The 529,147-nt window shown below is 45.0% G+C and overlaps 6 protein-coding genes, 2 long non-coding RNA genes and 1 pseudogene across 25 annotated transcripts; 4 read left to right on the forward strand and 5 right to left on the reverse strand.

The window, feature by feature from the left end:
- Positions 1-13,842: 13,842 nt before the first annotated feature.
- On the forward strand, positions 13,843-80,105 carry ADAM17 (ADAM metallopeptidase domain 17). Of its 3 annotated transcripts, XM_054474440.2 has the most exons (19): positions 13,843-14,263; positions 26,488-26,620; positions 32,998-33,128; positions 33,901-33,989; positions 40,674-40,842; positions 42,369-42,502; positions 45,306-45,395; positions 47,310-47,423; positions 50,372-50,516; positions 50,625-50,713; positions 58,533-58,685; positions 63,259-63,458; positions 66,346-66,449; positions 71,364-71,498; positions 73,859-73,989; positions 74,804-74,882; positions 75,633-75,721; positions 77,454-77,504; positions 78,083-80,105. In XM_054474440.2, the coding sequence occupies exons 1-19, from the start codon at positions 14,167-14,169 to the stop codon at positions 78,422-78,424; spliced, it is 2,475 nt and encodes an 824-aa protein (XP_054330415.1). In that variant the 5' UTR covers positions 13,843-14,166; the 3' UTR covers positions 78,425-80,105. The 3 variants fall into 3 exon arrangements, with proteins under 3 accessions (XP_054330415.1, XP_054330417.1, XP_054330419.1); XM_054474442.2 differs by lacking the exons at positions 13,843-14,263; positions 26,488-26,620; positions 32,998-33,128; positions 33,901-33,989 and having other exon boundaries at positions 40,722-40,842; positions 42,349-42,502; XM_054474444.2 differs by lacking the exons at positions 13,843-14,263; positions 26,488-26,620; positions 32,998-33,128; ... (1 more) ...; positions 40,674-40,842; positions 42,369-42,502 and having other exon boundaries at positions 47,305-47,423.
- LOC129031005 (small nucleolar RNA U13) lies at positions 36,441-36,531 on the forward strand (annotated as a pseudogene).
- On the reverse strand, positions 51,404-67,172 carry LOC129029731 (uncharacterized). The gene is made up of 3 exons (XR_008500378.1): positions 67,068-67,172; positions 63,014-63,179; positions 51,404-51,564 (listed from the first exon to the last, which is right to left on the reverse strand). It is a non-coding gene; the product is annotated as an uncharacterized LOC129029731 (long non-coding RNA).
- IAH1 (isoamyl acetate hydrolyzing esterase 1 (putative)) lies at positions 75,177-94,609 on the reverse strand. 2 transcript variants are annotated; one of them, XR_010123154.1, is made up of 7 exons: positions 94,021-94,592; positions 92,653-92,705; positions 90,321-90,469; positions 87,172-87,333; positions 84,073-84,191; positions 80,198-80,443; positions 75,177-75,789 (listed from the first exon to the last, which is right to left on the reverse strand). XR_010123154.1 is itself a non-coding variant. In XM_054474452.2 (6 exons), exons 1-6 carry the CDS (start codon positions 94,099-94,101, stop codon positions 80,261-80,263), a joined length of 747 nt encoding a protein of 248 aa, XP_054330427.1. In that variant the 5' UTR covers positions 94,102-94,609; the 3' UTR covers positions 79,566-80,260. The 2 variants fall into 2 exon arrangements, 1 of the variants encoding a protein (XP_054330427.1); XM_054474452.2 differs by lacking the exon at positions 75,177-75,789 and having other exon boundaries at positions 79,566-80,443; positions 94,021-94,609.
- A 950-nt stretch (positions 94,610-95,559) lies between these two features.
- CPSF3 (cleavage and polyadenylation specific factor 3) lies at positions 95,560-145,106 on the reverse strand. 4 transcript variants are annotated; one of them, XM_054474445.2, is made up of 18 exons: positions 144,773-145,106; positions 139,801-139,864; positions 138,616-138,713; positions 137,756-137,884; positions 135,938-136,115; positions 134,672-134,761; positions 132,275-132,425; positions 127,966-128,141; positions 126,650-126,808; positions 124,969-125,115; positions 120,294-120,446; positions 115,611-115,719; positions 112,867-112,965; positions 111,599-111,693; positions 108,996-109,083; positions 100,906-100,975; positions 97,224-97,320; positions 95,560-95,745 (listed from the first exon to the last, which is right to left on the reverse strand). In XM_054474445.2, the coding sequence occupies exons 1-18, from the start codon at positions 144,820-144,822 to the stop codon at positions 95,644-95,646; spliced, it is 2,055 nt and encodes a 684-aa protein (XP_054330420.1). In that variant the 5' UTR covers positions 144,823-145,106; the 3' UTR covers positions 95,560-95,643. The 4 variants fall into 4 exon arrangements, with proteins under 4 accessions (XP_054330420.1, XP_054330421.1, XP_063505054.1 ...); XM_054474446.2 differs by lacking the exon at positions 144,773-145,106 and adding an exon at positions 144,719-144,737; XM_063648984.1 differs by lacking the exon at positions 144,773-145,106 and adding an exon at positions 144,543-144,658.
- Positions 145,091-161,516, forward strand: ITGB1BP1 (integrin subunit beta 1 binding protein 1). 4 transcript variants are annotated; one of them, XM_054474485.2, is made up of 8 exons: positions 145,091-145,225; positions 148,481-148,591; positions 149,842-149,948; positions 153,977-154,055; positions 155,786-155,922; positions 159,949-160,041; positions 160,575-160,724; positions 161,271-161,516. In XM_054474485.2, exons 3-8 carry the CDS (start codon positions 149,877-149,879, stop codon positions 161,340-161,342), a joined length of 603 nt encoding a protein of 200 aa, XP_054330460.1. In that variant the 5' UTR covers positions 145,091-145,225; positions 148,481-148,591; positions 149,842-149,876; the 3' UTR covers positions 161,343-161,516. The 4 variants fall into 4 exon arrangements, with proteins under 4 accessions (XP_054330460.1, XP_054330452.1, XP_054330480.1 ...); XM_054474477.2 differs by lacking the exon at positions 145,091-145,225 and adding an exon at positions 145,346-146,110; XM_063648985.1 differs by lacking the exon at positions 145,091-145,225 and adding an exon at positions 145,373-145,629.
- Positions 161,517-162,168: 652 nt separating this feature from the next.
- On the reverse strand, positions 162,169-360,921 carry ASAP2 (ArfGAP with SH3 domain, ankyrin repeat and PH domain 2). Of its 9 annotated transcripts, none has more exons than XM_054474424.1 (28): positions 360,501-360,921; positions 288,157-288,229; positions 270,030-270,175; positions 249,322-249,396; positions 247,584-247,633; positions 244,639-244,768; positions 239,993-240,078; positions 233,101-233,176; positions 232,735-232,821; positions 223,234-223,337; positions 223,067-223,136; positions 216,986-217,073; positions 211,806-211,854; positions 211,556-211,722; positions 209,017-209,150; positions 199,309-199,403; positions 192,860-193,049; positions 190,818-190,903; positions 188,755-188,870; positions 186,992-187,059; positions 182,408-182,521; positions 179,258-179,510; positions 176,595-176,729; positions 174,108-174,273; positions 167,768-167,817; positions 167,029-167,117; positions 166,468-166,590; positions 162,169-164,582 (listed from the first exon to the last, which is right to left on the reverse strand). In XM_054474424.1, the coding sequence occupies exons 1-28, from the start codon at positions 360,624-360,626 to the stop codon at positions 164,508-164,510; spliced, it is 3,021 nt and encodes a 1,006-aa protein (XP_054330399.1). In that variant the 5' UTR covers positions 360,627-360,921; the 3' UTR covers positions 162,169-164,507. The 9 variants fall into 9 exon arrangements, with proteins under 9 accessions (XP_054330399.1, XP_063505048.1, XP_054330412.1 ...); XM_063648978.1 differs by having other exon boundaries at positions 360,468-360,906; XM_054474437.1 differs by lacking the exon at positions 176,595-176,729.
- On the forward strand, positions 295,923-296,222 carry LOC129029725 (eukaryotic translation initiation factor 1b-like). The gene has a single exon (XM_054474530.1). The coding sequence runs from the start codon at positions 295,923-295,925 to the stop codon at positions 296,220-296,222; it is 300 nt and encodes a 99-aa protein (XP_054330505.1).
- Positions 360,922-457,338: 96,417 nt separating the features above from the next.
- LOC134737878 (uncharacterized) lies at positions 457,339-463,169 on the reverse strand. Its single transcript, XR_010123280.1, has 2 exons — positions 462,620-463,169; positions 457,339-462,218 (listed from the first exon to the last, which is right to left on the reverse strand). It is a non-coding gene; the product is annotated as an uncharacterized LOC134737878 (long non-coding RNA).
- Positions 463,170-529,147: the final 65,978 nt, after the last annotated feature.

The raw sequence follows: 529,147 nt of genomic DNA on the forward strand, positions 1-529,147 counted from the left end.
TGGTCTCGAATTCTTGAGCCCAAGCGATCCATCCACCTTGGCCTCCCAAAATGCTGGGATTACAGGCGTAAGCCACCGTGCCTGGCCTCATCCACCTACTTTTTTAAGGGCAAATATCCCTCTACCTCACAAAGAGTTAAGAGCTCTCATCTGTGTAGGAAAGCATTGTGCCCTCTCACGTCTCCCAAAATAGATGTCTCATTTCTTTGAATTTTGCCTTAAATGCTCAACTTGAATGCCTCCTTATTGAGACACTGGAGGTGGCAATTAGTGAATGACTAGCCTTCCAGCTGCTCCTTTTGAGTATATTGTGCTGGGTGGATGATCCTGTTACTAGCAAATGTTGGATTGCAAACTCATCTGTCAGGTGGCAATCAAAAACTAGCCTGGAGGCCTGGGCACAATAGCTTACACCTGTAATCCCAGCACTTTGGAATGCCAAGACAGGAGGATCGCTTGATCTCAGGGGTTCAAGATCAGCCTAGGCAACATAGTAAGACCCCTGTATCTACAAAATATAGAAAACAGCCAGGCCTAGTGGCATGTGCCTGTAGTCCCAGCTACTCAGGAGGTGGGGGGGAATCACTTAAGCCGGGGAGTTCCAGGCTACAGTGAGCTGTGATCATACTATTGCACTCCAGTTTGGATGACAGAGCAAGACAGTTTCTTAAAAAAAAAAAAAAAAAAAAAAAAACTAGCCTGGGCTGGGCATAGTGGCTCATATCTGTAATCTCAGCAATTTGGGAGGCCAAGGTGAGAGGATCACTTGAGGCCAGGAGTTTGAGACCAGCCTGGTCAACATGGCAAGACCCTGTCTCTACCAAAAAAAGAAGTAAAATAAAAATACTAACCTGCCTCTGACAGGGCCTGCCTGAAGAGATGCCACTGTTTAGGCAGTTGAGCCCTGGACTGGAAACCAGGAGGTCTGGGCTGTCATTCCTGCCCCTAACTTGCAGTGTGCTTTGGGAAAATCCCTGAATCTCTTTTTCTGTAAACTCCAGGAAGACATAGGGTTCTAGGAGATGGTTCAGGAGTGCTTCAAACCCAATAGCTCTGCTTTGATCCATTTTATACGATACGATTCTGCAAAAGATTTATTTTGCAGATAGGGTGCTATAGCTAAACGAAAAAAACCCCCAAACCACAAGAGCTCAAAAACATCATCGGACTAGATGGCAACCACATTCCTCTGTATATTTCAAATTCACATCTATGTTATTAACTGAAGTTTTTATTTTTATTATAATTTTTTTTGAGATGGGTTCCTGCTGTGTTGCCCAGGCTGCTCTTGAACTCCTGGGCTCAAGCAATCCTTCTGCCTCAGCCTCCCTAAGTGCTGGGATTACAGGTGTGAGCCACCGTGCCCAGCCTAACTGAAGTTTTTGTTTTTTATTTTTATGTTTTGAGACACAGTTTCGCTCTGTTGCCCAGGCTGGGGTGCAGTAGTGCAATCTCAGCTCACTGCAAGCTCCGCCTCCTGGGTTCACGCCATTCTCCTGCCTCAGCCTCCCGAGTAACTGGGACTACAGGTGCCCGCTACCACGCCCAGCTAATTTTTTGTATTTTTAGTAGAGATGGGGTTTCACTGTGTTAGCCAGAATGGTCTTGATCTCCTGACCTCGTGATCTGTCCGCCTTGGCCTCCCAAAGTGCTGGGATTACAGGTGTGAACCACCACGCCCGGCCCTGAAGTTTTTAATGGATGTATGCTTTCAAATTATTTATTGAACAAAGCAGAATGTAAACAAATCAATACATAACTAGATAGATATGATGATCAAACATTGCAGGCTGCCCATGATACCAATAATGAACCAACATTGTGATTCTGCACTAACTTACTTGTCTTTCAGAGTAAGCCAATAAATAAATGGTAATGTTCCCCCGACGTAACCTCTTTATATTCTCGTTCTTCAAGGTGATCAGTCCTTCGGAAGCAAAGCACAGAACTGCGTAGTGACCACACATATCAGAATTAGGGAACTTCTGGCTCACACCTGTAATCCTAGCACTTTGGGAGGCCGAGGCCAGAGGATCGCTTGAGCCCAGGAGTTCAAGACCAGTCTGGGCAACATGGCAAAACCTCATGGTGGCATGTGCCTGTAGTCCCTGCTACTTTGTGGGCTGAGGTGGGAGGATCGCTTGAGCGCGGGAGGTCAAGGCTGCAGTAAACCATGTTCATACCACTGCATTCCAGCCTGGGCAACAAAGTGAGACCCTATCTCAGAAAACAAAACAAAACCAAACAAAACAGAATTAGGGGACTTCTAAGCTCTGTATTGGCAGAGAGGCACACTGGAAAGGCAGTTCTTCCTCGTTTTGCATACATAATCTGAACAGCACAGAAGCAAGAGTGCTTTTTTCTGGTTTTAAGATGTTTTCATAAGCAGATCTCATTCATCAGGATCCTAGACCCTGACCTCTTGGCTCCCGGTAGGAATGCCACTGTTAGCTTGTAGCCTGTAAACTCTGGGGACATTTTTCACAAAAACTGCAATGTGAATGCCACCGTCCTCAAGGCAGGGGGTCTAGAGTAGCAGGTTAGCAGGTTCTTTTTTTTTTTTGAGATAGGGTTACATTCTGTCACCCAGGATGGAGTGCAGTGGCATGATCTCAGCTCACTGCAGCCTTGACCTCTCAGGCTCAAGTGATCCTCCTGCCTCAGCCTCCTGAGTAGCTGTGACCACAGGCATCCACCACCACGCCCAGCTAAATTTTTTATTTTTTGTAGAGACAGGGTCTCACTATGTCTGGTCTTGAACTCCTGGGCTTAAGTGATCCTCTTGCCTCGGCCTCTCAAAGTGCTGGGATTATAGTCATGAGCCACTGTGTCCAGCCCAGATTCTTTTTTTTTCTTTTTTTTTGAGACGGAGTCTTGCTCTGTTGTCCAGGCTGGAGTGCAATGGTGCAATCTTGGTTCACTGCAACTTTTGCCTCCTGGGTTCAAGCAATTCTCCTGCCTCAGCCTCCTGAGCAGCTGGGATTACAGGCACATGACACCACACCTAGTTAATTTTTTTTTTTTGAGACGGGGTTTTGCTCTTGTTGCCCAGGCTGGAGTACAATGGTGCCATCTTGGCTCACCGCAACCTCTGCCTCGTGGGTTCATGCAATTCTCCTGCCTCAGCCTCCTGAGTAGCTGAGATTACAGGCATGTGGCAGCACGCCCGGCTAATTTTGTATTTTTAGTAGAGACAGGGTTTCTCCATGTTAGGCTGGTCTCAAACTCCCAACCTCAGGTGATCTGCCTGCCTCGGCCTCCCAAAGTGTTGGGATTACAGGTGTGAGCCACTGTGCCCAGCCAATTTTTGTATTTTTAGCAGAGACAGTTTCACCTTGTTGGCCAGGTTGGTCTTGAACTTCTGACCTCAAGTGATCCACCCACCTTGGCCTCCCAGAGTACTGGGATTATAGGTGTGAGCCACTGCGCCCGGCCCTGGCCCTGGCCCTGGACCCAGCCCCAGTTCTTAACAACCTGATAACCTCCTCTTTTTCCTAAGCCAGGTGGGTAAATGATCCATTCTTGTATAAGAAGGATGGGCTTACCTGTCATCAGGCAGGACTCGCCAAGCCTAAATTTGTTTCTTGACTTAATAAACTTATTGAGCATGAACTATGGGCGGGGCACAACTTTTCTGGGTCCCAACCAACATCTCTCTGGAAAATTACTGAGCAGTTTCAAAGATATAAAAGCTACTTCCCCTAAGATCCTGACACTTTCCGTTTAGGGCCTTGATTACCCAGGGCTTTGCTGCTTTTCTTTCAGTCTCTCGCCGTGTGGTCTCTTGGTCATCTGATGACTCACAAGAGGCTCCCTGCCAATGGGCAGGGCCAGTGAGAGGAGAGAAGGAAAGCTGGCCAGGCACACAGCTGCTTGTTAGTAGCCTTGGCAAAGTGAGTGAGGAGATTAAATTGCTGGGCTAGGTTGAAAATTGGGAATTACTTGTGGATTTTATTGTTTTCCCTCTAGCAAGGATAAACTGAAATTTGCCAAAAAGCAAAGAACAAATCATTGAAAACTGTTAACGAGTTACTATATTTTATTTTCCTGGGACAGATTCATAAAATAAGGTTCTCTAAATGGAGTCAGTCCAATACCAAGCTTTCTTTTGACAGTATGTCTGGCCCAGGACAAGAAGGACTTTACCCCAAGCTAAGAACAGAAGCAAAGAACTTGGGGAGAGAGGAGCAGCATACATTTGGGTCCAAACCTACTGTGACTTGGTCTCAAGTCTTCATGGAGAAAACTGGATCAGGTGAAGAAGAATAATTAAATCAGGCCAGGCACAATGGCTCATGCCTGTGATCCCAGCACTTCAGGAGGCCAAGGTGGGAGGACTGCTTGAGCCCAGGAGTTTGAGACCAACCTGGGCAACAAGGCAAGACCCTATCTCTACAAAAAAATTAAAGAATTGGCTGGGCATGGTGGCTCACGCCTGTAATCCCAGCTCTTTGGGAGGCTGAGGTGGGTGGATCACCTGAGGTCGGGAGTTTGAGACCAGCCTGGCCAACATGGTGAAACCTCATCTCTACTAAAAAAAAAAAAAAAAAAAAATTAGCTGGATGTGGTGGTGTGCCTGTAGTCCCAGCTACTCGGGAGGCTGAGGCAGGAGAATGGCGTGAACCCGGGAGGCAGAGGCTGCAGTGAGCTGAGATCACGCCACTGCACTCCAGCCTGGGCAACAGGGCGAGACTCCATCTCAAAAAAAAAAAAAAAAAAAAAAATTAGCTGGGCCTGGTAGCACGTGCCTGTGGTTACAGCTACTCAGGAGGCTGAGGTGGGAGGATCATTGAGCTCGGGAGGTCGAGGCTGCAGTGAGCCATGTTCACACCACTGCACTCCAGCCTGGGTGACGGAGCTAGACCCTGTCTCAAAAACAAAAAAAGAATAATGATTAAACCACAAGAGATTTACTATCAGAATTCAGAAGTAGACAGGAGTAGAAAAAGATGTAAATTTAGGGTCTCCCTGCTCTCTGCTGGTTACCTGACTCTGTCACCCTTTGTAAGAATGGCTTTGAAGGACCAAATATTTGCATAATTGACATCTTGATTTTGGACTCTGGCCTCCAGAACTGTGAGAAAATAAATGGGATCTTTAAAAGACTAAGACTACTAAAAAATGGTGGAGACCTGCAATCTACAAATCAGAATCAGTGAACAGAATGTTCAGATCCAGCGAAGGATGCTTAGGTTTTTCATAGCTGGATACATAGAGCAAGGATATTCCAGGCAAGAGGAATTTCAGGAGAAAAGGCAGAAGGGCAGAAGGGGAGGTAACCTTAGGCTGTGTTCCATAAGCCCTGTAATATTTTCTTGGCACCGCTGTGATAAGTTGTCACAAACTGGATAGCTTAAAATAAGATAAAGGGCCAGGTGCAGTGGCTCCACCTGTAATCCTAGCACTTTGGGAGGCCGCGGTGGGTAGATTGCTTAAGCTCAGGAGCTTGAGACTAGCCTGGGCAACATGGGAAACCCTGCCTCTACCAAAACTAAAAAAAACTACCCGGGTGTGGTGGCTGGCATGTGCCTGTAGTCCCTGCTACTCAGGAGGCTACGTACGGTGGGGGTATTGCTGGAGCCCAGGAAATCGAGGCTGCAGTGAGCCGAGATGGCGCCACTGCACTCCAGCCTGGGTGACAGAGCGAGAGAACCTGTCTCAAAAAAACAAAACAAACAAACCAAAAAATAAAAAATAGAAATAAATAAATAAAATAAAAACCAAGAGAAATTTATTCTCTCCGTTCTAGAGGCCAGAAGTCCAAAATCAGGGTGTCTGCCGGGCCATGCTCCCTCTGAAGGCCCAGGGGAAGAGTCTTTCCTTGCCTTTTCTGGCTTCTGGTGTCGTGGCGCTCTTTGGTGTTCCTTAGTTTGTAGTCGTATAATCTAATCTCTGCATCCATCATCTCATGGGGCTCTCCCTGTGTGTCTCTGTGTCACTTCTCTTCTTACAGGGACATCGGTCATTGGATTTAAGGCCCAGCCTAATCCAGTATGACCTCATCTTAACTTGATTACATCTGCAAAGACCCTGTTTCCAAATAAGATCACATTCATAATACCAGGGGTTAGGACTTGAACTTATTTTCTTGGGCGTGGGGGACACAATTCTGCCTGCTATAAGCATTAAATTGTCTAATTTATTTAGATGGGGGAAATTGTGAGGTATCTGGCTGTATGTCAGATAATGATATTTGTTTCATAAATACTGTTTAACTGCCTTAGGCAGAACACTTATTTGATATGGAAGGTAGTAGGCTCCTCACCTTTAGGAACTTATGCTTTGGTAGAAAATACCAAAATACCATCAAGAGACAACAATGCAAGATAAAATGAAGGACAGACTATAAAAGAACCAAGAAAAAGTCCATGGATAGGAGACATTTAGCTGGTGTTACGGAAGACAGGTAGAGGCACTGGTGGAGAGGAAGCAGAGGTAAGAAAGTCACTTCAGGTATTATGGGAATGATAGTGAGGGACCAGTTCAAAGGAGAGAGTGAGGGATTGAGCTGGACAGTTTTCTTGAACACCAAATAAGTATATTAACTATTGCTTCTGCAGAGTTTTTTTTTTTTGGACGTAGTCTCGCTCTGTCGCCCAGGCTGGAGTGCAGTGGCGCGATCTCAGCTCACTGCAAGCTCCGCCTCCCGGGTTCATGCCATTCTCCTGCCTCAGTCTCCCGAGTAGGTGGGACTACAGTTGCCCGCCACCACGCCCGGCTAATTTTTTTTTTTTTTTGTATTTTTAGTAGAGACGGGGTTTCACCGTGTTAGCCAGGATAGTCTCAATCTCCTGACCTCGTGATCCACCCCGGCTCGGCCTCCCCAAGTGCTAGGATTACAGGCGTGAGCCACCGCACCTGGCCTTTTTTTTTTTTTTTTTGAGACAGAGTCTTACTCTGTTGCCCAGGCTGGAGCACAGTAGCACAATCTCGGCTCGCTGCAACCTCTGCCTTCCAGGTTCAAGCGATTCTCCTGCCTCAGCCTCCCAAGTAGCTGGGATTACAGGCACATGCTGCCACGCCTGGCTGCTTTTTGTATTTTTAGTAGAGACGGGGTTTCACCATGTTGCCCAGGATGGTCTTGAACTCTTGACCTCAGGTGATCCACCAGCCTCAGCCTCCCAAAGTGCTAGGATTACAGGTGTGAGCCACCGTGCCCAGCCGAGAATGAAATATTTAAAATAGCTTTATTTGACCTAAAGAGTAAAACATTAATGTGACTAAATGCAATGTAGTATCCTGGGTTAGATCCTAGAACAGAAAAAGGACATTAGTGACAAAATTGCAGTCCAATTAGTGGCTTCCAGGGACTGGGAGGAGGGGGAAAGGTGGTTTAATGGGTATGGGGTTTCCTTTTGGGGTGATTAAAATGTTCTGGAATCAGATGGTGGTGACGATTGCACAACACTGTAAATGTATTGAATGTTGATGGTAAATTTTGTGTTATGTGTATTTTATCACAATCTTAAATTTAATTATCTATTTTGAGACAGGGTTTCACTCTGTTGCCCAGGCTGGAGTGCAGTGGCACAAACATGGCTCACTGCAGCCTCGACTTTCTGGGCTCAAGTGATCTTCCTGCCTCAGCCTCAGCCTCCTGAGTAGCTGGGACCACAGGCATGTGCCACCATGCCTGGCTAATTTTTTTTATTTGTTGCCCAGGCTGATCTTGAACTCCTGGGCTCAAGCAATCCCTCCTTAGCCTGCCAATGTGCTGGGATTATAGGAGTAAGCCACTGTGCCTGGCCTCAAAATTTCTTAAAGACCGTAAGACACATTAAAAAATAAAAAAATCTGGCCAGTGTGGTGGCTCACGCCTGTAATCCCAACACTTTGGGAGGCAGAGGCAGGCAGATCATCTGAAGTCAGGAGTTTGAGACCAGTCTGGCCAATATGGTGAAACCCCGTCTCTACTGAAAATACAAAAATTAGCCGGCCATGGTGGTGCAAGCCTGTAGTCCCAGCTATTTGGGAGGCTGAGGCAGGAGAATCGCTTGAACCCGGGAGAAGGAGGTTGCAGTGAGCCAAGATCGCACCACTGCACTACAGCCTGGGTGACAGAGCAAGACTCCGTCTCAAAAAAAAAAAAAAAAAAAAAAAAAATCCGAATGTCTGCAGTTTAGTTGCTAGTATTGTACCAATATTATATTTTTAGTTTAACGAACATACCATGATCATCATGATCAACATTTAGGAAGCCGGGTGAAACAGGAACTCCATACTATCTTTGCAACTTTTTGGTAAATCTAAAATTTTTCTAAAATGAAAATTTATTTTAAAAAGTTAATGTGGGCCAGGGATGACAGCTCACACCTATAATCCCTGCACTTTGGGAGGCTGAGGTGGGCAGATCATCTGAGGCCAGGAATTCAAGACCAGCCTGGGCAACATAGCGAAACCCCATCTCCACTGTTATACAAATATAAAAATTAGCTGGGCATGGTGGTGCACGCCTGTAGTCCCAGCTACTCGGGAGGCTGAGGCACAAGCAATTGCTTGAACCCAGAAGACAGGGATTGTAGTCAGCCGAGATCGTGCTACTGCATTCCACCCTGGGTGGTAGACCAAGACCCTGTCTCAAAAAAAAACACAAACCCAAAAAGTTAATGTGAAAAAAATCCATGATCCTTATTTTTCCTGATGCATTTGGGTGTTTGTGTGTTTATATATATCTATCTTTTAGAGCATAATTTCTTTGAGGCCAAAGGTATAATGTGTATCTCTTTGGTATAATTCTTAAAATATTAGTAAAATTTTCAGAATTTAAACATTGAACAATCGAGTTCGGTTTTTCTGAAGAGCCCTAAGTAGAACAGCTTTTCAATTAAGGTCTCTGGCTGCTGTGGAACTGGAGGGTAATTGGTGAGAGTCTCCACTCTGGGGCCTGTCAACCCAAGAGTAATGACTTCTGGCCACTTCAGACCTGAGGTAATTTCAAACCAGCACAAGTTTCCATTTGTTCTCTTTATCTAGTCTGCTCTCTATGTTCAGTTATTCATGTGGTTCAATTACCCTGAGATCTCAAGGGAGAGAGGCAGGGATTTAAGAAGGAAAAGAACCGACACAGCTCCATATTTTATGTGGCATACAATATGTAGGATGTATGATACTTCTGTACACAATGGTGGTTCGTATCAGCGGGATATGGTGGCTCACACCGGTAATCCTAGCACCTTAGGAGGCCGAGGTGGGTGGATCGCTTGAGCCCAGGAATTCGAGACCAGCCTGGGCAACATGGTGAAACCCTGTCTCTAAAAAAACAAAAAAGAAAGAAAGAAAGAAAGGAGACTTTATAACAATTAAAAAAAATTCCCCCCAAAATCATCTGTTCATCAGCGAGGATTTGCAAATGTCTCTGCTTTGTCCCATGCATATTTGTCATTTTTCTAAAAGGTTGATTTTGGCCGGGCACGGTGGCTTAGGCCTGTAATCCCAGCACTTTGGGAGGCCGAGGTGGGCAGATCATGAGGTCAAGAGATTGAGACCATCCTGGACAATATGGTGGAACCCCATCTCTACTAAAAATACAAAAATTAGCTGGGCGTGGTGGCACACGCCTGTAGTCCCAGCTACTCGGGAGGCTGAGGGAGGAGAATCACTTGAACCCGGGAGGCGGAGGTTGCAGTGAGTTGAGATCACGCCACTGCACTCCAGCCTGGCGACACAGCAAGACTCTGTCTCAAAGAAAAAAAAAAAAGGTTGATTTTTTTTCTAAAATAGGTTAAAATTTCTTAACTAAAACCTTAGAAATTAGAGTTCTTGGCACATGACTTTGTATAAAGTCCTATTTTTCATTAAGTGGCATCTGTTGTCTTATTTGTGGGTTGACTCATACTTAAAGGGATCGCTTTACACAGATTTGTTCATCAGCAAAAAAGCATACAAATGTAGGAATAATTACCATTTTAGAAACAGTGAGGATGGCATTATCCATCTATAAAAACTGGTGGGGTTGGTGTAAGACAAAATTGGCTAATAAGAGAAATAGAGCTAGAGAAATAGATAGAAGGAAACAAAACACCCAGCCAGAACCAGTTAGTTCTCTGGTCATTTAGACAAGGTTTTACCAGTACTTGTGTGGGTTTGGTAGTTAACTGCAGAACCATATGTGGCTTATGTGTTTAATAACTGCAAATGTTTACTCTTAAATTCACTTGCAGTATCTAAATTATGAATAATTAATTCCACAGCATGGGATTGGGGAACCTCAAGAAATATTTTTAATTATCTTTATTAAATCCTAAATTAAAAGCATCACTTCAGGTGTTAAGAACCTAGGATCCCGTCAACTTGTTTACGTATTTTTTTGAACAGATGATAGTGGCTGTGTAACAAATTACCCCTAATTTAGGAGCTTTAGAACCACGAACATTTATCTCCCAGCTTCTGAGGCTGAGGAATCTGGGAGTAGCTTAGTTGCAGTCAGACGGTAGGTCAGGGGCTGCAGTGATCGTAAAGCTTGCCTGGGGCTGAATTCCTTCCAAGCTCACTCACATAGTCTTTGGCAGCTCCTTGGTGTTTGCTGGCTGCTGACCTGTTCTATTGGACTTCTCCATAGCTTTCCTGAGTGTTCTCATGACATGAAAGCTGGCTTCCCCCAGACTGTGTGATTCAAGAGGAAACAAGCAAGCAAGAGAGCACCTGAGATGGAGGACACAGTTTCTTGTGTCCTAACCTCAGAAGTGACATCGCTTCGGCTGCATGCCAGTGGTTACACAGACCAACTATGGCCCAGTGTAGAAGAGGAAGCAGGCATCATTGGGGGCCATCTTGGAGGCTGGGCTACCACTGTGGCTGTCAAATCTTTGAGGTATTTATACTCTATTGGAAAACTTTAAAATAATGACCTAACAGCTTTAATTTTAAATGTCAATATTTATGCTGAAAGTTTCATACTTTGCTACTACTACACTAATGATGAAAAACTTTAAAGATACACCTAGGGGGTATATGGTTTTTTTTTTTTTTTTTTTTGAGATGGAGTCTCCCTCTGTCACCCAGGCTGGAGTGCAGTGGCGCTATCTTGGCTCACTGCAACCCCCACCTCCAGGGTTCAAGTGATTCTCCTGCCTCAGCCTCCCGAGTAGCTTGGACTACAGGCACGTGCCACTACGCTGGCTAATTTTTTGTATTTTTATTAGAGACAGGGTTTCACCGTGTTAGCCAGGATGGTCTTGATCTCCTGACCTCGTGATCCTCCCGCCTTGGCCTCCCAAAGTGCTGGGATTACAGGCGTGAGCCACCACGTCCGGCCAGGGGGCATATAGTTTAAAAAAATTATTTTGGTGCTGAGTGCAGTGGCTCATACCTGTAATCCCAGCACTCTGGGAGGCCAGGAGTTTGAGACCAGCCTGAGGAACATAGCGAGACTCCATTTCTATAATAAAAAAATGTAAAAATTAGCCAGGTGTGGTGGTGCATGCCTGTGGTCCCAGCTACTGAGAAGGGTGAGGCTGGAGGATTGCTTGAGCCCAGGAGGTCGAGACTGCGGTGAGCTGTGATTGTGTCACGGTACTCCATCCTTGGCTACAGAGCGAGACCGTCTCAAAAGATGAAACAGACCCGGGCGTGGTGGCTCATGCCTGTAATCCCAGCACTTTGGAGGCCAAGGCGGGCAGATCACGAGGTCAGGAGATCCAGACCAGCCTGGCCAACATGGTGAAACCCCATCTCTACTGAAAATACAAAAATTAGCTGGGTGTAGTGGTGCGTGCCTGTAGTCCCAGCTACTCGGGAGGCTGAGGCAGGAGAATCCCTTGAACCTGGGAGGCAGAGGCTGCAGTGAGCCAACATCACGCCACTGCACTCCAGCCTGGCGACAGAGCAAGACTCCGTCTCAAAAAAAAAAAAAAAAAAGATAAAATAATTAATCTATCCAGTGCCCCTCTTACCATATTCCTTTGGCTCTTTGTCTCCCCCACGTGGTGCTATTTTATCTTAAAAGTATGCACAACTGATAAATGAAAGATGAACTGCAAATTGGAATAATTTGGGTCCTGATTTGTGAATTGAAAAGATTACTTGAAATTTGGAATCTCCCTGGAAATCTAGGACTTCTGGTTATTCAGGCCAGGTGCGGTGGCTCACGCTTGTAATCCTGGCACTTTGGGAGGCCGAGGCGGGTGGATCACCTAAGGTCAGGAGTTTGAGACCAGCCTGGCCAACGTGGTGAAACCCCATCTCTACTAAAAATACGAGAATTATCTGGGCGTGGTGGCGGGCGCCTGTAATCCCAGTTACTTGGGAGGCTGAGACAGGAGAATCACTTAAACCCAGGAGGTGTTCAGTCGGTTGTAGTGAGCCAAGATTACGCCATTGCACTCCAGCCTGGGCGATAAGAGCGAAACTCCGTCTGCCCCCCGCCCACCCCCCCAAAAAAAAGAAAAGAAAATGGATCGAGATCTTTTTTTTTTTTTTTAAACGGCATTTACTAAACAGCTAAGTACCTTCTATGAGCAAGGCACTGTACAAGAGCTGTTGGGGATACCAAAATAATATAATCTACAATCTACTAAAATTATAAGCCGGACAGTATGGTGACTGGATGTTCAGAAAAGAAATCAGATGACATTATTATGATACACCAAAAAAGCCCCCCAAAAACCGTACTCAACTGTCACATTCTTACAGAATACAATATTTAAAGATTGTATACAATTTGCATGTGAAATTCTGCTTACTTTTTGATTAGGTATGCCACTAATGGGTATGTTTAATAAAGATATTTTGTACCTCAGATGTACAGACCAGGTCCGGTTGATTTTAGCCAACAATGTATTGTTGAAAAAGACGCTGATATTTTACTGCGGCAAACCACCATTAACATAAATTTTAACCACAGTTTGAGTATTTTATTAGGAATAAGCCTTGAAACTTGAATAGGACTAGTATTTTATTTCTAACAATTTACCGTTTCATAATAAAGGCTGTCTCACTCTTAAGTGGAAAATGTATTTATTATGTCCTACTTTTATGAACTTTGGTTGAACTAAATAAAACAGCAACATGTACCCAACGTTTTTAGACTGTTTTATTCAGTACCATAAACACTCACTAAACTATACAGAGCTAAAATCATGCAAAAGATTACAAAACAAACTGCCTTGGGAAATTTCCAGTCTAAGCTAAATGGACCAAGTATAGGATTGAATTTATGAAGTTGGTGGGAAGTACAAGAGCACAACAGCTCTTGTACTCACAGGTAAGGTCCTAGGATTCTATTTGTTGAAGTGTCTGCAGACCCTCTCCCTACAGCAGGGGCGTAGAGCAAATGTGCATTCAGGAAGTGCTTATTAGTCCCCCCAAAACCTTTTTCGTGACAACAGACGGATGGAGGCCTCAGACGACTCTGGCAGTTGGACCCTGAACCAAATGCCTGAGCTGCGCTCGAAAGCCTCGTCTCGCAGGAGCTGGCGAGTGGCGCGGGCTTCGGTGGCCGGGCTCGTGGCCCGGGGCGGGGGGGGGGTCCGTGCCCAGGGCACTCTGTGGCTCGATTCATGTCCCCGCCCTCCCACCTGAGCACACTGGGCAGAGAGTCTGCGGCATCGGGCCAGTCGCGCCTCCTCGTCCGCCCTGGGCAGGTCGCTGGGCCCCAGGCCGCTTTTTACAGCTCCTTTAATAAAATGGACAGCAGGGAGCCTAACCAGACGTGGGCACCAAGACAAAGAAGGCGGCCAGACGCGCCTGAAGGCCTGCTCGCTAGCACCCGCCTCCCCATTCCGCGGTCACCCCGGGACAGAGGCCAGGCCGGACTGGGTGGAGTTGGGACTTCTACGTCTGCGTCCAGGAAGGCGCCGGGCGAGCCCCAGCTGGACGTGACGGGCGGGGCCGAACACGGCAGCCGACCAGAGGCCTGCGGCGCACCGGCGTGGGGCGGGGCCAGCGGAGCCTCCCGGGCTGCCGCGCGGCAGCCGGCTTCCGGCTGTGGGTGGTGCGGGGGACGGCGGCGGCCGGAAGCTGGCTGAGCCGGCCTTTGGTAACGCCACCTGCACTTCCGGGGGCGTCGAGCCTGGCGGTAGAATCTTCCCAGTAGGCGGCGCGGGAGGGAAAAGAGGTTTGAGGGGCTAGGCCGGGCGGATCCCGTCCTCCCCCGATGTGAGCAGTTTTCCGAACCCCCGTCAGGCGAAGGCTGCCCAGAGAGGTGGAGCCGGTAGCCGGGCCGGGAACATGAGGCAGTCTCTCCTATTCCTGACCAGCGTGGTTCCTTTCGTGCTGGCGGCGCGACCTCCGGAAGACCCGGGCTTCTGCCCCCACCAGAGACTCGGTAAAGACCCAGGGGAGTTGGTTTAGGCCGGCGCCTGGAGCGCTCGTTTGAGGGAAGAGCAGGGCAGCTGGGTCTATCAGGTGTTTGGGGGCGGGGTATTGGCGATGGTGGCGCGTCCCTAAGTTTTCAGTGTAGAAGGGGGTGTGGCTCTCGGAGTTTGGGGAAAGAATAAAGGAGATGGGCCTGTCTCTGAGTGGGAAAGGGCTACTGGACGGGCTCCATGTAGTGACTGAGCGCCTGAGAGGGGTTTGCTCCCTAGCTTTGTGTTTGGGGAGGGTGTTGGGAAAGCGGTAAGGAGTAGGGCGGCTGGATCTTGTTTGGAGAGGGAGATGTGGTCAGGGTTCTTGCCTTAGTAAGGAACATATCTGGTGTTGTGTGTTCCTACCAGAGCCAGAAAGGAAGGGCCCAAAGCTCCAGAATTCTTCCTGGTCCTCGAAGGAGGGAACTAGAATTTCTGCTGTAGGAGGTACTTATGCAGTAATCTCGTTGGGAGGCGGAGACTGGAGTTGGAGTCTTTAAGAGTTGTGTTTTTGCGAACATCCTAAGCACGTTCTTGGTTATTTCAATTGTAGCTTATTGGAGGTGCTTGGGAGATGGGGGGAGGCGGAAACCTGCTAAGCCAACTCGTGATGCTGCCACTATGAATGCTTTCCTTGCACTTTTAAACAAAGAAATTATCAGGAGTGAAGAGTTTGATGAGTTTAGAGGCTAGAAAGTAGAGGGTTCCTATTTCATTAGATTTTCCAGAGAGATTGGATTTTAAGGATGGACATGCATTAAGGGATCTGAACTTTGGTGGAACTAAGTTTGCGTGAACTTTTAGTGTATTTTAAAATCCTTTTATCTTTCAAAAATTGACATATAAGACACTTTGATTAATTAGTAATAAAGTGTGAAATAATGTTTTCCCAGTGTGTGAAATTGTAGGCTTGCATGGTTGTACTGGTTCCCAAATTTCACCATGATACCATGTGTAGTATTTTTTTTCTTTATATTTAGTGGACAGAAATTGTAATGGATTGATATGGATATTAAAGGTGTTGAGAATGTTAGCACTTGAACAGCGTGTCTTACGATTCTCTCCGATTGAAATGGATTACAAGTGACTAATGAAAGGCAAGGGATCTAGTTAGGAAGTGCTGAGAAGTGGTAAGTCAGTACAAATTGAAGGACATTTTGAAGTAGGATTGTGGTTAGGATGGAGGGATAGGGTAAGGGTCTTCATTTTAAAGATAAATGTTAGTAAAAAGAATAAATATGTATTTTGAGATATTAAAATTATATTTGCACCACCCTGACACAACTGTTTCACTTATGTTATTAATCTGTTGTTCGTAGGTGGAAAAATAAGCATGAGTCCCAAGGAAGTATACAGTTTAAAGAAAAACATTACTTTCTAGATCAATTCATAACATTTGCAGATCGTAAGGTTTTTTAGACCATTTTTTTTTTCCAAGACACAGTCTTGCTCTGTTGCCCAGGCTGGAGTGCAGTGGCGCGATCTCATCTCACTGCAACTTCCGCCTCCTGGGGTTCAAGCAGTTCTCCTGCCTCAGCCTCCCGAGTACCTGGGATTACAGGCATGTGCCACCACGCCCAGCTAATTTTTGTATTCTTAGTAGAGACGGGGTTTCACCATGTTGGCCAGGCTGGTCTCGAACTCTTGACCTCGTGATCCGCCCACCTGGGCCTCCCTAAGTGCTGGGATTACAGGCGTGAGCCACTGCTCCTGGCCCATATGTTTGTTTTTTATTTGCAAAATGCAGACCGTCTGTGCCAGAAGAATGCAGAGACTTTTCTTTTTTCTTTTCTTTTCTTTTCTTTTTTTTTTTTTTTTTGAGGCAGTGTTTTGCTCTTGTTGCCCAGGCTGGAGTGCAATGGCATCATCTCAGCTCACCACAACCTCCGCCTCCCGGGTTCAAGCAATTCTTCTGCCTCAGCCTCCCAAGTAGCTGGGATTACAGGCATGTGCCACCACATCCGGCTATTTTTTTGTATTTTTAGTAGAGATGGGGTTTCTCCATGTTATTCAGTCTGGTCTTGAACTCCTGACCTCAGGTTATCTGCCCACCTCGGCCTCCCAAAGTGCTGGGATTAAAGGCTTGAGCCACCACGCCCGGCCTCTTTTTTTTTTTTTAAACGAAGTATTTGAAGGACACACAAGTATTATACGTGGCATTGGAAATACAAAGATCAGACGATATCCATCTTCAAATGGTTATGGCATAGGGAAATAGACATCCCTTTAGGACACTTCTAAAACAGCATAGAGGAGAGTGCTAGAGTACGTTATAGCAAGTGTTATCACCAAATGAATCTTAAAGATCAAGTCTAGTTTTCAAATAAAGGAGGAGGAAAATGAGTCTCAGGAAGATGCTGTCAGTTGTCAATGATGAACATAGGCCTTGTGGGTATTTTTCTTTTGAAGAATGACTTTTTTCTTTTTCAGTTTGCTTGACAGCTTACAATATAATTTGTTGCTTAACTTAACCTTACCATTAGATTGAGTTGGTCAAGACTAGCAAATAGTTTCATAGTTGAAAAGCATGCTTTATTATTTATTTTTTATGTTTATTGTCCTACAAATATTACTATATTGCAGTACTAAATATCGATTAGGCATATGACAACATTTTTCTGAAAGGCAAAAAATACCTAATAAAATGAAGCCTGGTTTTTAGAGTCCTCTATGGGTCACCAAAAATGATTTCAATTGAACTGTTATGAATTGCATAATTTAGGAAAGTTAAGAGTCATATGAGCTTAGTCATGATGATATCTTGTTGAAGTTGCAGCTGGGGTGTATAAGTCTCACTTTGATTTCAAAATTGTTTTCCCCTTGTGTTACTTTTAATAAAAGAGGATGTAGTGGGTGGGAGGAAGAAGTATAGGTCACAGATGAGGAATGAGAAAGTTTGTATCTGAAACATGTATTTTCAAATTTACCTTGAGGTTATTGGCATGGGGATTCTCCATATTGCAGTGCTGATTTCATTATTGACAGCACCATTTTACTCAGTATTTTGACATCTGGCTTTCTCTTTTGATGTTAATTTTGCTTACTGGCTGCATTCCTTTGAAACCTAAATGCTTAACTGCCCTAACTGCTCCAAGGCAGATTTAATGTAACTCTGCTTTATATTAGTCTAAGAGATAAACCATATTTCACGAGTAGAATGGAGAGGAGTTAAGCAGATAATTGTGATGGGGAAACTGGAGAGATCCTTTTGACTTTCACAGGTTTTCCTAGAACATTAAATATAGGTTTCCTCCAAGGCCAATTGTGGTTGATTTTTGGATCCTTCACCATTTTCTATTGTGAGATGATAAGTGTATACAGCTGGAAGTGTAATGTGAAGAAAGTCTGAAAAAGATTGATAGGAAAGGAGGACAGGAATGGGCTTCATTGAGGTAACGGAAGTGAAATGAAGCGCTTTTCATATATGGGTTGACAGCATCCCTAATCTGAAATGCTCCAAAATTTGAAGCTTTTTGAATGCTGGCATGACAGCACATATTACCCCGAACACACGATTTTTTCACTGTTAATGGTATATTTTTTACTGTGTAGTACTTATGTGTGAATAGGTATAAGAAAATGATTACTTATTGTAGCATGTAAAATCAGTCAGGAATGATGGTGATGCCAAACAACCACAGATTATTTATGTGGGTGGCCGAGACAGTGACACCTTTGCTTTCGAATGCTTCATTGTACACAAACTTCTTTTCATGCAAAAAAAGTTACTTAAAAATATTGTTTAGGCCAGACGCGGTGGCTCGCGCCTGTAATCCCAGCACTTTGGGAGGCCGAGCTGGGTGGATCACGAGGTCAGGAGATCGAGACTATCCTGGCTAACACGGTGAAACCCCGTCTCTACTAAAAATACAAAAAATTAGCCAGGTGTGGTGGCGGGTGCCTGTAGTCGCAGCTACTCGGGAGGCTGAGGCAGGAGAATGGTGTGAACCTGGGAGGCGGAGCTTGCAGTGAGCCGAGATCGCGCCACTGCACTCCAGCCTGGGTGACAGAGCGAGACTCCATCTCAAAAAAAGTAAGTGAATAAATGAAACATAAATGAATTTTATATTTAGACTTGGGTCCCATCCCCAAGCTACCTCATTATGTATATGCAAATATTTCACAATTTAAAAAATTCTGATGAATGAAACACTTCTGGTCTCAAGCATTTTGGATAAGGGATGCTCAATCTGTATCTCTTTATTTACTCCTAAAATCAGCCAAGGAAATGGGCATCTCTCCGTTCCCCCCACTTCCTTTTTTTTTTTTTTTTTTTGTTGTTGTTGTTACATGAGTTGTACTGGTTTCACTTCATTTGACAGTGTTCTGCTAATGACTAGACATGTATCTCTGACCTGGACTTGTTCTCTGGAGCTCATATTCAGCTGCCCATTTGGCACTTCAAATATAACATGTCCAAAATTAGTTACCCTTTTTTTTTTTTTTTTGAGACAGAGTCTCACTGTCACCCAGGCTGGAGCGCAGTGGCGCAATCTTGGCTTACTGCAACCTCTGCTTCCCGGGTTCAAGTGATTCTTGTGCCTCAGCCTCATGAATAGCTGGGATTACAGGTGTCCCCCACCATGCCTGGCTAATTTTTTTTTTTTTTTTTTTTGTATTTTTAGTAGAGATGGGGTTTCATCATGTTGGACAGGCCTGTGTCGAACTCCTGACCTCTGGTGATCCACCTGCCTCAGCCTCACAAAGTGCTGGGATTACAGACGTGAACCACTGCCCCAGCCAGTTACCTATTCTTTTGATTACAAGAATGAGTAGCTGGACACAGTGGCTTACACCTATAGTCCCAGCACTTTGGGAGGCTGAGGCTGGCGGATGACTTGAGGCCAGGAGTTCAAGACCAGCTTGACCAACATGGTGAAACCCGTCTCTACTAAAAATACAAAAATTAGCCAGGTGTGGTGGCGTGTGCCTGTAATCCCAGCTACTGGGGAGGCTGAGGCAGGAGAATTGCTTGAACCCGGGAGGCGGAGGTTGCAGTGTGCGGAGGTTGAGCCACTGCACTCCAGCCTGGGCGGCAGAGTGAGACTCCATCTCAAAAAAAAAAAAAAAAAAAGAATGAGTATCGGATACAGGTTTAGCCTAGGACTAGGCAGGGCTGCTGGTAATTGTGGAAGTAGTCTCATTGCCTAACCTGAAACTTGCATCCTGGTTACTGGTCTTGCTGGAGAGTCTTGGCTCAGGTTACGTCCCAGGTCTGTTGAGGAGCCCTTGATAGGGAATTAGTTGAAGCAGCTCATACTCCATCCTCCTTTACTGGTATAAATCCATAAAATTGTTTAGTTCCCAGGCTCTGGGGTCCCTGGCCTAGCAGAGAGCCCTGCTCCCTTTTTCTCATTCCTTAGTCCCAACAACCCGCACCTGACACTTACTACGCATGGCCTGCTTCCCTGTCCTGTGTGTTTTGGGGAGAGCTGAAGAGGAAGGCTCCTGTATCTTCAGCACAAACACAGTAAACACTTCACAGCAGTACTGGCTTTATGTTTTCCATTTCTGGTATCAGAAGTAGGAGCATGACACTGATAGTGTCATTTTGGGGAAACTTTTTGTACTTCATGCAGCAGAGTGAGCTGAGTGCCTTGGGATTCTGCAGTACACTCGCAAGTAGTATTTTAGGAAAATGCAATTTGCTGCAAAAATAAAAGAAATTAATGTAAAAAATCCACAAGCTGGGCGCGGTGGCTCACGACTGTCATCTCAGCATTTTGGAAAGCTGAGGGGGAAGGATCACTTGAGCCCAGGAGTTTGAGACCAGCCTGGGCAACATGGCAAGACCTTGTCTCTACAAAAAAATTGATACAAAAATTAGCCAGGCGCAGTGGCATGTGCCTGTGGTCCCAGCCACCCAGAGGATTGCTCATGCCCAGGAGGTTGAGGCTGCAGTGAGTGGTGATTGTGCCCTGCACTCTAGCCTGAGCAACAGAGCGAGACCCTGTCTCAAAAACAAAACAAAACGAAAACCCACACGTTTCCAGAACCTTCTCATACAACACTTTATTTACATTGTTCTTAAATACATGTGAGACAGTTATATACATACCACTATACTTATGTGTATATATATTGATATACACACAAAATTATATACATAATTTTTGTTTGTTTTTGAGACGGAGTCTCACTCTGTCGCCTAGGCTGGAGTGCAGTGGCGTGATCTCAGCTCACTCGCTGCAACCTCTGCCGCCCGGGTTCAAGCAATTCTCCTGCCTCAGCCTCCTGAGTAGCTGGGATTACAGGTGCCTGCCACCGCGCCTGGCTAATTTTTGTATTTTTAGTAGAGACTGGGTTTTACCATGTTGGCCAGGCTGGTCTTGAACTCCCACCCTTGTGATCCACCCGCTTCGGCCTCCCAAAGTGCTGGGATTACAGGTGTGAGCCACTGTGCCCTGCCATATACATAATTTTTTAAAGTTTCATGATTAGTTTTAGCTTAAAAATGTCAGCTCTGGGCTTAATGAAGAAAATATGGGTATACTTTATGTCAATGCGTTAAAGTGAGTGGCCATAAAAGCTTATCCCAGAGACAAAACAATTCAGATATAAGAGAAGTGGGGGAGTGGAAGGTTTATCAAATCTTCTGTAGGCAACTCCACAGCTACAACCAGAAGGCCAGTTTGTTACAGGCCCGAAAGCCCAGTTTTCTTTTTATTCTTCTTTGAAACCTTTAGAAGGAACAAAGTATTGGCTACTTTTTACCACTGATGTCAGTGTTAAGAATCTTGTGATAACTGCTGAAAATCACTATGTAGCTCATCAGTAACACAACTAGACATGATGACTTAATGCAAAGGAAGTCCTATGTAAATGAGCAATGAAATTGCAACTATATATAAGGAACAAAATAGAATATGAAACTCCAGAATCTTTTGTTTTCATTTCTGTTTCTCCCAAGGCTCTGTCATTCAAAACTCCAGAATCTTTCAGCATCCAGTTGTCTCCTGATATCAGCCCCTCTCTTGTTTTCTTTCTTTTTTTTTTTAATCACAGTGAGCCACAACCTAGGAGTCTTTTAGTGGTTTCTACTTGGTTTGCTCTGCAGCCTACCAGCAGATTTCCTACATTCCAGTCTTGTTCACCTCTAGCCCATTCTCCACACTGCAGTCAATGAAATTTCTTTCTTTTTGGGATGGAGTCTCACTCTGTCACCCAGGTTGGAGTGCAGTGGCGTGATCTCGGCTCACTGCCACCTTTGCCTCCTGGGTTCAAGCGATTCTCATGCCTCAGCCTCCCAAGTAGCTGAGATTATAGGTACCTGCTACCACGCCCAGCTAATTTTGTATTTTTAGCAGAGACAGGGTTTTGCCACGTTGGCCAGGCTGGTCTCTAACTCCTGACCTCAAGTGATCGCCTGCCTTGGCTTTCTCTCTCTTTTTTTTTGGATTTTGAGACAGGATCTGGCCTCGTTGCCTAGGCTGGAGTGCAGTGGCACGATATCAGCTCACTGCAACCTCTGCCTCCTGAGCTCAAGCCATCCTCCCGCCTCAGCCTCCTGAGCAGCTGGGACTGCAGGTGTACACCACCACACCTGGCTAATTTTTGTATTTTATTTTATTTATTTTTTTGGTAGAGACGCGGTTTTGCTGTGTTGCCCAGGCTTGTCTTGAACTCCTAGGGCTCAAGCGATCTGCCCATCTTGGCCTCCCAAGGTGCTGGGATGACAGGCATGAGTCACCACAGCTGGCCCATAATGAAATTTCTAACTTACAGCTATTGCCATTATCCAAAGCCCAGAATCCCTGATTTCCTTCCATAGCCCTTCGTGACCTGACCTGTGCCTGACTCTCCAGCCTCACACCTCATATTCTCTCTGTACTGCTCTGCACTGCAGCCTCATTGAGTTGCTTTCACGTCTTTAAGTGTTGTGTTCTATTTTTTGTGGACTTCAGCATATGTTATGCCCTTGACCTAAGGCCTCTCCTTTCTTTTCCTTCTCTGGGGTGCTGCCTCATCCTTTTGGTCTTCAAAACCGTTTCCCTGGGAAAACATCTTTGACTCAGCAGGCAGGGATCATGCCCCTGCTGTGTCTGTGCATAACTTTCTGTGGCTCCTTCTGTCTTGGTCTGTGATGTACTTTATAATAATTTTGGTCTTTCCTCCAGTGTCACAATACTGGAAGTCTGTTTCTTTTTCTCTGTGTTGTATCCTTAGTGCCTGAAAGGTAGGAGATTCTCAATAAATATTTGTTGAATAATCAAGTAAATGGAGTCTGGTGGAAAAGAGAAAAAATAAGTGTAGAATATATGTCAAGAAAGGAGGGGTAGGGGGATGAAAAAGACAACAAAAGCACATAACAAAAAGCAAAAACAACAAAAAATAAAAAGCAGATGACAAAAAAGATAAAAAAGATAACAAAATGATGATTGCTGTGGCAACTTGTAGAAGGTAAGGAAGGTGCTCTCATTCTAGAGAGAAGTAGGCAGCCATTGTAGTTTTTTAAAGAGAGAATACGGGCTGGGCTCTGTGGCTCACGCCTGTAATCCCAGCACTGTGGGTGGATCACGAGGTCAAGAGATCAAGACCATCCTGGCCAACACGGTGAAACTCCGTCTCTACTAAAAATACAAAAATTAGCTGGATAGGTGGCTTGCACCTGTAGTCCCAGCTACTTGGGAGGCTGAGACAGGAGAATCGCTTGAACCCAGGAGGCAGAGGTTGCAGTGAGCTGAGATCATGCCACTGCATTCCAGCCTGGCGACAGAGTGAGACTCCATTTCAAAAAAAAAAAAGAAAAGAATATGGCCAGACACTGAGTTGAGATAGACAGTGCGGCAGTGTCTGCTCTTAACTGTAATAAACTCTACTGTAAGAAGCAGGTGGTTTATACTTAAGTTTATTGAGAGAATTGGATATGGATAAGAGATAAACTCTTGGGAAATGGGGAGAAATATAAATTCTGTTGGAAAGGCTGTAAAAAATTGAGATTACTAATGGTTAGAATTTTGGAAGTGAAGTGCAGTGAAATATTGAGTACCCGAGAGGTTACTTGTTAGTGAAAACACAATAGCAGTAGTACATAGCTACAGTTTGGCTCCAAAGGAAGAACTGCTTTTACTATAGTTTGTAATGGCTTCAGAATCTTCAATTTGAGATATCCAGTTATTAAAAGATAATCAATTGCAGTTGAAATGCATTAGTCAAGTATTTTAAGGTGCTTTAGCAAGCTATATTTAAAAAGTGCTTATTATAGAAAATATACCCAAAATAACCAATGATGTTACTGTCTTGTGCTTATTTTTTCTAGACCTATTTTTATACATAGTTAAGATTATACAATATGAATATTTCTGAAATCTGTATTTAACATTATAACATGTATTTTTCCATGTTCTTTCTTTCTTTTTCTTTTCTTTCTTTTTTTTTTTTTTTTTTTTTGAGACTGGGTCTCATCCTGTCACCCAGGCTGGAGTGCAGTGGTGCTATCTTGGCTTACTGCAGCCTTGACCTCCTGGGCTCAAGTGATCCTCCTGCCTGAACCTTCTGAGTAGCTGAGACTACAAGCACATGCCACCATGCCTGGCTAATTTTATTTTTACTTTTTGGAGAGATGAGGGTCTCACTATTTTGCCCAGGCTGGTTTCGAACTCCTTGGGTCAAGCAATTCTCTCACCTTGGCCTCCCAAAGTGCTGGGATTACAGGCGCGAGCCACCACCCCCAGCCCCATGTTCTTAAAAACCTTTTGTAAACGACATTTAAAATAGTTGCAGATTTTTTCCCGTCTTTGGAAGTGTTACAACAACCAACCGTTACACAGTTACTAATTTACCTTCATTCTGGTTTTTGTCCTTGAAAATAAGGCAAGGCTGAATAATGAACATCTTTGTGGCTAAAGTTTTTTTCTTTACTTTGAGTTGTTTCCTTCCTTTAGCTTAGTTCAGTGGTTTTTTCTTTTTCTTTCTTTTTTGAGATGGAGTCTCGCCTTGTTGCCCAGGCTGGAGAGTAGTGGTGTGATCTCGGCTCACTGCAACCTCCACCTCCCAGGTTCAAGCAGTTCTCTTGCCTCAGCCTACCGAGTAGCTGGGATTATAGGCGTCTGCTGCCATGCCCAGCTAATTTTTTGTATTTTTAGTAGAGACAGGGTTTTGCCATGTTGGCCAGGCTGGTCTTGAACTCCTGACCTCAGGTGATCCATCCGCCTCCGCCTCTCAAAGTGCTGGGATTACAAGTATGAGCCACCATGCCTAGCCAGTTCAGTGATTTTCATATTTGAGTGTGTCAGCATTGCCTGGAAGCCTTGTTAAACACAGACTATTGGATCCCACTGAGCAGATTTCTGTTTGAGTAGGTCTGAGGGGAGACCTGAGCATTTGCATTTTTAACAAATTCCCAGTTGATGATGATGCTGCTGGTTTGGGAACTACACTTTGAGGACTACTGGGCTATATTATTGACAATGAAACTATAATGTTGAGGTTAAGTTCCTAAGTCAGTAGGAGTGATTATGATCTTGAATGAAACTGAGTTCATGTACCAACCTGTATCAAGGAAATTGAAGAACTAAAGGACCATATTGCATTTCAGCACTGAGAATTCGTGCAGTTTGTGAACATGTGAGTGCTGATATGTGCAAGGTTTTTGCTGAGTATTGTGAGGCAAGGATGTTGTAATGAATAAAACATAGCCCTTTTTGGCTTTTTTTTTTTTTTCTGAGATGGAGTCTTGCTCTGTCGCCAGGCTGGAGTGCAGTGGCGTGATCTCAGCTCACTGCAATTTCCGCCTCCCAGGTTCAAGCGATTCCTCTGCCTCAGCCTCATGAGTAGCTGGGACTACAGGCGCCTGCCACCACGCCTGGCTAATTTTTTGTATTTTGGTAGAGACCAGGTTTCACCATGTTTTCCAGGATGGTCTCCATCTCCTGACCTTGTGATCCCCCTGACTTGGCCTCCCAAAGTGCTGGGATTACAGGCGTGAGCCACCGCGCCCAGCCCTGCCTTTTTTTACCCCCCGGAGATGGAGTCTTGCTCTGTCGCCCAGGCTAGAGTGCAGTGGCGCAATCTCAGCTCCCTGCAACCTCTGCCTTCCGGGTTCAAGCGATTCTCTTGCCTCAGACTAGCTGGGATTACAGGCGTGCACCACCACGCCCGGCTAATTTTGTATTTTTAGTAGAGACAGTGTTTCACCATGTTAGTCCGGCTGGTCTGGAACTCCTGGCCTCAGGTGATCCTTGGCCTTCTGAAGTGCTGGGATTACAGGTGTGAGCCACCACGCATGGCCTCATTTGGGAAACTTTTGATATCAGAATCTTAGGTTTTTCATTAGAGATTGTCAAATTTCCAAATTCCTCTGGAAGGTAAAGGCCTAATTGCTAGCATTCTGGAAGCCAGTTAGGATAGGAGGGTAGGAGGGTAGGGTATTGGGTAGAGGATAAAGAAGGGGTTTGGGAAAGGCAGGAGGTGTCTCTTGGCAGTTGTATGGTTAAATTGAGTTTTTGTTTTATTTAGTGATATGTGTTTTTTGGGTACATGTGATATTTTGATACCTGTATGCAATGTGTAATGATCAAATCAGGGTGATTGGGATACCCATCATTTGAAACATCTTTTCTGTGTTAGGAATATTACAAGTCTTCTAGCTATTTTGAAGTATACAATAAATTGTTAACTATAATTTCTGTACTGTACTGTCAAATATTAGAACTTACTAATCAAACTGTATTTTTGTAACCCTAACCACTTTCTCTTCATCTCCACCACTCCCACTTCCCTTCTCAGCCTCTGGTAACCACCATTCTGCTGTCTACCTCCATGAGATCCACTTTTTTAGCTTCCACACATGAGTAAGAGTCTTTCTTTTAAAACTGGTTTTGTGAGCATATTTAACATCAGTAGCAATAAACTTGTATTTTAAGCTCCTGTTGCTGTATTTTGAGGACCTTCTATGTCCATTGGAAGGATTTTGAATACCATAGTGTCTGCAGTGATATTTGTTGAAAGAAAGGGAAGGCATCAGTGCAAATATTTTTAGACAGTTTTTAAAGAGACTCAAGTCACCCAATTTGTCTTCTAAAAATCCTTCTGATTTTGGAAGAGGCAGTAGAGTTTCTGTTGATAAAAAATGATTTATAGTTTGTGCTTGGCACTTCGTAATGGATTACATCAGGAAAGATTCATTGTCTGGCACTCTCATTTTAATGATACTACAATTGATTATTAGGTTTAGATGCTAATACCTTTTTTACCTTTATTTCAGAGAAGCTTGATTCTTTGCTCTCAGACTACGATATTCTCTCTTTATCTAATATCCAGCAGCATTCGGTAAGAAAAAGAGATCTACAGACTTCAACACATGTAGAAACACTACTAACTTTTTCAGCTTTGAAAAGGTAATTTGAATTATTCATGGAATAATGTTGGGGCACTAGGGGCTTGGTTTGGCAAAAACAAAAAAGTAAGGGTATCTACTGAAATCTTGGGAAATTACATTTTGAAGATTTGTAATTAATTTCCAGTATAATGCTTATTCTAAAATTCATACTGGGGCTGGGTGCAGTGGCTCACGCCTGTAATCCGAGCACTTTGTGGGGCCAAGATGTGTGGATTACTTGAGCTTAGGAGTTTGAGACCAGCCTGGGCAACATGGCAAAACCCTGTCTCTACTAAAAGTACAAAAATTAGGCATGGTGACACGTGCCTATAATCCCAGCTACTTGGGAGGCTGAGGCAGGAGTATCACTTGAACCGGGGAGGTGGAGGCTGCAGTGAGCCGAGGTGGTGCCACTGCACTCCAGACTGGGCAACAGAGTGAGACTCTTGTCTCAAAAAATAAATAAATAAAATAAATAAAGTTCATACTGATGAGTATTTTTAAAAAAGTAAATAGGTGTTGCAGAGGTCTTAATGATGGTAACGATATTTAGAAAATTCTAACAGATAATTTTAATTAATTGAATGCTTATAAAACCTTTTGTTTTTGGTGCTACTTTAGAACCATTAATCATGTGCTAAATATTATCTTTATATATGAAGAGATAAAGATTTTGTTCAGGACCCCACAGCCTGGTGGTGAGCTGGGTCTAGAATTTACTGTTCTATTTATTTATTTAGCTAACTAGTTAGTTAGTTTCCAAGATTCTTTAACCTGCTTCATATTTATTTATTTTTAAAGACCGGGTCTTGCCATGTTGCCCAGGCTGATCTTGAACTTCTGGGCTCAGGTGGTCTTTCCATCTTGGCCTCCCAAAGTGCTAGGATTACAAGTGTGAGCCACCATGCCTGGCCCAAATTTAATGTTCTTTCTACATTGAGTTCCTCTTATTTCTTAGCATAAATTGATGGATATGTTCTATTTCAGTGGTAATTTTAATACCACGTGTTGTTTTGCACATTGAAATGTTAAATAATTGCAGGCCTCTTTTTAAAGTCTTTAGGAAGCTTTATTCAGTATCAAAAAACAGACACATAGAGAATTGACTGAATTATTCTTTATTTATTTTTTTGAGAGTCTTGCTCTGTCGTCTAGGCTGGAGTGCAGTTGTGTGATCTTGGCTCACTGCAACCTCTGCCTCCTGGGTTCAAGCAATTCTTGTGCCTCAGCCTCTCAAGTAGCTGGGACTACAGGTGCACACCACCACGCCTGGGTAATTTTTGTTATTTTTAGTAGAGACAGGGTTTCACTGTGTTGGCCAGGCTGGTCTTGAACTCCTGACCTCAAGTGATCCACCATCTCGGCCTCCCAAAGTGCTGGGATTACAGACAGGAGCCACTGCATCTGGCCATCTTTATTCTTTATATAGGACAAGGCTTCTCAACTATGTTAAAAAATAAAAGGAATATGTGCATCTGGTTTAAAAAAACAAGCCATGGAGGATATGCAAAGTTTTTACTTCTAACTCAGTTAGACTTCTCAGACCCAGAGAGGTTCCTTTGTAAACTTCCAATTTTTTTTGTTTTGTTTTTTTGTTTTTTGAGACAGAGTTTTGCTCTTGTTGCCCAGACTGGAGTGCAATGGCACGATCTCAGCTCACTGAAGCCTCCACCTCCCGGGTTCAAGCAGTTTTCCTGCCTCAGCCTCCTGAGTAGCTGGGATTACAGGCGCCCACTGCCACGCTCAGCTAATTTTTGTATTTTTAGTAGAGATGAGGTTTCACCATGTTGGCCAGGATGGTCTTGAACTCCTGACCTCAGGTGATCCAACTGCCTTGGGCTCCCAATGTGCTGAGATTACAGGTGTGAGCCACCGTACCCGGCCCAAAATATTTTAATGCATATTTTTTGCCTATAGGTCTCTGTGTGTGTGTGTGTGTGTGTATAGGTGATATAGATAGCATATTTACCTCATTTTAAACAGCTGCATAAATATTCCTATTGCATAGAATTGTAACAACATACTGACTAATACACTACAGATGGATATTGTTTAACCAAAGTGATTTTTTTAATACAACAAACAATGCTCTAGTGAGTATCTTTGTAAATGTATACCTTGGTGAGGTGTTTTTATAGGATATATTCCTGGAAGCAGAATTACTGGGGCAAGGATATGTATACTATGTTTATTGATATTGCTCTTTCCTCCAGAAGAGATTTGACAAATTTATTCTTCCAGCAGCAACATATGAGTTTACCTGTTTCCTGTTATCTTTGCCAATACTAGGTTTATCAGCCTTTAACTTTCACCCCTCTAAAGGGCATGGCATTTTATAGTTGTTTTGATTTTCATTTTGTGTGACATTGAGCATCTTTTTATATATTTGTAATTAATTTGTTTTATATTTCTGTAAATTGCCTTTTTATATCTTTTGACTATTTTTCTATTGAATTTGTCTTTCTAACTACTGAATTGTAGCAGTGCTTAGTATATTAAGGAGATTGGTCCATTGTCATGTGGTTATTTTAGGCAAATTTTTAATACAAATTATTTTAATTTTTCCTAGCTATTGCAGTTATCCTTAGGTTATTTTTTAATGACTTCTTTTTATTCAATTTTATGTCAGAATATTACAGTATTGGTTATTAGCTTTCAACTTACACCAAATTTGAGCAGATTGGTAATATTAATAGCTACAGTTAATCAGGTACTTATTTTCTGTAATTTACTGGCATTTTACACAAGTTGTCTCTAAAAGTGATTCCTTTTTTGAAGGAACAAAAAAAAAATTAAGGCTTAGCTTAGTAACTTGCCCAAGATTACTCAGCTAGTAAATGACAGATACAAGATTTGAACAAAGGTTGGACTCCAAAACTTGTGTTATTTCTGCTATACTGGTGGAGAGTTTGGTGAAGAAGTGGATATAGTAGCAAGAAATGAGTAGGAGCAAAGGAAGAGTGAGGAAACTATAAAATGAAAAGAACTCAAAGTTTAGCTTTTTGGGTTTCTTTGGATTTGAGGTGGCCTGTAGAATCCGTATTCTAGAGGCAAAAACTTCCATAGCCTTACATATTTCTCTTTCAAGTTCGGTAGATGACATTGATTCCTTAAGAAAATATTAAATCGTAGCCACTTGTTATCTTTTCTCTGTGTAAGAAAGCAGGGAAGTATGTAATTTATTTTACAAAGTTTCCATACTAAATATTTAATGGGAAATTTATCTAACAGTCTATGGAATTTTATACCAGGTGTTTTAAAATAGGTTATTTCCTTTAATCCCCAAAACCATTCAGTTATTAGGTGATATTATTTCCATTTGTAGATAAATACTTAGGATTCAAAGATTAAGGCTGAGGTCAGACAGTGAGTAAATGAAAGTAGGACTTAAGCCAAGTTTGTCAGACTCCAAAGCCCATACCCTTTCTTTTCTATCATATTGCGTTATTAAAGTTTAAAACAAGAACAAAAACAAACTAAGATAGCTGAAATAATCAGTTTGTATCAGGGCTGAATTAACTCTATGAAACCCCTCATTACTTGATGGTAAATGAGAAGATTCTGTTTTTCGATAGCAGTGGAAGGCAAAGTAATTTAAACCAAGATCATTGCATTAAATTTGGATGTAACTATTAGAGGTTGAAAAAGCATAGAAACACTGAGAGGTTGTATGAAGAGTTGAAGTAACTTAAGAAAAAAAGAAACTTGTTTAAAATTTGCCTTACAAGTTTCATTTCCTTTTTGTTATAAATCAAGAAATTATCAGCCAGGCGCGGTGGCTCACACATGTAATCCTGGCACTTTGGGAGGCCGAGCTGGGTGGATCATGAGGTCAGGAGATCGAGACCATCCTGGCTAACACAGTGAAACCCCATCTCTACTAAAAATACAAAAAATTAGCCAGGTGTGGTGGCGGGCACCTGTAGTCCCAGCTATTTGGGAGGCTGAGGCAGGAGAATGGCTTGAACCCAGGAGGTGGAGCTTGCAGTGAGCCGAGATTGTGCCCCTGCACTCCAGCCTGGGCGACAGAGTAAGACTGCGTCTCAACAAAAAAAAAAAAAAAAAAATCAAGAAATTATCTTATTTTTAAATAATGAAAAAGCTGCAGAGTATATACTGTTTTGATGCTTTTTTGATGTTGCCTGAATTTTTTTGGAAAAAGTTAAATATTTCTCCTAAAAGTGAAATATCTCAGATTATTTGAGAAGGTCTAGAACTGATAAAGAAATGAAAGTGACATACCTGACTAAATGGACCATTAAAACTGGTTAGGATAATAATGTTAATTCAAACTGGTTAGCTGGTCTTTAGTTACTGTAAATTCTTAAGTCAAAAGTCAGAAAGATAAAACGTTAAAGAAATCTGTAAAAAAATGACTTCACATAATTTTGGGATTATCCTCCCAAAGTAAAAGAAATTTTGACATATTCTATTGGAAGTTTTATAACTCAAAAGCTAATATTAGAAAATCAAAAAACATGAATTTTATCATCACTTGGTCTTTATCTTTAGAAAGGATTCTTAATGTAGCAGATAAAAAATGCAATTCCACTGATATCTTTCTGAAAAGAACATTAAGTAATGTTTCAACTCTTAGCTTTAAAACAAAATAATAAGACATTTGTAATAAGTATGCTTTTGAAAGTTCTCAGCATAACTGGAGGGAAAAATCATAACTGAGAATGTGTGGGAAGATATGTTTTAGGATAGCAGAAGAAAATGTTCTAAGGATTTATGAAATAATGTTCTATTGTCTTTTCCCTTTGACCATTAAAAAACCACAAGCAAACTAAAATTACCTTGTTATGCTCAAAAAGTTAAAAATATTTGTTGCCATGGAGATAGTCCCAGTCTAGATTTCTTTCCGGTAGTTTAAAAACTTTTGCAATCCCATGGGGAAGTAATATATTTTCAGTACCACAGCTGACAAAATTTGTTTCTGTGGGTGAGATGAATAATATACCTTTCTTTGTCTTTGGTGTTCATGGACACATTGAAAGACTATAAATAATACTTGAGAAAGTCTTGCTCACCATTCCTAGTTTTCATGTAAGGATGGAAAGTCATAGAAAACAAAAAGAATAGTAAGCCAATTAAAGAACTGGACTGAAACTCAACAAAAAGAATAGTAAGCCCACTAAAGAACTGGAGTGTATATCCCCTCCCCTCCCCTCCCCTCTCCTCCCCTCCCCTCCCTTCCCCTCCCCTCCCCTCTCCTCCCCTCCCTTCCCCTCCCCTCCCTTCCCCTCCCTTCCCTTCCCCTCTCCTCCCCCCTCCTCCCCCTCCCCTTCCCCTCTCCTCCCCCTCTCCTCCCCTCCCCAACCCTCCCCTTCCCTCCTCTCTTTTCCTGTCTCCTGGTGCTGATGGAGTCTATATTCTAATGTCTGTCTTAGATACCTTGTATTTATTTTCCTAACTGTAATTGTGGATTACTTTTTTGCAGGATATGTCGTTTTGAGGAGGAAAAAAAGCATGAGTACTTTTTTTTTTTTGAGCAGGAGTCTCGCACTATCACCCAGGGTGGAGTGCAGTGGCGTGATCTCGGCTCACTGCAAGCTCTGCCCTCCGGGTTCACACCATTCTCCTGCCTCAGCCTCCCAAGTAGCTGGGACTACAGGCGCCCACCACTAGGCCTGGCTAATTTTTTGTATTTTTAGTAGAGACGGGGTTTCACCGTGTTAGCCAGGATGGTCTCGATCTCCTGACCTCGTGATTCACCCAGCTCAGCCTCCCAAAGTGCTGGGATTACAGGCGTGAGCCACTGCGCGCGGCCGCATGAGTACTTTTAAATATAGAAAGCAGCATTTATTAATTTTGCACAGCAATAAGAATTTTCTCATAGTCCACCCAGCTTGATAGAGACAGCATAGTACAGGGTTTTGAAATAAACCAGGTTTATTTCCCAGTTTCACCATTTACTAGCTGCGTAACTTTGAGTAGGTTGATTAGCTTCTAAGCCTCAATTTGTACTTGTGTGAAGTGGAGATAATAGATGCATAGTACCTAACACCAAGTAGGTGTTCAATAAATGGTATATAATAGGATTAGTTTTTAATAATAATTTTTTTAGATAATCAGGATTCCAACTTAACTACCCAGTCATGTGTGTTTCCTTATTCTTCAATGTTTTCCAGGAGAGATGAATGTGTAAGTTCTTTGAATATCTTTACCCTAGTGTGAGTTTATTGTGGTCTACTGTTTTTATAGCTAAATAAATTAGTCCATTTGTCGTTACAGGAGATATATTGCTCTAAGTACCTAATAAGACTTTAGTTGTAACTTGCATAGTGTTTTATTAATGTTAATGCTTCTGGCTTTTTAAGAAAGTTTAATTATATGAAAATGAGACTTACAATTTGTTTGCTTAGAGTAAAATATGAATGCATTTTTCTTTAGGCATTTTAAATTATACCTGACATCAAGTACTGAACGTTTTTCACAAAATTTCAAGGTCGTGGTGGTGGATGGTAAAAATGAAAGCGAGTACACTGTGAAATGGCAGGACTTCTTCACTGGACATGTGGTTGGTTAGTATGGAGTTTGTTGATTTGTCCCTGTGTCTGGTATATTAGGTCTCCAAATCTAACTTGATTGAATATTCTTTTGTGGTGCAGGGTAGTGGGGACGGGGTGTCATAGAAGTGCTATTCTTTGGCTGTTTTCTTTGAGGTATGTAAGTTTAGAGGCGGGAACATTCTAATAGGAGGAAATGAGTATTATCTAAATGTCATACTAGCTGGCTGGTTTAATGATTAAAATTAAATTCTTCTTAAGTGATAGGAATTTAACCTTTCTTTTCATCAGTGACTGTAAGCTTTCTTTATGATATTTTAAACAGGGAAGCTTGGAGATAAAATACTTTGTGATCCTATTATGTATGTGTTTGAGAAAATCTATCAAACAAGCAATTGCAGTTTACTTTTTGACCTTTTTCTGCAATGAGAAAAAGTCATTGAAATCCACAAATAGTATAGTTCCTAGGCCTGTACATTCTAAATCATGCTTTCTGTCTCTCTTAGTTCTTCCTTTACCTAAAAGTAGATAAAATTATTCCAGAAAAAAATCTTAGTAGTTTTGTTTATTTTGGGAAAGGGATAGGTTTCAAGTGACTAAACTCGAGGCTACCGCTTAGGAGGTGAGATTATCTAGCTTCTTTCTGGAGCCTTTGTTTCTTGTTTTGGAGAGCTCTCACAGTACCAGGCAAATTCCACCCTGAAGGACTTAATTTTTATTGAGAGTAATGCATAGTTTCTTATTTGATGTAAGTATTTTTAAATAATAAATATTTTTTTCTCTTAAGGTGAGCCTGACTCTAGGGTTCTAGCCCACATAAGAGATGATGATGTTATAATCAGAATCAACACAGATGGAGCCGAATATAACATAGAGGTAAATTTATATGTGAATTTTTTTTCAGTAGCTTATATCTCTGATTTTCAAAAAGCTGCTCGGTTCTGCAAAGGTGAAAAGTAGTTATACTTATTTCTTTCCTCTTTGTATTTGAAGTTTTTTACCAGGAAAGTAGATTTTTAAAAAAAGGATAATCTCTAAGAAGCTGTGTTATGATATACCCTGTATTTCTAAGTACCATAATTGAGAGAGTTACATGTGGGATGGACAATAGGAAGAGAAAACTTTCTTTCACTCCTGACTTTTTTTAATTCTTTCTCAAATAATGAATAAATGTAAACATCCTCAGAAATGAAAGTGAAGTATTATTTTTCAATTTCTCTGTTTTTCTGCTAGACACACTGGAAATGCTAGATCAACGAAAGGTGATAGTTCATAGTCTGAGAAGTTAAAGAGGAAGCTAGGAAAGTCAGGCTGTGGTCACTCTTCCATTGAAAGAGTAGCAGTAGAAATCAAGACCACAGTGGCTGCATTGGTTAAGACACATATCTATCTGTCAGATACTAGTTTACAAAACAAAACGTTTACTACATAATTGTGAATTGAAGTTGATTCTGTGTTTCCTGAAAAATGAGAAAACTCTGGGAAGTGGTGGTGATATCACTAAAATAGATCACCTGTGGGAAAACTGAGTAAGATTGGTCAAAATGAAATGTTCAGGTGTATTTGAGTGCTCAGTAGGGGTAAAACAGTCTGCTGGAGCTATATATACTGTATATTTTAATTATATCCAATGTACACGACTGTTAGTCCTTTGACTATCCATTATTGTGAAAAAGAAACCTATGGCCTTGCAGTTTGTTATAGTTTGTTAATGTTGATGCTATTTAATGTCAATGTTTTGAGGAGTCTGGCCTACCAGAAAGAGTCAGAAATTTAGTAGAAAGTAAAGGAACTAATATTATAAATGCATTCATTTTAGAGTAGGCAAAGCATCACTGGAATGTCTTAATTTTGCTTGTTCTTTCAAATCAATTTATTTTTTAAGAATACCTTTATTTTAAAATATATGCTCATTGCAAAATTTGGAAAATAGATTATCTGTACTTGGACAGATAACTACTATTGACATTTTGACAGACATCCTTCCAAATTTTTTTTTCTATGTGTAAATACACAAATAAATATAGTTATACCCACTATTTTTTCCTGCAAAACTAGGACCATACAATATGTACAGTTTGTCTTCACACATTTTTCGTTTAACAATATGATTATGAACCTTTTCGTGTTAATATAGGTCTAAATTAGGGTGGTTTTTTTTTTTTTTTTTTTTTTTTTTGAGACGGAGTTTCCCTCTTGTTGCCCAGGCTGGAGTACAATGGTGTGATCTCGGCTCACCACAACCTCCACTTCCTGGGGTCAAGCGATTCTCCTGCCTCAGCCTCCTGAGTAGCTGGGATTACAGGCATGCTCCACCACACCTGGCTTATTTTGTATTTTTAGTAGAGACGGGGTTTCTCCATGTTGGTCAGGCTGGTCTTGAACTACTGACCTCAGGTGATTTGCCCGCCTTGGCCTCCCAAAGTGCTGGGATTACAGGTGTGAGCCACCATGCCTGGCCTAAATTAGGGTTTTTTTTTTTTTTTTTTTTTTTTTCCCTGCACCAGGCTGGAGTGCAGTGACGCAATCTTGGGTCACTGTAACCTCTGACTCCCTGGTTCAAGCGATTCTCCTGCCTCAGTCCCTTGAGTAGCTGGGATTACAGGCATGTGCCATCATGCCCCATTAATTTTTGTATTTTTAGTAGAGATGGGGTTTCACTGTGTTGGCCAGGCTGGTCTTGACCTCCTGACCTCGTGATCTGCCCATCTCGGCCTCCCAAAGTGCTGAGATTACAGGCATGAGCCACCATGCCCAGCCAGATTACTCAGTTTTTTCAAATACTTCCTTTTGGAAAAATAGGAATTCTGTTTCCATCCATACCTTTGTTTCACTAAGTACAAAAATGAGTATAAACTAATATTTCATTATAAGATATTTACTTAGCCTGGCACAGTGGCTCACACTTGTAATCAGCACTTTGGGAGGCTGAGGCAGGTGGACTGCTTGAGCCCAGGAATTTGAGACCAGCCTAGGCAATATAGGGAGACCTTGTCTCTACTCCTCCACAAAAAAAAAAAAAAAAAAAAAAATTAGCTGGGCATGGTGGCACATGCCTGTGGTCTCAGCTACTCAGAATACTGAGGCGGTAGGATCAGTTGAATTCGGAAGGCAGAGACTGCAGTGAGCTGAGATTGTACTGCTGCACTCCAGCCTGGGTGAAAGAGCGAGACCCTGTCTCACACATACACACACACAAAGATGTTTACTTACAAGTATACTCATCAGATACCCTGAGGGACTTTTGCATGAAATTAATAATTTTTATTGAAAAAATGATTTACTACTTAACAGGGGTGATTTTCATACTCTTTATAATTCTTTTTGATACTTTTATAGTTCATAAGTGTTCACACACACGTATGAGATGAGCCACCCTAGAACCTTGTTACAGTGTTAGCACATTACCAGTCTGATATGAAAAAAAATAATTCTTTACACTTACCTTGATGTAAAAACATTGTGCATCTGCACTAAGATGTTAGGAATATAAGTGAGCAGGAAAAAATATATATCTTATTTTTAACACATCATCATTAAATATTTTGTTTATGACAGAGTCTTACTTGGTCACTCGGGCTGAAGTGCAGTGGTGCCATCATAGCTCACTGCAGCCTTGACCTCCTGGGCTCAAACAATTCTTCTTTTTTGCCTTCCGAGTAGCTGGGACTACAGGTGCATGCCACCATGCCCAACTAATTTGTTAAATTTTTGTAGAGTGTATCAGATTTTTGATGAGGTCTCACTGTGTTGCCCAGGCTGATCTCAAATGTCTGGCTGTAAGCAGTCCTCCTGCTTGGCCTCCCAAAGTGCTGGGATTACAGGTGTGAGCCACTGTGCACAGCCATTAAATATTTTAAACCATCACTGACTTTACCATAGCTTACTATTTATATAAATAATCCTAGGTTAAACTTGCATAGTGAGATAATATTTCCCCCAACTTTTATTTATTTATTTGAGATAGAGTCTTGCTCTGTCACCCAGGCTGGAGTGCAGTGGCGCAATCTCGGCTCACTGCAGTCTCCGCCTCCCGGGTTCAAGCATTTCTCCTGCCTCAGCCTCCCAAGTAGCTGGGATTACAGGCACATGCCACTGTGCCCGGCTAGTTTTTATATTTTTGGTAGAGTCAGGGTTTTGCCATGTTCGTCAGGCTGGTCTTGAACTCCTGGTCTCAGGTGATCCACCCGTGTCGGCCTTCCAAGGTGCTGGGATTACAGGCATGAGCTGCTTCATCCGGCCTAATTTTTGTATTTTTAGTAGAGGCGGGGTTTCACCATGTTAGCGAGGCTGGTCTTGAACTTCTGACCTTGTGATCTGCCCACCTCAGCTTCCCAAAGTGCTGGGATGACAGGCATGAGCCACTGCACCAGCTGAACATTTTCAAAACTAGAAGCTGGGAGAGGCCAGCTTGTGCCTGTAATCCCAACTGCTCGGGAGGCCTAGGTGGGAGAATTGCTTGAATCTGGGAGACAGAGGTTGCAGTGAACTGAGATGGCTCCACTGTACTCTAGTGTGGGTGACAGGGAGAAACTCTGTCTCAAAAAAAAAAAAAAAAAAAAAAAGTTCAAATCTACAGAAAGATTAAAAAGTACTCTGTAGTTACAGAAAGATTAAAAAAAAAAAAATACCCTGTAGCCCTTAAACAATTTCTAACATAATGTCATGTTAGCTTTCTCTCTTTTTTTCCTGAATCATATGAAAATCATTTGCAAACATCATGACCCTTCACCCCTAAATACTTCTGTATGCATTCTTAGGAATAAAGGCACTCTTTTCTATAGCTGTAATAAAAGTAACATACCTGAGAAAATGACAAGAATTCTACAATATTATCTAATAATCATGCCATATCCAAAATCTCTAGTCATCCTCAAAATCTCCTTCGTAGATTTTTTTTGGTTTTCCAATCTAGGATCCAATCCAGTTTTCTGCCTTTTAGTCAATTACTCATCAAATGATTTTTTCCAGCAACTTACTAGTAATAATGGTAATAGGCTTAGCTTTTATTAATAACAACCACTTTTCTTTTGAAATCTTAATATAAAGCTAGATTTATTACCTACATAATCTTCATAATCTTCAAGTTAGGTATTATCACTGCTTTACCTAATGAGGGAGGTTATGCTCAGGGTACTTGTCCAAGGCACATAGTGAGGTACATTTGAGGTTTGAACTCAGATATATCTGATCCCAAAGGCAGCTGTCTTTTTCTGTGCTAGACTGACTATACTAGGAAACAATCAATGTGAACTTAGAAATGTTTGACCCAAAAGAAAAAAAATTTCACTTCTAGTCATAGGCTAAATGAACTTTACTAAATATGGAAGATTCCTGTAGCCTGGAAGTTGGGTTAGTTAACTTTTGAGATCTCTGCCAGCCCTGAAATTCTGTAACCATTGTTTCTTACATCTGCCTCATACATGGATTACCAAAGATGTATATGCATATAATATTTAACGGTTTTATTGAGATATAATTCACATACTATATTATTCACCCACTTAATGTATACAATTTTGTAGTTTTGTGTGTGTGTACGTGTGTGTATTTTTGAGATGGAGTCTCACTCTGTCACCCAGGCTGGAGTGCAGTGGCACGATCACTGCAACCTCTGCCTCCTGGGTTCAAGTGATTCTGTGGCCTCAGCCTCTTGAGTAGCTGGGATTACAGGCGCCCACCACCATGCCTGGCTAATTTTTGTGTTTCAGTAGAGATGGGGTTTCACCATGTTGGTCAGGCTGGTCTCGAACTCTTGGACTCAAGTTATCCGCCCACCATGGCCTCCCAAAGTGCTGAGATTACAGGCGTGAGCCATCGCGCCCATCCAGTTATCGATGGAGTTGTGCAAACACCACCTCATTCAATTTTAGAACATTTTCATGACCTGAAAAAGAAACGCTGTATCTTTTAGCTATACTTCCCCCTTCCTCCCTAACTCCCCCGGCTCTAGGCAACCAGGAATCTATTGTCTATTTAGATTTGTCTATTTGGGTCATCTCATATAAATGGAATTATATAATATGTGGTCTTTCATGTGTGGCTTTTTAATTTTTTTATTTTTTTGAGATGGAGTCTTGCTCTGTTACCCAGGCTGGAGTGCAGTGGCATGATCTCAGCTCACTGCAACTTCTGCCTCCTGGGTTCAACTGATTCTCTTGCCTCAGCCTCCCGAGTAGCTGGGATTACAGGCGCCTGCCACCATGCCTGACTAATTTTTGTATTTTTTACTAGAGTTGGGGTTTCACTATGTTGGCCAGGCTGGTCTCAAACTCCTGACCTCAAGTGATCCGCCTGCCTCGGCCTCCCGAAGTGCTGGGATTACAGACATGAGCCACCACGCCCAGCCTGTGTGTGGCTTCTTTCACTTAGAATAATGTTTCCAAGGTTCATCTGTATTGTAGCATGTATCTGTATCTTATTTATTTTTATTGCTGAATAATATTCCATTGTATGGATAAACTGCATTTTGTTTATTCATTGATTAGTTGTTGATGGACATTTGGATCGTTTCCACTTTTTAGCTATTATTTACATTACTGCTTGTGTTTTCATTTCTCTTGGTTATATACTAGGAGCAGAATTGCTGGGTCATATGGTAATTCTACTTTTAACCTTCGAGGACCTGCCAGACTATTTTCTAAAGTGGTTTTACCATTTTACATTCTCATCAGCATATATGAGGGTTCTGGATTTCTCTACATCCTCACCAGTATTTGTCTTTGATCATGGTCATCCTAGTGGGTATGCAGGGGTGTCTCATTGTGGGTTTTTTTTTTCCCATTGGGGTTTTGATTTGCATTTCCCTGATGGAGATAAATATATTTTTTGTGTGTCCCCCACAAACTGCCTGGTTCTGATGAGACCAGTGTTCTCACAGAGAATAACTTTGCTTTGAAACAAAACAAACAAACAGCCTTTTGACTTGGGTAACCTTTGGAGTATGTTAATTGTGATTTACTCTGGCCTTGTAACATTGTAAGTGGAGATTTTTTTAAAAAATTGCATTCGCTGAAACCAGTAATAAGGTTCAGACCTATTGTTGCAAGTTCTGAGTTTTCTTTCATATAAATATGTTTGTTCTTTTGTGTGGATAAAACCTAACGTGGCAAAAAGGTGTCAAACACCTAAGTATTAAGGAAACTAAAATGAAAATGCTGCATGAACAGAAACCTTGTCCAATTTTCATTACTATAGCACCATCACCTATAACAGTGCCAGTATACAGTAGATATTACATAATATTTTTGAATGAATGAGTGGAAAATGATATGCATTTTTCTCTTCTGCATCCTCTGAAAGATTTCACAACGTGCAAAGTATGTAAGGCTTTATTTATATACAGATAAAATAATCAGTTTATAATCTATATATTTACTTACCCGCATAGAAACTCCATATGATTAAAAATTGAGATTATTTATTTTAATAACATGACTAATCAGTTTACTTAACCTAGAAATGAATGTTATCTAAGAACAAGCAAAGAATGTTAGAAGAATTTAGTGTTTAGAAATTGTTATTGTTTTCCATCTCAGTCGTATATATTTTCTGTTTTAGCCACTTTGGAGATTTGTTAATGATACCAAAGACAAAAGAATGTTAGTTTATAAATCTGAAGATATCAAGAATGTTTCACGTTTGCAGTCTCCAAAAGTGTGTGGTTATTTAAAAGTGGATAATGAAGAGTTGCTCCCAAAAGGGTTAGTAGACAGAGAACCACCTGAAGGTAAGGCTTAAAGAGTGTATTTCAAATAAGAAACAAACATATTACAATTGACTTCAGTAGGGGTGGTGGTTATTTGATAAAAAATAACATGATTGTCAAGTAACTATAGTATTTGGCATGAAAATAAGAGTTTTGTTCCAGAAATTTTCATCTTGTTTATAATGTAAGAGTTGAAAACTCTGGAAAGTAATGGGAACAGAGATTAGACTTTAAAAAAGATTAGGGAAAAGGGAAATGGAGTGATCTGAGGGAAAATATTCTTGCAGATATTTAGAAATGGTAAAATAATATGGTGGAAAGACAATCTTTAGAGTTCATAAGAAATTAATTGGTAGCAGGAGAGACCTATATATATACTGCTTAGAATACAAGAAGGTTATATCCATCTTGGGACAATCCATTTAGGGTCATTTAAAAAACATAACCATCTTGGAATTTTACTGCCCAAAACACCTCTGGTTAGATTTTTTGTTTTGTTTTGTTTTGTTTGCAGCACGACCTCGGCTCACTGCAACCTTTGACTTCCAGATTCAAGTGATTCTCTTGCCTCAGCCTCCTGAGTAGCTGGGATTATAGGCACGTGCCACCAGGCCTGGCTAATTTTTGTATTTTTAGTGGAGATGGGGTTTCACCATGTTGGTCAGGCTGTTCTCAAACTCCTGGCCTCAAGTGATCCGCCCACCTCAGCCTCCCAAAGTTTGGGATTACAGGCGTGCACCAACGTGCCCGGTCAAAGATGGTTATGTTATTAAAATTATATATTAGCATTTTAATATATAAATAAAGAAATTCTTAATTTATTTCACAAGAAAGTTGTCCTATTAAACTAATTTTCAATGTGAATATCTTGACATTTTTACTGTTACATTGGTTAATTCATAAACTTCTTGTTGTAGAATATGACTGACAGCTTCATAGCCCAGCATTAGGTAAATGTTTTACTCTGTTGAACACTATTTATTTATTTATTTATTTAGAGCTGGAGTCTCACTTTTGTTGCCCTGGCTTGAGTGCAATGGCACAATCTTGGCTCACTGCAACCTCCGCACCCTGGGTTCAAGTGATTCTCCTGCCTCAGCCTTATGAGTAGCTGGGATTACAGGCGGGTGCCACCAATCTGGCTAATTTTTGTATTTTTAATAGAGATGGGGTTTCATCATGTTGGCCAGGCTGGTCTCGAACTCCTGTCCTCAGGTGATTCACCCACCTTGGCCTCACAAAGTGCTGGGATTACAGGCCTGAGCCAACATGCCCGGCCTTACTCTGTTGAGCACTTTTTAAAGTTTCTGTATTTTAAAAATTAAAAAGGCACTTGTCCTTGGTTTTGAATTCTACAGTGTTTAAACTTTGTTACTTTTCACTTTTCTGTCTTCCTCCAAATTGTTTTTTTGTTGTTGTTCAGAATCCTTTAGTGATATTAAGCTCACATAATGTTTGTTTCAAAAATATGTTAGATTTAAAGTGTTACCGTAAAACTCCTTGTTTTGGTGAATTTTGATTTAATAGTGCATACAAATTCATATTAGAGCTTGTTCATCGAGTGAAGAGAAGAGCTGACCCAGATCCCATGAAGAACACGTGTAAATTATTGGTGGTAGCAGATCATCGCTTCTACAGATACATGGGCAGAGGGGAAGAGAGTACAACTACAAATTACTTAGTAAGTATTTGATATTGCATCGAGTAATTGAAAAAAAAAATTTGGGTGGGTACATTCCATGAAACTTAATGAAACCAGATCTGTTCCAGATACTCTGTTATTTCCCTAAAATATTTGAGGGATATTCTCTGAGGTTTTTATGTTACTGTATGGAAATTATAGTTTCAAATTTATGACAACCCATTTTACCCTTGAATTAATATTTTCTGCATGTTAGAATTTATGCATATAGGGTTTGGGAGAGGTTATAATGTAGTCCTTCCTCCTTGATATAAGTGAGCTCTTTAAAAACATCACTGCTATCATGGCAGTGAACCTGTGGTGTCACATGTGAATGTAAAAATATGTATTTGCATGAACCCATGTTTTTCTTTTGCTTATGTGTATATTTCAGAGAGGAAGGTGAGTTTTGTTTGTCATGTTAAAGACCTAATCACTGGACTTCACTTGAAATAGGTGGGACTTTCATGGTCCTAACTAGCTCTAGGGCACAGAAGTGAAGGAAAGATGTAAGAAGTGATGATACTGGATTTTTAAGTATGAACTATTATGATTTTTGAAGTCTGGGGAATCATTTTTCATTGACATTTTTTGCTAGTGTGACTTCATTCGTCATGATTACTTGGCACTGACCAAAACGTTGTTACTGAGGGAATAATGGAGAATGCAGCTATTCATGAGGCAAGAAGCAGCTGGTGCAGTAAAGATGTCTTTCTCATTGCCTTGCTTTTCCCATGCTGTGCATTTTATTCACACCCTCCCAACTTCTTTCCCTTCCCTTCCATGTCAAGTGGATTTTTTTTTTTTTTTTTTTAAACACAGTCTCACTGTGTCGCCCAGGCTGGAGTGCAGTGGCACAATCTCAGCTCACTGCAACCCCCACCTCCTGGGTTCAAGCAATTCTCCCACCTCAGCATCACAAGTAGCTGGAATTACAGGCGTGAACCACAGCACTCGGCCCCATATCAAGTGAATTTATTATGAGGCTAGTAAGAGTCACTGTGATTCTTGTTCCTAAATAAGAGAGATTGTTACTTTAAAAAGCTTCTCTCTTAATCTGGGTTTTATATTAAGGGGCTCCTCTTATTTTACTTGTTCATTGCACTACAAATATGAATATAATGAGACATCTAGACTTAAAAATTGTATTTTTTACAACTTCTTAGACATAACTTGTTTCACAGTTGCTGGAACAAACCTCATCAACCCAGTTTTTGAACAGTAGAATATTCTCTTTGAGAAAAAGATAGGTAATTAGCATTTTGTTCTTTCTCATGTCATTTTCCTTGGAAACTATACTGCCTTCCTTCTCCAGTTTTCCCAAATCAGAGAACAAAAGAAGGAGGGTTGCTGAAATGAACCTTGTTCTTTCTGGCTGTCTTCTTACCCATTCCTCAGTGCTGAACTTTTCGGGGTGAGAGTAGGGGAATAGGGTTTGCAGTTGTCTGGCACGGCCCCTTACTTGTTTCTGGGGAAGACATTCGAGGTACTCACCAAAAGATAGAATGAAGATGGAATTCTTTTTAGAAGGGAATACAGTTGACCCAGGAACAGTGCGGGGGTGTGGTTAGAAGCACTGACCTTCTTCCCTCTGCAGTCGAAAATCCTCATGTAACTTTTTTTTTAGGCTCTGTCGCCTAGGCCGGAGTGCAGTGGCGAAATCATAGCTTGCTGCAGCCTCTATTGCCTGGGCCAAAGCAATCTTCCCACCTCAGCCTCCTGAGTAGCTGGGACAACAGGTGTTCACCCTTCCTGGCTAAGTTTTTTGATTTTTAGTAGAGATGGAGAATTTCCCAGAATGGTCTCAAACTTCTAAGCTTAAGCAGTCCTCCTGCCTCAGCCTCCCAGGGTGCTGGGATTACAGGCATGAGCCAGTATGCTCGGCCGCTGTATACAGGCATGAGCCACTATGCTCGGCCGCTGTATAACTTTGATTCTCCAAAAATTTAACTAGTAATAGTCTACTGTTGACCAGAAGCCTTACCAATAAAATAACAGTCGATTAACACATTTTTAAAATATGTATTATTATTGTGTTCTTACAGTCAAGTAAGCTAGAGAAAGGAAAATGTTATGATGAAAATCATAAAAAAAAAAAAAAGCCAGGCATGGTGGTGTGCGCCTGTAGTCTTCTGTTACTCAGGAGGCTGAGGTGAGAGGATTGCTTGAGTCCAGAAATTCAGGCTATAGTGAGCTATGATCGTGCTGCTGTACTGCACCCCTGGTGACAGAGCAAGACCTTGTCTCTTGGGAAAAAAAAAAAGAAAATCATAAGGAAGAGAAAAATACATTTACTATTCACTAAGTGGTAGTGGATCATCATAATGGTCTTCATGTTGAGTAGGCTGAGGAGGAAGAGGAAGAGTTGATCATATTGTCTCTGGTGACAGAGGCTCAAGGAAATCCATATATAAGTGGACACTTGAAGTTCAAATCTGTTGTTCAAGGGTCAACTGTATTTCAGGTATACTGATTGACTTTTAAATTTAATTTTTATTATTGGCTGGAACGGTAGTTTTTAAAAAGCCTGTTACTTGTCATTTTGGTTCCATGTGCAATTGAGTACCTGAAATTTAGGTTAAACTATACCATTGTTTTATTCTGGTAACAGCACTTTAAGTTTGGGGCCAAAGGTTGGGAATACTCTGATACAGTAACATCTCAATGCTAGTTTTTGTGAAAGTAGAATCTTTTGCAATGGCCTCTAAACTGAGATTTTTTCTTTCCCCATAGATTTTATATTGCATTGCCAGGAGAGGTAAAGAGCTACATAATGTCTTTTTTCTTTTTTAAATACACACAGATAGAGCTAATTGACAGAGTTGATGACATCTATCGGAATACATCATGGGATAATGCGGGTTTTAAAGGCTATGGAATACAGATAGAGCAGGTATTTATCAATAGATATGGCTTATATTACTTAAGTTATGTAATGTAAATATTTGTCACTTGTATTCAAAACCCAAAAACTTGTCCTTAACAATAATTGTAAATAAGTTTTCTCAAATGCCAATGATTTTTTAATGATGAATTGTGCAGTATTTTTGATGTTAATTAGTTCTAGATCGTGAGGTTTTCTGTCCTTAGTCTCGCTTTAGGTAGAAAGCCTTTTATGCTGCTGTGCTTTGTTCCTTCTTTGAATTCATGGCCTTTATATTCTCTGTAGTTTTTTTTCCCCCCTCTGATTATGCTTAAGTCTTTAGTTAAAACTCTGGCATGCACCGTTGAATCCTTAGTCAGAAAATTTACTAAAAAATACTGTGTACCTTTGCAAGGCTGTATTTATATATACAGAACCTTTAGGTTCTTTCCTCTCAGATATCTCCTTCCGATTTCTTGTAATCTGTTAACAGAGTATGTCTAGCAATGTTATATTAATGTCATCTTAATAATAGCTCATATTAAAAGTTATTTCAAATTGCTAAGACTAATTAAAAAGGTTTCTGACATAGGGTATTGCTTTGGGCAGAGAGACATTTTGATATGTAAGTTATATAAATTGTTATCTCTATTTTTTTCCAAGCTTTTTGTAGTAATAGAATTTAGTAGTAATAGAATTTAGAGGTTGAAAAAATTTTTAAAAATCATTCACCATGTTTATAAATGTTAAACTTTGATATTACTTGTATAAAACTAAGAGAATTATTTTTCCCTTTTCATTCTCTTTCACTGTTATGCATTTTCTTCTTAAGTTATTATTTGGATAGGTAACATGTACACAGTACAAAAACCAGTGAAAAGTGAGTCTCTGCAGTCTGTTTATTGTCAAACCAGTTCCTTTCCCCAAAGACATTCATGTCACTAGTTTCATATGTATCTTTCTAGAGATGTCGTATGCATGTATAGTGTATGTATATGTCTGTATTTGACACAGCGGTGCTATGCAGTACACTTTTACACCTTGCTTTTTCATTTCACAGTATGTTGGAGAGTACTTCATGTTCATGCATGTAAAGCTGCCTCACTTGTTTTATTATAAATAGCTGCATCATGTTTGAGTTTCAGGGAACCAGTAAATTTTCTTTTTGCTTTAGGCATTTGGAACCAGTTGAAGAAACAGGAATAATATAGGAGATTAAAACATTAACTTCTTTACATCTGATGAAGGATGGATTGGAGGATGTGGTTTAGATGTGCATCATGGTGGGCTTCTAAGTAGTTCTATCCCAGATTTGACCTTGACCAGCCACCATCAAAACTGCAGAGTCCACCCCAGTAAGCTTACCACACAGTGGCAGAGGAGACCAGAATGGGCCTTCTCTGCAGGCAGGCAGGCAGGGAAGAGAGACACACAGAAACTCTGAGCTTGAGCATGGTTTCCTTCTTTATCTCACACTTACTAATGGGAGCCTTTGTTACTTTTTTTTTTCTTCTTTGCAGGTTTAGTATGAATTTGTCTGAAATGCACGTATAAGGAGAAGGCTCTATTCTTAGTCTTTTATTCCTTTGATGCACAAACAGATATATATTTTATTATTCTTTCCTAAATTGTCGACTATAGTTGTAATAAATATTTTAGGCTCCTGTAACCTAAGTTCTTATTTTTTCAAAACAAACATGGGTATGAAAATTTAAGAGTACATTTATAATATTATAAATAATTCATTGACATATGTTTTCCATACCATATGCTTCTCTGTTTGTTTCAAACATTGAATATTAGTACTGAAGAATTTATGAATTTTGGTTTTAAAATGTTTTTTTCTAGAATGATTCTTTTTTTGAACAGATAAAATAATGCAGTATTCAGAGTCTTCTGACTTATTTTGGAAGTGTTCTAAGTATATTATCTCTTTAAGTATAGATTCGCATTCTCAAGTCTCCACAAGAGGTAAAACCTGGTGAAAAGCACTACAATATGGCAAAAAGTTACCCAAATGAAGAAAAGGATGCTTGGGATGTGAAGATGTTGCTAGAGGTAGGTCTTAGAATCCTGGATATGGTCCTAACACCACTTTGTCATTTCTGATATGTGGATTGTATGTGTTTTAATGAAGGAGCATGTTAGAAAAGATGGACACCCAGAAGCAGTCTCCTCCAGCTGATCCAGCAGTAACCCCATGCCATGTAGCAGCATAGACTACAAATAACAAAAACTCTATGAAAAAGAAAAACGCTATAAAGAGCAATGCTTCCTTTTTTTTTTTTTTTTTGAGACAGAGTTTCACTCTTGTTGCCCAGGCTGGAGGGCAATGGCATGATCTCGGCTCACTGCAACCTCCATCTCCCAGGTTCAAGAGATTCTCCTGCCTCAGCCTCCCAAGTACCTAGGATTATAGGCATGCACCACCACGGCCGGCTAATTTTTGTATTTTTAGTAGAGATGGGGTTTCTCCATGTTGGTCAGGCTGGTCTCAAATGCCCGACCTCAGATGATCCGCCCACCTCAGCCTCCCAAAGTGCCGGGATTACAGGTGTGAGCCACCGTGCCTGGCCAAAGCAATGCGTCTTAACCTTAATATCTTTGAGGATCTAATGAGACAATCAGTGGATCTTCTCTAGAAAATAACATGGATACCCAATATATAGAGTTTTTGCACACTGTTTCATTAGTTCTGCACACTTAGTTCAGCTCTCTCTGAAGCTTATCAATTTATCTTTTAGGGCAGTAATTATCAAACAGGTTATGAACATGTATTGGAGAGTAGAAATATAGCTTGGAGATCTGAAAGTTCTCTACAGGAATTTAAAATTGTTGTGTTTTCTGGTGATTAATCTAAAGATGGCTAACTTAATCATTTTATGTCATTTGGAGTCTTGCTGTATAACAGGATACTGCCACGTGATTCCAGTGTCTTGAGTTTGTGTGTGCTATTACTTTGGTGTAGAATGACTTTCTATGAAGTGATAGTTTTTATCTTTTAATGTGTTGGTAAGTGTATTAGTTTCCTGTTGTTGCTTTAACAAATTATCACAAGTGGAGCAGCTTAGAACAACACTTGTTTATCCCATAGTTTGCATGGGCTAGTCCAGGTATGGTGTGGCTCATCTGGATTCTTGTTTAGGGTCTCATGAGGCTGAAATCAAGTTTTCAAAGCTTCAGTAGAATTAAAGGATATTATAACTATTCATCCAGATGGAGAAGCATAATGTGCAGCACCTGTGTGGTACTCATTCATACCTTGTCTAATTCAATCTGCTGAGCACCCTGAGAAGTTGATTGAGACAGCATCACTGTTGTGAGGAGGTTCAGCAAGTGTTACTGTTTATTCCAGCTGACATGACAAAGCAGCATAGGCTGGAGGACTTAAACAACAGAAGTTTGGGTTTTTACAGTTCTGGAAGATGGAAGTCCAAAATCAAGGGGTCAGCAGGGTTGATTTCTTCTGAGGCCACGGTACTTGTGGTGTAGATGCTGTCTTCTCCCTGTGTTCTCACATGGTCCTTCCCTCAGTGTGTGTGTATATTCTGATCTCCTTATCAGGACACCAGCCATATTGGATTAAGGCCCACCCATATGACCTCAGTGTACCTTAATTACCTCCTTAAGGGCCCTGTTTCCAGATAGAGTCACATTCTGGGGTACTGTTGAGGGTTAGGACTTCAACATTTGAATTTTGGGGTGGCACAATTCAGCCAGTAACAGGAAGATTAAATGACTTGTCTGATTAGTCATACAACTGGTGATGGCAGAGGTTGAATTGAGCACAGATCTCCTGACTCCTAGAACAGTTGAACCACTGCACCTGTCTGCTTTTCTGTGAGCCTCCAGACAGCCCATGGCAGGGGAGGAACCAAAGAGAAGAATGACTTATGTTGACAGATGCTCCTCTCCAGTTTTCTTCCCTAAGGCTCCTAGAATATTCTTAGAAGCCTCACCCTTTTACCACAGAAGTATCGGAATCCCCATGTAACCACACTTCATTCCTCATTTAGGGCTCTCTGGCCTCTCATTTAAAGCATTTTAAACATTGAGGGTTTTGGCTAGGCATGGTGGTTCATGCCTGTAATCCCAGCACTTTGGGAGGCTGAGGATGAGGCTAGTGGATTGTCTGAGCCCAGGAGTTCAAGACTAGCTTGGGCAGCATGGTGTAAAAAACTACAAAAATTAGCCGGGCATGGTGATGCACGCCTTTGGTACCAGCTTCTTGGGAGGCTGAGGTGGGAGGTTCACTTGAGCCTGGGAGGTCGAGGCTGCAGTGAGCTGTGATTGCGTCACTGCATTCCAGCCTAGGTGACACAGTGAGACCCTGTCTCAAACAAACAAAATAAATCAAAACCACCCCCAAAATTAAGGTTTTTTTTAAACTTGGAGACGCTGGATGGTTATGGTAGAGGTTTTTAAAGTAATGTATGAAGCCCTTTTAAATGAAGAAAAAAAAAATCCTCTCAAACCTGCAGTGTTGATTTAAATGGATGTAAAATCTTTATTTTAGTAACATAAAACTGGGTATATATGCTTTTCTATAAGTGTATATTTATATAAATGACTGTATATTATGAAGCTCAAAGTTTAAGATTAAAATTTCTATAAAACCAATTGAATCCTTGATATACTTGAGAGGGATCTGTTTTGGTGTGGGGTGCTGCAATCCCCTTATCTAATTGGAGCATCTCTAGTCCTGGGCTGTATGTCTTGAACAGCCCTCGGAGGAGCAATGAGTTAGTTCTGAACAGCTGGAGCAAGCTCCTGAACTCTTCCCTTTTGTGCCCCTTGTCAGATGACAGTGTGTGCCTCTCACCTGTGCAGGTGGAGAAGCACTTTAGGGAAAGAACAAAGCATTGCACGAGGTTGTGATTGCTGGTGCTGAGCTGCAATGCCATCATGGTTCTGTTCTGGAATGTTTAGTTGATTTAGATTACATCTTTTAGTCTGATGTAATTGTTAATCTAAGAATGCTTTTTTTTTTTTTTTGTCTTTCAAAGCAATTTAGCTTTGATATAGCTGAGGAAGCATCTAAAGTTTGCTTGGCACACCTTTTCACATACCAAGATTTTGATATGGGAACTCTTGGATTAGCTTATGTTGGCTCTCCCAGAGCAAACAGCCATGGAGGTGTTTGTCCAAAGGGTAAGTTTTTCCATTTCTTGTGTGACTATGATGCTGGGATTATTAAGATGATTGGATTATAATTCTGTATTTAATAAGCAATTTATCTCTGTTTCCTTTTGACTTTAGCTTATTATAGCCCAGTTGGGAAGAAAAATATCTATTTGAATAGTGGTTTGACCAGCACAAAGAATTATGGTAAAACCATCCTTACAAAGGTATGTTCTTTTATTTCTAAAAGAATAGTGTTAGAGTTTATTGTAGTAGAACCTCAGTTATATATTTATGTAGGTATTTTTTTAAAAAATGTAATATATACTTTTTTTTAATTTCTGCCTAAATAAAATTTATGTATTTTTGTGGGATATATGAAAATTAAAGCATAAAGAAGAAAATAAAAATGGCCTGTCAGCCTTCTTTTGAAACATGTGAGGACCACTGCTTTTCTCGAACCCTCCGTCCTGGAGCCCTCTGACCTGCAGCAACTCTTAGAGCTCCCTGTCTCCTAGTCCTGTGGTGCAGCTGTCATTCAAGGCATCCCACACCCTCTTATTTTCAGAACCCCATGGTCTCCCTCTTTCTCAGTGCCATCATTTTGGTGTAGTGTATCTTGCAGGAGCTTCCTAAGAAAAGGTAGATGACCTGCATATTGTTGGGATTTCGTATATCTGAAAATGTCTTTATTCCACTCTTAAGCCTGATTGATAATTTTGGCTGAGTATATTCTTAGTTCTCATGTTCTCTGTGGTCTTCTGTGCATGTTGCCTCTAAAGAATCTGAAGTCATTTTGAGTTCTTATCTTTGTATGTCACCTGTTTTTTTTTCTGGACTATCTTAAGATCTTGTTTTTCTCCAGCTATGTCTGTTAAAATGTGTTTGACTACAAATAACAGAAAATTAAATAAGCAGTGGTTTAAATAAGGGGTTTATTTGTCTCAGTCAACAAGAAGTTCAGGGATAGCATTTTCTGGGTGGTACAGCAATTCAGAGGTGCCCTCAGTGGCTCAAGAACAAGCAGGAAGTCTTTGTCCTCATGCATGTCACCTCATGGTTTTAAGATGGTTCTCTTCTGTGTTGGAGAAAGGAGGAGAAAGAGAACATGGCTAGCCTACTCTGGCCCTTCTAAAAAGCTTCTCTGTAGGCCCCATCCTGGCTTTTGTTTACATGTTACTGGACAGCGCTGGGTCACCTGGCTGCCCCTTAGCCTCAACGGAATGTGGAAAGCTGGCTATTTTAGCGGAGTATATTGCTGTCCTGAGCAAAATTAGGGCTCATTAAGTAAGGAAGAAGGGGAGAGAGATATATTTTTGTGGGATATATTTGGTGGGATTTTGGTAGGAAATATTAGTATCTGATATACTGATTTTTAATTTTTATTTTTTTTGAGACAGAGTCGTGCTCTGTGGCCCAGGCTGGAGGGCAGTGGCACCATCTTGGCTCACTGTAACTTTTGCCTTCCGGGTTCAAGCAGTTCTCCTGCTTCAACCTCCTGAGTAGTTGGGATTACAGGCACCTGTCACCACGCCTGGCTAATTTTTGTATTTTTGTTTTAAGTAGAGACAGGGTTTCACAATGTTGGCCAGGCTGGTCTCATGAACCCCTGACCTCAAGTGATCCACTCATCTTGGCTTCCCAAAGGGCTGGTTGGTATACTGATATTTTGACTATGATGTTATACTTGGTGTATGTTTATACTTGGTGTAGGGTATGGGAAAATATTTGCAAAAGATACATCTGAGAAAAGACTGCTATCTGAAATATACAAAGAGGCCGGGCATGGTGGCTCATTCCTATAATCTTCGGCACTTTGGGAGGCCGAGGCAGGAGAATCACTTGAGCCCAGGAGTTTGAAACTAACCTGGGCAAGATGGTCAGACCCTGTCTCTACAAAATTAAAAATAAATAAATAAATAAAAATTTCCATATGTATAAAGAACTGTTAAAATCCAACAATAAGAAAATGAACAACCTAATTTAAAAATAGACAAAAGAGCAGACAGATACCTCCAAAAATATACAGATAGCAGAGAAGCATATGAAAAGATGCTCAGCGTCATATGTCATTAGGAAATTGCAAATTAACAATGAAGCTGGGCGTAGGGGTACATGCCTGTGGTCCCAGTTGCTTGGGAGGCTGAGGTGGGAGGATTGCTCGAGCCCAGGAGTTTGAGACCCATCCTGGGCAACATTAGTGAGATCCTATTTCTATAAAAAACTTTTTAAGAAACCCAACAACAATGTGCTATTACTAGTAGCTTATTAGAATGGCTAAAATCCCCAGCACTGGCAACACAATTCCAACAAGGCTATGGAGCAACAGGAACTCTCATTAATTGCTGGTGGAAATGCAAAAATGGAACAGCCACTTTGGAAGACAGTTGGCAGTTTCTTTTCTTTTTCTTTTTTCTTTTTTTTTTTTTTGGAGACGGAGTTTCACTCTTGTCACCCAGGCTGGAGTGCAATGGCGCAATCTGGGCTCACTGCAACCTCTGCCTCCCAGGTTTAAGCGATTCTGCCTCAGTCTCCCGAGTAGCTGGGATTACAGTTGCCTGCCGCCACTCCCAGCTAATTTTTGTATTTTTAGTAGAGATGGGGTTTCACCATGTTGGCCAGGCTGGTCTCGAACTCCTGACCTCAGGTGATCTGCCTGCTTCAGCCTCCTAAAGTGCTGGGATTATGGGTGTGAGCCACTACGCCCGGCCATAAGAATGTTTATGGCAGCTTAATTCATAATTGATAAAACTTGGAAGCAACCAAGATATCCTTTAGTTGGTAAATGGATAAACTGGCACATCCATAAAATGAGAAAAAAATAAAAAGCTATTAGGCCATGAAAAAACATAGAGGAACCTTAAAAGCATACTACTAAGTAAAATAAGCCAGTCTGAAAGGCTATATACTATATGATTCCAAATATATGACATTCTGGAAAAGACAAAACTATGCAGACTATAAAATGATCAGTGATTGCTAGATGTTGGGGGAGGGAGGGACGAATAGGTGGAGAGCAGGGTAATTACTCTGTGTGATACTTTAACAGTCAGTATAAGACATTATGCATTTGTTGAAACACATAGAATATACAGCACAAAGAGTGGACCCTAACATAAACTGTGGACTTTGGGTGATTTAAAAACAGGTGGAAGCAGGAGCCTATAGTCCCAGCTACTCGGGAGGCTGAGGCGGGAGGATCACTTGAGGCCAAGAGTTAGAGGCTGTAGTGTGATAACTGCATCTGTGAATACCCGCTACATTCCAGCCTGAGCAACTTAGCGAGATCCTCTTTTTTTTTTTTTTTTGAGATGGAGTCTCGCTGTGTCTCCCATGCTGGAGTGCAATGGCACTATCTTGGCTCACTGCAAGCTCCGCCTCGTGGGTTCATGCCATTCTCCTGCCTCAGCCTCCCAAGTAGCTGGGACTACAGGCACCCCCACCACCACGCCCGGCTAATTTTTTGTATTTTTAGTAGAGACGGGGTTTCACTGTGTTAGCCAGGATGTTCTCAATCTCCTGACCTTGTGATCTGCCTGCCTTGGCCTCCCAAAGTGTTGGAATTACAGGCGTGAGCCACCGCGCCCGGCCCAAGACCCTGTCTCTTTTATATATATAATATATATATATATATATTTTTTTAAAATTATACTTAAAGTTCTAGGGTACATGTGCACAACGTACAGGTTTGTTACATATGTATACATGTGCCATGTTGGTGTGCTGCACCCATTAACTCGTCATTTACATTAGGTATATCTCCTAATGCTATCCCTTCCCCCTCCCCCGACCCCACGACAGGCACCGGTGTGTGATGTTCCCCTTCCTGTGTCCAAGTGTTCTCATTGTTCAATTCCTACCTATGAGTGAGAACATGCAGTGTTTGGTTTTTTGTCCTTGCGATAGTTTGCTGAGAATGATGGTTTCCAGCTTCATCCATGTCCCTACAAAGGACATGAACTCATCCTTTTTTATGGCTGCATAGTATTCCATGGTGTATATGTGCTACATTTTCTTAATCCAGTCTATCATTGTTGGACAATGTTGAACAACAATGTAAAGTGGTATGAGAAAAGAAAAAGACACTAATTAGTTTTTGGGAACCTTTTAATTTCTTTTTTTGTTTTCTTTTTTTTTTGAGATGGAGTTTTGCTCTTGTTGCCCAGGCTGGAGTGCAATGGTGTGATCTTGGCTCACTGCAACCTCTGCCTCCCAGGTTCAAGCAATTCTCCTGCCTCTGTCTCCTGAGCAGCTGGGATTACAGGCATGCGCCATCACGACCAGCTAATTTTGTATTTTTAGTAGAGATGGGGTTTCTCCATGTTGGTCAGGCTGGCTCTCGAACTCCTGATTTCAGGTGATCCGTCTGCCTCGGCCTCCCAAACTGCTGGATTACAGGCGTGAGCCACCGTGCCTGGCCTCAATTTCTAAATTTATTTTTTTCTTATGGTACTTTGTTTTAGGGGAAAAAATCTCTCAAACCGTGTTTTTCCTCTATTCTCACATCACAACAGTCATCAACACAGAAGACTTGTGTGACCAGACCAAATGTGTGGGGATTTTCCCCCACATATCAAGCAGTAGACATCAGCTAGGTGTCCTCCAGTTCAATTCAAACACTCTCCACCCAGAATAGTGTCAGATTTCACAGCTTGAGGGCCCAGTCCCACAAGACTGACTGTTCCCTCCTCCCCACCAGTTACAAGTCTGAGCCTCCAGAACTTCTGACCAACTGGCTTCAAGTTGGGGTTTCCACAACCTCCTATTTGGGTCTGATTAATTTGCTTAAGTGGCTCACAGAACTCAGGGAAAAGCTTAACTTAGTTTATGGGTTTATTACATAAGATATTTTAAAGGATACAAAGAAGCTGGGTGCGGTGGCTCACGCCTGTAATCCCAGCACTTTGGGAGGCCGAGGTGGGTAGATATCTGAGGTCAGGAGTTTGAGACCAGCCTGGCCAACATGGTGAAACCTCATCTCTACTAAAAATAGAAAAATTAGCCAGGTGTGGTGGTGCATGCCTGTAATCCCAGCCACTCGGGAGGCTGAGGCAGGAGAATTGCTTGAACCTGGGAGGCAGAGATTGCAGTGAGCTGAGACTGTGCCACTGTACTGGTCAACAGAGGGAGTCTTTGTCTCAAAAAATAAAAAATAAAAAAAGAAAGGATACAAAGAAATAGCCAAATGAAGGGATACATAGGGCGAGGTCTGGAAGGGTCCCAAGTACAGGAGCTTCTGTCCCCATGGAGTTAGGATGTACCTCCCTCCTGGCACACGAATGAGTTCTGCACCTTCCTGTCAACCTCCACGTATTCAAAATGCTCTCTGGAAGCTCTCTGAATCCTGTTCTTTGAGATTTTATGGAGGCTTCATTACATAAGCACGAATGACAACTGTGTAGAAATGTGACTGGACAAAATGGGTATGTTCTCATACTAACCGACTGAGTGGGGAAGCCCACCAAGGCCTGTCCAGATTCTCCTTGACCTCTCTGTGCAGCATTCCTCCCTCCACAGTAAAGGGCAGGACCCTCTCTAGAATGAGAATGAGAATGAGGATCTCTGGACCCACAGTCAGATTAGAGTCCTGCCTTGGATCAGGTAAAAGGAGGACAGGAGAAGGTCAGAGAGAGAGGTTCTGTTTCCTAAGGATTGCCCCTGAGCCCTAAAGCACCCCAACATTATAACAAAAGACTGTAACCAGGGATATGGAGGGTTATAAGCCAGGAACCATGGACAGAAACATATATGTGTGTATAATAGCTCATGCTCCTTTACTTTTTTGGATTCACAACTTCTTAATGGCTTGATTTCATGACATATTTTCTTTGGTCTTCCAGAACTTTCCTCTTAAAAAAACACAGCAAAAAACAAAATTTGATTTGAAATTTTTGAGATTTTTTTTACAGTCATTAGCAAATCCACTAATGAATTTTCCCCAAGCAGTTAGGAGATCTTTCTCTACATTACACCTTTGGGATTTGAGTGCTTTTGCTAAAAATTTAAGTTTTTTTTCCCACTACAGTTTTAATATGAACATGTGGAAAGACTTCTTGTATAGAAAAATGACTTGCAAAATATTATTTTTTCAGGCTCCATGGAGTGATTCCCCCCCCTTAGGAAAAAAGAAATCAGGAATTTTAAGTTTATATGTATATATATTTATTTTATTTTATTTTATTTATTTATTTTAAGACAGACTCTCACTCTTTTGCCCAGGCTGGGGTTCAGTGGCCTATCTTGGCTCACAGCAACCTCTGCCTCCTGGGTTCAAGCAATTCTTCTGGCTCAGCCTCCCAAATAGCTGCGATTACAGGCGCCCACCACAATGCCTGGCTAGGTTTTATATTTTTAGTAGAGACAGGGTTTCACCATGTTGGCCAGCCTGGTCTTGAACTCCTGACCTCAAGTGATCTGGCCGCCTTGGCCTCCCAAAGTGCTGGAATTCCAGGCATGAGCCACTGTGCCCAGCCTTTTAAGTTTGATATTTTATTCAGATAAATATGGAAAAAAAATTTTAGCTTTATTGGCAAAATTTGTTATTCATATAGAAATCATCTGATAATCTGATAGATTAAGTACAGCCCTGCAACTGGATTCTAATAAACCAAGTCCTCTAGGTCATTAAGATTGTTATTGGACATGAATTCAGTCATTGAGAAAATAAAACATTGTTTTGTTGTTCCTCAGTTGTGGTTTTTTTTTTTGTTTTTTTTTTAAGACAGAGTTTCACTCTTGTTGCCTAGGCTGGAGTGCAATGGTGCGATCTCGGCTCACTGCAACCTCCGCCTCCTGGGTTCAAGCGATTTTCCTGTCTCAGCCTCCCGAGTAGCCACCACGCCCAGCTAATTTTTTGTATTTTTAGTAGAGATGGGGTTTTACTATGTTGGCCAGGCTGGTCTCGAACTCCTGACCTCAGGCGATCCACCCACCTCGGCCTCCCAAAGTGCTGGGATTACAGGTGTGAGCCACTGCGCCCATCCGTATTGTTTTTTTTACCCCTTGCTTTTTTTTTCCTTTCTGCTGAGATGCTTTAGGTTTTAACAGGCATGTGATTGGGCCGAGGGGCGTGTGTGGAGGCTTGACAGTTAACTACAGTTAGCTTATTGCATTTATCAGCACCAGATTGTGTGTGGTTGAAATGGCCAAGATTTGATGTTTTGTTATGAATGTTCCAGTATATCTTATAAATTAATTTTCTTACATTGATTTGTTACTATTTACAATAATGTTTGATAGTATTAAATGGAATCCTGCTTATTCTGTTAAATTCATATAATTGGTAGAAGAATCACAGTCCGGTTATTACTCTTTTTTGAGACAGTCTTACTCTGTCACCCAGGCTGGAGTGCAGTCGTGTGATCATAGATCACTGTAGCCTCAGCCTCCCGGGTTCAGGTGATACTCTCACCTCAGCCTCCCAAGTAGCTGGGACCACAGGTGTGCACCACCATGCCTGGCTAATTTTTTTTTTTTTTTTTTTTGAGACGAAGTCTCGCCCTGTCTCCCAGGCTGGAGTGCAATGGCGTGATCTCAGCTCACTGCAACCTCTACCTGCTGGGTTCAAGCAGTTCTCCTGCCTTAGCCTCCCGAGTAGTTGAGATTACAGGCACGTGCTTCCGTGCCCAGCTAATTTTTGTATTTTTACTAGAGACAGGGTTTCACCATGTTGGCCAGGCTGGTCTCAAACTCCTGACCTCGTGATCCGCTGGTCTCGAACTCCTGACCTCGTGGTCCACCTGCCTCGGCCTCCCAAAGTGCTGGGATTACAGGCGTGAGCCACCATGCCCAGCCCACCTGGTTAATATTTTTTTTTATTTTTGTAGAGATAGGGTCTCCCTGTGTTACCCAGGCTGGCCTTGAACTCCTAGAGTCAAGTAATCCTCCCATCTCAGCCTCCTAAAGTGCTGGTATTATAAGCATGCAGTTCTCATTCTCTTGTTGATCTGATTATAAGGCTCTATTTAAGACAGCATAGGCCCAACTGGCAGAAGTAGGTGATGGTTGGATATTGAGAAATAATGTTTTCTTTGCATGATCCTTAAGGAAGCTGACCTGGTTACAACTCATGAATTGGGACATAATTTTGGAGCAGAACATGATCCGGATGGTCTAGCAGAATGTGCCCCGAATGAGGACCAGGGAGGAAAATATGTCATGTATCCCATAGCTGTTAGTGGCGATCACGAGAACAATAAGGTATGTGTGTGTTGAGAATTTTTTATGTGGTTTGGAAAGAGGCTGTGTGTAATGATCATGAGAGCTCAGAAATGTATTCCATTCCTAGGCGTTCCCCTAGGGATGGATGTGCAAATTATAAAGTACCTTGAAACGTGGCTGTGTGTTTTGGGGTGAAGCACGGTTCATCTAAATCTGGTTAAAACTATCATTTGGACTTTGTTGTCAAGCTTAATGGTGTAGATTTGAGCTCTAGGAAAAATTACTAATAGTAATGGCTTTTTTTGGAGTTCTGGATTTCAGGGTCTGGTGGGCTCAGGCTTTATGTTAAAAATTTCTCATTTCATTTACAAGTTGTCATTCATTTTAACTCTACTGTACAATTTACATGTTTTTATTAACTTTTGCAGTTAAACACATAGTTTGCCTGACTACAAGCCTCATGGGAGAAAGGCCCTTGTCTGTCTTATTCATAGCTCTATCTCCAGTGCCTAGTAGGAGTATCTGGCATGTAACAAACATTTGTTGAATAATTAATTGAATCATTTACTATTGAGGGTTTCTGATAGAGAATACCAGTTGATCTGGGATACTGTAAAACACTTTCAGAGACTTTAAGAGTGCTGTGACTAACTCTTAGAGTCTGAACTAAAAGTTGTGTTAATAAATATCTGGTTCTTTCATTTTATTTGAAGTTAAACAGCATAAAGCAGTGTGAAGAAAACAATAGTTGGGCTGCTGAGTTAAAGAGGGTTAGTGGGGAGAGCTTAAAGGAGTCTGATTCTAATCACAAAAGATTGTGAAGTATTTGTCCTGACTCCTATTTTGAGCTTGGCTGTGGGCTAATGTGCAAGCCTGCCCTGGACACAGAGGGAAAGATTACTTCTGCTTTTCCCTGGCTCTGACACCCTGCTTTCTGAAATTTCTGCCTCCTGTTCTTTTCATGATCTTTGATTGTTGTATCTCATTTTCTTTGGCTTTTCCTGTATATTTTCTGCATCTCGTTTTCTTTGGCTGTTATGTGTAAACAGTTCCTCTGTTACTTTGCATGTTATGTTTTATTTTTCCTCTGCTTGACAACTTGTGCCAGAGAAACATTTTTTTACCCCTTTTTGTCTACTCTTCTAACTTGTCAAACTGTTTTATTTTCCTTCTCTTTTCGTAGTCTCTGCATTTCTAATCATGTTCCCTGTAGTTCAGTGCTATCCAATAGAGCTTTCTGCTGCGGGGTGGGGGATGTTCTGCGTCTGCTCTGCCCAGTATAGTAACCACTAACCCAGTGGAGCAATTGAAATGTGGCTAGAAACTGAGGAACTGAATTGTAAATTCTATTTTATTTAAATTTTTAATAATGTTTGCCTGTGATGGGAAATGGGAATGGGCATTAAGTGTAAAAGGACATGAGTGACATTACTGGAAGAATGGAAATGTCCTAAAATTGACTTATGGCAATGGTTTCAACACGTGGTAAAGTTATTAGAAATCACTGAGTTATATACTTGAAATGGATGAATTTTGTGATATGTGAAATATGTCTCAATAAAGTTGTTAATAAGCCAACAAACAAAAACAGCAGTGTGGGAGCAGAGGAAAAGTAGCGCAGATATAGAGGAGCTGTGAAGCCATGAGTTGATCGTTGTTGACGCTGGTGAGGGGCACGGGGGCATTCATGATACCATCCTATCTACTTCATAGATGCTTGAATATTTCTGTAATAGAAAGTGTAAAATATGTGACTAGGAACAAAATTTAAGTAGCCACATATGGTTGGTGGCTACCATATTGCATACTGTTTCTCTAAGTAATAGGTCATATGCTTCTTGGTTATGAGGATAGTGTCAGAACTTGGGAGCAAAATGTTTTACTTTGCAGACTGCCTGAGTGGACATGCATGCTGCTAACTCTTCCTGCTGCCAGTTCTGGGGCTCTTCAAAACAGCCCTGTAAGAACTTGCCAGTGAGGCATGGTGGCTCACACCTGTAATCCCAGCACTTTGAGAGGCCGAGGTGGGCAGATCACTTGAGCCTAGGAGTTCAAGATCAGCCTGGGCAACATGTGAAACTCCGTCTCTACAGAAAATACAAAAATTAGCTGGGCATAGGAGAAGCACATGCTTGTAGTAGTCCCAGCTACTCAGGAGGCTAAGGTAGGAGGAACCCGGGGAGTTCCAGGCGGCAGTGAACCAAGGTTGTGCTACTGTACTCCAGCCTGGATGACAGAGTGAGACTTTGTCTCAAAAAAAGGAAAAAGAAAAAAAAGAACTTGCTAATGAGAATGGGTCCTGGGAAGAACTTTTTTTTTCTGGAGCTGCCAGTCTATATCAACGAAGAACTATTTATTTATTTTGTCCTGAGCACATCATATTTAGTCTGTGTTTTTCTAGTTTGGTTGCCCAAGTAGGAGTCCCCTTGTAAGAAGATAATGTGCATCTTCTATGTTTTATTTATTTATTATTATTTATTATGATTTTTTGAGATGGAGTCTCACTCTGTCGCCCAGGCTGGAGTGCAGTGGTGTGATCTCTGCTCACTGCAACCTCCGCCTCCCAGGTTCAAGTGATTCTCCTGCCTCAGCCTCCTGAGTAGCTGGGGTTACAGGCACATGCCACCACACCTGGCCAATTTTTGTGGTTTTAGTAGGATGGGGTTTCACCATGTTGGCCAGGTTGGTCAACTGACTGGTCAACAAACTCCTGACCTCAGGTGATCCACCTGCCTCGGCCTCTCAAAGTGCTGGGATTACAGGCATGAGCCGCTGCGCCCAGCCTATGTTTTAAATGAATTCCTTAATAAAAATATTTTTAACTGATCAAAAGGGCTTACAGGACAAAAATAAAGTAGTTTCTTGACCTAGAAAGACAGAACCCATCACCCTCTACTAGGCAAGCCTATGAAGAGCAGTCTGCCATGGGTGGACTTCTCTGTGGACAGATGACATTAGTGAAAAAGAATGTAGGACCTTTGAGATTGTAACTTCTTAGGAAGGTTTGCTGAAGGGAAGAGGAGGTCTTATGACAAGGATACAAACAGAAGCTGCCAGATCTTCAGGGATGTGTAGGCAGAAAGCCAGAGTTGAGGGTTGGTCCTTTCTTCTTTACTGCTCTCCAGCTGCTTGGGAGTTGTAACTCTGACAAATCACTGAAGAGGTCTTCTTATCTGTTCACTGTGAATTTTAACTCCATTTTAACTTGATAAAATGGAGCCCAGAGATACATGATGTTGATGAATAAACCCACCAAAATGCCAACTGCCTGAGGCCCTGATTAGAATAACCAGACCCCTTAGACATCTGTACTGTAACAACAGATTTGGGCCGGGCGCAGTGGCTCATGCCTGTAATCCCAGCACTTTGGAGACTGAGGCAGGCAGATCATGAGGTCAAGAGATTGAGGCCATCCTGGTCAACATGGTGAAACCCTGTTTCTACAAAAAATACAAAAATTAGCTGGGCGTGGTGGCATGCACCCGTAGTCCTAGCTACTCAGGAGGCTGAGGCAGAAGAATCACTTGAACCCGGGAGGCGGAGGTTACAATGAACCAAGATTGTGCCTCTGTAGTCCAGCCTGGCGACAGAGCGAGACTCCAACTAAAAAAAAAAAAAAAAAAAGATTTGAAGATTTTTTTAAAAAGCCAGTTAGTGTTTCTGTTTAAGATGAGGTCTTTGCTATCTTTCTGAAACTAGCTCCTTTGGTGTCTGATTTGGTAGTTACAGGCACCTTTGGAGGGTCTCATACACTTGGCTCTCAGGGGCTTCATGATTGTTGTCTGGGGTGAAAGTGAAGGCATTTTGGCATCTGCAGAGCACTTTGGAGACCCCGACCTAAGGAGTAACTATGCTCAGTTTTCCCTAAGCCTCCTCTTTCTTTGATAACTTCAGGAGGTCTGGAAAATGACCTCAGTTTTAGAGCTCCTGATAAAACCCTCAGCCTTAAAAGGGAGTTATCCTAGTGGTTCTGTACTCCAGAGTGGGAAGCTAGTGTAGAGACTTTTTGAGACACTGCTCTTGCTGGTTGATGAAAATGTTTAGGTAACAATTTGGGATTTAATTTATGTAAAATGTACTATTATGCCTATTACTAAGCTCAAATATTTAAACAACTTTAAACTTGGATCATCCACATAAGTAGCCAAAGAAGGAGAAGAAACCCCTTCTGCATTTCTGAATCATTTTGTCTGTGACAACATTAACCTATAGAGGTTCTTAATTCTTGTCACTGCATGAGTGGCATGTCTGAGGTGGGGAGATTTCAAGTCTGATGGAGCTATGAGCTCTCTGTTGTGCTATTCTGCTTGTCCTCAAGCGGGCTTTGGCTGGGATGTTTGGCCTCAGTATTTGTATAGCTTGCTTACCTTCATAAGAAGAATTATAGATCCTTAACCAAGTTCACACCAGCCATTTAGCATTCTATGGAGGGAGGTTCCCAGTTCCTTATCAGTGGCCTTTGGAGGAGACTGTGATGGCCTTGCCATAACTCCAGGGTGGCTCTGATGGTGGTTTTACATTAAGAGTTTGTCTCTAGAGAAGACACAAACATTGCATGGGAATACATTTTTATGATATTATTTTGGGTCCTTATTGCCTTTTTTCTCTCAAGATGTTTTCAAACTGCAGTAAACAATCAATCTATAAGACCATTGAAAGTAAGGCCCAGGAGTGTTTTCAAGAACGCAGCAATAAAGTGTGTGGGAACTCGAGGGTGGATGAAGGAGAAGAGTGTGATCCTGGCATCATGTATCTGAACAACGACACCTGCTGCAACAGTGACTGCACGTTGAAGGAAGGTGTCCAGTGCAGGTAAGGAGTCTCTCCACAGGGATTTTGGGAAGTTGGTATAACAAGATGTCCAAAATAAGAGAAGACTGAACTTGCAGGGGCTTTAGAATCAACTGAAAGGGGTGTGTGTGTGTTTGTTTACATTTACCTCTTTTGCCCTTCACAGCAAGAAACTGCTTTCTGGGCCCGGCACAGTGGCTTACTCCTGTCATCCCAGCACTCTGGGAGGCTGAGGTGGGAGAAATGCTTGAGCCCAGGAGTTTGAGAACAGCCTGGGCAACATAGTGAGACACTGTCTCTTAAAAAACAAAAAACAAGAAAAGAAGAAGCTTTCTGGAAAGCAGTGTGACATTATGTGACAAAATCCTTGACCTTGCATGCTCCTTGGTTTAGCAGTCCTGTAGTTAAAAGAATCTTTTTTTTTTTTTTTTTTTTTTTTTTTTGAGACAGTCGTGCTCTGTCACCAGGCTGGAGTGCAGTGGCGCCATCTTGGCTTACTGCAATCTCTGCCTCCCGGGTTCAAGTGATTCCCCTGCCTTAGCCTCCTGAGTAGTGGGACTACAGGCACGCATCACCATGCCCAGCTAATTTTTTGTATTAGTAGAGACGAGGTTTCACCATGGTGGCCAGGATGGTCTCCAACTCCAGACCTTGTGATCCGTCCACCTTGGCCTCCCAAAGTGCTGGGATTACAGGTGTGAGGCACCGTGCCTGGCAAAATAATCTTTTTTATTTTATTTATTTATTTATTTTGAGATGGAGTCTCGCTCTGTTGCCAGGCTGGAGTGCAGTGGTGTGATCTCAGCGCACTGCAATCTCCGCCTCCCAGGTTCAAGCGATTCCCCTTGCCTCAGCCTCCCCAGTAACTGGGACTACAGGTACGCACCATCACGCCTGGCTGATTTTTTGTATTTTAGTAGAGATAGAGTTTAGCATGTTGGCCGGGATGGTCTCGATCTCCTGACTTCGTGATCTGCCCACCTTGGCCTCCCAAAGAGCTGGGATTACAGAGGGGAGCCACCGTGCCCGGCCTTTATTTTTTTTTTGAGACAGGGTCTCAGTCTGTTGCCCAAGATGGAGTGCAGTGGCACGATCATGGCTCACTGCAGCCTCAAACCTCCCAGGCTCAATCAGTCCTTCCACCTCAGCCTCCCAGATAGACAGGACTACAGGTGTGTGCCACCTGGCTAATTTTTTTTGTATTTTTTATAGAGATGGGGTTTTGCCATGTTGCCCAAGCTGGTTGTAAAGTCCTGGACTCAAGTGATCCACCCTTCTAAGCCTCCTAAAGTGTGGAGATTCTAGGTATGAGGCACCATGCCTGGCCCAAATAATCTTTTATTTCTATTTTTTTTTTTTTTTTCGAGACGGAGTCTTGCTTTGTCACCCAGGCTGGAGTGCAGTGGTGTGATCTCGGCTCACTGCAACCTCCGCCTCCTGGGTTCAAGCCATTCCCCTGCCTCAGCCTCCCCAGTAGCTGGGATTACAGTGCGCACCACCACGCCCAGCTAATTTTTGTGTTTTTAGTAGAGATGGGGTTTCACCATGTTGGCCAGGCTGGTCTCGAACTCCTGACTTTGTGATCTGCCTGCCTCGGCCTCCCAAAGTGTTGGGATTACAGGCGTGAGCCACCACTCCTGGCCGCCCGAAGAATCTTTTGGGCAACAGAGATGTATAAGATTTAACAAGGTTTTTTTATGGCTACATCTTAATAGCAAAATTTTGGAAACAATCAAAATGACTGTCTTGGGATATGAATGTTATCATGATTCTATACACTGGAATAGTGTGGAGGAAGTAGGTTACAAGTTAGAAAGTTACCCAGGTTTTCATTTTTTATATCCACTGATAGGCCAGTGCCTGGCTTAGAAGTAAAAGGATTAAACTTCAGTTTTCTGGTGAATAATTGAGATTTAACTGGATACAGTGCATATTAACACTGTAAATACTGATGGGGAGTAGAGTTCTGGCTGCTGAGTGTCTTAGCTATGGATTGCCTTGTGGCCCCACCTTGTCTTTTTTTTTTTTTTTTTTTTTTTTTGAGACAGAGTCTCTCGCCCTGTTGACCAGGCTGGAGTGCGGTGGCGCGATCTTGGCTCACTGCAACCTCTGCCTTCCAGGTTCAAGCTATTCTCCTGCCTCAGCCTCCTGAGTAGCTGGGATTACAGGCGTGCGACACCATGCCCAGCTAATTTTTTGTATCTTTAGTAGAGATGGGGTTTCACCATGTTGGCCAGGCTGGTCTCAAACTCCTGACCTCGTGGTCCACCCGCCTCATCTTTTTTTTTTTTTTTTTTTTCTTTTTTTGAGACAGAATTTCTCTCGTTGCCTAGGCTGGAGGGCAGTGGTGCGATCTCGGCTCACTGCAACCTCCGCCTCCTGGGTCCAAGCGATTCTCCTGCCTCAGCCTCCTAAGTAGCTGGGATTACAGGAGCACACCACCACGCCCGGCTAATTTTTGTATTTTTAGTAGAGATGGGGTTTCACCATGTTGGCCAGGCTCATCTCGAACTCTGCTGACCTCAGGTGATCCACCCACCTTGGCCTCCCAAAGTGTTGGGTTGGGATTATAGGTGTGAGCCACCTCGCCCAGCCCATCTTGTCTTTTTTAAATTAATGCGTTAAATGAATGAAAACCAAGGGCACCAAGGTGTTTCAAAGGTGATTGCTGTGTTCCCATTCTTTTCTGCTACAGTGTGGCATTGATGTGACCTTACGCACATTAGGAAGAGATAAAGTGTGTGCAGGTAGCTCTAGCAGTGGAGATGTCTGATGATGTAAGAGTGGGTGACGGAGCCAGGAGGTCTTCCCCTGTGATCTTCAGGTCACTGTAACATAACTGTAGCATTTGATTTGATATGGGGCTATAATTTGAATTGCTCTGTTCCTGTCTGCTGTTCTTCTCCAGTGATAGGAACAGTCCTTGCTGTAAAAACTGTCAGTTTGAGACTGCCCAGAAGAAGTGCCAGGAGGCGATTAATGCTACTTGCAAAGGCGTGTCCTACTGCACAGGTTGGTGTTCTTGTTGCTTTCTTGGAATGCTGTGGGTCAAGTGTGTGTGTCTTTGAAAAACAAGATTATGTTTTGTTCAGATGAGAGACACCCTATTTTTAATCTCATATGCCGGGTTGAGTTTCTGGCACTCCTTAGTTTGTGACACTTGGCTTTGGTGGGTTTAAGACCTGTTTCTATTTCTCTTTCATCCATCACTCTCCTCTTTCTCCTCACAGACATCCACTCTACTGTGGTTAATATTTGCCTGGATATGTGTATATCCTTGAAAGATAATATGGTGTTATGTATGTGTTTTTAATGTGCCAAAATGATATTCTACCGTAAATTTACTTTTAAAAAATTCAGTATCATGTTTTAAAGAATTATCTGTATTGTGCTACAGATAATTTAACAAGGTTTTTTATGGCTACATCCTAATAGCAAAATTTTGGAAACAATCAAAATGACAATCTTGGGATAATGAATGTTATCATGAATCTATGCACTGGAATAGTGTGGAGGACGCAGGATACAAGTTAGAAGGTTAACCAGTTTTTCTATATGTATCTATATGTATTTCACTGTTGGGGGCACCTACATATTGTTTAGTTATGTGATTGGCTGTGTTTTACTTACAGTTCACCAAGTGGTAGCTACTTCCATTGCCTTCATCCCCTTGATATTCCAGATAGGACACAGATCACATCCTCCCACGTCCCTTCAGGAACCCGTGTGTTTCTCTGGGTACTGAGGAGTGTCATTGTGTAGTCACAGAGGCAGGATATGCTGGTCTCTAGAGCACCACTGCTAGGTTGCCTGTGTCTGAGGACTCCTGTATCCCAACGTTCTGGCCAACACTTGGAATTACCCTGCTGTCCTATTAGCATGATGAGTATAAAGTAATCTCTTGTTCTTACTTTTTTTTTTTTAACAGCCCTTGTCCTAATGCACTTACTTACGTTTTTCTTGAGCATCTCTTTATATTTTTCAGCTATTCAGATTTCTCCTGTGAATAGCCAGTTCATATATTTCGTTCATTTTTTAAAAATTGGGTTTCATGTTATTTCACTACTGTGGATTTGGAGGAGTTCTTACATAATCATCCATTTGGTTTGCATACACCTCCTATCTGTTGCCATTCTCAGAACAGAAATCTCTAACGTAATCAAATCCATCGTTTTGTTGTGTGTGTGTGTTTATTTTTTAAACACATGGTTCAGAAAAGCCATGGCGGATGGTTAAAAAGATATTTTCCACAGCTGCTTCTATTAGCTTCATAAGTTGTCCTTTTACATTCAGGACTTGAATCTTTCTGGCGCTGACCTTTCCAGGTGTCCAGTATCTTCTGTTGTTCGGTCAATTGTTGCTTTAAAAATTTCAAAGCTATGTTATTACTAGGTATATAAACGGACACATCTCTACATCTTTATCTGCTGTTCCTTACCAGTATATAATGTTCCTTTTTTACCTTTGTGATGTTTTTTGACTTAAATTGTCAAAAAGCAATATTCAGTTTGCTATTCTAGTTTTTTTGTTCCTCTGATATCTGTCCCATTCTAATATTTTTCAAAATTTCTCTCTCTTGGTTGGTTGGTTTGATTTTGTAATAGCTTTATTGATACATAATTCACACCCATGCAGTTTGCCCATTTAAAGTGTACAGTTTAATGATTTTTAGTATATTCAGATTTATGCAGTCATCACAATTAATTTTAGAACATTTACATTACTCCAGAAAGAAACCCTGTATCCTTTAGCTATGATCCTCCAATCTCCCCATTCCCAACTCAGAGCAACCACTAACCACCCTATTCTTTATGGAGTTGTCTGTTTTGAACATTTCATATAAATGGAATTATACAATATGTGGTCTTTCGTGACCACATATTGTATGACTGGCTTCTTTCACTGAACATAGCATTTTCAAGGTTCATGTATGTTGTAGCATGTATCAGTACTTCATGTACTTTTATTGCTGGGTAATATTCCATTGCATGGATATGCCACATTTTGTTCATTCATTGGTTGGTAGACATTTGGGTTGTTTCCACTTTTTTGCTATAACAAATAATGCTGCTGTGAACATTTATGTATGAGTTTTTGTGTGGACAATTCCTTTGGATATTATTCAGGAATAGAATTTCTGGGTCATGTGGTAACTATGCTTAATCTTTTGAGGAGATGTCAGACTGTTTTCCAAAATGGCTATACCATTTTACAGTCTCAGCAGCATTGTATGAGGGTCCCAGCTTCTCCATATCCTCACCAACACTTGTTATTGTCTTCTTTATTGTAACTATCCTAGGTTTTGTGATAAGGATGCAAACAGAAAGCTGGAGGTCTTCAGGGACCTAGTGAATGAAGTTGTGTCTTATTTTGGCTTGACTTTGGTTTTAAGTGTGCATATTATGATATGTTGCCCATGTTTTTATCTTCTGGGATCTGTCACTATCACATTACTTTGCTGAATGTTAGGAACCTGATGGCCGGGAGCAGTGGCTCACGGCTGTAATCCTAGCACTTTGGGAGGCCGAGGCGGGCAGATCACGAGGTCAGGAGAGTGAGACCATCCTGGCTAACACGGTGAAACCCCGTCCCTACTAAAAGACACAAAAAATTAGCCAGCCGTGGTGGCGGGCACCTGTAGTCCCAGCTACTCGGGAGGCTGAGGCAGGAGAATGGTGTGAACCTGGGAGGCGGAGCTTGCAGTGAGCTGCGATCACGCCACTGCACTCCAGCCTGGGCAACAGAGCAAGAGTCTGTCTCAAAAAAAAAAAAAAATGTTAGGAACCTGAATATCTAAATCAAGCTTTAAAGCATTTGCTAGCTATGCTCAATGTTTCATCTTCACTGTAATAATAAAATAGATTGAGAAAAATGCTTTCTTTTAAATAAACATAAGTAAAACAATTTGAAAACATGTTTGTTCTTATCAAACAGCCTTTTGTTCCCTTGATCTTTTATACAAAATAGTAGATAGCAGAGGATAAGTTCCTGATAAGGAATCAGTATTTTCTAGCAAGAGAAGCTAGAGAACAACAACCTCAAAAAAAAAAAAAAAAAAAAGAAAGAAAAAAAGCAATTAGCATTTCACAACCAGCAGTGGCAACATCACCTGGGAACTTACTAGAAATGGAAATTGTCAGTCCCCTCCCTGGATCTACTGCATCAAAAAATGTGGGAAGGGAGGCCAGCAGTCTGTGATGTGTAACCTTCTGTCAGGTGATTTCCATGCATGCTAAATTTTGGGGACCATGCTAGATAGATGATACTATTTTCAGAATTATTTTCCTACCTGTCTAATACTATAACTTTAGTCTTTTAAGAACAGATGCTCAACAGATATTTATTGAGCATTTTTTAATGTATCAGGGCAGTATCATAGACCAAAAATACAATAATGATCCACAGTATAAACCTTCCCTGAGCTCACTGGACATCATACTTTCAGTAATAGTTTGTTAAATGACTGTTGACACGATGAATGCCCAGTGCTCATGAAAGGTTTTATGAGAACAGGGGCAAAGTGCCTGGTTATCTGTTGGGTACTTAATAAATCATCACTTTTGTTTGAAACTGGCCAGATTTCTGTACATTTTGTGTTACTGCTCTGAAACCCTTTAAGTCAGAATTCTTTTGATTGGCTTCATTCTTCAGCTGAAAGGCCAGTCCAGAGCTGTGAATATATAGTCCATTGGTTTCAATAAAGTGTTTTTTTTTCTCCTCCTCTATTTGTGTTGACTTTTAGCTACTTGTGCTATTCATTTTCCAGAATGATTCACTCATTCCATCCTGTCTCTCCCAGTTTAACTTTCTTTGGTGGGTTTTCTTTGGCATTATTGGCCTGGGCACAGTGGCTCATGCCTATAATTCCAGCACTTGGAAGGCCAAGGTGGGAGGATCCCTTGAGCCCAGCAGTTTGACACCAGCGTGGGCAACACAGGGAGATCTCGTCTCTCAAAAAAAAAGAAAGAAAATCAGCCAGGTATGGTGGCGTACGCCTGAAGTCCTAGGTACTTGTGAGGCTGAGGCAGGAGGATTGCCTGAACCTAGGAGTTTGAGGCTGCAGTAAGCTATGATCACACCCCTGCCTTCCAGCCTGGGTGACAGACTGAGACCCTGTCTCAAAAGAAAAATAAAAAGAATAATTGATTTATTTAAGAAATATTTGTAGTATACCTATAATACGATAGCGATTGGAGATAACTTAATAGATTTGATCATTGCTGTCATGGGGCTTACCATTCTAGTAGAGGGAAAACAGAAAATAACATTAAAAATATATATATATATAAATTGCAAAACATATGCAATGAAGGAGAGGAGGAGTGTGATAGTGCATAATGGAAGTGGGAGGCCACATCAACTTAGCATCCTCAGGGATATCTCAGAAAACCTTTGAGACAGAACTTAATCCATAGGAAAGCCAGCTAGCTAATTGCCCCAGAAAAGTGGAAACACCAGCATTCCAGGTAGAAGCAATAGTATCTGTTAATATTGAAGGAACTGAATGGAGGTTGTCATAGCCAAAGCAGTGGGCTGTGGGAGAGTTGTGTGCGATGAAGTCAGGGCCAGATAGGGAAGGCCATGGAGTTCTTTTAAGCCTTCATACAAAGTTTGCAATTTATTCTAAGTAATAGCACATAGGATATTCTTTTATATATAACTGTGAGATGCAGAAGTGGAGACCATGCATTCTAACTGGGGCTTGGGAGGCCAGGGACTCATGCAGCCTAGCCTGGCACATAACCAGGCACTCCCATTTAAATGCTGATTGCTGGTGAGACGCAGACTCTTGTCCTAGCTCTGTAGGTCACTTTTTGCTTTTGCAAGGTAAGATGCTCACTTGTATGAGAAACAGCGTATTATGCACCTGTAGAACTGGTGGACCTGTGACTCATTCTTTTTGTTATGACTGGTGTTTGCTTCCAGGTAATAGCAGTGAGTGCCCGCCTCCGGGAAATGCTGAAGATGACACTGTTTGCTTGGATCTTGGCAAGTGTAAGGATGGGAAATGCATCCCTTTCTGCGAGAGGGAACAGCAGCTGGAGTCCTGTGCGTGTAATGGTGAGCAGTTTTATGCCCAGTCCAGCAGCAGGAGAAAACATGGCCTTTGTCTGCCAGGCTCCCTTCCTCCATTTGGAGGTCGTGCTAATGACAGCAGTGGTGAGATCCAAGCCGAGGATGAGGGGAGGGGGAAGGGCGGGGTAGTGTCTGGAGACAGGCATCTCTGCATGCAGATCCACCATACCTGGGAGACCTGTCCTGTTGGTGTTTCTTCTTGCTGCATTTTCAGGCCATATGGCAGGCTTTGAGGTGGGAGAGGAGGGAATTTTGTTGGGGGTGAGTGGGTGGGTAGGTAGAGGTGTGTCCTAGCCTTCCTCTGCTCCTTATCATACAAACCACGAAAGCAGCAGTAGCTATCTACATTACACTGGCATGGAACTAGGATACTCCTGCAACAGCTCCACCAGAGAGAGCTGATTCCAGGATCTAACCCCACTAGATGAGGATTTTTGCAGTTACCAAGAAGGCTGGGTCCGCTCCCCTCTGATCTCTTAGAGCAGCCTGGGGCAGGAGCCTCTCTCCTGCTGGCCTGTCAGTTTTCCTTAGGTTTCTGTGCTATTTTGGAACCGCTGGGTTTGAGGGCATCCTCATGGACTGGTCAGGGACTAGCTGGACTCTGCTTCCCACCCCACTTAAACCGTGGAGCATGTGGGAGTCGATGAGGGAGTTCTCTTGCTTTCAAAATAGACAAAGAGCCAGGTGTGGTGACTCACACCTGTAATCCCATCACTTTGGGAGGCCGAGGTGGGCAGATCACTTGAGGTCAGGATTCGAGAGCAGCTTGGTCAACATGGCGAAATGCTGTCTGTACTAAAAAAAAATTAGCCAGGTGTGGTAGCATACACCTGTAATCCCAGCTGCTAGGGAGGCTGAGGCAGGAGAATTGCTTGAAACCCAGGGGGCGGAGGTTGCAGTGAGCTGAGATCGTGCTGCTACACTCCAGCCTGGGCAACAGAGCGAGACTTCGTTTCAAATAAATAAATAAATAAGTAAAAATAAAATAAATAAAAGACAAAGAACCTGGTAGTTAAATAAAATCACTGGGTTGGAAGCTCACCATCCATACAGTGGAGTAAAGAACTCTTTCAAGTTCAATAATGTGTAGGTAAAAAAGATAGGTTGAGGGCAGTGTCTCACATCTATAATCCCACCACTTTGGGAGGCCAAGGTGGGTGGATCACTTGAGCTCAGGAGTTGTTTGAGACCAGCCTGGGCAACATTGTGAAACCTCGTTTCTTTAAAAAAAAAAAAAAAAAAAAAGAAGATAACACATAGTAGATGCCAAATAAAAAATCTGTTGTGTTGAATGGCAAGAGGCTTGGGGAGCTCTGGAAGGACAGAGCCCGACACAGTAAAAGTCCAAGAAATAGTTTATAAATTAGTGAATGATGAAAAGGTTTTCTTTTTTTTTTTTTTTGAGATGGAGTCTCACTCTTGCCCAGGCTGGAGTGCAGTGGTGTGATCTCAGGTCACTGCAGCCTCCGCCTCCCGGGTTCAACTGATCCTCGTGCCTCAGCCTCCTGAGTAGCTGGGACTACAGGCAAGCACCACCACACCTGGCTAATTTTTTTATTTTTAGTAGAGATGGGGTCTTGCCATGTTGGCCAGGCTGTTCTCGAACTCCTGGCCTCAAGTGATCTGTCCGCCTTGGCCTCCCAAAGTGCTGGGATTACAAGCGAGAGCCACTGCTCCCGGCCTTTTCTGAAAAGGTTTTCTTTTTGCGTTCTAGTTGATTTCTTTTTCTCCTAAGTATAAATCTGGTTTAATTTTCTGGCATTTCTGCCATTCCTGTGTATGCCCCCATGGCCCAGATGCCCAGTGTTTTCTCCTGTGACCTGTCACAGCTGTTCTTGGGAGGAGTCGTGGAGCTTTGGCTGCAGGGCTCATGTCCCTAGGGTCACTTAGCTCCCCACCCAAGGGTGGACAGTTGTGTCCCAGCTGCTCTCGCTTTCAGAGAGCCAGTGTGGGCCCTGAGGGGCACACTTTAGACTGAAAAGCCAAGGATTGAAGTCGGCAGGGTAACAAGAAAGTTGGGACAAAGGGAAACATTTAGAAGAGCATTGTGAGGGGCTTGAAGTGGAGAGAATAGTTAGACTTTTAAGAGAGGTCTTTAATCTAGAACGGATTTTTCTCTGTATTGTTTTTTTTTTTTAAACCTTGTGGCCTCTGTCACTGAAGGCTGAGGAGTGTGACCTCAGAAACTACTCCTTGGTGGGGGCTATGGATAGTATTAGCTATTGAAATAAAAAATAAATGTGATTTCTTACCTCTTTGGGAGCATGTTGAGGGAGGAAAGAGGAGGCAGGAGGAGAGGCAGGTCTCAGAACAATCCACCTGTCAATGCGTGTTCTCTGTTCCAGAAACTGACAACTCCTGCAAGGTGTGCTGCAGGGACCTTTCTGGCCGCTGTGTGCCCTACGTCGATGCTGAACAAAAGAACTTATTTTTGAGGAAAGGAAAGCCCTGTACAGTAGGATTTTGTGACATGAATGTGAGTATTTATGTACAGCTTTTTCTGTAATAGCCAGATAGGAAGTTTTTATTTTGTAAGTACTTGATTTTGCAGATGAAAAGAAATCAAAACACAAGTGGGGCTACATCCTTCTGGCCCATTGTTATCTATGGGTATTACTTAGGAGGAGGAGGAGAAGAGTGCTTTCAGGTCCCTACCTGTAGTTTCCTTCCGTAGTGGGAGGCTTTGAGCCCAGAGACTGAGAAGGACTGGTGTGGGGACTTTATGGTAAAGTTGGTTGGTTTCAGGCAGTGGGTCCTAATTATGTTTTCCTAGATTACTTACAGAACTGACTAAGATTGCAAAATTATTCAGGGTGTGATTTTGAAACAGGTGCTGAATGAGTAGGAAAGACCTAGAAGGTTGCTTGACTTACTTAAGCCAGACCCTTTTGTTCTCTAGAGAAGCATAATTTTTCTCATGCAGAATGATGGGAGAGGATTTCAAGGTTTGAGAGGCTTCACAGGGAGTCTGGCTGTGTTCTTTACTGTCCACTGTGTATGTGTAGAGTCCTTACTGGAATGCCTCATCTTTAGCAAACTGGTTTTCTTGATTTTTGTCTCCTGGTAATTCTAAATCACTTGTAAAAATGGACTAATTATGAAAGTGTTAATGACAGTATGTCCCACTTTCTTGGGTACTCATTATGCAGAAGTTATTGCCTTGTGTCAAAGATGGGAAAACGTTTGATTTTAATGAAGCCCTTTACATGTCAGTTATTTTTATAAAGCTACATTGCTTCTGAATACATTGTGTTTGGGAATGATGCTGTATGTATGTTTTTTCTTCATAGGGCAAATGTGAAAAACGAGTACAGGATGTAATTGAACGATTTTGGGATTTCATTGACCAGCTGAGCATCAATACTTTTGGTAGGTGATTTCCCCAGATTACTTACTGAGTGAGAGCTGAGTCGATTTCTGTGATGACATTAGAAAAGTGTGCTTTCAGAGTGATGTGCTCTAATTCTGCAGTAGAAGGTGGAAATATTCACAGCTTTAGTTATGAAGCAACTTTGCTGGCTAGAATAAAATGAACTCATAGTCTGTCCCCGTGGAGCTTGGATGCACAGATTTTCTGACAAGGGAAATAAAGTCAAAATACTGGCTTCCTTCTTTACCCAAAAATATACATGTGATTAGCATAGTTTAATGCTATAGACTGAATCCTGATTGATGTGTTTATTTGACTGAATGCTATATACTGAATCCTGCTTGATGTAAAAGTGGGCCTCATATTTTGCAGAAGCAGGGTATATCATGTCCTCACGAGTCCATAATTTAATCACAAAAATAATATCCAGGTAACAAAAACTTTGTCTTAAGCATTTACTAGTAGTAGCATTCCATATGATTAGTCTGTTGACACAGTTACTCCAGGTAGCATGCTGAATATTCTGCAATCTCTTCCTGTCAGCCAGTATATGAGGGCTATTTCTTTAAAAGCACTTGGTATGGAGAGATGGTGTGGTGTAAATACAGGCAGCACAGACATTCTTCTCTCGGTAGTAGTGTCTAGCCAGCAGGTCTGGCATTTGACACAATGGTAATATCCTAAGAGCATTTCACTTTAGATTTGTGAAGTACTTGGTCAAGACATTCACTGTTTGGAATTGTTCACAGGAAAGTTTTTAGCAGACAACATCGTTGGGTCTGTCCTGGTTTTCTCCTTGATATTTTGGATTCCTTTCAGCATTCTTGTCCATTGTGTGGTAAGTCACCAACTTTTAAGTAATTAAATATTTTATTTAAATTTTGATCAACTCCAACCATGTAATCTCTGGAAAAGGTAAAACTTGTTCTTAGCAAAGTTTGGCCTGATATTTCCAATGGCTTTTTTTGTTGTTATTCCTAGGGGAACATGTCTTGTAGAAAGCTTAACTAATGGTCTTTTAAAAAAAATACTATTTGTGTGTGTTCGTGTTTTAATATATAAATTTCTTAGGCATTTTATACTTTTAAGCATAGGAGACTGTTTAACTGGATTTGTCCAGGTCCTTTGATGAGTAAAGCCCTTAATTAAGGGCATTTCCAGGCTGACTTTGTTGCAATAGAGCAAATATCAAACATCGGCATTTCAGATGTTCCCCATATATCATGTAGATTATTGGCAGCAGATGGCTGTCTTCAGCCTTCTGCACAAATAGGATGTAGGGACTGGGGCCCAGCTGTCATATAGAGTATTTACATCTTCCCCAAAAGATAAGAGTAAGCAGTCTTTTCTGTTCTCATTCAGAATCAGTAACAGCTACAAGTTGAATTGGGCTTTGACTAAGGAACTCCTGGTCCTTTATAAATTTGAGGCCCTTTTTCATAAATGTGCTTACAAATCCATTCACTTGCATCTGTGGGGAATGGGGATTTGTCTGCTGTAGAGATGAGAAAGTCAGACCCAGGCTTCCAGACTTGTTTTCCCAAACTCTTTCATAGTGACCTTCCTATGAGCATTTAAAAATTCCAGCACAACTCTGATGACAAAGGAGTTTTTCCTACTGCCGCCTCCCTTTCCTGCTGGCTTCTCCTGCCTAGGGGCCATCTCACAGAGCAGCTCTTCCTCGGGGTGGTGAGCATGATGGGTGTAGGGAGGAAGATCTCTAGGGAGCACTTCTGTTGAAGAAAGCTTGAAGCTTTGACAGATGTCTCTGGATGACAGTGCCATCCATCACGATTGCTTTTATTGGAGGATGGAACCTATTTTGTTTACAGGGAAGTTGCACATGTGGACAAGGTACGACCCTTGATTTCAGAGCAAAGCCTCTAATAGGAGGGAGGGCCGTGGCTTGTTTCTGGTCATAGAATACGTTGATGGCATCCAGACAGGAAGCCTAGTCCTGGATTCTTGGTCCTTGCCCTCTGTCGCCTATTATGCTTCAGCCACAGGCAGGGACGGGGCAGCAGATGGCCATGTGGTTAGCCTTCTGCAGAAGTAGGATGTAGGGACTGAGGCCCAGTTACTCCAGCAGAGCATGTCCACAGAAACTGTGGAGACAGCTAAGACAGTGAGGCCATGGGCCGGGGCAGTGCGAGGAAGGCTGCAGGCCCAGCCACCTGGGTCTTCCTACCAGTTGCCCTTCCAGTCAGTGCGGTCATGGGGTACCCAGCATCTGGGACATTTGTCATTTCATGCACAGGAAGATGCCCTTATTATTCCCCTGCCCACAGAGGGATAAATTTCTCAGAAAACATAGCACTTAAACCTTGCCTCTTTCTGTACTTAATGCCAAAATGTATTTCCTTTGAGTGCAAAGCAAACACTTCTAGACTGGTGGCATAACTAAAGCTTGGGTGAGAAATGGATTGTCATCTGTTGAGCCTGCTATCACTCTCTACAACTCAGGTTCTAAGTTCTTCAGTTAGTGTTAGGAATAGCCTGTGATGAAATAGTACTCATTAACTGAATTGTATTTGTAGGGAATGACCTTTCTTCTTGCTGTTTCTTTCTAGGATAAGAAATTAGATAAGCAGTATGAATCTCTGTCTCTGTTTCACCCCAGTGTAAGTATACCATATGAAAGAAACATAATCTTCGCCTGGCCTGAGGCCCTGTTAGGCAAAGACCTTCACCTGCCCCAGCAAGAGCTTTCATTGGCTGATGGAAGGTCATGTGCAGCAGGAAGGGTCTAGGTTGGAATGTTTACCCTTCTGACAGCAGTGATGGTGAACTTCGATTAGTTGCATGGATGGAGATTTAAAAGAGCTGTGCTGTCCCCTTCCCAAGCCATAAGGAGTGATTTAGCCATTCAACACTTAGTTAATATTTTGAGATCAATTTCTTTCTTGGGATCTTACCTTGAGAGGTTTGAAGCCTCTTTTGGGTCTTCAAATGGTAAGTTTTCAGGATGCTTGAAAGCTAGTAATTACTGTTTTTGCCATTAAAAAGTAATGGCATTAATTACTTTTGCACCAACCTAGTATTTTTTAGTCACTTCTTAGGTTGAGTGAGCCTCACCTAGCACTTTTTTTTTAGCATCACAGTGCCAACAGAATAAGGGGCTGTTTGATGGGTAAGGGTGGAGCTGTGAGGACCTCCGATTCATCTTTTATTCCTATCAATTGAACCCATGTCTTTGCAGAATATCGAAATGCTGAGCAGCATGGATTCCGCATCGGTTCGCATTATCAAACCCTTTCCTGCGCCCCAGACTCCAGGCCGCCTGCAGCCTGCCCCTGTGATCCCTTCGGCGCCAGCAGCTCCGAAACTGGACCACCAGAGAATGGACACCATCCAGGAAGACCCTAGCACAGACTCACATATGGACGAGGATGGGTTTGAGAAGGACCCCTTCCCAAATAGCAGCACAGCCGCCAAGTCATTTGAGGATCTCACGGACCATCCGGTCACCAGAAGTGAAAAGGCTGCCTCCTTTAAACTGCAGCGTCAGAATCGTGTTGACAGCAAAGAAACAGAGTGCTAATTTAGTTCTCAGCTCTTTTGACTTAAATGTGCAAAATATTTTTATAGATTTGACCTACAATCACAGCTTATATTTTGTGAAGACTGGGAAGTGACTTAACAGCAGATGCTGGTCATGTGTTTGAACTTCCTGCAGGTAAACAATTCTTGTGTGGTTTGGCCCTTCTCCTTTTGAAAAGGTAAGGTGAAGGTGAATCTAGCTTATTTTGAGGCTTTCAGGTTTTAGTTTTTTAAATATCTTTTGACCTGTGGTGCAAAAGCAGAAAATACAGCTGGATTGGGTTATGAATATTTACGTTTTTGTAAATTAATCTTTTATATTGATAACAGCACTGACTAGGGAAATGATCAGTTTTTTTTTTATACACTGTAATGAACCGCTGAATATGAGGCATTTGGCATTTATTTGTGAGGACAACTGGAATACAATAGTTTTTTTTTTTTTTTTGCCTTCAACTAAAAACAAAGGAGATAAATCTAGTTATACATTGTCTCTAAATTGTGGGTCTATTTCTAGTTATTACCCAGAGTTTTTATGTAGCAGGGAAAATACACATCTAAATTTAGAAATCATTTAGGTTAATATGGTTCTTCATAATTCTAAGACTAATGCTCTCTAGAAATCTAACCACCTGCGTTACAGTGAGGGTTATACATGGTAGCCAGTTGAATTTATGGAATCTACCAACTGTTTAGGGCCCTGATTTGCTGGGCAGTTTTTCTGTATTTTATAAGTATCTTCATGTATCCCTGTTACTGATAGGGATACATGCTCTTAGAAAATTCACTATTGGCTGGGAGTGGTGGCTCATGCCTGTAATCCCAGCACTTGGAGAGGCTGAGGTTGTGCCACTGTACTCCAGCCTGGGTGACAGAGTGAGACTCTGCCTCAAAAAAAACAAAAAAAAATTCACTATCTACAAAACCTAGAATATTTAAAATACAAAGATTGCCTGTTTTCAAACACTAGTGAGTAAGAGGGTGAGATATTTCTTAACAACAACAACAAAAAAAACCAGGTTGTTTTGAACAGGCTGAGTGTGATGAGCCAGCCAGGAGACACAATACTACCTGCCCCTGCCATTAGGGTTGGGGGCTGATTGATACTTCAGAAACCCTTTTTATTGACCCACAAGCAGATATTTGAATTACTTCTTACTTTATTGCTCCAGGATTCTGGATGGGCTGCATTTACTGTGTGAAGGATAAAAATCAATAGCCTGAATTCTGATTTCTATAAATTGCCATTAAAAGCTTTTTTCCCCTAAGAACTGAAATGTGCTACCAGCCAAAACATTTTAACTTGTCAACTTTGAGGGCAATTAACCAAACCTGTGACTAATCATATCTCCCCCTACCCCCCATTTCCAAGGACATTTGTTACTCAGATACTTGTTATACTAATACTTGAACTTGTACCTTATGGTATTTGCTATCTTTTAACTAGTCATGGTATTCTTATACTTTAGTTACACTTTTGGAATTTGATACAAAGTTGAGTGGGGTGTGTGGGTGTATGTATGAGTGAAACAGTTCTCAAAAGAATGTAAGAAAACGATTTTTATAAAATTGTGACTTTTAAAAAAATAGTCTTTGTCATTTATAGAATTAACAAGCTGCTCAGGGTATATTTTATAGCTGTAGCACTGATATCTGCATTAATAAATACTGTCAAAACACAATGGACCTAAGTATAAAACTTCCCTGAAAAAAATCTAATACTTTTATTATTAATATCAGTGGCAAAGGTTTCAGCTTGAGGAAAAAAGCGTACCTCTATGTATTGACAACTTTGAGTTCTGTAGATAACAAGCAGATTTGGGTCTCCTGTGATTGGCTAATGGTCTCCATCTCCCAGCAGACTTAATTCAGGTTTTGCTTCTGCTACATCCCGCCAGTAAGGAAGCAGCAAAGGCAGAGAAGAGACCTTTTTCTCTATCAAAGGCCAGAGATGCGAGAACAAAAATTCATTCCCCTTTGGAGACAAATGTAGTCCATCTGATAAATAAGATGAGAAGTCCTAGAAGGGAGAGAAATTGGTTAAAGGTGGGTAACTGGCCACGTGCGGTAGCTCACCCCTGTCATTCCAACACTTTGGGGCCAAGGATTACTGGAAGACAGGAGTTTGAGACCCTGTCTCTACAAAAAATTTTAAAAATACAAAAATTAGCTGGGTGTGGTGGCAAACACCTGTATTCCCACCTACTTGGGAGGTGAAGATGGGAGGATCACTTAAGCCCAGGAGTTGGAGGCTACAGTGAGCTATCATTGCACCACTGAGCTCCAGCCTGGGTGACAGACTTTTTAAAAAAAAGGCCGGGGAGGGAGGGTATAACTTTTCTAAATGCCAATGTGTACCATTCTCTCATTTGTGGCCCTGCGACAGAAAGATCACCAGCCCTTTTCATTGTAGGCATCTGACCAGAGTTGTCCTGGACTACAGTAGCACTGATGTGCTATTTACATAGGTGTTTGAACACACAGAGAACCTTACTAGTGCTGTAGTACTGTCTCCATATTATAGAACTGAGTTTCATGAAAGTCACTCACCATTAAGTGAGCTGGGACCTCATTCCAGGTCTTCTAAGTCACATGACATGATTCTCAGGTTATTTGAAAGAACCTTAACAGGTAAATATGGCCAATTAACGTAATCAACAAAAATGAAAAATTTGGTATTAGGAGTGTTCAGGGGCCCCATGAGTCAATATTGTTTTTGACTCTAGGCAGGTTTTTAGGTAGAAAGAACTTGTACCATCTAACCTAGAATAGTAATTGCTGGGACACAGGAGTCCAGTCTCCCTCCCACTCTCCTGAACTCAAGAGTATATATTTAAAAAGATACACGTATTTTTGGAGACAGGGTCTTGCTTTGCTGCCCAGGCTGGAGTGCAGTGACATGATCATGGCTCACTGCAGCCTCAACCTCCTGGGCTCAAGCGATCTTTCTAACCTCAGCCCCCTGAGCAGCTGGGACTACAGGCACGTGCCACCATACCTGGCTACCTGGCTAATTTTTGTGCTTTTTGTAGAGATGGGTGTCTCATTATGTTGCCCAGGCTGGTTTTGAACTCCTAGGCTCAAGCAATACTCCCACCTCGGCCTCACAAAGTATTGGGATCACAGGCATGAGCGGCCATACCAGGCCCTGAACTGTAAGAATTGGGATCACAGGCATGAGCGGCCATACCAGGCCCTGAACTGTAAGAATTGGGATCACAGGCATGAGCAGCCATACCAGGCCCTGAACTGTAAGAATTTTACCCATACAGCCATTTCTTTCTTGGGGAAGAATCTCACTAGCCAAGAGCTCTGTTAGAATCTGGGTGGCCAACTAGCTTATGTGACTTTTTTTTTTTTTTTTTTTTTTTTGAGCTGGAGTCTCGCTCTTCTTGCCTAGGCTAGAGAGTAATGGCGCAGTCTCGGCCTACTTCAACCTCTGCCTCCCGGGTTCAGGTGATTCTCCTGCCTCAGCCTCCCAAGTAGCTGGGATTACAGGTGCCTGCCACCACGCCTGGCTAATTTTTTGTATTTTTAAGTAGAGATGGGGTTTCACCATGTTGGCCAGGCTGGTCTCGAACTCCTGACCTCAGGTGATCCACCTGCCTCGGCCTCCCAAAGTGTTGGGATGATAGGTGTGAGCCACCGCGCCCGGCCTTATGTGACTTTTAATAGGCCAGAAATTTAGATGCTATCATCTAATAGTAGCACTTCTTCCTCGGCCCTTGGTTTTCTCATCTAGGCAGTTTGAGATGAGATGAGATGGTCTCTAAGGATGACCCTCTCAGTTTTGTATTAAATTGAAAAAGACATGTGAGCAAAACTATCCCAACAGTTTGCAGTTTCCTTTCCTAGACAACAGAACTCTAGATGTTGACCCTTTTGGCACTCAAGCTGCCAAGGCCCCTCCTGATCTTGGAATTCTGGAAGGTTCCAGTGCACTCAGGGTTTCAGAGGAAGACTAGAGGCCTAGGGTCCAGATCTGCTTAGGCTCTCAGGGCCTCCAAAGGTAACTGGTGACTTGGCATCCATGTGGTAGTATGACTTGCCCACTGGTTACCATTTTCCCTATTACAGATGTATAATAAATGTGTAGGTCATTGGAACGATTGGTATGGATTAATATTTAGGGGAGAGGAAAAAGTTGGCACTTGGGTTAGTTTCTTGGCTGTTTTCTATGTTGCTTTGTCCAAGTAGCCTAAACCTAACAGCTGGGAATACAGGAAACCGGTGAGGCTGTGAGTCTTCCCGTTTGTCCAAAGAGCTTCCCGCACACGGGATCCTTCCTTCCCCTGAGTACTTCAGATATCATCAGTCCCATCAAAGCTTTCTCTCTGGATCCCAGCATAGCAATGAAATAGCCTTTAATGTGCCCTGCTGAACAAGCTCTTTACAAAAGAGTAGTGCAAGGCCACAGAAAAATTAAAAAACAGTGCCTGTCTGCCCCTCTTCACCAGTATCTGTGTGGAACCTGAATTTAGCCATACCTTTCCTCGCCCTAACCTCTGGCCACCACTGACCTGTTCTGTCACTGCAGTCTTGCCTTTTTTTTGGGGAGTTGGGGGGGTGTGAGACAGTCTCCCTATATCCTCCAGACTGGAGTGCAGTGGTATGACCTCTGCCTCCTGGGTTCAAGCGATTCTCACACCTCAGCCTCCTGGGTAGCTGGGATTACAGGCGCCCTCCACCATGCCCAGCTAATTTTTGTATTTTTAGTAGAGACAGGGTTTTGCCATGTTGGCCAGGCTGGTCTTGAACTCCTGAACTCAGGTAACCCACCTGCCTTGGCCTCCCAAAGTGATGGGATTACAGGTGTGAGCCACCACACCCAGCCCAAGTCTTGTCTTTTTGAGATACCAAACAGATGGACTCATGTAGTAAGTAACCTTCAGAGACCAGCTTCCTTCCCTCAGTGAAGCGCCTCTGAGAGTCACCCACGTTGTTGCGCATGTCAGTCCTTCCTCTTTATTGCCAAGTAGTATCCCATTCCATGGACACACCAGTTTCCGTATTCATCACAGAAGGACACTGGCGTGTTTCCAGCAGGCAGGAATAATGCTGCTGTCAACAGTTACACCCAGGTTCCGTGTGAACATAGTTTTCATTTCTCTAGGGCAGATAGCCCAGGAGTGGACTGCCAGGTCCTCCCTAAGTGTATGTGTGACTACGTAAGAAACCAGGTGTCTCCTGAGTCGGTGCACCATTCTATGGGACCTGCTTTTTACCTTTCATATTTGTGCTTTCAGGCTTTAAAACAAAGTAACTTAATTACAACTACATATCTCAAACAGTTTTTTTTAGCCAATACTGTATTTAAATTCATTGTTTTTACCTATTAACAAGTTTTAGCTTTCTGCCATTCTCTGTAAGAACTTGGCCTGGATGTTCATAAATATGAGCCATGTGTTGCTCATTGATGTCACTGTGCACTAACTCCTAGCCAAGGAGCCTGGCTGAATAAGCTGCTGGGCTTGTGAGCCATCCTGGAACCTCCATTCCTCCTCTCCTCCAAGCCTGTTTGTTTTCATTGGCTAAAGGGATGACTGTCTTAGCTAAGCAGGGCCTTTCTAGGGAAAGCTGCTGCACACACACCTGGTTTACTTCTGTGTGATCCTATTTACCCTGAGAGGACTGAGCAAGCCACTGTACCTGGCCGTCCTGCATCAGGGCCCACAGGTCAAGTACGTCAGTCCCACAGTCTTGGGCCACTTGTAAACACGCATTGGCATATTCACCAACAACAGAGTTCAGGCGATTTAGTTTGCAACCTGTTGAAGAGAAGAAATCGAGGTGGCAGTTGATAAACCCAAGTGCTGGCCCTTGTGTAAGTTCTGCTCCACTCATCTAGACAGTTTTGAAATGCCATTAAATATTGACCCCACTTGGGCCAGCCCCGGGGTTTAGGGTATATGTTGATGAGCCTTGCAGGTTACTGGTGTGCTGCTCTACCCAGCAGAGGACAAGGTGCAGTGGGAAGAAGGAGCCTTTAGTGGTAACCAGAGTCTTCTGAGGCGCCAGGGAGGACGTTCTAGAGGACACCTTGCAGAGAGGCAGGGAAGGCCCAGGAGGGCTGGGCTGCTTGGAGAGTGCCAGCTGCAGGAGCTGGGCTGGGGGCTGGTAAGGGCTGCACTGGTAAGAAATGCCAGGCCATGGAAGCTGAACGCTGCGCTAACACTGCTGGCTTCTTACATGTAACAGCTGCCCTGCAACACAGCAAAATCATTTGTCGGCTTTAGACATAGAGACCTTCGTTTTGATGCCTACAATTTTCACTAAATAGCTGTGTGCCTGAACAGCTTCACCATCCTGAAGCTTTCTGTATTCTTATGATGACAGTGCCTACCTAGTTGCAGGAATATCGACAGGATTAAGAGACTAAACACCAGCAAAGCAGCTAGCACAGAACGATTGAGTGTATCTAACACAAGCGCAAGCTGCCTCATCTTCCCAGGGAGCTGCACCAGGGAAGGCTGGAGTGCAGTATCTGGGGATTGTGCTAGGTTGGTTTGGAAGGTGGGGCTGGGGCTAGGGGAGAAGGCTCAGGAGGCTGCAAACAGGACAGTGAGGGCTGGCAAGAAGCGGACTACAGAATGGTATTAAACAGAGAGCATGAGGATATGGGCAACTGGATGCAGGCCACAGGAGGACCTATGCTGGCCCAGGCTCTACATCACAGAGAAGAAACTATTCACCGGCTTTGATTCATACTTGGGATCAATTGTTTATAAAATTCACCTAGATTATAACTAGCTACCCCATCCCTACAAAAAATTTAAAAAACTAGCTGAGCATGGTTGCACATGCCTGTGGTTCCAGCTACTTGGGAGGCTGAGGCAAGATCACCTGAGCCCAGAGGTCGAGGCTGCAGTGAGCTATGAGCAATCTACTGCACTACAGCCTGGGTGACACAGCAAGACCGTCTCAAAAAATAACCTGCTGAATTTCTAGGGGACCAGTTATTGAGATGTGACCCCTCCTCTACCTGCTTTGCCCATCGCTGACCTTTTAAAAAGTCTGCATTGGGCTACATTCAAGGCTAGAAAGGGGAAATTAAATTAAACATTCAGAATTTCATATATATTATTTTCCTGGGAAACAGTAGACAAAAAGAAGTCTAAACAGCTTCTGTGGACCATGCTATGTAACATTTTTCCCCTTTTGTTAAAGCCAAGACGACACTGCCCCGCAAAGCAGTTAGGGCTGCAGGCCCAGAAGCAAGCTGGGGGTCTGAAGTTGTCTCCAGTGGAGCTTTGTGGGCCTTAAACACCTCCCCCTCCCCTGCAGAACACACTGGTATCTCCTGCACAGCAATAGGGCCCCTCTGCCCTCATGTGATGCCCAGAGCCTATTGTCACCATGTCCCGCAGGCTGGGGTTTCTCCCCGTTTGTCTGTGCCTCCAGTGTGTGGCACCCCTTGACATAATGCTGTTTGTGACTTGAGAATGCATTGGATCCCCCTCTAAGGATGACAGGCCCTTTGAGAGCAAGGGACATAGCTACAACCCAACTCAACAGTAAACTCATATAACAGTAAGGACTTGAGCTCTGAAGTCACACTTGCTAGATTTGATTCCTGGTTCTGTTACTGGCTGTGTGATCTTGGGCAGGTTACTTAGCCTCTCTAAGACTCCATTTCTCCACTGGTAAAGTAGGGACAATAACAGCCTTCCATGAAGTTGTGGTATGTGTGCTGTGGTGTTTATAAGAAGCATCTGGAGTGCTGAAAATGGGTCCAGAAATCTACCTAAAAATCACAGTTAACTCAGAGTCAGACCACACTTTGAGAAATAGCTGTTCTGTGTTGCAAAGCCAATAATTTGTCCTAGAATGTTGAGTTCTGGGCAGCTTAGAAAACTTCCAGGCCCGGAACAGTGGCTCACGCCTGTAATCCCAGCACTTTGGGAGGCTGAGTCGGGCAGATTACCTGAGGTCAGGAGTTCGAGACCAGCCTGGCCAACATGGTGAAACCTGTCTCTACTAAAAATGCAAAAATGAGCCGGGCGTGGTGGCTCACATCCATAATCCCAGCTACTGAGGAGGCTGAGGCGGAATTGCTTGAGCCCAGGAGGCAAAGGTTGCAGTGAGCCGAGATCGTGCCGCTGCACTCCAGCCTGGCTGACAGAGCCAGACTCTGTCTCCAAAAAAAACAAACAAACAAAAAAACCAAAAAGAGAACTTCCATAATGCACATTTTCAACATTAACATACAGCTGACCCTTGAACACAGGTTTGAACCGTGAAGGTCCGCTTATGTGCAGAGGTTTTTCAATCAAAGGTGGATCGAAAACACAGCACTTGAGGGATGTGAAACCCAAGTATATGGAGTGCTGGCGACTCCTATCCGATCATTCCTACCCCCAGCTTCTGTGGGCCAGGAAAAGCCCCAGGTGTGGACTTCCAAGTCAAGGCACATCAGCATCAGCTCCCCAGGCCGAGCACCACAGCTCTGCACAGATCTCAGTGGCCTTCATGTGTACCTTGGAGTCTGGCAACTGTAAAGGTCAGCAGATACCAGTCCCGTGGTTGCCTCCTGACTATCCAAAGCCAGAATCCCTTTTCTATGTCAAAAAAGGTCTCAGGTATGACGTAATGGAAGCTATACTTTAATAATTTTGGATTGAAAACAGACTGAAATGGACATACTGAGCCCCTAAGAAACAAGCCCCAGGCAGGAAACCACTGTCCTATCAGAGTTCCTCCCTCAGCATTCCTATCCAGATTTGCTGAAATTGGCTGTGGTTTGTTTACCTTGTATGATGCACTGTTTTTCCCAGGCTGTTTCACAAAGTGGGGTCGGCGTGATGAGAATGACTCGATTCTCAGGGATGTCCACAGACTTCAGGTACTGCACCATGCTCTTTAAATTCGCAGCATACTCCTCCAGGGGAATGTGCTGCTTGGGATTCTCATCTGCTCAAGAGAAACATGAGTACTCACCAGATGCATATTTATTATAAGTGACAATTCAGGTGAACACACTTCCGCAAATGCCTGTTATTCATGATGTCACTGGGGGGATTGTTTAACACCAAGGACACAAAAAGGAGGTTTTCTCCTTAATGAATTAAAATGTATAGTTCCTTCATAAAACAAGACTTCAAAGGCTCTAACTAGGGGCACTGTAAGTACTCTTGTCTTTTCGTCGCTAGTATCCAGATGGTTATTACATCAATTAGGTTGAATTTGTAAAGAAATTAAAGAGCCCAGCCTGTTGGGTGAGACGTCCTAGGTTCAAATCCTGGCTTTGTCACTCCTTGCCACAGAACCGCGGATAAATACTTAGCCTTTCTGTACCTCATTGGGAAAATGAAGATAATAGGGTCTCCCTCCCAGGACTGAAAATCAAAACAGCTAAGAGTTTAAAGCACTGAGAGAAGGGTGCCTTCACAAAGCAAGCACTCAGTCGAAACAAATGGCACCCATGAATACTACTACCATTATTGCAAAGGAGGATTTTCTAGATAGGCTCTCACTGAAGTGGTACAAGGGTCACTGTTTACCATTTGCTAACCACATGTAAGTACAGTATAAAGAAAAAAAAGTCACCAGTGTTCCTACCACCCAGAAAACCACTGCTGGCATTTGGATGTATATCTTTCCAGTCTTTTCATGAAGATACATACACTTTTAAAAAAATGAGTTTGCACTGAAGATTATATTCACGCTGAAGACTTCGTATTTTGCTTTTCTCTACAAATTGTTTTAGAGACAGGTTCTTGCTCCATCAGCCAGGCTGCAGTGTGGTGTGATCACAGCTCACTGTAACCTTGAACTCCTGGGGCCAAGCGACCCTCCCACCTCGGCTTCCTAAGTACTGGGACTACAGGCATGCAACACCACACTAGGCAAACTTTGTTGTTGTTGAGACAGAGTCTCGCTCTGTTGCCCAGGCTGGTCTCAAACTCCTGGTCTGGCCTCCCAGTGTTGGGATTACAGGCATGAGCCACCACGCCTGGCTCACATAACATATTATGAGCTTTTCTGTGTCCATAAATAGTTCGCAAAAAAGTGAAATTTAGTTGTAGGGTGACCACATGATGTTTCCGTACTGTACAGCTTCTAATCTGCTGTTATATATAAATAGCAATACACGGCCAGGTGCAGTGGCTCATGCCTGAAATCCTAGCACTTTGGAAGGCCAAGGCAGGTGGATCACCTGAGGTCAGGAGTTCGAGACCAGCCTGGCCAACATGGCGAAACCCTGTCTCTACTAAAAATACAAAAATTAGCTGGGCGTTGTGGCGAGTGCCTGTAATCCCAGCTACTCGGGAGGCTGAAGCAGGAGAATCATTTGAACCTGGGAGGTGGAGGTTACAGTGAGCTGAGATCGTATCACTTCATTCCAGCCTAGGCAAAAGAGTGAAACTGTCTCAAAAAAAAAAAAAAAAAAAAAAAAAGCAATACACAGAAATCTCTGCACACACATCTGGCTGTGTGCATATCTGAATATTTCCTTAGGTTGAATTTCTACACGTGGGCAGACCCTTGGCGCATACTGCCGCACAGCTTTCCAGAGGATTACAAGCTATTCTCTCACCAGGAATGTAAGAGTTCCAATCTTATTTCATGCCTGTCAGCTATAAGTATTACTGCTTCATATTGCTTTTCTGAGTCAAAAAATCAAAATACCTTGTTTTAATTGGCATTTTTTGATAAGTTTTCGCATTTTCAAATATGTATTTGCTGTTAAATTTCTCCTTTTATCTGTTCCTGTCCTTTGCCTACATTTTCTATTGGAGTTAGTATTTTTCTTATTGATTTCTACACTAAAGACATTACCCTCTTGTCTGCCACATTTTTCAGATATTTTCCTTAACACATCATTTTCTTTTTCAGTTTTTTCGTAGCCTGTTTTATTTCATAAACCTGTTTTTCCTCTGTGGCTTCCTCCACTGCTCTTATACTTAGGAAGTGTTTTTCCTTATCCTAAATTTGATAAAAATTTATCTTTTTTAAAAATTCTGTTTTGAGTTTTCTTATGGTTTTTGGTACAAGATAGAAAGTGAAGATTAATTTCTTCCCAAATATAATGGTTAGCGTGCAGTCTCCACCAATACCTGTAATCTGCGTAACCTTTCTCCTAGAGAGCAAGAATTCCTCTTACTGCAGTTGGTGTTCCTTCATGTCCAGCCTCAACTCAGAGGTCTCCCAGTGTGCCTGTGAACAGCAGACACTCAGGTCTCCTACAGTGTGCCCGTGAATAGCAGACACTCAGAGGTCTCCCACAGTGTGCCTGTGAACAGCAGACCACACCACTTCTGTGACACAAGTAGGAGCACAAAAGAAATCTCTGGTAGATGACTACCTAACTTCCCAAAACAAAGGCTTTTTTTTCTCGTTTATAGCACGCAGAAGGCTTTTTTCAAGAGTAGAAAGGGAAGAAAGGCCTCTTACATGGCTAGCTTTCCTCTAGTCACAGCAGCAATTCTTCAGCAATCAAGGAGAGACCATCTCCTTTTCCAAACCCACGTTCACCATTGCCCAGTATTCAAGCCTAACTGAGGTCAGGGTGGCTGCTGCCCTGAGATATCCCTTCCTAAGACACGCCACCAGCTGCCATCAGTGTGATGCAAGCCACAAGGTATCCTTAAGCTTTCTGCTGCCAAATGCATCAATTAAAGAGAAAACATTACAAAGTTAGCATAGCACTAACAGACTCTAGAAAATATTTAAGTGTTTGCAAGATTAGGACTGCTAGCAACCGAGGCATGTAGAAACCGAGTAGAGAATAAAATCCACCAGTGTTAAAGCCAGGAATACATATAAACTCAACATAAGTTTGGCAAAACTATCTATTGGGAGAAAGTAAACAGTTGAAAAAAGTATATTAAATGTAAGTTTGCTGTAACATAAAAATGATTAAAAGTGAGCTAGAAGAACATAAAAAATGCTTTTACCTTTTAGTGCACTGTCATTGGCCCCAAAGAAAATTGTAACTGCTACTGGGATGTCCAAACTGTTTCCTTTCCTGATTAATCTTGGAAGGATAATTTTGGCCCATCTGGTATTGTAACCTGAAAATCCACGATTCAGAACATCACATTTTCTGAAACGAAAAATTTTAAAAAGATGAATTGTGGGCAAGAAGTGTTTATGGTCCCAGTAACCGGCCTTTAGTGAGGGTGTGCTCTCTGGGATTCTAAACCCGTCACGTGTCTCTGAGCCACCCCCAGGTTTCACTTTGATAGGAGCAAGAACATACTTGAAGCATGCTAATCTTAAGCCATTCAAAGATATAGGTAAATACGCCATACTCCTCCGTGACAGAAGTAATTATATATAAAGGGGCTGTGATGAAGTCTACAGACTACCTGACTTCAAGCATGGTATAGTGGGGTGCTTTTAAAATGGAGTTCACAACAGATAGATAATCTGAGCAAGTATCTCAGGTAAAAAGTCACTAATATCCTGGAACTTAAATAGTTTAGTTTGGTTTATAGTTAAATAGTCTATAGAATATTTGAGATTTCTGGTTTTGATTAAATAGTTTTAGTAAATACATTCGTTGTGTTTCAACTTAAACCAGTTCATTAATACTTTTTGTTTCCTTCTTAAAAATAGTTGGATTTACAGTACTGTAGGTGTAATGGGGAAAAAAAAAAAAAAAAAAAGCCGGGTTGCCTGGATTTGTTTCTCGGCTCCCTCTGTGACTAGGCATGACCCTGGGCACGCTATGCTCCTTCCTCACATGTAAAGTGAGGAGAATCCCAGTTAAGGATTCGCATCAGGCAGTAGGTTTAAAACTCCTCAGAGAATACCAGTCACATAAGAGGGACTCTTTTTTTCTTAGTCTTGGTAAAATGATATGATTTGGGATTTGCTTCAGAATAATCCATAGGAGGGATGGATGGGCTCATTTCACTCTTTGCTTCTGTAGATAAAGTTGTCTATAAAGTTTTCTTAAAATTACGCCTGGGGTTCAGCTTATGATTAGTAAATCGATATGGTTCATTTTGGTGTATTCACATTCCTATATATGCATAACCAAGCAGATAAGCTGGGGCACCAGCAGAGAACTGCAGGCCACAGCATCAGGCAGCGGCTCCAAAGCAGCACAAGGGGACACTTTCTGACACTGCTCAAAGTTCTCAGGCGGCATTTATAAACTGCGGAACAACAACCGAAACTCAGCCTTATTTCTAAGAGATTGTTTTTTGTGTGTAATGATTATAAAATGCTGACTAGCCATTTTACGAGTGAAATCACAATATTTTAATGAAGTGCTGGGCTGGGTGTGGTGGCGAGTGCCTGCCGGTCCCAGCTACTCAGGAGGCTGAGATGATGGTGGCTTCAGCCCCAGAGGTGGAGGCTGCAGTGAGCCCTGATCGCACTGCTGCACTCTAGCCTGCGTGACAGAGTTGTCAGGCCTCTGAGCCCGAGCTAAGCCATCATAACCCCTTACCTGCACGTATACATTCAGGTGGCCTGGAGCAACTGAAGAACCACCAAAGGAGTGAAACAGCCAGTTCCTGCCTTAACTGATGACATTCCACCATCGTGATTTGTTCCTGCCCCACCCTAATCAATCGACCTTGTGGCATTCCTCCCCTGGACAATGAGTCTCAGGAGCTCCCCACAGAGCACCTTGTGACCCCCTTCCCCTGCTAACAATAGATAACCACCTTTAACTGTAATTTTCCACTACCTACCCAAATCCTGTAATACTGCCCCACCCCATCTCCCTTCACTCTTTTCAGACTCAGCCCACTTGCACCCAAGTGAATCAACAGCCTTGTTGCTCACACAAAGCCTGTTTGGTGGTCTCTTCACATGGACGTGCGTAACAAGAGACCCTGTTGCAAAACAAAAACCACCAAAAACCAAAATAAAGTGCGGTAGAATTGTGACAAGGTGAGTCTTAGTCATGGCAGCACTTCAAAAAAAGGCAAAGTAGCTTCCTACCAGTGTTGTGTAGCAGTGAAGCTGCAAGTTCTGCAATCACAGCAACTGGACTTGGATCTCTCTGCCCTTGACTAGCAAAGAGGCCTTGGCCATTTCCTTGATTTGGCTGAGTCTACCCAGCCATCAGAGCTCAACCCTAAAATATCTAATTGGTCAGACTGAGTGAAGAATACATTTTTTCTGTTCCTTCTCCTATATACTAATCAGGGGAGGCAAGCAAAATTAACAAAGGAGAAATGTTCTGTTCAGAACTATCCTTCATCCATAAGACGGATCCCTAACACATTTTCCATCCGTAAGTACTCAAGTATCGGAAACCATTCTCACCTGACCAGCTTGTCAGCCAGCGATGCTCCCCATCCACCCCGCTGGAAGGAAAACTGGAGGAAGAAAAGCCCATTATTACTACTAATGACTGTAACGGGGCATCTCAGCAAGGGCAGTTCTGATTGGCAACTTCTGTTTTCTCGGCGCTCTCTTCTTGGCTTTGATTGCTTCACTCGAGGAGGTCATTTTGGGGATTACAGGTAAGTACACCTGGCAGCACTTTAGCAGAGGGGGATTTTTCTCTATCAAAAGCTAAACAGCCTGTATTCCCAGCACTTTGGGAGGCCGAGGCGGGCGGATCACATGAGGTCTGGAGTTCGAGACCAGCCTGGTCAACATGGCGAAACCCCGTCTCTACTAAAAATACAAAAATTAGCCCGGTGTGGTGGCGCACGTCTATAATCCCAGCTACTCGGGAGGCTGAGGCAGGAGAAACGCTTGAATCCGGGAGGCGGAGCTTGCAGTGAGCCCAGATCGCGCTACTGCACTCCAGCCTGGGCGATAGAGCGAGACTCCCTCTCAAAAAAAAAAAAAAAAAAAAAAAAAGCTAAACAGAAATCTAAGTTCAGGAAATAAAGGAAATAAAGTCAAAGGTCAGTGAGGAAATGAAGGCCACGCCGCCTCACTGCTTTGCTGGTTACCGAGCTGAGGGTGAACACCTTTTCATACACATTCCCATGGAATTCGGGAAGCCCTGACTGCCCCATATGCCTAAACACAATGTTACCAGTTACTGGCGTATACCGGTGAAGCAAGCCCTGTCTGAGAAGAGGACACACACAGGAATGGAATTTCTACGCCCTCCCCGAAGTAAGAACCTGCATTTAGAAGACCGTTCCCTTCATGGGAGGTGAGATGATCTCGGATGAACGGATGGTCCTTTTCTACCTAATTCCTGAAGGCGTTATACTTCCAAGGCCAACCCCTAACGGCCCCACCTGTGCCCGCAGGGAATGCGGCGAGAGGGTTCCCGGCGCCTCTGTCCGGAGCTGGCCGCGGGGCCTCCAGGGACACAGCGCGCGGTCGCCCGGAGCCGCTCACCGGGGCCCGGAGGGGAAAGGCCGCTGCCCAGGAGGGCGCTGAGGGGACGACCGCGCATCTCGACCCGGGTGGGAGGCGGCGCGGGGCGGGCAGCGCGGCTGGGTCCCCTCGCGTCTGTGCCTGGAGCCCGGGCTCTCGCGGACGCCGTCATGGCCTCCGGGACGCCGCGGGACAGGAAGGCGCAGCCACTGGGGGACCCGCCACTCCTCCGGTGTCGCCACGGGCGTGGCCAGGCCTCCGGCCCAGCCGTCTCGGGCGCCGAAGAGGACGGCGAGGAGCCTCGGCCGGCTCGGCAGCGACCCCGCAGGGAGGCTGGGGCGGCCGTACCTGGGTGATGGAGTCCCCGAAGAGCAACAAGCGAGGCCACAGCAGGGCGCTCCCGCAGCCCGCGGCCTCGCACAGCGCCATGGAGCAGCCAGTCGGGGCGGGGCCGCCAGCCGGGAGAGGCGCCTGCGCAGTGGCCGCCCGTGGGTTGCGGGAGCCGGGCTCGTCGGCCACCCAGGCAGTCACTTTGGTGACGCGCGAAGGTCGTTGCCCCTTGGAGTCCGTTTGCAAGAAGCTCGGCCTCCGCGCTTGTTCACCCACAGCAAGGCTGCCCCCAGGGAGTCCGGAGCCCGCGTCCCGCCGCGTGGTTCCCGGAAGAAAAGCGGTCGGGGGCCCCCCTAAGCCCACCCCGCGCTCCGCGGGCGCAGGTGCTTTCGGCAAAGGGCAGGAGTGTGACCTCAGGACGCGCGGCGGGAAGCACAGCTGGCCCTCGGTGGGGCGGAGGGCTGCTCCAGGCCCCCCTGGAAGAGGTCGTGGGGTGCGCGCGCGGCCCCCTGCGCCGGGCGTCACTCTGGAGGGCCTGCAACACCCAAGAGGACGCAGGCAGTGCGGAAACCCTGGCAGTACCTCGTGGTTCTGCGAATGACAAGGGAAAGCAGCTGCAAGTTCAGTGCGCGCGCAGCCGGCCGCTTTTCTTTTTCCCGCCGTTGGGTGGATGCGCGGATGCAGAACCCTGCGGACACGGAGCACTGACTTACTTCCAAGGGATTCATCTGTTAAAACGTGGTTGTAATGCAACGTTCTTACCTCAACTGTGCAATGAAGTTCGGCGGCCGAGCTAAAAACGGGTGGGAAGGATGCCTTGAAATCACGGAGCTGTAGATGAATAACAGAAGGACCAGGGGAGCCGGCGCAGAGGCCGACTCCGCTCCATGGGGCGGGGCGATGGACGTAGAGCATGACCTTCTTTAGGTTGCACGTCCCAAGCTCGCTTGGATCACCTGGGGGAGCTTTACAAATAAGATCCAACCAAGGGCCCTCATTCCAGCCTGACTAACTCAACTTCTGGTGGCAGGACTTGGGCACTGGTGCACTTGTAATGCACCCCACGTGATTCCCACGAGTAGCCCAGATTGAGAGCCCCTGCTAGAGCAAGCAAAGGTGCCTGGACTTCATCTTTATCACAAGGACTTCATTAAGGCCTTCAAGAAGCAGAGGCTTGAGGCCAGGTCTGTTCCAGGAATCAGCTGTAGGGGAGGAGATGGAGGTGGTTGCAGGAATTCAGAGGGGAGAGTAGACTTGGACTCGAGCAGCAGCGGTGGAGATGAATACAGAAAACATTCAAGTGCAACTTACAATCCTTATTATTAACTCAAATTGGTTACCCCAGGGGAGAGGGTAACCAGCAGCGGTTGCTATCGGCAGATCTTGTTGGTTTCAATGGGAGCTGCACATACATGCCTGGAAGAAGAATCCATAAATTCTAAAATAATGGGCAATTGATTTAGTAGTTAGTTCTAGAATAATGGACAAATTAATTGGCGATTTAGCAGTATTCAGGCTGTTGGAATAAAGGCCATTTGACATCAAAAGTAAACAGGCTCCCCCAGAGAAACGAATGCATTTTATTTTAGGCAACAGAAGTAGAGTCAAGTATTTTTTCAAAGTTCATATACAGACACAGTCTCAGTGAACTGGTGTCAGGGCCTCGTACAGTCTCTGTGCAGCCAGCTCCACCATTTCTCGGAGGGATTCATCGTCTTCACTTCCCTCTTCACATTCTACAGTCTGAAAGTGAGGCACAAACAAGACTGTTAGAATTAAGTCTATAATGATTATATAGAAGATAAATGAATATTCTTTAAAAAACCATCATCTCATAAAAAATTAGCCAGCTGTGGTGGCGTGTGTCTGTGGTCCCAGATACTCAAGAGGCTGAGGTGGGAGGATCCCTGAGCCAGGGAGGTTGAGGCTGCAGTGAGCTATGATTGCACCACTGCACTCCAGCCTGGGCGGCACTGCGAGACCCGGTCTCAAACTAAAAAAAAGAACAATCATCTGTGTGTGCAGAGGTCACGGTGGGAATGATTACCATGAAACAGAACGGCTGCCATGCACACTTATGGGTGTGCAGTGCTTCCTGACAGCACAATGGTCCTAATTAGTGATGATTTGAGGCTGGGAGGGAAAGACTGGGGAAAGTCTAGTAAACTACATTTACATCAAAGCCCACATTTTGATCCAGTAAATGATACTCCAGGGAAGTTCATCTATGCCACACAAATTACTTGGCAAGGAATGGATGTGGCTATCTGTTCAACATTTGGTACTAAATTTGACTGAAACTCACTAATAATCTTCTAGTTGCTTCTTTTTTTTTTTTTTTTTTGAGACAGAGTCTCTGTTGCCCAGGCTGGAGTGCAGTGATGTGATCTCAGCTCACTGTAACCTCCGTCTCTTGGGTTAAGGTGATTCCTGGATTCTCCTGCCTCAGCCTCCCAAGTAGCTGGGATTATAGGTGCACCACCATGCCTGGCTAGTTTTTGTATTTTTAGTAGAGATGGGGTTTCACCATGTTGGCTAGGCTGGTCTCAAACTCCTTACCTCAGATGATCCACCCACCTTGGCCTCCCAAAGTGTTGGGATTACAGGCGTGAACCACCACGCCTGGCCTCTAGTTTTTTTTTTTTTTTTTTTTTTGGAGGCAGAGTCTCACTCTATCATCCAGGCTGGAGTGCAGTAACGTGATCTTGGCTCACTGCAACCTCTGCCTCCCTGGTTCAAGCAATTCTCCTGCCTCAGCCTCCTCAGTAGCTGGGACTACAGGCACCTGCCGCCATTCCCGGCTAATTTTTTTGTATTTTTTAGTAGAGATGGGGTTTAACTGTGTTGCCCGGGCTGGTTTTGAACTGTTTGGAAAATCCACTTGGATCTTGCTGGTGCAAACAGAAGAGCGGCTTCTTTAAAAAATGGAGAGTCAACTAGATGCCAAACTAGAGAAGGGATGAGGTGAAGCAAGCTGTATTATGGAAGAGGACAGCAGTGGAGTGGCATACACAGGAACCTTGTACTATGCAGTAACCCGGAAAAACACGGAAAACTTCAACCATAATAATATAAAAAGAACAATGTGAAAAAAATGTTGGAAACACTGGAAGCAAATGCCAATATGCAAAAGTAGACTGTTGAGTGTGAGAGCACAGATTATTTATGCCTTCACTTTATTTCCCAAATGTCTTGAAACGTAGGAAAGAGCAGCTACATACCCGTGTCTCCAAGTTAAGGTTGGCAGTTTTCCCGTCCACTGTGACGCTAAGAATAGAGTCATCCTTTACACTTATACAGTCTTCTCCAAATATGTCCCTTAAAATAAGCAGAAATGCAGGATTAGTGAAAATGCCCAGCTTTATATATTTGAGGAAAAAATAAAACTGAAGATAGGTCCTAGTTCTAAAGTAGAATACTGTATTTACCTTTTTCTTTTTTTTGAGATGGAGTCTTGCTCTGTTGCCCAGGCTGGAGTGCAGTGGCACAATCTTGGCTCACTGCAACCTCCGCCTCCCGGATTCAAGTGATTCTCCTGCCTCAGCCTCCCTAGTAGCTGGGATTACAGGTGTGCACCACCACAGCCAGCTAATTTTTGTATTTTTAGTAGAGTCGGGGTTTCACCATGTTGGCCAGGCTGGTCTTGAACTCCTAGCCTCAAGTGATCCACCTGCCTTGGCCTCCCAAAGTGTTGGGATTACAGGCATGAGTCACCATGCCCAGCCTGTATTTACTTTTGAGACAAGCTTCTTATTTGCCTTGATACAGCTTATTAAGTTTATAAAACAGGGAAAATACACAGCTATTATTCAAGAATGATCTATTCAGCAGACATCATGCTAGGTGGTTTATATACATTATCTTAACCTATAATTTTAGTAAGGATCCCCTTTTACATGTGAAGAAAACAAGACACAGAAGTTAAGTGATTTGCTTAAAGTCTCACAGCTAGTAAACAGCTGAGCTGGCATTCAAATCCAGGTATCTAGGTTTAAATGGCTCCCAAGCCCACTAGCTGTCCACTCCTACTTTAATTAAACTTGGTATTTATTGAGCATCTTCTATGTGGCAGATTCCTTCTGTGCTAGCAGCTGGTGATAAAGAAGGCATTAAGACATTGCCTCTGTCATCGAGAGAAACAGTTTTGATCATTAATTTCAACATCGTCCCCATTGGTACACAGGTGTTAGGAAACAGCAGTCCACCAGCAGGCTGAGTGCAGGTAAGAAACACAGGCAGTGACTCTAAACAACCCATGGACCATGGTCAGCCTAGGACAGTTAAGCACTGACAACACCGTATTAAGCTGGGGAAAGGGGCAGTGGGAATCAACTGCTTGCATCTTCAGGCAGTTACTGCTCATCATATGTGTGAATAAACTTAGGTGGGACCCTAGCACAAGGGAAAATATTATATTTTATTTTATTTATTTATTTTGAGATGGAGTCTTGCTTGTTGCCCAGGCTGGAGTGCAGTGTCGTGATCTCGGCCCACTGCAACCTCTGCCTCCTGGTTTAAGCAATTCTCCTCCCTCAGCCTCCTGAGTAGTTGGGATTACAAGCACCCACCACCACACCTGGCTCATTTTTGTATTTTTAGTAGGGGTATTTTGGACAGGGTTTTGCCATGTTGGCCAGGCTGGTCTCAAACCCCTGACCTCAAGTGATCCACCTGCCTCGGCCTCCGAAAGTGCTGGGATTACAGGTGTGGGCCACCGCACCCAGCCCAAAAGATTATATTTTAAATACAGAAATGTATTCAAAAGGATAGGAAAAAAGGTTCCATTTTCATGTGATCCACTGTTGGCTTGTCTGAAGAAACCAATACATCTACTCCTATCTAATCCTAAGTGTTTAAACCACTGGGGAAATAGCTGCATTTTTAAGCGTACGATTGGCTTTGAAGTTTAAGGACACGGGAACCTCCCATTCCTGGCCGAATGGAAGCTGTCTCATACTCCTGTTCCTCGGAGTTGAATAGTTCTGGTGTGTTTGTGGGAGATGAGGGAGAGGGAGGGGAGGCGGGAGGAGTGGTGTGAGGAGGACAGGGAAGAAGGCCAGAGTGAAAGTCCAGTGGAAGGGCCGCAGCCTCCCGCAGACTGTCCCCCCTACGGCTCCTGAGGACCAGCCACAGCAATATGAACTTCCATTCTGCACCCCAACTGCAGCATGTGGGAGAGCAGGGCCAGTCCAGGGCCACACGGGTTTTCTATTCCTGTAGAGCCCCTGGGAACAGGGCCGCCAACAGAACTGTTGTAGTCAAGTCCCTGGTCACCAACACCCACCTTCTACAATAGGGCTGTTTAACCTGGGGTCCCAGGATAGCCTGTGGGGAGGGGGTTGTCTAATCTCCTTGAAATCAAAGGTAAAACTGCATATATGTGTGTCCCCTGCCCCCGCCCCACAGCCTTACCTGACTGCCAAAGGGGTCAAGGATCTAAAAATGATTAAGATAATCAGACTTCAATGCTGGCAGACTTGAGCCCTCTGCAAAATGAGTTAAGAGAACCAGAGGCTCCAGGGGTGGGAACCAGTAAAATCTGTGGCCTTTTCAACGGCCATGGAAATCACTGTGCCTGCACTGTTGGCTGGTTTTGTGTGAGAGGAATGCTCTTTAAAATCAAAATGACAACACAGAGAATACTGTTTTGAAGATGTATGACATCTTCTATAAGCAAAGTCATCATTTAAAGCCTATCATTTTTTTTTTTTAAAGCCACTAAACTGCTGCTTTAGTGGGCCGGGCATGGGGGCTCACACCTCTAATCCCAGCACTTTGGGAGACCAAGGCAGGTGGATCACAAGGTCAGGAGTTCGTGACCAGCCTGGCCAATATGGTGAAACCCTGTCTCTACTAAAAATACAAAAATTAGCTGGGTGTGGTGGGCATGTGCCTGTAGTCCCACTTACTCGGGAGGTTGAGGCAGGAGAATCGCTTGAACCCAGGAGGTGGAGGTTGCAGTGAGCCGAGATTGTGCCACTGCACTCCAGCTTGGGCGACAGAGTGAGACTCCGTCTCAAAACAAAAACAAAAACAAAAACAAAAACCTTAGTGTAGAATTTTGGGGAAAGAAAGGAAGGAACAGAAATGTTAGCATAAAAGCCTTCTCAACTAGCAGGACACCTTACTTTGTTAAAACGTTTAATGGGGCAAGGGCTCACATCTGTAATTCCAGCATTTTGGGAAGCCAAGGCAGGAGGATCCCTTGAGCCCAGGAATTTGAGACCAGCCTGGGCAACATAGGAAGTCCCTGTCTCTCCAAAAAAATAAAATTAGCTGGGCATGGTGTTGCGAGCCTGTGATCCCAGCTACTTGGGAGGCTGAGGTGGATTGCTTGAACCTGGGAGTCAAGGCTGCAGTGAGCCAAGATCATGCCACTGTATTCCAGTTTGGGCAATGGAGCAAGACTGTATCTCCCAAAGATAAAAATAAAATAAAATAAAATAAAATGAAATAAAATAGAGAAATACTTAGTTTAAAGTTAATTCATTGCTTACAGACTAAGAAGAGTCTAGAACAACACCATTTTACAAAGGATTCACATTTAACAAGTAAATATATAAAATAATTCTTGAAGATACAGTAACATTCAGCTAAGATTTTTGTACTTGTCTTTGATGAAAATGTTTTAACCCTTGCTAACTGTGCCAGCCCTGTGCCAGCATCCTGAAGCACTGTATTAAATGAAACACAAACGGCTGACCTAGCAGGTCACAGGTGAGTACGGAGCTGGCAGGGAACGGTTCCAACCCCTCTCTTTCCTAACAGAGAAGCAGGCCTCAGAGCATTGCAGTGGCCTGGTCGGAGCCACACCCCAGTCCTTGAAAGAGCCAGAGCCGAATCTAGGGCTCCTTCCAGCCCATTGTCACTGTCTTGTTGAGAGATAATGGGTGAAAAACTTACTGAAGCATGATCTCCAACCTCTTGCTATAAACGTGCATTTCTAATTTTTTAGAAACCTTCTGTACTGCACCTGGAAAAAAAAAAGTGACAGAGTTCAATTTCTAAATTCCTATTCAGAATAATTTGCAAATCAATAATCAGAATCTGGTTACTGATAAGTTAAAGTGATTAACTATGGAATCCTTAAAGTGACAAGCATGGATTTGTATTATTTGCCTGCTAACGGAAATGGATATTTTCATCATTTAATTTCATGTTCTTTTTATGTGTATTTTTAAAAAATTTTTCTATTACATCTTTTCACCCTTTCTCCAATATTTCATGTTCTTATTAAAGAACCACAAAATGACACTTAATATTATTTTTAGTTTTGTTTCCCACATTTCTTAAACTTTACATTTATGACCACGGGCAATTAACTCCAGGAATTCTAGGAGCATATTCAAGCTCAAAGATCTGTGAAGTCTTTTATCTAAAATATGATATAAATTTAGATTTCTATTAGATATAATTATTTTAATAAAAATTAATATTTAAAATGACTTTCCCATTAAATTACTCAGCTTTCCTTCCAAAACAAATCTGACAGCTTGGGAAAATGGGCCCCCCTTAATCTGGAGTTTGAGGCATGCTCTGACCCCTCATTCAACAGCTCAGTGCATCACCGGTAGCAAAAGAGTGCAGAGCTCACAGTCTGGCGCTTCCTCAGAAAGTTAAACAGTGAGCATTTGACCTAGTAATTCTACTCCTAGGTACAGATCCAAGAGAAATGAAAGCATATGTCTGCAGAAAAACTTACATCCAAATCTCCACGGTAGCACTATTCATAAAAGCCGTAAGATAGAAACAACCGAAGTATCCATTAACAGATGAATGGATAAACAAAATGTGTCCATACAATGGGAAATTATTTGGCCATAAAAAGGAATGAAGTACCAATTTGTGTGACAACACGGATGAACCTTGAACACAGCATAGTGAAGGAAGTCAGTCATCAAAGGCTATATATTGTATGATTACATTTATCTGAAACGCTGAGAACAGGCAAATCCAGGGAGGCAGGAAGTAGATTAGTGGTTGCTTTGAGTTGGGGAGAACATAGAGATTGGGGCATCATAAGTAAGGGATATGGGGTTCCTTTTCGGAGGTGTGCATTGATTTATTTATTTATTTATTTATTTAGAGACAGGTTCTTGCACTGTTGCCCAGGCTGGACTGTAATGGTGTGATCACGGCTCACTGTGGCCTTAACCTCTGGGCTCTGGTGATCCACTCACCTCAGCCTCCCAGGTAGCTGGGACTACATGCATGCATCACCATGCCCAGCTCTGTGTGTGTGTGTGTGTGTGTGTGTGTGTGTGTGTGTGTGTGTGTGTGTGTGTGTGTGTGTGTGTGTGTGTGTGTGTGTGTGTGTGTGTGTGTGTGTGTGTGTGTGTGTGTGTGTGTGTGTGTGTGTGTGTGTGTGTGTGTGTGTGTGTGTGTGTGTGTGTGTGTGTGTGTGTGTGTGTGTGTGTGTGTAGAGACAGGGTTTTACCATGTTGCCCAAGTTGGTCTCAAACTCCTGGGTTCAAGCAATCTGCTCCCCTGGGCCTCCCAAGTTGGTCTCAAACTCCTGGGTTCAAGCAATCTGCTCCCCTGGGCCTCCCAAAGTGCTGGGATTACAGGTGTGAGCCACCAAGTGTGGCCTGGTGTGATGTAAATGTTTTAAAGTTGATTGTGGTGATGGTTGTACAACTCTGAATATGCTAAAAAATCATTGAATTCTACACTTTATATGGATGAATTATATGGTATGTGAATTATGTATCAATAACGCTGTTACAAAGAGTAGTGCAGAATTTTAAAATCCTTCAGACAAAACACACACCGCCCCCATATACATGGATATTGTCATCATTTCATTTCATGTTCATATATATATATATATATATATAAAACAAAAAAGACTTCATTTTACAAAAGGGCTATCAGAATATAATGAAGAGATGGCAACCTTGGTGGCATCTGATTTGGATTGAACAGACTAAGATAGGAAGTGAAGGCCAGCTGAGCTCTTAGAAGGATGGGGGGCCTTAGAGTTGAAAGCTGGGCTGGCCCAAATGTGAAAATCTCAAGTTTGGATAGGAAGAAGTCAGTTTGATAAATAATAAATATACATAACCAATTTCCTCTTTTATATATTTTTTATACATAAACGTGTGTGTGTGTGTGTGTGTGTGTGTGTGTGTGATATGGGGGAAAATACCAGAAATAATCTTATGGCCTCACCTATAAACAGGAAAATATAATATAAGACTGTAATTTCATTCTTCTTTTTTTTCCTTAGAAAGAGTGTCTCGCTCTGTTGCCCAGGCTGGAGTGCGGTGGTGCAATCATAGCTCACTGTAACCTTGAACTCCTGGGCTCAAGTGATCCTCTCATCTCAGCCTCTCAAGTAGCTAGGTCTATAGGTGTGTGCTACCATGCCTAAGACTGTCATTTCAAAGAGACTTCAAAAATTATGATTTCTTCAATGCACTTTCAATTTCTCAGCCCAAGTAATTACTTTCTCATGCAACACTATGACTTTTTAAAATACTGTATCATGTAAGTGTAGCTTTATTAACTCACTTCTGCACTCCCACATACCTATTTCAATCTACTCTACAGAAAAGTCAAATTGTCATTCCTCCTAAACTATTCTATAATTCAAACCATACTTCATCTAATTCTTTTTAACTCGTGAATTTCAATTGTATATACAACTAACTACTCGCCTGTAATCCCAGCACTTTGGGAGGCTGAGAAGGGAGGACTGCTTGAGCTCAGGAGTTGGAGACCAGCCTCGGCAACATAGCGAGACCCCATCTCCATTAAAAAAAATAAGAAGCCCAGGTGCAGTGGCTCACACCTAGAATCCTAGCACTCTGGGAGGCCAAGGTGGGCAGATCACTTGAGCTCGGGCATTTGAGACTGGGCCACATGGTGAAACGCTGTCTCTACAAAAAATAGAAAAATTAGCCAGGCGTGGTGATGCACATCTATAGTCCCAGCTACTTGCGGGGGCTGAGGTGGGAGGACCACTTGAGCCCAGGAGGTCGAGGCTGCAGTGAGCTGAGATCACACCACTGTACTCTAGCATGTGACAGAGTTAGACTCTGTCTCAAAAAATAAAATAAAGTAAGATAAAAATATAAAAAAACCACAAAAACAAAAAACTAACCAGGTGCTAGCCAAAAAAGCTATATAACAGAATTTTTTACTTTAATTATAATCATTAGTTTTATTATTAATTACTAAAATAAGCACTTAATTGACATGTAAAAACAATCTCACAAAATATATTAAAAAATAAATATCTAGGCTATGAAACTATTAAAAGAAACTTTCCAAAGTTTATGTGTATATATATATGTAAATATATATTTGCAAATTCCTGCATTAATATTTAGACAAACTGATCAGACACATGAGATCATATTAAATATAGAGCTATACAATCAGACACGTATACCTGTACTTCGTAGGTGTGTGTGTCAAAACAGGACACACACATGCTGAAAACAGGTGCCATGTAAAATAGAAGAATGCTATGGAATATAAAAACAAAATAATGTATTTTGAAAATATATAAGATTTCCCCTTTGGTTAAGAATGGGGACACATAAATTGAGGTTGGTGGTTAGATACACACACACACACACACACCCCCCGCAGATACAAATACAAGTTGTGTTTCCAGAATCTGGACTGAAGTGTCAGGAGGCTAAGAAATGAAAAGGGAGAAAAATGCCATCAAAGAAGAATCAGATTGTTTCACAGAGATGCCTTGAGAAGAGGGCAACTTTTTCTGTAAATGGCCAGATAGCATTCTAGGCTTTGTAAAGCACAGGGTCGCTTCTGCTGCTGTAGCAGGAAAGAGGCATCAGAGGAGATGAACCTGTGTGCACGGCTGTACTTACCAAAGCAGGCGGGCTAGGTGTGGCTTGTGGGCCACAGTTGCTGACTCTGCTCTAAATGTGCAAATCCCAAGTTTGGATAGGAAGAAGTTAGTTTGATAAATAATAAATATACAGAATCAACTTCCTCATGAGCAGCATAAGTGTCACGTGTACCGGTTCTTGCAATACTTGTCACCTTTGAAAGGAGCAAGTGCTACGTATTAAAACCTGTCACTTAGCCCCACGAGTGACAACTCTCCATGCTGATGTATCACATACATACCCTGGATCATTATCTTAAAGTTCATCCTGTTTGTTCTCTTTCTGTCACCACTTACAGCAAATCCAACAGGAAATACTGCTGGCTTTATTAAAACACCTCCAGAATCAAGCCACTTTGCGATATTCCCACGACTTCCACCCTAATCTGAGCCACTGTCTGCCACCTGGATGACTGAAGAAGTTCCCAGCTGGAGCCTCTGCTTTCTTGCTTGCCCTCCTAACAGTACTTTCAGCAAGCACCACGGCAGTCCTTTAAAAACTGTCAGATCCTGTCTCAGCCCCGCTCAAAGCTCTGCAGCATAGCCCCATTTTACTCACACTGAAAGTCTGAGGTCCTTACAATGGCCAACAAAACCTATGGGATCTGCCCAACTCCAAACCCTATCAGGAAGCCCTGGGACACGCCAGAATGTCAGATCCTTGGAGGCGGCAGATCTGTTTGCTTTGTTCACTGATGTTTCCTAAGCACTTCGAGGCATGCCTGCTGGGGAGCAGGTGCTCAGTAAATATCTGTCAAATGAATGTTAATGAAAATATGCAAGCACTTCATCATCCCAGAGAAATATAAAACCTCATTCTCCATAAACTACAAAATGGGGAAGAGCTAGGAAATATAAGGCACCCAGCCAGCTGAACAAATGCTAAATACACGGAACACATGGAAACAGCCCAGTTCTAACCTGTCTGCAATGAACCTCTGCTGAAATGGCCACAGGCTAACCAAAGGAAGGAATGTTTTTATTATTAGCATAAGAGGGATCACTAATAATATAGTGATAATTAATTTAAATTAAATTACTGCAGATCAGAGTAAAGGTACATTTCATTTTGGACTGGAGCATTAAGAGAAATAATCAAGATAAAGGCAAACCAACCTATGATAGGTCATGTATTCATTCCCGTATAAAACACACACGAGCTATGTGGAGATATCTGTCATACCACAGCACCTCTTGTTTTTCAGCATCACTGCTAGGCAGAGCCCTCATCAGAACAGCAGATGACCTCCTGACAACATCTCTGTGATCCCTCCTCTGCCACATGGAAAACAGGCTGGCAGAGCTCAGATACTAAACATCACCAACGACCTTGTAGTCACACAACATCCTAACTGGCCTAAAAAAGTGCCATTTTTGCATAGAAACTTCATTTTTCAGAAAAGTATATCAATTTCTAATTAGTTGACTGTATTACAAAAAAGACTTCATTTTACAAAAGGGCTATCAGAATATAGTGAAGAGAAAGCAACCTTGGTGGCATTTGATTTGAACTGAACAGACTAAGATAGGAAGTGAAGGCCAGCTGTGCTCTTAGAAGGATGGGGGCCTTAGAACTGAAAGCTACGTGGCCCAAAGCCCCGGGTGTGATTCTGCTCTCCACACCTAACCCTCTTCCCCACGTCACTGTTCCTAAATTCTGCACCACTACTTAATCATGATCTTTTAAAAGCTCCTCCTAGGCCCGGCGTGGTGGCTCAAGCCTGTAATCCCAGCACCTTGGGAGGTCAAGGCAGGCGGATCACGAGGTCAGGAGTTTGAGACCAGCCTGACCAACATGGAGAAACCCCGTCCCTACTGAAAATACAAAAATTAGCCAGGCGTGGTGGCACATGCCTCTAATCCCAGCTACTCAGGAGGCTGAGGCAGGAGAATCGCTTGAACCCGGGAGGCGGCTGTTGCAGTGAGCCGAGATCGCACCACTGTACTCCAGCCTGGGCGACAGAGTGGAGACTCCATCTCTAGATAAATAAAAATAAAATAAAATAAATAAAAGGATCCTCCTTCCCACCCTGCACACCTTTATTTTTACCACCTAAGATAAGTAAGAGAAAAACAATGTTTTTTTTGAGATAGAGTATCGCTCTGTCACCCAGGCTGGAGTGCAGTGGTGTGATCTCTGTTCACTGCAATCTCCGCCCCCCAGTTTCAAGCAATTTTTGCGCTTCGGCCTCCTGAATATCTGGGATTACAGGCACCTGCCAGCACCCCTGGCTAATTTTTTTTGTATTTTTAGAAAAGACAGGGTTTCACCATGTTGGCCAGGCTGGTCTCAGACTCCTGACCTTAAGGGATCTACCCGCCTCAGTCTCCTAAAGTGCTAGGATTACAAGTGTGCGCCACCGTGCCCAACTGTAAGAGAAAATTGATAACTGCAGTTTTTCTGTCAATATATTTGTACTGAGCATCATGTAAGAATCTTGTGGCATTCTTCTGTGGCTTATATATATGCACAGCTGTCACCTGTGTTACATGCACGTGGGAGGAGCCATTTCCCATAAGTTAATTCAACTAAAACAAGTTATCAAATGATGTCCAAATGATCATTTTTACAATTACTATTACTGAAAGCAAATTCAAATGCTTACTAGTGACTCAAACGAATAACAGATTTAGATTGTCTAAGTATTTATTTGTTTGTATTATAGATGCAGCATAAGAAATGAATTACAAAGTAGTCTGCTAAACTTTCTTCTCATGAAATCAAAAAACTAACTAACTGTATATTTTCAAGATACAATAATATTCTCTCAGAGCCCAGGATCTAATGGTGTGTGAAGGGTAAAGGCTGAGGCTTCCCAGAATACTTCCCGTACGGTCATTTCCCCCAGCACAGCGCACAGGACTACTCCATATGCGGGAGACTCACAGCTCAAAACATGTAAAGAGCTGGGTACAGTGGCTCATGCCTGTAGTCTCAGCCACTCAGGAGGCTGACGTGAGAGGATCATTTGAGCCCAGGCATTTGAGAGCAGCCTGGGCAACAAAGCAAGACTTTGTCTCAAAAAAAAAGAAAGAAAGAAAGAAAAGACATATATTATGCTGACTTAAGTATAAAATAGAATCAAAGAAGTAACACAAAAATATCTTCACTGTTTTCTCTGGTTGAAAATTGTCCCATAGGGAGATTCAATTCTATTCAACAAATTTTATTAAACATGAAGATAGTAGCATATCTTCCTAATCTAACTGGCTCAATTCATCAATATTTTGAAATTTCTGACTCAATTATTTTTATTATTTTTTATTTTTATTTTTTGAGACGGAGTCTTGCTCTGTCACCCAGGCTAGAGTGCAGTGGTGCGATCTCGGCTCACTGCAAACTCCGCCTCCTGGGTTCACGCCATTCTCCTGCCTCAGCCTCCAGAGTAGCTGGGACTACAGGCGCCCGCCACCACGCCCAGCTAATATTTTTGTATTTTTAGTAGAGACGGGGTTTCTCCGTGTTAGCCAGGATGGTCTCGATCTCCTGACCTTGTGATCCGCCTGCCTCGGCCTCCCAAAGTGCTGGGATTACAGGCGTGAGCAACCGTGCCCAGCCTGACTCAATTATTTTTAAGAGGACTGCTTCTAAAAGGATTTTATCTTAGTCTTAATTGCAGCCAGGTTTTTGCAGTATGAGTGAAGAGCCAGGACAAAAATAAGCGAAATACTAACAATATGCATTGCTGTGTGTATTTTATGTCTTAAAGATTACATAGAAATGATCAAGTTTGTTAGGAGTCTATGTACTGCTTTTTAGTTCACAGAAACATAAGAAAAATGAAAGAATTAAAGGATAAAAATGAGTGGCCAGGCGCGGTGGCTCACACTTGTAATTCCAGCACTTTGGGAGGCTGAGGTGGGCAGATCACAAGGTCAGGAGTTCAAGACCAGCCTGACGAACACAGTGAAACCCCATCTCTATTAAAAATACAAAAATTAGCTGGGTGTGGTGGCAGGCATCTATAATCCCAACTACTTGGGAGGCTGAGGCAGGAGAATCGCTTGAACCTGGGAAGCAGAGGATGCAGTGAGCCGAGATCGTGCCACTGCACTCCAGCCTGGATAACAGAGCTAGACTCCATCTCCAAAAAAAAAAAAAAAAGGATAAAAATGAACGAACTCTTACCTTTTCTTATTTTGGGATTTGACTGAACTTCCAATATCACAGTTGTTACTGTATCTGCATACATATCATTAGAAGGGTTTGCCAGCCACTGGAAAGCAAAAGGCAGAATTAGGAAGTGACCTACCTATAGTGACCAATCACAACGGCTACAACTACAACCCACCAAACCCTGGACTGTACATATGGAACTACTGCTTCTAGCATTTTCAATAAAATTAACTGACTCATTGTTTACTGAAATTAATGATACTATACTCCTCTAATTTTCTGTAAACAACAAAAGTAAATTGTACTGAGCACTTCCTTTTGACATAGTGTTTTATAGGCATTATCATTTACTTTTCATAACTAATAGCACGATTAATTTCATTTTATAAAAGAGAAAACTGACTTAAAAGTAACTTGCACAGGATAATTACTGGTGCCGGGACTGAACTCAAATTCCTAATGCTTATATTTAGTATAGTATATGACTACAGACAGAATGTGAAGAGGCTAATTTTTTTTTTTTTTGAGATGGAATTTTGCTCCCGTTGCCCAGGCTGGAGTGCAATGGCATGATCTTGGCTCACTGCAACCCGTCTTCCAGGTTCAAGTAATTCTCCTGCCTCAGCCTCCCAAGTAGCTGGGATTACAGGCATGCGCCACCACACCTGGCTAATTTTATATTTTTAGTAGAGACGGGGTTTCTCCATGTTGGTCAGGCTGGTCTCGAACTCCCAACCTCAGGTGATCCGCCCACCTCGGCCTCCCAAAGTGCTGGGATTATAGGCATGAGCCACCGCGCCCGGCCAAGAGGGTAACATTTTTAAATATTTACTTTTGCTTCTCACACTAAGCCTCAGATCCCCTGGCTTTTGTTCCTATGGTAAACAATCTCTGACATGTTTACCCTAGGAACAAAAATATATTATCTACTATGTATGTATAAATGAATGAATGAATAAATGAATGAATGAATGAATTATAGAGGCAGGGTCTTGCTGTGTTACCCAGGCTGGTCTTGAACTCCTGGGTTCAAGTGATCTGCCCACCTTGGCCTCCCAAGTTGCTAGGATTACAGGTGTGAGCCATCATACACAGCCTCTAATAGTATTTAGTAGAATGAGCTAAATTAATGTCTCTAATAACTTCCCCCTTTTTCTGATATTAACATTTTATATATTGTTCTATGTAACTTCATGTTTATAGATAACTACTCCTTTTCACAGTTTCTTTCTTTTTTTTTCTTTTGAGACAGTGTCTCGCTCTGTCACCCAGGCTGGAGTGCAGTGGCGCGATCCTGGATCACTGCAACCTCTGTTTCGCAGATGTAAGTGATTCTCCTGCCTCAGCCTCCCAAGTAGTTGGGACTTTAGGTGCCTGCCACCACGTCTGGCTAATTTTTGTATTTTTAGTAGAGAAGGGTTTTCACCATGTTGGCCAGGGTGGTCTCGAACTCCTGATCTCAGGCGATTCGCCTGCCTTGGCCTCCCAAAGTGCTGGGATTACAGCTGTGAGCCACTGGGCCCGGGCTGACACTTTCTTTAGTTGCTTTTAGTCTTATGAATCAAATTTAGACTTAAATCACAGAATTGTATTGGGACCAAAGCTGACAAATCTTTTTTGTTTTAAAAATAGAATGTATGCGAGGCGGGTGGATCACTTGAGTTCAGGAGTTCAAGATCATCCTGGCCAACATGGTGAAACCCCATCTCTAACTAAAAATACAAAAATTAGCTGGGCATGGTGGCATGCACCTGTATAGTCCCACCTAGTCGGGAGGCTGAGGCAGAAGAATCGTTTGAACCTAGGAGGTGGAGGTTGCAGTGAGCTGAGATCACACCACTGTACTCCAGCCTGGGTGACAGAGTAAGACTCTGTCTCAAAAAAAGAAAAAAAAATTAGAATGTATGAATGAAACAGTTCACCATCTACCTTGGCAATTTATATACAATTCTACCTTTGGGGCATAGCAGTAGACAAGGTACCTCCCTGGACTATTCAATGATAGGACTCATTTTGAAAGTCCTTCTTTAAACTTAATAGGTGCCAATCTATCAAAATCAACCATGCAATTCCTTTGTTATCTGTCTTCCAAACTCCACAAGTTGGTGTTTAAAATTCTAATAGGAACCATATCACTTAATTTAATAATTTCTGTTCTTTCCAGATTTGGGTCACTTTATTGTTGTTTATTTGAATCTTCAAAATTCTGCTCTTTTAACGAGTGGTACCTAAGTTTGTTTTAATTTAACAGAATTAAATTTTTACCTTAAGAATTGTAAAACCTTCTGATATAACTAAAGGCATCCCGGAGTACCACAAAATCAGGTAAGACTTATAGGAAAGGACTATACTTATTACACATACTAAATAAGAACCCTTAATTTATTATTAGGTTTTATTGTGACTACATAGAAAATGTTCAGCTACTTAATTATACTTAATGCTGATCCTTAAAACATACATACATATATATATATATATATATATATATATATATATACTTTGCAACAATATTCTTTTTCTAATTGGGAAGAAACTAATTTTCTCTACAATTGTTCATGAACTCTTTTTAAAACTTTTTTCCCTCATTGCTTAGGTAAATGGTCTTTTCTTACCTCTAATACCACCATGCCAGGTTCTTGTATTACAGTAATATTTTTGAACACTTTCAGAGCAGGTTTTTCTTGAATTTCTAATTCTTCCACATCACCTGAAAGAAAGACATAACTATAAGATGTATATACTTTTCTGATAATCTTCCAGAGACCATTCATTTGTTTATAGAGACAGCTAAAATAAAGCAGCTACACAATTAAAAAGTTAGTAACTCATTTGTATAGTCAATTTTTAAACAGCAAAGTACAGCAACAGAAAGGTCTGAACATGTATTGCAAACATTCAACTAGATAGCATTTACCCTGGACATCAAACATTCTATCAGTAGCAAACTTAAGTGATGCTCAAACATCTATCTTTTGTATACAAGAGATTTAGCCTTCCACTAGCATCTTAACATATAACATAAAATTTGTCAATTGTTGCCAACTAGTTTCATCTACCTTCTGTCTTCGTAAGCTGCAACATTCTACAGCGAAATTCTATTGTTGAAGAGACTTTTCTGGTCTTTCTAGCATCCTCTTAATCAAGGACAGTTCAGACATATTTTATTAACCTTCTATGTTATGACAGACTATCCTAGTGCAAGGTTCTGAGGTTTAAAAAAAAGATTCTTTCTACTGGTTTATTTTATGGTAGTACTTCATGAGTCATGAAGAGCATTACTGATGGAAAATGTATTTTGTAATATGAAGTATTCTTGCTCTATCAGAAAGTCTACACCTTTTAATTTAGTCATTGCCCCTCATGATGTTAATACACAAAATCTCGAACTCAAATGGTCTAATATGAAAACAGACTAGGTTTATTTTCTCATTGGCCTTTGGCCAGTGGTCATGAACTCTTATAAAACCTGCTGTATAGACTGGTATCAATAGAACCAGAAAAATTATTTTCACTGATCAAAGAAAAGAAACAGATAAAATTTTAGGTGTGGTCAAATAGATTTCAAACATAAGGAACAAAGACTACTAAATTTTAAGTGGGTCAAAGATAAGTATTATGGAATTTAAAAAAAATTTGAGTATATTTTCTTTTTTAATTTTTTAAAAGTTTTTCTTATTTTTTTCCCAGGACCATCAGGCAAGAATATGAGTGTATTTTCTAAAATTTCACATAAAGGCAATAATAACATGATCATATATATTAATAAAACCTACACAATTCTGAGACAATTATCAAAATTAAGTAACATTCTTTTCTAGATAGAAAATTATCTTACTAAAAGACAGAAAACAATGAAATGAATTTCAATACACAAACACACCTGTCAATTTCTGCAGCTGGTAATAGAGCAAATTAAAGGGACCAGTATATGGAATGGCTTGGGTCTGCTTCACAGTGCTCATGGCCAAGTCAGTATAATCTGAAGAGAAAATTAGAACAGACTTGAAGAAATACTAGTCCTACAAAACACATACCAGGAGCAAAGAAAAAAGAAATGAAAGCAAAGTAAATGTGAACATGTTTTTCAGAAAGCTAACAAGATGCTCCTTAATTTGGTAGCACCTTAACATTTCCCCACTGATCTCCCTATGTCCCTACCTCTCCCCTTCAGTTAACTTCTGCTCCAGCTGTAAGAAAGCACCTCATGGCCAGGCGCGGTGGCTCATGCCTGTAATCCCAGCACTTTGGGAGGCCGAGGCAGGTGGATCATGAGATCAGGAGTTCAAGACCAGCCTGGCCAAGATTGTGAAACACCATCTCTACTAAAAATACAAAAATTAGCCAGGCGTGGTGGTGCATGCCTGTAATCCTAGCTACTCAGGAGGCTGAGGCAGAGAATTGCTTGAACCCGGGAGGCACAGGCAGAAGTGAGCCAAGATCATGCCACTGCACTCTAAGCTTGGGCAACAGAGCAAGACTCCGTCTCAAAAAAAAAAAAAAAAAAAAGCACCTCATGTCCCCAAACATACCAGGTTCTTGGATGCCACAGAGCTGGTATGCCAGCTGTCATCTACCTTCTTTCCTTGGTAACTCCCAACAATCTTTCACCACCTGGCACAAGGGCTGCCTAATTTACAAAGCTTTTTCCAACTCCTGAGGTGCACAGTCTCTCTTCACATACTTATCATGCGCTTCTATATGCCACTGAGCAATACTAGGATTAGCCCTTCCCAAGACTGCTTCCCTCATTAGACAGATTTCAAGGGCTGGGACTATGTGGCATAAGAGTAAGAGCTCGGGCCCGGCGCAGTGGCTCACGCCTGTAATCCCAGCACTTTGGGAGGCCGACGCGGGTGGATCATGAGGTCAGGAGATCGACACCATCCTGGCTAATACGGTGAAACCCCGTCTCTACTAAAAATACAAAAAATTAGCCGGGCGTGGTGGCAGGCGCCCGTAGTCCCAGCTACTTGGGAGGCTGAGGCAGGAGAATGGCGTGAACCTGGGAGGCGGAGCTTGCAGTGAGCAGAGACCGCACGCCACTGCACTCCAGCCTGGGTGACAGAGTAAGACTCCATCTCAAAAAAAAAAAAAAAAAAAGAGTAAGAGCTCACTAACTCAGAATGAAGGCACAAGTCAGACAGTGACCTATGATGCTATGAAAACTGACAGCAGGGTAATCTCACAGTAAATACCTCACCACTGCTGCTATTTCTTTCTTTCTTTCTTTTTTTTTTTTGAGACACAGTCTCGCACTGTTGCCCGGGTTGGAGTGCAATGGCGTGATCTCGGCTCACTGCAACCTCTGCCTCCTGCATTCAAGCAACTCTGTTGCCACAGCATCCCAAGCAGCTGGGACTACAGGCATGTGCCACCACACCCAGCTAATTTTTGTAGTTTTAGCAGAGACGGGGTTTTACCATGTTGGCCAGGATGGTTTCGAACTCCTGACCTTGTGATCTGCCCACCTCAACCTCCCAAAGTGCTGGGATTACAGGCGTGAACCACCGTGCTGGGCTGCTGCTATTTTTTATTCCTGCATAAAGCACATCTGTATTAGTACCATGTAAATCACCTTGAGCATAGTATTTACTTGAAGATAATACCATATTCATTGGAAAATGACTTATTGATGGCTCAATAAATTTATAAAGACAAAGAATGTACATGGAAATGTGTATCAACTTTGGGAAAAAAGCAGTTTACAAACTTAAATGTAATCTTATTAGTTTTGTGCAATTTTTCCTTTTTTTTGAGATGGAGTCTTGCTGTGTCACTAGGCTGGAATGCAGTGGTATTATTTCAGCTCACTGCAACCTCCACCTCCCACTTTCAAGCAATTCTCCTGCCTCAGCCTCCTGAGTAGCTGGGACTACAGGCGCATGCCACCACATACAGCTAATTTTTGTATTTTTAGTAGAGACGGGGTTTCACCATGTTGGTCAGCATGGTCTCGATCTCTTGACCTTGTGATCCACCTGCCTCAGCCTCCCAAAGTGCTGGGATTACAGGCGTGAGCTACTACACCTGGTCCAATTTTTCATTTTTCTCTACAATGAGCTTCAATTTATACACACACATTAGAGGCATCAGTTATATAGTTGGTGTTACTTATTTGGATGTTGAAAGTTTCAATGTAATGAAAAAATTAGGCTTTACATTAATACTTTTTTGCTTTTAAAGAAATTATACAAGTTTTTGTTCCTACTCCTTTTGGAATGGTGAAGGAATAGAAAGGCCCAGCAAGTGATGTAAAGGTCATAAAAAACTGAAATGCTTATGGAAAGGTCATAAAAACCAAACGGCTTATCTGGGGAATCCAAAGTCACTTCAGAAAATAAAAGTCCACCCGTCTGTTGTAGAGGGTAGAAAACAAGGTGAACTCAGAAATGAACCTATGTTTCCAAAGATGAAGAAAGTGATTTCACAAATAATTTCAATCTTTCAGTAGTTCATGGGAAGTATTTTTTTCTCCCCACAAAGCTAATTAGCTAACTTGCCCCTATTCCTTTTTTATTATTTGTCTGTTACATAACATTAGGCCACAAGGTGAAGAGAAGTTTTCATAGATTTTTCTTTCAGTGCTAAGGTGAAGTTAGATTTGACATTTAATAGTATACTTACTGGACAGGTCGCAAGGAGAAAGTATGTGATAATTAAAGTTTCTTTTAACAAGTATTCCTGAGACCCGCTGGCCTTGTTCTGGTTTTTTGTCTGCTAAAAATCCCATAACCTGTAAAAAAAAAAATACTTGAAGAAAATAGAACCTGGTAAAATGCAGTTTTTCAGGTAGTAAAATGCAGTTCATCATAATGAAGACCATAACACCTTTGAACTATGAAAACAACATATGGATTTAACCATGAAAAACATAAAATGTTTGATATCTCTATGATGATGACAGTTGCATTGCTACCAATGTCAAAGGCAAGAGTCACAGTGGTAGATCTGGCACAGTTCAGTTCTAATCAGTTCAACAAGCAAGTAACTTACTAGGTGCCGGGGCTTAAGAAAGCTCTCACTAGCTGCACTGCAGTAGGGAAGGCTGGGAAGTCCCTGTGAAACACACACATGCACTCCCTCAGGCTGGCTGCAAACTCATAACAGAGAGTGAGGCCCACTGATATAAACCTGAGAAGCTGTGGTACACCTAACACTAAAAGCAGCAGCAGTGGCTTTGAATAAAAAGGTCAATAAAAACAGGTTATGGGTGAGCTCATACATTAAGGAAGAAACATTTTCAAGAGAATAAAATAACAACCATTTAAAAACAAAAATACTACAAACGTGAAACCCACTATTCTTTTTTTTTTTTTTTGGGACAGCGTCTCACTCAGTCACCAGGCTGGAGTGCAGTGGCACAATCTCAGCTCACTGCAACCTCTGCCTCCCGGGTTCAAGCGATTTTCCCACCTCAGCCTCCCAAGTAGCTGGGATTACAGGCACCTACCACCATGCCCGGCTAATTTTTCTATTTTTAGTAGAGATGGGGGCTTCACCACATTGGCCAGGCTGGTCTTGAACTCCTGACCTCAGGTGATCTGCCCACCTCGGCCTCCCAAAGTGTTGGAATTACATGTGTGAGCCACCACACCCAGCCCCACTATTCATTTTTAAAAAGTTTCATTTATGGCCGGGCGTTGTGGCTCACTCCTGTAATCCCAGCATTTGGGGAGGCCAAGGCAGGCGGATCATGAGGTCACGAGATTCAGACCATCCTGGCCAACATAGTGAAACCCCGTCTCCACTAAAAATACAAAAAACTAGCTGGCTGTGGTGGCGGGCGCCTATAGTCCCAGCTACTCGGGAGGCTGAGGCAGGAGAATGGCGTGAACCTGGGAGGTGGAGCTTGCAGTGAGCTGAGATCACGCCACTGCACTCCAGCCTGGAGACAGAGCGAGACTCTGTCTCAAAAAAAAAAAGTTTCATTTATTTATTTTTTTGAGACAGAGTCTTGCTCTGTCACACAGGCTGGAATGTAGTGGTGTGATCATCGCTCACCACGTGCGCCACCATGCCTGGCTTATTTTTGTATTTTTTGTGGAGATGGGGTTTCACTATGTTGCCCATGCTGATCTTGAATTCCTGAGCTTAAGGGATCTGCCTGCTGTGGCCTCCCAAAGTGCTGAGATTACAGGCGAGAGCCACCACGCCTGGCTGAAACCCAGTATTCTTAAATATAACTTCTCTCAACTGCAAATAAATGAGCTCAAAGGAATAAAGGCAGTGTGTTCCATACTTGTTTACCTTTAAGCAAGTAAGGGCAAACAGCAACCAGGTAGTGCTATATTTGTTCTCATAACTATAAACACAGAGGGTTGTATTTCATAGGATTTCCTAGGGTTATTTTCTCCTTAATTGCGGGTAGCTTTCAGAAAAGAACCTTTGCTCCTAGGAGACTAATTTTAATACAGTGATGTACTTGACAGAGAAAAATAACTAAAGGTAATGATTTTAAATCATTAAAATTATGGGTGAGAAACAGAACACTCCGATAAGAGTGTCCAACTTTTCCTGAACTCAGTTCAATTCATCTTCTAAACTGTCTGACTGCAAAACTTTTTTTTTTCTCCCCACATATCCACCACCAGCAGAGTATGTGAAATACAGTTCTAGATTCTCAACTGAGTATATTTTTCTACAGGTATAAGAAAAATACTATTATATTGGCCCCTGAAAAGTTTTGTGGACAGTAAGACTCAGGAGTAACTACGACCCTTTACAACAAAAACCTCATACCCTAAGTTTTGCTAATTTCTTTTTTACCTCCAATTCACCTTCAAGAAAGGATATTCATTAGCATCTGCAGGTTTGGCTCATTATGTATTAAAAGTGTGTTGTAAAGTTGCTTATTAACATGTCGATTTTTTTTTTTTTTTAGACGGGAGTCTTGCTCTGTTGCCCAGGCTGGAGTGCAGTGGCATGATCTCGGCTCACTGCAACCTCCGCCTCCTAGGTTCAAGCGATTCTCCTGCCTCAGCCTCTCGAGTGGCTGGGACTGCAGTTGCACACAACCACAACTGGCTAATTTTCATATCTTTAGTAGAGACAGGGTTTCTCCATGTTGGCCAGGCTGGTCTCAAACTCCTGACCTCAGATGATTTGTCCGCCTCAGCCTCCCAAAGCGCTAGGATTATGGGCGTGAGCCACAGCACCTGGCCCCTATGTTGATATTTAAACCTTCAACTAAATCATTAAAAGTTTGAGCCTCAGACCGGGCACGGTGGGTCACGCCTGTAATCTCAGCACTTTGGGAGGCCAAGGCACGTGGATCATTTGAGGTCAGGAGTTCGAGACCAGCCTGGCCAATGTGGTGAAACACTGTCTCTACTAAAAATACAAAAAAAATTAGCCGGGCGTGGTGGTGGGCACCTGTGATCCCAGCTAATCAGGAGGCTGAGGTAGAAGAATTGCATGAACCTGGGAGGCCGAGGTTGCAGTGAGCCGAGATCACTCCACTGCACTCCAGCCTGGGCGACAGAGCAAGACTCCTTCTAAAAAAAAAAAAAAAATTTGTGCCTGTAGTCCTAGCTACTTGGGAGGCTGAGATGGGAGGATCAGCTGAGCCTAGGGAGGTCGAGGCTGCAGTAAGTCATGAATGCACCACTGCACTCCAGCCTCGGCAACAGAGTGTGACCCCATCTCAAAACAAAAAAACAGAACATGGGAGTTGCGGATATCTCTTCAACATATTGATTTCAATTCCTTTTTAAAAATTTAAAATTATATATGTAATTTTTAAAAAGTTTCTCTTTAGAAGTATTTCTAAACGAGTTGTGATCAACAGAAATAAAGATGCGGACTTCTAACAGCAGCCCTCTAAAAAGCCAGCTCAGGCTTTCCTTAACTATTTCAACTTTAAATTCTGAAAATGTTACATTTCACTCTCAAAAATGATTAATTCTTTTTTTATTTTTTTTGAGACAAGGTCTTGCTCTGTCACCCAGGCTGAAGTGCCATGACAGGACAATGGCTCACTGTAGCCTCAACCTCTGGAGCTCAAGCCATCCTCCCACCTCAGCCTCCCAGGTAGTTGGGACTACAGGAGCATGCCAATGCACCCAGCTAATTTTTGTACTTTTCATAGAGGCTGGGTTTTACCACGTTGCCCAGGCTGGTCTTGAACTCCTGAGCTAACGCGATTCGCCTGACTTGGCCTCCCAAAGTCCTGGGATTACAGGAGTGAGCCACCGTGCTCAGCCTTGATTACTTCTTGTTTGTTTGTTTTGAGACACAGTCTTACTCGGTCACTCAGGCTGGAGTACAGTGGCGCGATCGCAGCTCACCGCAACCTCCATCTCTCAGGTTCGATCTCGGCTCACTGCAACCTCCATCTCCTGGGTTCAAGGGATTCTCCTGCCTCAACCTCCCAAGTAGCTGGGATTACAGGCACCTGCGACCACACCCAGCTTATTTTTTAATTTTTTTTTATTTTTAGTAGAGCCAGAGTTTTACCATGTTGGCCAGGTTGGTCTCCAACTCCTGACCTCAAGTGATCCACACGCCTTGGCCTCCCAAAGTGCTGGAATTATAGGCAGGAACCACCGTGTCCGGCCGATTAATTTTTAAAGAGAAAATGTTTCATATATTCCATCATATCTACACAAACATACATGTTTAGAGATATGAGCCTATCTTCAGATTCTCAGGGAGAATAACAAGAGGTGGACACAAGGCTATACTGGCTACAGTAACAAACAGTAACGAACAGTTCTTTACCCTCAGGTGTGGGTAGGAAAAGCAAGTGGGGATATGGATTAAAGAGCTATGAGATTCAGCTGCATTAAGATCTAATCTAGGCCGGGCACGGTGGCTCATGCCTGTAATCCCAGCACTTTGGGAGGCCGAGGTGGGTGGATCACGTGGTCAAGAGATCAAGACCATCCTGGCCAACCTGGTGAAACCCCATCTCTACTAAAGATGCAAACATTAGCTGGGCGTGGTGGCAGGCACCTGTAATCCCAGCTACTCAGGAGGCTGAGGCAGGAGAATTGCTGGAACCCAGGAAGCAGAGGTTGCAGTGAGCCGAGATCGCACCATTGCACTCCAGCCTGGTGACAGAGCGAGACTCCGTCTCACAAGAAAAAAAAAAAAAAAAAAAAAATCTAATCTAGCTGAACATTTTCCACCTGAAGAAATGAATGGACAGAACCAAAAGAAGCCAAAAAGGATAAGGATACAATTCCTGTAGTATAACAAGCAGACAGAAATAAGCATATTCTTTTGACTAAAGATCTATTTTCTTAAGAAGTAGTCTTTCCTGAAGAAAAAACATGGATCGGATAGACAGGAACCATAACCTTTTACCTTGGCTAGTTTTTCTCCTCTGAAGTTTAAGGTCACTGCTTCTGTATTCCGAGGATTATGAACCTCTATGTGAACTTCATCATTATCTTCATATTCTCGAATCAGTGCTGCTTTCAATCTGGCCATTTCGTTCTGTTCTCCATGGACTAAAATCTACATAGAACAAGTGTTAAAAGAATATATGGAAACATCATTCAACTTAATCATGGTCCTTAGCTGAATTAAATTATGAAATAGAGACATACTTGGAAGTTATGAAACTCTACTACTTTTAAGGACCTCCAGCCGATTCAACTTGTATACACATATTCATTCTGTTTGATCCTTATGTGGTACTATTTGAACAAAGAGTAAAGAAACTTCTTTTCTACTCCAGTCTTTGCCACTAATGAGATACACGCCTTTTCCATGTTTCACTGCTTCTATGTTCACAGTGGTAAAGGCCTGACTTCTGTAGTCTCTTCTAGTTTTAAATGCCTATGACTCTGGTATAAAACTATTGCTACCCTACTGTCTTAGAAATACCCATGGTTCTCTTTTTTTTCTTTTTGTGAGATGGAGTCTTGCTCTGTCGCCCAGGCTGGAGTGTAGCAGTGGTGTGATCTCAGCTCACTACAGCCCCTACCTCCTGAGTTCAAGCGATTCTCCTGCCTGAGCCTCCCGAGTAGCTGGCACTATAGGGACACACCACCATGCCTGGCTAATTTTTTGTATTTTTAGTAGAGACGGGGTTTTACCATGTTGGTCAGGCTGGTCTCGAACTCTTGATGCCCACCTCGGCCTCCCAAAGTGCTGGGATTACAGGCATGAGCCACTGTGCCTGGCCTACCTCATATATTTATATATTTTTGGAGACAGGGTCTCACTCTGTTGCCCAGGCTGGAGTACAGTGATGTGATCATGGCTCACTGTAGCCTCAACCTCCAGGGATCAAGCAATCCTCCTGCCTCAGCCTCCCACGTAGCCGGGACTACAGGCACACGCCATCATGCCCGGCTAATATTTGTATTTTTTGTAGAGACGGTCTCGCATATTGCCTAAGGTGGTCTTGAACTCCTGGGCTCAAGTGATCTGCCCACCTTGGCCTCCCAAAATGCTAGGATTATAGGCATGAGCCACTGTACCTATCCTAATAAAATATTTCAGAACCAAATGGAACATTTTGTTACTTTATGTATTGCTTTATTTAAAGAGAGTCTTGCTCTGTTGCCCAGGTTGGAGTGCAGTGGCATAATCTTGGCTCACCGTGGCCTCAATCTCCCAGGCTTATACAATTCTCCCACCTTAGTCACCCAGGTAGCTGGGACTACAGGCATGAGCCACCATGCTTGGCTAGTTTTATTTTATTCTTGTAGAGACAAGGTCTCACTATGTTGTCTAGGCTGGTCTCAAACTTCTGGGCAGTCTTTCCACCTCAGCCTTGCAGAGTGGTACAATTACAGGCATAAGCCACTGCGCTCAGCCCCAAATGGAATATTTTAGAGGGTATTTACAACAACAGCATTAGCTACCAGTCCCTTTCCATTCACTTTTGTAACTTCTATCTTACAAGACAGATTGTTCTTTTTTTGTTGTTTGAGACAGTCTTACTCTGCCACCCAGGCTGGAGTGCAGTGTCGTGATCTTGGCTTACTGCAGCCTCTGCCTCCAGGGTTCAAGGGATTCTCATGCCTCAGCCTCCAAGTAGCTAGGATTACAGGTGTGAATCACCATGCCTATCTAATTTTTATACTTTTTTTTTTTTTGAGACCGAGTCTCGCTCTGTCTCCCAGGCTGGAGTCCAGTGGCGCGATCTCCGTTCACTGTGGCGCGATCTCTGTTCACTGCAAGCTCCGCCTCCCGGGTTCACACCATTCTCCTGACTCAGCCTCCCAAGTAGCTGGGACTACAGGCACCTGCCACCAAGCCTGGCTAATTTTTTTGTATTTTTAGTAGAGACGGGGTTTTACCATGTTAGTCAGGATGGTCTCGATCTCCTGACCTCGTGATCTGCTCGCCTTGGCCTCCCAAAGTGCTGGGATTACAGGCGTGAGCCACAGTGCCCTGACTAATTTTTATACTTTTAGTAGAGATGGGGTTTCACTATGTTGGCCAGGCTGGTCTCGAACTCCTGGCCTCAAGTGATCCACCTGCCTCGGCCTCCCAAAGTGCTGGGACTGCAGCCCGGGCAAGACAGATTGTTCTTAGCCTCTCACATGTGGTAGATGGCTTGTGGCTGGGCAGAGCCAGCACCAGCACGTGGCAGGGGCTTACTGCTTGGTGGGGAAGGGCCTGGCTGCCTGAGCAGAATCCTGGTGCTGCTGCTTATTAGCTGTGTGACCTTGACCAAGTGATTTCACACCTCAGTTGTCTCATCTGCAGAACAGCTGTCGGTCATGAAGATTAAGCAAGTCAGTTCATATAAAACACATATACAGTGCCTGGCACATGGTAAATAATCAATGTTAGCTAGTATTAATTACTACTACCAACACTACTAGTATTGCAATTTTATCCTGCAGCTATACTTTTGCTGGAGCTGGTTATTACAGGAAAATGAGTATGAAGTTCAACCCAGGAACTTAAACTGTCAGCAGAAGTAGAACCAGGAGAGTGACAGGATGAAATGGGGCTGAGGATGAGGTGGTGACACCACGCAGAAAGAGCAATTCGGCTTTCTCTCCCTGGCTTGGAAATCTGGGGGAATGTTCATGCACACATACAATAAGAAACACCTGGGAGAAGTCTACTCTGTGACTAAACCCTACACACCATGATGCTATGGACAGGAGAGTGATTTTTCTTGACCAAATAATCTGCTCATTAAGGGCCAGTGGCAAATACCTATGAGGCCTATCATGCTAGAAAAAACTCAAAAACGAACAAAAGACTGCATGAAAAGGTGCTCAACATCATTAGTCATTAGAGAAATGAAAATCAAAACCACGAGATACCACTTCACATTCGCTGAAAAGTGACACAACCCGAGTGTCCACCCACAGGTGAATGGATAAACAACATGTGGTCTACATATAACGGACCATGACTTTGGCATGAAGTGCTGATACATGCCACAACATGAAAAACCTTGAAAACATCGTAGGCATTATGATTCCTCTTATATGAAATACCTAGAATAGTCAAATTCACAGAAACAGAAAGTAGATTCGAGATTACCAGGGTCGGGGGAAGGGAATGGGGAGTTACTATGTAACGGTACAGAGTTTCTGCTTGGAGTGATGAAAAGCTGTGAAAATAGACAGTGGTGATGGTTGTACAACACTGTGAATATAATTAATGCCACTGGTTTGTACACTTAAAAATGGTTAAAACTGCAAATTTTATGTTAGATATTTTACCACAGTAAAACGTATTTAAAAAACAAGCAAGGCCAGGTGCAGTGGCTCATGCCTGTAATCCCAGCACTTTGGGAGGCCGAGGCGGGCAGATCACCAGAGGTCAGGAGTTTGAGACCAGCCTGGCCAACATGGTGAAGCCCTGTCTCTACTACAAATACAAAAATTAGCTGCGCATGGTGGCACGTGCCTGTAATCCCAGCTACCCAGAAGGCTGAGGCAGGAGAATTGCTTTAACCCAGGAGGCAGAAGCTGCAGTGAGCTGAGATTGGTGCCACTGCACTCCAGCCTAGGCAACAGAGCAAGACTTCGTCCAAACAAACAAACAAACAAACCAAAAAACCCCCAAAACAACAAGCAAACAAACAAAACTAACAAAAGGCCATTTCTTCTGCTTTCCAATACATTCAGAAAGGGCACTTCATCTATTTTGTATGGACACATGCTTCATTAGTGTTCTTCTAATTAAAAATACACACTTTTTTCAGCTTACCCCTCCTTTCCAATTCCATCAAAACAGCTAACTTATTTTTAATAAGTTACACCATACTTAAAAATATAAGTAAGTTGGCCGGGTGCAGTGGCTCACACCTGTAATCCCAGCACTTTGGGAGGCTGAGGCGAGTGTATCACAAGGGCAGGAGTTCAAGCCCAGCCTGGCCAAGATGGTGAAACCCCATCTCTACTAAAAATACAAAAATTAGCCGGGCGTGGTGGTGGGCACCTGTAATCCCAGTTACTCAGGAGGCTAAGGCAGAGAGCTGCCTGAACCCTAGAGGCGGAGTTGCAGTCAGCCTGGGTGACAGAGCAAGACTCCGCCTCAAAAAAAAAAATATATATATATATATATATATTTATTTATTATATATATATTAAGCATTTACTATGTGCCAGAAACCATATTAAGTGCTTTAGATATGTTCTCTCACTTCATCCTTACAATAACCTTATGAGCTATTATTCCTATTTACAAATGAGGTACAGAGAGGTTAAGTAACTTGCCAAGGGTTACACAGTAAGTAAGAGGTGGAGCTGGCATTCCAAATGAGCAGTCACACTCCAAGCCTGGCTCTTAAATTATTGGAGAGGCAGCAGAAAATAACAGAAAAACATTAGGACTGGGGTTGGTAGGTCTGAGTCAGTCAGTTATGGAGAAAGGGTGCAGCTTGCTGAAATCAAAGGGGAGCTGTAAAGGCCAAATCCGAGCGCACATGAAAGGCTCTGCTCGGGGGTGTCGCATTAGTAGGTGATGATGCTTGCTTTGTGAACTGCCTGCTGCACAGTTTCCTGGGTATGCACTTTTTTCCCTTTAATACAATAAATCAAATTCATAGACTAACCACATGAGGCGGTTTCAAAGCACGAATAAATTCACTGGTTTGCTGGTAATCCGTGTGAGCTGAGAAAGAAATGTAATCAACAGACATTTTCAGTGGTAACTTCTGTCCAGACATAGTAGTGATTTCTTCAGGTTCAGACATGATGTGCTGTGAAAATAAAGAAAAATAACAAAACAAACTACCCAGTTATAAACGTAAAGGTACATTTTCATTTTTTTCATGCAGTCATAAACTCATGTTAAATTTAGGACCTTCAGCACAAAATCATTCTAATATAACTGACTCAGTAAACATCAAATACTCATGTTCTCAATCAGGCAAACATTTAATGAGAAAAGTAAACAAATTAACTAAAACTTGTCTATCTGGAGTGCTGGCAGTGAGAATCATAACTCTTATGCTTAGAAAGAGAAACCTGTATTCCCAACTATTCTTGTGCTCTCCAAAGTGATTTCCTAGATATGTGGATGTATTTCTATTCTGAAAATCTTTGTTTTTTGAAATAGGGTCTCACTTTGTCACCCAGGCTGAAATGCAGTGGGCGATCTCAGCTCACTGCAGCCTCGACCTCCTGGGTTCAGGCAAGCCTCCTGCCTCAGTCCCCCAACTAGCTAGGACTACAGGCACGTGCCACCACGCCTGGCTAATTTTTTATTTTTTGTACAGATGGGATTTCTCCATATTGCCCAAGCTGGTCCCCAACTCCTGAGCTTAAGTGATCCACCTGCCGTGGCCACCCGAAGTGCTAGGATTACAGGTGTGAGCCACTGTGCCAGGCCTGGAAATTTTTTTTTTTTGGAGATGGAGTCTTGCTCCGTCACCCAGGTTGGAGTGCAGTGGTGCCAGTCTCGGCTGACTGCAACCTCCGCCTCCAATTTCAAGCAATTCTCCCTGCCTCAGCCTCCCGAGTAGCTGGGATTACAGGCATACACCACCACGCCCAGCTAATTTTTTGTATTTTTAGTAGAGACGGGGTTTCGCCATGTTGGCCAGGCCGGTTTCAAACTCCTGAACTCAGGTGATCCGCCCGCCTTGGCCTCCCAAAGTACTGGGATCACAGGTGTGAGCCACTGCACCCAGCCTGGAAATCTATTTTAAATACAACATTGTCACTAAAGAACTTTATAGAATAAGGTAAAGTAATAAAGATTATCAAAATAAAGAATCATATCATATTTTTAAAAATAAAGTAGAGGATGAGAATGTGATGCCTGGATGCTCAGAAACTGCCTCTCAAGTTCTGCATATATTTTCTACAATTTCTACATCCCTAAGAGCTGAAAAATCAATGTTTCATAACAGTAGAAGGTGGTCAACCCAAACACATTCTACAGCTTTTTAAGATCATATGTATTAGTAAACCTCTTCTTCATCAGAAGAGGGAGGGTATTCACGTGTTTGTCTCAAACAGGTTCCCTGTCCATTCTTCTCTACTTGCAACCAGATGAGCACTTCTCAAACTTTAATGTGTACATCAATCACCTGGGACCTCATTATGCCATTCAGTGTCTGCATATTTCCACATCCTACGCACATCTCTAGCTACCTATTCCCGTCCTCATTTTTAAAAATCAAAACCTGTATTATTTAAAGAACTACTTCAGTGCAAAAACCTGTGGGGACCCTGCCACCTCTGTAATTCTGATTAGGAATAACACAATAGCCTATGACTGTAACTGACCTTGGCAAGTGTCCCTTCTACACAGTATCCTGCTATAATGACACCATTCCTCTTATCAGTACACCAGCTTTCAAATAACTCTCTAGATAAGCCACTTTGCATCATGCCTGGGGAGGCCATTACAACACTGGGACCAATGTCATCAAAATGATCCATGCTCTAAGAGAGAAAACAGAATGGGAAAAGTATGTTAGCTACCAGCAGCTGACAAAGCAATCTTTCTTTTTAAAGAATAACAAAAGGCTAAGAGATTAATCACACCACTGAAAGGGCCTTCACAAGATCTGTAAACATTTTAAGTTCAGTTGCCAAATTCCTAAACAGTTTAGGCTAGGAATGGTAGAAAAACCAAGTAATAAAAAGCGGTAAGTTCACCCCGATCTTCAAAACCTTCTGTTGGTAGCTAGAGGGCCATCAGAACCATCAGGACCATCTTCAGCGCCTAGCAGGCAGGCAGAAAAGTAAAAGGAAGAGTCAAATGGGTCTTGATCTACCCAAGACACAACTCTGAAAAAATATTCCCAAAGACTCACAGTAGCTTTGCATGCTCCATGCATGTTTTGAGCTGGCCTGGAAATCAAAAGGTTTAACATTGTTCTAGGGAGAACTTGTCTATAATCCTTAAGCAGTTAACTTAAAATATATACTTTATGAACAAAGCCTATTTACAACTGGAAGACCACTTTTAAATTATTCTGGATATCAATTATTTTATTATGATTCAAGCATCAATTGAGTTAAACAGTATTTTTTAAATTAAATAAAATCAGATTTTATTGAATGCTTCCAGAAAAGTATATAAAAATTTTCATATATATAATTTGCAGCACTAATCAAAAAGATGATTTGGTTTGACTGAGAAGAGAAACTTAAATACATAATACAAAATACTTTTCTCCTCAGAACTTTTTATTCTTACGGCAAAAGAGATAAGTATTATAAATACTGAGAACACATGGCTACTTGGGGCAAGTGGCAAAATCTGTTGAAGCAGAAAAAGAATGTCAGCTGCTGAAGTTTTGATTTCCTGCAGAAAAACGACACCTGCTAGAGAAGAGGTAAGACTCCAGCAAGAGGAATTCAGCCAGAGTCACTGACATGCACTGCCTACGATTTTTATTTTATTTTGATAGAGACAGGGTCTTACTATCTTGCCCAGGCCAGTCTCAAACTCCTGAGTTCTAGTGATCCTCCTGCCTTAGACTCCCAAAGTGCTAAAATTACAGCTGTGAGCCATCACTCACGGCCTCGTACCTCCTACTACTAATGACTGATTTGGTTTTATCCATCCTTGTCTTTCTTACACAAGCACTCACCTTGAGGTTACTAATGTGTTTGAAAACAAAGGGATTATTGATGTTGATCTGTTTGCGGATTTTGTCATTCATGGCATTTACATATGTCTGGTACACTGCCATACACTTCTTGGCCAAAGATGATGCATAGTATATTGGAATGTCATGTAGTTCTGGGTGATTCTGCCAGTACTCATCTAGCGAGATTTTGCAAGAAACAAACATCACTTTGTTAGATGGGGTAAATAATAAATGATACACATAGAAACAAGAAATGGTACATACACAACCAAGAAATAAAGCACACAACTATATTTTAAAGAGTTTAAGCAAAATTATCCTGGTTGTAACTAACTTAAATTTACAAAACCAAAACTTATTTCTAAATAGTGCATGACCTAAAAAGAATGCTATGATCACAGTCCAAAGATGTGGAGGCTTTTAAACATGACTCAGTATAAGTTTACACTGAAGTCTATAACTTATTACCATAACGAGACACTAAATAATATATTTTTATTTAAATGTATTAGAAAAATGTATTAGAAAAAATTCTGTGATGGTTTTAAAAATGTATTAATATTTCAAACAGATTTATTGAGTGCTAATTACAAAAGAGAATTGCCAAGAGTTAACCGATTTTGAACACTTAAAAAAAAAAAGTATAGTCATATGATGCTATTATTGTTTGTTTTTGTTTGTGTTTTACACCCAGGCTGTCGACTAGCCTTGAGGGTAGTGGTATGATCATGGCTCATGGCAGCCTCAACCTCTCAGGTTCAAGTGATCCTTCCACCTCAGCCTTCTGAGTAGCTGTGACTACAGGAGTGTGCTACCACACTCGGCTAATTTTTTTTTTTTTGAGACTGGGTCTCATTATGTTTCCCAGGCTGGTCTCAAACTCTGGACTTAAGTGATCCTCCTGCCCAGCCTCCCAAAGTGCTGGGATTACAGGCATGAGTCACCACACTCAGCTATGCTTGTATTTTTAAAAACCTACTAACCAGTTTCTGATAATTAAAGAAAGCAGTGGGTAATATACCGTCAAAAGACTTACGTTAAGGGAAAAGCCCTCATTAAATCCCAAAATTTTATCAGGGTAGTATGGCTGAAAGACACCCTTTATTCTAATAGGTGCCTCTGCAGTTTGAAAATGTATTATATGCCTATTATATAATTTACATTTGTAATTTCTTTTTTTTTTTTTTTGAGACGGAGTCTCACTGTCGCCCAGGCTGCAGTGCAGTGGCGCGATCTCCGCTCACTCCAAGTTCTGCCTCTCAGGTTCACGTCATTCTCCTGCCTCAGCCTCCGGAGTAGCTGGGACTATAGGCACCGGCCACTATGCCTGGCTAATTTTTTGTATTTTTAGTAGAGACGGGGTTTCACCAATTTACATCTATAATTTCTAATTTTCAAAACAACTTATGAAGACCTATCACCATCTTAACTAGCAAACTAAGGGTAAAAAAAAAAGGCTGAATATTGTGTGAACGTTATTCTTCCATTTGATGTATCAATGATAATTCTATATGAGGACAAAGACTTTCTGTCACATGCGTTACAAATTTCCTGCTTTGTCTTCTAGTTTATCCCATTCATGATTTATTACTCTTGTGATTTCTTAGATACCCTAAAGCGGACTACATCCCACAATCACGCCACCATTTCTTGTTTTGTTGTGCGTGTTTTTATGAATAAATTTTGAATATTAAAAAAGTTAAATAATTTGCCCAAGGTCATATGGCTCCAGCCATATGATAGATTTCATCTGAAACACAGACAAGATTTGAAAGCAGCTGTCTTTTCTATTATGCTATATTACAAGGGAGAATTTAAGGAAAAAGGGCAACCAGTTGCAAAGAGCAGACGGTAGAATTGCCAGATAAAAATATCAAATACTCAGTTAAACTTGAATTTTAGGTGAACAACAAAAGATTTTTAGTATAAGAATATATACTAACGAGACCAGCCTGGCCAATGTGGTGAAACCTCGTCTCTACTAAAAATACAAAAATTAGCCAGGATCCCAGCTACTCAGGAGGCTGAGGCAGGAGAACAGCTTGAACCCGGGAGGTGGAGGCTGTGGTGAGCCGAGATCACGCCAAGCCGAGATAGTGCCACCACACTCCAGCCTGGGTGACAGGGTGAGACTCTGTCTCAAAAAAAAAAAAAAAAAAAAAAAAAAAAAAGAATATACATTAAATATTTGGTACACTTATACTAAAACATTATTCATTATTTATCTGAATCTAAAATTTAATGAGTTGTCCTCTAGTTTTATTTGCTAAATCTGGCAACCCAATTTGATTGTGGCAACATTGTTTCAACTTCCTAACTTCTCTGCTCTTCCTCTTACAGGTTAGGAAGACTTTGATTTCAAGACTTCTAAGGACGAATTTGACTTGCAGTTAGGAAGGAGGACCAATCAAGATCAAAAGACTGAATTAGATTTGGATTTGGGAAATTCAGCTTCTAGAAGTCCTATCTGTTACAGATTTGCTTTTCATCTGGGGTCATTTCTTCCAACTTTCCTTCTGTTTTCCTTTTCAGTGTGACAGGGAGACTATTTTTTCTCTTCCTCACCAAGATGGCAGAACAGAGAGGAAGAGCTAAGATGCAAGTGTTTCTAGTGCTTCGCACAGAGGTGACACACATGCAAAGCACCCATTTTATTATTTGCTTTTTTCTGAGACAGGGTCTCATTCTGTCGCCCACACTGGAGTGCAATGGCACAATCTCGGCTCACTGCAACCTCTGCCTCCCAGGCTCAAGTGATCCTCCTACCTCAGTCTCCCAGGTAGCTGGGACAACAGGCGTGTACCACCACGTCCAGCTAATTCTTTGTATTTTTTGTAGAGACAGGGTCTTGCCTTGTTGCCCAGGCTGGTCTTAAATTCCTGGGCTCAAGTGATTTTCTGCCCTTAGCCTCTCAAGGTGCTGGAATTAGGGATTACAGGCGTGAGCCACTATGCCTGGCTGCAAAACACTTTCCTTTATTCTTTAATAAGAGTGCTTTTCCCAACTAGAATCACAGAATGTGAGGTAGAAGGGATCATGAAGTACAAATGTATGCTAAAAAGTAACAACCATTGTTCCTTTTATTACAAAAAATTATACATGTTCACTGAAGTACTTGTAAAATGGAGAAAAGCAGAAAACAAAAAATATCATCCATATTCTCACTATCCAGATTTAGTAGCTTTTCAGTCATTTGTGTGTGCATTTTTTACCTAACTAGGATCAGAGTACATATAGTTTTTTTTTGTTTTTTGAGACAGAGTCTCGCTCTGTCACCCAGGCTGGAGTGCAGTGGCGCAATCTCGGCTCACTGCAACCTCTGCCTCCCAGGCTCAAGCAATTCTCATGCCTCAGCCTCCAGAAAAGCTGGGACTACAGCCGTGTGCCACCATACCTGGCTCATTTTTCTATTTTTGGTAGAGACGAGGTTTCACCATGATGGCCAGGCTGGTCTTGAACTCCTGGCCTTAAGTGATCTGCCCACCTCAGCCTCCCTAAGTGCTAGGATTACAGGCGTGAGCCGCCACGCCCGGCCCAGAGTAAATATAGTTTTGAACTCTACTTTTTTGGTTGACTTAATACATTATGTGAAAAGCATGTAATTACTCATCCGTAACACAATTTTTTCCAACAATGTTATATTTACTGACATATTTCTTTGAAAATACTAAAATGATGAATACCTTTCTTGACAAAATTTTCTGTACATCTCATTTATTTCCCAGAAGCAGAACTGCTGGCCAAAGGGTACACATATTTTAAGACTTCTGATGGCAACCGGAAGGGGACGCCAGTTCACTCACATTCCCAACAGCAGCGCATGAGAGTTGCTGTTTTCCTGGGCTATTTCTAGATCCAAATCCCTATTATTATTATTATTTTTTTTTTTTTTTTTTTTTTGAGACGGAGTCTCGCTCTGTCGCCCAGGCTGGAGTGCAGTGGCGCAATCTCAGCTCACTGCAACCTCCACCTCCCAGGTTCAAGCAATTCTCTGCCTCAGCCTCCTGAGTAGCTGGGATTATGGGCATCTGTCACTGTGCCTGGCTAATTTTTGTATTTTTAGTAGAGACAGGGTTTCACCATCTTGGTCAGGCTGGTCTTGAACTCCTGATCTCGTGATCTACCCACCTCAGCCTCCCAAAGTGCTGGGATTACAGGTGTGAGCCACCACGCCCGGCCCCAAATCTCTATTTTTAAATGAAGAACACTGAAGTCCAGAACGGTGGAATGACTCATCCAAGACCACATTATTATCTTGATAAAATGACAAGATTTTGATCATCTCCTAAATAGAAAGGAAATGGCATACCCAGAATCAAGAGCAGCTCCTGAGCCCTTCCAAGAGCAAAGACGGGAATGAGACCCCTGCCTCCTCTGTTTACAATATCATGGACAGTGTTACAGAATCTTGCTTCTCGCTCTTCACGTTTCTCATGGATATGGGTCCCATAAGTAGATTCCTAAATACATTAGAAGTGTGAGACTAAGACCGATGATCCCCAAAGAATTCAAAAGTTAAACATCAATGAAATGCTGAGGGGCTAAGCAATTCACTTCTCCATTAGCATGTCATTTACTCGAACATGTGTTGTCCTAATAGTAATTGGGAAGAGCAAGCAAGAACGCTAGAATTCAGGCCCAGCGCGGTGGCTCACACCTGTAATCCCAGCACTTTGGGAAGCCAAGGTGGGTGGATCACCTGAGGTCAGCAGTTTGAGACCAGCCTGGCCAACACGGTGAAACCCTGTCTCTACTAAAAATACAAAAATTAGCTGGGCGTGGTGGTGTGCCTGTAATCCCAGCTACTCCGGAGGCTGAGGCAGGAGAACTGCTTGAACCCAGGAGGAGGAGGTTGCAGTGAGCTGAGATCGCACCATTGCACTCCAGCCTGAGCAACACAGCAAGACTCCATCTCAAAAAAATAAAATTTAACAACAACAAAAAAAGGCCAGGCATGGTGGCTCATGCCTGTAATCCCAGCATTTTGGGAGGCCGAGGCGGGTGGATCACCTGAGGTCAGGAGTCCAGTCTGACCAACATGACGAAACCCCGTCTCTACTAAAAAATATAAAAATTAGCTGGGCATAGTGGCGCATGCCTTATAATCCCAGCTAGTCAGGAGGCTGAGGCAGGAGAATCACTTGAACCTGGGAGGCAGAGGTTGCAGTGAGCCGAGATCATGTCATTGCAGTCACTCACTCCAGAGTGAGACTCCATTTCAAAAAAAAAAAAAAAGAATGCTAGAATTCAAATCTAAGAACTTTTTATAAAATGGAATCAGGAAATAGTCCAAAACTGTATCTTCTTCCCATGTCCTTTTTTAACCATTTTGCTTTCCATTAGGAAGAAAAAGGTTATTTCTCCCACCTCTGATAAGTCAAAGCTTTTAAAATAGAAACAGATGTTGTTTCTTATACTTCTGTTTAAGAATATCCTTAAAGTCTTACTAGGTGTGGTCCACTGACCAGAAGATTGACATCCCTTGGGAGCTTATCAGAAGCGCAAAATCTCAGACCCCAGCCCAGATGTACTGAATCAGAATTTGTATCTTAGCAATATCATCAGATGATTATAAGCATATTAAAATTTGAAGCACTGCTCTAAAGTATGGTACTATGAAAATAGCTACTTTCTCTGAGGGTTCGAAAAATAAATCTTCCCTTAAATTAAGTTTATATGCTGGGCATACCATGAGCAGAGTCCAATCTAATCTGCTCACATGTTGCTTATGGACAGCAGTATGTACTGGCCCACATGCCTGGGCAGCTGGGGGATGTGGTAGGTGGTGGAGGAGAAACAGACAACTCTTCCTCCTTGAACCACATACACCTGATGTTCTTATATATACCAAAAGCTTGCAAGATTTCTCTCCCAACCCCTGACTCTACAGTCAGCAACACACATCCCAAGCTGCCCCCAAAGAGCTTCTGTACACAGTTCATTTTTTTTTTGCTCCCCTGGGACTTGCAACCTAGTAGGCAGACATGACACACAAAGATAAACAAAACGATAAGTTAGCACGGACTAAGAGCCTAAGAACAGTCACCATGGCAAAGGCAGTGAGGTCACACCATTTCTAAAATGACCTGTTAAGATGTTTTTCTACATATTCTCATCTAGAAATATATATTTAGGAGACAGGGAGAGGGCATACCCAGTAAAAATGATCCTGCCCAGAGACAGCCTGGCATCTCTGATATTAGACTAGAGTTAATGCATTTAACAGCAAGAAAGTGAAGCTGCACTACAAAAAGAAGCACCTGCCCCAATTTTTTTTTTTTTTTCAGACTGAGTCTTGCTTTGTAGCCCAGGCTCGAGTGCAGCAGCGTGATCTTGGCTCACTGCAACCTCCACCTTCTGGGTTCAAGTGATTCTTGTGCCTCAGCCTCCCCAGTACCTGGGACTATAGGCATGCACCACCACACCCAGCTAATTTTTATATTTTTTAAGTAGAGATGGGTTTTCACTGTGTTGGCCAAGCTGGTCTCTAACTCCTGGCCTTAAGTGATCTGCCCGCCTCAGCCTCCCAAAGCGCTAGGATTACAGGTGTGAGCCACCATGCCCAGCCACCAGTTTTCTTATATTTTAAAAAAGATAAGTTTATATCCAATAACATGTTATGAAAGTGAGATCACAATATTATTTTCCAAAAGAAAAAAAATCTGCTTACATTACATTGATTACAATATAGTATATTAATACTTACAATGATAAGAATATCAGGCTTAATATTAGGAATTTCAGCTGCCATTAAGTGCCTATCTTCTTGTCTTGAGAAATCACCAGTGTACAAAAGCTGTGAAAAAGATAAAACTAGAAAGTTAGGATTTGGGGAAGGCTTCATTTTGGTAGTGAATAGATTAAACTCATGAAATCCAAAAGTGCAGTTACAGTTTTTAAGTCTAAAACTGATGAAATTTACATGCAGTGCTTGTGTCCAATTCAAAATGTGTAGTTTAGTCAGTAAACGGTTCAGTGCTTCAATTATTTCCTCTAGTAAATGGGAATAATCTATTCCCAGTATCATCTCACAATGATAACCTATATAACATTAATCCACTTTAGAAGTGCTCTGAACTTAGAGAAAAAGGGCATGCTGACCAGGAAAGGAGTGCACTGAGGTACATGGTCTAAAACCACAGATAAAATCATAAGAGAGTCTGCATCAAATTCCAAAAGAATTCACATCTGCATTTGTGCTACTTATTTTCTGTGCCCTGGAGCAAACTGCAAGAATAAGTGATTTAGTGATATATTTTACAATTCAATGTCTAGAAGTTCCAAATGTATAAGCAGCTGTGAAAAATTTAGGACGTTACAGTAGAGCATTGGTTCTCAACCCTGGCTGATGTTAGAGTCACCTAGAAAACTCGAAAAGGAAAAGGCCAAGCTACACCTCCAGATTTTGATTCAACAGTTATTTTTCAACAGCTCCCTAAGTGATTCTTACGTGCAGCCAGAGTTCAAAGCTGCTGCTCTAGAGTCTAGAAAGCTAGTAGTCCACCCACGTTTTCAGAAGTTCAAGGGTTCCCCAAAGATCTTTCCTAATTAACCTCTTTCACTCTTGCAGTCCACCTTGCTTAGGGGCTTATCTGTGAATTCTAGGACATCAAGGGGACATGAATATCAAATTGTGTTTTAATTATAAACGAATGCAGCCACAAAGACACCTCTTCCCTAACCAGTTTTCTAAAGCAAATTGAATCCTATGGTGTCAGGGAATTACTTTTTGAGATGTTTATTTTACTCTTTTCTCAGTCTTTAAAAATTTTTTTCCTGTCTTGATAAAGTATTGTAATGGAGGTAGGAACTACAATATTTAAAAGGAAAAAGTGCTAACTGTATTTTTATCTTATATTTCCGTATTCTGACACTTTGCAAGTCTTAGGGAATTTTTTTTTTAATGGTACTTGGTGGCACAAAGCTCTGTACTGATTTCTCTGGGGAGAAAAGCGCCAGAGCCAGAGGGTACCTTCACGCCTGCGATCTCAATCATGAACATGGCAGCTCCTAGGACGTGGCCTGCATGGTAACACCAAAACTTGATTCCCGCAACTTCCTTAACTTCATGAAAGTTGATAGTTTCAATTTTGTCCATGCTTTCTTCCAAATCTGTCTCGGTATACAGCATGTCGTCTGCTGATATGTTACTAAATTTTGAAAGATGCCAGCAAAAACAATTAACACTCAGATTTTTTAAAAAGCCTTTGAACACAAAGAAATTGTGGATAACATATCCATGAAGATGTTTCTTTAAAATATACTGTATGAATTATGTATTTAAAATTTTTCAGATATTTTGTGTATTTTTTTTTACTCTATTGTGTGTATAGCTACAAAACTTGATTTTAAACAAACCACACAGGAAATTAAGACACTGAGCTCAAAGTACTCTCAATTTTCAGTAATACATACAGTAAATTAAGACAAAATACTCTTTAGGATAGTATTTCTCAAACTTTTTTCCCGCCCCAACACTCCTGAAAGATATAACACACTCACATACATAGAACCATGGTAGCTATTTCTCACATTAAGATGAGAAAAGATTTTTCTACAAAGTCTAGCACAACCTTTCTCCTGAAAATTATGTTAACGTACTTACAAAAAAGCAAGAGAGAACAGGGGTGAAGGACACTGACTCTGGAGCCAGATTGTTTGGGTTCAAATCCTCGCTCTGTCTCTTACTGTGACGCTTTTAGGCAAATAACCTAACCTCGCTGTGCCTCAGTTTCATCATCTATAAAATGGAATTTATAATAGAACCTACATCGTGAGTTGGTGTGAAAATTAAATATATTTATCTCCCGGCTGGGTGCGGTGGCTCACGCCTGTAATCCCAGCACTCTGGGAGGCCAAGGCAGACAGATCACCTGAGGTCAGGAGTTCAAGACCAGGCTGGCCAACATGGTAAAACCCCGCCTCTACTAAAAATACCAAAATTAGCCAGGCATGGTGGCATGCACTGTGTGCCTGTAATCCTAGCTACTGGGGAGGCTAAGGCATGAGAATTGCCTGAACCCAGGAACAGAGGTTGCAGTGAGCTAAGATAGTGCCACTGCACTCTAGCCTCGTCAACAGCACAAGACTCTATCTCAAAAAAAAAAAAAAAAAAAAATATATATATATATATATATATATATATATTTATTTATTTATCTTTGTGTGAAGTTAATATACATTAGGAATTTAGGATTGGGCCTGATATGTGGTAAGCATTATTGAAGTGTTAACGAGTGTTACCACAATTAAGCATAACTCTTCCAATCCAGCCTAATTAAGTTTTAAAAGGACACAAAAGCTATATAAAGACTTCAAGTCCAGGCCAGTGGCTCATGCCTGTAATCCCAGCACTCTGGGAGGCCAAGGCAGGAGGATCACTTGAGCCCAGGAGTTTGAGACTAGCCTGGGCAACATAAGACCCTATCTCTTCAAAAAACAAAAAACTCTGCTGGGTGTGGTGGCACACACCTGTAGTCTCAGCTGCTCAGGAGGCTGAGGTGGAAGGGCTGCTTGAGCCCAGGTGGCTGAGGCTGCAGTGAGCTGCGATCACACCACTGCACTCCAGCCTGAATGACAGAGCAAGATCCTGTCTCAAAAAAACCTTCAAGGTCAGGAAGGTGCTAGAAACACAATAGGTTTCAATGATCTTGTTAATGAATGATGAAATTACTGATATCCTTATACATGAAAAGAGAGCACCTCATTTTAAAACACAAAATGGTCCATATCTTGAACCATATGTACCATACAGAGCCAAAGTCGTGTATAATCTAATAAAGTAATTTACCTAACTTTGACATAATCGGAAAGAAGCCATCTATAAATAGCTTTTGTGGCATGAGTCATAAATGTTCTTCCTTTGAAACTTGTCTTCTGTAGAAACCAGGGCAGAGCTCCACAGTGATCCAAATGGAAACTTAAAAAGAAAGAGGCTGCATTAATTCTTAAAATTATTATCCATCAGATACCATGTAATGAAACTGTTGCTTACTGTACAAAACAAGTTTTATATAAACAACTATGTACTGATACTTTCAGAAAAACCAAGAGTAGGTATGTGTAGAAGGAAGAAGTAATGCATACGGTTCTAACATGGAAGAAAGATGTTTAAAGTATCGTTTTTAAACAGCAAAAAACTTAATTAGTGAATTAGGGAGGAAGAAGAATATCCCAAGCCTACTCCTGGCAGCCAGAATTACAGCAAACATTTTAACAGAATAAAGTTGAAACATGGATATGTCCCTGAGGTCACTGTCTTGTCACATTTTTCTATATGAACTCTATTTAAAAATAGTTTCAATAAAGGTGAAATGGCGTTCTTATAGAAGAATGTGACAAAACAGTGACCTCAAGGAGATGTCCTGGAAAAGGGCTTTCTTAGTCTCAAGTTTTACAATGATTCAAGTTCTGTACTATCTCCTTCTCACATACTCACTGAACTTACATATAGAGGTAGGTAAGTTTTTCATAGCAAACTTTTCTAGCCTGTGATGACATTATGGAGTGATGGTTTAGACTTAGATGTCTGCAATATGCTTCCTAGCAGAAAACACTCTTTTAAAAAACCAAACTCTCAAAATCTAGTAAAGAATTATCTTGATAGTAAAAGTCCGTGAAAAAGTGTCATTAATAAAGGGAAAAACTTACTGACTAATTAATAGGAGATCAATCTCAGCTGGGTCAATTAAATCAATATAAGGAAGAGCATCCATTCCTTCTAGGCCAGGGTGGATCCCACAGTCGAGCTGAAAGAGACAGGAAAAGAGATCACAATCTCCTGCACATTTTATTAAAATTCATTCAGCAAACAGACAATAATTCTAGATCCATCACCCATATACTCAAGATGGACTCCAGGCACTAGCACTTGGAACATGATTCTTATTAAATGTGGCAAATATGCCATTAACAATTCTAACTTCCCAACAAATTTAAAATACAGCTCACATTTAGGGGTCACAGGATGCAAAGTACAAAACAGCTTCTTTCCAGCTACTTTTGGTCGTCATTCTAACAATGAATTAAATCTTTTTCAGAAACTTTGGTATCAGATTAAAATTTAAAAAGTTTATATATTTACTACTACCAGATTGACTCTGGTGAGAAGATAATAATTAGAAATGGGAAACTTACCTGATCAGGGTAATTTAAATATTTTAAGGCATTAGGGAACAAATTCTTAAGACTCGGTCATTAAAGTTACTTATTTTTATGGCGTTACTACCAAATTAACACAACAGATGACTAAAAAGATGACTACGTCTGACCTATACATGTTCTTTTCAGATTGGGAGGAGTTGAGAAGAAAGAGGAATCAAAGGAACGTGAGACACAGAACTGACTTTCTAATGAGTACCTTAGAAACCATCTCCTCTAATCCTTTCAGGCTTAGAGAAGCAAAGTGACTTGGCCAAGGCCGGCAGCCCCAGTGGGACTTGGGGATCCAACCTTCTAGGCCAAGTCTTGATCCCCACATGCTGGAGGTGGCTAGAGCTCTCAATGTGTTCAGAGTGCTTGGGCCCTTGGGATCTTCCACTGGGGGTGGGGCAGTTAGGTTGGCTCAACCCTTCAGGAGTGGAAGAGGGACCCTGAAGAGATAACAGTTCAACAGATCTAGCTGACAATTTTACAGTCATAGGATATATCTTCTTAATCAACTAAATTACTAAGTGGAAGTGTGTATTAGTTTTTCTCATTAACACTATACGGCATAGATTACATGCACTATAACGTTTTTCTGGGAGCTAAAAAGATAACTAGTCTATAAGAAAAGACTAACACCCAATACAGACAGAGCCATACTATTAAACTGAGTACAAAAACAGTAATTACCATTATTTTTCTTCCTTTGAACTCGAGAATAATACATGATCTTCCTACTTCTTGCCCAGCTCCACTGTAAACATTCAAGGGGAGAAAAAAAAGGATTAAAAAAAATCAAAACCAAGTCCAATAAACTTACACTTTTTTACAATGTACACTACATGCCATCTGATGACAGCACCTCACTGAAAAATTCTGAGACGTAAGAGAGTTCTACAAAATTACAAAGACAGGGAAGAACAGTGTCCACATGGGAACAGATGAAAACTGATCTTTGGGAGTCCAGGGATCTTGCAGTTGTTAAAATTAAGAGAGAAGACAGTACAGATCCAAGAAGCCCAAAGGTTTGGGCTTGATTTAAATTCAATTTTCTGAATTTTAGGATTAAATGATAATGTATTTAAAATGTAAACTAGCAGTTACGCAGATTATGTAATAATACTTTTAGAATTAACACTTAAGTAGAAAGCCATAAGCATTTCAACACTGTCATCTTCTTTAAGATCATAATGTGTATTTGCCAAATGGCTTAAATTTAAATGGCTGGGTGCGGTGGCTCACGCCTGTAATCCCAGCACTTTGGGAGGCCAAGGTGGGCGGATCACGAGATCAGGATATTGAGACCCATCCTGGCTAACAGGGTGAAACCCCATCTCTACTAAAAATACAAAAAATTAGCTGGGCGTGGCGGCGGGCGCCTGTAGTCCCAGCTACTCGGGAGGCTGAGGCAGGAGAATGGGGTGAACCCAGGAGGCGGAGCTTGCAGTGAGCCGAGATCGCGCCACTGCACTCCAGCCTGGGCAACAGAGCGAGACTCTGTCTCAAAAAAAAATAAATAAATAAATAAAATTTAAATACTTATTCATACTGTGAATTTCAATCACTTTTTCTTTTACTTTCTGTTATTTCAGCATATTTTATACCAACTACTTACATAATTTTTGTTTCTTCTTAAATTAGTAATTTCAGCCATAATTTGCAATGGTCACAAGGCACACTTTAAGTTAAACCTCATCTTTCAAATCCCTCACCTTCTTTGATGCCTTTTCCCAACCATTCTAGCTCACAATCCACTTACTCACTCAACATTAAGCAGCTTCTATTTGCCAAGCACTGGATTAAGTGCCTAGGACTTGGAAATGCCTTACAGGGACCCTGACCTCAAGGAACTCAGTCAGATGGACATGCAATGGATCTATCCCCAAACTGAGATCCTACCTCCAAACAGGTGTTGATACAGAAGATCAAACAACTGTGGATGAAAGCTGCCATAAATTCCTGGCCTTCCACTTTTTAAACATTTTTTATTTGTAATTATTGTGGATACCCTGGCCTTCCACTTTAACTGGCCCTCAATGTTGCCTGGCTGTTTTCTCCATTTCATTTCCACATCAACTATTTTCAAACTTTCTCCCCTTTCCCAAATTTTCCAGCCTTCTATCCTCTTCTTCACTTGAGGCATGGGCCATCTTCTGCATGAAAAAAATAAACAGTCCATTTGTAAATTTCCTCAACTTCATGTTGGTACAATAATTAAAAATATATGTACCAACAGGGTACCAACCTGCCCACATCTGTCTCCTTCCATTTCTCCTCTATAGATAGAATAGAGCTCTCTTTCCACAACAAATCTTTCCACCATTCTACTCTACGTACTCCCTCCCTCATTCTGAGGAACTCAACACTGCTGTGTCATTGACATTTTCCTCACTGTCTGCTCTTTACCATCCAATCCAAATTTAAACATACTACAGCCATGTTCATCCCCAAATTAAAATCCCTTGACTCTAAGCTCCTTTAGTTCCCACTTTATTCTTTCCCCAGCCCACCTCCTAGGGCAGTGGACCCTCCTGTACTTCCTCACCTTCTACTCACTCCTCAATTCGCTATCCTCTAGCTTTTACCAATCACTTTTCTGAAACTGTCCTTGCTGCTCAGTAGTCATTTCAGTCTTTTTTTTTTTTTTTTTTTGAGACAAGGTCCCCCTGTGTTGCCCAGTCTGGCCTCCAACTCCTGGGCTCAAGTGATCCTCCCGCCTCAGCCTTCCAAGTAGCTGGAACTATAGGTGTCAGTCCCTATCTTGTTCTCTTGGCAGCCGTTGTCACTCCTAAGGAGTACCTGCGCCTTCCTCAAGCACCTCTCCCTTGGCTTCTCTGACCTGATGCCCTCATCTTGTCTTGCTGGCTTTCCTGTTTCCTTCACATATTCAGCCACCTCTGCCTATCCTTTAAATGTTGATATTCCGAGGGTTTGCTCCTTGGCCAACTTCTCAATCTTCATTCTCACCTTTCTGACATGCTAAGGACTTCCAAGCCTGTATTTGTAACCCAGATTGTTCTTCTGAATTCTAGACCTTTAATACATACACGTGACACTAGGTATCTCTACTAGGATCTCTCCCGGGACTTCATATTTAAGATGCCAAACTAGTTTCCACCACATGCCCCGTACTTGCTCTACTTTCTTCCTGAAATGCTTTGTCTTCAGATATTGATGTGGTTGGCTCCTTTGTATCATTTGGGTCTCAGTTCCAATGTCACCTTCTCAGATGCTTTCCCTTGACTACCTCCTCTAATTTGCCCTTCACAGCAAGCCACAACCCAGCATCAGTTACCTTAATACAACTACATGAAGTTATTGTACCTACTTATGTCTTGTTTCAGGCTACTAAATGAAAGCTTCCTAAGAACACAGGCATTGTCCATCTTATTCACTGCTGTATTGCTACAGTACCTGGCATGTAGTACATCACAAAAAATACTTATTGAATGAATAAAACTCCTCAATTTTGAACCTTGGAAAGATTATGCTAAATGAAAGATGCCAGAGACAAAAGAGTATGTATGGTATGATCGCACTTATATGAAATGTCCAGAACAGGCAAATCTATAGAGTAGATTAATGGTTGCTTAGGGCTGGAGAGGTAGTGGGGATTGTCTATGACTGCTAATGAATACAAGGTATCTTTTGGGAGTGATGAAAATGTTCTGGAATCAGAGAGAGGTGATGGTTGTATAACTCTATGTTAAGAACGACTGAATTATACTCTTTAAATGAGTTGTATGGTATGTAAACTGTATCTCAATAAAGCTGTTACGAAACAACCGAATTCCCAAATTTACTCCAGAGTTGCCCCATCTCTTATACTCCTTGAGTGAATAACACTACCCTTTCCCAACTGCCAGACTTAGGAATCTGATCATAACATCCTCTCTGCCCTGCCTTCCCTCCCCACAACCACCCTTCCAGATACAGCTGATCAGCCACAAAATCCTGAAGATCTCATTTGCATACTCACACTCACATCACTCACTACAGGCTCTCGTCACCTAGACTTGGAATCTTTCAATGATACCTTACTGAATCTGCTCTACTCAATCCATCCTTTTATTCATCTGCTACACTGCTGCCAGGAGTGATTTTCCTAAAACACAATTCCCACAATATCCATGCTTGCTTAATAGCCTTCGCTGGCTCCCTGTAATTGACTTGATAAAGGTCCAAACTCCTATGTATACGAGGTGCTTCCTAAACTGGACCTCAACTGCCTGTCGCTTCATCTGCTAACTCAATTCTTTAGCTACAGCCATGAGGAATCTGGCCACAAGTTGTAACCACTCTCACTTTCATATGTGCCACTTCCACTGCCTAGAACATCCTGGCCCCCCCAGTCTTTAACTCCTACTCATTCTTTAGGACTCAGCTCAGGCATCACATTTTTCAGGATCCATGAGGTATCCTTTCTTCCTCAATCTGTCAGAAATCCCTTTTCCATACTTTCACAGTGCTCAGTGCAATGCCTACCTGTGCTCCTAGATTAGCTATTATTTACAAAGCACCTACCGCGATGTTTACTCTTCAAGTTTTATCTTATTTCCATATGAGAAAACGGGTTCAGTGAGATTGTTGTCCTACTAACTGGTCAAGTAGATAATGGACTTCCGGTCTGACTTCCAAGTAATGGTCTCCTATTATTCCGAAGTATCTCTCCAATATTTCCCACTGTGCACTGTAATTCTATCCAAAAGGGCGAGAGCAATTAACTGTGCCCTCTGTTGCGTCTACATCCCCATGTGTGGTGCTTGACACTTGCTCAGTGTTCGCTCATCACAGGAAGACATGACAGGTGTGAACTAAGCAGAAGGAAACGGACTATCTGCCAAGCAGGTATTCAATGAAGCCTTACTGAATGAATGTGTAAAGGAGATACTTCCTACCGTTTGGAAAGCGTATATTCATGTTGTGCCAACTAATATCTAACAATAAACATGTTGTGGGTTCGAAATGCTCATCTGTAGGAATTCAAGTTCTCTACATTTGCATCTCTCCTTCAGCAGCATTCCCGACTGATGAGGATCGTGTCCACTGAAAGGCCACTCTCCTTATGGACAGTCGAGGGCTGAGTTTTTGTCCCTAACACCTCTGCACTTTCTCCTCTCCAGCTTTACACCCTCCTTATTCTACTAGGGCCTGAGCTGAGAAGATCGAAACTCACGGCAAGTCCCTAATATTTTCTAACTTCTGGCACATGTGAAGCCCTGGTGTTAAGAAACAGACTTAATTCTTCCCTGCACCGCTGTAGCCTCATTCAAGTCCTCCTCTCATCCTGTCGGTCACAAGCTTCACCGGCTCCCTCACGGCTTGCCCTGACGCGCAGAGATCCGTGCTTGTGCTAAGTGAAAACGCTTCTTAGCGTGTACGAAAGCGAGCGGTGGCCCCGGAAAACTTTTTTTTTTCCGACTCCAACATACCCTCCCCTGAAACTGATGAAAAAGCAAAATCCCGTTCTCTCTATAGCAGGCCCCTTCCGATCAATGGTCCTCCAACCCCTCGAGCCTGAGAAGCCTGGCCCCAAGCGCGGACCAAAGGCAGGCTGCCGGGGTAGGTGGGAGCGCGGGCGACGGAGGAGGCCAAAGTCTCCGGTTACCCCTCGCGCCCTTCACAGCCCGTGGCTTCATTCCCTCTCTCGCTGGTCCCTTACAGGGGTCGGATCAGCAGCTGGTCGCTCTCCTCAGCAGGAATCGCAGACATCCCGAAAGTATGAGGGCGAAGCGGGGGTGAGGAACAGGTCGCCGGGGTCTTCCTAAATTGGAAGCACAGCCACCGGTAAACAAAGAAGGAAGAACCCCATTCACCAAGAGCACAACTTCCGTCACTCCGGAGCCCGCGGCACTAGACTCCTCCCCTCGACTTCCGGTCGGGGGACGCTGCTCGCGAGGCTTCCCGCCACTTGGGGTCCTGGAACCGGGGGGGTGGGACGTCAGGACTGCGCCTGCGCATAGTCTTGGAGGCGCGGCCCGGCGGACGTGGGCAGGTGGGCTGGAAAAGCCGGCGCTGGAGCGGGAACGGGAGTAGCTGCCTGGGCGCCGAAGGTCGCGGCACTCCCACGCGGACCACGAAGTCCGCAACCCGGGGATGGGCCCGCGGCTGCGAGGTGAGCGCCCAGCCCTCGTCTCGCTTGGGGCCGAGCTCGCGGAGGCCTGACGGGAACACGGCCCCGAGAGCGGCGCGGACGGCCAGGAAGGATGGGTGGGGCCGCGGGGCGGGCGGAGGAGGGATGCCTGGGCTCGGGCTTGGTTCCGGGCGGGGCCGCGCTCCCGAGGCGCGGGTGGAGGAGCTTGGAACCGCAGATCGGGCGTGGGCTTGCGGACTGCAGCTTCCCGAGCCGCTGTCGCCCCGGAGGGGAGGCAAGGCGGGCGGCGCGGGCCGTTTCCCTGCCTCTTCCTCTGCCCCGCTTCGGCCGCCTCCCGCCTCTCTGGGTCGGGGTTGTCTGTCCCCTTCGCTGTCACATCCTCCGCACCCAGCGCGTGGAAGGTGCTCCATCACGGTGACAGACAGGTGCCAAACAGGCTGGCGTCTAGGAGAAACTTTGGAGCCGGCTCTCCCTAGGCCCCGAGCTTGGCCGCATCCGTCCTTACTCTGGTGACCCTGGGCAGGTCACTGACGCTTCGGGCGCTTTGGCATCCTCGTTTGAAAGGGGCTGTTATCCTGCAGCCTTGCTGGTCGGTGAGGGTGAGAGGGATCTGTGCACCTAGCACCGTGCATGGCACGTGGTAGGCGTTTGGTACATGGGAATTGCTGTTGGGGTGTCACCTCCCCAGAAAGTTCTCGGCTTCAGTAAGCGCGTCCCCTGCCAGGCGCCCTGGCAGTGCAGAGGAGTCACCGAGCTCCGCCTTGGACCAGCGTGCAGCTGGGAGAGTGAGATCAGAGACCACAGCAGATCGTGGCGCTGTGATCAGGGGGTACACTCAAGCTGTGGGTCCCTTAGCCCAGCCTTGAGATCCCAGGAAGGTCTGCAGCCTGAAAGGGGCCTTGAAAGGTAAGAAGTAGCCAAGTGCCTGAAAGGTGAAGGGCGTCCCGGGCGCTGCAAAGCAGGGGCGCGTGGAGCATCGCGCTGAGAACCAGGGGCAGCTTTGCCTTGCTGAGATCAATGAACTGTGCCCGGGTTGTGGAGGATGGAGGTGGAAAGGTGATTAGGAGCTGGGTCCTGGAGGACCTGGCGTGTCGTGCTGAAGAACGTTGACTTTGGTCTCTGACTTTAGAGAACCAGTGAAAGATTTTCAGCAGGCTAGTGGCATTAGATTTATGTTTGAAAGAAATAATTGTAATCGTTTTGGCTGCAGTGTGGGGTAGATTTAAAGTGTTAGGGAATCCAGTAGGACAAGGTCCCTTATCCACGAAATATCCTTGGGTTTGTGAATTCCTTAAATTCATGCCAAACTTTGTATGGATGTGCATTTTTATAGGGTGAGGATCCATCACATTCATCAGATTCTAAAAAAATAGTGTCTGTACCCATGGTCTAGGATGACGGAGGCCCTGGTGGAGAGCTAGCTCAGAGAGCTCTTCAGGTGGGGTATACAGTGGGTCTTGGTGCCAGATTGGATGTGGGGCCTGAAGGACAGCAAGAAATTCATGATTTTCTGGCTTCCTCCAGCAATAATAGAATCTCCTGACAGGGAGAGGAGAGGAGAGGAGCAGATCTGGAGGGGAGGATGATGGGTTCAGCTTGAGACATCTTTGCATTTGATGAGCCTGCGGAGCATCCTATCGCCAGTCAGGATCATTGGCCTCATTTTGATGCATGAATAATTTTTTTTTTTTTTTTTTTTTTTGAAACTCTCTTTCGCCCAGGCTGGAGTGCAGTGGCGCGATCTCGGCTCACTGCAAGCTCCGCCTCCCGGGTTCAAGCCATTCTCCTGCCTCAGGCTCCTGTGTAGCTGGGACTACAGGCTCCCGCCACCACGCCCAGCTAATTTTTTGTATTTTTAGTAGAGACGGGGTTTCAGCATGTTAGCCAGAATGGTCTCGATCTCCTGACCTCGTGATCCGCCCGACTCGGACTCCCAAAGTGCTGGGATTACAGGCGTGAGCCACCCATGAATAATTTTGAGGCAAGAATGATTTGCTTGAGAACATGCATCAAAATTGCAGCAGATAGCAAAGACTTTAAGAAATGCTGCCTTTTCCTAAGCCCCTGGGTTGATGATGAAAAGAAAGCCTTAAGGAGTTGCTAAGGCATTGTCGCGTCATGATTTTCATATCAAGGGATTTGAGGAGACACTTCAGGATTCCGCTAACAGTAGAATCACATTTGGTTTTTAAAATAAGTTTTGATTTAAAATTTAAATCATATTTAAAACTGTTACCTATATATAAATATGTATTTATATATACTTAAGTATCTGATGTTTAAATATGTTACACATCAACATTTTAACCCGTGAGCGCCATTAACATGGCACTTTATGCTGCTACGTTAACCTAGTTTCGTGCAGGCCTTGGAATAAGGCTTTCCTGCCATCTCTCACTGACAAGTGTCCTGTGCTGGTAAGATTCTTTGCAGCAATCACCCGCAGTCTTCTTCCAACACATCTCTCTCTTTTTACTCTTATCCTATGGAGTTAGTTCGCTACCTGGTAGCCAGGGTCATTGTTTAAAAAACAGAAGACACCTGATTGTGTCGCTAAACTGCTTTTTAAAAGCCTCCATTCCAGAAGATCACAGCAGATAAGCAAAAAATAAATAAAAAGCCTTCAGAGTATTCCTCTTAAACTAAAGTCCACTGTTATCACGGCCTGCCTGTCCTTCTGTGGCACTTTGGGCCCATTGCTGTCCTCCTGCTCCGGGACAGCCTGGACTGTTCCCTCGGGCCCCCTCTCCACCTGCAGGCATTGCCTCCAGGGTATTTATGGCTGCCCTCACTTCTTTCAGAAAAAGATCTACAGCATCTGTTTCTGAAATACCCACCCCTTCCTTCCATTAGTCTGTGTCTCCTCAACTTGTGTTAGTTTTCCTCATAGCAGTGGTTTCCTAATAATATGTTTTTATGTGTGTTTTTCTTGTTGGTCTGTCTACTCGCTAAGAACAGGCTCCCTGAGGTCAGGGGCTCTGTTTGGTTCACTGATGCATCCCGGACATCTGGTAGGTGCTCACTGACTATCCAGGAATGAATGAATAAATCAGATTTTCCTGGTACCCCACAAATAAAGCAAAAATATAGAAATAAATTGGATGATGAGACTGATTAAAAAGCTTGGGCTCAGGGGTCAGACTTGGGCAAGTGGCCTAACGTTGTCCCCTAGGAAGTGGACTTAGAGTGGGGTCTCCAAATACAGAGAATCTTTGGGTTGCAGCAGGAGCTTTCACTGACTGCTGCGTGAGTCACTCGTTCTTTTTCCTTCATCAGGTGCATAGTTTCTCTGAAAAGCATCACCCAGGTCAGAATGAAAGGAAACTCTCTGTGCAGACTGCTGTATGTGGGACCTTTGAAGACAGTCAAATAGTGTTCAATTCTATAGTAAGCAGATTTTCTTGTTCTCTCTGGAGAATACAGTTTTTGGTAAAAAAATTGGTCAGGTTATCTTATTCATAAATCGTCTTGAGAGGCAGGTCACAGTTCGCTCATTTGTAAAAGGCAGATTACAGCCCACCTCCTGTGAGCCCCTTGAGGGAGAGCTTAGAGCCCTGCTGAGTGTGTGGCATATGGTATGCCCTTAAAAAGCATCAGTAGAGCAAATGGATATGTCACAAGGTTATCATGAGACTATGACAGTATAACTGTCCCAGGAGTTCTGTGAGCTGTGCAGCTTCATGTAGGTTAGTTAATTTGCCAAGTATAATATATGCTCTCCTATGCAACTGGCAAGGATGAATCTTACGTTTCCAAGGCATTTATTATTAATTTCAAAAAAAGAAATATGTAACACAGACTCTGAGAAGCAAGGTCATCTCCTTACCTACACTTAGTAGAGAGGGGAGGTGAGGCGCTGGCACCTAGGAATGTCTTTGTGTCAGCTTTTACTTAAAGGTATTTCAAAACTTCAAGAAAAATGCACGTTTCTGAGAGGTGTGTATATCTCAGCCCTACCAAGTATAGAATGTGAAGCTGAGAGGGCTACTGAATCTCAGTATCTCGACTGAAAATCCAATGTGTCATAGTATATTTTGCTAAAATCTTGAATCAATTGAAGAGAAGTAAGGCCCTTAAAATTTTGAAAACGAGGTGACGTGTCTGATACTTTTGAGAAAAGTGCTTTTCACACCTCTAGGACAAGAAAGTTTCTACCTTTTTTGCTTATTGGGTTAACTTTCTGTAATAGGAAAGAATGAAAAGGAATAGTATCCAAGGGAAAAGTTAATTGATGATTTTTATTTCTATTATGCATAAAGCGATTTAATGTTGCATTTCCTGATGTAACTGTAACCAGTATCAAAGTTGCTTTTCCTGGCTGGGCATGGTGGCTCACACCTGTAATCCCAGCACTTTGGGAGGCCAAGGCGGGAGGAGCGCCTGGGAGCAGGAGTTTGAGACCAGCCTGGCCAACATGGCAAGATCCTGTCTCTACAAAAAAGGAAATTAGCTGGGTGTAGTGACACATGCCTGTAGTCCCAGCTACTCGGGGAGGTTGAGGTGGGAGGTCAAGACTGCAGAGCCATGTTTGTGCCACTGCACTCCAGCCTGGGTAAGAGCAAGACTCTGTCTCTTAAAAAAAAAAAAAAAAAAGTTGCTTTTCCCGATGTAACTGTCACCAATGTTTGTTTTTTCAGGGGATCTTCTCTGGATCAAGCAATGGTGGTGAAAAATGTTTCGCAAAGGCAAAAAACGACACAGTAGTAGCAGTTCCCAAAGTAGCGAAATCAGTACTAAGAGCAAGGTAGGGAAATGGAATTTGGAACAGAATCATAAAGCAGGGAGAGTTTTGTTTCTTCTAGCTGATATTGTATGGAGGATACTGACCGTGGGCAGATCTGATAATCTTCAAACTAGTGTGTTTTAACATTTACTTTTTGCACTAGAGATGCATTCTATGCTTGGCTTCATTTTATCTGTTCTGGTAGGTTTTCTGAAATTCTTAAATCCATTAAACTAGATGGGACATGACCTATGAATGGTTTCGTTGAAATAAGCACTGATTTAAAAAAATTTTAAATGATAGAAATTGCAGGCATCAAGGGGCTGGGCCTCTTGAATTCTAGGGTTTGTGGTGTGCATAATTACTTTTACTTAAGAGTGAGATTGGCAGATAGCTGTATACCAGAGAGTTTTTGAATGCTGTTGGAAGGTAAGCGTGGATTTGATTCATGCAAAACAAACTGTTGAGGAGCTATTCAACTGGCAACTTTTGTCTCAAGTAATAAAGTGATTTCATTTTGACTGACAGATAATTTTTCAATATAAGAGTATAAAGATAGCTGCATTATATTTGTTCTAGGTTTTTGACACCAATTTTGTTGGTGTTTAGAAGAATGGCATTTTTATTTCTACCTGCTGGACAATGGCACATGAACACTCATTCATTCACCGAGTATTTATTGAGCATGGCTGTGTGCCAAACTCTGTTTAAGGGGCATAAATAGAGCGGTTAGGGAGAGGGAAAAAAATCCCTAGCCTCAGAGCTTCCATTTCAGTTGGGGGAGAAAATAATGAATAAATAAGTAAAATATAGAGTTTCAGATGGTGGAAACTAACATGGGGGGAAGAAACTACAGGAATGGAGGGGGTGGGAGATTGGGAGAGGGGCAGTATTCAACAGTCTGGTAGAAAAGGTCTTATTTTCAGGCCGGGCACGGTGGCTCATGCCTGTAATCCCAGCACTTTGGGAGGCCTAGGCAGTCAGATCACCTGAGGTCAGGAGTTTGAGACCAACCTGGCCAACATGGTGAAACCCCATCTCTGCTAAAAATACAAAAATTAGCCTGGTGTGGTGGCGTGCATCTGTAGTCCCAGCTACTCGGGAGGCCGAGACAGGAGAGTTGCTTGAACCAGGAGGCAAAGGTTGCAGTGAGCCGAGATCACACCAGTGGACTCCAGCCTGGGTGACAGAGCAAGATTCTGTCTCAAAAATAGAAAAGAAAGGGTCTTATTTATTTTTTTCTGCGCCTCCTCCCGAGAAAAGGCCTTGTTTTCTTGGTGGCATTTGAGCAGGGGCCTAGAGGAGAAGTGGGGCCATGATAAGATCTGGAAGGATCGCGGTTTAGGGAGAGGAGAGAGCAAAGGCCAATGGGAGGAGCGAGCCTGTGTGTTTGGGGGCAGCAGGGAGACCAGCCCGGGCGAGGCAGGTGCAGGTGTTGTGAAGACCTGGGCTTTTATTCTGAGACTAAAGCAGGGGGCGCCCTGGGGCCAGGGAGTGACAGAATCTTATATAAGTTTTGTTGGGGGTCACTTTGGCCACTGTGAGCAGGGAAAGGGCAGGAGCAGAGAGACTGCCAGGGAGGATGTGGTAAGAACCTGAGAGATGATGGGGGTTTGGACGGGGTGCAAAGGAAGCGCTGAAACCTCAGGTTCTGCAGAGAGTTCAAGGTGAGCACTCATGGGACCCACGGATCCATGATGATGATGGCTTGTGGAGTATGAGCAAAAGAGAGTCATTGAAGCTTAAACCCTTAAGATACCAGGTGCTGTGGGAGGCAGAAAAAGTGATTCATTCCAGATGTTTCTACCTGGATGCCAGATACCATTTGAGACATGATTGACACCCAGAGACAGTGAATAATTCAGAAAACGTGAAGGTGTGTGAGGTAATGAGAAATACTGCTTGAGGGATTCAGAGACTGGGGAGATTGTAGGCCTAAAGTTGTGGAGGAAGTTGTATTAGTTGGAGTTCTCCAGAGAACCAGTAGGATGTGTTTATATCCTAGAGAGAGATTTTGATGTATTTTCAAGGTTTATTTGGAAGATTTGGCTGATGTGACTGGGGGCTGCAAGTCCGCAATCTGCAGGGCGTGCTGAAGACCCCTGGGAGTGGAAGTGGCAGCTTGAGCCCAAAGGCAGCCTGGAGGCAGCTGGAGGCAGACTCTTCTCCTCGGGAGCCTGAGTCTTTTTCCTTTAAGGCCTTCACCTGCTTGGATGAGGCCCACCCCACACAGTGGAGGGTCCTCTGCTGTTCTCCATGTCTGCTGGTGTAGACGTTAATCTCATTTAAAGAAACACCTTCACGGCAATGTCTAGACTTGTATTTGACCAAATATCTGGGTACTTAGCCCAGAGAAGTTGATATATAAAATTAACCATCACAGAAGTCTTCCCCAAAAAAAGCAGTTAGTGAATGAGACCTTAAAATATATGGGTCAAATAGGCATAAACAAGGAAGGGGGTTAGACATCTCAGGCCCAGGCAGGAAGCTGGAGGCTGAGTTGGGTCAGTGAGTGAGTGAGTGAGTGAGTGGGATGGGATGGGATGCCGTGACTCAACAGCCTCTTCATGGTTTTCCACACTTCTGAGTGCTCTAATTTTAAAGCTGTGTGTTCACTCAGTCCCAGGACCGGGGTGAGGCACAGCACAGAAGGAGGCGTCTCGCAGGGTCGCACAAGGCCCCCTCAGGAGATGCCTCCCTAGACCTTTCATCCTGGGTGCCTGCCGGGCCTCCCATGCGCCACACGTGACATGCTGTTAAATAACAGCCACACGTGAATGAGACAAAGACACACGACTGCCACTCAGTTTCCAGTCAGGGCAGGGTAAGCTGGCTTATCTCAGCGGAGCTGGTGGCCTTGTAACCAGAAGCACAGAAACCTGACATTGTAGGAGTCCTGTGCAGCCTTAGAATGGGGAAACGAACCATGTTCTTGGAAGTTTTTGAACTCCTGGAGCTGCTCAACACAGAACCTCCACTGCCACTTCCTCAGCCTTAAGCGTGGGGACCCTGCAGGGGAATCTCATCTGTGTGGCCCAATGTCTTGTTTTATTTTTATTTTTGGAGACGGAGCTTCACTCTGTCGCCCAGGCTGGAGTGCAGTGGTATGATCTTGGCACACTGCAACCTCCACCTCCTGGGTTCAAGCGATTCTCCTGCCTCAGCCTCCCGAGTAGCTGGGATTATAAGTGCCCGCCACCATGCCCAGCTAATTTTTGTATTTTTGGTAGAGACGGGGTTTTACCATGTTGGCCAGGCTGGTCTCGAACTCCTGACCTCAGGTGATCCACCCGCCTCAGCCTCCCAAAGTACTGGGATTATAGATGTCAGCCACCATGCCCGGCCAAAGAATATTATTTCTAAAGAAATTGGGAGTATAGCTCTGAGAAACAAACTCCCTTTACATATGATTCTATTTTGCTCAACAGTTTTGTTTTTTTTGTGGCAGTTCACATGATAGTCTACTCTGTCCTGCCAGTTAGCCTCTGAATTCCTGCTGCAGGCCAGACGCTAGTCGGAATAATTGCAGAAGCACTGGACCAGAGATCTAGAATTAGAGACCTAGGTTGGAGATTGGAGCCATTTACTAGATGTGACCTTGAATAAGTCACTAAACGTCTCAGTCTCCTTCCTCATTTATTAAGCAGGGATCATGGTCCTTGCCTGGCTTTCTGCATAGGGTTTGTTTTGGGTTCGGTGGAACTAATGTGAAAGCAAGGCGGAGATGTTCACAAGAATATTCATAGAAGGCGTCTTGTAAGGAGGTGGCGGTAATGGCTTCGATTTAGACTAAGAATATTCCCACCGCATTTATCCAATATTATGTCATGGGACGAACGAACAGTTGGGATTATGTGATTTTTTTTTTTTTGAAGTTTGTTACAGAATTTGTCTTAAGAAAAATCTGTCACAGTCGATATGCCTGAATAATTGACCTGGTTTTGTATGTGTCAGCTCAACTCTAATAAATGATTTGAATGGGTTAGAGGACTTTGGAGAAGACAGGGCTGCTTCAGTGGAGGTTTTTTACTTGTTTTTCTGTTTCTCAGTCTGTAGATTCTAGCCTTGGGGGTCTTTCACGATCCAGCACTGTGGCCAGCCTCGACACAGATTCCACCAAAAGCTCAGGTACATAAAAGGGTTGGATCATTGATTGTCTGCGCTTTTCATTGATGTTCGTGTGGTTTTACTGGGGTAGCACAATGAGTTCTTCAGTATTTGTGGCTTTCTTCCTCTCCTTTGCCACTTTTGACAAGAGTTTAGAAGTGGACCAAGATTTGGCGGGACGTGGGCTGAGGGTGTGGTGTGATTGGGGGAAACCACGTAGCCTTTGAAGATTGGCACAGGCACATAGGCAAACTGGAAGTTTCAAAATAGTTTTTTAAGAAATGGGATGGTAATAAATATATACACCTACTATGTACCCACAAAAATTAAAAATAAAATGGAAAGAAATGGGGTGGCAGAAGATGAATTCCATTGGACTTACGTTGTCTATGGAGAATAGGGCAAATATCTTGGTGATTAAAGGGCTAAGAGAGCCTTTCATTTACTCCAGGGAACCCAGAGATTCACCAGATCATGACCACCACCAACCCAAGTAATTAAGGGGAGGATCTGTCCCAGACCCTTGTAGATATTTATGCAGCAGCCTGAAATTAGTAGATCCTTAGAAACAGGCTATGTGCGTTGGCTCATGCCTGTAATCCCAGCACTTCAGGAAGCCAAGGCAGGTGGATCACCTGAGGTCAGGAGTTTGAGACTAGCCTGGCCAACATGGTGAAACCCCATCTCTACTAAAAACACAAAAAATTAGCCGGGCATGGTGGCGCATGCTTGTAATCCCAGCTACTCAGGAGGCTGAGGCAGGAGAATTGCTTGAACCCAGAGGCGGAGGTTGCAGTGAGCTGAGAATAGCGCCACTGCACTCCAACCTGGGCGACAGAATAAGACTCCATCTCAAAAAAAAGAAAAAAAAAGAAATCAAGAGGTGGTTTCTAACCTTAGCTCCCTAAGTAGCTGGTGGCTAACTGGAAATATATTCATTTTCTTGTCTAAATTCCTCTTTCTCCCTTCAGGAACCTGTCCTAGTGAATCTGTAACAGAGAATGTTGGAGCATGAGGTCCGTTGTCTTTACTGCCAGATGCCTTTAAAATTATTAAAGTTGTGGGCATCTTTTTGTTACATAACCTAAAAGTAATCATGTAGTATTTCCTTAATATGGTTGAGATTATAAGTCATTTGTAGTAGTTTTTGTATTGGCTAGATTTTGTGGCACACACAGCTCTTCAACCATTGCTGTTAAGAGAATTCCTGCCTGGCATTATTCCATCGACATTAAAAAGAAAAACTATGTGGTCTTTCTGATGGAATCATAGAGGAAGAGTAGGCTTCCTGAATGAGGAAAGCAAGCTAACATGGTAGGCCAGGCACAGTGGCTCATGCCTGTAATTCCAGCACTTTGGGAGGCCAAGATGGTAGGATCGCTTGAGCCCAGGAGTTCAAGACCAGCCTGGGCAACGTAGTGAGACCCTCTCTCTAAGGGGAAAAAAAATGGTGAAGAGGGAGAAAGAACCAAAAGTAAATACCATGCATCATAAAGGTAATCATTATGTAGTAACCTTTTTCTTTACTGTTTGTTTTGAAGGGAAGGTTAATATATTTATTCCTATTATTGAGACCTTTGTATACTATATTTAGTATACCATGAGTCACTGAGGAAAAGGTTAGTGAAATTTTAAGTTCTTCCCCATTACATAAAAATATTGTGCATTATAAAATTTGTAATTAGTGGTTATGTTCTAATGACAGTCTGGTTTTTATTTCTTAAGTCTTACCACTTTTCTTTCATCTTTAGGACAAAGCAACAGTAATTCAGATACCTGCGCAGAATTTCGAATAAAATATGTTGGTGCCATTGAGAAACTGAAACTCTCTGAGGGAAAGGACCTTGAAGGGCCATTAGACCTGATAAATTATATAGACGTTGCCCAGGTAAAAAAAAAATTCCATAACTCTCTGGTTATGAGAGTCTGGGGAGCCAACTCATGGCTTTGGGGCAAAATGCTCACTCCTCAGGTCCACTGGGTGCCGCTCTGCTTGCTCTCGACAGGAAGCCCCCGCATCACCACTGCACATGTGCGTGAGCGCTGAGCTGCATAGGAACACAGGCGCTGTTCCTTCCTTCAAACACGGTACTTTTTTTTTTTTTTTTGAGACGGAGTTTCGCTTTTGTTGCCCAGGCTGGAATACAGTGGTGTGATCTCAGCTCACTGTAATCTCCGCCTCCCGGCTTCAAGCAATTCTCCTGCCTCAGCCTCTCGAGTAGCTGGGATTATGGGCGCCCGCCACCATGCCTGGCTAATTTTGTATTTTTAGTAGAGACAGGGTTTTTCCATGTTGGTCAGGCTGGTCTTGAACTCCTGACCTCAGGTGATCTTCCCGCCTTGGCCTCCCAAAGTGCTGGGATTATAGGCATGAGCCACTGTGGCCGGCCCACAGTACTTTTTAATACTTCTTTTTTTTTTTTTTTGAAATGGAGTCTCACTCTGTCGCCCAGGCTGGAGTGCAGTGGCGCAACCTTGGCTCATTGCAACCTCCGCCTCCCGGGTTTAAGTGATTCTCCTGCCTCAGCTTCCTGAGGCATGCTGCCACGCCTGGCTAATTTTTTGTATTTTAGTAGAGATGGGGTTTCATTGTGTTGTCCAGGCTGGTTGTGAACTCCTGACCTCACCTGATCCACCTGCCTCGGCCTCCCAAAGCGCTGGGATTACAGGCCTAAGCCATTGTGCCCGGCCTATTAATACTTTTTTATGGGGCTGATCAATCCTATTTAAATGAGGAGCTGATTGCGGTGACTGGTTATGTTCCATAGATTCTTCTTTTAGAATAATCTGGCAAAACCTTACCGTACCACCATCAGACCAGTTCTGTCTCTGAATAATCTAATTCATAATGATGTCAACCTAACATATCTGTTTATTCATGCAAGGTTTCCAACAAGAATTGAGATGAGGTGGGTTTCAAAAAGATAAAATCAAGAAGATAAAAAGTAATCATCATGAAGGAAAATTAAGAATGAAAATTAAATGTATAAGGTATAAGGTATATAAACATGAAATTTTATAAAATCTGTACCCTTGCCAATGGTGGAAGTACATGAGCCAAAAGACTTAGTGAATTCGGTAATGAGAGAAAAAAAAAGAAAGTAAATTGCTTCTGGAGTTTCTAGAAAACAAAATTACATTTTTATGTGCACATTAAAAGAGGGATATTACTGCAATAAAAAGATTCCTTAACTTCAGAGAGTGTTAAGAATGTGTACTCTCGTAAATCATGGAGAATGAGAATATGAAATACAACGTGGCAGGGCGTGGTGGCTCACGTCTGTAATCCCAGCATTTTGAGAGGCAGAGTAGGGGGATCACCTGAACCCAGGAGTTCAAAACCAGCCTGGGCAACACAGTGAAACCTCGTTTCTACAAAAAAAAATTTTTTAATTGCTGAATACAGTGGCTCATGCCTGTAATCCCAGCACTTTGGAAGGCCAAGAGGGGCAGAACACTTAAGGCCAAGAGTTCAAGACCAGCCTGGCCAATATGGCAAAACCCCGTCTCTACTAAAAATACAAAAATTAGCTGGGTGTGGTGGTGCACATCTATAATCCCAGCTACTAGGGAGGCTGAGGTTGAATTGTTTGCTTGAACTCAGGAGGCAGAGGCTGCAGTGAGCCAAGATTGTGCCACTGCACTCCAGCCCTGGGTGACACAGTGAGACTGTCTCAAACAAAACACCAGCCTGGGCAAGACCCCCATCTCTACAAAACATTTAAAAAAATCAGCTGAGTGTGGTGTTATGCACTGGTAGTCCCAGATACACAGAAGGCCAAGGCAGGGGGATTCCTTGAGCCCAGGAGGTCAAAGTTGCAATAAGCCATCATTGTACCACTGCACTCCAGCCTGGGTGACAGAACAGTAAGACTGTCTCAAAAAAACCTGAAATGAAGTTTCATATCTTTATGAAAGTAAAGGAAGATACTTCTGTCTGAAGGACATCAGTGAATCTAAATTGCCATTTAAGAGAGAACTCGGGCCGGGCGCAGTGGCTCAGGCTTGTAATTCCAGCACTTTGGGAGGCCGAGGTGGGTGGATCATGAGGTCAGGAGATCGAGACCATCCTGGCTAACAGGTGAAACTCCATCTCTACTAAAAATACAAAAAAATTAGTTGGGTGTGGTGGCGCATGCCTGTAATCCCAGCTACTCGGGAGACTGAGGCAGGAGAATCGCTTGAACCCAGGAGGTAGAGGTTGCAGTGAGCCGAGATCACGCCATTGCACTCCAGCCTGGGCAACAAGAGCAGAACTCCATCTCAAAAAAAAAAAAAAAAAAGAACTCATGGTAGTTTGGACAAGTATAATTACTTCCAGCATTTAGTTGGGAATATAAAGTCATTCCAACAAACTAAGGCCTCACGTAACCTTGTTGATTGGTTCTTGGAAAACCACCTAGATTAGTTCCTCCAAGTAACTTATTTTTCAAGGTCATTTTGTTATAATGTTTTATGATGTTGATGAGAAAAAAAATGGTTTTGTTATATGCATGATTTCGCTTACAGTTGTAGTTTCCCAGAACGAGCCGCAACATTCAGTGTGGTCTTACCATAAAAGCTTCAACCAGTCTAAGTGTTGTACTGAAAGATTAAAAATTCTTCCCCTCAAAAATACACTAGCATTATTTTCATTCCTATAAGGACTACTAAATTTCTCCTATCACTATAGAATTTTTGCTTGCTAAAATTCCAGTACTGACAATAGCTTGACTGTTATCCCATACCATGGTTCTTGGAATTGCTTTAAACCTACTGTGGGAAGCGATTGGCAAGAAGGTACTGTAACATTGTGAGGACCCAAGAAGTAAGGTATTGGGATGCAGCTTATTTACTGTAATTTCTTTAATGTGGGCAAGTGGTTCCACAAAACCATTTACAGTACAGAACATCCATAGGCTGCCAACAGTGTCTTACATTAGGGAAGACAAAGTAGGTGGTATTCTGGTCTGGGAGCCGAGACTGGATCGTCCACTAGGGAAGCCGTCAGGGATTATCTGCGGTTCCTGAGTAGCTGAAAACCCCAATTCATGTTTTTGTGAGTGGAGTAACTGCTCATCAGCAGCACTTACCAGCCCGAAGCCGAGGCGTGGGATCACCAGACACACCTTCCCATCTGGGCAGGATATGTGGGCTCTGCTTCCTGATCATCCCACGTGCTAACACTGGTCTATGCTATGGAAGTGAAGATCTTAATTTTTCTAATGTAGATATTTTAACCTCAGCAGGTTTTGTGAGAAGCAGCTCAGTTTGTAATTAGGATTAACTCCAAGACAAACAATATGCATGAAAGGGATGGATGTGAATTTTTGCTCAGAGTTGTGGGCTGTAAAAATGCAGCTGGGCACAGTGGCTCATGCCTGTAATGCCAGCACTTTGGGAGGCCAACTTGGGAGAGTTACCTGAGGCCAAGAAGAGTTCAAGACCAGCCTAAGGCAACATAGTGAGATCCCATCTCGATTTAAAAATAAATAAATTGGCCCACACGGTGGCTCATGCCTGTAATCCCAGCACTTTGGGAGGCTGTGGTGGGTGGATCACTTGAGGTCAGGAGTTCAAGACCAGCCTGGCCAATATGGTGAAACCCCATCTGTACTAAAAATACAAAAATTAGCCGATGTGCTCACTTGAACCCAGGAGGCAGAGGTTGCAACGAGCTGAGATCATGCCACTGCACTATAGCCTGAGCGACAGAGTGAGACTCTGTCTCAAAAATAAAAATAACCTTTTTGTAAATGGGGGGAAATGTTTCTTCTGCCTCTGTGGAGAGAGAGACTCGTGCCTGGCTATTGTGTACCCCACATTCTTTAAAGGGTTTGGGCTTGTGATGGCCAGATACTCAAAAGTGACTAGTCAGACTTAAGACTTTAATGTAATTTTAATCTTTATCATGGAATTTATTTTTACTTTAAAGCAAGATGGAAAGTTGCCTTTTGTTCCTCCGGAGGAAGAATTTATTATGGGAGTTTCCAAGTATGGCATAAAAGTATCAACATCAGATCAATATGTAAGTAATATAACTTATTAAGAAAACTATGTTTTAGATAACAGGGAATTCAGGCCATTAAGACCCCCCCTTATAATTAGGGCCACTCCTGTTTGCAGAGTGATTGGTTTGTAAACATTCCTGGCAGTTGGTCTTAAACGTGACCAATTTCTTAAGGTGAATAGGGGCTTCCTTTTCTCTCCTGTGTTGGAAAGGCCCATGCAACCTGCCCCCCCACCCCCAAACACACAGATGGCTCCGAATACATTTTCAACTAAGGGCCCCTCATCAATTAAGAGCAGCTGTCAGCTTGGACGGTGGGCACAGACACTGGGATAGTCAGTTTAGATCACCGCACTCCTGGCTTGCTGGGATTTAAGTAAGAAGGCATGATCCTGAAGGCATTGCCCGAGACTGAGCATACAGGACATCCCTTGGGGTGAGAAACCTATGGATATGCTTTTCAAGCCTCACTCTTCCTGGGAGGGTGTGTCATTCGGACTGACAAACATTTGAGAGTCCTGATCTCTCGGAATCTTTCCTGACTTCTGCAGGATGTTTTGCACAGGCATGCTCTCTACTTAATAATCCGGATGGTGTGTTACGATGATGGTCTGGGGGCGGGAAAAAGCTTACTGGCTCTGAAGACCACAGATGCAAGCAATGAAGAATACAGCCTGTGGGTTTATCAGTGCAACAGCCTGGTGAGACTTTGTTACTTTGGTTAGCTGCTTACTCATCAAGTCGCAAAACCTGGGGACTACTGTTTTTGAAGGCTGAATAAATACAATCCATTATATATGGGATATCTTGGCCTGGGGATAGTGAATGAATATTAGGCCGGAGGTCAGCCGGCTGGCAAGACAGTGCAGGTTTGTGAAATATTTCTGTTAGGGCCAGTGGCAGCACTCACTTGTGCCTGGATTTAAAAGGTAAACAAAGCAGCTGAGGAAACATGTATCCTCCAGGGGCCAAAGGCTCCCTCCATTTCTGAACATTGTTGCCCTCCTAGACTGCGTGATCAGCCTTCTCAGGCTGCAGTCGCTGTTTGCTCTTCTCTGAAGGAGGGCAGAAAGGGCCCACATGCAGGGAAGCTCATAGTATGGGTTCCACTGACCCAGGCAGGCACGTGTGGTCGGCTTGCTTAGAAGAGGTCTTAAGAGGGTCAGGGGTGTGCCTCTGCTAGCCAAACTAAGTTCATGAAGAGATCGATGACTGTTGCTCTTACTGTATCTTTTCATGTAATGTAGGAACAAGCACAAGCCATTTGCAAGGTTTTATCCACCGCTTTTGACTCTGTATTAACATCTGAGAAACCCTGAATCCTGCAGTCAAGTAGAAACCAACTTCATCTGAAAGTTCAGCTGTTTTCAAACTGCAATGCTGAAGTGTTATGCAAATAATGAAGCGATCCCTTGCTCTAGATTTTCTGAAGAAAATGGATTGTGTAAAATGCTGATCATTTGTTTATTAAAATGTGTCCTATTACACAGTGAGTTAACTCTCAATGAAGTCATCTACTTTCTGGGATAAAAAAACTTCATTTGTCTTTTTCAAGTTCTAATAAGATTAACCTAAGTGTCACAGAAGCCTAGGTGTCACAGAGGTCCACTCAGTGACACACACACACTGAAGGCCTGCCTGAGGAAGACTAGGTGTCACAGAGGTCCACTCAGTGACAAACACTGAAGGCCTGAGGAAGCCTAGGTGTCACAGAGGTCCACTCAGTGACAAACACACACTGAAGGCCTGAGGAAGACTAGGTGTCACAGAGGTCCACTGAGTGACACACACTGAAGGCCTGAGGAAGACTGAGGACATGGGCTCAGTAGTGGCTTCCGAGTCATGGTATCACTGGCATGGACTTTTGTCCAGCAGAGGTGTGGACTGGAGACCAGGATTCATGCTGGTTTGGAATAGTGACATTGCCAACTTAAGACACAGAAAGCAGATTTTCAGAAGTGTCTGGTCAAGATAACATGCTGGCCAACCACAATTCCTAGAGTTAAGAGAACCTTAAAAGATTACCGCTCATGCTAAAAGTAGTATGTAAAGGATCCCATGTACAGTATGATAGTGTACTTTTTTTTTAAAGGACTGTCAATATACAAAACTTTAAAGATTAAAAACATTAAAAATAAAACCATGTCCATTTAAAAGTATTTTATTTTTTTCCAGTCAAATGACTAGTTAACAAGAAGAGTAAACTTATTAAACATGCTCTAATTATAAATCACTGCATTAAGGACAATGAAAATAATCAATTTCGGTTATACAATATATACAGTTGTGCTGCAACCAAAGTAATCAGGTGAATGAACTGAATATCATACATCTCAAAGTAGCATCCTAAGCTGCATATTGTTATCCACCCCTTAACAGATCACAGTTACTCTTAGTCTGTGTACATATTCTGAGCCATCATCCCAGATCTGATGCAGAATGGCATGCAAAATGCCAGAATCCTCAGCTGCAGTTCATGAAACATAAACTTTAAATATAAATAGATATCTACAATGTTTTTCTTTCTCTCAGTTGCTTTTTTAATTTGCAAAGAGCAAATAACTAAGAAAGGATATTAGCAGGGTCGTTAATATAATTTCTCCTCTGGTAAGAGTACTATTAGTTACTGCACAATAGCACCAAATTGTAGACTGGAAAAATATTTCCTAGGTATTTATGTACCAGTGAACCTGACAGATTAGTTTGGGACTGGAGTTCTAATGTTGATATCAATCAACTTTATTCCTTATATAGCTGGCACCAGGTGGTCAAAAGGCTGACTATAAAATACCGATGCAGGAGGATTGTTAAAATAGACATAAGTGCACTGTGCAAAATACATCTGTTTACTTAAATCTATGAGAAAATTAAATGAAGAGTTCAAACAACAGAAATTAACAATTAGTGAAAACAGATGTAGTGCTTTAAAAAAACAAAAACAAAAAAAACTACAGATCTAACACATTTTTACCCGGAACTTTGAAAGGCAAAAAGCGATTGCTATACAACATCATAAAACATTCCAGTTTGTTCTGTCTTCCTTTATAACAACAACAAAAAGTACAATGCCAAAAAAAAAAAACTCTACACAGTCTTGCATAATAAAGACAAGCTGCTTCAATCAAATGCACCATCACGACAAATGCAGTTAACAGCACTGCTGCCTCACTTTCCAAGCCTATACTCAAATTTATTCCTTTACTTTTGTTAAAAGTCCAAGTGGGTATCATATGCCTATTTATTCTCAGAGTGCCAAAATTTCCAATATTCCTACTATGAATCCTACCCTCACAATTACCAAATAGAGGTATGACAGTCAAGTTCATTAAACTAATGAGTTTTGGTTTTATAATAGACAACCTAATCCCCCCTACTACCACCCCAAGTAGCTTAAGAATGATATGATGGCCTTAAATAGTAAAAACTGGGATGTTTGGGAGTATTATCTGGGACCTATATATTTCTGATATGTTCTTGATGATAAACAGATGGACAGTGTGACTACCATTCCTGCTGGAGTATTATATAAATACAAGACACTAAGCTGAGTGAACATTCTCATGGGCTAGAAGGGAAGGCAGCGGTACACTCAGTAGGAAACAGCAAGTGATGCGTTAATACAGCGTGGTCTGCGCCACAGAGTTCTACTGTGTACAGTTGCTTTCTGTGTGATTCAGGAAGTTCAAGAAGGCAAATTCCAAAACACCTAAAGCATATAAACTAATTTAAAAGAACTGTTTTGCAATCCATCATCCTTAGTTTTTAACCAAATTCAGGAAATGCAGTTTTATATAACCTGGAACGGTATGAACGGTAGTTACCCTACGTTGTCATAAACCATCAGTAGTTTTGTTAAGTATGATTGTTCATAACAGGTTATACATACATGCAGAATATAATGATAGCTGCAACCTCACAAATTAGGGCTAGAAAGTACAATGCTAATGTGTAAATTTCCAAGTTGCTTTTTAAACACTGGGTGGATTTCAAAGGAATATGTGTCTTTAAAGGTGAACTGACGGCATTTTGTCGAGGAAGTTCAGAGCTGGGCTATGGACTTCTGAAGCAGCAGCTGACTGGCCGCCTAAAATACTAATCGTGCTAAAGGTCACCAACTCCAGAACTGGGCCAAGGAATGAGGAAGAATTTATTTCCAACACACTTAATGCAAACATTTTTAGGTTTAGCTAATTCCGTAGAGGCAGGATCTTGATTATGTATAATAGTTAAAATAACTTTTCAGTTCACCTGTTGGGAAATTCAGTTTTTCCTAATAAATGCACAGCAATGTTTCATGAAAACCACAAATTATAAAAACAATTACTGATATGTAAAAATTGCCTCTGAGTTTTTCAAACAGAGCAGTGGCATTAGAGAACACGGGCTGCCATACAAACAGTTCATGAAACTGGTTATCTGGCAAGAGTTTTGGTACCAATAACGAAACAGGAACATAACTGTGAATGCTTTTGTTCAGTAGCAATTCAGTCGGCGATAAAGTGCACAAATGACACCGGGAATGCGCCTTTACGACCAGGATCTCCATCAATGTGGCCAATCTGAAACGGAGAAAAGTGTAGGTTGCTATTAAAATTCCAAATGTGGGTGGAAACTGAAGAGCATTACATAGAGCGTTTGGTGAAAAAAAGCAAGATTGGTTCAGAAGACTCTCTTCTGACAAGGAATTACTTAGGTAAAACATCCAAACGGTTTTTGTCCTTTTTTCCTCACCACATTTCAAACAGTGCAGGCCTCTCCTGTGTAAGGAGCTCTTCCCAGCCATGTCTCAGATGTTCGCTCGTGGGGATGGCCACCCCCACCTGTTCTTGGGAGGCACACAGGTCAGCTGTCTGACCACTACTTCCCGCTTGCCTGTTTTCAATGAATGAATGAATGAATGAATGGTGAATGAATGAATGGTGAATGAATGAACTGAGTGTCACAAGTTTGTGAGCTGCAAAGTCACTGAAAGTGGCAAAGGTATAAGTTGGCCCCATTTCAATGAGTCAAGCACTTGTGGAAGGCTTCACTCTATCCACTTATGTTCCCTCTTGGGTAGATACATAAATTATATCCAAATATGATCTCAAGAGTGTAAATGATGTAGGCAAATAAAAGGCTAAAAACAGCCAAAATATGAATGGTGGGCTTTTTGAGGAGTGGGTGGGGGGTGCTGTGGTTATGGGCAACTTCTGTTTTCTTCTTTATGCCTCTATTTTCCAGTTTTGGAAATGAGCAGGTATTTTCCACATGGCTAAGCCTGTGGTCAGGTTGGCGCCCTGTCTGGATGGTGGGTTGTAGGCAACTGTGGGAGCCAGGTGGCTCCCGAGTGGCTGGGATTACAGGTGCCTGCCACCACACCTAGCTAATTTTTTGTATTTTTAGTAGAGAACCATGTTGGCCAGGCTGGTTCCGAACTCCTGACCTCAAGTGTTCCGCCTGCCTCGGCCTCCCAAAGTGCTGGGATTATGGGCGTGAGCCACCGCGCCCAGTCCACAGACACTTCTAACCCATCAACGGCAAACGAGGCCACAGGAAAGACCGGTGAACCCAGCTCTGCCAAATGAAGGCAGTGCTGCCTGGCCCTGAGAGCTCATAGCGCCTCTGGAGGCTGAAGACATGCAGTTTAAACACTGGTGGGAGCTCTGCGAGGGACAGTGACTAAAGACAGTGTCCAAACTCCTTGCACTTGACAAAGCAGTTCCCCTAAATCTTGTGAGTTCCCAGCTGAACTGTCTGCTCTGAGCTCAGTTGCGGAGCTGTGCCACTTGTGTCTGCTGTGTGGTGGGCTCAGCCTGGGGCTTTCTGTCCGCGCCCCATTCAAGCCGGTTCATCCACCACCCTCACTGTATGCAACTGACGCTTAGTGGGTGCTCACCAGATCATCTGCACCAGACTGTGTGTGTGACCTCCCTTTCACAGATGATCCCACTAATGCTTAAAGATAAAAGCAACCTGCCCCAAGCCACCAGCCCTTGAGTGGCCAAGTCTGAATTCTTAGGTGGCCAGCACACATCTTGCTCCCACACCCTGCTGGACGCCTGGGTGGCCACAGCTCGTTTCAGGACCAGACTCAGGCCTGGGGCTCTGCGCTCTAGGTCAGCTCTTTCCAGACACCCGATTCCACTAATCCAGCAATGGGGGGGTGATGACCTAGAAACTCAAGGCCTCAAAATGAAGGAGTCTCACTTCAGGCCCTCATGGATGCTCTGAAAACTGCACCCTAACAGGGGAGGAAGCCACCCTGGGGAATAATCAGGCCTGCTCAGAAGTGGGTGTCCATGGAGGAAGCAACTCCTGAGGATGCTAAGGGGCAGAGGCACCAGGAACCACGTCTGGACTGCTCAGGCTGAGAAAACCTCACCTGCGAGCCAGTCTCTCCAGCCAGGTGGGCAGGGACGTGGCTCAGCCCCCAGGAACCTCCCAGGCCCACCCTTGACTCACCCACCACTCCTGGTCCTCCTCCCCGTCCACGATGATCACATCCCCCTCGGAGAAGGTGAGCTCATCAGGGTTGTCAGCCACACAGTTATAGAGCGCTTTCACCCGCTTAGGCTTCAACTTGGTCTGCGTCAGGAGAGGGAACAAAGTGTGGCTGCAGGCCTCAGCTCTCAGGGCAGAGAGCTCAAGCACCCTGCCTCCCCCGGTCTCAGGAGTCCCGTACCTAGGCCTAAGAAGCCTGCAGATGCCAAGGTGGGGCAGGTCAGTGCAGCTCAGGAGCCAGGGAGAGAAAAGGGAAGAGCTCCCCACCAAGCAGAGAGAAGGGGCCAAGGGCTGGGAAATGAAGCGGCCAGGGCAGGGTACTCTGAGTAGGCCCATCCTGGAGCTGCGGTGGGAGGGCCAAACCCACCAGCTGCCCAGATCCAAGCAATCAGGTATCAAGAAGACCCCCACCCTGCCCCAACCAAGGGAACAGGGGAAGGCTTGCTTCCCCTGAGCCCCTGTGAAATCACCTGCACCCCCCTGGCTACAGCAGAGAGTCAAGAAAGGGGGCTCGTCACTTACTGCCTGCGACTTCCTAGGCATGGGTGCAGGAGGCTGCAGGACCATAGCATTGGACAGAGGACCCAGAGCTTCTGTTGCAGAGAGATCCACTGTAGGGCAAAAATGAAGCAACTTAAGACATCCCATCAATCATAACCATGAGATGTAAACAATGTGCAAGCCACAGGGTGTGTCTGAAAGCAGGTTTCCCCAGGTGTTCCGATCTGTTGAGGGGAAAGGGAACCTTCTGACTTGGATGCAGCCCTTGTGTGGCAGCGAGTGTCCGCCAATGAGCCCGCCACGTCAGCAGGAGGGGAAAGGTGAGGGGCCCCAGGACTGAGCTGCTCAGGAGCAGGGGTCTCAGAGGCCGAGGGAGGAAGGAGGATGGCAGGAGGGAGGAGGGAGGAAGGCAGGAGGGAAGAGGGAGGAGGAAGGCAGGGAGGAGGGGAGGGGAGGGGTGGAGGAAGGCAGGTGGTGGGGGAGGAAGGCATGAGATGGGGGAGGGAGGGGGAGAGGAGGGGAAGGGAACAGAGGAAGGCAGGAGTGGGGGAGGAAGGAAGGAGGGGAGGAAGGAAGGAGGGGAGGAAGGCAGCGGGGAGGAAGGTGGGGGGAGGGGGGCAGGAGGGGAGGTGGGCAGGAGGGCTGTGGAATGGCAGACAGCTGGGCCCTCCCTCAGGCCTGACCACCTGGCAGGGAACGTCCTCCACCTTGCCCCCATGGACCAAGCAGAAACAAACTCAGTCCCAAATTAAATAATTACCAGGTCCTCTCGGTTGGCCTTTGTTGGTCAGTGGGGTGGACTTGTCAGCCCTACAAAGACAGGGAAAAAGTAGATTTACTGCTACCTGAGGGTACCTGCCCCTTTCTCATCCCCTTTTATCAGAGAACCTTCTGAGTTCAAGCTCAGAGTGTGTAAGGTGATTTCCTCCACTGTCACTTAGCTGTCTCTTTTTTGAGAAAAGGAAGAATGAGAAGCCCCGAGGAAAGTGCTAGATTGAACGTTTCTGATCCTAAAACCAAGGCGTTTCCAGAGCACTCTGTCCATGTGAGCCTGCTGCCAATGGCCAGGGTCTGGAGCGATGCTGGGCACTGGCCACTGGCCCCACCCCGAGTCTGCTCAGCCCCTTCCCTGCCTTGGTCCCATCACATGAAAGGGCAGGGCTGAACCTTAACCTCAGGCCCAGATGGCTCTGCCAGGACGGGTCCAAGCACTCTGGGTCAGCGCTGTCCATGCCTCTGCGGTCCCTGCTTCTGGGAACCAATGTGGCTGACCACGGGCTCAAGCCCCATCCATGAGCCTCTGGGTCAGCACACCCCAAAGCCACAAGGTAGAAACGCACGAGTGAGGAAGTAGTTCTCAGGGCTGGCAGAGAGGGGTCCCTCAGCTCGAACCTGCCACCTGGCAGCCCTGGATAAATGGGTTCTGGAGAGTCAGCATTTTCATCTACAAAAGGTGTGACATAAGATCCGTCAAGTCCAGAGCTAAGGACCAGTGCCACTGGCTTCAGCTCCCCGGTGGATCTCCTGGACCTAGCATAAAGCCAGGCATAGGACGGGGGCTGGAGAAGCAGAAGAGGAAGACCAGGGAAGAAGGGAAGGGGAAGGCAAGGATGGGATTCTTTCCACTGTACGCTCCCGTCTGTCGATACTCCCTTCGCTGCTCGGAATGAACCCGGCCTGGCCTCGATGCTTGCAGTCCCAGAATGAAGGGAGAGAAAACATCACATGGGTTTTGCTCATACTCGGAAGGAACTGAAAAGGAACTTCGTTTTATTCCATAAAACAAAGACCCCTCCCATTTGACCAGTCTAGCCGTTTGTTTTCCATCAATGTCTCTGGGTGTAAATGTCTCTGCAGACATCATTACACTGACCTGGCTGATCCCCTGGCCGGCAGTCATCCCTAACTACAGAACACTCGCAGGGAAGGCCTGATCCTCTGAGACAGCAGTGAGCAGACTTTTTCTTTAAAGAGGCAGATAGTAAACTTTTTAGGCTTTGTGAATTTTTTTTTTTTTTTTTGAGATGGAGTCCCGCACTGTCACCCGCGGTTAGAGTGCAGTGACACGATCTCGGCTTACTGCAACCTCTGCCACTCGGGTTCAAGCAATTCTCCTGTCTCAGCCTCCCGAGTAGCTGGAATTACAGGTGTGCACCACCACGCACGGCTAATTTTTTGTATTTTCAGTAGAGACGGGGTTTCACCATGTTGGCTAGGCTGGTCTCAAACTCCTGACCTCAGGTGATCCGCCCACCTCGGCCTCCCGAAGTGCTGGGATTATAGGCGTGAGCCACTGCGCCCGGCCTTTGTGTTTGTTTTTTGAGGCAGGATCCTGCCCTATTACCCAAGCTCGAGTGCAGTGAGGCAATCAGTTCACTGCAGCCTCGAACTCCTGGGGTCAAGTGATCCTCCCGCTTCAGCCTCCTGAGTAGTTGGGACTACAGGTGCACGCCACCATGCTTGGCTAACTTTCAAAATTTTTTGTAAAGACATGGTCTCATTATGTTTTCCAGGCTGGTCTCGAACTCCTAGTCTCAAGCAATCCTCCTGCCTCGGCCTCCCAAAGCTCTGGGATTACAAGTGTGAGCCACTGCACCCAGCTGGCTTTGTGGATTCTAGCATCTCTGTTTCAAGTATTCAACTCTGCCACTGTGGCGTGAAAGCAGCCCCAGACTGCATAAACAAACAGGTGTGGCTAATGTTCCAATAATATTTTATGAGCGCTGAAGTGAATCTCACACAATTTTCATGCACCATAAAATATCCTTTGGAGGCCACGCACGGTGGCTCACGCCTGTAATCCCAGCACTTTGGGAGGCCGAGGCAGGTGGATCATGAGGTCAGGAGATCGAGACCATCCTGGCTAACACGGTGAAACCCCGTCTCTACTAAAAATACAAAAAATTAGCCGGGCATGGTGGCAGGCGCCTGTAGTCCCAGCTACTCGGGAGGCTGAGGCAGGAGAATGGCGTGAACCCGGGAGGCAGAGCTTGCAGTGAGCAGAGATCGAGCCACTGCACTCCAACCTGGGTGACAGAGCGAGACTCCGTCTCAAAAAAAAAAAAAAATCCTTTTGATTTTTTTTTCCAACCAATTACAAACATAAAAGCCATTCTTAGTTCTTAGTTCATGGCCCTAAAAAGCAGGCAGCAGGCTGGATGTGGCCTGTGAGCCATAGTTTGCTGACTCCTACCCTAAGACAACAGGTGTGAAAATTCACATTTATACCAGAGACATCACCGGTGGTGGGGGAGGGATAGTATCCTTTACAAAGAGGATGTACCAGTGTATTCCTTTAGAGTCAGAACTCCACTGGGCACTGACGGCATGATTCCATCCATCCTTGTCTGTCCTGGGTAGCCCTAACCTCACTTGCCCTGCTTCCCTTTTTCCTGCCAGTCAGATCTAAAACCAGGTAAAATTGTGTTCCAGAGGAAACCTGTCCAGCTGCCCCCAGCTAGAACGCTTCTGAGAACAAGGAACCTGCACCTCACAGCTGACACCCACGGTTCTCAGAGTCCCAATAACTGCTGGGAGCTGATGGCTCCTTAGCCAGGACTTCAACACATGATTTGTTTCTCTCGAAAAACAGCAGCATGGAGAGCGTAAATCCGAGGGAGTCATAAGAGAAGGCAGAAGAGAGCCCAGAAGCCAAGAGAAGCATGGCCTGTGGCCACTTTGGTGTAGAGGCAGAAATAATTAGCACTGGAAAGCCCATTTATTACAGCATAATTCAGTAGCTGTTTAAGACTAGGAAGGCACAGATAGGCATATTTTATTTTTATTTTTTTGAGACAGAGTCTGGCTCTGTTGCCCAGGCTGGAGTGCAGTGGTGTGATCTCGGCTCACTGCAACCTCCACCTCCTGGGTTCAAGTGATTCTCCTGCCTCAGCCTCCCGAGTACCTGGGATTATAAGTGCCCGCCACCACGCCCAGCTAATTTTTGTATTTTTAGTAGAGATAGGGTTTTGCCATGTTGGCCATGCAGGTCTTGAACTCTTGGCTTCAAGTGATCCACCCACCTTGGCCTCCCAAAGTGCTGGGATTGTAGGTGTGAGCCACTGCACCCAGCCCTGCATGTTATATTTTAGAAAGTTACCTTGCAAAGTAGCATTTACAAAGTTTTGGGAGTCTTCTGGTTAAAATGGCAGATTTAAGTACATTTACTTCCACTTCTTCCCAAGGAAAAGGATTTTTAAAAATTAAACCTAAAAGAGGTGAGGCGCGGTGCCCCACGCCTGAAATCCCAGCACTTTGAAAGGCCAAGGTGGGAGGACTGCTTGAGCCCAGGAGTTCAAGACCAGCCTGGGCAACATAAGGAGACCCCCACCTCTACAAAATACAAAAATAAATTAACCGGGCATGGTGGTGTGTGCCTGTGGTCCCAGCTATGTGGAGGATGAGGTGGGAGGATCACCTGAGCCCAGGAGGTCGAGGCTGAAATGAACCATGATCGCACCACTGTACTCCAGCCTGGGCAACAGAGTGAAAGATAAATCACAGTCAACATAGGTGATCTCGGGAATGGAATCCCACTCCAGCAGTGAGGAAGGCCCTGAAATGCTCCTATCTGTAGTCCTGAAGTGTCCTCAGAAGGCTCAGGACCCTCTGGAAGGGGAGAAAGGCAAGGTAGTAAGCAGAAGAATTGGCCAAAAATCTGTCTGAGGAGCTCCTGAACCCCTGGAATCTCACCCCAGCTCTGAGTAGCCTTAGCCGCTGCCCTGCCCAACCTACTAAGGACAGGAAGCTTCTATTCTTGGAGAGGGCAAAACGGATGGTGTCTGGACGGGGGATATCAGGTGCGGCTATTAGGAATATCTTGAAAAACAGAGGGACTAAGTAAAAGTTTAACTTTATTTCTCTACTCCTAAAAAACTTCAGGGATGGGCTGGGCACAGTGGCTCACGCCTGTAATCCCAGCACTTTGGGAGGCCGAGGAGGGCAGATCATGAGGTCAGGAGATCAAGACCATCCTGGCTAACCTGGTGAAACCCCATCTCTACTAAAAATATTAAAAAATTGGCCGGGCGTGGTGGCGGGCACCTGTAGTCCCAGCTACTTGGGAGGCTGAGGCAGGAGAGTGGCGTGAACCCGGGAAGTGGAGCTTCCAGTGAGCCAAGATCGTGCCACCGCACTCCAGCCTGGGCGACAGAGCGAGACTCCATCTCGGAAAAAAAAAAAAAAAAAAAAGAGTAGTGCAGAGATTACAGATGTGGGCCGCGGTGCCTAGTCTCCAAATTCTTTATTTTTTTACTTTTGAGATGGAGTTTCGCTCTTGTTGCCCAGGCTGGAGTGCAATGGCGCGATCTTGGCTCCCTGCAACGTCCGCCTCCTGGGTTCAAGAGATTCTCCTGCCTCAGCCTCCTGAGTAGCTGGGATTACAGGTGCCTGCCACCATGCCCAGCTAATTTTTTTGTATTTTTAGTAGAGATGGGGTTTCACCGGGTTAACCAGGATGGTCTCGATCTCCTGACCTCATGATCTGCCCTCCTCGGCCTCCCAAAGTGCGGGGATTACAGCGTGAGCCACGGCGCCTGGCCCCAAATTCTTTATTGAGAGGTGGAACTGATGACTTCCTTGTGCCACTCCACAGTCCTCTCTGCCCCGACTGTGTCTGAGCTTGTAACTGAGCAGTGATGTATGGTGGAAATCATTCCGTGCCAGCTTCCAGGGCCAGCCCTCTCTCTGGGGACCTGTCCTTGGACCCAGCCACCGTGACATGAGGAAGCCCACGCCAGGGACATGTAGGTGTTTTGGTCACAGCCCAGCAGAGGCTCTGGCTGACAGGCAGCATCAGCTACCACAGGGCGGGTGAAGAGGCTCTGACTGTAACCCCCAGCCAACGAGTCACCTCCTGTGTCCAACCACCCCCAGGCTTCGAGTCCTTTCAGCAAAGGCTCCAGATACTGTGGAGCGAAGGCTCCAGATACTGTGGAACAAAGACAAAGACCCCACAGTACCATCCAAATTCCTGACAATCTGTCAGCAGAATAAACTGGCTGTGCCTCATGTCTGTCAGTCTGGTGTGGTTTGTTACTAGAACAACTGACATTAGAGATGTCAGTGTGAACTCATGGATTTCAATACAGAAATATACGGAATAGAGATAAGGGGTGTATGTATGTATCCATGTATATGTGTGTATATTTCCAAGTTCTAACAGCTCAGAGGGCCTGTGTGGGAGCAGTGACTCTCCACCTAGCCCCCAGAACCTGGCCTCTAAATATCATTTCCACTAAAAGGAACCATTTCCCACCATAAAGATCCAGATTAAGAGCAACGAACTGGGGCCGGGTGCGGTGGCTCACGCCTGTAATCCCAGCACTTTGGGAGGCCGAGGCAGGTGGATCACGAGGTCAGGAGATCGAGACCATCCTGGCTAACACGGTGAAACCCCATCTCCACTAAAAATACAAAAAATTAGCCAGGCGCGGTGGGAGGCACCTGTAGTCCCAACTACTCAGGAGGCTCAGGCAGGAGAATGGCAAGAACCCTGGAGGCAGAACTTGCAGTGAGCCAAGATCACGCCACTGCACTCTAGCCTGGGCGACAGAGCTAGACTCAGTCTCAAAAAAAAAAAACAAAAAACCATGAACTGGACCCATCTGCGACAAGGGGCATTATTTGGACAAACAGCTAAGCTTGAACTGGGTCTAAGGATTGGGCGGTGTTTCTATGTCCATGTTAATTTCCTGATTTTGCAGGTGGTATTGTGTTATGTAGGACAATGTCCTTGTTTGTGGGAAATCCATGCCTCACACTACAGAGGGTCTATGTGTTCAAAACAACCTTGGGAAAATAGAAAGAAAACAGAAACAGACCACCTGGGGGGTGGGCAGCAAATAGAACCCAGAAGCCGTGTGTGTTGAGGACACTTTGTCTGCATTCCTTCTGTGGACTCACATGTGCATTTGTAAGACATTTTCACAGTCTACAAACCCTCCAGTTATTCTTAAGACCCTTCAGACCCGATGAATTAGTTACGTGGTGCCCACGCTGAAGTAGCAGCCCTGGGGATTGCAAACATTCCTCCAGAGCCCACGGCAGGTGAGGTCAGAGGGCAGGAGCACGGATGGCCGAGCTGGCCGGGGGTGGCTTACCCCGGCGCAGGCTTCTTCTGCGGGAGGCGGCTGGGCGGCTGTGGGGGCAGAGGTGGGGGCCTGCTCTGCGAGATCCCAGGCGGGGCAGGCTTGCTCGGCTGGCTCAAGGCTTCCATTACGCTGGGCGTCTTGGCAACGGGAGGGGGCGGCGTGGGGGTCAGGGGATCTGCGGAGGAGAGGGAGAGACATGCAGAGGGTCAGCCGCGAGGCTTCCCACTCAGGCCTCCTCACTGGAGGCTTTTCTGAGAAGCGCTTCAGTTTTTTATTGCTATTTCCTAAGGAAAAACCTGCTGCTATTTCCTTGCCAGTTTTCAGAAAACTATTCACAGGGAGGAAGCAGGGAGTCCTTTCCAAACTAATAAGGAAGCTGGGAGCCTAAAGTTAGGATGACAATTTTTCTATCAGCCTGTGAGTCAGTATTTTCTCAGCTAGAACTCCCTGGGGGAAAGCCAGCAGTTTCCTGCTCTCGACTCTAAGACCCAACAGCAGGAGGCTGGGGCCCTCAGCTCTGCCTGGGGAAGCAGGGCCTGCTTTGCACATCGACTGACCTGTGGCCAAAGGGATGAGGCCCTACCCACTTCATCGGGCTGCTGGGCAGGGTGGATCTGAGGAGAGATGGGAGCTACTAACTTAGTAACGGCTCCTCAGTCTCCGGAGTGGGTGGGTGAAGAGCTTTATTAGTGTCTACGTTTTATAGACGAGGAGGCTGAGGCCCACGGAGGGGAAGAGCTCTCGTCAAGGGTGGCAGAGCTGGTAAGACCTGGAGGGAGGCTGTGAGTCCAAGTCTCCTTCCTCCGTCTCTCCTCCCCTGATGGGCGTTAAGCCCTCTCTAAATGTCGGGCGTATCATACTGGGCCTCAGAATGGGTAACACATAAGGCGCTGGGTTTCCCTCTGCCAGGAAAAGCCAGGAAGAATGAGGCCTTCAGCTAAACAAAGAGGAACCTGGCGTGGGGAAAAATGAAGGGATCCAGCTTGTGATCTTTCCTTTTATCATTATTGTTTCCTTTTTCCAATTTAAAGGAAAACTCAAAAGGCTGACGCTAGCACACAAATGCAGCCCCTGGACCACCAGACGGAGAGGCAGGAAAGTGGTTCCGGCCTTCGGTGTGTTCGCCTTGGAAACCTCTGAAGACCCTCCCAGACCCACTGCTCCCGGCTCTGCCGCCGGCATGTGTACACATGGCACTGACTCTAGCTGGGGCTGGGCTGCTGTTAATTTTAACTTACTCTAAGGAAGTCACGAGCACCTCAGCTCAAGAATTCTCATGCTCTGGAAGCAATGAAGCCCAGAGATGCTGGACTCCCCGCTCCAGGGCTGCTGCAGCAGGAGATGGGGCAGCATCCAGGGCTCGCTTCTCTGATCCAGTGAAAAAAGACACTCTAGTTCTGCACACTGGAAAAAAAACTTCTTCCTAAAAACCTCCTCCTGCTTCTCTCCCCAAGGTTTTCAGGACTTTCAACCACATGTTGATATTAAAGAAAACATGCCAGGCTGGGCGTGGTGGCCCACACCTGTAATCCCAGCACTTTGGGAGGACGAGGTGGGTGGATCACTTGAGCCCAGGAATTCGAGCCTGGGCAACATAGCAAAACCCTGTCTCCACAAAAAATACAAAAATTAGCTGGGCATGGTGGCTTGCACCAATAATCCCAGCTACTCAGGAGGCTAAGGCAGGAGGATCGCTTGAGCCCAGGAGTTGGAGGCTGCAGTGAGCCATGATTGTGCCACTGCACTCCAGCCTGGGGGACAAAGACCCTGTCTTAAAAAGGAAAACAAGGCTGGACACGATGGATCATGCCTGTAATCCCAGCACCCTGGGAGGCTGAGGCAGGTGGATCACCTGAGGTCAGGAGTTCGAGACCAGGCTGTCCAACATGGCGAAACCCCGTCTCTACTAAAAATACAAAAATACAAAAAAAAAAAAAAAAAAAAAAAAAAAAAAATTAGCTGGGCATGGTGGCAGGCTCCTGTAATCCCAGCTACTTGGAGGCTGAGGCAGGACAATCTCTTGAACCTGGGGGGCGGAGGTTGCAGCAAGCCAAGATTGCGCCATTGCATCCAGCCTGGGCAATGGAGTGAGACTGTGTCTCGAAAAAAAAAAAAAAGAAAAAGAAAAGAAAAACAAAAAGTCAGATTCGAATCCAAGTGACTGTCCCAAAATATTGAAAATCACCAAATGGCCAAAGGAAAAAGAAACCCTGGGGTACTGTGTAAAGGAGGAAATGTTGCTGAAATGCTTTGGAAGACAGAGGAAGGGAGTGAGGAAGCTACTTGGTGGTGCAGTGTGGGGACAGGCAGAGGTTTGCAGCTGTGACAAAGGAGGCTAGGGGAGCTGGGAGCCCTGCACAGGAGCCACAGGGGGCCATACAACACGGGACACTTGGCACGTGTCTGTGCCGGCAGCTGTGTGGCTCCAGAGAGCACCCCCCGCCATCCAGATCTACAAAGCCCACGGGCAAGAAAGGAAAAAGGAAAAAAACGTACTGGTAGATGTCACGCGAAGAGGGGGCAGCGGTGGATGGACAGCTGGCGGATCTGACGAAGATCGCTGCCGGCTTCCACCGTCCACACTTACAGAGTTTGTCTTCCACAGGGTGTTAGCAGAGGAGGCTGTCTGAACTGAACCCACACGCATGCACACAGACGCATGCATGCACATATACACGTGCACACACAGAACAAAAACAGAAACAGAACACTGCGTTATTGATCCTCCCCCTTACGAAACGGGCAGTATGACCCTTCTACCTAGAACCCTCAACGCTTTTACTCCTGCCTCCGGCATGTGGAAGATAGACACTGATACCCACTAAACCAAAGAGGCTTCAAGGACTATTCTCAGCTGGTTTTCTCAATCCATGAAATTTAAAATTCCTGAGTTTATTTCTCAAATATCAGTATCATTTGAAGAAGGAAATAAATAGCCACAATATTCTCTTGCAAACACTGCACTTGGAGCTTCTGGAACCTCTGCTCCTCTCCACCCTCCCACCAATTCCTTCCCGTGGGAGTCACTACCAGGTGAAGAGGAGCACTGTGTGCCCAGCTGGCACAGGTGGGGGCAGAGCGCATATCAGACACTAGAGGAGGGGCTCTCTCTCCCTCCCTCCCACAAACATATTTCCGGCTGGAAGCAGACACAGATGACACCAATCAGGTTCAGGTGACCCACAAAAGAGATGGCATTTCCCAAGTCACAAGCCCTTCTTCTGCCTCACAAACCTCCAAGCTCAGGTGCACAGGGCCCAGGTGTCAGGTGTGACCCCATGTTGGAGGCTGTGCACGGCCTGTAGGGCAAAGGCTAGGCCTAGAAATGGGCCAGGCCACTGGGTCCAGAGGAAGCCTTCGAGCTCCTCCCCTGGGGAGCCAGGTCTGCCCAAGTGCAAGGCTGACACTGTCAACTCCACTTGCTATTTATGTGCATGTGAGAATCCCATCCGAGACCACATGTGGGCTACACAGAGAACGGGGGAGACGGCAGCTAAGGGGTATGACCTACATCACTGGAAGAAGAAATGATGCTAGGGACAGGAATGGCAAAAAGAAAAAGGAAAAAAATCAAAACCCTCAAATTCCAAGACTTCGGGAAACCAGGAGATTAAGAGTTTACCCCTCCATGACCCAGCGGAACAAAATCAAATCTTTCCTCCCGTGACACACACAGCCAGCAAAAGCCACCACTGGGAAGGACGATGATCAAAATCATCTTGATTGTGGGCCGTAGAAAACTGATGCCTGCCCGCAGGATCTGGGAGAGGCGGGGAGAAAGCCGCACCCACCCTGGGCCCTGACCAGCCCGCCTGGGGGTTTGACAGGGAGGAGATGCGACTGTGTGGCTTCATCTTGTAGCTGCCTTCTGTGCTCAGGGACGTCCTCATCAAGCCAGGGATGGACGCGGTCTGGGATGTGGCGTGTGTGGGGACAGCAAGCAGCTGGCTTCTGGGCCTGCCTGGGGGAAGGCCTGCTCTCAGCAGGTTTGTTCTTGGGGGTAAGACTCAGTGACTCACACGACAGGTTCACTGTCACTTCTCTGGGCCTCCCTGAGTGATAGGGGCAGAGCCGTGTGAGGGTCTGTGAGACACCTAGGATGGCAGGGAAGATGGGCTCAGCCGCACAGCGAGTGTACGTGCAGCACAAAGCTGCAGCTGTCTGCTCAGCCCTGGGCCAGGTCTCCTGGCCTCAGCCACCCTCACGCACTGACCCAGCCTGCCCAGCTAGCAGCTATCACATAAAGACAGTTTGGGATGTATTTGGGGACGTGGGCTCCACTCCATCAGCGGCTCACCGCGGCCACGGCGCCTGGATACATGCTCTGTGCAGACTCTTGTCCTTCCTGGGCCCCGCTCCCCGCATCAAAGTCTCAGCAGCCCCCTTCATGTGGGAACCCTCTGAAGGCCATGGCCACGACTAGAGCTCAGCCCAGAGCTGAGTGGGTCACTCGCCGGACGACCTGCCTTCAAGGAGCACTGTAGCCAGCTGCTCTTCAGGAATGAACAAATTACTCAACTTTTGGGAGCTTTGGTTTGCATATTTCTAAAAACAGAAAGTGTCACCTGTTGAGTCAAACCCTCCAGGTTACAGCTCAGGTAAGAAAAGCATGCTTTTTGCTCTAAGACACTGGTAGGCCCACAAGGCTGCTTTTCTATTTTACGATTAGGCCGAGCATTGTTCCCCAAATTAGTATCATTTTATCCTTTATTTTATGGGGATCATGGGTAAGAAGTAATTGCAGGGGCCATGAGCTGGACCAGAAGAAGGCAGAAGAGAAAAAAAAAGGAAAGAACGAAGGCCTGGGAAGGAGTGGAGAAAGGTAAACAGAAGGGTGCAGAGGGGAGACCTGCAGGAGTGTGTCTTTCGGCCCAGCCCCAGGAGCCCAGGTGGCCACCTCAGGCTGCCCTGGGGGAGTTCCCATGTTACCCAAGCCAGGCAGATGCCACAACTCTGCCCAGAATAAGAGTCAAATCAAGAGACTCTACCACCATCTGGCCTGATAAGAATGATGGAATCCCTTTAGGAAGCAAACAGAAAATAACTACAAAACAAAAGAGCCCAAAGGTCACTGAGTTGGAGGCAAGGCAGCTGCAAACTTCCCAAACCACAAAACAAGACCCTCTATATAGTCACAGGGATGACTGACAGCTTCATACCTTTGCCAACATTCCGTGGAGGAAGCGGGGGGGCGCTGGTGGTGCTGGGGGCTGCAGGCTGGGTGGGAGGTGGGCTGCCACTCAGGAGGGCTCCGTAAGTCTCATTCTGTAGGATGCTGGGCATGAAAGCCCTCTGCTTGTCTTTGGCAAGGTTTGCAGCATCTCTGGCCAAAGATACAGCATTAGACTGAAGCTGGTTGGAGCCCAGCTGGTAGAAGCTGATGGGCCGGTCTTCCCGCCGGTTGGGACTGGGCTGCAGAACATCGGGGCAGAGGCATGTGAGACAAATATGAACTGCTCCTGGTGATAACATTCAACACAGGGGTGAAAACCTCACTGACACCAACTCTGCCGGGCCTGGTACCATCTGAGCTCTCAACTGTTGCCTGAGAGCTACAAGTTGTGTGAGAGCTGCAAGAGTGAAAATTCACTCCTCCTTGTGTCTCGTGAAGGAAACACACACTGATATGGTTTGGCTTTGTGTCCCCACCCAAATCTCATCTCGAATTGTAATCTTCACTTGTCGAGGGAAGGAGGTGACTGGATCATGGCAGCGGTTCCCCCCTGCTGTTCTTGGGCTAGTGAGTTCTCACAAGACCTAATGGTTTTATAAGGCAGTTTTCCCTGCTCTTGCTTGCTCTCTCTCCTGCCACCCTGTGAAGAGGAGCTTGCTTCCCCTTCTGCCATGATTGTATGTTTCCCAGCCATGCGGAAGTGTGAGTGAATTAAACCTCTTTCTTTTATAAATTACCCAGTCTCAGGTATTTCTTTATAGCAGTGTAAGAAGAGACTAGTACACACACACATACCAAAAAAGCTGTTAATTACAAGTTAAAATTCTCCATTCTGTGATGGATTTAAAATATAAGCTATTTATCTTATTAGCCTAAGTTATCTCAACCTAAGTCGGCATTTTCCCTGAAGTTCCCCTTCCTAAACATGCCTTCTTGTGTTAACCCACAGGATGGCCAGCTCTGGCTAGCCCACTGCATTCAGTCTCCAACAGCTATATGGCTCATTCAGCAGAGATCAACGTTTTCCTCCCATATGAACAGGACCTCCTGAGATTCCTCCAAATCAGGGTTAGCAAACAGTGGCCTATGGGCTGCCACCTGTTTTTTATCAGTAAAGTTTTATTGGAACATAGCCATGTCCTGTCATTTAGATATTGTCTAAGGCTGCTTTTGAGCCATCCTGGCAGAGCTGAGTAATTGTTAACATGGACTGTGACACTTTAGGCCCATAGAGCCCTATGGCCACCCCTGCTCCTCCTGAAGGTCATGTGTTTTTTTTTTTTTTTTTTAAGACAGTCTTGCTCTGTCGCCCAGGCTGGAGTGCAGTGGCGCAATCCCAGCTCACTGCAAGCTCCGCCTTCCGTGTTCACACCATTCTCCTGCCTCAGTCTCCCGAGTAGCTGGGACTACAGGCGCCCGCCACCACGCCCAGCTAATTTTTTTTGTATTTTTTAGTAGAGACACAGTTTCACTGTGTTAGCCAAGATGGTCTCAATCTCCTGACCTCGTGATCCGCCCGCCTCAGCCTCCCAAAGTGCTGGGATTACAGGCGTGAGCCCCTGCGCCCGGCCAGTCATGTGCTTTCTTAGAAGTGAATGCATGGAACGATGACTCGGGTAACTTAGATCTAACTTCTGTTTCAAATGCCAGCTTCATTAAACTAGATATGATTGTGAGCAAATGACTCAACCTTGCTGACCACATTCTTAACTGTTCACTGGATATGACGAGTGCTTTTCTAGCATAATGCCAGGTGCTTAGCAGGTGCTCAGTATGAACTGTGGCAGCCCTGCCTCTCCCTCACAGGACCACCAACTCTTTCTAGGTTCTGGACAAACCAATGGTTCAAACCCAGCTCAGGTGTGCAGAACTAAGCACCCAGTGGTTCTTCACACATATTTCTAAATTGCAAAGCTCACGGCTGCTGTCTGCTGAGAATCAGGTGAGCAGCGTGGATGAGTCTTAGGACTCCACACCAGCCCCTGCTCTTATGCTTTTCCTTGGACTATGCAACCTGCTTCATCACTGCTCATAAAATGGGAATGTGGCATCTGACTGCTTGATGAAGAGGCGCGCTGGGGCAGATTGCTTCCAACTTTTTTTTTTTAAGGCAGGTTAAATATGAAATCAGTAGACTCTTCTCACTTTGACAGTGTTTTGTAGCTAACTCGGTGAAGTAATTTCTTATTCTGTATTCTAAGAAGCAGTAAGTACGGATGTTAACTCCATGAGCAAAGACAGTCCAACAGGTTTCACAAACGCCATCTGGTTACCTACCGACCTACCCATCCATCTAATTAGATATCCTCAATACACATCAGGACATTAATGCATTACAGAAAAAAAAAAAAGCCAAACCATGAAAATGTGTTTAATGTGGCATTTGCCACTAATTCAGCACAGAGCACATTCCAGACATGCCTCGAAGCACCATGCTGAAGGACAGATGGAAGTGGGTCGCAGCTAGGAGTCAGGGCTTTGGGTCACACAGCCTAAGTCTGACTCTCAGCTCCAAGTCCTGCGTGAAGGCAGCAACCTTCCTGAGGATCACCCCCATGTGTGAGGCAGTGAGTATGGTAAGAAGGGAGCTGGAGGAGGAGGTAAGAGCCTTCGTGCAGTCCCAAGGCTGCCTCTAAATAGCTGCTTCACTTTGGCCAAGTCAACTTTTCTCTTGAGGCTTCAATATCCCAAACTGATAAAGGAAGGGTTTGGACCCAATGAGCTCTAAAGGTCGTCTGATGATTTCAGTTGATGTTTTTATAAGATCAACCAGGAGAATGTGATCACCTAGACTGGGGGAAATCTGGCTCTTTATGACATGACTCCATAGCAAGAGAGCTTCCTCTCAATCCACTGGAATCAACCCCCCCGCCACACACACCTTTCCTTTGTAGCAAAAGGCTACCTATAAGTACATAATTAGCCATTCCTTTAAATTAATGGGTGCAGGAGCTGGGAGACAGGAGATGGTAGTGGGAAGGGTAAAACCAAGAGCCTACTGAGATCAATGAAAGCAAAAAGTAAGCTACATTTTCATTTCTATAAAACAGCTTTCTGCCTTAATTACAGATTAGGGCCCACACTGTTCTGGATGAAGCTGATCAAAACTCTTAATGGTTAGCAACCTGGCACAGACCTGCAATTTCTCATCCATGTCGTCATCACTTTCATCCAGGTCTTCGTGGAGTAGTCGCCATTCATATTCAACGTGAACATGAGAATTAAATCTTCCAGATAAGGCTTGGGTCAGCTGAGAGAACAGAGGGATGGTCAGTGCTGCTGCTCATACACTCGGCCATGCATCTGGACCCACTGAGGTGTGCAGGCAGGAGGCCTGCCTTCTAGTCCAAGGCAAATTCATGGAAATCTCTGGGTCTCAGGTGAAGCCCCCGCCCCGCTGCCTAATTCACAGGATAACCTTGAAACTCAAAGCTGGTATGTCTCAGCAAAGGCTTTGTAAACTGTATTAGTTTTCATCCACAGTTCCCGGCTTGTAACTCTCAAATCCCTTGTTACAGTCTTCGGTTATAACGTGGGGCGTTAAGGCCTCAGGAGACAGAATCTCTCTGAACTGCTGCCCCAAGGCAGGACTCTTATCTTCCCGCACTTTTTTGACTGCGGGTCTTAAGACCCTCCCCAGAGAGGGTCTCACCCTATACCCTGGGGGAAGAGATGCTGACATCAAGAAGCTTCCATAAAAATCAAAGAGGACTGGTTCTCGAGCTTCGAGATGGCAAACCACAGAGAGGGTCCTGGAGGGTGGCACCCAGGGAGGGCACGGAACCTCCGCGTCCCTTCTCCCACACCTTGCCCTACGCACCTCTCTATCTGTATGCTTTGCAATATCCTTTATAATAAACCAGTAAACACAAGTGTCTCCCTGAGTTCTATGAGCCACTCCAGCAAATTATTCAAACCCAAAGAGGGGGCTGTGGGAACCCCAACTTGAAGCCGGTTGGTCAGAAGTTCTGGAGGTTGATTTGTGACTGGTGTCTGGGGTGGCAGACAGTCTTGGGGACTGAGCCCCCAGCCTGTGGGATCTGACACTACCTCCAAGTAGATAGTGTCTAATTGGACTGGAGGACAGCCAGCTGGTGTCTGCTGCTTGTGAAACCGCCTTTGCAAGAACATGGTAGTGATAGAAGTCTAGCATGGCTGACTTCATCTTGCTTCTGGCCTCACAGGCTGGCTGTCCTCCCTTATTCCTGGGCACAGGCCAAGCTAACCATGGGAAGAATTTAGTTTGTGGTGTAAGTTTGAATCAAGGATGGTAATAGTCCCTCCCTAAAACTGACTCTGTTCTTTTTTTTTAATTATTTTTTTTTATTATACTTTAAGTTCTAGGGTACATGTGCACAACGTGCAGGTTTGTTACATATGTGCCATGTTAGTGTGCTGCACCCATTAACTCATCATTTACATTAAGTATATCTCCTAATGCTATCCCTCCCCCCACTCCCCACCCCATCACAGGCCCCGGTTTGTGATGTTCCCCGCCCTGTGTCCAAGTATTCTCACTGTTCACTTCCCACCTATGAGTGAGAACATGCGGTGTTTGGTTTTCTGTCCTTGAAATAATTTGCTCAGAATGATGGTTTCCAGTTTCATTCATGTCCCTACAAAGGACATGAACTCATCCTTTTTATGGCTGCATAGTATTGTATGGTGTATATGTGCCACATTTTCTTAATCCAGTCTATCATTGATGGACATTTGGGTTGGTTCCAAGTCTCTCTGCTATTGTGAATAGTGCTGCAATAAACATACGTGTGCATGTGAAAACTGACTCTGTTCTTAGGGAACTTGAAAGTGCCTTTGGAAGACTAATGAAAGGCCTCAAGATTAGGATTACGGGAGGGGTCTGAATTCTGCTAAAATGTAGGTGCAGCTTGCCTCTCTATTAATGTAATTGTTTACCATCCAGTGGAGTGGCTCACACCTGTAATCCCAGCATTTTGGGAAGCTGAGGCAGGAGGACTGCTGGAGCCAGGAGTTTGAGACCAGCCCAGGCAACATGGCGAGGCCCCATCACTACAAAAAATTAAAAAACTTATTTAGCCAGGCGTGGTGGCATGCATCTGTAGTCTCAGCTACTCGGGAGGCTGAGGTGAGAGGATCGCTTGAGCTCAGGAGTTTGAGGCTGTGCACGAGCGCGCCATTGCACTCCAACCTGGGCAACAGAGAGACACTGTCTTTTTTAAAAAAAAATTGTTTACTGCACCAGAGGCCATGATACTTGTGACTTCCCCAATTGATCCTATAGATAACATATCCTAAGACTGATCTTTTGAGATATTTTTTCAGACTTTTGCATCCTGGAGTCAGACCAACTGACTCCACTGAACCTGACTCATGACTCAACCAGTCCCGTGGCCCCCCGAGATGATATGCAGTGGACAAGGGCTGTTTCTCACTCTTATGATTTCACTCCCAACCAATCAGCAGCACCCACTTCCTAGCCCTCTTGCCCATCCAACTATCCTTGAAAAACCCTAACCTCTGAGCCTTTGCGGGGACACAGTTGAGTAATAATTCCTGTCCTCCCACTGCTCAGCCAGCTTGCCATAATTAAACTCTTTCTCTACTGCAATCACACTGTCTCACGAATTGGGTTTAATCTATGCAGCAGGCAAGAAGAACCTGTCAGGCAACTACACTTGGGTGTACGGGGTGGGGGGAACCCCCGTACACCAAGTGTACGGGGCAGTCTGCTTCTGTATTGCTTGTTGTATACACAGCAGTCTGCTTCTGTATTGCTTGTTGTGACAACAGCGTAACTGTAGAGAAAACACAGGGCTAGAGAGTTTTCCCCAAAACAACAGGCAAAGGAATTTGAGATCTAAAGGATGCTGATCAGCCTGCAAGTATCCATACTCCATATGGGAGAAAGCTCAACCCCAGGAGAATGAATGTGCTCATTCACTGTGAACCCAGCCTTTTCAACCAGGATGAGAGAATTAAACGCTGTAGAAAATGATCTGTGTGGCTATTTTCTCAGTTCTCTCAAGGAAGGTAGATAGCTAGTTCCGTTCTACATGTGCAGAAGAGAAGTTAATTCATTACACACTATGGGTGTCTTAGGACCTCAGGGCTTAATTTTCCCCATAACCAGATAGTAGCTACATGACCCTGGCCAAGTCACTTAACTTTCCTGTGCCTGTTTCCTCAGCTGTAAAATGAAGACAACAGCAGAAACTATGTCGTAAGGTAGTTATGAAGATTAAATGAGCTATGTCAGATGCGGTGGCTAACGCCTGTAATCCCAGCACTTTGGGAGGCCAAGGCGGGTGGATTGCTTGAGGTCAGGAGTTCAAGACCAGCCTGACCAACATGGGGAAACCCCTTCTCTATTAAAAATACAAAAATTAGCTCGGCGTGGTGGCAGGTGCCTGTAATCCCAGTTACTCAGGAGGCTGAGGCAGGAGAATTGCTTAAACCTGGGAGGCGGAGGTTGCAGTGAACCAAGATCATGTCACTGCACTCCAGCCTGGGCGACAGAGTAAGACTCCATCTCAAAAAAAAAAAAAAAAAAAAAAAAAAAAAGATTAAATGAGCTAGTGGATATACAGTGCTTAGAAAGAGGACCTGTTACTTATCTTACACTTGTATAGCATTTATTATTAATAGTTCTTTTTTTTCTCCCCCAGGCTGGTACGCATTGGCATAATCATGGCTCACTGTAGTCTTGAACTCCTGATTCAAGTCGATTCTCCCACCTCAGCTTCCCCAGTAGATGGGACTGCAGGTGCGTGCCACCACACCCAGCTAATTCGAAACTTTTTTTTATGGAGATGGCGTGTTGCTCTGTTGCCCAGGCTGGAGTGCAGTGACGCCATTATGGCTCACTGTAGCTTTGAACTCCTGGTCTCAAAGTGATCCTCCTACCTTAGCCTCCTGGGTAACTGGGGCTACAGGCATGCTCCACCATGCGTTGCTAATTTTTAAATCATTTGCAGAGACAGAGTCTCACTATGTTGCCAGGCTGGTCTCGAATTCCTGGCCTCAAGCCATCATCCCCCGCCTCAGCCTCCCAAAGCTTTGGGATTACAAGGCGTGAATCACTGTGCCCGGCCTTAATAGTTCTATTTAGTGAGCGCTGTGTGTCAACTGCTTTACAGCATTTGATAATATTCTCACAACAACCTTATATACTGGTATAACTGACAGCACTTTAGAAATAAGGAAACAGCCTAAGAGAGTTTCCTTCCCAAGCCAAGTTGGGGAGCCCACGGCAAGGCCAGGGCTGCCTGGCCTGGTGGGCTCTTTCTACTGTCTACATTGTCTTTCCTTCCAGAACAGGAAAAGATGGTGTTGAGCAACCCACATGATCTAGGGCTGAGGAACAAAGACAGGAGGTTGGCCTTGATGTCCTGCAAAGTAGCAAGTAAACAGCTTATGGAGGCCAGAGAGCAGGCCCTTGTGGTGGCCTCGGGCCTCTGTTCCAGCTGTCCCACCACACCAGTGATGTTACCAACACGGCCAACCAGCAAACACTGATTCACACCCCAAGTCTCACTACGAGGGGGTGGGACCCCCTAGGTTTCCCTATAGACTCCCTAGCACGCTTTCTCCAAGGCAGGCTGATTCTGGGCTCATCCCATCAGAAACACTGAGCTCTGCTCAGGACACTGGTTCACAGCAAACCCTGCCCAAGGAGGACAGGCTTGGCTCCCTGTCCCGTGACAGGTGCCCCACCCCGTCCTTGTGGCGGGAGACTCACCAGCTCCTCACAGTGCTCGTGCTTGAGGCGCTTGGCAATGTCCAGCGGAGTCTCTCCTGACTCGTTTGCTAAAAGTCAAGGGCGAGCAAAGGAGGCGTTAAGGCAAAACCCAGCAAAGGCCTGACATCCAGGACAATTTTTAAAAGGAACAGAAAGGCAGCACTAAATTAAATTGGGCCTGGTTAATGAAATCCACAGTGAGTCTGACCTAGTCGAGGCTGAATGTATCTTGTAATTGTATAGAACTGCAGCTAAATACAGAAGGTAAAACTTTAAAAGACAAAGTTTGAACTAATAAAGAAACTAAAACTGGCCAGGCACAGTGGCTCACACCTGTCATCCCAGCACTTTGGGAGGCAGAGGTGGGCGGATCATTTGAGGCCAGGAGTTCGAGACCAGCCTGGCCAACATGGTGAAACCCCGTCCCTACTAAAAATATAAAGATTAGCCAGGTGTGGTGGCACACGCCTGTGGTCCCAGCGACTCAGGAGGCTGAGGCAGAAGAATCGCTTGAACCTGGGAGGCGGAGGTTGCAGTGAGCTGAGATCGCACCACTGCACTCTAGCCTTAGTGACAGAGCGAGACTCTGCCTCAAAAAAAACAAAAACTGTTGAAGCAGCCACCTAATTAAAATCCACATCCAAACTGTAACTTGTTGAACAAAGCGATTCATCATAAACCTCTGACAAAAATCACTGCTAACCTAGTTCCATGCACTGGAATATAACTTTCATACCTTCTCTCAAGCAGTCTCTAACCCTGAAAGTATATACTTTTTTTTTTTTTTTAAGATGGAGTCTTGCTCTGTCGCCAGGCTGGAGTGCAATGGTGCAATCTCAGCTCACTGCAACCTCTGCCTCCCGGGTTCAAGTGATTCTCCTGCCTCAGCCTCCCAAGTAACTGGGCCTACAGGCCCACGCCACTATGCCCAGCTGATTTTTGTATTTTTAGTAGAGATGGGGTTTCACCATGTTGGCCAGATGGTCTCAATCTCTTGACCTCGTGATCCACCCACCTCAGACTCCCAAAGTGTTGGGATTACAGGCGTGAGCCACTGCTCCCAGCCTATACTTTCTTCTAAATAAGCCTCAGTCAATGAGGTCTGATTATTAGTTTTTTAATGACAAGCACGGCTCTCAGGCAGATGTGTGTCTTTTTTCTATTCTTTCTTCTTTATTTAATAGTCCTTCAAAAATACTTCCTCCTGAGGGGACAACAGCTGGATGCCCTCAAGGCACAACTGTGCCTTGGCTGTTGGCATGCCAGGGTCCTCGAGAGAGGGAAGGACCAGGGCCAAGTAACAAGCAGGGCCCTTCATGGAGCAAGCAGTGGTGCAAATGAAAGGAGAGGGCAGTAAACAGCATCTCCCCCTGTAATCCATCTAAACCCAGAGCCAAGAAAGGGGCCAAGTGTGGCCTCAGGTGGGGGTGAGTAGGCTCAGGGTGTGTGAACAGGTCAAAATTCCCCAACCTTGTCCAAATTCACCCGGCATCCGTGAGAGCTGCAAGACCCACCCTTTGCCTGTCTTATGATCTGTAAAATGCCTGTAAATGCGCCCAAAGTCTAAGTAAGAGATGGTGGATGTAGCCTCATGGAACAGGCAGGGAGAGGCTCTTTCTCATTAGCAGTAGGTTCTCCTTCTCTTTGGCACTAACAAGAGCCCGCAGGGTTGGCCCTGTTTCCAAGAGCAGCGCTTGGATGGCAGACAGGAGGCAGAGGCCAGGGTGCAGCCAAGCCCACCCCCGGGGCCCGGGCCCACTCACCTATCTCGATGGAGGCCTTCCCCCGAAGGAGCAACTTGAGGCACTCGGCATTGTCGGTCAGGCAGCAGTAGTGCAGGGCTGTGCTGCCTTTCCCTGTCTGTTTATCCAGGTTCCCACTGCCCGAGAACAGGAGAGAGAGAGAGCACAGTGTGTCACAGGCCAGACAACCAGGGACTGCCCAGCAGGGAGCCTGGGGTACGTGCACAGGAGAGGCAGACAGTCCCCGAGTGAATGGTTTCTGTAAATCATCCCCAAGGTGGTGGGACCTGGCACCATCCCTGCATACGTGGCTGGGGAAGCCTTAGCAGAAGGTCATCAGGGAAATAACACGATGATGGCAGAAGAGGTCAAAAGGGGATGGGGGCATCCCTGCTGTTGCTGAGCATGTGGGGCCAAGGTGGGGCAGTGCACTACCGGGGTGAACCTAGAGCCCAGCATCGTTCTCACGTTCCACCAGCTGCGCCCAGAAGCTGCTGTGCTAGGCTGGCCAGCTGTGCTGGATGCAGGGCCTCTGGATGCCTGTGTGACTCATCCATCCTGTCCCATGGGAGGACGGAGGCTGAGCTTTTCTCTATCATTATTTGATATTCCCTCCAGGAAAAGGAAAAGTCACTTTCCCAAAGCCCAGAGTCCCCAGGCTCCTCAGCCTGTTTGCCCTGGGAATACCCTCTGAAAACAGGCTAAAGGGGAATCTTGAGATTTTCAAAAGTTCTTCCAACATATCACAAGACCAGGTCATCTACAAAAGGTGCTCAGGCTTGGCAGACATGGGACAGGCCCTCAACCCTAGCAAGCATGGCCACTGTCACATTCTGAGGAGGGGCAGTGAGCTTTGTGCCCCTGCACAAAGTGTAGACAGAAAGGCGACCTCAGGAAGTGACACCTGCTGCTTCCATGAGAAGGAAACCAATTACATTTTCAATATCAAAAAAGGAGCTTCTTTTTTACCAAATTGTGGGCATGGGGTGGGGGTCTTCATTTTCAGAATTCTCCCCCACTTTTGTCCTCCTTCCACTCTGGAAAAAAAGAAACTGGGACTTTCCCTCTCCTGCCCCCTGAAAATGTGCATGGAGGGAGAGGCATCACGCAGCTATCAACCAAATGTTTATGGAACCCCTGCTGCGTTCCAGGAGCCGGGCTGGCACTCAGAGATGGGGCAACAGGGCAGCTTCCACCACAAGTCCAGTGAACTCAGGCTCCTCAGGAAGAAGCTGCAGGTCTTGGGGGTGACCGCCCCACACTCCCCTACTTTCTGGCCATTTCTTCACTCCTCTGCTCAGAAATGGGAGGAAAAAGCAGAGGACACAAAATGCAAACTATCCCATGGCTTTTGCATTTTGGAATTTTCCATTTCCTTTGGAGCAATTTCTGTGGCTTTTAACAGCACTTCCTCCTCCTCCAGTACACACATGGCTCAAACCATGATCGGGGAGTCAAAATACACGTTGAGGGGTCTTGAAGTCCAACCTTCAGCTGCCAGGCAGGTAACACGTGACTGAAGCAATATGCACCAAATCACAGGGACTCCCAGATCTGCGGTGAACTGCCTGTGCACATCTCTAAAGGCCATTTCTAATCAAAGCATAAAAACAACTTCTCGACCCAAACAAAACACCCATAATCCAGTGCTCTGGTTTCTAATCTCTGGCTCAGACCATGGCTAATGTGTGGATCCCTCCTTGCCTGCTACCTCCATACTGCTCAGGACACTCTGCTTGCGCAGTGTGATGACCTGGCTCACAGGATGAGGCGAGGACTGCCCCTGTGCACAGACGGTGGTCATAGGGTCTCCAAGTTCAGTAGCCATATCTACTTGGTGTCTCCCTGAGTACCAGACACTAGAAGTTGGACCCTGTAATTACCACAAAAGAGTTTCTAGCACTTTTTTAAAGGATTGCCATGGAGTACCTCACACCTGGCAGTCCTTTTTCTGTCTTTAACTCATGTTTAGAACCGGGAAGGTTCTCTTGACAACACATCAGAAGCGATGAGGCAGCGTCTGATTCCTTCCCCAGAAATACCAAGGAGAAAACGAGTGCCTCCCTTAATTTCAGAACACCTACCTGTTCTGAACTAAAAAGTCTACAATGTGAAGAGAGGTTCGATCCACGGATCTGACTGCAAGGTGGAGGGCCGTTTCATCCGGCTCCTGAAAAACCAAACAAAGGCATTCCAGAATTCTAACAGGAGCATTCAATTCTGTGTCCAACACCGGTGAAACCGTGTATAACTCTTCCAAAAGTCTTTTATCTTTCCCTTCGAGAAACTTATCTCTTAGATAGAGTCTCTTTAATCTCTACACAAGCTCTTTGCCCTTGGGAACGTGCAATTTGGAGATTGGTCCTGTTTCTCCTGATTCCATGGGAAATAAATGAGAAGTTCAGGAGTTTCATTTCTAAGTCCTCTCGATCGACCTGTCCCCATCCCTGCATCAGCACCACAAGGCAGATCCCTGCCTGCAAGCAAGAATCTTGTCCAAAGGATCCAGGAAGGTCCCCCAGGCCACCTACAATCCAATCCCTTTACCTGCTCCTTGAGTAGAAACATATGTTTCTTAAGCAGGCTTAAAGTTTTGCATTCTACACTTACAGACAAGGCTACGAATGCTAGTAACTGCGCTGTCTCCAACTCATACTGGGGATTCCCCAACTCCACTGCCTTTTCTGAAAGTACACCTGGCAGGTGAGGAAGAAGAGATGAACAAGGATTGTTTCAGCAGGTGGGTGGGCGAGAGAACCAGAGATCCAGAGGACAGGAGGTAAGGGCAAGGGAAGGTGCTTCCCAGGCTGCCCGCCCCACCTGCTGGGCCCTCTGGCTGCAGCACAGCTCAGTGCTGGGCACCCTCCACACTGCACTGGTGGGCATGAGTTCTTTCTGGGGATGGGGAGAGAGTGGGACCAGCTCAGAGCCTGCATGGACATGCCTGTCACCAAGAGAAAGATGCTGCAGCCGTGAGGCATCCTTGCTGATAGGCAGCCAGCCCGGTCCTGAGGTCAGGAGGTTCCAGTAGACCAAATGTGTGTCCACAGGGCATTTGTGGACCAGAATCTGGACACTTGCCACCCCACTTGGGTGCTGGTATGTTACTGCAAACCTACTCTGGCTGGATGCCCACCCTCTCAAGAGAGCTCCCCCAGGAAAGGAGGGGTCTTGCTCCTACTCTATTCCCTCTGAGGGGGAGCCCAGTGGGGTGTGGGTTCCAGGGAACCGCCCCTCTGAGAGAGCTTCTCTCATTAGCATGAAGCTCAGGTTAAACCTGCTCGCAGATGAGGGGTCCCTCTCAGGCTGCCTACCTTCTGAGATGTCTTCTCCTCCAGCTGGGGATGGGCTTTCTTTCCAGAGCTGGCATTACATTTTTGGTGTAAGAATAAACCACTAGGTGGGTACAAAGTTTTAGACAAGCAGAGTAAGTCCTGCAGATCTACTGCACAGCCTAGTGACTCCAGGTAAGAACTACATAGTGTCTATTTCAAAACTGAGTCGATTTTAAATGGGCTCTCCATTAAAAATGGATGAGTATGTGAGGTAATGGATATGTTAGCTAGATTTAATCATTCCATGATGTAAACATAGATCAAAAACATCACACCGTACCCCATGAACATAGATAAAATTATTTGTCTACTGAAAAGAAAAACTCCTAGTTTATTGTACCCCAGTACCCCTATCCGTGCCGTCTTCCTCTGGAGAATTACCCAGCTTTGGTCGGTATTGCTGATTCCACAGACCCGCCATGGTACCCCAGTTTTTCTTTTGTTTTTTTCTTGAGACAAGGTCTCACTCTGTCATCCAGGCTGGAGTCCAGTGGCACAATCACGGCTCACTGGAGCTTCAAATTTCTGGGCTCAACCGATCCTCTCACCCCAGCCTCCTGAGTAGCTGGAACTACAAATGTATACCACCATGCCTGGCCAATTTTTTTTTTTTTTTTTTTTTTTAGATATTGGGCCTCCCTATGTTGCCCAGGCTGGGCTCAAACTCCTGAGCTCAAAGGATCCTCCCGCCTTGGCCTCCTAAAGTAAAGTGCTGGATCCCAGGCACGAGCCACTGTGCCCGGCTTTTTTTTTTTTTTTTTTTTTAAAGTAGCAACAACCCACACTCTTACATGTCCATTGGCCAGTGGGATTTTTTCCGTAAGATCCACACCATCAGCATAAGCTTGGAGCAATCCAAAAATATCTCTCGTTTTGACGGCCTCGCAAAGGCTGTGAAGCTTCGCCGCGTTATCCGCGTGCTTCTTCCTTGCGTATCTCCTCTCGATGTACTTGGCTGTGATGTAGTCCTTTCTTGCATTCCTGAAACCAAACATAATTGCCTTGTAAATCATGAAGGGCCTCTACCCGCCGTCCGGCATCCCTTTGTCTAAGGCCACGTTAATGGTTCCTGCGCCACCTCCCTGGTAAGCAGCGCTGGCCCCGAAACACAAAGCGGGAGTGGCCGCCATGTGTCTACGGCTGCACTGGTCTTCACTGCGATCTCATGGGAACTGGCCAGGGGGACAACTCCCCCATGTTCTCTTGGCCCACCCGCCTCTCTGCCTTGTCTCCCTCCCCTCACTCCTAAGTTCTGTGATCTGACCTCACCGTCGCCCTCGTCACCTCCACACCCTTCTTACCCAGATCCCTCCACTCGGCATGCCCCGTGCCTCCTCCTCCAGGAAGGCCCTGCCCCTGCCATCCAGGCAGCCCTGGCCAACCTCTGTTCCAACATTCTCTCCATGAAGGCCTGCCTGCCTGCCTGACTGCCTGACAGGCCCATGAGCTCCTTGGGGCATGGACTATGACCTCTCTTTTGTAGGCACCGTGCCTGGTATGAAAGGCACTATCAGATGAACCAAAATGAAATGGCAGTCCTCTTTGTGTTCTACTTTTCTGGCCTTTATGTGGCAACATGCTCAGACTCCATCCCGTCCAAAGAGCCTAGAGAACAGGAACAAAAGCAGGCCAAAGAAGCCTGAGTTCAAATCCCACTCCCACCACACACTGCTGCTTTGAACTTGAATAAGTATTTCATCTCTCTAGACTTGTAAGTTTGACTTGCGAAAATGCACACAATACATCCTCACAGTAGCACCACGAGACATATGTGCATCAACACACCTGCAGCACACACAGTGGGTCGCGGGCCTTGGAAAGACCCAATGAACTTACAAGAGGGAGAGCAACAGAAACAGCAGCTCACTGGTCACAGAGCACATGCATTTTACAATCCCAATTCTGAAGGTCGAGGGTCACTGCCCAGAGACTCTTTGAATCTTGAGAATCAGGCAAGAGCCAGGCAGGGGCAGATCAGTTGCATCCGTTTGTAACACAGCACTGCCTACAATCTGAGGACGCATGCGGCTGCTCCCCTTTGAGCTGGAGTCCCCGCATGGTTCCCTCCCGACCTCCTCTCTCTCACTCAGCTGACTATGGCAAGGGGCCACGGCTGCTGGAGCAGTTGTTGACTTTTCTGTATCTGCCCTAAATCCCCGGGGAACAACTGGCCCCCCAGAAGGGGAGCCTGAGCCCCCTGGACATGCAACTGGAGGCAGGGAGTGGATGATGTCTACCCTGGGTTCCCTTGAAGATGGGCCAGCCTAAGATGAGAAGCCATTACTCCCACAGCACCCAGACGGAACCAAACGGGCAGAGGTCTCTTGCCAGCGTCTGCCAGGCCTCAAATCTGCTTGCCCTTGTGTGCATGTGGCTCCTGGACACACCGCAGCATGAGGCTGGCTGGTGCAGCTGGAGAGGAAATCACGCCCCAGGGTGCCCGTTCCACCTGAGCAGGCAGCATGCTTCACAGCCCAGGAAGGACTTCCAGGGGCACCTGGTGAACTTGTGCTCTGGCACTTTCTATCACACTGCCTCCCTCCTGCTCCGGCTCCAGTTCTGCTCTCTCTACAGGGCCTAGGTTAAGGCGGGTGCCTCAACTTCCCCCGGCACGTGCTCCCCGTCCACACAGCGCTAACCCGTGCACCGAGCTCACTGCGGTGCTGGCTGACTTGTGTGTGAGATACTTGGTCTCAGTGGATTCCCTCAAAAGCGCCATGAGTTTTCATCTCCACCTGTAGGCACAATAGGCCCTGGAATAACATTATTTTGTTATAATGTTAAGAAAAAAAATCAATTCCCAGGCAGGGTCCCTGTCTGTGTGGCATCTACCTGGGTTTTCTCTGGGCACTCAGGTTTCCCCCACATCCTGAAGCTGTGCACGCTGGGCTAACTGCTGTGTCTCAAAGGCCCCACTGCAAGTGAGTGTGGATGTGTGCGTGACTGCGTCCCACAGTGGGACGGGGTCCTGTTCAGGGCTTGTTCCTACCCTGGACTTCAGCTGCCAGGACATGCTCCGGCCACCTGTGACCCTGAACTGGAATAAGTGCGTGAATCATTATCTTACTGGTTTTTATGATCTTTCTTTATCCTACTTAGTAGCCAGAATCTTTCCTAAATGTATGCATCACTCATATTTCAATGTTTAATATTAGAAGTGTTCTGGGCCTTTATTCAGAAGTTTGGTGATGTTCTCATGATCAGAAATACATGGTAGGAACTGAACTCTGGTTTACATCAATTGGCGTAGGGTAAAACTGGTTTCCTATACCTCATTTTGCTTAAAGTCACAGGTTTCCAGAAACCTTTGAGTTCCTGGAACATTGAGGATTTACTGTACACTGAAGTCCATAGAGGGAAACTGGTTTCTGTTTCCTTGGGCAGCTGGTGGACCTACAAGGGAAGACCCATTTTATTCCTGGAGGTTCTCCTCTCAGGGCTTCCAGCACAGTGTGACACCCAGGGAGATGCTCCATTCCTAGCCTGGTGAGTGTCATGGTGGGCAGCCCATTTAATGATGTAAATGCCTCTTATGACAGGCAGTTAGACTGGACAGTTGTCCAGTTTCATGCACTTTCAGTCATCACTGTGGGACAATCATTACTGCGATCAACACAGGAAGGGGATAGAGAGAAAGTGGACTTCCTTTACTTGTTTTTTAATATATTTACTCATCTGCCCAGGGCTTGGAGGCCCCGAAGGGAGCTCCTACACAAACATGGGCACAGGTCTGTTTAACTCCACACATGCCCCCTGGTTTTGTGAAGGAGGTTTGCTTTGCTAATGTGATCCCTCAGACGGGGTTTCACCGTGTTAGCCAGGATGGTCTCGATTGCCTGACCTCGTGATCCGCCTGCCTCGGCCTCCCAAAGTGCTGGGATTACAGGCGTGAGCCACCGCGCCCGGCCCTCCTTCTTTTTTTTAATGACAGGCTTTTGCAGAAAAACAATTAACATAATGATACATTTGGTGTTCAGAGGAGGGGCTTTCCCTACACTTCTCAAGGACAGGGTGTGTATAATGGTCCCAAGTCACAGGGAGAAACAGTTCTGGCTCCTGTGAGCAAATACAAGCCTGGCTTCCCTGCTCCATCTCCCCCAGTTACATGTTCCTGACACCCCCAAGATCCATCTTGGGATTCACAGGCCACTAGAGGGTGTCCTTGGTTTCCCCTTCAACAGATTTATCTGCAGATGGTGTGCTGTTCTGAGATAAAGCTAGAAGCAGTGTATTCCTTTTCATCTGGAAGTAAAATATTAGCTTATTTAAGCAGGCACAGAGCTGGGAGTACTTGTTTGACTCATTGATTCATTAAATATTCACTGGTTCACCATAAGCAACATATTATGGTGGGAAAAATCAAAATGAGTAAGAAGTAATTCATCAGAAAAATATATGTAAATGCCTGAGTATACTATGAAGTGGGATGAAATGTTTTAAAATAGAGCCAAATGCTATAGGAGCACAGTGCCAAGAAAGTAATTTCAGTTGAGGAGGAATGGAAGTAGCTGATGTTTCGCCATCACACGGGTCATCCGCCCTCATTTTGAAAAAAGCCCGGGGTTGGGGGATGTAAATTTCCTTTTCAAAAGTGCCAAGGCTGGAGGAGGGCTACAGTGCAGACAGAACATTCATACTGAAGTGTTCCACGTTGACAGTGTTCATTTTTTAGAATTGCCTATCCCCAGAACAACCAAATGCCCTGCTTTTGTTAGGTACCCCTGGTGCTTGGAAGAAATGACACACACTTTGTTCAGAACTGACCGATATGACAGCATTACAGGGTGCTGGTACGGTCAGTGTGAGATGAAGCAGCCGAAAGAGCAGGTGCCAACTGCATAGCAGGAGCTGACATCGCCATGCTGGATTCATGACGTTTCCTTCACCAAGCGGGACCCTCAGGCTCGCCCAGGAAGAGCTCCTTCACCTTGAGTAACTCTCCATTGAAACTTAACTGGAGAGGACCCTCAGTTTCAGGGTGTATGGAATCAATGCGGGGTACAGATGTGACCTCTGTCGCCCACAGAAAGAAGAGCAAGCACAGCAGCTAATGCCAACTAGGCACTAAAACTAAGCGCCACATGTCTGACCCCATCATCCCACTCGTTCCCCCAATGCCTCTGTGAGGGGGGAACGTTATCTCCCTTTTTATATTACAGAGCTTAGGCTCAGAGAAGTTAAATAATCTGCCTGTGTCCCATGGCTCAGATAAGGACTGGGATATCTATGTCCCTACTGCCTCTCTAGGTCTGGGTAAAAATATAGATTTGAAACTTAGATCCTCATCAAGAGAGGATGATCACATTGTCAACCTCATGCCTGGTATCTAAAACCACACGTTATCCGATTCTCAAGGAAATGCTACACCACAAACACTTGTTACAGGATTCAAACATAAACTGACTTTAATCCAACAACAACCAAATCGCTCACCTGAGATACCTGATACCTGAAAGTCTGTAATGGACATGGTCCCTGTTCACTCCCTCGCAACGTTCTGGCTCTTTCATTGTATCAAGTTACATCAGCAAAACGCAAAAAGAATACAGGTCCTGCAATCTCCGTTTCTCAAAGACATGCCACACAAAATGGTTAAAAAAAAATCTAGGCCAGGTACAATGGCTCACGCCTGTAATCCCAGCACTTTGGGAGGCCGAGGCGGGCAGATCATGAGGTCAAGAGTTCGAGACCAGCCTGACCAACATGGTGAAACCCCATCTCTACTAAAGATACAAAAAATTAGCTGGGTGTGGTGGCATGCGCCTGTCCCAGCTACTCAGGAGGCTGAGGCAGGAGAATCGCTTGAACCCAGGAGGTGCAGGCTGCAGTGAGCCGAGATCAGCCTGGGGAAGAGGGCGAGACTCCATCTTGAAGGGGAAAAAAAAAAATCTAAATTCTCTGCCTTTACAAAGGGTCGATACACTACCACCTATTTGTGAAATCACCCTTAAAGACATTGTTCACTGTTGCTCACTGTCCTTTGGGAAGACTCGTGTCATTAATTCTACTTCAGGCTTATTCGACAGAAAATGCTGTTTCTATAAATGAATTTTTAAATACTATTTCTTATCACATTATTTTTCATTTTTCTCTGTCCTGCCAGGACACGCTGACCCAGCCTCACCACTCAAATGCAGCTGCTCTGTTAACTGGCCCAGTAGCCTCTCTCTTTCCTTCTGTCTGTTTCACTTTGTATCACAACAAAACAGGTAAACCACCCATATCCCCCTATAGACATAAGACCCATAATACTAAACAGAGCTGAAGTCTAAGGCGAGCAGGACACCCACTGCCCGAACCCATTGGTCTCCCTGTCCACCTCTTCTCGAAGACTAGTGTGACATGGCCACTGACACTCTGATAAGATGGGCAAGAACATTCCCTGTTGTCAGCTCTGCACCAGGAGACACAAAGCTTCTCCGCTGGCCAGGCATGGTGACTCATGCCTGTAATCCCAGCACTTTGGGAGGCTGCAGCGTGTGGATCACCTGAGGTCAGGAGTTCGAGTCCAGCCTGGCCAACATGGTGAAACTCTGTCTCTACTAAAAATATAAAAATTAGCCAGGCATGGTGGCATGTGCCTATAATCCCAGCTACTTGGGAGGCTGAGACAGGAGAATTGCTTGAACCTGGGAGGCAGAGGTTGCAGTGAGCCGAGATCGCGCCACTGCACTCCAGCCTGGGTAACAAGAGTGAAACTCCGTCTCTTAAAAAAAAAAAAACAAACAAACAAAAAAAAAAAACCTCTCCATCAAGTTTTGTATCAACAATAACACAAACACAAACATTTTTTGAAGGAAGTAACACATTCCACATTTGCAAGGATGCAAGGACGTTGGCAAGAAGGACGCTACATAATCACATATCTACCACAACCAGCCATCTTGGTGGCTCAGGATTATGCAGAGAGACCAAGACAGGGAAGCAACTCAACAGAACAAACAGCACAGGTGAAAAGTCCAGGGTGTTCCACCCACCAGCGGCGAGTGAGGCTCTCTACATACGCCCTGAACACACGCACAGCATCTGCGAAACCTGCCTGCTTTTGGCTTCTTCCTAAAAAAATTTCTATTTGGTCACCCAAAAGGTTAAAGTGACTAAGAAAACCCAACATGGGCTGATTTATTCCCTAAAGAAGCAATGACGGATGCACCCAAAACTTCTTATTCCCCTGCCTCCCGGGGCTTGGGCAAAGGCAAACCTTTACTCGGCAAATGAGAATAGCCAGTCCCATACTTACATGTCGCTGCCTGGGTTGGGTTTGACAGAGTCCTCAGCTGGTAGGCAACATTCCATGATCTCATTAAAGCCTGCATTCCCAATATTCTTGGCGAGCTGCAAAAATGAAAGTCTATTTCAGGATACTCAATTATTAATACATTCTACTGCTACACATTACCCATCCCCATCTGATGATTTATTTAATGGCCACTAAGAAATAGAGCAATAAAGTGGTTTGCCTTTAATGAAGATGGACAAAACCCAAAGCCCAAAGATACCCATAAAATTAAAGATAAGAAGCGGCATGCCTATTACAGAGATGCATTGTCATAAAACGCGCTCTGGATAGAGTACAGACAGAGACAGGGAGAACCAGTAACTTGGTCCAATGTGAATTTCCATCCTTACCCACTCCTCCCAATGACCTGTGCCTCAACCAAAGTGAATCTATTTCACATCCTCAAACAACCTTTACTTATGCCAGCTATGAGGTAGTTCTGGTAGAGTGAAGCGGTACTGAGCCAGGAAAGCTAAGACTCAGGTTCAAATCACAGCTCCATTACCGGCTGTGTGACCACAGGCAAGTCAGTTTCCCTGAGTGGCAGAGTTTTCATCAGTAAAATGGGATGATACCTATACTTCTGGGTTGATAAAATTTAGGTGAAAACAGTAAACTGAAACACTAAAAATGTAATGTATTAGCTCCAGATGTAAGGTCTTCACTTGCCAATCAATCTTCTGACATGTTAAACATTAAATTAACAGATTCTTTTTTTTTTTTTTGAGACAGTGTCTCGCTCTGTTGCCCAGGCCGAAGCGCAATGGCATGATCATGGCTTAATGCAACCTTGACATCCCCAGGCTCAGGTGACCCTCCTACCTCAGGTTCCCGAGCAGCTGGGACTATAGGCACACACCACCACACCCAGCTGATTTTTGTATTTTTTGTAGAGATGGAGTTTCATTCACCATATTGCCCAGGCTCAGGTGACCCTCCTACGTCAGGTTCCCGAGCAGCTGGACTATAAGCACACACCACCACACCCAGCTGGTTTTTGTATTTTTTGTAGAGATGGAGTTTCACCATATTGCCCAGGCTGGTCTTGAACTCCTGGGCTCACGTGATCCGGCCACCTCAGCCTCCCAAAGTGCTGGGATTACAGGCGTGAGCCACGGCACCTGGTCAGGTCAGATTATTAAACGTTTAATGAAACAATACTAAAAGGGAGCACCAAGCTCAGTGCTTTGAGAAAACATATTTTCATTTCCATGTTCTGCTGGGGAGTCAGTGACGCTTGTGATATTTCTGCTCTCTACTGATTATGCAGGCAGGCCAGGCACGGTGGTTCACACCTGTATTCCTACCACTTTGGGAGGCCGAGGCGGGTGGATCGCCTGAGCTCAGGAGTTCGAGACTAGCCTGGGCAACAGGGTGAAACCCCGTCTCTACTAAAATACAAAAGAAATTAGCCAGGCATGGCAGCATGCGCCTGTAGTCCCAGCTACTCGGAAGGCTGAGACAGGAGAATTGCTTGAATCCAGGAGGTGGAGGTTGCAGTGACCCGAGATCACACCACTGGACTCCAGCCTGGGCGACAGAGCGAGACTCCATCTCTACGAAAAAAAAAAAAAAAATTATGCAGGCAAACGAGTTAACAGAGATGCTTTGGGAGAGGCTGCTGCAGCCTGAAATTGGGTCTATCTCTTGGGGGGGGAACTGACTGAAGGAGAGCCCAAGAGGTCTGGGTTAGATACACTGGAACTTCCTGGCGGCAAATAACATCAAACAGTGAAATGGGCTAGTGGGCTAGTGGAGGACGTAGACGCAATTTTTTAAACAACAGAAGAATTATGTGGGGTAGCCTAATAGTTGGATGACGAGCTTTCCTAATTCAACCTGGCCCTTGACAAGTGGAAAAAGCTTTTTCTAGGTGGCCCAAAGCATAAAACATTAACCAACTCCACCTCCTTGCTCAGTCCTGACTCTGGGACCTCAAGCCATCAGTCAGGAGGCAAAAGCTTAGAGGCTGCGTTGCAATTTTCCCAGGGACAACAGAATGGTCAGGTGGCACACCACTTAAGGTGACAGGTACCTATGCACCAGGAAGCTAATGCCCTGTTAAGGGTTTCTCAGACAGCTGGTGTCAGATCCAAGACTGAACCCCAATGTCAGAGCCCCTGGTTTATAGCCAGGCATAATACAATCCAAGCAGGACACTGTCTCCAGGTGAGCACAATGGTTTTCCCAAGTTGAGTGACAGAAATCACTGTGGCCCCCTCTGGGAGCCAGGGGCCAACCACCCTGACGCCTCCTAGTTTGTGTTACGCAGATGGGGGTGGGGAGATGGGAGGAGGAGAATTCCCCAGGAATCGAAGAGCTGCTTCCCTTCTGCTTGGACTTGGCTGGTTAACTGAGAGACAGCTGGTCCAGGGAGCCACCGCATCCATGTGTCACACTCATCCAATGCTAGAGAAACGTGCTACCCTGCAGTTCTGCCAAGTTCCAGTTTACGTTTCAGCCCATAGAGAACCCCTCCGGACCCATCAACAAAAGCAAAGCATTTGCAAATGGAGGCTGCAGGTGCCAGCAGGACAGGCGGGCAGAAGCCAAGGGGGCAGAAAGGTGGGTGTCGACCTGAGCCCTGGCATCTCCTGCTTCTCACTGGCACCCAGAAGGAATTTGTGGGCTGCACTGAGGCAGAAATTGAGCCAGACTGGATGGAGGAGAGGAGGGAGTGTTTAAGTTCTGTGTCACCCAGGGCAGCTCAGCCCAGTCCCTCGCCCTTCCTGTGGCCTCAGAAGCACACTCTGAGCCCCTCGTCTGTGCTGGGCATGAGGCATGAGGCACCCTCCTGCTCTATGGCAGCTCACTCGAACAAGGCAGCAATGAGGTAATAAGAAGCCCTGGAAAAGAAGTTCATCCTGAGCACTATGAGGACAGCGGCACCAGGCCCAGATGAGCAGAGCAGTCCCTTGGCCAGGAGGCCCCTTTCCTTGGCACTCACCATGCGGGGGAGTCGTCTGTGTGTGGGCGTCTCCCTCCCTGACGGCCACGCCCAGGACAGGGACACAGAATCACACACCGGTACATCCTTAGCACCTACCCGAGCAGGGCCCACTGAGCCAAAATGAGGCTTTAGGTTTTATCTGGACATTGTTTTGAGAGTTTGGGGTGGGGCAGGGAAACCTCCTGTCCTGTTTTCTTGTCTCCATGGGGAAGGACAACAATTGCTGTGACATTATTCTGACTCACCCCAGGAGAGAACAGGCAAGTGAGAGAAACCAGACTTCCCTGACCGCTGAGCTCAGGAGACCCCAAGGTCAGCTCCTCCCTGATGTTAATTGGGCCCCTCAGATCCCCGAAGGGTGGAGGGCCTGGAGAGCGCAGTCCAGCTCTGAAGTACAGAGGGTAAAGGTCCAGACAAGGGAAGGGGCTTGACCAAACTGCTGCCTCCAAAGCAAAGAGCACAAAAGGACACTGGTGTGCAGGGAAAAAGTTTACATATGATGTCTTTACCTGACCCTTTAAAAGTTCTATTTTTGATATAGTTTACAAAGTATACATTTCTTAGTAAGTGTAGGTACACCATATGTAAGTAAGTATATGCTTTGGTGCTCAATTTTTTCTGATATACTTTGTGGTTTAAAAAATGTTCAGAATCTTGGCTTTAAAAAAAGAGGCTAAAACACAGGCTCTGGAGTGTCTGATAGTTGGAATGTAAATCCTGCACTGGGTAAGTTTCTTAACCTCTCCGGTCTTTTTTTAAAAATAGAGCTCTCTATTTAGGTTAGATGATATAGCGTACGTAGAACACCTACAACAATGCCTGGAGCATAACAGTTCCACAACAATGCCTGGAGCATAACAGTTCCTCTGTAAATGACCATTGATAGTCAATTTCTTGTTGCCCTAAGCAATTGCTTTTAGTATCTGGGTGGCACATTTCAGTCCTAGGTGAACTTATAACAACAGTTGTTAAGTCGTGAGTCTTGGTCTTTGAGGAGCTTTCCTCTCCACGTGCTCTCTTTCAGATCAGACTGTGTGTTGACCCGCTTTAACATTTGACAGCTTATTAACAACCGTAGGAGAACAGAAATAGAAGAAAGTCAAGAAACAGAAAGCTGAGTCAGTAAATAGTTGGTAAGGTTCTTGATGCCTGTTTTTTAATTTGATGTTTTTTTGTTTTGAGACAGGGTCTTACTCTGTCACCCAGGCTGGAGAGTGGTGGCACAATCTCAGTTCACTATAGCCAACCTCCTAGGCTCAGGTGAGTCTCCCACCTCAGCCTCCCTGACAGCTAGGACCACAGGCATGTACCACCATGCTCAGCTAATTTTGGGTTTTTTTTTTTTTTGTAGCAATGGGGTTTCGCCATGTGGCCCAGGTTGGTCTTGAACTCATGGGCTCAAGTGATCTGCCTGCCTCAGCCTCCCAAAGTGCTGGAACTATAGGTGTGAACCACTGCGCCTGGTCTCGTAAGATTTTTAAATGACTGACTCAAATTCAATTTCAGAATATCAAGAATTCCTTTATTAACTTCATGTACGATAGTGAAATTGATCATGATAGTAGTACACTAGTACCAACAATACTGTTTTTCATATGACTTGAAAAAATCAAAGCTGAAATCATGATCTTCTACATTAAGAAGGAAATTTATCTTTATCTTTTTAAAATCTGTGTTTACCAGAAAGTTTTTCCCAAAGTAGGTTTGCTTTAGAATCGAAAGACACTAAGCTGGTGTGTGCTAAAGTAGTTAAGATGACATGATTCCCCAGAACTAATTAATACTTCAATTATGCAATTTCCATTCCATTGGAAAAGAAGTAATGCTAGGCTGCACGTGGTTCACGCCTATAATCCCAGCACTTTGGGAAGCTGAGGCCAGAAGACCACTTAAGCCCAGGAATTCCAGATTAGCCTGGCCAATATAGTGAGACCCTGTCTCTATGGAAAAAGTTTTAAAAATTAGCTGGGCATGGTGGCACATGCCTATAGTCCCAACTACCCAGGAGGATCGCATGAGCCTGGGAGGTAGAAGCTGCAGTGAACCAAGATGGCACCATTGTACTCCAGCCTGGGCGACAGAGCAAGAACCTGTCAAAAAAAAGAGAAAGAGAAGACCTACAAATGACCAACAGGTAGATGTATGAAAAAGTACACATCATTAATCACACAAATCATCAGGGAAATGCAAATTAAAACCACAATCGTCTCATACCTGTTAGAATGGCTTTTATCAAAAAGACAAAAGATAACAAGTGTTGGCAGGGCTGTGGAGAAAAGGCAAGCCTTGCACAGTGGGTGGGAATGTAAATTATTATAATACAACCATTATACAAAATGGTATGGAGGTGCCTCGAAAAACTAAAACTAGAACCACCATATAACCCACTTCTGGGTATTCACTCAAAAGATCTGAAATCAGTTTGTTGAAGACATGTCTTCACCATCTTGTTTATTGCAGCACTACTCACAATAGTCAAGATAGGGAATCAACCTAAATGCCACCAATGGACGAATGGATTTTAAAAATGTGGTATATATACATAATGGAATACTATTCGACCTGAAAAAAAGAAGGATATTCTGTCATTTGTGACAACATGGATGAACCTGAAGAACATTATGCTAAGTGAAATAAGCCAGGCAAAGAAAGACAAATCCTGCAAGATCTCATTTATATGCAAAATCTAAAAAAGTTGAACTCATAGAAGCACAGAGTAAAACTATGGTTACCAGGGGTTGGGGGGTGGGCATGTTGGTCAAAGCATGCAAAATTTCAGTTAGGATGAATAAAGTCTAGGGATCTAGTGTACAACACAGTGACTCTAGTTAATAATAATGTACTGTGTACTTAAAACTTCTGTTTTGAGACAGTCTCACTCTGTTGCCCAGGCTGGAGTGCAGTGGCAAGATCACGTTCACTGTAGCCTCAACTTCCTGGGTGCTCAGGTGATTCTCCTGCCTCAGCCTCCCAAGTAGCTGGGACCACAGGTGCTTGCCACCACTCCCAGCTAGTTTTAAAAAATTATCTGTAGAGATGGAGGTCTCCCTATGTTGGTCAGGCTGGTCTCGAACTCCCAGACTCAAGCAATCTTCTCACCTCAGCCTCTCAAAGTACTGGTATTACAGGCACCAGCCACCACACTAGGCTCAAGAGAGTAGATTTTAAGTGTTCTCACCACAAAACATAAGCATGTGAGGTGATAGATGTGTTAACTAGCTTTAGTCACATACAATGTATACAATATACTAAAACATCATGTTGTACACCATAAATACATACAATAAAAAATTAATTAAAAAAATAAAATCCTTTGCTGTCACAGCATGTCACCCTGAAATAGAGGCTGTTCTATTTACCCAAAAGAGGAGAGATGCTACTCCTGTGAGACAACCTGTCCAGGCTGCACCCACCACTCTCCTTTCACAAGGCACCATGGGGCCTAATGAACACTCACTATACAAGAAAACATACTTCAATAAGCAACTCAGCTGAGGCCCTGCATGCCATGCAACTCTGAATTGGAAAGGTTGGTAAGAACAGACAACCAGCACAGACCATGCATGGCCTCCCTGGGGGTTCACATGTTAGCACATGGGGACCATTTTTCTGAAAGGATTTTGTTAAAGGAGATAACAGTGATAACTAATACTCTATGGTTCTTAACAGTGTGTCAGACGTAATTCTAAATATACACACAGACACACGCAGAGAAAGAGATAAGAGAAAGAGGTAAAAAGACTTCAGGAAATCCTTCATCCCAGTACTTGATTGTCTAAGCAAAATAAAACAAACAATCTGGGTACTTTTAAAAGGCTTGAGGCCAAGTGCAGTGGCTCACACCTGTAATCCTAGCATTTTGGGAGGCCAAGGCAGGAGGATTGCTTGAGCCCAGGAGTTCAAGACCAGCCTGGACATGGCGAAAGCCCATCTCTACCAAAAATACAAAAATTAGCCAGGTGTGGTAGCACTTGCCTGTAGTCTCAGCTACTGAGGAGGCTGAGGTGGGAGGATTGCTTGAACCCAGGAGGCAGAGGTTCCAGTGAGCTAAGATTGCGCTACTGGACTCCAGCCTGGGTCACGGAGTAAGACCCTGTCTTAAAAAAAAAAAAAGAAGAGAAGAGAAGAGAGCCAAGCCAAACCAAGCCTTGAAATTTCCAAGCTTTGCCAATGAATACTAACACCTGACACCCTACGTACTGCTTAACTGACGTCATGTTAGAGCCACGACATCATGACCACACTCCCAGCATACAAAAAATGGATTGGGGGAGCCGTGGGGAGATGTCCACCTCCTGTGAACCACAGAGGACCAGCCAGAGCTCAGGGAAAGCAGGGTTGAAGGGAGTAAATCCTACACAATTCACTGCTATCTCTATTTTTCCTGATAACCACTGAGGAAAAAAGGCTTGGGTAAGGGGGAGTTTAAAACTCTGGAAGCAATTAGATTTTGAAAATATCTGCAGACATTGATTAAGCAGGCACTGGCTGATTTCTCATTGTGGGTGACAGCCAACCAAACTTTAAACTCCTACAAGAATGCAGATGGAGGCTCTGGGAGACAGAAATGGAGAATTTAACCAGGCATTAGAAGTCACCTCATCGTTTCATCAAGACAGAACAACATATTCCTTTCACCTTTCTTTGGTGTTTTCTTCTTTAGTAGGTAACTCAGTCTCATGAAGAACATGAAATTTCTGAGACACATGTAAAAAATTATAACAGATGCTGGGGTCAGGCTCCTACCAGCTCATAAGAGTCAACTGTTAAAATTTCAGGAATTTTGCAAGCCAACTGTTAAACACTGCTACTAATAAAAATTATGCTATATAAACTAATAATTATGTTATATTAATAACTAAGGTGTATACTAAAAACCCATCACTTCCTAATTATACTATATTTTACTATTATCCATGTTCATGAAGTTATTTACATCCACTGTGTTTGCATGGTGAATGTACTATATAATGAACATCTTTTTCCAACTTCACACTCGGTAATTCACATGGGTAGCTTGAAATTGGCCATTGTAGGAGTATTTACACCATGAGAACAGGCAGGCTGCAAACCAGGGTTCTTTTTTCTCCAGAGTTGACTGTTAAACATTTGTTGAGGATGGTGATAGGGAAGGACAGTAGGGATGTTTAAATGTTTATCATCTAGCAAGACAACCCACTAAAATGCCAATTTGTGTCCCAGGCTCCTCAAAGGTTTAAGTGTGAGGTCTGGAATCAGATTAAAGAGGCCCACACCCCAGATCTGTCACCTTAAAAGCTTCATAACCCTAGGCATACTGAAACATTCTAAGCCTCAGTTTCCTCCTCTGTAAAATGGGGATAATATACCAAGGTCATCAGGTTGTTACTGGAGAGCAAATGAGCCTAGTATATATAAAGTGGTCTGCAAAATACATAGTACAAAATAAACAATTATTACTTCATCTTAAATCACTTAACACTTCCCATTGTTTTAAGAAAATCAGTAAAAGAAACAACTGCCATAGTTCACCAGTGTTTACTGAAAAGTACTTTGTGCTTCTTTGAAAATGTACCATGACAATCTCCAATCTATGCCATCATCAGTTATCCAAGATATACCACATGTACACCTGTGCACCTCTCTAAGATGTAGGTTATGTGCATTATTACATGAACAATAATTGCTGTATGTAACCAGGAAGGTACTGCTTGGAGTTCCTTAGTTTTAAACTTTAAGTGAGTCTAGCTTAGTTTTAAACTTTAAGTAACTAAGGATGTTACTAACTAGGCTGCCAGGATCCACTGTAGTTTCTCCCAACTCTGTCTTTCAAGACCATAAAGGAATTCCTGGAAAGACTGGAAAGGTTTGACAAGAGAGTTCAAAATGCATTCGAAGTTCAGACACACTGGATTCGAAGTCATCAATAAGACTGATGGTCCCTTGAGAGGAACATGGTCCCCAACTATTGATTTTCTGTCAAGACTATTGCTCTTGACATTAAATTCCCTACATGTAAGCTTTTAAAATCAATGGCAATCAATATCTACTTACTGTTTACTGTCAACACCCAGCTATCCCAGGAGAGAATTCAAGAACTGCTTTCTAGAGAAGACAGTCACGAAAGCTCATGTATTAGGTGGCCAGAAGCACCCTGTCTGATGGACCTTGTGGGACTACAGTCTCGATACTCTGAAAGCCACTCCTATCTCTATCACATGGCTTAAGTGTTACCACTGAACCAAGAATGAAAGACTTAAGAAACAAAGGCAGTAAAAATGAAGACCAATATCTCCCCCGATGCGGGACAATCTGGGGTAGGGAAAAGTCGGAGGCTTGAGGCAAGTTGTCACCACAGCCTTGTCAGAAATCGCTGGTGATGAGGGAAAATAAGTACTTTCCTGTCTTTAGATGTTGCATTCCACATCTGTCTAATGGATGGGGTGAGCTGGCCTATGTCACCATCTTACTCCATTTCTGTAGAATTTCACACCACTCTCAACGCTCCTGTTTTGGTTTCACTCCCCTTTATTCATTTAAGAATAAAGTTTTGCAACAAGAAGTGCCCTCAACCACCAGTAGCTAAAAATGAAGAATGATCAATGAGTTTCTAATTATCCAAACCCATCTGGCAACATATCAACAACCACTAGCTTACCAAAATGGATTAGAATGCCAAAAGTAAAATGTAGCTTACAGCTCATTTGTTTCCAATCTGAAATCAAGGATTTAAAAATTACCAGCAGCTCAGATGTTCCCAGTACATCTAAGGTCAGGGACTGCATCCTGGAATAATGAACCCCCAGCTCTCGGTGGATTCCGGAACACTCGATGCAGGTCAGGATGCCCAGGTTGGTGGAAAGCCATGTAGGATCTGCCAAAGAGAACAGGGCAGATTTGAGCTTCCAGTAAAAAAGAGGGTCAGGAGTCACAACTTTCTTCCTGCATAGTTACTAAACAAGCAGTTCTGAGCATGAGCATTTTCTGATCCTTAACACAGCTGGAACCTTTGTCCATAATTACCACCAATTTACACGCAATACCCACATATGCACACATCTACTCTCCCTCTTCTTCCCTCTCTCCATCTCCTCATCCTTCCATTCATGTGACAGGTGCTGTGTGTGCAAAAATAAATAGGACACACTCCAGAGACCAAGGGCTCCTCAATGGCTGGTGGTGAAAACACACCATGCCCATCACCAACTTGGTCACACTAGCAGAATGGAGCAAGAGGAAAACAATGAGACCAAAGTCTACTAGTAAAAGGGGAATAGACTTAAAACATATGCATCTACAGATGCTGATAATAACAGAGAACGTACTATGTACATATGATATGCTGTGTTCAGCATGCTGGAAGTAGCAATAATAGTTCGTGTTGTTAAGAGCTTCAGAAATCACAGAGCACTTTTGTATCAAATCTAAGAGTCCCATGAGATGACCAGGGCAGGGATTTTTATCTCACTCTATGGCAGAGACAGCTTCGCAATGCTCAGGCTCAAGGTTGCCAGGGATTGCAGAGCAGACTGTGCCCCTGCCTCTACCTGAGTTCAAAGCCACGTTTTCCCCTCACAGCTCGGCTACTCACTAAAATGACCTACCATACGTTTAGCAGATGATAGGGACCCACAAAATGCTTGACAGATTAATGTGGAATTTGCTAAAAATGGGAAATTAAAAATAAGATGTCCTTGAGTACATCATCACAACCCATAAATACAATTCTCTTCAGAATTGTTCGTTGCCCTGAGAAACTCACGGCAGGTAAATACCGCAACTTTAGTCAGTAGGAAATCATGAAGTTATTTTTTAAATGTTCAAGTTATTAAAAATGTTATCCATGTTGGAAAACCTTCTTGGCATCTGTGTCTGCACTTGTGTAGGACGACTCCACTGTATCTATGTGCTTTGGGGAGGTACAAGCATCCATTTAGGTGACTCTACATCATTTTTATATTACCCACATTGTCTTGGCATTTTAAAATAATGAGTACATACCTTTGAGTTCTTTATCAAAGCATATGAAAAACCCAAATCGTAGACTGCCTTTACCCTTTCTCAAGAAAGACCATGATTCACTACTTATCACCCCCTACCTCATCTCCTGCCAAAAAGGTATTTTCGGGTTTTTTGTTTGTTTGTTTTAAATACAGTCTCGTTCTGTTGCCCAGGCTGGAGTGCAGTGGCGTGATCTTAGCTCACTGCAACCTCCGCCTCCTGGATTCAAGTGATTCTCCTGCCTCAGCCTCCTAAGTAGCTGGGACTACACGTGCGCACTACCATGCCGGGCTAATTATGGTATTTTTAATAGAGATGAGTTTTCACCACGTTGGCCAGGCTGGTCTCGAACTCCTGACCTCAAGTGATCTGCCCGCCTCAGTCTTCCAAAGTGCTGGGATTACATGCACGAGTCACTGCACCCAGTCGGGTTTTTTTTTTTTTTTTTTAATGGATCCAAGGCCAAATACAGTCTTCAGGGTCATGGGAACCTAAAGGTAATTCTCAACTGTCCACTCTATTTTGGTTGTGTTTGGTTTTTTAAGAAAAACTGTCATAGAATTAGAGGAATGAAAAGGGGATTAACCATTCTAGCCAAGCCTCCATCTTTTTAATTTTATAAATGTTCAGAAAATGCACCTGTGTAGTCCCCAACTCCCACTCCCCACCATTCTGTCTCAATTAGAATAAGCAAATTCCTTAAATCACATCCTACTATAAAGCCCCTAATATGCTTTATCAAAACGTAAAAATAAAATCTTATTTCACAGAATGTGTCAGCTGAAAGGGACCTGTCCCTTCACTTTACGGACAGGAAAATCGATGTTTAACAAAGCAAGTGGCTCTCCCAGGGTCACAGAGCCAGACAGCGGCTTAAAGCTACTTCAGAAGTTCTGCAAAGTAGGATAAAGGGAGAAGAGAGCAGATGCCAAGCAAGGAAGCCCGTCCACATGCAGCCTCTCAGCCCACATGACCTTGAGTTCACCCTCACTGTACCCTTCAGTTTTCATTTCTCAAAAAGCATTTCAATCTTTGCAGCTCTGTCAAACCCTCTTTACTCAGTCCTGCTATGGGGCTCGGCAGGCAAACATCTTCCCGCCCCCTCCCCTGCCGCGGTCTGCACAGTTCATTAAGCATTTGTGTAATGAGATGAACTCAGGCTGAGCTGCACTTAATTTCGTGCGTGAAATAAAAGTGAAAATCAATGAATGGATCCTGTGAATCAGAATAGGATTTAAATGTCCTAGAGCCCAGGGTCGGGTGGGGTCCCTGGGTCACCTGGCGCCCCACAGTCACAGCAGACGTCATTGCCCGTCATCCTCTGCACTTCTGAGATGATCTCCTTTGTCAGTTCTTGGACGATGTTATTTTCTCCAGTATTGTCATCCCCCTTAAATGCATTGTTTAAAGCTTCTTCTTTGCTATTTTGCAGCACAGACATCCATCTAGAAAAACAAGAGCGACGTTGTGTTAAATTCCACAAACAACGGGTAAGTCCAGCCCAAAGTCCCACCACCATGTAACTTACATTTGACATTCCTGTTCATCTTCAGCTTGAAAGTGGTAAGTTCTGTCATCTGCATAGCAAGAGGAATTTCAACTGTGAGCCCAGACAGCAATCCATACACAATTCCAAAAGAAAATAGTTTCTAATTAGCCTCTGGAATAATCTTAGCTCTCTGTTATGAAATTACTGATTCGTATAAAATCAGGCACTCCCTCATATCCTCCAAATGCCTGCCTTCACCAACGGTGGCATTGTAATGCAAAATAAACCTGCCCTTTCCCTCATTCAAGTTTTAAAAGATGCCGCTTCTAAAAACTGAAGCTATTCAATGAAAACCATCACTATCCTCTCAACTGCTTCATTTTAACTCACTACAGAGTTGGCCCCCAAAAAGTAATTGTTAAAGCCCTTTGAATAATAAAAACCTTTTTTAAAAAGAATATCTTAGAAGTTTTCTGGCTTTCTTAGAAAAAGATTAGTAAGAGAAATTCTAAGAATAATATGCTTTGAGAATCGAGTACTAGAAATGTAGCTAAATCAAGAAGAGTGTTAAATAATGGTCGAATATAAAACCCTACACTCACTCAGCGCTGGCGTCAGCACCGTTTTACTAGTGTTTTGCCAGGCTGTGGACCTCTGTGTGTGCAGCAGGGAGGCGGCTGTGTGGGATGTGGCAGCATCATTCCGTGCTGTTCTTGCCAAAAACATATAACCTCAATCCACTCACGAGCAAACACTACAGAAATCCAAATTAAGGGGGGCTGACCAAAAACAGGTTAATACTCTTTAAGAAGGCATCATGAAAAACAAGTGAGACTACAGAACCGACACAGACTGCAAGAGACCAGGATAAAATCACAACTAAATGTCACATGGGGTCCTGGATGGAATTCTGGAGCAGAAAAAGGACATTTGGGGGAAAACTGGTAAAATCTGAGTAAGATTTTTAGTTAATAGCATCAAACCAATGTTTCCTGGTTTTGCTAACTACATAATATGATTGGATAACGTGTACCATGGACTACTGGATAACTGTATTAAGATGTTAACAGAAGGGAAAGCTGGGGGAGGGATATATGGATATTCTCTGTCTAAAAGCAGTCTAAAGCCAAAGCAAAAAATAAAATTAGATTTAATAAAGAAAAGCGGGGGCAGGGGAATCCAGCTTTTGCAGATGGCAGAATGATGACAAGTACCGATTCTCTTCTTAGGGAAACACAACGAACATCTGTGCTCCTAAAAGTGAGGGGACACGCCACCTCTCTGTAGTGGTGTTTACTCCTGAAAGCACGTTGGTTCTTAGAACAACTCTTGGTAAGTGACTGGGTGAGGGCTGAAGCCTAGAGAGGCTAAGCTGCAAAAAACAAGCATAGCCAGCAGCAGAACTTGGTTTCTGGACTTCTGGCCCGACCACTTTCTACAACACCATGGCATTGTTTTCTCTTTTTTTTTTTTTTTTTTTTTTTGAGACAGAGTCTCACTCTGCTGCCCAGGTTGGAGTGGAGTGGTGCAAACGTGCAGTGCACGGCTCGCTGCAGCCTCAATCTCCCAGGCTCAAGCGATCTTCCCACCTCAGCCTCCCAAAGTACTGAGATTACAGGCGTGGGCCACTGCACCTGGCCAATTTCTGCATTCTGACGTGTAAAAACTGCACAAGCAGGAGGCAAACCTCTGAGGAAAAACTTCAAGCAAGAATCCCCTCCACTACACTCTCTTTAAAGATGCTACAAATAAGCGGACGGCTTCCAGCAGCTTCAGCCGTGAGGGAGAAGAGCAGAAGGAGACAGAAGGAGACAGAGGGGGTGATCAGAGCACTCAGGTGCTGGTGGCCAGCAAAGGGCAGCTTCCAGCTGGGGCTCTGGCTCTACTGGCCGCTAACCTGCCATGTGGACCTGGAAGGTCATTGACTCCCTCTGGCTCCATCCTACTCAGGGGACTCACTTGGGTCACCTCACAATTCTCCCGTTCCTTCCATCCCGCTCAGGGTGCCTATGGGGTTCGCGGATAATGGCTCAGGACTTGAGTTTGCTATGAGTGCGGGCAACGGATTGGATGAGCTCCCAGAAGGGCCAGCCTTGCCACAGAACCATCCTCCTAGAAGAGCCCATGCTCATTTACATTTTTTTCTTTTTTTAAAGAGACAAGGTCTCCCTCTGTTACCCAGGCTAGAGTGCAGTGGCACAATCACAGCTACTGCAGCCTCAAACTCCTGGACTCAAGTGATCCCCCCACCTCAGCCTCCCAAGTAGCTCGGACTATAGGTGTGAACCACTGCCCTCGGCCCCAATTCCACCTTCATGAGAATGGGAAGCCCATTTAGGAGCAAAGATGGTAAAGGAGCATCTTGTAGGAAGTAACTGCAACCAGCCAGCCAGTCTATTGCTCTTCTGAGTTCTCTGGGCAGATTCCAAGATGAACTGACCAGATGAGGAAGAGGAGGAATGGGTGACCATAGGGTGCCTGGCAGACACACACAGAAAATATCACCCTCACTGCCTCAATGCATGTGCCTCCACTTGACTTCCCCAACTGCCCAAATGTCTTTTTTTTTTTTTTTAGACAGTCTTGCTGTGTTGTCCAAGCTGGAGTGCAATGGCACGATCACAACTCACTGCAACCTCAACCTCCTGGACTCAAGCGATCCTCCCATCTCAGCTCCCTGAGTAGCTGGGACCAAAGGCACATGCCACCATACTCCGCTATTTTTAAATTTTTTGTAGGAGGTCTTGCTATGTTGCCCAGTCTGGTCTCGAACTCCTGGCCTCAAGCAATCCTCCCACCTTGGCCTCCCAAAGTGCTTGCATTCCAGGCATGAGCCACTGCCTGGCCCACCCAAATATCTTGAGAGTTCAAAAGCATCTTGGTGATGCTCATCCCATGAGGCTGGTGAGGAAGTAGAGGAGGAATCTGAGAGGGGTGAAGACAGATGCTCCTGAATCAGCCAGAACCGGGCCCTGACCCCATGTCCCTCACCTTCTCAGGATGTTCATCAAATCACGGCTTACACTGCAGCCAGGTTTCCTGTGATGACTCTCTTGGGTATCTGGCCAGTTTTCAACCCAAACCCACACACCCCTGTACAAAGCATTTCCACTACAGATACTCATAGGAAGGCACCTTTTGAAAACTCACTGAGGATGAAGAATTTGCAGGACTGGAATTCATTTTACCCACTGGAAGACAAGCAGGGAAGGAGGAGGGATGAGAGCTCTTTTCAAAGACGACAATGGACTCTAGCAAACTCACGACACTGCCCCCAACTGGGCTCAGCAAGCCTTTCTGGGCATCACAGGCTACAAGTCCTTCCTGAAGATGTTTAAATGCACCAGGAAGCAGCAAAGACACTGGCAGGATCTTGGTAGATATCAGTTGGCCACAGAGCTTGTGTGTGGCCAGATTCACAGAGGACCGCGTTCCCACACGTGTAAGGGCTGCAGTAACTCACGCCCAGAAGGGAGGCATGCACACTTGCCATCTACTGATCCTCCCTGCTGCCTGCTGTGTTGTAAAAAGGTGTAAGCTGGGAATACATTGGATCAAGTGCTTCTGCACATATGGCATCTAGCAGGGTCTCCCTGCGGAGCATGCTGGAGGGGCCTGGGGCAGCTGAGGAAAGAAGTCCCTACACCCAACTCCAGGTGATCGGGCTCACTATTATTGCTTATGAGTTAAGGATGGGCATTTTAATGCATGGCTTCTTATGTGTTACTAGTTCAGAAAAAAGAAAGGCCTAAAACCCTCAGAGTCAGCCCCAGCCACTGGCAGACATCAGATTACACCATCAGGTTTTCTGAAACCCTTCAATTCAAGCCTTTTTTGCTAGCTAGATGCAAGTATCCCAGCAGTGATCAGTGTGTGTGTGTGTGCGTGCGTGCGTGCGTGCGTTTTAAAGAGTCAGGGTCTTGCTATGTTACTGAGGCTGGATGTCTACTCCTGAGCTTGAGTGATCCTCCTACCTCAGCCTCCTGAGTAGCTGGGACTACGGGATCACACCACCACACCTGGCTTGCAATCGCATTTTAAACTCTGGCCAGTACTCAGCATTTTATAACATCTTGTATGAATGAAAGGCAAGCTTTGATGAGAATTTGTGGACCTTACTAGACTGAGTCAGGATGGGTGTTTGACGCAGGATAAAGTCCATTTTATTTTACAAATCAGTCTAGAGTCTGAAGAACAGAACAAATGGTACTGGAACCCTCTGCACCCATCACAGTGCTCAACCCTCCCCAGAGATTCACACAGAGGGTATGAGAAGGGGAAAAGGGAGGATGAGAGCAAGTCATTGTGGGTAAGGTGGAGTGATAATTACCTGCAGTTTGCTGGGAGCGCTAAATCACATAGTAAGTGACTTCCTAGCCCTCAATAATACAGGTCAACAGACATCTGAAAAGGTAGCCATCTCCCGCTCAGGGGTACTGAGGCACAGAGAACAGCACCGCCTTCCTACAGTACACAGTCTGGCGTGGTCATCTGCAAATGTAACTCTTGTGCCCAAATCCCTGGTGACTGCCTCTTCAAAGGGGAGACTGGCCCTTTCTTCCCCTAAACTGTCACCCTGCCACACAGAACTACCAAGGAAAAAAGGTTTATCTTATTTTCTTTTAGACATCATGAGCCCTTTAATTTAGGGGGTGCTGAGTAAACATTCACCACAATGGATGGTTCTGTGGGGATTCTTTTGTGAACACCACAAAAAGGAAAAGCATAGAGAAGTAGAAAGACTATTCCCGTGGTGAGGAAGAAAAACAATTTCAAACACTGAAGTTTCAAGGGCCCTGTTGAAGACCCTCATTTTAGTTTTATAGCATTTCTAACATCACCCAAATTATTTAAGTTCTTGAAAACAGAATTGTCCTTCTTTTCTCTTTTTTAAGTGAAGGAGTTTTAGGCTTGCGGGCTTCTCTTATAGGATCTCCTTATTTAGGAACAGGAATGCTGAGGCTCAGAGAGCCAGGTAATGTCTCAGGTCTACAGCGCCCCCGAGGAGCGGGGCCAGTCCTCAAAGTCAAACTCTCAACTAGAAAGGCTGGCAAGCCAGCAGTTCCTAATGGAACACAAAGCATGCATACCACTAGAAAAAAGGGTATGTCTCTTCAAAAACCAATTCTTCAGAATGCAGTGTTTGAAATGTGAAGGACGCCCCAGAAGAGAGCATAAGACAATGTCGCTATGGCACGGCATCTCAGAGGGAGCCTTACGTGAAATAAGGTCAAAGCACTTCTTCTCCTCAGGGTTGGTCTTCACCTGGCAGGTTAGCAGGTTGAGCTTTGCAGGAGGCCGGTTAGCCTGTTTAAAAGCAAAAAAAAAACAAAAAAGGTTGGGGTTGGGTGGAAGGAATGGAAAATCATACAGTATCAATCCTCACGAGATACAGCAAGAGCAAGCTCTTCACTAGTTTGCAAAGGTGGCCTTCAGAAGGCAGACTTGACAGAGGAAGGCATAACTGAGACAAGTTACAGAGGCCCTTGAACTTTGTCTCCACAGAGGGCAACTGCCTCCCTGCAAGGGCACCTTGGTGGTCTACACAAACCCACGTGGACAAGGGGACAAGCGATGCCAGCTTTGAGGCTGCTGGCAGTGGGTGCCTTCAGATCAAGATACTGAATGGCTAAGCCCAAAACATTCGGTTCTGATTCCTACCGACAACACAGATGATTTGCCAGGTAACTTGGGCACCCAGCTCAATTTCTGGTGATCTTAAAAGCGTTTTTCTTAGCATAAACCTCACTTCCAAGGAAGGTAATTTCACAGCACAAAAATGGCAGAGAAATTATTTTCCTACTGTTCGAAGTGGTGACAGATAATAGATTCACATTCCTAAATGCCAACCATCGCTGCCACTTAAGTTTCAACAAAACATACTTCATTCATATCTGTAACCCCCAAACCCTCTCCCCCACACACGACACCAAGTGATCACAACATACTTTCATCAGAGGTGTGTGAAAAATGGCTATTTTGTTACAGTTTCAAAGAAAAGATCATACTTAGTCCAAAAAAGCAAAGGACTGAGGGTAAGAAGATAATTTCAGAAACAAAAATTTCGAACGGCAGAATACCTCTCAGAAATCGTGGAGGAATATCCAAATAGGAGTGGGCTTATCTTACCCACCTACCAAGCTGCTAAAGGAAAGATCAAATAAGAACGTCTTAAGCTTCCATCGTTCTTGGGCCCCACTTCCCTTGGCCACCGGTCGCTTCAAGATGAAAAAAACCTGGATTTGGGATTAATCCAGATACATACACATATGCATCTACACCTGGACAGACCTGTGAAACCGTCATGCACTTACAGGCCCAGCAGCTTCCTTCCAGTAAGTCTACAGAGTTAGGGTGGGAAGAGTTGAACCCATCCTTGCAGCGTGAAGGATTTGGGTTTAATAAATGTAAGTTTGGACTAGTGAAAGTCAGATAAAGTCAGATAAACAGGGTTGTACTAGACTCTTCTGGTTCATGGCTGTGTTGGTCTTACCCTCTACAGGTTAGTCAGATATTCTCCATAATCTGTAGATATCTCAGAGAATTCCTGGATCGTCAGAAATCGGTATTAGAAGACACCAAGCTCTGCCTAATCTTGTGAATCTGGACACTTTCAAGTGAAAGCACCACTGATAGTGGATTGTTACCAATCGGATTACCTAACTTATCCAGGAACCAATACACCAAACGATCTATTTCTAGAGACGTGGTTACAAACCATGTATGCAACCAAGTACTTTAACACGGGTGTACACCCATCCATACGCAGCCTGTGTCTAATCTGTTACCTCCCTGTGATGACACAACTATACATGTGCAAATTTTAGGGCTACTTCCAAATTGTGGGGTCTTAGATACAGGAATAATAAAGGAGGTTTGTGCGCTTTGATAAATACAGAAGCACCTTCATGGACAAAATAATGACTTTGAATAACAATAGCTACATTTACTCAGCTATTTTTATTATATACCTATACAAGGCAGGCACTGTTCTAAACATTTTTCATGAAATAATTCATTTAATTTTCCTAACTGCCCTTTGAGGTAGGAACTACTCCAATTTTGTAGCTAAAGACACTGGCCTGGACAGACCAAATAATTTGGTTGAGGTTATACAGCTAGGGAGAGGGGAAGCTAGGATTCGAACAAGACAGGCTGGCTCCAGGGCTCGGGGCTCAACTGCCACCCTCCCTGTCCTCAACGTGGGTATCCATGGAAGGCGGTCGCTTGCCTGGACTTATCTTTAAGAGCAGCAAAGAACCACAACTTAAATTACTACTATTCATTCTCCCTCTCCACCTCCACCTTGCAGTCTTTCTTCTTCCCTGTGATATGGGGAAAGGTGTTCGTTCTTAACTACTGCCAAAGACAGATTTCTCACTTCACAGCATACCACAAAATAGAGAAAAATATTCAGCACCTTTATTTGAAGTAGGAATAATTTAAGACATAATGTGCCTACATATTAAAAAATGACAACCATAAGAATGGGTCCACAAAACACATAAGTTGATCTTAAGCAATATCACCAGCAGTTCTGTTTTACATTAATAACTGTTTGCTATTCAGGTTAAATATTAAGTATACAGATTAAGTATTAGCTAACAGGAAGGCTATTAGAAAAATTTATGGGAGAAAATTCTATCCATTAAAATCCTTCCCTGTTGCAATTTGGAAAAATATAGTGTCACCTGGGCGCGGTAGCTCACGCCTGTAATCCCAGCACTTTGGAAGGCTGAGGCAGGTAGATCACCTGAGATCAGGAGTTCGAGACCAGCCTGACCAATGTGGTGAAACCCTATCTCTACTAAAAATACAAAAATTAGCTGGGCATGGTGGTGTGCGCCTGTAGTCCCAGCTACTTGGGAGGCTGAGGCAGGAGAACTGCTTGAACCCAGGAGGCAGAGGTCACAGTGAGTCGAGATTGGCCATTGCACTCCAGCCTGGGCGACACAGCAAGACTCCGTCTCAAAAAGAAAAAAAAAAACAAATAAACAAACAAACAAAAAGTGTCATCAGTTAATTAAGATATAGAACAGTTCCATCTAATTCACAAAATACCAGTATTTTCCTGAGAATTTAACTTGAGAAGCCCTAGTTTAGTAGAAAACTTGGGAAGGAATGGTAAAAAAAAAAGATGCAACAGCCTTGGCGTTTGCCATGCAGGCAGAGATTATCACTGATTCTCCATTTTAATCATGCCGTTCTGTTTTTTCTCAATTTGTCAGGCTTTTAGAAGGAAGGTGTTTTCTTCTTTCTTCATGACTGATCATTTTTTAAAATTTTAGATTGCGTAAGAGCCAGTGGATATTCCTTCCAGTATAACACAGTCCCCAGCCCTCAGTGGTGTGGCAATCCTGTGAATCTGGCAAAGAGGATACCTAATTAGAGTTATTTTGTCCCAAGGATCACTTCTTCCTAGGGCCAGAAAACAGACTTGGCTAAGAGGGAAATTCAACTCGGGCTTCGACCGAATCTCCCGGATGTTATCCTCAATCCTCTGCTCCAATCAGAATACAACAACTTCATTTCCCGAAGGCTGCCAGCTTCCTGGGAAGGGTTTTCCTACCAGTGTAAATACACCCTGTGTGCTTCCATTTCTTAAAGACCTGCTTCGCAGCTGTGTGCCAGGCTCTGCTCTTAGACTTCCACTTAATCAAGTCTTTGGAAATGTGCCCTTTTTTCCTGACTGTAAACGAGCACACTCAGGAGCTGCTGGCCAAAAAGGTGAGCTGCACAAGAAATCAAGTCAAAACCAAACCAAACCAAAAGGGCATCTCTCAATTCTCTTTCTTGGTATGGGTGAACTCACCTCCCCACATGCAACCCCTCTGTAGACACAGTCATATAGAGGGGTCCTCTGGATTCTGACTTCCAGAGCATGCAGGGAAATAGGGAAAAGGTGAGAAAAGGAACACTCAGCCGCTGAACAGAGGGCTGGAAAACTACTTATTTTTCTGCATGGCAGCGAGGCAGTGAATCAAGACAGCCCCACCTGCCACCCCTGCAGGATGTAGGCGGCGATGGCTGCTAAAGGCAGGAGACCTCTGGAAGTGGAGATTCCCTGGAGAGGGTTTTCCCCTCCAAACACAAAGCACTTATTAAATATGCACACGCTGTGTGACAAGCTGAGTTCTCAGCACCCCAGTGATGCCGGTTATAATCGTACTATCTGCCAAAAACTGGGGCAACCCATCCAAATTTAAAGACAACTAAGCCTCCACGTCTTTTGAGAGGAAGCTCAAGCTATGGAAGTGACTTGAAGTGAAGTTTATGCTGTCAGCAAAGGATTACCAGACCTGTTTTCCACCTGCCATGAAAAGAGCCACTCACTGGCTTAAGCTGAGGCCTGGATCTAGGGGAACTCTCAATGAAGCAAATATGCCCCTTGACTTCAGAGCTGTAAAAGCATGAACTAAAACTTAGTTGTATGACAGTTTCTGCACTGAGGCAGTCAATCGGAGTTCAAACAAACAGCGAGTGGACACCAATTCTAAAGCAAACCACAGAACCACAGGTGTTGAGATCTGGAAGGTATTTAGAAGGGTGCCTAGTCTCATCTAATCTAACATTCCTAATATTAAAGACAATGACGGCTGGATAAATTTGTTTCCCTTGGTCTACAGAACTCATACCCTCACATCCACCCATGGAAAGAATGTCTTTTTTTTTTTTTTTTTGAGATGGAGTCTTGCTCTGTCTCCCAGGCTGGAGTGCAGTGGCGTGAAATCGGCTCACCACAAACTCTGCCTCCTGCGTTCAAGCAATTCTCCTGCCTCAAGCAATTCTCTCCTCCCAAGTTGCTGGGATACAGGCATGCACCACCATGACTGGCTAATTTTTGTATTTTTAGTAAAGACAGGATTTTTGCCATGTTGGCCAGGCTGGTCTCGAACCTGACCTCAGCTGATCTGCCCACCTCGGCCTCCCAAAGCACTAGGATTACAGGCTTGAGCCACCGCACCTGCCCACAATGTCCCATTAAGATCCACACTGCATGGCCGGGGTGGGAGGGTACGGTGGTGATCACATGACCAGTGAAAGCCAGGTTTTGAAAATAGAAAATGACCTTCATTTCCAAGTTCAGAGACACATTCAATCCCCTAGACCAGAGGTCACCAAGAATCCCTACACTGGGTTTATACTATTCTAGCTCCTCTCTCCCTTTCTAAATTGAAGTCGGCAAAAACGAAGGCACCCCCAGAGGAACACAATCCTTGCTGCCGTGACATGCTTTGGCTGGGGTTTTACTCTATTCCCTTATTCATAAGAACCTCAGGGCCATTTCTCTGGACCCCATGCTGAGTGATAACATTTCTATAGGGGCCAGAAAAGCCCCTCTGAGCTCCTGCCCAGCTCTGCCTTCACCAGGGGACTGGAGGGACAAGGGGCAGGAAAGACGGTTACTATCATCCACTCACACGCCCAAGGCTGCTGGCTTGCATGCACTACTAGGCCTCTGCTTGGGGAATGGGAATGCAAACAACTCTCAGCATCTCTCTAGCAAGAAAAAGACGACCTCGGCCTTGAGACGTTACCAAAGCTGTCTACCGGCCCATGTGGTTTTCACCAGCTCTGATCATGCCAGGTGAGGCAATAATATGTATAATGCTGCCATGGAAAGAACAGTGTGGTGTGCAGGGCTGTGTCTGTGATCCAAGTTCCTGGCCTCTGAAAGCTAGATTGGTAAGGAACTTTATCCTGACCGGCTTTTCATAAGCTCAACATACAGGCCTCCATTTTTTCTTGCATAGTCTCTGATAAACAGGATGATGGAAAGAGGCCTTAAAATTGGGGACCATATGTTAAGATTTCGATAATAAAATTACTGAGATGTCTTTTCTCATGGATTTCTGGTCCCCAGAGTCCTGCCCATTTAAATGTTTTTCTCTTAATGGAAAAGTAGAAATCTTCCCAAGTGAGATGTTCGATTTCCAGAGACAAAGAGAGCTGGGGGAGCAGTTTGCGGTTCTGTGCTTTCCGGAGTCACAGGCTTCTAAATAAAGACAACCTGGCTTATCAGTTACTCCTGACTCTGCTAGGGAGTGGAACGTAACAAGGACAAGGCTCCATTTGGCTAAAATAAAAATAAAATAAAATAAAAAAAAAGCATAAACAGGCTGCAGGTGCACCAAATCAAGATGAAGGCCAACAAGCGTTTCTGACAGGGAAATTCTTTAAGACACATCCTTAATACCATAACACACGGAGAACAACTTCTGCCCTCTAACTTCAGAAAGTCCTCCAACACCAACCTCATCTAATACAGCAGACACCATGGATTAAAAGAGAATACTTACGGTACCATGGGATATGGTCAGAAAACCATTTTTAACTGAACATTTCCTTTTCTGCCACACTTTTCGGATCCTTGTGGATAAGTGGGAGAAACAATAAGAGTTTAGACATTTTGGACACATGAGATAACGAACGTACATTTGAACTCTAGCAACACCCCCTTACGTACCCATCACTCTTCTTGTAGAGGCTGCCGTTCCGCTCGGTCCCATGTTCCTTGTTTCCCTGAGGCTGATGTAAGCTATAAGCTGTGCTCTGACGAATTTGGGAGTCCTAAAAAATGGTGAAGAGTGTGTTTTTAATCTTGTCCAGGTCCCAATTTTTAGAAAAGCAGTACACAAAGGAAACTTATGCCTAATAAGTGTTTTTTTGTTTTTTTTTTTTTTAACAAAAACAACAACAACAAAAATTGGAGAAATTTCCCCTTCTCAACACAGCAAAAAAGGGACATCAGATTCTGCTCTAGGAACTGATAAATGCCATCTATCAGACTGGAGAAGGAAATGTCAGGAAACCAATATTCCCAAACTGGCTGAAGGAATGAGCCCTGGAAGTTTCCAGGTTTTATTTCATTACGAGCCTTAACCCCCTGACAATGACATGAGGCTCCCACTATGGCCACAGTAGCCCTCGAGGAGGGAGGTGATGCAGTGAGTGGAAAGGCAGGGGTTTCCAAGGAAAACAACAAAACCAGCTTTCTGTCCCTTACTACAGAACCATCACATAAGCTCTCTGCCTCAGTTTCCTTCTTGGGCAATAAGAAAAGAATACCCAGTAAGGCCAATAAACAGTAAGGACTCCGTAGGATCACACATGTGAACATCAACAAGTACTGCACAAATCTTCACTTCCTCACCCCATCAATCTTGAGTAAGGGGGGTCTGACCCTGACCAAGGGGAGCTTAATCACAGGTAAACCATCCACATGGTCAGCTGAGAATCTGATTGAATCTACCACAATTGGGAAATTCCAGCCTATCAGCTTCTTAGGGTAAGTGAGGACTAGCAATGAACACCCAGGGCCCAAGTCCAGGGTCTGGCATCCAACAGGTGGCTCAACTGGTGTTTAACAAATGATATCAGGCTGGGCGCAGTGGCTCATGCCTGTAATCCCAACACTTGGGGAGACCAAGGTGGGCGGATGGCTTGAGCCCAGGAGCTCAAGACCAGCTTAGGCAACATAGCAAGACCTCGTTTCTACAAAAAATACAAAAATTAGCTAGGCATGGTGGCAGGCGCTGGTAGTCCCTGGTACGTGGGAGGCTGAAGCAGGAGGACTGCTTGAGCCTGGGAGATAGAGGTTGCAATGAGTCATGATAGCACCACTGCACTCCAACCTCAGTGACAGAGCAAGACCTTGTCTCAAAAAAACAAAACCCAAACAAAACAAACAGTAGCAGACACTCTGAGCTGAGAGTAGGAGAGGCCACCAGTGCCAGTGCAGGAAATTCTATTTCCCTGAGACTTAAAGGAAACGAGATGGGAGCACGATGTCAACAAAGCGGTCACAGGTCAACCAAGAAAGGGCCGAGGGCTGCTCGTAGGTGTTTAACGAGAACCCCTATCCAGTTCATTCCATAATGGGAGAAACAGGGACACAATGAAAATAAGTGGTTTGCTCCAGGTGCAGAGCTCCTTAAAGCAAGAGCAGAGAGTGGAATGGAATCCTGCCTTCCACTTTGAGGCTCCTTCCATTACACCATCTTCTCTCCCCAGAGAACATCTTCAGAGTCTAGGTCCACTCTCATCAATGCCACTGAGCAGCTCACCATCCTTGGAGAACGAAGCACATCCCCAAACGATGAAAGAACTAACACAGGAAAATCAGTGTGATGGAAGCTGAGAACAAGAGCACTCAAGAACGGAAGAGTCAAAGGGAGAAAAAGCACAGGAAAAAGCGAGTTTTAAACATGAAGGCAAGAACTGGCAGAGTATCAGGGTAGGATCTTCAAGGCAAAGTGGATAGTACACAGAAGACACAGGGAGGCCACATGGTCAGCACCCAGGGAAGCTGGACAAATATTGCATCTCAGGCAGTAAGGCCCGGGGGTGGACAAGACGGGCTGGAGTCAGAGTTTCGACTGCATCTCAAGGCACAGGCAGCCTCTGGGATTTCTGACAGTTTGAAAAAAGATTCTGAAGCACAAACCTTTTTAATTTTAATGAAGTCCCATTTACCTACTGTTTCATTTGTCACTTGTACTGTAAGGGTGCTATCTAAGAAACTACTGCCTAATCCAAGATCTTGAAGATTTATAAATCTCTTCCAAGAGGTTTATAGTCTCAGCTCTCATTCAGCTCTTTGACTCATTTTGAGTTAATTTTGATTATGGTGTAAGGTAAGGGACCAAGTTCCTTCTTTGCTTGTGGCTATCCAGCTGCCCCAGCACAATTTGTTGAAAAGACTACTCTTTCTCCATTGTCTTGGCACCCTTGTTGAAAATAAATCATCTCTAAATGTAAGGATTTATTTCTGGACTCTCAGTTCTATTTCATTGGTCTATATGTCTCTCCTTATGCCAGTACCACACTGTCTTGATTATTATAGCTTTGTGGTAAGTTCTGAAATCGGGAAATGTGAATCCTCCAACTTTATTCTTCTTTTTCTAGATTGTTTCAGCGATTCTGGGTCCCTTGCGTTTCCACATGAACTTCAGGATCAGTTTGTCAATTTCTGCACAAAGGCAGCTGGGATTTCTGATGGGGACTGCACTGAATGTGTAGATCAATTAGGGGAGTACTGTTATCTTCACAATAAGTCTTCCAACCCATGCACATGAGTGTCTAGCATTGACTTTTTAAACTCTGCCAAAAAAGAAAAACCAAAAAACTCCACGTGAGCAATCAGTAACGTGCGGAGGCACTCTCCATTACTGAACTGACAACCAACCCTGAAACAAGCAGAGCCCAGGAGGGGAGAAATGAACTCATTTCCACAGAAAGTTCACACAGCACTCAAGCCTCTGGATAAACTAGGGCACACGCATTCATGGGATGAGGATGGTCCCAGCTTCTGCATTCTCTCAGAAGGGCGGAACATCGGCACCAAAATTTAGAGCAAATCCAGCTTTCAACATTGCTGAGAACAACGCTGTGGAAGGAATGTGGAGAAATACTGCTCACCTGTACAGCGTCTCTGTGAAAGACTAAAAATAAACCTGTCAGGAGACTCAGCTGCACAACCAAGAAATACGTCTATTGATTTGGGGAGAAAAAAAGCCCTGCACAAAGTTAAGTGATGAAATCATGTGACAACACCGCTAACACTGTTCGTGCCACACATATTAATCAGAGTGATTTTCAGGTCTCACGAACAGGATAAGGGACATTCTTCTCAACAGAATCAGACCCTATGCCAGAAGGTGACAAAGAAATCACCCTGTTTTATTCTTTTCTTTAGGCCAATTAAAGCATGCAGGCAAATCTGAATTAAGCTGGTCTATAAAACTTCACATTTGTAAAAAAGGGGAATATAATCTGTTTAACATAAAATTGAAACTGTTTTAGCGTGAATTACTTTAGCATCCTCTAGGTGACTCCCAGGCCACCCAGTAACAATAGCCTTTGTTAGCCTGTACAAAACGCCTGACCAGGTGAAGGCCTGACAGAGAAAACTGGCCCTTTCACATGAGCAAGGTTTTGATTTTTAGAATACTATTCAAGGGAAAAGAATCTCTCCTTCTGGAGAGAAGAATAACATAACAAGTAAGAGATTCCAGGGGGGTCCATGTTGCCCCAATTCCTGGAGACTCCAATGTACTCTCCACTTTCCTGAGAGAGAGGAAGACAAGCTAAACTCGACTGAAAAAGCCTCAACGTGCAGGGACTATTTGTGCGCCTGAGTATGCAGGGTTAAGTGGGCACTTGGTGGAACCTCAAAAGGCTTTCATGAAATTCTATCAGGGTCTAATATCCTCTGTCCTGTGACACCCAGACAAGTTCTCAGAGCTCAGGCTTCATCCTTGATCTTAACTTTTCTGTGGTCCTATGAAGTATTAGCCATTGGGTCTGGCCAACATAGAATCTGCCCAGATGACCCGTAGAATCCTTGAGCTGTCTAAGACTCTAGGATAGCTTAAAAACTGACATTTTGCCCACTTCTCAGAAAGTCAGTGTCCAGACAATTCCTGTGATTGACAAGCTTGTCGAGGAGTCATTTCTGGAAGCTTAAAATTTCTCTGCCCAGGAGGGCTGTGATGTCCAATTCATTCCCCATCTTCTGAAGATACGACAGGTGTGTCCACCCACATGGGCACAACTGGGAGCTGGAGGCCTTGCTGAGCCAAGCACTGAGCCATGGTCTAAGAACAGTGCTTTCAAATATCGTTACCGCCTATTCTCTATTATTTCCGCATTATTTAAGGGTAATTTTTAAAAGACTCCGGAGAACCAGTTTGACATGGAATAGATCAGGGTCAAATCCTGGCTCTGATGCCACTGTGTGAGCCCAGCAAGGGCACTTATCCTGTCCCTCTCACAGAATAAAGTTGCAGACATGGCTGGCTGGGCGCAGTAGCTCACGCCTGTAATCCCAGCACTTTGGGAGGTGGAGGCAGGCGGATCACGAGGTCAGGAGCTCGAGACCAGCCTGGCCAACATGGTGAAACCCCGTCTCTACTAAAACTACAAAAATTAGCCGGGCGTGGTGGCGCGTGTCTGTAATCCCAGCTAATTGGGAGGCTGAGGCAGAAGAATCACTTGAACCCAGTGTAGGCAGAGGTTACAGTGAGCCAAGATCGCATCACTGCACTCCAGCCTAGAGGACAGAGAGAGGGCGACTGTCTCAAATAAACAAACAAAAAGTTGCAGACATGGGCAAACATTGCCTACCCTGTAAAGTGGCTTGTAAGGATCGTTGGCCACACTTGTAAAGTGCCTGGAAAACCTGAAAAGTGAGGTAAACAGGAAATGCCCTGCAACGGACAGGAACAGGTCCCTCCTTCCCTAGAGTGAGGGGACCGTGGAATGTGACGCAGGCTGGACACAGAGAGGTGGGTGAGAGGCAGGTGAGGCTGGAAGGCCTGGGTCAGGAGTAAGGGGAGGGGCCTAGAGCTGGGTATGACAGCACCTGGAGTCAGATAGGGAGGAGGGAAGAGGGGCAACAGCCACGAAGACATGGGGCCAGAGGATGGACCAACAAGAAGGCTAATGGATATGTCACACACGACAACAGCAGCAGTATCCATTCCTGTTGAACCTCTAAGAGCGTGACACCATGAGGGAAGGGAATTTGGTCACTACGGTATCTTTACCTAGGATACCGTAGTGCTCAGTATTTATTGAATGAACTATTAAGATAGTTTATTAATATTTATTAAGATTATTAATAAATAATTTTATTATTATTAAGATAATATGGTAAGTGCTCTACAGAAATGATCTCTTAGATCTCCTGAAAATTCTGAGGCTGGCTGTATTATTCCTATTTGACAGACAGGGAGACCACGACATGGACAAGTCCAGGACAGGGCAGGGTAGGAAGTGGGAGACCCAGGATTCAAATGCCAAGATCCATGCTCTTCTGCTCTTCTAGACAGCTCCCCAGGCAACCCCGTCCTAGTCAGAAGCTGTCCTCTCCACCAGCCTCACGTGCTGGGACTCTGCTAACTCCTGCCTCGCCCCCAGTTTTTTGTTTATGTTTTGGAGATGGGGTCGTGCTCTGTTGCCCAGGCTGGAGTGCAGCAGTGTGATCTTGGCTCACTGCAACCTCCACCTCCCAGGCTCAAGGGATCCTCTCACCTCAGCCTCCCAGGTAGCTGGGACTACACGTGCATGTCACCACAACTGGCCAATTTTTTGACTTTTTGTAGAGATGGACTCTCACTATGTTGGCCAGGATGGTCTTGAACTCCTGGACTCAAGCAATCCACCTGCCTTGGCTTCCCAAAGTGCTGGGACTATAGCTGTGAGCCACCATGCCTGGCCTGCTAACTCCTAATCATCCTTCTAAGCCCCATCCCAGGTATCACAGCCTCTGGGAAGTCATCCCTGATGGCACCTGCCCAGCCCACACTGGGCAGACACTGCTTCCTGAAGCTGATGTCCACGAATGCTCTCATCACAATTGCTTCTCTGTCCCCACCCCCAGAGCATGAGACCCTGAAGAGGTGATAACTGGATCCATCTTGTTCTGTTGTGTTTGTGGAGTGCTGGCTTAGAGTAACAGTGGAAGAAAGGGTAGCTGGATGTGTGAATCAACAAACGAGTCCTCCACTGAGGGTGACGTGGAGGCCAGAGCCAGGCTATCCAGCAGCTTGGCAGGAGAGGCAGGCAGGTGGCCCCTGGCAGAGATCTCTGTGATGAAGGCCAGATTTGGGCATGTAAGATACGCAAACCCAGAGGCAGAAGAAAATTATGGCTGTGGTGGACCTTGGCTGCCTGCGTGGCACAAACTGTTCTATCACATCCTACTAGACAGGATGCTCGAAAAAGAGGGAGCAAGAGAGAGAGAGAGAGAGACAGAGACAGAGACAGACAGAGAGAGATAGACAGACAGAGACAGACACAGAGAGAGATATCAACCATACTTGAGATCTGCAGAGTGGAAAACCACGGTGGTTTCAGCACTCAGACCTGTGAGACCATGCCCCAGAGCCTGATCCTCCCCGTAGAAACACACAAGTATGGGTTCTCCACATCAAACAGCAGAGAGAGCCTGCACACAAGTGATGAGGCTTTGGGACTCCACCAGCACCCCAACAAGGTCCATCCTGGCAGAACGCCATTGGATGGACGACATGGGATGGGGAAGGCAGGAGGCAAGGCTGACGGGGAAAGAGCTCAACCAAAGATGAGCAGTGCCAACGAGTTTAATTGTGTAGATAGGATCTTCTCCAAAAATCAAACACTATGGTACATAGGTCAATCCTCATTGTATAATATTGCACTACGGGTGGTCACTGCACAATTTTTCAACTTTTCTCCAAGTATGAAAACCTTCACAAAGAAAAATAATGGAAATACCGAAGAGTAGTATTCTCCTTACAGAGAGCAGAAAATATCAAGAACAAAACATGAATGGCCAGTGATTGGGAGGTGTGAGTTCACCGGGACCAGAACGGCACAGGCTTCACACTAAAACAAAGCTGCCGGGTCACAAAGAAACAGCAGCCCGAAGCTACCACACTGGAATGGCCACTCTTCATTCCTTCAATAACTGATGCTTGGGATTTACAGGAAGAGAATGAGGAGCACTGGCTTCCACCAACCATCAAGGCAGTTTCTTTGGGGCACGTTACTTAATTTCTATGAACTGTTATTACACAGGTAGGGTTAGAATTTTTGTAACACTGAATAAAAATCCTCTTAACACCTTCAGTTGTCTAAGTCACAGAAGAAAATCCAACCAAAGGGAATGACAGCCTAAACAATAATGACCAAATGATCAATTCTTATTGCAAATTTGAGGTATACAAAATGGAACCCCCATCACAAAAATCATTTTACAACGGAAAATTTAGCATTTTCACATCTGCTTATTACTTGCAACTGTGTTCAAAGATTGTCCAACTTGCTGAATGCCATCACCTAAAAGCAACGCAGAGCATGATACACAGAAAACACAACACGCCCACAACTAGGAGACTGTTGAGTTAGGTCTTGACAAGGAGCCAACTGGGCAGACAGCCAAAGAATAGTAAAGGAGGTTCATTTGATCCCTCTGCAATCAGGGGCAGATGGGCTGGTTAACAAAAAACAACAAACTATAAAGAACTTCTGGTCTGTGCTGGTAAATTTGTTATTACTTTCCTGCAAAGCTGTAAATAACCAGCTCTCTCACAACAGCCCGTTTTCCCAAACCTCCTAATTCTGCACAGCCAAAGCAAACACAGCCTTTGCACTGTACCCAGAGGGCTATTTGGCCCCAGCAGCTGCTCTGCCTTATTTTAAACCTGAGCTTTGCTTCATGGGTTGGATCCTCCTTCTTAGACAAAGGCAGTTCTCGATCATTTCCAACGGTGCGCTGGGGAGCAGCCACCTTGGACGGCATTCTGGCTCCCGCCCTCGCACTATCTCTCCTCCTCGTTACCACTAGCCCACTATTTTCTCCTTACGCCAAGTTTTCTTTTTTCTTTTTTTGCTTATCGGGAATATCAAAGCATCAGGGCCTACATTCTCTAGACTAGGAGGAAGTCATCGTGTTGTAGGTCATTTCTAGCACTAAATATAACCTTGCTCTGCCAATGTCTCACTTAGTTGACCCATGTTTACCAAAATCCTACTAAATGAGCGCTGTGGCACTACAGTGCGATGGAAGAATGGCTCAGAAGTCAGGGTGGCATCCTCAGGCTGCTCGAGGTCTGGCTGGAGAAAAGGCATCTGTGCACTTAACGCACAGCCAGCACTCAAAAAGAGGAGTAGTGATTCAAATGGGGCTTTTAAACAGGATGTGCTCTGTGAACTCAGATCACTGTGGGCTGGGGTGATCAGAGGCAGCACTCCAGAGGTGGGGCTTCAGAGGGACTAGAAAGACGTGTAGAATTCAGCCACTCAGGGGAGAGAAAGGGAGGGAGGGAGGCAGAGAAAAGGAGGGAGGGAGAGAAAGGGAGGGAGGGAGGGAGGGAGGGACCTGCTTCATCTTCACAAAGGAACAGCAGCAAAAGTGTAAACTGTAAGCCCAGAAAATGTCCACTTCCCCAATATTTATGCAAACTCTTCAGCCTTTAATAAAGTCTACAACAATGAAAGGTGAGGGGTTAAAATAAAAAATGCTACTAGCCATCAATATATAAAAGGAATATATATATATGTTCATGAATAAAACATGCAAAGTTCTGCAATTTATTAAAATACTGAACTACTTACTCTCCTAGACTTCGGTCACAAAAGGTAAATGCATTTGGGAGAAAAACAACAATATTCAGTTATAGTACAAGAACTTACAATAAAATAGAGCTCACCAAACTGCCAACAGGGAACTTTATGCTGTCAAGTAGTTTAGCAATTTCTCTAAAATCACTAGATATATGTTTAGATACATTCCTTTTATTAACAAGGAAATGGATTTATACTAAATTCACATTATGATACCCACATTGTAGTGAAAATATAGTAAAATTATCTTTAAAACTTACTTTTTAATGGCTTTTTAAAAACAAGTCCCCACAACACAAACTGTCCCTGCTGACGTGTTAGCACACAGAGACATCATTACAGAAAGAGGGGAAGTAAGAGAACTAAGGATTTCTGCCTGTCATGATGGAGGCAGCTGTAAGAAAAGCTCATGCCTCATATTTTATAGAACACAACCTCAGGGCTGGCAGAGCCCCAGCTGGTCTCCTGCTACGCGCCTAGGCCCAAAGGGGCAGAGTCCACGTATGTCAGGGTAGGGAAATGACAGAGGGCCAGGTATAGGATAAATAGCACAAATGACACATGGTCTCCGTGACGAAGCCACTGAGAGCTCCTTATCTAGCAACTGACAGAGCACAGGGTTTATACACCGCCATTAAGGCCATGCATGTAGTAAATGCTTCCTCCTGAAATAAATATATTTTAAAAGATGGTTTTATAGAACTAAATTGCAAGAATACATTAAATGTTTTACTGCTGCCTGACACAGCCTGAGTGAACTGTGAGCTCCTAGAAGACATGAACTTCATGTTCTTCAGGCCCAAAGCCTCCAAGAATGGGGTGAAAACTGCAATCTTTCGAAATTAAATCCCCTCACCTCTTTCTGTTCAACCTGCAATGCGGATTTCAAAATATCTCGAAGCTGTATCAACTGCCTTCTTTCTTCATCCTGGGCCTGTTTGATCTTTAAAAACACACACACACAACAGAACGAATCAGAAAATTAAGACTGAGGTACAGTGAAACGCTGGTGCTCATGGGGCCATTTCCACACAACGCAACAACTGCCTCCCTCGCTGGTCAAACCTTCCCTCCCACCAAGACAGAGGACAGGCGTGGGAACGCCACACTCCACGTGGGCGGCTCAGAATGAAAACACAGGATTACACAGAAGCGACACTTAGATGAAAATGCCTGTTGCATCAAGACGGTTTTAAACCACAGTGGGAGGGAAGCTACTCACCGTGTGAAGATCCGTAGACAGCGTTTCAATGGAAGGTTTGAGGCTTTCCACGGCTTTGAGTCCATCCTGAAAAAAACTAGCAGGAAAAAGAAGAAACAGAGATGACACTTCACAAAGGAAAAAATAATTTTGTCAGATGGATTAAAAAACTTCTTTAAAGTGACTGAAGTCATTATGTAACTCCTGGGGGAAAAGACTGTATGAACAGAACCTTAAAATATCAGGCAAACCAAGAATAAAATGACATTCAAAATTAGCAGGAGCGAACAGAAAAGGAATTGCAATAAGCTTAGGTATTTGAGATTTTTCTCGACCCATATAAAATGAGGCCTTGATTTTCAGTTTATAACAGGGAGAGGGTTCTGCATCTGAAGCCAGAAAGGCCATGCGGCGCAAGTAGAAGACACTAAAGAATGTGCCGCAACAGGCGACCGCGACATGGAAAAGAGAAGGAATGCAGAGGCCGGGTGCGGTGGCTCATGCCTATAATCCCAGGGTGAGGCACTTGAGGATGCCAAGGCGGGATGATCACTAGAGACCAGGAGTTCCAGACCAGCTGGCCAACATAGCAAAACCCCTAAAAATACTCTATTAAAAATACAAAAAAAAAAAAATACAAAAAGCTACTACTCGGGAGGCTGAGGCACAAGAACTGCTTGAACCCGGGAGGTGGAGGTTGCAGTGAGCTGAGATCACGCCACTGCATTCTGGCCTGGCGACAGAGTGAGACTGTCTCTCAAAAAGAAAAAAAAAAGGAGACAGAGAGAGAGAGAAATAATGCAGAAAAGAACGAAGCAGCTTTGATGGCCACACTGTATCTGCGGGGTAGGAAACCGTGGGTAGAGAACTTGAGATCAAATATCAACAGGAATTTTTTATTTTAAGGCTGAGAACTCAATGCTGTGAGGTCACCTATAACAAGTGATTCAGGAAATACAACAGAGGCTGGACAAGTTTTTCTGCTGGAGCCATGGGCTGGTGTTCAGCGCTGCCTCTGGAGGGTGCTGTGTGTAACCCTTTTGAGAGGAATGTGAGCTAAGGAGAAAGTTCTAACCTGTAATGAAGCCTGATGCGGCCCCAGCCTGCAGCTCCAGCCTCAACCCACACCATTCCACCCCCTTTATTCACTCGGTTCCAGACACACCGGCCTTTTCTCCCTTCCTCCGTGACCCCCAGGTTCTCCTGCCCCTGGCCCTCGGCCTTCTGTTTCTTCCCTCTAAAGGCTTCTCCTAACGTGTGTCTGCTTCACCTGGCTGATTCCCACTCATTCTTCAAGTTTTAGGTTAAACATCCCCAGTTAGTGAGGCCTTCCATAATCCCCTACAAGTTATTCCCCTGTAAGAGGCCTTCTTATACTTTCTCAGAGCATTTTGTATTTTGCTTCAAAACGCTTGCTGTAACTGCAATTATGTATTCATTAGTGTGATTGTTTAAAGCAGAATTCCCTCATTAGATCTGAAGTTCCAGGAGGCACAAAGTACCCGCAAAATTTGGTGTATTTCAAGCACATGCCATTTATTGAATGAATAAATAACTTAATGAAGGATGGACTGTCACCAACTTTAGCCAGTTTATTGGATACCAAGGAGACTATCTTTAAAAAGTGATCTGGGTTTCACATATGTCATGTGAGGTGATGTTTACTTCTTTTAAACTCAGCAGTAGCTCTATGGGTGTTTCCCAGACCAAATGTGTCACACACAGAAGGCGCCGTGAAAACACTGCAGCATGGCCTTTAATGCAGCAACTCCAAGGAGGAAGGAGAGGGACACACAGGCTGTGGGGCATGAACTCTGACCAGTGTTTATTCGGAGTCACAGAGGTCAGAATGCTAGAATGTTTTCATTCATCTTTAGATAGACACACAATTCTTTATTTTATACTCTTGTTCCTGTATTTTAATAGGTTTTTTCTGAATACAGAATATGTTTCTGAACTCATCTAATTCTTGTATTTTATTTACATGTTTTTCTTTATGTAACTATTTTCTTAATCACTTCAAATTCTTGTGAAATAGGTAGGAGGACAGAGATCTCTAAGATCTAAGATAAAGAGTAGGAAAAATATTACAGGTGATAAATGCAAAACCACCCAGGGAGAGGGAGCAGGTGTACAGCTCCAAGAACCTTTGCGACTTGGCAATTCTCCCTACAGTAAGACAGAGAGCAAGAGCGAGAGCGCGTGAGCATGAGCCCCGTAGTGGAATCAAGTGCTCAGATGACTTCTCGTCAGGACGCTGTTTCCAGCATGACAATGAACGGTGTACTTGGAATAACAATATGAATTTGGATTTAGATTTAATCTTTGTAATAGCCCAGCCAATCTTCACCATCCACCTACCTGGAAAATCTCCTCCCTCTGATTTTTCAAAGTGCTGACCTTCCTGTACCCTCCTTGAGGCGTGTCTTGGCACCCAGACACCCCTTCAAAGTGCAGTCAGCCCTGGCGTCAGGAGAAGCTTTAAGAAAAGGAACACTATTGCTTCTCCACTGGCTGCTGTCCCTATGACAGTCCTAACTACATAGCTAGCCCCAGAAGATTTTCTTAAGTTGAGCCCATTAACACTTTTCCAAGCTTCACAGAACTTTTACCATCAACATTACCCAATCAAATTTTGTTGTCTATTAAACATTTTCTAGCCTGCCTCACCAGGCTAGAAGGGGTGTATTTCTATCCTTTAAAATACGCCCACTTAGAGGCAATTATCAAACCCACCAAGCAGAGTAGCTCCTTTCTTCTCTGGGCCCCACACACCGTGCCAGGGCCCCTCCTGCAGCCTTCATGCCACCACATTCCAACGTGGTGTCTGCTGATGGGGTCTGCCTGTGACAGCCGCCCCTCCCTCCTCTGCAAGCCTCTGCAGCATCCGGGGCTGAGCCTCATCTTGACCATGCATTCCAAGTTCACTGAGCAAGAGCTGGTCACAGTGGTTTCCAGCAGGCATTGGCTCAAAGAACAAGTCAATTCAACACTCATCACTACCTTTCAAACCATGGCTGTTATTTATTTTTTATTTTTTTGAAAAAAAAAATCGCTCTGTCGCCCAGGCTGGGGTGCAGCAGCATGATCTCAGCTCACTGCAACCTCCGCCTCCTGGGTTCAAGTGATTCTCCAGCCCCAGCCTCCCGAGTAGCCAGGACTACAGGTGTGCACTACCGCATCCGGCTCATTTTTGTATTTTTAGTAGAGACCAGGTTTCACCACGTTGGCCAGGCTGGTCTCGAACTCCTGACCTCAGGTGATCCGCCCCCTTGGCCTCCCGAGTGCTGGGATTTCAGGCATGAGCCACCGTGCCTTGCCAAACCATGGCTGTGTTTGTTTTATAATGTTATAATGCCCTACTTCTAGATTCCGCTAGATCCCGTGATCTTCAACGTTCAGGAGCAAAGGCTAACAAGACAAGTTTTCAAGATATTCCAGGAACGAGGGAGACATGAAAATTCCTTCCTTAAATGAAATAAAAATAAAAGAACATGAAGTATTCTTTAAGAACACTTAAAGTGAGAAGAAAAAGCAAAATAACGCATATCTAAGTAGTTCCAAGGGTCAACAGCCAAACCTGAGCCCTGGAATCTGGTTTACACAATGGCCTCTTCACCCTGGCGGAGCACAGCAGTGTGCAGAGGCCCGCGTCTGCCCAGCAGGGCACAGCATCCACCAGGCAAAGCCGTGCCCTTGGGGGCAAGAAGCGGAAACTGGGCGTGTGTGATGGGGAAATGAGAGGAGCTCCCACACGTGGAAACACGCACGGCTGCGAGCTCCTCTCACTCTGCAGCTGAGTCGCTCGGGCTCCACGCTGTAGCCTCCACAATGTGAATTAAGAAAGTCAAAGCTGCTTGACTGATCTGAAGAGCAGGCAGCGTACACACTCTCTCTCACATCCAAAAAGGAAGTAATGGAAGATTCATATTTTTAAGGTTACTGAGCTCATGTCCATAAAAGGCCACTTCACTTTTCCACAAGTGGTCTGTTGCTACCCAACTGATTGGTTTGGGCAAAATAAAGGGGCGGGGGGAGGAAATCCCAGAATAGCTTCTTCTTAAAAATATCAGCAAGGAAGCGACCCACTTCCTAAATTGCCTGACATAAGAACTGAAGAAGTAATTTGCATGCACATCACAAAGTAAGAATTTTGAGTCTCCATAAAATAATTCATCTTGAAAACTATACAATTGCAAGGTCTTTTCCACCAAGTAGCGATGAGCTCTCTTTTTAAATTTTTTAATATAAATTCATGGGGTACAAGTGCAGTTTTGTTATAGGCCTGGTGGTCAACTTAGGGCTTTTAGGGTATCTATCACCAGAATAACATACATTGTACCTATTAAGTATTAATAATTTCTCATCATCCCCACTCACCTCACCCTCCTGAGACTCCGTTGTCACTCTACTCTCTACATCCATGGGTATGCCTTTCTTAGCACCCACTTAGGAGTGAGAACATGTGATATTTGTCTTTCTGCGGCTGGCTTGTTTCACTTAAGATAATGACTTTCAGTTCTATCCCTATTGCTGCAAAAGACATGATTTCACTCTTTTTTTTTTTTAATGGCTGAAGCTCTCTTTTAACTTTGGATGAACCACTCAGCACATCCTCCTTTGCCGCCGACCTCAAGTGCTTTAGAAATGCAACATCATCAAAGCTGTATGAAGAATTCCAAAGCAGAGCTCAGTTCAATTCCACAGTGCAATTCACTGCTGCAAATATGTGCCAGGTAAATGCGCCACACACTGTAGATATAAAACAAATAAATGGCATGGCCCCTTCCTTAAGAGCGTATAGTTCAGCGGCACAGAAACACAAGGAAGATGTCATCATGGAGACAAGCAGATGGTGTGGCGGCAACACAGGAGGAAGAAAAGGAATTCCAAAAGCAAGAAGCATCGCAAAGCAGGAATGATCCATAAGCTGGGTCCTAGGAGGAACAGAAGACAGGGAGGGCACAAAGGGAAGAGGCCTTCTAGGAAAAGAAACAATTGTGTACAAAGGTAGGTAGGTCGCTGGTGGCACAGCCTGCTCTGGGAAGGTAAGCAGACAGGCGTGGCAATTCCACAAGGAAAAGATTTCTTGTCAGTCCACACCTTCCACTCCCGCTGTCACGAAGCCAGCTGGGCCATCGTCATCTCTGGGCTGCATAGGGACAGGAGCTGTGTACCCAAGCAATTGCCCACATCCACCCTTGTCCTGTCTGGTTCCTTCTCCACAACATGCAGAGTAATCTTGTTACAGCCGAGAAGCTTCCTGAAGCTGCTTCTAACCAACACCACTGTCTCTCTCCCCATCACTGTTTTGCCTTTTCATAAACTCAGTTAAATATTGGCTCGTGTTTCCTACTTACCTCCCCCATGAGACCCCAGGGTCCGTGAAGGCAAGAACTTTGTTTTCCTCCTTACTGCATCACCAAAACCCCTAATAGCGCCTGGCAGATCACAGGAGCGCATACAAATGATCCTCTGCTTCAGTCTCTTCAAGAGCTTCCCAACATATTTGGGATAAAATCTAAAAACTTTTGCAAGATGGTCTGGGGCCATCCACATCCCTAAGGCTTTTCCATGCAGTTTCGTTTCACGCCACTCTCCTTTTTCACTGAGTTTACGTCACCTTGGCCTTTTTCCTGCCTTAAGACCTAGACCCTGCCTGGAATGTTCTTCCCCCACTCCTTATCTGCCGGCTCCTCCTCATACTTTAGATCTCAGATCCATGTCTCCTCAGAGAGGCCTGCAGCTCATTCAAGAAACAGCTGAGTACCTACTGTGTTCCGGGCACTGTGTGCTGGCTGTTGGAGACTGTATCAGAGAACAAAATAGAAAAACAAAAAACAAAAAACCCTACCCTAAATCTTTATCTAAATCAGGTCCCTGTATTATATTCTTTCTTAGATTCCTATACTTTAAAACAATTTTGTAAACATCTAATTAGAAATTTGTCTCTTTCAGTCTAACTTCCCTACTTGACTCTTTGAGCAGCAACTATGCCAGCATTGCACATCACTGTGTCTCTCGCCTCTGGTCCAGCGCCTGACATATAGCATGTGCTCAATAAAAGTGTGTTGGGTGGGTGAGTGAAGGAGCCAGAGGCCTGTCTATATCAGTGACTGGGGGTCGAGGAGCAGAAGCCAGGTCACAGACGTGGGTCAGACTGAAGTACTGACATAGATGGCAAAGCTGAGTACTTGAGCAGCCCCTGCACGTGGAATCCTCTCCTTCTCCTCTACTAACATCTTCCTTTGCTCATCACAGTCATTGGCTCCACAGGATAATATATAAAAGTGTTTTGTTATTTTAAAACACTGCATTAACATTGTATCATTTCTCTTTTAACAGACATCTGAGAGTTGCAGAATAGGTCAAATGAGTTTGTCCCTCTACAAAAAGAGCCAAAAATAAATATGTCTGGCAATTACTACAGATTTTTTATATTGTATATATGCCTTTATTTTTAATTAAGATATAATCCCTAAGCCATAAAGCCATAAAATTCATCCTTTTAAAGTGATTTTTAGTAAATTCACAAAGTTGTGCAATCATTAGCACTCACTTCCAGAATATTTTCAATATCCCACAAAGAAACCCTATACCCGTTAGCAGCCATTTCCCATTTCCTTCTTCCTCCAAGCTGCGGCAATCACTCACCTGCTTTCTGTCTCTGTGGACGTACTTATTCCTGACCTTCCAAATAAATGGGATCATACAGTACATGGCCTCTTGTGTCTGCCTTCCTTCACTGAACGTGTTCTCAATGTTTACCCGTGTTGTTGCATGAGTCAGCACCTCATTCCCTTTACTATAGACTTCTAAGTGAGTGTTTATTTCCTACGAGCTATCTATAGATCTACCAGAAGTTGCCACACATGAACAAACATTTAAGATAACATAACAGAGAAGAACTTACTTGCATTGGGCATGAAAGTATTTGATCAGATTCTGAAGTAAATCTACTCCCTTTTTAATCTTGATTTCGTTGACCTTCAGCAGATACTGTTGAAAAATGAAAAGGAAATGTCACAGAAGTAAGCAGAATATGAGTTTAAAAGGAGCTTCTGAGGACTGAGATGATTTCTTCTACTTCTCTGCATCCTTTACAATGCGTAGAGCACATGATCGACACTTAGTATCTCCTGGATTCCATAACCGTTTATTTTGGGGCCATATGAATTATCTGACGGTCAGATAATTAAATATTGAAGTGCCAAAAACTCCTAGTAATAAGACAGTCTATCTTGGCCTTCTAGGAGAAATCTTCACTCTAGCTGCATGGAAGACTATGGATGGTTCAAATAAATGGGATTTCTAACCATCTCAAACATACTTCTGCCCAAGGTCCCTTTCTTTAGGAACAATAACTGCTAATGTATTGTAGCTGAGATGCTTGACATCATGTTTCTGGTCCTGAGACATTTCCCTTACAAGTAAAATAATGTGATTGTTGGAAAAAAACAAAGTTTAATTGAAATGAATTAAAGCTATTTTTAACTTGGAGAATTCATTAGCGACCACGAAGATATCAGAAAGCCTCAGTGAGCTACAAAACCAGTGTCAGAAAATAGAAGGACTTCATGAGTCCCCATCCCCTCCGCTGTCAGGAGATGATCTCTGAAATGGAATGTCCCCTAGAAAAGCTGCTGCCCTGGCTCTCACCTGTAAAGGATGGGTGGGGGTGGGGTAGGGGTACCCAAGTTCAGTTGCTGGCTGAGGTCTCTCTGCAGCCCAAGGAGGAGGTGGAAAGCTGCTGTGAAACTGTAAGATACACATTGTCCTTCTGCCTGTAACAACTACCTATAGGTCCTTCTTTCCCTCTTTCTTTTTGATATTAAATATTTGGCAATGTATCAAATTTTTCAACGTATGCACATTTTGACCTAGAAATTCTACTCCCAGGAATTTATTCTAAGAAGATAACCACAAAAGTTTACAAAGATGAACAGAAAAGAAGATACATTGCTATCCTGTTTATAAAAGTAAACAATGCCAACAGCCCAAACCTAATGAGTGGGAAATTAACATATGGTGCATCCATACAGAAAATACTGTGCAGCCACTAAGCCAATAAAATCCAAAATTTCTGACATGGACATCAACATACCAGAGAGTGAAAATAGGTTATAAAGCGTCAGCAGAGAAAGATCTACTTATACAATTTTTTTTTGAATGTATACAGGGACATATAAAGATGTTTAGTTAAATGTCAAAGTGGTTATCTTTGGATAAGTAAAATTTGGGGGCAATTTTTAATTCCTTTTATATACATTTTCTTATATTAACCAATTTTCTTAAAAAGTGTATACTATTTTTACAATCAGCAACAGAGGCTCTCTCACGCCTTCTCCGCCCACAGAAGGTCTGTATTACCTATTTGACATACTGAATTTCTTTATTAAATGAATTTTGAAGAAAGGGCTCCACAGCTTTAAAATAAAAGCCTGAAAGCCACTCTTCTGGATTAGATCCTGGGCAACTAAAATTTTAAACACCTAAACAACAGCAAGCACTTAAAGCTTGAGAACTTCAGTCTGGGGAAACAGTCAAATAATTTTAAAGTCATGTTTGTTTGTTTGTTTGTTTTTGTTTTTTGTAGAGACAAGGTCTCACCACGTTGCCCAGGCTGGTCTTGAACTCCTGGGCTCAAGGAATCCTCCCACCTCAGCCTCCCAAAGTGCTGGGATTACAGGTGTGAGCCACCCTGCCCAGCCTTTTAACATGATTTTAATGGAGGCAATCTAATTCACTTCAGAGTTGGATTCTCAAGGAACTGTTTTTCAAATGATCTTTCTCACCCATGGAAATAAAGGCCTTCACGGCCCATGACTATCTGGCCAACTTCTACACTCTTCATCCGATGTCTTCTCCTGTGAAAACTGTGAGTTTACTGTTAGATAAGCCCACCTCTGCTTTTATGCACGCATATAGTACAGCTCTCACTCAACTGTGAAACATTAGTGCCTGACCCCTCCAAGGGCCAGCTCTGCAGAGCCAGGACCCAGCACTACCTAAGGACTGCTCAAAAGATGGCTTAAGTCTATGACTGAGAGGCATCATCTACACAGTGTATTTCCATTAAAATAAATGATTTAGTCAGTTCACAGGATCAATTCACCTGGACACAGAAGAGAAGTAACCAGTGCAAGGTGCATACCACAGGAAGCAACGACAGAGCCAAGTGGGGAACCAATTACTCCTCAAGTCATGGCTATGACCTTCACATACTACTTGAACTTCAAAATTCAGTAAGCATTTTAAGTAGTCTTAAAGCATTTAGGTAAATAGATATCTACTTTACTAACCAAAAAGAGCATGACCTGAACACAAACGCCCCTTTCCAAATTCATTCTTTGTAAAACACTACTACTTAATTTCACCCTGATTGTTTATAAAGTGCTACTACAGTACTTAATTAGAAACAATACCCTTACAGAAGGAGGATTGAGAAAAAAAAAACAAAAAAAAAACAATACTTTGTGCTTGTATAACACACAGCAGTTTCCTAGTCCCTGTCTCATGCTGTCCCGCTGATTTCTCTGCCACTCTATAAGGTACGCCAGGAAGGTGGTATTATACATGATATGTGTTTTTCTTTTGAGAATGCAACCTCTTATACTACACATGATATGTGTTTACAAAAAAATGTGTATAAAAACATCCATTCTCCTATCTACAAGAACCCTTTAAGTTTAATTAAAGGCTTTAGCTTGAGAATTCATTTCATCAAGTGAATATTTAAAAATATTTGCTTGTTTTTCATCTAGTGAATATCTCTAAACATTCTCTCAATGAAAAACAAGGCAGTAAAGGAGGAATCAAGGAGCAAAAGACACGAGACAGACATAAAAAAAGTAAAATAACAGAAGTAAATCCAATCATATCAATGGTAACATTCAATGTTAATGGATTAATCCAATCAAAAGGCAGAGATTGTCAAACTGATAAGAAAAACATGATCCAGCTATATATATTATCTATAAGTGATACACTTCAGATTCAAAGATATACACAGGTTGAATGTAAAAGGGTGCAAACAGTAACCAAAAGAGCTGGAGTGGTGATATGGTTTCAATGTGTCCCCTAGAAGTTCACGTGTTGGAAACTTGGTCCCCAATGCAGCAGTGTTGAGTGGTAGAACCTTTGGGAGGTGACTGCATGAGTGGATTAATCCATTCATGGATTACTGAGGGAGTGGTACAGTTATGAGAAGAGTGGGTCTGCTATTAAAAAGCCAGTTTGGCTGTCTCTTGTGAGGCCCCCACCATGTGATGTCCTGCACTGACTTACGACTCTGCAGAGTCCCCACCAGCAAGAAGGTCCTCACCAGATGCAGCCCCTCAACCTTGGACTTGGCATCCTCCAGAACTGGGAAATTTTTTTTATAAATTTCCCATTCTCAGGTATTCAGTTATAGCAAGAGAAAACAGACTAAGATAAGTAGATATTCTAACATTAGACAAAATGGACTTAACTTTCAACTGCCACCCTGATTCCTGGGACTGATTCCTCTCTGCTGACCACTTAAGAGTCTGCTCTGGGAATAAAAACTCATTTAAATACATTTCTAAGATATATGTATTTATAAGGGTTAAGCTCCTGCTACAATTAACAAACATACATTCCAAAATCAGAAAGTGCCTTCTGGATTAGCTTTGTTGTTGATTGCTTAGAGGGAATTAAGAGCTGGCCAATACCAGTTTCAGTGCCTGTCACAAACATCACCCATGCATTTTGTACATTTGAAACCTAAGTTTGCACCACTATGAGAGGGAAACAAATGCCATCTAGCACGAGGGAGCTTCGCTGGCACTGCCAGGAGCAACCAACCCCAGGCAGAGGTGGCAGCTATTTCCATGTGCCATTTGTATACATGTACCTGGCAAGCAAGGCACAAAAATAAAAAATCTGTGAGCAAAGGCCTTCATAATCCATGGTCTCTGATCTCAGAAAAATGCTCTGAGAGTGTCCATCCTGCTGTCTCCCCCTCACTAAGGGAAGGTCTGAGGCTGCGAGCGGGATGGAGTGGAGCAGAGAGGCACTCCCCAGGCCACCTGGGCCTTCGGGCTAGATGAGTGCCCCCGCCTGAGTAGGTGAGGTCTAGCAGGAAGTCAAACAGGTGACTTGACTTCCCATCCACTCACAGACACTGACACAGGCCATGGTTTGTCATTGCTGTATGTTGTTTTCAGCTGACTTCTCACCCTCCCACAAGCCAGTCACTGACTCCATTGGTACAAGGGAACTCAGAGATCTCATTTAAATACACCCAAGGAATAAATATTTTAGCAAGAGTACGTATGTGAGGCCAGAAAGAACATTCTACACATTTAGTGGTTTTTCTCTACTTTTAAGAAAATGTTGGTGTTAAAGTAACCTAATTCTACCCTCCAGGAGGCTGACACTTCCCTAGTAAAAGAAATGTCAACACAGGGGCAAAGGGAGTCCAATAATGCATGTGGCGTTTTCTCTGAAGCCGCTGGTATCGGTGAGACGCTCCCACAGGTGAGGGCAGAGCCGGCACAGCCTGGGCTGTAGGACCTGCCTTCACCACCGCCTTACCTCGCACATCTGTAGCTGGAAGAAGCGCCTCTCCTTTTCCATCTCTTCGGCAATTTCCGCTCCGCTTATTTCAGTCCGAATCATCCCATGGAGCTTGGCGTGTTCCTTTTTCTCCTTTTCTATCTTGGTTCTACGTGTGAAAGCAAAGATAAATCAAGATGCCTGTTGGCACGGAACTCAAAGGGACAGCCTTGAAGCCACCCCAGTACCCAGCCTGGCGAGACCAACGCTCACCACACGTTTCAGCACAGGCAGCCTCTCAACTCCCTCAAAAGGAAAATGGGTGTCCTCATGAACATGTCAAACCGGGTCTTCCCACTTACTCAACAAGTATTTCCTAAGCACCTGCTTTGAGTCAGGTATGGGTCAGAGGAGGTGGGAAGTCTGCACAGGGCTTGGAGGGTTCCTTTGGCATCAGCATTCAGAGCCTGCCTGCCCTCTAGCAACCCAAGGGCACCATCTGACTCTTCCCTACCCACTGTTTCTCTTCCTGGACTTCCTCCCTAGTCTCTGTCATCACCTCCTCACTCAGTAAAGCCAGGCCAGCTCTCTGCCTTGACCTAAAACACCGCTCATCACTGTGGAAGACGACCAACCACCTTTCCATGCTGTCGGCTTAATTATCCTTTCTACATTCATCTCGTGCCTAACCTGTATTACCTAAATGTCGAGTGTGCGGTTCAGGGTAAAAACTGACCAACGGGCACATCCAAAGAAGAGGCACCAGGGTAAAAAAGAGCCACAAAATCATGTCTGCTGAGGTGGGCTTGAAATAGCTGTGAGTTTTTATTCTGGAGAAAAGGAGACTAAACACAACCAACAGAAAGCACTCGAAAAACAGAAAGGGCGGCCGTGAAGACAAGGGAAGCAGCTCTTTCTGTACAGCCTCAAGTAGACTCCAGAAGACCCAAGCAGCATGTTCTTTCAAAGGCATCCAGTGATGAAATGGGCTACTCGGGGTTCCAGAGGGCTCCCTGTCATTAGGGCAAGAAGGACTAGAGTGTTTAAGAAGAGGCAAGAAATGTAATTTCTCTGTGTGTCCTGCACTGTGTAGGTTCTCAATAATTGGAAGGAGTGAATGAGTGAAAAATAAACATACAGGAGACCCTTTGGGAGGGATGTTGTTGTTTAGTGAGTTTATGCATCCTGGAGGGAGTGTAACTGGAGGGTCCCTGGGACTAGAATCATACAACTCCAAGGTGTCCCTGACACTCCTTCACAGGCAAGAGACGGTCCAGACACTGGTCATTTCTCTTAATAATCAGGTATGGGACTATTGCCCAGGAATTTTAAAGACATCTAAAACCTATTATGGTTGTTACATATCACGAAACCTCTCGGGATAAATGAATCTCCCACATTAATAAAGAATTACTTCCTTTATTTATCCTACAATTACTTCAAGTTTAAAGGGTGCTGCTCCCTCCTCCTAAATTCTAGGGTTTTGTGAGGAATTCTGTCCCCATCCTACCCATGTATGTCTTGATTTTACAGAATTTGATGTTATCCTTCTTCCAAACCTATTCTTTTCAGAACCGGACGACTCTCTCAGGCACTCTTCTTCAGAAAGCCCTTTCTGCCCTTGGTCTAGTCACACACAGGACCATTTCCTATCAGCCACGGAGACGGGCAGCAAGTGCGGCTGAGTGAAGTGGGAAAGCTGCCTCCTGGCCTGGCTCAATTACTCTTACTGGCTGACCAGCAGAAACCACTGACTCTTGGTTTTCCTCTGCAAAGCAGGAATCCGCTGGTCCCTTCCCATTTATTTCACCCAACTGGCACACAGATAAAGGATGCTGACGGACCAGGGATCCTGGGTGGGGGCCTCCCTGGGCTGAATGGACCTGCAGGGTTCTCTAGTCAACACTCTGCCTGTGCTTTTGAATGAATGTACACCATCAATGAAACTCCAGAACTCGGGGCCAAGCAACCTCGGGTATGGAAATGTAAGATTCCCATGGATAGAAGGAGTATCAAAGGTGTGGGGCTCACTGATTTGAGCTTTGTGATCCTTCACCACTGGAAAGATATCCTGAGCTTTTTTTTTTTTTTTTTAAACCAACAATCTAATGAAATACTTGTACTTAGATTTGAAATGACTTCCTCATAACACCTTTTACTTTAACAGATAGCTTCATATGAAAGTTTCTATTTCCAATCAGAGCACTCAACATTACCCAAGGCACAGAGATTACAAAGTAAACACCACATTTCATATCTTTCCAGTATTTAAAATAATTGAAGCCATTATTCCCCCCACAATTACTTGCTTGATCAATTCCCTGTAGCTCGACTCTCTCTACTCTAGGGATGAGAAACTGTGATTGGGGAAGTTACAACTGCCTGAAGTCAACCAACAGAGTCTTGTCTATTGGTTGACTTCAGGTCAGGAAACCAATTCTACTTCTTGTAGAAACCGTAGTTCACATCCAAGAATCAATTCTCCATTCTTCAGGTTATTTTTTGGCAGATGAATCTGAAGGAAACAGGTATTGAACCCTCCTTCTAAAACCAAGGGAACTGGTATTTCAGAGAAACACAGATACAAAGCTAAGCAGTTTTCACAAATCCCCAGAAAGATGAAGTCTGAAAACTGCCCTGCTATCAAAAACGGTAACGGAATGGACGAAGTGTTTAAAAACAAAAACAGAAAGAAACACATCCTGAAAGAAATTGGTCTTAACTTCCCTCAATGAACTTTCCTGAAAATAACATCCTATAACCACTATGACATCTTAGACAAAGAAACAGGGGAAAACAGATTAAAAGAAGAAGATAGCATCACCAAACACATCTGTCATCAAAACGAACCACAGCAACATGGTTGATAAAAATTCTTTTCTGGATTAAGGTTTATTTAGACAATCCCTTTAAGCAATAAGAGGTTGGTTTAAATTTGAAATCTCAAATTACCTATACGTAATTTTAAAAACGAGAACACTCACATTTTTGTTTCATAGTCCTTCCAAGCTTTATCAAAAGGCTTTTTCAGATCCTGTAAACAAAGAATAATAAATTAGGCAAGACTAATCATTCACTTCTGTGCAAGATAAACTTACTTATCCCTGTACTAGCCCTGAAAGGAGCATTAATTTCTGCAATAAATGACGTATGTAATCCCATGAAAAATAAAGAACCAAGAGTACATGCTTTTAAGTAGACTAGCGGTGGCATTTCCTTTCTTTCTCTTAAAATAATATAGAATATACTAAATGTACACAAAAGCAAGGTGCTGCCACCCAGTTACGACACTCCTGGGCCACCTTGTGTCACCTGTGCCCTACTCCCTGCCCTGGGCCTAATCTGAAAGTAAACCCTGAAAGACAACCTTTAATTTGCAAATATTTCAGGATGTCTCTCTAAAAGAAAGGAACTCTAATTGATAGATGAATCTCATCACATCTGACCCTGCTTTAAGCCCAATAACAGGAACAGAAAGGCCGCCACATCCTCCTGGGGTCTCCTACTGCTCTTCCGTGTGCAATTCAGGACTTCATACACTCTGGTAAAGCCTGCCTCAAAAACTACTGAGCCACTGGAAATTCTATTGAATGGTCCCCACCTATTTATGCTCCCTTCAAAGGGGTTCTTCAGGGAGACAGAAATCTTTTTGTTGTTGTTGTTGACTACTTTTTGGCTTTTCAATGGCCTCAGGTAAGGCCCAAGTGCCACAGCCTGGCATACAAGTCCCTGCATGAACTGGCTCCTCCCGCGCCCTGGCAGCCTGACATGCAGCACTGAGCCCGCTCCCTGTGCGCACCTGCGCCTTTCCTCTGCCTGGGATGCCTTCCCGCCCGTGAGTTGGGCTAACTCCGCTGACCTGTTCTCCAAGCCCCTGAAGGCTCGATGGGGAATGTGTCTGAACAGCTCTCTCTGGGCATACTCTGTGAAGGAGACCCTGAGAGGCCTCTGTAGAGGTCCTGGAGATGGGTCAGACCGGGTTTCCAGTCACCCCCGATGGGACCCAGGAATCATGTGCAGATCCAAAGAATTTTGAGTCTCCCGAGAAGACAGCCACAATCACGTCCCTTTCGTGGTGCACGTCTGTCAGGGCTGGCGATGCGCAGGAGCAGCGTGCTGCCCAGCAAACGCCCCTCTAGCCCTGTCCACTGCCCCCAAAACAGCTCCTGGCCTGCGTGCTCATGAGCAAACGCCCCTCCAGCCCCGTCTGCTGCCCCCTTAAACAGCTCCTGGCCTGCGTGCTTATGGTGGCTAGGCACGTCCTAAACAGCCAACATCCTCTGAAGGACAAAGAGACAAAGTCGGCTTATGCCTGACAACTGCGACCTTCCCAGCAGGAAAATACACCCTTGCTAGGATCCTTTCCCAGTGGTAAGTGGGCAACGTGCCAGCTAGAAAGCCCGACTTCTCCCACAGGTTTCCCTGCTCCCTGGAGAGACCGAAACTCTTTACTGTTTCCAAAATAGCAGTTTTCTTTCCCTTCCCAGTCTCCTCCCCTCACCAAGTTTGTTGTGCCAATAGGACGGCCAGAAAGGCCAGAAGTCACCACCTTTTTGGCTGAAAGGTGGTCCCAAGATGGCAAATCAGTGGAAGCTGAGATAAAAGAGCCATCCTGTCGTCCCAATGAGAACGTATTGGCGTGGCTGCTGTCCAGCAGGCCAAGCTACTGTGACTCTACATGGTCTAAAAGCTGCCCCCAGTGTCACAGTGTCAATGTCATACCCCTTTCACTCCTTTCAGGTCCCCCTTCAGCAAACTGTCCAAAGGGAAGGAGATTATGTTGTTCATATTCTGAATCTAAAAAACAAAAACAAAAGGAGATTCTTATTCAGCTTCCTTGTGAATCTAAAGTAAGGACAGCAAGGACATTAGAGAGAACATTTGATAATTATTCACCTCCACCTAAAACCTGGCTGATGCATGTACTGTGCCTTATTCAGTCATACATTCTTTGTAACAATTTCATCTTACAAATGAATAGAGGACTAATGAAAAGTCTAGGTCTGTATATTTTTCACAGTAACAATCTTATATTGTTATGCTATAAAGTTTGTAAAGAGACAATCATTGCAGTGAAGAAAAAATATTTCAAAACATTCAATGACAGAATTACGTCCAAAGCCCGGAATAAAAGGAAACCCCCAATTCTGACTCTCAATCACGGCTCCACCCATAAGCTGGGCTGTACTGGGGTTGGTGCTCTGGACCCCAGGCCCCAGTCTCCACAGCAAGCTCCAAGCAGGGGAAACAAAGGCAGAGTCTTCTGTCTGCTGCAAAGGCACACGAGCGAATGCTGGGTACGAATGAGAAAGGACATGTGTGTGTGTTGGGGACAGAGTGTGTGTCAATGAGTGTGTACGACTGAGTGAGGGTGTGTGTGGGTGTGTAAGGGTGTAAGTGACTGTGCTTGAGTATAAGAGTGAAGGCACATGAGGGTGTATGTGAGTGAATGTGGGTATGAGTGATCGTGTAGGTGTGTGAGGGAGTACGTTAAGTGACTGAGGGTGTGATTGTGTGAGGATGTGATTGTGTGAGTGTGGATGTGAGTGTGTGAATGTAATTGTGTATGGGTGTATGGGTGTGTGAAGGTGTGATTGTGTAAGGATGTAAGTGATTGTGTGTGGATATGAGTGTGTGAATGTGATTGTGGATGTGAGTGTGTGGGTGTGTGAGGGTGTCAGGGTATGACTGTGGATGTGATTGTGTGAGTGTGTGAATGTGTGTATGGGTGTGTGTGGGTGTGATTGAGGATGTGAGTGATTGTGGATGTGAGTGCGTGAATGTGATTGTGTATGGGTGTGTGGGTGTGTGAGAGTGTGATTGTGGATGTGACAGATTGTGTGTGTGGATGCGAGTGTGGGGATGTGATTGTGGGGGTGTAAGTGGGTGTGTAAGGGTATAAGTGACTGTGTGCTTGAGTATGAGTGAATGAATGCACATGACTGAGGGTGTGTGAGTGAACATATGTGTAGGTGTGTGAGGGAGCATGTGTGTGTTTGAGGGTGTGAGTGTGTGTGTGGATGTGAGTTGGGGGTGAATGTGAATGTGATTGTGTGAGGGTGTGTGTGATTGAAGATGTGATTGTGTGAGTGTGGATGTGGGGGGTGTGATTGTGAGGGTGTGAGTGAGGGTGTGGATATGAGTGATTATGTGTGATGCACGGGGTGTGTATGAGTGTGGTTGTGAGAGTGTGATTGTGTGAGTGTGGATGTGAGTGGGTGTGATTGCGTGGGGTGTGTGTTGTGTACGGTTGTGAGAGTGAGTGTGGATGTGAGTGGGTGTGATTGAGTGGGGTGTGTGTGTGGTTGTGAGAGTGTCTGTGAGTGTGGATGTGAGTGATTGCGTGGGGTATGAGTGTGGTTGTGTGTGTGAGTGTGGATGTGTTTTGTGTGATTGTGCAGGGTGTGTGGTTGTATGTATCGAGTGTGGATGTGAGTGGGAGTGATTGCATGTTGTGTGAGTGCGGTTGCGAGAGTGTATAAGGGTGGATATGAGAGGGTGTGATTGTGTGGGGGGGGTGTGAATGTGAGGGTGTGAGAGTGAGGGTGTAATTGTGAGGGGGTGTGTGATTGTGGGGGGGCGGTGTGGGTGAGTGTGTGAGGGTGTGTGTTGGGGGGGTGTTGCTAGGGAAACGAGATAAAAGGGAACAAGAAGGCCAAGAACCTTGGTGCCCCCATTCTTCCTCCCTGAAGCAAGAAGGCAGGAGAGTGGGGACACACACTGTCCGCATGGATTAAATTGGGTGGAATGGAAGCCTCCTAACCAACAGGCACACGAGGAGCAAGCAAGTCTCCGTGACAGCAGTTCAAATGCGAGTCAATTCAAGATGCGAAGCTTCAGTCAGGAAGAGCCTTCAGGTACAGACCCAGAGCCCTGAGCCTGAAAAGATTCCCTCTCTCAAGTGGAAAACGAACTCGAAACCCACTTTCGCACTTCCCGGGCTTGGACCACTCCCCTGAATCAACCCAAGGGCCAGTTCCAACTGCTGGGCCCCTGGGGCTTCTGTGACACTCTGGGCTCCTAGATTACAGGCCCAGAGAAGGAGAAGGACAAGGGGAGGGACTTGGGACCTTATGTATTCATTCATACCATCCTTATGTATTCATTCATACCATCAAGCAAAGGAAAGTTTTATTTTTAGTATAATTATCTTAAATAGGAAGATAAATATACTAAAAATAAAACTGATTTCTATACACCATTCAGTGTACTAATTTTTTTTTTTTTTTTTTTTTGAAACAAGGTCTCACTGTGTCGCCCAGGTTGGAGGGCACTTCAGCCTCAACTTCTTGAGCTCAGGCGATCCTCCCACCTTAGCCTCCTGAGTAGCTGGGACTATAGGCACGGGCCACCATGCTTAGCTAATTTTCTTTTTGTAGTTTTTGTAGACAGGGTTTCACTGTGTTGCTCAGGCTAGTCTTGAACTCCTAGACTTAAGCGATCTGCCCTCCTCGGCCTCCCAAAGTGCTGGGATTACAGGCATGAGCCACCACGCCTGGCCTAAATTTTCCATTAGAAACAGAAATGTACTTGGAAAACGCTGGTAAAGTGTATAATAACGTCTGCATCCACAGCCAATTCTGCCAAATAAATGATCAATTAATGACTATCATTTCAGAAATAATCTTTTTGGGGAACTTTTGCCCTAGGATTAAACAACTCAACATTTCTCATGTACCTGGCCTTCCTCCATGGTACAATGTCATCAGCTATGTCTTGCTAAGATCAGCCTTAAGCATTAAATTTTTAAATGCTGAAAAGCGCAGTTTAAGACGAGGTCTTAGGGACGACTGGAAGGAACAAGGACAAACAGAAGGCCATGCCGATGAGTAACCTACAACAGCAAGCACGCCTAGATTTCCACTGTCATTGTCAGCCTTGGCAGCCAGACAGGTGAGTGAGGAATGCAACTCCCGTCACAGTTCCCGCCTCCAGGGCCACATTTCCCTCTACTTGCAAGGACACTTGCAGGCAGCTCCAAGTACCCAAGTATGCAGCCAGCTCTGCTTCCTCCAATGCTCTTCCTTCCTACAAAGCCCTCCCTCCCACCCTCCTCACTTGCTCGACACCCAAGAGTCATCTCTGACCCCACTGCTGCCACCCAGCCGAGCGGCATGCTTCTCAACAAATTCCAGGTCTTAACCCCACATACGCAGACCCGTCCTCCAACATTCCCTCCATGCCATTCTCACGTCCACTGCCTCGGCTGGGCCTCACTGCTCCTTCTCGGAACTAAGGCTATGGCTTCCCCTGCTCCCTGCCACCGCTTCCTAGTCTCTGCCTGCCCCAATCCCTCCTTCGGGGCTATGGCAGGCTTGTCTGGGGCTGTGTCCCTAATAAAAACTAAACTACTTATTCCTGCATTTCGCACTCTCCACAATCCATCCTTATTTACCATGTTTCATCTTTGTACTTCTCCAAACTGAACTCTCTCCTTCCCTGATTCTATGCACGTGCTCAATTTGTTCTATTCGACGGAAACATCTTCCCTATCCCTGCTGTTCAAAGCCTTCCCATCCATCAGGAGTTACTCAAATGCCACCTTCTCCACTAAGCAACCCCAGCAGAATGTGATCCCCTCCCTCCCCCAAATCCTCCAATATTTTCTATTTTTTGAGATGGAGTCTCACCCAGGCTGGAGTGCAGCGGCGTGATCTCGGCTCACTGCAACCTCTGCTTCCCAGGTTCAAGTGTTCCTCCCGCCTCAGCCTCCCGAGTTGCTGGGATTACAAGCACCCACAACCATGCCTGGCTTTTTGTATTTTTAGTAGAGACGGAGTTTCACCATGTTGGTCAGGCTGGTCTCAAACTCCTGACCTCAGGTGATCCACCTGCCTCGGCCTCCCAAAGAGCTGGGATTACAGGTATGAGCCACTGCACCCAGCCCCTTTTCTAAATGTTTTAAGGCACTTGGCAGGCTCTTCTCTGTGTTCATCTTAGTGATCTCACACCCTAAGTTCTAAAGGGTAGCATCCACCTTTATTATATTTTATGTTTCCCAGAGCTTTTAGCATGGGGCTTGGCCTAGAATAGAGGCTTGAAAAATATTGATGGGAGAAATCAGTATAATGAAATATTTTTCTGAGCATCAAATACATGAAAGACAGAGTCTACAGGGGCTTCAGATAAAATGTTAGTTCTATTAACACCTTAAACCAAACATAATACAGCAAATGCATGTATGAATTCATTCATTCAAGTGATTTATTGGGCACCTATTTTGCAGACAGCAACAGTAGGTAAATTTACAAAGGAGGCTGAGTGTGGTGGCTCATGCCTGTAATTCCAGCACTTTGGGAGGCCGAGGCAGGCAGATCACCTGAGGTCAGGAGTTCGAGACAAGCCTGACCAACACGGCAAAACCCCATCTCTATTAAAAATACAAAAATGAGCCAGGCGAGGTGGCGCATGCCTGTAATCCTAGCTACTCAGGAGGCTGAGGCAGGAGAATCACTTGAACCCAGGAGGCGGAGGTTGCAGTGAGCTGAGATGACATCACTGCACTCCAGCCTACGCAACAGAGCAAGACTTTTGTCTCAAAAATAAAATAAAATAAATTTACAAAGGTAAATGAAACACGATGCCTGCCCTTTCAGAGGAAGAATTATGTACATACACACCAAGAATGTAAAATTCTAAGAATACCACATAGTAGCATATTTTACACTGCACAGATACCAATGGCTCCTCATTGATGAAAGGTGAGAAAACAGTGACTTAGGTTTTAGGTGGTCAGGCCTGCTGGCTTGGGCTTGGGAAGAAGGAAGGGTAACTGTCCCAGTTACTGACCCCTGAGATGCTCACTGCCCACTCATCTACACGATCATACAAAACCACGATCAGAGTCACCGGCACAGGTCAATTTGGTCCTGAATCCTGCCTGGCTGGGAGCCAATGCCATGCAATCTAGAACAAGGCACGTGCAAGAAAGAAGGCAGCCTACGGGGAGGATTAGAGTCGCTGGCGGGCGGCTGGTGGGGGGAGCCTGAGCCAAAGGCACCAGAACCATCCAGTGATAAGGCGGGTTGGGGGGGAAGAAAGTTAAAGTGCCCACCACAAGTTAAAATTCATATTTCTAAAGAGAATCTTAGGTTTTTTATGAAGGGAGAGTATACACATGAATGTACACATGAGTGAGTGGGAAAAACAAGATTCTCTGCAGCAGAGAAAAAGAAATTCATCACAATTTGGTTTATCCATCTATTTTGAGATTATTCATTATTTAATTCCAATAGGAACTTAGGTACTGTTAATAATAGATTAGGGTGAGAAGCGGTCAACTATGCTTTGGGACCTACAGCAAAAACATTCAAGTGGAGAAGAGTGAACACTCCACGGACATGCAGACCCACTTGGTCGGCTTGCTTTCGTTCTTCGTTCATTTCAGCAGTGAGTGTGACCTCTGGATGCTGGGGACAGGGCCCACAGCCTAGTGGGCAATGAGACACTCAACAATCACAGCTTTTTTTTATTTTTTAAGACACAATTTCACTCTGTTGCCCAGGCGGGTGTGCAGTGGCATGATCTTGGCTCCCTGCAACCTCCACCTCCCAGGTTCAAGTGATTGCCCTGCCTCAGCCTCCCAGGTAGCTGGGATTACAGGCACACACCACCATGCCATGCCCGGCTAATTTTTGTATTATTAGTAGAGACGGGGTTTCACCATGTTGGCCAGGCTGCAAGGACAGCTCTGATGACCACGGTAAAGGAGCCACATGTGGCCGCAGTGGTGGCAGGAGAGGGGGGTGTACGGATGAGTTAGGAAACAAAAACAAGCTAGTGAGGACCTCAGTCCTCAGACAGCCTCTCCCCGCGGGTGAAGAGGGGAGACACGCCACACGTTTAGGTAAGTAAACTACCAAGTGGAAACTCTGAGAGCCAGGAATGAGACACCATGGAACTTCAAGGAAAACACATTATTTCTAGCCTAGATATCAGAGGAGCCAGGAATGAGACATCATGGAACTTCCATGAAGAGAACATTATTTCTAGCCTGGATACCAGGGAAATCTCTGTTAAGCAGTGGATGTGAGACAGACCTTCAAAAGATGGGCATTGTGAGGTGAGTGCAGGGGTAGGTTGGGCAAAAGGAACGGCGTGGAGGGTGGTCGCGGTGCTGGTGTGGACCCTGCCAGCCGTGGCAGTCAAGGAGTCAGCAGAAGGCAGCAGCTGGAGAGAGAGAAGCCTGGTGCCAGGTCAATGAGGGGGATTCTGGCTTCATTCACAGTTTTTCTCTTTGGAATTATTCAAATTATCCAAAATAGGAAACTATTACTTTTCTAATCAGAAAATAAATTATTATAATAGAGACAGAAAAGTAGATCAGTGGTTGCCTGGAGCAGAGGGGAAGATGGGATTAACTGTAAAAGAACGTGAGGGCCCTTAAGGGGAGAAGAAAATGTCCTAAAACAGATTTGAGGTGATGGTTGCACCACTTGGTAAAGTTATTGGAAATCACTGATGTGTACACTTGAAATGGGTGATTTTTATAATATGTAAAATATGCTTCAACAAAGGTGTTTACTTTTTAAAGAAAATCTCACAAATATAAATAGAATCCCCATCAATGGCTTCACTAATAAAGCTTCCGGACTCCTGGACATCAGCCTGCTTGCCTCTGCCTTTCCATGCTTGGTGTATGCAACCCACACAGCACACACGCCTTGTGGCTCAGGGAGAATTTCCCAGGACATGGCCACTCTGGTCTCTCTCTGGGCCAGAGAACAAGTGCGTGGGAGCCAGACGCCCTCCTCGGCAGGTGTGCCCTGCAGCCTGAGTGGCGGGCAGGCTCTGGGCTTCCTCCGTGTGTCCGGCAGCCTCAGGCCCGCAGCCGAACGAGCCATCCTCGAGTTCTGGCTGAGAGAGACGAAAACCACAGCCAGAAGATGATTACACATCCCTTGTGCTCAGGCAGCTCCCGTCTCAATTTAAGAGTAATGACATTTTCATGCTCTATGGGAAGAATTACATTATCCCTGGGTAACCCAACCAGAATATTTTCCTTAGCACCAAGAAAACACAGGGCTTTCTCTTATGTTCTGACTCACTTTTAACAAATATATTATGTAAAATTGCTTTTTAAAACGTCAAGTGCAACCTGAATACAAATTATTAATCTTAATCACTGCTATTAACTTTGGACCAACAAGCAGGCAATCTTCTTTTTTTTTCTTTTCTTTTATTTTGAGACAGTGTCTCTCACCCAGGATGGAGCACAGTGGGGCTCCAGTGATCCTCCCACCTCCGCCTCCCGAGTAGCTGGGACCACAGGCATGAGCCACCATGCCTGGCTAATTTTTTTATTTTTATTTTTTGTAGAGACGGGGTCTCGCCATGTTGCCAACGCTGGTCTCAAACTTCTGGGCTCAAGCAACCTACCCACCTCAGCCTCCCAAAGTGCTGGGACTATAGGCATGAGCCACCACGCCCAGCCCAGGCAATCTTTCAAAATAATAATCCTTCCTTTCCCCACCCCCACTTCCTGTCTTAGCTTTTCCCCCGAGTTCACTTGGATATGTCTGACAAGGTGAGTAAGTAGTCAAAGGTCTGTGATCTCACAAGTAGAAATAAAATGATTCAGTCAGTGGGGCAGGCAGCACACAGAGCTATTAGATATAAAGAACAAAATCATTATGCTAATGTCACAGCTGATGAGCAAACAAAGATAGGCCAGAAGGCACAGACGGGGGGGAACAGAGCCAGCCAAACAGCCATCTCTTCACAATGTCCTTCCTAATATTTTTTATTTTGTGGTGGGGGTGGATGGTGGTGGTGGGGATCTTAAAATTCCTTGCCTCTAGCTCTGTCACCTCCTACTTTCCCCCACCCAGCAGTTCACAGGTCACCCTCTCTGTTCTCTGGCCACTGATTAACAGCTGCTGATCCAGCCAAAGTGTGGAGGTGCAGCTCCATCCCAGGGAGCTGCAGTGCTGCCTTCTGACTTAGGCAGTGAGTAATTCTGCTTTGCCAAATGATCTTGCCCAAAGGGATCCATCTAGAAGCCTGAAGCTAGACAGGATTCTTACATCATAGCTATTTTTAAGGAGCAGCCAAAGGTCACTGGGCAGAATCTTTCCAGCTCTAACCTCACAGGTCTAGAAAATAACAGGTATTCCCAGGGCTCACCTCCAAAACTCTTAACAGAGTCCAACTCTCTTCGAGGATAATCAGCTTTTCCTTTAAAAAGCCATTTTGTCACCATGTAATATAAAACATGGCCAAAGGATCTTACCTGAGGCTTGCTTGCAACATGTCACTTATTTGAATATGCCCAATTTATGAGAAACTTGAGAGGTAGAAAAGACGCTTTGAGATGTGGGGAGTTTTTAATTCAAGCAAATGCTGCTCAGTCATAGAGTTAAATAGGAAAAAGCACGGCTTCAAAGAAAGCAAACCACCTGTTCACCTTCTGGACAGGCCAGGCAACACCTTGTCTAAGGGTGGGCAGTTGTAGAAAGACCTCACACCTCATTGTATCGATTAAGGGCATTCTTAGCAGAGGCTGCAGCATTAACAAGGATATCCGAGTGTGAAACTGCCTTCCAGTGCTGGAAGCTTCCAGCCACCTCCAGGAGCCGGAGCCCACGGCCTACGACATGTGTGTGAGGCAGGCATTAAAGAGCGGAAAGTGGGCTTTGGACCTGTGATGTCCCACAGGACAGACGATAGCTACATGCCCCTCTTCACATTTAAATTGATTAAACTTAAATGAAGTTAAAAATTGAGTTCCTCAGTTGCACTAGCCACATTTCAAATGCAATAGTCACATGTGGCTAGAGACTTGTTAGACTCAGTAAGGCTAAGGGAATATACACTATTCCCATCAACGCAAACAGTTCTATTGGGCACCAACACTTCGGACAAATGGCTTTTGAAAAGTTTTAAGCAGCTTTATTGAAGTGTCATGGACAGACAATAAACCACACACATTTAAAGTATGACTTGATATGCTATGACACATGGATATTCCTATGAAGCTATCACCAAAATTCAGACTGGGAAAGTACCCTCTCACCCCAAGAGGATGTTTTCTTGTGCTCCTTTTGCAACCCCAGCTCCTTACCCCCAAGTCTCTGGCAACCCCTGATATGCTTCTTTGCCATAGAACACTGCATTTTCTGGAATTTTATATACGGTATCTGGAATCATCCAGCACGTACGCCTTTTCATCTGGCTTCCCGCAGAATGATTCTGGGACCGAGCATAATGACTGTGCGATTCATTCCTGTAGTAGCGTGTACCAGTAGTTCACTTCTTTTTCTTGGCCAGCACTGTTCCATCATATGGCTACACTGCCGTCTAGCCAGACACCTGCTGATGGACGTTTGAGTTGTTTTCAGTTTGGGGGATACTACGGATACCACAAATAAAGATGCCATGATCGTTTGTGGGATGAAGACTCTTTCAAATAAGTGTCAGAAAGGCGTTTTTATAAGGTGGCCTTGGAGCAGAGTGCAAAGGAGGCGGGGCAGAGAGCCACGTGAGGACCTGGGGGAAGTGTGCTCTGGGCCAAGGGGACTCTAACACAAAGGTCCTGGGGCAGGAGTATGCCTGGCAGGTTCAAAGGACAGCTCTCTGTTCTTTCTAAAGGCCGCTTATCTGAAAGAACGGGTGTCCAGGCAGAAAGTATTTTTGAGAAGCACAAGGTACTGAGTAAAATGGCCTGAATAAACCACCAGATGACACAGGGCCCTTTAATCCCATTCAACCCTTGCAATTACTCTGAGAAATACGTGCCGTGACCCCCATTTTGCAGGTATGGCAACAGAGGCTTGAGTCATCCACGTTGCCTCCAAATCACACAACTATTAGCAGCAGAGTTGGCTAGAACTGTGAAGCCAGAGCTCTTCCTATCAGCTCACTATTAAAGACAGCTGGACTTAAACTCCTGCTGTCACACGGCAAGATGGTTTACACCTGCCAGGCCAGGCCAGGCCAGGCTAAGCTAAGCTGACGTTGGGCACATGCTGCCATCCTAGGTGCTGTCTCCATCAAAAAGCCCTCCTGTTCCCTTTTACACAGAGCAGCCCGTCAGGTACATACAAGGAAACTCTAACAGGAAAATCACTGATGTGGTTTGAGTCTGTGTCCCCGCTCAAACCTCATGTCGAATTGTAATCCCCAGTGTTGGAGCTGGGGCCTGGTGGGAGGTGACTCGATCACAGGGGTGAAGTTCTCGTGACTGGTTTAGCACCATGCCCCTTGGTACTGTGTAGCAAGTGAGTTTAAAAGTGTGTGGCACCTCCCGCCTCATTCTTGCCCCTGCCCGCGGCCATTGAAGTGCTGGCTCCCCCTTCACCTTCCGCCACGATTGTAAGTTTCCTGAAGCCTCCCCAGAAGCCGAGCAGAGCAGATGCTGCCATGCTTCCTCTACAGCCTGTGGAACCGTGAGCCAATTAAACATGTTATATATGTGTGTGTTATATATGTGTTATATATATGTTACCCAGTCTCAGATATGTCTTTACAGCAGTGCAAGAACAGACTAATACAATCATCTAGGCCACTTTCGTTTTTGGTGTAAGTGAACAGATCCCCTGGGCCACAGTATTGCCTTGAGGTCTATCGTACACACATGCATGCACACGTACACATATGCATGCACACAGACAAGCATACGTATGCACACACTCCTGTCTATGCACTCTCACACAGGGCCCTCCTGAACAGATGCGCCCAGCCCGTCCCCGGCAGCACAGTCCCTGTTTAATTAAAAAGGAGAAGGGGGAGCCCATGCTGATCCTAAGTGTTTAACACAAACTGAAAGATCAAAACCAGCCAGCTGCCAAAAACACATTGGCAACTTTCACACCAGAACAAGGAGGAAAATCGCTGACCTGGTTTCTGCTCTCAATGCCGCTTCTCTGGCCGTCAACAGCTCTGATCTTTCAGGCTCTAAAGTGGAGAGAAAACTGGGCCCTCTGCCCCCTTCTCCACTAGAATAAAGGATAAGCTTGGACATGTCAGTCGGCCACCAACAACCGCACTGACGCCAGCTGAAGGCCGGTTCTGGGAGCCGGAGGGCAGCACTGGAGAACCCAGGACTCAGGCACCCGAAACTACTTCTAAAACCGGGTTGAAGGTAAAACATCTGCTGAAGCCATCAACCAGAAATGAAAGTACTTTTTCAAATGTATTACCTCCAAGAACCCACGTTTAGGAAGTAGCTCCGACCTCCGCAGGACCTGGGGCACCCGAAGTCTCCATCTTGCCAAGGGTGAGAGTCGGAAGCACTGGACCCAGGCTGCCCTTGGGACAGTGGTTCTCAGTGCAGCTCCTGACCAGCAAGGCCAGCATGACTAGGAACAGGAAATGCAAAACCCTGGGCCCTATCCCAGACCTGTGAAATCAGAAACTCTCGGGGGAGTCCAACAGGTGTGGTCTAACAAGCCACGCAGGCGATGCTGATGCACCCCAGCTGGAGAGCCACAACCCTGCAGGTGAGGTGTGGAGGCTGGGGCTGCGCATTTCTAACAATTCTGGTGCTGCTGGTGCAGCTGGCCCAGGGGCCGCACTTGGAGGACCTCTGCTCCAGGGCAGTGCTGCTCAAGCTTGACTGCCTGCTATTGCCTGGGGCTCCTACACACTAAGATTCTGGCTTTGCAGGCCTGCGGGAGGCTGAATTCTAAGAAGCCCCAGCCGATTCCAGTGATGCTCTGTGGATGCCCGGCCAGGGCCCCTGAGGCACCAATGGTACAAACCCTGCCCACGTGCCTTCTAAGCTGGAACCTGGAGTATATGGGCACGGATATGGGGTGCCAGGCTTCAGATTTTAAGCAATGATTACCAAACAGCTGAAAGTTCCCAAAGAAGGAGGAATGCAAACAAGCACATGCTGAATTCTATCAGTTCGCTGACAATTCCCTCAGCGAGCCAGGGGCAGAGGCTTGACTCCTGGCCAGGCTCATCAACCCGAGGACAAAGGGGCACAGGGTCTCCACAGCTCACAGCCCATTTTCCTTCTCATCAACCTTAAGCTTCCAGCTCCTTCCCTGGGGCCCAGAAACAGGCTCAAGCCCCTCTCACCCTAGGAACCCTTCCCACCTGCTTTCCTCTTCCATTATCAGCCTTTCTTAGAACAGTGAACACCTGTGGTCCCTATGCCTCCACCTGCAGCAGCCGCTCTTCTGCCTTTAAGAAAGTCTGGGAAATGTCCCTGAGGCCCCTCGCAGGCACCCAAGCCGACGCGGCTGCTCTTCTGCACCCCTGCTGAGGATGTGGCTCCCCGACCTCCTTCACTCACACCCCCCATTACTACAGCCCTCCCACCCGGTATCTCTCTCCCCTACAGCCCCACCAGGCCGTATCTCCACCCCCAGTACTACAACCCTCTACTTGGTATATACACCCTCCTGCAGCGCTCCCACTCCCTCTCTACACCCCTAGAGCCCCTCCACCCCATGTCTACACCCCCACGACGCCAGCCCCTCCACCAATATATACGCCCCTCACAGGCCCTACCCCCATAACCCCACCCCTTACAGCCTCTCTACCTCATATCGATACCCTCCCACAGCCCCTTCATCCCATATCTACCACCCCACTACTACAGCCTCTACACCAATATCTATACCCCACTACTACAGCCCTTCCACCAATATCTGTACTCCAGTATTACAGCCCCTCCACCAATATCTATACCCCACTACTCCAGCCTGTCAATCAATATCTATACGCACTACTCCAGCCTGTCTGCCAATATCTATACCCCACTATTATAGTCCCTCCACCAATATCTACACCTCACTACTCCAGACCCTCCAATATCTATACCTCACTACTCCAGCCCCTCCACCAATATCTATACCCCACTATTACAACCCCCTCCACCAATATCTATACCACACTATTACAGCCCCTCACCAATATCTATACCCCACTATTACAGCCCCTCCACCAATATCTATACCCCACTACTCCAGCTTGTCCACCAATATCTATACCCCACTATTACAGCCCCTCCGCCAATATCTATACCTCACTACTCCAGCCTCTCCACCAATATCTACACCCCACTATTCTAGCCTGTCCACCAATATCTATACCCCACTATTACAACCCTCTCCACCAATATCTATACCCCACTAGTCCAGCCCCTCCACCAATATCTATACCTCACTACTCCAGCCCCTCCACCAATATCTATACCCCACTAGTCCAGCCCCTCCACCAATATCTATACCTCACTACTCCAGCCCCTCCACCAATATCTATAGCCCACTAGTCCAGCCCCTCCACCAATATCTATACCCCACTATTACAGCCCCTCCACCAATATCTATACCTCACTACTACAACCCTTCCACCAATATCTATACTCCACTACTCCAGCCTCTCCACCAATATCTATACCCCCAAGACTACAGCCTCTCCACCCTGTATCTACACCCCCACAGCTACAGCCCTCCCACCTATATACACCCCCCCACAGCCCTCCCACCTGTATCTATACCCCCCTACAGCCCCTCCACCACATATCTACACCCCCTACAGCCCTTCCACCCCCTATCTACATCCCCACTATAGCCACTCCACACAGTACTTTGTAGATTTGGCAAACAATTTTTTTTTAAGTTTGAGGTCACCTACATCATGGCAGTTGTCCCTTTAATAGCCAGCAATTAAGAAAACACACAGCAATGACAAAAACAAAAACAAACCCTGTTTTAGGTTCATTAATACTTTCAAACAGAAACAGCATGTCCTACACACATTTGAGAATTGTGAAGAAACTGATTTCTAAACCTTGCAAGCAGGCTTGTGTGCAGATGGACAAGTGCCATACTGCAGTGCCCCTCCACCCGCAGGGATCCAGGGAAGCAGGGACCCAGGGCTCAGGATGGGGAGTCACTGCTCCCTGCTTCCAATGCTGTACCCTCAGGGCTCTGAGGGCTGCCAGTGGCTGTCCCGGCACATGTCTTCTAATAAAAGCATCTGTGTCTCCTGCCCAGGCAGGAGTTGCCAGAGGTCACCGCCCCATACAGCACCAGCGCATGGACAGCACCCAACAGGTGCCCAGTCCTCGTCTCTGTGAGTTCTCCCTCCCACGCCCAAGGCCTCACCACCCTATCTTTGCCCAATATGGTTTCTCCCACTTTCTCTGTACGGGGGTTACCGTATCGCAGCATTCCCTCCCAACCCCAAAAAGAAATAGTATCCAAGTCCAATGGAAACCTATTATGTGGCTGTGCTACAACCAAAATGTAGATATCTGACGCCAGCCTTATTTGTTCATCGTCTCGATCAAACAATGTGCTTTTGTTTTTGGTTAGAGATTTGTGAGTAGAGAACATAGCTTAGCGTTGAAGTCTTTTGGGTCTTAGATAAGGAATTTCCAACTATAAATGAGGCCATACTAAAATCTAAATGGCAGAGGTTTCTAGGGGCCCAAAGCGACTGTCAGCAAGTCCATCAAGGTACTCTCTCTCCCCTCCTCACTCGAAGCCCTAGCCCTCAAGCCCTCCTCACTCGAAGCCTATGGACTCCTAATTTGCACCCAAGTCTAACAAGCCACGTCACCTTGCTCTTCAGTTCGCAGCACCGTGAAACACAGACCTTAGAGGCAACCAAGCACTGACAGCAGGAAAAAGGGCAACCAATAAAAAAAGTGTCAGAATATTAAAAAGCAAATGTCAGAAATGGACACCTAATAATAGTCCAGGACTAATCCAAGGGCGGATATTCCCACATACCCCAAGCCACTGGGGATGTCTCTAGATTTCAGCATAGTTCATTAGTTTATGTCTAAAACAGTGACTTAAATCTTCCTCCCAAAAAGATGATACTATGATCATTGCTCTTGTTTAATTAAAAAATAAAGTAAGACATTTAAGAATCTAAGACATTTGCAATACAAGAAGTTAGGAGAAAGTCTATGGAAGTAGTGAGGGTGAGGACCTCTGGTAGCAAGATGTCTCTATTGAGTGATGAGACAAGACTTACTAATATGGACAATCAGCTCACACTTAATCTAAGCCTGACGGCACTGGGCAGAGTCCTGCTGTACTAGTACCAGTGCAGCCAAGCCAGGATGCCCCTCTGCCAGGTGCAGCACATATGACAAAGCCACAAACTACCACTTGTCCCAACAGAACCTTACTACCTCCCTAGCAAGGTGAGCTATAATGTCTTCTGACTGGGCGTGGTGGCTCACACCTGTAATCCCAGTACTTTGGGAGGCCCAGGCGGGTGGATCACTTGAGGTCAGGAGTTCGAGACCAGCCTGGCCAACATGAAGAAACCCCGTCTGTACTAAAAATACAAAACTTAGCTGGGTGTGGTGGCTCGCGCCTATAATCCCAGCTACTTGGGAGGCTGAGGAACAAGAATAGCTGGAACCTGGAAGGCGGAGGCTACAGTGAGCCAAGATCACGCCACTGCACTCTAGCTTGGGCGACACAGTGAGACTCTGTCTCAAACAAACAAAAAAAGTTGGCCAGGCGTGGTGGCTCATGCCTGTAATCCTAGCACTTTGGGAGGCCGAGGTGGGCGGATCACGAGGTCAGGAATTCAAGACCAGCCTGGCCAATATAGTGAAATTCCGTCTCTGCTAAAAATATAAAAATTAGCTGGACATGGTGGCACGTGCCTGTAGTCCCAGCTACTCGGGAGGCTGAGGCAGAAGGATTGCTTGAACCCGAGAGGCAGAGGCTGCAGTGAGCCAAGACTGCACCACTGCACTCCAGCCTGGACGACAGAGCAAGACTCCATCTCAAAAAAAAAAAAAAAAAAAAAAAGTCTTCTAACTCACATCATCTGTGTATGAAAAAAAAAAAAAAGGGCTGGGCGCCTGTAATCCCTGCACTTTGGGAGGCCAAGGCGGACGGATCACAAGGTCAGGAGATCAAGACCATCCTGGCTAACACGGTGAAACCCCATCTCTACTAAAAATACCAAAAACTAGCTGGGCGTGGTGGCAGGCACCTGTAGTCCCATCTACATGGGAGGCTGAGGCAGGAGAATGGCATGAACCTGGGAGGCGGAGCTTGCAGTGAGCCGGGATTGTGCCACTGTGCTCCAGCCTGGGCATCAGAGCGAGACTCCGTCTCAAAAAAAAAAGATGATTGATACGCATGTTGCTTGGTAGAGCTTTCCATTTCCTCTATCAACGTGGGTGAGGGAAAATTCCTTAGCCCAGGGTCACCTCAGATCTCACACTGCAACTCTGTCCTCTCCTCAGCACCCACTGGCCCCTGCTTTCAATGGATGCTGATCTTCATGTAGAGCAGGTTCTGCAGACCGTGAGAACATCTTTCACTAACAATCCTCTAACATTGGAGACAGAGACTACGTATCTGTAACAAACCTTTCAGAAACCTGCCCTGAAATGCAGCCTTTCATTAGAAAGCCACTTCTCAGCACAGAGGTGGCCCTTGGAGTCTTTCCAGGATTCTCACATCCACTGGGGAAGAGGAAAAGAACCCCTGAAACTAGGCTGACTTCATAAGCACTTTAATTTCACACATGTCACATTTCTGGAGCCGTCTGGTTTTCCCTTTCATCCTGTATCACCGCAAAGAAAATTCACAGACTTCTGCAGGTGAGAATCTCACCCATTAGTAAGAAAATCTTGCTTTATATTAAGCTGGCATTTCTCTGGAGATCTTCCAACTGCTTTATAAACATTCTTTCACGCCTCCAAGCAGGTAGGTGGTAATTGTTATTCTTTCTGGACAAGAGGTAGCACTGTGAGTCTTAGCCAGACAGAATTGAAATGTTTTTAAATGCCCGAGGGAAAGCAAAAGCAAGGCTTGGAAAATATGAGATAAGACAGATGTGACCAAAAATAGGAAGAAGAATGGTATACAAAATTCCAAAAAAGGAGACTTCTGCTATAATCCGCTCCCTGTCTGCCCAGCTTTGCAGGAGCCGCCACTTGGCCTTCCTCTGGCTGTGCAGCTTCCACACCGGCGCTGGCCTGGAAAACCAGGCGTGGTGAGTGCTAATTTTGGCTCAAATAAGAAATTTTCTCTCTCTTTGATCTTTGCCAGGAAATAGGATCAACAATCCGACTTCCATAAAGTGCAAGTTGAAACTTGAACCCTTATGATCAGTCAAGAAGGTGACAAGAGGCCATGGTTCCTTTAAATGTCACAATGACAACAACATGGGTTTGGAGTGTTAATACCTGGGTTTGAATCCCAACTCTGTCCCTCACTAGCTAAGGGCCCTGTAAGTGATTGTGTGCCTTAAGAGGATGGTGATACAAACTATCCTGCACAGCTGCCAAGAGGAATAAATGAAACAGAGTATCCTTCATGCATAGCCCAGTGATTGCTACACCGGTGGGTGCTCATCAAATCATTGCCACAGATACCTTTATTGATACCTTTACTCTCTGTAGAAAGCTGGACAGCAACTAGGACCTGCAGTGATACGTCAAGTATTAAAAACTGGCAAAGCCACAGGGTGGTGAGCAACGTACCAGCTGTAACATGCAGGCCCTGCTCTGCTTTCTGCTTTTGCAGGAAATTTTCTAAAGGAGAAGGAGGGATTGCTTTTATTTAACTATGCAGCTGCCCTTTTGTTAACTGAGTCAAGTTAGTTTCGTCCGGATTCCATGGTGTGGAGTGCTCCAAGTGGGCCTGCCTAGGCAAGGACTCTGAGCCTCCCAAGAGAGATATTAGCTGCTGCTTCTTTTGTTTTTGAGACAGGGTCTCACTCTCCGTCACCCAGGTGGAGTACAGGGGCGTGATGTCAGCTCGCTGCGATCTCCACTTCCTGGGCTTAAGCAATTCTTCAGCCTCAGCCTCCCGAGTAGCAGGGACTACAGCTGTGAGCCACCACACCTAGCTAAGTTTTGTATTTTTTGTAGAAACAGGGGTTCCCCATGTTGCCCAGGCTGGTCTTGAACTCCTGGGTTCAAAGCAATCCGCCCACCTTGGCCTCCCAAAGTGCTGGGATGACACACGTGAGCCACTGTGCCGGGCCAGATATTAGTTCTTCAAACCATTCAGGGCCTCAGTTATTTAATCTGTAAAGTGGGGATGACATTGACTGACCTTATGGGATTGTCGTAAGAATTAAGTAAGCTATTCTGTGTAAGAGTCACTGGCTGGCTATAATCTATCCACAGAATCAGGTATAGTATTATCATCTCCATGTTAGAGCTGAGACAATCCAGGTCTAGACATCAGCTGAATAAAGGTAAAGGGCTGTCTGGGAGTGAGAAGCAGAACACGGGCCTCCACCCGTCTCCTACATCGTCAGCCGTCCTGGGCTGGCTGCTTTCTAGGCCCCCGGCTTGGCACCCCGCTGGGACTTCCCTTCGCCATCATCCTCTTGGAATTCCCTTCCACTGCTTGCTTTCCTGTATTGGGTCCTGTTTCCTGACTCTCAATTTCCTCCTTCTTGGCTTTTCCCTTCATTTTACTAAAACACGTCCTTTAGGAGTTTCAGAGAAATGACACATGGGAGCCAAAGTTTTTAAGCCTTGCATGTCTGAAAATATCTTTAATTCTACTCTCGTATTTGATTGGCTGGGCATCACTCCAGGCTGAATTAGTTTCCTCACGATTTTAATGGCATTGCTCCATGCCGTAACGTTTCCAGTGCTGCTGCTAAGAAGTTCACTGCCATTCTGATTCTGAATCCTCTGGGTGCTGTCTGGAAGCTTTTAAGATCTTTTGCGAGTTCACACAGGGATGCCTCAGGGTAGGTCTTTTCCCTTATTGTGCTGGGCACTTGTGAGCCTCTCAACTTGGAGACTCTTCCGTTCCATTTTTAGAAACTGCCTTTAGATTTGTTGCATTGATGACATCCTTCTCTCTTTCTAAAACACCTGCCAGTTGGATGCTGGGCCTTCAGAATTAATCCTTGTCTTTTATCTGTTTCCCACTTTTTGGTCTTTTTGATCTATTTTCTGAGAGATTTCCTCTACTCCAGCCCTTCCTGTTGGATTTTTAATGTTATATTTTCTTACCTTAGTTGTGTCCCTGGCCTTCTTTCATAGCATGCTGCATCCCCGTCTTCCCGTACGTTCATTTTTCTGCTATTTCTGGTCTCCCTCATGCTGGAGGCTGCTCATCTGTACTGAAGTGTGAGGCACCAGGAAGCTCACAGGCAGCTCTGTGTGCATGGAAAGGGCTTATCCACCCAGGTGTGGGGAGAGCAGGCAGCCAACTGACTTTGCCACCAGGAGACGCCCTCCATGGCAGCATCTACGGATCTTTACCCTGGGCCCATGCAGTTTCTCCAGTTTAAAAAAAATCTCCACTCTTTCCCGACCCGGTGGTGAGACCCCACCATGCATGCCTGCCAGAGTCCAGCGCACGGGGCTGGCGCAGGGCGAGGGCTCCACTGCTGAGCAGGTGGGCCGCCACTCTACGATAAGGATGAAGGGGGACGAGTTCAACCAAAGCCCCAAGGGATTTCAAATTCCTCCAAGTGAAAAGCTCGAGCAGAGCAACAGCTTTTTACTTTTACCATTTCCTACAGAAATGTTCATAAGTGAAGATGGGGAGAAAGAGCAAGGGCCTGAGTGCTCCTGCTCTTCCCCTTCCCATTAGGAACTCACACGTGATGCTCCCTCATTTCTCCCCTTCTAAGGCCGGTCTCACAAAACCACTGTCATCACCATCTCAGGAATGAAATACGTTTTTCACTTGCTATGAGCTTCCTAACAGAGGACATGAAAAAGATGCTGTTGTGTGTGGCCTACAGAGAAAGCATTACTGAGTTCTTGACCTGGCCTTCCATGACCTTTAGGAGAAACTGGAGAAGAAAAACAGGAAAGAAAAGCTGGAGCGATCCCAGGGTCCATTCCACCCCGGCAGGGTCCCAAACAGCCCTCTTGGGCTGCCCACTTCTTCAAAATGTTGTCCCCATCACGAGGACAGCACAGAGCTGCCAGGCACAAGAAAGGCGCGATTCACCCACAGCACCAAGCAGCAGCCACAGGCAGCAGGCACCAGCGCCGTATTCCCATGGCTGAAAACTGAGGCATTGCTCTCAGTCCTGCTTTTTTTTAGGTTCTACACTTGGGAGCACAAAAGGCCTTTAAATATTCATGGTAATTTCTGTGCTTTGATTACAGGTTACCTTGCTGTGCAAGACGGGCCTGAAACATATTTATTAAGTATTATAAGCTTAAATGCCTACTATAATTACCAGAAGGAGAGTATTCTACACGGTTTAGAAACTATTAAAAATTCACATCAGAGGCCCTTAAGAAGACGAATGCATTTACCCGTTTTGTGTCATAGCTGTGTACATTTAAATTGCAGAGCTGAATTTTAAGTCTTGTTAAAGTAAAAATTACAATTTTAAACTTTATTCCAAACTGACCCAATGTGTATAAAAACGTAATTCTTTTAGGTACCCAAGGAATTATGAAATGCATTCCTAGTTTATCAAACAAACCATAAGTATCCTCTACTGGGCCACTTTCCTAAATGAAGTAACCGCAGCATTTCATACACAGAGCTGCTTACCAGGTTTTTGAAAAGTGCTGTCAACTCCTTTGTAAACACGGAGAACTTCAGGAACGCACTTCCTAAATCTGGGTCATCTCTGCATACGCAGTTGCCGCCAAACTTCTCTAGAGCCTGGGTGTATTGCTCTTCATTTTCCACGTGAGCTGCAACAGAATGAAGGAGGTGCTGTGAGTCTCAGGCATGCCACCCTCACTCCCCACCAGGTTCTTCTCGGTTGTGAATAACACTGAACACATCAGCAGAAGAAAAATCTGAGAAAAGTCAAGCTGCACCAGGAACAGAAATAGCTTCGTTATCCCGACAACAACCCATGGTGCTGGCAACAGATCCCAAAGAACAAGTGCGGTGTGCAAGAAGGGAAGCCCTTGCCCACGTCCAGTGGTCCTCAGCATATCAGATGAGACGGCCAAGGACACACAACATTTCCACCCGTCCGAGGACTCTTCCCTTCACCAAATGATGGCAGAAGTCACCAGACTCAGCCCCCTCCCAGAAACTCAACCACAGATGCCCCATTCCTCTCTAGCCTGAAGCCCAGGACTCTAATTCAGAGCCACACACCACAGCTCCTTCTCCTTTTAACACGGGAACAGCAGTGGTCTTTGTAGCTCCAGTGCCTCTGCTCAGGATGCAGCCTCTACCCAGAAGCCCTTCCCTCCCAAACTCCTCTGCATCCTACAGACTCATGCTTCCTCCAGGAAGCCTTCCATGACTCTGCCCTACACCCTGGGTGTTTCACTGGCACCTCTCCTATCCTTGCACTCAGCATGTTATATTGAAATAGTCTGGTAAATGTGTTCCCCATACATTGGACGTGCTTAGAGTTGACAGACTAAGTTGTATTCATCTTTGACCAAGTCGTGTGCCTGAAATATTAGACAACACACATGTTGTTTGAGCAGAAAAAGCAAACCAGGTGCTACATCTCATGGCATTTTTCTATCATTAGGCCTCAAAGTAGCACCTGAAAGAGTGAAAATCTGGACTCTGGGTCTCTGGCACAGTGGTTCTCAATCCCTGCTGGAAACCAAAAGCATGCATGGATTTTCACCAAACTCTAGACACCACCGTCCCATCTCAGACCTCTGATTTAAACCGTGGGTAGGAATGGGGGAGGGGACACAGGTGATTCTGGTAAATTAATGTGGTTGAATATAATTCCCTCACTTCTAGGTCAGGCACTTTCAAATAAACCAGCCAGTCTATAATAAAACAACTTCCATCTGCATGGCTACCTAATTTCTACGTTGTCATCAGTTCAACTGGAAATATAACACAACTATTTACAGGCACAACAGGGCAGCCAGACCTTCGGTGTGAACTTGGATGTGAACTCCACCAGAGACAGCCTTAGTGCTGCAGCTCCTCCACCAAGGGACAGATCCTGAAGGCCCCTCTGTAGCTCCCAAATTCCTTCTCGGGGAAATGAGACCACTGTCAGCTAACGCCAATGCCCAGGCTGGGCCTGACAATGAGGGAAAACGAGGGAACATTTGTTCCTGGAGGGCAGTCCTGGACCCTGAGCCAATCCCTATGACCCATGAATGGTCTGCTCACCCATCCTACAGGGGAAGCACCATGTCCTTGACCTCCAGTGGCATTTGGGGGACTAGAGGGTTCTAATGGGAATCTAGCAGACACAAAAGAAAACTCACTTCACTGTTTGAGTCCTTTTTCTTTTTTAACATTCCAGAAAAGAGCCTGAGAGTTCTAGATAAATTAAATGAATTTCTGAGACCAGATTCAGCAAACAAATTCAGACAGAAACATACATGTGCACACACACACACCCGTAAACACAGCTCCTCAGGAGCCCTCAGAAGATCTAGGTTCCAGTCCTATGTCCGCCAGTAAACATCTGTATGACCTTGGTAAGTCACAGTGACGCTGGGCCTGCAGCATCAGCTACATAAAGGATAAAGACCTGCTGGGAGATGCTCTCAAGGTCAGAGGAAGAATGAAAGAATCAGGTAAAGAGACTCAGTTTACCATACTTGGCGCATAACCAATAACACTAACAAAAGTAACAGCAGCAACAGGTGTCACTTATTCAAAGCACAAACTTCACATATATTTTTTCTAAACTTAATAAGACACATATTATTTCTCATAACACTATTAGGCAATTAGGGCTCAAAGAGATCAAATAATTCATCCAAGGAAACACAGAAAGTGGCAGAGCTGGGATTCAAACCCAAATATTCTGATTCCAAAGTCCACTCTCCTGCTCTACTACATGAAGTTTGTTTCATCGTTAAAAAGTTTACCTTGTCAAACAAAATTATCTAATTTTTAGATTTTTAAAATCCAGTTTCACAGATGGATCAATAATTCCTTCTGTTTTACTCCATTTATAATTCTAGAGTGTGGTTAACAGTGAAGGGTAGGTCCTTTCAAACCACATACTATTTTTAAACTATCTCAAAATTAGCGGTCAAGACATGGGCAGTTTCATTGGGTTCAGGAAGGGAGCTGGTGGCCACAGGCAGGCATCTGTCACTACACACTGTCTACTGCATGACAGAAACAGGAATGCAACCTCCATGGTCCTGCTTACTCCCTCGCTCACTGCTTTCTGAGCCATGGGTCTTTCAAGAGATGCCAATGGAGGGGAGCTGGGCCGTGGTGTCTTCCTTCACGGTGCTGGGCAATGAATGCAAAGCCCGGCAGGAGAGAAGCTGAAGATTCTACGCAGCCTCGTGGTGTCCTTCAAACCAAGAGGAGGACTGGACCTCAGTGTTGCTCTAAGTGAACACCCAAAGGGAAGGGACTTCGCATATGGTTAACGCCTACTAGGTGGCTTGTAAGTCTTTTGTTCAGTTTAACCTGAGCACTAAGAGTTGGCTATCATTATCCCTGTTTTCTGCTGAATCAAGTGCAGTTCAGAGAGTCATGTCACCTGCCCCAGACCACAGAGTTGGTAGGCGGATCAGTGCACTTTGTGGACCACGCAGGCTGCCTCCAGCCCTTGGTCCTCCAGCCCTTGGTAGGAGAGAGGAGCCGGCCTTCTCACTGATAGTAGGCTTTATGTTCCAGCACCAAGAAATACAAAAGTACTCCTTATGATCCCTCCTTCTGGGCTCCTCAACTGACTACCTGGTGTAGGTTGTTTTTTTTCTTTTTAAAAAAATTATTGGCCGGACACGGTGGCTCACACCTGTAATCCCTGCACTTTGGGAGGCCGAGACAGGTGGATCACCTGAGGTCAGGAGTTTGAGACCAGCCTGGCCAACACAGTGAAACGCTGTCTCTACTAAAAATACAAAAATTAGCCAGGCGTGATGGCGCATGCCTGTAATCCCAGCTACTCGGGAGGCTGAGGCAGGAGAATCACTTGAACCTAGAAGGTGGAGGTTGCAGTGAGCAGAGATCGCACCACTGCACTCTAGCCTGGGCAAAAGAGTAAGACTATCTCAAATTTAAAAAAAAAAAATGCTTGTCCTTATACATTTTCTAAACGATGCATTGATCCCCAGCAACCCCACTGAGGTGATCAATTAGTTCTTTGGCTCATCATCACCATCATCATCTCATGGATTTACATTTACAGTGCTTTCATCCACTGCAATCAGCACTATCTTCTGATGCTCACACTGTACCAGTTTAGGTCAGTGGGAATCTTTTTGCGCTGGTCTAGTTGGGTATTTTTAGATGTATTTTTCATCCTGCAAATGAACTTGAAGCTTCCTGCTGAAGCCCATAAGCCCCGTGTCTTCCTCTAACACCTAGCACGGTGCCCACCATGACAACAGCCATCCCTCCTTGAACAACATGGCACTGACTGACCCACGGCTCCAGATCACCCCAAGGTGAAGATTTTCCTACTGGAGAACAGAAAATCATTCAGTGCCTTTGTTTTTCTTTTGCCAAAAACAACCTTAAAACAGGAACCTAAAATAAATAGCTTGGGAATAAAGTTTCTGGAAAGATCTCAAACTGGGTCTATCAGCTTTTATTTACAGAATTGTGAAAGCTGTTCTTCTAAAAAGAGCTCACACTCTCACCTCCCCCTTGTTCAAATGTATCTTAAACTCTAATTCTCATTAATGATCCAGATCCAATAATCACGGACCTGGAAGGGACTTTAGAAAATAAGAATCTGAGTCACAGAGACCATGCTAGGACAAGACTTTGTTTCTTCTCAATTCTAAGCCATTACCCCTTTATCTCCCCCGACCTCACTGCACGAAACCCACCAATCCCTGCAAAAGGATGAACTGAGAGACTCTTGCAGAGAAATCGATCATGAAGCCAGCGTGCATGTGTACATACGGAGTTTAGAGGCAATGACTAGGTTTTATTGTGTGCTTTTTTAGTTTACTAGATTCTGTTATTTAAAAAAACTGGTATCAAGGAGAAGGCCCAGCGCAAATGGTTTCAGCAAAAATTGCTGGATACAAAAAGGACAAAGAATGGCTCCTTTGCGCCCCCTCTACGGGCCACACATGTAGATACGGCTCTTGACAGGTCAGTGTGGCCCACAGCACAGTGAGGAAGCAAGCCACCAACACAGCACTGCCAAAGGATGGGCGTCCCCCAGCCAACTCACCTTCAATCACCTCCTTTTTCATCTCAAACATAACTCTTACTATTTCCAGCCCTGCAACAGGGATGTGACAGTATGCTGGGGTGAGATACAAGGACACATATGCTCATGGCTGGGATGAACGCCTGGGGAAAGATATGTCAATCCATGCACTGATCACTTACAATGCATCAGGCAATGTGCTAGGCGCTGAGGACACAGATAGCAAGGAGACACTGAACTGGGGCTCCAAGGACAGGTAAGACTTGTCGAGTAGAGAAGGAACAGATCACAGAAACAGACAGGCATTAGCCCCAGGGGAACACTAGGAAGTCCTATGTGTTCCCACTGTTAATACTTTCTCTGTTTTTTGTTTTGTTTTTGTTTTTTTGAGACAGAATCTCACTCTGTCACCCAGGCTAGAGTACAGTGGTGCAATCTCAGCTCACTGCAACCTCCACCTCCTGGGTTCAAGTGATTCTCCTGCCTCAGTCTCCCGAGTAGCTGAGACTACAGGCGCGCACCACCACTTCCGGCTAATTTTTGTATTTTTAGTAGAGACGGGGTTTCACCATATTGGCCAGGCTGGTCTTGAACTCCTGATCTCATGATCCACCCTCCTCAGCCTCCCAAAGCCACCACGCCTGGCCTACTTTCTCTGTTTTAAAGCCCCTGTCTGCATCCAGCTCTCAACTCTAAAAATCGCCACAGGGCAACACAGGTCTCACTGTCCCCACCTCCTCAGGGCTCCTATACTCACTGCCAAGTCCTTTCATTCCACGGATCCTGAAAGAGGACCTAGTCTAAACATGGAAACCAAAGCTCAGAGAGGGTGATGACTTGCTCAAGGTCACACAGTGAGTTTGCAGCAGAGCTGGAACAAGAACTTGGGTTTCCTGCCTCTGAGTCCAATGCTCTTCCTCCCACAGCAAAAACCGTTTCTTCATTTGCTCATGACAGTGTTGCTATCTTCAGCTCTTAGCCTAGATAAGAGCTAAGAGCTGAAGACAGTGACAATGTACAACCTTCCAGTCAAGTGCATGTACCGTTAACCTGAACACCAAGTGCTGTAACCAGCATAACAGAAAGAAGGCAGGGTGCACCAGCCTCATGGCTGCCCAGCCCCAGCCTCCTTGCTGACCCAACAAAGACCCTCCAAACCCCTGCTCCAGGCCAGACCACAGGCCACTTGGGAGTCAGGCAGAGGAAAAAGCACCTGCTGACACCCCACATTCCAACCTTCCAGGCAGACAGCTCGGTGAAGGGAGCGTTTAAGGAGAGACATATGTTCTCTACGGCAGCAGCCTGGTGGAGACTCTCCCTAGATGGATGACATGACGATTAATACTCAAATGTGTGTCACGACATGAATGTTGTGATGTTGTGCACAACTCTGCACAGTGGAGACCATTTCCTCCGGCTGTCGGCTGTACATGCCACCTGTTTCCGACCTCACTTGTGGCGCATGATCTCATGAGAATGCAATTTCTTCAAATCAAACATCATCCCTGTTTCTTAACAGGGTCTCTACTTAGTGGACATCTCGTGAGAGAGAACCATTTTCAGAACTTTATTTCTAGAATCATCCCAACTAAACGGCTGAAACATATTTTCATTTCCAATTTACTAATGTGTATCATTCTTCTGGATAATCCCACTTCCAGAAATCTATCCTAAGGAAATAATCAAGGTGATCAGAGATGTGTGTACAGAACATTTATAAAGAGTGAAAATTTAAAATGTGTTAAGTTCCAACAATATGAAAATGGTTAAATTAACAGTATTCCTACAAAATGGAATATTATGTTGGCTTTTAAAATCATGATATAGGAATATGGTAGGAGCAGAAAGCCAAGTTTAAAAAAGGGAGGACACAAAATTAGACATCTAGTCTCAATTTTGCAAAAAGTAAAATGTAGAGAAGAGGTTGAAAAGATAATACATCAAAATGCTGACAGTGGTGGGGAAAACTGAGCACTTGCTAGCAGTCAATAAACTGTCATATGCAAGGCTGTTATATACTAGGTCCCAGGCCAAGTGCCTTCTAGATGTTATTTTATTCTCCTCTGAGTGGACAAGGAAACAGACTGTCGGAGTGTGAACCAGCCCAGGATCATGCAACTTCTAAGAGGCAGAGCTGTGTTCCAAGTCAGGGGTGGGCCTCAGACCCAGCGCTCACCTGAGCCTCTGCTGGTTATAAAGATACTGAGATCCTGCCAGGCTCAAGACTTGGGTGCTTTAGTGCTTTCCTGAACTTTCTAAATTTTCTAAACTAAGCTTATCTTATCTTTGTAATAACAATGTAAAGAATAAATAAAAATTTAAAAAGAAATCTGAAGCATCAACTCTAATGGCTAGATTGTTTCAGTGCTCTGTGCCTGTGCCTATTAAGAACATTAGGCCGGGTGCAGTGGCTCCCGCCTGTAATCCCAGCACTTTAGGAGGCCGAGACGGGCAGATCTCTTGAGGACAGCAGTTCGAGACCAACCTGGCCAACAGAGTGAAACATAATCTTTACTAAAAATACAAAAATTAGCCAGGAGTGGTGGCAAGTGTCTGGAATCCCAGCTCCTCAGGTGACTGAGGCATGAGAATCACTTCAATCCAGGAGGCGGAGGTTGCAGTGAACCAAGATCGTGCCACTGTGCACTCCAGCCTGGGTGACAGAGCGAGACTTCATCTCAAAAGAAAATAAATAAATAAATAAATAAATAAATAAATACATAAATAAGTGACAGAGCGAGACTCCATCTCAAAAGAAAATAAATAAATAACATTAGAAACTCTCTTTCTCTCCCAAAGCTTTCCCTGGACAAGGTGACGTGAGGGAGACAGCCTTCAGAACTGAGTATACCTGTATCATCTTTGACAAGACAGAAGTAGCCACAACCAGAAGGGGCTGAACAAGAATTTCCTCCCTGTTCATAACCCCTGCGAGCCCCCGCGCAGGCTGAGCAACTGGAAGGATGCCTTTCACCGGCTTCTTCCTGCCACTTCCTCCACCTTCTCCAACACCCCGGGCTTCTTCCACTTTCAATACCCATTTCCATCATTTTTCCTAGGAAGTCCCTTGGAATGTGATTCCTCGAGAAACAGCCAGTCTTTGTGGATGGTACCCCAGGATGTATCTAGTCTGGTTGTGTTCAGCACAGGCAGCTAGCAATGGAGTTCACTAATAAGGCCAAGGTGTGAGCTATGAAGATACAAAACCTGTTGTCTATGATCACCCCATCCTCTTTGATCCTGCCTTATATTAATGATCCCATCCTACCAATGATGTTCAAATGAGTTCAAAGTCTGTGTGAATAACTGAACGTCACCCCAATTACCTCCCTGTGAAGCTCCTACTGCTTGCAGGAGTACACTTGGAAGGCAGGTGAGAGGGGTGAAGAGTGGAGACTGGGCTACTGCATTTTTTTTTTTATGTTGATGCTTTCTGTCCCTTTAGGCTTTGGAGTACAGAATATATCAACATTTACTTTTATTCATTCATTGTGTGCTTCCATTATGGGTCAAGAATATTTCTGGTTACTAAAGAATAAAATCCAATCACACTGAAAGTCTATTATGCAGCAAGCACTAATGAACACAAAGACTCATCAAACAGAGCCCCTATCCTCAAGAAGCAAGCATCCAATAAGTGAGAAAGACTCAGCCCATCAGTTCAGTGCAGCGACACAAAGGCAAGAAACAGAATGAGCTCTGGGGAATTCAAGGTGCTTGGTGTGGCCAGAGCATGGGGAAGCGCTGGAGAGTCAGGCAGGGGCCAGAGATGAGGAACTTCATCCCAGGTAATGGAGAGCAGCCAAAAGGCTTCTAAGAGATCTGCATTCAAGAAAGATAATAAACCTTGGTACCTGCCAACACACAACTTAGCAAGACAAAGATAAACATGCGAAAACAATCCACTGTGATGTAAATTACACGAGGTGGAAACACAGCACTCTATGGGGAAAGGAGTACATTTTCTGGGGGCTGGTAACAGAAAAGGCTTCTTGGAGCAGATGATGTTTGAAGGAATTTCCTCATTAAAAATGTAGTATGGCATGAGATTAAAACTGAGCTACCAGCTGCTTGACTCACCCTAGACTCTCCTTAACCAGAGAGCTGCTTCCATCCTAGGGGTGCTCTGAGACCAAATCAGGGAAGGAGAAGGGGGTTGGAGGTGGTGGGAAGGGGGTTTCACTAAAAAACTGGCAGGGCTCTCCTTTAGCCTGGAGACAGGCTACCCCAAGGTGTCTGGGGTTCAAAGCCAAGAGGTGAATTCAACATTTGTTGCATGGGGAGTACAAGCTATTAGAAATTTTACTTCCAATTATATTCACACCCTTTAATGGAGGAAGAGTTCATGTTGGCAAAGCAATCTGATTCGCTACATTACAGAATGTGCATTTTGCCAGGGTAAGCAGCTTTCAGCCCTTCATTTTTGTCACGTCATACTCCATGACCCCATGCTCACCACAGTGATGACTTAAGAACACACCGCTGCCCCCACCCAACTCCATGGAGGGCACAGCCCCTGGGAAGCAAGCTGACTCCTGTGGTTTCACGAGATCCTGGAGCCTCACCCTCAGGGACAAGCAGCCCTTGGAAAGTACATGGTCTCTAAAGCCTCAGATAGTAGCTACCATGAACACTGTGGAGATGACATATGTGTAAAAATATCTTTCATCCTTACAACTCTGCAGGATTTTACACATGAGGAAACAGATGAAGTCATCATGTTGATTTGGTAGAAGATTTAAGCTCAAGGTCCGAGCTTTTTCGCTTGGTGTGTTGGGTTTGTGGACAGGTTTATGGAGGTATGTCCATCCCAAACTGTATGCAAAATTATGTAAAGGTACCTTTTCCTGGAGGGATCATCCAAAACAGCCTTCTTATTTTTACTGATGTCTATGATAACCAAAAGATTAGAGAACCACTGATGAAACCACAACCCCATGTCTTACAGATGCTTGCGGCCACCAGGTTGGCCCACAGATTGGCTGACTATAAACGCCAGCCAAATTAAATAGCAGATACCTCTGAACCGAAGTATGATTCATGCCAACACTTGGACGTTAGTTAAGTCTCAGACCTCTGTGTTCCTTCAGAGGTACCCCTCCTTCCGTGACTAATGCAGTGGTCACTGCGGACAGGATTCCACAAGTCACCATCTAAATTCCAATCATTGTTGTTAGCCAGCAGCAGGGAGAGGGCTGGACTCCAGAGCCTCACAACTGGAAGACATCTCTAGGGCCTTCGAGCCCACGTCCTCACCTCCCTCTACAACTTCCTCAGAGACAGGGGCCATCCACCCGCTGCAGGAACCTTCCAACCACCAGCTCACCGCTCAGTCTGCTCACCGAGTTATCCTCTCCCTCATATCTGAGTCAAGGCTTGCTCTTGTGAAAGCCTCCTCTAGAGAGAGCAAATACTATGTCTACCTTCCTCAGCCAGAGAAAGCCCTTCATGTACGCCCTCTCCTGCCCCTTCCGAAACTAGGAGCCCCACGTCCTTCAGATATCCGTCCTACAAGGTTTCTCCATCCCTAAGGTTTTCAGGCTCTTCTTTAAATGCTGCTCTTACAACTAAATAATGAAACAACCACCTTATTTATAAGCACCAAAGACTTCACTGAGGTCATGTGTGGCTCACCTTTGGGGCATGTGCCATGTACTGGCTCACACTGACCTTGTAATCAACCAAAACCACCTAGAATTTTTCAGAAGGGCTACGATGGCTCAGCCAGGTGGCATGTAGGGTGCTCCCCACTTTGCCGCTTGTTTTCTCCACCGTGTGCCCCCAGCAACTTCCTGCCTCAGCACCAGACAGCGTGCCGCAGCAGTCAGAAGCAGAGAGGGGGACACTCACCTGGTTTTGAATCTGAGCTCCTCCAACTGTTGGCTAGATGACACTGGCAAATCACTACCCAGTACCTCTGTGAGTTCATCTGTCAATGGACAGGACCTAACTCACAAGGCTGTAAGGATGGAATTCACATAAAGTTTTTATTTAGCTTTATAATACAAATATTCTAACAAATATCTCATGAGTATTTATTACGACTATGCTTCTACCCTCAAGTTTGTGAATATTAATAAAAATATTCTTTATCATCATTTATCATCTATTCCTTTTTAATCACACACGGTGTACATAAACTTCGTATCCTGAATTTTATTTCTGAAGATTTCATCATAAGCATTTTTCTTCCTGTTGCTATATAAACAATTCCAGCAAGCAGCTAAATTCTAATTCAGCTATGTATAGGAGGTATCCAATTTCTCACTTTGATAAGCAGTGCAACAACACAGTGAACATCTTTGTGCATGGATCTCCTTCCGCAAAAAGATTTTTATGTTTCTTGATGTGTACCACCAAACTGCTTTCCAAAAACTCTGCGTGCATGTTTTCAGTACCACAACAATGGAGCACAGTACTAGTTACTGTAAGCTTGCCAAACAGTAAGGATTATTCTGATTTTGTTACTTTCTCATGTAACAGGTAGAAATCAGATACAGTATATATATTTTTTAAAAATATTTTTTCTTTTTTTTAAAAAAAATCCTTTTCCTTTTTTCTGTTTTGGAGACAGGGTCTCCCTCTGTCACCCAGGATGAAGTGCAGTGGTGCAATTTCAGCTCACCGCAGCCTCAACCTCCCAGGTTCATGTAATCTTCCTGCCTCAGCCTCCCAAATAGCTGGGACTACAGGCATACACCACCATGCCCAGCTAATTTTTGTATTTTTTTGTAGAGACAGGGTTTCACCATGTTGCCTAGGCTGGTCTTGAACTTCTGAGCTCAAGCGATCCATCTGCCTCAGCCTCCCAAAGTGCTAGGATTACAGGCTGAGTCACCGTGCCCAGCCAGTATCTTCTTAACGCAATGCGAAACTTCATTTCCTCAACTACTATATATATTTGTTCTGAACTGCCCTGTTCTAATTGATAATATCTACAATAGAAACAGTTTTCTGTATGAATTTGAAGTGTACTTTAGTATCATATTCTAATTAACACTGCAAACAACAGGCAGGAACACACACACAAAGTTGTTGTATTCTCATTTTCTTTTGTACGTGGGAGATGGTAAGGATTTGAGGGAAAATCAGCATTTCTTTCTTTGTACTTTCAAGAATGTGATAATTTTCTAGGATATTCTGATTGAGGGTAGGAATATCACTCTCGATAAGAATGTTCTAACAAGTCCTTATGACAGAGTAATTCTAGAGAAGTGATAATGAAAATCTTTTGTTGCTTCCTTCTTGATAGAGATGAGTTTTTCCACCCACTGATATGTCAAACAGCTGAAAAATGTTGGCTTCAACTTCCTGGGGTGTGGAGGGAGCACCTTTGGGCTGAGCCAGAGCTTGGGAAATTTTAGACAAGTAAGAGTTTTAAAATAAATATGAACTTTTTTTAAGAGGTCAGATAGCAATCCATCACTGAGTGGCAAACAGTTTCTCATAAATCATTATGATAACTGCTTTTGCAAACCTGAGCAAAGACTCTCCAGAAAATACAGCTGGCTGGGTTGCCATCATTTTGAAGACTGGGAGCAAACATAATACACTGACTATTGTGGAAGAAGACTACTGTTTTGTATACATGTGGGACATGCGGATACCCTTTTGTCCCAGTTCAGTGTTTAAAGTGGGGATGGGGGGTTCGGAGGTAGGATTCTCAAAGTCCAGTGCCGTCACCTGGGAGCTTTTTCAATTAGCAAATAAAATACTCAGGCTCCATCTCCGACCTGCTGAACCAGAAACTCAATCCCTATTTTAACAAGACCCCGGGGGTATTCTGATACTCTCTCAAGTTTATAACCACTGCTCTAATGCAGGGATTCAAAAACTTTTTCCTAGAAAGTCAGAGAGTAAATATTTAAGCAGGGCACTAACCCCATCATGAGGGCCCCGCTCTCATGCCCTCATCTAAAGCTAATTACTTCCCAAAGGCCCCATCTCCAGACACCATCACACTGTGGGTTGTTGAGGCAATACTGAGGTTATTATGCAGGTAACGATGGTAAGAAACCATTCTTAGCTTTCAGGCTGTGAAAACACAGTTGTCTGGCCACAGTTTTCCAACCTCCATTTTAAGGCATCTTAAATCTTCCTTCTACATAAATCCATATAAATCCTCAAAGAAGAGAATACAGGGCCTGTCATAACACACATCACTTATATCTAAAATTGTAAGTTCACCTCTCCTACACTAAGAAGGCAGTGTAAGTACATACAGCAGGAACCTGATAATGTATAAACACTCAGTATTTACTGGGCACCTATTATCCACCCACGCCCGTGGCAGCCACTGCAAGGAACACACAGGAGGTATGTCACAGCCGTCACACTTACCACGTGTATGTCCAGAACCATGCATGGCAGTTTTTCATGTTATCTCACTTAATCTTCACTAGCAATCCTATGACCTATTAAATTCCCATTTTACACATGAGGAAATTGAGGCTCAGAAAGGTAAAATAATCGTCCTAATGCCACAGGCTTTTTCAGTGGCATTGCTAGCTTTTAATCAAGGGTTCTTGGATTCTAATACCTATGTCTTCTTTATCCTAAACGACACCATCTCCCAGAATTAGTCTTTCACCTCAAGGGCTTCTAATTAACTGAGAAAAGATCAACAGATACAAAACTACTAGAGAACAATCAGGAGCAATATTTAAAGTGTTAATAGTGCCTGCATGTTAGGTACCCTTTAATTTGTAGCTGAACAAAACAGTGGAAACTGATTCAACCTCCAAATCCTAAGAATTCAGGAGAGGTGTGGTAGACAGAATAACGTCTCCTCCACCACCAGATGCCCACCTCCTAATCCCTGGAACTTGTGAGTACATTATGCTACTTGGCAAAGAGGAATTGAAATTGTGGATGGAATAAAGTTGCTAATCAGCTGAACTTGAGATGGGGAGATTATCTGGATTACCTGGGTGAGGCCAATGTCATCACAAGGGTCCTTATATGTAGAAGAGGGAGGCAGAAGAGTTAGTGTTTGCTATGGGACTGAATTGCGTCCCTTCCCCCAGATTCATATATTAAAGCCCTAACCCCCAAGGTAATGGTGTTTGGAGATGGGGCCATTGGGAAGCATAATAATTAGGTTTAGATGAGGTCAAATGGGTGAAGCCCTCCTGATGGCATTAGGGTCCTTATAAGAGGAGAAAGTGGACAACTTGCTTTCTCTCGCTGCCATGTGAGGGTACAGGCAGAAGGCGGCTGTCTGCAAGCCAGGAAGGAGAGGAGAGCCCTCACCAGAACCCATCCACACTGGCACCCTGATCTTGGACTTCCCAGCCCCCAGGCCTGTGAGAAAATAAATTTCTGTTGTTTAACCCACCAGTCTATGGTATTTTGTTATAGCAGCCTGAGCCATCTAAGTGTCAGAGAAATGAAGTGTGAGAAAGACACCACCGGCCATGACCAGCTTTGAAGATGGAAGGGAGCTGTGAGCTAAGGAACGCAGGTGGCCTCTAGGAGCAGGAAAAGGAAACTGATTTCCCCGGAGCTTCAGGGAAGGAGCCCGTTAACATCTTCATTTTAGCCCAGTGAGACCCATGTCGGGTTTCCCACGGCCGAACTGAAAGATAAGTTTGTGCCATTTTAAGCCAACTCATTTTATGGTAATTTGTTACAACAGCAATAAGAAACTATTACAGGGAGGCTGAGGCTGGTGGATCACTTGAGGTCAGAAGTTCGAGATCAGCCTAGCCAGCATGGTGAAACCCCATCTCCACTAAAATTACAAAAATTAGTCGGGTGTGGTGGTAGACGTCTGTAATCCCAGCTACGTGGGAGGCTGAGACAGGAGAATCACTTGAACCCAGGAGGCGGAGGCTGCAGTGAGCCAAGATCGCGCCACTGCACTCCAGCCTGGGCAACAGAGTGAAGAGCCATCTCAAAAAAGAGAGAGAAAAAAAGAATCTATTACAAGAGAGTCAAAGAGGGCTATGCTGAAGTCAAAGAGAGCTAAGGCTTGATGAAGATGGGTGAGGAAGCAAGGGCAGGTCCCCTGCAGGTGACTGGGATGGGGGAGCCCATTTACAGACCGGGTGGGGCTGTGCAAAGACACAGAAGTACAGCTGGCACACACCCAGGAAGCAGTGACAGGCCAGCGGCCCGCAGTGAGGGACACTGGGGCAGAGATGGGTCGAATGGGGCCAATCTGTGACAAATCAGGAAAGCAGGCAGGAAATCTTGGTCCCAAAGAAGTTAAGAAACATGAGACAAGACAAGGAATATGGCAGTATGAAGCATAAATGCTAATTTATTCTGTTCTTTCAATCATACATAAAATGAGCGCTCTTCCTATATAGGAATTGCCTTGGGTCTTTATTCTCATGATCAAAACACTATGGGGACTTCTCCTTTGGAACCAGCTGCCTTCAGAGCCCATGACTGTAGTTACAGTGCACCAAAGCCAACTGTGGTCGCTGGCACTCAGTCCTTTCTTGAATATGCCTGACTTATTTCTGACATCTAGTTCTAAAAAAATTTAATCTATCCTTAGACTTCTCTACTAAATATATGCAAAAGAACGTGCTACTAAAAGCAGTTCTAAAGAGTTCTAAAGACACTGTGAACGATGTCAGCAACATGACAGGAGAAAGTATCACGTTTCCTCAGGTGACTTCTTTGCAGTAGACAATGCTTGTTCTGAAATAAAGATTTCAGGATCAGGCTCTGGTTTTAGGACTTAGGACTTTTCGGGACTCAGACTCATGACCTTAGAATAACTCAAACTTGGCATGACATAATAGATGGCTAAAGGATGACAAAAATAGGAGACCCCCCTCCAAGGTCACATGCCAGGCTGTTATGTGCAGGGCCTCGAAAAGGACATGAGCCCAAGGAGCTACGTTAAAATCCCAGCCCTGTCACTGTGGAGCTTTGTGACTTTGAACAAACTTCTCAACTTCCTTGGACCTCAGTTTTCTTTCATAAAGTGGCAAATGCTATTTTAAGTAAACAGCAGAGCATGAGCAGAAGGAAGAAGGCACAAAACGTGGCTCGCTGGGGAAAACTGCAAGTTATTTCAAAGAAGGACACAGAAGAGTCCAGGTGGGGAGGGTCGGGACAGGTGGCCTGAGTCCAGGCAATGCACAAGAGCTTGGAACTCATTTGGTGTTCTGCAGTATTTACTCACCTGAGGCTCACAGTGGGGTGATCAGGGGAGGCAGTGACAGTTTCATCGACAAATAAATTGGGAAAGGGTTGAGACCGATAACCACTCACAATCCACATTACTAGCACATTAAAATCTTTGGATGGTTCTGTAGTAAGAGAACCATCTTTATCCCAATTGCCCTAAAATCCTAAAGTCCACAGAGGCCTTCCTTCTCTCTCCCATGCTCTGGAACTGACTTCCATGAACTTCAAAGAGGGTGATGAAAAAATGCTATAGAATTTTAGGCAGAGAAGTAACACCAGTGGGGTTGCATTTTAGCAAACGACGCTGGGGGGTGGGCAGAAACAGGAATGAGGTTTGTGGCACACGCTCAGCAATATAGGTCAGCATGGCAAATTAGACAGAGGTGCTGTTAAATTCCTGCAGGACAGCTTCCTGACACCGAAGCACTAGCGCCTTCTCCCTTCACATGCAGGTGGTCTGTTTATAAGCTGTACCGCCAGCCACTGGGCCAGCCTTGGGAGTCACGCAAGTCTCTCCTCCAGACGAGCAGCAGCTACACAGCCAGTGTTTGCATAAGACACAGATTATTTCATTTTTATTTCTGATAAGAGCAACCTTTTCAACATATGACTATAAAATCATTTTTGAATCTGACCAGAATATCAAATATCCCCCAAGTTATAAACTCAAAAAGTCCAAGTGAACGCAGTAAAAAATAAATAAATAAATAAATAAATCTTCCAAGATACTTTTTGAAATCTGGTGCTTGTCAACGAAACTGGGCGTACCGTTTCTTAGTGACTCGCTGACATCTTCAAGATGTCACCCGTGTGACAGACACACTGAAGGCATGGTGGCTTTGAAACAGAGCGGGCCACTCACTGCACACAACCCTGACACAGCAGTAAGACCATCAGGGTCTGAGCTCCAGCTGCACAGACATCTTGGGAACACCCTGAACTCTCTGATCTGCAGGTTCCTCATTTGTATAAGGAGAATCAGTTGTTGACAAGATGAGCACAATGTACAGAAAGCACAAGATACACAGTAAGTGTTCAAAAAAATCAAAACTATCATTATTGCTCCCTGCCCCACACTTAATCCAGGTAAAAAAGCTAGAGACGGATGGCCACCTTCTGTATCCGTTCTAGAAAAGGCCTGTCAATTTCCGCTGCTGTAATTCTGACTGGGGTTGGGGTGAAGGTTCAGATCAGTTTGGGGAGGCCTGACACTAACAGTGGTGACTCTTCTAACCCCTGTGCATCACATATTTCTCATTTAGGTCTTTCATTTTGGTCAGCAGCGTTTTGTACTTGTCGACGTAGGATTCCTGTGCATCTTCTGTTAAATTTGTTCCTAAATACACTTGGTAATGCTCAACTGTAACATCATCCTGCACCTGGGATTTCCTGCTAGATTCTTCCCAATTGTGGCTTGCACAGCTCTCATGGGGGGAGAATCAAGAGCGGCAATTGGAGCTTGTGCCCGCCCTATTGTAACTGGTGGGGGGTGGGGGAGCAGGTGGAATGTGTACTTCCAGGTTCTTCCCCTTCCCTCCTGATACCACGACCATCTAAGGCACTCCCTGTCCTCCTGCTCCAATCACCCATTTCACTAAAGAAAGACACGACGAGGGTGAGGGGACACAGTATAGATGAAGGGACCTGACTACTTCAGTGGGAGCAGACCCCAGGCCCCTCCTCCTCTCACCCTGTCACCCAAACTCTATCTGCACCTGAGCAGGGGCAAGCTCCCCTGAGCAACCCATCAGCCCTGTTTCAGTCTCTCAGGGACTCCTCACAGTTCCTAGTCCTGCAAGGCTGCCACCTTTTTGTTGCTGAAGGAAACTCTATAGTCACTTAATGACTTTTAAAAAATATTTTGTATCACTCTGTAGACAGGTATGCTACAGGTGACCTACCTGTCATCTTTAAGCCAAAAGTTGCATGGGTTTAAAAAATATATATGTGTAAAAAATATATATGTGTAAATATATATGTGTAAAAAAAATTTGTAAATCTAGATCAAATATTACTTTATGTTTGTCTATTTATTCATTTTCTTCCTATACTAGAAAAGGCAAGACTGGGTAAGAGAGAAACGGAAAGGGCACTGTGACACAAGTAACAGCAAAAACCAAATGACAGAGGCAGGAATGAATCCAGGCCCCCATCAGCCAGGCTGACAAAGTAGGTACGTGCAGGACCATGCTGCAGAAAACAGGAAGTGCAATGTGGGACAGACAGCACGGGGGATGACAGGGGACGAAATCCCACACCTGAATCAGACGACTGGCAAAACAAAACGTACTTCTGAAAAAGAAACATCCCAGCTCACCTCTGTGATCTGCATGCCCCGATAAAGCAGTCTGGCTGGCTCATTTGTTAATGGTCATCAATATTATGGTACCAGGACTTCAAATGCGACGTTTTCCACACAGAAACCCATAGGGAAGGATGTATACTCACCCAGCCCAGAGCTGTTGATTGCTTTCACGGATTTCTTCATTTTGTAAAGAACCATCCGGTCCACATCCAAAGCCTAAAATGTAGAGAATACAGTCATTAAACCGTGTTTATGCTGAGACCACGCTGGCAGCGAGCACCACGTTGAGTGCCACTCTGACGGCCCTGCTTACCTCTGCCAGGTCCCTCGGCACCTGTTTCTGGGAGACAAGCCCTCAGTGTGGTATGGAAGACTGGTTTCCAAATGGCACTAAGCAGAAGTTTGTTGGCAATTACTGAAAACCAACTCCTCCTCCTGCAGCATGCAAGCTGTCTCCTGCCCACAGCACCTGCTGGACGTGAGCCCTCTGCAGTGAAGTGAGTTACCCCAGCCGAACCCTCAGTTCTCCCTGGTTACCAGCAAGGCTCCAGGATGCCCCTGCCTGCCAGGGACTCCCATCGTGCCTGCGCCCCTTCCCCCTACAGAGCCCTAACAAGGTGGAGGCAACCCCACTCTGGATTTGGAAAAACCCAAATATCATTAGCTTGTAAGCTGTGTTAGAAGACGGGTCCTATTGCTTCCCAAGCCTCAGATTTCTTCTCCAGAAACCAGCAGGAACAATGCCCACTTTGCAGGGTTGAATAATTAGATAGAGGCACTCTCATATATAATATTCAGCAAATATTTATAGACCAGCTACTACACGGCAGTTGTCTATGGCACTCACAATGTCCAGCACACAGGAGGCACTCAGTTATTTGTTCAATGACTAATCACACCTGGAAATTTAATTACACCTTGACTTTCACAACAGATACAAAGGTAAAAAGTCCTTTGTTCTTTTTCTTTTTTTTTGAGAAGGGGTCTTGCTCTGTCACCCAGGCTGGAGTGCAGTGGCACAATCTTGGCTCACTGCAGCCTTTGCCTCCTGGGTTCAAGCAATTCTCCTGCCTCAGCCTCCCAAGTAGCTGGGATTACAGGGGTATGCCACCACGCCCAGCTAATTTTTGCATTTTTAGTAGAGACGGGGTTTCACCATGTTAGACAGGCTCGTCTCAAACTCCTGACCTCAGGTGATCCACCTGCCTCAACCTCCCAACATGCTGGGTAAAAAGTCCTTTTAGCCCACTTAAACAACATAGAAAAGCAAAGGGTGACTTGTGACTGGAGGGAGAGAACATTTGTGAACTGGGATAGTGATGTCAATCACAGGCTATCCTATAAAAACTAAATGAAGCACCCTGCCCTACAGCTACTGGCACATAATAACTACTGCTATTGAGTGTCCGTTATTACCCCATAGTGAGTTTAGATCATAAAAACCTGCAACGACCTATCATCAGAAACACAGCACAGCTCCTCAGAGCAATGGATTCTGGACTTCCAGTCCTCCTGAAATCACCTTTTGAACCAGTTTTCAATAGCAGAATCGTAAGCCCTAGTTCTAATGCCACAATGATAATTTTATTGGATGCTAAAAACAGACATGATTAGTGCTGGCAATTTTAAATGGAAAAATGATCACAAGGCATCAGACATTTGACAGAGTGGCTGCAATACAAAGAGAAGTTATAATCATGTCATTATACATTTGTCCAAGCCCATGGAATGTACAAGAGTGAGCCCTAAAGTGAAGTAAAGATATAGGTGACAGTGATGTGTCCCTGTCAGTTCACTGAGGGTCACCCGTGTACCACTTGTAGTGCGGGATGTTAATAAAGGAGGAGGCTATGCATGTCAAAGGGAAGGGGTATTTGGAAAGTTTCTGTATTTTCCATTCAATTTTGCTGTGAACCTAAAACTAAAAATGTTTATTTAAATAAAAAAGGCATTCTTTCCTGCCATACTGAAGAGTAGAGAGTTACTGATACAAGATAATCAAGATTTCTTATATGGAGTTAACTCATATTTTCCCAAGTGGTTATCTCTGATCCATTCCTACCTTCTTTCAAGATATAAAAGGGGACTTGGAAACAGTAAATAACTCAGGAAAATCATAATTAAATTCTCTTTCTCTTGCAGTCTCATCACTTTTCCTCCCCAATCTTCCAGCCGCAGACTCGCGGGACCTAGGCCAGGCTCAGCCAGCACCAGTGGGGAGACTGAGGTTGTGCTCAGGGCTGTGCCAGAAACACCAGTTTGCGAAGCTTAGACCACATGTCAGAGAGCACAGCTCTCACACATAGAGGTGCCAGTTCACTGTGCTCCTGAGAGCTCTAAGTTCCCCATCCCAGGAGAGGGGCCATTCTCAAAAAGCACATTTGATCTGTGACCATGCAGCCTAGCACTCTCGCAGAATCTGGGCCTGCCCCAGGCTTTGCCATTGGCTACAGCAGGATCTGATCCACATTCATAATATTAATAAAAGCCACTCCTCTTTCTAAGCCTCCCCACAGACAGTGGAAGACACCAATGCCAGCCTGTCAGGCTCTCTGGAAGTATTAGAAGTCAGCACCATTCTTACTAAGCACCTTCCATGGGCCAGCAAGTTTTAGGGAGAAAACACCTCATGAATAAAGAAGAAAGAGACCGTGCACAGTGGCTCATGCCTGTAATCCCAACACTTTGAGAGGTCGAGGCGGGAGGATCACTTGAGGTCAGGAGTTCGAGGCCAGCCTAGCCAACATGGTGAAACCCTGTCTCTACTAAAAATACAAAAATTAGCCGGGCGTGTTGGTGGGTGTGCCTGTAATTCCAGCTACTCAGGAGGCTGAGGCAAAAGAATCGCTTGAACCTGGGAGGCGGAGGTTGCAGTGAGCCAAGATTGTGCCACTACACTCCAGCCTGGGCAACAGGGTGAGACTCTGTCTCAAAAAAAAAAAAAAAAAAGAGAAAAAAAAGACGACACAGGAAGGCTTGAGGGGCAGGTCCCACCCCAGGCACTGTAAGGCTTCCTGGTGTTCTCAGAATAACATCTTTAGCAAGCTTTAAAAATCTGATCATCTGAGCTCTGCCTGCTTCTCTGGTGTCAGCTCCTGACATTCTCCATCACTTTCACATGTACCCCAAGCTTCCATCATAATGAGCTACCTGCGGCTCCCCCTCCACCTGCTGTCTTCCCAGCACGTGCACACACTCCTCTCTCCTGAGAATATCCTCCTTGACCTGACTTGTTGGTTCAGAGGGGTCTCCTCCTCCTGAGAAGGCCTCTGATGCCTCCCCACCTCCACGATAGGGTGGCAGGTACTCATCTTAGCTTTTCCCGTAACGCCCTGTGCTTAGCATTTCATTGGATAAAATGGCGTGAGCACCTTCTACCCGCAAGGTATTACTGACACAATGGTGAGGAAAACAGGACAAGGCAATGCCTGTGCCTTCATGGAATTCACAATCTCACAAAAGATAATCACCTAGAGAAACACAAATTAACGATGAAAACAGGAGCCCAGGACTTACTATGTGCACAGAACTGCTTTGTTAACTTGTCCAGCTCTGCCTCTAGGCCACAGCTATCCACTACAGCAGCTACCAGCACGTGTCTACGGAGCACTTGAAATGTGGCTAAGTGCCATGTTAAAACAATATTGTGGACATCTTAGGTTATAGAAAATATCAACAAAATTAATCGTACCACCTCTTTTTAGTTTTTTTAATGCTTTCCTCTAAGGTCAGTCACTGATATTTGTTCATTGTATCCCCAGTGCCTACCAAAGAGCTTGCCACAGAACAGGACTCAAGAAGCAGCTCAGGAAAGGATGATGAGCCCAAAAGGCAGGGGCTCAAGTGCCAGGCAATAGTGCTTCCCAGAGGGGAAACGGGAGCTGTGCTTGAAGGTTACTCAGGCCACAGGCAGGGTAATGGATCAGGGCAGGCAGGAAGTGCATTCAGGGAGAGGCTACGCAAAGAAGAGGGAACTGGCTGGAACCCATGGTTCAAAAGCCATTCAGGACTAAAGCTGGGCAGTAGCCGTTCTGGAAGAGCCAGCCAGGGAGATCCGTGCTGTCTCTCTCAACCAGATTTCAGCCCTCCTGCCTCTGATACTCCCACAGATGATAGAGTGATCTTGTGTCTACAGGAGTTTGGGTCAACCATGCTAAGAACACAAGGACTAGGCTGGATGCGGTAGCTCACACCTACTATAATCCCAGCACTTCGGGAGGCCAAGGTGGGAAGAATGTTTGAGGCCAGGAGCTTGAGACCAGCCTGGCCAACAGTGACACCCTGTCTCTACAAAAAATAAAAATAAGTTAGCCGGGCATGGGAACACGCACCTGTAATCCCAGGCTGAGGAGGGAGGATCACTTAAATCCAGAAGTTGGAGGCTACAGCGAACCATGATTGCACCACTGCCCTCTAGCCTGGGTGACAGACAGACTCTGTCTCTTAAAAAAACAAAAACAAAAAACAGACAAACGGAAAAACAAAACATGGGATTGGAAGCGGTGGTAAACTTCAATGTAAAAGGCTGCTCACAGACAACATACCTTAATAACACAGTTGAACTCTGACAAATTTCCTCCCATATTATGTCATGGGACACACCCCTCCCTGATCATTTACTGCATAAAACTCTTGAAAAAATAGGTCACCATATGGAATCTTCTACCTTTGTTACCAAAGAGGAAGTAGTGCTTCCTGAACTCAGGGACGAGTGCATAAACTTGCTTTTCTACAATCTGTTAAACAGATTAGAAATAAAGGTGAAGTAGGTGGAAGAGGTAATTTTTAATTAAAATTGCAATGGGAAAAGCAATTACCTCCCTATTCAGAAACACACCCCTCATTATGGTGCATATTTATAGACAATTAAAATTAAACTTGGTCAGGACGAGAAGCTAGAATGATTGTTTAAGACTGAGTGTCAGGCCAGACGCGGTGGCTCATGCCTGTAATCCCAGCACTTTGGGAGGCCGAGGTGGCCGGATTACTTGAAGTCAGAAGTTCCAGACCAGCCTGGACAACATGGTAAAACTCCGACTCTACTAAAAATACAAAAATTAGCTGGGCAGGGTGGTGCATGCCCATAATCCCAGCTACTCAGGAGGCTAAGGCAGGAGAATCGCTTGAACCTGGGGGACAAAGGTTGCAGTGAGCAGAGATCACACCACTGTACTCCAGCTTGGGTGACAAAATGAGACTCTGTCTCAAAAAAAAAAAAAAAGATTGAGTGCTAGAAACAGTTTTATGCCAACTATATATAAAAACAGCACTGGAAGTCCTAGCTAGAGATTAGACAAGAGAAAGAAATAAAGGGCCTCCAAATTGGAAAGGATGAAGTTGAATTAGCCTTGTTTGCAGATGATGTGATCTTTTATTTGGAAAAACCTAAAGATGCCATCATAAAAACTATCAGAACTGATTAAATTACCTTTGCAAAAATTATAACTGAGATTATTATAGTGAAACAGATCTGACATAACTGACTCCATCCTGTTTCTAACCTCCAAGCTGTCCTTGTTCATTCCTGGGCCTAGGCTGAACTAACTTTGGGAGGAACTTATAGTTTAGCTTTGAAACAAAGATGACAATGGCCCTTTCCCAAAATAAACCCCCATTCCTGCCTGGGGACTAGACAGCCTTTGCAGGACTAATAAATTAGCCACAAGTTTAGAAATTATGGTTTAGGAATCATGCAGCTGAAGGCTGCATAACATCACTGTTGTAAAACATAAGATCAGCGCTTGAGATATTTTGCAGACCCTGTATTCAGTGGATCAGCTGACACCACCCAGATCAATAAACTGGCTCATCTGGTCCTGTGGCCCCCACCCAGGAAATGACTCGACACAAAAGGACAGTTTTGACTTCCTATGAGTTCATCTCCGACCCAACCAATCAGCACTCCCAACTCACTGGCCCTGACCCACCAAATTATCCTTAAAAACTCTGATCCCCGAATTCTCCAGGAGACTGATTCGAATAATAATAAAATTCCAGTTTCCTGCACAGCTGGCTCTGCGTGAATTACTCTTTGTCTACTGCAGTTCCCCTGTCTTGATAAATCAGCTCGGTCTAGGCAGCTGCAGGCAAGGTGAACCCATTGGGTGGTTACACTGGTAAATAAATTCAGTAAAGTTGCAGGATACAAAATCAACATACAAAAATTAGTAGCATTTCTATATGCCAACAGCGAACAATCTGAAAAAGCAATCAAGAAAATAATCCCACTTACAATAGCTACAAATAAAATTAAATACCTAGGAATTAACCAAAGAAGTAAAGGATCTCTACAGTGAAAACTATAAAACGATGATGTAAGAAATTGAAGAGGACACCAAAAAAATGAAAAGATATTCCATATTCATGGATTGGAAGAATCAACATTGTTAAAATGTCCATACTACCCAGAACAATTTACAGATTCAATGCAATGTCTATCAAAATACCAATGCTGTTCTTCACAGAAATAGAAAAAATAACCCTAAGATTTATATAGAACCACAGAAGACCCAGAATAGCCAAAGCTATCCTAAGCATAAAGAATAAAACTGGAGAAATCACATTACCTGACTTAAATTATACTATAAAGCTATAGTAGCCAAAACAGTATGGTACTGGCACAAAAACAGACACATAGACTAATGGAATAGAGAACCCAGAAATAAATCCATATATTTACAGTCAACTTATTTTTTACAAATGTGCCAAGAACATACACTGGGGAAAGGACAACTTTTTCAATAAATTGTGCTGGGAAAACTGGATATCCATGTTCAGAAGAATAAAAGTAGACCTCTATCTTTCACTATATACAAAAATCAAACCAAAATGGATTAAAGACTTAAACCTATGACCTCAAACTATGAAACTCCTATAAAAAATGGAGAAACTGCAGGACACTGGTCTGGGCAAAGACTTCTTGAGTAGTGCCCCACAAGCACAGGCAACCAAAGCAAAAATGGATAAATGGGATCATATCAAGTTAAAATGCTTCTGCACAGCAAAGGAAACAATCAACAAAGTGAACAGACAACACACAAAATGGGAGAAAATATTTGCAAACTATCCATGACAAGGAATTAATAACCAAAATATGTAAGAAGCTCAAACAACTTTATAGGAAAAAATCTAATGATCCAATTTTAAAAAGGGCAAAAGATCTAAACAGACATATCTCCAAAGAAGACATACAAATGGCAAACAGGCATACAAAAAGGTGTTCAACATCATTGATCATCCGAGAAATGCAAATCAAAACTACAATGATATAATCTCACCCCAGTTAAAATGGTTTATATGCAAAAGGCAGGTAATAACAAATGCTTGTTGGGATGTGGAGAAAAGGGAAGCCCTGTACACTATTGGTGGGAATGTAAATTAGTACAACCACTATGGAGAACAGCATGGAGGTTCCTCAAAAAACTAAAAATAGGGCTATGAAATGATCCAGCAATTCCACTGCTGTGTACATAACCAAAAGAAAGGAAATCAGTATACTAAAGAGATACCTGCTCTCACGTGTTTACTGCAGCACTGTTCACAATGGCCAAGATTTGGAAACAATCTAAGTGTCCATTAACAGATGAATGAATAAAGAAAATGTGGTACATATACACAATGGAGTACTATTCAGCCATAAAAAAGACTGAGATCCTGTCACTTGCAATAACGTGGATGGAAATAGAGGTTATTACGTTAAGGGAAATAAGCCACGTACAGAAAGACAAACACTCCATGTTTTCACTTATTTGTGGGAGCTAAAAAAAAAAATTAAAACCACCCCAGTCACTGAGCTGCTGCCAAGGACTCAGCAGCCTCCCCCTTGGACTTCCTCACTTCCCTAATTTCCGTACCCCCTGCCCGCCGCCTTCCGCAGACCGTTTCCACCAAGAAAAAGAAATTGGATCGTATGTCCACTATCCAGGACCTCCGCTCTTTCAACTCCTTTGCTGATGCAAGTAAGGGTGATGACCTGCTTCCTGCTGGCACTGAGGATTATATCCATACAAGAATTCAACAGAGAAACGGCAGGAAGGCCCTTACTACTGTCCAAGGGATCGCTGATGATTACACCAAAAAGAAACCAGTGAAGGCGTTTAAGAAGAAGTTTGCCTGGAATGGTACCATAATTGAGCATCCAGAATATGGAGAAGTAATTCAGCTACAGGGTGACCAGCACAAGAACACATATTATGCCAGTTCCTCGTAGAGCTTGGACTGGCTAAGAATGATCAGCTGAAGGTTCATGGGGTTTAAATGCTTGTGGCTCACTGTAGCTTAAGTGAGGATTTCCTTGCAATGAGTAGCATTTCCCTTCTGTCCCTTGTCACAAGTTTAAAAACCTCACAGCTTGTATAATGTAACCATTTGGGGTCCACTTTTAACTTGGACTAGTGTAACTCCTTTATGCAATAAACTGAAAAGAGCCATAAAAAAAATGAAAACAATTGAACTTATGGAGACTGACAGTAGAAGGACGGTTACCAGAGGCTGGGAAAGGGTAGTTGGGGTGGGAGTGGGGATGGTAAATGGGTAGAAAAATATAGGTGGATAGAATGAATAAGATCTAGTATTTGATAGAAACAGGGTGACGAAGGTCAACAATAATTTATTGTACATTTAAAAATAACTAAGAGTATAATTGAGATGTAACACAAAAGAAGGCTAAAGGCTTTGAGGTGATGGAAGCCCCATTTACCCTAATGTGATTATTATGCACTGCACGCCTGTATCAAAATATCTCATGTACCCTATAAAAATATATACCTACTATATACCCACAATAATTAAATATTGAAAAAAAATACTGAAATCTTAGAGCAACAAAAAATAACAAAGCTTGAGTCTCCAGGAAGCAAAGGTGTCTACCCATCAGGCTGAGAATTCTAACCAGACCCAGGCTGTCAACTACCATGCTCCCCAAACGAAAACTCCACTCCAGCTCAGAGCGGGGGAAAAGCAACTTTCACAGGAACTTATGTGTAAAAACCACGAACAAAGGCAAGAACCGAAGAGACCCCAAGACACTAACAGGGCCTGCACTGCAGCTGCCGGCTGGCCAGACCTCATTAATTCTCAGGGGCCAGGTGGAAGCTGACCTTCACTTTGTCAAACAAGTTTTATGGAGTGAATTTATCACAAAAACCAGAGGTGGCGATGTGTCCCAAATATTTCTGAGGAAAACCACTGTTTCAAACCACTTTGAAAGCAACTGTTTGGAGTTCCCAAACTCTTCTATAGGTTCCTCTCAAGTTACCGAGGGGCCTCTTCCAATCTCTGCTGCTCAGCTGAGCTGGAGCCAGGGCAGGGGATGGGGACAGTGTGTGGGGACAGCGGGGACGGTGCGCAGTGCGGGTAAGGGAAGTCCACCACAGGAGAAACCACCACAAAGCTGTTCACTCATTTTCCACACCTGTGCTGTCCAACAGGGCGGCCACAGAGAAATGTTTCAATCAAGATTCATTCAAATTTCAAATTCAGTTCCTCAGGCCTTGCTACCTTCTCCGCAAGAGCTACAGCCACCCAGGCAGCACAGTGGCCTCTAAATGTCCCCAACCCTATGCTTCTCTTCCTCCGTTCATGGGCCCCACTGTACCGCCTGAGGGCGGTGCCACCACCTCTGGGGTCACCCGGAGGCCCTGGCCATGGTTCCTCCGTGGGCTCAGCATCAACAGCACCCCGTGGCCACCCTCCTCCATGTGGGGGGCTCCTCAACCTCTTCTTGGTCCCCACAGAACCCTACGGAGCCTCCATCCTGTGTCACCACAGGCTGAATGGTACACGCCAAGCCCACTATCTGAGGAGATGACCTGGCTCAGGGTGGGCACACGCGGCCTGCGGGACAGATTTTATCCAACCGTGAGCTAAGGGTGTTTCCAGAGGAACATTTCCAATGAACGCAAGGACAGTGTCACAGGAAAGACCAACTGAACCCCAATTAATTAAGATAAATGTTATGCCTCCCCCCAAAATAATTCCTCTCTTCCCCTTAGGAGACCTGCATTACCAAAAAATTGTACTCCATTATTATTTTTATATTTTGAATTTCATTAATAAAAAATTTGTAGATATTTATCACCTCTCTTACGTAAGTACCTACATACAGCCTTGAGGCCCGCCAAACCTAAAATATTTACTATATCTGGCCCCTCACAGAAAAGGTTTGCTGAGCCCTGGCCTCAAGGATCCATGCAAAATGACTCTCCCACAGCACCAGCGGCTCCTGTACCCCACTCCTCCCAGCCCTGACAGGGAGCCCACACTGCAGGCAGCACAGCAGCGGCTTGTCCCCAGCACCCTGAGTTCTCAATGCGAACCAGCAGGGGTGGGAAGAGGCTGGCTTCCTTCTTGGAACCCAAAGATGCTGCCCTGGGGAGAGCAGAGGCCTGCAGCACTCAGGCAGCCCCAGTACGCTCCACTCTCCCGTCCTACCTCCTCTCCCCTCGTTCCACGGACGAAAGGCCAGCCTGAGAGGAAGGGACATTTCTGAAAGACAGTAGACAAAACACAAAACAAAACACACCCAGGTCTGTGCCCTAAGGGTGGCTTTGCCAAGAAGAGTCAGACAGACATTCAGATGGCAGCTTTGTCTCACCACACATTCGACTCTTCAGAAAGTAACAGAGAGCATTAATGACAGTGTCAAATATTTCCAGAAGCCTTTTGGGAAGCGTAGACTTGCACTGTGGCCTGTGGGCTCCATTTAAAGCCAGAGCAATAATGAACCTCCCTCCTTCTGGGAATAAAGCCAGGCCTGAAGAATAGCAGGTGTCACTAAGAATTAAGATCAAATAGACATCTGAGCTAAGTCACAGATGAGGAAAGTGTGTGCCTAAGGACAAATGAGAAGGACGTGTTTCGCTATTATCTTAAAAAATAAAAACTACTCAGAGTAAATATACATCCACAACAGAAGACACGGACAGGCTGTCCTAACACTCCTCAAAACAGCCCCCACCTGGATAAACCGAAATGTCAATGGTAAAATGAATAAACTGATGATGGACATTCATCAACGGAAGAGAACAAACTTACCCCAGAACACAAGTGAATTTGACAAAAATGTTGAGCAAAAGAATACATGCAGTATAAAAAGTTCAAAAATAGGCAAAACTAAATTGTTTATGTTTAGGGATGTACACCTTGTTGGCAAACTACGAACTGAGGCAAGCTGAGGGTGGCAGTCAGGGCAGGGGCAGCCTCTGAGGGCGTTACGATGGGACAGGCCTGCAGGGCACGCTTGGAGTGCTGGCCAAAACCAGGCTTCATAATCTTTTTTTTTTTTTTTTTTTTTTTGAGGCAGAGTCTTGCTCTGTTGCTCAGGCTGGAGTACAGTGGTGCATTCTCGACTCACTGCAACCTCTGCCTCCTGGGTTCAAGCGATTCTCGTGCCTCAGCCTCCTGAGTAGCTGGAGCTACAGGTGTGCACTACTACGCCCAGCTAATTTTTGTATTTTTAGTAGAGACGGGGGTTTCACCATGTTGGGCAGGTTGGTCTCGAACTCCCGGCCTCAAGCGATCCACCCACCTCGACCTCCCAAAGTGCTGGGACTACAGGCATGAGAAACTGCACATGGCCTTCATAATCATTCTTTAAATGCCATTTGTATCAATAGCAAAGACATGGAATCAACCTAGGTACCCATCAACGGTGGACTGGATAAAGAAAATGTGGTACATATACACCATGGAATATGACACAGCCATAAAAAAGAACTAAATCATGTCCTTTGCAGCAACACGGATGTAGCTGCAGGCCATAATCCTAAGCAAATTAACACAGGAATAAAAAAACAAACACTGCATGTTCTCACTTATAAGTGGGAGCTAAATGTTGAGTACTCACGATATAAAGAAGCAAACAATAGAAACTGGGGACTGCTAGAGAGGGGAGAGATGTGGAGAGGGGCTGAAAAACTAACTGTTGGGTACTATGCTCAGTACCTGGGTGATGGGATCAATCATGCCCCAAAACTCAGCATCATGCAATATATCCCATGTAGCAAACCTACACATGTACCCCCCGATCTAAAATAAAAGTTGAATTTTTAAAAAAGATCTCATTGAAAAAAAATTTTAATGCTATGTGTGTGTATATATAAGATATATTATTAAGAATACAAGTAAAGTTAAAGCGTCTTTTAAAGAAAAGAAATTAGAGTTGGCGAAAGAACCAGAAAATGCTGCCAAAATGAAAGTGAACTTCAGGAGTAATTTATTAGCCTAGCATGCTGGTTGACCACAGGAAGCAAAAGGGACTTAGGAATCCCTTAGTCCCATTTCTAAACCATCAGAGAGAAGCTAGAGACAGAGGAAACTGAACGCAGGTCGGCCAGCTCAGGCCTCAGGCTTTTCTCCCCAGCATCAGGTGCTTCCCAGTAACTCTGGGAGGTAGTTTTGGGCAATCTTACTAAACTACTTAATCCAGTCTTACAAATAACTGTTTTTCTGAGCTCCTAAAGTAGCAACTTTGAGGGCAGGCAAACAGAAAAGAAACACTTCTTTCATTTTCCTCCTAGATGGCTTCCTTTCTGAGATTCCATTCCCATCTTGACTAGAATAGGGTGGTGGCAGAGTTCACACCTCTGCAAAGGAAGGCTAGCCTGGGTAACAAGGTGCACCCAGACCTGCAGGATCCCCAGCAGTGAGGGAAGCTGGCCTGTGTACATGCTGCCGCCCACCACCTGCATAGGAACAGCACTGAGGACAAAACACAAGTAAGGCAGCTCTGCAGAAGATGAAAAGGCAACTGGCATGGTGGCTCATGCCTGTAACCCCAACCAACCCCAAAGGCTGAGGTGGGCAGACCACTTGAGCCTAAGCATTTGAGACAGGCCTAGGCAACACAGTGAGACCTCATCTCTACAAAAAGTAAAAAAATTAGCCGGGTGTGGTGGTAGGTGCCTGTGGTCCCAGTTACTGGTGAGGCTAAAGCAGGAGGATCACTTGAGTCTGGGAAGTCGAGGCTGCAGTGAGCTATGATTGTGCCGCTGAACTCTAGCCTGGGTAACAGAGTGAGATCCTGTGTCAAAAAAAAAAAAAAAAAAAAGATAAAAAGGCAATTGTTTTTATAAAAATTCCAATTTCAGAAATAGAAAATTACAAGCTTATGGGCCGGGTGTGGTGGCTCACGCCTGTAATCCCAACACTTTGGGAGGCCAAGGCGGGGGGTGGGGGGCGGATCATTGAGGTCAGGAGTTCAAGACCAGCCTGGCTAACATGGTGAAACCCCACTTCTACTAAAAATACAAAAAATTACAGGCGCGTGGTGGCACACACCTGTAATCCCAGCTACTCAGGAGGCTGAGGCAGGAGAATCACTTGAACCAGGGAGGTGGAGGTTGCAGTGAGCCAAGATCGCGCCATTGCACTCCAGCTTGGGCAACAAGAGTGAAACTCCGTCTCAAAAAAATAAATAAATAAATGAAAATCACAAGCTTGTTTATTAAATCCATTACACACACACAGACACATACACAAATTGTAAAAGCAAAGAAAAAAATAAACTTATATAAGAGGACAGACAAGTGATACATCAAACACTTAAACTCTGTGTATATAAAGATACAGAAAGAAAATAATCATTGTTGTCTTAGGAAAAGTTGGAGGAATTTTTTGTTTTCCCACTTTTAAACTATCATTAACATGAATACATTATTTGGTAATTTTTTCTAATTAAAGAAAATGAAAAGTACTATCCTACACTTTGTTACCTTTTTCTCTTCTCCTCCCATCAAGCAGGGTACTGAGGAGTTCTTTAACTCTGAGCACAAAAATGTGTCAAAGGGACAGATTAAACAATAAAGAAAACAAAAATACTCAAAACTGTAGTCCCTCGGTCTCCATGGGGGATTAATTCCAGGATTCCATTGAATTCCAAAATCCAAGGATGCTCAATTCCGTAATGTAGAATGTTGTCATATTTGCATGTAACCTACACAGATCCTCCCACCACATGTTTTAAATCATCTCTAGATTACTTATATCTAATGCAATGTAAATGCTATGTAAACAGTTGTTACACTGTAGTTTTAAAAATTTGTATTTTTCATTATTTATTTATTTTTTTGAGATAGGATCTCACTTTGTCCCCCAGGCTGGAGTGCAGCAGTGTGATCACGGCTCACTGCAGCCTCCACCTCCCAGGCTCAAGTGATCCTCTTGCCTCAGCCTCCTGAGTAGCTGGGAGCATAGGCACATGCCATCACACCTGGCTAATTTTCAAATTTTTTGTAGAGATGTCTCCCTATGTTGCCCAGGCTGGTCTCAAACTCCTGGGCTCAAGTGATCCCCCTGTCTCAGCCTCCCAAAGTGCTAGGATTAGAGGCATAAGGCACTGTGTCTGCCCAAAATTTGTATTTTTTAAATTGCTGTATTAGTTTTTATTGGATATTTTTTCTTGAATATTTTCCCCTTTAGACCCTATGTGACTGAACAAGAGGATGCAAAACCCACAGGTGCAGAGGGCCAATAGTACACAGGGAGAAAAAAACTCTGGAAGAGGCAAAGGACTCAGTCACAGCACGCACCTAGATGAGGAGAGAAGACGGTGACAGGAGACTGAGTTTTCGCTATCACCTGAAAACTTTACCACAAGGATATATTCACGTATGACTTGCATGGGAAAGATTAATAAATGATGAGCGAGAAGACAGCTCTGGGTGTACAGAGGAGCAGCACATGAATGTAGCCTGCCGGGCTAAATCACTGTCTCCAAAGCCCTGTGCATCGGCCACAGTGGCCGTCAGAGCTGGGGACTCATAATGAGAACAGCAGAGGCCCGGACACACTGGAAATACCATCCAAGGAAGGAAGGTTCCCGATGGGGAAGGGGAAAGTGGTGACGCCAGCACGGGCCCCCCCAGTCTCTGGAAGACATGCCTACGGAAGCAAAACCTTTTCCCAAGGCCAAATACTAAAATATGCCTCCCTCCTTTCCCCACAAGTTGTTTCTGCAAAGAAGTTCCAGCAGTACTTGTGTTTAGTTATTACTATTTTTTTTTTTTTTTTTTTTTGAGACAGGGTCTCACTCACTGCCCACGCTGGAGTGCAGTGGTATGATCTTGGCTCACTGCAACCTCTCTTTCCAAGGCTCAAGTGATCCTCCCACCCTCCTGAGTAGCTGGGACTACAGGTGCACACCACCATACCTGGTTAGTTTTTGTATTTTTAGTAAAGATGAGGTTTCCTCAGGTTGGCCAGGCTGGTATTGAACTCCTGACCTCAACTGATCCGCCCTCCTTGGCCTCCTAAAGTGCTGGGATTACAGGTGTGAGACACCACAGCTGGCCTTCCAGCAGTACTTTTAAAAGGAAAAAAAATGGAAAAAAAATGCCTAACCTATTATAGAAGAACCAGGCAAACTGTGCCCTCAGCTGATGACCTCCAGACGGCCGTCGACTGTGCCTGAAGTGGACGATGTCATGCAGTATGAACAGATAAGTAAGAAAAGAACCCACGTAGCTCTAAACCTACACACACTATGAAAAAACGACGCATGAACAAGGAGAGGCTGCAGCCTCCTGCAGTTTAAGGAAGCAGCACCCGCAGGCACTCCCGGGAGGTCTGTGCCTCGGAGGCTTCGGTGGGAGCGCCCCATAGCTTTCATGGGCTTCGCCAGGATCCCTATCTTAGAGAAACGGAAACAGATGACAGTGAACTCCAATTCTGTCAAAAGGCTTCACATCCTGACTTTTATTTAGGGGGAAGAAAAGTCTCTGGGAGCTCTGGGGGAGTGAGAAAGGAAAAGCCACATTTTGGCAAGATCACCACTGCACAGCAGCAGCAGAAACACAGCAGCGCGGGGCGGCTCTGGGCAGGGCCCCCCAGCCAGCCTGGTGCCTTGCTCTGGGGAGGGCCACAGTGGCACAAGGGGGCCTGGCCTGGGGTCCCCTGACACCCACATTACTGAGCTGTGGCCCCTGGGAATGGCAGGAGAGCAGACTCGAGGTAGAAAATGGGCTAGCTCAGGAGAAGAATCGCAAACCAGAAGGGACATGACACCAGAAGGTGCTGGGCACATTACTGATGGGCAGCGGGGATACCGAGACAGTGGAAAGCCAGCATGCAGCCACTGCCTGGGCCAGGCCCTCCAGCCTTGGAGATGCAGAAGGCAGCCGAGCTCAGGGTCTGGGAAGGCGACCTTCAGCTGGGCGTGAGGTCAGCCTTCCACATTTTCCCAGTCCCAGAAGACAATGGAATCCTAAGCCAGGCTGATTTCCCCAGGAAACGAGGCTCAAGCCACATGAACTTCACTTTAGTCAAATAAACAGGGGAGAAGACACGTGAGATAACCGAGTTTTCTTTCTGAACTCCGCGTGAAAGAGACCGAGGACTTTGATTCCTGAGGCCACGGAGGTCAGCCTGGAGACGCCATCAACACACCGTGTGCCGGGGCTTCTGTCCCAGTCGGCATACCAGGCTCTGCCATCCAGCTGGGCCGCCACTGCTGTCCACTAGCGGTCACATTTGTGTGCTGTGTTCCTTTAAAAAGTACAGCTTGTGACTGTGAACAGAGGCTTTAAGGAATGGACGCGTTAAAAATGAGAAAACCCAGTGCTGGATCCCTTTGGAGACAAGTGCATCAGTTACAAATCACTGGTTCTGGATTCTGGAATGAGACTGACTTGGTTCTAAACCAGGCTCCAATTACTAGCCGTGTGACCTCCAAAAACGGACTCCACCTCACTGACTTCTGTTTCTTCACCTATAAATTGGGAATAACAATACCTGCCTCACAGAAGAAGATCACCAATGCTTATGTGTCTGCCATACAGTCAGCACTCAATATCTAATAGTGATTACCAGTGTCCTCCGGTTCTCAGAGAGGCTACGTGTAAACTACGCCAATTAAAGTGGCCGTTAAGAAGACGCTGTTACCCCAGGACCGTCTCACTCATTACGACAAATACTTTTCAGGTCTGATAATGTTTAGAATGAGAAAAAATCTCTAAGAACAAAAAGACTTTACAGCTCATGCCAGCCTTTCATTTCCACTAATACATATTTTTTCCATCAACATTTAAATTTTTCAAAACTTCATCCAGGCATGATGGCATGCACCTACAATTCCCAGCTACTGAGGAGGCTGAGGCAGGAGGATCGCTTGAGCCCAGGAGTTTGAGTCCAGCCTGGGCAACGCAGCAACACCCTGTCTCCAAAAACATTGTTTTTCAAAACTTTTCCTCGTGTGCTCATGTGTTTCTCTCTGACTCCCCACGGGGAGGGGCACATGGCAAATGGTGGGGTGAGGTGCTCTGGTCCAACTGGCCTCTCTCTTGAACACTGAGGGTTAAAGGAGCAGGGCATGAAACCCCAGGTCTTAAGTGCAGGGGTGAGTAGGTATGGCCACCAGGGTGTCCACCCATCCCCTCCTCGCCTACCCTGACTGAGGTAACCCCAGGTCTGCCCCTCTCCCACCTGGGACACCGCCAGCGGGGCCTCTCCCCTGCATGTGGCACTCCAGCCAGGCGGAACTCTGCCACCTCCCCCTACACTCGGCCACACTGTTAAAGGTTGGGGGCAGCACTGGACGACCTCCAAAGCTCCCAAAGTGCTCCCAGGGAAAGAAAGGCCTACTGTGCCACTCAGCTCAGCTCACTAGCATTTGAGAGAAACACTTTTAAGTTACAAGGCAGCAGTAGGTGTGTACTCTAAAATCACACCTAGGGCCCAACTCCAACTACCATATAGCAATTTACACTCCACAGAGCACTTTTCCTTCCATTATCTTTACTGCAATATTTACAACCACTTGTGAAATCACCACCTCTTTCTCCAGCTTAAAGGAGAAGAAACTGACTCAAAGAGTTTAAGTGACTTGCCCAAAATCATGTGTTTGGCTTTGAACCGATGAAAGGCTGGGAGAGCTCCAGCCAGTGGAGGGAGGACAGAAGGCAGCTTCCAGAGCCGTGCTCCCCCTCCCACTTCCCAACAGCCTCACTTCCAGAGCCAGAAGCGCTGGCTTTCGCTAACATTTGGGGAAAATAACCATCCGGCATTACCCCTGCTTTCTCTAAACCCTGTTCCACTAACCCCAGCCCAGCTACAGGCAAGGGGGCTGCCACTTCCACACCAAGAGTGCTGTCCACCCCTTCACCAAGAAAGCTGCCAGCGGCTCTCCTCCACCCAAGCCAGCTCCTGCCACCCCAAGGGGCTGTCACATGGCTCCCAGCACACTAGCATCTAAAGTTCTCCAGGGACACAGGCACAACCCCCCCCCCTGACCACCCTGGGTAACCAATTCCTTGTTTCAGAATCTTCTGACGGGCCACGATGGCGGAGAAGCACATAGAGTAGGGGCAGGGTCATCATTTGCATGTGTCCAGGTTACACAATCCTGGGCTCTTCCTGGGCTTTTCAGAGGGAAAATTAAAACCCTGCTATCTTTAGTCTTTCATTTCTCTACCTTCCACTTCTCAGTTCCTGTTTCCCATCCAAAAGACTTGACCCCATTCCCCTATGGTAGAATGGGAAGCAGGGAGGAGAAAAACCCAGAATGGGGAAGGAAGAAGAAAGGCAGGAAGGAACCACCAGGCTTGCTGGGGCCCTGCACAAAGCCAACCTCTGTATGCAGCAGAGATTGTTTTCTAAAAAAGGAGTGTGACGATGCAAACAAGGTCACGTGCCTTTTAGAGCCTGGCCAGCCCCGTGCCTCTCTCCAGCTGCTCCCACACAGAGGTCATGGGCCCCGCTCCACCCGCAGCTCCTACCCCAAAATTGGTCATCTCTAGGCATGAACCTTTCATTTTTCTACAATCCAAGCAGTGAAGTGATGGGAGAGGGGGAATGAGCTGGGGGAGGGCCCGAAGGTGCACAGGGATCAGCCAGGCATCCTTCCCGCCCCCAGCAGCAGATTCTGGATCCCACTTCATCCTCATGACCCAGGCTTATTGCGGGAGTCACTGCTACAGATGAAGACCATGAGCTTTCATTCCTACATCTCCACACACAAATTACGTGATCGCCTGGGCCACAGTGTTTATGTCCTTAAAATGTGGGCAGTAATACCTACTCAATACAGTGATTGTTGCCTTGACAGTTGGAGAGTCCCCAGGTTGGTGGAGGACCCTTCCCCTCCCACCTCCATAGCAGAGCCATCTGGCCATTGGATTGGTGTCTGACTCTGGGGGAGAGGCCAGCCTGCCTGGGGCCTTGTAAGTGGGGTTCCTCAACCACAGAGTTTCCCAGATAGGGGAGGAGGCGATGGGCAGACACTGGACAGCCATTCCCAATTTTAGACCTGGGTTCCATACTCTGCTCCACTTAGCCCAAGGACTATGCAGGACCCTCCAGGGGTTCATCAGGGTGCAAGGGAGCTGCGAAGGCATAGGGGACATTTAGCATCGGCCCCCATCCCTGGCCCCAGATGTGCAGGGCTACTTTGCCTGTCAGCCTCAGATGAGTTCATCTGAAGATCTCTGCGCTAAAACACACACACAAGGCTGGGTTCTGCTGCCCTCAATGGAAAGCAGTCCACCCACTGGTGCCACACTCCCAACAGCGGTCCAGCCTCGGGGCAGGGGGCCTGAGAGCCCCAAGGAGCAAGGTGGAGACAGAGGCGAGGGCCAAAGAGATGCAGATAGTGCTGTTCGTTTTTGTTCCTTAAGGTTTTGGGCTGAAAACTGTGCCCTCTGATAGCATCCACCTACCAGGGAGCAAGAGTACAAGAGGAGGACTTGAGAGGTACAAGCCAGGCTGAGGGGTGGGAGCCTGGAGAGAGGGGCACCCCAGCCTGGGCAGCCTGGCAGGAGAGCAGGTCGCAGGAAGCGGGGGCAGAGGCAAGGAAGGGCAGGATCCCTGCCACTGCAGGATGGCGCGGAAGGGACGGGAAGTGCAGCGACAGGCAGGGATGGCCCTTGGCTGTGCTGCTAAGGTCAGCAAGGGCCATTTATTTTCAGCGTTGAGGGATGAATGTTTCTCCCCAAGGAAGGGCTTCAGCCCATTAGTTTTACTTTCTTTCTTTGTTTTCCATCCAAAGAAAAGAAAATTTGAAACCCCAGCTAACAGAACAAGAGGGGAAGCGAGGGGAAGGGCTCCCTGGGTAGCAGCAAGTAAGGGGAAGAGGCTGAACCTCCATCCCACGGGCTGGACCACGGCCCAGAGCAATTCCCTTCCCTGCTAAGGGAAGTCAGGCCCGCAGACACCACAGAGAAAGGCCGAAGAGCAGGCCCAGGGTCCCGGTCTGGCCCCGCGAAACTGGCTGCAACCCCAGGAATATCACTGGAGGGCTGCAGACCCCAGTCTGTAATCAGGAACATGGACCTACATACTCCAAAATGCTGAGTCCTAAAAGCAAAGACTGCATGTAATGCTGCTATGTTTAGTTTGAGAAGTGAAGGAGAGAGAGAGAGAGAGAGAAATAAATAAGTAAAAGTGAAGATCATCTGTTTCTCAGCCAGAATGCTGTCTGCTCTGAAGCTGATCTGTGGAATATTTACTGTTCCTCAAGAGACCTAAAGAAGTTGCAACAGCCACAAGAGAGTTAGCAGCTTCCCAGGGTTTCGCCTGCTCAAGCCACACCACCCCAGGACCCGGGAAGGTTTGTATTTGTTGTGGGGACTGAAAATCATGCATTGTGCAAAATGAGAAGATGAGTGTGGCGGCAGGGGCACCATGGAGACTGTCACCTACTCGGATTGGGGCCTTAGATGAGCCACTTCTCCTCTGAGCTTCCAGATACAAAATTCTATGAAAGTACCACCTTTAAAATAGCTTGCATTTTAGTTATCTTTCCAAGAAGGAAATCTTACAACTACATTCAAACATATGTGAGGTATTTTTTTAAAGGAAAGTAAGACTCCTGACCAAAAGTCTCAAAACAAACAAACAAACAAACAAAAAACTACTGATTACTATCAATACTGTGAATAGCATTTATTTCAACTTTACAAATAAATAGCTGGTAATCATAGAAATTTTTTTTTTCTTTGAGACGAAGTATCGCTCTGTCACCCAGCCAGGCGTGAGCCCCCACACCTGGCCAAAAGTAATTTTTAATGAAGAATTCCACTGCATTTCCCTGGCTTAGATTTCTCAAAATAGATGGAAAGAAATGAAATGTATATGTCCGTATATCCTACCCCAAAGTCAGGGTACAAATGTGATGATATCAGCACTGGTCGTGCGGGTAGCAGTAATAACAGGCTTCCAACTGCATAGCACCTCTAAAAGTGCTTTCACACAGATTATGGCACATGACTCTCCAACCTGGGCAGTGGGTAACACAGGTAATATTATTGCAACAACATACAAAGTAACACTCACAAAGGTATTTTTCCAAGGCCACATAGGTAACGATAAACCAAAATGCCACCTTTGTATTCTCTTTTTTTGCTTAAAAACCACTTTCAGGCCAGGCACCGTGGCTGACATCTGTAATCCCAGCACTTTGGGAGGCCGAGGCGGGCGGATCACTTGAGGTCAGAAGGAGTTCAAGACCAGCCTGGCCAACGTGGTGAAACCCCATCTCTACCAAAAATACAAAAAAATTAGCCGGGCGTGGTGGTGTGAGCCTGTACTCCCAGCTACTCAGAAGGCTGAGGCAGGAGAATCGCTTGAACCTGGGAGACAGAGGTTGCCGTGAACGGAGATCGTGCCACTGCACTCCAGCCTGAGTGACAGAGAGAAACCCTGTCTCAAAAACAAAACAAAACAACCACACTTTCACATTCTCCTAGTCTGTTCTTTCCGACATCATGTACTGGTTCATTAGTTTGTTCAAGGTAATCTCCTGTTAAAAAGTTAAGAAACAACAAACCAAGAAAATAAAGCATTTTAATTTTGCAGGGAAAAGTTTTAAGCACCTATGGTCATTCCATAATGCTTACTAAGTAGGTATATCCTTCCTACCACTGTTTGAGACTACTATAAAACAGTCCCTGCTTTCAGACTTAAAATTCCCCAAGGCACTTGAGACTTTTCATTAGCTGAACCCTAAGGAACAAGGACAAACTGTCACTCCTTCAGGACGGGGGCCCACGCCTTCTGATCTCTGAATCTCCAGCACCAGTGGAATGCCCGACACGTGTAAATGCTCCACGAACATGGAATGAATGAAACCATCCTCTGCTGCTCTTTAGTTTCTACCAAACGCCCTGTGACAGGCTGTTAGGGAAAGACACCCTGGAGCAGGTAACACAGGCACATCCTGACGAAAGTGACAGGCTGTTTGTTAGCAGGCGGGAGGCACTCCAGCCAAGGACTTGGAATGAGTCCATCAGCTGTGCTGGCCCCTCCCAGCCCTTGGCTGCAGCAGGAGGATCAGGATGGAGAGGAACAAGGACTGAGAATGGACAGGACAAGCAGCTAAGAGACAGTCATGCTGACTCTCGGTCAGTGCTTTTTTAAAACCCAACTCCTCTGTCACACAGAGGAAATGGATTAAAAAGGTCTCTTGCTGGAATACAAATTGCTCAAATGCATACCATCACATCCCCAAAATGGAATCAATGAGAACACTGAGGCTGTTTTCATTCATTTGAAATTGGCAGTTGGATGCCAGTGGCCTGCACTTTCATTTCAATACTCTTGCAGTTACACAAGACAGAGACAATTCTGATTTGCACATGTAAATAGAAACAGATGGCCACATTCTTTTTTAAAAACAAAATCCAAAAGCTTTGGAATAGTAAGAAATTTGTTTCAACTCTCTACCACTAACAACATCTAATATCTCCTTGCAGTCCTTATCTCAGATATGTTAGACAAGAAGCATCTGAAACATATATTGACTGCTCAGCCCATGGACAGCATCATCATGGCAAAGCACATTAAACGCTAATTTCTTTGTGTACAGTTGACACTGCCGCTTTGCCTGACATTTAAGTGAAGGCAGCACACGCATATACACCCTCGTGCTAAACTCCGACTTTTAACATCCTGGCACCCACTGACATGCTAATTTTTTATCTTCATCACCCCGAGCTGGCACATGGTTGGCACTCAATAAATATTCATTAAATGAATTAATTGGGCTGCCAGATTTACTTGCTTTTTTTTTTTGCAGGGGACCCTAGAATAGTTTTTCTCCTGCCATTTCTATGAATGTCTGAACCTGCAAATATGTCAATGACTAGGGAAACTATAGTGATGCACTGGTCATTCTATGACTTTAAGTCTACACACGTTCCTTCATCAAAACAGGGCATTAAAAACAACTAAGCTATAGAGCCAGATCACTGGAGCAACTGTAGTTTATAACCTGCTTATAAACCCCAGTTCTTAAGTCCCTCAATGCCTAGCATGCTACCTACCAATAGGCATACAAATAAATCAGACGATCTTGTGCCCCCTAGCCCAATGTTTACCAAGACTTCAAAATGTTCTGGTGAGATCACCTCCCTGCTATGAGATGCAAACATTAGAGTATAAATCTTTTCAGAAAACTTTCTAACAACTGTTGGAAATTTTAAAGATAAAAGCAATACAGGTCAAGTAGACCCCTGAAGAACCTCTGGAGCACCACACGGTGCCGGCACCAGCTCTGCCCCCGACTCCCTTCATCTACTCAGGCACCTCCCTTCACCTCTGTAAAGCCAGGTGGCTTGAACTTCATAACCTCTGACGACACCATCTGCCGAATCCACAGCAAGGACACACAGAACCAGAGAGGCTACTTCATTAAGCTGCAGTGCGCATTTACATCAAATCAATCATTCCATAGTAACAAGGCGATATGAGGCCATCTTTTTAAAATTCCATAGGAGAATTTAAGTAAATTGCTAGATCCTTCTAGTTTTTTGTGTGAATAATTTATCCCAGCTTCTAGGAATATGTGCAATATTATTCCACAGAGCACATGTTTCAGATTATTGTTACTTAAATAGTCCATTTCTCCTGAACAGCCCTTCAGGTAAGAGACATTTAATACTCATTAGAATCTCTACTCTCATGATGCATTTTATGATCTAAAAACCAACTTACATGGTACAAGTATAGACACATACATCAAAGAAGATATACAATGGCCAAGATTCTGGTTTCATTAGTTACCAGGGAAATGTAAATTAAACCACAATAAGATTCCATTACACACCCAGTAAAATGGCTGATAATGCCAAGCACTGATGAGGAAGTGAAGGAACTGGAACTCTCATACGTGGTTAGTGGAAATGAAAAATGATGCAGTCACTTTGGAAAATAGGATGGCAGCATTTGATAAAGTTAAACATACACTTAGCACATAACACGGCAATCACACTCCCAGGTGTTTCCCGAAGTCAAAATACAAAATGTGTCTACCTACACAAAGACTTGCAGTCATATGTTCATGGAAGCTTTATCCACAATAGCCAAAAACTGGAAAGAACCCAAATGCCCATCACTTGGTGAACTGATAACAAGTAGTACCCCTTCAGGGAATACATTCCAAGACTCCCAGTGGATACCTGAAACCAGATGGTACCAAATCCTATATATACTGGGGTTTTTATTTTCTATACATACATACCTATGATAAAGTTTAGTTTATAGGCCGGGGACGGTGGCTCAAACCTGTAATCCCAGCACTTTGGGAGGCTGAGGTGGGTAGATCACTTGAGGTCAGGAGTTCAAGACCAGCCTGGCCAATATGTTAAAACCCCGTCTCTACTAAAAAAAAAAAAAAAAAAAAAATACAAAAATTAGCTGGGGGTAGTGGCACATGCCTGTAATCCCAGCTACTTGGGAGGCTGAGGCAAGAGAATTGCTTGAACCCAGGAGGCAGAGGTTGCAGTGAGCTGGGATGATGCCACCGCACTCCAGCCTGGGCAACAGAGCAAGACTCTGCCTCCAAAAAAAAAAAAAGTTTATAGTTTATAAATTAGGCACATTAATTAGGATTAACAACGACTAATAAAATAGAACAATTATAAAAATATACTATATATACATATATGTATACATGTACACATATATGTACACGTGTACATATATACATGTTTACATATATACATATACACACATATACATATGTTTACATATATACATATACACACGTATACATATGTATACGTATATACATATATACACGTATACATATGTATACATATATACACGTACACATATGTATACATATATACACGTATACATATATACATATGTATACATATATACACGTATACATATGTATACACATATACATATATACATATATACATATATACATATGTATACACATATACACATATACATATACATACACATATACATATATATATATTTTTTTCTTTTTTTTCGAGACAGAGTCTCCCTCTGTTCCCCAGGCTGGAGTGAAGTGGTGCAATCTCTGCTCACTGCAGCCTCTGCCTCCTGGTTTCAAGCAATTCTCCTGCCTCAGCCTCCTGAGTAACTGGGACTACAGGAATGCACCACCACGCCCAGCTAATTTTTGTATTTTTAGTAGAGATGGGGTTTCACTGTATTGGCCAGGCTGGTCTCGAACTCCCGACCTTGTGATCCACCCACCTCAGCCTCCCAAAGTGCTGGGATTACAGACATGAGCCACCATGCCCAGCCAACAATATACTGTAATAAAAGTTATGTGAATGTGGTCTCTTTCTCAAAATATCTCGTTGTATGTACTATTTTCCGACCTGGGTTGACTTCAGGTAACTGAAACCTTGGAGAGTAAAATGCAGGTAAGGGGGAACTTACTCTGTATCCATATAACAGAACATTATTCAGCTATGCAAAGGAGTGGTCTAAAGATACATGCAACATTGTAATCTCCAGGGCACTAGGTCAAGCAAAAGCAATCATACACAAAAGGTTACGTACTCTATCATTCCATTTATACGGAATTCTAAGAAAGGCAAAACTGCAGGGACAGAAAGCAGCGCAAAGATGCCAGGAGGCAGGAATGGGGGAACCAACTGAAGAGGGGAGTTCTGTGTGATGGCACTCTGGCTACGTTACAACTGTAGGGTGCTTCCCACGATTTCACAAAACCCACTAACTGCACACTTAAAACTGGTGAATTTTGGCCGGGCGCAGTGGTTCATACCTGTAATCCCAGCACTTTGGGAAGCCAAGGTGGGCGGATCACCTGAGGTCAGGAGTTGGAGACCAGCCTGGCCAACATGGTGAATCTCTGTTTCTACTAAAAATACAAAAATTAGCCAGGTGTGGTGGTGGGCACCTGTAATCCCAGCTACTTGGGAGGCTGACGCACGAGAATCGCTTGAACCCAAGAAGCAGAGGTTGCAGTGAGGCAAGATCACGCCATTGCACTCCAGCCTGAGTGACAAGAGTGAAACTGTTTCAAAAATAAAAAAAAAAAACACCAAAAACTGGTGAATTTTATTGTATGCAGAGTAGACCTCAATTCAGCTGACTTTAAAAACTTTTTACAAAACAACAAAAAATGACTTTTCTTTGTTGCCTCAGGATTGGCTGGGGCTCAGGGATGCATAGGCAGCTTTTGAGGGCTGCAGTGAACAACTAAAAAGTCAAGATGCTTGGTGTAGGACCAGTGATCGGGCCCACGTGCTATCTGCTTGTGTTCCTAAATTCTTTTTTTTTTTTTTCTTTTTGAGACGGAGTCTTGCTTTGTCGCCCAGGCTGGAGTGCAGTGGCGCGATCTCGGCTCACTGCAAGCTCCGCCTCCCGGGTTCACGCCATTCTCCTGCCTCAGCCTCCCGAGTAGCTGGGACTACAGGCGCCCACCACCACGCCCGGCTAATTTTTTTTGTATTTTTAGTAGAGACAGGGTTTCACCATGTTAGCCAGGATGGTCTCGATCTCCTGACCTTGTGATCTGCCCGCCTCGGCCTCCCTAAGTGCTGGGATTACAGGCGTGAGCCACCGCGCCCGGCCGTGTTCCTAAATTCTTTAACTGTCTTCCAAAGGCTTTTTTTGGGGGGGAGGCGGGGGGGTTGGGGGGACAGGGTCTCACTTTGTCGCCCAGGCTGGAATGCAGTGGTGTGATCTCGGCTCACTGCAACCTCCACCTCCTGGGTTTAAGCAATTCTCGTGCCTTAGCCTCCTGAGTAGCTGCGCGTGTGCCACCATGCCCAGCTAATTTTCTGTATTTTTAGTAAAGACGGGGTTTTGCTATGTTGACCAGCCTGGTCTTGAACTCCTGGCCTCAAGTGATCCACCCATCTCGACCTCTCAAAGTGCTGGGATTACAGACAAGAGCCACTGCGCACAGCCCCAAAGGCATTATTTAAAATGACTCTTCCTATAGTCCCTGGTTCATCAATTACTCTCAGCTGTCATCTGCTCTTTGACCTTCAAGGCTGAGTGGCCTCACTCCAACGCAGTCCTAGCAGCTGGTGTCAGGCACGCCTGCCCTCCCTGGCCTGAGTGACCTCTCTCCAAGGCGCCTCACAGTGTGCGTTAACGGCTTTTGTGACATGAAGGCTCTCCTTCCAGCATTTCCCAGAGGGAAGGTTTTGTACAGGCTACCAGCATTTCCCAGAGGGAAGGTTTTGTACAGGCTAACACTCTAACATCTACTGGCCAGTACTTCCCAAGTACATCTGATTTATTTCAAATAACTGATGAACTAAATTCAATGAGCTACAGATGATATTTTTTAAAAAAAAATTAAGGAAAGAAAAAAAAAAGCAATGTGGGCACAGGCTTCTCATTCCTAAAGCTCCCTGTCAGTGGCCTCAGGCCCATCTCTGCTCCGTCCATCACTGCCAGGAAACTCACATTCAGTCTTCCTTCCTGGCAGCTGTTCCTCACCCTCAGCCACAGCCACCTTCCCCTTGCGTCATTCCTGAAGGCATTCCATTTGCCACGCTGATGTCCTCCAGCCACTCCACTTCCTCATCACAAAACCGAAGGTCCCCAGGAAAGACCCCATGAATTCAACAAGGTGCGCCCCCCAGCTGCTCCCTTCCCCTTCTCCCAAGGGTCAGTGAGTCCCCAACTCTCCAGCTGGGATGGAGGGAAAAGGAAAGTCAGATGAGGTAATGCGTTTTAGTAAAGTGTAAAATGCACATGTTATCTTTACTTATTAAGCATACAAAACCCACCCGATGGACGTCAAGGATTAGCTGTTCTGCTTCGAGCTTCTCAATTTCTCCACATGATTTGCGCCCAGACCCACTGAGCAGCCAGACTCAACCAGATTCCCCAGGTCTGGGCCCCCACAGGGAGGGGAGGTCCCCTAAGGCTGTTACATGTGAGTACCAAGCAGATGGAGCCCAGAAGATGGGAGGGAGTGGGACGAAGTCAAATGCCAGCCCCACCCTCACAACCTCAGTCCCCTTCTCTGTAAAATGAGTGACTAGAAGGAAAGCCACAGGGCCCACCTATACTTGTGGAATAAACTCCTGATGTGACAATGCTCCGGCCGCGTTCCTCCTTTCAAAATCTCCTTTGCGATCTGTTTACCAGCCCTCCACGCTCCACTCCCGTCCACTTATTCCCTGAAGAACCTGTGGGTTTCCACACCTCAGTGTGTTTTCTCACCTCTAATCTGTCTCCAATTCAAACTCTACAGATCCTTCAAGATCCACCCAAATGCCACCTCCTTGGTGAGCCTGCCCACTCCGGGTTCCCATCTTATCTCTGTAAGAAATTGACTTTCATCCCGCCTCGTTTCATAGTTCACTGTTTTAAGTTCCCTGGGAGCAAGCCCCAAGTCTTGTCTATTTCTGTATTTCCACCATGGTGGGCTCAGCACTTTGCTCACAGATGGCCCATGGTGTCTGTGCTGAATCACATCCCTAGGACCCCGCAGGTATAGCTTAATTCCACAAGGCAGATTAATAGGAAGACTGCAACATCTCAGGGGCTGAGACACCTCCGCTCCACCCTGGCTCTGATTCAGAGCTCCTGAGCTCCACAGCCTACTCCTTTTCCTCTCTGGGTGCTCACTGCTTTCTGCTTCCAACCTTGTCCGACAGTTATTTGTGGCCTCGGCTTAAATGAAAGAGCACCATGCTGCGTTTGCCCTGGGAGCCGTGCAATGTGCCCTGTATCCTTTTGTACCCTCTGTGGAACGGGAAAACACTTTACACCTCCCAAGGCTTAAGTGATTAAAGATCTGGGGCCCCAATTCCCACCCAAGGGTCACGTGTCTGGCATCCTGCATCCCCACTCCCATCTTTAAAGTCATGCATGGCACCTGGGGCACCGCGAGAACTCCAGGAGCCCTAGGGACAACTGTGTATTCACATGTCGTGTTCTTTCCCCTTTCCCTGGTGCCTAGGCAGGAAGTCTGTGGTCAAATACCATCTGCTGAATTATTAGTAATAATTACCATGTGTGTAACATTCCTTACAGTTTGTGGAGTTTTATCCAACAAACGTTACATGACCACTTTGTGTCAGGCAGCGTGTTAAATGCTAAAAATGATCCTGACAGTTTCTGACCCCAAGGAGATCATGGGTATTATTTTAGCTTCATGAAACCCTACAAAGCAATTGAGGTAGATGTTATTTTCCTCATATTACAGATGATAAAACTGAAACTCAAGTGAGTAAGTAAATATTCCAAGTAAGAATGGAAAGGAGGGAAGAGTTGTACACCCAGATTTGACCCCAAACCCTGCCCTCCTTCCACATGGCATGTAGCCTTTTGACGGGCAGGAGAGGGTAGTCCAACGTTCCTACATACTTCTCACAGATCCTGAGCAGGACCAGCCCAAAACAAAAATCTACAAGCCTAGCAGAGTGTTTTCAGGGTAGCCTCTCTCTGATCATGCCCCTCGGTCATCCTCTGCAGTGTCCCCACGCGGCCCTGCCCTCCTCTGGGGGTGGCAGTGCATGCAGCTCCCCCGCCAGCCCAGGCACGCCTACCTGCAGCTCCAGGAGGCCCGTGCCAGCAATCTCAGCCCAGCGCCCAGCCTCACTCAGGCTGTGAACTTTCTGTCCACACGACAATGTGGGTGCTCCACCCTGTTAAGTCATGGCTATGCAGTCTTTGTGATGGGTCAGCCTGGCATTTCCTTCCCAGGAATTATTCACAGGACGTCAGCAATTCTTCCTACAGGGCAATCTTTGCAAGCTCCTAGGGGTTGTCTGGAGCAGGCATGGCGTCATGACAGTCCCTCAAATTACTCTCCATCAGAGCAAAGAACAAGCCCAAGTGAGTGGCTCAAGTTTATCAGAATGAAACCCATGAGACACTACAATCATCAGAGAAATGAACATATATGGGGAAGGCATTGCCGTACTCTCTAGAGACATGAGGGCAGAATGGGGCAGACAGACAGGCCACCGGCAGGCTGAGCAACAGACCAAGTTCACTCCAAGTTCACTCCACATTCAAGGTGGAGTTTGAGGCTAAAGCTCGCAGCAGGAAGAGCAAGACATGAGGCCATTGCTGTCAGACAGAGGAAACAAACTGGAGCTAAGGAGGCCCCAAGAGGGCCAGCCTGGCTCCACCACAGACTGGCTGTGTGGCCTCAGCCACAAGACAGCCTCTCAGCCCCCACATGCCCAGCCCAGCCACAAAATATGCAATTTGTCCATGAGAATGCTAAAATAAAATCTCCTCTAGACCTAAAATTCTAGCATCCTATGTATTCGGGTTGGGGGGAATTTACACAAGTTAAAGGACAGCATTATTTTACACAAATTACCTCCTTCTGGATTTGGGGACATGGAGAGCTTCCATGACAGGTGGACACAGTGCCAGCCTTGTTGCCACTTAACACTGAGCTCACATCAGAGTCGACATCAGGAAGAATTCAGAGATACTAAAAAACTAGGTTCAGGGACAGGGTCCCTGGCCATAAAGAACTGCAATCTAATTGAAATATACAACCTACATGTCAAATGGTGTAAGGAAATTTACCAAGTGGCTGGTAGATAGGAGTGGAAGTTACAAGCAGAGTAAACAGTGGAAGCAGTGAATTCCCACGCCCAGCCAGGGCCTGGGTATCTAAGACCTCACCGTCAGCGTCTTGCCTAGTTCTAGGTATGCTTATTCTGAACACATCTCTGAGGTTTTACAGAGGAAAAAACTGAGACCCAAAACGCTGACTCTCACTGGGGTCAACTAGCAAGGAGGTGGCAGAATAAACAAGAGGCACACCCTGGACTGCGACTCCAAAGCCCGTGTTCTATCCTCTCTACGCTGGCATTTTCCCCATGCTTGAAAAGTGAAGAGCTACACATACACTAATTACCGAGAAAAAAAAAATGACACCAAGATACCAAAGGGTTTTCTAAAAACCATCTTGGTTATAAAACAGATTTTGTATTTCCCTTTTTTATTAACAAATGCTGAATATAATTTGGCTTTAATACTCAGGATTGTTGGGAGCACCAAAGATTCCCACTAGGAACATGGGCCTGCGTGGCCTCCGTGGTTAGCGTGGGATGCAGAACTGCTGGCCACCACGCTGACGGCCCTGCTCTGCTGAGTTCGTCTTCTGGGCCACCTGCCATCCCTTGCTGCTGTCAGCCGCCCCCCTTCCATCAGCCACCCCTTCTCCACCTAGCGTCTGTCCCAGACTCGAGGAGAGCTGAGCTCCGAGGCCTTTTCTGTTGACTTCCAGTTCCTGGACATGTTCCAGATGGCAGAGGTTGCTAAAAGTCTGACCTCTGGATAAGTGGGGCATAATTATGCCTGAGAGCTGGGAGGATACATCATAAAGAGGTTATCAGTGTGGGGGGCAGAGGAGGAGAGCGGGAAATAGGGCCAAAAAGTGGCAGTTTCCTGGATCGGCTGAGTTTAGCAGCAGATTTTAAACCCAAGGCACATGAAGTTTAAAGACAGAGACTATCTAAGGATAGGAACTGTAAGCAAGTGCAAAAAATAACAGAAATAGCTTCTGCATTCACTGAACACCTACTCCGCGTCTGGCACCAGCCTAGGCGCTTTCTAAACGCTGTTTCACTTAATTAATGACGGAGTATCATTCCCAAATTTCAGAATGAGGAACCTGAGGACCAAAGACATCTGAGCTAGTGAGCAGCAGAGGTAGGATCTGAACCCCGGAACCCATTGCCCATCCACATGGCTGCCTTAAAAACCCTTCTATAATAACAGACGCAGCCAGCAAATCCACAGAAGCACTCAAATCAAAAAGCTAGACGATGGACCAAAAGCAGCGCATGAGGTAATAAGGTCCATGAGGGCAATATCCTATTAGGCAGGCAAATTGCTAAACTGATTCGCCTTGTGCAAATGAGGACCGGGGACCGTCTGGGACTCCCTGGGCATCTGCGGACTGGGAGTGGTTCCAAGACAGCAGCCTCTGGTGAAGGGCAAGTCAGTCTCCTTAATTGAGGAGCGAAGAGTTCATCCTCATTAGGATTTCCAGCTGCTGCCACCCCAATACCAGATCCATGCAGCTTGTGCCGTCAAAACTCATGAGCAGATAGACTGCTGTCAGGAAGAAGACCTTTCTCCTCAATTAAAAATATTACTGGACAGGCTGGCCACAGTGGCTCACACCTGTAATCCCAGCACTTTGGAGGCTGAGGCAGGCAGACTGCATGAGCCCAGGAGTTCAAGGCCATCCTGGGCAACACAGACCCCATCTCTACAAAAACATTAAAAAATCAGCTGGGTTTGGTAGTATATACCGTGGCCCCAGCTACATGGGAGGCTGAAGTAGGAGGATAGCTTGAGTCCAGGAGGTTAAGGCTGCCGTGAGCCAAGATCATGCCACTGCACTCCAGCCTGATGATAGAGCAAGACTCTGTCTCAAACAAAACAAAAAACCTGGACAATTTCTCCACATGCAGCAGTACACAGGCTTGTGTAGAAGCCAGTAGTATCCCAGGAATGAGCCTCTCCCACATCGAGCCACAATGGATTAAACCATTTAGATGTGACAAGAAAGATCAAGAGCATTAAGGAAAAAAGGAAAGAAAGTTGTAGTAAAGATAACTAAATTGAAGACCTCTCACGGTTCTCTTTATTCTGAATGCAGGATGCAACTTTATGTACAGGTGAATGATTACAATTTTCACACAGGTTGGGCTGGGCGTGGTGGCTCATGCCTGTAATCCTGGCATGGTAGGCTAAGGCTCATTGCTTGAGCCCAGGAGTTCAAGACCAGGCTGGGCAATACGGTGATACTCCGTCTCTACAAAAAATTGTTTTAAAAAATTAGCCAGGCATGGTGGCACACACCTGTAGCTCCAGCTACTTGGGAGACCAAGGCAGGAGGATCACTGAGTCCAGGAGGTCGAGGCTGCAGTGGGCCATGATCTGCACTCCAGCCTAGGTAACAGCAAGACCCTGTCTGTAAAAAATTTAAAAATAAAATAAAATTTTCACACTAGTTTACCTGCTCAGTGTAATAAGTCGTTACTGAGAAGTCAGGTGAAATGAAAAGTTGGTTCCGTCCACCTGTTTTAAATGTCTAAGGAGTACGGGTTTGGAGAAACCATACAGAGAATCCCATCCATTTTTTCACTCAAATGTAAAGAGTTGCCTGAAGTCAAGCAGCTGATCAGGGATAAGGCCAACACCCCCAAACCAGGCCTCCTGCCAGCCAACACAGCTCCTCCCCCAATGAGGTCACACCACCCTGTCCTTTTCACAGAACCTTCTAAACTTAGAGAGCCATCCCCACTGTATGCTTGTTCTTAAGGTTTTACTTACTATATAATCAAATGTGGGGCTCACTCTTCTTGCATCCAAGCCCCACAACAACAATAACAAACTATTTATTGAGAACAAGTTCTGTCCCAGGCACTGCTCTGGGCACTGGGGATCTGGTGGCGAAGAAAACAAAGGCTCTGTCCCCAAGGAGCATCCATGACACTCTAGTGGAGGCAGATGATGAACCGGCTAATGCATGGCACACAGCGTCAGACTGCAGAGATGGGAGGAAGGAAAGCAAGCAGAATCCTGCAAGCGCCCATGGCCCACATTTCTGTGTGCTCTGTTCACAAACGCACCACCAGCACCCAGTAGGTATTTTCTGACTGAAGAAACAAAAAGTCGTGCTCTTTTAGATTCATAAGTCAGGAAGATGTAAAGTGATACTCGAACAACACACACCAAAAAGACTCGGAAACTAAGTGTAGGTTACAGAAGGTAACTGTCATCACTTTGAGAAATGACCAACAATAAATGTATGACTAGTCTTTTAGGGTTTGTTTTTATAGAACCCTCCACATCTAGCACAGTGAATGCCCCCAAGTAAGCACAGAGCCGATGAAGTGGCCAGGCAGGCTGGCTCCGTGTCAGGCAGCCCCCACCCACCCCAGGTGTCTCCAGAGCCCATTCAAATGCAACAGCCACGGCAGCAACACACTGGCATTGACAACTCGATAGTCACACCAACACCCTCCTCAACAAAGCCATCGCTACTGGTGGTTCTCGAACCAGAAGCTCCTGCGTGGGAGGAGCCCAGCTCTCTGCATCCAAAATCAAGCTACGAGTTCCTGGAATCTCTATTAATAACAATACTATTATTACCACAGTCCTACAAAGTGGGTATCAAAGTGACTTGCCCAAGGCCACACTATCAATAAGTGGTAAAAGTTCACATCCAAACCTAGGCCTGCGTGATTCAGGCTTTTACCTTTTACATGATGGGAGGACTTCAAGTAATGCCGGCTAAAAGCAACTGAGCTCACACACCATCGTGTCACCCTGTCAAATAAGCAATTCTTCTCTGCAGAAAGGCTAAGTAACGAAGTTTTCTTAGACTCAAACCACAAAAACCATAAAACCTTGATTTTATGACACCTCAGAAAGGATCTAGTGAAAAGGGTTTGCCTTCACATCACGTATTCTCATATGCTGTAAATAAATCCACATTAAATCCATCTCCTGTTCTTCCTATAAACACTTCTGGGTACCTGGGAAGGTGCTCAGGGAACAGTCCCTAAGTGTCACTGGCACTGGGCTGCAATGGTAGTAAGAGCCCAGGTTAGTGATTCTGTCCTTCAACCCAGTAAGTGCCAGGCCACTGAGGGACAGGAGCTTAATGAGAAACGCTTCTCAACTAAGTTTCGTATTTAAGTTTGTGTCAAGCTCTTCCCATGGAGGTTAACTGTGTCGCCCACCCTGTGCTAGGAGCTACGCGTGTGTTCTCATCAAGAGTTCTCTGTTCTGTTCACGCCGGGAAACTCAAAAACTTCTTTCAGGGTTTTACAGAATCCACTTTGCTTAGATTAACATCCACTTAATCTTCCAAAGACAAGCATTTTAACTTGTTCCTAATCTCGGTGTACCTTGCTAAGGTACTCTATATTTGAAAGTCTGAACATATTCAAATTCTTTTTGTTGTTGTTGTTTTGAGACAGGGTCTCACTCTGTCACACAGGCTGAAGTGCAGTGGCACGATCTCTGCTCACTGCAACCTCCACCTCCTGGGTTCAAGTGATTATTTCACCTCAGCCTCCCCAGTAGCTCAGACCACAGGTGTGCGCGCCACTAAATTTTTGTGTTTTTTTTTTTGGTAGAGAAGGGGTTTCACCATGTTGCCCAGCCTGGTCTCCCAAAGTGCTAGGATTACAGGCCACCCACCTCGGCGTCCCAAAGTGCTGGGATTATAGTTATGAGCCAACGTGCCCAGCTGATATTCAAATTATTTTAATGATGAGTTTATATACATATCATGTTCCCACTAATTCCCAAAAGAAAACTTCATATACATATTTCATAAAAACTAACACACACACAGCACACTTATTCTGGGGAGGGAACAAAAATTGCCGGCTATTTTTACTACACTATTTCCTAATTACTTATATCTGGCCCTCACAACTAAACTGCGAGTCCTAGAAGGCCCATATTTAGAATCCTCAGCAACTAGCATAGTAAACAAGCAAAGTGCTACTGAATAAATAGCAGATGAATGAGTGACTACGTACCAGAATGCCCTGGTTATACATGCATTCTGCCTCAACTTAATCTAGGTAAGAACAAAACAAGCTTCTCTAAGTGGAAACGCTATCTCATTCTCCAATTTCCCTGCAAATACAGTTATATCTTTGGTTTCCACCAAACTAGACCTAGGAAGTATTTTAACACAATTCATCTGCTTGACATACAGAAATCAGATATTGTAAGCAAAGTTGTATTTTAACAGTTACTTCACTGACTCAGTCACACTTTCCATCTGAGTTCCTAAACAACAGTGATTGTAATCTATGGACAAAAATGCACATTATAAAAAAAACTTCAGGCCGGGCGCGGTGGCTCATGCCTGTAATCCCAGCACTTTGGGAGGCCGAGCTGGGTGGATCACGAGGTCAGGACATCAAGACCATCCTGGCTAACACGGTGAAACCCCGTCTCTACTAAAAATACAAAAAATTAGCCGGGCGTGGTGGCAGGCACTTGTAGTCCCAGCTACTCGGGAGGCTGAGGCAGGAGAATGGCGTGAACCCGGGAGGTGGAGCTTGCAGTGAGGAGCCGAGATCGCGCCACTGCCCTCCAGACTGGGCGACAGAGCAAGACTCTGTCTCAAAAAAAAAAAAAAAAAAATCTTCAAGGCTCACTAGGGCAAAACATTCCCGTTCTTGGAAAGTGAAGTACACATCTTTGTTAATCCATATGCTTCTTCTCCCGATAATACTTAAAGCCATCATGCAGGGTAGGCCAAAATAAAAAAAGCACACAACGCTGCTTATGCCTCTTTTTTTGAGCAAAAATTTGTTTGCTGTTACTGGGCCTCAGTTATATCAAAGCAGGAGCTAATGTGCACCAATGTCTTACACCCAATGGTCTGAACACATGTAATAGTCTCACCTGACAATCATCAGACAATCAAAACCTACTTCCCCAGCATCATGCTTCCCCAGAGAGGGCAATTTTCCTCCATAAAGGAGGTGAGAAAAGAAAGAAAGAAAAGTTGGAGCAGTAAAGGAAACAGAAAAAATGGGATAAAATGATGATCAGCTGAAGATTCTCTCCTTGAATCCATCCTGAGGAACCAAAGGCCTCTGGACTGCATTCCTTTGAAAGGTGATCCAGCGACCAGCTATCAGCCCCAGCAGCTTCAGGATGAAGACTCAGGGAACAGAACCCACACACTGCCCAACACAAGATGTCAACTCCAAGCCAGGCTGAGGGCACCGCAAGTGCCCATCCCTGTCAAACTAGACACAGCGGCTAGAGTACGGTACTGGGTCTATCACAGTTTGTAGCATCCAATTCCTCTAGGTGTGACCCTACTAGAAGAAAAGGCTTCTAGCAGCAGATCACCAGAGGTTACAGTGAAACCTTAGTGCACTTATTCAACAAACATTTACCAAGCACCACCAATGTGCTGGCACAGGGCCAGGTGATGGAAGAGCTCCTGACGGTCTCAGCAAGGAACTGAATCCGCACTTCCCATGGACCAGGTCAGATCTCTATCTGTAAACCGCCAAAGCACGCGACCCTAAGATCACGGTCCAAAGAAGGCCTACCACCACTGTCTGGCCAAATAAAAAAAAAGTTTCATTCCAGCACAGAGCACAGACCTTCCCCCTCTCTTCCAAGATAGCAAACACAATGAACGCCTGTGAGGTACATGTTATGCCTTCTCCTCCTTGCTTCATATGAGGAAACTAGTGCTCGAAGAAGCTAACCAACTTGCCCAGAAGTACAGTTACCAAGTAGTAAAACCAGGTGTGAAATTCACATGTGTCCGCCTGGTAACAAAGTTCTTAATCTGTCTAACATGCTCCCCTAAACGTACTGGGACCCTAACATGTACAACCATGAAATCCTCCACCTGCCAGGTCCTGAGTTCTCTTCTCACTTATTAGATTCAACTTTTCAGGTCCAGATCAAAATGCCATCCCTTTCCTTCTCCTCCCTTTCCTTGAGTTAGCACAGTGTCTGGCATATACTCACTAATGTTAGAGGAGTTGAAAATATACATATCCACAATAGGAAAATTACAGTACATATCTTTGGTGAGGCATGAACATTTACTTAAAGCAATTAGTTTTTTGTTGTTGTTTGAGCCTGGTTTGAGACTCCAGGCTGGAGTGCAGTGGTGTGATCACAGCGCCACCATGCCTGGGTAAAAGATGGGGTTTCACCATGTTTCCCAGGCTGGTCTCGAACTCCTGGGCTCAAGTGATCCTCCTGCTTCTTTGGCCTCCCAGTGTGCTGGGATTATAGGCATGAGCCACCACACCCAACCAGTTTGATTCTCATGTATGTATGTACATCCCCAAGCCTGATATGGATAAGGAACTGATAATGGCACCAGTTTAGCATGCAAAGTGGTAACAGGACAATGACTTCCCAGAAAACCTCTCAGGAAAACAAAGAATTAATGTTCTACATGCACAACAGTTCAACCAAAATTCTGCAGCATTACTTAATACTGACAAAATATCTTCCAGCACACATGCTAAATTAAGAAAGATTGTATCCTAAAAGATAAATATGTGAGCTAATAATATTTCATCTTAGAATGTGTTTTTGGACTCATCTAGATACAGTAGTCCCCTCTTATCCACAGTTTCATTTTCCACAGTTTCCACTAACCACAGTCCAAAAATATTCCACGGAAAAGTCCAGAAATAAGCAATTCATAAGTTTTAAATTGCTCGCTGTTCTGTGTCAAGAGATGAAATCTCACACCGTCCTGCCTCCCATGCAGGACGTGACTCCTCCCTTTGTCCAGCAGAACCACAAGGTCCATGCTACCTGCCCATGAGTCACCTAGTAGCTGCCTAGGTTATGAGATGATTGTCCCAGTACTGCAGAGCCTGTGTTCAAGTAACCCTTATTTTTTACATAATAATGGTCCCACAGCATAAGAACCCTAGATGCTGGCAATGCAGATATGCCAAGGAGAAGTCATACAGCACTTCCTTTAAGTAAAAAGATGAAACTCCTTGACTTAAGGAAAAATTCCTATGCTGAGGTTGCTAAGATCTAAAGGAAAAGTGGGTCTTCTATTCATGAAATGGTAAAGAAGAAAAAAATAAATTCATGCTAGCTTTGCCTTTGCACCTCAAACTGCAAAAGCTACAGCTGTGGTGCGTGGCAAGTGCTTAGTTATGATGGAAAAATCATTAACTTGTGGGAGGGGCCGGGCACGGTGGCTCACACCTGAAACCTCCCCACTTTGGGAGGCCAAGGCAGGTGAATCGCTCGAGTCCAGGAGTTTGAGACCAGCCTGGGAAACATGGAGAAACCGCATCTCTACAAAAAATTGGCTTGGCATGGTGGTGCATGCCTGTGATCCCAGCTACTGGGGAGGCAGATGTGGGAGGATCACCTGGGCCCAGGAAATGGAGGCTGCAGTGAGCCGTGATGGTGCCACTGCACTCCAGCCTGGGTGACAGAGTGAGACCCTGTCTCAAATTAAAAAAAAAAAAAAAAAAAAAAAAATTGTGGGAGGAAGACATGACAGGAACAGAGACATGTCGTGACTGAAGGCAAACTAGTTCAATATTTGCTGGCCGCAGGCATCCACCGAGGGTCTTGGAACATACCCCCCAAGGATAATGGGGCTACAGTATTTAGGTAAGTCTGTGAAGATCAACTGTGAAAATCTTGTCTACATTGCTCTAAGAAGTTGACTAGTTTTTTCATCCTGACTTAATTTCTTTCCATAAACCACCCCAAAAGTAGTAGGACAGGGAAAAGAATTCAACTTAGAAACAGAAGACCTCCTTCTTACCAGCTACAAGGCCTTGGGAAAGTCACTTAAACATGACAAAACCTCATCTCTACAAAAAAATTACTGGGGCATGGTGGTGTGCACCTGTAGACCAAGCTACTCAAGAGGCTGAGGTGGGTGGATCACTTGAGCCCAGAGAGGCCAAGGCTGCAGTGAGCCGTGACCACTCCACTGACCAGCCTGGGCGACAGAGTGAGGCCTCGTCTAAAAAAAAAAAAAAAAAGATGCTGCCATTACAGTGGTTTCAACAACAACAACAACAAAAAAAAACAATGGTTTTGTGCCCCTTAGATGGGTCCAAATGGCCGGCACATAAATGGTGCTCAGTTAATGTTAGGGGAAATGGGACTCACTTCTCTTACCTTCCAAGAAGCTGGACCTCAATTTCCTCATTCATAAAATAAAGAAAATGGTAGCTACAGCTATGGGTTATAAGAACTAATGAGTTCAGGCTACAGGAGAGTTTGTTATTATCTCCCCCCACCCCAACCCCATCACCACACACATGATTTCATTCTACCCAAAATATAATGAAAGAGTAAAAAGGTCAACAATTATAATTAAACAAATCAGCCCCACAGGAGTGACTACGCAGCCTAGCTGCTGTCAATAACTGAATGTACTATATCCTTATGAAGCGCAGAACAGCTAATCCTCAAATCCCAACATGATGACACCAAATCTGTGCTTACCCCACACATAAGCTTCCACACCAAAGAGTAGTTGCAGTGTTAAAAATGTAATTCACCACACTAACAAGCTAAAAAAGGGAAACCATATGGTCATCTCAGTCAGTGCGGAAAAAGCATCTGATGAAATTAAACACCCATTCATGACAAAAAAACCAGCAAACTAGGAACAGAAGGCAACCCACTAACAGGCAGCTACAAAGCCCTTGCTGCTAACGCCACGGGACAGAGAGGGGCTGGGAGGGACGGGCAGGAGGCCACTCTTCCTCTGCCCCTCCAGGCTGCGGGAAGCCCAGGGAACACAGTACAGCAAGAGAAAGCGGGAGCAGGCAAACAGATCAGGAAGGAAGGAAGCAAACAGCGTTCACAGAAGACAAAATCATCTATGTAGAAATGCCACACAATCTACAAAAAAGCCACCAGAACCACCAAGTCAGTCAGGTTAGCAAGAGGGAAGCTTTTGGGGTGTTTTAGGTCATACTGATGGGGATTACACAACTGTACATTTGTAAGATTCATCAAAGTGTACTCTTAGGGTAAATTTCATCGTATGTAAATTATGCCACAAAAAAAACTGGCCAAAAAGAGAAACAAACACCTTATTACTCCTGAACTTACAGGCTGTAGCCTCAGCCTCTCCTCCCCATGCAAACAAAACACTGTACTTAAACCAGGTGCTATGGTTTTCCATCTCCAGGGAGACCTGTACACCAGAAAAGACCCTTGAGAAAGACATTTCCAGTAAGACAAGGGATGGAGCAGCCCCCATGGGAAGGTGGATGAAAGTGATCTGGATTCTGCACAGGCTGGTAAGACAATGCTTTTTCAAGCGGATGTGGCTGTAGCTCAGCAAAGCTGTGGGCAATTTGTTTACAAAAGCCTGGAGTATTGTCAAATATCAAGGGGTTCCCCTAAGTCCAGCTCTCTGGTGTTACAGATGGGGAAACTGAGGCTCCAGAAAGCGGAACTAAGTTGCCCAAGATACAACATAAGAGTGTTTACCAAAGACTAGAGGAGCTGAAGTTTTAAAAACAAAACAAATACAAGGAACCAGCATATAATCTAAACTTGTCATCTGTGTGCATCATCAATAAGCTCATCTGTGTGAAGATCAGTAAGTAGCCGGTCAGCCAACAGTGTTAGTAAGTGCTCACCCTAAATTCAAACCCCAGCAGTCGGAGGCCAGAGCCATGGCTCCTCCCACACACTGACCACCTCCCACTGTGGAAGAGGGAAACCCCAGTCCACACACATGAGACACGCCAGCCCACGGATCCACACACTGGAGCCACAGGTCAGACACAGAATGCCACTCACCTCTAACATCTTTACCTCAACTCAGGGCTCTTCTGAATTGAGACAGAGATCATACCCTCAAAATCATGGGAAGAGATGGGATCATCTCACTGGTTTTCCTCAAGACAACTGCTCTCCAAATCAAAAGAAGAAACCTGGGCACCCTACTGTATACAATGTACTCCACCAGGTGAGGAAGAAAAGACAGTCTCCTCGTCGCTCAGAATCTAGCCTTCAATCAGAGCAGGCCAGGCACGGTGGCTCATGCCTGTAATCCCAGCACTTTGAGGGGCCGAGGCAGGAAGATCTCTTGAGCCCAGGAGTTTGAGACCAGCCTGGGCAACATAGTGAGACCCCCATCTCTACAAAAAATAAAAATAAAAATAATTAGCCAGGCATGGTGGCATGTACCTGTAGTCCCAGCTACTTGGGAGGCTAAGATGGGAAGATTGCGGGAGCCTAGGAGGTCGAGGCTGCAGCGAGCTGAGATCATGCCACTGCATCCCAGCTTGGGCAACAGAGCAAGAATCTGTCAAAAAAAAACCAAAAAAAAAAACGACCAAAAGACCCAGTGGGTGCTTCCTAAATTTCAGAAAATAGGCAGAATCATCTTAATCTTTTCAAAGGTATCAATTATGTTTTTATCTAAAAGTCACAATGTAAATGAGAAATGTCCTAATCCAGCCTCAGGAGTTGAGGCCCTGTTAAACTTTTCCATTTTCACTTTTTGAAAAGCAAAAGTCAGAAAGCAACATTAACCATCAAAATGTGTACAAAACAGGGCTTTTTTTTTTTTACTCTCTTTTTTTAAAAAAGCTTCCACTCACTCAAGCCAGAAACCAGTGTTTTCCTGGATTCCCAGCCCCCACAGCCAAGAGGTCAGAGACTTGTCCCTCTTGCCTATTTCTCCAAGCTGTTCCTGCCTTCCCTCCCCTTGGCCCTGGCCTCAACTTGGACCTCATCCTGCCTTCACTAGCCCCTGCCTGGTCCACCTGCCCGTCTCCGTACCCCAGCCCTGCCTGGTACCCACACCAGCCTCGGGGGGGATCTTTCTGACACTCAGATCTTGCCCTGTCCTTGTCCCATTCACTCAAAAAAGAAACCTGAAGTAGACAACATACAGCACCTTTTCTCCAACACAGGAAAGGAGAAAGAGAAAGAAAAGCAAGAAAAAAAAATTTAACTGTGCTGACAAATAATTATAGTTCCAAATTTAAAGGCAGCATCTTTAAAAAACAAAAAAGTAAAATGCACTGTCTGTGTCTCTCATACATACACATACAACCACCTACACATACATACACACAATAACAGAGTAATAGTTGCTTTTAATTTTTTTAATTGTATCGAGTTTTAATTTCCCTTTGCCTCTCCAGTAAAAAATCCTCTTTAGACATTAAGAATGTTTATACAGACAATTATAAAACTAAATTAAGTTCAAGCTCTTTACATCAGTACAGAGACAATTTTAATTTTATTAATCTTCATAAAAGTAAGATATCAAAATATACTCCCTAAAAAGTTCATCTGGCATTCTGTACAACACAGGTTAAAAAACAGAAAAAAATAATACAGGCAAGGATGAGAATATGTCAGGAGTATAAGAGGATCAGCATTTCAATCTAACTCTTTGAAGATGTTGATGGACTTAATATATCCAAGTGGCCCGAAATCATGATCTTTACTTCGTGGCACTTGATAACCTACAAGCCTCTGCTTATGAAACGTCCAGGCCAACTTCATCCCACACAACTTACAGAGAGACTCAGGCCCACCAAGAGCAGGAAACAGGGGCCCCAAAGCAGTCCAGGTGCCAAGGACACCCCTTTGTCCCTCCCTGACTCGCCCTCCAAGTCCACCATCACCTGAAGCCTTCTGACCCAGCGTTTCTCAACATCGGGCCTGGACACACTTGGGACAAGGTACTTCTTTTTTTTTTTTTTTTTTTTTTTTTTTTTTAATCCCTCCCCCCTCCCCCCACCCCACAACAGTCCCCGAAGTGTGATGTTCCCCTTCCTGGGGACAAGGTACTTCTTTGTGGTGGGTGCAGTCCTGGGCACTGTGGGATGTGTAGTAGCATCCTGCCCTCCACCCACTAGATGCCACCAGCACCCCCGTCCCCAGTCCTGGCAGATCAAATATGACTCCAGACCTTGCCAGAAGTCCCCTGGAAGGCTAAACTGCCAGGTGGAGCAGCTCTATTTGCCTGAGCCCACTGCCCTTGCCATTCATGGGAAGGCATTGCCGGCTGCATCCACCAACCAAGTTCTCCGAGTTCTACCCTCAGGGCTCAGACGTCTAAAACACAGCAGCCTGACCGCTTCTTACATGTTCCCATCACAGCTGCCAGGCCATGCGGCTCACTCTGCCCTACCCAGCCCGACACCTCGGCTGTCAGCCACTCCTGGCCCTGAGACCTGGTCTAAACTCCCCTGCCTCCCGCACGCTACCGCAGCAGCTCACGTGCCCCAGCTCCAGTTCTCCCTCCTCCATTTCTCTTTACTTCACTCCCTTCACTCCCTAATGTATTGGGCTTTCCAATCAGCCCACCAGGGAGCCTCGGGCCATACAAGACAGAACTGCTGCAGGATGACTGACACATCCAGCCTCTGCTGGAATGAGCAACATCCGAACTCTGCAAGTGAAATAAGAGCAAGCCATGGCGAAAATCAGAGCCCTGGAAAGGGAAGGGCCGGGGTGCCACCCACCAGGGCTGGTTCCTGAGAGGCAAGGCTGCCTCGGCTACCTCTTAAAAAGAAAACAACTCTGCCCGGGGCAGCTGGCACAAGCTCCATCCCTGCCACACTGGTGCACAGGACAACCGGCCATCTGTGTGGTCCAAAAGGTCATCTAACTCATCAGGTTCAAAACTACAGGCCCCATCTCTAACTCGATTAATTCTACCATCAGTCACTCTTTAGCCACACACAGATCCCCGCCTACAACAGGACAGGAAAAACTCCAGTCGGCATATGTCGGGTGGGGACAATGAAACACGGCACTTGGAGAAATTCAGCTCGTCTGGAGACACAGGTGAGAGGCAGAGCAAGCAGAAGGCTGGGCCGTCTACTCCTTGTACCAGTCATCATTAGGAGTCAACTCCATGCCATTCTCAAATTCCTCTCTTATCACTTCCCCAAACAGGATGTGTTCAATTGGTGAGTCATGAAAAATAGGGTATTTCTAGAAATCCACTGGAAGGAAGGTGTGGGAGAACATTTCTAAAGAGAGAGAACAAAAAGACAATATGCAAAGCCACTGAAGCATTCACAAGGCCGGAAGTGGGCTCCAGGCTGGGCCCCTGTGCATGGGCCCCAGAGTGGCTGACCAGACTTTATTCTACCTGCCCCCAGCTCAATTCAACAGTCCAACCAACTGAACCCTGAGTAAATCCATCTTCCTGCACCTTGGCTCTACCTACTCAGTTTAACTGATTAGAAACAGCCCAGCTTCTGGATCCACACAATGGGGATAATGCCCACTTCCCAGGTGGCTGTCAAGTCCCAGATGTCCCATCTGTCCTCTCTCTGGTCTTTCATGACAATGTCCCAGCTGCCCCAGCAGGAAGTGATCTCTCCCTGCTTCTGAGCTCCTCCTACTATCAAGGCCCCTGCAAGGCGACGCACCGCCATTACCTTGTTCTGGTGCAATCTGTGTGCTGTCTCCTCTCCCTCCACTAGCCCGAGCCCCAGCCATGCGACAGGCTCTGGCTAAATGTTCTCCCCGGGTTTTCTCACTGAATTCTCACAACAGCCCTGTCTCTAGGCAGTCTGGTTATTTTACAGTTTAGGAAGCTCAAGCTTAGGAAGCTGAGAGGCAGCACAAATAGCGTCAAGAAGAAAAATGAACTCGAGCCAGAGTGCCCGGGCTTTGGGACTTCTCTGCTCAGTGACCCAGGGAATGTTGCTTCACCTCTGTGAACCACTCCCCTCTTCTTTTTTTTTTGAGACAAAGTCTCGCTCTGTCACCCAGGCTGGAGTGCAGTGGTGCGATCTCGACTCACTGCAACCTCCGCCTCCTGGGTTCAAGCAATTCTCATGCCTCAGCCTCCCGAGTAGCTGGGACTACAGGTGCCTGCCACCACGGCCAGCTAATTTTTGTATTTTTAGTAGAGATGAGGTTTCACCATGTTGGCCAAGCTGGTCTCAAACTCCTGACCTCAGGTGATCCACCCACCCCAGCCTCCCAAAGTGCTGGGATTACAGGCGTGAGCCACCATGCCCGGCCCACTCCCCTCTTCTTTAAACATGGGAATGATGACAGTACCTAGCCACAGGGTTGTTGTAAGGATTAAATCCATTTAACATGTGTTAAGCACTTACTGCCTGGCACACAGTAAGTGCAATATAAGTGTTTGTTAAACACAAATGAGTAAATGAGCATATTTACCCATGGCCACACAGGTATCAATTAGCAAAACCAATATCTGAGTCCAGGTCCAGCTGGCTTCAAAGCAGATGCTCTAATCACTACACAGGCTAAGCTATAACAAGAGGTCCTGAAGAGAATGAACCATTTCTTATCCATCTCTGCATTTCCTGCCAAGTGTATTGTTCCCAGGCCACCATATAACTTTTATAAGTGTTACTTAAAAAGTAAAATCTGAAGAACTTACAAAAAGCTTTCTCTGAAAAGAGATTATAAAACACTAAAGAACTACCAGAGCCCATAAAGGAAAAAAGCACAAAAAGCATAAAAGCCTCTCATCAAGGTAACCTTCTCATCTGGACCTTCCATTCTGAGGATGTTTATTCTGGAGACCTCAACATAGTATGGCTTCGCAATTCCTTCACTATCTGATAGACTCTTCAAAGTCCCGGCATAATACCAGCCTTTATTATAACTGTCACACAGACATCGATCACTATCACCAAAGCAACCACCAGGGTTAACCTCCCAGCCCTCCTGGACAGTAATTAGATGACTCAAACTGTTTCAAAGCCGTATCTCTGTATCTCTCTACCACAAAACTACTTTGGTCCTACTGAGCAAAAAAAATACAGAGCACAGACTGGCAGCATTCTCCATTCCTAAGAGGCAGCAATTTGGAAATAATAAAGGAAATCCTTGGATTCCTGCTGGCAATAGATACAGAACAAAACTGCAGCTGGGAACACGTCTAACCTGGAATTCCTTCCTCCAGAAGGGCAAGGCAGCCCCTCTGTACAAGGGCACAAACATATTTTTACTTTTTAAAGGATTTACACTCACTAATTCAACTTTCGAACTATTACCCTCTAAGAGTCAAGTCCCCATGGCCAGAGAAACAAGCTTTCTATGAACCAATGACACCAGAGCTCTGGCAACAGTGTCTCACTCCCTGCAATCTAAGCTGTAGTTGCTTGTCAGTTTTATTCATTCAACAAACACATATTAAACATATATGGTGTGTCCAGTGCAATTCTGGGTGCTGAGGATGCATCGGTCATCACTAAATAAGAGTAAAAAATCCCTGCCCCCAGGAAGCTTATGATCTAATGGGGAGAAGGGGAGATGGAAAATAAATTAAAAATATGACAAGTTATGTGCTAAGTGAGGTGGTTAAACAAATCAGACAAGTTCTCTGCACTTCCAAGATCACAGTTTGTCAAAGAGTGACAGTAAATAACAGATACAGACAGTATAATGTGGATGGTCAGCCATGAAAGGGGTATGGGGGCATAAAGCCAGCAGAGGGGGTCCCTCTAATGTGGCCTCCAAGGAGGGGGCGCTGGGCTGAACTTCACAGAACAGGCAGGGAGAGACGAAGAACAGGGTGACTCTACAAACAGAGGGACCACCTGTGTAAAAGATCGGGCGCAGGGCAGTGAGGCATGTTGACACAGAGGACAGGTGTGGATGAGATGGGGTGGGAGGGTGGCAGGGGCCAGGTCAACAAAGGAGAAGGACCCAGAGTCTGGTTACTTTCCAAAAGGTCAGGGAAGCCACGAATGTGTCTTCAGCTGAAAAGGTAAAGAGAAAATCTTTAAGACGATCACCATGACCTCAGTGGGAGCAGAGGCTGTTGAATGCTCTGGCTGATAAATGACAGGGGCACCCACTGCAGCTAGAGGAATGGAGAGAAGGGGCCAGATCAAGAGAGATGGAAGCAGGAGCTTCACTCACAGGACAAGATGGGCAACTGGAGCAAGCCAGGCAGACTTACAGTTGCCGCTTCCCAAAGGGTCCGCTGGGTGAAGTGGGTGGGAGGGGCACAGCCCAGCTCTCAGTCCTCACCTGCTGCAGGGAAGGGCCAGGCTGCCAGGTGACAGAGCTAAAACCTCAAGGGTGGCATGTGAGACGGCACAGAGAGGAGAGTCTCCAAAGGAAAGCACGGCACAAGGGCTCCAACTAGCAGAAGGAGCATGGGAACACAGCATGCAGACGCCAGGGTCACCCAAGGGCCAGGCAGACAGGCAGACCCTCTGCTATGGGGGAGTCCATGAGCAAGAACAGGGCCCTCTGACAGGAGGAGGAACAGGCAGGTGCAGGCCAGGAGTGTGGCGGCACCCGGGCATCTCAATGGGCACGCACACACAACAGAGCTGGCCTCCGGGAGGTGGCAGCTATGTAACGTGACCAGCGACTGCTCACTGGCATCTCAGTGCACGGGTAGCAGGTACCGAGTCATGACGCAAACCCAAGTCTGTCAAAGCCCAGGCTGTTGCCACTATACCAGATGCTAAAACTGGGGCTTAAAGTTAGATGTGACCTGATTTAAGCCCTAGGGCAAGTCCCTCCTGGCTGAGGTCAGAGGAGAGCTTGGCTGGGGAGAGGAAGAGGGCAGAGCCTGAAAACCTGGTGAGGAGTCAAGGAAACTGTCACCTGCTCCCTGGAGGTGACAAGGTCCTGGCTACAGGAGGGAGTGAAGAGAAAGGATTCACCCCAGCAAACCCTTCCAGCAGAGAGAAACACCCAGCCACTGCCTTTCCCCCATCTATCCTGCTGGCAGGAAGCACAAATTCCTCTTGCCCAGGCTGGCATAAGAAGAAAAAGGAAGGAAGTGGCCTGGGGAAAGTGACCGACATAGAACCGCAAAGCAGCCGAGCCTGGGCAGCGTCTCCCCTCCAGAAACTGGCAGAGGTTTGTGCTGCCAGGAAGCAAGAAGCTGGACTGTGCCCTGCCATGGAACCAGCCCAGGGCCTCCCTCAAACACCTCCCAGTTCACACAGGACCCCCTGGCCCACATTCCTGTACAGGCAGACCCCACCTCTGGGCTTTGTTGCTATTAAAGACATTGCTGCTCCCAAACCACTGTTCTCACCAAAACCCTTATAAATCTGGTCTGCTTAAAAGGGCTTCTCCAGTGGTTAGAAAATGCAGGCGTTTTCCTAACAACCTTCCTTCAAAAGGTGAAAAAACGTCCTTGCCTTCCACATATCTGCTCTTACTTCCAGCTGTGATGGAAAATATAGACCGTCCTCCTCGCCAAGCAGCTCAGGGGATGCAGGCACCTCACCCAGCATCTCAGTTCTGGGGGAACCCAGGTCTGCACACAGACACTGCTCCTTCCCTCCCACACCCCTCCTGCAGGAGGCTGAGTCTGCCCAGGGAAAGCAGCTTGCAGTCCAGCGGTGGGGCTGCCCACTGGGGAATCAGTCTAAGCACAGTTTTCTCCTGCAGGTTCCAGGCCCTGGGCTCAGGCTGTGGCTTCCAGAAACTTCGGCTAGGGAAACTCACCTGCCAGAGTCAGGGCTGCACTGCTCAGTCTTGCAACCCAGGCTCGCAGTGGCGGCAGGCCCACGCAGCCCCTCTGGGTCCCCAACACTGGTCCTCTGGGTCCCTGGCCAGACCCTGAGCAAACAAGCCCTGTTCACTCCCGAAGGTTATGACTGATTTGGTGTTGCCAATAGCAACTGCCTCTGTATCCTGACACATTTATCACACCATATGGTAATCAGCTGTTTACATATCTGTTTATTCTGAAACTGTGAGTGCCCAGAAATCCAGGACTCCCTCTTTACTCACATCAACGAATGCCCCAGTGTCTGGGACCTTTAATGCAGAATGTAAAAGAAGCAAACATGATCATCTCTTCTTGCAGAAATCATGAAGCTGTTCTCAACCAGCAGCTTCTTTACCTCTTGAGCAAGGCTAGGACCTTCCTTGCTCCATACACAAACACACATCTCTACCCCAGCCCACACTGACAACCGCCAGGGCTGCAGAAATCAGCAATCACTCCAGGCCCACAAATGACCCCAAGAGCCCGGCCCACCCACAATTTACAGGGGACAGGAGGGGCACACACCTCCAGGGCCAGGCCCTTCCTTCATGTTCTCCAGACAGCCTGTCTCCCCCTCTTAGGCTCAGGCACTTTGTCCCCCTGCAGAATGCTCTCTACAGTCTCCCTTTGCTATCAACTACTCCATCACTTAACCAATTCCCTCCAGTGCTCTGTGTGCCCAGCCCCGTGCCTAACGCAGGCAATCCCGGCTGCCTAACGCCTGCATGTCCTTCCAGGCTCGACTGAGATTCAGGCTCCTACAGAAAAGCAGCCAGCTCAATGCTGGCCACGTCCACCCCGCTCCTCCCTAGACACATGCTGGGCCTCTCCTGCCAGGCCAGCAGTGCCCAAAGGGGACGGCCATTTCTCCTGTCTCCTTTGTAGCTGCCCCCGGTGCCCAGCTCAGCGAGAGGCTGGATGCACAGTACTCAGGTTGGTTCATCGACAGGGGAAAACCCTCAGTCCAGGCTCAAGTGAGGTCAACAGAAGTGGGGCTGAGGCTCACTGTGGCGGGCACCACTGAGCAAAGTCCAGTCCAGGGGTCAGCATCCCCAGGGCAACTGCAAAGTCCCCCAGGGAAGCAGCACCGGCCACCTGCCCCGCCACCAGCCCTGCAGGTATGCCCTACTGTCCTTAGATCTGTTGGGTTTCTTTGTTCCTGAAGCTAAGTGTGATGATGCGGGGGGGGGGGGGGGCCCACATCTGTACAGATGTTCAGTACATCTGTACTAAAACTCTGCTTCTCTGTCGAGTCCTGTCTCTATCCTGATTGTCCACTTTCCGCCCCTAGCCTTCAACTGCCAGATCCCTACGTGGTAACAAGGCAGGCGCGGCTTTCGGAATGGAGCCCGGCAGCACTTCCTCCTGAGATGCCGGATCTTCCACCTCTGGGGAGTTGGCCCGTGAGGGGTGCTTGAAGCTGCTGGAAATGTCACAGAAATTTGGCAGGAAACAGGACTATCAACACACTTCACCATTGTGACAATAAAACTAAAATTTCAGTTATATAGCATTATTTAGGAAGAGTGCCGTTCATAATTTCTTGGCCAACTGAGCAGCATACATTTACATATATTAGGAATCACCAGAAATAATTTGCATGTGGGTATGCCAGTTCACATACACATTCTGCTGTCCCTTGAGAGTCTGAGAAATTCAATGATCCAGAGGCCCCATAGTTTCTTGCCTCTGTGACAGCCAGATGGAAAGAGACCATTCATTTGTATATCACACATGAACTCTGCTCAGGAAGACGGGGGCCGCGCACTCTGCCAAGCATAACAAAAATACATCAACTATCAGCTCCCAAATGGGTTTACTCCTCCTGTGGCCACCCAATCACTCTTCCCCAAAGAAAGAGACCAAAGACCAAATATCAAAACATAGCAACCAAAAGGAATGAGAAAAAAACAGGGAATGTGATTATAGACTCAAAGACTGGGAACCACTTAGCCATCATCTCAAATCTTTCTCTTCTCAAGGATAACACCAAGTGAGTAGGCAGGATGTGAAAAAAAAGAAATATGCATTGTAACTGGAATACTCACCATGACAGATGACATAAGTATATTTTTAACACTGAAGGAAGATATGATTCTCTCAAAAGGATGATTCATTCCAATGATAAATAATTCAAGATTATTACTTCTCCAAGGTTAGATGGCCAAAGAGTATGTCCTTATCAACCATACACCATGAATTATGTCTCACGCTAAAATTTCAGGATTCTTAAAACCTCATATTAAAAGATTCACCCTCATTCCATTTAAATTATAATTATAGACACATTCATAATGTTATCTAGACTATACTCTCCAATCTCGCTGCTATTATCTGGTTATTGTGAATAAGCAGTACCTTTTGCTGGAACAGCTAATACCACTAGTATTAACAGTAACCGGTACTATTAACTCTCTTCTGATGTAACATGCAAATATTTCTAAGTTATCTGTCCTCACTAGTCATTTCCAAAGACAGTAACATGCAACAAACAATGCATATACAAACGTTGAAATCCCTTTCCAAATGGAGAGGCTGGTCAAAGAAGTTTCTAAGCATATAGAATCTTTGTATATGCACGTGTACTCACAAATACCTTACCCACATATTTTTTTAACTCAATAAAACGGTTACTGAGGACCTCCCAAATACTCAGCTGGTTCTGGGTTACAGAAAGATCGTTCATTGAACAAGAGCTGTAAGATCCTGGTTAAAGTCTCAGGGCTACCACTTACCAATTATCTTATTTTACTGAGCTGTTAAACCTCTGTGATGCTGTTTCTCAGCTATAAAATGTGCATGAGCCCTGTCCCACCCAAATAGCGTTTGAAAATAGCCAAGTATAAATACAAATGAGAGCTTATTTTAAAAAAAGAAAAAAGAGATCCTGCCCTCAGGAGTTTGCAGTTTGGTTTTAGGAAATAAGAACACAAACACAGGAAACAAGTCCACCGTGCAAATGGTGAACTTGCTTTAGAGGAGGCTCACTGCTGAACAACACTGAGGGAGAGTCGGCACAACACTCATGCATCAGGCGCTGCAGGGCACAGGGGCGCACAACCCCAAGTCCCCCCTCTTCACAGAGCACATGCCCTTAGGATTAGGGGCTGAGGGTACAGCAGAGGCCAAGTGCCCTGAAAACGTCGGAAGTGGGGATAATGGAGGAAGTGGAGACAATGGAGGCTGCTAGTGAGAAATGAAGACTTCTCAAGCACAGCAGGGCTGGAGACGCTGGATGGCAGATGAGCAGGATTCCAGATCCACAGGAGAGGAGGATCTGAAATACCCTCTCACATATACTTCCCTCTCGCCAGGGAGCAGGACCCAAACACCTGGACTGGGTCTGAGCTCCCTTACCCTGCTGGCTGGGCGACACCTCTGCTCCACTGACAACAGCCTATCCCAGGCCCATGGTGCACCCCTCCTGGCTGGGCGACACCTCTGCTCCACTGACAACAGCCTATCCCAGGCCCATGGTGCACCCCTCCAGCATGCAGGAGAAGGGAATGCCTCCTGACTGACCAAGGGAGCCACCTGCAATCTCTCTCCAGACCTCCCACATTTCTGGTCCCTGGGTGAGTGCTGGGAGAGGGATCACACACTGGTGATGTTAGGCCAGGGAAGAGCACACCGTTTGCTAGACTGCTGATGCTTTCAGTGGACGGACAGCATGTTCTTTGTTTTTCCAGGCTCCCTGTGACCTGTTCCCCAAGTCCTCCCTTCCAGGGCTTAAGAGGGAAGAAGTGACACAGGACAGTCCTCCCCACGGCAGCCTGAAAGGACCTTTGTGCAGAGGCCAGCATCCAGAGCAGGACAACCTCAGCGCGGCTTCCTCCCATCTCCCCCTTTACCACAAAGCCCTTCAGCAAGCTGGACTTTAAAATTACAGAATCCCCAAGCTGGAAGGTGCCCTGGAAGTCATTAAGGAACATCTTTAGATCAAGAAATGAGGCAAAGGTATTTGGGGAAATAAAAGCTCAAGAGGGGCGGAAAGTAGACCCATGCTGAGTTCTGCATGGCCTCAGGGAGGTGACCCCACTCCCTGCAATAGGCATTTTGGCAATTACTATGCATAAGGGTATACAGCCATACAGTGTGCTTTACAGAAAACAGACACTGAATGAATAAATAAGTGGGTGCTCTTTTATTTGTAAATGGTAGATTCCTTAAAAGTAGAGATAAGATTGGATTTTTAAGAGTTTTATTATAACGTTGATTTCTGGTGTACAGCATTATCGTCTACGTGGCCAGCCAGCTGTGGGACTTCAAACAGCCGACCTTCTGAGCCCCTCTCACATGCCCCAGGGTGAGACTGGCTCGCATGAGGCAGCACACAGGACACAACCTCCGCCTTCAAGGAGCTTATCCCATGTCATCTCCTCCCTGGCAGAACCATTGTTTCTCCTTCCCTCCAGCTCATGGGCGCCTTCCAGGCAGGAACTCTGCAGAACCCACGGCCTGGTATGGAGCAGTTGCTCTATGAAAGGAGGAAGGGAAGGGGGAAGGCCGGCCTGAGCATGCCAACCACACACCAACCAACCCTGGTGACAACACAAACTAGAAGATGAGGAGGTGCCACTTAACTTCCCTGGAATACGTCCCTTCCTTTGTATTCCCAATGCCCTAATCCAGACCCCTACAACCACCTCCCACGGCAGTGGCCAATGCTTCCTATTGGTCTCCCTGCCCCTAACCTTTCCAGCCTGCTCCATCTCCCCCAGGATCCCAAACCACGCCAGGCCAGGCTTCCTAAGCCCAGCTATGCTCATGTCACTCCCCTACGCAAAAGCCCTTAATATTTCCCCACAACCTTCTGAATCAATTTCCAACTGACATGCTCAGCCCTCCATAATCCAGCTCTGACCCACCTGGTCACCTGGACTTACTCATGACCTCAGAGGTAAAATCGGGACCACAGAGGAAAAGGTGAAAGCACTTGCTTTCATTTAATATACATTTCCTGGGGAAGAAAAGGCTGCTTCTACCAGCAGCAGGTCCCTGGGTCACCACAGCAAGCAGAATGTCTAAACAGGGCCATGCGTCCTACAGACCACTAGACAAGTGTCTTTAAGGTTCCTCACAACTCAGTATTCTGGCCCAGCTGAGACAGACTCTGGGACACAGTAGATCTGTGAGACAGATCTACCCACTCAGAGCTCTAACCAGGGTTGGGACAACTTTTTCTATAAAGGAGCAGATGATAAATATTTTAGACTTTGCAGGTTGCATATACATGGTCTCTGTTGCATCTTCTTCTGAGATTTTGTTTACAACCCCTAAAAACCATAAACACCATTTTTAGCTTATACTTTTTGCATACAAAAACAGGCTGGAGCTTTGCTGACCCTGCCCTGGCCAAACAGGGACAACCCTGGGTACCCTGAACCCCATTTGCAATGTTCCAACTTATGCACCTTGACTCAAGCTAGCCCTCCCATGCCCTCCTTTAGTGAGACTCTCGCTCTACAGAAGATAAGAGAAGCCAGGACCACAGCCCAGCATGCAAGGAGCCTGACAGCTGTGGGCATGACCACCGTGCTTCCCAGATGTAGAGCACTCTGCTTCTGAGCACAGACATCCCAGGTCTTTCCCAAAGATGGATCAATGGATGGACAGAGATGGATAAATGCACAGATGGATGGATGCATAAAAAAGGGCACACAAAGTCAGTCAAAAACTGCTTCAAGAATTCAGAAACGAAATTTGTTCTGATAAATGAGGAGCATTAGGGAAGGTTCTACAGAAGAAAAGATATGATTATGTTTTTCAAAGAAGAAATCAGATATTAATTGGGATGGTTTATAGAGTGGAGATTTCGATCATCCTTAAAATATTTTCCCGCTTCTCTAGTTGTTTCAAAGGATGACACGACAACCTTGATTTTGCAAACCAAAACGGATTTCCAGGCATACAGCAATCCTTTGAAAGAGAAAGGTATGAAATCACAAAATCAACAAGATTAGCTGGACCTTGACAATCAACATTTTCTGAGAATTATGTATGCTAGGCATCATGTTGGGATTCAAAGAGAAGTAATACCTAGTCCCAACCCTAGGCACATTCAGTCTGGTATGGGGGTTCCAGAGGAAAACTAAGAACTGCAAACAGGGGGATCTCTGGATTTGGAAGCTTTCTGACCCCAAAAAGGAAGCGCCAGAGTATTCGGAGGTCAAGCAGGAAGCCTCTTGCTCAGCACCAGTCACTCACTAGGCAATCCTCCCTTCCCTCGCACTGCTCAGCAATGGTTGTCCTCACATTAGGCTATGTGTCCCAGAAAATTCCACCAAGGCCCAAATTCCATACTAAATGCCTCATTTGGGCCAATATTAAATGAAGGAATTGTTCTACAGAAATTAATTTTCTCAGTGAACTCAAGCTCATCAAAATTTACAAAGCAAAGTTCAAAAACTATTTTCATGGATACTATCCTCAGTGGATTACGTGCATCCTAGCGCACCAAATCAGAGGACGCTGATTTTGACTATTCTTAATGACCAACCTAACATCAACAAACACGCTCTGCTGTGGCTTAGTGAGACCTGCAGGGATTCCAGAGTAGAAGGGGGCCCCACCCTTCTGAGCTGGTCTAACTCCTCTCTTCCCCTCCCTCCCATTGGCCTCAGCTGTAGGGCACTGGGTCTCTGCTGTTCCTATTTCACTACATGGTCTTTTCTGGAAGCCCGAGGATGACATGGCCCTGAGCTACAGGGAAACAAAATGGGCTATAATTTATAGTAGCTTACTTTCTACTTCATTGCGGGTCATTTTGTTTACTTCCAGGTCTAATGCACGCCCTATGGCTGCCAGGTTATTCCAGCTAATAGTACATTTTCCTTTGGAAAAAACAATTAACAAATTTCTGAAACACACATTTGCTGACACTGTTACTCCCTAATTCACACCAAAATCTAACAAAGCTTCAGAACCCTACAGCATTTCATGGCATATTAGGGGCAAAAATGAAGCCTGCATGTTCCAGATAAGGCCTTACTGGCTTAGTATACAGATGCTTGAAGGATCCAAGAAGGTTCATAAATTAAAAGAGCAAATAAAACAGGGCCCTTAAGAGATTTCCTATCAGCTATGACTAAAGCAATTTTGTCATAAGATCAATCAAATCTCCTTCACTTCGCTTTGACCATAAAGAGAACTGTGCACTTCGAAAATTAAGCTCCTTCCAACATTGCTATAGAAGATAATAAATCATTTTTAAAATATAGGACAATAAATCCAGTTCTAGAAAATTGAGGGGAGTCAGAGTGGCAGGAAAGGAGGCCAACTTTAAATGTCATCACCAAAGCAGTCGCTTGCAAGTGTGACTTGAGAGACGCAGGAAGGCCTCTGCCTAAAATCCCAAATTAAAGTGGGACTCTTGAGTCTCCTCTGGATGGAATAGGATCTTTTAAAGAGAAAACACAGGCCTTGGAGGGTCTGGAAATAGACCAAGGCAATGAAAGTCAAGAGAAAACGAAGAGGGAAAAAGTGAGGAAGAGAGGAGAATTTTAAGCTTTGGACACTGATTAGGTTCCAGCATAAGCATCCTGGTCCCCAAGGAAAAGGTGGGACCAGGAGTGTAGACAATGGAAGGAAGGAAGATGGAAAAGGTGAAGGGCCATTTCTCCTATCCATGATTTTTACTGTGGGTGATTCCTGCTAGTGAACACACCCACCGGCACCTCTTCCAAATCAAAAGTATGCAACCTGGCAGGCTACGACCAAGGCAAACCAAAACTACGGGTTCTGACAGCCCAATGCTCCAGTAGTAAACACACCTCATTCCTATTTGCCAAAAAACAAAAACAAGAGAATTTACAAGGTGAAAAGAAAACCAGGAATCTCAATAATTACCTTTTGTCAAGAAGTGAGCAGTCTCCTGTGGGGACCAAATCAAGGCAATGTTGATAGAAAGCAACCAAAACACCAGCCACATTCACCAGCAGAAACAACAGCTTGGAAAAGGTTTGCTGTTGCAGAGAACACACGAGGCCTGGCTCTAAGCCTCCTGAGTGACTACCAAGCACCGTGGCCAGACAACGCAAATATCTAAAACCCATTTACAAAAGCAAAACCATTTCCACTAACTTCCTTTGCAACTAAAGACCAAGCGAGCAAATCTTCCTATTTTCTCAACATGCCCAGAGGCCAAATAAAGAATAAAACAAATTAAATACAAGAAACTGCAGCTTACATGAAAACTGATTTTTAATACTGAAGTTAATCAATAAAGTTACTGAGCACCTATTCTGTGCAAATCATTGGGCATTTAAAGATTAAGAACTGATCCAGCAATCAGATAAGAAAAAGAAATAGGCCAGTGCGGTGGCTCACGCCTCTAATCCCAGCACTTTGGGAGGCTGAGGCAGGCGGATCACGGGGTCAGAGACCACGGTGAAACCCCGTCTCTACTAAAAATACAAAAAAAAAAAATTAGCCGGGCGCAGTGGCGGGCACCTGTAGTCCCAGCTACTGGGGAGGCTGAGGCAGGAGAATGGCGTGAACCCGGGAGGCAGAGCTTGCAGTAAGCCGAGATGGCACCACTGCACTCCAGCCTGGGTGACAGAGTGAGACTTCGTCTCAAAAAAAAAAAAAAAAAGAAAAAGAAATAAAAGGTGCCCAGCTTATTAAAGAATAAACAAAACTGTCTCTTATTTGCAGATGATATTTTGCATATTAAAAATCCTAAGGAATACACATATACACAAAACTATAAAAGCCAATAAACAAATTCAGCAAATTGTAGGCCATAAGATTCAAGAAGTAACTGTATTTTTATACACTAGCAATGAATAATCCAGAAATGAAATTAAGAAAACAATTCCACTCACATCAAAAAGAATAAAGTACTTAGGAGTAAATTTAACAGAAGAAGTGTAAGATTTGTATGTTGAAAACTACAAAACATTACTGAAAGAAATTAAAGACAAGAAAATGAGGCTGGGTGCAGTGGCTCATGCCTGTAATCCCAGCACTTTGGGAGGCCGAGGTGGGCAGATCACATGAGGTCAGGGGTTCAAGGCCAGCCTGGCCAATAGGGTGAAACCCCGTCTCCACTAACAATACAAAAATTAGCCGGGTGTGGTGGTGGGGACCTGTAATCCCAGCTACTCGGGAGGTTGAGACAGGGAGAATTGCTTGAAGCCAGGAGGCGGAGGTTGCAGTGAGCCAAGATTTCACCATTGCACTCCAGCCTGGGCAACAGAGGAAAATTCCATCTCAAAAAAAAAAGAAAAGAAAAGAAAGTGAAAAAAACTCCCAAGTTCATAGACAGAAGATGTTATGATAGATTGTTAAGATGTCTATACTCCCCAGATTGAACTACAGTGTCAACATAACCTCGATGAAAATCTTAGCTGGCTTTTTTGCAGAAATTGAAAAGTCGATCCTAAAATTCATATGGAAATGCAAGGGACCCTCAACAGCCAAAACAATCTTGGAAAAGAAAAACAAAGTTGGAAGCCTCATACTTCCTGATTTCCAAACATACCATAAGGCCTACAGTTAATTAAGGCTTTATGGTACTAGCATAAAGGATAGGCATAAAGACCAATGGAACCGAAATGAGGGTCCAGAAATAAATCCATATATCAAAAGTAAATCAATTTTTAAAAAGGATGCCAAGAGAATTCAAGAAGAAAAGAAAAGTCTTCCCAAGAAATGATGCCGGGACAACTAGATATATCCATATGCAAAAGAATGAAGTTGGACCCCTACCTCACATCATATACAAATATTAACTCAAAACGGATCAAAGACCTAAATGTAAGAACTGAAACTATAAAACAGAAGAAAATATAGGTGTAAATCTTTGTGATTCTGTATTATGCAACCAAAAGAAAAATGACTATTCTGGATGTCATCAAAATTAAAAACATTTGTCCTCCGAAGGACACCATCAAGTGAGTGAAAAAAACAATCTACAAAATGGAAATTATTACTAGCAAATTATATATCTGATCTGGGTCTAGTGTCCAGATTACAACTCAACAATAAAAAGACAAATAATCCAATATAAACATGGCAAAGGATTTGAATAGATAGTTCTCCAAAGAAGATACACACAGCCATGGGCATATAAAACAACGCTCAAAATCATTAGTCATCCATCAGAGAAACACAAATCAAACCCACACTTCACACCCACTAAGATGGGTGTAATAAAAAAGACAACCAATAACAAGTGTTGTCAAGGATGTGGAGAAATCGGAACACTTACACATGGCTGGTAAGAATGTCAAGTGGTGCAGCCTCTTTGGCAAACAGTTTGGCAGCTCCTCAAAAAGTTAAACTGACTTTAAAAAGTTTAAGTTCAAAAAGTTTAAAAAGTTAAAGTGACTTAGCAATTCCACTCCTAGGTATATACCCAAGAGAAATGAAAACATATGTCTACACAAAAACTTATACAAGAATATTCACAGGATTATTCACAATAGCCTAAAAGTGGAGGCAACCCAAATGTCTATCAACTGATGAATGAATAAACAAAATGTGTCATACACATATGATAGAATATTATTCAGCCATAAAAAGAAATAAAGTACAAATCCATGCTATGATTTGGATGAATCTTAAAAACATTAGTCTACATAAAGGAAGCCAGACACAAAAGGCCACATACTGTATGATTCCATATATGAAACGACCAGAATAGGCAAATCCATAGACAGAAAGTAGATGAGTGACTACCAACGACTCGGGTACAGGTGACTAGGGAATGATTCCTAATGGGTATGGGGTTTCTTTTTGGTGATGAAAATGATCTGGAATTAAATAGTGGTGATGGCTACACAACTTTGCGAATACACTAAAAACCTCTTAGTTGGACACTTTAAAATGGTGAATTTCATGGTATGTGAATTATATCTCAATTTTTTTTTTAAGAAAAAGCAACAACAATAAAAAATAAGTTTCTCAGGATACTATAGAAAGGTTTTTTCAAAAATAAATAATTCAACTTGAGGATATGATTCAGCAACGATGTTGTCTTTTCAGGACTATCAACTAGCCATTCCTGGCTGATTTTTGTTCCTATAATTTATTCCAGGGACTTTTCACATCCAGTATACATGAATACAAAGAACTACGGAATTTTTGGGTCAGGGAGGATGGTCAGAGAACATCCAGTCCAAATCTCTCATGTTAGAGACCAGATACACAGTTAACTGGCTCAAGGTCACAATAAGGTGACCTTACAACTCCAATCCGACTCTCCTAACCCCCTGGCTAGGTCTTTCTGCTCCACAACATAAACAACCGAATCACAGGGCAAATGTGAAAATCACTGCTTCACACTAGAGAGCACATCTTCCAATGATGAGAACACTGGCTCCCCCCAAAATCTAGGAAGCTCACTGGATATAAAATCAGTATTTTCTTAAAGTTCAACAGTCCACATTACTCAATGACCACAAAACCCCGTGATCATCACTAACACAACCTGCTTTTCACCAGAGAAGCAAAGCACAACAAAGTTTTAACTAAGAGACCAATGAAAGCAGCAAAGACTGCAAAAAATACTGCTCTGAGGCAAGACGGATGGCAAACAACACAGCCTCATTTGGCCCAAACTCAAACCGGCAAGGCACCCATTGGGATTCCAGCTCAAGTACCAATCACCACATCAACTCCAGTGATATCTCCAAGGAGGGAATCTTTAAAGAAGGGGATGAAAGAGGTAACGTTCACTCTGAGCTCTAACTTCTTGAAAAGTATAAATATAAATAGTCAAGATAAAGAAAAAAGCAGACATGATAGCCAAAAAAAGCAAGGGTGGCAAGAGGCAGGGGAAGTGTTGCAGACAGCAGTAGACATGGACAGTCAAGAGCTGGAAAGACTGGACTCATTGCATCCAACCCTCCATGTTACAAATGACGCAACTGAGGCAGGACCAGTGACGTCACCTGCTCCAAGGTCCAAGAGCTGACAACAGATTCAGGCTATCAGGGGAATACAGTACAAAGACTCAACATTCTCCCTTCCTTTCAAAACCTCTCCAAAGTCCTCTGTTAACAGGGAGCTGACTCCTCTCCACCCGACTCTGCCTAGACACACCACATCCATGATTCACCCTTCAGTGGCAGCCTCAAAATACAGATTTGCTGAAACGAAGGGAATACTCTATGGGTCTGGGTGGCTCCTAGTCCTTTTCACACAATGACAGTGTTCTTGGCCCCTCAGCTCTAAGGGGGCCAATCGGTCAAGGTCAAGTTAATAAACACCTCTGATGTTAAGTGCCTCCCCAGGGGTTAGTGTCTGATGACCTCCAGGCAATCACATTCAGCGACAACGGGGACTGCAGGTGATCAACAACCATCATTAATCTGCACTAAGGAAACCCACAGAAACACCTACAGAGAAACCTTCCCAGGCAACAGAGAGCCCAGCAGGAGACTGACAGGTGGGGCATTAAAAAATCAAGAGGAGTGGGACCTCCTCCACAGCACTGGGATTCTTACTCTATCAACTGCCGGTTGTGGGATGTGGAACCTGGAGGCACGTCATTACAGGACCAACCTCAGGACTGTTGAGGGGATCAAATCATCAGTTTAAAACGCAGCACAGTCCTTAATACAGAATTAAAGCTCAGAGAAATGTCGGCATTGTCATCGTTATTTTTTCATTAAAAAAAAAAAAAAAAGCCGGGCGTGGTGGCTCACGCCTGTAATCCCAGCACTTTGGGAGGCCGAGGTGGGTGCATCACAAGGTCAGGAGATCGAGACCATCCTGGCTAACACAGCGAAATCCCGTCTCTACTAAAAATACAAAAAATTAGCCGGGCGTGGTGGCAGGTGCGTGTCTGTAGTCCCAGCTACTTGGGAGGCTGAGACAGAAGAATGGCGTGAACCCAGGAGGCGGAGCTTGCAATGAGCCGAGATCATGCCACTGCACTCCAGCCTGGGCGACAGAGCGAGACTCCGTCTCAAAAAAAAAAAAAAAAAAATTCTAAGAAGAACATGATTTCTTCTGAGAAGCTGGGGAAAGAGGTCCCGACAATCCTGACTGCCTGGCTGGCTAGAATCGTAAAAGACAAGGGAATTCATCATGAGGGAACTGTCTTCATCAACCGCCTGATTTTATTGACAAAGCCATCTTCAGCATGGAGTGGAAAAATGACATTGTTAATAACACTGTTAGCAGGGAAGGCCTCCTGCCAGGGTGTGAGCAATGCCCCTGGCCACTCTGCTCTGCGGGGCTGGGCATGTCAGCAGAGCAGTGAGGAGAGGAAAGAAGAACAATTTCTGCAGCAAGGAGGACAGATGAGGCAAACAGGAAACAAGAAGCAACAAGGATTTGCCAGAAGCACCCACTCAAGCAATACAATAGCTGCAAACTTTCTAACACTAACAGCAAGGGAGGGTGTGCTGGCCACAGAGGCTGCAACACCAAGGGCCTTGGTGGGCACAGGCTCTACAGAGGCTGTTGGCTGCTAAAAGAAATAGCAGACTCTGGTTTCAAAATGCTTGATTTGAATGAATCCTGGCTTCATCACTTCCAAGCTCCATGAACTTGGTAACGTGGCCTAATTTCGCTGGACCCTATAGCATTTTGGTAATAACCGAGTTAATAGTTGATATATGTAAAGAATTTAAATCACGTCTGGCACACAGTAAGTACCCCATAAATGTTAGAAAAAACAAGGGGGAGGCTGGGCATGGTGGTTCACGCCTATAATACCAGCACTTTGGGAGGGCAAGGCAGGAGGATCGTTTGAGTCCAGGGGTTCAAGACCAGCCATGACATGGTGAAACCCTCTCTACAAAAAATACAAAAATTAATTAGGGGCTGGGCATGGTGGCTCACACTTGCAATCCCAGCACTTTGGGAGGCCAAGGTGGGTGGATCACTTGAGGTCAGGAGTTCAAGACCAGCCTGCCCAACATGGCAAAACCCCATCTCTACTAAAAATACAAAAATTAGCTGGGTGTGGTGGTGGGCACCTGTAATCCCAGCTATTCAGGAGGCTGAGGCACAACAATCACTTGAACCTGGGAGGCAGAGATTGCAGTGAGCCGAGATGGCACCACTGCAGTCCAGCCTGGGTGACAGAGTGAGACACCGTCTCAAAAAAAAATAAAAAAATAAAAATTAAGCAGGCATGGTGGGGCACACCTGTAGTCCCAGCTACACAGGAGGCTGAGACAGGAGGATCGCTTGAGCCCAGGAGGTCAAGGCTGCGGTAAGCCAAGATCACACCACTGCACTCCAGCCTGGGCAACAGAGCCAGACCCTGTCTCAGAAAAAAAAAACAAAAAACAAAAAAAACACTATCAACTGACACTGACTTCACCCACACTCTGGATATCCCCAACACACTCTTGCAGCAGCAGCAGCATTTCAAATCCATACCCTCACTGAAAATAACACACACTGCAGTCTCCCTTAAGATTCCGGGTAGGTGGTGCCCATGAATCTTCTGGTGCTTCACAATGGAACTTGCCCTGCAGAGTCAAGGGCAGTACATGCTGTGTGACACACACAAGAAAGGCACAAATAGGAGAGCTGGGTTGTAGGACCTACCCAGCCCAGAATCCTAATTACAGGACTCAGAAGGTCCAATTTGCAGCTCTGCTGAACTCCTGAGGCATGCACAAGTATATGAACTAACCTGTGGGATCAGATGAGAAGCTGCCAAGCCATAACCCTGAAAGAACAGAGGGCACCCCACGGATGTAAAACCACAGTGGATGGCTCCCTGCCAAGGGTGCTTCTGAACACCTTTAGCGCCTCATAATTCTAACACTGGCCTAGGGTGCAACTCTTCTCAGCTAGACTCTTAGAACCAATTCATGGCAATGACAGTATAATAATTACGAAATACAATAATTATATTTAACAAACAGAGTGGTTAAAGAATCCATCACTCCAAAAAAAAAAACTAGCTAAACAAATCTTACCACCAAGCCTGGAATTCTCAGTCTGAATTCAGGGGGTCCATAAACTTGGATTGGAAAAAAATAATTTATCTGTATTTTCATTAGGGTCTAAGTAAAATTTATCATATCTTTCAATTACAAATGTAAGCAACACATGGTAATATTATCAATACTTGCAATAAAAGATATGAATATTACATTATATTTATTAGGAATATCTTGTATTGTTTATATTCATCAATACCTCAAAATTAAGGTATTTATTAGACCCACCAGTAAATCTTGTTATTAAATGCTTTAGTAAAGAAGCATTATAAGCACGGCAAAAATTTTTAACATATTCTGCTAACTGAATTTCAATATACAGTCGTGCTCCACATAATGACATTTCAGTCAACAATGAACCACACATACGACCTCTCATAAGATTATAAGAGGGATTTTTACTGTCTTTTCTATGTTTAGATACACAAATACCATATACAAGTACTGTAACTGTGTCGCAGTTACCACAGTATTCAACACAGTGGCATGCTGTACAGGTTTGCAGCCTAGGAGCAATAGGCTCTTACCATATAGCTAGGTGTCTACATGCCATCTGGGTGTGTGTAAGTGCACTCTAGGATGTTCACACAACGAAGAAATCTTAACGATGCATGTTCGTCATTAAGCAATGCATGACTGTAATTAGTTTCCTTCGAAATCTTATTTTGTTCTCTGCATTAAAACATTTTTCTGAATAGGCAGACCACCTTCACCAGAGTGTCAAAGGGAGCCATGGCACAAAAAAGGTTAAAAGGATGAAACAGAACTGCACATAAAACATGGGACTATTAAGTGCTTTCTAAGGAAGGAGCTAGTCCTGTTCACTTTTTTTTTTAGATGCCCAGGTCATCCTGTCCACTTTTACATCCCTGGCACCTGGCAGTGACAACATACGGTAGGGGCCCAATGTACATTTATGAGTGAAGAAACTCAATCAGTCAAATCCCTTCATAGAAATGACCATCATCATAAAAATACAGCCCAAGTATTCCAGCTCGGGTTGGTAGTCTGTTTATTCCAAGACATTGTTGACATGATAAAAATGATAATGGTATAAAAGCACCTGGAAAGGCAGCCAGGCGCAGCGGCTCACGCCTATAATCCCAGCACTTTGTGAGGCCGAGGTGGGCGGATCACCAGAGGTCAGGAGTTCAAGACCAGCATGGCCAACATGGTGAAACCCCATCTCTACTAGTAATACAAAAATTAGCCAGGCATGGTGGCAGGCACCTGTAATCCCAGCTACTCGGAGGCTGAGGCAGGAGAATCCCCCTTGAACCCGAGAGGCAGAGGTTGCAGTGAACCGAGATCGCACCATTGCACTCCAGCCTGGGTAACCGAGCAAGACTCCAACTCAAACAAAATAAAAAAGAAAAAGAAAAGAAAAAAAGTACCTGGAAGGGCCCTAGCAATCCACTTGGAGGCCACATTACACAGAAAAGGTGTAAGCAAAGGAGGTAGGTTCATATCACGGAATGTCACCTCTCTTTAGTAGGGAAAGAAAGAGGAGTGTTTGAGGAGCTGAAATGGGGACAGCATCCCAGGCATCTGACAATGCCCTGAAGGATCACCTGCTGTAGTCTGCATAGAAACAGCAGAGGGTCGCGTGAGCAGACCCCTCGGTCCCAGTCTATGCAGCCATGCTTCTCTCTTTCCCTGGGCCCCAGTCTATGCAGCTATGCTTCAATCTTTCCTTGATTGACCCTGGAACTGGTCCCAACACAAGTCCTATAACCAGTCACATCAAGCAGCACAGAGCTGGCCTGGATTCTGACACTAACTAGCTCTAGACAGCATCAGCTTCACCATGGGGATGCTGGAAGGTCTGTTCAGGGGGCTTGGATGAACTGAGCTTGGCTGTTGCCCTGTTTGGGGCAGGAGCTCTGTTGGGTCTACCTCTATGCCACTAGCACACAATAATGACAATCCATCAGTAGGTTTGGACCCCTCTTCTTGTACAATGGACCTCACTCAGGCCACTTACCACCATCCCCCCTGCTACCTCCTCATCCAAGACCCTCTCACCTGGATGACTGCAATAGCCCCTCACCCCGCCACTGGTCTCCCTGTTTCCTTTCATGCCCTGCTAATCTATTTTCCCTAGAACAACCACAGTGAAGTCTTTAAAATGGAAATCGGACCATGTTATTCCCTGCTCAAAACCCTTCAACAGCTTCCCATCACACCAGAACAAAATCCAAATTCCTTCCCCAAGATGGACAAGGCCCTGTGTGACCTGGCACTGCCCACCCCTCTGCCCATCTCTCATCCTTCTCTCCCTCGCCTACTCCTCCCCACACACCCTGACCTTCCTTCAGTCCTTCCATGATCCCGCCCATTGGCATTTCAGGGCCTTTCCCCAAGCTGTTCTATTCCCACATCTTCTGTCGCTGGCTTTCTCTCTGCATTCCAGCCTGCTCAAATGTCACCTCTGCAGAGAGGCTTTTCCTGATTTCGGTTCCCTGATTTCCAGAACCACTTTCTATCCCCATGTTATGCATGACTTTCCTTTACAGCACTTATCAACTGCCTAAGGTTGTTACATAACTGTCTGTTTATCAGTGATTATCAACCCTATTTGGGAGGAGGCTTTAAAAAATGCCAAGGCTCCAGGCCCCACCCAGACTAATTTAAGTCAGAATTTTAGGGAGTGGAGCCAGGCAGCTCTGCTTCACAAATGCCCAAGCAACTCCAGTGTGCAGCCGGGGTTCCGTCTAGAACAGTGCTTCGCAAGCTCTCACGTGCCTGTGGTGTACGTGGAGATGCTGTAAAAACTGAGGTCCTGGGTGGAACCCGGGGCTTTGCATTTCAGCAAGCTTCCAGGTGATGCCTCTCCCACTGGTTGCTGAGCCAATATGGTAGCCACCAGCCACGTGTGGCCTACCGAGCACTTGCAATATGGCGGCTGAGAGCTGGATTTGTCTTAGGCTGCCTCATCAGACAGTGCGGGCCTGGAATGCATGTATATGCTCCACAAAGGAAGGCACCGGCACCTGGAAACGTGGGGTGCACGGGAAGAATTGAGGATCACTCCAAATTCTTGGTCTGAGCAGCCCTCTAGAGACCAGGTGACTGTGAAAATCCCACCGCAGACACTGAGTTGGCCACCACCTCAGGAGTAGATCAATATTTACCTAAGGCAGGGAGGCAGGTACAGAAGACCATAATGAACCAGCTTAGTGCCTTAGCATTTGGTAACCCACAGGTAACGGCCTGGACTTCAAGACTCAATGGTACGACATCATATAAGGCCCTCCCTCACCACAGCCCCATGCCCTGGGACCACCTGCACCCTTGCACATCCACAGGACTCCAAGCATTCCTACAGATGTGGTCCTCAGATTTTATTGCACTGATTTGTTTACAGGATTCTGTTCCTCTCGCTGGACTGTAGGTCCCTTCAAAGAGAGAACATATTCTTCTTGGTGTTCCATTCCTGCCACCTCACACACAGCCTAGCACACTGAGGGACTCAGGAATCCTGAGTGCATGGCAGGACCTGGAACCCACGAGGAGTGGCATCAGTACTTCTACTATTGAGCCTAAGAAAGAAACTGAATTCAGCATTCACCAGGGGGCAGGGAGGAAGGCTCACATATGAAGAGAAAATGGCTGCTTCCTTAAGTGATTCAAAATTTTCTGAAATTCAAATTTGAGAACACAGTTTAAAAGGTGGCCTTGTTTGACCCATCAAGGCTCACTTCCAAAAACATGAATACTCTGGGCAAGAAGGTGATGTCCTTCTGAAGACAGCAATAATCTGTTCATCTGGGGACTTGGAGGAACTGTTTTTCAAATAAGTCACAAAGGGCTAACATTCAGAATCGCATTCTTGCCAAAAAGCACGTAGCCCTGGTTCTCACTGTCGCTGCTAGGAGGGGTCTGGTCCCATGGACGGCAGGGCCCCTGGGAGCCTGCAGGCCCAGATGCTCACCCCACCCCTGCAGTTAGAACCCTGTGCTTATGACAGCAATGGGACTGCCAAGGTAACCAAGAACAACAAAGTAGAGAATTATGGCTCCAGAAGGAAGTAGATTAAATTTTAATACTTACAAGTCAACATCAAATTTATTTTTAAAACTACATCAATGCCAAATAAGCAAGGCAGAATGGATGGTGCTATAAAGGAGGGTCTAACTAAAAACATGAATATTCCAAATATGTATACAATTTTTCCCTATTTTGAGAATATTTCAAAGTGCCCAGAGGCTCGAAGAAACCAAAAAAAAAGAAGAAAAAAAAGGAACAAAAAACCCTTACTTTTCAAATTTCTGCCACAACCGCTTATTTTTTCCATTATTTCCAAAAGCACAGGGCAGACTCTGGTTGCAGCACCAGACTTTGCTAAGTTTGCTAAAATTGTACAAAATGATGACTTGAACCAGAGAAGGTGGTCAAGTGGAAAATTATAAAACACAGGTATGCTCTCACCAGCTGCCAGGACGACAAACTTTTTTTTTTTTTTGAGACGGAGTTCACTCTTGTTGCCCAGGCTGGAGTGTAATGGCACAATCTCAGCTCACCGCAACCTCCACCTCCTGGGTTCAAGTGATTCTCCTGCCTCAGCCTCCCAAGTAGCTGGGATTACAGGCATGCACCACCACACCCAGCTAATTTTGTATTTTTAATAGAGACAGGGTTTCTCCATGTTGGTCAGGCTGGTTTCAAACTCCCGACCTCAGGTGATCCGCCTGCCTTGGCCTCCCAAGCTGCTGGGATTACAGGTGTGAGCCACCGCACCTGGCCTGACAACAAACTTTTAAAAAATACACATGGGTCACCTGTAATCTCAGCACTTTGGGAGGCCTAGGCGGGCGGATCACAAGGTAAGGAGATCTAGACCATCCTGGCTAACACGGTGAAACCCCATCTCTACTAAAAATATAAAAAATTAGCTGGGCATGGTGGCGGACGCCTGTAGTCCCAGCTACTCAGGAGGCTGAGGCAGCAGAATGGCGTGAACCTGGGAGGCGGAGCTTGCAGTGAGCGGCAATCGAGCCACTGCACTCCAGCCTGGGCGACAGAGCGAGACTCCGTCTCAAAAAAAAAAAAAAAAAAAAAACCACATGGGTTAACAGATACACGGTAGTGTTTCATTCACTCACCCATTCAGCCATTCATCCATTTCCCTGACACTTTCCCCCATGTAAATCCCATCCTCACTCCAAAAACCCTCACTGGGGCCTGTGGACTCACTATATAATCTGGTAACCAATTGTCTGGCAGCTTCTGTGCTGTGTATTATCTTACTAAACCCTCACCACAATCCTCTGAAGTTGACAGGTATTATTACCCAGGCTTTAAAGCTGAGGAAAATGAGAAAATGTTAGGCATCTCACTCAAGTTCACTCAGCTGGCAAGTGGTAGAGCCTGAACTTGAACCCAGGTCAATCTGACGAAGGAGTAATTTAGAGAATGCGGCATTATGAAAAGTAACAGGAGGCAGCATGGCTTCTGAAAACAGCAGGAGCCAAGTTCAAAGTCCACTTCAGAGCTCTATAACCTTCGGCAAATTACTTAACCTCTCTGAACCTCAATTTCCTCACCTATAAAGCAGAGATAAGGACTGAATTCAATACCTGTGAGTTTCATAGTACAGGATAGGGACCCAACAGTTACTATAATAATATTCCAGCAACAAGTATGCAAATCAAAACAGCACATTTTAATTGTAAAATGATTCTTTGGCAGATATAACCTACATTGGAAATAACAGATTCAAAAAGGTTAATCAGTTTAAAATTAGTTTGCTGGCCGGGTGTGGTGGCTCATGCCTGTAATCCCAGCACTGTGGGAGGCTGAGGCAGGTGGATCACCTGAGGTCAGGAGTTCAAGACCAGCCTGACCAATATGGTGAAACCCCATCTCTACTAAATACAAAAAAATTAGCTGGGCATGGTGGCGCATGCCTGTAATCCCAGCTACTTGGGAGGCTAAGGCAGGAGAATCGCTTGAACCTGGGAGGCAGAGGTTGCAGTGAGCCAAGATTGTGCCATTGCACTCCAGCCTGGGCAACAAGAGCGAAACTCCGTCTCAAATAAATAAATAAATAAATAAATAAATATAAAATTAGTTTGCTAGTTCCGTGATTCATTTGTTTAAACATAAGACCAAGAGCTTGCAAATTTTATTTATTTGTTAAATGAGTAACTTTATGTCATGATACCCTCTCATGTTTCGTCTCAGTATGAGAAGATTTTTGTTTAAAACCAAAATACTGTAGACATCAATTGTTATTAAACCATACATAGAACAAGTTTTGGTAATAGAAACGAACATTAGACACCTGGGAAAGAGCATTATTTAAAGAAATCCACATTGATTTACCTCAGAAAGTGAACAACTTTCAAATTTAGTTATAAAACCAAGCTCACACATACCATCATCATAGCATGTATGTAGATTTGCTTAAAGTGAAATAAACCTGAAATGATTTTAATTTTTCCATTTTGAGACTTGAACCAATTCTTGGGCTTAGAAGGCAACATGAAGCAAGCTTGCAATTTAATGAAATGACCAAATCCAGTCTCTTTGTAATCTGCTCAGTAACTGAGCTCTAGGGTAATCTCCTGCACAGCATACAAAAAGAGCTTTGGAATTATACACTGTAAACTAAAATTAATCAGAGAAAGGGTATGCCAATTTTAATAGCAATTCCTGTTTGCTTGGTTTTCCAACATCTGCCAGTGTTAATAATATTTAATTGACAAACTGCAGTGGGGAAAAGCAACAGAACTTTAAACATAATCAAGCTTTCTAAAGAAAGACATCATGCACAATGCTTCCTTCCCTTAAGAAATATTCAGCTACCTTTTTGGTTGCAATCATTCCATAAACATTATTAATGGTGTATTCTCAAAACACCGTGCTTTTTAACTGGCACTTAGGAAAAAATTTCATTCACCCATCCCCATCTGCCTCATTTGAAGGCATCATTTGTAAGCCTTGCTGCTAAAAGTAGAATTAAGTGATCTGGGGAATCACCGAATTCATAGGAAAGGTTTACATGCAGCTCTCTTCCGCCAAATTAAATGGAGAGAAGGAAGGCTACCCAAGCTATATTAACAGGATTCAGAATACTGAATGTTACTTTTGATTCCCTTTTATTGACTGTTTACAGCTACAAAGAAAAAATTTTTCCATTAAGGGAAAACATTCTGGATTTTTCTTTCAAGCAATTCCTAATAGCAGATGCTTTGTTCAAATGGGCAAAAAAAAAAAAAAAAGAAAAAAAAATAACGCCATTGCTTCATTTAAAGCTCTTTGGTGACCCCCCCCCTCATTCCTGCTAGCCCAGGCGTCTTCTGCTAAAACACCTGCAATACCCAATTTTAAAACTGTAACCTGACATCCTGGCCAAGAGACATTTAATCATGGATTCACTATTGCCACACGTGTGACTTGTAAACCTATTCTGAGCCGAGCGGAGTGCTAAGCACTTCACACAGTCTCTGATCCTGGAAAGGATGCATTACTAATCCCGTTTGGTGGGTAAGAAAAGCAGGACTGCAGATGAAGATGTGCCTCAAACCACAGCCAACGGTGGCCCCTGGACTCACAGACTCTGCCCCTTTCCCCACGGCTTTAATTTTCAACCAAGCTTCTTCGTTCCTACGTGTTCCTCTCCCCAGGACCTGGAGAGCGTGCTGCTTAGCAACTCGGCGTGATGACTTTGCACCTTGAAAGCACTTTACTAAAACCAGGCCTTTTCCAGGTTGAGAGGGAAGGGCGGCATTCCGGGTTCAAGCAGGTGAGACCCAGGTAACCGGGGAGCGGCTCCTGGAGGCCTCTTGGACCCAGAAGCGGCGACTCTCACACACCTTGCCCGCAGTTCCTTCTCCGGGCTCGGGTGGAGCGCAGCCAGGCCGCCCTGGCTGAGGCGGGCACGCCTTCCCGGGCAGCCCGGGATGCCCCGGACCCACGGACCCGAGGGTGGGGGCCCTGCGGGGCTCGGGGGCTGCGGCGGGGAGCTCGGAGCTCGGAGCGCGGAGCTGCCCCCGCCGGTCCACTTCAAGAACAAGTTGGTAAGGTCCGCGCCGGGGACTAAAGACCCCGGGCGTCGGCGGGCTGCGGCGGGCAGCGGGATCCCCCGCTCGCCGCCGACCCCGACTCTGGACAAAGTTGGCCGCGCTGCTGGGAAAGGACCAGGCCCGGGAACCCCGCGAGGGCCACGAGGCCGAGAGAGGGGAGGTCTTAAAGAGGCCCAAGGTGGCCATCACCCATCTCCTCCGAGCCACCTAGGCGGGAACAAAGGGCTTCTGTCTCGGGCAGGGTTGGCCCGGCCGCGTCCGGCTTCGGAGCAAAGAAAGTTTTCCCGGGATGCGGATGCGGGAGCGGCGGGCGGGGCTGGGGCGCGGGATACCTGCGGCCGGAGCCGCCGCGCAGGCCGCCTCACCTCCTCGATGGCCGCCACAGTGTTCCGGCACTGCGCCGTGCGGGTGGTGAAGCTGGAGGCCGTGGGCGCCTTGTAGTCCTCATGGGTCTCGGCCACGAATTCCGACACGGAGATCTGGTCCGGCATCGCCTCGGCGCGAGGGGCGCTGGCGCACGGCCGCAGGGGCGCCGCCGCCTCAACTGCCGCAGCAGGCTCCGACCGCCGCTCGGACACCGCCGCTGCCGCCGCCGCTCCGGCCCGCGGACAAAGGGGAGCGCCGGGCGCGGGAGCCGCGCGGGGCCTGGCGGCGGAGCAGGGGCGGCGCGCAGCCCCGCGCAGCTCGGCCGGTCCGCCCGCCTGCGCGCCGAGGGCTCCGAGTCCGCTGCCGCCGCGTCCTCTCAGAGCGAGCCCCGAGGCGGGCGCGCACAGCCGGCGGGAACTACCCGCCACCCAGCCGCGGGCCCCGACGCCTCCCGCGGAGAGGGGCGGGTCCCGGCCGGGGGCGGCGGCCGGCCGGGCGTGGGGCGGGGCGGCGGGAGGACCGGGCCGCCAATCGGCGCGCTCGCCGCTGCCGCGCCGCCGGGAAGCGGAGCCCGCAGGAAGGAAGGCGGCGCGCGCCCCGGCCCGCCGAGCCGTTCCTGGCCGCCGCGCGCCGCATTGTCTCGGCGTTCCGGGCCCCGCGCGCCGCGCCCATGCCCCGCCCCCAGCCGGCCCGAGGCCCCGATTCCGACCCGCTGCCCGCGAGGGTGCGTGTGGAGGTGCGCCCCGCCGGAGTCCGGCCCTGTGCGCGCCAACCGCCCCGCGCCCGCGGCGCGGAGCACCTCTGGGCTCCCCACTTGAACGGCGGGCCGCGCCGGCCCATGAGGAAAGCAGGGTGCGGAGCTCGCCCCCTGCCGGAGGATGCGCTCCGCCGGCGGGCACCCTGCGGGGACCACAGCCGGACGCCAGAAGTGACCTGACCGTGAATGTGCGCTTTGCGTGCAGTCATTGCATCCTCGCAGCCCTAGGAGACAGATGAAGAGATGGGTGCTTGTTTTATATAGGGAACACAGTATGCCCAAGAGCACAAGATAAACGGCCGGGTGGGGATTCAAACCCATGTTCCCTGACTCAAGTGTGAATGCTTCAGAGCGGTGAGGGGCCCCTACTAAAAGTCCCAGTCGCGTTTCCTAGAATGCCCAATGATAGGTATTCTCGGTTATAGTTCTAGGGTACTAGGCCAGGACCCACCCCGGGAAGGCTACTGAACGCCCTGAAGTGGTATTCCCGCAGGCAGAGGAGGGAACCGAGGGGGTGCAGGAGGAGGAGGAGGGGGAGAACGTGCTACAGCAGCCAGCCAACCTCATACAAAACCGGGCCAGTAAAGGGTTCGAACTGGTACCGATTTTCATTTACAGCTCTTAAGGAAATTCTCGGTTATATTGAAAAATCCAGAAGCTCTGAAGATACCAGTCAAATAAAATCACACCCTATAACTCTACACCAGACTTGCGGCATGGTTTCTGTAGCTGCCAGCAGTAAAACCAAGAGAAACTTTACAAAAACCTTTTGTGCATCTGAAAAGGAGGAAGTGTGAGAGACATTGGAAATTCAATATGTCAGACAAAGCCGTCTCCTGACACCACAGGACAGTGGACCAGTCAAGCAATCTTTTTAAAGCTCCCATGTAAGAAGTTGCTATATGAGGTGGCAGCTTGGGTCAGACATTATGTATGGCCTTTGGTATTTTAGTAGCACTGCATGTAAAATTTAACTTTCTGAAATCGCTGTATTCGTGGATAGCTTTTATCATTGCACTAGACAACAAGTTACAATTTAAAAATTGTGTCTGTTTCTTTTTATGTTTTTTGATCATTTTGGTGTCTGAAGGTTTCCTCTATTTGCAGCCTTCTACAATTCATGTTTTGTGTTTATTATTTATATTAATACATCCTCTCCAACACCAGGCAGATTCTGTTCCCTCCTACCTAGTTTCCCAGCTACGGTTTTTGACATGAGGGAATATGCTGAATAACTTTTCAAGTCTTGATTTGTAGAGGGCTGGTCTCTATGAGGCTATGAGGGATCTAAGAAAGAAAGTCGGGTTTTTCCTTGATGTCTAGTACAGCATTAACCAGACTAATCAATACTTCTACAAGGACAAAGTTAAGCTTGGTATTCTCTGTTCTCTCTTTATATACAACTCCGGTTGTTTCTTTTAGTTTAATTTTGCAGATACAGGAACTTTTAGTAGCCTCAAAAAAATAAAATTGCAAAGCTGTGTTGCATTGCAAGGCTGGTGGAAAACAACAATTAGTTACCAAGTTCATTGGTGGCCTAGAGAGGATACCAAATTGGTAGAATGCTAGAGCCATTTATTCCTCCATCATCCCTTAGAAATCTAAGTTGCTTATTGCATAAGCCTAGAATTAAAGCAAGACCAGAGCCAAACATAGCTAATGCCTTTCTGAGATTAATATAAGAATGAGTAGCTTCCAATAAATAACAATAAAATTAAAGTTCAACATGGATCAAGGAAACACTCTACACATACTCATTTTTTTAAATGCATCGAGAGAAGAAGAGTATGCTGGTAACGTCCTTACAGGCCTATACTTCTTTATCCAGAATTACTAAATCTGAAAAGCCCTGAAAATGTAGCTTTACAAATAGTTCTTAATAGTAAAATTCACCTGAAATGAACTGACGTGAGGCTATGTGTGGTCTTGTTTATCCTACTTCATGTGAATATGTATGTTTTGCTGCAAAATATAAACATGGTTGATTATGAAGTATTGCCCCAGACCCTACTGGGGGTAATTAGGAATATATATTATATGCAATGTGTTACCTTTCTAAAATCCGAAAATTTCTGAATCCACACATATCTGGCCTTTGGGGTTTCAGTAAGAGATTGTAGGCCTGTATTATTTAAAAAAAAAAAAAAGTGAAGAAAAAGGAGGAAGGAAGAAGGAGAAGAAAAGGAAGAGGAAAAGGAGAGAACGAAAACGTGATGTTAAAGACATCGTTTCCAGAGAAGAGACTCTCCTCTCAAAAATGAAATTTTTAGCGGCCCAGTGAGATTGGCCAACAGCCCATTTTCCAAAGGAATCTTCTGCCTCTAGTAGTTCACAAGAACCTGGGATTTATCACTCTCAGATCAAGGTGTAAAATATGATCTTGACTCTGAAATTTGCTTGAGGGTTGGCTGGTTTACACAAGACTTGTCCAGTTCACTTGCTATTAACTTGTAAATGATTACTCTTGGAATGGGCAAATATGTGCTTTGAAAGAACTATGGTAAGAAATAGAAACAACAACCTAAAAACCTTGGTGATGTGAACATGGAAGTATAACTGAAAGTTTCTTTTCATAACTTAATAATACTCTCCCCAAAATCATGTTGCTGAAGGGACCCATTTATCCCCAAAGTGAGAGAAAATTGAATACATTTACCACAGTTATCTCACTTTAGCACCCAGAAACTATTTTACAAATGAAAACTTGGGTTTTGGTAATAAACTGCTTCTCTGTGATAAGTAAGCTAGCCTCCCTAAAGAGTGTAGCTTAGACTAGCTAATTTCTAAGGTGCCTCCCCGCCCTGGTGTTCATGCTGCCATTTTCTGTGTTTTATGTTAGTTTAGACACGAGAGAGAAAAATGCCACAAAGCATTGCTAAACATTAGTACTGAGACTCTAATTATTGTCCTAGACTTTTGAGAATGAGGCATGTTTTAGATGCCATTGGGAGCTAAATTTTTGAGAACGTGGTCATTTTGTTAAGATGGTAGATTTAGATAACAAGCAGATTTATTCATTGCTAACTTTACAGACACTTGAGGATGTTCATTTTTTTATTTTAACAAAGCAGTTTCAATAGATGACACACTCATTGCTGAATTGGAGAGACAATAATAGGTAAATTAAATATGATCACTCATATACTGGAGTCACTTGTGCTGGATCCAGAGACCTGCTTCTTCAATTTTCAGGAATTTTGCAAGTTGTTGGTTTATCTCTTCTCCATGGTAGAAATATTGTATCATGGTGTGCTAGTGAACATCTCTTCCCAACTCCATGTTCTGGTAGTTTGAGATTGTCCATGGTAGAGTATTTACACCAGGGAAATTGGCAAATGATAAAAATCAAGGCCTGATTTATTGTATTGTTGATTGTCTAACTTAATAAACTTAACGCAGTTATAGAGAAAGTATCATTCATGCAGATTAGACTTAAGGGTGTGTCAGGTCTACAGCCATCACATTGTAAATAATGAAATTTTTGAGGAAATACCCTTCTAATATTTGCAAACTAGTACATGATTGAATAAAAAGGTCACTCATGTCATTGACAGATGAATAAAGTTATAGCATGCATCTTCACTGTTTCAGTTTTGTCTTATTAACATAAAAAAGACAACTAATATTCAGGTTGGAACTACACTCATTTGTCAATGACATGAGCAACTTCTTTGCTGAGCTGGACAATAATCAAGCATTTATTTATAGTCTTATTTTGTCAAATTGTGGTTGAATTGCAGACACAGATTGGCTATGGATGAAAGCATTTGGCCAAAATCAATGAAAGCATTCTGTGAGAATCAATTAGCTATATGGAATTTACACTAAAGAGTAGTGTGTAATTTGTAATTACTCATAAATTGTGTGCTACACATCTTTTAAATCAGTAAAAGTTAAAATAAACGTATTTACTTATGTTCACACATACACCTTTTCAGAGAGCAGATTGTTAAATGTTGACCAGCCCACTTCTAAGTATAATTGTATCATCCTTGTCCAGAGTCAGGGCATTGGAACTTCCAGCTCTGAGTCACTCTTATGGAATTAAAACACATACAGGATAAAATCTCAGTAAATTGGACTATATGAGCAAGGAACTTGTGTTAATAAAAAGTATTTGTCTTTGAGTTACTAAGAAAATGCCATGTGTTGTTTTCAAGTACTCAGAACAACACAACCCAGTACCGACAGAGGGTGTGGTTTGTTTTAATGAAAGAGCAAAAAAGAGTTTAATAAGCACTCTGTATGTAAATAAGTTTCTCTAAAGCTTTTAAAGTGTGCATGCAATCATTTATCTTCTTGAGTCAGCTCAGTCTCTTCCGCCTCCATAGAGACCCATTCTTAATTTTGCAGGGCCCCCTCTTAGGTGATACAGTAGTCCACTTGTGTCTTATCTGAATATGTTCTCCCTGGGCTAAAGAATGTCCAGTGGTTTCCTTTTGGCCCCTAGATAAGGTTTAAACTCCTTCGTCACAGTTTGTTCCAGCCTTTTCCCCAACTTCCTTGACTCTGGCCCTCCCCACACCATATTTTGACCCAGGGATCTGCAAACTGTGGCCCAGGGGCCAAATACAGCTCACAACCTGTTTTTGTAGTGTTTGTGAGCTGAGAATGGTTTTGACACTGTGTAATGGTTGAAGAAAATGAAAAGAAGAATAATATTTCATGACATGTGAAAATTACATGGAACTCAAATTTGAGTGATTATAAAGTTTTATCGGCAGCACCACACCATTCTTTTACCTCTTACCCAAGGCGGCGGAGTTGAGTAGTTTCGACAGACATCAAATGGCCCCCACACCTAAAATATTTGCAATACTATCTGGCTCTTCATAGAAAAAGTTTGCCAGCCCCACTTTCACCACACCAAGCTTGCCATGTTTCCCAGCTCACAGTGTCCTTGCGTGCCATTAAGTTGAATGCAGTCTCCCTGCCTTTCATCTGTTTCCCAGAGGGCAAGTTAACTCACCATTCACTGAGCACATTATGGATTTCCTCATCCGTGACTCCTCATGGGGACTCCTCTGCCTGGAGCACTCTTCCTCTTGTCCATCTGGCAAACTTCTGGTCCTCTTTCAGGATCGAACCCAAATCTCCCCTCCAGACATCATTTTTGAAGTCTCTGGCTAAAAACCATCTGAGTTCCCCCTGCTTCCACAGTGCTTTACACAAAGCCTAGCGCTGTTGTGAGGGGATAGAGTGAGGAGCACGCTGTGAAGTGCCACCCCTGCCCTTCCTCCCTGCCCGTGCACATCAGCATCCTCTCTATTCTCATTGGCATGTGAAGTAATTGTTGTAGCCAATTAATGATTCAGACGAGATGGGAGCACTCATTTCATTGAACTGATAAGTCTCAACTTCACTCTGGAAATACAATGCTTCTCTTGCCCCAAAGCACTGGATGCTTGCATTATACAAATGTTCACATTAGATCATGACTAGAACATCTGGTTTCTCAGCTCACTGCAGTCACTAGGCTCCTGGGAGAAGGGGAGGTGTTTTATTTATCTTTGTATCTCTAGCTCCGAAACAGAGCAGGCAGGCACACGATAGGTGCTCCATAAATGTTCATATAATTGAATTGCACGGAGGTGCTAATCCTTCAGCATACAAAATGAGAGAAGACATGTTAATTCAGTATAAGGAAAAGCCATTGGTTTGAGATATGTGAAGGCACAGTGGTTTCTTTTCCCCCCATGATGGGGGTCTTCTCTCCACTCAAGTATTCTGGTAAAAATATGTTTATAGACAGAATGCAAGCAGTCGCTGGGAGGGCAGTGGTGGCTGGATTGGGTCCCTTGCCCTACTACAGACTGAAATGTCTTTTTCCCTCTACATCAGGAGCCTCATTTCCGTTCCAGTTTCAGTATGGTGGTGGTGTGACACCGTCACATATGAGCTAAGGACTCCTGTCGCCTCAACCCTTGCTACTCAAAGTGTGGTCCCCAGATCAGCTGCACTGGCATCATCTGGGAGCCTGGTAGAAGTGCAGAACCTTGGACCTGCTGAATCAGAGCCTGCTCTTCAGCAAGATCCTCAGGCAATGTGTTTGCACTTTACAATTTGAGAAGCATTGTTCTAGCATACGTATGGATACAGCATAAGCGAGGAGTTGATATTCCCACTTGTCAGAAGCAGTATTCCAAGTTAGGTAAACTATACTGATAGGACTCAATAAAACCTGAAGGGTTAAGGTTTTTTCTGGTCCTAAGATTTAGGAAAGTTCCTTTCATTTCTGAAGTGCCATGCTGTAATATACTCCGTCTAGCTGCTGCTGTACTGTGTTTCTCATTAATTCAACTAATATTTACTAAATACCTAGTATATGCCAAGCACTGTCCTCAAAACTAGGATATAGTAATTGAACAAGCCAGAGAAGGTGGTAGGTGCTTTAGAACTTAGATCTAGCAGGGGAAGGCAGATAGTAAGTAAATACCCAACTAAAATAATGTCACATAAGTCCTATTGAAGGAAATGAAGCAGAGGGATGAAATAAAGAATATCCTGGTAGGGTAAAGTAGCTACATCAAGAGGACAATCAGGAAAGGCTTCTGGGAGGAAGTGACATTTGAGCTGAGTCCAGAATGAGGAGGAGCAGCTGAGTGCAAATCAGAGAGGAGAGTGTTACAAAGTAACAGCAAATGCAAAGTCTCTGAAGCTGGAGTTAAGCAGACCTTGTGAGAAGAAGGTAGAGCAACTGGAGCTCTGGGAGCAAGGGAGCAATGGCTGTGGCCGGGAGCTGATGCTGAAGAGGTGGACAGGGCCCAGAGGGTGCAGAATCTCAAAATCTTCTTGGGTGTGTTGTTTGGTTTGTTTGTTTGTTTGTCTGTTTTTAGAGACAGGGTCTCGCTCTGTCTCCCAGGCTGGAGTGCAGTGGCGCGATCACGGCTCACTGCCGCCTCGACCTCCTTCTCGATCTCCTCCTTGGATGTGTTTTTTACAAGCAGAGGGCCGGCATGATTTGTTTCACACTTTATAAAAGGTCATGTTGGCTGCGCCTGGAGAAATGATTATAGAGGGGCAAGTGTAAAGGCAAAGCAGTAAAATAAAATACTCATTTGCAATAGATAAATTGGACTTCAAAAATAAAACTTTTGTCCTACAAAGAACACATCAAGGAAGCGGGAAAAAAAAAAACTCGCGGATTTTAAGGAAAAGTTTTTTGGGTTTTCTTTGTTTTTTGTTTGTTTGTTTGTTTGTTTGTTTTGAGACAGGGTCTTGCCCTGTTGCCCAGGCTGGAGTGCAGTGGTACAATCATGGCTCCCTGCAGCCTTGACCGCCCTGGGCTCAGGTGATCCTCCCACCTCAGCCTCCCAAGTAGCTGGGACTACAGGCATACGCCACCATGCCTGGCTAATTTGTTTTGTACTTTTTAGAGAGACAGGAGTTATACCATGTTGTCCAGCCTGGTCTCCAGCGATCCTCCTGCCTCAACCTCCCAAAGTGCTGGGATTACAGGCATGAGCCACTGTGCCGAGCCATAATGAAATATTTGTAAATAAGATATCTGATAAGGGACTTGTATCTAGAATAAAGAACTCTTACAACTCGCTAATAAAAGGCTACTCAATTTTAAAATGGGCAAAGAATTCGAATAGACATTTATCCAAAGACGATATACAAATTGCTAGGCACACAAAAAGATGCCCAACATCATTAGTCATCAGGGAAAGGCAAATCCAATGGTACCACATGGTACCACAATGTGATACCATGTCACACCCACTAGGATGGTGATATGGTTTGGCTGTGTCCCCACCCAAATCTCATCTTGAATTGTAGCTCCCGTAATTCCCATGTGTTGTGGGAGGGACCCAGTGAGAGATAATTTAATCATGGAGGAGGTTTCCCTCATAGTGTTCTCATGGTAGTGAATAATGGTTTTTTTGGGGTTTTTTGTTTTTGTTTTTGGGATGGAGTCTCACTCTGTTGCTAGTTTGGAGTGCAGTGGCATGATCTCGGTTCACTCCAACCTCTGACTCTCCGGTTCTAGCGATTCTCCTGCCTTAGCCTCCCAAGGAGCTGGGATTACAGGCGCCTGCCACCATGCCCAGCTAATTTTTCTGTTTTTAGTAGAGACAGGGTTTCACCATGTTGGCCAGAATGGTCTTGATCTCCCGACCTGGTGATCAGCCTGCCTTACCCTCCCAGAGTGCTGGGATTATAGGCGTGAGCCACTGCCCCCGGCTGAGATCTGATGGTTTTATATGGGGAAACCCCCTTCGCTTGGCTCTCATTCTCTCTTGCCTGCTGCCATGTAAGACATGCTTTTTGCCTTCCACCATGATTGCAAGGCCTCCCCAGCTACGTGGAACTGTGAGTCCATTAAACCTCTTTTTCTTTATAAATTACCCAGCCTCGGGTATGTCTTTATCAGCACCGTGAAAACAGACTAATACAGATGACCAGAATAAAACAGACAATAACAAGTGTTGGTGAAGATGCAGAGAAACTGGTATCCTGCCAGTGGGAGTGCACAGTGGTGCAGACACTTTGGAAAACGGTCTGGGACTTGCTCAAATGTTTAAACATAGAGTTATCGTATGGCTTAGCAGTTTCACTGCTAGGTATATACCAAGAGAAATGAGAACACATGTTCCCACAAGAACTTGTTCACGAATGTCAACAGCAGCATTATTCATAATAGCCCAATAGTGGAAACAACCCAAATGATCACGAACTGATGAATGGGTGAAAAAAATGTGGGATAGTTTCCTGGGGACCATAACAAACCACTAGAAACTGGGGGCTTAAATGGCATGCATTTATTGTCTCCATTCTGGAGGCTGAGAGTGAGAGACGAAGGTGTAGACAGGGTCAGTTCCTCCAGAGGCTATGAAGGAGACTCTGTTCCAGGCCCATGTCCCAGCTTCTGGGGTTTTCCTGGCCATCTTTGTCATTCTTCAGCTTGTAGACTTATCACCCAGAGCCCTGCCTTCATCTGCACTTGGCATGCTCCCTGTGTGCATGTCTGTGTCCAAATTTCCCCTTTTTATAAGGACACCAGTCATGTTGGATTAGGGACTCACTCTATTCCAGTATGACATCATCTTAACTAATTACATCTGCAACTATTTCCAAATAAAGTCACGGTCTGAGGCATTAGGCATTAGAATTTCAACATATGAGTTGGGGGGCATAATTCAACCCATAAAATAATGGAATATTATCTGGCTATTAAAAGGAATGAAGTACTGATACAAGGATGAATTTTGAAAACATTGTATTCAGTGAAAGAAGCCAGTCACAGAATATCACATATTATATGACTCCATTTATATTAAGTGTCTAGAACAAGCAAATCTGTAGAGACAGAAAGTAGATTAGTGGTTGCTTAGGGCAGAGAAGGGGATGGAGGAATAACAGGGTGAGAGATAAAGGGTTTTTTGGGTGACGAAAATCTTCTAAAATTGATTGCGGTAATGGTTTTACAATTCTGTGAATATGTTAAAAACCCTTAAGTTGCACACTTTTTTATTTTATATTATTTTACTTTTGAGACAGGGTCTTGCTCTGTCACCCAGGCAGGAGTGCAGTGGCACAGTCATGGCTCACTGCAGCCTCCACCCCCATGGGCACAAGGGATCCTTCCCCCCGAGTCTCCCAAAGTGCTGGACTACAAGGGCGCACCACCACACTTGGACAATTTTTAAAACTTTTTGTAGAGTTGGGGTCTCACTGTGTTGCTCAGGCTGGTCTTGAACTCCTGGGCTCAAGAGATCCTCCCACCTCAGCCTCCCAAAGTGCTGAGATTACAGGCATGAGCCACTGTGCCGGCCAAGTTGTACACTTTAAATGGTGGAATTATATGGTGTATGAATTATATCTCAATAAAGCTGTTACAAAAAAAAACTCTACAAATTAGTGTTTAAAAAAGTGTTAAGGACTAAAAAAGTAGAAAACAAATGTGTGGACTCAGAGTTTGGAGCTCAAATTCAAATCATGGCCTTGCCACCTTCTCTGACCTTGAGTGAGTTGCTCTGGGAGGCTTCACTTCTTCACTGGAAAAATGGAATGAGGGAAGAAATGTACTATCACATATCTAGCAGGGTTCATACGGGAATTAGAGATTATCTAAGTAAGATAAGAGTTACTTATTTTAGAATTAGAGATTAAGTAAAAATATCTGACACATAATAGTTGCTCAATAAAATATATTATTAATCATACATTTTATATCCCACTCTTGAAAACATAATGTGATTCGTGGGGCACAGTGGCTCACATCTGTAATCTCAGCACTTTGGGAGGCCAAGGCGGGTGGATCACTTGAGGTCAGGAGTTTGAGACCAGCCTGACCAACATGGTGAAACTCCATCTCTACTAAAAAAAAAAAAAAAAAAAAAACAACAAAATTAGCTGGGCCTGGTGGCACATGCCTGTAATCCCAGCTACTTGGGAGGCTGAGGCGGGAGAATTGCTTGAACCCAGGAGCCAGAGGTTGTAGTGAGCCAAGACCGTGTCATTGCACTCCAGCCTGGGCAACAAGAGCAATATTCCATCTCAAAAAAACAAAACCCAAAAAACAAAACAACACAACACAACACATAGTGTGATTCTATAACTGATAAATCTTTATTTGATCATTTAAAAAAAAAAAAAAGATCGGCTGGACAAGGTGGCTCACGCCTGTAATCCTAGCACTTTGGGAGGCCGAGGCGGGTGGATCACCTGAGGTCAGGAGTTGGAGACCAGCCTGACCAACGTGGAGAAACCCTGTCTCTACTAAAAATACAAAATTACCAGGGCGTGGTGGCACATGTCTATAACCCCAGCTACTATGGAGGCCGAGGCAGGAGAATCACTTGAACCTGGGAGGCAGAGGTTGCGGTGAGCCAAGATCGCGCCATTGCACTCTAGCCTGGGCAGCAAGAGCGAAACTCCATATCAAAAAAAAAAAAAAGTGAAGAAATAGCAGATGCTGGTGAGGCGGTGGAGAAATAAGAACACTTTCACACTGTTGGTGGGAATGTAAATTAGCTCAACCATTGTGGAAGACAGTGTGGCAATTCCTCAAACACCTAGAACCTGAAATATCATTTGAGCCAGCAATCCTATTACTGGGTATATACCCAAAGAAATATAAATTATTCTGTTATAAAGATACATGCACGTGTATGTTCATTGCAGCACTATTCACAGCAGCAAAGACATAGAATCACCCCAAACGCCCATGAATGATACACTGGATAAAAAAAATGTGGTATAGGTACACCATGGAATACTATGCAGCCATAAAAAGGAACAAGATCATGTCCTTTGCAGGGACATGGATAGAGCTTGAAGCCATTATTCTTAGCAAACTAACGCAGAAACAGAAAACCAAATACTGTGTGTTCTTACTTGTTAGTGGGAGCCGAACAATGAGAATACATGGACACGGGGAGAGGAACAACACACACGTGGGCCTGTCGGGTGGGGTGGGGGTGGGAGGAGGGAGAGCATTAGGATAAGTAGCTAATGCATGTGGGGCTTAATTCCTAGGTGATGGGTTGATAGGTGCAGCAAACCACCATGACACACGCTTACCTATGTAACAAACCTGCATGTCCTGTATATGTCTCCCAGAACAAATTAAAAAAAAAAAAAATAAGGCTCTTTTAATACCTCTCAGAAAGCAAACTCCCAAAATGGAGCTAAACCATAGAGGAAAAACATATTCCCTGGCATTATTCATGCCACAGGAGGACCCAGCTCTGCTACTTTTCCGCCTCTGACGTCTCTTCTCCGACTTTTGTTTTTATTCCTTGAGCTGGTAATTGAAGCTGTCAGAGAAGGCTCATGCCGGTCAGTATTTCGTTGATGAATTCCAGCTGGGACTAAAGAGTGCTGCTGAGTTGGAGAGAGAGAGAAAGCCCTTTGGGAACGAGCCCACGCTCTGAGGCAGTGGGATGTGAGTATCCAGCCCATTCGGTGATTAACTCTGTGTCCAGCAAGGTTTTCCTGCCCATCCATTTGAGGTGCTGGCCTGAGTCGGCATGTGCCTGAAGAGTGGAGTGAATACAGAAAGCCGCCTGGAGAATACGTAGCTGAAATGAGGTTAGGATACACGGAGATTCCTGCCACAGCGCTAAGCATATCCTGGTGCTTTAAGGAGGAAATTAGAAAGAAATATTGCGCTGATGGCAGGTCTCTTAGGAGAGTCCATTTGGACATCTCCATCACAAAGCCTGGAGCCCTACAGTCGAATAATATACAGGAACCCAATTCAAAGCTGTCATTCAGAGACGATGCCGTGTGCACATGCTAGACACTGTACTAGACTCTGGGAACACGGGGCTGAGGGTGTAATGGTGTCTGCAGAGGTGCTGGGCCTTCATGCCGCCTCACAGAGAGGGGAACACAGAAATAAATGACCTTCAGAGAGGCGTCTCTCTATCCCATAGAACAAGGGCCCAACATAACCCAGAGACAGATGCCCTGAGCCAACTGGACTATCTGCCACTTGATGCCACAGTGATCTGGGTATCCAGGGCTGTTAAACCTTCCTCCAAATTAGCTTTTCTCCCAACTCTCTAGACTGTCTAATTTATTTCATCCGGTCACTAAGTCCCCAAATGGGTCTATCCCAACAGACCTCTCGTGATGATATAATCTGAGCAGCTACAGCCTGACTTAGAACATATTACTGAGGGATGATCTCCTGAACTTTGAATCCCCCACCTCCCAAGCCTGTTCTGGGAGCTTCTTTCTTTCCCCAGAGCTCTCCTCGCTGCTGTCCTCATGCTGAGCACAGGTCTCCCCTAGTCACAGGTCCCTGCAGTCACACAGGCCAGCATCATCTCCCCATTGTGGTGGTTGCTCACCTGTTGGGGGTATGGTGAGAATGACCATGGGCTAGGCCCACCCCCGTCTACCATGATTCCTAGGCTCAAAAGCATTGCTGACACTTGCCCAATTGTAAGGATCTCCGGGACCCCTGGTAAAGTCCAGGTTCCAGAAGGCCCTGGCACAGAACTGTCTTTAGGGGAGGGGATTGGAAATCTGTATTTTTAATATGTGCTTGGGAGATTTTAGAGAAAGCAAGTTTACACAGCTTTATCTAGCATTTTAGAGGAGAAACTCAAAACCAATGATTAGGCCAGGCACAGTGGCTCACACCTGTAATTCTAGCATTTTGGGAGGTGGGCAAATCGCTTGAACCCAGGAGTTCAAGACCAGCCTGGGCAACATGGTGAAACCCCATTCCTACAAAGAATACAAAAATTAGCCAGGCATGGTGGTGCACACCTGTGGTCCCAGCTACTTGGGAGGCTAAGAAGTGGGAGGATCACTTGAGCCCAGGAGGTGGAGACTACAGTGAGCTGTGATGGCACCACTGCAGTCCAGCTTGGGTGACAGAGTGAGACCCTGTCTCAAAAAAAAAAGGACTTTGAATTGAGCAGCCCCCTTCCTTAGAGCACTTGCTCTTTCATGCCTCTGGGGAACCACTTGCAGAGTCGTGATCAGAGAGCAAATTTTCAAGGGATCTGAAAGTGCCCAACATTCACTCTGAAAGTGCTTGCCTAACCGCCACACAGGGAGTGGTTGGTTGGCCTGTAGGATTTGGAGCTGTGGATGTTTCCTGCCTCTGTGCAGAAGTAATAACCCTTAGTCATATAAGAGACCTAGTCATGGCTCAAAACAGAGACTTCATTTTCTCAGTTCTGTGGAATTCCCAGAGTCTGCAAGGCCATGTGTGTGACTCTCTTTGCAAAGAGTTTGGGAGTTGTTTTCTTTTAACTTGGTTGGAAAGCAGCATTTAGTGAATGCTTCCGGGCAGCCCAGGGGTCAGTTATCAGACCCCTGACAAGAGTGGGCCCCCCTGGGATTTGGAGCCATGCACTTTTCCTCCAAAGGTTTCTTTCTCTGTTGGTGTTTTTAAAACAGGGCTACACCCCGTTATGTTTGCTCCAGTGTCCCTTCCTTTCTCTCCTGGACTTTCCCAGTCTGTTCGGGGTTCTCAGCCAAAGTTGACCTCACTGGCCGCCTCTGCATTGCATCTTGGTGAGTCCCACTTGCAAATGCCAAGAAGTGAGCTGTGCAGTTTGTTCAGGCCCTGTTCACATTTTCCATATGGCTCTGAGCATAACAACTCTGCGCCTGGGCCTCCGGTCTGCACCCGGGTCCTGTCCTGAACCCTCCAGTGGGCAGAGCCCAGAATGTGGCAAGAAGGTCCCTGGCCGGGCCAGACCTGTGGAAACGGCCGGTTGGGCACACTGGTTCAGTCTGAGTATGCTGGAGACAGGGCATGGAAAAGCCGTGACCAAGGGATTCCATGGCAGGATTGCCAGCAAATCAGTGCTCCCTTTGTGCCCCACTCCATAATATGACACAGCAATCCAGCCTGGGGCTGGCAGAAGCAAAGAGCATGCCTTCCACATGCATCCCCACCACTGTGCATCAGATAGAAAGCTGCTGATACCCTAATAGGGTGGGATTGGGCCCTTGGCTGAGTGGGTCTCAGCCCGCCTGACTCGCAAGCTGGACTACCAGGGGTTCTATACTTCCCGAGTCTAAGACTCCCTCAGCAGGGCACAAGACCCCACAGATACTTCAGCTTCTTTGCTCAAAAAGGCTAACCAGAAGAAGTAGAAAACATGGTTTTCTTTGATTGAGACCCCAGCGAGTGCCAACCCAAAGTCAACTGATCATTTGCTGCATGCTTCTGTGATTTAATTTGCTCTTCTTCCTCATCTAGTTGTCCAACCAGAAACCTTGGCACCATCCTAAAGTCCTTCTCCTCCCTCATCCTGCAAATCTAGTCAGTCACCAGGTCCTGATGATTCTACTTACGTAGTACCCACAGAGTTGCTCCCTACCCTCGATTCTCCCCTCATCCCTCATCAATTCAGGCCCTCACTCTTTTTTTGTGAATGCAGCGGCACAACAGTCTTCTTATCTCCAGCCTAGACAACTCTCCAATCCATCCTGTTTACGTGGGTGCCAAAATTATCTTTCAAAAAGTGATTATTCAAAAATGCAAATCTAGTATGGCACTCGCTTAAAAATCTTTCAATGGCTCCCCGCAGTCTGTGAATAAAATCCCAATTCCTCGGTGTGCTATATAAGGCCCTTTGCGTCTAGACTGCTTAACAGTTCAGCCTAATTTCTCAACAAACGTCGAATATATCCATAGATACAGTCACGCCTAACTCATTCATTCATTCTCAATTCCTGTTATGCATCAGATCCTGTGCTAGCTCTGAGAATCCAGGGATGAGCAAAGAGAGCCACAGTCCCTGAGCCCCTAGAGCCAGCAATCCAGAGTGAGAGCAGACTCTAACAAGAAGGTACAATCAAGTTCAAGTTCAGTGGGTGAACATGTGGGGGCTATTGCCTGGCCTGAGTCCAGGGAGGGCTCTGATCCAGATGAACAAGGGAGCCCTGATGACTATGAGCTGGAAGTTGGTGGTGAGAGACAGTGTGTGCAGAGTCAAAGGGGAGAGAGAGCTTCACCTAAGCTAGACTTTACCCAAGCTAGTGGAGAGCAACAGAACCATTTCAGGCAGATTCGCCTTCTCAAAATCTCTCTCTGGCTGCAGTTTGGGGAACAGGTCGAACCACGTGTAGCTTCCCATATTGTGTGCATTCTTTCACAAAACCCTGAGCACAAGCCCTTCCATCCTTCTAGAGGCTCTCTGCCCCTTGTCTATCTGTGAATTCTTTCCCATCTTCCAAGAGTCAGCTAGAAATCATTACAATTCATATGCCACTCCTTCCCCTCTGCCTGCGTCTAGCTGGGGACATCAAGACCTACATGATTCCCTGCATTTCATGTCTTCTCTCTCCATGGGAGGAGTCCTATTTCATCCTAGACCCGGAAGTCTCACGGGGGTTCCATTGTCCCTAGACGCTTATGTTTTTCACACAGTACATTTCAGAAAATAGGCTCCTGAAGGAGAAGAGGACTTATAAGCATCCTTCTGATCTTTCGTGGTGGGAAAACCCTTGGCTTTGTACCTAAGTTTGGGCAAAGGCCTGATCAGGAAGGAAACCTAAACTTATTCTTTTTTTTGAGACAAGTTCTCACTGTGTCATCCAGGCTGGAGTACAGTGGTACGATCATAGCTCACTGCACCTTGAACTCCTGGGATTAGGGTATCCTCCTGCCTCAGGCTCCCAAGTAGCTGGGATTACAGGCACACACCACCACCCCTGGCTAATTTTTTTGTTTTTTGTAGAGATGGGGTTTTGCCATGTTGCCCATGCTGATCTCAAATTCATGAGCTCAAGCAATCCATCCATCTCATCCTCCTAAAGTGCTAGGATTACAGGCGTGGGCACCACACCCAGCCAGGAAGCCTAAACTAATGATGGCTCAGTGAACAGGCTCATGGTAGGTTACATAGGCTGTGTGGTGCATAGCTCGGGGCACCCTTCCCATCAGAGTCATTGTCCAGCTGCAGATCAATTAGGCTTTGGTGGGGCCTGGGGTGCAGATGGCAGTGGAGTGTCTGGAGGAAGGGATGCCTTCTCCCAATCACACAAATAGCTCAGTATGAGCTGGAAACAGTGAAGATGCTAGGTGGGTTTGATAAACTGAATAGGGCGTGTCTTTGATAACGATGTAAGAAACTTGGTTTAGTTTATAATTTGTAAGTAGCTTCTAGCAGTTTCCAGTTAGGATTAACTGACCTAAGGAAGAGTGGGCTTATTTTTTTGGAAAGGGTCTTATCATTGGCCAGACAGAGGTGTTTACTTCATGTCATCTATGCCACACTGCAGGCTAATGATCTGGTCCTTTGTGAGCAGTGAATGCATTTGCTGAGGTTACAAGCAGTTTTTGTTCCTATGTGCAAATTGGTGAAAACTGAGATTCATTTCATTCATTCATTCAATCCTTCATTCATTCACTCAACATATTTAGGGAGCATCTTATTTTGTGCCTGGAAATGTGCTATTTGATTTATACATATCATATGCCTACAAAGCCCTTATTATACATGTATTTATTATAATTCCTATTGCACAGCTTAATAAACTAAATCAAAAAGTACAACAGCCACTTAGATAGGATTTGGAAATGCAGAAAAAGGATGAGATCTCCTCTCTCTACAACCCCGTGATGGAGGTTCTCAAAGCTGCTCTTGAACTTTAAGCCCTAGAAGGATGCAAACATCAAGAGGTGGTAAAAAGGAAGAGAAGAGCAGCCAGATTTAATTATGCTTAGATCTCTCTTGGCACAGACCATACATAAGCCATGGCCCCTGCCCCAATGGGCAGCAATTTGAGGCAAACAAGTGGCCCCCCACTATCCAAGCATACACAAGGTAGGAGGGCATGAAATTAGCACAGCAACATCCAGGATCAAAAGCGATGTTTGATTTTATCTTCATAGGCAATAAAATGTGAAGCACATTCTTTGGCAGCAATCAGAAAGGCAGACTGCTGGCTTTTTGTAATTCTTTGAAGGTTTATAGCATGTCAGTTATCATAGCACTTTTGACAGTGGAGACTTCATATCTTGAGGTGGGGGAGGTGAGTGTGCAAAATGAAATGTGGTTAGAATATTAAGGCTTGTGACACAGTACTTGGCCCTCAAGCTGTTCTGACTCTTCCAAAGTACATTCAGTTCAAGAATGCATCTCTGGTTTCTATTCCCGATCACTCGGGAAATGACTCCTTGTCTATAGGTATTTGTTTTGCGTGAAACCAATTATGTTCGTGTTTCTCATGTGTAGACATCATTATTATGAGTGCAGTTTTAGTTCAGTCCAGTATATTTATGTCTACGGGGCTAGTTTCTTGTAATTCAAACTATTATTATTTTTCTGAGATAGGGTCTCACACTGTTGCTTAGGATGGAGTACAGTGGCGTGATCATAGCTCACTGCAGCCTTGACCTCCCTGGGCTCAGGTGATCCTCCCATCTCAGCCTCCCGGGTAGCTGGGACTACAGATGTGCATCTCCACACCCAGATAATTTTTGTATTTTTGCCTATGCTGGTCTCAAACTCCTGGGCTCAAGCAATCCTCCCAGTTCAGCCTCTCAAAGTACTGGGATTATAGGCATGAGCCACCACATCTGTCCTGTAATTCAAATTTATCACACTTTCAAAAATACTTCTCACCTAAGATTGCTTTATATTTTATACTTTTTTTTTTTTTTTTTTTTGAGATGGAGTCTCACTCTGTTGCCCAGGCTGGAGTGCAGTGGCGCGATCTCGGCTTACTGCAACCTCCGCCTCCCGGGTTCAAGCAATTCTCCTGCCTCAGCCTCCTGAGTGGCTGGGATTACAGATGAATGCCATCAGGCCTGGCTAATTTTTGTATTTTTTAGTAGAGATGGGGTTTCGCCATATTGTCCAGGCTGGTCTTGAACTCTTGACCTCAGGTGATCTGCCCAACTCGGCCTCCCAAAGTGCTGGGTTTACAGGCGTGAGCCACCGCGCCCAGCCTATATTTCATAGCTATCTGTTCAGTTTAGTTTGATATGTGAATAAACAATCACTGACTATACCCTGATGATTATCCCTTCAAGGTAAATAACCTCTTATGCTTGATAGTTCTTATAAAAAGTGCTAACAGTTTTGCTTGGGTCTCGAGAAGGTGTGGGCTAAGAGAGACCAGATGGTTTAGTGGAAGATTTTTAAATGCTGAAAAAAGACAGTTGTGGAAGCTCCTCTGTCTCCAGGAAGCAGCTTTCTTTTTTTATTTTTTTAGACAGAGTCTTGCTCTGTCACTCAGGCTAGAGTGCCGTGGTGTGATCTCAGCTAACTGCCACCTCCACCTCCCGGGTTCAAGCGATTCTTGTGCTTCAGCCTCCCGAGTAGCTGGGACTACAGGCGTGCACCACCATGCCCAGCTAATTTTTAAAATTTTTTTCTTTAGTAGAGATGAGGTCTTGCTATGTTGGCCAGACTGGTCTTGAACTCTTGACCTCAAGTGATCCACCCACCTTGGCCTCCCAAAGTGCTGGGATTATAGGGGATTATAGATGTAAACCACCACACCTGGCCCAGGAAGTGCTTTTTTGTTTGTTTGTTTGTTTTGCAACGGAGTCTCACTCTGTCTCCCAGGCTCGAATGCAGTGGCACAATCTCTGCTCACTGCAAGCTCCACCTCCCGGGTTCACACCATTCTCCTGCCTCGGCCTCCTTAGTAGCTGGGACTACAGGCACCCGCCACCACGCCCGGCTAATTTTTTTGTATTTTTAGTAGAGATAGGTTTCACCACGTTAGCCAGGATGGTCTTGATCTTCTGACCTCGTGATCTGTCCGCCTCGGCCTCCCAAAGTGCTGGGATTACAGGCGTGAGCCACCGTGCCCAGCCAGAAGTGTTCTTGAAGTGACATGACTTTAGGATAGGAGAACACCTGCAGTGAGAACCAGGAAATGGCCCTAGAGAAGACAGACCATGGTTTCCTATGGAAGAGTCTTTCAATCTCTTGGTTCCAAAACCGTTTCTTCCTGCCATGTTGGCAATGAGACTGATCCCTCTCAGCTTGCAGAGAACAAGACCAGAGGGATGGATCCCTGAGAAGTGAGTTGAATAGGAGGAGAGACGTGCTGGTCAAGGTGAGGCCAGTGCTATCATGTGGCCAGCTGTCACCTGACTGCTGGCTGGAATAGCCAGGTAACCAGGTGGATATTGTGCCCAGAGAGAAAGCCCAGGTCCCTAAAATCATCGGCTCAGTGGCTATGCGGGAAGGATGAGGACTTTCCAGGAATAAGATGGCTGAGAAAATAATAAATGAAGCAAAAGCTACCACTTTTAACCACAAAAAAGCAACATTGCTTCTTTATCTAAAACTATAGGCACAGTTTATTCTTGTCGATTCCTTAGAATCTGTTTTGGGGTCAAATATTTTTGGATAATAAAGGGGGACGGAAGTAACATTTGTGAGCACATTTGTGCTAGGTGCTTGATTTGCATTCTTTTTTCTTTAATAATTCTTTTTTTTTTTTTTTTCGAGACAGAGTCTTGCTCTGTCGCCCAGGCTGGAGTGCAGCGGCATGATCTCAGCTCACTGCAGCCTCTGCCTCCTGGGTTCAAGTAATTCTCCTGCCTCAGTCTCCTGGGTAGCTGAGACCATAGGCGCGTGCCATCATGCCCGGCAATTTTTGTTGTTTTTAGTAGTGACAGGGTTTCGCCATGTTGGCCAAGCTGGTCTTGAACTCACAACCTCAAGTGATCCTCAAGCCTCAGCCTCCCAAAGTGCTGAGATTATAGGCATGAGCCACTGTGCCCAGCCTGTAAGGCATGATTTTTTGCCTCCATTTTACAGATGAAGACACTGTGTCTCCACGAGGTAAAGTCCCCCCGCAGCTACTGAAGGGCAGAGTTTGGGCCACCATGCACTCCCCACTGTGCCGGTGCCTTTCTGTGAACAATCTTTCCTAAATCAGACTCTAGTGGCCCCATGCAACAGAGGAGACCCCACCTTCAATGCAGACAGTAAGGCCACACCCATGCCAAAGTCATGTGTCCCTTTAAGTTTCTTGAAATATGTGGCCGAGCATTCAAACTAAACCAGCTCCACGTCACACCTTTCCTGTCACAAAAGAAAAAAAAAACATTTATGGATGGGATGGGAGAGTAGCCAGCTGTATTCTATCCACCTACGGAAAGGACATGCCAGAATTTGTCTAGAGTTCGTTCCCTTGAGGAAGACACTTGAGACCTCCTCACCAAGTTACCCTCTGTGAGCACCTAGCCAGGAAAAAGGATCCTGCCCCTGAACTATGACTTCTCCCCAGAAAGAAGCCAGTGAGTGGACGTTGCCTTGCGGCCCAGCCCTCCTCCCCTTCTGGGTCATGCAATGTCCAAGAAAGGATATCTTTGAGGAAGATGAAAGGTCAGTGAGTTGGAGTCTAGAAATCAAGGGGGTGGTTTTCTGGACTAACTGCAATGGCGCGTGATCTCACCTGCCAGGGCTGTTCCAGGCCCTCACCTGCCAGGGCTATTCCAGCCCCCCGCTGACAAGTCCACTGCGCAGGGAGGGGACCCACGCAGGCCTTCACTGGCATCAGGGAAACACATCTTTCTCCTCCCAGGCTATAAAGTTCTGGGTTTTCACTATTCTGTCATGAGCCCAGATTATTCAGGGAAAGCCACAAACTAGAGAGAAGACCCTGGAATGGGCACAGAGGTGGCGCGTGGGCTGCCGCAGAGCCAGCTGTTTGGGACCCATGTGGGAAGCCAGACTCCGGGCCCCGGGGAGGATCAGGCAGCCAGGAACAGCATAGCCAGGGAGGCAGCATCAAAGCCTGGCAAGGTCTTTGCCAAGGACCTGCTAATAGTTTCCGTCTATCATCCGGGGAAATGATTTCTGGGGCTAGATAATTGACTTCTGTTCGTTGTGACAGATGAAGTTTTAAAACACCGGAGTCCACGCCTGTCTCTTTCATTACTGAAGGGTTTTGCCTTGGGAGGGCAGGTCAGCGTAGGCAGGGAGAATGTGTGCTTGGGCTTCCTTCCCTGTGCGGGGGGAGGGGGCGGGGCCCGTCTGAGACCCGAGCAGTTACCTCCATCATTTAGACCCCAAATTCCAGGGAATATTTGATGATCCCAAGGTTCTAATCCGAAGAGTTGCCATTACTTATACTCACACAGAGGTTTGTCTCTCTTTCTCTTTCCTTCCTTCCTTTCTTTCTTTCTTTCTTTCTTTCTTTCTTTCTTTCTTTCTTTCTCTCTCTCTCTTTCTTTCTTTCTTTTTTGAGACAGGCTGTCTCTCTGTCACCCAGGCTGGACTGCAGTGGCACTATCTTAGCTCACTGCAACCTCCGCCTCGTGGGCTCAAGCCATCCTCCCACCTCAGCCCCCCAAATAGCTGGGACCACAGGTGCACACCACCATGCCCATTGTATTAGTCTGTTTTCACGGTGCTGATAAAGACATAGCTGAGACTGGGCAATTTACGAAAGAAAGAGGTTTAATGGACTCATAGTTCCACATGGCTGGGGAGGCCTCACAATCATGGCAGAAGGTGAAAGTCATGTCTTACATGGCGGCCGACAAAGAGAAAGCTTGTGCAGGGGAACTCCTCTTTATAAAACCATCAGATTTCGTGAGGCTTATTCGCTATCACGAGAACAGCACATGATGCAATTATCTCCCACCTGGTCCCTCCCACAACACATGGGAGCTACAATTCAAGGTGAGATTTGGGTGGGGACACAGCAAAACCATATCCCCTGTCTAATCTTCTTTTGTATTTTTTAGTAGAGATGGGGTTTCGCCATGTTGCCCAGGCTGGTCTTGAACTCCTGGCCTCAAGCAATCCACCTGCCTTGGCCTCCCAAAGTGCTGGGATTACAGATGTGAGCCACTGTGCCCAGCCAACACAGAGATTTTTTTTTCTCGTTTGTTTGTTTTAATGCTTTTACAGTTCGTCAATTTTTATCATAGCTCTAATAACCAATATGTACGTGAAATGTTACGGTTTACAAAGCTTCACTTGGTCATCTTGTGAGTTAAGCCAAGGAAGGAGTGCCTTGTTATCCCCTCTGAAATTCAGAAAGGCGAAGTTATGCGCTCACCACAGAGCAAAGAAAGAGCAGGGCTGGAGCTGGGCATGGGGGCTCATGCCTATAACCCCAGTGCTTTGGGAGGCTGCAGAGGGGTGGATAGCTCGAGTCTGGGCATTTTAGACCAGCCTTGGCAACATGGCAAAATGCCATGTATACAAAGAAGTACAAAAAATTAGCTGGGCATGATGCTGTGCACCTCTGGTCCTAGCTACTGAAGATCCTGGGGCGGGAGGATCACTTGAGCCCTGGAGGTTGATGCTACAGTGAGCCATGATTGCACCACTGCACTCCAGCCTGGGCAACAGAGCGAGACCCTGCATCAGAAAAAAAAAAAAAAGCAGAGCTGGGACTCGAATCCAGTCTTCTGTATCTGAAGCACTGTCCTAAACACCATCCCTCCTAAGCAACAACTTGTGAGCACAGTGGCATTGCTCACTACTTTGCAAACAAATGTCCGAACTCGACGTGTCTAAGCTAAACTACCTCCTCCTCTCCACCCCTCAACCCGCTTCTCTCCTGGCATCCCCATTGCTGCTCAAGGTGCCCCCTTCAAGACGTCCTCGAATTGTCCCCTCCCTTCCCTCTGCTCCACATCCAATCCGTCACCTCTTCCCTCATCTTCCTTTCAGGCTGATCCTCCAGGACACCCTCACTTTCCTGTCCTATTGTCCTGCTCAGCTCAGCCCCACCTCACAGCTGGTCTCTCCCAGCCGCCCCTGAAAGCTGTCCCCACCTCAGTACCATCTACCTGGGACACCTGTACACTGGCACAACCGACTCTACCTTCCAACAACACGATTTTTGCCACTATCTTGAATTAAGCGCCTTATGTTAACTAGAATTTAACAGTGTTGTATACATAATCAGCTGTCAAAAATAATTTACTGAATGAAATTTGACGGTGGGTTTCTCAGGAGCAGGGGTCACGCAGTGTGGTGTTTACTGGTGGACACCCATGATCCAGCCCCATGCAGATGTCCATACTCATCAAATGGGTACTGGCTGATCAGATACATCAAAGGATGCCACCTGTCTGTTCAAGCCTTCCAGGGCTCCCCTCTTCCTTCTAAGTCAATGCACAGACTGCTGAGCTTCGCTTTCAATATACTTTATCAATACTTCTGTATTAGTCAGGGTTCTTGCATTTTGAGAGATGAAAAACCCAATTCTAAAGACCTCAAGCATCATAAAGGGAATTTATTGGCTTGCATAACTAAGAAGCGTAAATATCAGGAAGGGGCTCCATTGAGTCAGTGGGTTTGTAGCAGGCTGCCATATCCTAGGGTGTCTGTTCTCATGCTGCTAATAAAGACACCTGAGAATGGGTAATTTATAAAGGAAAGAGGTTTAATGGACTCACAGTTCCACATGGCTGGGGAAGCCTCACAATGATGAAGAAGGCAGAGGAGACGCCAAGGCATGTCTTACATGGTGGCAGGCAAGAGGGTGTGTGCAGGGGAACTGCCCTTTATAAAACCATCAGATCTCATAAGACATTCATTACCATGAAAACAGTATGGGGGAAGCCATCTCCATGATTTGATTATCTCCACCTGGACCCACCCTTGACACGTGGGGGTTATTACAATTCAAGGTGAGATTTGGGTGGGGACACAAACAAACCATATCGGTGCCTGAGGCAAGATCTGGAGGTGGGCAAAGTCAAGTGGGAGCTGAAGAAGCAGAGATGATGGGGAGGAGTGGGGGCAACTGATAGGAGCGTGAGGTCAATCCTTGGGTCCTGATTTTTCTGCAGTCCCCACATGTTTGTATGAGCAGGGTGGGTCCATTTGTGGCAGCCACAATGAGTCCTGGTGGGTGTTAAGGGCTAAGGTTGGGACTGCTCAATCTGGAATCTGGAGGTGGGTGGAGGGAGGTGTTTGACGGTGCCTTATGTAAGTAGAATTGGTCAGGAACTTCCATCCTGCAAGAGAGCTATTTTCAGGTAACCCCAGCCCTCCACCCAGTGAAAATTATGTCCTTCCTTTTGAGAGGCCAGAGTTCAAGAACATCAGGGCTGCTGCCCTGAATAACTTTCTCTTGTGCCTGAAATTGGGAACCTGAACCAGAGAGCTGTTTCCTGTGTCTTTCACTGTTATAACTATGTCGTTGGTTCCTTCTTATCAACAACATGGGGTTTCTCCAATTTGTAGAGAATGAAGAGAAGTGGTGCAGGGTTGAAGCAAACTGGCCTAGCTGCGAGGAAATGTGTGCATCCCCAGGACACAGAGCCAGGCCCTGGGGTTACAAAGCCAGCGCAGTGTAAGCACCAAGCAATTAGTAACAACTGTAACCGCTCCAGGCACCTGCCAGTGTGCTGCCTGCGGTTCAATGCTGATGGATTCTCGTTGGTTAGTTGTGTGTTGTGTGTTGTGTACGTGTGTATTAGGAACCCATGTATATGTGTACGTGTAGGGGTGGAGGAACTACCAATATCAATTCAGACCATTTTCACAATAAATTGCCATGTCCTCCAGGCCTGCTGGATCCTTGTGTGCCTTTTTTTGCTACTCCACCCAACATTGCAGAGGTGGAAGAGCTTCCTGAAGCCTGGGAGGGTCAGGGGAGGCCCCATGGAGGTTGTGTGGCACTCCCCTGGGACTCAGATCCAGCTCATGTTTACTGAGGGCCTGCCCCAGTGAGTAATCCTCCCACAGCGGTGCTGAGGAGGCGTTAGTGACTCAGGAAGGATATGGGACTTGTCCAAGGGCACACAGATTCCAACATGGGAGGTGCTTTTTCCACCACACGGAGCCCAGACTCTGTGGCCAGACTGCCTGGTTTGCACCCCAGCTAGGCACTTGCTAGCTGTGTGGACTTGGGCACGTTACTTACTATCTCTGTGTCTGGGTTCTTCATCAAGGAATTACTTACTATATTTAGCACGGAATCAATGCTATGTAAATGAACGCTTATCTTCTTAGGATGATTACATCACATGCTTCTGAAAATGATTTCCTCAGAAAAACAACATACTAGAAGAACACGAAGGCTGTTTTCAAATGGAACCTCAGTAAGATTAATCGTCTTGGGAAAATTGGCCTTCTCTTTCCTGCCTTGGTCAGTACGTCCCTTTCCAGGGGGCCCCTGTCTGGGACAAGGTCCTCATGGAGAAGTTCAGCCGAAGAGCTTCGCAGCCTTGCCCTTATTGGCCTGAATTAGATGGTCTGATGGCTGCTTGGAAAAATGCACTGCATTTTTTCTGTATTTTCCCCATCAAAACACGTCTGTTTCGTTCTCTTTTAAAGGGCGTCCATGAGTCATTCGGCAGGAACAAAGAAGCTTCAGTTTGCAACTTCCATGGGGATATAGTTTAAACAGTGTGGGCTCACGTGGTTTTTTAAAAAATCTGAAAACATGCCTTAGAGGTGCCCTTAAGCACCTGATGGCAGCTGTTCTCTCTTGACAGCTGGATTCCAAATGTAAATATTATTTGTCAGAACGTATCGGAATCATTGGCATGCAGATGTAGACAGCCATCCCACAGGGGTGTGCCGGGGAGGCGGATCCAAGGCCCTTTCTGCTTGTTCAGTCTGGTGGAACACAGTTCGGTTTCCTAGACTGCTTCACTGCTGTGTTTCATAAGGAGCTCAAAAGCCAGACCAGCATCATTTCTTTTCCTGAAGGCAACCCTCCAACTGTCCCACTCAATCCCAAAGTCATCAGCACCAGGCAGGAACCTGAGGCCAGGGGCCTGGGGGAAGAAGAGCAGGGAGTGAAGTCCCACAGGTCCCCTGAGGCCTGACACCTTTACCCCTCAGCACCCCAAACCCAACCTGTCTGGGAGCAGACTCCCCTCCCTCAACTCCCGGGTGCACCTGTCACCTGTCCGCACGCGGCCACACACTGGGGGCTGGAGCGTGGGGTGGAGTGCACAGAGTTGCGTTTGGGCACATGCCACTTCCTCTCTAGCAACTGGGGAGGTTACTTCACTTCTCTGCCTCGGTTTCACCTACCTCATAGGGTTATTGTGAGAATTAGATGAAGTCGTGTGTGGAAAGTGCTGTAAACCAAAAAGAAAACTCTAAATTCTAAGCCCCATAACTCTCTGAATGAACCCTTCCTGTCAGCCAGGGGCCTTCCAAAGTCAACCTGAAAAACCAGTTCAGGCTGTGACAGGAATGTGGGGCTGGATATGCCTCATTACACCCTCCTCCCTTTTGGAATTACTGATAGAACACACTCTAAGTCTGATAAGAAACATTTACAATCTAGTCTTTCTGAAGCCTGCTCCCTGGAGGCTGCCTCTGCATAATGGGAACTTGGTCTCCACAACCCCTTATCTTAACCCCCACATTCCTTTCTATTGATTCTAGGTCTTTGGACAATAACTTGCCTTTTCGAATTGAACCAATGTACATCTTACATGTACTGACTGATGCCTATGTCTCCCTAAAATGTATAAAACCAAGTTGTAATCCAGCCACCTTAGGCATGTGTTCTCAGCACCTCTTGAGGGCTGTGTCATGGGCCATTGTTCACTGAGATTAGCTCAGAATAAATCTCTTCAAATATTTCACAGAGTTTCACTCTTTTTGTCAACAGCACTAACCCACATAATAAATGCTCATAGTAAATGCTCAGCACGTTACCTGTCATTGTCAATCAGTCAGTAAGTCCCACTGTCGCTTTCCTGAGTTACTACTCCAGACTTTCAACAGAGCTCCTTATTCTCATCCAATTTCAATCCATCCTCAATTTGGTTACAAGAGTTAGCTCCCTAAATTCTTTTTTTTTTTTTTTTTTTTTTGAGATAGAGTCTCGCTCTGTCACCCAGGCTGGAGTACAGTGGTGTGATCTCGGCTCACTGCAATCTCTGCCTCCTGGGTTCAAGCGATTCTCCTGCCTCAGCCTCCTGAGTAGCTGGGATTACAGGCACGTGCCACCACACCTGGCTAATTTTTGTATTTTTAGTAGAGACGGGGTTTCACAACGTTGGTCAGGCTGGTCTTGAACTCCCGACCTCGTGATCCACCCACCTCGGCCTCCCAAAGTGCTGGGATTACAGGCGTGAGCCACTGCACCTGGCCGGGGTAGCTCCCTGAATTCTTATGTGACTCTGAATCTCCTTAAAACCCTCCATCCATTTCCCATTGCTTCAGGATAAAAACATAAGCATAAGATGAGAAAAAGCAGTGAGAATCCATTAACATTTGCCAGACCACAATAAACTCTGTGTTTTTTTGAGTTCAGTGATGCGATCTTGGCTGATTGCAACCTCGACCACCTGGTCTCAAGTGATCCTCCCACCTCAGCCTCCTGAGTAGCAGGGACTACAGGCAAGCGCCACCATGCCCAGCTAATTTTTGTATTTTTTGTAGAGACGGGAGTCTCCCTATGTTGCCCAGGCTGGTCTTGAACCCCTGGGCTCAAGTGATCCTCCCTCCTTGGCCTTCCGTAGAACTGAGATTCCAGGTATGAACCACCATGCCCAGCCCTTCTTATTTTTGTGTAGCAGAAATATAATGTAGTGAAGAGAGCATAAGTTTTGGAGCCCAACAGATGAACGTTGGAATCCCTCCCCTGCCACTTACTGTCTATGTGATTTGGGCAAAATACTTAAGATCACTGAGCCTCAATTTGATTTTCTGAGGCCAGGCGTGGGAGCGCGCACCTGTAATCCCAGCACTTTGGGAGGCTGAGGTGGGCGGATCGCTTGAGCTCAGGAGTTTGAGACCAGGCTGGACAATATGGCAAAACCCCATTTCTACCAAAAATACAAAAAATTAGTCAGACATGGTGGTGCACACCTGTGGTCCCAGCTACTCAGAAGGCGGAGGCAGGAGGATCACTTGAGCCTGGGAGGCAGAGGTTACAGTGAGCCGAGATTGCACTACTGCACTCCAGCCTGGGTGACAGAGCAAGACCCCATCTCAAAAAACAAAACAATTTGCTTTTCTGTAAAATGGATCAAGGATTTAACTTGGCAACTCTGAAGTTTAGATGAGACAATATATGTACAGCGCATCAAATGATATTAACTAATTCTTTCTCTTCTGGTACTGACAGATGGACCGCCTCCTTTCCTTTATCAAACTTAGTATTATCTGCTGCTCAGGCCGAAAGCTTCTCACGGCCTTCTCCTACTGACAGAGCTGCATGCCTACTAAACCTGTTTATACCAGTAGTGCTGGTTATTTTAATTACACAGCTTAATGATACATATGTGACCAATGAAATAGAGTTATCTAGAAACAACAACTTTATTTTAGATAAAAGACTTACTAAGGGTGAATTAGTATTTGCAAAACTCTAAGCAGACATGGAAATTCTAATCAGGTACAACAACTCAAAATATGGGTGAATGAATGTATATTTTAAATTAAAATAATATGTTTAAGACTAGGCAAAAAATTGTTTATGATTATCTACCCCCACATGGCAGACTGACCACCCACTGGTCTTGACCCCATTATAAATGCACCCAGCATCACATTTGAAGTTTTGTGTTTGTATCTGGAGATCCTTACCACAAGCTAGGATTAGGTTGAATTGCATATACCCAAAAACTTAGATAAGATTAGCTTAAGTAATGTAATTATATTTCTCTTTCTCATAAAGGAAGTCTCGACGTGCATGACTCCCTGGTGTCATCAAGGAGCCAGACTCTTATCTTTTTGCTTCCTTAGCATGTGGCTCATTTTCTCTAGGCTTCTTCTTGGATCCAAGGTGGCTGCGAGAGCTCCAGTTATTACATCCTTGTTTCAAGCAACAGGAAGAAGGAAGGCAGTAGAAGGGAAAATCATTCCCCTACCTTTATAAAGATGTGAACTTCAATCTCTTCTTTCTGTTGGCAATATGGCCAACTAAAAATCCAAGTTCTCTGGGCCAGGCATGGTTGCTCACACCTGTAATCCCAGCACTTTGGGAGGCCAGAGAGAGTGGGTCGCTTGAGGCCAGGAGTTCGAGGCTAGCCTGGCCAACATGATGAAACCCCGTCTCTACGAAAAATACAAAAATTAGCCGGGTGTGGTGGCAGGCACCTGTAATCCCAGCTGCTCAGGAGGCAGAGGCTTGAAACTGGGAGGCGGAGGTTGCAGGGAGCCGAGATCATGCCACTGCACTCCAGCCTGGGCAACAGAGCAAGACTCTGTCTCAAAAATAACAATAATAATAATCCAGGTTATCTTAATTAGGAGAAAGCAGAAAATGGATATGAAGGCAGGCAATTAGCAGTCTCTGCCACATAGCTTTATCCCCACTTTGCAGGAAGGAAACTGAAGCTCAGAGAGGAAGTGTCACACAGCTAGTAAGTGGCAGCGCTGAGGTTCACGTGCAGATCAGCTGAAATGCCTGAGAGTCAGAAACATTCTGCTGGTGTCAAGTGTCCACTAAGGCAGCACTTAAGCACCAGTCTGAGTCACACATCCCTTAGAAATCTGTATGCTTAAGGCACTCAATTCTGCCCACTTCAGAGCTCATATAAGAGCCCCGAGATGGCTGGAGGTCATATTCGTCTGTGCCAGGTTTTTAATTGGTTTCCATTTTTGAAAAATGGTCACAGCTGCTTTAGCCACGACTGTGCCGTGGTTCTTCAAAGCAGTTTCTTGTTCCAGGAAGACAGAACTGTCAGAGGAAAGAGTCTTGAAGTTTGGGTTGGAACATCATCAATCCATGAGATCGCCTTGCTGGATGTAAATCAGTGGTTCCCAGCTGTGGGGGATTTGGAGTGTCACAACTGGGAGAGAGTGCCCTAGAATCTAGCAGGAGGGGCCAGGGATGCGGTTACATGTCATACAATGCGTGGGACAGGCCCCCACAACAAACAGAGTCTGTAGTGTCGAGATAGAGAGGGACATTTGAACTAATTGAGCTTAAGTAATGTGGCATCTGCTCTTTTTATTTTTTATTTTTGAGACAGAGTCTCGCTCTGTCTCCCAGGCTGCCGTGCAGCGGCACGATCTCGGCTCACTGCAACCTCTGCCTCTTGGCTTCAAGTGATTCTTCTGCCTCGGCCTCCAGAGTAGCTGGGATTACAGGTGCACGCCACCATGCCCAGTTAATTTTTGTAGTTTTAGTAGAGACAGGGTTTCACCATATTGGCCAGGCTGGTCTCAAACTCCTGACTTCAAGTGATCCCCCTACCTCCACCTCCCAAAGTGCTGGGATTACAGGCGTGAGCCACCATGCCTGGCCGCATTTGCTCTTTTATGTAGATGTGCCAATAAGAATCTTGGGGCCTGGGTCTTCTCCTTTCTCTTAATGTTTCTGCCTTTGGCTACAGGAGAAAGTGGTCCTGCACAACTCTGAGTACTGAATGTATGTTCTGTTGATGGCCATGATCGGTATTCATACTAACAATGATACCTGTTCACATCAATCACCAAGTCCTTCTTGAGCAGCTTCAATCCACTGAATGAGAACTTAGTGATCACCCGAGTCGGGATGGCAAATCCATGGCATCTCGTGCGACCTGGCCTGCCAGCCCCAAGTGTGGAAAACCTTCGACTTAATCAGAGCATTTTTGTAGAGCCCAAAGGCAGCCTCAGAATTCTTCTAAACTCAGTAAGCAATCCAGGGAACACCCACCCAGGATCATCGATGGCATGAAATGTGGGACCGATGTGCCTTCCCTCTTCCGGTTCGCCCCATCGAGGGCTTGCTAAAAACAGTGTCAAGCTAAAACTACAATCAAGGTTTTTTAACTTTCAGTCCACTGCCCTTGTCACTGCCCCAGGGTTAGGGTCTGTAAGTCATTTAACATCTGTTAGGGTTGAATCATGTCCCTCAGAAAAATCTATGTTGGAGTCCTAAGCTCCAGACCCTGAGAATGTGACCTTATTCAGATAGGGTCCTTAAAGAGGTAATCAAGTTAAAATGAGATCATTAGGGTGGATTCTCATCCAGTACAACTGGCATCCTTATAAAAAGGGGAGCTTTAGACACAGAGACAAGCATGTCCAGAGGGAAGACAGGAGAAAGGCCCAGGACAGATTCTCTCAGAACCTTCAGAAGGACCCAACCCTATTGACACCTTGATCTTGGACGTCTAGCATGCAGGCTTGGGAGACAATACATTTTTACAGTTAAAGCCACCCAGTTTTTGGTACTTTTTTACAGGAGCCCTGGCAAACTAATACAACATTAATCAATGGAGCAGTCTTCCTTAACAAAAACTATTGTTATTCTAGATATGTTGATTTTCATTGCCGTGAGCTTCTCTGATTTTTTGCATATTGTTTTTTGTTTATCCAGGGTTTTATTTGATATTTATTTACATTTTTTTCTTTCTTTCTTTCTTTTTTTTTTTTTTTTGAGACGGAGTCTTGCTCTGTCGCCAGGCTGGAGTTCAGTGGCGGATCTTGGCACACTGCAACCTCCGCCTCCCAGGTTCAAGCAATTCTCTGCCTCAGCTTCCTGAGTAGCTGGGATTACAGGCGCCTGCAGCAACCACGCCTGGATAAATTTTTTGTATTTTTAGTAGAGACGGGGTTTCACCATCTTGGCCAGGCTGGTCTTGAACTCCTGACCTCGTAATCCACCCGCCTCGGCCTCCAAAGTGCTGGGATTACAGGTGGAAGCCACCGCGCCCAGCCTTCTTTTCTTTTCTTTTTGAGACAGAGTCTTGCTCTGTCACCTAGACTGGAGTGCAATGGCACGACCTCAGTTCACTGAAACCTCCGCCTCCCAGGTTCAAGCAATTCCCCTCACTCAGCCTCCCAAGTAGCTGGGAATACAGGTGCCCGCCACCAAGCCCGGCTAATTTTTTGTATTTTTAGCAGAGATGGAGTTTCACCATGTTGCCCAGGCTGGTCTCGAACTCCTGACCTCAAGTGATCCTCCTGACTCGGCCTTCCAAAGTGCTGGGATTACAGGTGTAAGCTACTGCACCTGGCCTTATTTACATTCTTTACTAGGTACTAGTATAGAGCAATTTTTATTATCTTAACAGCTAGCACCAGAATTTCTTTTGCGCAAGTGAATTGTGTTTGGGAAAATATTTTGATAAACCTTCCCATCCCCCCATCCCCGAGCAACCACTGGTCTACTTTCTGTCACTATAGACCAGTTTGCATTTTCTGAAATTGTACATAAATGGGATTATATGGTAGGTGCTCTTTTTTGACCTGGCTTTTACACTTGGCATAATTATTCTGAAATTCATCCGTGTCGTTGTGTGTTATCTATAGTTCATTCCTTTTTACTGTTGAATAGTTTTCCTTTGTATGGGTTTGCCACAATTTGTTTATCTATTCATCTACTGATGGATCTTTGGGTGGTTCCAGAGTTTGACTATTACAAATAAAGCTGCTATGAACATTATTGGAGAGGTCTTTGTATGGACATATGCTTCCATTCTCTTGGTAAATACTTAGGAGAAGAATGGCCAGATCATCTTTTCTTGTGCTTATCTGCTGTCTATATGTCTTCTTTGGTGACGTGTCTAAGTCTTTTGCCCTTTTAAAAAGTTGGGTTATCATTTTCTTATGATTGAGTTTTGAGAGTTTGTGTATATATTCAAGATACCAGTCCTTCATCAGATATTTAATTTGCAAGTATTTTCTCCTAGTCCATGGATTACCTTTTCATCTCTTAACAGTGTGTTGCTAAGAACAGTAGTATTTTGATAAAGTACAATTTATCAACATGTTCTTTTATGGATTGTGCTTGTCATGTGTATTGACAAAATCTTTGCCTAATCAAAGGTCACGATGACTTTCTTCTGTCTTCTTCTATACATTTTATAGTATTAGGTTGTATACCTTAGTTTATGATTGAGGCCATTTTGGGGCCAGGCGTGATGGCTCACATCTGTAATCCCAGCACTTTGAGAGGCCGGGGCAGGCGGGTCGCTTGAGGCCAGGAATTCAAGACCAGACTAGGCAACATAGTGAGACCCCCGCCCCGTCTCCATAAACAAACAAACAAAAAAAACCAAAAACATAATCCATTTTGGGTTAATTTTTGTTTACAGTGTGAGATATGAACTGAAGTTTATTATTTTGCCTATTAATATCCAGTTGTACCAGCACCATTTTTTGAAATGACAACTGAATTTTGCCTATAGGAAAAATTATTTGACAAGTATGCCTGGATCTATTTCTAGACTCTTTATTTTGTTTCATGGAGCTGTCTTGATGTCAGTACCACAATCTTGATTACTGTAGCTTTAAAATAAGTCAAATATTTGCAAGTCCTACTTTGTTCTTTTTCAACGTTGTTTTTGCTATTGTAGGTTCTTTGCATTTCCATATGAATTCTTGAATCAACTTGTTAATTTCTACAAAAAGACACTGATCTCAAGAGACTCCTGATGCCCAGGTGCCCCTTCAGGATGGAGGCATTCATTCCCAGCTGCTGGGGTAACCGCCTAACAGGTTCACCTTGTGTGCTGCCTAGACAGAGTTGATTTATCAAGATGGGGGAACTGCAATGGAGAAAGAGTAATTCACGCAGAGCCAGCTGTGCAGGGGACTGGAGTTTTATTATTACTCAAATAAGTCTCCTCAAGAATTTGGGGATCAGAGTTTTTAAGGATAATTTGGTGGGTAGGGGCTCAGAAAGTGGGGAGTGCTTATTGGTTGGGTTGGAGATGGAATCATAGGGGGTCGAAGTGAATTTTTCTTGCTGTCTTCACTTCCTGAGTAGGATCGCAGAACTGGTTGAGCCAGATTACCGGTCTGGGTGGCGTCAGCTGGTGCATCAAGTGCAGGGTCTGCAAAATATCTCAAGAACTGATCTTAGGTTTTACAACAGTGATGTCATTCCCAGGAGCAATTTGGGGAAGTTCAGACTCTTACGGCTAGAGGCTGCATGGACCCTAAACTGTAATGTATAATCTTGTATCCAATTTGTTAGTCCTACAAAGGCAGACTGGTCCCCCAGGCAAGAAGGGGGAAAGGGCTATTATCAATTTTGGGAAAGGGCTAGTATCAATTTTGTTTCAGAGTTAAAGTAGAAACTAAATTCCTTCCCAAGATTAGTTCTGCCTATGCCCAGGAATAAACAAAGGCAGCTTAAAGGTTAGAAGCAAGGTGGGGCCAATTAGGTCTCATCTCTTTCACTGTTATAATTTCCTCAGTTATAATTTTTGCAAAGGCGGTTTCACTGAGGGCAGTAGAGGCTGGCTGCACTCAGCTGAATCCTTCAGATATCACCCTCAAAGCAGTCCTTCTCGCCCAAGGATATGCCCCTTTTTTGGGGCAGCACATGTCCCATTATTGGTGAATGAAAGGGGTACATACTCTTGGTCCTCTTTTCTCAGAGGTCAGACATTGTCGAAGGGCCATCCTGATTCTAGGGCTCTCTGTGGAGACCTGGGATTGGCTGAAATCTCTCTGTGACTCCATCCTACATCACAGCAGAACTCCTCTGCCCAGCCCTGCTTCCTTCACTACCTTACAAGGCAATGGTCCCTGGGGTACTCGCTACTAACCCTCCTCCATGAGAATGTTTGTATTTTATGTCTGTATGGATACGATGAATGCCTTATGTGTGTATATAAGTATCTACACAAGGTATACATAGGTACAATGTATTCCATACAGTGGATGCTGCATGTATGTATGTATTGCACACAGTGTATACACACATATCATGCATTACATATGAGGAATGCTGTAAGTCATTAGGGCTTAATTCACTGACATCCCGGTTGAGAAGCACTGCCCGGGGTGTGTGCACCCACTTTTCTGGTCTAGAAAGTCTATCTGAGGACTGTCTAGGAACTCATGCCCAGCCCTCTGACTCAGATCTGCTGCCCTTGGGGCTCATCCTTGGGTGCTCCATAGCTCCTCTGTCCTGCACTTTTCCTCGGCGGTTCCCTCTGTCAGAGGCGTTTGAACCAGAGCGACTCCATCTTGTATGAGGGCTGGGTAAAATAAGGCTGAGACCTACTGGGCTGCATTCCCAGGAGGTTAGGAATTCTAAGTCACAGGACGAGACAGGAGGTCAGCACAAGCTACATGTCACAAGGACCTTGTTGATAAAACAGGCTGTGGTAAAGAAGCTGGCCAAAACCCACCAAAACCCACCCAAACCGAGATTGTGATGAAAGTGACCTCTGGTCATTCTCACTGGTCATTATACGCTAATTATAATGATTAGCGTGCTAAGAGACACTCCCACCAACACCACGATAGTTTACAAAAGCCATGGCAATATGAGGAAGTTACCCTATATGGTCTAAAAGGGGGAGGAACCCTCAGTTCCGGGAATTGCCCATCCTTTTCCTGGAAAACTCATGAATAATCCACCCCTTGTTTAGCATATAATCAAGAAATAATCATAAAAAATAGGCAACCATCAGCCCTTAGGGGCTGCTCTGCCTGTGGAGTAGCCATTCTTTTGTTCCTTTACTTTCTTAATAAACTTGCTTTCACTTTATGGATTTGCCTAGAATTCTTTCTTGCACGAGGATCCAAGAACTCTCTCTTGGGGTCTGGATGGGGACCCCTTTCCAGTAACACCTCCTCAAATGCTCTTCTGCCCCTTGCTCTCCTCCCTGCTCCTCCCCAGCTGCTGCCTTAGGCACCTGGCCTGCAGCATCAAGGCTGTCCTTCCAGGGTTCCTCAGCCACTCATTCTTCTCACTGACTGCAGGGGGAACTGTTTCTCTAACCCCAGGAGACCTTGTTGAGTTGGCAGAAAGGGACTGGCTCCTGATAGCATCAGCAAGAGAACTTCCCTCTGGAAACAAAACACACCCATTTCCATGGTGTGTCCTGTTTTTTCTATTCTGAAGAGGCAGCGCCAAACCCTATAGAGAACAGCAAAATGCATTCTTTGAACTTCTGCTTTTAAGCGTTTAATGCCCACCATAAGTGGGTTTCACCATCACTTAAGGAGAAGATTAAAGAAAGTACTTCAACAACTCACTTATGGCCTAGATGCAAATAACTTGTTTGTTGAGCAGGAATTTCCGGTGGTCTGGGCTGGCCAAACTCCTTATTTCTATCCAGATGCTTAGATCGTGGTCTTGGGGTGTCGAGTACCTTTACATTCCTAGACAAAAATCAGCTCAATAAAAATGTCTTAAGGTAAAGAGAATGCTCAGAATTTCCACCTCTCTGGCTACTCATGGGAAAATAAATAGCCTAGATTAAATATGAAAAGCATATTTCCTGCAGTGTCGTAAGAGTCATCAGAGTGATCTCTTTAGATTTTTCAAATGTTGGTCAACTCACGGGGAACTATGTAAAGTGTTGCATGTGCTGGCATTTTGGAAGTCAAAGTTGACAGCACAATCCAGAGAATGCGGTCCTTCCAGTGACTTAGGGGCTAATGATGTGCTGAGTGACACACGCTGGAAGGCACTGACCTGCTGTTGCGCTGAATATTGACAGAGGGTCAGTGGACAGAGCTGAAAGCGCAGCGCTGGGATGAATGGCTCTTGCTCTGCAAACAGACACTGTTGATTCTCACTCATAGGTGGGAATTGAACAATGAGAACACATGGACACAGGAAGGGGATCATCACACTCTGAGGACTGTTGTGGGGTGGGGGGAGGGGGGAGGGATGGCATTGGGAGATATACCTAATGCTAGATGACGAGTTAGTGGGTGCAGTGCACCAGCATGGCACATGTATACATATGTAACTAACCTGCACATTGCGCACATGTACCCTAAAACCTAAAGTATAATAATAATAAATTTAAAAAAAAAAAAAGGGAGGCAGAACCGCAGGTGGCTGACAGCTTTCATCAAGCCCTAGAGCTGGAAGCAGACTGAAAGGTGACTGTGTCCTCAGGGCACTGGTGTTTAGTGACTTTCCCAAAGTCTGGCCAGAGACTTTTCATTTTACTCTATGGATTTGCCTTGAATTCTTTCTTGCACAACATCCAAGAACGCTCTCTTCGGGTCTGGATGGGGACCCCTTTCAGGTAACACCTCCTGACCTGCTCTTTTGCCTCTTGCGCTCCTCCCTGCCAGCCCCTCAGCTGCTGCCCTAGGCTTTGCAGCAGAGCCACGGTGAGAACTGGACCTGCTGCCTCGCCGTGGACACCCAGCTCTGGATGTTGATTGGCCCCTAGTTATCAACAGCCAGCTGTGCCCAGGCAGGCTATAAAAGGTCACAAAGGTCAAACAGGCCACGGAGGAAGCATGGCAGAGGCTCGGGTCCTTTTCCTGACTAACTGTCCCATGTCCTTGATTTGTGGCCTCTGGGAAGTAAGTCACCAGGCAGAGGGATGCTCTAGCTGATATCGAGATGAGTGGATTGACCACTAACTCATCATGTGGCTTCGGGCAAATCACATCACCTCTCCAAGTCTCAGGTTCTTTATCTGTAAATGAAAACACTGGTTGAAGATGTTGCTCCAGACATCCAACCCTTGCTTTCACAAGGAATGCAGTTTTCCTTATAGCTGTGCCATTGACCTTCCTCCACATGCAAACCGAGAAGGGTGTGTGGTGACAACCCGTGTCCTAGCCCTATTTTCCGAAGCTTCGGGTGTCACACATTGTGGAATTCTCAGGGCAAAAGGCACTTGTCTTTCGTTTTTCTGTGCTATGCAGTATCTTTAGCACGGAGAGGAGTCTCTTCACAGATAGTGGGCGAGGGCTACCTGTCTTCTGTGTTCTATCATCCCCCACGTCCCCACCTTGCCCTGCCCCATTTGAATCTTAAAATGCCGTAAGTGCAGCTGACCCGAGGGCCAGGGGAGAAATAGCTACACGAGCCCAAACCAGAAGCAGCTGGGATCTGTCTGCTGGGCTGTGATTCATGCCAGCAGTGTAGGACAGGGGCTCAGGAGAGCTGGGTTCTACTTTGTCTCTGCTGCTTCCTCATCTGAGCAAGGCTCTCCACCCAGCTGAGCTTCATTCTCCCTCTGAAACCTCAGAAGAATCAGCTCTCTGGATGCCCAGGTCTTGGGCCTGCTGTTCCTCAGATCCCTTTGCTGCTCTCCCCTCTCTTCCAGGTCACAGAGTGGGCCTGAGCCCGGCAGGCGGGGTACCCAGGCTCAGCGTTCCCTGGCTTCTGGAGGCGCTTGGCCAGTGGGAAGCTCTGGTAGGAGACAGAAGGGGTAAGAAGGTGGAAGCCTGGCTACTTCTCCCTCGGCTCTGCCTCCAACTGCAGCTGGGCAGGCCTGCCACGGCCCCAGTATCTACCACATGACCCCAGCCCTGGGCTCAGCTGATGTCACCTCTCACCTAGGGTGACAGTGGCTTCCTGCTGTTGCCTTGCTGTCTGCCTGCCAGCTCAGTTCCTCCATCTTCTATTCCTGGTGTAGCCTGGACAACCACAAGACCCACACTCCCAGAGTCAGTGCTCTGTGTCTTCTAGAATCTTCTGTTCCCTACATTTTCTCATTTGAAAGTGAAAGTTTTGTGCTTGGTGATCTTCAGTCTGTTTCCAAACACGCGAGCTCTGCACCTTAACAAGTCCTTTAGGCCCATGCAGTGGGGGTTAAATTCACCATTTAGTCCAGTGATTCCCAAACGTGCCTGAAGAGCTCATTAACAATGCAGGAATACAGGCTCCAAACCTTCGGACTACAAAGCAGTCTCTGGGGTAAGGCCCAAGAATCTGATATTTACCAAGCATCTCAGGAGATTCTAGTGCAGGCATTCTGCTGCCCATTCTTTTTTTTTTTTTGAGATGGAATTTCACTCTGTCCTACAGGCTGGAGCGCAGTGGTGCCATCCTGGCTCGCTGCAACCTCTGCCTCCCAGGTTCAAGTGAGTCTTCTGCCTCAGCCTCCTAGGTAGCTGGGACTACGGGCGTGAGCCACCACCACGCCCAGCTAATTCTTGTATTTTTAGTAGAGACAGGGTTTCACTATATTGTCCAGGCTGGTCTCGAACTCCTGACCTCGTGATCTGCCTGCCTCGGCCTCCCATAGTGCTGGGATTACAGGCGTGAGCCACTGTGCCCGGCCTTGCTGCCCGTTCTTATGGTGCCTGTGGCTCCGGTTTATTGAATAAACCTCAGAGACTGCAGAAAGAGCCAGGTGCTGCTCCTTGGTCATGCCCTATGGCTGGATGGCACTGTGAAGTGTCAGCCACATTTTTTTTCTTAACCTTCCTCTGACTCTTGCACCCAGCAGGTGCTTTGAAGCAAACAAAATCCAAATCTGGCTGATGGGAGCAGAACAGGACTTCTTTGTAAGTAATGGGATGACTCACAGAATCTCCAGAAGGGCTGGTGGGTCAGGCCCAGACGATACACAGCCAGAGCCATATTCCAACTGCAAAACAGCAATAGTCCTCCAGGACACTCAACCCCTGGTTCTGGCCACAGGCCGCTGGCTACACCAGGATGCCACCATTAGGGTAGAGATTTGATCCCATAGTTAGCTGTTGCCACTGCCGGAGAGCTCTCTGCTCCTTTCGTTATGAATTTCCAGTTCAAGATCAAGGCTACATGTAATGCGCTGGCCTCAAGCGAGGCTGGGGAAGTGAGTATCTGGCATTTTTAGCTTCTAGAAGCAGAAGAGGGCTTTTCTCACATGAAGACCCATAGGCGGGAAATTCTCTAAATATAGGAAGGGGGTCAGCAGCAAGAACAAAAAGAAAGACAATTGTCTGCTGCATGAACCTTGCTTCACATCCCTCCCCTCAACTGCCTGGTTCACCTTCTGGAGAGAAGGCTTCCGTGGCTCCAAGAGGAAGTTGTTATAGCAGAACCCAAGAACAGGGGATGAAATTCTTGATTTTAAAACTGTGATTTTTTTTGGCTCTGGACCCATGTTAGAATCTCCTGGGAGATTTTTTTTGTTTTGTTTTGAGACAGAGTCTCGCTCTGTCGCCCAGGCTGGAGTGCAGTGGCACGATCTCGGCTCACTGCAACCTCCGCCCCCCAGGTTCAAGCAATTCTCCTGCCTCAGTCTCCCGAGTAGCTGGGATTACAGGTACCCACCACCAAGCCCGGCTAATTTTTGTATTTTTAGTAGAGTCAGGGTTTCACCATTTGGTCAGGCTGGTCTTGAACTCCTGACCTCATGATCCACCCTCCTCAGCCTCTCAAAGTGCTGGGATTACAGGCGTGGGCCACCGCGCCCAGCCTCTCCTGGGAGATTTAAAAAAATATCCATCCCTGGCCAGGCGCGGTGGCTCATGCCTGTAAACCCAGCACTTTGGGAGGCCGAGGCGGGCGGATCACAAGGTCAGGAGATCGAAACCATCCTGGCTAACACGGTGAAACCCCGTCTCTACTAAAAAAATACAAAAAATTAGCCGGGTGTGGTGGCAGCCGCCTGTAGTCCCAGCTACTCGGGAGGCTGAGGCAGGAGAATGGCGTGAACCCGGGAGGCGGAGCTTGCAGTAAGCGGAGATGCGCCGCTGCACTCCAGCCTGGGCGACAGAGCGAGACTCCGTCTCAAAATAAATAAATAAATAAATAAATAAATATAAAAAATAAAAAATAAAAAATAGCCATCCCTGGCCTAGCACAAACCAATTGAATCAGAATCTCTGGAGCTGGGGCCTGGATGCCAGTATGTTTTGTTTTGTTTTGTTCTAATCTCCCCAAGTGATACTGACATGCATCAGGGCTAGGAGTCACTGCTGTAAAGTCTGAGAAGCTATGAGCAAGGTTTAAGACAGGGCAGGAGGGTTTAGAATCACATGTGATTAGGCAGAAGTGCTTCCCCCCACCCTCCTGGCACACTGGAGAGGGGTCCTGAGCTGGTCGAGAGGGGAGACCCAAGAAGGGGGAACAGGAGGGGGCATGGGGTGGGCCTGACCCTGCCCTCCTCAGGCTGGGCCCCAGGGCTGGGTAGGAGTTGCGGGAAACTTCAGATAAGCTAATGATTGAGGGCAGAGGGTTCTGCTTGGAGCTGCCTGGTGGCCTTCCAGTGCTGCCCCTGCCCCGGGGCACTGGGAACAGCCAAAGGCTTTTCCTCTTGTGACTGAGCCAGGCTCAGTCTGGATGCCAAAATAAGCCATCCTTGAGTCTCCTATGGCCTGGAAGGAGGAATGTGGTAGGGACCTCAGGACTGGTGGCCTGATGGGTAGGGTCACAGGAGGTGGCAGACTCTGGAGCCAGAATGCAAGAGCTTGAATCCAGAACCCACCACTTATAGGTCTGTGACTCGGGCAAATTACATAACCTCTCTGTGCCTCATTCTCCTCATCTGTGAAAGGGGACTAATACTGTCGCCACCCTGATAAGGTTGTTTTGAGGGTTACCTGGATGGGTATCTGAAGCACCGAGCACCACATGGTTACCTCTGTATGGGAGCATCCTACAGAAATACACACATGGGCATACAGATGTCTTTACGGATGCCAGCCCAGGGGGAACCAGATGCAACCCCCATGCCCTAATACCAAAAATGCCCCAGGGAGAAGAGCTGCAACTCTAGGGAGAAAGTGGGGAGCAGAAACACATACATTGTCTAATTTTATCATGAGTCAACTGAGAAACTTTCGAATTGGCAAGATTTTATTTTCTGTGACTAAGAGGAATGGAAGCTAAAGATAGAAACTAAGTCTATCTCCAAAAAACTAAAGAAAGAACCATTTTGCATACCTGAGTATAGGGCTTAAAAAAATGCCTATTTTTATATATTTTATAGCTCTGGAGCTATAAACTTCCAGGAGACTTTCTTGGGTCATCACAAACACAACACGTCATTGGTGTCTTAGTGCATTTTCTGTTGCTATTAGGTTGGTGCTTTTTTTGCCATTAAAAAAAAAGTATGGCAAAAACAGGCTGGGCACGGTGGCTAATGTCTTTAATCCCAGCACTTTCGGAGGCCGAGGCGGGTGGATCACTTGAGGCCAGGAGTTTGAGACCCTCTGGCCAACATGGTGAAACCCTGTCTCTATGAAAAATAGAAAAATGAGTTGGGCGTGGTGGTGGATGCCTGTAGTCCCAGCTACTTGGAAGGCTGAGGCAGGTGAATCGCTCGAACCCAGGAGGTGGACATTGCAATGAGCTGATATCATGCCATTGCACTCCAGCCTGGGCAAGACAGAACGAGACTCCCTCTCAAAAAAAAAAAAAAAATTATGACAAAAACTGCAATTACTTTTGCACCAACCTAATATAACTGAATACCTGAGACTGGGTAATTTGTAAAGAAAAGGAACATATTTCTTTTTTTTTTTTTTTTTTTGAGATAAAATCTCGCTCTGTCACCCAGGCTGGAGTGCAGTGGCATGATCTCGGCTCACTGCAAGCTCTGCCTCCTGGGTTCATGCCACTCTCCTGCCTCAGCCTCCCAAGTAGCTGGGACTACAGGTGCCCACCACCATGCCCGGCTAATTTTTTGTAATTTTAGTAGAGATGGGGTTTCACCATGTTAGCCAGGATGGTCTTGATCTCCTAACCTTGTGATCCACCTGCCTCGGCCTCCCAAAGTGCTGGGATTACAGGTGTGAGCCACTGCACCCAGCCAAATGTATTTCTTATAGTTATGGAGGCTGGGAAGTCAGAGGTTGAGGGGCCACACCTGGTGAGGTCCTTCTTGCTGGTGGGGACTCTGCAGACTCCTGCAGTGGTTCAGGACATCACATGCTGAGGGGGCTAAGTGTGCTAGCTCAGGTCTCTCTTCCCCTTCTTTACAAGCCACCAGTCCCACTTCTGTGTAACCCATTAATCCATTCATCCCTGATGAGTTGCCCCTTAGAGTCCCCACCTTCCAATACTGCCATATTGAAAATTAAGTTCAACGTGAGTTTCGGAGGGGACAAACATTCAAACTACAGCATTCTGGTGTAGGAAAATATTGAAGTTTGTTCACTGCCATGTTCTCTTAATAAAGCAAAAACTTATATGTGACTAAAATATCCAACCACAAGATAATGTCTAAAAAAATTCTAGTTTATGAATATGCAGCCTGTTAAAAATGATCATTTTAAAGAATATATATAAACCTCGAAGTATTTTATGGTATACAATTTTTTTTTTTTTGAGGCAGAGTTTCACTCTTGTTGCCCAGGCTGGAGTGCAGTGGCACGATCTCGGCTCATTGCAACATGTGCCTCCTGGGTTCAAGCGATTCTCCTGCCTCAGCCTCCCAAATAGCTGAGATTACAGGCGCTCACCACCACACTCGGCTAATTTTTATATTTCAGTATTTTTATATTTCACCACGCTGGTCTGGCTGGTCTCAAACTCCTGACCTCAGGTGATCCATCCACCTCGGCCTCCTAAAGTGCTGGGATTATAGGTGTGAGCCACCGCACCCAGCCAAGTATACAATTTTAGAAACAGACTGCAAAAATATAAGTATGGTGTGATGGTAACCACATGGTTGGCAAAGAATGGAAGACATACGAAGGGGAATATAGTTTTTGTATTAGGACAGTGAGGTTATGACTATTGCGTCAACATGTTAATGTATGTTGTTTTTGAAAGAAACAAGTCCTTCAGGCTCTGGTCCTATCTGCATTAAGACACGTCATACGGACTGCGGTGGGACGTTCTTGACATTTGAAGTCCCCCATAGGAGGACCCCGATGGGGGCTGCTGCCAACTGTCCTCAGCAGCCTGGACAGTGACTCTGCAGGACCCTAGGGTGGTTACCACCCCTTCTCTGCAGCGCCTGGGGCAAAGATGCTCTACCAGAAGCTACTACTGCCAGCACAGAATAAACATGCCATCTCCAATCAGTGGAGAAGTTTGGCCTGTTTTATAAGGATGTCAGGGAAATTAGCAGGGGAAATTAGCTATCCATATAGAAAAGATAAAATTTGATTTTGGTCTTATGTTGGGTTTCTCACACATGGATCCTGAGCATTTGTGAGCTGAGGATTTGTGAGCAGGTGAATATATATATATATAATTATTTTTTTTTTTTTTGAGACGGAGTCTCGCTCTGCTGCCCAGGCGGGAGTGCAGTGGCATGATCTTGGCTCACTGCAACCTCCACTTCCCGGGTTCAAGAGATTCTCCTGCCTCAGCCTCCCGAGTAGCTGGGACTACAGGCGCCCACCACTACGCCCAGCTAATTTTTTGTATTTTTAGTAGAGACGGGGTTTCACCACGTTGGCCAGGCTGGTCTGGAACTCCTGACCTCGTGATCCACCCGCCTCGGACTCCCAAAGTGCTAGGATTACAGGCGTGAGCCACCATGCCCGGCCGAGCAGGTGAATTTTTAAGAAGTGCTCCCAGTGAAAGTCAGCAGGGGAGTAGGGAATTGAGGCTGGGAAGGGACAAGGCCAGGCAAGGGTGTAGAATCAGCAAAGTCCCGTGGAGGGCAGCTGTGGCTCAGTCCTCGGGGCAGCCTAGGGGCAGCATAAATCCCATCCAAGTTTGTTACAAGCAGAGATCAGGGTGTAAGTTACTTATTCCCTGCACAAGTTGCTTGTAAGGCTTTCCCTGGGGGAACATAAACTCAGCTCTTCCAGGTCTCAGCATGTTGGTGCAGTGACAGCCTCTGCCGCAATCTCTGCCTTGCGTCATAAACAAAAAATAGATTTTAAATAAATGAGGCGTTTAAATGTGAAAAGTAACTATAAAATCATAAGATGAAATATTTTTAAAAATTTTGTGTGGGGAAAGTTTTTAAAAGAATTAATCATTAAGAAAAGACAATCTAGTAAAAAATGAAAAAATAACATAATAAGCATAATAGAATATGAAAAAGACATACGCAACATTAAAATGACCAATAGTATTGTTAAAAAATGCTCCTCTCCACCAGTAAAAATGCAAATTACAATAATAATGAGAGACTATTTTTAAACCTATAATATTGGAAAAAATTTTTAATGAATTATAGTTACTACTGGAGAGTTTATAGGGAAATGATCATTCTTATGCAGTCTTGCAGGAGTGTATATTGGTACAAACTTTTTGGAAGGCAATTTTGCAATATCTATGAAAATTTCAAATGTGTATGTCTTTTGCATAGTAATTGTACTTTTATGAATGAGTAATAAAAATACATGCATAGGTGAGCAAAAATTCTATCTAATGTGTGTATATATACACTGATATTATAAAGTGTAATATAGAATATACAAAAGCTTGTGTATAGTAATGTATATGTGTATACTAATATTAATAGATACATTTTTTTTTTGAGACAGAGTCTCACTCTGTCACCCAGGCTGAAGTGCAATGGCGCAATCTCAGCTCACTGCAGCCTCTGCCTCCTGAGTTCAAGCAATTCTCCTGCCTCAGCCTCCTGAATAGCTGGGATTACAGGTGTGTGCCACCACGCCCAGCTAATTTTTGTATTTTTAGTAGAGAGAGGGTTTCACCATGTTGGCCAGGCTGGTCTCGAACTCCTGACCTCAAGTGATCCACCCGCCTCGGCCTCCCAAAGTGCTGGGATTACAGGCGTGAGCCACCACTCCTGGCCTTCATAGATTTTTTTTTTTTTTGAGATGGAGTCTCACTCTGTCGCCCAGGCTGGAATGCAATGGCATGATCTCAGCTCACTGCAACCTCCACCTCCCGAGTTCAAGCAAGTCTCATGCTTCAGCCTCCCGAGTAGCTGGGACTGCAGGCGCCCGCCACAGCACCCGGCTAATTTTTGTCTTTTCAGTAGAAATGGGGTTTCATCATGTTGGCTAGGCTGGTCTGGAACTCCTGACCCCAGGTGATCTGCCTGCTCAGCCTTCCACAGTGCTGGGATTACAGGCGTGAGCCACTGTGCCCAGCCAATAGATTTTTATAGTACCAAAATATTTTACATTAAATGAGTAACAACAGAAAAATAGTTAAATAAATTATTATATATTTACCTAATGGAATGTGATTGAGCCACTGAAGTAATACCAATCTAGGTGTACAACGGTTTATTCTAATTCTGTTTTTTGAAAGCTATTAACTACTGTAATGAGATATTACTGCACATCTATCACAATGATTAAGGTAAAAATGGCAACATCAAATGCTGGCGAGGATGCAGGGAAACTGGATGTCTCAGACATTGCTGCAGGAATATAAAATGGTACAGCCACCTTAGAAGACAGTTTGGCAGGTTTTTTTTTTTTTAACTATGCATGCAATTACCATATGACCCAGCAACTGTACTCCTGGGCATTTATCCCAGAGAAACGAAAACTTATATTCACACACAATCCTGTGCACAAACATTCAGAACAACTTTATTTGTAATAGTCCCAAACAGGAATTAGCTGAGATGTCCTTCAACAGGTGAATGGTTAAACAAGCTGTGACAGACGCATGCTATAGAATGCTAGTCAGCAGTGAAAAGGAACAAACCCGCTGGCATACGCAGCAACTTGGATGGGCCTCTAGAGAATTCTGCTGGAAAAAAAAATTCCATCTTGGCTGCTCTGCCTATGGAATAGCCATTCTTTTATTCTTTTACTTTCTTTCTTTTTTTTTTGAGACAGAGTCTCACTCTGTCACCCAGGCTGGAGTGCAGTGGCTCACTGCAACTTCTGCCTCCTGCATTCAAGCGATTCTCCTGCCTCAGCCTCCCAAGTAGCTAGGACTACAGGTGCCTGCCACTATGCTCGGCTAATTTTTGTATTTTTAGTAGAGACGGGGTTTCACTATGTTGGCCAGGCTGGTCTTGAACCCCTGACATCAGGTGATCTATCTGCCCGCCTCGGCTTCCTACAGTGCTAGGATTACAGACGTGAGCCACTGTGCCCACGCTATTCCTTTACTTTCTTAATAAACTTGCTTTCACTTAAAACAAAACAAAACAAAACATACTAAAAAAGGATGGGGGAGGGGTTGGGGGAGAGGTTGGTGTGGTTATTAAAGGGCCAGAAGAAGGATCCTTTGGGGCTGGAAGTGTCCAGTATCCTGACTTCGGAGATGGGTACACGACATAGAAAGGTGAGAAGATTGTATAGAACTTAATATGCACCCATACTCATGCCAATGAAGACAAGTGAAACTGGGAAAACTGGACAAAGACCAGTGGGTTGGATGAAGGGCCGTAGCCTGGTTTGTGACATTGCACTACAGTTTTGTGAAATGTTGCCACTGGGGGAAACAACCAAGGTATCTTTCACACTGCCTGTGAATCTTCTCTCATCTCAATAAAATTTCAATTAAAAAAAGCTATTAGCGATAGCATATGTTGATATGTTTATATTTGCATAGCAAAATGTTTGACACGGTGAAGATCAGGCAATTAGTGGTTATTTCTGAGGTATAGGATCGAAGGGGAATTCTTAATTTTATACACGTTGTGCTTAAATTTTTCCAAGGGTATTTATTTTTGTAATTAAAAACAAGGTTTGTGTAAAAAGTAAATAAACCATTTCGCATTCATAGCAAGGTTACTGGAGTCTAGCCCAGTAGATTAATAAACGAGTCTAGTTTGTTGCAAGAATGACAAGGCAGAGATTTCAATTGCAAAGGAGGGCTTCCAGGTTCCTGGGATTAACTGCACACCTCCACCTGAGTTAGTGCCAGGTGGCTTCGGAATAACAGTCGCAGCCAGCGCCAAAGGCTCAAAGGATGCTTGTATTTCATGAGTGAGAAGTAGTCGCTTGTCTTCGTTCTTCTAATCTCACATCCCTGAAATCTTCCAGATTATTCAGTTATTTATTGGTTAAATCGGTGTACTCGTTTTCTGTCTCGTCAGTGTGTTTCATATTGACTGTCAGCCCCTCCCCTCCCATGCCAGTCTAGCCCCAAACAACCTCATTCACCCCACCTGGGCCAGGCCCCTCACTTCCCCTAAACATCACATTTCCTTTCTCCCAGAGACCCTTACTCAGGTGGTTCTCTCTGCCTGGATGCTCTTACCATCCTTCAAAGCCAGCTCCTCTGTGAAGTATGGGACTCGCTCCTTCTGTCGGATTGTGCTCTCCTTTGAATTCCCATGAGCACTTTGATCCTGCCTGGGTCTGTAAGACATAGAGGAGGGTCAAGTCTGCAGGGCATGTGGGCTGCTGAATGGAAACTTCCAGTGCTTAGTTCTCAGCTCCCAGGGGAAGGAAGGCCAAGGTACTGAGGCCCAGGTGGAGCTTCAGTACCCACTCAGGCTACAACTGGGATGCACAAAGGAAATACAGTTTTTATTTGGTGTAATCTGAACTAACAGGGTCTTTCTGTCCCATCATGCCTTTGCAGGAAAATCTAGTTCAACTCGTCTTGCTTTGATATCTTGAGCTAAGAATTTCCCCAGGTACATCTTATCTTTGCCAAGTGGAAGGAGCTTTATATATTTCTAGAAGAGCTCAGGAAGGTACGATTATCTTAATAGGTAGAGAGTGTGGTGATGCTGTATCACTCCTCTAAGGCACTGTGGCACTTTTGCAAGTTTCTGCCACCCATCTACCCACCCATACACCCAAACACCCATTCCTCCACCCATCCACCCATTCACCCATCCACCCACCCATACACCAAAACACCCATTCCACCACCCATCTACCCATTCATCCATCCACCCACCTACCCATCCATCATCCATCCATCCATCCATCCATCCATCCATCCATCCATCCATCCCACCTGTCCATCCACCCATCCATCTACCCATTTACCCATCCTCCCATCTACCTATCCATTCATCCAACTATTTACCTGTCCGTTTGTCTATCTATCCAACCATTCACCTACCCATCCACCCATCTACCCATCAATCCATCCATCCCCCCATCAATCCATCCATCCATCCATCCATCCACCTGTCCATCTACCCATCCATCTACCCATCCACCCATCTACCTATCCATTCATCCAACCAACTACCTGCCCATTCGTCCATCTATCCAATCATCCACCCACCCACACATCCCATCCATCCAACCAACCATCCATCCACACTGTTATGTCTTTGCTATTGCAGAGCTTTGTTTGTGACAAGTTTTGGGATCAGGCTGGTGCGCAAAAACAACTGTAGTTCACATTTTCCCAAATCACTCAAAACAAACGATATGATACTTTCTTCTGTCCATTGGGATGAACTCCAGAAGAAGCATTTTTTTTTTTTTGCTATGTATACTGGTTTTTATTTAATGGGAATGCTCCCCATTTTTGTCACTGCCTGTGGCACATGGGCAGAGTGTGCTGGTTCACACCAACTAGGGGCAGTACCGAGGATGCTGTCTTCAGCCACCTCCTCAAATTCCAGTGCATGGCCAAGTTTGGAAACCACTATCTGAGTATTGTTTCCAAGGGCCACTTATGGTCACACTGGCGATCTTTGGAGAGGAGTATTAGGTCATGTGCTGGTAAATGTTTAAGAGCAGCTCTCCCTGGAACCAGCACTGATGTGAAGAATTTTCTATTGCTGTGGCATAAACACTCCCACGATGACCGATTTCATGCTACCCACCCGCCGAGCATGGAGTTGGGAGAGAGGAAGATCACTGCCTCCGGCAAGTCACTGTGTGCTGGGACTGTCCCAGGGCCCCCTTTGAGATTCCTTTTTAGGCTTCCAGCCCTACCTGTGAGGTCTGAGGGAAGGAGACATCCTGGAAATTAAACTGCAGCAGCTGATCAGTGCCAAAGGAGTCAGTGGAAGGGCCAGTTATGGATGATGAGTCCAGGATTGAGGCAAAACATCTGGGATTTGTGATCTCCCCCTTCCATGAATATTCTGCAAGCTCCGAGACAAAGCTTTTGTTCCTGTTATGAGAATTCTCTCCAAGGAGGGAGAGCTGCCCTCCCCCTCCCCACTCCAACCCAAGGGTGGAATAGGAGGAGCCCAGCTTCTGTGGACCTCAACGAACTAATAGGTATGGAGATTAGATTCCATGTCAGATGCTGGTCTAGGGCATTAGTGGGTTATTTCTTAGTCCTACTGATGACTCTGTGACGAGGCATTAGTGCATGGGGCTAGGGAAGCTGAGGGATGAGCCCAGGGTTGCCTGGCTTGTGGGACAGGTGATGTTCCAAGGAGTTTAATTGAGGGGCTCTTCACAAAGGACACAAAGGAAAGCAGATGCAGGGACACACCCTGGGCATTGTAGACTCCAGGGCTAGGGCCAGGCTGCCTCATGAGGGACAGGCAGGGAGCAGTTATCAGAACCTGGGAAGCAAGACCTGTGTAGAAAAGGCCACCATCGAGGAGACACAGCCAGCTCACAGTGACCCACAGGACGTCTATTTCCTGGTCTCACTTCCTTCCTCCCTCCAGTCTCCCACCTGGGATCCTCGTTGGCTAAACCCAAACAGAAGCCAGAAAACCAGAGAGACCAGGCTAGCCTCCGTGGGCAGAGAGTACGATAGAGCGGGGCGCGGTGACTCACACCTGTAATCCCGCACTTTGGGAGGCCGAGGCGGGTGGATTACAAGGTCAGGACCAGCCTGGCCAAGACGGTGAAACCCCGTCTCTACTAAAAATACAAAAAAATTAGCTGGGCATGGTGGAGGGCACCTGTAATCTCAGCTACTCGGGAGGATGAGGCAGAGAATTGCTTGAACCCGGGAGGCGGAGCTTGCAGTGAGCCGAGATAGTGCCACTGCACTCCAGCCTGGGCCGCAGAGCAAGACGCCGTCTCAAAAAAAAAAAAAAAAAAATAGAGCGGGCAGAGAAGGAGTCAGGAGCAGAGCACACAGCTACATGGAGAGAGCCCTACCTTGGAGGCTAATTATCTTTGTGACCTTGGGCAAGTCTCTTCTTTGCAGGCCTCAATTTTCCTTTATGTGACAAAAGTTGAGCAAGATGCTTTCTAATAATCTTTTCCTATTTAATATTCTATTATCATCTCAATGCCTCCTTAATGTAATATTGTTTGGCTACTCCCTTTTCAGTTGCTTGAGACTGAATTTGGCTGCAATTAACAGATAATACAAATAACAGTAGCTTAAAGAAGATTGGGATGTATGTTTTCCTTAGGCAAAATAAGTCCAGGAAAGTGTGGACCCAAATGGACCTGGCAGCCAGTCAGAAACCCATTCTGCCTCTATCCTTCCTTATAGCCCTCCCTGGCATGGGTTTGTTGCCCTTTGTGGTCACGGAACGTCTGCTGGAGTTCCAGCCGTCATGTCTCTGTTCCAGGAAGAAAGAAGGGAAAGGTTGAAGGGCAGAAGAGGATTTCCTAGGAGCTTCACCCAAGATCTTCCATTTAATCTCCTTTTAAAAACTGTGTAACAGGACCACGTGGCATTGCTGAGTGGCTGGGAAATTTAGCTTTTTAGCAGGACAATTTTCAATTGCTTCCTTGAATTAAATCTGGGTTCGGTTATAAGGAAGAAAGGAAGAACAATGATTAACTTAGTCTTTCTCAATCCCTGCCACAAGATACTAGCCCAGAAGAGAAGACAAAGGCCATTAATAGCCAGGAAGAGAAAAGGACTCAACACCCAGGACTTTGTTGACTCCCCAGCAGGTGCCAATGTGCCCTGGTGACGAGTTACTGGGCCAAGCATCTGGGAGAAGCTACTGGCTCCTCATGAACCCCTGGTTTCGGCTGGCACCCTGCCTCCTGAGTGATTTCCACATGGTCGCTCTGCCTCATATCTGATCCATCAAGCTTGGCACTCTGAATATCTCCTCCTCTCCCTCTCTAGGACAACAAGGCGTTGCACAATGGGAAACTATGTGAATGAAATTGCTTCATTTCTTGATTTTAAAGCATTTGACTTGTTGATTTTTAAAATGACCTACAAAAGAGCACGGCTTAACAAAATGAAACGGATCTCTTCTCTCTGGCTTTAGATAGATTTATTTCACACTGGCTCCAGACAGATCAGAAGCCGTAGGGTGGAGACTGAAGCAGAGTGCAGAACACAGCCGGCATTCTTTCCAGGAAGTGGTTAGAGCCAAACCCCATGGGAGAATTGATCTGATCCAATTTTTAACTAATTGATGAATTGCTGTCTATGGTCCATTCATTAAAACGCACTCTTAGCACTGATGGAGTTGTAAAACTGCCAAAGCCCAGCATGAGGGTGAGGGATGCCTCCCTGGAGGAAGTGGGTGGCTCTTGCACTGGGGGAGGGTTGGAATTGGGCGGGGGACAGAAAACAGGACCTGGCAGGGCTGCTTTCCCAAAGACAGGGACAGGGCGGGCAGGGAGGAGAGAAAACCCTGTCTGACTCTTAGTCCAATTGGATAACAGATTTAGCATCCCTGAAGCCCTCTTCCGCAAACGGAGACGACAGTTCCACCCGACAGGATTAAATTACACAATGTATGCATATTGCTGCTGCAGAGCAGAGTGCGTAGGGGATTTGCAAAAGGCCGCTCATCACGACCGAATGTGGGGATTGAGCTGACAAGGAAAACGCAGGGGTCAGGCCATGTCCACAGAGAGGTGATCCGTGAGTGTTGCTCCCCTGGCCTCGTAGAGAAGCAAAGCTCATATAGATTTGTTTGGGGCTCAGATTATGCCCTGAAAAAGACATCCCTGTACTCGTCAGGAGAAGTTTGCTTAAGGATGTTTCTTTCTTTCCTTCCTTCCTTCCTTCCTTCCTGCCTTTCTTCTTCTTTTTTTTTTTTTTTTTTTTTTTTTAGTTTTGCTCTTGTTGCCCAGACTGGAGTGCAATGGTGCAATCTCAGCTCACTGCAACTTCCACCTCTCAGGTTCAAGAGATTTTCCTGCCTCAGCCTCCCAAGTAGCTGGGATTACAGGCATGCACCACCATGCCTGGCTAATTTTTTGTATTTTTAGTAGATTTGGGGTTTCACCACGTTGGTCAGGCTGGTCTCGAACTCCGGACCTCAGATGATCCACCTGCCTCAGCCTCCCAAAGTGTTGGGATTACAGGCGTGAGCCACCGCACCAGCCAGGGATGTTTTCTTTTATTAATCTTGTTTCCCTAATTGAGTTAAAGCAGTTGAGCTATTTAGTTAGTAGGCATCCTCTATATTATGACCAGGCCTTGGGAACGATGACAGGATGAGAGGGAAAACTCTTCCTTCTGTTTTCTTTTCCTTGCCCTTGGGGAGCTGGAGCAGTCAGAAGGCAGGGAGTGTCCCTGGAAGAGGCGGAGTACCCTGTGAGGGCCATCTAGGGCGAGGAGCATCGTTGCGGACCCATCCTGACCAGGCCACGCCTGTGAGGAAGGTAATCCCTACTCCCCAGGCTCTGCTCAGACAAGAAATCCCACTGTACCCCCCGCTAATTCCAACCCTCCCCAGACTCAAAGGGATAGTTTTAGAGAACCAGAAAGAATAGGGGACAGGTGATTGGAGCCATTTCCTTTACTGATTGCAGCACTCAAACACACAATCCTCGTTTCCTGATGAGCATAATACATGGAAAGGGGCCAGTAGGTGGAGAAGGAGGTAAATCGGGCTCTGGGGTGTGTGTGGTGTGTGTACAGCAGGAGCATGGAGCATTTGTCTCTGCGGGTTCTCAGGAGCTCCCGGGATCCATCCATCATCAATCAGTTGATGCTCAGTCCCAGGCGGAGGCTGGCACGTGAGGGGTGAGGCATCGTGGCTGCCCTGTTCCTCCAATATCCATGACTTCTCATCTAGAGAGAAGGCCCGATCTTTTTCTCCTTTAAATTATATCTGCATATTTACTGAAGAGATGATATGTTCACTTGGTTCAATTTTTTTTTTTTTTTTTTTTTTTTTTTTTGAGACAGAGACTCACTCTTATCGCCCATGCTGGAGTATGGTGGCGCGATCTCGGCTCACCGCAACCTTTGCCTCCCGGGTTCAAGCGATTCTCCTGCCTCAGCCTCCCGAGTAGCTGGGATTACAGGCACGCACCACCACACCCAGCTAATGTTTGTATTTTTAGTAGAGATGGGGTTTCACCATGTTGGCCAGGCTGGTCTCGAACTCCTGACCTCAAGTGATCCACCCCTCTCAGCCTCCCAAAGTGCTGAGATTACAGGCGTGAGCCACCACGCTTGGCCTAGTTCAATGTTTCAAAAGCCCGAGTCCAGAGTGAAGTCTCTCTCACCTTAATTCCCAGCGACCTTAATGATCCCCGGTTCCCTCCCCCCAACACCCAGTATGACCAGCTTCCTAGGCCTTCTTTCAGGGATGTTTATGTGTTTTTCCCACTTGTTGGTCACTGTGGCTACATAACAAATTACCCTAAAGCGTTGTAGCTTAGCGTTTATGATCCCACAGCTCCTGTGGGTCAGGAACACGGTGGGCTTAGCTGGGCCCTCCAGCTCAGGGTCTCTCACTGGCCACAATCAGGGGGAAGCTGGGGCAACATCCACTCCACACTCACTCAGGTGGCAGCCACAGCGGCCCCCGCAGGTCCCCACAGAGTGTAGACATCGGTTTGTTGCCTCTTGGGCCTCTCCACAGGCATTCCCTCAGCATGAGCAGGGACATAGGCGAGAGAGAGCAAGAGTGAAGCCACCATCAGTGTGTAACCTGGTCTAAGAAGTGACATCCCCTCACCTTTACACGAGGGTGTCAGCTCCAAGAGGCCAGGGTCTATGGGTCTTTTCGGTGAAGTGTCATTTCATCCCTGGAGTTTGCCCCTGGGGTTCCACATGGTTTTCCAGCCAGTGTTGGGGCTCAGGTGCGGCCATTGAGAGCCGCTGAACTCTCATCCTCTCCAGGTCCCGCCAGCCGCCTCTCAGCGAGGCTCTGAGGGGCCAGCAGCCCTAAGCGGAGCCACGGAGCTCATGGCTGGCTCTTCTCCAAATCAGGCTTATCTGATCTTCCCCAAAGCCCCCCAAGGCTGCCAGGGCCACACCACAGCCAGCTGCAAGGGGACAGAAAGGCAGTTTGCCTCAGCGGCCATCAGAGTCTGTCCCCCTGGGGTGAGAGGGACTGATGGGGACCCTCCTAGAACCAGAATTCTAGGGGTCAGCATAGTGAGGAGTGGTGGGAAAGGTGTGGACCAAGTTCCGTTCAGATGGATTTGGGATTGACCCTCCCAACACTGTCCCCACCTGGCTATGTGACCCTGGGCAAGTTGTTCAACCTCTCTGAGCCCCTGTTTCTTTATCTGTAGAATCAATAAAAAAAAATCTTTATCAAAGAGACCCATCCCAGAGGACTGCTGAGGTGACTCAGTGAAGTGACGAGCGTGGAAATGCCTGGTGTGGTGTCTAGGAAAGGAGAGGCGAGCCCAGCCCTCTCCACCGCCTCATGGAGCCTACGTCGTTCAGAACCCTGCTCTGCCCCGCAGAGCGCACCGCCCCGGAGTGTGATTTTATATTAATTGCAGCCAGCCCCCTTCTTGGCCCCCAGTTTCCAATTTCCACGCCAGAGCATGAGCTCTGAGGGCAGGGGCCATTTTTGGCATAGCCTTGATCATTGCCTGCCCACGGGGTGCTCTAGGAATTCCTGTGGAGTTGACAAAAGCTGGTTCCCTTTCCATTGACGAACTTGGCTCCTTTCCTTCCCACCCAAACACCCGCACTGGCTGCTGGAACAATCAATGCGTCCTGGGCACTGAGGACTCCCTACATGCCATCGGCCTGAGGCCTTCACACGGTATCCCAGCAAGTCCCCACGGCGACGTGGAGGAGGCGCTATTGCTCCCATTACACAGACGAGAAACCGGGGCCCTGGGGGCTTAAGTAAATTGCCCCATGTCACACTATTTGTAAGTAAGAAAGCCAGGATCCCTGGCCTATTCCAGACTGAGGTCAAACTTACGACCTCCAAATCACTCGTCTCCCCAGGGTGAATCCTCTTCTCCCCACCTTAGGTTGCTCATCGAAGTGTCATTTTCTCTGGAGCTGACCTGATGGGGATGTGGTGAGCCCACTGATGGGGTTGTGATCCTGGGGGGCAAGAAGGAGCTGGTCGGCCCCGTCCAGGTCCACACAGAGCCCAGAGCCGCTGAACGTCACCAGGATCCCTCCAGCCAGGGGCTGCCCTGGAGATGGGAAAGTGGCCCAGAGGTTTTGTCTGATGATCGTCACCTGCTCTTTACAGGCAGGCACCTGTCCTGGTTTGCTCTTCCCGAGGGTGGCTTGGCTTGACTGTCCCCCAAACAAGAGTGGCATAAACAACCGGGCAACCCCCCGAATTTCCCAGTCGGGCAATCAGCAGAGCCACAGGAGCAGCAGCTGAGACGGGTGCAGGCCCTAGGACTCCCCGGCCTGCGTGGCAGCAGTTGCAAGCCGGGTGCTTGCTGGAGCCAGGGCCAGCCCCTGACCCTTCCCTGTCTCTCACTCTTGGTGTCACCTGAAGGGCTGTGTGGGGACTGTCATTCCCAGCCAGTGCAGCCAGCACTCTTGCAGATTAGGTGCTAAAAAGCCAGTCTGGCCTGGGTTGTGTGCAGCAGGAATATGTGGGAAGTCCCTATTTCCAAGTCACCTCCCCAGGCTATGCTAACTCATGTTGACCGTCTGAGGAACAGAGTTAGGCATTTGGCATTCATTTTTTGCCAAGGAAGATTGCTCTGGGCAGTAGCTCTGCTTGGCATGAACTTCAGCGTTGGCAGCATGTGCCCATGCCTTGGTTCATTCGTTGAATGGTTGTTCACTATCTGTGTGGTCTTGGACACCTTACCTAATTTCTTCAAATTTCTTCACCTGTAAAAGGAGGATATTAAAGGTTCCAACCACATAGGGTTATAAAATTGTGATAATGCGATAACGCTTGTCAAGTGCTTAGCACGATGCCTGGCACATAGTCAGTACTTGAGGAATCTTTGTGATGATAGAGAACTTGCTGGCCACCTCCACGTGCCAGGGCCTGTGGGTGCCAGGGAAACAGAAAGGAGGGAGGTGGTTGGATCCCTGTTTTTTTTTTTTTTTTTTTTCTTTTTGAGACAGAGTCTCGCTCTGTCACCAGACTGGAGTGCAGTGGCACGATCTTGGCTCACTGCAACCTCTGCCTCCCTGGTTCAAGCGATTCTCCTGCCTCAGCCTTTTGAGTAGCTGGGACTACAGGCACCTGCCACCACACCCAGCTAATTTTTGTATTTTTAGTAGAGATGAGGTTTCACCATGTTGGCCAGGATGGTTTCAATCTCTTGACTTAGTGATCTACCTGCCTTGGCCTCCCAAAGGGTTGGGATTACAGGCGTGAGCCACCGCACCCGGCCGGATCCCTGCTTTTAATGAGTTCCCTGAGTAAATGAGAAGCAGGTGTGGAACCCCCTCACTGTAGCAAAGTGATAAGTGCTGCAAGGGACCACAGAGGAGGGAGGAACCAGCTGCCAGGAAAGGTCAGGTCAGGAAGCCCTCAGAGATGGTGCCATTGCAGCTGAGACTCTGTAGTGTGCTGGTGGAGGCACCTGGAGAATGGAGCTCAGACAGAAATGGCTTTCCCCGGCCCCCACCCTGGCTTGGCGAGGGGAAAAGAGCACAAGGCAGCAGCCAGAACTGAACTCTGCTGGGGGAAGCAAGGCTTCTCATCAAGACAAGGTCAAGGGGATGTGGCTGGTGGGTCCCAGAAGAGTCACTGAGCAGGAGTGTGGGCTGGGGATGGAAGAGCAGAAAACTCAAGAAGAACACAGGGGGTTCCCACGTCATCACCTGAGGCAGGGGCCTTGTCTGTGGCTTGGGGTACCTGCTTTGCAGGGGCCATGTGAGCATACGGCTGCCTTTAAAGGACCAGGGACAGGGTAGGCCAGCAGAGGCAGAGGTAAGAACAAGAAGCAAAGGAACCTCTGAAAATCAGAGGCCACCGTGGAAAAGGGGGCAAAGGATATGGACAGGTAATTTATAGATTTCCCCAAATCAAACAAGCATACCAAGAGATGCCCAAATTAGTAATCAGAGAACTGTATTGTATATTAAGACAATAATGAGGTATTACCTTAAGGCCACTCGACTGGAAACATTCAGAAACCTGAGGACGGATGGGAGGAAATAAAGGATGGGACCCTCCAGTGCGAATGTAGCTGTCCTTCTAGGGGCAGCTGTGAAATCAAGCACAGGTTTATTCTGTGACTCAGTTGTTCTACTCCTGGGAACAGTTCTCAAAGAAATTCTCACCTAAGGGGCAAATACAAATTCATGCCCTGCAGCTTTGTTTGAGATGGTGTCAATTTAAAAGCAATCCAGGAAAATAGATGCATGAAATGGTTTTAATTCATACTTTGGAGAACTGTGCAGCAATGAGAATTAAATGACTTGTACAAAGAGCAAAAGGAACGTGTCTTAAACTAAACAGTGTTTAGAGAAAATGGTCAAAAAATGGAATATATAAAACAACACCATTTATAGGCATTAAAACACACACAAAAACTTGGCAACACAAGTTTCACAAGACCCAGATGAAAGATACATGTTAACACAGGTAGCATTACTGCCTTTGGGAAGAAGGCAAATGGGAGTGGTTGGCAGAAATGAAAGAGATAACATCGATTATTAAAAAGATGGGGTCTTGCATGGAGCACTGACGGCGTTGAGGAATATGAGGAACTCAGCCTCGTGCACCTGAAGTATAAAGAAAAACATGAAAAAGCATGGCGTGTTTGGGAGCCTTTGGAGCTGGCTGCCCAAGCGCAGGGTGGGTGGGAAGGTGGGAGAGTGAGGCTGCAGGGGTAGGCGAGGGTCAGATCTTGCAGGCTGTGGGTGGCAGGTCACCAGGGGCCACTGACATTCTTACATTGTTGAATGATGCCATCAGATGTGGAGGATGGATGGGAGCCAGGAGACCAGTTACAGATCCAGGTCAGGGGTTGGCCAGCTTTCTCTGGCAAGGGCCAGAGAGCCAATATTTGGCCTAAGACAGTGGCCTGTGGGTCTTGGTGCAGAGTATTGGGTCTGGGTGGTGGCAATTGGAAGAGGAGAGATGGGGCCAGGTATGAATGCTGCCGGGGGATGGAATTGGCCAGACTTGGGGGATGGGGAGGGGGTGGTGATTCCCAGGTTTTGGGGAACTAGGATGGTGAGTGATTCAACCAGGTGTCAACCAGGACAGGAAATCCAGGGGGAGAAGGTGGGTTTGAGCAAGGCGAGGGTTCATTTCTAGACTTGTTGAATATGAACACTTGTGGGGCGTCTGAGAGATGTTCAGTGATGAGCATCCGATAGTCAACCCTGGAGATGAGATTTAAGGTCGGCTGCAAATGCAACAGGGACAGTGGCCCACACATGGCTGGTGCCCACCGATGTTTGTTCCCCACATCCTCCATCCCAGCCTGGGTGTCTTTGTGCCTGGGAGGAGGCTGCCCCACTCCCAGCAAGGAGGGCCCTGTTTGATGGAGCCGTTCCATTCCCCATGGCCACTGGCTTGGTGTTGGGCACATGGCCCAAGAGGTGCAGTCGAGGTGAACGTCAGGAGTCTTGGTCAAAATCCTGGGCCGGGAGGGTTTTTTCTTTCTTTTTCACTTTCTCTGATTATGGTCGTCTGTGGGTGTGAAGCCTGAAGTTGCCATCGGATTGCCATCCTGCTACCAGGCATGTGTGAAGCCAGGCCCTGAAGGAGGGTATCGCGGAGGGTGGGATTCCTGTCTATGCCACCCTTTGGAGGGGTGGAGAGAAGCAGCTGAACTGCGGGTGCCCGGAGGTGCTTAGAGCCCATGAAAGCGCAGCGCTCCCGCTGGCTCCCTCCACCACGCTGGCCTCAGCCCCCTGCAGGCTTCGTCAGCTCCCACCTGGCGCCGCCTCCAGGCTACTCTGTACCCCTCTGTCCCCTAAGCTGACACAAGTCAGCTTTCTCCAGCCGGCTCTTATCTGGGCTGCACTCCACTTACCAGAGCCTTCCTGAAATGACCACGACAAATACTTGTGTTATCAAATCATAGAGGTAGCACTCACTATGTTCTGGACACAGTGCTAAACACACTCTACAGAGACTAACTCAATTCACCGTTGTTGTGTAAGCGGGTAAGTGCTATAATTGTACCCATTTTATGGCTGAGAAGACTGAGGTATATGAGGCTAGATAACTTGCCCAAGGTCACAGGTAGCAAGTGGCAGCACCAGGGTTTACACCCTTACCCCCAAACCATTTTGCTCTTCAGACTAAAACACTCCTCTGCTCAATCTAGATGGTTCTCCTCACTTTGTCACCAAGAACCTCATGGGGTGGCCATGGTTTCTCCCATCTCATGTAGGAAGAAACGGAGGCTTGGAGAGGGTAATGACTCGTTGGAGGTCACGTGGATGCTAGTGGTGGTGCAGCTGAGATTTGAACTGTCTCCAAATTCCAAACTCCCCTGTTGCATCATCTAGTGCCTGAGAAATTTAGGCACAAGTTTGGGAGCAAAAAATCCGGATTGCAGAAAATGGCCAAGTAGGAGAGAACTGTGGAAATCAGACAGGAGGGAGGCCTGAGCTGGTGGGGGCTGCAGGTGGTCAGGGACCAGGTTGGGTCTGCCATGCCTGGAACATGGACCTGTGCACTGTGCCAGTTACCAGTTTAATATTGTGTGTGTGTGTGTCTGTGTGTGTGTGTGTGTGTGTTGGGAACGGAAAATAAATCTCAGGACCCCAAAATCACCAGGCCAAAGGGAAAAGTGAATCAGAGAACTGTATCAGGCAAACCTGCCTCCCATTTGATTCCTAAATAAGATAGCTACAAAGATTAAAAAAAAAAAAAAGCTACAATACCTACATACCTCCATCACAATTTCCCACAAGGAAATTCCTTGTGGACTGCAAAACCCTAAAACAGTTCTGTTGAATTTCACGCCGGTGATGTAAATTGATAGCTTGTCTTCATAGGTGTGGGAAAAGGACAGAACTCGGTGTTCCCTCTGCTCACCGGAGACAAATGCATATCTGATGGCTTCCTCTGCCCTATTTTTAAATAAAAATACAGGATCACTGAGTCAGACTAAGGCCTACCCCGTCCTCCCACATAAATTGTGTATTCAATGAAAGGCTGATCAAAGACCCAAAATAACTTTTTGTTTCTTATCTACCCATGACCTGGAAGTTCCCCCAACTTCAAGTTGTCCTGCCTTATGGGAGCAAACCAATGTATATCTTACATATATTGATTGATGTCTCGTGTCTCCCTAAAATGTATGAAAGCAAGCTGTGCCCCGACCACTTGGGCACATGACCTCAGGGCCTCCTGAGGCTGTAACATGGGTGCGTCTTTAACACTGGCAAAATAAACTTTCCAGATTGATTGGGTGTCTCAGACGCTTTTAGGTTCACAGTGTGTGGGGTGTGTGTGTGTGTGGTGTGTGTGTGTGTGGTGTGTGTGGTGTGTGTGGTGTGTGGTGTGTGTGTGGTGTGTGTGATGTGGTGTGTGTGGTGTGTGTGTGGGGTGTGTGTGTGGGGTGTGTGGGGTGTGTGAGGTGTGTGTGGGGGGTGTGTGTGTGTGGTGTGTGTGGTGTGTGGTGTGTGTGGTGTGTGGTGTGTGTGTGGTGTGTGTGTGTGGTGTGTGTGATGTGGTGTGTGTGGTGTGTGTGGTGTGTGTGTGTGGGGCGTGTGTGGGGTGTGTGTGTGTGGGGTGTGTGTGTGGGGTGTGTGGGGTGTGTGAGGTGTGTGTGTGGGGGGGTGTGTGTGGTGTGTGTGTGGTGTGTGGTGTGTGTGGTGTGTGTGGTGTGTGTGGCGTGTGTGCGTGTGGTGTGTGTGTGTGGTGTTATGCAATTTTTCATGTGATTTGTGTAATCATTATTATTTATTGGTCTATATGTTCAGTAATGGTGTCTTAGGGACATCTTTGCTTTTTGTTTTGTTCTGTTTTTTGAGATGGAGTCTTGCTCTGTGGCCCAGGCTGGATTGCAGTGGTATAATCTTGGCTCACTGTAACCTCCGCTTCCTGTGTTCAAGCGATTCTCCTGCCTCAGCCTCCCAAGTAGCTGGGATTACAGGTGTGCACCACTATGCCCGGCTAATTTTTTGTATTTTTAGTACAGATGGGGTTTCACCATGTTGGTCATGCTGGTCTTGAACTCCTGACCTCAGGTGATCCATCCACCCGCCTCAGCCTCCCAAAGTGCTGGGATTACAGGGGTGAGCTACTGTACCCGGCCTTAGGGGCATCTTTGATAGAGGCTTAAGGCCATGGACTTGGATGAGATTTCCCAGGAGAAGGTGCAGAGAGAAAAGGAGGTGGCTTGGGTGGAATGCCAGACAGAAAAGGGACTTTACTCTGGCCCCCGGAAGAAGCTTCGTGGAGAAGAAGGGTCTGTGAGGGGAGGAGGCCCAGAATCCCCTACAAGGGAGGCATCTGGGGCCTGCCCAACCCTGCTCTTGGGACCCTCTGACCTGGGCTTTCCAGACAGGTCCGTTTTCAAATCCTCTGCTCATGTCTACCGTACACCGGCAGCCCCAGAACGCCAGCATTTAGGTGCCTAAGCTACACTTCCTAGAAAGCCGTTTGCCTCTGGAATACTTTGCTAGGTCATGTGTACTGAATTTTGGCTGGAAAAATGTAGCTATATTTGTAAAATTTGTCAGTAAGATTGAACACCTTTAGCCAAGCTTGCTGGAGGGACCCCGAAGTCACTGCTGCCAGGCTAGACACGGGGGCCTTTTGCACCCCCAGCACAGGGCCTGGCACAGAAGCCACACTCCGTTGTGGAGCTTGGTTGTTTGTGGTCAAATTCTACACTTTTGGCATCTTTTTTTCAACGAGCGGGAGCACAGCTGTGCGGCGTCTCCTAAAAGCCTTGGCGAGTTAACTCCTACTGAAGTAGGGAAAACGCTTTTCCCCAAGGGGGAGAGAGGTGCGCTATTTCTGGAGTAAAAATTTCATGCTCTGTATATTTTTGTTCAGTCGTTTGAGCATGAGTCCCTCCGTCTGCGAACTCTGAGTTTGAGGATTCTGAGTCACAGCCCCAGACACACGCCCGGTGGAAAACGCCCCAGTCCCTCGCGGGGCAGAGGAGGCGCCGGGAGCGGTGCGGCAGCACCCCCTGGTGGCGAATGTCGATGCTGCGCCCCGGGGAAGCCTCCTCAGGAAAGGCCCTGCTTGTGACCCCACCCTCTGTCCCCCTCACCTCCCAAAGGCACGCGGCTTACCAGCCTCAGAGGCTCCCAGCTCCACCCTCTCAGCCAGCCTGGAGAGAGCCTGCTGTGACGGAAGGCGGTGTGGACTTGGGAAATAGGGACGGACACTTAGGGCTCCCTGCTGTTTGCGCATCAGGGAATGTGCTGATGAGGACTCAGAGATGAATGAACTCTAACCCTAGGCCACACGCGGTGGCTCACGCCTGTAATCCCAGCACTTTGGGAGACTGAGGTGGGTGGATCACCTGAGGTCAGGAGTTCAAGACCAGCCTGGCCAACATGGTGAAACCCCTTCTGTACTAAAAATAAAAAGAATTAGCCGGGCATGGTGGCGCACGCTTGTAATCCCAGCAACTCGGGAGGCTGAGGCAGGAGAATTGCTTGAAGCCGGGAGGCAAAGGTTGCAGTGAGTCGAGATTGCGCCATTGCACTCCAGCCTGGGCAACAAGAGCGAAGCTTCGTCTCAAAAAAAAAAAAAAAAAAAAAGAGAGAGAGATGAATGCGACGAATGAACGCACCCTGGGCTCTGACATCTGCAGGCTCTCGTGCTAAAGGGAAGGCAGACCAAGACCATAAGTACCAGAGCTAGAGATTCGGGGCTTAGTAGCCTGGGGTTCTGGCTTTGTCCCCTATCAGCTGTGGGACTGAGGGCAAGCTGCTTAAGCCCTCAGAGACTCAGATTTTTCATATGTAAACAAGGAAACAGGGCTAATAATTAGTACTTGGCGTAACTATTGTTAAGATACAGTATGTGAAATGAGAGGTACATAATAGATTCACTAAATGGAAGGTAATTATACTTCTTATTCATGTCATAACAACTGATCTGGCAAAGAAGCAAGTACTGGGAGGTGGGGGCGTGGTCAGGAAAGTCTTCATCAATGGGGAGACATTTCAGCTGGGTTTTGAAGGATGAGTAGGAGTTTTCCAATCAAAGGGGGAAGGGCCTCTAGATGGGGGAAATGTGTGTACAAAGGCATAGTGGTAAGAAGTGCTATAGTGCATTTGCAGAGCTGTAAATAGTTTGGTAAATAGTTCAGCAGGTGCAGCTAAAACTGGCCACGTGAGTTTGATCAGAATCTCTGAGAGTAGGTTACAGGAATCTGTGTTTGATAAGAAGATTCCCAGGAGATTCTGAGGCTGACTTCCCACAGGCCTAAAGTCTGGAAATCCATTGCTGTACCTGACATTCTGCACAATTCTCTCTAATCTGAACCACAACCCAACAAGATAGAGTTTATTTGTCCTTATTTTACACAGCAGAAAGCCAAGACTCAGAGAGGTGAAGCGACTTGCCCAGGATCACACAGCTAAGGTAAGCCAAGATTCAATCCCTGGTCAGCTTGACTTCAAACCCCATCCACACAGTGAGTGTCCAGTAAAAGCCAGTGATGATCCTCCCTGCCGAAGCTCTACAGGCTGGACCCCCAGGTGTGTTGATCCTGTTTCCCTGACTCCATCCTGTTAGGAGTCTGAGGGAAGAGGGGGTTGGGGCCAGGGAAGCACCTCCTGTGGGCCAGATTTCAATGCCAGGTAGAGAAGTTTCCCTGGTTAGAATTGCTCATTGGAGGAGGAGAGTCCTGCTCTTCTCAGGAATTTGCCAGAGATAGTTTTGTGGGCGTGTGTGTGTAATTTTTAAAAAATCTAAAATAATCTCCGACTTACAGAAGAGCTTCCACTGCAGCGCAAATCATGTATTTTTTCCTGAACCATTTCAGGCTAAATTGTCAACACTTGCTCCCTAATACTCCACCTCCAATACTCCATCACCCCAAATACTCCCGTGTATTTCCTGCAAATACGGACTTTCTCCTACATGGTCGGTCAGAACAACCTTCACTCACAACTCAAGTTCGCAGGGCACGTTGCTGCTGTTCAAGTCTCCCCAGTGGTCTGATGATTTCTTCACAGTGAATGCACCCAGTTCAAATTGGCATGTGGCTTCTGGTTCTGGTTGTCACATCTCCTTAGTCTCCTAGAGTCTGAAGCTGAGCTCAGTCTCTACTTAACTCTCATGGTCTTGACACTTTCGAAGATTAAGGGCCAGTTATTCTGTGGGCTGTGCTGCCACTTGAGAGACTGCTGCCCCCTGGGGATTTGATTTGTGTTATCTGTCTTGGCAGGAACACCTCAGAAGTGCTATTCCACTGGACAGGATTTCAATTTGTCCTATTTAAGCATTTTTTTTTTTTTTTTGATGGAGTCTCACTCTGTCACCCAGGCTGGAGTACAGTGGCATGATCTTGGCTCACTGCAACCTCTGCCTTCTGGGTTCAAGTGATTCTCCTACCTCAGCTTCCTGAATAGTTGGGATTACAGAAGTGCACCACCATGCCTGGCTAATTTTTGTATTTTTGGTAGATATGGGGTTTCACCATGTTGGCTGGGCTGGTCTCAAACTCCTGATCTCAGGTGATCTGCCCTCCTCTGCCTCCCAAAATGCTGGGATTACATGTCTGAGCCGCTGTGCCTGGCTCTGGCTTGCTTCTTCTTAAACTCTCTTCCACTCCAGGTTCCCCGAAGCCTCGAGCACCCCATCCAGGAACCCCTGGAGCCTCCCCTCCATCTGCTTATTGCCCCCACCACCCACCTCCCTCCACGTGCTGTAGAAACCTCCCTGACAAGCTGTGGCAGCACAGGGCCAGCTGCCCAGCAAGTTCCCCTGTCCCTCCTGGGGTCACCCAGACTTTACTCCCCTGCGGCTGAGTCTTCCCCACTTCGAGGTGGAGGAGTCCCTGATTTATTAAGGGTTCTGGCCATTTGGAATTCATCTGTAGAGTTGCAAATGGACTGCTGGGGCCGTCTGAGAACCCTGTGATCCTGGGGACGTCACTCAGTGCCCCCGTCCCTTGATCTCCCTCGGATTCATCTTTCCCTCTGAGTGCTGGTAGCCAAGCAGGCGCTGCCAGAAATCCCTAGGTGTCCAGGAGGTGGCGCTGCCAGGTCAGAACCTGCACCCTTTCATGGGAATGCAGCTCAGAGAGGGGAGAGTGCAGAGGCACAGGGAGGGGTGGGGGCTGCAAACTAGAGGCTGTGCGGTCCCCTGGAAGCATTCTGCCTGTGCACGTGTGTGTTAGCAAACACATACATACATACCAGCAAATGCACATACCCACACATCCATACCAGTACACACACACATCATATATACTAGTAAATAGATACGGGTACACACACATATATATACCTCTATATATGCACATGCATACATATCAGTATATGTATACACACATACATGCATGATCGTCTACACACACATATACCAGTATATATACACATACATACAAACCAGTAAATATCTACATATAATATATATATACGGAAACATGCAGCAGTTCATTGTATCCTCTATGTGTGAACATGTGTGCACACATCCTAGATGCATATCTGTGCATAGGCACACACGAGTCTGCACATACGTGTGTGCATGTATATATGCACACGCCAGTAACTAGACCCTGGAGTTTGGGCCACTGACTTCTGCTTCTGAGGCTCGGGACGGCAGCAGCTTCTCTCCCATCATGCAGGCCGACTCCAGATCTCCATTCTCCTCTCAGATCTTTTTTTTTTTGGATCACAGGTGGGCAGGATGGTGGCCTCACCTGATGCAGTGCATACCTCCAACAGGCATCAGATGGAGTGCAGCTGGGAGCAAGATTCTCATAGCAATGACAAAGATCCACAACACCGTCCACCACGCAGCTGTAGGTATGTGTCCTCAGATTTCATACGGGGCGACTGTGGTTTTCCCCTGAAAGAAGCACCACTGATCCCTGCACAGGAGGTGAAGAGGGGCGCTGGGGGAAGGGCTTTGAAATGGAGAGGGGAGCCTGGCTCCCGCCCTGGCCCAGCGGGGGAGCCTGAGGGTGGGGGTTCTGAACACAGTGTGGGGCTGTGATTGGGCAGCTCTAAGAAGTGTGGTCAGTGTGCCATGCTCTGTTCCCAGGGGACTTGATGTTGTGGGTCCAGTTGAGGCGGAGAGGAGACAGGGAGACAGGACAGGCCAGCTCCTTGCCTGGTGGCTGAGGATTTCTGGCCGTGAGCTTGGGGGACTTCGCAGGGCCGGAGAGGGAGGGTACCTTTCCTAACAGCGACACCCTGTGGTGTTGGCCGCTGCAGCAGACACTCAGGTGACTTGTCTGTTTGTCTCCTTGAGATGCTGTGACCAGGGCTTGAACTTTGGACTGAGAGAGCATCCGCTGGGCCGGGGGTCTTGGAGTTATTTTGAAGGAGGACCCTGAGATTTCTTTGAGAGATGACCTAATTCAAGAAGCAAGAGAACAAGACCTCGCTTCATGCTCCAAGCAGCTGACCTTGGAGTCTGGTTATAAATGCGTCTGTGCCTTTCTTGGACAAAGCAGTTTTTGCTTCTGTGTGTGTGTGTGTGTGTCCACTGGCCCAGGGGAGTGTTCCATCCTCAGGTCCCTGAAGCATATCCCAGCAGGGCAGGCGTGGTCCCAAAGGCCACGTGGGCTGTGTGATGACCGACTGGCCCTGTGCAGCCTGTGGAGCAAGGGAGGAGAAATGGCCAAGCTCAGCTGAGCACACCCGGCCCGAGGGCCCAGGTGTGCCCTGAGAGTTGAGGGCAGATGTAGGGGGGAGTCGGGCCTTTTTAATCATAGAAGCAACTGCCAGCCTGCCACAGTCAATGCTAAGCTCCTCAAACATCTTGCAAGCTGCTTGCTCAGGCTTCTGACTCAGGATTGAACTGCATGTGGCACACTCCTGCTACAAAGAAGCCCACATCCTGGCTGTTCCAGAACATTCCTCAGCCTTGCTGGGTGTGACTGTTAAAGGCACAGTGTGGATGGCAGCTTGTTCTTTCCACTGAAAGAAGGAACATGTGTCAGGGCTGGAGGGAGCTCGCTCGAGGCAGGTGCCTTTTGGTTACCTGGGTTTCCTGCACCTCTCTTCTTGCAGCATTTGCCTCTGGATGTGTGGCCTCGAGGCTGACCCCTGGAGTTTATCCCCGCGCTTGGTGACGAGACCCCACCTACTGCATAGGAGGACAGGCAGAGGGTCAGCCAGAGCCTGGGATGTGGAAGCACCACCTCCCTTTGCAGGCTGTGTGTCTTCGGGCAAGTAATCAGCTTCTCTGAGCCCCTCTTCCATCTCTGTCAAATGTGGACGAATGCTGCCTGCACTTTGTCCCCGTGAGGCTGTCAGGAGGCACCCTGGTGTGGGTGGGAGGGCTTGGTAAACAGCAGGCTGTGCATCTGGTGTGGGTCATCAGGCTCAGGGCTGAGTACACAGCCAGGAGAGCTCACTAGGCCTGGGATGGGGCCAGCTGCATGGAGCTGCTGCCCTGTGGCCCTGCAAAGCCCCTCCTGGCACTGCCGCTGATGTCGACATCTGCAGATGCCACCTTCTAGAAAGTTCCCCTTCCCCAACATGTCCGGAGTCCTCAAGGGATGTGATACTTTCAGTTCCACTATACAGCTTGTTTTGAAAATGAAGTTGCTCCAATTGCTCCAATAGCAATTCCCAATTGCTAGAGTAGGGAACAATTGGAGCATAACATGAGTTTCAAAGTTCACATTTGCTCTGCACAATTTTGTCCTCAGAAACATCAGGCGAATGCAGAGAATGGCACCTGGCTGACCAGAACCTAGGAACACACAACCACACCCGTGCACGCACTCTAGGAACACACAACCCCACCCTCGCATACACCCTAGGAACACACAACCCCACCCTTGCATACACCCTAGGAACACACAACCCCACCCATGCACCCTCCAGCTCTCCGTTCACAGGGTGTGTTAGGAGTCACATCCACATCCATCCAGCTCCGGTGCTAGAATGTCCCCCCCAATTCCAGATCACCCAACTCACAACCCCAATGCCCACTTCCTCAAACAAGCCTCAAGTCTTTTTAAAGGCAAGCACCATATTAATTTTCGTGTGTATGTATTTCTTAACCATTTAACATGTAAAACTGTGCTATCATTTTTTTTTTTTTTTTTTTTGAGACAGAGTTTCACTCTTGTTGTCCAGGCTGGAGTGCAGTGGCGTGATCTCGGCTCACTGCAACCTCCGCTTCCTGGGTTCAAGCACTTCTCCTGCCTCAGCCTCCTGAGTAGCTGGGATTACAGGTGGCTGCCACCATACCCAGCGAATTTTTGTATTTTTAGTAGAGATGGGGTTTCGCCATGTTGGCCAGGCTGGTCTCGAACTCCTGACTCAGGTGATCCACCCACCTTGGCCTCCCAAAGTACTGGGATTACAGGCATGAGCCACTGCACCCGGCCTGTGCTATCATTTTTATTAGGTTCCAGTCTTTTGTAAATGTCTTGCTGATGAAGCCCCTAACTCTATCTCCCTCATAGCCTGCCGGGTCATCTCACATGAGTTTGCAGAGTGCAGTGGGTTTTAGGGATGCCTGCTTCGCAGCATAACAGAACGGACTATTTGTGAATTTGTGGACTGGCCCCAGGTCTCTGCTGCTGCCAGAGCTGTGGGTGAGGCCGCCTGGGTGTCAGGACCCTGCCATAGGCAGTGCCGCCTGTGCAAATGTTTGTGCACACACCTGTTGCTTGTGTTACTGATGTCCATGGGGAAGCAGTGGCAGTTCTCCTACACCAAGTGTGGGTGCCCTCTGATTTACGGGGGCTCATTCACTGTATCGTCACAGCAGCCCCAGAAGGTTGGTACTAATAATATCTTTGCTTTAAGATGAGAAAACCATTTCACAGACAAGTTAGGAAATTGAGGTCTCATAGCCAGGAATCAGAGTCCAGCTTTGAGCCGCCCTTCTGGACGACGCTGCCTCCCCCTATACTGGGATGGGCAGGCTGCTTCTGCAAAGAACCAAATAGTCTTCTCAGCTCTGTGGGTCATGAGCTCTCTATTGCAGATTCCTTTGCAGCACAAAAGCAGCCACAGGCCCTTGCAAACGCATTGGCAAGGCTGTGTGAGGACACGCTTTTGTTTATGGACACCAAACTTTGAATTCCTTATCATTTTTATGCATCACAAAATGTTATTCTTTTGATTTTTTTCAACAATTAAAATAACATAAAGACCATTCTTGGCTTGTGGATCATACACAAATAGATGGTAGGCTGGATTTAGCCCATGGTCATAATTTGCCCACATAGATCCCTGCTCTAGAGCAAGAGAATTGGTTAAAGGGTTCCAACATTTGAATGGCTCTCGAAATGTTCTGGAAACGAAACCATGGGGCTTGCACACATTTACATTGTTAGCAGGATTTTGATGTTCCAGTTTCACCACAATTTCATGCTTATTATTATTATTATTATTTTTTGAGATGGAGTCTTGCTCTGTCGCCCAGGCTGGAGTGCAGTGGCACGATCTGAGCTCACTGCAACCTCCGCCTCCTGGGTTCAAGTGATTCTCCTGCCTCAGCCTCCAAGTAGCTGGGATTACAGGTGCACACCACCATGCCCCGCTAATTTTTGTATTTTTAGTAGAGACGGGGTTTCGCCATGTTGATCAGGCTGGTCTTGAACTCCTGACCTCAGGTGATCTGCCCACCTTGGCCTCCAAAAGTGCTAGGATTACAGGCATGAGCCACTGCACCCAGCCCATGCTAATTATTTTTTAATGCTTGTTAATGTGTCAGTCATAAAATAAAGCCTTTCTCTCTGTTTTATTGGACTGATACATGTACATAGTTGTAAAATTAAAATAGTTACAGCACTTCTAACAAAAACAGCCATCCCTGCCTCACACCTTCTCACCTGAATTTCACTCTTTAGAGATAAGCATTTTCAACTCTTTTAAATGTGCTGGGATTCCCCCCGTATTGCTTGCTTGCTTGCTTTTTTTGGGAACAGGGTCTGGCTCTGTTGCCCAGGCTGGAGTGCAGTGGGGCAATCACAGCTCACTGTAGTCTTGACCTCTTGGGCTCAAGTGATCCTCCCATCTCAGCCTCCCGAGTAGCTGGAATTATAGGTATGTGCCACCATACCTGGCTAACTTTTGTATTTTTTGTAGAGACGAGGTCTCACTATGTTGCCCAGGCTGGTCTCAAAATCCATCCTGGCCTCAAGTGATCTGCCTGCCTCAGCCTCCCAAAGTACTGGGATTACAGGTGTGAGCCACTGCACCCAGCCTCCCCACATATTTCTAATAATGTGTTTCAGTACTTTTTCTTGACTCTTTCCCCCTGTTTTAGACATTATTGCCTTCCTACTAATGAAGTTTCCTCGTACATGAAGGGGCACAAGGAAATTCACCCTGAAGTTGGCTCCCTGGTATAATGAGTATTTTGACTAAAAGATTCTTCGAGATGAATATACTGGAAGAGACTTCTCCCTGATCTAGGTAAAGACCTGATGGACCCACCAAGGAGAACTGTTGTCCCCCGCACCCCCTCCCACCTCTCAATCCTCTGTCTCTCCCCAAGCACAAGATGAAGTTGTTGTCTGCAGTTCCTTTATGTTGTGGGAAGTCAGGGACCCCGAACGGAGGGACTGGCTGGAGCTGTGGCAGAGGGACATAAATTGTGAAGATTTCATGGACATTTCTCAGTTCCCAAATAATACTCTTATAATTTCTTACACCTGTCTTACTTTAGTCTCTTAATCCTGTTATCTTCATAACAGGTCCTGAGGATGTACGTCACCTCAGGACCACTGTTGTGTTAACTGTACAAATTGATTGTAAAACGGGTGTTTGAACAATATGAAATCAGTGCACCTTGAAAAAGAACAGAATAACAGTGATTTTCAGGGAACAAGGGAAGACAACCATAAGGTCTGACTGCCTGCGGGGTTGGGCAAAATAGAGCCATATTTTACTTCTTGCAGAGAGCCTATAAATGGACGTGCAAGTAGGGAAGATATTGCTAAATTCTTTTCCTAACAAGGATTAATACTCTGGGAAAGGAATACATTCCTGGGGGAAGGTCTATAAATGGCCACTCTGGGAATGTCTGTCTTATGAGGTTGAGATAATGGCTGAAATACACCCTGGTCTCCTGCAGTACCCTCAGGCTAACCAGGGTGGGGAAAAACCCCACCCTGGTAAATTTGAGGTCAGACCAGTTCTCTGCTCTCGAACCCTGTTTTCTGTGCACTGCTGAACATAGACCCTTATCAGTAATTTTGCTTTTGCCCTTTGCCTTGTGATCTTTGCTTTTGCCCTTTGCTTTGTGATCTTTGTTCTCCTTTTTGCCCTTTGAAGCATGTGATCTTTGTGACCTACTCCCTGTTCTTGCATCCCCTCCCCTTTTGAAATCCTTAATAAAACTTGCTGGCTTTAAGGCTCAAGTGGGCATCACGGTCCTACTGATATGTGATGTCACCCCTGGAGGCCCAGCTGTAAAATTCCTCTCTTTGTACTCTTTCTCTTTATTTCTCAGCCGGCTGACACTTATGGAAAATAGAAAGAACCTATGTTGAAATATTGGGGGCTGGTTCCCCCGATACCTTTACCTGCCTAAACTCCGAACCCACCAAAAAATAAAGCAATGATGTTTGGTCTCCTCCCTGGGTTTTCATTCACTGAACTCATATTGCAGGAAGAAAGCCTGAAGTCCACCAACACACCTGGACAGACTTGTCACGAACCATTGTCTGCTCTTCAGGCCCTACAGACTTTGTCCCTGGCCATTGTATGTTCTTCAAATCCTGTATTCCAGGGTTCTTCAGCCCCTGCACCATGGACTGGTACTGGTCCATGGCTTGTTAGGAACTGGGCTGGACAGCAGGTGAGTGGTACACGAGCCAGCAAAGCTTCATCTGTATTTACAGCTGTTCCCCATTGCTCACATTACTGCCTGAGCTCTGCCTCCTGTCAGGTCAGCAGTGGCATTAGATTCTCATAGGAGCATGAGCCCTGTTGTGAACTGCACATATGAGGGATCTAGGCTGTGTGCCCCTTATGATAATCTAATGCCTGATGATCTGTCACTGTCTCACATCACCCCCATATAGGACCATCTAGTTGCAAGAAAACAAGCTCAGGGCTCCTACATGATGGTGAGTTGTACAATTATTTCATTATATATTACAATGTAATAATAATAGAAATAAAGTGCACAGTAAATGTAATGAGCTTGAATCATCCCCAAATTATCTCCATCCCCTATCCACGAAATTGGTCCCTGGTGCCAAAAAGGTTGGGGATCGCTGCTGTATTCCCCTAAAAATCATTTATTATCCTCCTAAAATCATCCATATTTCCCTATCTCCTTTTCCTCTAAGAAGTAGGGTACATAAGCATCTGTACCCCATTGAGTATCAAATTTGTATGCCATTTCTCCTATTTAAAGAACAATTGTAGGCCAGGAATGGTGGTTCATGCCTATAATCCTGGCACTTTGGGAGGCCGAGGTGGATGGATCACTTGAGCTCAGGAGTTTGAGACTAGCCTGGCCAACATGGTGAAACCCCGTCTCTACTAAAAATACAAAAATTAGTGGGGCATGGTGGCAGGCGCCTGTAGTCCCAGCTACTTGGGAAGCTGAAGCAAGAGAATTGCTTTAACCCGGGAGGTGGAGGTTGCAGTGAGCGGAGATCATGCCACTGCACTCCAGCCTGGGCAACGGAGCGAGAGTCCACCTCAAAAAAAAACCAAACCAAAAGAAACAAACAAACAAAAAAAAATAAAAAAACCAATTGTAGAGATGGGGTATTGTTACGTTGCCCAGGCTGGTCTCAACCTCCTGGCCGCAGGCCATCTTCCCTCCTTGGCCTCCACTATACTAGGCCTCCATTTCTATCAGTCTGCTTTTTGTGAGCTTATTTTTCAGCAAACATTCAGAGGGCAAAGGGGAAGTCTCCCCATGGTCCGTATAGGCACCTTCTTTCATCCCCCTCCCCATCTTCCCAATATTTTAATATATTGATAAATCAATTCTTACATTATCACGATCAGGTAAGTATTCTTCATAGCTGAGCCATGGTGTTTTCTGTACTAGGCTCCAACAGACCAACCCAAAGTAGAGTTACTCATGCTGTTTCCACGTCATGAGGCCAAAACCTAAGCTGTTTACTTGTTTCCTGAAATAATTGCCTTCTATTTTGTTTGATTGTTTACTCGGTTTCCTACATACCTAACAATAATCAGTTTCGAAACTATCCAACAAAACTTTAAAACTCTTCTTTCTTTTTTTTTTAAGATGGAGTCTCACTCTGTTGCCCAGGCTGGAGTGCAGTGGTGTGATCTCGGCTCACTGCAGCCTCCACCTCCCAGGTTCAAGCAATTCTCCTGGCTCAGCCTCCCAAGTAGTTGGGAGTTTAGGTGCCTGCCACCACGCCCAGCTAATCTGTGTATTTTTAGTAGAGACAGGGTTTTGCCATGTTGGCCAGGCTGGTCTCGAACTCCTGACCTCAAGTGATCCGCCCATCTTGGCCTCCCAAAGTGCTGGGATTACAGAAGTGAGCCACTGCGCCCAGAAAAACTCTTCCTTTTACTCATTGTGCAAGGCACTTAATTTTGTTTTAAACCTAGAATCCATATCCTATCATTCGGAGACATTTTCTTGAATGACTTATTTGATGATTTTTTTCCTGCATTTTTTTGGGGGGGGATCTTATTTTATTTGGACCTTGCACCAAATGTCTTCTGTTTCCTTTTCTAGAACTTTCCCCTGTCTGCCCTCCTTTTTTTTTTGGTGTCCTCTTCAATTTCCATCATCAGTGTTTTATAGTTTTCATTATAGAAATATTTTACTTCTTTGGTTAAGTTAATTCCCAGGTGTTTAATTTGATGTGTGGCTGTTGTAATGGGATTACATTTTAAATTTATTTTTCCAATTGTTTGCTATTGGCAAATAGAAATTCTACTGATTTTTGCATGTTAATTTTGTATCTTGCAACTTTACTGATCAGTTTTAATAGTTTTCTCATGGAGTTAATTATATTATCTCTGTATTTTTAGGTCTGTTGGAAAATTTCGATGAGAAATTTTTAAAAAGACTAAGGAATATCTGCTTTTGACAGTGGCAGACTAGGTTGTTTTAGGCTGAACTTCCAATGTGAACAAAAAACAATGGAATACACACACACCCACGTACACACATGCACACATGCACATGCACAGACACACACCACATGCATGCACCCACACACACACATGCACACATATGCATGTACACAAACACACACGTATGCACACATGCACACACACACACAGAGGAGAGGGAAATCCAGAGAGGAGAGCCTGGCATCGGTCTCTCCTTTTACTTGGGGGTGATTTAATTCAAAAGTAGGCTGGGTCCGGTGGCTCATGCCTGTAATTCCAGCACTTTGGGAGGCCGAGGCAGGCAGATCACCTGAGTTCAGGAGTTCGAGACCAGCCTGCCCAACATGGCGAAACCCCGCCTCTTCTAAAAATACAAAAAATTAGCTGGGCATCATGGCGGGCGCCTGTAATCCCAGCTACTTGGGAGGCTGAGACAGGAGGATCGCTTGAACCTGGGAGGCGGAGGTTGCAGTGAGCTGAGATCACACCACTGCACTCCAGCTTGGGCGACAAGAGTGAAACTCCATCTCAAAAAACAAAAAAACAAAAAACCCCACAAAAGTAGTGGTTTGAGAGAGTGAGAAGCTGAGCAAAGATTTACCAGATGCTTGGGCCTGGAAGAAAAAAAATTAGATTTCAAGGCCCATGCAGGAGCGTCCTGGTAAACATCCCAGACTTTCGGGGCGCCCTGAAGAACCACACTCTGGTAGCGAAGACTGAACAGAAATAACCCAGCTCTTAGAAAGAACCATGGCCACCACCAAATCTTTTAAGTCCTTGACTGGGTTAGGACCCGGATTCCTGAACAAAACTCCAAGGCACTGCAGGACGCCCAGTGAGCTCACAGGGTGCAGTGGGATGTTTGAAAATTTTGAGGAGCCTGGCACAGTGGCCTGCAGTCCCAGCCACTTGGGAGGTTGAGGTGGGAGGATCACTTGAGCGCAGGAGTTTGAGGTCAGCCTGTGCTGCATAGAAAAACCTTGTCTCTAAAAAAATTTAATTTAATTTAAAACATCTTTTTTTTGAGGGAAATACATTAACCTCTGTCAGACATAGCATGAAGTTATTTTTTAAACTTATTATCTATTTATTTATTTGTGTCGATTTTTCATTATTTCTTCAGAACAGAATGAACTCCTATCTTGAGGTAGTTCCCAGTGTCAACTAAGATTGTGGGACCGTCCTCTCAATGACTTCGTGTCTTTGCAGAGCTTCGCTTCCAGCAGTCGCTGTGATAGAGACTCTGAGCTACGTGGAGATCCATGTGGAGCTGGAAGTGAAGGTGATGGCGTCCAGTCCACCTCCAAGGCTTAAAAAGTTGTGCAGCACCCAACGGACACCACGTTCCATTGGGAAGTGATTATGGTAGTTTAAGAATGAAACAAAATATTTTTAATTTATGGGGATCATTTTTCGAATGTCTACTAAGTTGTTAGAATATGAATACTTCAGTTGTTTGTACCTAACTATCTAATACGTGGAACCTCTATCTATTTCTTTTGGCCTAGGAGGGCCATGAAAAAATTAGGGGGACACTTAAGGTGTTGTCACTGGGGACAGTTTGGGAGTCCCTGGATTATGATGATCAGAGATTGCTTGCTACCTTCTAGCAGCAAAAAGAAATCCTGCCGGGCATGGTGGCTCACGCCTATAGTCCCAGCACTTTGGGAGGCTGAGGCCAGTGGATCACTTGAGGTCAGGAGTTGGAGACCAGCCTGGCGAACATGGTGAAAACCCATCTCTACTAAAAATACAAACATTAGCTGGATGTGGTGGCTTGTGCCTGTAATCCCAGCTACTGGGGAGGCTGAGGCAGGAGAATGGCTTGAACTCAGGAGTTGGAGGTTGCAGTGAGCTGAGATCACACCACTGCACTCCAGCCTCAGCAACAGAGCAAGACTCCGTCTCAATAAAAAAAAAAAAAAAATTCCTTTCTGGATAAAAATAACAGTTCAGGGTCTCAAATTATCTCTATCATTTTCCACACACAGTGCTTGGCAGTCAATAAATGGGCTCTGGAGTAAGATAAAGACAAGACAGGGGTGACTACCTGGGAGAAAAATCAGACAAACAGATGATAGAAACAGACCCATGGGGATCCTGATCATGGAATTATCCATGATGAATGCGATCAAGGAATGAAAAGGCAAGATTAAGAATTTTTGGCAGAGAACTGGAAAGTATAAAAAAGAACCAAGTGGAAATTCTGTGAAAAGTGAAAAGTACAGAAACTGAAAATACCGTGGATGGGTCTGATAGTAGGAAATGTACAAATGGAAGGCATAGAAGAAAATAGTCTGGACAGAAGCACAGAGAGACAAGAAGGGGGAAACACAGGGTAGAGTTTTAAAAAAATATGGGATAGAATGAAAAGAGCAAACATACTTATAATTGGGGTCACAAAACAGGAGGACAAAAAATGTGGCAGAAGCAATATTTAAAAACTGAGAGTTCACCAACACTGACAAAAGGCATTCAGGTGTAGATATAATCATCCTTACAAACTCCACCAGGGAACCTCCTGAGAAAAGAAGCCCCTGCTGTTACTGAGATGACGGTTATGATCCATTATATTCTCCCTCCCCACACCTGCGCCCTGTGCTTTTGTTGCCCTTAGTACACTTTGTCCTCTTTTTTTTTTTTTTTTTTTTTTGATGGAGTCTCACTCTGTCACCCAGGCTGGAGTGCAGGAGCGATCTCGGCTCACTGCAACCTCCGCCTCCCGGGTTCGAGCAAGTCCCCTGCTTCAGCCTCCCAAGTAGCTGGGACTACAGGCACTTGCCGCCACGCCTGGCTAATTTTTTGTATTTTAGTAGAGACAAGGTTTCACCATGTTGGCCAGGATGGTCTCCATCTCCTGACCTTGTGATCTGCCTGCCTCAGCCTCCCAAACTGCTGGGATTACAGGCATGAGACACCACGCTTGGCCACTTTGTCCTCATATTTATTTATTTTTTTGTACTTCTTAAAATTTTTTTTTAATTAAAAAAATAGAGATAGGGTCTTTCTATGTTGCCCAGACTAGTTTTGAACTCCTGGGCTCAAGTGATCCTCCTGTCTTGGCCTCCCAAAGTGCTGGGACTACAGACATGAGCCTGTCCTCATATTTACTGATGAGTGTATTAGTGCTATAATGATATGTAGCAAATAACTCTAAAACATATTGGCTTAAAACCACATAATTACTTATCATGTGCCGTGGTGTCCTTGGTTTAGGAGTCAGGAGAGGTTTAGCTGGGTGGTTCTGGCCTCTCAGGAGGCTGCAGCTGGGCCAGCTGTCAACCAGGGAGGTGGTTTACTGAAGGCTGTGCTGGGCCCGGTGGGTCCTCTTCCAAGGTGGCAAGTTAGTGCTGGTGATCGACAGGAGGCCTCAGATTCCCTTTGCAAGGGTCTTGCCATGGGGCTGCTTGCATGTCTTCTTGGCGTGGCAGCCAGCTTCCTCCAGAACGAGTGAGCCCGGAGTCGGAGGCAGAGGCTAGGAAGCCTTCGTGACCTTGATGTGAAGGTCACACACTAGCATGTCTGCAGCGTTGTGTTGGTCACATGGGCCAGTCTTTTTTTTGAGACAGTCTTGCTTGATTGCCCAGGTTAGAGTGCAGTGGCATGATCATGGCTCACTGCAGCCTTGACCTCCCAGGCTCAAGGGATCCTCCCATCTCAGTCTTCCAAGTAACAGGGACCACAGGCATGCGCCACCATGCTCGGCTACTTAAATTTTTTTTTTTTTTTAGAGATAGGGTCTTGCTCTATGGCCCAGGCTGGCTTTGAATTTATTTTTATATTATTGTGGTAAAATATATATCACAAACGATGCCATACTAATCCTTTTTAGATGTGCAATTCAGTGGTGTGAATTATATTCACAATGTACAACCATCACTACATCTACTTCCAAAACCTTCCCACCACTCCATGTAGAAACTCTGTATCCATTAATCAATAACTCCCATTCCCCCATCTCTTCCCATGCCTGGTAGCTCCTAATCTGCTTTCTGTCTCTGTGAATTCTGCCTATTCTAGGCACCTCATTTAAGTAGAATCCTGTGGTTTTTGTCCTTTAGTGCCTGTGTTATTTCACTCAACATAATGTTTCCGAAGTTCCTCCATGTTGTAACGTGTCAGCATTTCGTTCCTTTTCATAGCTGAGTGCTATTCCATTGTATGGACATACCACATCTCCTCCATCCATTCATCAGTTGATAGGCCAGCTCCACATCAACAAGGGATGCAACTCCATGGGGTTGTGAACATCACCAGGATGTGGGGCTCACTGGGGGCCATCCTGGGGGACGGCTGCCCTAGTAGATTTTGTGTTCGAAGCCAAGTCTCCACTAGAATTCCACCTTCACGGGGTCAAGAGCCCAGTCTGCATTTTTACCCCACTTCCCAGCAGAGGGCCTGACACGAAGCAGATGTGCAGTGGAGGAGGCAGCCCACTCACTGGGGAGCTGCAGAGGGAGACGGTGCTGGTTGCTGGGGTCCAGGAAGCTTCTGGAATGAAGGAACAACAGAAACAACTGGGTAAATTTGACTTGAGTGACAATTTGACTTTCGGGGACAAGAAGAGAATGTGACCAAAGTCAGCATATGTAGAGTTGGAAAGGACCCCAAAGATCATCCAGGCCAACACCCTTGTTACGTTTCAGGTAAAGAGGTGCATCTGTTTCCTGGGGCTGCCGTGGCAAAGTGCCGCTCACTGGGTGGCTTCGTGCACTTCAAATGTGCTCTCACACAGCTCTGGAGGACAGAGGCCTGAGATCAAGGTGTTGGCAGGGTTGCTTCCTTCTACAGCCACCCAGGCTACGGCTGGGCCAGCTGTCAGCCAGGGAGGCGGCCACCTGAAGGCTGAGCTGGGCCTGGTGGGTCCTCTTCCAAGGTGGCAAGTGGTGCCGGGATCATCTAGCCCAGGCCTCCCTCCTGGCTTCTGGTGGCCTGATGGGTGTCTTCCATGTTCCTTGGCCTGTGGAAACATCACTCCAGTCTCTGCCTCCACCATCACATGCATCTCTTCATCTCTTCTTATAAGGACACTAGTCATATTGGGTTAGAGGTCCACACTGCTCCAGTATGACCTCATCTTAATTTAACTAATTACATCTACAATAACCCTATATTTTCCTTTTTTATTTTTATTTTTGTTTTGAGACAGAGTCTCATTCTTTCACCTAGGCCGGAGTGCAGTGGCACAATCTTGGCTCACTGCAACCTCCGCCTCCTGGGTTCAAGCAATTCTCGTGCCTCAGCATCCTGAATAGCTGGGACTATAGGCGTGCACCACCATGCCTGGCTAATTTTTATACTTTTTAGTAGAGTTGGGATTTCACCATGTTGGCCAGGATGGTCTTGAACTACTGGCCTCAATTGATCTGCCTGCCTCAGTCTCCCAAAGTGCTAGGATTACAGGTGTGAGCCACCGACTATATTTTCCCCTTCCTCACTCCCTTCCTGCTTTCCTTCCTTCGTTTCTTTCTTTGTTCCTTCCTTCCTTCCTCTTTCTCTCTCTCTCTCTTTCTTTCTTTCTCTCTTTCTCTCTCTCTCTCTCTTTCTTTTTCTCTCTCTTTCTTTCTTTTCTTTCTTTGACGGAGTCTTGCTCTGTCACCCAGGCTAGAGTGCAATGGTGTGATCTCGGCTCACTGCCACCTCTGCCTCCTGGGTTCAAGCGATTCTCCTACCTCAGCCTCCCCATAGCTGGGATTACAGGCACCTGCCACCACACACAGCTAATTTTTTGTAGTTTTAGTAGAGATAGGGTTTCACCATGTTGGCCAGGCTGGTCTTGAAATCCTGACCTTAGGTGATCTGCCCGCCGCGGCCTCCCAAAGTGCTGGGATTACAGGTGTTATCCACCATGCCCAGTCTATATTTTCAAAGAAGGTCACATTCTGAGGTACTGGGGGGTAGGACTTCAACATATCTTTTTTTGGGGAAACACAGTTCAAGCCATAAGAAAGAGAATGTGCCCTGTTTAAATCTCACAGCTAATTCATCAGGTCTTTGGAAGACCCAGGACTCACTTCTGTCTGCCTCTGATGTCTAATTAATACCAAATTCTCTTTCTTATTCATGAAATTCTAGCAGGGTCTGGCTTGTCTGCCATTCCTGTATACCTATTATTCAGAAAAAGTAAGGGTCGCGTGACAGATGGAAAGAAAGATCAGCCAGTTGTCAGTGTAGTGTGTTGTTTTCTGCAAGACAGCCATAGGCACCACAAACAAGGGGGACAAAACAGTTGCTTAAGAAAAATGCAGCTCTGACAGCCCTGCCAATGAGCCCTCTGTCTTTACGTAGACATTTCCACTCCACGGCACCCGGAGAGTGTTAATGGATCTGTGTGTCGCTGCGCTGAACCCTGGCAAGGGCGACGGTTTCTCAGGCAAAGAAGGTGGCTGCAGTGTCAGCCAAGAGATTGCAAATCTGCAAAGTCAGAAATGCTGAAGGATGCTGGGTCAGCCATCCCAAGAGATGCATGTCCACACGGCAGGTGGCTGGATGTGGGGTCAGGGCAGGCTCACAGCCTGACCAGGAGAGTTTGTTTCTTGTTTGAGCCAGAGGGTAGGGTTACTCAGATATGTCTGCTCTGCACTGGGCATTTGTGTGACAGGGACGAGGGGCAGGCTGGCTTCAGGAACATGTGACAGGGCAGTCACAGCCACACAGGGACTGGTGCGTGGAAGGGCCCTGAGTTGGCTTTGATGCTCTGCTGTCACTGTCTTCATGATATTCGAACAAGGGGCTCGCATTTTCATTTTGTATTTGGCCCTGCAAATTATGCAATAGGTCCTGACAAGGCCTCTGTCTTGGTTTCCTGTCCTTATTGCTTGATTATTTGTGAGGCAGGCGGTGCCTCTGACAGTCTTAAGCCCATGCTTTGATGTCTTAGAGAACCCATAGCCAGAGGAAGACATGAGGCTGGAGGTCAGGACCCCCACAGGCTTGAGTTTCAACATTGCCAGCGACTTTAATAGCTACAAGATCTTGGGCAGGGCATTTAGCCTGTCTGGGACTCAGTTTCTTCATCTGTAGAAAGGACATGCTAATAACAGCCCTACCAAACTCACAGAATTGCTATGAGAGTTACTTCTCGAGAGTAAGGACTCAACTTCTCCCTTTTGTACCTGTGTGAAATTCCACCCAGCATCCTGCATTTAGGAACAGTGCCTACTTGATGATTTAAAACATGAGATAATGGGGGAAACCTCTCAGGCAAAGCATCAGAAATGATGGACTGGCATTATGTTTTCTCATAACACGCTGATGTCTTGTGCAAATCTGCCATCTGGATGCTGCTGCTGTGAGGTTTCATACAAGAGGGAGACAGAGCCTGCTCACTTTGGGACATGTCCTTGAAAGTGTCCTGCTGTGGGTACATGGAACGCTGAGACATCCTACATGAGCACTCTCCTCTGTTGCAGAACTTTAACTATCCAGCCCGTCCCTTGGGATGGCGTCATGTTTGTCATAGCAGTGACCGCCTTTGTGAATGCAAAACACGTGTGAGAGTTTATTTCATTCTCATCATAGCCCTATTATTCTTACTCCATTTGACAGATGAGGCTCTGTCTCAGGAGACCTGTCCCCATCCCACAGCTGAGAGGTGGCAGAGTCAAGGCTGGAACCTGGGTCTGTCTGGTAGCACAGTCTGGAGTCCTGTGACCTGGGCTGGACACGCCTCCGTGAAGTGTGCTCCCCCGGCTGGGCTCTCACTAGGGGTGTTCACTAGGCGTGTTCACTAGGGGTGTTCACTAGGGGTCACTCAGCAAGTTTGCCTAAGATGGCCAGTTTCTTGGGTTTTAGCCTCCCACGTTTCTAGAGGCTTCTTAGAGACTGCTGGTAACTGTGCCATCCTCTTAGAGGGTCTAGGAAGCCTCATCATTTGCTTGTTATTTGGGTAACAGCTTGATTGAGATATAATTCACATGCCATACAATGAAGTCATTTAAAATGTACAATTTACTGGTTCTTACTGTATTTGGAGTTGTGCAAGTATGACCTCATTTCATTTTAGAACATTTTCATCACCCCAAAAAGAAACCTTATACCTATCACAGTCACTCTCCATTCCCCTCACCGTGCAACCATGAATCTACTTTTTTCTCTATGGATTTGCTAATTCAGAATCCTTCACATCAATGGTTCACACAATATGGGGCCTTCTGTATCTGGTGTCTTTGTAGCATAACATTGTCAGGGTTCATCTATGCCGTCGTGCATGTCAGCACTTCCCTCCTCTCTAAGGCCGAATCACGTTCCGCCGCATGGATGGACCACATTTCCTTTATCCAGTCATCAGTTGATGGGCTTGGGGCTATGATGAATCACACTGCCATGAACATTTGTGTACTGGTTTTGGTGTGGACGTGCATTTTCATTTATGATTCATTTTTATATGATTGCTTTCTAGAAGCCAAATATGGTCTCTGGAGGACTCTCATGGAGGATGCTGAGTAAACCAGAAACATATTTGGGCTCAAGTTTCTTGTCTGTAAGACAGGTCTCGGAAGAGCAGTGTGTTTGTGTGTGTGTGTGAACCTGCATTTGTGTGTGTGTGTTTCTGTGTATGTGCATGGAGAGGACAGGTGTGTGTCTTTCTGTTTGTCCAGCGGGGCAAGGGTTGGGGGGGTGGCTAGTCAGGAGGGGAGCTGGAGAGGCACTCACAACAGAAGGAAACTCTTGGAGGAAGGAGTGGTGGATAGTCGACCCCTCTCCTCTCCTCTCTCACCTCCTTTTTGCTGAGCTGGTGAAAGCTACTGGTGAGGAGGGTTTAAGGGAATTTGGCCCACTTTGACTTGGAAAGAGGATGTGGAATCACCCATCAGTGGGTCAGCCATCAGGGACTGCCTCCCTGTTGCCCCCATGGTCCTATTTCAACAGCAGCCTGGAATGGCCCCTGAATCTATAGAGTGTGGCACTGCTGCCAGAGACCTCCCCTGGAGAGCAGGAAGATGTAATGGTTCCATCTTTCACCGTCCGCCATGTTTCAGGATGACAAACATATCTGGCTCTTGTAGGAGTGATCCTAATTTGGTTAAAATCATCTGGATTCTTCAAACACAGCTTGGCACAGTGGAAAGAGGAAAAGCTGTGAGGTTGGACAGGCCTGACTCAAGCCCTGGATCAGTCACTCATTAGTGCCCATTAGCATGACCCTTAGCAGGTCACTTACCCTCTGTAAGCCTCATTCTTTTCATCTGTCAAGTGAGGATAATGATTCTTACTGGTAGGATTGTTGAGGGCACCAGATGATGAGCACTAACTACTTGTAGAGTCAACAGTCAATGAATGGTCACTGGTTATGGTAGAAAAATGCTGAGTGGCCAGGCATGGTGGCTCATACCTGTAATCCCAGAACTTTGGGAGGTTAAAGCGGGTGGATTGTTTGAGCCCAGGAGTTCGAGACCAGCCTGGGCAACATGGCAAAACCCTGTCTCTACAAAAAATTGAAAAATTAGCTGGGCATGGTGGTCCTCGCCAGTAGTCCAAGCTACTCGGGAGCTGAGATGGGAGGATCACCTGAGCCTGAGAAGATTGAGGCTGTGGTGAGCCGTGATGGTGCCACTGCACTCCAGTGTACAGAGCGAGACCCTGTCTCAGAAAAAAAAAATGCCAAGGGACCTGCTTAAGACACACTTGCTCTGCTGGGTCAGTCTCACCTGACCCGTGGGCAGAAGGCAGAGAATGAGACTTCTTCTGCTTTTCAGTGGACACATCTCTTCCACCGGTGATCCTTCTTCCACCGGTGATCCTGCATCTCCATAAACCCGTGCATCTCCAGGAGACTCTGCATTTTAACTTGATGAGGTTTAGTAAGTTTTATTGCATGTCTGAGCCACAACTGATTCTTTTACAAATAGTTATCAGCACATACTGACCCATTTTCTAGGCCTGCCTCTCTCATGGGTGTAGAGAAGGCAAAGTATTGGAAAGGAGTATACGCAAACACTCTTCACAAACGGATTTGAGACTGGGGGAAAAATTGACTCAAGGGTCTGCCAATGTGGGTTTCAGTTTTGATGTCGCTACTGTTTTTTTATTTTTACTTTAAAAAAAAATTTTTTTTGAGACGAAGTCTCATTCTTGTTGCCCAGGCTGGAGTGCAGTGGTGCAATCTCGGCTTACTGCAACCTCCTCTTCCCAGGTTCAAGCGATTCTCCTGCCTCAGCCTCCTGAGTAGTTGGGATTACAGGCATGCACCACCATGTCCAGCTAACTTTTATATTTTTAGTAGAGACTGGGTTTCACCTTGCTGGCCAGGCTGGTCTTGAACTCCTGACCTCAGGTGATCTGCCTGCCTCAGTCTCCCAAAATGCTGGGATTACAGGTGTGAGCCACCATGCCCAGCCGCTGCTGCTATTTCACTGTGTGAAGTTAGGAAAGTCAAGCAATCTTTGAATCATAGTTTCCTTGCATTGATAAGGAGTTGAATTAAGTGGTTTTTAAGACCCCTCACCAGCCTAACTCTCTAGAAGAATTCAGGGTGACTTTTTGGTGCAGGCGGTCCTCTGCTGCGCAGGTCCACACCTGTCTTCCTTCCACAGAGGGTGGGACGCATAGCCTGGCAGATGCGACATGCTGTTTAGACTTCCCGATTTTAGGTCTTAATTACTCAGTGTTTACATTTTCCTTCCACTGTTGGCTTTCTCTCCACATATGATGAAACTCCATGGTCAGCACTAGAAGAGGCCAGAGGTGTTTTCATCTGGACCCAGGTGAAGGGTGGACAAGGTAACAGCACTGGGAAACTTTTTCTCCTTCTCATTGAGCACAGTGTGAATGGCTATGTCGCTTCACTTGCTTTTAATTTTTATTAAGGAAATTTTAAACGTACACAAAGGTAGAGAGAAGAGTGTGATGAATGTCAAATACTCATTGCCCAACTTGAACAGTTATTAACGCTTTCCCACCTTGTCTCTTGTCCATCTTGTCAGCCATCTAACCTCCTCCTCCAACATACTTTATTTTTGTTTACTTTTATTTCATTTCATTTCAATTTCTTTTCTTTTTTTGAGATGGAGTTTCACTCTTGTTGCCCAGGCTGGAGTGCAGTGGTGTGTTCTCGGCTCACTGCAACTTCCGCCTCCCGGGTTCAAGCGATTCTTCTGCCTTAGCCTCCCAAGTAGCTGGGATTACAGGCGTCTGCCATTACTCCAGGATAATTTTTTTTTTTTTGTATTTTTAGTAGAGACAGGGTTTCACTATGTTGGCCAGGCTGGTCTCGAACTCCTGACCTCAGGTGATCCACCCGCCTAGGCCTCCCAAAGTACTGGGATTACAGGCATGAGCCACTGTGCCCAGCCTGATTCCATTTTCTTTTATTGCAAAACTTAGGCATCTTATCAGTTCACCTGTAGTTCAGGATATATCTCCAATGAACATATATTATAAAATATATGTCTGTTATATAATATATACTTTATATAACCATATAATATAAATATGGTATATATACATTATATAATGTAGAATGTCAGATACATTATAACTCTAATGTCATTATTACTCCTAACAAATTTAACAGTATTATTTATACCCAGTCCATATTCAAACTTCACTGGGGTGTTTTAAAAACTGTCCAAATTGTGAAGAATTGGTTGGCCTATCCAATTATTTATTCATCCATTCATTCATTCAACTGACATTATGACGTCTTTAACTTGGCCAGGTCTTACAGGAGCTCATTGTTGTATAGGGAAGACAAACAAATTCACAATTGTAAAATAGTGGGATAAATGCAGAGCAGAGTTTGGTACAGGCCTGACTATGTCACAAAGAAGGGCACAATCAGTTCTGTGGGAGGCTGGGGGAGTGGTCGTGGAGGGCTTCAGGCAGGATGAGGATCATGGGCTGAAGTTGGAAGGCTGGCCAGGTGCTGGGAGTGGGCGATGGAGGAAGAATGCGCCAGAGAAAGTGTGGGAAATGTGCGGGCACTTAGCACCATGAAATAACACCAGGCAATGTCTCCTTAACTAATATGATGCCAGGTGCTTTTCTGAGTCAGTGAACAAAATTGACAGAAGTCCCTAACCTGGGGAAGCTTATATTCTTGTGGGGGAGGACTGACAATAACATAATAAATGAATATATACAGCATGTCAAAAGTAAGGGCTATGGAAAAGAAAAACACAGAAAAACAAGGGACAGGGGGTTAAGAGGGCTGGGGTGTTTCGCAAGTTAACACAGGATGGTTAGGGTAGGGTGGCAGAAAATGAACAGGAGCTCACAGTTCCCTTTTTCCTTCCTTTGCACACAAGATCATGTTTCTCAGACTTCTGCACCGTTAGATTGGGACAATCGGCCTGGGGTCTGGTGAATAGAATGTAGATGGAAGTAATGCATGCCACGTCCAGGCCTGGGCGTCATGCCCTGAGTGTTCTTTCTCCATCCTCCACCATGACCTCGGCTGTCACATACTGGAGATGAGAGAACACAGCCCAGCTCCCAGAGTCACCAGTTAAGAACTGCATTACTGGCCGGGCGCGGTGGCTCACGCCTGTAATCCCAGCACTTTGGGAGGCCAAGGCAGGTGGATCACCTGAGATCAGGAGTTCGAGACCAGCCTGACCAACGTGGTGAAACTCCATCTCTACTAAAAATACAAAAATTAGCCAGGCATGGTGGCGCACACCTGTAATCCCAGCTACTCAGGAGGCTGAGGCAGGAGAATCTCTGGAAGCTGGGAGGCAGAGGTTGCAGTGAGCTGAGATTGTGCCACAGCACTCCAACCAGGCGACACAGAGTGAGATTCAGTCTCAAAAAAGAAAAAAAAAAAAAAAAAAAAGAACTGCATCACAAACCCCGAGTGTGAAGCTAACCTACACATCATTGTAGGTTGTCTACATCATTGTAGAAGCTGTCTACCCTCCTACCAATATCTGCCCACTCTATGACCCTGTTTCTGTCTTTTCTTCTCTGTGCGTGTGTGTGTTTAAGGAGTTAACATGTTCAGTATATAAAGAGTTCATAAAAATCAACAAGAAAAATATCAACCCTCTGTAAGAAAAATGAGTAAAGAACTTACAAAGTTGGCCAGGTGCAGTGGCTCGCTCCTGTAATCCCAGCACTTTGGGAGGCTGAGGCGGGCAGATCACGAGGTCAGGAGATCAAGACCATCCTGGCTAACATGATGAAATCCCGTCTCTACTAAAAATACAAAAAAGATTAGCTGGGTGTGGTGGTGGGCGCCTGTAGTCCCAGCTACTCAGGAGGCTGAGACAGGAGAATCTCTTGAACCCAGGAGGCGGAGGTTGCAGTGAGCTGAGATCCCACCACTGCACTACAGCCTGGGCAACAGAGTGAGAGTCTGTCTCAAAAAAAAAAAAAAAAAGAACTTACAAAGTAAAGCAACATATAGACGTAATTGAAATATCCAAAAAACTCTATATGTGTTCTACAGTTTCAAGTAAATAGAATCATAGAAGCCAGAAATCAGTATATAGAAAAACTGTGACTTCATTATTAATGAAATGCTACCACCAAATACATTTTTTTGCAAGCTGGCTATGTTTTTGAAATGAATATATGCAGTATTGCTGAGGCTGCAATGAAATACTTCCTACACATTGCTGATGAAAGCATGCATTGGTAAAACCTTTCTGGAAGAAAAGTTGGCAATATTTTCTAACATTTTTTAAGAGCCTTAAACATGTTTCTGCTGGGTGCAATGGCTCATGCCTGTAACCCTTGCGCTTTGGGAGGCCAAGTTGGAAGGATTGCTTGAGGCCAGGAGTTCAAGACCAGCCTGGGCAACATAGCAAGACACTATCTCTACCAAAAAAAAAAAAAAAAATTAGCCAGGCATGGTGGTGTGCACCTGTAGTCCTAGCTACTCTAGAGGCTGAGGTAGGAGGATTGCTTGAGCCCAGGAGATGGAGGCTGCAATGAGTTGTGACCGTGCCACTGCACTCCAGCCTTGGTGATAGAGCAAAACCCTGTCTCAAAAAGACAAACAACCAACAACAACAAACAACCTGTTCCTGCCTTTTGACCTCATTGATAAGACTTTCAGGAATTTAAATAAGCAGAGATGTATTCAACGATCTATGCATACAACAACAGATTTCCATAACTTTTTAAAGAAATCGAAGTATCTTTATACTTCACATTTTTCCAGTTGGCATATGTTACTTTTATCATTAACAACTCATTACAAGTCTTTAAAAGACTCTTTTCTTTTTCTTCTACTGTGTTTTGTAGCTTCTTCTCAGAGCCAGGACAATGAGGACAGGCTGAGGGATGTCAGGCCATAGCCTTGTCTCCCGTGGGCCAGGCAGAGCATCCCAGGACACCCACCTTCACAGTGAGCACTGTCCTTCATGAACAATTCACCGATTAACAACTTCGGACCCCAGGAAGTTACACTGTGCCCAAGTTCTTCCAGAGGCCACAACAATAAATCCAAGCCACCACTAATGTTATTTATAAGCTGTGGGATTAAAACAGAAAAAAATCAATTAATTAAAATTAGCCCTTTATCGAGACTGTAAGCATCTTACTTTCTCAGAACCGAGACCAAATAAGTGACCAACTCTTCTCTAAGAGAATGAAAGAGTTTGCCATTTTTACTGTAATAAAAGGTTTTCACTCAGAAATAAGATTGATTCAAAATGGTCTTAGTCTAAGAGATAAAGCCTAAAAGAATGCTTTATTCTCTAAGAAAAACCACCTCTTATTACCTATATCCAGTGATCAAGCTATGCCAGTAAGCTGAGTCTCAGTTTCTACGTTTATAAAATGAGAAAAATACTACTTCCTCCACAGGGCCATTGTGAAGATAAAATGGGAGAACACAAGGCAAAGGCCTGATGCAGGCCCAGGACATGTAAGTCCCCAGCAAACATTTCCTCCTTCCCTGGGACAAGGCAGTACTGAACAGTACAGAAAGGAGAATGAAAAGTAGGAAGCAGAAATTAAGATCTTGAAGCAGTCACACAAAACAGAATCCCAAAGTAATATCACCAAAAGGGATTTAGGTGTGTTTTACAGAAAATGTTTAAGAGGGATGATTGGAAAGTATTATGTAGATATATTTGTGTATGATATGCTTCTGCAATAGATATGGTCAGAATTTGGAATCAGAATTTCTGGGCTCCAGGAATTACTATTTTTATTTTTTCTACCAAAGTTTAGTTTCTTCTACTCCAGAATTTCATACAAATCGAATCATATGACCGGGCATGGTAGCTCACACCTAAAATCCTGGCACTTTGGGAGGCCAAGACAGGAGGCATTGCTTGAGCCTAGGAGTTTGAGACCAGCCTAGGCAACATAATGAGACCCTGTCTCTACAAAAACATTAGCTGGGCATGGTGGCATGCATTTGTACTCCCAGCTACTTGGGAAGCTGAAGCGGGAGGATCACTTGAGCCCGAGAGGTTGAGGCTGCAGTGAGCTGTGATTGCGCCACTGTACTCCAGCCTGGGCGACAAGGCAAGACCCTGTATAGAAAAAAAAAAAAAAAAAAGAGCGAGCGAGAGAGAAATCATAAGAATAAAGTGTGAAATCTTTTGCATAAGGCCTCTTTTACCAGCATGGTGATTTTGCAATTCATCCATGTTATTGCATGTACCAGTGGGTGGCTCTTTCTATTGCTGAGAAGTATTTCATTGCATGGATATACCACAATTTGTTTATCCCCTAATGGACCTCTGGGCTCTTTCCAGTATTTGGAAATTATAGATAAATAGATAAAACTGCTACTAATATTTTTGTTCAAGTCTTTTTGTGAACCAGAATTTTTTTTACTTTAATAGATAAGTCATGTTACCTTTAAATTGTCATCATTTCCATATGTTTAATAGCTGGTGAGGCTGTGCATTTTTCCCTCTGATAATAATCCCATTTCTTGAGTGCTGGCTATAGTGACAGGTGCTCTAATTTCTCCTCATAAGAATCCTGCAAAGTGGGTGCAATCATATCTGTATTAGTCTGTTTTCACACTGCTGATAAAGACATGCCTGAGACTGGGCAATTTACAAAGGAAAGAGGCTTAATTGGACTTCCAGTTCGACGTGGCTGGGGAAGCCTCACAATCATGGCAGAAGGCAAGGAGGAGCAAGTCACATCTCAACATGGATGGCAGCAGGCAAAGAGAGAGAGCTTGTGCAGGGGAACTGCTCTTTTTAAAGCCATCAGATCTCGTGAGACTTACTATCACGAGAACAGCACGAGAAAAACCCGCCCCCATGATTCAATTACTGCTGGGTCCCTCCCACAACACGTGGAAATTCGAGATGAGATTTGGGTGGGGACATAGCCAAACCATATAAATATCTATTTTCCGTAAGAAGGGAGAGGCACAGCCTCATCCAGCAAGTTGGGTATGTGGACTCTGAATCATTCCTGAAGCTGGGCTCACTCTAGGCCACCCTGTGGCTCCCTTGGGCTGTGACAATGGCTCCTGAGCAAACCAGTTGAACTCATCCTTTGCTCACTTCCTGGAAGGGCATCTAGGCCTGCACATTATACATTTCTACCAGTTTTTATCATTTGCAGTTAGATTGTTGTTTTCCTTTAATATATCTTTTGCTATATTTTGTTGCATAAAGATTTATTTATTCAGACCCAACTATTTTGTCTGATGACAAGCTCAATTTTTCAAGAGCCAGAAATTTATCTTTGCTCCACTGCTAGAATAAATCTGCAGTTCTGCTTTCTTATTTTTAATGGTTTTTGTGTTTTGCTTTCTGACATATTGGATATGCAGCCACATACCTATGGGAAGTATCTGCTCAATAAATCGCAAAATGGAAATTTGACTTCTGTTTTATACCTGGGAAATAGATGCCAAGATAATCGAACCTGTTTCCTGAAGCTGTATGGGAAGGCCAGTAGGGGAACTTGATTCTTAGTTCACTGTTTTTAGCCCTGAGCAGGGTCTACCTTGGCCCCTGACCACCCCTAGAGGAGGAGCTGTGTTCACCACACTCCGCTTAGAATGGAGCTCTCTGAGAGAAGTGCTGAGAATTACAGAGCGTGGGTTCCGGTGCAGGCTTCATTCTTCCTCCTTCTTTACTTCTCTCCTACTTTCTTTCAAGTTTAAAGTTTAACGATTTCTAAAGTCAACAAACGACAAACACGCTCAGAGCTAGAAGGAACCTCATAGTCATTCATCCTTTTATCTGGCAAACACTGGCTGAGCTAGGTCTTGTGGGGCCCCAGTCTAGAAAGACTAGGTCCAGACCGAATCTATTGAGGGAAATGGACATGGAGACAGGAGCAGAGTAATGGGATAGAGATTCCTCCAGGGATTCAGGCTGGGGCCCTGGGGCTTCACTCACCCCAACCAACCAGGGGGGCCAAGAAGTGTGCCCTGAGGAGGTGGGGCCTGGGCCAGGCTGGAGGCTGAGCCTCGGGGCCTGGGTGTTGGGTGGAGTGAGCTAGCACAGGGAAACTCCTCCATCCCACAGGGACACAGCCCCAGGCCAGGCAGGGAGATGAGAAAGGGCCAGTGGGGCAGGTGAGCTTAGGAGCAGTCACTGGAGCTGTTCCCTCTGGGGAGGCGGGGCGGGAAGATGATGCAGGGAGGGTGGGAAGGATGCAGGGAGGGTGGGAGGGATGCAGGGAGGGTGGGAGGGATGCAGGCAGGGTGGGAGGGATGCAGGGAGGGTGGGAAGATGATGCAGGGAGGGTGGGAGGGATGCAGGGAGGGTGGGAGGGATGCAGGGAGGGTGGGAAGGACGCAGGGAGGATGGGAAGGCCATGTGGGCCTCTCATCTTGCGCAGAAGCTCACAGTTCTCCTGGGTAGGGGGAGGGGAGTGGCGTGGCTCAGACCTGGGCTGTAGGAAGAACATTCTGGCTACAGAGGGGAGGGTGAGTTTGAGGAAAATACCGAGAAATGGACATGATTTGAACCATAATAGCTACAGATGTTAAGGCCCAAATTAGGGTAATGATAGGAATGAAGAGAATAATTGTTTAGGAAGTAAAATCAGCAGGGCTTGGGGATAGATTCAGTAATGTGGAGGGGGGTAGAAAGCAAGAGTGAATACCACACTGGATAGGATGCTGGGGGGCCTTCTGAGTAAGGAAATGGGAGAAAGTTGCAAATTTGGGGGAAAGATGATTATTTCTATTTTTGACATTCAAGTTTCAGGGTGACTGCAGGCCATGAGGTGGTGACCTCCAAAAGGGAGCTGGATCTTAGAGGGGACGTCTCATCCCGAGATGCATCCTGGGAGCCATCAGCAAATGTGTGGAGGTTCAGTCAGTTGACATTTGAATTATCCCAGGAGAGTGAGGAGGGGAAGGAGAGAGGGCCAAAGACAGATCCTTCCCTAAGGAGGGGCAAATGAAAGAAGTGGGAGACCTAGAAGACAGTCTAAGACGTGGGAGGAAAGCAAGAGAGACCATGGAACCTCATGCAATCGCCCGTTACCCAGAGAGCTGCACGCAGCTGTGACAGAAGGAAAGAGGACTGCAAGCAGGACTGTTTCAGGGAGTGGGGCGTGGCGCGGTGGAGCACAGTTCAGATTGCAGGCAATTGAGTCACAAATAAGAGAAGCTGGAGGTGGAGACCAGGAGCATAGACTTTTGAGAGGTTCGAACAAAAAGCGGAGGAAGGATGATGGGGTGATAACTCTGGAGGGTTAAGGTTGGTCAAGAGCTGAGCCACCTGAAGAGCAGGGCCTGGAGCTGGAGGGGAAGTCTGGTGAGACAGGATCCTGGGAGAGGTGCAGTCAGGGCTGACTCAGGTGGCTGGGAGCTGAGCCCAGGTGAAAGTGATGGAGGCTGGGTGGGCTGGCTGTTTACACATTGCAGGCTTGGAGGGGTGGGGGGTGCTTGATGACTCAGTGTTCTCAGCTGATCCGGAGTGAGAGTGGCAGAGATGAGGGTGAGTGTGTGGAGGGTGAGATGGCTCCAGGCATGAGTGGGAGAAGCTGAGCCAGGAAAAAGACCAGGCAGTGGCGTGGGCACTGCCACTCACCTCCGCAGGGCGCAGTCCTCACAGCTGCGTGATGAGTAGAGAGGCAGAGAAGGGAGATGGTAGTGTGGTTGGTGCAAACCTCTGTCCTCAAACTCTTATGAGCAAGGAATAACAATCACACAGATAAAAGTGCAGCACCTACTTTTCTGCCAGGACTTATTCTCAATATTTTGCATAATACCCACTTAAGCTACACAGGCTGGTGCTAGTAGTATACCACTTTGTGGATGAGAAAATGGCACAGGGAGATTCAGAAGCTTGCCCAAAGCCACCAGTTCCTAGGTGGAGGAGCCATGGTACAAACTCAGGCTGGCCAGCCCCAGAGCCCACGCACTGTGCCATCGTGCTGCCTTCCTTCACTTTTCTTTTTTTATTTTTAAATTATTATTATTATTTTGAGGCAGAGTCTTACTCTGTTGCCCAGGCTGGAGTGCAGTGGCTCACTGCAACCTCTGCCTCCAGGGTTCAAGCAATTCTCTTGCCTCAGCCTCCCGAGTAGCTGGGATTACAGGTGTGTGCCACCACGCCTGGCTAATTTTAGTAGAGACGGGGTTTCACCCTGTTGGTCTTAAATTCCTGACCTCAGATGATCCACCCACCTTGGCCTCCCAAAGTGCTGGGGTTACAGGTGTGAGCCACCGTGCCCGGCCAGCTCTCCTTCATTTTTCTTACTGAACTGGTCTAAATGCCGACTTTGGTCCCCATTCCATTAGGTGGCAGGAGGTTGACCTCAAATGAGTCAGGCCTTCTTCCTGGACCTCCCTGTGGATGCCTCTAGCCTCCCTTCCCACGGCTACGGCTGAGTCCCAGAAAACTTGCTGAGGGCCAGGCCCCCCGGGGTGGGGGGTATGTTTAGGGAGAGGGGGATGAGTGTGTACTGGTGGGGGGCCTATGGTGTGCTGGGACATTCTCTACCCCTGCAGGCCTCAGCTGTGGCCTCCTCGCCCCGACTGCAGGTTCTGGCAGAAGAGTTGAGCTCCCTTGCGCCCCTCTTGGTGCTCTGTGAACGTTTCCCTCTTCCGCTGCCTTCCCTGGAGTTCTGGAAGCTCCCACCCTTGCTGCCTCACCCTGTGCACAGGCCACATCAGCTGCCCCCGCCCTTCACTGAGCTGGGCAAAGGGGGCGCTGTCTTGCTACCTTCCCGGGATAAACCTGGGAACAGGCCTCTGTTCACCTCTGTTGTGGGATTCTTTCATCATATTTGGGATTTCTAGCATGATGCTCCCTGAACACCGTTTTAAGTCAGGGTTAAATTAAAAGTTCTGGGCAAAGAAAAAGATTTGTGATGTCTCAAGCCCACTCTCAGCTAAATAGGCTGTCCTTTGCCGCAGTGGAGCCACAGGCTGCTCTTGGCTCCCTGCTGCTTCCCTGGCTCTGGGAGGCATGGAAAGGCCCTGAGCCTCTTTCACACTCAGAGGCAGAGTGGTCTGAGGACAGCAGCTCAGGCTGCAGAACTTCCAGAGGACTGAGGTGGCAGCTCTGGGGCTGGACACTCATGGAATAACAGCCAGACCTCGGCTCCCGGGAACCTGGCCTGACCTGGAGAGCAGGCCACCATCTCTGCAGGCACAGAGGGGGCCCTGGAGGCCATCAGGGCAGATGCCTGGAGATGGGGGTCAGGCGGGGGGTGGACAGAACACTACCTGGTGACTGTGAATCCAAGCCTCCACCTTCTTCACAATCGGCAGATATTCTAGAACCTAGTAGAATCTCAGGCTTGATAGGATCTGTCCTGGTTCTGGAATGTTTAAGTTGTTCTAGTGAAAGGTATCTCAATTCAGAGGTACCTGAATTAGAGGTACCCACTTATGGGTGGGTAAATTACTGCAAGAGAAGGCAAGTCCCCTGCGTCCCACCCTGTCTGACAGTGCCACCCGCAGTCCCAACCCCGGAGCCCCAACTCTCACCCAGCCTGTGCTCTCTGCAAGGGATGGAGCCTCAGAGCACTCTGCTCTGGGAGGGTAGGGGCAAGGTCAAGAGACCACAGGGCTGGGCCCTCGGCGCTCGACAGGTTCCAAGCACCCACACCTGACCTGCTAACCAGAGCCACTAGAAAGCATAGGGCCCCCTCGAATGCAGGTCCCCCCCAGGTCACCCTCTGTACCAGGAGTCCGGCTCCCCTGTTGTCCCCTGTACAACCAGACTCATTTCCTTTGCTCATGCCCTTCCCCTTCAAGGAATGCTCTCCCACAGGAAAAAGCCTAACAGACGACAGGTACAAAACTGGTGAAATTATAATCCTGGGCTTATGATGCATTTTATTACTTTTGCTATTACAGGCATAGTCCTACCTCCCTAGCTGTGTTAATAGATCACATTTTAAAGTAACAGAATAGTCACCTGTGAAACCACCACCCAGCCTGAAAGCTGGGCCTTAGCAAGAGCTGACACCAGCTGTGTGGCCCACCCCATCCCATTCCCTCCCTAGTGCTTCCCTGGGCTGCAGGGAGCTATCCCAAGTTAGCTGTCACTCCGAATCCTGTGGGCCTCCTTTCTGTGTTTTCCTTTTTTTTTTTTTTTTTTTTTTTTTGAGACAGGATCTTTCTCTGTTACCCAGGCTGGAGTGCGGTGGCACGATCACAGCTCACTGCAGCCTTGACCTTCCAGGCTCAAGCAACCCTCTCACTTCAGCCTCCTAAGTAGCTGGGACTTCAGGCACATGCCATCACACCTGGCTAATTTTTGTATTTTTTGTAGAGACGAGGTTTCGCTATATTGTCCAGGGTGGTCTTGAACTTCTGGGCTCAAGTGATCTGCCTGCCTCGGCCTCCCTAAGTGCTGGGATTCCAGGTGTGAGCCACAGCTCCTGGCCCATTTTCCCTTCCTGTCCTCTCATCTTACCTATTCCTTGGAGTCCTAAAAGCGTATATTATATTTGACATCTCTTTGCCTTCTTTGAGAGGGTGTCATGCTGTTTGTACTCTTTTGGGACTTACTTTTCTCACTTAGTAGTAAGTTGATAAGCATTGTCCATATTGCTAGGGTGGCCGTGATTCCTCTCTTTGGACGCTGTCTGATACTCCATGGTGTGAACACACCTGTTTATCCATTCTTCTGTTGGTGGGCATTTGAACAGTCCTGCTGTGAATATTTTTGTGTAAGAGTTTTCTGAAGTGTATACCCACGAGTGGAATTGCTGGGTGGTGGTGTACAGGAATGTCCCCCTGGGGGTTGTTCAGCTATTTTCCTGAGTGGGTGACTCATTTACACTCCCATGGCCAACAGGTAGACAACCTACGCACCCACCTCTTTCCCAGCACGCGGCATCGTCAGCATTCTCCATTTGTGCCACTATAGTGAGGATACAGTGGCATCTAACTGTGTCCTCTTCCACTCCCGGCACATCTGTGCTGCAAGGCCCAGTTCATGAATGACCTTGCCCAAGAAGCCCTCGGTGACCAGCACACCTGTTGCCACTCACTGTTGGATGTTTTCTGCCACCTCCCCATGGGGTTCTTCACTTCTTAACATCACGGGACATCACATTGTTTTTCTAACTCTACCATTGGCTGCAAGCACAGTGTGCTGTACATAGTAGATCCTCTGATCGATCATTGCTGTTTGAATAAGGCAGATTTCTTGTTTATACAGATCAAGGAAGTCACCCGCCATCTGTGAGGGAGGCAGCAGAGCCCCAGAGGCACTTGGGAGAGGCAGCTGGGCCGTGAGCTTGTGGTTGCAGATCAGAGCTGGCCAGGTGAGACCCTAATTAGCCACTCTCTGAAGGCCTCACAGCCGCAGCTGTTTGGCGGACTGACTCCTCCCGGCAGGCCGGGAGCCAGGCCTCTGGGGTCTGAGCCGTGTCACGGGTCAGCTGATGTTTTGCCCAGAAGGCACAGACGTTGCCTTCTGTCTGGAGGGGAAGAAATCACTGGCTCATTATGAGGCCTGCTCTGGTCACAGCACCATCTTCACAGGCAGCAAGGAACTCTAGCCTCAGCTCTCGCACATTGGAAGCTCTTGCAGTGAGTTCCAGTTTGTGACTACAGGCATAGGGCACCACCCCACATGCCAAGACACCCCATGTGCCATGTGCCAGGCAAGACAGGGGCTGCAGTAGCCTGCCAGTGTGGGGTCCGGGGACTTGGGCAGGGGTGCAGGGCACTACTGCTTATTAAAGCGGGCCTGGCGAGGGCTTTGTCTCTCAGGAGAAGGCTGGAGGCTCGAGGGAGACAAGGACTTGGCCAGGAGGCCTGAGCCCCAGCCTGCTGCTTGCCCCGGTTAACTGGAGGCTTTTTGTCAAGTGCCTCTGCCTTCCACTGGAGGCCGAGGGAGCCGTCCCACTGTGGGCTCAGGTCCAGAGCGTGTGACAGAAAACAGGTGGGGAGAAGGAGAGGGGCCATTCAGATTTTGCTCCTCTAAACCTGTGTTCCGCCCTGTGAGTCACTGGCAGGTCCCCTGCCCTGGCCTGTTTCCCACGGCTCTCTGCAGCCCAGGGAGGCACTAACAAGCATCCCCCTAGCATCCAGGGCCCTGCTATTGATCTAAGCAGCGATCCCTTCCCTTGCCACAGGCCTGTGCATTTTCAAGGTGTGTTCCCATATCCAATATTCCATTTCATCTGCCCTATGTTTGTTCATCACAAGCTTCCTTATGGGTTCCCCGTTTGTGCTACTTCTGCTGGAGTTCATTTCTTGATCTCTGACACAATTCTCCTCTTTGGGCCCATCCTTCTTCCTGTCCTGAGGACAGGCATCCTGGCAAGTCAGCCAGGGGGTGCCTAGACTATTTTCCATGCAAAGCAAAGGGGCCTCATGTCCCAACAACGCAGAAGAGGCTGAAGTTATCATGCACACAATGGACACCTGTTATGCGGTTATCTGCTCAATCTATTCTAGGCGCTCTTGAATGCTTTCATCCATTTAAGGAACATTTACGGCACTGTGGGAGAGGATGCCAAGGATACCAAGAGACCTGCCAAGGATACCAAGGATGTCAAGAGATCTGATGCATGGTCTTACCCTCAATTGGCTTGCAAAGTACTGGGGGGAGACTCCGATCCAGCCGCTGCCATGTTGGCCACCAAGGGTATGGGTTTGGTGGCCTCTGAGCAAAATGCCTGCCCTTGGCAGGGAGACGGACCTAGCTCTGCTGCTGACCAGCAACGTGGCATTGGCCAACCATCCTAAACTTCTTGCATCCTTATCCATAAAGGGCAACATGAGAGCTATCATTTACTACCTGCCTGCAGGGTTTCAGCTGTTTCACAGTCATTACTATAGTGAATTCTCACAACACACTGAAGCCAGTATTATTTCCATTTAACAGACGGGAAAACTGAAGCTCCAGTAAGCAAGTAGCTTGCCCCATTCACTCAGTAAGTGGCTGAGGACAGAACTAAATCCAGCAATGTTTGGCTTCTAAACCCGAGTTCTTTCCATTCCTGGATTCTGCCTCACAGGCCTGTTGTGAAGATTAAATGAGATTTTTAATGCAAAATGCCCAGAACAAAGACTGGATGGTAGCAGTGTCCTGGTGAGAAGTAGCTACTGTGATCCTGAAGGGTGTCCTCCCTCCACCCATCGCTCCCCCCACAGCACCACGCACCTCCCACGTGAAACATGGGGGCTGGTTTTCTCCTTGCAGTAATTAACCCATGTGCCAGTGTGTTTATGGAAAATAGCTCACTCTGTGTCTTTCATCTCTAAGGACCCAATCATGTTTGGCAAGCAGATTCCCAGATGCAAGGCCAGGTTCTCTCAGCTAAACAAAGGAGAGGAAATTATGCAGGAAATTCTGACAAAGAAAGCAATTACTCTGGTCTGACGTCGATGGGCTACTCGTGCCAACACGGGGCCTTTTTGTCTAAATTACCTGGGGATGTGTCTGCATGCACCCAGGCACGCTCAGTTATTTTTCTGACTGGCTCTTTCACCAGGTGGGTGTCCGTCTGCCATCACCCTCCTCCCGCACACCTGGGGCAGCAGGAACCTGGGGGGTCAGGCCTGAGCCGGCTGGGCAGCTTCAGTTCCCCTGTGAGGGCACACGGCTATCTGGGGAAGTGGGGAAATATCTAGAGCTCCTCCTCATCCCCAAAACTTCTGTGGTTGTGCCAGCGGTGGGGTCTGTCTCCTTTCCTTTCCTGAAGTCTTTTTCCCTGCTGTGGTTCCCCTGGCTCTTCTGACCACCCCAGGTGCCCACCTGTCCTGGTGGGCCATTAATCCCTCCTGGGGAAGATCTAGCTGGGACATTTCAGTAACAATAATGCCGCTTACATCTCTGCAACACTTGGTGTTCACATCCATTATCTCATCTAATCTGCACGACAGCACGTGAGACAGGCATTAGCGTCGCCATTTTAGGTGGAAAAAATGAGAAAGAAAGAGAATGAGTTTATCCAGGTCACCAGGCCAGTGAGGGCAAAGCCAGCACCCACACAAGGAGGAAACCCAGGGCTAGGCTGCCTGGCTTCTGGGCTGTTTCTCCCTCCACCACCGTGTCCTAGACTGCTTGAAAAAGCATCGAAGACCCTTGAAGGAGTGAATTTTTAGTGGAGGAATTTCCGGCCCCCATGAGAAGTCATGGGGAGTTGCTTTTGGATGTGTGAGTCCTTCCAGAAACTTGTCAAATTATACCTCCCAGGCAGCTGCCTTCTCATGGGGTGGAGCTGGGCGGGGCACAGGTCTCCTCTCCCCAAACAAGAGACCATCCCCTTGCAGGGCTTTGGAATCTGGGCAGTAATTGGAGATGCAGATAGAAATCCATACGAGCTGGATGCACATCCTGACAACAGCAATCTTGTTTGACATCTTCCAGGGCAGAGATGCTGTGCTGAGATGGAAGCGGTGGCAGCTGAAACCTGGATAATTAGAGCCAGCCGAACACCTTTTGACAAGGATCATAAAGACTTTTGCAAACATTAATTAATGTCCCCACCTGGTGAAGAAAGAGAAACTTATTTTCCAAGTGCAACAAGGGAAGGCCTAGGCAATAAGGTGGTGGCTTCACTCCCCACCACACCCTGAGTCAGCCTCTCTTCACTTCCCACGGTCACCCCAAACCAGCCCGAGTCACCCAGTGAGCCTTTCGGCCTTGAGCTATGCTATCCAGCTGCTGCTCCCGTCCGTCTTCCACACTCAGGAGAGATTTCAGTCCCAGCTTGCCTCTTTGTAGAGACCCTGGAGACAAATGTATAGGGTTGGGCTTCTTCTCCCCCTACCCCTTTCTTTTATTTATTTATTTAGAGACAGAGTCTCGCTCTGTTGCCCAGGATGGAGTGCAATGGCACGATCTCGGCTCACTGCAACCTCTGCCTCCCGGGTTCAAGTGATTCTTGTGCCTCAACCTCCCGAGTAGCTGGGATTACAGGCATACACCATCAGGCCTGGCTAATTTTTGTATTTTTAGTAGAGATGGGGTTTCACCATGTTGGCCAGGCTCGTCTCGAACTCCTGACCTCAGGTGATCCACCCACCTCGGGCCCCCAAAGTGCTGGGATTACAGGCGTGTGCCATCGCGCCCAGCCCCCTTTTTGTTTCCTTCTGCAGTCACTGGTGGAGAATTTACCCCATCCACCCACCTGGGTGCTGGAAACGGTGAGGGCTTGGTGATGTAATAAGGTTCGTGCAGTTTTACTGCCAAATGAATTTCTCCTGGTCATTGTTGTGTCTCCAAGAGAATGACCTTCTTTTCCATGTCCCTCACCTCAGTCTCCTCCAAAGCTGAAGACTCTGGAATTGCGACCCATGCACTTTGTAAACTGTAAAGTGTCACATGGGTGTCAGTTTCAATTACTATCCCCCTGCTCTTGGCAGAATTACTTCTCAATTCTTTGTGCTGCATACCCGTGGAATTGCGTGATGGTTTAAGACACCATAAAATAGTACACTAAAGTAAGAGAAAGACAAATATGAAATGACAATACTAAAGGTAAAATATTTTAGAAAGTTGCTACCTGTGCAGTGCTAAGTGACTCGCTGCCTGGAGGGCTTCTTGTGACATACCTGTATTTAGGGTTAGTGACTTGTCATTTGTTCACTCCTTCCACAAGTGTTTGTTGAATGTTCCGAGGGGCTGGGCAGAGTTAGGCCCCAGGGTAGGGTAGTCAGACCCAGAACAGGCCTCTCAGCCTCAGTAGACAGAGAGACCAGGGGTTACCTGTGGTCAGTGTTGCATCAGGGAGGGGACAGGCGCTGTCTTCCCTCTCCCTATTTTCTAAATTAGTGGATCCACCTCCTGTGGCTTTTCCACCTCGCTCCAGTGAGTTTAAATGTGCTGAAAGCTCAGGCCCGGCCTCTAATTTTCAGGTCCTGATGGATTTTCAACAATAAGCTGAAAGGCTCTTTCAGATTCCAATTTCTTAGTGAGAAAAAAAGCCAAAGCCAAACAATTCCTAAAATGGCAAAAACCAGTTCTCCCAGTGCCCCATCGGGCCTGCTGGGCCGTTCACCTTTGCTTTCAAACATCCAGTTCCGAGGCAGACGCGAAACCCTGCACCCTCCAGCTTGGCTCCCTCAGGCCTGGACGCCCCCTGACACCCACATGAAAGAGGAAAAGAGGCGCTTCTCCATCTCTGCACAGCTCACTATCAGAGATCCGAGCTGCTCGGCCGTCTCCCCTCACCCTGGGCTCCCCTTTCTGCCCTGTTCCAAAGCCTCCTGCGTTCGATCTCATAAGGCGGCCACCTGGCCCCTCAGCCCCATGTATGGCTTTGACCTTCACTTGCTCCTTGGTCACAGTCCCAGGCTCCATCTGGTCTGAGCTGACCTGCGTGAATGCCCCACCCGGCGAGTGGCTCGCCCAGCCATGTGTCACCCCACGCCTGCCTGCTGGGCAAGTGATACCAGCTCAAACGTGCGCAGACCTGTCTGCTTTTCTCGCGGTTCTCTCTGCTCAGCACTGGCCTGCTTCCTGTGGGCAGCATCACTCTCCTTCATGAGTGGCCATCCCTGGGCTGCTCTCACTGGAAGACGGAGTGCAGGCTTCTGCTGTAACCACTGAATTCCACCTCCGTTTCCAACTGGCCGTGTTGACTATTCCCAGAAGCTTCCCCGAATGAACTCTGACCGCATCAAAGGGAGTTTACAAAACAGGGTCAAAGCTTCATACAAATTGGGTCTTTCTTGTCATACTCAACTAAAACAGAGTCCAGAGGTTGCGGGTAAAGGGCTTGGGGCACAAAACATTCCTTCAGGGATACGATTCTCTGCAGACCTGGCTGCTGGAACTGCCAGGTGTAACCTGAAACCAGTTTTATCTAACAGTCACTGGAACAACCTGCTGAAATCTAACACCATCACCCACAAATCAGTGTTTGCCAGCGTCCCCAAAACCTTACTAGTGCCAAGGAACTTTATTTCAAAACAATACACAGCATTTCTCCTCTTCATAAAACCTCCAACCTTCTCTGTTCTTTGGACATACAAGAGACCACCAGTCTGTGTCTATCCCCCGAACTGCAGTTCTTGCTTCCCAAATAAAACATGTTAAACTCAGAGATTTATCTCTATGTTTTATTTAACTTCAACAACGATAATGTAGTCTTGCTGCAGCGTCAATGACACACTAGTGAAATATTAGTGTCTGTGTTTTCACAGCCTCCTTTCGATAATGTTATTAGCTAGCATCTATGGATGCTTACTCCGAATCAGGCAGGGAGATATCTTACCTGCATGATATCATGGAAGTCTCATAAGAACCCTTTTGAGGGATATTCTGTGATTATCTTTTCTTTACATGTGAGAAAACAGAGGCCTAAAGAGGTTTGGTTAATTACCCAGAATCACACCGCTTGTAAGTGAGAACGTCTGGATGCGGCCCGGGGAGGTCAGCCCCTGCTGTGCTGTGGACCACTGTCTTAATCTGTTTCATTTCCAGCACTTTTTCTCCTTGAAGTAAACTTGCTAGGCCCTGTCTTCGTGGTACCCTCTACAGGGGCAATTCTTCGAGGTCTTTGATGGCTTAACACCAAGGAAGAACTAGTGGGGAGTAAAAGGAGGCAGCCCCGTCCTGGGGAATTTGAGTGGCGCTGGGTAAGAGGAGGGCTTGGGAGCCCTTCAGATCCTCTGCATCAGTGACTGTCTTTCTGTTCTGTCCTCTGAAGGCTGGTAATGATTAGATTCTCTGGAAACAAATGGAGTGGTATGAATCTGGATCCTGTCTCATCTCTGACATGTATCACCTGTGGAGCATTCGAAAATTACCTCTTCACTCTGGGCCTCAGTTTTCTCATCTGCCAAATGGCATGATAATTTGTACATGGGTCATTGTGAGGATACAAATACAATACCTTGTGAGAATAATACATTGTAAGGGTAAATGAGATGAACAGAGTGAGAGCGCTTAGTGGACTATAATGTACTGCATGAATGTCACGAGGATAATTCTTTGTTATTGGGAGATTCATGTGAGGATACTGTTTAAGATGCAATCTCATAAGTGCCCCTTGCCCTTGGCATTTCTCTATGTACTTGGCACCGTTAGGTAGCTGCAGGTAGGCCAGGGTGCACTCGTTACTGCCCCAAAGGGAAGGAGCAGAGCAGGGTAGAGGAAAATAAGTGGGGGACCTTTTTGGTTTTCAAAAGTCTAGGCCCTTTCATGGGGAACCTTCTGGGTTGAGGGAGATGCTCTGTATATTGTTCAAACTGAGTGCTTAAGATCTGTGCATTTTCTTTTTTTGAGATAGAGTCTCACTCTGTTGCCCAGGCTGGAGTACAGTGGCACAATCTCAACTCACTGCAACCTCCACCTCCCAGGTTTGAGCGATTCTCCTGCCTCAGCCTCCTGAGTAGCTGGGATTACAGGCACGCGCCACCATGCCCAGCTAATTTTTGTATTTTTAGTAGAGACGGAATTTCACCGTGTGGGCCAGGCTGATCTTGAACTCCTGACCTCAAGTGATCTGCCTGCCTCGGCCTCCCTAAGTGCCGGGATTACAGGCATGAGCCACTGCACCCAGCCACATTTTCTTCTATATACTATATAAATGACACCTAAAAACACAAAACAAACAGGTGTTTAGAGGAACAGGAAGGACTCAGGGCATAGACAACATATGTAACAGAAAATGTGGGATGAGAAGATATGGTGAAGGGCAAGCCTTTCTCACTTCCTCCCAGGCAATGGGTTGGAGAATCGGAATGCAAGAGTGGTGCTTGCATGCTCAAGTTCTAGAGAAAACAGGCTGAGCAGCCCATTCCCCAGGCTGCGTGCCTCAGGGACGTCCCAAATCCCTAAGAAGCTTGGAGGCTCCAACCCTTGGAAGTCATGGCTTCTAGGAGAAATGTTATGATATGCCCAAGTGGACTGAGCCTTTGTCCACCTCCCACCGTGCAGGAGCTGCTGAATCACGCTCCTGGGTCCAAGAGTAACACTGAGAATAACAGAGGACACCGACCAGGGGAGGGCCTTGTGGATAAACTGTGTGAATGCTTGGCTACAGGTCAGGCGGGACAGTGGAAGTTTCTGTTAATAACACAAGTTGAAACTAGCATGTGAAGATGACGGTGAAGATGAGACGTCCCCTTTCCCGAAGCCTCAGAACTATGTAATTCTTGCCACCATCACCCTGCCCCTGGAACTTACCCAGAACCCCAGAGAAAAGAAGAGAGGGGAACTCCAGTATGACTGAGATCAGTAGTGAATGCCCCAGGAGAGTGGGAGCTAGTAATATAGAAAAATAAAGTCATATTTTTTGCATAGTTATTTTAATTTTTTTTTTTTGAGACAGAGTCTCACTCTGTTGCCCAGGCTGGAGTGCAGAGGTGTGATCATGGCTTACTGAAACCTTGACCTCCTAGGCTCAAGTGATCCTCCCATCTCAGCCTCCCTAGTAGCTGGGACCACAGGTGTGCACCACCATGCCCAGCTAATTTTTTTATTTTTAGTAGAGATGGGGTCTCACTATGTTGTCCAGGCTAGTCTCCAACTCCTAAGCTCAAGTGATTCTCCCACTTCCCAAAGTGTTGGGATTACAGGCGTGAGCCACCACACCTGGCCTGCATATTCGTGTTTGATTTCTGAGAGTTGCACCACTTCACAAAATTTTCTTAGCTATAGTTTCAAATCATGTAATCTACAGAGAGGGTCTCTGCGATGTCCTAAAAGTGCTCTTAGAATGCACACAATTAATTTAAAATAGAAGCCTGAATGCTACAGGAAGCGTTTTCAGAGTTAAGAAAGAGGTGTTTCCACTAAGTATGTTTGCCATCTAAAAGTCTTGGTAATGACCTTCTGTATTTCTTTGTGATACTTGCTTCAGTGTAACACAATGGTTTTATAATCTAGGATTTTGAGGACTGTGTATTATTACCCTAGATTTTCTTAATTAATAGAAGTATCTTGGAACATTTGTTTCCTCCATAGGAACATCCTTTCTTTTCCTATCCCAAGCCTCTCCCAGGAAACATTGCTGAACTTGTCTTCCCGAGGGAGGGCTGATGACAGAAGATGCCTGCTGGCTGCCCACCGCAATGCCTGGGCCAGTTTCCAGCTGCCGAAGACCCTTCTTCAGCACATGATGTTGGCTAATGTCAATATCAGGGGAACGGGGCATGGGACAGGAGAACGGTGTGGGGGCAGCCTTGGATCAACCACTAGAAAATCTTGCAAAGATCAAAAACAAACACACAAAAGGAGCCAAATCATTTAAAAGTCTTAGTCACACAAACGAAACCAACCCACAGCAAAGCAACCAAGCCAAACACCAAGATCAGGAGCACGGCTTGTTGGTTAAAGCAGCTGCAAGTGTGGCTGTCTGTGCTCTGCCTGTGGGGAAGGCACCCACCCACTCTGAATCTGTGTCCTCCCCTTCAAAATGGACACGAATCACATCCACCTCCTAGTGTGATTACAAGGGTTAAATGAGGAAAGCACTTTGTGTCTAGAATTACTTAAGGGAGGAAGACACTTTGTGTCTAAAACTACTTATGGATGTAAGGAGAATACCAAGAGCCAGACCAGATTTATTTTCTGTGATTTTAGGGATGTTAAGCCCCTTCCCTTTAGTTGTCAGTTAACCCTTTAGAAGTTCCTCTGGGAGGAGATGTTTTGGGGGGTAGCCATTCCAATTGCTTTGGAAAATCTGGTCTTCAAGTGTTTCATTTATATGGGAAAGGGGATCTTATTTCTAAATATCTTCAAGCTTCGGGCTTTTGTTCTCATCCATTCATTCAACACACATTTTCTCACTGGTCTGGGACCACTTAGCCTCCATTTGGAATACTATCCCTGTCCTAGACTCTGAAACCCACTGAGTCCTCAACAGGAGGTGTATAGGGAGGCCCAGGCCAGCCCTGCTCAGTGTTAGCGCCCTTGAAGGGCCAGAGATCTGGCCCACGCTCCAGTCCAGGAGGCCAGCACTGCCCATGCCGATTAGGAGGTGACTGCATACAAATTCTGACCTGCAACATCACGAAGCACAAAGTGGGGACGCCAGGGTCAGGTTTAGAGCCCTTGGGCTGTGCTTGGGGCCAGAGCCAAGAAAGCAAAGGACCTACTGCTGGGCGTGGGGAGGAGAGGGAAGGTGCCTGCACTGAGCATGGACCCCCTGGTCAGCTGCAGGTGTGCCATGTGGGAGAGGGTCAGCCTCACCCAGACACAGAGGTTTGGGGCCCACCCTCAATGGGGAGTCTTGCAACTGATCCTCCTTTGACCTTGACACTGTACTTCTCCAAGAACTGGCTTCTGATGGTCCTACTGCTACCCCAAAGGGCTGCTTGTTCTGTCCCTGGGTCCCTCTTTTCCCTGCGCCTTTCCTGATACTGGTCTGTGTGCCCAGAAACCGGTCAGCTACCATCGGCCTCATCCCTGTTTGGACAAATTCCCAGGATCTTGGTTTTGTTCTGACTAATGAGACTTGTGTCTTGCCCCCTATGGACAGATTTCCAGGCTTCGGATCCTCTGGTGAGCCCATGCCCCCTGGACCCACTGTCAGGGTTGTCCTGGGCTCACAGTTCCACCATCCCACTGCCCCACGTTTGTGGTTTATTCCTCGCGCGCCCCATTAGTCCCATGCACAGAGCTCACTGCTCTTGCCCTTTATGACTCTGGACACAACTGTGTATCTGTGCTTATTATTCAGGTCTTTCCTACTAAACCGTCCACTTCCTGAGAACAAGGGCTAATGTCAATTTTCTTTTCTCTACTGTTGATTTCTTAGTGCCTAGTACAAAGAACATTTGTTGAATGAGTGAATGGATAATCATGAGTAAATGAATGTACATCCACCCTTATTTTCTAAAAAGTAATGGTAGGCAGCTTCCTTGCACATCTATTATTTTCCTTGATTGTTGGACAACCAAGGGTTAGAATCCTTTAAAGATGAGAGAATAGAGGCCCAGAGTGTTCATGATTCCACAGGCATAAGGCTACATGGCACGGACTAGCCATTGTAACCCCTGCAGGCAAGTCTTGGGGGTGGGCAGACACACACACACACACACATACACAAATACACACATCACATATACATATATACATATATATACACATACACACAAATACACAGACACACAAATACATACATCACATATACATATACACATATGTACACATACATGCAAATACACATACACACAAATACACACATCACGTATACATATACACATATATATACACATACACAAAAATACACACACACACAAATACATACATCACATATACATATACACATATATACACATACACGCAAATACACATACACACACAAATACACACATCACATACATACACATACATATACACATACACACAAATACACACATACATATACAGACACACACACACACGTGTGCACGTGGAGAGGATGGAATGGGCTGGGCATGCATGCAGGCCACTGTGCTATAAATAGTGGCAGTCATGACCCTCCCCACGGCGCTGGGAGACGCTTGTGGAGCAGGAAGCATCGAGCTTGACATTCTTGACATTTCGGTGTCCACAAACCTTGGTGACCATGTAATCACAGTCCCAGCACAGTCCCTGGGGGCTGCTGGACAGGCCGAAGTCTTGTTGGGAAGTTTCTGGGCACTTGGAGAAGGGGCCCTGCCAGTCCCACAGCCTCCCTGGGGGCTTCCGGGCTCCCCCTGCCTCCCTGCCACCGAGTCCCCACTGAGTCTGCCAGGCCTTCCCTCCGACTGATCACCAAAAGGCCATTTGCCATATCTGCATCTCACGCAGCTGTGCAGGTAGAATACCAACAAGAACCCCTCTCCTTCAGGGATAATGGGAAAGTCCACGTGGCTTGAGTCACTCTCCCTGGCCTGCTTGCCCTCCGCGAAGGGGGCCTGGGTGGTCTTTAGCTCCTGCTAAAGACCTCAGGCTCCGCTGAGCCCCTGCCCCCACCCCTGCCGGCACAGCTGTCTCTGCAGCAGCCCCTGCCACTGCGCCCCCACCCTCCCGCTCCACACCCGGCTTTTGAGTCTGCTCGGGGCCCTCGGCTTTGGTGTCTGTTGCCCCCATCCCCGTCCTTGACCTGAAGACCCTCTCAGTCAGAGTAGCCAGGGTCATCCTTGGGGAGACAGTGGGAGGTCATCTCCGTGTGCCTGTCCTGGCTGCTCACCTGCTTGGGCACTTTCTGGGCAGATCAGAGCCGCCTCAGCATGTTCAGCACCCCGGGCTGAGTGACGGGTCCCTTGCCTGTGGTGTTTGGTGGCATCTCTGATAACATCTTATAGCGCCCTTGTTGACTGTGAGGAGTCAGAAGCCAGCTCCCCCGGGGAGCAGGGCTGACCGGCCTGCCTGGACCGTTCCCTTCCCACAGCCCTGTGGCTGTGTGGGGGGCCCCCTTGGGCAGGCCACTGAGCGGAACTCCGTAAGACAGACGTAGGCCAGGAGGGAGCGAGGGCTCTGATGGGACCCCCGATGGAGGAGACCACCGTGGGGCCGGGTACGTGTCTGCCTGTGCCACCAACGGAAACCCTGCCTCTCTGCGGGCCGCAGCTGATTCCTCAGTGTGAGGAGGCCCTGGCCCAGACACCTCTCTGATCCCCTCCCTCGGCGATGTTAACATGATTTGCGCCGTTCCCACAATGCGAGTCTCCCAGGAAATGGGGGAGGCCAGCAGTGTGTCTGGCCTGTCTGCCACTTCCTTCTGAGTTCCTTCTCCTCCCCTCCCTCACTTCAGAGGTCACTCTCTAGGGATCTGACCCTGAGGCCCGAGCACCCCTTTATCATCGCGCAGATCTACTGGCACCGTGAGGGTGGGCCCTGCCCAACCAGCAAGCAGGCCCCGGGGTGGTTCTGAGGTCCTGGTCGGGCCTCCTGTGGGGCTGGCTGGGCCCTTCAGGCCCCTCTGGACGGGGCGGGCCTATTTAGGAAATGCTTGCCCCGCCCCCCATCAGCTTCCTCCTCTTTCTTGCCCCTTGAGCTTCTCCACAGGGTGGGGGCAGCAGAGGCCATGCGCTTCCCGGGCTCAATGAGCTGTGGGCTTTTTGGAGACTGTTTGTTATTTCGCTTCCTGGCGGTTCTGCCAAGCGCCCTCCGGCCTCCGGAGCCGCCAGGCAGGTTCAGCTAAGGATTCTGAGCTCTGCTGCCGCCCTCTCCGGAATATCAAACAGGCCTGGGCGGCCGCCGGGAGCACTTCCCGATCTCTCAGCTGTCAGCCCGACAGGGGCAGTGTGATGGCAGGGGTGGTGGCAGGGGTGGCGGTGTGTGTGTATGTGGAGGGCCCGGGGGCAGGGGCACTGGCGCTTCCCAAACCCAAACCCAGACCACATCAGGGCAGCATTCGGGCCACAGGAGTGGGCTGGATTCTGTCTATTTGCATGGTTTCAGCCTGCAGAGTTTAAAAAGGCATGAATGACAAGAATAACAAGCAGAAGTGTTCATTCTCGGGGAATGGGCAGTTCCACCTACGCGCCCACCTGTCTCCATCCACCAGCGGCTGGAGGAGAGCTGTGCACACGGCACTGGCCAGTGCCAGCGTCCTTCCTGCCGCACTCCCCTAACTGCAGAGAAGGATATCCAAGTTCCCAAAGCAGCTGCGTTTCTCTGACGTTTCCCAACGTAGCTTTAGGATCTGTGCAGAGTCTGCATCCTACTCTTGAACGTACCCATGCTTGCTATTCTATAGAAGGACTGTTTTCAGTCACTGACTGACCAGTTAAGGTACTGGTTTCACCTCAAATCTCTGAGTGAAGTTAACCCCTCAGGAAGATACACATCCATTCTCTGGCCTAGCTCCCTAAATCCGCAGGGCACACACACAGGTACCCTCGTTTGAGAAGCAAGAAAAGAACATATATTATTATTATTATTATTATTATTTGAGACAGGGTCTCACTCTGTTGGCTAGGCTGGAGTGCAGTGGCACAATCTTGGCTCACTGCAACCTCCGCCTCCCGGGCTCAAGCAATTCTCCTGCCTCAGCCTCTCAGGTAGTTGGGATTATAGGCATGCGACACCATGCCCAGCTAATTTTTGTATTTTTAGTAGAAACGGGGTTTCACCATGTTGGCCAGGCTGGCCTCGAACTCCTGACCTCAGGTAATCTGCCGGCCTCAGCCTCCCAAAGTGCTGGGATTACAGGCGTGAGCCACTGTGCCTGGCCAGGATTATTTTCTTTAGAAGGCTCAAGAATCATCATATTCCACTATATCATTATTCATACCCACTTACTGTACAAATTTGTATGTACCACCAAGTCTCCAGTGCATCCTTTTCTCCTGCTGCTGTGGGACTCTGCATCATTGGTTTTCAATGTATAGCTGAAGGTTTGGAGCATGAGTGTGAATTCTCCCATGAGGAGGCCTGCTTTCAGCAAGTGTTAGTTCTGTACACACCAGAGCAGGAATGAGAGATTTAAGGAGATGGTTCTGGGTTTGGACTACACGCCCTGAGTTGGAGGGGCAGACCTCCAACTCTCACAAAGGAGGACTTCAGGGTCACAGAGAATTGCCAAGAGTGTTGGCAGGTCAGGAGCCCGGCCTGCTGGGTAGCCACGCACTTCTGCGGCTCCACAGCAGGAGCCAAGCATCCCGTCAGGAGGAAGCCAGTGGAGCCTGGGTTGCTTGAGCTGCTCTAGTTCTGAGACCCTGCTCTGGCACCGCGCAGCTCCGAACGTCACCGATCCACATGGTGTGTGCAGAGGGTTCTAGCCAGGGTCTTAGTGCTCAGTAAGTATGTGGTCAACCCGAACCTGAATCCAGTAGTCAGGTGACCGTGTTGGACGTGAGGTGGGAAGGAGGGCTGGGCTTCGTTTCAATGACTACTCGAGTGGCAATTGCACAGAGTCACTGCTGGGAAGTTGAGCCCACCAAAATGCAGGTGGTGGGCACATGACAGTGTGGGCAGACGCAGGGGCATGAGGTCCTGGCACATTGGCTCATGTAGCAGGGTGCAGACAGCCAGGCGGATATGGGGAAGAGGAGGCTGGGTGGGGGCAGGGGCAGGAGCCGGGCCGTGGAGGCCTGGTGCTCATCGTGCTTGGAGTTTGAGGCTCATTCTGAAGGTTCTGAGATGCCAGTGGGAAATTTGAAGTGGAGGAGTTTTACGGCTAGATTTTAGTTCAGGATGAGCCCCTGGCTCAGTTTGGAGAGAACGAATTAGCGGGAAGGAAGACCAGGGGCAGGAAGCCAGCTACAAAGGTGTCGCAGCAACATGGGTGAGAGAAGATGGGGGTTTCAAGGGTAAGAAAAGAGGCCTCAGAGTGGGTGTTACGGTCAACAGCTCCAGGACTGGTGCCACACATCTTTTTGATATTGTTCTCTTTCTTCCTTCCTTCCTTTCTCCCTCCCTCCCTCTCTCTCTTTCTTTCATTCTCTTCCTTTTCTTCCTCTTTCTTTCTCTTTCGCTCTCTTTCTTTCCTGTTTCTTTCTTTCTTCTTTCTCTCTCCCTTTCTTTCTTTCTTTCTTTCTCTTTCTTTCTTTCTTTCTTTCTTTCTTTCTTTCTTTCTTTCTTTCTTTCTTTCTTTCTTCCTTCCTTCCTTCCTTCCTTCCTTCCTTTCTTTCTTTCTCTCATTCTGTCTCTCTCTCTCTTTTTCTTTTTTGAGACAAGCTCTCACTCTGTCGCCTAGGCTGAAAAGTGCAGTGTGATCACAACTCACTGCAGCCTTGACCTCCTGTGCTCAAACCATCCTCCTGCCTCAGTCCCCCAAGTAGGTGGGACTGCAGGCTGGTGCCACCATGCCTGGCTAATAGTATTATTTCTCTAATTTGATGTGACTTTTTTTTTTAATGAGAAAGTATGGTGGGGTTATTGTTTTTAATTTTTAACATCTTTGAAGAGTGCTAGTCCCCCTCCCTCTTGGGTGGGGAAGAAAGTCGTGAATACCAGGGCTATAAGCTCCACTCTCTAGCCATGACAAGCCAGGGACAAGATGCTGTGTCCCTCAGGGATTACATCACAGCCCAGAGTTAAAATTTGACTTATCAGTAGTAGCTGCAAGGCTAGCTCTCAGTTTCCCCAGCCAGGATCTCCTGATTTGCCTCGTTACTGGGAGTACCTGGGGCTTAACACATTTTCCCAGGGAAGTTCAAGAGAACTGCAAGATTCAGGTCCATGGGGGCAGCACACTCCTCAAACCAGAAGTAATATGAGCCAAAGACCTCAGAGCCAGTGACCCCTGGCAATCTCACCTTAGAACCCAAGAGGTAGACTGAGACTCAGCTCTACAAAGGCGGGGACCTTCCCCGCAGTCAGAGCTGCACCTCCAACATCCAACACAGTGCCCGGTGGCAATGACTGCTCACAGATAATGGCCAGATGAATGAATGAATAAACAACACGCCTGGAAAAGTCAATTAACATAATTCATATCCACAGACAAAAGGAAAAAAACTCTATGATCATCTCAATAAATGCAGGAAGAGTACATGACAAAATTCAGCTTCCATTTATGACAAAAACCCTCAGCCAAATAGGAACTGAAAGAAATTGTTCAACCTCAAGCTGTCGTGCTAATATCAGACAAAGTAGACGGTAAGTCCAGAATTATTAGAGATAAAGAGGGGCATCATAATGACCAAATATTCAACTCAGCAGGAAGATGTAATAATTTAAAAATGTGTGTGCTCCTTAATAACATAGCTTCAAATTATATGAAGCAAACATGGACAGACTATAAAGAGAAATCAACAAATTCATAATTAGAGTAGGACAGTTTAACAAATCTTTTAGTAAGTGACAGAATAAATAGGTGAACATCAGAACAAATATAGGTGATTTGAAAAACGTATTTAACAAACTTGATCTAGATGACCTAGAATGTTGTAACCTAACAGCTGCAGATACTCATTGAGTTCAAGTGCATACAGACCTTTCTATAGAATATAATCATACACTGAGTCATAAAACAAGTATTTTAAAATGTCAAAGAATTTAAATCACACAGACTATATTCTTTTATTATTAAGCTAGGAAATAACAAAAAGATGACTGGAAAATTCCAATGTGTTTGGAAATTTAAAAATACACTTCTAGACAAACCACAAGTCAAAGATAAAATGACAGTGGAAATTAGAATGTATTTTGAACTGAATTAAAATGTAAATATTCGAAATATAAATTTGTGAGGTATGCTTACAGGGAGATATATTGAAAAAAGGCTAAAAATAAATAATCTAAGAAGTTAGAGTCTGGATGTGGTGGAAGGCGCCTGTAATCCCAGCTATTTGGGAGGCTGAGGCATGAGAATTGCTTGAATCCGGGAGACAGAGGTTGCAGTAAGCTGAGATTGTGCCACTGCACTCCAGCCTGGGCAGCAAGAACGAAACTCCATCTCAAAAAAAAAAAATTGCTGAATGTGGTGGCAGGCACCTGTAATCCCAGCTACTTGGGAGGCTGAGGCAGGAGAATAGCTTGAACCCTGGAGGTGGAGGTTGCAGCGAGCCAAGATCGCGCCACTGCACTCCAGCCTGGGTGACAAGAGCGAGCTCCCATCTCAAAAAAAAGAAGTTAGAGAAAGAACTACAAATTAAATCCAAAGAAAGTAAAAGAAAATAAATAGTAAAGAGATGAGTAGATTTTCATTAAATACAAAACAAATTTACAATAGAGGATGAACAAAACCAAAATCGGTTATTTGGAAACACTAATTGATAAATTCCTGAGAGGCTGATAAAAAAGAACAGAGGTAGCACAAATAACTGTATCTGGAATGAAAACGATGATTGCTGGAAATATTTTAAAGGCATTTTTAAAAAAAATAGGACATTGGCTGGGCGTGGTGGCTCACACCTGTAATCCCAGCACTTTGGGAGGCTGAGGCGGGCGGATCACAAGGTCAGGAGATCGAGACCATCCTGGCTAACACAGTGAAACCCCGTCTCTACTAAAAATACAAAAAATTAGCCAGGCGTGGTGGCGGGCGCCTGTAGTCCCAGCTACTCGGGAGGCTGAGGCAGGAGAATGGCGTGAACCCGGGAGGCGGTGCTTGCAGTGAGCCGAGATCGCGCCACTGCATTCCAGCCTGGGTGACAGAGCAAGACTCTGTCTCAAAAAAAAAAAAAAAAAATTAAATTAAAAAAAAATAAGAGGACATTATTAGCAACTTTATGCCAGTAAATTTGGAAGTTTTGATGAAATGTATAAATTCCTAGAAAAACAAAAGTTACCAGAATGGACACAAGAATAAATAGAAAATCTTAATAATTAAATACGGCATTTAAAAACCTTCCCATGGCCAGGCGCGGTGGCTCACGCCTGTAATCCCAGCACTTTGGGAGGCTGAGGCAGGTGGATCACGAGGTCAGGAGTTCGAAACCAGCCTGGCCAACGTGGAGAAACCCCATCTCTACTAAAAATACAAAAATTAGCTCGGCGTGGTGGTACGCGCCTGTAGTCCCAGCTACTCAGGAGGCTGAGGCAGAAGAATCGCTTGAACCCAGGAGGCAGAGGTTGCAGTGAGCCAAGATTTTGCCACTGCACTCCAGCCTGGCCAACAGAGTGAGACCCTGTCTCAAAAAATAATAATATATGTTCTTTTCTTATAGCTTCATAATGGTGGAGGAATTATATAATTTTTCTAGGCCTCCTTTTTATTTTTATTTTTGTAGAATGGGGATTATAATAATCTCCATTTTGTAGGTTGTGAGAATAAATATGTTTCATAAATAAGCACTTTGTTCAGTGACTGGCCCATACTAGAGGCTTGATAAATGTTCCATGTTATTAGATGCTAAGGTCATTTAGATAGTGGTGGAACTGGGATTAAAATTAATCCAGACAAGATATGTTTTCTATCACATATCCTATGTCACAGGGCTGCTTATTAGCTGGGCTTGAATGGAATGCTGGATTTAAATAGCATTTGCTATGAGTTATCATAAACAGTCTTCATTCTCAATTTTATATTTTGCAAAAGATCAAGGGTATTAATTCCTCCCACTTCTCAATTCCTATGAGTATACTTTGGAATCTCAAGTATTTTAGTGTATCTCTCCCCACTAAAGATGAAAGTACATTCTAAATAGTCCAATTACCATGTTAGAAAACTGTTTAGAATTGTTGGCTCCATCAGGGCCCCAAGAGGGAGAAGAACATCCGGCTGACCTGGGGGCTGTGGCCAGGGTTGCCCAGCCACTAATCACCTATCAAATGACTGTGTTTATAGAACAGCATTGTGGAGCATGGCTCCCTTGAATCAGATTGTAACCAAGACCTCATTAAGCGGCACAGAGAAAAAAAAAGTTAAAGGACACATTAGTTTCCAAAAGGAATGTTTGGAAAAGTACTCAAAGATGAAGCAGCTGAAAAAAGAACTGTGTGTCTTATTAATTAGCACATCAACAGACTTCTGTCCCGTGGATTTGATCACAGTGAATGCACTTTTGGATGTGAATCAGCAGTTCTTGAATCTTAATGAAACCAGTCAGCAAGAGTTAATCACAGCTGGTTCCCGAGCTTATATGTAATTAAAATATCCAGCCAAAAGAGAATGTCTTAAAAAAAAAAGATAGTTTATCACTTTATCATTTTTAAGAGTGTGAGTTAAGTATTTTATGATATAAAATTTTGAAGGCAGACTGCAAACATCTAAGTACAGTATGATGGCACCAACGTGGAAATGTTTATACATGGCAAAGAACAGAAGACATATACAATGGGGAAAATCGTTACGGTATTAGGATAGTGAGGTTAGGACTGCTGACTAAAATTTTACTTTAATGCTATTATGTTGTTTGTATTTATTTACTTATTTTCTTGAGACAGGATCTCTCTCTGTCACCCAGGTTGGAATGCAGTGGCGCAATCTCGGCTCACTGGAACCTCTGCCTCCTGGGCTGAAGTGATTCCCCGACCTCAGCCTCCCAAGTAGCTGGGACCACAGGCGCATGCTACCTAATTTTTGTATTAGGTATGCCTAATACAAATCAGCGCATGCCTGGCTAATTTTTGTATTTTTGTAGGAACAGGGTTTCATCATGTTGCCCAGGCTGGTCTCAAACTCCTGGGCTCAAGTGATCTGTGCCACCTTGGCCTCCTAAAGTTCTGGGATTACAGGCATGAACCACTGTGCTTGGCCAAATGTTATTGTGTGTTTTGTTTTTTAAAATAAAACAATCTTTGGAGGGGCCCTGGTTTCTTGTTCATCTTTGATGTACATCTTACTGTCCCATACTGATAGTAAAATCACTGAAAAAGCACTTCCTCCAGCGTGATTAGTTGATTAGATAACACAGCTAACATCTATGCAGACATTGTAGTTAAAATCTAAGGTCAGTGAATTGAAAAGTGAATCTTCTGGATAAATTGTTCGCAGTTTTATTTATATTAATTTCTACTCCACCTCCATTGTAAGAGGATATAAAAACTGCAGAATTTTCTAATATGGATAGTTAATTCTTTTGGTGTTAACAGTAACCATGTGTGCCTGACTTTTAAGTATATCTACAGTTGTAAAGTCTACTTTATTTAATGTGGAATTGTTATTTTTACCTAAAATAAGTAAGGCTTTTAAACATGGATATACTGTAGCATTGCCAGAAATAGAACTAAAATTAGATTCCCTTGTAGAGAACTTAATAGTTAAGAAGAAAAAGAGCAGGTGGAAAGGCATAGGTCTCCTTCCAAAAGTATCGTTATCCAGAGGAAGGAGCTTTCTAATTGCACCTGACATCATAAGGGACAAAACATTTGAACTCCTGGGATATTTTCTAACAAAATACTGAGATTACTTTTGTTTTTCTCTCATATCCTAGTTTGAGAGTTCGTTCTGAGTTTTTACTCAACATATTTAATGAAATATAGATGCCATGTCACTGTGGTTAGTTCGTACATATTAGAAGTTCATTCATTCCCTTAGCTGGCTAACAAATCCCAGAGAGCTAAATTGCATAATGCAATACCTAGCATTTCATTGTTGACATCCACTTAGCCTGAAATCTCTTGTTGGCCAGGAGGGGGAACAGAATATAGCCACAGCCATGGTCAGTAAACTTCTGTGTATTTTGTCTCGGCCACTGTTGGCTTGCTTGAGCCCAGGAGTTTGAGACCAGCCTGGGCAACATAGTGAAACCCTATCTCTACAAAAAAGTAAATTTAAAAAAGCTATTCTGGTGCAGTAGTTCATGCTTGTAGCCCCAGATACTTGGGAGGTTGAGGTGGGTGGATTGCTTGGGCCTGGGAGGTAGAGGCTGCAGTGAGTCACGATCGTGCCACTGCCCTCCAGCCTGGGCAACAGAGCGAGAGCCTGTCTCAAAAAAAAAAAAAAAAAAAGATTCATCTGAACTGGACCCATCTAGATCTCAAACATATTTTTGCACGGCCCTGTTTATAAGCAGCTTGATTAAAGATGTATTACAAGTTTCATGGGCCATATAACTTTTAGTGATTTATCAACAAAGATTTAGAATCATTGGTAGAAAAGAGAGGCTTGTCTTTGTGAATCCTGCAGTTAGGGCACGTGAGGAGTCTTCGTAGTGTCTGGCCACCATCTCTTCCTGCTCAGGTCCAGGAGCCATCGTGTCAAGTTCTTTATTGTCAGATGTGCCTTGGCTGGGTAGTTTCACATTTCTCATTATGAGGAAAAAGTAGCAATGCTGTTACTGCTCTCAGTGCTGTGGCTTTTTGGGACCTGTTAATATTGAAACTATAGATCAACTTGTCTCTGGAGTTCCCTGATGTCATTTGTTTCATGCTAGGTGCATCATTACTAGGACACCGCATCCTCCATCATGGCCCTGGTGAATATTGGCTTCCAATGGCTCCCTAAAGGCTGTCACCATAATTTGTTTATGATGACACAAATGCGAGTCTCGCCCAGAGGGTGCAGGAAAATGTTTTCTGGTCATCTTAAACTTACTGTCTAAGGTTTTGCAGCCATGTCTTCTCTTGATTACCTTATGCCATGATTACCGCATTCGTAGAATGTGGTCTCTTTCAGTGCTGACCTCACCCTTTCCTTTCACAAACCATCACTAGTGGGGAGGCTAGGTGAGGGGCAAAGAGTGATCCTATTCACCCAAAGAAGGTCCATTCCTCATCTGGCACACTTCCCTACCACATGGCATAGCTCAAGACCAACCTATGAAAACAAATGTCACCACATGGTCGGAGGTAAGAGAGGACATCATTCCGAAAATGGAGGCAAAAGAGCACATTGATCAGAAGGGATGTTGACAATGTGGAACAAAGGCCTCAAAGGCCCTTGGAGGAGAGAGGTGCTGTTCTCCCTAGAGAACTGCCCTACACGTGGTACAGATCTGCAGAGAGAATGGAGTGGCTGCCCTGGCTGCCACCCACAGCAGGTGCGCAGGTAAAGAACACCACCACCCCCTGCCATCCATGATGCTGTAGACCAGAGGCCAACACACTATATGTGGTTGGAACATAGAAAGGAATGAGCCAACCCATGGGCATACAGATGTGGTTCAAGCACAAGTGCCTGCCATGTGCTTAGTAGTTCAGAGCCCTGAGCTTGTCCTGTGTCCAATGCAAGTGTGAATCAACCGAAGTCAGCACATCAGCACAGCACCATTCTAGTCACCCATCTCAGGATCCCATGAAACATTGCGCTGGCCAGCTGGAGCAGTCTATTTTTTGTGCTGTTGTCCTAGAACTTGGGCCCTGCGGGACAACACCTTCAATATGAGTCTTGATGCTCCACAGGGCATCTGGTCAACCTCACATGCAGGCTAGAGGGTTGAAGAGCAATCTGAAGGGAAGAAATGAGGACAGGGCCCACACTATCCCTGGTCTAGACTTGGGGCATTCTTCTTGGTTAGCTGTGCATATCCCAATCAGTCCCAGGCACTGGGGGGACAGAAAACTTTGAAGAAGGCACTGCAAAGCATGGAGCCCCTAGAGGCTCAGGTAAGGGCTCCATTTGGCCAGATCTAAACGCAGCACTTGCTGCAGCTTCGCTTGTAACTGGACTCCCAACCCACACATATATGTATTGTCACTAAACACTGGGTGTTTGCTAATGGTGTTCCCTCTGCCTGATAGCCCTTCCCGCCATCCCAGCCTTTACCCGGACAACTCTTATCATGATTTAAGATCCAGCTCAGGCATCACTGTCTTCACCAAGCCTCCCCTAAACCCTCAGCCTGGGCAAGGCACCTCCTCCTCTGTGCTTTCCTTCATCACTGCACTCAAACCACCACGTGGTATCCTAACAGTGTCTGTGTCTGTTTTCCCAAGTAATTGGTGATCTCCTTAAGGTCAGAGATTGTTTCTATTCATCTTTGTATTTTTAGTCACCTGCAGAGTAATGGATAGATACATCATTGGTGTTTGACAAAATGCCTGCTGAATAATAAGTGACTAAAGGAATGTGTGAAGGGCTTGAAACTCCTTGGTAATAATTATAAGGGTATTTGCACAGACTCATTATCATTTTGAAACATCTAATTTTAAAGGTTTCTTCCCCAGTAAACATGATGTACCTTTCAGCTCTCATTATCCCTACTTGAATTGTCCTGGCTTTGGGAACTTCCTACTGCAGTCCCTTCCATGGCATTTTCCTATATAGAATGTACATTATGCCATCAGGACAGTGATTGCCATACTGTCAGTGGGCAATACATCGATCATTATTGTTGGAAGACTTGAATTTTAATTTCTCATTATAGTGGGCTATTTTTTCAGTCCAAACACTGCTAATAAAAACAACTAAAAATGTTAGGTAAATTACTATTGGGCACCATTTTTTTTTTAACCCAGCACATAATAAAGCAAGCAACACGTGTGAGAACCATCTGAAAAACAGACAACAAAAACAAATCTGGGAACACTTTTAGACCTTGAAATTATTGGACATGGACTATAAAATAACTGTGCCTACTGTGGTGGGTTGAATCATGGCTCCTCAAGATGTCCATATCCTAGTCTCTGGAACCTGTGAAAATGTTACTTTATATGGTAAAAGGAACTTTGTGGATATGATAAAATTAATGATTTTGAGATTGGAGAGATTATTCTGGATTATCCAAGTAGGCTCAATGTAATCACAGGTGTTCTATAAGAGAAAGGCAAGAAGATCAGAGAGAAAAAAATGTAAGGATGTAAGCAAAAGTCAGAGAGGAGATAAGATCTTACACTTCTGACTTTGAAAATGGGGGAAGGGCTCACAAGCCTAGGCATGTACATGGCTTCAGGAAGCTACAAAAGGAAAGGAAATGGATTTTCCCCTAGACCCTCCAGAAGAAAGTGAGGTCTTTTGATACCTTGATTTTAGCCCAGTGAAACTGATTTCAAAATCCTGACCTCTAGAACTTTAAGATAATAAATTTGTGTTGTTTTAAGCCACTAAGTTTGTAGTAACTTGTTATAGGAGTAATAGGAAACTAATACATTTATTATGTTTAAAAAAGTAAGGATTAGCTTAAAGATATCTCTGAAAAGATGAAACTGCTGTTAGATTTCAAAAATAACTAAATAGTACTTCTAGAGATTAAAAACACAATAGCCAACATTTAAAACTCAGTGGATAAGTTCAATAGCCAATTCAACACAGCTGAAGAGAGAATTGATGACCTAGAAGTTAAATCAGAAGAAATCTAGGAGGCAGCAAAGAGAAACAAAAAGATATACAGTAAGTTAGAGAGGCTAAAGTGATAAAGTCTAACTTAAATTTAATCAGAGTCAAGAAGGAAAAGAGTGGATGGAAAAAGATAGTATCTCAAGAGGTATGGGTGCCTTTCTCACTTTCCACCATCTTAGTGGCTGCTCTTGGTTGGAGGCCATCCCACACCTAGGCAGGAAGACGGTAGGCACAAAGAAGATGAAAAAGTCACTGGAGTTGATCAACTCTACTTATGAAAAGTAGAAAGTACATGCTGGGGTACAAGCAGACTCTGAAGTTGATCAGACAAGGCAAAGTGAAATTGGTCATCTGCTCTAACAACTGCCCAGCTTTGAGGAAATCCAAAACAGAGTACTATGAAATGTTGGCCAGGACTGGTGTCCATCACTACAGTGACAATAATATTGAATTGGGCACAGCATGTGGAAAATACTACAGAGTATGCACACTGGCTCTCATTGATCCAGGTGATTCTCATATTAGAAGCATGCCAGAATAGACTGGTGAGAAGCATACTACGCAAAATTTTTCTTTTTCTTTTTTTTTTTTTTTTAAGATGGAGTCTCGCTCTGTTGCCCAGGCTGGAGTGCAGTGGTGCAATCTCGGCTCACTGAAAGCTCCATCTCCCAGGTTCATGCCATTCTCCTGCCTCAGCCTCTTGAGTAGCTGGGACTACAGGCACCTGCCACCATGCTCAGCTAATTTTTTGTATTTTTAGTAGAGACGGGGTTTCATCGTGTTAGCCAGGATGGTCTCTATCTCCTGACCTCGTGATCTGCCCACCTCGGCCTCCCAAAGTGCTGGGATTACAGGCGTGAGCCATCGCGCCTGGCCTCAAAATTTTTCTTTATTAAAACTTGCCAGAACTTGTTTTAAAAACATTTTTGCAAAGGGGTATTGGCTGAAATTTTCTACTGCCAGTGAATAACATCAATGTGCAGATTTAAGTATCCCCATCAATCCTGGATATTTTGGGGTGGCTTTATAGAGGCAATATAGCATAGTGGTCTAGAACAAAGATTTTTAAAGTTTGTAAGCACTATAGAATTCTAGTTTTGCCTTATTAGCTACGTAATTTTGGGCAAGTAAATTGATCTCTCTGAGCCTCCCTCTCCTGATATATTAAAATAGGGATAGTATCTGATTTATTGGTTGGTTATGAGGAATAAATATGTATAAATGTGATTAGCATAGTCATAGGTCCAAAGTAATATGCAGTACATAATTGGTGATATTTTCAGTAGTGTTCAAAGTAAATTTTCTCATGATGAGTTGAAGTCTGCTTTCTGATAATTTCCATTCATTCATCTTTTGTTGTTTTTAGACAGGGTCTCCCTCTGTCTCCCAGGCTGGAGAGCAGGGGCATGATCTCTGCTCGCTGCAACCTCCACCTCCCAGGCTCAAGCAATCCTCCCACCTCAGCCTCCTGAGTATCTAGGACCACAAGCAGGGATCACCACACCTGGCTAATTTTTGTATTTTTGTAGAGATGGGGTTTTGCCATGTTGCCCAGGCTGGTCTTGAATTCCTGGGCTCAAGCGATCCTACTGCCTCAGCCTCCCAAAATGCTAAGATTACAGGCGTGTGCCACCATGCCTAGCCTCCACTCATTCACCTCAATTCTGATTTCTGGAGAAGCACAGAACACGTCTGCTTCCTAGTATATCTATGCATTCAGTCTTTAACTTTTTAAAGCTTGGTAACTGTAGAAGAGCAGGGCCAGGTGAACATCAGGACTCCCTGACACTGGTCGTGATAAGCCAGTGTTTCATATAGTTGCAATAATTTTCTTGGCAGTGTGGAATCTCTCAAAGACAACTAGGAGTCTCAGAATTCTAGAGTGTGAGAGCAGCAGCTGGGTGTTAGAATCCAGCAAGCTCATTCTGCAGGTGAAGAATAGGAGGTTCAGGGAGTGGAAGTGGCTTAGCTAGACTCAACTGGTGGTTGAGCCATCCACCTGCCTCAGCCCCCAAAAGTGCTGGGATTATAGGCGTGAGCCACCATGCCTGGCCTCTGCTCTGTATTTAGAGTAGACTTTACATCTGCCTGGTCAACCAGACCATGATCCAGGGTGCAGCATGTATTTTCTTTGTAGCCTGATGATGGATTTTCTAAATTTGAAAATCCTTTCATTTTAATTTCCAAAAGTCCTTTTATAATTTAACTGAATTTGTACAGTGCTTTTTGACTCTTCCAAGAATTCCCTTCCCATGGGAGTTGCTTTAAGTGGGCCTGGCGCTCATTCACTTGCTGACATTTCTGACTCTGCACGCCTCCATCTTTGAATTTGCCTGAGTTTCATCACTTCCTTTTATCAAGTTCTCCTGGTTTTTTTTTTTTTCGAGACGGAGTCTCGCTTTGTTGCCCAGGCTGGAGTGCAGTGGCATGATCTCAGCTCACTGCAACCTCCGCCTCCCGAGTTCAAGCAATTCTCCTGCCTCAGCCTCCTGAGTAGCTGGAACGACAGGCGCACACCACCACGCCCAGCTATTTTTGTATTTTCAGTAGAGACAGGGTTTCATCATGTTGCCCAGGCTGGTCTCAAACTCCTGACCTCAAGTGATCCACCTGCTTCAGCCTCCCAAAGTGTTGGGATTATGGGCAAGAGCCACCTTGCCCAGCCTCAATTCCCTTCTGAACTCTATTTTCATTTATGTGTTTCATATATTCATATTATTTGCCTTCTTTCTTTCTTTTTTCTTTTTTTTTGAGATGGAGTCTCACTCTGTCACCAGGCTGAAGTGTAGTGGCACGATCTTGGTCCACTGCAACCTCTGTGTCCTGGGTTCAAGTGATTCTCCTGCCTCAGTCTCCTGTGTAGCTGGGAATACAGGTGCATACCACCACATCCAGCTAATTTTTGTATTTTTAGTAGAGACGGGGTTTTGCCATGTTTGCCAGGATGGTCTTGATCTCTTGACCTCGTGATCTGCCCACCTCGGCCTCCCAAAGTGCTGGGATTACAGGTGTGAGCCACTGCGCCCGGCCACCTTGCCTTAATTCTTAGCAAGGTAAGTTATTTGCTCTTAAAAGTGGGCTTGATGGGGAGAAGATAAACCACAGCAATATTCTTTTTTTTTTTTTTTGAGACAGGGTCTCACTCTGTTACCCAGGCTGGAGTGTGGTGGTGTGCTCTTGGCTCACTGCAGCCTCAACCTCCCAACCCCAGGTGATCCTCCCGCCTTCCAATCCTTCCGAGTAGCTGGGACCACAAGTGCACACCACCATGCCCAGATAATTTTTTGTGTTTTTGGTAGAGATGGGTCTTTCTATGTTGCCCAGGCTGGGTCCCAGCAATATTCTACCAGCAACTCAGTAACGTGTAAGCACCACCCACTTTCGCGTGCTTCTCAAACTCCCACTGATCAGCTGAAGCACAACATATGCCTCTCTCAGGATGTGAGCCTTTATGAAGACTGACTATTTTATCTCCACTATTTTTTATGTCCTAATAATAGTGGCTGAATTATCTGGGAAGCTTATACACATTCCTAGCCTATTAGGGCATACATCCTCCCAAGATGGCCATTTATTTAGGCTTTTAATGTCTCTGTTTATAGATACAACTTCGGTGTTTAGGGCCTAATAGCTTTTGAATTACTCTAGGCTTCATGAAAACAGCACCATTTCATTTTTACCACCATTTTCTGAAATATGCTGGTAAAAATGAAATGGTGCTCTTTTCGTGAATCAAGTTAACTGGGGTCGCACTGTCAGTAGTACAAGTTCCATACAGCCAGGGCTGGGAGGAATCATTTATGTCTTTTTCTTTTCCATAGGAAAAATACAGGCCTTTCAATGCTATAAGAGAAATTTTGTTTAATGCATAGGAAATTACTCTGGCATACAACGCAAAACTATCTATGGAATAATTTTCAGTATCACTCATGATAATTTTTAATGTGTCAAAGTGGAAAATTGGACTCACAACCCTTGGAAAGCCTCCTTTCTGAGAACTTTTGAAAGGAGCACTGGAATGAGGTGAATGTGTAACTATGCTTCATGTCAGACCCGTCCTGCCATCTTCTGAACTTGCTGGTCACATGAACTGGCTTGTTCTGTGAATTTCATTTTGTGGTGCCATCAAGGTTAGTAGAGTGAGGGTTGGTGGAGCCAGCTGGCTTATTCAGTAAATATCTGCCTTTCTGAAAGGAAAAGAGAGAGAAGAGGCTCATTCCTTGTGCGCTTGTGAATTTCAAATGGGCTGCCTACAGAAATTGTCTACAGCATGTGGCCTAAACAGCCAGGATGAAGGAAAAATTCTCCTGCAAAACCCCTAACCTGAGATCCAATAGCCTGAAACAGTTCAGTCTTTTCCCCACTGTGGTCTAAACCTCCAGACGTGTTATCACAAAGGGACAGCAATGTGACTGATGGACACAGTAAGAAGAGGTTATAAACTTAATTTAATGGCAAAGGGTAAAAAATTGCATAGAGGTGATGATATAAGGCAGAAGCTACACAGATTCCCAGAACCCCAAGGGCTAACCAGCTAATAATATCACTGCCCAGCCTAAGGGCTCCACCGGGGAAACGTAGCTTGTCTTTGCCATTCACGTGGGGAAGCCATGATTTACATTCTCGTCCCCCTGCGCCCACCTGCACCTTACTTTGGGGACTGTTTACATGCCTCCCTCCTCACCAGATGCAAGGGATTGGTACAAAACACCCCCAGCACATACAGACTGTTTATTATGGCTGAATTAATCAAAAGTCAATTCTCTGCACAACTTATCATATCACTGAGCAGAACTAGACCTCAGGCTGGAGGTCCATTCCTGCATGTCAGTAGAAATCATTTCCCTATTGTCAAAAGACAAAATTAGAACAAATTCAGTTTGAAATATATAGATATTTTTAATTGAGACAGGATTTCCCTCTGTTGCCCAGGCTGAAGTGGAGTGATGCAATCATGGCTCACTGCAGTCTCGACCTCCTGGGCTCAAGTGATCCTCCCACCTCAGCCTCCCGAGTAGCTGGGACTACGTGTGTGTGCCAGCACACCTGGATACTTTTATTTTTTATTTTTTTTAGAGATGGGGTTTTTTCATGTTGCCCAGGCTGGTCTTGAACTCCTGAGCTCAAGTGATCTGCCTGCCTTGACTAACCAAAATGCTGGGATTATAGGCATGAGCCAACACGCCCAGTTGTCTTAAAAATGTTTTTTAAGATCTGGCATTTATTTGCAATTCTAGAATTGGGGCAACACCTCATTCTATAAGATAGAGTGTTTCGATGAGCCAAGCAGAAGAGATTGGCTTTATAGACAGAAAAGACCTAAGAAAACAGAAACAGAAAACAAAAAGCAGATTGGTAATTGCAAAGTTACTTTTCCTTGTAAAGCAGAGGGAACTTCTTTACCATGCTGATTCAAACTGGCCTGTTTGGGGATTTGGCTATTATCTTTCTCTGTCTCCTGATTTTTTGGAAGGTCAGATAAACAACTTAGTTTCAGTTGGAAACTTCAGCATGAGTAACTCCAGTTTGGTTTGGTCTGTTGAATCTAGTGCAGGAGCTCAGTTCTATCCTAGAGCCTCCTATAAATTGTGTTGAACACTATCAAATCCCTTTTGGGCAGCAGAGCAACTGTAGCCTAAAGGATTCAAATCATTCTGAACTGAGGGATGGGGCTGTAGGGGTAGAAAGGGGCAATTTCTTTCCTCCCCATTATAAGGGCCACACCCAACACACTAATATCAAAGACAGGTTAACAAGAGAAAAGCGCAAGTTTATATGATCATAGTTTTACATGACATGTGAGCCTTCAGAATGAGTGACCAAAAGATACACGGAAAATGATCTATTTTTATGCTTTAGTTCAATGAAGTACAGACATACGTGTAGAAAGGGGATTGGACAGGAAGTCTATGGTCTAATGCTAATAGACTGACGGGGAGACCCGGCGAAGCCTGTCTGTTCAGATTCTCTGTGGCCCCTCTGTGCAGCATTCCTTCGTCTCTGGTATGGGGAAGGACCCTTCTGGGATGAGGGTCTTAATTTCTTTATGGCCAGTATCACACAGAAAGGCAAAGGGGTTAGGGATTCAAGTCAGAGTTTTGGACTTTATGGCTGGCCTTGGGGGAAAGGGGTTTTGGTTTTTATGACCCACGCTGGGGAAGAGGGATTCTGGTTCCTATTGCTTGCCTCAGGAGAGAATCAGGGACAAGGGACAGGAGGGCAGAAAGTCAGGGAGAGACTTTGCGTCTGAGGCTGCTTCTTAGGCCTTTACTTAGGATGTGGTTTTTCTGGGCCCCAACAGGGCCAAAATGTCTTTGCTCTGTCCCTTCGACATACAGTCAAAAGGAGCTGGAGTATTTGAAGCTCTAGTTTCTGTCCCCAAAACACATCCCCATCTCCTTTTCCTTGGGAAGTCCACTGCTCAGCCTCTTTTGATAAAAGTACAGGACAGAGACAGCCATCAAGATGTCAAATAGCTACAACTGCTATGGCTGCCAGGCAGTAGATAAACCTGAGTAAGAAGATTTCACCCACAGATACTGAGTCCTTAAGGCAGAGGGGATATTACTAAATAACCCTTTCAGTTGTGACCACCAGCTCAGGTTTAAAGGCAGCTATGGATGAACCCGGTCTGCATGGACAACTGCTGGACACCAGGCTAGCTGTGAAACAACTTGTGTAGAAATGTAGCTTTCACTCTTGGGAGAAGGATGGCCTCATTACCAACTTCAAAGGATGGGGTATAATGACTGATCCAGTCCCATGATGTGCCAACCCCTGTCTGTAATCAGGGGTGTGAGTCTGTTACCATAGGAGGGTAAGAAAGGCATTCTAGGCAGAGAATAGCCATCAGGTGTGGGTGGAATTCGAAGCCTGTTTTTCTGCCTGCAAACATGGCAGGTGTCTATTTCCATATGAATCCACAAGGACAACATATCACCTAGTGTAGGGTATTCTCATTATCTGAGCAATCATTATTCAAGTCACCACAGTTTTTTGTTTGTTTGTTGGTTGGTTTGTTTTTGAGATAGAGTTTTACTCTTGTCGCCCAGGCTAGAGTACAATGGCATGATCTCGGCTCACTGCAACCCCTGCCTCCCGGGTTCAAGTGATTCTCCTGCCTCAGCCTCTGGAGTAGACTGCCACCATGCCCAGCTAATTTTTGTATTTTTAGTAGAGACAGCGTTTCAACAGGTTGGTCAAGCTGGTCTCAAACTCCTGACCTCAGGTGATCCACCTGCCTTGGCCTCCCAAGGGGCTGGGATTATAGGCGTGAACCACTGTGCCCAGCCGTCACCACAGTTTTTTTTGTTTTTAATTAATTATTTTTACAATTTCAGCTTTTATTTTAGACACGGGGTACCTGTGCAGGCTTGTTACACGGATATATTGCACCCAGGCAGGGTGCATAGTACCCAATAGGTAGTTTTTAAACCCATGCCTCCCCCACCTTCCTCTCTAGTAACATGGTGTCTATTGTTCCCATGTGCCACCATTTTTTAAAGACTATACCAGGAAGTCTTTTTTTGTTATATGAGGAAATATTCATTAAAGAACTGACCACCTGTGAAATCAGTCCCCGTTCAAATGTCACTCCAGATGTCACATGAATACTAGTTAAAAGTGTCTAGATTTTGTTGCTTATTTCCTAACACCGTAAGTAAACAGGTGTGCCAACTGAGGTTACCAGGTGAAGTTAATAAACCTCTTAAGGTCTGCAGTGCTGTAGAATGCCAGTTTTATATTTGGCTTTGCCACTAACTAGCTTTGCGAACTTTCACAAGTTACTCCTCTTCCCTGGGCCTCAGTTTCCTCATCCACAAAGCTTAGAAGTTAAAACAGATCAGTATTTTGAATCTAGTTGGACACTAAACTCACCTGGGGGAAGGTTTAATATGTGTTTTCTTTTAAAAGCTCAGAGTGCCCCTCCCTTATTCAACTAAATCAGAATCTTAGGAGGTGCAGCCCTAACAGGTGCAGAGTTCAGATCCCCCAGGTGATTCGAATCCAGTTAAGAGTGGAAATCAACTGGCTAGGCGTGGTGGCTCACACCTGTAATCCCAGCACTTTGGGAGGCTGAGGCAAGCAGATCACCTGAGGTCAGGAGTTTGAGGCCAGCCTGGCCAATATGATGAAACCCCGTCTCTACTAAAAATACAAAAATTAGCTGGGCATGGTGGTGGGCGCCTGTCATCCCAGTTACTCCAGAGGCTGAGGCAGGAGAATCGCTTGAACCCAGGAGGTGGAGGCTGTGGCTAGCCGAGATCGCATCATCACACTCCAGCCTGGGCAATGAGCAAAACTCCGACTCAAAAAAAATAAAAAAAAAAAAAGAGTAGAAATCACGGAATGTGGGGATTCTTAACATTCATTCCATGTTTATTATTATTTGTTTTTCTCACAGCTTAGCTTTAGTCCTAGGGATATGTATAGGTGCAAAGGAAGTGTTTCTATAACCCCATCCCATTCCTATTAGGTTTTAAGCCTTTTTCATAAATAGCTTTCTGAGAAACAGTGAAGTTTTTGGGGAAAAAACACACCACCACTGTTTTTGCCACATTTGCTGTGAACACAGCATTCTCACCTCACACAAATCCATGTTCCAGAGAAACAGGGTGCTGCTGCCTTCCCAGAGAAATGTCCCACAGCTGCTGTGACTAAAAGGAGGTGACAGACAGAAAAGGAGCAGATATGGCAACCATCTGGATTGAAATAATCTTTGGGCTTTTCTTGGCCAAGGGCAGCCTTGGGGCTCCCGTGTCGTCTAACTCCTCTGTGTTGTCCAAAATGGCCTGAAGAACTTCTGAACACGGACAATTGTCCAGCCCGGTCAGGTCCAAGGCCACTGCTGCTCAGGCTGTGCCATCCGCTTGACCTGGGCACCAGCCAAGTCCAGGCATGTTTTCCTGTTTTCTTGGTACAGCGTGCAGGTCATTAGCCTGAAATGTTGGATTGCCATCTTTTTTCCCTCTTGGAAAATGAGACTGTTTTAAGATTATTTCCAGAGGAATTGAAATAAATTGAGTGATAAAGATTTCACAGCAGCTGCTTGTCATGATTAATTATCACAGACAGTCTGGGTGGCAAAGATGCTCTCCTTGACCACATTTCCGTCAAGATCCTCTGAGCCCTGTTTTCAACGAGGCTTTGTCCTTGACCTTGTCTTCAACTTGCCTGGACCAGTTTTAGCAGGAAATCCAGATTCATTGCCCCTAGTCCTTCAGCTAAATCCCTCTGTTAATAATCAATAATAATAAACCAGCAAATGTTTATAAGCCTCCCACTACAATGCCTGTGTTATGCTCAGAAGTCATATTGTATTAGTTTGCTAAGGCTACTATAACCAAGTACCATAGACTGGGTGCCTACAGTGTATGTATATATACCATATGGTAGATCCACAGAAGAAATCTATTCTGTCACCATCTGGAGGCTGAGTCTGAGATCAGGGTGTCCACAGGGTTGGCTTCCTCCGAGGCCTCTCTCCTGAGCTTGTAGGTGGCTTTCTCCCTGTGTCTTCATGTGGGGGTCTCTCTGGGTCTGTGTCCTAATCTCCCCTTCTTAAAACAACACCTGGCATATTGGATCAAGCCCACCCGAATGACTTTATTTGAATTTAATTACTTATGTGAAGACTCTGTCTCCAAATAAGGTCACAGTCAGGTACTAGGGGTCCGGACTTCAACACATGAATGGTGGGTGGGTGGGGGGATAGGGGAGCGATTAGCCCATAACATATTGGTAGCATAGAGATGTATTTGTAATTTGATGTAGGATGGAGATCTATTGATATTTATCTTCAATTTGTTTTTGTTGCTATCGACCCATCTGGGAGAAATGAAACACTTTCTCTCATCCTCTGGAAGCCTGAGCTCTCCTTTCCCTGGGAGGGAGAGCCACTTGTTTGCTTTACTGCTTGAAAGAATAGAAGAGGATGTTCCAGGACTGAGTTGGACACCCTGGAAATGATTCATCCAGAGTTTTGTGTTTAAAAGATCTATGCCCTGAAGGGGATTTGCTGTATGTCCAAGAAAGGAAGGACTTGGAGTCTGGAGATTAAGGATTTAGGAAGGGAATGGTTTTGTGAAGTGGATCCTTTGAGGCTGGGAGGGGCAAGCAGGAAGTAGGGTGTGTAGGAAAGAGGACCTCCCTTGACCAACTGAATCAGAATCTCAGGGGGTGCAGCCCTAACACGTGCAGAGTTCAAATTCCCACGATGATTTGAATCCAGTTAAGACTGGAAGGCTCACGCCTTCCTCCCTCCCTCCCTCCCTGCTTTCCTTCCTTCCTTCCTTCCTTCTCTTTCTTTCCTTTTCTTTTCTTTTTTTTTTCTCCCTACACAGGGTCTTACTATTTTGGTTTCAAACTCCTGGGCTCAAGTGAGCCTCCCACGTCAGCCTCCTCAGTAGCAGGGACTGCAAGGGTGCTCCACTGCACCGGCCCATTCTCCTTTTCTTGCATGTAAGGATAGAACCTCTGAGTGTTAGCAGGGCACATGGCCACCCAACTAGACCCTACAATTCCAAGCCTTCTTGTAGCTAGGTGTGGCCATGTGACTAAGCCTGAGCAGACAGGATGTGAACAGGAGTGCTCTGAATGGCCTCTGAGTCATCCTCTCGGAGACAAAGTGACACGACCTGAAGTTTCTCTCTCCTCATTTCCATGGGCCAGAGCATGAACATGAATGGAGGTGAGTCAGCTTCAACTGTGCCATGAGGACCTCACCCTAGGAGGTGGCAGAGACACTGGAGGAATGGAACCCAAGTCATGGAATAACCTCATATTGCAGAGCCACCTTGCTAATCCTGGACTGCTCACCTCTGGACTATCACTGGAGAAATAAATAAACTTTTAAGTTGTTAAAGCCACTGTGTTTTAGACTCTTTTTGTTACAGCAGCTTACCCATATCTTATACCTAGCAAGTAAGAGCTTGAGTCAAACTTTCTGTAGTGAAGAAATTCAAATCAATTATACATGCTGATAAAGAATGCTAAAACTTCTTCCTTTAAAAAATCTGTTATAATGGATTTTATTTTAAAATCTATGAGAACCTTTAAGTAAATTATATTTCAATGAGGGATGGCATCTTCTTTAGGACCATGAAAGCTTTTGTATATGAAAATCTTTTTGGTAGAGGGAGGATAACACTTTTTTTTTTTTTTTTTTTGAGGCAATCTCGCTCTGTCACCCAGGCTGAAGTGCAGTGGCCCGATTTGGCTCAATGCAACCTCTGCCTCCCGTGTTCAAGTGATTCTTGTGCCTCAGCCTCCTGAGTAGCTGGGATTACAGGTGTGTACCACCATGCCCAGCTAATTCTTTGTATTTTTAGTAGAGACAGGGTTTTGCTATGTTGGCCAGGATGGTCTCAAACTCCTTGCCTTAAGTGATCTGCCTGCCTTGGCCTCTCAAAGTGCTGGGACCACAAGTGTGAGCCACCATACCTAGCCACGTTAAGCTTTTTTTTTTTTTTTAAGTTAATACACTGTGGAAAACTTGAAAATTAAAAAATGAGTAAGAAGAAAAGTAAAATCAACTCAGTGGAACCCATCATCAATATTTCGTGTTATATTCTTCAGGCTTCATTCTATGCATACATAGAATTTTATTTTTGAAATTGGATCATCTGCATATACGGAATTGCATACTGCTTTATTCCCTGTAACCTCATAGCATGAGTATACTGTATTTCAAAATCAGTAGAAATCCTTGGAAAACATATTTTTTTCTGGTTTCATATTTTTTCTCATGGCTAGTTTGCATATTGTTTGATCATGGCCTTTTACTGAACATTTAGGTTGTATCCTAGTGTCTTTGCTATTATACATTGCACTGACAGTCTATAATGGACAGGTGTCAGAGATGTAGAACATCTTTGAACATCATTCCTATATTTGGATAATTTGGTAATTTCCCACTTTCTGAGTTCTACCTTTGCAAGGCAGGAGCCAGAAGACTCATTCACACATGCCTTTGGGCTACAGTTACAAACTTGGGACATAGATTCAGATACACCCAGTGACACAGCCTCAGAGGAGGTGGGTGACATAAGTAGGCCACCATGCACAGGGCTGTGTGTGGGTTACCTGGCAGGGGTAGAAGGGGCAGCATATGGATTTCAAGGGCTGTGGTGGAAGAGCACCTGTGTGCAGACCTCATGCTGAGCAAGGTGGCTGTCACATTTTGCTAGAGTAGTTTCTACTGCACAAGTGGTCATTGTTCCAGGCAGTGAGCCACAGGGCCTAGGATTTAGTGCTCCCAAAGATTAGTTCTCTGAGCTTTCTGCTATCCTGTAATAACATCACATTTGGTTTAAATAGCCAGAGTAAATTTTGCTGAAGAGGATGTGAATCAACAAGAGCTCTCATTCATCACTGATGGGAATGCAAAATGTTGCAGCTACCTAGGAAAACATTTTGGCAGCTTCTTACAAAGCTAAACATGGTCTTACCTTGGGATCCACTAATCACACTCTTGGGTATTTACCCAATTGATTTGAAGACTCATATCCACACATGTACATGAATGTTTATAGCAGATTCATCTAAAACTGGGAGCAACCAATGGCTTTCAGCAGGTAAATAGATAAACATAGTATGGTATATTTATACAATGGAATGCTATTCTGAAATAAAAGGGAATGCATTGTTATGCCACGCAAAGATGTGGATGAATCTTAAAGGAATATTACTAAATGAAAGAAACCAGTCTGAAAAAGTGATATGTAATTCTACGTATATTCTGGAAAGCCAAAACTGTAGAGATGGTAAAGAGATCAGTGGTTGTCAAGGATTCAAGTGGGTTGGGAGAGTTTAAAAAGATGAAGCACAAGGGATGTTTTCAGGGCAGTGAAAATATCCTGTATTATACTGTAATGATGGATACATGATATTATGAATTTGTCAAAACTCATGGGGCTGTACAATGCAAAAAATGGACTTTGATGTATGCAAAAATCATTTAATAGATCATGGGATCTCAAGATGGAATACAGAATGTAAGAAAAAGAATATAACCATAATACATGTATATGAAGGAATTTCACTGAAGGACTGGGGGAAACAGGTGGTGATCTAAGTAACTCTGGAAACAAGCGGAGTATCTATGAATAAAGGCAAAGGGAACTGTACATAAATACTGTATTCTTGTTGATAAAGTTGTTTCCTATAGGGGTAGGGTAATAATTCTGATACTTCTATCCATGTATACTGGAATTGAATGATTGAATAAGTAGATGACATAATGGGAGCCAGGTTTCTCACTGTTAGAGTGGGAATTTACAGATAAGTAAGGGGAGGAGGCTAGAATGATCCCTGGGGTATTAGAGTAGAGTTGGAGACATCAGTATGAACTTATGTTTACCTTAATATTTATACAGATTGTTACATACAGAAACATTTATAGCTAAATGTATTTACATAGTTTAGTATACATACATGTATTTCCTTGCTCTGTTGGCTGAGAAACACCCTAGTAGTAATGAGAATACTTAGTGCCTAGATATTGGTTTCTAATACCATTTTTCAATAAAAGGATTCCTAGGGGGATTCTAAGGGGGGAGGGCTCATTGTAGAACGGGGCAGAAATATACAAGATGATTCTGGAGTATCTGATAATGCTAGAAAACAAGGAAGTAATAAAAATAAAAGAAAAAAACCCGCATTGATGGGGGTATGTCATAGTGACATAGGAGCCAACTGAAAGAGCCCCCAATGTCCAAAGCTGGAATAATTTGAGCAAGAAAATAAATAAAGTAACATTAGATTATAACCCTATGTATAAAATAAATATCCATGGATCCATACTGATATAAGTAAATGGTTGAATAAACAAGAGACAAATCTTCTGTGCAGAAGAATTCCAAATATATATATATATATTGCCCTCAAAGAGGTGGAGCATAACTTCCCACTCTGTAATTGTGGGCTGCATAGAGTGACTTTCTTCTAAAGAGTACAGCATGGAAACAGGAAAAAAGAGCAACTTTATAGTGGAGAAACTTGACAAACAAAACCTCAGCCAGGCGAGCAAGGTCAACATCAACCATGATAAATCATGTTTATGGTATGTATCCTTGATACGATGTGATGAAAATGACATTTTACTTGTATTGTCTTCCTCCCCAAAACCTAAAACCCCAGTCTAATCATGTAAAAAAAATGAGACCAATCTCACTTGAGTGACAGTACACAAAATGCCCGACCAGATCTTAAAACTTTTAAGGACTTTAAAAATAAGGGAAGTATGATAAATTTTCAGAGCAAAGAGGAGCTTAAGGCCACAGGACAATTAAATATGTATAATGTGGTATCCTGGGTGGAATCCTGGAATAGGAACAGGACATTAGGTAAAAGCTAAGAAAATATGAATACAAGATAGACTTGGTTAATAATATTATGTCAATATTGGGTCACTAATTGTGACAAACATACCTTACTAATGTGTGGTATTAATGGGGGAAACTGTTGGGGTATATGGGAACCTTCTGTACTATCTTTATAATTTTTTAGTGTATATAAAACTCCTCTAAAATAAAAGTTTATTTAAAAACAAAAATACAACTTTTATGTTGCTGGTACTCATTCCATTAAAGTGGTGCAGTAGCTAGTGTTTAATTTATATTTGGGACATAGGTGATGTCTGCAAGTTGGTGGAATAGGAGCTTTCTACCATCATCTCCCTGCAAAAGCATCAATTTTGACAATTAACCATGGACCTTTGTGAGAGTCTGAGTCCAGCAGAAATGTTCCAGCACACCATTGGAGCAAAAAATTCAAGAATAGATGCATTGAAGAAGGTAAGAAAAATAGTTTCACTTTACCCACATCACCTTTTCTCCAAGTGAGCACCCAACTCCCCCAGCCATGCAGGATGGTACCCAAGAGGCTTACTTCTTTCTCGTCTCATCCAGAGGTAATCAGTACAGCTGAGTGGCCAGAAACAAGGGAAGAGAGGTCAGGGACCCTATTGAGTGCTACGTGGAGTCTATTAGGAAGCCAACTACCAGCCACTTAGAACATTTCACCTGTGGACCCCCCACCTCAGCTGGCCCACATCATCCCAAATGCTCCACATGCCTTATCCCTCCCCCGGCAGGTTGGCTCCCTGAGTGTCCCCTGCAGATGGCAAGTGCAAGTGTGTCATACAGACAACCAGCTTGACTCTGCAGGATTGGGAGAAGGCACACAAACTTGAACATTTTGGAGCACTGCCCTAGGGAAAACAAACAGGAGGCTCTCAATCCCTGGCCTGGCTTTATGGGATCAAAACAAGGCCTATGACCCTAAGAATTTCCACCTCACTTGTGCAGGGAACAAGAGGTGTGGAGGAGATGCATTCATAGAAAAGGTCTAGAATCCCTAGCTCAGCTGATTGGTGAAGGCATTTCTCTCTCAAAGCCAGTCAGTAAAGACTGGAAGGGTGACTGATTCTTTTTCAATGCAAAGACAGCAACATAAGACTTCAAGAAACATGAAAAAAATCAAGGAAACATGACTCTACCAAAGGAAGGCAATAATATTTCAGTAGCCAATCCCAAAGAAATGGAGATCTATGAATTGCCTACAAAGAATTTGAAGTAATTGTTATAAGGAATCTCAGTGAGCTACAAGAGAACACAGATAGACAAATCAACAAAAAATCAGAAAAACTAACACATGAACAAAATGAGAAGTTTAATTAAAAAAAAGAGAAATCATAAAACAAGAGCTAAACAGAAATTCTGGAGCTGAAGAATACAGTGAATGAAATGAAAAATGCACATCAAGTGAAAAAATGGGTTATTGGCTCTGGTTTAATATGCAGCATTTTTCTTTTTATAATGGCTTATAACATGTGGTGCATCTTACCATTAATGAATCTTGGATTTGATTAAATACAATATTACCTTTTAAAAGTGTTTAAAAACTGATGGAAAAAGGATTTGTAATTTAAATTTGTAATTTTCTTTTGGGGGTTAGTATCTTTGTTATTTGTACACTCTTTTAATACATTAGGAATATTAATTCTTCACCCCTCCTTCATGAGAAATATTTTATCCAATTTTTTTTTTGCCTTTTAGTTTTGATTATGGTGTTTCATTATAGAGGGTCTTTCCTGGAACTTCCCACCAAGCAGGCTTTCATGGTTGGTGGGTTTTTGTTAAATGATTCCCAGGGAGCAGAGTTGAGGGAAGAATGGTGGACAGGGAAGGAGGGGAAGCCAGTACAAGGATGTGTTGTTGTGTTGACTGTGTAAGAACAAATACAAATTTAAAATAAGGGGCTTAGTTCTGTCTGTTGAAAATTAGGAAAAGGATTTTTCTTCCCTACCCCCTTTTCTTAGACACCTTTCTTTAGAAAATTTATAATTGTAAATTTATATTTTCCTCTCCTTAAAATGTATCCCTTATTAGACTAGACTGGGCTTTAGTCAGCTGGCCATTTATTTTTTCAGCTTTATGATCCAGGAAGCTTGAGAGCCATCTTCTTGAAATGCAAATATCAAAAGAGATAGCTCCTCTATCTCCTTTGGGAGGATAGGAGCCTAATTTTGGTGGGCACCTTGCTCTAATTTGCAAAACTGTCTCCCGTCATAAACATATAAGAAATTAATTTTTCCACTGGATAAAGCTAATAAGCTAACCTAGATGGTTACCACAATTACCAGATGAAGTTAAGAGGATGAACTACATGTGGCAAATGGTGCTGTCAAGTCCTTTTACTTGAGGATGATTTATTGTTTATCTTGAGTCCATGTATGTGATGGGTCGTATATGCTTGGGTACATAAAGAGGTGAGCATTATTTCTGCCTTTGCAATCCTTATGGATTGCCAGTGATGTGCGTGATATTCTAGTTTGTTTCTTATTCATTAGTAAAAGTGTTTTCTTCCTATATTACCACTGTAGAGAAGATTTCTGGTTTGGGAGATTTTGATTTTAATTATATTTCCCCAACAGCTACCACTAGAGGCAACCAGCTCCCAGTCTCATGGGATCATGACATGTGAGGATCGTGAGATCTTTGAGGAAATGCATCTCAGAACTTTGCACAAGGTTCAAAGGGAGAAGCATGTATTCATTGGCTCCTGTACCCCACTGGTCTAGTGGAGTGTTAAGCCCCCACACTTGTGGGCTATGCATGACTGAATGAAGAGATTCTCACAGTTCTCGCCCACCAGCAAGTGATAGGCAGGAAGCGGGAGGTGAGACATGTGGGTGCTTTAGGCAAGACTTTGTCAGATGGTACCTGTGTGAAGCTAGTCAAAACGAGGGCAAAGCTGGTCTCTGCTGCAGTGGCTTGAGGAAGATGATTTGAAGTAGAGAACGAGGGGTGCCTGGCACATGTAGGCTTGTTTGTTTGCTTTTGAAGTAATAAAAATCTTAGAGTAGGTTTTTCTTTGACCTAGGATGCCACAATTTAACAACTGATGTTTCCTTATTTGGTAATGCTGCCTCTCAAGTATTTACTTAGAAAAGACACCAAGATGGTGATGGAGAAGCAAAAGAGCAGGAGTTAATATACTACAGCATTGCATAGGATTTTAGAGTTTCTGTGTGCCTCAGAGAACACAGAATCTCAGTGCTGGAGGACACCATAAGCACCATCCAGGCATGGCATCAATCTGAAAGATGGATTCCCTTTTCAATACCCCTCACTTCTATCATTGGCTCTTTGCTGCCAGAGTTCTTTGGTGACAAAGAATTCCAAGTGATGGTAATGACAATGGTCTCCATCTAATGTTAGTGTTTAAATTATTTTTTAATGTCACTAGAAAATTGAACAAGTAAAATATTTAGAGTATCATGCCAAGTAAACATTAAATTAGATAAAATAAATTTATAACAATATTAGTGTCTTGCTGCATGGATAAGGAAACCAGATATGTCTTATTTAAATAGACCAAACTATAGAAAATCAAGATCAGCTGTTGCACAGCACAATGAGATAGATATGTTATATAAATATATTCCATTAACTATAATGAGGGGTTGAATGTTTGCCACAAAAATAAAATAACATCACTCTGAGCTGAACATATTAAAGAAAACATGAATAAAAATATTCAAACAATGAAAAATAACCCTGCACCTACAGTGCATCAGCAGTAGAATTGCTTAAATGAGGCTTGAATGAGTTGATATCAGCTACTTTCATAAAAGAGAAAAAAGAAAAAGACTGTTAAAGAGAAATGCTCTGTACTTCTGAGACTGTGCTGCACTATATGTTCTTAGAGAAACCTAAGACATCAGTGGGAGTTGTCAAGTGTAGAACTGTTGCAGCAGAGATGCAGTGAGGCTGACAATATACCAGCCGAGAAAACCCAAATTACAGCTAAGTTAGACAAGCAAATGATAAGGAGGCCTGTAAAATGGACCTCTCTAGACAGCTGGATTAGATCCAGTCTAGTGATAATATTGGTACCAAAGAAATCAGAAACTGCAATTAAGAAAACGATTAAAGAAGACATTCCAGGCATGTAAGACAGTTTATTTCTTGATATTTCTTTTTTCTTTTCTTTCTTTCTTTTTTCTATCTTTCTCTCTCTCCTCCCTTCCTTCCCCTTTTTCTCTCTTCCTTCCTCTCTATTTCCTTTCTTTCTCTTCTTTCTTTTTCTTTCTTTCTTTTTTTTCTTTCTTTCTTCTTTTCTTTTTCTTTCTTCCTTTCTATCTTTCTCTCTCTCTGTCCTTCCTTCCTTCCTCTTTCTCTCTCTATTCCTTCCTTCCTGTCTCTGTCTTTCCTTCCTTTCTTTCTCTTCTTCCTTTCTCTTTCTTTCTTTCCTTCCTTCCTCCCTCCCTCCCTTCCCCTTCCTTCCTTCTTTCCTTCCTTCCTTCTTTCTTTCCTTCCTTCCTTCTTTCTTTCCTTCTTTCCTTCCTTCCTTCCTTCCTTCTTTCCTTCCTTCCTTCTTCCCTTCTTTCTTTCTTTCCTCCTTTTCTTTCTTTCTTGAAACAGAGTCTTACTTTGTCGCTCAGGCTGGAGTGCAGTGGTGCAATCATAGCCCACTGCAGCCTCCTATTCCTAGGCTTCAGCGATTCTCCCATCTGAGTCTCAAGTAGCTGGGACAATAGGCCTGCACCACCATGCCTGGCTAATTAAAAAAAATTTTTTTTGTAGAGATGGGGTCTCACCATGCTTCCCAGGCTGGTCTCACTCACTCCTGGGCTCAAGTGATCCTCCCACCTCAGCCTCCCAAAGTGCTGAGATTACAGGCATGAACCACTGTGCCTGGCTGAGAGGGGTCTTTCTAAATGGAACAGAGGGAAGCAGGATTATTGTTCTGCGAGGATGGAGGGCCAGACTGAGAAATTAATTTCATACCTCTCAGGATTTTATCAGCTAATTTCCTGTGTCTAAAGCTAATGCCATGCTTCGAAAAAAATGGACATTCTGGCTAATGGCCTGGAGCTACCCATGTGATATGGGGAAATGTAGAACCCTAATCCCCTAAACTCTTCAAAGCTTCTTCCATTTGGAGCTGGGATGCAATGTGAGATTATCACAAAGGCGAAGTCCTAATCCCGCATAACTCATTATTCCCCAGCAATGTTCTTAGGCTAACACTGTCAAGAGAAGGAGAGGCTGGGCGCGGTGGCTCACACCTGTAATCCCAGCACTTTGGAAGGCCGAGGCAGATGGATCACCCGAGGTCAGGAGTTTGACAACAGCCTGACCAATATGGCAAAACCCTGTCTCTACTAAAAATACAGAAATTAGCCAGGTGGCACGTGCCTGTAATCCCAGCTACTCAGGAGGCTGAGGCAGGAGAATTGCTGGAACCCGGGAGGCAGAGGAGGCAGAGGTTGCAGTGAGCCAGAATCTCGCCACTGCACTCCAGCCTGGGTGACAGAGCAAGATTCCATCTCAAAAAAAAAAAAGAGAGAGAGAGAAGGAGAATGCTGGTAACTGATCAAAGACCAAGATTGCTGAGTCAGAGGAGCCAAGAAAACATCGTCACCTTGCTGCTGTTTCTAAGAAGCCTAAAAACGTCACAATAACAACACAGTTAAAAAGTGTTCCTTTTTTTTTTTTTTGCATTTGCCATGCATAAGTCTTTTGCATGCTCTATTTACAAATGACTTTATGTGAGCACTTTTATTACCATTTTATAGATGTGGAAAGAGGGTGAGAGAGTTAAAACTTGTACAAGATTGCATAACTAAGAAGTGCCAAGCTTCCAAAACAGGTCAATCTGACTTCAGAGCCTATATTCTTTCTTTTTTTTTCTTTTCTTTCTTTCTTTTTTTTTTTTTTTTTTGAGACAGAGTCTTGCTCTTGTCACCTGGGCTGGAATGCAAGGCTTGATCTCGGCTCACTGCAGCCTACACCTCCAGGGCTCAAGCGATTCGCCTGCCTCAGCCTCCTGAGTAGCTGGGATTACAGGCATGTACCACCACGCCCGGCTAATTTTTGTATTTTTAGTAGAGACAGGGTTTCGCCATGTTGGCCAGGCTGGTCTCAAACTCCTGACCTTAGGTGATCTGCCTGCCTCAGCCTCCCAAATTGCTGGGATTACAGGCATAAGCCACCTCACCTATACTCTTAACCATTACATTACATGGCCCACTCAGGCTTTTGAATATGGAGAGTCTCAAATCCAGGTGATGAAATCACTGACATTGCGTATAACAGAGTCTCCCCAGATGAAACTGACAGACATCCCACTCTGGTTCCCTACGATTTGCTTCCCCAGAAAAAAAAAAAAAACAACCCAGTCCTGGCGAGAAGAGATCCTTGCCAGTTTAAATAGAAAATTTCAGCCTCTTTAGCCATCCCCCACCCAGCTGCAAAGAATGAGGGCAATCAGCGGACGAGATCTGCCAGGAATATGTCCAGACACAGGCACACAAACAGACACTCACACACACTTCCCAAGCCAAAGAGCAGTTCTTTACTTTATAATTCTTCTTTCAGATGTGGTATTTAAGCAAACCAGGAAAGGCAAATCTTCCTAGTGGCCAGAACATGCTGGGGAAGAGAAGCTCAACAAACTGATGCTTAGGGGATTTTCTGGCTCAAACTAAGGGCCGGTGTATGATGCTGCTAAAGATCTCTTCCTCCATGGCCGCCCTCCCTTTTCTAAATGGGGGCATTTGTTGTGTTGCCTTGTTTTTCTTCCTGAGAAAAGTCAGAAGTTATATATACTACATTTTCAGAACATAATCTAATTTTAAGATGCTCAAGGTCATCTAGTTTGATCAAATTTAATCATCTATCAAAACATGTATCTATTATTACCAAGTGTGTCCGTTTGCTAGGGCCGCCGTAACAAAGTGTCACAGGCTAGGGGGCTTAGACAACAGAAGTTTATTTACTCCCAGTTCTGGAGGCTAGATGTCCGAGATCAAGGTGGTGGCAGGGCTGGTTTCTTGGAGGCCTCTCTCCTTAACTTGTATACGGTCATCTTCTCCCAGTGTGCCCACATGTCCTTCCCTCCGTCATGTCTGCGTCCTAATCTCTTCTTCTTACAAAGAATCTCATTAACATGAAGGCCTACCCTAAATACCTTATTTTAACTTAATTCTTTCTTTAAAGAACTATTTCCAAATAAGGTCACATGCTGAGGGACTACGGATTCATACTTCAACATACGAATTTGGGGGAACACAATTCAGCCCACAACACAAAGTAAGATTTCTATGATAGTCTGACTCCATTTCCGATGTGTGACTGCTGGTACATTTCATGCCCCACACCATTCTGCCCCACATCTGGGCAAGCTGATCAGAAAGCTCACATGCTTCCTCGTTTGGCACCGGCAGCAAGTTCAAACGACATAAGCCCCAGCCCATATGTGGGCATCCTCACCTCTGGCTCAGCCTCAAACCACAATGAAAAACCAAGCCAATCTCCCTTCCCTGCTCTCTCAAGCCATTGCTGTACCTGCCTGGGAGCCTGCCCTGCTCTTCCCAGAAAGCCTCATTATGTGAGTGACAACTCTCAATATCCTCTTGGAGTGTGTGTGGTGTCATCAGTCTCAACATCCAAACCGAATTTTGCAAAGGAGAGTTCCATCCTACTGCAAAAGGATGACCCAAAGAGTTTACTTCAAATATATGACTAAGATAATACTTACAAAATCAACTATATAATTCATAATGTTAACATAAAATATATCATCATTTTATTTATTTATTAAACTTTTGAAGAGTGCTGGTCAACAGTTTATTCAGTTATTTTTATCAGTATGGGTTCATGGATATATATTTTATGAGTTATAACTCATTGCTATCATTATTTATTTTGTTGCTCAAATTGTTCCAGATTTGAGTTTGAATATTTGGATTTAGTTTATTTTAGAGTAGAGGTCTTGCTCTGTTGTCCAGGCTGGAGTTCACGGCATGATCATAGCTCACTCTAACCTCGAACTCTCAGGCTCAAGCAATCCTCTTGTCTCAGCCTCCCAAGTAGCTGGGACTACAGGCATGCAGCTAATTTTGTAATTAAAAAAAAAAAAAAAAGCCTTTTTTTTTCGTAGAGACAAGGTCTTACCATGTTGCCCAGGTTGATCTTGAATTCTTGGGCTCAAGAGATCTTCCCACCTCAGCCCCCAAAGGGCCGGGATTACAGGCATAAGCCAACTCACCTGGCCCATATAATTCTTTTCACAGATGTCAAGAATCAATCTCTTCTTGACTAAAAACAAGTATATAAAAATAATAGGAATGAAGTATTCATGTCTTTACATTAAAGAATACATGTTTAAAACCAACTCAGCATTATACTTAATGGAAAATACTAGCGCCACTCCTCTTTAAATATAGGAACAAAGGTGAGATATGGCCTATCATCACCCTCTTTAGTAAGTGTTTGTGCCAGTTATGAAGCCATTGTCTCTCAGCTCTAAGCCTACTTTTCCTTGTCCTGCTCTGTGATGGTGGGGCTGAGACTGCAGAAAGCATCCCTTTTTTTGCCAGATGGCTCCATGTTAGGGTCTATCAATAGAGGCACTACATGGGATTGGGAGGTGGGAACAGAGAGAAGAGAGTTGGTCCTTCCTGTTTTGCTCTTCCTGTTGGTTTGTCCTAGCAATGACTTTTCACTCCAGTAGTAGTGGTTGGTCCAATCTCCAGCTTTCTTCCTGATACATGCAGAGCCAACCTCAGCACACTCATTTAGAGACAGCCTATGTCTCTCCTCAGAATTCTGGGTCCCATTCTGCAAAACTTCTCCCCAGACTCCTGAGATAGCAGCAGCTGATGATGATGCTCCCTACTTAGAGGCCTGGAGCCCAACTGTGTAGATCCTCCTCCAAGTTTCTAGGTTCCAATTACTCCAATCTCTTCCCTTTATTCCCCCAGCTTCTTCCTGCAGTTGTAATCTCTATATTACCTCAGTGTTACCTTTTCGCATTCTCCATCCTTCAATGAAAATTTAACCAAAGGCAATCTTTGTGTTAAATTCTTTCTGTGGTTTCTGTTTTTCTGACTAGACCATGGCTGATATGGTTTTATAAGTGCCAGACATAGCTACTTAAGAGTAAAATTAAATAAGAGCTATAAACATAAGAATGGAAAGAAGCATCATTTTATTTTATTTTAATTTATTTATCTTTTTTTATTTTTATTTTTTGAAACTGAGTCTCGCTGTATCACCCAGGCTAGAGTGCAGTGGTGTGATCTCTCATCACACTGCATCCTCCACCTCCTGGGTTCAAGCGATTCTCATGACTCAGCCTTTCCAGTAGCTGGGATTACACCCGCCACCACACTCGGCTAATTTTTGTGTTTTTAGTAGAGACGGAGTTTCACCATGTTGGCCAGGCTGGTCTTGAACTCCTGACCTCAAGTGATCCACCTGCCTCAGCCTCCTGAAGTGTTGGGATTACATGTGTGAGCCACTGTGCCCAGTCAGAAACTATCATTTTAAACACAACTAATTTGAAGAAAATATACCAGAAAGTGAAAAAAAATTTTTTTTTTTTTCAAAATGCAATGGTATTTTTCTTCAAAATCCAATTACAAAATTGACAAAAGACCTGTTAAAGTATGCCCCCTGCAGAAAGACAAAATGACTCCCAGGAGTCTAACTGAGGTGCTCAAAGTTAAAATGGAACCAGGCAGCCGTAGCTGGGTGACAGAGCCTTCATGTACTCTGTGTTCTCAGAAAGGTGTTATAAAAGTATCACAAGACCTCCCTTCCACAACCAAACCAAACCAGTTCCTGTTGTCAGTGCCAAAATAACTGTAGCCTGAGCACCGTTTCCCTGGACCCCTGACAGCCATTTATAAGAAATTTTTTTTTTTTTTTTTTTTTAGTATTTATTGATCATTCTTGGGTGTTTCTCAGAGAGGGGGATATGGCAGGGTCATAGGATGATAGTGGAGAGAAGGTCAGCAGATAAACACATGAACAAAGGTCTCTGGTTTTCCTAGGCAGAGGTCCCTGCGGCCTTCTGCAGTGTTTGTGTCCCTGGGTACTTGAGATTAGGGAGTGGTGATGACTCTTAAAGAGCATGCTGCCTTCAAGCATCTGTTTAACAAAGCACATCTTGCACCGCCCTTAATCCATTTAACCCTGAGTTGACACAGCACATGTTTCAGAGAGCACGGGGCTGGGGGAAAGGCCATAGATCAACAGCATCCCAAGGCAGAAGAACTTCTCCTAGTCAGAACAAAATGGAGTCTCCTATGCCCACCTCTTTCTACACAGACACAGCAACAATCTGATCTCTCCTTCCTTTCCCCACACTTCCCCCCCTTCTTTTCAACAAAACCGCCATCGTCCTCATGGCCCGCTCCCGATGGTCGCTGTCTCTTCGGAGCTGTTGGGTACACCTCCCAGACAGGGCGGCTGGGCAGAGGCGCTCCTCACTTCCCAGACAGGGCGGCTGGGCAGAGGCGCTCCTCACCTCCCAGACGGGGCGGCCGGGCAGAGGCGCTTCTCACTTCCCAGACGGGGCGGCCAGGCAGAGGCGCTCCTCACTTCCTCCCAGACGGGGTGGCAGCCAGGCAGAGGCGCTCCTCACTTCCCAGATGGGGCGGCTGGGCAGAGGGGCTCCTCACATCCCAGACGATGGGCGGCCAGGCAGAGACGCTCCTCACTTCCTAGACGGGGTGGCGGCAGGGCAGAGGCTGTAATCTTAGCAGTTTAAGAGGCCAAGGCAGGAGGCTGGTAGGTGGAGGTTGCAGCGAGCCGAGATCACGGCAGCACAGTCCAGCTTCGGCAACAGAGGGAGACCGAAGAAAGGGGAGAGGGAGAGGGAGAGGAGGGAGAGGAGGGAGAGGAGGGAGAGGGAGAGGAGGGAGAGGGAGAGGAGAGGGAGAGGGAGAGGGAGAGGAGGGAGAGGGAGAGGAGGGAGAGGGAGAGGAGAGGGAGAGGGAGAGGGAGAGGAGGGAGAAGGAGAGGAGGGAGAGGGAGAGGAGGGAGAGGGAGAGGAGGGAGAGGGAGAGGAGGGAGAGGGAGAGGAGGGAGAGGGAGAGGAGGGAGAGGGAGAGGAGGGAGAGGGAGAGGAGGGAGAGGGAGAGGAGGGAGAGGGAGAGGAGGGAGAGGGAGAGGAGGGAGAGGGAGAGGAGGGAGAGGGAGCCACTGTGCCCAGTCAGAAACTATCATTTTAAACACAACTAATTTGAAGAAAATATACCAGAAAGTGAAAAAAAATTTTTAAAAGACTATAAAAGCTGCAGGATATGAAAAGTCTAAAAAATATTTTTGTTCTTATATATTTGATATGCAATTAGAAAATACAATATAAAAGTCCAAATCACAGCAGCACAGAAAATATAAAGGGAGAAAGAGATTAAAAAAACTCACCACATTAATAACAACCACTATAGCAGCAACGACAACAAACTCCTATTCAAACTGAGGCTGCAAACCAAAATTCCAAAACACAGATAGAAATGCCAAGAAAGTTACCCAGCAAAATCAATAATGAAAATATCTCTCATAATTTCATATTATATGAAGTTAATTTTATGAAATAGAAGAAGTCTTTTAAAATGTTTAGCATCTGCAAAGAGATAACTGAAGGAATAACATTAATATTTAAATACTTAAAAATTATTAAATAAAAGCTAGCAGAAATGATAAAGAAATAGATTCTTATTTTAAAAGTGCTAATTGGAAAACTGAGAAAGAGAATTTTTTAGTTAAACTTACAGAGTAAACTCTAGAGGGATACTGCCAAAAAAAAATTCTATGAATTGACAGTTATTACAGAGGAGTTCAACTGGAATAAACCACAAAGAGGCAAAGATATAAAAATATGAAATAACAATAACCATGGAGGATAAACTGACAAGCTAAAATACACGTCTCATATGAGTTCCCAAAGAAGAATTTTGAAGAACCAGCAGAGAAGAAATAAATAAAACAACAGTGGCTGAAAATTTTCTAAAATGAAGAAATAAGCATAACCTCAGATTAAAAGTACACTCTGAATAATTTGCAGGCTAATTAAAAACAAATTCATTTCTAAACACACAAGAGCAAAAGTGTAGGATATTCAGGATAAAGAGAAAAATCTGAGAAGTTACCAGAGAATTACTAAGGTATCAAAAAGTGTTCACTTTCAATTTTATACCTAGTTATATAAGCATTCTTAACTGGGCTTACAATTAGGACATTTTTCAGACTATACAACTCTACAACAAGTAATATGAGAATATAACACCATAGTAGAAACACAACTTCTGAGAGATGAGATGGGCTATAAGAAGCAAAGATGAGCAAAGAAAGTGATATATAAATATATATATATATATATATTTTTTTTGAGACAGGGTTGCTCAGGCTGGAGGGCAATGGTGTGATCTCCACTCACTGTAACCTCCACCTCCTGGGCTCAGACCATCCTCCTACTTCTGCCTGTTGAGTAACCAGGAATATAGGCATGCACCACCATGCCTAGCTAACTTTTTAAAAATATTTTTGGTAGAGATGGGGTTGGTAGAGACAGAGTTTCACCATGTTGCCCAGGCTGGTCTTGAACTCCTGAGCTCAAGTGATCTTCCCACCTCAGTGAAAGTGATAAATTTTTAATAAATTTAAATAACTTGGAAAGACAGTGATAACTATTTTTTGTAAAAAAGTAGAAAAACAGTGACAAAGTGAATGCAGGGTTAAAATTTTGAAATAACCGTACACTATATTAGAGAAATTCATAGTTAAATATTTATGTCAAAAAGTAAGCACAATCACTAACAGAATAGAAATGCAATTGACATCAATACCAGTAGAAAAAAAGACAATGGATTTTTTTTTTTTTTTTTTTTGAGACAGAGTTTCACTCTTATTGCCCAGGCTGGAGTGCAGTGGCATGATCTCGGCTCACCTCAACCTCCACCTCCTGGGTTCAAGCAATTCTCCTGCCTCAGCCTCCTGAGTAGCTGGGATTACAGGCGTGTGCCACCACACCCGGCTAATTTTGTATTTTTAGTAGAGATGGGGTCTCTCCATGTTGGTTAGGCTGGTCTCCAACTCTCGACCTCAGGTGATCTGCCTGCCTTGGCCTCCCAAAGTGCTGGGATTACAGGCATGAGCCACCAAGCCCAGCCAATAATGGAATTTTTAGAAACTTATTTTAAAAGAAGCCAGGTAAGAAGAAAAAATAATGAAGCCAAGAAAAATGACAAATGGAAATCCACACCTCTGAGGAAGAAGCGCTGCTCAGCTGGTGCTGGGATCTTTGAGCTTCAACTAGGGGATGAGAAGAGACAATAGAGCTGGTTCTGCAGGCATTGGAAAAATTGCAAACTGGATCCAGATACTTCCGGAAGGAACTACTGCTATTAGGGTGAAGAAGTATTGTTGGGATAACATTCACAGGAACAGAAAGCTGACAGGAAGTCACACAGGAAGTAGAAAGGAAGTCATATAGGAAGTAGACAGGAAGTCACACAGGAAGTAGACAGGAAGTAGACAGGAAGTCAGAGCAAGCAAGTTGGAAGAAATAAATCCCTTCTTTCTGTCCAGATTTATAAACTTCCCCTAGTACACCTATTGATGGAGCCAAACATGGAGCTGTTGGCAAAGCAGAGTTTGAGCCCCAGTATCACAAAGCAGAATGTAAAAGCCTGAATTTCAAGCTAATGGATAATAACCCAACAATTGGCACACATGTTTCTTCACTCTGTTCTTCCAGCACTATCTAATGAATTATTATCTTGTCTCCATGGTTTTTTTTTTTTTATGGTGAAAAACAACTTACAAACAGAAGATACTATGACTTTACTGAAAATACCCATAACAATCTTTCATATAAGGACTTTACTGGCTATTCCTTTACAGTGCTTTACTTTGCTGAACTTGTACATACACCAAGTCAATTTACAGTTGGGGAAAAGTCTTGTAACTATTAAATCTTCCTAACTCAACTTCCAACTCCCAAGTACATAGGGGTTATGTCAGCATCCTAAGGATGATATAGGGACATTAAAATGACAAATATGCTAACTAATGTCAAAGATGGACATGGTTATATAAAATTTAAAAATGAAAAAAAAAAAAAACCAGAAGACAACATCTTAGGTGTACCTTATATATGACTATGTAAATTTTATAGATGTACATGAAAGGATTGGAAGTAAAATTGGAATAATGTAAATTAAATTGAAATAAGTCATTGCAGCTCAATGTTCCATTTTTTCTTCCCATAAAATTATGCAAGTTCATGATTGTTTTTTAGGGGAAAAAATGTGAGAAAATTTGCTCATTCATGTTTCCCAAACTGCTTCTCTCTCTAATCTCCATGTCCCTTTTAATGTTTTTTTGTATCTTCTTTGAACAAATAATGTTGGTTTTGTCTGACCTATACCCCCAGCTTTTTAAACATTTTATGCTTTTACAGCTGCTTATTCTAATATTCACAGACTGAGTGGAGTTCACCCTCTGAATTAATTCTCAAAATAAGATTGAGATGTACAACTGAAGAAAATTCACTATAAAAATGATGACTATCCATCATATAGTGTATTGTTGCTTCCCTTGGTTTTTAAAAGTAATAACATTGCCTGACTTTGTCCTGCTTTGTGCAGAATGAGACACAATGAAGGTATTTTGTGTGCTGACAATAAAACACAGTGGAGAGGAAAATGAAAAAGCTGCTCCTGGGAAAATGTTTTCCTTCAGTAGGAAACTCTTTGTCCTTGGTTGCAGGGGCACAGAGAGAACACAGACATGAAGACCTAGTTCTTCTCCCAATCACAAACATGACTTTGGCACTGATCAAGGTACCCCAAGGAATGAGGATTGAGACAAAAGACTATTGAATTAGGATGATCTCAATTTTTCTTTTACTGCACTCAAGGCTGTTTAATAAATATTGTTGCAACCGACCTCTTTTTCTGCATCGTTTCTTTTGTTCTTCTCTTTATTTTTCCATACATTTTAAAGGAGGGTTATTCTAAGAGTTTAATTCAACATAACAACTATTTATAAGGGAATTATCATGTGAAAGATATTCCAAGTTCTCTAAAAAAATTTCTTTTCCCTTTTAAGCTAGCTTGAGTTTATTATACGTAGCCAAATAATCCTAACATACATGCTCATTTCTTGTAAAACAAAGTTCAGACTCCTAAGAACTGTGTTCAGAGCTCTATCTAACCCGGCCTTTATTCACTTTCTGAACTTTATTCCTCATTGCTTCTTAATTAAAACCTTTCTCTGACCAGCATGCTGGCCTCTGTATTTGTAAACCCACCCGGCTCATTCCCCTACCAACCACAGCTTTGCGCATTTCAGTCTTACCTTCACTGCTTGTTCTCTTTTTAAACCCCAGCTGTCTTTCAAAACCCAGTTATTTCAAAACTCTCCTTCACAGTGGAGATTACTCTTCTTTGGATTATCTGTGGCCTTTCCTGTTTGTTCAATTTATTTGGCATTTGTCCTACACACTCATGAATCATTATTGCTTTTTTTCTGTGTATGAATAAAACTATAAGATCCATGGGCTCAGAAACCACACGTTTTGCTTGCGTTCTAAAGGAGAAGCAGAAACACTTTCTCATTCGCTACTGCTGCCAGGCCACTTGCAAAAATTACACCCAAATAGGAGATTACTCTTTTGCTCTGAGAAATGAAGCTAACCCATACACTCATTCACTAAATCCATGTTTATTGAGCACATTGCATGTGCCAGGTACTGGCAACACGGATACACAAAGGGATCTGCCCTTGCAGGCCTCATAGCTGACTGTGGCACAAACAGGTCACATGGAGCCTTGTGCAGAGCCCAGAGTGTTTGGAACTTGGTCTTTAGGTGACTGACGGTGAGAAAGTACTGAACTGACAGAGAGGGAGAACATTCAAGAGTCCAGTCTTCAGTTGCAGGTGTTCTGTGAAACCAACAAAGCGCCACACCTGTTGATACTTTAGAGGGGATAGATACACAGCTTGCTCCAGAATATGCTTTCTTCTAGAACTTGAGTTCAGCTGAGATATGGACACAGAACCCAGCCTGATGGAGATAACAGCTTGAATGCTGCAAAAAACCAGAATGACGGTGTGACCTAGGTTTGTGGCAAGAGGAAATGCTATAATTCCTCTGAAATAAACTTACCCCACCAGTGGGAGGCCTCACCTACAGACAACACCAGCCCAACTAAGCTCACTGCATATCAGGAAGCAAACCGGGATCTAAGGAAAATCAGCCTCTAACCCAGGTGAGAACTTTCAGAGAAACAGAGAAGATACTTCATAGTTCCCACACTCTGCTTCTGGAACCCCTGATGCATAATGTCATCTCCATCTTCCTCTCTGGGACTCTGGGGAGTCACAGAAGCAATGTCTGTCAACATGCTGCCATCTGGGAAGGCATCTGGAGGGGTGGGGAGTGGGAGAAAGTTCTGAAGGGCAATGTCATAGGAAATGCAAAATGACTTGGGTTTAAATGCCACTTCTGGCATTTATTCACTATAAAACTCTGTAAATAATTTCACTGAATGTCATTTTCCTCTTCTGTAAAATGGGAATTTTATTTCATAAGGTTTTCATTAAAATTGTACCTGGTATATTACAGATCTCAAAAAATGCTTCTAAAATTTTTATTTTAAAGGTGACTGTTGGGGCCAGGTGCGGTGGCTTATGTCTGTAATCCCAGCATTTTGGGAGGCGGAGACGGGTGGATTGCTTGAGTCGGGGAGTTTGAGACCAGCCTGGGTAACAAGGTGAAACCCCGTCTCTACAAAAAACACAGAAATTAGCTGAGTGTGGTGGTGCACGCCTGTGGTCCCAGGTACTTGGGAGGCTGAGGCAGGAGGATCGCCTGAGCCTGGGCAGTTGAAGCTCCAGTGAGTCGTAATGGTGACACAGAGCAAGATCCTGTCTCAAAAAAAGGATGCTTTTTGGGTTTCTAACTTACCTCCTAATTAAGTAAACAATTTTTTGCCTAGTAATAAAATGATAAAAGCAATAATTTGCTACAAAGGGGACATTGTACAGATTAGTTGATGCTATGTCTATATATTCAAGCTTAGGGGAAAGAGTGAAAACACATCTAATTTGGTTTAATTTCTCCTCAGCACCTGATAAAATGTAAGTATTTGGGAGTTGCTGGGATGGGGAAAGTTGATAGCAAATACATTTAAAATTACAGAAGTGCGGCTGGGCGCAGTGGCTCCCTGTAATCCCAGCACTTTGGGAGGCTGAGGCGGGTGGATCATGAGGTCAGGAGTTCAAGACCAGCCTGGCCAAGATGGTGAAACCCCATCTCTGCTAAAAATACAAGAATTAGCCAGGCATGGTGGTGGGCACTTGTAATCCCAGCTACTCGGGAGGCTGAGGCAGAGAATTGCTTGAACCCGGGAGGCGGAGGTTGCAGTGAGCCAAGATCGCACCACTGTACTTCAGCCTGGGCGGCAGAGTGAGACTCCATCACAAAAAACAAAAAAATACAGAAGTGCACAGATCTTATGGATTTGTCCAAATTTCATCCTGTAATACTGAATATTTTGGAAATTTCAGGCGTGTCGACTTGATGTGGCATCAGAGGGATGGGTACTCCTTATGGTGTGTAATCATCACCTGGAATGCCACACTGTCCTTCTTCTACATTGAACTCCAAGGTATGATTATTCCATGTGTGCCTACCCTCCTGTGTTAATTACTGTGATGGATTGTTTCACTCTCTGAGATGACAGTCCTTTAATTTTTTTTCCAACAGAAAAACATTAAAACTACTCAGTAAGAACAAGGAGCACTCTGTTAACAGAATATTTAATAATTGCTTTTGATATTTAACTAGATACTTATAATACCATTTAAATAAGCAGTCTCTGAATAAAACTATCAGTTTAAATTCAGGTAAATAAGGTAGCACATAAAGCAATAAGATAATTTCAAAGCCAGGAAAAAAGAAAATTGGTGATTTGCAATAGCAAAGACATGGAATCAACCCAGGTGGCCATCATTGATGGACTGGATAAAGAAAGTGTGGTACATATACACCATGAAATACTATGCAGTCATAAAAAAGATCAAAATCACATCCTTTGCAGCATCATGGATGCAAGCTGGAGGCCATTATCCTAAGCAAACTAATGCAGAAACAGAAAACCAAATACCACATGTTCTCACTTAGAAGTGGGAGCTAAACATTGGGTGCACATGGACATAAAGATGGGAACCATGGACACTGGGGAATATAAGGGGGGTGGGAGAGGAGGCAGGGGTTTAAAAACTACCTGTTGGGTACTATGTTCACTACCTGGGTGACAAGTTCAATTGTACTCCAAACCTCAGCATCACACAATATACCATGTAACAAACCTGCATATGTACTCCCTGAATCTAAAGTAAAAGTTAATAAAATAAAATAAAACTGGTGCTCTATTGATTGAGAAATTAACAGCATCTTTATTTTATTCAATAAGATCTATTGACCGTCATGTGACCTCATGTAACCTCAAAGAAATCACACTCAAAAGCAGGAAACACACATACACATAGGGACTTTCCAGAGAGAGACAGAGTGCCTGAATCACATCCATTTTTTGAGGTTCCTGATGTACCACAAATAAATAAAGAAATTAAATAGTTATAGTTAGGAAACATGATTATAAAAATGGAAGTAGACTTTAAATGTTTGCACTTAACAACTGAAGTGTCGTGATGGAAAACTTCTTTTAATCCTGTCAGTGCATCTCGTAGCTATTTATATAACCTAGTCAGAGATAACATCCAACAGCTGACTCGGAGGCCCTTTGTAAATAGGCCCTGATATGCACAGATAATGCAAGGGCTCAGCCCTGGTCTTAGCGGCCACTTTTGCAAGCGAGATCTACAAGATTTCCGCTGACTGGAGTACTTTGGGTCTGTGTTTACATGGGCCAAAAGAAATGAAGAGATGAGATGAATATCTGGCTAATTCAGGTAACATCCTCCTCCCCGAACACTACTTTTAAAGGAAAAGCGAGAGGCTTGAGCTGGAATGAGGAGAGATGCATGTAGAATAAGACAACTGTGCACCGGCCTACATGAACAGCTGTGGCCCCAACCATATCACACCTCATGCCTCTGCCTAGCTGCTTTTGTGATGCAGGCCCCCAAAGCCACACTGTGTCCCCATCCCACAGGTTGGACCCTCACCCACACATCTCTTCCTCCTAGAGTTTGGGACACCAGAGAGCCAGGCTGCCCGGCAGCTGGAGTCACTAGGATCCCTAGTCTATGCGGGAAGAGAGACAACTCTGGCTGTGGTCAACTCGATTTGAATCCTGTCTCCAGAACATGTCCCCTTCGTTGCTTCATCTCTACATTTCAGTTTCCTAAACTGTAAAATGGGGATAACCACAATTGTAGCCACCTTACCAAGCTGAGGCGATGAACCCTAGATTGTGTAGCTCCTCGTACGTGTTTTCTCAAAGGTGGTGGTGTGTGGTGAGACACCCACAACTAGTTTGAGCACTCACTGATGATTCTTGCCTAAATCAATTATTGGTATGATAGTTGCAAAATGATAACCAAGTTCAGCATTCTTTCTAAACTTATTAATTACACTAGAAGATCTTTCCATTCTTCCATTCTCTTGTGTACTTATTTCTTTGTTTAATCAGTGCGGATTAACGGATTCTCATTTTACCCAACGGGTTATAATCCATTATTATCGTTATTGATCTTGACGCTCAAGTTTCCCCAGACTTTGATCAGTGAGAGCTTCTGCAAGCTGTTCCCCATGTCCTTTGAACATATCCTTTTTTTTGAGCACTTCTTTATTTGTTATGGCATAACAAAGCATTCCAGGCTCATAGTACATTTTCCCTGCCCCAGTCTTATAATTGGCTTTTATTTTTTTCTTTTTTGGAGAAGTCCTGCTTCTTTTTACTGGGAAACAGTATATAGAATCTGACATCTGGGCACTAGGCATGTTTATTGCTTTTGGGTATCATTGTTTCTAGGCCCTTTCAGCAGAAAAAACTAGAGAATACACACAAATATTCACAAATGTAATTATATCTATGCAGTATTTAAAAACCATAAATTCGTGCTAATATGGCCAATTCCAATTCAACACCGCAAGGCTCTTCTTAGCCTTTTGCCATTATGTATTACTATTTTTCTTCTCAACATCATCAATACACGTACTCATTTGCTCACTCCTACATACATACATACATAGCAAGTTGTTTAGAATTGCTAGCCCACAACACGGCTATAACAAGCCCTACTAAATAGAGTTCAAGATTTGCTTGCAATAGGCTTTTTCCTTGTAGTCGAAATACCGTGTTAAAAATTTCCTCAGGGTGAGTTTATTTTTTAAAAACAAAGTTATTTGTGTTAGTTCCCCTCCCTTTTACTGTAGTCACGCTCTCTATTTTACATACCATTGAGTTCCTTTGTTTCTGTTTGTGTTACATCTTAGGACTTCCCCTCCTCCATCTTATTGACTTAGTTTAATTTAATTTTATTTAGTTTTGGAGTATGTAAACATTAATGTGGTTCTGGAAGTCCATACTATACAAAGAGATATTCTTTTTACAAAAATAAGCTTATATATATATATATATATATATATGTCTAACATCTATATCTGTATGTCTTTTGTACACAAAAGATACCAATATATGTACTCCTTTGTTCTTTTATTATTATTTTGCTTAACAACATGCCCTAGAAATGATTCCATATCAGTTCAGATATATTCCTTATTTTTTATAGCTGCATAGTACTCCACTGTGTGGATATACCATACAGAGTTTTAATGGATTTTTACATCTCACTTTATCCTTGCAATGCCCTGTGAGGGAGAATGTATGTTATTATCCCCATTTCATAGTTGAGAAAATAGATTCAGAGAGGTAACTGATGAGTATTGACAGGGTAGGAGCTGAGACTTGGTCTTGAGTTTGAGGCCAATCCTCCTCTGACTGCCGTGCTGTTAGTCTTGAGATCTCTCAACCCTCTATGGCAGTGGTCCCCAACCTTTTTGGCACCAGGGACTGATTTCATGGAAGATAATTTTTCCAGGGGCTGCAGGATGGTTGTGGGATGAAACTGTTCTGCCTCATATCAGGGCATTAGTTAGATTCTTATAAGGAACGCACAACCCAAGTCCCTCAAGTGCACAGTTCACAGCAGGGTATGTGCTCTTATGAGAATCTAAGGCTGCCACTGATCTGACAGGAGGCGGAGCTCAGGCAATAATGCTCGCTGGCCCACGCTGTGTGGCCTCTTGCTATGTGGCCTGGTTCCTAACAGCCCACGGATCAGTATCGGTCCGTGGCTTGGGGGTTGGGGGTTGGGGACCCCAGTCTACATCTTAAGGTAATTCAGTGTTTGTGGGCTAGTCTGGAATGGTGACCACTATTTGTAATGTCTCTAGGTTTAATTGTAGTAATAATGTGTTCTGAGTTCTAAACAATCATTAAAACAAAATTTAGCAAAGTATCCTGCGTCAGGGTCCTGAGTATGTTCCAGTTTGGTAATTTGAGAGGCGTTAGTAAAGGACCTTCTTGTTGCAGGGAAGGAGAAATGAGAACAATAACGAGACACTCTTTCCTAACCATCAGATTGGCCACAATTAACAAGCCTGACTATACCAAGTGTTGAAGAGGACATAAAAAAATAGAAATGCTTATATACTATTGATGGGAGTATGGATTCAGTCACTTTGGAGAACAATTTGGCAATATTCTAGAAATTTAAGACTATACATAGCTTTAATGTAATTAACATATAGTGGGTTTATTAGTGATTTTTAAATAAGTTAACATATATTTTAAAATTTTTTCAGTTTTAATTTCTAATATGATGATGTTGATAGCTATAACACACATACACAAATTTCATTGTGGTCCTAAATAAACATCGGGAGTATGAAGAGGTATTGAGACAAAAATGTTTTCAAACTGCTGTCCTAGAGAAATGCTGAAATATGCACATAAGGAGAATTGTTTAAAAACATTGTCAGATTGTTGATAATAGTGAAAATGTGAACACAAATGTCCACCATGACAGCACAGACAAATGGAGTGCTGTATATTCATACAATGGAATTTCATATAGAAACTAAAATGAATCAACTTGGATAAATCTCAAAAACCATGCTGCATGAACAAAACAAGTCGTAGAATGTTGCATGGAGTATGACATATTTTCTTTAACTTAAAAAATTTGCAAAGGTGCAGTGGCTCATGCCTATAATCCCAGCACTTCGGGAGATTGAGGCGGGTGAATTGCTTGAGCTTAGGAGTTCGAGACCAGCCTGGGCAACATGGTGAAACCCCATCTCTATCAAAAATACAAAATCTTAGCCAGGCGTGGTGGTACACATCTGTGGTCCCAGACTTGGGGGGCTGAGGTGGGAGGATCACTTCAACATGGGGGGTGGAGGTTGCAGTGAGCTGAGATCACACCACTGCACATCAGCCTGGATAACAGAGTTGCAAAACAATTTCATGTAACATGTAACATGCATACATCCATGTATGTGTAATGAAAGCTTAAAAACACTCCTGGGAATGATGTATTCCAACTTCAAGATAGAACGCTTCAACTCTATTATATGATGTTTTAAAAAAGATACATCTGAGATAAATATGCAAAAATATTAAGATTTTGTGGAGGTATAAAGGTAATGGTTACTATTCTTTTCTATGTATTTGAAATACAGAAGAGGAAGGAAGAAGAGAATGAAGGTTATTTAGATAATTATTGGAGATGGAATAATTATCTGAACAGATTATCAAAGATCCCTTGAAGCAAGAAGAAAGAGCACACAATAATATGAAATCATGCTGTGGAAGATTCTAGGTTCTTTGAGAAGGAAGGAAGGAAGGAAGGTGGTTGAAGTACTTAATAAAAAGTCAGAAGAAAGAAATGAATATTTTTTGGATAGTTCTTACGTGGTTGACACTATCTCATACAATATTTTACTCAACCTATAAAGAACCCAGCGAGGTGTAATACATAGCTTTTGGGATAATAATACATTATCTCAAATTTACAGATGAGCAAATCAGAGCTCAGAAGGGCGGCCCAGGGTAAGTACACAGAGGAAGCCAACTTTGAGTCCAGGTCTTCTTGACTCAAGAGAGCTTTGCACTATTCGATTCTACGTGTGCCTCCTAAGGAGAAGAGAACACAAAGAGAAGAGATTAGAGGAGACAGCATTTCTCTTTAATGATACTTCGTATTTACAGTCACTGAGGGGTTCAAAGAATTCTAGAGCCACCACTAATTAATCCTCGTAAATTATGCTGACTGTATATGAGAACCTTTACGAAACATGAAGTTTCATCATGATCAAACAATTTCCCCTCAATTAGGACGTTAGTTGCAATGTGTGGAATATAATTCTGTTTTTGTTTAGCAGAATAAAATAATCACACTGATCACATCTGCCTTTTGGGGGAACCTTGATCTTGTTTTTTTCTTTGAACCATGATTCATTTCATTTTGAACCAATGAATGAATGAAAAAGACATTTGTCGAGCACTTTTGTGTGCTGTGCTAAATGCCTTCTTACATATGACCTCATCCAATCAACACAGCAATTGTTTGAGGGTTTTTTTTTTATCACTCCCATTTTATAGATGAAGCAATGAAGGCTCAGAAGTCAGAAGAGACTTACCCAGAGTGACCCAGCAAGGGGTGCACATGCTATTTCCAACTCAGGCCTATCTGGCTTTTTCATGTTATGCTTTTGGACACTTGTTAACCAACCATTCTTAGGATAAGACCTTAAGCTGACTTTGAAATACTTGTAAATTCTTAGGGGCTGCAAAGCTCTCCTTTGTGAGGAGAAAGCAAGCGAGAGCCACACTGCCTGCTGCTCATTGAAGGCTTCCAACAAGCGCTTTGCACGCTGCCCACATATTTTGCTGGCATTGCCCCTTCTTGATGAACCATTGCCTGCTACTTTAGAAGCCAGGCTTAAGCAATAGTGGAATTATTCATATTATTACTATTGTAATGGTAGTCATTTCAAGCATGAATTCAAAATTTTTACTTTTATTGAAGTAATAGTGGTACATAGTTAAATGTTTCTAAAAGGCTTAAAACGTTCATAATCAAAGAGAACAGTCCCTTGCCTATCTTCCCTCCACAGTCCTGTTTCCAGAAGGAACTTCTGTATCCTTCTGGCTGTGCCTTCTGCATTATAGCTCCACGTTTAAAAATAATTTGCAAACCTGCATTCTTTTGATCCATAAATTTTAGACAGAATGCATTGAGGTTCAATGGTGGTAGGTAAGGATTTAGCTGTTATCATCCCTCCCATTCTTCCATCTTCCTAATTTTTTTTCTTTCTTTTTGAGATGGAGTCTCACTCTGTTGCCCATGCTAGAGTGCAGTGGCACGATCTTGGCTCACTGCAACCTCTGCCTCCTGGGTTCAAGCAATTCTCTGCCTCAGCCTCCCAAGTAGCTGGGATTACAGGTGCCCACCACCATGCCCGGCTAATTTTTGTATTTTTAGTAGAGACGGGGTTTCACCATGTTGGGCAGGCTGGTCTTGAACTCCTGACCTCGTGATCCACCCGCCTTGGGCTCCCAAAGTGCTGGGATTACAGGCTTGAGCCACCGTACTCGGCCAATTTTTTATATGTAAGTTTTGTTGAGAAATAATTCACATACTGTGCAACTCACCATTTTGAAGTCTACAATTCAATAGTTTTTAGTATATTCACAGAGATATACAACTATCACCACTTCCAGTTTTAGATCATTTTCATCACCCCAACAAGAAACATTGTACCCCTTAGCAGTCACTCCTCATTCTTCCCTCCTTTCAGCCCTAGGCACCCACTCATCTACTTTCAGTCTCCATGGATTTGCCTGTTCTGGACTTTTCATGTAAATAGAATCAAACAATATGTGGCTCTCTCTGTGTGGCTTCTTTCACTGACCTTAACGTTTCCAAGGTTCATTCATGTATCAGAATTTTATTCGTTTCTACAACTCAGTAATATTCCTTTGCACAGATACACTACATTTTTGTTTATCCATTCATCAGTTGATGAGCATTTGGCTCTGATATGGTTTGGCTGTGTCCCCACCAAAATCTCGTCTTGAATTGTAGCTCCCATAATTCCCAGGTGTCATAGGAGGAACCAGGTGCGAGGTAATTGAATTATGAGGGCGGGTCTTTCCCATGCTGTTGTTGTGATAGTGAATAAGTCTCATGAGACCTGATGGTTTTATAAAGGGGAGTTGCCAGGCACAGCTCTCTCTTGCCTGCTGCCACGTAAGGCGTCCCTTTGTTCTTCCTTCGTCTTCCACCATGATTGTGAGGCCTCCCCAGCCATGTGGAGCTGTGAGTCCATTAAACTTTTTCTTTTATAAATTATCCAGTGTCAGGTATGTCTTTATTAGCAGTGTGAGAACGAACTAATACAGGCTCATTTCCTCTTTTTGGCTATTTCAAATATTACTGCTATGAACATTTGTGTACAGGTTTTTGTGTGAGCATATGTTTTCAATTCTCTTGGATATATACTTAGGAGTGAAATTGCTGGGTCATACATTAACTATGTTTAACTTTTTGTGGAACTGCCAAACTGTTTTCCACAGCAGCTGTACCATTTTATATTCCACCTTGCAATGAATGAAGGTTCTAATTTCTCCATGTCTTTGCCAGCACTTGTCTGTCTTTTTTTTTAATTCTAATCTTCTCATTGGGTATGCAGTGGTATCTCACCATGGTTTTGATTTGCATTTCCTTAATGACAATAATGGTGAGCATCTTTTCATGTGTTTATTGGCCACTCATATATTTCTTTGGAGAAACGTCTATTCATCTTCCTTACTCATTTTTAAATTGGGTTACTTGTGTTTTGTTATGAGTTTTATGAGTTGTATGAGTTGTAAGAGTTCTTTATGTATTCTAGTTACAAGTCCATTATTAGAGAAATTATTTGTAAATATTTTCTCCCATCCTGTAAATTGTCTTATTATAAATTGTCTTATTCTGTAAATAGCAATTTATAGAATGGGAGAAAATATTTGTAAATAATTTATCTGATAATATTGTTATTTTGTTGTTTCTTGAGGCACACAAGGTTTTAAAATTTTGATGTAATCCAATTTATCTATTTTTTCTTCTGTTGTTTGTGCTTTGGTGTTATATCTTAGAAACCTTGGCTTAATCCAAGATTGTAAGAGCTTTATAAATTTAGCCTTTATATTTAGGTCCATGAACAATTTCCACTTAATTTTTCTTGTATATGGTATTAGGTAGGAGGTCCAAGTTTATTCTCTTATATGTGTATATCCAATCGTCCCAGAACAATTTGTTGTAAACCTTACATAGTTTTACAACAAATTATTACATCCCTATTCAGTATTTACACTCTTACGTATGTGTAAATGTATTCTGTGCTGAGCCAAACAGTATAGTTACTGTTTCCTTTCTTGTTAAAAAAAAAAAAAAAAAAACCCCACAAATCTTGCTTTTCCAAGAGTTAACAATAGCCTCATTGCCTCATTTTAATTGCTGCTGTTTCTTTAATTTCCTTGAACTTATGCCTATATCTTTCCACATTCTCCAATAATCTCTCCTTTCACAAGGGCAAACCTATCAGTTGATCTATCATTTCCCAATTTCTTCTGGAGACATTCCTTTGGAGTGTCTGTTTCCCTGCACCAATCTACACTTCTTGCTCCTAAGAATAATTCCTACTCAAACTCTCTGCAGAACTCTGGTTGCTTAAACACATAATTTCCTTGTTGCGTTTGTTTGTTTGTTTGCTTGTTTTTTGTTGGAGATGCTCCTTGAGCCCTCACTCCTCTTGCTCCTGTCTATGTTGGCTAGGACATCTCTTCAATGAGTCTCAGAATTACCATTGCCTCTCTCTTGTCTGTTGGTTCCTGGATCTAGTTTCTCCTCTGTTTTAATTTAGTCCCTCATTTTGGTGGACTATAGACTCCGGGAACTTTCTGAGAAAATGCATAGGAAATTGTTATTTTTTACCTTATGTGATTCTTTATTTCTGCCCTCACATAAGTAGTTTGGCTGGGATTAGAATTCGAATTTAGAAATCCTCCTCACTCAGCACTTTAAAGGCATTCTTCCACTGCCTTCTGGCTTTCAGTGCTACTTTTGAGAAATCTGTGCCATTCTGATATGCGGTCTGAGTCCTTGGTATCTGCTCCATTTCATCTCTCCAGAAGTTTTTTTTTTTTGAGACAGAGTCTCGTCCTGTCGCCCAGGCTGGAGTGCAGTGGCTGATCTTAGCTCACTTCCAGCTCTGCCTCCCGGGTTCATGCCATTCTCCTGCCTCAGCCTCCCAAGTAGCTGGGACTACAGGCGCTCGCCACCATGCCCAGCTAATTTTTTTGTATTTTTAGTAGAGGCGAGGTTTCACCATGTTAGCCAGGATGGTCTCAATCTCCTGACCTTGTGATCCGCCCGCCTCAGCCTCCCAAAGTGCTGGGATTATAGGTGTGAGCCACCACACCTGGCCCTTCATCTCTCCAAAAGTTGTTATGACCTGGTATTCTGAACTTTCATTATAAAATGTGTTGTTCTGAACTTGGTGTATATTGTACTGAATACTTAATGACTCCTTTCATTCAGGGACCAATGTGTTTTATTATTATTTAATTAATTAATTAATTTATTTTGAGACAGAGTCTTGCTCTGTTGCCCAGGCTGGAGTGCAGTGGTATGATGTCACCTCACTGCAGCCTCTACCCTCCAGGTTCAAGCAATTCTCCTGCCTCAGCCTCCTGAGTAGCTGGGATTACAGGCCCACACCACCATGCTGGGCTAATTTTTTTGTATTTTTAGTAGAGACAGGGTTTCACCATGTTGGCTAGGCTGGTCTCGAACTCCTGACCTCAGGTGATCCACCCACCTCAGCCTCCCAAAGTGCTGGGATTACAGACGTGAGCCACCACGCCCAGCTGACCAATGTGTTTTAGTTTGAGAAAATTTCTTTATGTTACTTCTCTAATAATTTCTTCCTCACTCTTTTCTCTTTGTAGAATTTCTGTTATCCAGATGTTGGACTTCCCAGATGATCTCTTACATTTCTTACTCTTCTTCTCTTCTTGTCCATCTTTATCTCTTCATTTTCCTTTTAGAGGGATTTCTTCAACTTTACCTTCCAGTTCTTCCACTGATATGAAACACATTTTTTTTTTTTTAGACGGAGTTTTGCTCTTGTTGCCGAGGCTGGAGTGCAATGGTGTGCTCTCGGCTCACTGCAACCTTCGCCTCCCAGGTTCAAGTGATTCTCCTGCCTCAGCCTCCCGAGTAGCTGGGATTACAGGTATACACCACCACGCCTGGCTAATTTTTTTGTACTTTTAGTAGAGACGAGGTTTCTCCATGTTGGTCAGGCTGGTCGCAAACTCCTGACCTCAGGTGATCCACCCACCTCAGCCTCCCAAAGTGCTGGGATTACAGGCATGAGCCGCCGTGCCCAACCTATTAAACACATTTTTAAGCTATTTTTAATTCCCAAGAGTTGAAGTCTTTCTTGTTCTCTATGTCTGTTTTAAAAGATTAAATTTCTGTTCCTGTTTTGTGGATACAATATCTTTTCTCATCTCTCCGAGGATATTAACATGTTACATCTTCATGTTAAAATTGACTTATTTCCTCATTTCCTCTAACCTGCAAGGTTGAAGTTACTTCTATAACATAGCTGGCCCAGAGAACAATGCTACCTCCAAAAAGCAGATAATCAAAAGAAAGATTATTATCCAACTGTTTTAATTGCACCCTTACTAATAGATCAGATGTATTTGGATGATGTTTTTCTTTTTTTTTTCTTGGTCAGCTTTTAGCCTCATGTTTTCATGTGGAAACATTTCCTCAAATGTCCAGCAACCCTCAGATCTCATATTTAAGAGTGAGACACAGAAAAGCTGAATGGAAGGGGTGTGTGTGTGTGTGTGTGTGCATGTGCGTGCACCTGCATGCATGCATGCTAGGATGGGGTAGGCCTGGGAGTAGGAGTTGTGGATGGTTGGGCCTCACCATAGTGTGATCAGGTGGCAAGCTCTTTTTTGAGGGGGATGTGGGGGGAAGAGCAAAATACCTATATCTACACTTTTTGCTAGAGTGGCTGAATTTCCCAGTAAAGAACCATCTAATCTCTTGTGAGGAACAGCAGGAAGTAGCTAGAGAGTTCTGCTAAAACAATGCTCATTGGGAAGTTTGAAAAAGCACAGATAGATCCTCAGGTGCCCCCTTGTCCCTATCCACCCGGTTGACAGGGGCTCTGGACTCTAGGAGACCATACACAGGGGAAGGTGGGGGTAATTGATTAAAATACGTACACTGCATGGTTACAAGCCCCACCCCCATTTCCTGAGCAGTTCTCAGAACAGCAGCAGCCAGATGGCTCACAGCTCCCTGACTCCCCGCCACCTCTGGCATTCAGTTCCTGGGTCCTTCCCAATGCTCTGCAGGGAAACAGGGCTATTTCGCACCACTACCCGCTTCCAAGTTTCTCCTTTCTCCACACTGCTAAAGAACCAGCACTCCTCTCTGCATTATCAGGCTTCATATATTAAGGTTTGGGGTTTCAGAAATCTCCTGACTTTATGAAAGATGGAATTTGTGTTTCCAATTTTTATTTTTCTTTGTTTGTTTCTGGGTAATTTTCAAGAGGAGAAGGAGGTAGGAATGTATTTTAGTTTACCATCTTAAAATAGGGAATTCCCCGCCGAATTGTTTTCTAGTGTTTCCTAAAGTGAGGAGACTGGCAAAAGAGAATAGAGGCCCAATGGAAGAAAATCAGCGTACAAAAAGCTGTGAATTTTCCGGTGTCTATTTTCAAGACTATGTTAGCATAAGTGACAGTCACACAACCAGTATAATGAGTAAATACAGGATTTTATCCTCCTGGGAGAGCAGTCTGGCACATTTCACAAATCTTTCTTGAATCAGAAATCACTCTGAACTACAGGTGAAAATGCCACTGGGTTTTCAGTTATCTCGGGCAGAGTTCCACATTGTAGCAAAAAGAGACAGATCTTTCTGAGTCTTTTAAGTCGCAAACAAACTCCTGAAAACTGATGACATCTGAAACATAGAATGAAGTACTTGGAAGGTCAGATAGTATTATAGACAGGAAAACCTCAAAAGCTAGAGTTTAAAATGACTGTCCCAAATAATCAATAAAACTTGGCAAACAAACTGGCAAGGAGAAAGAGGCTGTGTAATTCAACAAAGTGTTTAGACAAGCAGGGTTGCTTTATGGCTTTCTGGCATGCAGAATCCATTCAAGTGCCAGCTTTCTCTACAGGTTTGAGAATTATTTCTCTTGGTATAATAGTTTGAGTTTCCAAAGTAGTCCAGATGGTAGCATAATGTGTCTCCAAATATCGTCTACTTAAAACCATGGATTATAGTTATTATTTAATTAGGCTATTGGTTAGCCTCATACATTCATTTCAGAGATAATATTTGCAGGCTTCATCGAGATAATCTCATCTACTTAGTAAACCTTGCAGTTCCCTTGCCTATTTACAGAGTTTTTGTACTAAGAAATGTGTGTGAGCTTCATACTCATGCCAGTAAAAGTGACTTTTGCAGCTTTGTCCCCATCAGAACAGATCCGTGATGTCACTTCCTAAGTTAGTCAAGGCGTCTCTAGGGATTCTATGTGCTTTATGAGGAAATTGTCCAAAGGCAGAGTTATATACACACATATATATATGTGTGTGTGTGTATTTATATATATGTGTGTGTGTGATCTGTCTCTTTTTGCTGCAATATGGAACTCTGCCTGAGATAACTGAAAACCCGGTGGCGTTTTCACCTACAGTTCAGAGTGATTTCTGATTCAAGGAAGATTTGTCAAATGTGCTAGACTGCTCTCCCAGGAGGATAAAATCCTGTATTTACTCATTATACTGGTTGTGTGACTGTCATAGTCTAAAAACTAAATTTTCTATAGGAATGCCATAAACATAACTTGACCCATGAGATAAACACTTTACATATTATGCAGCCAGGGTGCTGAGCTATGTTGAGATACTGGATGGCAGATGCTACACAATTTGGATTTGGGAGAAGGTTAGAATGATTATATTTCCATGACATAGCTGGCCCAGAGAAAAATTCTACCTCTAAAAAGTATCTAACTAAAAGGGAAGAGTGTTTATCCAACTGTTTTTAATTGTATCCTTAAGAATATATCAGATGCCTCTGGGTGATATTTTTCTTTTTTGTCTTTCTATATTTCCACATATTATATAATGTCCATGTATTTCCTTCATAATTGCATTAGGATAATGAATTCTGCTTTGAATCCCTTACAATTCAAAAGATATCAATGAATTTTTGGGAATTTACAACAGTAAATATTTCCAGTACACTCACAGAGAGTAAAACAAATGATCATCATCTAGTTCAAAATAATAAGTTCCTCTGATGTTTAACTTAGTCATTCTACCCTCAATTATGTGATGATTTCCTAAAGGTAAATATTAGAAACCTCATCTTCTCTCCAGACACTTATGAAAGAGAAAATCACATACTCTATAGAATACACACTGCCCCACCTTCATAAGAAAATCAAATGTTCTCCTTTAACCAGAGTCTTTCATCTTTCAGATCATATTTTGAGGGTCAGATTCTGAACTGTATCTTGGAATTTCCCCTGACCCTTTTCTTGGTGAGATTCCAAATTGGCAGGAAAGATTTTGTTTGTTAACCACCAAGTAATTATTTCATCATAAGGCTCACAAGAGAAGGAATGTCTATTACCCCTGCTTTGGAGAGTCACCTTCAAGAAAGATTCAAACCCATTACACAAGGGATGGAAAAATCCACAGACGCATGGGATTTGAATCTGGCAGGAGCACAAGACGCCTTTGAG

The sequence above is a fragment of the Pongo pygmaeus genome, chromosome 12, assembly GCF_028885625.2.
Source record: "Pongo pygmaeus isolate AG05252 chromosome 12, NHGRI_mPonPyg2-v2.0_pri, whole genome shotgun sequence".
Taxonomy (NCBI): Eukaryota; Metazoa; Chordata; class Mammalia; order Primates; family Hominidae; genus Pongo; species Pongo pygmaeus.

What these genes read in the sequence shown, in the direction of transcription:
- ADAM17 (XM_054474440.2), top strand. Translation starts at nt 14,167, where the DNA reads ATGAGGCAGTCTCTCCTATTCCTGACCAGCGTGGTTCCTTTCGTGCTG. An exon ending in ATGTGAAGATGTTGCTAGAG is followed by an intron (nt 47,424 to 50,371) that starts GTAGGTCTTAGA and finishes TGTCTTTCAAAG; the next exon opens with CAATTTAGCTTTGATATAGC. An exon ending in GCGATCACGAGAACAATAAG is followed by an intron (nt 58,686 to 63,258) that starts GTATGTGTGTGT and finishes TTTTCTCTCAAG; the next exon opens with ATGTTTTCAAACTGCAGTAA.
- IAH1 (XM_054474452.2), bottom strand. Translation starts at nt 94,101, where the DNA reads ATGGCGCTGTGCGAGGCCGCGGGCTGCGGGAGCGCCCTGCTGTGGCCT. An exon ending in CTGGCTGACAAGCTGGTCAG is followed by an intron (nt 90,470 to 92,652) that starts GTGAGAATGGTT and finishes TTTTCGTTTCAG; the next exon opens with AAAATGTGATGTTCTGAATC. An exon ending in CCCTGATGCAGGACGGCCAG is followed by an intron (nt 80,444 to 84,072) that starts GTACAGTGGCTT and finishes TCTCCCTTCTAG; the next exon opens with GACTTCTCATCTTATTTATC.
- CPSF3 (XM_054474445.2), bottom strand. Translation starts at nt 144,822, where the DNA reads ATGTCTGCGATTCCTGCTGAGGAGAGCGACCAGCTGCTGATCCGACCC. An exon ending in TTGAGATCGCAGGCGTGAAG is followed by an intron (nt 134,762 to 135,937) that starts GTACCCTCTGGC and finishes TCTTTTTCACAG; the next exon opens with CTTTTGTACACTGGTGATTT. An exon ending in AGGTTGGAGATCATGCTTCA is followed by an intron (nt 97,321 to 100,905) that starts GTAAGTTTTTCA and finishes GCTTATTTTAAG; the next exon opens with GGACATATTTGGAGAAGACT.
- ITGB1BP1 (XM_054474485.2), top strand. Translation starts at nt 149,877, where the DNA reads ATGTTTCGCAAAGGCAAAAAACGACACAGTAGTAGCAGTTCCCAAAGT. An exon ending in AGATTCCACCAAAAGCTCAG is followed by an intron (nt 154,056 to 155,785) that starts GTACATAAAAGG and finishes TTTCATCTTTAG; the next exon opens with GACAAAGCAACAGTAATTCA. An exon ending in ATTATATAGACGTTGCCCAG is followed by an intron (nt 155,923 to 159,948) that starts GTAAAAAAAAAA and finishes TTTACTTTAAAG; the next exon opens with CAAGATGGAAAGTTGCCTTT.
- LOC129029725 (XM_054474530.1), top strand. Translation starts at nt 295,923, where the DNA reads ATGTCCACTATCCAGGACCTCCGCTCTTTCAACTCCTTTGCTGATGCA.
- ASAP2 (XM_063648978.1), bottom strand. Translation starts at nt 360,626, where the DNA reads ATGCCGGACCAGATCTCCGTGTCGGAATTCGTGGCCGAGACCCATGAG. An exon ending in ACCTGAAAGGAGTGAAAGGG is followed by an intron (nt 247,634 to 249,321) that starts GTATGACATTGA and finishes CTTTGTTTACAG; the next exon opens with GATCTGAAAAAGCCTTTTGA. An exon ending in TCTTCGCGTGACATCTACCA is followed by an intron (nt 174,274 to 176,594) that starts GTACGTTTTTTT and finishes TCTCCTCCGCAG; the next exon opens with ATCCCCTGACCCCCACGCCG.